General features: G+C 45.6%; 2 protein-coding genes and 1 non-coding gene across 6 annotated transcripts; 2 read left to right on the forward strand and 1 right to left on the reverse strand.

Annotated features, from left to right (window-relative positions):
* Window positions 1-48380: 48380 nt before the first annotated feature.
* Window positions 48381-408643, reverse strand: WDR93 (WD repeat domain 93). 4 transcript variants are annotated; one of them, XM_069222687.1, is made up of 17 exons: window positions 408454-408643; window positions 382789-383155; window positions 356298-356499; window positions 354617-354681; window positions 315374-315456; window positions 308633-308768; window positions 297151-297189; window positions 265484-265568; window positions 256720-256903; window positions 253642-253712; window positions 218547-218633; window positions 198008-198142; window positions 188524-188734; window positions 167751-167811; window positions 146328-146484; window positions 114350-114515; window positions 48381-48836 (listed from the first exon to the last, which is right to left on the reverse strand). In XM_069222687.1, exons 2-17 carry the CDS (start codon window positions 383050-383052, stop codon window positions 48707-48709), a joined length of 2076 nt encoding a protein of 691 aa, XP_069078788.1. In that variant the 5' UTR covers window positions 383053-383155; window positions 408454-408643; the 3' UTR covers window positions 48381-48706. The 4 variants fall into 4 exon arrangements, with proteins under 4 accessions (XP_069078788.1, XP_069078785.1, XP_069078786.1 ...); XM_069222684.1 differs by having other exon boundaries at window positions 48389-48836; window positions 256720-256906; XM_069222685.1 differs by lacking the exon at window positions 408454-408643 and adding an exon at window positions 407807-407866 and having other exon boundaries at window positions 48389-48836; window positions 256720-256906.
* LOC138286226 (U5 spliceosomal RNA) lies at window positions 392379-392494 on the forward strand. The gene has a single exon (XR_011201891.1). It is a non-coding gene; the product is annotated as a U5 spliceosomal RNA (small nuclear RNA).
* Window positions 408644-409289: 646 nt separating the features above from the next.
* PEX11A (peroxisomal biogenesis factor 11 alpha) lies at window positions 409290-451851 on the forward strand. Its single transcript, XM_069222688.1, has 3 exons — window positions 409290-409586; window positions 438587-438702; window positions 447459-451851. The coding sequence occupies exons 1-3, from the start codon at window positions 409531-409533 to the stop codon at window positions 448019-448021; spliced, it is 735 nt and encodes a 244-aa protein (XP_069078789.1). The 5' UTR covers window positions 409290-409530; the 3' UTR covers window positions 448022-451851.
* Window positions 451852-576716: the final 124865 nt, after the last annotated feature.

Consider the following 576716-nt stretch of genomic DNA (forward strand, 5'->3'; position numbering starts at 1 on the left):
GCTCTGGAGCCTCAGTGGGACAAACCTGAAATTCATGCTCGGTCGCGGTTCAACCTCACCAGCTTGACTCTCATCAACAGGTCGGTCACCTCATGGACCTTTTTTACAAAGTTGCTCCAACTTCTCCAAATGTCTGGGTCTTCTTCCAGAAGTTCTTTTTGAGGGCTTGCAGTGTTGACAAACTTGGTCCAAGGTTCCAGAAGCTCTGAGGTGCTACTTGGGAGTTGAGACTTCAATTCCCAGAATGCACCTAGTCAGGATCCGCAAAACGTTACTAGACTCTGGGCTCTTCTTGCAGGACTTGATGTCGGGAACTCTTGGTAGCTCCGTTGTACCTGTTGGGATGCAGGGTGCCAGCCTCTGTGGTGACCACTTCCTGTGAAGTGTGGCAAAAATCAATCTCAGAAAGCACTATTGCTTAAAAATCCAAGATGGAGAAAGTCCCTCCTGGGAGGTTAGATCTGACTACGTCCACCCAATGGTATGGCTAAGTTTCCCTAACACACCCCTTCAAGCCCCTCTGGTAGTTCAATTTCAGGGGCCTCCATTTGGCCGGGGTGCAGGAAATGGGGAAGGTCTGGTTTCGGTCCCAATTGTCTTTCCATCCTTTGAAGACTAGTTTGGCCACCAAGCCCCCTTCCTGCTCTGCCATCTGCCACAGCAGTTCTCCACCTACCAGATGCTTCTTTTGTTTCAGCCCAGGTCAAATCACACCTCATTAGGGTAGCTTGGCTCAGCCTGCCAGAGGCTGACAAATTGGAAAAGGGCACTACAGGGCTGATTTAGGTAAAACCTCTTTCCCTCTAATAGTGATAATACATCTAACATTGACAAGTTGTTGGATTTATTATAACTATTAATTCGATTTCTTCAATGATAAATTTAGCTCGTTCCTAACAAAAATAAGACTTAATTATATTAAAATAAAGTCTTCCAATGTTAGCATATGGAGCTAATGTACTATAATGGGGAAAACAAAATTGGCAGTGTTTCCCTCACCAGAGCTTAGAATACATATTGTATAATGTCCCTGGTTATATTTATACTGAACCTAACCCTTGGGGCACCTAGGGCAGTCCTTAGGGGTGACATATGTCAATATAAGGTAGTTTAAGACTTTGGAAGAACTTTTAATTCCAAAGTCGCATATGGGGGTAATTTTATTTTAAAAGCAGTGAGCAAGGCAGGCCTGACGTTTAAATGACACCAGACACCACAGCAATGCACACAGGGGTGCTCTTAACTCCGTTGGGGTCCCTAAACCTACATGCCCTACCATACACTAGGGACTTACAAGTAGGTTGTCACAACCAATTATAATTATGACTAATTTGCATATACCTTTTAAACAGTGTACTGGCCCTGGGCCTGTTTAGCAGAGCCCAAGGCACAGTCAGAGTCAGTAATCACCAGTATCAGTCAAATAATGGGGGTGATCAGGGACAAAAGGATGACTTTCTCACAGCGACTGCTGCAGCACAATGCCTCAGTGAGCCTTTGAAAGTCTTTGTATTGGTGCTCCAGAGCTTTCAGCAGGGCAAACTACCACAGTCAAGATGATTCATAAGTTGACAATGACGACTTGACTCTGCAAAACATTTGAGAAAGTTTTCAATCTTCGAGGTTTCGGTTATTGTTCGTTCAGAGACTCTGGATTGCCTCTTGAGTGCTGGGACTGAATTTCCCACAATGCACCTGTACAGTCCAGAAAAGTCCAGTTGCAGCTGGTCAGCTGGGGTAATCCTCTTTTTGACTTTAAAGGAGACTTCTTCCACCTCAGTTGTACCTGTTGCTGATCAGGTAGTCTACTTCTTTTCCATTGAGTCAGGCACAGTCATATTTTGTTGGTCTTGAGAGTGAGGCAGGTGCAGTCTTTCTGAATCCAAGCTTTCTGTGGTACAGTCTAAGTGTCCAACATGGCAGTCTTTTTTCTTCTTTTGTTCCAGAGAGTATTTGGAGGTGCTCTTGTAACCCTTCCATATTGATCCTCCAGTCAGGGATGGCAGGAGTGGGGGACGCACCCTAACCAATAGGAGTAAAGTTACCTCTCTCTATTATTATCACTGCCTGCAAAGTGTGGCATATGTTTGACTCAGAATGCACTGTTCTTCAAAAAATCAAAACAGAGATAGAGAGAAATCTCTCCTTGGTGTGTGTGTCTGTGTAACCCAACCCAAGGGTGGTGCTAACAACTAACTACACTCCCTTTCCATTCCATCTCCTAAACTAATAGGGGGCTCCCATCTGGCTGGGGGTGAAGGGAGTGGTGGCTAAAGTCTAGCTTATTTCTCTGACTCTCTGATTTCTCCAGGAAGTGAATCTCCTCCCACCACATGGCTGTATTGTTGAAGCAGAAGGCCTCTTCACACTTACTCAGGGAGCAATTTCGATCAGGGTCTCAAAGGCTGACCAGTCAAAAGAGGCTGCTACTGGTCTCTTTTAGGTAACTTTAGGATAGTAAGTTCTAAAACTACTTTCCTGTAATAGTTACATAAAATCCAACTTTGGCAAGTTGTTAGATGTAATTTGACCATTAAATTGACACTTTGAATGGAATTGCTAGCTAGCTCCAAAGCAAAGATAGACTTTATTAAATGTAATAACGCCTTTCCTAAGTCAGCCAATGGAACTAGAAGCAATATAATAGGGAAAAATGACTGACTGTTTTCCCTCAACAGGGCATATAAAACATCTTTAAATTATCCCTGCTTTTCATAACAATGCACCCTACATTTGGGTCACCTAGGGCAGACCTTAGGGGTGACTTATAAGTCATAAGGATGTAGTTTGGAAGTACTTTTAAGGCCAAAGACAAAATTAAGCATAGTTGTATTTTAAAATCACACTATAAGGCAGGGCTGGCTTTAAAATTACACTAGACACCCACAGCAGTGCACAGTTAAGTTCATTAAGTTCATTAAGTCGGGTCTCTAAACCTACGGGCCCTGTCATATACTAGGGACTTACAGGTACGTTGTCTTTGCCAAATAAAATTATTTCAGTTATCATATACCTTTAGAGGGCAGATCAGTGGTTAGCAGAGCCCAGGTCACTTTCAGAGTCTGTAACCACCAGCATTGGTCAAAACACGGGGTGATCAGAGCAAAAGGGATGACTTTCTGACATCTGGTTATCTTTATTTCCTGATAAAGAAGAGAATTTTTAGGATTTAGATCACCAGGTTACTGGGGCTCGGATTATGAGTTCTGGCCTGTATCGGCTAACCTAAATTTGGCTGACGTGTGTTTCAACCTAGAATGGGGAATAACACCACATGCCTTGGAATTTCTGCCTCTTTTTGACATGCTTATGACTAACTCTTGGGAAAAAAAAGCTGCTGAGATTTACCGCCTGCTCTAAGCAGGCAGTAAAACTGAGCAGGGGTCCTTGGAGAGGTATGAGAAAAAGGATTAGAGAGTTATTACTTCTGAGATACCAGTCCACTAGGCTCGTAATGGGCTCCATGATTTTTGTAGTGGCAGTCACTCTTTCTTTTAACTCTCATACCTTCTGACCCTCTCTCTTTCTCCCTCTGTCTTCTTTCCCTCTCTTTCTCCGCTCTTGTTTGTCCCTCCCACATTCTTTGGCCATTTCTCTTATCTGCCCTATTCGCTCCCATATCTGTATACTGTGTGTATGTTTCACACACGGTTTCTCACACAAGCACATACACCTCTATTTCTCTCCTTGATACTACACCTCTCTATTTCATTTGCTGCCTGTGTTGATTTCTCCTTGATTTCTTTTCTGTTCTTGACAGTAACTTTTTTAATCCCCCTTTCCGTTTTTTCCATGAGTATGGACTCAAAACTACTGCAACTCCTTCTAGTTGAATTACCTTCCTCTCCAACTGTTACTCCTCGTGCTTATTGACCCTCCTCTATGGCCATCAGTATTGAAAGGCTCCTTCTCCTTCTGGGATTCTCTCTTTATCGATTCACTCTCCGTTTCACTCTCACTATCTCATCCATTCCTCCTCCATTTCCCTCTTTTGTTAAACAGCAGAGGTCCATTTAAAACAATATCACTGTGATACTATTCCTTTCTGCTTCTCCACAATTTTTCACTCACCCCTATTTAAATCACTGGAACTTTGTATTTTTCTGCAGTACATGTAAAGTGCTCATGCAGTGCATATATGTCATTTAAGTCAGAATACTAGGGTCAGTAAAGATTGGAAATATATTCAAATGAAGAATGAAGATGTAGCACAACTGTTTTGGTCAATAGAATAATATTCAATGTAAACTTTCAAGCCTGTAGTTTCTGCCTTAAGTCACTTTTTTGCCTTCTGTTTTCTATAAAAGGAGAGGCCTCCTCTTAACTCTGGTGCTTTAAATCAGTATAAAAATAATAATATTTTTATTCTATGGCACTTAATAAAGCTTTCTTTTTCTAATTGCTGTAAATGACCAGTGTGGATATTGGATTTTTAAGGTGGGAGGACAGGCGTAGCCCCCCCCTCCCATCAATATACCTTGCGAGGGGGGGGCTGTAAAAGTTTCATTTCACATTGTCAGGTACTGAGCTGCATCCACCAGATTTGACACCTTGTCTTGCAGAGCTACATGAAGAACAGACAAGGCTTCTTTTCATAGATTAAGAGTGTGACTTTAGTGGTTCAAATCTCCAATATCAGCCTAGCTTTCTGAAGAAAAGCAAGCTGTCTGAGGACCCTAAAAGCCTAGCGCTGTCTCTTCGGCACTTCGATGTTTATAAAGACTGTAGGGTTGTTAGCTCCGTTTTAAGGTGTTTAATAAAATAGTTCACTGATTTTTCCCAATCTACTTTTTTATGCTTTTGTTTTTCCTATTATTTTTTTAAAGACGTTTTTTATTGATTCAAATACAAGAACATTACCTTAACATTGCCAGAACAGAGATATGCAGTTGTGAATATATGTGAATAAAGAATATTGTACTTATAAATGCATATCAAACATGTAAATGAATTAGGCATAAACAACAATATAGTATCAAAGACTTCAAGTTTGAATAAAGAAAGAAGAAAGAGGAAGGGAGAGGGAGAAGAGCTATAGGAATAGAAAAGGGAATCATGTGATAGCCATATGGAGAGAGAGGTAATAGACAGTAGTTACAGCAAATGTAGGACAAAATAATTTTATATAAGAAGAAAAATTGGAAATATATTGACATTTTTAAAAAGGAGGAGAAAAATCTATTTCCTTCCCAGTGCATGATAGATAGTTACTTAAAGGCAACAATAGTTGATGACGGTTAAAGAATATTCCTGTTGAATCAAGCTTGTAGTTGTCAGGTCTATGATGATAACATACAGACTTCCACCACTGTCTGAGAGTAATGTTCTCTGAAGATTTCCAATTAGAAGTAATAATAGAGATTGCAATAGAAAGCAAGAGATCCACCAATTTTCCAAGAGGTTTGAATGAACTCTAGATTTCGTGTATGCTACCAAAAGAACAGTAATTCATATGACATTGGTAAGGAGATCTGAGCTATTGCTGAAATGCGAGACCATATTGAGGACCAAAAAGTAGATATGGATGGACAAGAAAAAAAACATGTGAAAGTCAGTACCCTGCTGAGTGTGGCAGCGCCAACAATTGTCATTTGGTGTAAGTTTGAGTTTGTAAAGGTGTACAGGACTGTAGAAAAGTCTATTATAAAACAAAATAGGGTCTGTGTCAGGCTTGCAGTGCTTGCAGTGGAATGTATCTAATACCATATTCTATCCCATAAAAAAGTTGGCCAAAGAAGATCTGATTCCCACAATGTCTCAAAATGGTGATTTGAGTCTAGGTGGAACAGATGTTCTTCAAAGTTTATAAATTCCAGCTGCCCTAGGATAATTAGAAGTTCTGATAGGGTGTGGAGATGATGCAAGAGAAGAATGATTGTGATGTATAAGTTTATTGAGAGCCTCTTGGACCAGAGTAGAAAGAATGATATCTTGGGATTTCATGCGAATAGGGAGATTATAAATTGTTGAGAGAGTCTTTATGATATGATTGGGAAATGAGAAGAATACCTTTAGTCATCCAAGCCTTTCAACACAAGGTTTTACCTTGTTTCCTAAGATAACTATTGTGCCAAATAGGACTGTTAAAGAATTGATTAATGGGGGTAAGATGCGAAATAAAAAAAGGTTTCAGTAAGTTGAATGAACGGGAAATAGTACTGGGCAACCAGAATTTTGGGGGGTTAGACATAAATATATTGTGTTTATGGGAAAAGGGAGAAATAAGTGTTTCTTCCAAAGAGAACCATAGCTTTTGAGCTGCATCATTGTGTGTAGATAAATAGGGTTGTATTTGCTTAATGCCAAAAGATTTGTGATAAATTAAAAAGTCAGGAAAATTAACTCCACTTGTACTTTAGGAAGTATTAATTTTGAGAGAGAGAGTCAGGGTTGTTTACCGTTTCACAGGTACTTGGATGAAATGTTATCAATTGAACTAAAAAAAGTTTAGGTATCTTAATAGGAAGCATCATAAGGAAGAAGTTATTGATAGGGGGAAGCATAATTTTAATGGTGTCCAAGCAGCCCCACCATGTGAGATATAACGGAGACTACTTCTGTGTGAGATCTACAAGCTTTGCAGATAAGATTTCTGAATTAGTATTTAGTGTATCCTTGAGTGTAGTGCAGTACCATACCCCCAAACATTTAATCTTAGAAGAATTCCAATATAATCCTGCATCAAGGAATACAGAGCCAGTGCAATGAGCATTAAGTGGTAAGACCCTTGTTCTGTCTATATTAAATTTATAGCCAGAAATATTAGAATATAAGTTGGACTCATGAAGGAATGCAGGAAAAGTGTCAGGGTGAGACATGAACAAAAGATCATCATCAGCATATGCCATACATTTAATGAGTGTATTATTAATTTGAAACCCTGTAAATTGTTCAGAAGTTTTTAATTGGTATAGAAAGGGTTCGAGAGCCAAAATAAATAGTAAAGGAGATAATGGGCATCCCTGACGAGTGCCCTTTTTAAAAGGGGAAAAAAGGAGATCGGATACCATTTGTTATAACTGAGGAACATGGTGAGGAATAAAGAATGGATATAAAATGTTGGAAGTTAGTACCTAGTCCATGCCATTCCAATACCTTTGACAAGATACCCCAGTATACCCTATCAAAGCCCTTTTTCGCATCCAATGATAAAGCTGCCAGAGGAATCTTAAGCCTTGTTAATAATATTTTTAAAAGTACGAAAATTATCTGCTACATTTTTATTCAGGATAAAACCAGATTGATGAGAATCAATAAGTTCAGATATATATGGGAGTAAAGGGAGAGCTAAAACTTTGGCATAGAGTTTACAATCGGTATTAATTAAAGATATGGGTCTATATTTTTACATTCAGTCGCATCCCGATCTTTTTTGGAAATAAGACAAATCATGGCCTCCTTAAATGAGCTACATGCAGAACTGACTTTATAAAGTGATTAAGTAATTGAAAGAGTTTGGGGAAGAGAGACTTAGCAAAGTAAATAAAGAATTCTACTGTAAAGCCATCTGGACCTGGAGCCTTACCCTTGGGGAGAGATTGTAAAGCTGTATATAGTTCGGTAAGCTCTAGGAGTTGGTCTAAAGATGAGAGGTCAATCTGCAATGAGTCTCTTGGTTTGAGATTAGAAAAATATTGGTTAATAGATTCAACTGATGGTGTGTGTTCTGGAGTGTATAGGTCCTTATAGTAAGAAGCGAAACACATTGCTATATCTTTATCTCTAAAGTGTTTAACACCATTGTTATTTGTGATCAATTTAATAGTTGTTTTTTCTTTTCTTTATTTCAAATATTGAGCTAGAAGAGAACCAGCTTTGTTACCACCATAATATCTGGCATTTATTTTCAGGAGGGTGCCGCATGCTTGTTCAGTGGTATATTGGTTAAACTCCATTTTAGCTGAGACTAGTGCTTCAGGATGTGATTTACTAGTTTTGTGAGTATACTATTCATGTTCAAGGGACTTTACATTTTTAAGGATGGAAGTCGATTTCTTGTTGAGCAGACTTTTTTTTTTTATAGAGCGTAACTTATAATGAAACCCCTTGAGGCTGCTTTGAATGTATCCCACAAAAAATGAAATGATAGTTGATCATTATCATTGATGTGGAAGTATTCTTCTATAAACTTACTGTAGGAAGCGATAAAAGTAGCATCTGATAGTAGAGAGTTATTAAACCTCCATGAAGACGTTGTAGAACCATTAAGAAAAAGATCAAGGTCAGTAATCACAGGTGTATGATCTGAGATCAAAATAGCACCGATTTCAGACTTGACCATATGTTGCAATAAACCTTTACTCAGAAAGATATAATCAGGCCTAGAATGGGAATGGTGGGTAGGAGAATAAAAAGAGTATTCCAAGAGGTCGGGATTGTATATTCTCCAGGAATCAGAGAGAGAATGCTGTAAAATAAAGTTTTTAAAAGCTTTGTGGGAGGCATGTGGAACAAAACGTGACGTGGAACGTCTGTCCAAAAATCGATTGAGAATTTGGTTACAGTCACCACCTATTAGTAAATTGTTCGAGGAATGTTCAGAAACAATGTGTGAAAGATATTTGGATCTGGATGTGTGGGGCCGTATATATTTAGGATAGTAAGAGAAATGTTGTCAATTGTAAATGTAACAAGTACCCAGCGGCCTTCTGTATCTTGATGTTGTGAAATTATGGTAGGTTTGAGAGATTTATGACAGAGCATAACAACCCCATTTTTGTTTGTGGTGGAAAGGGAGAAGAAAATGTCCCCCACCCATAGTTTTTTTAACTTAATTGCCTCAGAGTCATTGAGGTGAGCCTCTTGCAACAAAGCAATGTGGCATTTCAAACGAGATAGGTGAAATAAGACACACTGACGTTTAATGCAGTGTTTAAGCCCCTTAACATTCCAAGTAACAGTTCTAAGTTGCATAACAAGAAGTATTAATAAACAACTGCTGAAACAAGGAAAAAACTAGGCATATCAATTTTGCAAAAGCAAAGAAATGGGAAAGAAACAACATAGTACAGAAAAAGAAAACGAGGAAGATGACCTCCAGAAGTTGTATATACATGGATGTGGCTATGCAGGGACCAAAGTCCACAAAAGCTAAAGAAGACAAGATAGAAAGTGAATACCCCGAAAGGTAGAGCAACACCTGAGAACCTGAAAAGACAGGCAAGAGTGGCTTCAGCACAAGAAAAGTGATATTAGATATTAAAACATATGAAGGTGAGTTTCATGGAAGAAAAAACAATTATACAAACCAAAAATTTACCATTTAGGAAACCAAATAATGTAATAACTACAGTAAAGGAGTGTGACATGAAGAACAATAAAAATCAAACCGTACCAGTGGACCGTGTAGGAGAACAATTTGGATGGTGAGAAAGGGATACGGTTGGGAAAGGAACATGAGGATTGCAAGAAGAACACCATCTAAAAAAATAAAATAAAATAAGATGACGAAAACCATGGATATAAATACTAAATATAACCATTAATATTAAACAATCCAGAAAAAAAAGAAAGGACATTAAAGACAAATTACATTATATCTTCAAGTATTTTCAGCTGCTCCTAGTTCCATTGCTTCTGTTTTCTGTTGGTTAATAAAAGTTTGCAGTGCTGAAGGTTCCTCAAACGAGTAAGATTTGTCCTTGAAGGTAATTTTGAAAAGGCATGGGTGAAGACCATATAGAATATTTAAGGATTTGAGTTGTGGACATAAGTCCAAAAACTGTTTGTGATGTGCAGCTGTAGTAGGAGCAAAGTCTTGGGTGAAAAACACTTTATGCCCTAACGATTGCAAAGAGCCCATCTTTTTGGCTTCCGAGTGTATTTGCATCAAGTCAGTAAATTGGAGAAAGAGAATAATAATGCCTCTAGGATGTGCACGAGGGCCAGTTGAAGTCTGTGGACCTTTACTATGTGCCCATTGGATAGAGAGTGGAGAGGTAGAAGGCAAGCGAAGAATTGAAAGTATTGCTGTTTGAAGGAATGCAATCATGTAAGAGCCTTCCAAACCTTCTGGAACCCCAAAAAGGCAAAGATTATTTCTCCTATTTCTATTTTCTATGTTTTCGGTAAGCCTTTTAAGTTGAGCTATGTCCTTGGAGATCTGATGATTGACAGTGTTACAATCTTCAAGGTTACTGACTCTCTGTTCCAGAGTGCAAATTCACTGTTCGTGTTGGGATCATTGCTCCTTAATACATTTCAAAGAGGCATTAGTGTCCATCATAAAGGGCTTTAATGAACGCAATTCCTCCATGACATCTAGAGTCAGATGTGCAGGTGATTTTTTTGGGGGGAGAATCAAGGTCTTTTTTGGGGCGCTTGACAGAGCAGGTATTAGATGTTTTTTTCGCAATTGCGCCAGCAGCATGAGATGAAGAGGCGCTATCCTTTAAAAAGTCTGTAGCACTATCCATTGTTAAAGCTGGTGGTAGAGAAGAATTAATTATTTGTGTGCGCACAACTCGAAGTGGATTATTAGACTTGGAGGTAGAGGATGACTGGCTGCTCTGAGAATTGTGTGGTCACCCTATAAAAGCCAGCAGCAATTTGGTAATAGGAAGCCAGCAATGTGAGGTGATGATGAAATAATATTACGATGAGAAGCTGCTGCGAGAAGTTTCCAACAACAGAGCAAAATATAATAAAAAATAAATAAATAGAAAATCCTAAATTATTCTCTCAAAACAGCAGCAGAATACCACAAGAGCAAAGCACTTTACTGCACATAGTCAAACAATTGGTGACTAGTTTTAAGGAAACCTTCTGAAAAGAAAAAAATCCCATAAGGAAAGCATTTACCATGTTATGAAGTGTAATTTGAAAGAGCTCCTTGATAACAAGAGCTGCCAGTGAATTCTGAAAGTTGAAAACATCAGCTAAATGTGTTTGAAGAGAGAGGTCAAAAGTTCACCTGGCTGTCAGAAGGTAATAAATATTCCATCACAGAGGAAATTGGATTTGTAGAATAACATCCAGGCAAGCAGTTAAAAGTCAAAAATAAACATCTCTGTGAAAGTTTAGGTTTGTGCAGAGGCTTATAAAGTGGAATGCAAATGAGGCAGGTAAATAATTACCTCAGGCCCTCACATGAAGTCTCTGAAATGACTTCAAAACTGGATTTCTCTGTAAAATAAAGGCATATTTATGCTGCGCAGAGCTCCAAAATGCTGGAGAAATTAGTCATTTTGATGTGAAAACACCTCCTTGCTTCCAGGAAGTGCTTAAGCCTCAAGGAGCTCTAAAGAGCAGCGGCCATCTTGCCTGACCTCCAGCCCTGCCCCCCTTTTTCCTATTCTTTATTACCAATTAAGCCATTTCTGTTTCCAAATGAAATGTGTAGCATTTTCATATCACCTATCACCTATTAGACAAATCTGTTGCACAATTTAATCCAAAAGCTGTTCATCAATAGAAACATGAAGGCTGTGAATTTGCCGCTCAAAACAATAATACCACAACTTTAAACACTTTCTTTCTATGCAGATGGGGGGTCGCTTTCCTTCTAACATCTTCCTGGTCTTCTACATTGTGTGTTATAGCAAGATGGCAGACTAAAGTGATTCTCCACACGGTGCTCCTCTTGTACTGGGAAATATTATCCATGAAAATATCAATGCTTTTCTATCACTTATTTATGTTATTCACTTTGTAAGAGAATCTGAAGATTGGCAGAGGAGAGTTAATCCCCATCAAAAGTCAAAAAGCAAGATGTGGCGTTCTACGCAGTGCTTTAAACGAGCTGGTACTGTCCGGTACTGAGTGCCAGCACTTTTTTAATTTGAGAGAGAGATTACCTGCACTTCTCAGGAAAAACTTTTAATTGGGGAGTACCAGCACTTCGCAGAAACAAGCAGGTACTCTGGTACAGATTACCTGCATGTCTATTTTTCCATTTCAAGCACTGGTTCTACGTACAACACGTTAACATCATATGTTGGGGAAATAGCAGGAGTTTGAGCAAATGCGGAAAGGCCAGCAATACCAGGTCACCAATTGTCAGCCAGCTAAGAGTAGAGTCTAGTTTTAGTAGACTCCGACTTTGGACTCTCTTTGCCAGCGCGATCCACTTCCTCTCAGTGCCATATAAAACATTTCCAATATCCCATCTTACACTAGCCCACGTGGCTTAAACCAGTACATGTCCTGGCTTGCTCAACTGCTAAACATCACATTTCTTGGACCATATGTAATAGCCAATTACATTTCCCTAGGCCACCCTGCAGGCTGGCTTCTGTAGGCCACCCAGTCTGTCCCCAGGCATTGCCCTGGCCCACCCTGGCACCTCTTTGAAGGCCCTGCTGCTTTAATTTCCATTCTGCCCTTCTCTTTTTCCAGCTACTCCATACCCATTTGGCAGCCTCCGACACTGCTCTAGGTCTACCTGCTACAAGATACGCTTCCCTGTGCTTGTTCCCATCAAACCACGTTACTGCCTTTCCTCCATCATCAGCTAGTATGGGTATTTCTGGCCTAATTTTCTACCAAAGATACTGACCATAAGTCTGATGATCCCAGTTACAACATGCGCAATCACCACCTGGGTACCCCCAGGCAAAGCCTACTTTCACCCCATAACATAAAACGTCAAAACAGAGAATTCTCACCCCATGAAGTCTCTTAGCATTATAAAATGATGTTTATTGTTAACTAACTCAGAGGTACTGATTGTATCGACCTCAGTAACAGGCAAATCTTTGAACAAGATCTGAGCCACAGGTCTGGCAATTTGATGAAGCATTCCACAGAGCAACCAGACCCAGACTACATACTTAAGGTGGCTGCACATTGTCAGTCACCAATCCTTCTTCCCTAGGAATGAGTGGCAGAATGGCAGAGCAAGGGGTCAAGGGTAGGAGGAATTAGCCCGGTCATTCATGGCACTATCCAAAAAGAACAAGTTACTTACTTTTGTTGAAGCCTTATCCAGTAGAGAGACTACCTAGCCACAGATTACTCACCTTAGAATTATCCCTAAGCATCAGACTGGCTCCAGAAATGTTTTTGTGAGCAGTACCCCTGCACGCCAGTAGGTAACGTTGTTCGGCTTCATGCAGTGTCGTCTGTGTTGGAAGTGATGTGCACTGTGCCTATATAGGCACCACCCAAGTGCGCTGAGGTCAGTTTCTGTTTGCGACTCTCCACACCAGGAGCATGGAGCCATGAAGAACATTGACCAACGGAGTGTGGAACTAGGACTCTGAAGAGGGTGCAGCCATATGGTTGAAAATTCATTTGTTGCTGAGGGGGTGGTGGATGGATTGGTAAGGAATCTGCTGCTAGAGAGAGTCTCTACCAGATAAAGCGTTTCTCAGAAACTGGGTTTTTGGTTGGGAGAGGCATACACCCTGTCCAAGCAGGAACCACAATCCTAGTCAAGGTAAGTCAGATACACCATAAATTAACCTGTATTCACCCTCTGTAGCTTGCCACAGAGCAGGCACTCTCAACGTAAGAGGCAATATGTAAAGTATTTGTGCAACACTTTAAACAGTAACACTGTGAAAACACCACAAAAAGACTCCACACAAATTAATTATATTTTTATCAACAAAACAAGACCAAAACGACAAAAACCCAATAGGTAGAAGTCGAGATATGAATTTTTAAAGAATAAACGTAGTTATAGTGCTTAGAAGCATAAAGCGCCAACGGGGGCTATCTTGTCATGCTGGCCAAATCTGAAAAGTCAGGCCAACTACAATGGAGCCTGGGTTGATATACAAGGACTAACCTTGGTCCGGTGAAACAGTACCTTGGTTCTTAGCTGCATCAACGTCGAAGCCGACATACAGGGAGCAGATGAGGGGATGCTTTGTCGTCAATCCTTCAGATGTAGGCAATGCGTTGGCTCCAAACCCTGCAAAGTCCACATGCTAACACAGTGGTTGCAACTGTTGCTCTGGTGCAATGAGCATGCAATCCTTCTGGGGCTTGCTTCTTGGCCAATGTGCAGCAGATTGTTGTATAGCCGTTTTAGTGATATCTCTGGGCAGGTTATTTTAGCAACTAGGCCTTCTGATTGTGCCTTTTAGCATAGTGATATTTTATTTTGCATCATTCTGTTCTTTTAGAATTTGCCACATTCGTGGTGGTGTTTTATTTTCTTTATCTAGTTGTTCTTTCGCCTAGGAAAGCATCACATGTTTAAGCACAATCTTTTCACTCTGTGCTCTCCTCAAGGCTGCAGCAAGATAGGATTGTCAGCACAAGTGGTACACTGGGGGCCTGATTCTAACTCTGGAGGACGGTGTTAAACCGTCCCAAAAGTGGCGGATATACCACCTACCGTATTACGAGTTCCATAGGATATAATGGACTCGTAATACGGTAGGTGGTATATCCGCCACTTTTGGGACGGTTTAACACCATCCTCCAAAGTTAGAATCAGGCCCTGAGTCTCTAACATTCACAGAAACAAACGTAATTTTACGTTTTACGTGGGGACATTTTCACAGTACATCAATTGTTTTATTATAAAAACACTTCTCTGTCCCATACACATTAGAGGGAGGTTCCAGCCAGATGACCACAACCACATGCTGATTGGCTTCATTACAGTTGCTTGCTGAGACTATCGGTTCCCTGGCCTACCTGGGGATGGTGCCTCCATAGACAACAGGCTTTCTTGCTTTTGTCATATTGAGGTATGGGGTATGATGTCTACCCGGGGTGGGGGTAATCCTGAAGGGTGGTTTAGGGCTTATCCTACTGTGCTCTAACATAGCTTAATCGCATATATTGTACATAGTGACAGTATGGTGGGACTTTTCCTGTGTTTCACTTTCATTGTCACCATTTTGCTTCTAGTGTGTTTCATCTTTCTAGGTATTACATTTCATGCCATTTTACCAAAGATGCAGCTCATTCATTACATCTTATTGAACCGTTTTCTGTCTCTGTTTGTCTTTGCATGCATGAGAAATCCTGAGAGAAAAGGATGAGATCTGATCCCCCACGATTTCCATGAGTAGTGATTATGGCCCTCATTCCGAGCCTGGCGGGCGGCAGAGGCCGCCCGCCAGGCTTCCCCCCTCCGAAATACCGCTCCGCGGTCGTAAGACCGCGGAGGGTATTCCGAGTTTTCCCCTGGGCTGGCGGGCGGTCTTCACAAGACCGCCCGCCAGCCCAGGGGAAAACTCCCTTCCCACGATGACGCCGGCTCGTAATAGAGCCGGCGGAGTGGGAAGGTGCGACGGGTGCAGTTGCACCCGTCGCGTATTTCAGTGTCTGCTTTGCAGACACTGAAATACTTTTAGGGGCCCTCTTACGGGGGCCCCTGCCGTGCCCATGCCATAGGCATGGGCACGGCAGGGGCCCCCAGGGGCCCCGCGACTCCCCCTCCCGCCATGCGGTTCCCGGCGGGAGAACCGCCAGGAACTGGATGGCGGGAGGGGGAGTCGGAATCCCCATGCCGGCGCAGCATGCTGCGCCGGCTTGGAGGATTCCTTTGGGGCAGCGGGAAACCGGCGGGAGACCGCCGGTTTCCCTTCTCTGACCGCGGCTGAGCCGCCGCGGTCAGAATGCCCCGCGGGGCACCGCCGGCCTGTCGGCGGTGCCACCGCGTCCCACGGCCCTGGCGGACTTGTTCCGCCAGGGTCGTAATGACCCCCTATGTCATGAGCCCAGTTGCCGCAAATCAAGTCTGCTCTTAGGCAGAGATGAGGTGCTACTAGCTGGCCCAAAACGGATTAGCCCAACAGTTGTCGTATTGTGTTGGATTGGACTCAGTTCCCTACAATTCAGGTGATGCTGCTGCCCAATTCCAGCAGCCTCATGAAGATAATGAAAGCTCATTTGACAAGATCTTAATGCAGAGCCCGATCCATCGGGAGATGATTAACTTCTGCACGGCTTCCCCTTTTTGGCTCTGACATAGCCCACAAAGATCCCACAAAGATTGAGGTCAAGCGGTCCAGCGAGGGGTCGGGCTAGGCGCACAGCGAGCACCTCCTTTGACGTAAGTGTGACTATAAGGGGACACTCCCCCTCCTGGAATCTGAGGCCAGTAGCCTTCGATGTTGGGGCCTCCACGAGGTATTTCCTTGCCACAGGTAGGCCCCTTCAATTGTTAAAAAATTCTTCCCACTCTCTTATTGAGGGTGGTCTGTCTGTTTGTGCATTGCATGACGGTTAGGGATCCTAGGCCCTGAAGAATGCCCCAGACCTTCCTTGGGTCATAGTAGAGGGCAGAAACATGTCGGCCAATTTTTAGATAGGTGACCCAGTGAGTCCTTACTCTCACCTTGGTGTCCCATCCTTGTTTTTAATACGCCAGCAGACGCCACTGTTAAAAGTGTAGATTACACACCGGTAACTGCCTAGGTGTTTTTATATTTTCCCCTAGCTTAGCTGGATCCCACTAACTCCAGATAAAAATATATTTACAGACTCCCTCCCGTTCCTTTAACGGTGAGATTGAGTCCGCCCAGGTGGCACTGTCCTACCTGGGTGGGGCTAGGTGGTTAAATGATGAAGCATGACACTATATAGTGTGTGAGACCACCTAGTCCGTAAAGGAAATACCCCCTCCCCATCACCATCCCACAGCACTCATACTCCACTTTTTTTTACACCCAGCGAGGTCTAGGTGCCCATGGATAATCTCCTGTGGTTATAGCTCCGTATCATTAGTGAACCCCATACCCTTTTGTGTTTATTGGATGATCTACCAGAAACAGTTTTGTGCGGTCAAAGTACTATGAAAACACTCTCTTGGGGTCCAGCCTGTGGAATCTCCCATCCTCCTAAGAGGGATGAGGCAGAGCGTAAAAGTTAGGCAAGGTGGTGAATTGATCTACATGGAATGAGATAACTACCTTTGTCAAGAAGGATGCTCGGGTCCAAAGGACTAGTTTGTCTGAAAAGAAGGAGATGTATTTAGGCTGAGATGACAATGCCTGTAGTTCACTGACACTCCAGGAATATGCAATTGCCACCAAAAAGGCCATCTTGATGGTGATGGTGGTGGCTGGGGCGCAACTATTTTTTTTTTTTTTAAACAGAATTTTATAAGCAACCATGTTTCATAATCAACATTCCAGTATTAGTACTTCATATAATTTTTTGTCTGCACTTTTTCAATAAAGTCTCTCAATACTGATAACAACTTAAACATCTATTATTTAATTTTCTCTCCCCTTCCTGCCCCAATGAGTCAGATTCAGTATGCTCGTGGTGTGGTGTATCGATAGACCTTTGATTTTTTTTGGTTTTTTTGTGGCTGAAGCTCCAATAGAGCTGAAAAGCATCTCTGAGCAAGAGCTGTCTTGGAAATTCTAGGGCACGGAAGTGCTGGCATTGTGTGTTCTCTGCAGTGGCAAACAAATCTAACCAAGGCTCTCCTGACTGCTGAAAGAGACCTTGCACCACCTCCTGATGTAGAGGTCATTCGTGATCCACTACACATCTTCAGCTGAGTTAATCTTATCTGGCATTCAGATGTCCCGCCAGGTGCTGAACCAACAGGGAAATGCACTGACATTCCTGCCACTTCCAGAGATGAAGGGCATCTTGTCAAAGGGTCTACGACTCCACACTACTCTGTTTCAGTACCACAAGCAGTGGTATTGTCCATGAACACCTGCACTTCCCTTCCCTTGATGGAGGGTAGAAAGGCTTTCAATGCCAGTCTGATCATGTAGAGCTCCAACAGGTTGATGTGGTGTCTGAATTCCCCCAGAGCGCGGAGGCCTCTGATCTCCACCTCTACCAGATGACCGCCACAGCCCAGGAGTGACATATCTGTTACTACTCTCAAAACTGGTTGAGGAAGGGGGAGGGGTCTCCTGCTGACCCAATCATGGTTTGTTAACCACCACTGCAGATCTTTTGCAGTGCCCTCCTACATCTGGACCATGTCGGAGAGATTCCCCTGATGGTGTGCAAACTGGAACTTCAGGGCCCACTGCAAAGCCTGTGTATGCCAGCACAAATGTGTCACAAGCATGATGCAGGCGGTCATGAGGCCCAGGCATGCTGTGTTCACCAACCATAGTGCCAGGCTGGCAGAAGACAACATCTTCTTTCCCAAGATAGCCAGCCTTCTGGATTCCCTGTTTGATGGAGTGGTAGGGAATAAGCCAAGATTTAGTTAGGAAGTAGAGACTTAGAAAATCAAGCTCTCTGGGGCAGGTTGCTGGGTGAGGAAGTTGGCCTCCACAGGGGTGGGGCAATGGCGTCAGACAATGGTCCTATTCACAGGATCCCCTGTGCAGGGTTTGGACCAGGCCAAATAGGTTGTCCTTGAGGGCTTCATTAAAAGGGGGAAGCGGTTCGAAAGGGGTGACTCCCAACTGAAGCACCTCTGTCAAGACGTTCATCCTCACATTCATGGAGGGAAGCTGAAGGATCAGGGCATTGACCGCCTTCCTCAAATGAGGATCCATTCTTCCATAGCCACAATAGGAGAAAAGACTAACCCAGTATCTGGAGAGGTGTCCAGTCTACTGGCATCCACCAAATCCTCACTCCAGTTCTCGGTGACATCTAGGGGCTGGTATTTTTCAGGGTCCAGTAGCCCCTCCCATTTATCCCCAAGTCCTAACTGAAAGGAATAGGACATAGGCTCTAGTCTGGATGGAATACCTCCAGTCGGTGACAGAGTCATGCCGGATGACACCCATTCTGCTCTGTATCAGAGTCTTGATGAGAATGGGGACGGTGGTGCTGGCGGTGCATAGGATGTCGGCAGTTGGGCCAGTGCTGGGAAAGGTCGAGATGGCTGGACTGGCACTGGTCTGGATCCGTCCATGGATCCAAGAGGCCTGACTGATGCCAGGGGTGAACCTAAAGCCTGAGACCCATAGGGGCCCATCCCTCAAAGCCTTGGGATGCATAATGTGACAAACGGCACAGGTCTTGGCGTTGTGATCGCACTCGAGGCACCAGAGACAAACGAGGTGTGGGTCCGTCACCAATATTTGCCAGTGACAGGCGCCACAGGGCTTAAAACCAGCATTCAACACAGACATCCCTGCCAGACCAGAAAAATTAATCTTCGGCGAAAGGTAAAAAGAAAATCTGTGAAGAAGTGACTGGGGATAGCTCTTCTCCACATCTGCTGTGACTGGCGTGGAAAAAAAAGAGCTGATGTCAGCCTGCTGGGGTGGTGCTCATATAGGTACTGCATGTGTCACTTCCGACACGGAAATCGCTGACGATGCCACACTGAGCCAAACAACCCCACCTACCTGTGTGCAGGGGTACTGCTCAGGAAACAAACTCTGGATACAGTCTTACACCTGGGGATAATTCTAAGCTAAAGACTATTCGGCTAGAAGTCTCTATCAGATACTAGTATGACATTAAGCTGTAGTGAGTCACCAACCTCAGTGACATTGCCTTGCCAGTAATTTAACCACCCCCAATTCTCCATCAAAACTGTGGAATATCACTCACCATAAACAGATAAGAAGGAAAGGTTTATGATCCCCCGATAGATACTGAAAAAGTACCATCTGGAAAACCCTTCTTTCTTACTTCCTCCACCATAGCATCCTTAGAGCAATATGAAAATGATACTAGCAAAGGAGGGAGAGGAGTTATGAGGAAGAGTGTAGCTCGAGCTCAGGAAAGGCTGATCTCCTATCATGACAACCTATACACCCTACCAAAGTATTCCATCTCCTAACTATAGGAAAACAAATAGAACTAATCCTCTAGAACAGAGAAAGCAAGATCCGTCCTCTACTCGATAAGTCATGTTAATATTACCTCATACAAGTAAATTCACAGGACACATATAGGAGCGGTTGTGTCAACACAGAAGCTCACCCTCACACAAAAGGGCCAAGATCAAATAAACACATTAATACATTATTTAGGAAAATGAATGATTATGTAAGCAATGACCAGCTGAACATGGCACAAATAAAAAATAAAAAAATAAAAACATCCAGGATGAAGTCATACCTTCCAGCCAAGAGCATCATCACCCAGCACATAATAAGTAATAGATCTTATGCCACGCAACAACAAATGCCCCTGATAGTACAAGAGGGCAACGAGAGAACCAGCTACATAAAGTATCCTATACCGCCTACCCAACAAAAAAGATTTAAACAAAAAACAAAAAAGAAAGGATCAAAAATCCTCCATGGAGGATAGTCCAAGAGACTCTCGGAGCTGGCAGATACACCATTATTCAGTGTTCACTTCTCACTAGTTGTTTCATCAGTCTTAAGAACTGAGTCAGCAAACTAAATATTACCCTCAAACCTCACCTATATGGAGTGCTGCTGGTTGGTGATACTAGATTGGCCTACATATTCACACACTTTCTCTTAGTTCTCTCGCACGCCATGAGGAAGACAGGTCATTTATAGGATGCATGGTTCCTTGAGAACAGTCTCTCTTACTCCCTGTACATCTCCCACTCACTGTGTATCCTTCCCTATCCAAGTACAATCTATGAGTATCCGTTAACATTATAGCATTAGCATGTAGGCTTTGAGCTTCATTGCACTTTATTTTCGCTTTACATATGCCTGGTGCCCATTAATATTTGCTGAAATGTGCAGTGTATACTTTTAAACGTTGATACTATGCTTTATTAACAATGTCTTTCAGCATTGAAATACTCTGCCGTTTATGGGTTAAATACTTGCCAGCGTAATCTGGAGGTCATGTGTTTTCGCAATTTCTGAGTTCAAGGCTTCTACCATCTGACATTGGACAGGGAGATAGCCTTTACAAACCTGTTGTTACAACTGAATGCTTTAACCCAGCATCTTTTACCATGTAATGCCTTTACCCCAAATATGCCTTTAACACCCAGGTAAGGGTGTTTTTAGGGTTTAGAGGTGGGTAGGGGTTAAGGGTGGTGAGAGTGTTTTTAGGGTTTGGGGTGGGTAGGAATATAGAGTTAAGGGTGTTTTTAGGGTTTAGGTTGGTATGAGTACAGAATGTTAGGGGTATATTTAGGGTTTAGGGTGGGTAGGGATATAGGGGGTAAGAGTGTTTTTAGGGTTAGGATGGGTAAGGGTACAGGATGTTAGGTGGAAACTTAGGGTTTAGGGATGGTAGGAGTATAGGGTGGTAAGAGTATTTCAGGGTTTAGTGGTAGGCAAGGGTATAGGGTGGTAAGGGTGTTTTTAAGATTTAGGGTGGGAAGGGGTATAATGTGGTAAAGGCAGTACTTAATTTGTGCTTGCTGTGTCCGGTGCGGAGCACCGGCACTTATTTCTGAGGGCCGGTGCTTAGTTTTCTGTCTCAAGCACTTACTGGGGGCAAAAGACACGTGGGAAAGACTTAGGAAGAGAAAAAACGAAAAATCATCAGAAAGGGGAAAAGCAGGAAGCTGACAGAGTGAGCTGAAGGGGCAGGGAGTGGCTATGAATGGACTGAAGAGGCCCGAGGTGGCTTCAGGATTATGCTGCCTCAGTATTATGTGCTCACACTTTTGATTGCAGCAGTCGCGTGTTTAAGAGGAGGGCTTTAAGCACTGGCACCTTTTTATTTACAAATTAAGCACTGGGTAAAGGTGTTTTTAGGATTTAGGGGCTGGAAAGGGTATAGGGTGGGAAGGGTATTTTTAGGGTTTAGGAGTGGCTAAGGAGATAGGATGGTGAGGTTACAAAAAAAGGGAGGGTATGGGGGTGTCCCCTCTCAAAAAGAAAACAAAACAAAGTGTTTTTTTTTAAGTGGGGGCCTTGGGAGTCTCCCTCGAATAAAAAATTAAATTATTTTGTGTATAAATAAATATATATTTATATACACACAAAATAGTAGGGGCTTTACTTACCTTATATATTCTTATACTTATCTTGAGTTGTAAAGGCATGCATGGTAAAGAAAGGCTTTGGGTGGTAAAGGCATTGTGTGGTAAAGGCATGTGTTGTAATGCCATACAAACATTAGAAAGAACTATTTTAATGTTGTTTAGATGAAAGCAAATCACCAGTAAAAGTTCAAGAACGACTTTCTTATGCAAGTGGATAAATTAATAGAGATAGACACAATAAACGGTACCTTACCATGTACCTGGAAACTGGTGTAGAGGAGCAGGTTTCCTTCACGTCAGCAGTGACGTTTCCATAGGCATCAAGTAAGTACTGAGGAGGCTCATCTAACCTTCAAGGCCATTACTAAGAGCCTGCTCCTATTATATCTAGAAGAACCTTCTCAGTGAACAGCTTTGTTGGAAACTGATAGAGACATCATGTTAGTTGACATAGTACAGAAAATCCCCTCGGATTAGGAATCGATCAGGCAAGACAGGTCATTTAGTACCTTCAGTGGTTCACAAAAAGATAATACTATTTATGGCGCCTCTGATCGCTGCACAAACTCCCTAAGCAAATATATATTTCTGCTCTGTAGGACACCAATGCTGTATCTTTTACAAACCTCTCTTACCTTTATTGACTTCTACTCTTATCACATCTATAACAAGCAATGCGACTGTTTCCTTATAAAAGAACGAAACAAAAAATGTTTTCACGTCATCATGATCAACTGGATGGAAATTATTAACGGCTATAAATGAACGCAAAAAAGCCAAAAACTAGAACGAACCGCCATTTGGTTTTGCTTTTTCACCAACAAACCCACCTCAATTAACTCCTCGGTGGCAGGTCTCAAAATTATTAACACTGCATTGGAATTAGCCTGCTCACTAGTGGAGTAACACCTTTATTGGAGTGCCTTTAGTAATATAATATAGCCAATGTCGGTACAGAACAAGAAAATAGAAAGGCCCCACACCCAGCATGTATCATTACATCCAACGATGGAAATTGCACAGTGGGGCAGAAAGGCCTGAGGTGGTGCCTGAGGTGGCCTAGAGCATAAGTACTACACATTCACATCACCGTGGAAGTGAAAACAGCAGTAATTGTACTGGCGCTCCTACTCCTCACAGGTAGAAAGTTACTATTAGTAGAAAATAAGGGCATAAGGAAAGAGTGTCGCCTGAGTAGCGGATTTGATTACTCCATTAGACGCTTTCCAAGTCACTCATATCCCTTGACCTGGGCCTCACTATGTGACTGCTGCAGGATCTAATGGCGCTGTTGAATATGGCGGCCATTGTTGAATTTCATCTAACACATACCCTGGAAGATCAGAGTTGTGTATGGACATTTGGCTGCAATCTTTCGTCCAGGGAGTATTAGGCTCAACCTTATAATGTTTTTTAGTCTGTATTGGACCACTTTGTGCTTCCCCTGACAGCGTGTCACAATTCCATACTGCTGAATGCAGATAGCTCCTATTATTTATTACCCTGCTATAAGGAGCTTTGATCACACAAAGCTACTGATACACTACATGGTAATGTACAGAACCAGCAACACTAATTACTAGCCCTACTGCCAAGCTCTGGAAGTGATTATAGTGCTCACCTACTGCGTATATTGTGCAGGACTGAAAATGCTAGACCAAGCTTTTGTGCGTCCATAGGATGCCAGGAGGCCTGATGTTACACCTGAGACCTCCTGGATGTAATCATCGATCTGCCACATGCAAATCTTGCTTTGCTCCAGGTGAGAGGGCAGAATGCTGATTGGTTATTCTCATACTCAGATTCTGCTTGTGATGAGACCAATACCTTGACTTACTGTCACTGACGGACAACGTTCCCTACTCTAGAGAATGACGCACACCCTAGACACACACACATCTGTCTCTAAGGCTGTAAGAAACTGCTATTCTCAGAGACACTGGGAGGCAAATAAAAGGGACTGTCTTGTCCCTCTGCTACGATGGCAGCAGCTACTCTAGGCTCCCTGAGATCAGAAATAAAATGCATTACAATGTCAGTTGAGGTGGTCGAACTTTCAGCCTCTGAAATGCTGAGAGAGAATTAATCAATGCACGTACATCTCATCACTCTTAGTACCCATCTGGACACCACTGATTATAGGAACAAATATCGGCTGCCCACCACTGGCGGCAGGGAATTTGGAATTTTATAGTAAGGGTACTGACCTAGATCACATGAGTAGGAGGGGCAGCTTTTGTGTCTTTGAGCTCCCGGAGAAAGTGGATGGAACAGACATGCTGGTCCTTTTGCCACGCTTTCTCCAAGAAGTTTTAGCACTCATCTTCTTTCCACCTGGAATTTCAGAAAACACCTAGAGTACGGCCACATAACTCAGGCAAGAAAGATCCTCCTAGAACTGTCATTGCATGGCTAGTCAAGAACCAACATTTTGAATGCTGCCAAGAAGAACATTTGCTTCGAGTACATGGGCAATAGGAATCATGTCTGCATCTGTCTGGAATTTTCTGGCATTATGCGCCCTGCTGCAGAAGTGTGCCAGTTTGGTCTGCGTGTACCAGAGAATATGTGAGTGATTATGAATGGCCACTCCAAAGATTTTCACGACTCACATGACGTGAAACATTTCTTGGTGTGGCTGGAGGACTCTTCAATGGATATAGCAGAAGACACACCTTTGACCTCTAAAAGTTGACGCCATGCAGATGATCGCAATGAAAAAACAAACTGGAGGCACACTCCACCTCTCACTAAAGCCATCTACAAGGAGTTGCGCAGGTGAAGAACACACTCAAGAGGAAAGGCAGAGACAAGTGTAGGTCACCCCTCAAATCCGTTGAGGAGTTTGAAACTTCCCATATTGGGACCAGTGATCTACAACAGTTTTATATAAATATATATATATATATATATATATATATGTATATATATATATATATATATATGTATAGAGAGAGAGAGTAGGGGCCGCAAATGAGAAAATGTAGCATCTCGATTACCCTCCCACTTCTGGCTTAGCAGTTAACTTGTATTGCCCACTTCTCATTGTCGAAGAAGTAATGTACAGCCAGCCTACCATAACCATATACCTTCATGTTCTAAGGTACACTAACCTATATAATTAATTGTTTCCAAAGCCTCCCTAACTTCAGATATACTACTCCCCTTCAATCTGTCACAAATAAGGACCCCACCTTCTTAAACATTTATGGGTCCTATGTTCTTGTTACATTATGAACAAGTCTTGGACAAAACCATGCCTATTTTCTTGCTTGTGGGTTGGATAGGGCCATGTTTTATGTAGCTTCTTTACACTTATTACACATGGGATTAGGCAGTGGTGTGTTTGCATATAGCCTGCTTATTAATGTAAGTTAGTGTTTTTTCCTCCAGTTCTCTCTGCATTCTTGGATATTCGATACTAATCACTTTGTTTGAGATCTCACCATGTCCTCCGTGCTTTTTGTGTGCCCAGGCTCGAGACAAGTCAGGTCAAAGGGCCCCTCACATTTCAGAAATCTAGCACAAATTAATCCAATGAGGACTGGTCTTATTTATTTCCTCCATTTCTTTTCATTCACCCTCTTCAGTCTTGGAAACTCCTATTTCCTAACATCACTCCTCATAAAATACTTGGCAACTGCCTTAGAATTTTCTAGTGCTATGAAGAGATACCCCTTACCACTGACGGCAATTGTCTTCTGTTTCTAGAGTTGGTGTACTCCTGTCAAAATACATATTATTAATAGTGATATTCATCTAATGAGACATGCCACGCTATTCTATCACAGGATTTATATCACGGAATATAAATGGCTTTTCCAGCTTTGTTAAAAGGGAGAAAATGCTGACGTCTGGCCATGAAATCAACAGTTATGGTCCTACTCAAGAAATTAACCTCTCTGCCAAAGAATGAGAAACAACGGTGACACCCGTCTGTCGATACATAAATCCCATAGGAAATAACGGGATTTATCTTTTGGCGATTGGGATATCCGTCACTGTTGCGACAGAGTAGTCCATTCACCGAAACCTAAATCAGGCCTTTAGTTTGGAGGGTAGGCCCCTCCATTTACCTCGAAGGGGGGCCCCTTATGTGTTGTTATGCGATGTGCCCAGTAGCAGCTCGACTGCTGGCAGTGGCTTCAAAAAGGAAGCCTTTCTAAGTATGGAGCAACTCTCTAGGGAGGTTTGTCTTTGCTAAATAAAATAAATCATAAGATTCTACCTTAATGTATGCCCTAGTGGTTGTAAATCAGACTTCTTTGCCTCACTGAACAGAATGTAGGGTAATTCTGACAGATCCAAAGTCACCACTCAGGGGGACTGGGACCTGGGCGTTATCCCGTCCATGGATCATATGGGGGTCGCCTGGGGTCACAGCTGTGACCCCCTGGCAGCTAACTTGCGACTCCATGGCAATACTGTTGACTCTTGGCCTCTGAGGGGCAAAGACGGTGCCAGGAACAGAAGAACAGGGACATTTTACTGAACAAAATACTCCCGAATTCTGAAAACAGGGGTTGCCTGTGGCAGCGTCCCCGGCCACAGATTGCTCCAAGCGTGTGTGTGCTTGGCCTGAAGGCTTTTATTGTTGGTGTACAACTCCACACCAGGCTGGTCTGCAGAGGAAAGATAACTCAGTTTTCAGCTGTCCGGTCTGCACAAGACAAAAACTTCAATTTTCAGGTCCATTACTGTCCTCGTGCAAACATTCTAAAATGCCACAATTCTTGTGGATAGTGACAGTCAGTGGTGCTTTCGTTTATTTTGCTTCAATTTACATCAGTGCATGTTTAGTTTGCTTCTGCTGTATCGTTACATTTTTTAAACACTATGGGGCTTGTTTACAAGCCCCTTGCGCCTCCACTGCGTCACTTTTCCCCATATAAAATTGATGCACCCGCAGCGCAAGGCTTATATTTCAACAGTGGTGAAGCAGTTATGCAAAGGGCTCTAAGGCATGCAAGTAAAATGGGCCAAGTACGTGGGGGATTCACTAGTCCCTCTGGCCGCTGGACCGTTATGTCACTGCACATGCTGAACCATTGATAGCTATGCCCCTGTTTTTCAGGCGTTTTCATTCCCTTCTTCCCTCTCTGTCTGAGAGAGTGGTGACTGTGACTCACTCAATTGCAGTCATGGTCCTTCTTTCAAATGCGGAATGTGTTCGGCTCGCTAATAAGTAGTCGCTTTTCTACGGTGCACCAGATAAGTCAGGTTCTTTGGCCTAGCTTTCAGAATGACTCCTCTCATCCAGCAGAGGACTGGTTCGAAAGTGAGTGGCTGACAACTGTCAGACTGTAGCTGCAGAGAATCGTGTTCTTTGAGGGCCAATAATATGGCAATGTCTTAAATAATACATGATATCATTTTAGTGTTGGCAGATATTGCCTCATGCATCAGCGGTGAGGGTCAATACACAGTCTGGAGAGAGGAGAAACTGAACCATTTAGAGGAAGGAAGGACTTTACGGCACAGGCTCACCACAGCTGAGTTAAGCGTGAAACATTTTTCAGAATCCACCTTCATTGCCTGCCAGCCCATTGTCAATCCCGGGTGACAATACTCTCTACAAGTACATGTTCTAAAAATATATCCGTTTGTCTGTTCACAAAAGTCACCAGTACATTTTTTTTACATTATTAATTATTAAGAGCAATTTCTCCCTTAATGGAATCACTTTCAACTGAACCCTACCCTCGTGTTTACCATTATACTAAGCAAAGTTTATCAACCTAATCATGAATGATACCTTCAGCCAGGCGTGGAATTCTAGCCAACCCAACACATTAGCCGAGATAACAAAGCAGAACTACATCACCAAGAATGCAACATTATTTTGGCTAATTGGCTAAAAAGTCAGTAATGTCTGATTATGTCACATGATGAGGTCACTTGATAGCTTGTTCGCCTGGTCGTTACTTAAAGGCGCTGTGCTAGAAGCCAGCATCATTTCTCGTAGCAGGTAGTACCAGCTTTTAGGAAAAGAATGTGACTTAGTTTATAGAATTTGCTAGAGAATTGATTTCATACTGTTGGTAGTGTTTGAATTTGTTTAAAAAATATACATTTCCTCGTTTTGTACGGATAATTTCTGGGTTGAAATTGTCCTCTAGTGAATGTCACATTAATATACTTTTACTCACTACTAAAATGCATGACAGCTTTTATGTTTCTGTAAGTGGGTGGGAGACGTGGAAAAAGATTGTGAAATCTTACAAATCAAGCCATGTATTCCTGCCAAAAGAGTAATGGATTCTAGCGAGTACTCTATGTTTATTGTTTCTTTGCACTAGATTTTCAGAAACGGGTACCCTTTCATTCAGTAGAAGTTTAGATAGTGTTACATTTTGGACCATTTTTTAAATGTTGCCATGAGCAACTACGGAGAACAACTTCCAGCAGAAACGCACGCATTAATGCAAGAAATGTGGTCTGGTTTTCGATCATGGCGTTTTGGCAACCTTTGATACAACTGCCAATTAGCAACATTCTTATGTGTTTGACACATGTAGCCTACCCAGGCCTTTAAGTGAAGAGAACTACGAATTCCTTAGACTTTTATTTTTCCATTACTAGGCCTGAGACACAAGAAGACATGGCCCATTCTGCTCGTACCTGCGTTTCAACTGAGTATACAGCCTGTACACTACATACAACTAGATTACTGCACGAGGACTGCAAAGTGTCACTGCCACTACTTTATATGATCACCAGCAGCAGTGTTAAAGTCTCTGGGGCGGATTTAAATATTGGCTGATGGAGTACTTACCATTGCCATGTGGAGTACTTTAGTCCCTCCATGGCGAGGCTACTCTTGCCTCCTGTGTTGAGAGATGCCCACTGCCTTGCAGTCATCTGTTACATTTCCAGAAACCCATGCAACTAACAGGAACCCATGATGAGAGGGTCATTTGAAAGTTTCACTGTCCCTTTCCGCCATGTTTTTCATGGCAGTGAAAACTGTCCATGTGTCCGCCCACTGTAAATAGGGTAGGCCGACACATGACCAAACCTCCAAGGCCCCCTACTCTGCTGGGAGTGTATGTAGGCAGCAGAGATGGAGTAGTCTCCGCCTCCTACACACTGAAGGTTGGTGGGCGCACCTTCAGGTTGGTGGAAAGTGTACTCCATCACCAATGCAACAGAATATCCTTCCTGTCAACATATAAATCAGGCCCTCTGTTTCTACTACTGTTGTGAATCACCACAAGCTGAAGCAGCACATATTGCCACTGTCTACCTAGCAAGTATATTTTGCAAATATTGTTTTATTTATCAACATGTTTGCATTTCAAATTTGAGTTCCTTATGCACTTTTATCTTTATATCCGGGTATTGTTTTCTAACAGTTTGATATGATTGGGTAAAATATATTTAATGGAGTAAGGTTTAAGGTGTTTGCAGGTGTTTGAATGAAATTTCAATATGTTGTAATTAATTTAGCATAGCATTTGAGCTATGATTTCACTTCACGTAATGTCCTTTGTTTCAGTGCCGCATGATGTCACTTCTTGTGTTATCAAAACCTCAGTCAAGAACCATGTGATGTTATTTCCTGAGATGACATTAGGATCAAGTGATGTCACTTCCTATGATGTCACAGAGAGTCAAAGGGCACATGTCACTTCTGCTACCCCTGGCATTTTGGCGACTCAACATCCATGATTCAACCCTGGACAGATTTGGAAAATGGGGGTAGGTAGACAGGACTATTAAAGAATCTGATGTCAGACAATACTTTAACAGACCCTTACATATCAACGAGACATATCAACGAGAACATGAATACACATTCTGTCCTGTGTTTATGTAAGGAATACAATCTTTTATTTCGTCCTATTTTCTTGCTTCATGCTAACCAATGTCACACTGTTCTATCCTAGAGAGAGGCATTTCTGACAATTTCCCCCTACATCTCCAATTGACGATGGACCTTCTAACAATAGTGACTAAAACCTGAAGAATGAATGTTCTCAAATATAACTAACCCATAACTACAATTTCAGTACAGTGCTTTTCCATCATCTTGCTAAGGAGGCATGCAAGGCCTACCTATGACGAGACATGATGAGAGACTCCATACTGCGTAGAGAAAGGTGTCCCTGGTAACGTAGATCCAGAAGCGGAAAAGAAAGCACTGATTCCAAGTTGGTGTTGATCAAAGTCTTTAATCCTTAAGACAGCGTTTGTCATAGGTGAGTTTTCATTTTTGCAGAAGAACAGCCAACACGTGTTTCGTCACAACAGTGACTTTATCAAGGCTGGGCCAGTCCGGCCAAGGAAAGTACGACCGTAGTTGGTATGTAGGTAGGTTGAAAGAGTGTACTGGATCAGGCAAGTAGAGTATATGTTCATCCAGTAGTCGAAGAAGAAGGCAAGGAAGCCCTGATAAGCCTCCAAACGAGTACCTTGTTGGCAGTGCTCGGTTCGTCTATTGTTCGAAAAGAACGCGTTTCAATATAACACGGATCTCTTAGATACACTTATCAACCAGCTTGAGAAGCTGAAAAATCATTGAACTCACTTTACACATCTAAACTGAACTATGCTTTATTGAAACTCATGTATAAGAACTTGTTACAAGGTGAAGAGCCACGCTGCCTTTTGAAAATGCAACTAAAACACAGAGAATTTGCAGACGTTGACAGCTACCTGTCGACAGGAAACAAACGGCTCAAAAGTCTAACCTTACTATCCATCTTGCCTGCCTCCTGTAACACCATAAAGGGAGAGTTCATGATTGACCAGATGAAATAATCGATCAAATCAATGTCTAAAGGCAAAACATTAAGGGCAGATGACTTCTCTATTGACCTGTATAAAATCAATGTTGATAAACGAGCCCCCTAATGTGTGCAGTATTTGAGGAAATTGGAGACAATGAATTCAGAATTCAGCAGAGCTACTGCTAGCCTAATACCCAAACTTAATAAAGTTCCATTGTTCCGCCCCAGTTATAGGCCTATATGGTTGATCAACTTCAATAGGCAGGACACATCTTTGGCTGGCAAAGGGGTCTCTGGCCGCTATGGACTCCTCAGGCCACAGGGGACACCATCCCCCACCTCAACAAGCGCCAGGAGGCATGCATGCAGTCAGCCCAGAAGTGGGCAGGGCCATCTGTTGACGCACTGAAAAGCACCTTCCGCAATCCCACAGCGCGTGACACATCTTTGATGGGCAAAGGGGTCTCTGGCCACAGACTCCTAAGGCCACAGGGGACTCTATCCCTACCTCAACACGTGTCAGGAGATACGCTTGCAGAGTCCACACAGGACGGGCCGGGCCATCTGTTGGCGTACTGAAAAGTACCCTCAGCGCAGGACACTTTTTTGGCTGGCAGAGGGGTCTCTGACCCCCCCAGACTCCTCAGGCCACAGGGGACTCCATCCCCCACCTCAATATGCACCAGGAAGCATGCATGCAGAGTCAGCCCAGGAGGGGGCAGGCCGTTCTGCGCTCATCAGTAACAGGAAGAGGCAGGACAGGGCCACCCCCCCCTTGGCCCTCCAGCCTGGTGCTTCTGTGTAGCAAAAGGTCAAACTCTAGTATCCAACACAAGGTAAATTATGCCTATCCTCAAGGCTTTGGAATTTCCTCCATCACAAGTGGTGTTCTGCCCTTACTTCTTTTTGCCCCACATAACATCATAACTTAAAGGAGGTGGATACGTGGAATTGACTGCCTTCCACCCGGCTTAATCAACAAAGCTGACTGTATACCAGCAGGGCTCCCTAGTAGCTACTGTGGTGGCTCCAGTTGGCACAGCCAAAGGTTGGCACTCCTACCTGCTGCTATACTCCACAGTTGCTGCTGTTCTGCTAGCAAGCCAGAAAGAGGGTCATAAGACATGATTTAAATCAGAGGCTCCATCATATACCGACTGTTGGAAATGGCCTTTCTGCAGGGTCACCCTCCAAACTTTTGCCTTCCTCCTCTTTTTCTGACCTCATTTTTTGCTGGCTTTAGGGCTCTGCGCACTTTACCACTGCTAGTCAGTGCTAAAGTGCATATTATCTCTCCCTAAAACATGGTGACATTGGCTCATACCCAAATAGCATATTTAATTTACTTGTAAGTCCCAAGCAAAGTGCACTAGATGTGCCCAGGGCCTGTAAATTAAATACTACTAGTGGGCCTGCAGCACTGGTTGTGCAACCCACATAAGTAGCCCTTAACCATGTCTCAGGCCTGCCACTGCAAGGCCTGTGTATGGGCAGTTTCACTGCCACTCTGACTTGGCATTTAAAAGTGCTTGCCAAGCCTTAAACTACCCTTTTTCTACATGTAAGTCACTCCTAAGGTAGACCCTAGGTAACCCATAGGGCAGGGTGCTATGACCTGTGTAGTTTAGATGTCCTGGTAGTGTAAAACTCTTAAATGCGTTTTCCCCTATTGTGAGGCCTGCTCCTTTCATAGGATAGCATTAGGGATAGCCTCCTATACTGTTTGAGTGGTAGATTCTGATCTGAAAGGGGTAACCAGGTCATGTTTAGTATGGCCAGAATGGTAATAGAAAATTCTGCTTATTGGTGAAGTTGGATTTAATATTGCTATTCTAGAAATGCCACTTTGAGAAAGTGAGCATTTCTCTACACTCAAATCCTTCTGTGCCTTACAATCCACGCCTGGCTAGGTTAGTTGACAGTTCCCTTGTGCATTTCACTCAGACAACCCGAAACACAGGATGCTCAGTCACATCTGCACACATCTGCATACTGAATGGGTCTTCCTGGAATGAGAGGGTGGAAGGGCTGGCACTTACATGTCAAAGGACAGTGGCCTGCCCTCACACAATGGACTGCCAAATCCCCTACTGGGACCCTGGAAGACATGATGGAACTGAAAGGGGACCTTGTACACTTCTAAGCCACTCTTTGAAGTCTCCCCCACTTCATAGGCACATTTGCGTATATAAACTGGGTCCCTGACCCTACCAACTCAGACACATCTTGACAAGCTACCTACTGGGAAAGGAACTCTGAACCAGAACCTGCAACCTGCTAAGAGAAGCTGCCTGGCTGCCCAAAGGACTAACCTGACTGCTAGCGCCAGCGTTGCGACCGGAACTTCGACGCACGTCCCACTGGATTGACGCTTAGCTGAGTCAGAATGATGCAGCCAGACTTCCTGCAAGAGGAATCGATGCAGCGCCTGCCGTGCAACAGAAATTTCCCTGCATCGTCCACCGGATCGACACAGCTCCTGTGACTTTGTCCTACACACCCAGGATTTCTCTGCATCGTCCCCAGAGCGTCCAAATACCCCGCAACCCAGAGAGGATCCAAGTCTGCGCACCTCAAATTGACGCAAAGCCCTTGCTGCGTGGAAAAGCATCAACGCATCGTCTGTGTGCGCCCAGAGAAACCGACGCACACCTCCGCGTTTTCCATGCATCTCCTCCTCTGCGGTCCCGTGCAAATAATTTAGATGCAAACCAGGTACTTTGAGTTTGCAAGAGACCATTGTTGTTTTTAAGAACTATAAACTCTATTTATCAGTACAAAAGTGATATTTCAACTTGTATTTATCAAATCTTGATCGTTTTGACCTTAATCTACTCAGATAAATATTCAATATTTTTCTAAACTTGTGTGGTGTATTTTTGTGGTGTTATACTGTGTTATTGCATGATTTATTGCACAAATACTTTACACATTGCCTTCTAAGTTAAGCCTGACTGCTCAGTGCCAAGCTATCAGAGGGTGGGCACAGGATAATTTGGATTGTGTGTGACTTACCCCGACTAGCGAGAGGGTCCTTACTTGGACAAGGGGTAACCTGACTGCCAACCAAAGGCCCCATTTCTAACACCGACCCACATTTTGAACCCCTCTGGATGTATAGTGTGGCTGTTGCCGGTCCTAAGGGCTACCTTGAGATGCAGGCTCAGAAACCTTTCTTTCCCTTGCTCATCAGCAGCGTCAACATTTTGTTAGCAATGGCTTAAACCATTACACCATTAATCTGAAGTACGGCCTGAGGGCAGAACGAGAGGTCTTATGTCAAATCCAAACCTCCCCCTCTCAATCCCTTTTCTATGGCACCCAAAGACCAGAAATGTGCTTTCCCCCCTAAGGAATTTCCTTCCTCTTCATCATAGACCAATAGTACTAACAATAATGTCTTCTCTCACATTAGGACGACCTATATGATCGATGTTCCAAAGTTACATCCACTCCCCATGGAAGATGAGGCTTCCCTAACAAGTACAGTGATACATTGGATTAGGGATGTGAGGAAGTGCAGTAGTGTCATTCACTCAGATATAATAAGGGCTATCCGACTGTCATTCACAGATAAGTCAGACTGTATTAAATTGCAATTTTCCCATCCCTCATTTGAGAATGGTTTATGATGTTACAGGCCCATTTTTTACTTCCACTGATTCCATAATACATTTTTAAAGTTAGAGTTCCTTCTTTGCAGCAAGCAGATCAAACCCAAGTTCCCTTTCCCTTCTCCTTAGTGGACTGACTGGATTCCATAGGGATTCCTTTTACGAGTAACAGCCCACGTCGAAGGTCTCTTTCAACACAGGTCACTGCTAAAAGTTTCGGCCCTGCTCCAATTATCTGGAGGTCCCAGGTGACCCAACTTATTCCTCCAGCACGGAATTGCATGTATCCCCTTCCAGCGTTTCTATGTGTCCCTGCCAAAACAATTCCATCCTCCAATATCAGAGCGAGTAAGTCTTGGCTAAGTTTATCATTATCAACAACTTCACTTTGGCCTCTTGGAATACTGTGGGGCTAGGGAGTAAGCATGTTCACTGTGATTGGGGTGCATTCATTAACTCTGCTAATATTATTATGTTTCAGGAAACCTGGGAGATCGGTTCTTCTCACAGGCACGGTTTTAAGACCTATTATGTGCCGGCCTGCAAGTCACAGGCTGGTAGACCTTCAGGTGGCTTGACTATTTGGCTAAAGAGCTCATTGGACTGCCAGGTGAGACAACTATCCATCGATTCTCCTGACCTGCTTGGGCTTGAGATCTCTTCCTGGCAAAATGCAAAACAACTTATTTTCAACATATATAGCAGGAGGGATTCAAAAACAGCAGAAACCCTAGTTCTCAATCTCTTGAGCAACCTTATTCCATCAATGTCAAAGGAGGAAGCAGCTGTGATTGTGGATGGGGACTTCAATGTGTGTTTTTAACCCTCTACATTACAAAGGGAAATCACAACTGATGAAGATCAATACTGGCGTATTCCCCAAATCCTAGGCCCCAGCTTAATAATTTTACCCAGGGTAGCTCTGCAATTGTTGGATCTCTGTATGTGTTGCCAATTTAGAGCCTGTAATGGCAGAACCAAGATGGACCTTTAGAAGGAACTCCTACTGGAGTTGCATTGATTACATCCTGGAGGATCTCTGATCCTGGGAAAATATTGTTGATATGGAAGTACTGCCCAGGTTTGAGACTGATCACTTTCCTTTGCTTCTCTCCCTTTGTGGTAATCTAGATAAGTCAAGCAGTATCCATCGAATATCTTGTGGAGAATTGCCAGTAATACCAGGAAGAAGGTAAGATGGGAGAGAGTAGTAATTAATGAGGACGTACATGTCCAATTGTATCAGGGCTTGGTTCCCATCTTGCCCCTACTTGCTGATCCTGATTCAGCTCCCGATGTGATCATGGATGTCCATACCAAGTGCTTTGACAAATTGAAAATTAGTTTTTATTTACTCAACCTTAGTCTCACAAGACTTGTCCCCTAATACCAGAACCTACGTAGGATACCAGGGAGTGTAGGGTAGCGAAGAGCCACCTCCTTAATGAACTTAAAGGTGGGAATAGACAAAGATTCAGCTCGCTAGGTCCATACTGAACCATAGGGTGGCCACCATTTTAAAATTTGCAAATAAGACCACTCTGCATGCAATCTCTTCCCTCCGTGAGGTTTGGACGGCCAAAGCTTTAGCTTCTTCATCCTATGCGGCTTTACTTTTTGCCCTGGTCACCCCCAAACTGTTTGACTGATGACGGTGGTTACTGACTCTGGCTGTGAACTGGGCACTGCTAACGAGTCCCAGGGTCAGTGCTCTGTGTAAAATGGTTTATGCAAGTTGGTCTAATTATAATTGGATGTACCATCCTACCTACAAGTCCCTGGTATATGGTAGGGCATGTAGGGTTAAGGGCCTCAGTATAGATGGTTCAACCATAGGTGCACTGCCGTGGTGCCCAGTGTCATTCTAGAAGCAGGACTGCCTTTCAAGCTACTTTTAAGTTAAAGTTAACCCGAAATTAGACTTTGGAATTAAAAGTACTTCTAAAGTCCTAAGCTACCGTATTTGTACATATCAGTCACCCCTAAGTGCCCCCAGGGTTGGGTGCAGTGTAACTATAAGCAGGGACTTTATAAAATATGTTTTATAAGCCCTGGTGAGGGACAAATAGGCAATTTCATTTTTCCCCATTGTAGTAAATGGGCTCTATAGGCTAACATGGAGAGAGTTTATTTTAAAATGATAAAGTCTTCTTTTCCATAGGAAGGAGCTAAACATGGCAAGTTTGGTACTAAATTAAAAGTTATAATACATCCAAAAACGTGCAACTGTTGATTTTAATTTAACTTGGACGGGAAAAGAGTTTTAGAACTTTTGCTAAAAGTTACCAACGTCAGCCCTGTAGTGCCTTTCTCTGATTGGTCAGCATCTGGCAGCCTGAGCCAGGCTGCCTTGATGAGGTGTGAAGTAGCCTAGGCTAAAACAAAGTAAGCATCTGGTGGGAGAACTGCCTCCGCACATGGTAGAACAAGATAGGGGGAGAGCAGCTAAACTGGACTTGAAAGGAGAGAAGAGTATTTGGGACTGCAACTGGACTTCGCCCATTTCCTGCAGCCCCAGACAGCCAGGTGCCCCCGATTAGATTAAGAGAGGGTCTGGAAAGGGTGTTTTAAGGGAAACTTAGCCACACCAGTGGGTGGACTCAGCCAGATCTATACTCCAAGACTGAATTTTTGCCATCTTGGATTATGGAGGAATGTTGCTCCCTTGGATTGATTTTTGCCACACTTCCCAGGAAGTGGTCACTCAAGAGGGTGGTGGCCGGCATATGATTAGTTAGGATCACCCCCCTTCTTTACACCCCAGGAGCAAGGATAAAAATAGCAGAGCTACCCTACACTTCAGATCTCTGTTGGAAGAAGAGACAAGAAGAAGGACTGCAACCTTGAAGTTTGGAGGGCCCAAGCTGTAGCTGCTTCATCCTATGGTGCCAAACTATAGGGCTTTACTAGTACAAATACACTGGAAGTAGCAGAAAACAAGTTCTTGAGAGCAGCGCTCACAATTCCCCAGAGTACCCCCCTTTCTTTCAAACAAGATCTGGGTTTTCAGTCTATAGACTCCTTAGTTCGTCTCAAACTGATTTTATATTGTTTGCGAGTATGGGCCACATCCGAGTTGGTACACTATAGCGTGGACTTAAAAGATGTTTTGGACAGGCAGCTCAAACCATTTCCTTCCTTTGAGGCATTCATGGATGAGATAGAGCCCTCTTTTAATAACACCTTTTTAAAAAAGTTTAGGCTGGGCTCACTTCCATCGGCAACGTTTACAGCAAAATGGAAGGATAGCAACGGAGATAGAAAAATCTTCCCTGTATATAGTGGGGATGAAGAAACAGATGACCACTTAATGGTCATCTGCCCCAAATACTTTAAGTAAGGTAAGCAATGGATTGTCTCCTTATGTCGCTCTCTAGCTGTTCACCAATAAAGGGTTATCATAAGACTCTGCAGGGCTGACATCCCATATCATTGTCTTTTCTATTGCTAAATATTTAGATAGCATCCCGCCAATATGGCCCCAACAGCTCAATCCCCACGCCTAGCTTAGCTATGACCCTGGATTTGGTCTTTCTGACGCTCTCTTTTATTCCATCAATGTACTCTATAGTTTTATTGTTTTAATCATTGTTATCAATTGTGCCGCTGCCTTGTAAGTCTAAAAACTATCATTTTTAATTAATGTTTTAAAGAATGTAAAGCTGTGATGGGATTTTATTGTATTATTGACTTGAAACTTGTATGGTCAATGACCGAAATAAAGTTTGCAGAGAAAGGAAAATGAGAACTCCAATAACATGGTCCTGGCAAAGGCGTTTGTTAAATGGCTTAATACAGTGAGCCTGACACTCATCCACTGTTCTCAGGTAGGCTTTGTCCCTGGCAGATTATCCAGAAATCACCATCGGACCATTCACCTCTTCTTCCAGGAAATGTGTAAGAAGCCTGGCGAGGAGACTGCTGAGAAAATGTTGAATAACAACAAATGGGGATAAATGTTTAGAACCCTTGTTCTGGTAGGACTGGGCCTTACTATTATTGCAAAGGTTTAGTGGCTAATAGAAGAACCAATGGTCAAATGAAAGTGTTCATTTTTATCTTACAAAGATGCTTCTCTCACCCTTTCTGTTTACTCAACCCTAGAAAAACTGGCTGCAGCCATTGGAGAATCCCAACATTTTCATGGCATACTGACACAAGAAACAAAGATCAATGAACTTCAATATGTGACAACATCCTGCCAGCCCTCTCAAAACGTGGAGACTCTATGCCTTCAGTGATGGACTTGATGATGTTTTGCACTAGAACATTGCATTTTAAACTTTGAAGTACAAAAGTATTGTGATTATAATATAGACAACAAAAATACTATGAAAGTAAATATATAACTGCAAGCATGGGTTTACTATATTGAAATCTACACCTGCATACTTTCATAAGACACTTATATTTGAAATACCTAAAGGTGGAGATAAGAAGGGTTAATCTATACTTACCTATATGTGCTTATATTCACAATATTGTGACAGATGATGTAAGAAATTGGCCTTTTTATTGGGGAATGTGAAGACCCTTTTCAAACAACAACCACAATCGTAGTCAGGGAGAACTGCACAAGTCACTAAATTAACCTGTGATTAATCCTCTGGTAGCCTGGCACAAAAGTAGTAAGGCTTAACTTAGAGGCACTGCGTTAAGTATTTATACAGCACAAAAGCAATAATAAAGTGAAAACATAACACAAGAAATATCACTCACCAATTTACAAAAAAGAGTGAAGTTTCATAAATAATGATACCAGAATGACAAACACTCAATCAGTAGAACTAGAGCTATGCAATTTCAAAGTTTAAGTAAGCATAGCTCCTAAAGGCACAAAGGGCCTAATTCTGAGTCTGACGGGCGGCGGAGGCCGCCCGCCAGACTTCCCCCCTCCGAAATACCGCTCCGCGGTCGAAAGACCGCGGAGGGTATTCCGAGTTTTCCCCTGGGCTGGCGGGCGGTCTTCGCAAGACCGCCCGCCAGCCCAGGGGAAAACTCCCTTCCCACGATGACGCCGGCTCGTAATAGAGCCGGCGGAGTGGGAAGGTGCGACGGGTGCAGTTGCACCCGTCGCGTATTTCAGTGTCTGCTTTGCAGACACTGAAATACTTTTAGGGGCCCTCTTACGGGGGCCCCTGCCGTGCCCATGCCATAGGCATGGGCACGGCAGGGGCCCCCAGGGGCCCCGTGACTCCCCCTCCCGCCATCCGGTTCCCGGCGGGAGAACCGCCAGGAACTGGATGGCGGGAGGGGGAGTCGGAATCCTCCATGGCTGCGGAGCGCGCTCCGCAGCCATGGAGGATTCCTACGAGCGGCGGAAAGTCAGCGGGAGACCGCTGGCTTTCCGCGTCTGACCGCGGCTAAACCGCCGCGGTCAGAATGCTCGTAGGAGCACCGCCAGCCTGTTGGCGGTGCTCCCGTGGTCGGTGGCCCTGGCGGCCACCGACCGCCAGGGTCGGAATGACCCGCAAAGTGCCACTCGGGTCACCTGGTCATGCTAGATCAAGGTAAAACCACAAGTTCTGGCTCACTCCAATCGTGAGCCGGTTACAGGGAATAGGTTAGCCCTGCTGAAAAATTACCTCCTTAAAGCCTTTTACGAACAGTCCAGTTCATGGTGGAGGAGGCAGAGAGAAGCAGGAAGAGCATCACAGATGGTCACCACTGTAGTGCAAAGTACAAGCCAGACGTCGTGGATGGTCGCTGCTGTAGTGTAAAGATCTGGTTGGGTGTCGAGACAGTTGTTGCAATATGTTCGTGTGCTGTCGGTGCCGTAGCACGAAGTATAGATTTCAAGTTGCCTGCCGTCACTAGCGGTCGCTGTAGCACAAAGAGTCTGGTTCACTGGAGCCTCGCGTTCATGGTTGTCATGGAGGCAGAGTCTCAGTGCAAACTGGGCCATTCGCGGTCACAAAGGATTTCATCTTTCTTTGCAGAGGAGTGCACTTGGATGCTAACCAAGGGTCCCACAACTGTGGAGGCACCTCCCTGAGATCAGCTTCTCACACTAGCAGAGCCAGCAGGGTCAGGCAGATTCAGCTGCAGTTCCAGTTGCAGCAGGTCATCTGGGCAGTTGCAGGAGGCCTCTGGAGCTTGCTGTGACCCTCTATCTCACTCCTGGAGGCCAGCAAACTGATCCTTGGAGTCAGTCATGTAGCCTGGGAGTAAGTAGATGGTCCAGTTCTCCTTCAGCAAGGTGGACCTTTAGCAGCAGGGCAGTCATCTGGGGGTCCCGGCAAGCCTCTAGCAGCAGGGCTGTCCTCTAGGGAAGAAGGCAGTTGTTCTGGAGTCTATCACCGGCCCAGATGTTTACTGAAGAGTGGGTCTGATGGTCCAATTAACACCTGGTGCTATCATTTGAAGTGTAAGAAACTTTTAGGCTACCCCCACATCTGGTTATGGATATTTACTTCCCCTGCTCAGACTCAAAGTGGTTTGGGCTGACAAAAGGCTTGTGTCAAGTTTCTTTTGAGGCAGCCCTTTGAAGCATAAGTGGGACAGGAAATAGCTCCACCCATCCATCTTGCCAACACCTAGTCCCACTATGTCTCACTGTCTGGGAGGAATACACAAAGAACAACTGCCAACTATTCACATTTATGTGACCCAGGACACAGGCTTCAAGCACCAAAGAACAAGTTACTTACCTTCTGTAATGATTTATCTGGTAGAGACATAGGCCCTCATTACAACCCTGGCGGTTGGTGTTAAAGCGGAGGTAATACCACCAACAGACTGGCGGTAAAATAAATGGGATCATGACCACGGCGGAAACCGCCAACACAGACAGCCACTTTAACACTCAGACCGCCACAGTGGTAGCAACAAACACCGCAGCGGTCACTGCCAACAGACAGGCGGAAGATAATGTATCGCCCACCCTATCATAACCCACCAATCTGCCAGCTTTTCCGGGGCGGTACCAACGCCATCAAAAGCACGGCGGAAACAGTACAAAGAAGGGGAACCACTCACCTTTCGACACTCAACGAAGAAGCAGGACGCCATGGAGCCCGAACTACAGGTCCTTCCGATGCTGGTGTATCTGCTAATACACCAGGAATATCAAAGAAGGCGGCGGTGAGGACGACCAGGGTGAGTACTGCATCTAGCACACAGGGGTGGGGGGTGGAAAAAGAGAGTGACACACAAACGCAACATCCCCACCCCCACCCTCACCCACAACACAATACACACAAAAACATTCAGCAACATTACATTTACACCCTGTAACTCCCTGGAAGAATGCAAGGACAAAAGGAATTGAGTGCAAATAGTGATATTTAGAAATATGCAGATAAAGTTTACGATTGTAAACAACAGTATATACATGGGCAAAGACCACACTCGACTCCTGCCTCAAAACGGAGAGAACACTGAAGGGGCATCAGGTCAAAAACACACAGGTACCTCAGGGGGAGGTGTCGGGGGGGCACCTCAGCCGGAAGATGGTACTACGCCACTGCTCCTGGAGGGGACAACATGCCCACAGCGATGTCCTGGGGAGTGCAAAGCCACAGTCTCTCAAGTCTCTCAAGTGGGTGGTTTGCCAACTGCTTGGTCCTGGGGAGTGCAAAGCCACAGTCTCTCAAGTCTTTCAAGTGGGTGGTTTGCCCACTGCTTGGTCCTGGGAGTGCAAAGCCACAGTCTCTCAAGTCTCTCAAGTGGGTGGTTTGCCCACTGCTTGGTCCTGGGGAGTGCAAAGCCACAGTCTCTCAAGTGGTTAACATGTTTCACTGGTTCTGGAGGGGTGTTAGTACCCAGTGTGCCTCATCCTGCCAAGGAAAGTGATAGTGGATGCAGATCTCCACTGGTTCTGGAGGGGAACTTGTGCCCAGTGATGCTGCACCTGGGGTGTGGCAGTTCCCATTCCCTCACCTGGGTGACTGAGGCACGAGATGTGCAGGGAACAGGTAGCATGATACTCCATGGAGGCAGAGCCACACTCCATCCTGCGGCAACTTAGGCTGCAAACTGCTGGTAGTGCCGGTGCTTCAAGTGGTGGGTGGAGGGTCCAGGCCGCCTCCTGCATCCCCGGATGGCTGCCCACTGGGGATGCTGCTGATGACAGATGTAGTGGCACCGGCTGGGCATGTGCCAGTGCAGGTGGCGGTGCTTGCGGCGGTGTCTGCGGCGGAGATGCTGCCGGTGCAGGTACTGGTAGCAGTGGAGGGAGACACCAGGCCGTTTCCTGCAGCCTTGGACGGCTGCCCACTGGGGATGATGCTGCTGACTGTTGTTGTGGCAGCGGCGGTGCAGGGTGCGGTGCAGGTGGCGGTGCCTTCCGCGGTACAGGTTGCTGGGCTGTCAGTACTTATGGTGGGCACCAGTCCCTCACCTGGAGGCTCCGGGGCCTGAAGTGCCTTGCCTTGGATTTTCTAGCCCTTCCCCACCTTGCCAGACGCTGCTGGGACCTTGGTACTGGCAGATGCAGTTTTGGAGGAGGCCTTGCTGGGTGGGTCGTGCTTTTTGGCTGCGCTGCTTGCTGGCACCCTCTTCACCTTGGCAGGTGGCGGAATGGGTTGGTCCTTTGCAGGGGTCGCTGGCACACTGGCAGCCCTGACAGGTGCCCCCTTTGATCCCCTGGGACTTGCAAGTACCACAGCGGATGCTGACTTGGTGGCTGAGGTGCTGGCCTGGGATCTTGACACCCTGGCCCGAGGAGAAGGATGGGTGGGGGGGGTGTAGGGAAGAGGTCAAAGTTTGTAAGGAAAAGTTTTTTAGACACACTAGGACGGGAAGATGGGGAGGGTTTGGGAGTGGAGGAAGTGGGAGTGGTTGTAGGAGGCGTCTTTCTGCTGAGTTTGGGTGAAGGTGCATGGGCTGGATGCTGTTGTGAGGTGGATGGCTGTTGGGTGGGTGGGTGCTTGCGTTTGTGTACTTTGGGAGGAGGGGTCACAGACACACTAGGAGAGGACACAGGGGACGTGTGTATGGTTGCAGGGGTGGTGACTGCTCGTGAGGGGTGTGTTATGATGGGCGTGCTGGTGATGGACGTAGTGGATGAGGATGTAGTGCATGCAGGTGTGAGTGGAGACAATACTGGGAGGGGGGTGGACGACGACGAGGAGGGGGGCAAAGTGGAGCCAGTAGATGTTGGTGTGTCTACATGGGGAAGGTGCTTGTGTGCGTGCCTGTGGGATGAAGTGTGGTGCTTGTGTTTGCCTGAGCCACTTCTGTGTGTTGATTTGGGTGACTGTTGGTCTGAAGGTGTGCTTGGGATAGCCTGGGGTTGAGGGGATTGGGACTGAGTAGAGGAAGTTGGAGGGGGGAGGCTAGACACAGGGACAATGGCTGCCATCAGTGCTGAGGCCAGAGCCTGAAATGCTCTTTGTTGGGCCACCACGCCAGAGTGAATGCCCTCCAGGTATGCATTTGTTTGTTGCAAATGCCTCTCGACACCCTGGATGGCATTCAGAATGGTTGACTGCCCAACAGTGAGGGATCTCAGGAGGTCAATAGCCTCCTCACTGAGGGCAGCAGGGCTGACTGGGGCCGGGCCTGAGGTGCCTGGGGCGAAGGAGATGGTCACCCTCCTGGGTGAGCGGCACGGGAAACACGCTGAGGGGCTGCTGGGAGGGCAGTGCTGGTAGAGGGGGTGGCGGCTGTACTTGTTGTTGGTGTGGGCACAGAGGTGTCCGCCACCGCCAGGGAGCTTCCATCGGAGGAGGAGTCGCTGTCACTGGTCTCCCCTCCTGTCCCCGTTGTGGTGCACCCCTTGCCCTCCGTCCCACTGGTGTCTTCACCCTCAGTGGATTCGCCCTCATGGGCCATGTGGGATGCAGCTCCCTCTTTTGCCGGTGCCTCTGCTCCTCCGCCAGATGATGCTAATGCACACAAGGACAGGGTGACAAAAAAATCATAGAATAAGACGCTCCCTCCTCCGTAGCCACGGTGAGGGGAGAGAACATGCCAGTGTCAGGGGAGGTGTCCAACCCACTGGCATCATCCAAATCCGGTACCCAGTCCAGTTCAGGTTCAAGCTGGTCTTCTAAAGGGTCCAGTGACCCCTCTACACTATCCCCACATTCACACCCCATAGAAATAGGGTTCAGGATCAACCCTGGGCACAGCAGAGCCCATGGAAGTCTGTGTTGGTGTCGAGCGATGTTGTTCCAGCTCCGGGTCATCGGAATGAGTATAGGATTGACGTCTATTGTGGGCCCAATCAGTGCCGGAAGCATCGAAGTCTGACCCGATGCAGGGGAATGTCGCATTGGCACGACCAGTGTCGGGACGGATCCGGAAGCGGAACCAGAGGTGCCCTCCGGAGTAAGGGACAAAGTCACCAACTTTGAACCAGAGGGGGCACTCACCGTTTCCCCTGGGCCCGGAGGCGCCAAGGATGGGTCAGGCTGCCCAAATACTAGGCGCATGGCCTCACAGAACTCCTTTCGTTGAGCAGGGGTAGCCCCGGCTCCCCAAAATTCAGGGAACGCGCAGAGCGGACCCAGACTGAGGCTCAAAAGACAGAGGCCTAAAGCGTCGACTTCCCACATTGCATCGTGCGAGCAACGTGGCGCAGTCGAAGAATGTTTGGCCTTCTTTGACTTCTTCTTCTTCTTACCCGAATGTCCAGATGACTTGTACGAAGAAGAATGGTGGTGACTCCGTGACCTGTCTCCTAACCTTCCTCTCAAATGGGACCGGGAACAACACAAAGTCAAGTGTCAGGCCGCAATGAGCTTCAGGGACTGCTCCCTCAAGGTTTTCGGGTTTATGGCCCGACACTCGGAGCACAACTGCGGGTCCTGGTCGCACTCCAAACACCAGAGGCACACGAGGTGCGGATCCGTCACCGACATCATGCGGTGAAAGGAGTCGCAGGGCTTGAATCCGGTCTTACAGGACATCCCTCAAGGCATCAAAACTCATCAAAAACGAATTCAGCAAAAAGTCACAGTTAGACAAAAAATTACTGTGGTAGCTCTTCTCCGGATCTGCGCATAGGCTGGCGTGGAAAGAAAAGAACTGATGTCAGTGCACCGGGGTGGCGCCTATATATGACCGCAATGTCATCACGGTGACCACAACACCACTGACACCCGCAGAGTTGACCGACGCCACCTAACGGTGCGCAGGGGTACTGCTCAAAGGAAAATTCTCTGGATCCAGTCTGACTTCTGGGGAAATTCAACGGTAAAGAATCTGCAACTAGAAGTCTCTATCAGATTGAGGTGAACACTCAAACTCTCATAACTTTGTGGGCATTACCAAACAAGATACCTGTATTCTGTAACTCTTTCTAACTGCAGATTACTCACCTTTGACAATAGAGTCACTTTTCCTCTTTCGATGGGGTGGGCAGAGCAAAGAATACTGAAAGACTGACTGTCTGTCTGACATGAAAAGGAGACCAAACCTATAGGAGAAAGGCTGCTCTAGTCCTCAGAAACAGGTTGTTTTAAAAGGGGAGAGCTTTGAGCAACCAGATTGATCATGTTTGAAGCTTGATCATGCGACAAGCAGAAGTTATCGCAATGAGAAAGATCGTCTTGAGGGTCAGGAAACATACGGGACAGCTGTGCACATATAAAAAATAAGGACCAAATTACAGTCCCACTGTGGCATCACAAATGGCTTAGAAGGAAACATGGGCTAAATCTTTGATAAATCACATCACAAGTAATTTGAACAAGGGTGGTCAGTCTGGTAAAAGCACAAAGGACAAAACAACTGACAGATAACCTTTAACCATTCACAATGAAAGACCTTGCGGGGTTAAAGACAAAATGACCAGCAAGACATTTGACAGTTTGGCCTACAATGGGTCTGTATTGTGGATGCCACATCAGGCCACAAATTTGTTCCAGCATTCAGTGTAAATAGATGACACACACGACTTCCTGGAGGTAGATCAAATGTCTCTGCTCAATCTCCATGCATGGAGATGCACATTGTGCGGGTCCAGGTGAAGGACCCTGCCCTCCTGCTGTGACTGAAGAGCTTCCCGAAGTGGCAGCCTAATTGGAGGACGTATGCTCATGACCAGAGGTTCTGGGTACCACACTCACCTGGCCCAATCTGGAGCATACCAATATGTTATATTATTATTTGCTAATCACACATTTGGTAAAAATTGTTCGCACAATATAGTGTTGATTTTCACACTAGTTACTAATTAAATTGTATACACTAGAATAGGATTTTCATTTTAAAAATACATCTTTAAAATGGGTCCCTGGTTTCCTACTTTTCTTGACTATGTCCGTCCATACTGAAATAGGATTTGACTTTCACTAATTATCCCAGTGATGTTTCATAGATTGATTGTTACATAAAGCACATCTCACACAAACAGTGCTCAGTGGGCTCAAACAGTGCTCTAGTGAAACTAGATTTCTGTCTCGCTTTAGCACATTTTACAAACTTATTAGTGCCAGGGAGGCTTGAAAAGCAATTTCTGGGCAGTGTTCATTTCACTACATTCATTTTCACTAATGTGAGGCTTTTCACTCCCATAGGATAACATTGGGTTACCTTATTACATTTAATAAGTGTTTGATTCGGAGCAACTAGGACGGTCATGTTTGGTATCTTTAAAGGTAGAGTCGGATTCTAAGTCCCAATTCTAAAAATGTAGAAATTTGGCAGTTTCTTTTCCTAAACGCTTGGTGCCTGCAGCATGTTCCTGGTCACATGACTAGGTGTGAGTGGCAGTTGGCCTTTGTATATTCCTTTCAGATAGTCACATAATATGGGGATTAGGTGTGCCTGAATGGGCAATTTTAGGCATGATGGGGGCAGAACTGGGTACAGCCCCACTTACACATCAATAGCTGAGCCTTGCTCTCTCACAAAGAACTTCACACTAGTCTTTTGTACCTATAGCCAGGCTGGAGCCAGGGCAAGGAGGCATCAAATTCCAGACACTTGTGTGGGGGGGGGGGAGCCACAAGGAGGCACCTGATATCAAAATGGGCCCTGAAACCCACTCTTCAGTTCACTCCTGGATCTACCAAAGGACTTTCAGAGGGCTACCTGCTACTGGGGCCTGCTGTGTACTTCAGAAGGACTGTTTTTCCGCTCCTGAAGCCTGATCTAATCCCCAGAGGTCTGCCCTACAACTTGAGCCCTGCTCTTCTCTTTGAACTCAGAACTTCCAGAAGTCACTCCAAGGGCTAGTTGGCTGGCCTCCTGATCAGAGTCTCAGGGACAGAAAAGGCTCTAACCATCTTGAACCTGCAGGTGAACCCTGCCTGTGTGAGTTCTAGCCCTCCAAGTGGTGCCTCTCCAGTCCTGAACCATTGGTAGTGGTGTTACAGGGCCCAGATAGCCCAAATCTAAAACTTGGCACTTAACATTTGTTTGGCTAAAAAGGACTTTGAGAACTGAGAGGAAACCAGAACTTACCTGTCCATCAATCCACCCAAGCTGCTTTGCCGGTCAGCCTGAGCTCACGGTATCTCCCGCTACCTTCTTCTGCACAGCAGCAAATCCTGTTGAGCTGCTCCTCGCAAAAAGGTATCCGACCTCATGGAGCCTTCATTGACTACAGCCTGCAGCTTCGTCCCATAGGAGATTTTCGACTTCAAAAACGAGACTAAGCTCAAATGAAAGAATCTTTACTACAACTTTGTCCAGCGGGTCCTGAATGGAAACGCCTCCTCCTCAGAGAGCGCAAGCTTCGTTGCCCCGCTGGACTTTACCTTCTCACACATTTTCCCTTGAAATTTCTTCTAAGTCCAAGCAAGGACCTTGGCAAATCCAGTTTGTGTATCCAAACCATGCTCCATCGTCATCAGCCATAACGTTCGACTTTACCCCTCCCGGTCTCACGTATCTAGATTGGCGCTTTGATCTTTAGGCACTAGTTTTCACTTTAAATGTAAAAGATACCTTAACTCCATTCTACTGATTGAATTTTTGTCACTTTGGTGTCAGATCATGTAATCAAATTTACTCTATGTCTCTAAATTGGTGTGGGATTTTTCTTGTGTTGTATTTTCACTTTATCACTGTTTTCATGTTCCATAAGTACTCTACACGTTGCTACTAAGCTAAGCCTGTCTGCTTTTGTGCCAAGCTCCCGGAGAGTTACGCACAGGTTGATTTAGTGACTGCTTGTGGTTCACCCTGGTGAGGATTGTGGCTGTTACTCAAGTAGAGTTTCATCCCCCTTAACCAACCACCCAATTTCTCAAAGGGCCAATAGTTGAAAAAGCAACAAAGGTCAATGTATGAAATCAACATCTTGGAAATGATATACCAAAACCTAAACACAGTTAAATCTTTTATGCAAAGCTCTGAATGTGGATTCTAAGCACTCTGGGAGGTACTAACAAGGGAATATAAGAGAAAGAATATTCAAACACATTTTTATTCTTTATTTCTGCATTCTCCCACACAAATATTTCAAAATTCAAAAATGTTTGGATGGAATCCTATGGTGTTATCATAAGAGGACAGGCATTTGTCTACACAAATATATGATAATGTTTGCTACTGGCTGCTTTACCATTCTTCCTTCATAGTAGGTCTACAATATGGGGTGATCATTGCTATCCTCAGCATAGGATTACTGAAGACAATATCCAGTTACCCAGATGAAGTGGTGTAAAACTTCATTGGGAATTCCAAAGTGATTGAATCCACAAGTGTTAGATATCGTTGGGTTGTTATGTCTTAAGACATGTTTAAATGACAAGTGTGCAGAATCTCGCCTTTTGCCTTTCCTTGCTGATCTTTTGCACTTCCAATGCATGCTCTTGAAGCTTTTGCCAGCAGTCTTGCTGCTGTGTACTTCTCTCAGCCAGGGTCTGCAATCTGAGTAAAAATAAAGTAAAAATAAAGTTTATGTTGTGCACAATATAAAGAGTGTTACTTACACTGATTTCACCTGGTATACTTCAAATTAGTTAGATATTCCCCTGGTATACTTCAAATTAGTTAGATATTCCACATTTTTATCAATGTTTAGCCTGTTTTTATTTTTCACATGACAGACATTTACGTACCAGCAAAACCAATAAGTGGGAAATACACATCCACTTAGGGGTTCTTATAATTTAAAGAAATATATATATTTTATTGAGTTTTTCTTTAATAACGCAAGGTCCAGCAGAGTATGCTCATATACATGGGTTCAATAGCATAATTGCTTTAAATGTGAAAATGATCAAAGTACTTCAAGCACAATTGCTAGATTATAGCATATCATTTCTATCTTGCGTCTCCAGTTGCTGGCCTTCCACAAATAACCATAACAATCCCAGTAAAGTTATATACCCCCAACCCCAACTATTGCATCACTGAGATTCAACAATGTGTTTAATGTCCCGTCTATGCTCCCAGTTAGCAAAGTTAAGCCAAGTAGTAGTGCTCAAGGCCTTAATCAAAGTTTGTCATGAGGCTGTCAAAATTTCCTAGAGCAGAGAATCGATAAGCCCCACATTTACCTGGAAGGCGCTTCATGTCACTGCTTCTCCTGCAGTCTGTAAATCAGCTAGGAGCACCTCCCATGCACGTGCTGCCTTTATTGTGCCAATTCCCCTATTTGCTTCCTTCAGCATTACTTGTACCTCTACTGTTGCCCATCTTACCAATTCACTGCCCCACTTCAATAGTCGGGGTCCCCCACCAATTTGCGGTTTCTCGTGATCTCACACTTTGCTAAGAGAAAGGCTAAATCTTGGAATTTAATTGTGGTTTTAATTTTGGAGGTGTGCGGGAACCAACTCAGGAGGCGTGTACATGGGATTTCCTTCTGTAATACAGTGGTCAGCAAGCCTGTGACCCCCTCCCAAAAGGGGCAAAGCTGGGGGCAACTGCACAACATATGTAATAGGTCTGCCCTATTTTTCCCGCATCTGAGACACATCATATTATCTATCTTAAAATATTTCTGGATACGCTCGGGTGTCAGATATGCCCATTGCAGAACAAGAAAATTAATCAATTTGAGGTGAGCATTTCTAGACACACAAGGCACCCTTTCAAGAATGGAGCTCCAAGCCCCTTCTGGTATTGAAGTCTCTAAGGGGGTCATTCCAACCCTGGCGGTCGGTGATAAAGCGGCAGCCAACCCGCCAACAGGCAGGCGGTAAAAAAAATGGAATTCTGACCCTGGCGGGAACCACCAACCCAGACCGCCACCTTAACACTCCGACCGCCACGGCGGGACAAACAAACAGCGCGGCGGTCACCGCCAACAGGCAGGCGGCAGACAATGTTCCGCCCACCTGATCACAACTCACCAATCTGCCACCTTTTCCGGGGCGGGAGCCCCGCCGATAAAAACACGGCGGAAACAGACTACGAACGGGAAAACGCTCACCTCTATACACTCCACGAGGACGGAGGACAGCATGGAACCCGAATTGAACATCCTACCTGCACTCGTCTAACTGCTCATCTACCACGAGTACGAACTCCGGCGCAGACGACAACGGTGAGTACCGCACCTACGACACAGGGGAGGGGGGAGGAGGAAGGGTTACGGGCACACACATACGCAATACACCCACCCCCCAACTATCTACACACCAATGCAGAGCACCAAGTCAAAGTGACACGACCCAAACCCCCCGGAATAATGAAAAGATATCATTAAAGTGAGAAACTAAATTTATGTATAAAATAGGTTCATTGAAGTCATGGTAAAATAGGAAAATGAAACAAAATATATCAAGTTAAAACATTGCGTAACCGATAAATAGAGGCAATAAGTCCTGCACAGTCACTGAAATGTCAACTGTCCGTGGGCCAAAGTGTAGCAACACATGGGCAAAGCCCACACAGGAGACCTGAGTCCGTTGGAGAGAACACTGCAGGGGCATCAGATGATAAAACTACAGGCACCTCAGGGGGAAGGGAAGGGGGGGCACCACAGCCACATGAGTCCACGACGCCAGATCCATGAAGGGGCCACCATGCCCGCTGTGCCATCCTGGGCAGTGCAAAGCCACAGTCTCTCAAGTCTCTACAGTGGGTGGCTTGCCCACTGTTCAATCCTGGGGAGTGCAAAGCCACAGTCTATCAAGTGGATAACAGTCTCCACAGGCAATGGAGGAGGCAGGGTGGCCCGAGTGCAGCGTGAACAGTAGCTCAACACAGAACCGGCACTGTCATTCGGCCAGCGGTGCTTAAGACGGCGGGGCCCAGCGGAGCGGTGCTTGACAGGAAGGGCCCAGCGGAGCAGTTCAGAGACGGTGGTGCCCAGCGGAGCGGTGCTTGAGATGAAGGGCCCAGCGGAGCGGTGCTTGACAGGAAGGGCCCAGCGGAGCGGTGCTTGAGATGAAGGGCCCAGCGGAGGGGTGCTTGACAGGAAGGGCCCAGCGTAGCGGTGCTTGAGACAGCGGGGCCCAGCGGAGCGGTGCTTGAGATGAAGGGCCCAGCGGAGGGGTGCTTGACAGGAAGGGCCCAGCGGAGCGGTGCTTGAGTTGAAGGGCCCAGCGGAGCGGTGCTTGAGTTGAAGGGCCCAGCGGAGCGGTGCTTGAGACGGCGGGACCCAGCGGAGGGGTGCTTGAGATGAAGGGCCCAGCGGAGCGGTGCTTGAGATGAAGGGCCCAGCGGAGCGGTGCTTGACAGGAAGGGCCCAGCGGAGCGGTGCTTGAGACGGCGGGGCCCAGCGGAGCGGTGCTTGAGATGAAGGGCCCAGCGGAGCGGTGCTTGAGACGGCGGGGCCCAGCGGAGCGGTGCTTGAGACGGCGGGGCCCAGCGGAGCGGTGCTTGAGACGGCGGGGCCCAGCGGAGCGGTGCTTGAGATGAAGGGCCCAGCGGAGCGGTGCTTGACAGGAAGGGCCCAGCGGAGCGGTGCTTGAGTTGAAGGGCCCAGCGGAGCGGTGCTTGACAGGAAGGGCCCAGCGGAGCGGTGCTTGAGACGGCGGGGCCCAGCGGAGGGGTGCTTGACATGAAGGGCCCATCGGAGCGGTGCTTGACAGGAAGGGCCCAGCGGAGCGGTGCTTGAGACGGCGGGGCCCAGCGGAGCGGTGCTTGAGATGAAGGGCCCAGCGGAGCGGTGCTTGACAGGAAGGGCCCAGCGGAGCGGTGCTTGAGACGGCGGGGCCCAGCGGAGCGGTGCTTGAGATGAAGGGCCCAGCGGAGCGGTGCTTGACAGGAAGGGCCCAGCGGAGCGGTGCTTGAGTTGAAGGGCCCAGCGGAGCGGTGCTTGAGACGGCGGGGCCCAGCGGAGGGGTGCTTGAGATGAAGGGCCCGGCGGAGGGGTGCTTGAGATGAAGGGCCCGGCGGAGCGGTGCCTGTCTTGGCGGGGCCCTCTTCAGCGGTGCCTTTCTGCACGGCGGGGCCCTGTTCAGCGGTGCCTTTCTGCACGGCGGGGCCCTGTTCAGCGGTGCCTTTCAGGACGGCGGGGCCCTGTTCAGCGGTGCCTTTCTGCACGGCGGGGCCCTCTTCAGCGGTGCCTTTCTGCACGGCGGGGCCCTGTTCAGCGGTGCCTTTCTGGACGGCGGGGCCCTGTTCAGCGGTGCCTTTCTGGACGGCGGGGCCCTGTTCAGCGGTGCTTGTTCTGTAAGTCAAGGGAGTCAGACCTGGCCAGGACTCCCTGCTCAGTCGCCCTCCGACCGTGCAGTTGCGGGACCCTTCGGTGACGGTGTCCTGGGCCCCTCACTCACACCCGGGATGGGGCTTGTGGGGCCCTCCTGGTCCGCGCTCCTGCTGGCTGACTTCTCCGCCCTGCTGCCCTTGCCCTCCTTTGATGTGGCTCTCCGGGCCTTGCCTCCCCTGGATGTTGTGGCAGGTGAAGTGGCTGAACTTTGGTCCTTGGGGGCAGCCGTGTCAGGCTTCTCGCGGCAGCCCCTTACTTTACGGGTCCTCTTTCCAGGGGGGGGGCTGGCTGTCCCCTTGCTGCTGACCGATGTATCACTGCTGGCAAAGGGGGGACTCCAAAATCCATGCACTACGGTGACCCTTGAAGCCGGGCTGGTGGTGGCTGAGGCACTCTTGGGACTCTTAGCAGATGGAGGGGGTGGGTCAGGTGAGGGAAAGAGGTCAAGAGTGGAGAGGTAAAAAATTTTAGGACCAAGGTAAAGGGTAGGTGTAGTGGTTATGGGAGTGGAGGAAGAGGAGGTGGTTGTAGGAGAGTCAGGTGTGCTGTCCTTGGGTGAAGGTGCATGGGCTGGAGGCTGTGGTGAGGTGGTTGGCTGTTGGGTGGGTGGCTGCCTGCGTTTGTGTGTCTTGGAAGAGGGGGTGACAGACACAGTGGGAGAGGACACAGGGGCGTGTAAATGGCAGTGGGGGTGGTGACTGCACGTGTGCGGACTGCACTGGAGGGTGTGCTGGTGATGGAAGTACTGGCTGTTGGTGGTGTGCATGCAGGTGTGAGTGGAGACGTCACAGGGAGGGAGGAGGGAGACGAGGAGGAGGGGGACACAGAGGTGGTAGTGGCTGTTGGCATGTCTGCATCTGGGTGTTGCTTGGGTGAATGTTTGTGTGAACTGTGGTGCTTATGTCTGGATGAGCTGCCCTTGGGTGTTGAGGTGTGTGCAGGCTGGTCTGATGGTGTGGATGGGATAGGCTGAGGAACAGGAGACAGAGACAGGGTGGAGGCAGTTAGAAGAGGGAGGCTGGAAACAGGTACAATGGCTGCCGCCAGTGCTGAGGCCAGAGAATTGAACGATCGTTGATGGGCAGCCTGACCCGAATGAATGCCCTCCAGGTATGCATTGCTACGATGCACCTGCCTCTCTACCCCCTGGATGGCATTCAAAAGGGTAGACTGCCCAACAATGATGGTCTGTAAGAGGTCAATGACCTCCTCACTGAGGGCAGCAGGGGTAACAGGGGCAGGGCCTGAGGTGCCTGGAGCGAAGGAGATGCCCGCCTTCTTGGGCGAGCGGGCACGGAGCGAAGGCTGAGGGGCTGCTGGGAGGGCGGTGCTGGTGCGCTGGGTGGCGGCTGTACCTGTAGAGGCGGGGGGCACGGATGTTGCCGCCACCGCTAGGGAGCTCCCATCCGAGGACGTGTCTGTGTCGCTGGTGTCACCACGGGTCCCCGTTGTGAAGCTCCCCTCGCCCTCCGTATCACTGGTGACCTCGGTGTCTGTGCCATGGCCCACCGGGGCCTTGTGAGTTGCAGCTCCCTCGTGCTCCGGTGCCAATTCTCCTCCGCCTGATGATGCTAATGCACACATAAACGAGAAGATAAAGAAAAAGGGTGGGGGGAGAAATAAAGACAGGTTGAGTGCATGCATTGTCAACACCGTTGGCGGAGAGGACAGACACAGGACCCTCATGCACTAAGCCGCGCAATCGGGGTACACTACTCAGTACTTGTGACTAGGCCAACAGGTCTAGGGACAACAAACGCGCACATGGGTGATGCAGGACCATGGATAGCTGTACTTGTCACCCTACAGAGGTGGGGGGCGGGGGCACAGGGCCATGCCTAAAGGAGAGGACTACACTACAGGAAGCGCCCTGGCCTAATGTCACCCACAGCCCTCCTCCCCCACCCAGGCACCTCCACTGCGCGTAAAGATAGCTGAATGTGCTGGTACTCACCCCCTTGTGTCTGCTGTGATGTCCTCACGCGCCCATCCAAATCAGGGTAGGCCACCGCCAGGATCCGGGACATCAGGGGGGTCAGGGTACGACTGGCACCCCTCCTAGGTTGGGAGGCCATCCCCAGCAGTGACTCGGCGGTCTTCCTGGTCCCGCGGCGGAGGTCCTCCCACCTCTTGCGGCAGTGGGTGCCCCGTCTGTTGTGGACCCCCAGGGTCCGGACTTCCTTGGCGATGGCACGCCAAATGTCGACTTTCTGATGGGCACTGACCTATTTGACATGTACAGGGTGGAAAAGTAAATATCATTAATTCTCTGCATGTTAGATGTGATTCCCCCCCCCTCCCCAACCTTGCCATGTGGCACATGCTCTCATCTGTCGTGCCTTGCACTCGTCATTCTCTCCCCACCCCACCATCTTATATCCACCCCACTCAACACAGGCATAGCCCATTCAACGTGCACACAGTGTACTTACCTGTTGGTCTGGAGGACCGTAGAGTAGGGCATACTGGGGCAGGACCCCATCCACAAGTTTCTCCAACTCTTCTGTAGTGAAGGCAGGGGCCCTTTCCCCAGTCGCAGCAGCCATTGTCTCTTCCAGACCGAGTTCACAGCAGCACTTGCAGTATAGGTCCTCTCCTGTGGATGATCAGGTCTCAAGTGATTAATCAGATAGAAAATGGCAGTCACGCCCGCGGCGGTGCGTACCGCCGCGGTGCGTACCGTGACCGCCGGCGCACCTAGTCATTGGCTCATGAAACCCATAGGGTTCAATGTTAACCAATGCGGCTTTGCGCCACGGTCTTCGACCGCCTACCGCCACGGTGTGCCACACCAGTGCATTGACCTCACATCCCACTGTCACACTTCTCAGGTCAGGCAGCCGCCATTTCAAGGGCCCACATGGCTTAATTTCTACTGCGTCACACAGGCCTAGGCCTTGCATTGCCACTCAATGCATAGCGATTCGTGTACTGTGCAAGCTGTAGTTACGTACCTGTGGGTTGCTTGACTCTGTACTCCATGTTGTCCTTCCTAGGCACCGTCCGCTGGGACTTGCGAGGAGAAGGAGGAATCCTCCCGTGTACCGACCGCTGGTGGACCTGTCGACAATGGAGGAACGTCATATAATACTTCGATACCGACTTGACAGAGCCACTATACATGAACTGTGTGCCCAGCTTGAGCCAGCACTGATGTCCCCCATCCGCCAACCCACAGGAATTCCCCCTCTGGTGCAGGTTCTGTCAGTCCTCCATTTTTTGGCAAGTGGGTCTTTTCAGACAACAGTGGCCATGTCATCAGGGATGTCTCAGCCTATGTTTTCTAAGATTTTGTCCAGAGTGTTGTCTGCCCTGACGAAATACATGCGGAGCTACATTGTTTTCCCAGAGGAGGGTGATTTGGCCACTGTGAAGGGTGACTTCTATGCCCTTGGACATATCCCCAACATCATTGGTGCCATTGATGGGAACCATGTGGCCTTAGTACCCCCAAAAGACGATGAGCAGGTGTACAGAAACAGGAAAAATTACCATTCTATGAATGTGCAGGTGGTCTGTTTGGCTGACCAGTACATATCCCATGTAAATGCCAAGTTCCCTGGGTCAGTGCATGACGCGTATGTCATGCGAAATAGCAGCATCCCCTATGTGAGGGAACAGCTACAGAGACAACGTTTGTGGCTAATAGGTGACTCTGGTTACCCCAACCTGCCTTGGCTACTGACCCCAGTGAGGAATCCCCGGACCAGGGCAGAGGAACGGTACAATGAGGCCCATGGGCGATCTAGGAGGGCTCCTGAAGGCCAGGTTTAGGTGCCTGCATATGACAGGTGGATCCCTAATGTACTCACCAAAGAAGGTGTGCCAGATCATCGTGGCCTGCTGTATGCTTCACAATCTTGCATTGCGACGCCAGGTGCCTTTCCTGCAGGAGGATGGTCCAGATGGTGGTGTTGTAGCAGCTGTGGAGCCTGTGGAGAGTGAAGAGGAGGAAGACGACGGGGACGACACGGACAACAGGGACACAGTTATACAACAGTATTTTCAGTAGCACACAGGTAAGAATCCCCCACGCCATTTTACATTTACTTCAGGCCTCCTGCATCTCTACTTTCTGTGTTTCCCCCCAGTTCCTTTCAACTGAATTGTGACTTTCCCTTCCCTTTTCAGAGCTGTATGACCCACTGCGTGACTTCTGCTTTGTTTGCCCATGGAGTAAAGCACATTGACATTTGTATGTTGTCATCACAATGTAACTGAACAATATTTGAACCGTTATGTGTAATACATTTGTTAAGAATACAAGCAGACTCCTGATTTTTTAAGTGCAATTAGTGATTTATTTAAAGTGCTACATATAGGTCCATGATAGTAAAACGGTGATGGGTGGGGGTGGAGTAATGTCCATGGCAGAGTCCAGTTCTCAGTCGCACAGGTGCATTGTCCATATGCCTGTGGAAGGATGGAGCAGGGGCAGTTCAAGGTTGGACAGGGTGACGATGTGGGACAGTGGAATGACATCAGGGGGTTTCTTATGCTGGCGGGGGTCTTGGCATCCTACTCTGTCTTCCTTTGAGATCTCAGGTTCCTCTTGCGGGGTGGTTGATCTTCAGCAGGAGGTGGGGTTCTGGTGGCCTGTCGTTGTGTGGGGGCCTCCTGTCCACTAGCGCCGGCGGAGGTGGTAGGCTGTTCCTGGTCCAGGCTAGTGACAGGGGCCCTTTGGGGTGCCACATGGTCCCGCAATGTGGTGACTATTTGGTTGAGGGCCAGGACGATGTTCCTGAGCTCCTCTCTGTACCCCATGTACCGTTCCTCCTGCTGTACCTAGATCTCCTGGAACCTGGCCAGTACCGTCGCCATCGTCTCCTGGGAGTGGTGATATGCTCCCATGATGGTGGTGAGGGCCTCTTGGAGAGTCGGTTCCCTGGGCCTGTCCTCCCCCCCCAGTCGCACTGCAGCCCTCCCAGTTGCCTTGTTTCCCCGGGCCTCTGTCCCCTGGACGGGGTGCCCACTACCACTGCCCCCAGGTCCCTGTTGTTGTTGGGGTGTTGGGTCAGCCTGGGTGCCCTGTAGTGGCGGACACACCGCTGATTGACCTGTCCTGGAGACAGAGGCATGGGCCCGCTGGGTGGGAGCTGTGCTCATATTCCCAGAGGGGGTTGGGTCTGCTGTGGCCTGTGTCTGTGTGTGGGGAACCGACTGTCCAGAAGTCCCCGATTGTCCGGGCTGGTCATCAGGTTCTAGGTCGACAGAGCTGCTGTCCTCACTGGGGGCCTGTTCTGGGGGTGGGATGGACAACTCTGGACCCTCCTGGCCGGTGTGTTGGCGTTCGGGCCCTGCAGGGGTAAAAGAGTATGGTTATTGCTTCTGTGTGTTCCATGGCGTGCGATTTGTGGGTGCCCTTGTCCCCCAGTGCTGGCATTCCCTTGTGGGAGGGGTTGTGAGGGTGGTGTGTGGGGGGGGGGGATGGGTATGTGCAGTGGTCATGCATAGGTGATGGGTGTCCATGGTTTGTGTTGGCATTCAGGGTTTGGTTTTGGGTTGGGTGGGTTGTGCTGGTGAGACATTGGCAGGGGGGATGTGTGCTGGGGGGTTGGGGGTGAGGGTGGGGGTGGGGGTGTGGGTTGGCATGCTGGTGGTTGGGGGGGGGAGTAGTTGAGATGAGACTTAGCAGAGTCCATTCCTCCGCCTACTCCAGCGAGGCCCGCAGGATGCAGGATGTTCAAGACCTCTTCCTCCCATGCAGTGAATTCGGGAGGAGTGGGTGGTGGTCCGCCGCCAGTCTTCTGCACAGCGATGTTGTGTCTTGAGACCATCGACCGTACCTTCCCCCGTAGGTCGTTCCAGCACTTTCTGAAGTCTTCCCGGTTTCCGGGATGCTGTCCCACAGCGTTGACCCTGTCGACGATCCTTTGCCATAGCTCCGCCTTCCTGGCTATTGTGGTGTGCTGCACCTGTGTGCCGAAGAGCTGGGGCTCTACCCTTATTATTTCCTCCACCATGACCCTGAGTTCTTGGTCCGAAAACCTGGGGTGTCTTTGGGGTGCCATGGGGTGGTGTGGATGAGGTGTGGGGTGGTGTTTGTGGTGATGTGAATGGTGGTGTGTGGTGATGTGTGTGTAGTTGTGGTGTGGTTGATGATGTTGTGTTCTTGTGTGTGTTGGGTTTTTCGATAGCTGTGCTCTCTCTCTCTCTCGCCTTCTCTCCGAATTTCTAGTAGTGGGGGTTTGTGGGTGATGTGGGTGTGTGTTTTATAGTTGCTTGGATGTGTGGGAGTGGTGTATGTATGTGTATCAGGTGTGTGTATTTCAAATTGTCCAATGTGGCTGTGTTTTGTAAAGGTGTGTGTATTTTGACCGCGGCGGTGTGTACCCCCAATGGAATACCGCGGGTGAATGACCGCCACGTGGATTCGTGGGTCGTAATGGCATGGGCGTGTTTGTGTTGGTGTGGTGGTGGAGGTTTGGTCATCTCCAGTTTTCCGCTGCCCGCTGATGAGGCGGCCTTCCGTGGATGTCGGGTTTTCGGCGGTTTGGCAGTTGGAGGTCAGAATGACCGTGGCGGTTTACCGCGGCCGCGGCGGTATGATGGCGGTCTTCTGACCGGCGGTAACGGCCTTTTACCGCCGAGGTCAGAATGACCCCCTAAGTCCCTCTGCCAGCTGATACTTAGTTTCTCTAAAGGGCGATGAGAGTCTCACCCGAAGGCTCTATACAAACAGGAGACCACCTTGATGGTGCTAGACAAGAGTGCAATGTAGCGGCAACTTCCCAGGATTGGAGATTTAACAGCCTCATTTCGCTAGGGCCACCAGATGGTCTTGGTGACTGCACTGTGCATGAGGAAATGCCTGCGTGGTATATTAAAATCAGCCCTAAAGTCCTCAAAGGGAAGCAATTCTCCCTCCCTGTAAAGGTCCCCCAGAGTAGAGGCTCCCGCTTCCTCCCAAATCTCTAGGCCTCTCCAGTGTCCACCATGTGGCAGCACCTTCAGCATCGGTAGGTCTGAAGTATATGGAATTTTAGTGTGTGTTGACTTTAAGGCAGCAAGCCCAGCATTTGGCAATCACCCGGAAATCCGCAGTATCCGAGAGCAATATACGCCGGGCCCTCAACAAGGTCTGCACTAATTCTGTCAGCCCAGGTACAAAGGGGCCAAGTTCCCATCCCAGTCTCTGCCTACCCACCAACCACTCAACAAACCACTGAAGATGAGCTGCCAGGTAGTACCCTTCAAAGTCTGGTGCTGCTAGACCTCCATCTGCTACAGGGCTTTAGAATGTGGTCAGAGCCACTCGCCTTACGAGCCGGTCCCCAGATGAACGATATTGCTTCTGAGCTTAGTCCTCTAATTATCGCCCAGGGTATCCATATTGGGAGCTTCCCAGAGACATATAATAGGAGGGGCAGGGCAATCATTTTCAGCAATGCTATTCTACCTATGACAGAGCGGGGAAGAGTTTTCCAGAAGGTGTCAACACCAGGACATTGCGCGCTCTACGGGCATCTAGAATGCAAAAACCCAACACTCGCAAGATAATGTAATTTATGCATTGTGATGATATGTTATTGTTTAACCTTTTGCATTGTAGAATTCCATCCAAAAGATTCATTTTTAAGGTGCTTATAAATACTGTACATTTGCAATGTATTGCTGCAGACATTCAGAGTGTGTTAGGGTGTGGTCTCTTTCCAGGGCCTTCTAGAGACTTTCCCTGCAACATGTCTGGGCGTGGTTCTAGGCTGGGCCAAGACTCTATAAAAGAGAGTCAGCCCAACTTCCAGTGCTCACTATTCAGAGGTCCCGGTGCAGAGCAGCAGCTTCTTCCTGAGCTCCTGTCCCGGCGGCCTATTTGGATTTTCCAGTCTTCTGCACTCATCTCTCATTGGTGATCACTGTTTCCAGGCGGTAAGACGGTGTTTGGACATTTCCCAACACCATAATTGAGAATTTTCATATTCTTGATTTTAATTCTTAAATGAATAACAGATTACTTGTGTGCTGACATTTTTTGACATTTGTATGGTGGTTTGCAAATAGGGAGGACGCGCAATTTATTGCATAAAGATTTGACTTTGTTATTACATTGTTGTTCATTGCCCGCTGATATTTCTTGACATTTACATGATGTTTTACGAGTTGGCAAGACATGCAACTCGTTTCATGAGCATTTAACTTTGTAGTTTATTGCGCGCTACCTTTTCTTGACATTTACATGGTGGCATTCGAATCGGCGAAAAGCGCGATTCACTTCTCGTGTGTAATTCATGCTGTTCATTGTGCGCTACCATTTTCTGGCATTTACATGGTGGCATTCGAATTGGCAACACGCGCGTTTCTTTCCTTGAGTGTTTTTTCATGTTATTCATTGTGCACTACCATTTCTTGGCATTTGCATGGTGGCATTTGAATTGGCAAGACGCGCAATTCTTTCCTCGTGTGTAAATAATGTAAATTACTGTGCGCTACTATTCTAAGACATTTGTTTGGTAGCATTTCAAGTTGACACGTTGCGTGATTTATTCCTTGAATCTACGTTGTGTGATTTCATGGTGCACAATCCTTTATGATGTTTAATACTCATATAAAAATCTGCAATGTGCGCAATTCACTTCCCAATGTTTTTTCTGAGATGAACACAACAATACCAGCGTTCTAGATGTAATGCTGTGTGTTCCTGATATATATTCTTAAAAGGGGATTCATATGGTTGTTTAGAAATTGCTCAGAGTGTTTCCTGATTCTCATGCTAAAGAAAGTACTCGAATCTGAAAGTCCTATTTAACTTTTCCTGTTTCCTCCTCAGGCATTCGGTCATCTAAAGCCTAGTCAGTTTTAGGACTATTTTAGGGTTGTTCATGTTTTTTCACAAAAGACGAAACTTAGAGTTGTAGCATGGTACTGATTTCATGAGATATAATTTTGATGTTGTGTTTTAACCTTTTGCTTCCTACAGGTCTCCTTCCCAGCTGTTCCCGTCCTAATCCCCTTTTCCCCACTTGGACTCTCTTAGACTCTGTGATAAATCTAATCAGAGTATTGGAGCTGTCTTGTGGTGGAAGTGTTGGGAACGTGCACAGACCCCGAGGATCTGGTGAATCTGACAGAATAGTGAGCCCACAAATTATTATCCTCCTGGTTTGTGTATGTTCTCAGCATGGCCACACTGGACGAACTAGTCAAGGCTATCACCCAGCTCCAGTCAGAAGTGGTATAATTAAAGGATTTGACAAATAGTCTAGCTGAGAGGGTGAGTCAGTTACAGAATAAGGTTGAGAAGAAAGAACAAAGTCCCACAGGTGTGTCTTGGCCAGGTACTTCTTCTCACACTTCTGGAGGTAATCCGACTAAAATTTCCCTCAATGTTCCTTCAGCCATTCCTTTAGCTCCCCCAGAATGCTTCTCAGGTGATCCCTTGAAAGCGCAATCTTTTCTGGTTCAAGTGGAACTTCACTTCACCTGCAGACCACATACTTTCCCCGATGCCCAGTCTAAAGTAGCTTTCTTGTTGTGATATCTGTCTGGAGATGCAGCTACCTGGGCTATTCCTCTTGTGCGTAAAAATAGTCCCCTGTTGTACAACTGGAAAAAATGTGTTCGTGAATTTGAGAGAGTTTTCGATCGTAGAACTGTAACACAGTCAGCAGATCGTGAATTATTAGACTTACGCCAAGGGAATCAGGACTTAGTGTCATATTTAGCCAACTTTAATCGGCTGGTCGCTGAGACATCCTGGCCTGAAGAAAAACAAGCGGCCTTGTTTTACAGAGGACTCAAAGAGGAGCTAAAAGACATCTTAGCGCAAATCGACCCACAACCTGCAAACTGTCAAGATCTAATAAACCTTGTCTTGAGGCTTGATCATCGTTTAAATGAACGAAAAGGAATGCGTAAAAAGACTGAAAAACATTCTTGGCATGCTCATGATAACAAAGGCTCAAGAACTCCGAGAGCAAGAACGCCGGAACCGATGGAAATTGGAACCATCAGGAGACCTTTGACCAAAGATGAAAAGGACCTACGCAGAAAAAATGGGCAATGTCTCTATTGTGGGCGGAAAGGTCATTTCGCCAAAGATTGTCCAATCAAAACAAAGAGCAAGCGAGGCCCAGTTCAGAAAGTTGCAACCAATGCATCAGTCGAGTCGGAAAATCTAAAGCACCCAAGTTGCAGAGAAGGGTTGCTCTTGGGTGTCACCGTGGATCCTTCACAATCCAAACATCTAAAATTGGGAATAAGAGTTCAGGTCAAGAAAAATACCTATTTCAAGAAGGCTCTTGTCGACTCTGGGGCTACCGGAAACTTTGTTGATGCCCAATTGGTTCGTGCATGGGGGATCCCATGTATTGAAAAGAAGACCCCAGAAACCATCCAGGCAGTTGATGGAAAACTCTTGACTGGAGGTCCGATAACTCTTCAGACTGTCCCCTTGACAATAATTTGTGAAGGTAAAAATCAAAGAAAGAAACATAAAGAGGAACTCATCCTTGACGTGATCCATGCTCCCCAGTATGGGATCTTCCTTGGCTTGCCATGGTTAACTCATCACAATCCAGAGATTAATTGGGCAGAACGAAAGATCGTGTTCTCATCAGTGCTATGTAAAGAACATTGTCTCCAAAGGACTCAAGAATCGGACGTTCGCCATTCTTACATAGCTACCGCCGCAGAGAAAGAAGTTCAGTTGCCCAAACAGTATTCGTCTTATGAAGATGTATTTGATGAGAAGGAAGCAGAGAACTTTCCTCCTCATAGATCTTATGACTGTCAAATTGATCTAGTCCCAGGGGGGATACTTCCCAACTGTCGTGTGTATGCCCTTTCAGAACATGAAAATCAACATTTACGAAACTACTTGGATCAATTCTTAGAGAATGGTTTCATCCGCCCCTCTAAGACTCCCACAGCTTCTCCTTAATTTTTTGTTCCAAAAGCGAACGGAGAGCTTCGAACTTGTATCGACTATAGGGGCTTGAATAAAATCACCATCAAGAACAAATATCCTTTGCCTCTAATTCCGGTCTTACTGGAACAAGTAAAGAAAGCAAAAATCTACACGAAGCTTGATCTTCGAGGTGCTTACCATTTGGTCAGAATGAGAGAGGGTGACAAATGGAAAATGGCATTCAAAACAAGATATGGCCTTTTTGAATACACCGTCATGCCTTTTGGTCTGTGCAATGCTCCAGCAGCATTTACATTTTTCTTAAATGACATTCTTAGAGAGTACCTCGATATCTTTGCCATAGTTTACATTGATGACATTTTGATCTACTCAGACAATGAGAATGAACATGTTCAACATGTCAAGAAAATGTTGGCAGCCCTTCGTAAACACCATCTAACCAAGTGTGAGTTTCATGTTACCACAGTTGAGTTTTTAGGGGTTATCCTTACCCCTCAAGGTATGGTGATGGCAGAAAGGAAAGTAAAAGCCGTATCTGAATGGCCCATCCCAAAGACTGTTCATGATGTACACTGTTTCCTGGGCTTTGCAAATTTTTACCGGAGGTTCATCAATCATTTCTCCCAGACAGTGGCTCCAATTACTAAGTTATTAAGAAAGAAAGAAAAATGTGTATGGTCCCCAGAAGCAGACCAAGCCTTTTCAACTTTGAAAGAAGCTTTCTCCACTGCCCCAGTCTTGACTCATCCAGATGTGGATCGACCTTTCATAGTGGAAGCTGATGCTTCAGATCTGGCGATAGGAGTAGTCTTGTCACAACAAAACAAAGACACTGGTCAGCTTCATCCTGTAGCTTACATGTCTCGGAAGTTGAACGAAGCCGAACAGAACTATGTCATTGCTGAAAAAGAGCTTCTGGCGATTTGTGACGCCTTTAAAGAATTGAGACATCATTTGTTGGGAGCTAAATATACTGTCACAGTATATACTGATCATCGCAATCTTCAATTCATGAGTTCTGCCAGACTTTTGACTCCTCGGCAATTATGATGGATGCTGTTTTTGCCGAGTTTGATTTTGTGGTAACCTTCCGGCCTGGTAAAGATAATCGCAAAGCTGACGCCTTGTCCCGCCAAGAGTCTACCACATTGCCTGCAGTTCAAACCTCCAGAGCTATCATTGCTCCTGACAAGGTCCTATGTATCATAAAAACAGAAGATTTCTTTGAAGACATCCGCAATTCATTCACTGTTGAAAAATGGCACGCGTGGGCCCAACCAGATCCGAAAAGATCAATCAAACAAGGATTACCCTTTCACGATGCTCGTTTGTTCGTGCCCACTACCAAACTTCGCAAGATAGTGTTTCATTGGTTGCATGTTATACCTACAGCAGGTCACCCTGGTACTCCTAAAACTCTTGAATTAATCCAACGCTATTTTTGGTGGCCTACCTTAACAAAGGTTGTAAAAACAATGGTAAACAACTGCGAAGTCTGTGCTCGCACTAAAACAAGTCATTCAAAACCGAAAGGGTTGTTACACCCACTCCCAACCCCAAGTTGTCCGTGGGAACAGATCTCTTTAGACTTTATTACAGGTCTGCCAGTGGTTCAACAGCATTCAGTAATTCTGGTGGTAGTAGATAGTCTCACGAAATATGGACATTTCATTGCCTGTAAGAAATTACCCACCTCTAGTGAACTGGCAGCTATCTTACTGAATAGAGTGGTTCGTTACATTGGACTGCCAAAAGTGACCCTCTCCGATAGGGGATCGCAATTTGCCTCCAACTTCTGGAAGACATGGTGTAAAACACTCCAAGTGACACCCTATCTACTAGCCACCATCCTCAAACAGATGGTCAAACGGAGAGACTAAATCAGACTTTGAAGCAATACATACATGCTTACGCTGAAAAAGCACTTAATTCATGGGCATCAATGCTCTGGTTAGCTGAGTTAGCCTACAACAACTCCTTCCACACGTCTACTGGCGTTACACCCTTCTTTGGTTTGTTTGGCTATCATCCTGACACCTTGCCCATCACAATTCCTCAAGAAAGTTCTCTCACTCCAGCTGTGTCAGAAATCATTCAACATTTGCATCAAACTCAGAAATCGATTCAACAACATTTAGAAAAAGCCCAAAAAAAATACAAAAAGCATTATGACAAGAAACATTGTTAGGGACCGCAGTATCAACCTGGTGACAAAGTGTGGCTTTCCACAAAACATATAGACTTCAAGAAGAAGCACATGTTCAACCCCAAATTTATAAGTCCTTACACTGTTCTTCAGCAAATCAATCCTGTGACCTATAAACTACAATTGCCAAAATCATTACGGATTCATCCAGTGTTCCATACTTCCCTCTTAAAAAAGGCAGTCCAAAAGGTCCACCCTCATCCAGCTCCTGTTCTAGTACAGGGGGAAGAAGAATATGAAGTCAAGAAAGTGTTGGACTCTAAACTGAGAGGGCGTAACCTATGGTACTTAATCGCATGGAAAGGTTATGGCCCTGAAAGTAATTCATGGGTTTCCGCATCTGATGTTCATGCTCCAATACTTGTGAGACGCTTTCATCGTCTCTATCCAGATAAACCAGGCCCTAGAGCGTGCCTGGGAGAGGGGGGTACTGCCAACACCAGGACAGTGCACGCTCTACGGGCATCTAGAATGCAAAAACCCAAGACTCGCAAGATAATGTAATTTATGCATTGCGATGATATGTTATTGTTTAACCTTTTGCATTGTAGAATTCCATCCAAAAGATTCATTTTTAAGGTGCTTATAAATACTGTACATTTGCAATGTATTGCTGCAGACATTCAGAGTGTGTTAGGGTGTGGTCCCTTTCCAGGGCCTTCTAGAGACTTTCCCTGCAACATGCCTGGGCGTGGTTCTAGGCTGGGCCAAGACTCTATAAAAGAGAGTCAGCCCAACTTCCAGTGCTCACTATTCAGAGGTCCCGGTGGAGAGCAGCAGCTTCTTCCTGAGCTTCTGTCCCGGCGGCCTATTTGGATTTTCCAGTCTTCTGCACTCATCTCTCATTGGTGATCACTGTTTCCAGGTGGTAAGACGGTGTTTGGACATTTCCCAACACCGTAATTGAGAATTTTCATATTCTTGATTTTAATTCTTAAATGAATAACAGATTACTTGTGTGCTGCCATTTTTTGACATTTGTATGGTGGTTTGCAAATAGGGAGGACGCGCAATTTATTCCATAAAGATTTGACTTCGTTATTACATTGTTGTTCATTGCGCGCTGATATTTCTTGACATTTACATGATGTTTTACGAGTTGGCAAGAGGTGCAACTCGTTTCATGAGCATTTAACTTTGTTGTTCATTGCGCGCTACCTTTTCTTGACATTTACATGGTGGCATTCGAATCGGCGAAACGCGCAATTCACTTCTCGTGTGTAATTCATGCTGTTCATTGTGCGCTACCATTTTCTGGCTTTTACATGGTGGCATTCGAATTGGCAACACGCGCGATTCTTTCCTTGAGTGTTTTTTCATGTTATTCATTGTGCGCTACCATTTCTTGGCATTTGCATGGTGGCATTTGAATCGACAAGACGTGTGATTCTTTCCCTGAGTGCTTTTCATGTTGTTCATTGTGTGCTACCATTTCTTGGCATTTGTATGGTGGCATTTGAATCGGCAAGACGCGCAATTCTTTCCTCGTGTATAAATAATGTAAATTACTGTGCGCTACAATTCTAAGACATTTTCTTGGTAGCATTTCAAGTTGACACGTTGCATGATTTATTCCTTGAATCTACGTTGTGTGATTTCATGGTGCACAATCCTTTATGGTGTTTAATACTCATATAAAAATCTGCAATGTGCGCAATTCACTTCCCAATGTTTTTTCTGAGATGAACACAACAATACCAGCGTTCTAGATGTAATGCTGTGTGTTCCTGATATATATTCTTAAAAGGAGATTCATATGGTTGTTTAGAAATTGCTCAGAGTGTTTCCTGATTCTCATGCTAAAGAAAGTACTCGAATCTGAAAGTCCTATTTAACTTTTCCTGTTTCCTCCTCAGGCATTCGGTCATCTAAAGCCTAGTCAGTTTTAGGACTATTTTAGGGTTGTTCATGTTTTTTTGGAAAAGACGAAGCTTAGAGTTGTAGCATGGTACTGATTTCATGAAATATAATTTTGATGTTGTGTTTTAACCTTTTGCTTCCTACAGGTCTCCTTCCCAGCTGTTCCCGTCCTAATCCCCTTTTCCCCACTTGGACTCTCTTAGACTCTGTGATAAATCTAATTAGAGTATTGGAGCTGTCTTGTGGTGGAAGTGTTGGGCACGTGCACAGACCCCGAGGATCCGGTGACTCTGACAGAAGGCTATGCTAGATTTAAAGGCTTGCACCACGCTACCTACATTCCCGTCAAAGAGATCATCCTGGGCATGAAAAATCTTAACTCCTAGGTAGGATATACATCTGGGGCCCACTGCAGGGGAGACAGATCTGCCGGGGGAGCCAAGTCTGGTGTTATCTGAAACATCCAGGACTTATACCACCTCACTTTAAGGCCCGGGAACCGTCCAAAGTCATCTAACAAGGCCTTAGCCCCTTTTAGCTCATTATTTACATCTCGAAGAAACAGCAACAGGTCATCAGCGTACAGGGCTATCCTGTGCCAATTGTCCCCTAGTCACAGTCCCTGGAAGTGGGTTCCAGTGCGGGCCCAGGATGCCAGAGCTTCCACTGCCAATGCAAAAAGCAGGGGGCACCTCTGTCCTGTGCCCCGCTCCACCTTATAGCTGTGCCAGACCACCTGAATTATCCTAACTCGAGCAGTTGGATTTCTATAAAGTAACCTATTCCAGGCCAAGAATCCCCTTCCCCCCCCAATCCATATGTGACATTACCTCATAAATGTACTCCCACTCCAGGCTGTCGAATGCCTTCTCTATGTCTAAAGTCATGACTGACTACTGCTCCTGCATGTTCGGTGGCCCCGTGTTTGATAATATAAAGAAAAAACTTGATGTTGAGGGCTGTTTTCTGACCCCGTATGAAACTGGCTTGATCAGGGTGAACAAATTTAGGCATGTGGGGGAGCAGCCTGTTGGCCAGAATTTTACTTAGTATTTTATAATTGACATTCAGCATTGAGAGAGGACGGTATGCCCAATAGTCACAATGTGTTTCCTGTCGATCTTTAATCACTGGTATATGTTCCCTTCTGTGAATTCCAGCCACCAAATATTACGATGGCATGCACAACTAAATTGGAGGCGCTAATCAGTCCATAGTCATTCATGTTTAGAACCACTGCCCAGTTTAAAGTCAGTTTTGGGTATGAAAGTTTTCATTTTCCTATTTACTATCATTTGCTATTGAGCCTCTTTCGCCATGTTCTTGATGCGGCCTTCAAAGTGATGCCAGGTATCAAGGTCAAAGCCCAGTGATCTGGATTTTTTATCATGTTAGGCAATAGTCCGGGGGCCTGAGGGTTGGTAAGCCAGCCTTTTGCCAATGGTTCATAATTTAATGGAAAAACAGTTATGTCCGTGTGTGGACTGAATTTGTGTCTCATCACCCACTTTTTGATTTATTCTAGGCAATTTGCATGAACAAAATACATCTTAATTTGCCTCTATTCATATGTAAAGCTGTGTGTGAATAGCATAAGACAATCTCAAGATAGTTTAGTGGATCACTCCGCAGTTCCATGTATATGGTAAACAACAAGGAAGCTAGGGTAGATCCTTCTGGTACACTAAAGAGAGTTGGGTGAGGAGGGTTATAAATATGGACTTACATTTTCTTATCTGAGTGATATGACAAACTATTTTAGCATCATGTCCTTCATTCCCAGCCTTTTCTCAATAATGTCTAGGAGTATGCTATGGCCAATAGGACTGAATATCACAGAGGGAACAAGGCGGTCAAGGACATCAGATTCACAACGGCCAAAGATGCGGAGTGTGGTTGTTTCTGCACCATAAACTGGTTGGAAACGTGTTTGTAATGCATTATTTGTCACACTTCGATTACTTGAGCACACTAACAGAGAAGACAAAACATATCCTAACTAAGGAAAGGCAGAGTTACTTTAGCTTGAGTTACCATGTCTGGTATATTTTCCAGTTACGACCCTGAGTCAATAATGAGGACAGATAAAAACAGATCCAAATATTTACGTTTTCAAGCGCTGCCTGAATCACTTGAGATTGGTTTCAGATCCAAAGTTATAGTTAAGGATTTTAACAGTCTGTCCCCTGTACACCGGGAAGTATAACTTCGTACTTCATCCTCCTAAAAGACTGTGGTGGTCATTCTGACCCTGGCGGTCTTTGACCGCCAGGGCGGAGGACCGCGGGAGCACCGCCGACAGGCCGGCGGTGCTACAATGGGGATTCCGACCGCGGCGGTAAAGCCGCGGTCGGACCGGCACCACTGGCGGGGTCCCGCCAGTGTACCGCGGCCCCATTGAATCCTCCGCGGCGGCGCAGCTTGCTGCACCGCCGCGGGGATTCCGACCCCCCCTACCGCCATCCAGATCCCGGCGGTCGGACCGCCGAGATCCGGATGGCGGTAGGGGGGGTCGCGGGGCCCCTGGGGGCCCCTGCAGTGCCCATGCCACTGGCATGGGCATTGCAGGGGCCCCCGTAAGAGGGCCCCTACATGTATTTCACTGTCTGCTGCGCAGACAGTGAAATACGCGACGGGTGCAACTGCACCCGTCGCACAGCTTCCACTCCGCCGGCTCGATTCCGAGCCGGCTTCATCGTGGAAGCCTCTTTCCCGCTGGGCTGGCTGGCGGTCTGAAGGCGACCGCCCGCCAGCCCAGCGGGAAAGTCAGAATTACCGCCGCGGTCTTTCGACCGCGGAACGGTAACCTGACGGCGGGACTTTGGCGGGCGGCCTCCGCCGCCCGCCAAGGTCAGAATGAGGGCCTGTGTGTTAATCATATGGGCAGACAATGAGTAGAGGTGTCTGAATGAGGAACAATTAAGTGCTAGCTTCTGCAAGTATTTTGGACCATTGCACCAGTGTGCTTTATGAACAGTGCACAAAACTTAAATTTGATCTCAACATCTCCTGGAAGCCAATAGAGTGCTCAATGGGAGGGGTCTGATGTAGTTCTATTTACAGACGTTTTGACTTGACTGGTTCAGAAATCTTTGTGATTTGACAATAGGTATTATTGGGGGGGGGCTAGATGATATCACAATACTCAATGTGCAAGAGGGATCTCGTCACCTTGATTTGTGGTTGGTCTGCATAAGTGAACTGCGCTTTTAGAATTATGGAGAAATGTAGGTACACAACCTTCGACACAGCATTGAGTCAGAAAGCAAATTAAACATATACACAGATTCTTTACTTTCAGGGAGGCCGAAGATGGGGCTGTAAGGACTGGGGAAGTCAATCCAGCTCAGAATTCCCCATTACCAGAATGGAAGTCTTCATTCCATTAATGTACTGGAGGTGTTCTCTTCATGCAGTGGAAGACATGGTCCATGCACATCATAATGCTGGTTATATTTTTTTTAGTAATTTTCCAAGAGAAAGTGGAAGTGTGTGACATCATCCTACATATGCAAGTTCACCTGGAACTGCTCAGGAAGATTTGCCAGAAAGTGTAGGTAAATGATGAACAGTAGGAAAGAGAATGATGATCCTTGGGAAATATTGCAAGACACCAATCAAGTGGCCTACTCAATTGGCATAAATGTAACTTTTTGGCTTTGGTTGCGGAGTAACGATTGAATTCTCTGCAAAGCAGATCTAAATATGCTTAGTCAGTGTTCCATCCCTTCCTATATTATTACATTGTAAAAAATATAATTATCAGAAGAAAGGTCAAGGAGCATGAGAGTTATGTTTTTGTCCTTATTCAAGAGGATCTTCCGAAAGGATGGCTCTTGCAGTTTGGGACCGCTCAGAGATTAAAATCCATATTTATGGTCAGGAAGAGGGGGCTTAGTTCCACATACTCTTTAAAATGTCTCACCATCTCCCTATGGTTTTGCTAAGAATTGGGGGATTAGAACATGTCTATTAGTTCACCAACATCTTACGGTCAACCAATTTGTTTTCAAGATGCAGCCTTGGAGATATCCCGATTCAGACCCTTGGGCGTGGGGGCCTGGAGCTGTGCAGGTGCCCCGCAGCTCCTCTGACTCAGTCGTGGACCTGTGGCGCCGGAAGGATTGGTAGACCATGGTGTCCGGAGCCACAGATGCAGGAGGACCGTGGCTGAGGGAGGCCTACCAATGTCCCTACCCCACCATAAACATGCTGGGGGCCCCTGTGGTGGTCCCAGCCTCGAGTGGCCAGCGGACTAGTTAGGAGGACTTTTCGGGGCCACCAGCACCTCCAGAGACATGAGAGGGGGATGAGGGAGCTGCCGCCTGGGTGCTGCCGGTCCCCGGTCTCTTGGTGGTGCCATCCTTTGGATGGATGCCCCTGGCTCAAGTACCAGGGGAGCCCCACTAGATGCGTCTGGTGTGGGCCCCCGCCCACACAGAATCAGAACTGACACCAATTAGGACCTGAGGCCTGGACACTGCGTCTGGGCTGAGATGCTGGAGTTGTGAGGCGGGCCCCCTGATTATCACTCCTGTTGCACTGCCTGGAACCTGCAGCTTGACCAAACACGGGGCTCAGCACCACCTACATCCTCCATACACCGGGCAAGAACTTGCTTTTTGCTCTCTCTGCTCCCAAACCTGTGAACCTGGGCGGCACGCTGAACTTGGCATACCCCGGTGGTCTGGACCCCAATAACTGAAATAGGAGACGTACCTCCCTAGACCGTGGCTGATTATCTCTCTGGGGGAGACACAGGGGGCCGCAGGCGGGTTTCTGCGCAGGGCCCTTGGGAACGAATATCAGGATAAAGAACCCGAGATCCAGCGGGGAGCCTATAGAAAGGCCTATAATGCCCTATTGGGGCTACAATTGGACTAAGTAAACAGAAACAGCAAGCGGAAGCATACACTCCAGGGAGATACCATCCACTTACACACCCTGTCCTTGCCTGATACTCCAGCCATCAGTTGTCACAAATTCTGATGTCATCCTCTCTTGAACTGGGAATTTTAGCATCTGGGGACCCACAAATAAATCCTCCTGCTACACTGCCTCCTGCTCACTCTCTCCTTGTGCAAAGGCTGGGACCCCCATCATGCCGCACAACAAACTCGCTAAGGAGACCCCCATCTCCTCCCTATGGCATAAGCCTCCAGAGATGGAAACAGAGAAACCTGAAGAGACCTTGGACTCCCAGGACAACCCCTTTGCACAGCTAAACATCACACAGGACATCCTTACACACTTCCTCCAGGAAATCCGTGCAGAAATAGGGTCGCTCAAGGAGGATCTCAAATTGTGTTTTAGAGATGTCCGTCATGACGTAGAAGAGATCAGGAACTGGGTGGATGACCGTGAACACACAGTGGATGACAGATAGGATGATCGTGAACTGCTTTGGAGACGAGTTAAAGCCCTGGAACAACAGAACATAGAGTTGCAATCCAAACAAGAAGATCTTGAAAATCAGAGTTGACTCAACAACTTACGCATCTGAGGCATTCAGAAGGAAGTAGAAAGGACAGACATCATGGCTTTCTCAGCGGCCCTCCTCCACTCTATCAAAGGAGATTCTGAAGCCTAGCCCCCTGCTCTCGATTGGGCTCACACAGTGGCATTCATGTCTAGAGGACACAGTATACCCCCCGACATCCTCACGAGGGTCCACTTTTTTACTGAGAAGGAATCAATACTCATAGTGGCACGCAAATCACCCACTCTGACTTTTCAGGGCCATACCTTGGAACTATTTCAAGACCTCTCCCCTCTCACCCTCCGCTATCAAAATGAACTCAAACTGGTCACAGACCACCTTTGCGACCGGAATGTGCGATATGAATGGGGACACCCATTTGCACTCATCTTTTACTGGAAAGGGCAGAGGCACTACCTGAGATCCCTCTCTGAGGCACGGAAGCTTCTCAAACTCACAGACACAGACCCTGCAGAGGCCCCGAATGCAGAGGCCCCCTTGCCTAGGAAACCACTGAATCCCGCGTGGGAGACCGCTGGCCCTCGCCAAAAGAAGCCCTGTGCAGACGAGGTATCCCAGAGGAGAGAGAAAAATTATATTATCCAACACCTGTGAAGCATGAATCACACGCCATTCCCTTCTTCCTCAGCTGTTGGCTCCCTCTGATCCCTACCACTTGACTCCCACAGGGAAAACAGCCTGTTCACACACTTGCTTTCCTGCACCCCTAAACTGTGCTTTTGACGCAGACCTGGAGCCCGGAAGAGCCCCTGCGGGCACTAATACGTGATACAGTGACTCTGGATTGATGTGGCCTGGCCCCCTCGCTCAACCTTCCTTGATGGTAACTTCTCTGGAGGAGTGTGGATGTTACTCCACTGCTCTCCAAGGGAAGAGAACCTTGCAGTTGGGCCCTGTTTATTGTTTACTTGTGGTGTTCTTTATTATTTCCTTTTACAGGTGTATTTCCACTGCTCGGACTCAAAAAGTCCCTTCTTGGGAATCTCACTTAATATTTCTTTGTACTTTCCCAGCTCTCACGGACGCACTCTGCCTACTTGCCTATCTTGGTCCCACTGTCCTGGGGGGTGGCACTTCCGATCTCAAATGGAGCTTCTCTGTTACTTAATTTGACTAACATTTTACAAGGATCTAAATTGCTTTCCATTAACATCCAGGGCCTGCACTCCCCAAACAAATGCAAGCAAGGCCGGGCGTGTAAATAATACGGCACAATCTTGACATAGTGTTCCTGCAGAAGACTCATCTTCGGGGCATAGATAGATCCCGAATGGCACAACTGGGTTCCCCATGTTCGTCATTGGGCCTACACAGCCACTAAAACCACTGGGGTGGGTATACTCTGCAAGGCATCTTTTCACCTACACATTACCAAGGTAGGTTGCGACCCTGAAGGTCGATACATCACCCTACACCTTTCCAAGAACAGGCACAAACTTACAGTTTTAAACATATACACTCAAAACACTGGACAGGGCAAGTATATCCACAAGGTCATCCATGACGAATTAGAGGGAGTTACGGGCGACATCATAGTGAGAGACCTCAATTTGGTTTGGGACCCATAGGTCGACCGTCACATTGCTGCTTATCAAGGGGCTGGTGCTATGTTGGCTCAACTGAAAAAAACTACACAAGACCTGGTTCTGTTCGAGACAGGGCGGCATCAGCATCCGAACTCTTGAGTTTACTCCTCCTACTCCAATGCGTACATCAAATACTCCTGCATCGATTACGTCTTCCTCACACCTGCCCTCCTTCCTCATTTTGGCAACACCGAAATATCAGACATATCAATTTCAGATCATGCACACACGGCCTGGACATGATCGCCCTCATCAAGCTTATCAGGGCATACACTAATCTAGCACCTTCCTGCAGCCTTTCTGCGCGACCCCAATCAATGTTAACTACATCTGTGCTGGTATAAAGGACTACTTTGCACATAAAACAGAAGCAAAACTTCCCTGCACACCATGTGGGTCGGGTTCAGAGCCACTATACATGGGGTAATCACCACAATAGCCATCACTGGGAGGAGGGAGGCCCAGGTGGTCGAGGATACTATATTGGTGGACATTCAATCCCTGGAACAACAGGATAAGGTGCACCCCACACACTGCAACAAAATATAGCTAGCTTTCTACAGGGCAACTTAGGGCCCCCAGAACCAATAGAGTGGAGCATGCTCTCCTTGTGCTCAAGCAGCGCTTTTACGAGAGAGGCAACAAAATGGGTCCCCTCTTAGCACGCCAACTCCGCCAGTCCCAGCTTAAAGCACGCTATGTTCTACTACCAGAGAGTGGGTGCACGGAAAGGAAGACAAGCGGTGAGCTTTCCACACCTTTTACCAACAGATATATACTATGGAGGAGGTCCCCCAATGAGTAATCAATTAATATTTAGACGCCTGCAAATGGGAACATCTCTGCTCTCACCACGCTGCTGAACACGATGCCCCAATTACCTTTGATGAGATCACGAAGGCCCTGCAGGCCCTACCGCTGGGGAAATTCCCCGGACCGGATGTTCTCCCAGTTAGCTTTTTTAGGTTGTTTTTGCCTGAACTCAGAGACTTTCTCCTCAGTCTTTTTAACTCTTTCACCCATGACACAGGCCTTACCACCTCTATGGCGTTGGTTGAGATTGTCCTAATCCCTAAGCTGGGCAAAGACCCCTCCTATTGCCGATCGTATCGCCCAATAGCCCTGCTCAACACCAAGGCAAGGCTCATCACTAAAATGTTGGCTATGCGATTGGAGCGTTTCCTAACTGGCCTCATAGACCCTGATCAAGTGGGGTTTATACGGGATAGACAATGGGCAGACAATGTGGGGCACATCACACACCTTATAAAGAAGGCCCACGGACATCAACTACCCGCCCTTCTGCTGTACTTGGATGCAGAAAAGGCCTTTGACAGGGTATATTGGGCATTCTTCAAATCTGTCCTTTTTAAGATAGGAGTGGGTCCAAAACTGCTCACCAAGATAGTGGAGTTATACGCTGCCGCAGCAGCCACGATCCGAGTCAATGGCACTTGCATGGCTCCATCCAGATTGGGAGGGGCACTAGGCAGGGGTGCTCTTTATCGCCCCTGCTCTTTGCTCTAGCCATGGAACCGCTCGCCATCACACAACGATAGACCAATGAGATTGTGGGAATCCCCTTTGGTGGTAGGGAACACAAAGTCAGTCTCTTTGTAGATGATCTGCTACTAACTCTTACACAGCCCTCTACTTATCTGTCAGTGGTTGTCCAGGCCCTTGACAAATTTGCAACTGCCTCTGACTTCAATGTCAATATGTCTAAATCGTCCATTTTAAACTTCACTATCCTGAGGTTGGACATCTCCCACTTACAAACACTGGCACCTTTTAAATTGGAACCACAGATGATCCGATTCTAGGGCCTTAACCTTACAGCCACCCTTGACACATGGACAGCAGCAAACTGGCCCTCTCTTCGGAAGGAGATATTAGAATGTCTCTGCCAATGGCAGCCTCTGTACATCTCGTGGCTAGGGCGGATTAATGTAATTAAAATGAACGTCCTATGAGGGTTCTCTACGTGTTCCAAACCTTACCCACACCTATATCGCAGGATGATATTACTAGATTACAGTGGGATATCAGCGCCTTTATTTGGAACAACAGAAGCCCAAAATCTCGTACACACTCCTGATGCAGCCACATGAGTGGGGAGGCTTAGCGTGTGTCCTAGCCTCCTAGAGTATTACTGAGTAGCCCACCTGCATTTTATATCTGCCTGGACGGGCCGCGAAAGTGAATGCCACTAGTTCCAAATGGATCGCACAGTGGTCTGCAGAACCCCGTGGCTCCCGAAACATGCCAAGCCGCATAGTGCATACTTATCTATGCCCACAAAAGCTGTGCTGGATATCTAGGATAGAATAGCTGTGAGGCATGGCCTCACCTCTTTCCCCTTTCCAAACACCCCGATTGCACGTAATCCGGAATTCCCGCCGGCCCTCTCCACAAATGCATTCCAGGGCTAGACCGATAAGGACTGCAGGACAATACGAGATCTTTTCACAGGCCCCATTATAAAAACCTTCACCCAATGTAAGGAAGACTATGTCCTCCATGATGCGCACCGTTTACAGTATGTGGAATTAAGAAACTGGGTTCTTCACCCCTGTGAGAAAACAGGGCTGATTGCAGAGGCCCCTTAACTTTTTGCCCCCATTTTCCACTTTTTGCTGGTGTTTTCCTGACTTTAAAGGTGCCCTGGGTACTGCTAACCAGTCCCAGGGCCTGTGCTCTGTGTAAAATGGATATGCAAATTAGGCTAATTATAATTGGCTAAGTTAACCTACCTATAAGTCCCTAGTATATGGTAGGGCATGTAGGTTTAGGGACCACAGCATAGGTGGTGCACACCTAGGTGCACTGCTGAGGTGCCCAGTGTCATTTTAAAAGCAAGCCTGCCTTGCTGGCTGCTTTTAAATTAAAGTTATATGCAAATTCGACTTTGGAATTAAAGGTACTTCCAAAGTCTTAAACTACCTTATTTTTACATATAAGTCACCCCTAAGGTGTGCCCTATGTGCCCCTAGGGCTGGGTGCCATGTAACTATAAGCAGGGACTTTATAAAAATAGATTTATAAGCCCTGGTGAGGTAAAAACAGCCAAATTCGTTTTTCCCTCATTGAAGTAAATGGCCTTCATAGGCTAGAATGGGCAGACTTTATTTTAAATTTTAAAGTCTCCTTAAATGTTACATACCAAGAATTTGGTATCAAATTGATTGTTGTAATAAATCCCACAACTTCCAGTTGTTGGATTTAATATAACTTGTCCAGGTAAAAAGTTTAGACTTTACCTAAAAAGTTGCCAATTTCAGCTCTACATTGTTTTTGCTGCTGTGCTCTGATTGGCCAGCCTGCAGCAGCTTCTGCCAGGCTGCCTTGATGAGGTGTGAAGTGGCCAGGCTTCACACAAAGGAATGTGCTTGGGGGAGAGAATCTCCCCTCAGCAGATGGTGAGGCAGGAAGGGGGAGGGCTGCCAAACTGGTCTTCAAAGGCAGAGAAGGACATTTGCAGCACCCAGCAACACCCCCACATCCTGCAACCCCAGACAATTAGGTGCCCCCTTGATTAGATTAGGAGAGGGCAGGAGAGGGGTGTGTTTATGATTTTTAGCCACACCAGTGGGTGGGCTCAGCCAGGTGTAACCTCCAAAAATCAGATTCATCCATGTTGGATTTTTAGAGACTGTTGCCTTCTGGGATGGATTTTTGCCACACTTCCCAGGAAGTGGTCATCACAGGGGGACGACCCTGTCCCTGATTGGAGAACCAGGGCCCCCCTGCTTTTCACCCAGGAGTAAGGATAAAACTGGCAGACCTGCACCCACACCTCAGATCCCCTCCAGAATTCAACAAGAAAGGAACTAAAGAAGAAGAAGGACTGCCCTGCTGGACCCCTGACCTGCACCTGGACCCTGCACTCAGAAAGACTGCACCAGCTGCACACTTGGGCTTCACCACAAGAAGGACTTTGCCTGGCTTCCACTGGTTCAAGGAGGGACTCCCTGTTTGCTACATGTGAAAAATTGCTATCCAGAGTCCCCTGCACCAACTCCTGAAAAAGTGACCAGCTGACCACTGTCCAGTGGCCAAAAAGGAGTTTGCGCCAGGTGCATTCTGGGAGTTGAAGTCCGCACTTCCCAAGGACCATCACAGAACTTCTGGACCCTTGGGGTGAGCTGTGGACCCCAAAAGAACCTTAAAAGAACATCTGGGTGAAGCCCCAGAAGTTTGGAAAAGATTTGAGAATTTTTGGAAAAAAGCTCCAGAGAGGGACCGACCCGCCGTGGAAATTCTAGCCGGCTTGCCTCAACCGCGACCCGGCCTGACTTCGTGGTTCGTCCCGGTAAAGAAAAACATCCAAAAAAGAGACTAAGTCCGAACGTAAAAAGTTGACCGGGACCTTCCAGCCATCGTATCCGAGAAGGGCTCCATGGACGTCGGATCAAGATCCAGGTTTACCCCGGTCGAAGGATTTTCATCTCGAAAAAACGACTAAGTCCGAAGGTAAAAATCACCACCGAGGAAACCGACTTCGCGTATCCGGACAAGGGCTCCAGGAGGTCGGATCCAACTGGCAGGTTCGTCCCAGGGAAGAAAAACATCAAAAAAGAGACTAAGTCAGAAGGTAACTTTTTAACCGAGGCCTCCCGCGACTTGTAGCCGAGCAGGGCTCCATCGCGGTCGGCCTGAAAGTTTGACTTTGCCCCGGTCCTGGTGCAACCAGATGACCCGATTGGCGCTTTTTGTTTCTAAGCGCTAGAAAATAATAATACTTTAAAAATTCATATCTCCGGTTCCCCTGAACCGATTTTAATCGTTTTTGTGTCATTTTAAAGATAAAAATATAAGCTATTTTTATAAATTGGTTTTGGATTTTTAAACTGTTTCCTGTGTTTTATTTAATTACTGTTTTGTGATATTTGAATGCTTTACACTTTGTCTCCTAAGTTAAGCCTTGACGCTCGATGCCAAGCTACCAAGGGTAGAGCTGGGATTAATTTACTGAGACCTAACTGTACCTATGTGGAGGTTTGTGGCTTGTTGCTAGGTGTAGGTACCTACCTGCCCTACCAATAACCCATTTTCCAACATAATTGGAAGCAGCGACGGGATCCTGTACTTGTGTTCAATATCACGTTACAGTTTTAGGTAAAACAAATTAAAAATCCTTTAAATTGTCCTAGTGCAAAAGTTGTTTTTAATTTTTAATTTGGATTAATTTCAATTATTGAATTTTTTTAATTTTTCTAAATTCTTGTTTCCAATTTTTGCAAAAAGTTTTTGTTGACACAAAACTAGGGAACCATGGAGCTTGATCTGGCTAGCCTACCCACACTGACAGTAGTCCAGCTTAGGGGGTTGTGTATTGAAAGAGGGTTGCCTGCAACCACTGATCTCAGGAAGCAAATCCTGATCAAATCCCTGACAGCATGGGCTGAGGCCCAAGAGGTAGAGTCAGAGGAAGCTCCAGAGGAGGGAGAAAAAGGGGAGGATGCTAACTCTAACCACTCAGGGGAGGGAAGGCATCTGAGCCTAAGTGAGGATGAGGAAGAACGGTCCTCAGTAAACACAGTCACTAGGGGCAGATCCAAAGCTAGTGGTGGGAAGGGGGTCCTTTCAGGAGGAGAGAACCCATCCATCAGAGAAAGAGAGCTGGAGGCCCAGCTAGCATACATAGCTTTGGAAGCAGAGAAGCTGGCCCTAGAAAAGAAAAAGTGGGCATACAAAGAGAAAAGAGATGGAAGCAGCGATAAAGAAGCTGAGGTGTCCATGGGTGGGGGAGTTTGCCCCAGATTACCCAAGGGGGTGGTTCCTGCTTATGTAGAGGGGGATGACATAGATAAGTGGCTGGGGGCCTTTGAGAGGGCACTCCAAATGAGAAGGGTTAGCCCTCAATACTGGGGTTCCCTTTTGTGGGAGTTGGTCCCCAACTCAGGGAGGGATAGGCTTCTGACCTTAAGGGGGGAGGAGGCAGATTCATACCCTAGTATGAAGAGGTGCTTAGCCAAGAAGTTTGGTCTGACCCCAGAGCAATATAGAATGAAGTTCAGGGACACCCAGAAGGTCAGTACCCAGTCTTGGGTTGACTTTGTGGACATTTCACTAAAGGCACTAGAGGGCTGGATTATTGGTAACAAAGTAGATACTTATGAGGGGTTATACAATCTGATCATGAGAGAGCACATCTTGACCAATTGTATCCAAGAAAGGTTACGCCAGCATCTAGTGGACTCTAAGCAGACCAACCCTAGAGAGCTAGGGGAGGCAGCTGATGAGTGGTTGAGAACCAGGGTGGTTGTCAAGTCCCAGGGGGGAGACTCCAAGAAGGGGGGGACAGGTCCCCAAAAACCTAAGGAGGGAGGTGGTAAGCCCACCACAGAGACTCCCTCTGTACCCCAGAACCCTAAGAAGGAGGAGAGTAAATCCCACTCCCACTCTGACAAGCAGAGACAGGGAGACCCAGGGTTAAAAAAAACTCTTGGACAGTAGGGCTTGCTTTGACTGTCAGCTGACAGGTCACTTCAGAGGAGATGCAGCCTGTCCAAAGAAGGTGGTTAGCACTGGGCTGTCCAGTGTAGCCATAGAGGAGGATTCCTCAGATGATGAAGTCCTCCTAGCATTGTGCTGGGAGACAGGACCAGATGGTAAGCTGGTGATCCCTGAGGGTGGGAGTAGGCACTTCCACCACATTCAAGTGAATGGGATCCTTACCACTGGCCTGAGAGACACCTGTGCCAGTCACACTATAGTGAGTGACCGGTTAGTGACCCCAGACATGTATGTCCCAGGAAAGACAAAGAAAGTCAGGATAGCCACAGGGGAGGTCACCTCCAAACCTGTAGCCATAGTGCCCCTAGAGAGGGAGGGTATCCTTGACTGGATTAGGGTGGTAGTCAGTGCTGACCTTCCCCTAGATTGTATCCTGGGCAATGACCTCCCAGAGGTGAGTCTGGTCACAGATGGGGTGGTCGCCCAGGGCGCCCCCCCAACCCAAAGTCCTGGGGAGTCAGTCCCTACAGTTAGGAGACAGGGGTCCCCAAGAAAAGGAAAGAAGAAAAGGAAGGGTAGGCCACTCTTAAAGAGAGTTCCAGGGAGCCAAGGGCCTTCTGCCCCAGTAAGGGGGGAGCCCGGAGTTGGCACTGGTGAGGCCTCACCTGACCCTAAGGAAGTCCTGAGTAGTCAGGCAGCTGTCCAGATGCAGGGTGTTGCCCCTGCACTGACAGAAGGGAGAGTGGAAGGAGGGTGTCTGCCACAGGAGGTGGTAGCCCCCCACTCTAGACAGCAAGAGGGGTGCCAGGACCCCAAAGAAGCCCCTAAAGCAGCTCAGCCACCTGTCAGTGGAGAGCTTAGGGTGTGGTTCTGGGTACTGACAGCTGTCAGTAGCCTCTGCTGGGTGCTAGCCTTCCTGGCAGCACTGTACTTGGCCTGGGAGGCAGACCCCAGGGCCAATAGCAAAGTAGGCCCCCTGACCCTATTGGTCATGGTGGGGTTGCTCAAGTGTTGGGTGACCTCTTTGGGTAAGCTAGGTGTTGCCCTAGCAAAGTTTGGAGTAGGGGAGGTGGGCACCTCACTACCCAAGTTGGCAGAGAGAAAGGAGGAAGACCCCCCTAGAGGGAAGTTTCAGTTTGAGTTGGGTCCTTTTACTGTTGGGATGGCTTCACTACCCATAGGGAGTGACCCTGACAGGAGGATATAAGGCAGAGTAGGCCCTGCAAAGGGACAGCCAGTTTTCTTCACTGTCTTCCTCGCCTAACAAGCCAGGAAGACTCTCCCAGGGTTGGGCTGAGTCTCCTGGGCGTGTGGGCTGGGGGGGGGGTTGTGTGAGAAAACAGGGCTGATTGCAGAGGCCCCATAACTTTTTGCCCCCATTTTCCACTTTTTGCTGGTGTTTTCCTGACTTTAAAGGTGCCCTGGGTACTGCTAACCAGTCCCAGGGCCTGTGCTCTGTGTAAAATGGATATGCAAATTAGGCTAATTATAATTGGCTAAGTTAACCTACCTATAAGTCCCTAGTATATGGTAGGGCATGTAGGCTTAGGGACCACAGCATAGGTGGTGCACACCTAGGTGCACTGCTGAGGTGCCCAGTGTCATTTTAAAAGCAAGCCTGCCTTGCTGGCTGCTTTTAAATTAAAGTTATATGCAAATTCGACTTTGGAATTAAAGGTACTTCCAAAGTCTTAACTACCTTATTTTTACATATAAGTCACCCCTAAGGTGTGCCCTATGTGCCCCTAGGGCTGGGTGCCATGTAACTATAAGCAGGGACTTTATAAAAATAGATTTATAAGCCCTGGTGAGGTAAAAACAGCCAAATTCGTTTTTCCCTCATTGAAGTAAATGGCCTTCATAGGCTAGAATGGGCAGACTTTATTTTAAATTTTAAAGTCTCCTTAAATGTTACATACCAAGAATTTGGTATCAAATTGATTGTTGTAATAAATCCCACAACTTCCAGTTGTTGGATTTAATATAACTTGTCCAGGTAAAAAGTTTAGACTTTACCTAAAAAGTTGCCAATTTCAGCTCTGCATTGTTTTTGCTGCTGTGCTCTGATTGGCCAGCCTGCAGCAGCTTCTGCCAGGCTGCCTTGATGAGGTGTGAAGTGGCCAGGCTTCACACAAAGGAATGTGCTTGGGGGAGAGAATCTCCCCTCAGCAGATGGTAAGGCAGGAAGGGGGAGGGCTGCCAAACTGGTCTTCAAAGGCAGAGAAGGACATTTGCAGCACCCAGCAACACCCCCACATCCTGCAACCCCAGACAATTAGGTGCCCCCTTGATTAGATTAGGAGAGGGCAGGAGAGGGGTGTGTTTATGATTTTTAGCCACACCAGTGGGTGGGCTCAGCCAGGTGTAACCTCCAAAAATCAGATTCATCCATGTTGGATTTTTAGAGACTGTTGCCTTCTGGGATGGATTTTTGCCACACTTCCCAGGAAGTGGTCATCACAGGGGGACGACCCTGTCCCTGATTGGAGAACCAGGGCCGCCCTGCTTTTCACCCAGGAGTAAGGATAAAACTGGCAGACCTGCACCCACACCTCAGATCCCCTCCAGAATTCAACAAGAAAGGAACTAAAGAAGAAGAAGGACTGCCCTGCTGGACCCCTGGCCTGCACCTGGACCCTGCACTCAGAAAAACTGCACCAGCTGCACACTTGGGCTTCACCACAAGAAGGACTTTGCCTGGCTTCCACTGGTTCAAGGAGGGACTCCCTGTTTGCTACAGGTGAAAAATTGCTATCCAGAGTCCCCTGCACCAACTCCTGAAAAAGTGACCAGCTGACCACTGTCCAGTGGCCAAAAAGGAGTTTGCGCCAGGTGCATTCTGGGAGTTGAAGTACGCACTTCCCAAGGACCATCACAGAACTTCTGGACCCTTGGGGTGAGCTGTGGACCCCAAAAGAACCTTAAAAGAACATCTGGGTGAAGCCCCAGAAGTTTGGAAAAGATTTGAGAATTTTTGGAAAAAAGCTCCAGAGAGGGACCGACCCGCCGTGGAAATTCTAGCCGGCTTGCCTCAACCGCGACCCGGCCTGACTTCGTGGTTCGTCCCGGTAAAGAAAAACATCCAAAAATGAGACTACGTCCGAACGTAAAAAGTTGACCGGGACCTTCCAGCCATCGTATCCGAGAAGGGCTCCACGGACGTCGGATCAAGATCCAGGTTTACCCCGGTCGAAGGATTTTCATCTCGAAAAAACGACTAAGTCCGAAGGTAAAAATCACCACCGAGGAAACCGACTTCGCGTATCCGGACAAGGGCTCCAGGAGGTCGGATCCAACTGGCAGGTTCGTCCCGGGGAAGAAAAACATCAAAAAAGAGACTAAGGGGCTGATTCTAATTCTGGCGGGCGGCGGAGGCCGCCCGCCAGAATTCCGCCCCCATAATACCGCTCCGCGGTCAGAAGACCGCGGAGGGTATTATGAGTTTTTCCCTGGGCTGGCGGGCGGTCTCCAAAAGACCGCCCGCCAGCCCAGGGAAAAACTCCCTTCCCACGAGGATGCCGGCTCGTAATCGAGCCGGCGGAGTGGGAAGGTGCGACGGGTGCAGTAGCACCCGTCGCGTATTTCAGTGTCTGCAAGGCAGACACTGAAATACCTTGCGGGGCCCTCTTACGGGGGCCCCGCGACCCCCCCTACCGCCATCCTGTTCATGGCGGCTTTCCCGCCATGAACAGGATGGCGGTAGGGGGGTCAGAATCCTCATGGCTGCGGAGCGCGCTCCGCAGCCATGGAGGATTCAAACGAGCAGCGGAAAGTCGGCGGGAGACCGCTGACTTTCCGCTTCTGACCGCGGCTGAACCGCCTCGGTCAGAATGCTCGTTGGAGCACCGCCAGCCTGTTGGCGGTGCTCCTGTGGTCGGTGGCCCTGGCGGCCACCGGCCGCCAGGGTCAGAATGACCCCCTAAGTCAGAAGGTAACTTTTTAACCGAGGCCTCCCGCGACTTGTAGCCGAGCAGGGCTCCATCGCGGTCGGCCTGAAAGTTTGACTTTGCCCCGGTCCTGGTGCAACCAGATGACCCGATTGGCGCTTTTTGTTTCTAAGCGCTAGAAAATAATAATACTTTAAAAATTCATATCTCCGGTTCCCCTGAACCGATTTTAATCGTTTTTGTGTCATTTTAAAGATAAAAATATAAGCTATTTTTATAAATTGTTTTTGGATTTTTAAACTGTTTCCTGTGTTTTATTTAATTACTGTTTTGTGATATTTGAATGCTTTACACTTTGTCTCCTAAGTTAAGCCTTGACGCTCGATGCCAAGCTACCAAGGGTAGAGCTGGGATTAATTTACTGAGACCTAACTGTACCTATGTGGAGGTTTGTGGCTTGTTGCTAGGTGTAGGTACCTACCTGCCCTACCAATAACCCATTTTCCAACAACCCCTCTATATACCCAGCAGCTATCCGTCCTCTTACCCTATTTGAAATGCTGGTACGCATTTACACAGGAATGAAAGGGTTGATCTCCAATACTTACTGAGTGCTCTAACACTCCATTCTGGCAAATTTGCAGCCCTATCAGTCTTCTGGCGCATATATATCTGGGTACCTTTGCATTATGTTAGCAATGTAAAACTGACAGGGGTGACTTTTGCCATATCTGGTGGTCTTGCTCCTTGATCGCAACATTTTGGAAAGAAGTCCTAAGTCACATTAAAGGCATGGTAGGCTATCCCCTCCCATCCACATACAACATGGGGATACTGAGCCTTCCGCCAACTACGTTAACTGCGATGACACACTCGGATGGGACACTCATCAGCTACATGCTCCATCCAGCCAAACAACTCATTGTTGTGTGGAAACAGGCAAACCCCCTCCCCCACAACTATCGCTCAGTGGTTTGTACGTGTATGGAATATATTGGCAATGCAGCAAATCTCACACGTACTATCCCACACTGAGACTAAATTGCAGAAAACCTGTTGCCCATCTATACAATACTTCTCTAAACTGGAATACTACTGTTTCAAACCACCCAGGTTGCGGGCTCTACAATTGTTTGGCTCATCACCTTAATCCCACCAATGACCATAGGACGTCCGCTTCCCTGGCCCCTTCCCTCCTATCAACATACTACTCGCTGATAGTCCCTGCCCTAACCTCTAGACCCCTCCCCTTCTTTACTATTCTTTTCATATGTGCTCACAGCTGGATCCATACAACTGGCCTCCAAAACCCCCATGTTTCCCCTTAACCTGTACTTCCTCGCTTGTACCTCGCTCATTTATGTGGGAGACATCTTCATAGTTATATGATGTTGGTTACTTTCTTTTTCTGGAATGTACCATTTCTCTCCACCTACGATCAACACTGAGATAATTGCTGATTATGCTCAATTAGAGGATTAATAATATAACAGGTGATGAAATCACTGTATGTTTTCATGACTACTATTGCATGAAGTATAGAGTAATCTTCATGTTGTGAGGTATCACTATCTAGCTGTAAAGTGCTGTTAGCACTGTTAAAATATCTAATAAAGAGACGTTTAAAGAAATTAATACACAAATGAGGGATGCATTGCAATTATTTGAAAATTTCACTTGGGGACAATTTAAATGAGTGGAAGAATTGTTTGAACCCTTTGGCTAAGCTTGAGGCAATAGAAGAGATGAATACTTTTGCTTCAAGAGCCAGGCTTAGCACCCAGTGTTTTTATGGTATGAATTAGGTAACATCAACTTTAATGGCAGGTGGAAATGGAAGGGTAAAGAGCTACTTATGTGGTGTTGAAGATGGAGCCAAGGACTCCGGAAATGTTGCACTAAAAAACTTACCAAAGGTCTTCACAGATTTAGTGAGATACACAAGCATTACTTTTTAGGGAGTCTGGATTGAAACATTCCTGACAGATATTTAAGATGTAATTTGTCTACGTGGAAAACACATTAATGTATTTGGTTGTTTTTCAGTTCTTTTGATGGCTTTGTGATTACTATTGCTATATCCCTTGCAAAAGGTTTTGTCCTATTCTGTATGTGGCGTATGCCATTGCCATTCCCAGTTGCAGGTGACACATTTCTGCTCACCACTGTACAACTTGTTAATGGATTTGAGACCCAGTCTGGGTTTTCTAGATTTGGTAGGTGCTATGATTTTTAAGCAGGAAATATCTTGAAGTAGAGGTTGTCCAAAAATATTCACAGTCTGTTAAGCGTTGGATGAGTTTGAGCTCAAACTTCTCAGTGATTGTTGGGAATAATGAAAGTATAATTTCTGCTGTGGGTGGAAGATGTGTAAGTTTATTTTAACAAATAAATGGAGTTAATGCAATGGATTTGACCACACATGTGGTTGAACAACAATGCCCGAGGTTTCAAGGTTGTTTGTGGACATGTCATCCAACATATGCTTGGCTGTTCCGGTTAGCTAGCTTGCCGCCCATCAGAAACTAAGAGCCTCCAAGTTGTCAAGAAGGCCTACTTACTTACTTTTGCCTACTAATCCTCCTGGGGTATTGGCAATCATCCAGAACTCTCCAGCCACCTCTGTCCTGGGCTCTTCTTTTCCTTCAATCTGACTCCAGGTGTAACTCATCTCCTTGCAGTCGGCCTCCAAGCCCCTGCTCCAGGTGATTCTTGGCCTTTCTCTTTTCCTTTTCCCTTGCGGGTTCCAGGTCATGGCTCAAGGTCAGGCAAGAAGGTGTATCGTAGGTTTAAAATCTGGCTTGTCGACCAACAACCAGAATTCTCCTACGATTAAGACTTTTTTTTGTAAAGTGTCATTTCATGGAATTAATCCAGAAAGGCATTGGCTTGTGTACAAGGCAAGGTAGGCCACTGCTGAAATAAAAGGGGTGCTTGTATTGAAAAAGATATGGGAAACTAAGCACTATAACAATGGGAATGATGAGTCCAGAAATTCTATGTAGGAAAATTGAGTCACATAGGCTTTTGTCACCCCTCACCATCCCTTAGCCTCCATGTTTTTCAAGATGATTCTGTGGGTCTGTGGAAGGTTATTGTTGAGAGAAGGGATTGTGCAATCTACAAATAATTTCTCAGTGAAGCAAGTTATATTACAGTTAGATTCATACATGAGGTCCTGGATGTAATGCATCTATACTGCAAGGGTGAACAGGTGTTTATGACATCAAATTTAAAGTAAGGGATAGGTACACAAGGCGGTTTGTAACCAGCTCTTATTCTGATGGTAAGTGAGGCTATATCTGATCTTTGGTGTGTTTGTAAACTATATTGGTGGTGGTGTTATGCACTGGTGGACAGGAGGTATGTTTAGGGATTTTTAACAATACTATATATTGTGTTTTTCAGGCTCAAGAAGAGGATTTCAAAGGCCTGGTTACAACGGTTTGTTGGACTTATCCCTCTCTGCTGGTCACACCGAACTTTTTGACTTTGCCCCTCCTGTTTACTGAACCAGCTTTTGTTGGCTTTTGGGACTCTGCACTTTACCACTGCTAAACAGTATTAATGTGCTAGTGTTTTCTCTCAAAACAAAGTAAAATTAGCTTACACTTGATTGGTACATTTAATTTACTTGTATGCCCCTCGTATATGGTACCACGGATTCAAAGGGACTGTAGATTAAATGCTACTAGTGGGCAGCAGCAATCATTGTGCCACCCAGTAAACAACAGCCTTTTAAGTCATCTCAGGCCTGCCTCTGCAGCCTGTAATGCACTTTTATACTACCAATTCGATCTAAAAAAATAAACCTGTTGATAGGCTTAAATTGTTCTTTTTGATACATATAAGCCACTACTATAGTTGGCCTTAAACAGCCGATAAGGGCAGGGTGCACTGAATTAAAAAAATAGAACATGTGTTTTAAAGTTTTACATGTCCTGGTAGTGAAAAACTTCTATATCCGTTTCTCACTATTGTAAAGCCTACCCCTCACATAAAATAACATTACATACCAATCACATTTAAATAGTGCTAACTTTTGTTAGGTAGCAGACAGAAATGTGGTTTGGATTCAAATGAATTATAATTTAAAGTTCTCTTTAATGGTAAAGTCAGATGTTCAATTACAATTTTGAAAATGCCACTTTTAGGAAGTTTGCATTTTCCTACCCTAAACTTTCTGAGGCCTTTTAAGCATTTCCAGCTGTCTGGGCCTGTTAAGTGGTCTGTCACCAGGAGTGAGTTTTAGGCCCAGACAGTGTAAAATAGTACCTGTGTGTAGCTGGGAAAACCGTCCTCCTGCCAAAATGCGAGGGGCAGGACTATTCCCTGCCCACTTATATTACTGCCTCCGACACACTCTCCAGCCTATTGCCACCCCATACCCCTTGGATCCTGGGCAGGGGAAGAAAGAAAATTTCAGAACCAGATGCGAGAGAAAGTCTGAACATTTCTCCCACTTCAAAGGCTGGCCCTTCAGTTCATTCCTGGTCATGTGAAGGACTCTCAGGAGGACTGCCCTGCTGTTTGAGGCCTGCCTTTTTCTTCAGAGGACTGATCTGCTACTTGAGGCCTATTTATTGCTGCCCAAAGGACTGCCATGCTCTCAGAGAAGGAAGACTGGACCTTCTGCCTTCATCCCAAGCTAACCTAAACAACTTCAAGGGTCAGTGGCTGTACCTTCTGTTTGAGCTACAGAGACACAACAAGCTCCAGAGGCCTCCCTGCAACTGTCCAGCTGACATGTTGCAACTGACCCTGCTTGAATCTGCAAATGCCCCTGAATAGGCCTGCCTGAGCCCTGCGGGCCCCTGCTGGAGTGAACTCCTGGTCCCCAAGAGGGCCCTGGACTCTTGACTGGCATCAGCTGGGCCCCTCTTGTGAAATCCTGCAGTTTTGAATTCTGTGTGCTAGACTTTGAAAAGGTAACTTTTTCAATGGGTCCCTTTATCCAGCCTTCACTCTATCGCGGTCCACCTGAACTAGTGACTTTGTCCGGGTCTAGCACGACCATGTACCCACAGCTAGCGCTTTCTGCTTCTTGGCACTACTGTTACTTTAAAATTGCATATATCCAATTCTACTGATTCCAATTTTGTTGCTTTAGTCTCATTTTATGTATTAAAATATATATTATTTTTCTAAACTGGTTTGGGATTTGGGATTGCTGTGTTTTCGCTTTATTACTGTTTGTGTGCTGCATAAATCCTTAACACAGGACCTCTATGTAAAGCCGGACTGCTTTTGTTCCACACTACCAGCACAGATTAATTTAGGGGCTTTTGTGGTTCACCCTGACAAGGACTGTGGTTGTTGCTTAAGGAGGGTGTTCACCGCCCAGAATCAAAAACCTAATTTGTTTCAGGTTCTATTTCTGTTTACAGTGCTAGCAAGTTTACTGAAAGATATGATTGCAATGAACCCGTGACCATGTTAAATTTCTGAACTCTTGTTTATAGATAGTTTTCACTGAATGTGTGTTGCTGTGCTTGATTACAAAGGACAGAATCTTGGTAACCTTTTGTTCAGGCTCATAGAAACATCTACTATGATGGTTTCTAGGTCTGATGTCACGGGTGCTCTATTTTTCATATTTGTGTAAGTTGCAGGCCAGGCACTCTAAACAGTGTCTTTGGCCTGTACTTGTGCTTTTTATAGTTTCAATAACACAAATGGTATGCAGGATTTCCCACCTTGAAGGGCTAGAAAGGTGTAGCTAGATATCACTGGGCATCAAGTGATGGTCTCGCCTGAGTGCTTATCAACAAATTCTAAAAAGTCACTGAGAGAAACAGTAATACCATTCATGGGATGGGACCCTGGGATAGAAGAAGCCAATGGTAAGGGTAACTGATCAGAGTGAAAAGCTGTAATAAAATAAGTATTAAGTCCATCGCAGACAGGCTTAACTTGTGTGTAAAGCATTTAGCAGTACCAAACAATCAAACAGTCAAGATACAACAAACTAAAAACCCCAAAATCAATTTCTAAAAACCATGAAAAAAGTAGTATGGTGAGAGAAGTATGGACAGTTTTAAATGCCCCTTACCTACACATGGTTTTTCAGGCAGTGACACAGAGGTCAGTCTCCAACAGCCCTTAATCCACCAGGCCGTCGAAGGGGTGTAACCATGGTGGAGACAGAGTAGTCTATGCTGTGGTTACACCAAAGGTCCGCCCGCTTCTATTTCTGGCAGGAAGATCATTATATTGGCCATTGCAACACAGTATCCTTACCACCAACATAGAAATTGGGCCCTTTGTCTCTTTTTTGCGGCTTGAAAGCTTTCAGCGCAGCAAGCCTGGAAGCTGTAGCCAGGCAGATTGCACCAAAGCCGGATACCTTAGATGTGAAAGTCTCCTGAAGCTTTCTTTTGGCCAGCACAAAGCCGAGAGCAGATAGCCTTGTATGGTTAGTCCCGGTCCTCCGGCGGTCAAAACCTTTCCAAGTCCCAACTGTTTAATCTTTTTGGGGAAGTTCCTCTTGGTGACTCCAAAGGCTCCCAAGAAATCAAAAACAACACTTAAGGACCAGGACCCACTCCAGGAGAAGCCCCCAACCCAGTGTACACTTTTGTACTTTTCACTAGCCACTAGATGGGGATGACTCCTGCACACTCCCTAACCAATGGGTAAGAAGTTCCCAAAGGCAAATCTTCACCCTTTTCACCATATATTGTTTGCATTAATGCAACCTATCCCACAGTGCACTATTCACACTTAAAATCAATGTAGCAAAACCGTTCTCCCTCTGACAGCAGCTTATGGTACACTCAGGGGATAGTCTAGTGTAATGAACAGTACTCTCCTACCTGTTCACATCAAACTGGTCCTGGGGTATGCTCCCTTTTTACTGAGTGTGGGGTCAAACGACTCCTCTCTTCTCTCACTTATCACAGAACCATAAAGGAACAGACTTCACCCTAATCCCTTTCATGTAACCCTCCTCAGCTGCCTTTCGTGAGATAAGCTGGGTCATATACCTCACCCATACCATCATGCCGAGCCCCATTCATGAGCTCTGCTGGCGCAGCAGTTTTTCACACCTCATCAAAGCGAAGCACTGATACCGAGCAGAGCCGCTGGCAGGCTAGTTCGAATTAACCCTGAGGAGCTTCAAGCATAAAATTATAATTTTGTTATAGAAGTCACATTTCCTGTATAGTTATCAAAAATCAAACTTCATGACTGAATTGGAGTTTTAATTAATATTAAAGGAGTGGTTGAACGACTCTGAAGCTTCTTTTAAACCAAAGTTACAAACTTAGGCCCTCATTACAACATTGGCGGTAAAAGCCGCTTACCGCCGTACAGAAGACCGCCAACACACCGCCGCGCCCGCGGAATTCCGCCACAGCTATTATGACCCACAGCACGGAATCCGCCAAAATTCAGACACCCACACAAGTCCGCCACACCAAAGGTCAGTGATAAACTGGCGAAAACAAAACCTCCACCGTCACGCAAACAGAAATACGCACACACTATCACGACACACGAATCCACGCGGCGGTCTTTCAACCGTGGTATTCCATTGGCTGTACACACCGCTGCGCTCAAAATACACACACACATACAAAACACAGCCACATTGGACAATTCCAAATACACACACCTGATACACATACACACACCAATCCCACACACTCAATACAATATAAAACACACACCCACATCACCCACAAACCCCTACTACCAAAAATTCAGAAAGAAGGCCAGAGAGAGACAGCACCAGCAAGAACAGCAGCATCCACAGGCACACAACACCATCACCCACAGAACTTCCACGCACCTCACACAACATACCACTACATATCAGCACACTTATCACCACACAATCCACCCCACAAATCACCTACACCACCCCATGGCACGGCAAAGACACCCCAGGTTCTCGGAGGAGGAGCTCAGGGTCATGGTGAAGGAAATCGTCCGGGTAGAGCCACAGTTATTCGGAGCACAGGTGCAGCACTCCTCAATTGCAAGGAAGATGGAGCTATGGCGAAGAATAGTGGACAGAGTCAACGCAGTGGGACAGCACCCAAGAAATCGGGAGGACATCAGGAAGAGGTGGAACGACCTACGGGGGAAGGTGCGTTCTGTGGTCTCAAGACAGCAACTGGCGGGTCACCGGACTGGCAGCGGACCCCCACCTCCTCCCTCACAACTAAAAACATGGGAGGAGCAAGTCTTGGCTAGTCTGCATCCTGAGGGCCTCGCAGGAGTAGGTTGAGGAATGCACTCTGGTAAGACAAATCTTAACTATTACATCCCTCACCCTACCTGCATGCCATCACATACCCACACCCTCACCCTCACCCCCAGCACTCCAACTCCTCACATATGTCCCAACATCACAAACCACACATCCCAACACCAAGCCCTGCATGCAACAACAAAGCATGGACACCCATCACTAAAACATGCCCACTGCACATACCCATACAACCCCCTAAACCATCATCACACAAGGTGCCACACAGGAATGCATGCACTGGGGTACACGGTCACCCACCCATTGCACACCATGACACACACAGATGTAATAACCATCCTTTTATACCCCTGCAGGACCTCTACCCAACGTCACAGGACAGGAGGGTCCACACATGTCCACACCACCAACAGAAGAGGCCCACAGTGATGACAGCACCTCTGCCCAACTGGATCTAGATGACCGGCCCGGTCCATCGGGGACCTCTGGACAGTCGGTTGCCCTCACCCAGTCACAGGCCACAACAGACCTTCCCCCCACTGGAAACACCAGCACAGCACCCACCCTGCGGGCCCATACCTCCATCCCCAGGACACGTCAATCAGCTGTGTGTCCACCACTACAGGGAACCCAGGCTAACCCACCACCCCAACAACAACAGTGACCTGGGGGCAGTGGTAGTGGGAACACGGTCCAGGGGACAGAGGCCCAGGAACACAGGGGAACTGGGAGGGCTGCAGTGCGACTGGGGGCGGACAGGCCAAGGGAACCCACTCTCCACGAGGCCCTCTCCTCCATCATGGGAGCCTACCACCACTCCCAGGAGACGATGGCAACAGTACTGGCCAAGTTTCAGGAGACCCAGCGCCTGCAGGAGGAACAGTATGTGGGCTTCAGGGAGGAACTCAGAACCATCAGCTCCACCCTGGGCACCATCGTAGGGGTGCTGAAGGAAGTACTCAACACCAGGAGGGACACTGTGGCACTACAAGGGGCCCCTGACACTAGCATGGATGATGAACTGCCCACCACCTCCGCCAGCGCTAGTGGAGAGGACGCCCCGCCACAGGACCACCACACCAGCACCCCACCCCCTGCAGAGGGAGAACCACCCCGCAAACGGTCCCCGAGATCCAGGAACAAGACAGAGAATGATGCCAAGACCCCCGCCAAGAAATGAGACCACCCTGATTGTCATCCTACTGTCCCACTGTGTCACCCTGTCCATACTTAAACTGCCCCAGCTCCACTTCCTATGCCCATATGGGCAATGCACCTGTGAGACTAATAGACTGGACTCTGCCATGGACATTCCTCCGCCATCACCCCTCACCATTTCACTACCCCCTCCAATATTGAGCACTTAAATAAACACACTTAAAGCATAAAACAATCTGGAGTCTGTCTGTGATTTCGAAATAGTGTATTTGCAATTACAGTGACAAAATGCTCTTTCAATTGTAATGTCAACATACCTATGTCACACAGCTCTAGTCCATGAGGAATCTAAGCAGATGTCACACAGTGGGTCCCACATCTGTGAAATCGTAAGGGAAAGTGACAACTCAGTGACCATACACTGGGTGAAAACGACAGACAGTAGAGAGGTAGTAGTGTTAAAGTACATGTAGTAGGCAGGTCTGTACTCTTACCTGTGTCTCACTGGAAATATTGCTGGATCACTGATTCCCTGTTGTTCATGTCTTCTTCCTCTGCTTCCTCGTCTTCACTGTCCACAGGCTCCACAGCTGCCACAACACCGCCATCTGGACCATCCTCCTGCAGAAAAGGCACCTGTCGTCGCAAAGCCAAGTTGTGAAGCATACAGCAGGCCACGATGATCTGGCACACCTTCTTTGGCGAGTAGAATAGGGATCCACCTGTCATATGGAGGCACCGGAACCTGGCCTTCAGGAGGCCGAAGGTCCGCTCGATCACCCTCCTAGTTCGCCCATGGGCCTCATTGTAGCGTTCCTCTGCCCTTGTCCTCGGATTCCTCACTGGGGTTAGTAGCCATGACAGGTTTGGGTAACCAGAGTCACCTGCAAATGGCGAGGGACAACTGTTAGACACACACTAACCTGGAGGGATATCCCCAGACAACCATTCCCACTGACTAGCTTCCAGGTGCTCACCTAATAGCCACACACGGTGCCTCTGGAGTTGACCCATCACATAAGGGATGCTTCTATTCGGCAGGATGTAGGCGTCATGCACTGAGCCAGGGAACATGGCATTCACATGGGATATGTACTGGTCTGCCAAACATACCATCTGTACATTCATCGAATGATAACTCTTCCGGTTTCTGTACACCTGTTCACTCCTGTTGGGGGGGGACCAAAGCCACATGTGTCCCATCAATGGCACCTATGATGTTGGGGATGTGTCCCAGGGCATATAGATCACCTTTCACTGTAGGCAAATCCTCCACCTGAGGAAAAAATATGTAGCTCCGCATGTGTTTCAGAAGGGCAGACAACACTCTTGACAATACGTTGGAAAACATGGGCTGGGACATCCCTGATGCTATGGCCACTGTTGTTTGAAAAGACCCACTTGCAAGGAAATGGAGCACTGACAGCACCTGCACTTGAGGGGGGATTCCTGTGGGTTGGCGGATTACTGACATCAGGTCTGGCTCCAACTGGGTACACAGTTCCTGGATTGTGGCACGGTCAAGCCTGTATGTGATAATCACATGTCGCTCCTCCATTGTCGACAGGTCTACCAACGGTCGGTACACCGGAGGATGCCGCCATCGCCTCACATGTCCCAGCGGACGGTGCCTATGAAGGACAACAGCGAGCACAGAGTAAAAAAACTCATAGGTACGTACCCACAGTTTACACAGAACACCATTCATATACAAAAGGTGGCCTGTATGTGTGTTGAGTCTAGGCCTAGGTATGTGTGACGCAGTTGAAGCCATGTGGGCCCCTGAAATGGCTGCTGCCTGACCTGTAAAGAGGGACAATGGGATGTGAGGTAACTGCGCTGGCGTTGTACACCGTTGCGGTAGGCGGTCGAAGACCGCGGCGCAGAGCTGCATTGGTTAACATTGGACCCTATGGGTCCCAGGAGCCAATGACGATGTACGCCGGCGGTGACGGTACGAACCACCGCGGACGTGACCGCCATTTTCTATCTGTTCAATCACTCGATACCTGATCTTCGAGGAGAGGACCTACACTGCAAGTGCTGCTGTGACCTCGGTCTGGAAGAGACAATGGCTCGAGTGTCTGGGTAAAGGGCCCCTGCCTTCACATCGGAGGAGTTGGAGAAACTCGTGGATGGGGTCCTCCCCCAGTACACGCTACTCTACGGTCCTCCAGACAAACAGGTAAGTACACAGCGAGCATGTTGAATGGGCTATGCCTGTGTGGAGAGGGCTGGATGTAAGAAGGAAGGGGGAAGAGTGCTGCGTGCATGAAAGACGGTGAATGCATGTGCCACATGGCAACGGTAGGGATGGGGGCCAATCAGTTTGGCGGTGCAATTGGTAATAACTTCTCTTTTTCCCCTGTACATTTCATGTAGGTCAGCGCCCACCAGAAAAAAGATATTTGGCGTGCCATCGCCAAGGACGTCCGGACCCTGGGGGTCTACCACAGATGGAGCACCCACTGCCGGAAAAGATGGGAGGACATTCGCCGCTGGAGCAAGAAGATGGCGGAGGCTCAGCTGGGGATGGCCTCCCAACGTGGAAGGGGTGCCCGTCGCACCATGACCACCCTGATGTTCAGGATCCTGTCGGTGGCCTACCCGGAGTTGGATGGGCGCTTGAGGGCATCACAGCAGACACAAGGGGGTGAGTACACTCTTATTCTGCTGACTTTGCGCGCAGTGGAGGTGTCTGGGTGGGGGAGGTGGGCTGTGGGTTTCCCTAGGCCAGGGCGAGTTCCGAAGGCAAGGCCCCTCCATAAGGCAGGCCATGTGGCACCCCACCCCACCTCTGTAGAGTGACAACTACACCTAGTCATGCCCCTGTGTCATCTATGTGTGCAGATGTCGTCAATAGCCTAGTAGACCATTTCCCAGGAATTGAACAGTGGAGCCCAAGAGCGCGGCGTAGTGCAGGGGGCTTCTGTGTCTGTCGTGTCCGCCAACGGTAGCGGTAATGCATGCACTCAACATGTCTTTCTTCTGTCGTCCCCCCCCTTTTTGTGGTCTCCCTGTTCTTGTGTGCATTAGCATCATCAGGCGGAGGAGCAGTGGCACCGGAGCACCAGGGGGCTGCATCCCACATGGCCATGGAGGGCCACACTACGGACTCGGACTTCACCAGTGGGACGGAGGGCGAGGGGAGCTCCACGGCGGGGACAGGAGCTGAGACCAGTGACACGGACTCGTCCTCTGATGGGAGCTCCCTTGTGGTGGCGGCAACATCTGTGCCACCCCCATCTACAGGTACAGCCGACACCCCCCCTTCCAGCACCGCCCTCCCAGCAGCCCCTCAGCCTTCGCCCTGTGCCCACTCACCCGGGAGGGTGGGCATCACCTTTGCCCCAGGCACCTCAGACCCTGCCCCAGTCACCCCTGCTGCCCTCAGTGAGGAGGCCATTGACCTCCTCAGGTCCCTCACTGTTGGGCAGTCTACCATTTTGAATGCCACCCAGGGTGTAGAAAGGCAGTTGCAACAAACAAATGCATTCCTGGAGGGAATTCATTCTGGTCAGGCGGCCCTTCCGCGAGCTTTTCAGACTCTGGCCTCAGCACTGATGGCAGCCATTGTCCCTGTGTCTAGCCTCCCCCTTCCAACTTCCTCCGCCCGACCCAATCCCCTGTACCTCAGCCTATCCCAAGTACACCTACAGACCAGCATGCACACACGTCAACACACAAGGGAAGCTCAGGCAAACATAAACACCACACATCCCACAGGCACTCACGCAAGCATCACACACATGCAGACACACCAATATCCTCTGCCTCCACTGTGTCCCCCTCCTCGTCATCTCCCTCCTCCCTCCCAGTCTCGTCTACACTCACACCTGCATGCACTACCTCTACAGACACTACGTCCCTCTCCAGCACACCCACCACCACACCCCGCTCACGTGCAGTCACCACCCCCACTACCATTCACACGTCCCCTGTGTCTGTGACGCCCCCTCCCAAGATACACAAACGCAGGCACACACCCACCCAACAACCATCCACCTCACGACAGCCTCCAACGCATGCACATTCACCCAAAGTCACCAAACGTACACCTCCTACAACCACCACCTCTTCCTCCACTCCCAAACCCCCTCCAGCTACCCGTCCCAGTGTGTCCAAAAAACTTTTCCTGTCCAACCTTGACCTCTTTCCCACACCTCCCACACCCCGTCCGTCTCAAAGGTCCCAAACTAGCACCTCAGCCACAGCATCTCCGGGACCAGTGGTGCCTGTAGTCACCGGAATCTGGAGTGCACCGGCCACCAGGGCAGCCAGTGTTGCTCGGAGCCACAGCACAGACAGTCCCCCACCTGTGAAGCATCAGAAGTTGGCCAGTGCCTGGCGGGAGAGGTGGAAGACTCCAGCCACCAAAGCCGCTCCCAGGGGTTCCGGTGGGAGTGTGGAGTCAGCTGTGACACCTTCCAAGGTGGGGAAGGGCCACAAGAAACCCGGCAAGTCTGGGAAAAGCAGCACATCAGAGAAGACCGCCATCATCCCCGCTGCCCAGGAGGCCACCTCCAGCACAAGCCCAGCTGCCCAGGACAGGACCGCCAGCACAAGCCCAGCTGCCCAGGACAGGACCGCCAGCACAAGCCCAGCTGCCCAGGACAGGACTGCCAGCACAAGGCCACCTGCCCAGGACGGACCGCCAGCACCAGCCCAGCTGCCCAGGAGGGGCCTGCCAGCACCAGCCCAGCTGCCCAGGAGGGGCCCGCCAGCACCAGCCCACCTGCCCAGGAGGGGCCCCTCCAGCACCAGCCCACCTGCCCAGGAGGGGCCCACCAGCACCAGCCCACCTGCCCAGGAGGGGCCCGCCAGCACCAGCCCACCTGCCCAGGAGGGGCCCGCCAGCACAAGCCCCGCTGGGCCATGAAGGCCCACCAGCAAAAGCCCCGCTGGGCCATGAAGGACCGCCAGCAACTGAGTCCCTGCAATGGAGACCGCCGCCTCAAGCACCACTGAACAGGGCACCGCCATCTCAAGCACCGCTGAATAGGGCACCACCGTCTCAAGCACCGCTGAACAGGGCACCGCCGTAGAGACTTGAGAGACTGTGGCTTTGCACTCCCCAGGATTGAACAGTGGGCAACCCACCCACTGTAGAGACTTGAGAGACTGTGGCTTTGCACGCCCCAGGATGTAACAGTGGGCATGTGGCCCCCTCGTGGATTTGGCAACGTGCAATCAAGCGGCTGAGGTGCCCCACCTTTCAAGTGTGACAATTTTTTATTGCATGATGAAAATTGAATTATGTCCTAGGAAACGATCCTTATAAACAAGGCGTTTTAAGGAAATGTCACCATCTGTCTTCAAGCAGAACCACGCCTGAACAATCTGACCATATATGCATGAAATAGTAAGCCAACCATGTTTAACTCTAATCTCGGAGTTTCTTCTGAGCACATCTGTCTGACCATTAAATAGTGTTTCCAGAGGGTGCTTTCTACCTGAGACAGAGTGGCGTATTCGGATACTTTATAACATACAAAGGCATAAGATAGGTGTAAGGAAATGCCTCCTTGGCATGGTTGCCCCCTGACTTTTTGCCTTTGCTGATGCTATGTTTACAATTGAAAGTGTGCTGAGGCCTGCTAACCAGGCCCCAGCACCAGTGTTCTTTCCCTAACTTGTACTTTTGTATCCACAATTGGCAGACCCTGGCATCCAGATAAGTCCCTTGTAACTGGTACTTCTAGTACCAAGGGCCCTGATGCCAAGGAAGGTCTCTAAGGGCTGCAGCATGTCTTATGCCACCCTGGAGACCTCTCACTAAGCACAGACACTCTGCTTGCCAGCTTGTGTGTGCTAGTGAGGACAAAACGAGTAAGTCGACATGGCACTCCCCTCAGGGTGCCATGCCAGCCTCTCACTGCCTATGCAGTATAGGTAAGACACCCCTCTAGCAGGCCTTACAGCCCTAAGGCAGGGTGCACTATACCATAGGTGAGGGTACCAGTGCATGAGCATGGTACCCCTACAGTGTCTAAACAAAACCTTAGACATTGTAAGTGCAGGGTAGCCATAAGAGTATATGGTCTGGGAGTTTGTCAAACACGAACTCCACAGCACCATAATGGCTACACTGAAAACTGGGAAGTTTGGTATCAAACTTCTCAGCACAATAAATGCACACTGATGCCAGTGTACATTTTATTGTAAAATACACCCCAGAGGGCACCTTAGAGGTGCCCCCTGAAACTTAACCGACTATCTGTGTAGGCTGACTAGTTTTAGCAGCCTGCCACAAACCGAGACATGTTGCTGGCCCCATGGGGAGAGTGCCTTTGTCACTCTGAGGCCAGTAACAAAGCCTGCACTGGGTGGAGATGCTAACACCTCCCCCAGGCAGGAATTGTCACACCTGGCGGTGAGCCTCAAAGGCTCACCTCCTTTGTGCCAACCCAGCAGGACACTCCAGCTAGTGGAGTTGCCCGCCCCCTCCGGCCAGGCCCCACTTTTGGCGGCAAGGCCGGAGAAAATAATGAGAAAAACAAGGAGGAGTCACTGGCCAGTCAGGACAGCCCCTAAGGTGTCCTGAGCTGAAGTAACTCTAACTTTTAGAAATCCTCCATCTTGCAGATGGAGGATTCCCCCAATAGGGTTAGGATTGTGACCCCCTCCCCTTGGGAGGAGGCACAAAGAGGGTGTACCCACCCTCAGGGCTAGTAGCCATTGGCTACTAACCCCCCAGACCTAAACACGCCCTTAAATTTAGTATTTAAGGGCTACCCTGAACCCTAGAAAATTAGATTCCTGCAACTACAAGAAGAAGGACTGCCTAGCTGAAAACCCCTGCAGAGGAAGACCAGAAGACGACAACTGCCTTGGCTCCAGAAACTCACCGGCCTGTCTCCTGCCTTCCAAAGATCCTGCTCCAGCGACGCCTTCCAAAGGGACCAGCGACCTCGACATCCTCTGAGGACTGCCCCTGCTTCGAAAAGACAAGAAACTCCCGAGGACAGCGGACCTGCTCCAAGAAAAGCTGCAACTTTGTTTCCAGCAGCTTTAAAGAACCCTGCAAGCTCCCCGCAAGAAGCGTGAGACTTGCAACACTGCACCCGGCGACCCCGACTCGGCTGGTGGCGATCCAACACCTCAGGAGGGACCCCCGGACTACTCTGATACTGTGAGTACCAAAACCTGTCCCCCCTGAGCCCCCACAGCGCCGCCTGCAGAGGGAATCCCGAGGCTTCCCCTGACCGCGACTCTTTGAACCTAAAGTCCCGACGCCCGGGAGAGACCCTGCACCCGCAGCCCCCAGGACCTGAAGGACCGGACTTTCACTGGAGGAGTGACCCCCAGGAGTCCCTCTCCCTTGCCCAAGTGGAGGTTTCCCCGAGGAATCCCCCCCTTGCCTGCCTGCAGCGCTGAAGAGATCCCGAGATCTCTCATAGACTAACATTGCGAACCCGACGCTTGTTTCTACACTGCACCCGGCCGCCCCCGCGCCGCTGAGGGTGAAATTTCTGTGTGGACTTGTGTCCCCCCCGGTGCCCTACAAAACCCCCCTGGTCTGCCCTCCGAAGACGCGGGTACTTACCTGCAAGCAGACCGGAACCGGGGCACCCCCTTCTCTCCATTCTAGCCTATGCGTTTTGGGCACCACTTTGAACTCTGCACCTGACCGGCCCTGAGCTGCTGGTGTGGTGACTTTGGGGTTGCTCTGAACCCCCAACGGTGGGCTACCCTGGACCAAGAACTAAGCCCTGTAAGTGTCTTACTTACCTGGTTAACCTAACAAATACTTACCTCCCCTAGGAACTGTGAAAATTGCACTGTGTCCACTTTTAAAATAGCTATTTGTGAATAACTTGAAAAGTATACATGCAATTTTGATGATTTGAAGTTCCTAAAGTACTTACCTGCAATACCTTTCGAATGAGATATTACATGTAGAATTTGAACCTGTGGTTCTTAAAATAAACTAAGAAAAGATATTTTTCTATACAAAAACCTATTGGCTGGATTTGTCTCTGAGTGTGTGTACCTCATTTATTGACTATGTGTATGTACAACAAATGCTTAACACTACTCCTTGGATAAGCCTACTGCTCGACCACACTACCACAAAATAGAGCATTAGTATTATCTCTTTTTGCCACTATCTTACCTCTAAGGGGAACCCTTGGACTCTGTGCATGCTATTCCTTACTTTGAAATAGCACATACAGAGCCAACTTCCTACATTGGTGGCAGCGGTGGGATACAAGACTTTGCATTTGCTGGACTACTCAGCCAATACCTGATCACACGACAAATTCCAAAATTGTCATTAGAAATTCATTTTTTCAATTTGAAATTTTTCAAAATTCTTAAAAGTCCTGCTAGGGCCTTGTGCGTTAAGTCCCTGTTTAGCATTGTCTTTTAGAGTTTAAAAGTTTGTTAAAAGTTTGAAATTAGATTCTAGAAACAGTTTTAGATTCTTTAAAAAGTATTCCAACTCTTAGCAGAATAATGTCTGATACAGAGATGCAGGTGGTGGAACTCGACACCACACCTTACCTCCATCTTAAGATGAGGGAGCTAAGGTCTCTCTGTAATATCAAAAAAATAACCATTGGCTCCAGACCTACCAAAATTCAGCTCCAGGAGCTGTTGGCAGAGTTTGAAAAAGCCAACCCCTCTGATGATGACATCACAGAGGAAGAAATTAGTGACTTGGAGGCCAATGTCCCTCCTCCAGTCCTAAATAGGGAGAACAGGACCCCTCAAGTCCTGTCTCCAACTGTGTTAGTCAGAAATAGTGAGTCCCTCACAGGAGGGTCCCACATTTCTGAAATCACTGAGGATGCTCTCAGTGAAGATGACCTCCTGTTAGCCAGGATGGCCAAAAGATTGGCTTTAGAGAGACAGCTCCTAGCCATAGAAAGGGAAAGACAAGAGATGGGCCTAGGACCCATCAATGGTGGCAGCAATATAAATAGGGTCAGAGATTCTCCTGACATGTTAAAAATCCCCAAAGGGATTGTGACAAAATTTGAAGATGGTGATGACATCACCAAGTGGTTCACAGCTTTTGAGAGGGCTTGTGTAACCAGAAAAGTGAACAGATCTCACTGGGGTGCTCTCCTTTGGGAAATGTTCACTGGAAAGTGTAGGGATAGACTCCTCACACTCTCTGGAAAAGATGCAGAATCTTATGACCTCATGAAGGGTACCCTGATTGAGGGCTTTGGATTCTCCACTGAGGAGTACAGGATTAGGTTCAGGGGGGCTCAAAAATCCTCGAGCCAGACCTGGGTTGACTTTGTTGACTACTCAGTGAAAACACTAGATGGTTGGATTCAAGGCAGTGGTGTAAGTAATTATGATGGGCTGTACAATTTATTTGTGAAAGAACACCTGTTAAGTAATTGTTTCAATGATAAACTGCATCAGCATCTGGTAGACCTAGGACCAATTTCTCCCCAAGAATTGGGAAAGAAGGCGGACCATTGGGTCAAGACAAGGGTGTCCAAGACTTCAACAGGGGGTGACCAAAAGAAAGGGGTCACAAAGACTCCCCAGGGGAAGGGTGATGAGACAACCAAAACTAAAAATAGTAAAGAGTCTTCTACAGGCCCCCAAAAACCTGCACAGGAGGGTGGGCCCAGAGCCTCTTCACAAAACAATGGGTACAAGGGTAAAAACTTTGATCCCAAAAAGGCATGGTGTCATAGCTGTAAACAGCATGGACACCAAACTGGAGACAAGGCCTGTCCCAAGAAAGGTTCCACTCCAAACTCCCATCCAGGTAACACTGGTATGGCTAGTCTCCAAGTGGGATCAACAGTGTGCCCAGAGCAAATCAGGGTCCACACTGAAGCTATTCTAGTTTCTGAGGGTGGGGTGGATTTAGCCACACTAGCTGTCTGGCCGCCTAACATGCAAAAATACAGACAGCAACTCTTAATTAATGGGACTAGAATAGAGGGCCTGAGGGATACAGGTGCCAGTGTCACCATGGTGACAGAGAAACTGGTTTCCCCTGGCCAATACCTGACTGGAAAAACTTACACAGTCACCAACGCTGACAATCAGAGAAAAGTACATCCCATGGCAATGGTTACTTTAGAATGGGGAGGGGTCAATGGCCTGAAACAGGTGGTGGTCTCCTCAAATATCCCAGTGGACTGTCTGCTTGGAAATGACCTGGAGTCCTCAGCATGGGCTGAGGTAGAACTAAAAACCCATGCAGCAATGCTGGGTATCCCTGAACTGGTGTGTGTGAAAACAAGAGCACAATGCAAGGCACAGGGTGAACAAGTAGAGCTGGAGTCTGGAAGAATGGCCCAGCCTACCAAGAGGAAAGGAAAGTCAGTTGGGAAACCAACTGCAACACAGCAGAAGAAAGGGAACCTCTCTTCTCAGGAAGAAGTTCTGCCCTCTGAGGGAACTGAGCCTTTGGAGCTTGAACCTTATCAGGTTGAGCTCTTAGGCCCAGGGGGACCCTCAAGGGAGGAGCTGTGTAAGGGACAAGAAACCTGTCCCTCTCTTGAAGGCCTTAGGCAGCAAGCTGCTGAAGAGTCCAAAGGCAAGAAAAATGGAACGCATAGGGTCTATTGGGAAGATGGACTCCTGTACACTGAGGCCAGAGACCCCAAACCTGGTGCCACTAGGAGAGTGGTAGTGCCTCAGCTGTTCAGGAAGTTCATCCTAACATTGGCCCATGACATTCCCCTTGCTGGACATTTGGGACAAACCAAGACGTGGGAGAGGTTAGTCAACCACTTCTACTGGCCCAATATGTCCAACATGGTTAAGGAGTTTTGCCTCTCCTGCCCCACCTGTCAAGCCAGTGGTAAGACAGGTGGGCATCCAAAGGCCCCCCTCATTCCACTTCCAGTGGTGGGGGTGCCCTTTGAAAGAGTGGGTGTGGACATAGTTGGTCCACTAGAACCTCCCACAGCCTCAGGAAATATGTATATCCTGGTAGTAGTGGATCATGCTACCAGGTATCCTGAAGCTATTCCCCTTAGGTCGACTACTGCCCCTGCAGTAGCCAAGGCCCTCATTGGTATCTTTACCAGAGTGGGTTTCCCTAAGGAGGTGGTGTCTGACAGAGGTACCAACTTCATGTCAGCATACCTAAAGCACATGTGGAATGAGTGTGGAGTGACTTATAAATTCACTACACCATACCATCCACAAACTAATGGCTTGGTTGAGAGATTCAACAAGACATTAAAAGGCATGATCATGGGGCTCCCAGAAAAACTCAAAAGGAGATGGGATGTCCTCTTGCCATGTCTGCTTTTCGCTTACAGAGAGGTGCCACAGAAGGGAGTAGGATTCTCACCCTTTGAACTTCTGTTTGGTCATCCTGTAAGGGGACCACTTGCCCTTGTTAAAGAAGGCTGGGAGAGACCTCTCCATGAGCCTAAACAGGACATAGTGGACTATGTACTTGGCCTTCGCTCTAGAATGGCAGAGTACATGGAAAAGGCAACCAAAAACCTTGAGGCCAGCCAACAGCTCCAGAAGTTTTGGTATGACCAAAAGGCTGCACTGGTTGAGTTCCAACCAGGGCAGAAAGTCTGGGTTCTGGAGCCTGTGGCTCCCAGGGCACTCCAGGACAAATGGAGTGGCCCTTACCCAGTACTAGAAAGGAAGAGTCAGGTCACCTACCTGGTGGACCTGGGCACAAGCAGGAGCCCCAAGAGGGTGATCCATGTGAACCGCCTTAAGCTCTTCCATGACAGGGCTGATGTGAATCTGTTGATGGTAACAGATGAGGATCAGGAGGCAGAGAGTGAACCTCTCCCTGATCTTCTGTCATCAGACCCAAAAGATGGCACAGTAGATGGAGTGATCTACTCAGACACCCTCTCTGGCCAACAGCAAGCTGATTGTAGGAGAGTCCTACAACAGTTTCCTGAACTCTTCTCCTTAACCCCTGGTCAGACACACCTGTGTACCCATGATGTGGACACAGGAGACAGCATGCCTGTCAAGAACAAAATCTTTAGACAGTCTGACCATGTTAAGGAAAGCATCAAGGTGGAAGTCCACAAGATGCTGGAATTGGGAGTAATTGAGCGCTCTGACAGCCCCTGGGCTAGCCCAGTGGTCTTAGTCCCCAAACCTCACACCAAAGATGGAAAGAAAGAGATGAGGTTTTGTGTGGACTACAGAGGGCTCAATTCTGTCACCAAGACAGATGCCCATCCAATTCCAAGAGCTGATGAGCTCATTGATAAATTAGGTGCTGCCAAATTTCTAAGCACCTTTGACTTGACAGCAGGGTACTGGCAAATAAAAATGGCACCTGGAGCAAAAGAAAAGACAGCATTCTCCACACCTGATAGGCATTATCAGTTTACTGTTATGCCCTTTGGTTTAAAGAATGCCCCTGCCACCTTCCAAAGGTTGGTGAATCAAGTCCTTGCTGGCTTGGAGTCCTTTAGCACAGCTTATCTTGATGATATTGCTGTCTTTAGCTCCACCTGGCAGGATCACCTGGTCCACCTGAAGAAGGTTTTGAAGGCTCTGCAATCTGCAGGCCTCTCTATCAAGGCATCCAAATGCCAGATAGGGCAGGGAACTGTGGTTTACTTGGGCCACCTTGTAGGTGGAGGCCAAGTTTAGCCACTCCAACCCAAGATCCAGACTATTCTGGACTGGGTAGCTCCAAAAACCCAGACTCAAGTCAGGGCATTCCTTGGCTTGACTGGGTATTACAGGAGGTTTGTGAAGGGATATGGATCCATTGTGACAGCCCTCACTGAACTCACCTCCAAGAAAATGCCCAAGAAAGTGAACTGGACTGTGGAATGCCAACAGGCCTTTGACACCCTGAAACAGGCAATGTGCTCAGCACCAGTTCTAAAAGCTCCAGATTATTCTAAGCAGTTCATTGTGCAGACTGATGCCTCTGAACATGGGATAGGGGCAGTTTTGTCCCAAACAAATGATGATGGCCTTGACCAGCCTGTTGCTTTCATTAGCAGGAGGTTACTCCCCAGGGAGCAGCGTTGGAGTGCCATTGAGAGGGAGGCCTTTGCTGTGGTTTGGTCCCTGAAGAAGCTGAGACCATACCTCTTTGGGACTCACTTCCTAGTTCAAACTGACCACAGACCTCTCAAATGGCTGATGCAAATGAAAGGTGAAAATCCTAAACTGTTGAGGTGGTCCATCTCCCTACAGGGAATGGACTTTATAGTGGAACACAGACCTGGGACTGCCCATGCCAATGCAGATGGCCTTTCCAGGTTCTTCCACTTAGAAAATGAAGACTCTCTTGGGAAAGGTTAGTCTCATCCTCTTTCGTTTGGGGGGGGGTTGTGTAAGGAAATGCCTCCTTGGCATGGTTGCCCCCTGACTTTTTGCCTTTGCTGATGCTATGTTTACAATTGAAAGTGTGCTGAGGCCTGCTAACCAGGCCCCAGCACCAGTGTTCTTTCCCTAACCTGTACTTTTGTATCCACAATTGGCAGACCCTGGCATCCAGATAAGTCCCTTGTAACTGGTACTTCTAGTACCAAGGGCCCTGATGCCAAGGAAGGTCTCTAAGGGCTGCAGCATGTCTTATGCCACCCTGGAGACCTCTCACTAAGCACAGACACTCTGCTTGCCAGCTTGTGTGTGCTAGTGAGGACAAAACGAGTAAGTCGACATGGCACTTCCCTCAGGGTGCCATGCCAGCCTCTCACTGCCTATGCAGTATAGGTAAGACACCCCTCTAGCAGGCCTTACAGCCCTAAGGCAGGGTGCACTATACCATAGGTGAGGGTACCAGTGCATGAGCATGGTACCCCTACAGTGTCTAAACAAAACCTTAGACATTGTAAGTGCAGGGTAGCCATAAGAGTATATGGTCTGGGAGTTTGTCAAACACGAACTCCACAGCACCATAATGGCTACACTGAAAACTGGGAAGTTTGGTATCAAACTTCTCAGCACAATAAATGCACACTGATGCCAGTGTACATTTTATTGTAAAATACACCCCAGAGGGCACCTTAGAGGTGCCCCCTGAAACTTAACCGACTATCTGTGTAGGCTGACTAGTTTTAGCAGCCTGCCACAAACCGAGACATGTTGCTGGCCCCATGGGGAGAGTGCCTTTGTCACTCTGAGGCCAGTAACAAAGCCTGCACTGGGTGGAGATGCTAACACCTCCCCCAGGCAGGAATTGTCACACCTGGCGGTGAGCCTCAAAGGCTCACCTCCTTTGTGCCAACCCAGCAGGACACTCCAGCTAGTGGAGTTGCCCGCCCCCTCCGGCCAGGCCCCACTTTTGGCGGCAAGGCCGGAGAAAATAATGAGAAAAACAAGGAGGAGTCACTGGCCAGTCAGGACAGCCCCTAAGGTGTCCTGAGCTGAAGTAACTCTAACTTTTAGAAATCCTCCATCTTGCAGATGGAGGATTCCCCCAATAGGGTTAGGATTGTGACCCCCTCCCCTTGGGAGGAGGCACAAAGAGGGTGTACCCACCCTCAGGGCTAGTAGCCATTGGCTACTAACGCCCCAGACCTAAACACGCCCTTAAATTTAGTATTTAAGGGCTACCCTGAACCCTAGAAAATCAGATTCCTGCAACTACAAGAAGAAGGACTGCCTAGCTGAAAACCCCTGCAGAGGAAGACCAGAAGACGACAACTGCCTTGGCTCCAGAAACTCACCGGCCTGTCTCCTGCCTTCCAAAGATCCTGCTCCAGCGACGCCTTCCAAAGGGACCAGCGACCTCGACATCCTCTGAGGACTGCCCCTGCTTCGAAAAGACAAGAAACTCCCGAGGACAGCGGACCTGCTCCAAGAAAAGCTGCAACTTTGTTTCCAGCAGCTTTAAAGAACCCTGCAAGCTCCCCGCAAGAAGCGTGAGACTTGCAACACTGCACCCGGCGACCCCGACTCGGCTGGTGGCGATCCAACACCTCAGGAGGGACCCCCGGACTACTCTGATACTGTGAGTACCAAAACCTGTCCCCCCTGAGCCCCCACAGCGCCGCCTGCAGAGGGAATCCCGAGGCTTCCCCTGACCGCGACTCTTTGAACCTAAAGTCCCGACGCCCGGGAGAGACCCTGCACCCGCAGCCCCCAGGACCTGAAGGACCGGACTTTCACTGGAGGAGTGACCCCTAGGAGTCCCTCTCCCTTGCCCAAGTGGAGGTTTCCCCGAGGAATCCCCCCCTTGCCTGCCTGCAGCGCTGAAGAGATCCCGAGATCTCTCATAGACTAACATTGCGAACCCGACGCTTGTTTCTACACTGCACCCGTCCGCCCCCGCGCCGCTGAGGGTGAAATTTCTGTGTGGACTTGTGTCCCCCCCGGTGCCCTACAAAACCCCCCTGGTCTGCCCTCCGAAGACGCGGGTACTTACCTGCAAGCAGACCGGAACCGGGGCACCCCCTTCCCTCCATTCTAGCCTATGCGTTTTGGGCACCACTTTGAACTCTGCACCTGACCGGCCCTGAGCTGCTGGTGTGGTGACTTTGGGGTTGCTCTGAACCCCCAACGGTGGGCTACCCTGGACCAAGAACTAAGCCCTGTAAGTGTCTTACTTACCTGGTTAACCTAACAAATACTTACCTCCCCTAGGAACTGTGAAAATTGCAGTGTCCACTTTTAAAATAGCTATTTGTGAATAACTTGAAAAGTATACATGCAATTTTGATGATTTGAAGTTCCTAAAGTACTTACCTGCAATACCTTTCGAATGAGATATTACATGTAGAATTTGAACCTGTGGTTCTTAAAATAAACTAAGAAAAGATATTTTTCTATACAAAAACCTATTGGCTGGATTTGTCTCTGAGTGTGTGTACCTCATTTATTGTCTATGTGTATGTACAACAAATGCTTAACACTACTCCTTGGATAAGCCTACTGCTCGACCACACTACCACAAAATAGAGCATTAGTATTATCTCTTTTTGCCACTATCTTACCTCTAAGGGGAACCCTTGGACTCTGTGCATGCTATTCCTTACTTTGAAATAGCACATACAGAGCCAACTTCCTACAATAGGATTTTGCCGATTCTTTTTTTTGAGCAAATTCATTTGTGGAAAAACTGCTTCCGATTAAAACCCCTAAGTACTGATTTTGAGCCACTAACTTCCAGGGGATAATTGTTAACAGACCATTTATTTGTAAAGATTAAATGCTAATGAACAGCCAAAGATCACCATGCTAGTTTTATAAACATTAATTAACAAATGCAAGTTTTCCAAATATGTATACAAGCAATGTAATTTATTCTGTAGACCAACTAGGGAGAGATCAAAGGAACAATGTCATTTGCATACTTTTTTTTTTTTTTTACCATTCATGGAAAGAGGATTAGAGTTTATGGACTTGAGATACTGTGTGAGATCACCAGGGTACAATGAAAATGGCAGAGAGTAAGCATGAAACTCTGCTCTAAGTTGTTTTACACTAATAACTTCCCAGAGCATGCACCAGTGGTGCCTAGGAGTGCCCAAACCCACATATTTCAATGGAATTGCACCAGTAAATACATCACATTTGAAAAATGTGGACCATAATTTAGTTCTGACCACCCGATTAAAATGAGATGAAAGATCTACAAATGTTACATACACATTGAGATTACTGTATTCTTAGCCAAACCATGATTGTTCAGGCTGGTAAAGTGTTTAGTAAATGTTTGGCAAATGTTTTCCCAAATCAATCAAGAAGGGAAATGATGGTATAGATCCGGTGCTGTTGATTACTACTTTCATGCAAACTGGACGTATTTAGGACCCTTTCCAGGAAGGAGAAACAGTTAAGGATTAAATAGCGAGTATGGTGACATAAGTCAGAGAAATGGGTTAGCTTTAAGAATAGCTACAGGGATGCCATCAGGACTTTCTTCCATGGACACTCAGCTAGAGTTTATATGGTTAATAATATTTTCATCAGTAGGGACTGAACAAAGCTCCCCCAACCCCCCCAGTGCCGGTTCTCCCTTTAGGGCTTTGGGGTTGAGTCCCTCTGAAATTCAAACACATTTACCATAATAAATATAAAAAATTTCGCTTTATTTAGAGATACAATGATATCTCTAAATATGTCAATGTATTTAAGTCTGGGCTATCTGTCCCAGACTGCTTTCCCTGTCTCGCTTTGAAGCAAAAGACGGAAGCCAGGCAGTAAATTAACTTCCTGCAATGTGACGCATGACACCGGGCTTACCTTTCTAAAGCCCTCCATTGCCATTGTAGTTTATGGTGGTATCCACTGTAGGCCAGTGACGCTGTCAGCGTCACAGTTTTGGGCAGCGGAGGCTTCATCCCTCCATGAGGCCAGATGTCCATAATTCACAGGTATGGAGCACACCCTTTCCTATTTGTCACATGGTAGGACTGGATGCATGAAAGTGTGATTTGGAGCCTCGTCCTCAGTAATGGTATTATAATGCTAATGCTGTGTTATGTAAAATGTATCAGACCCCTGGTTACACTAACCTCCCCCCGTGACACCCCTATCTCTAGGTCGCTGGCTCCTTTTGAAGTGGAGCTGCTGTGTTTGTTCCCCCACAAAACCGATCCAAAGATGAGCAGGTTTTTGGTCAATTGTGAAGTTGATCCAAATTTCAGAGTCATGAAGAAATATGTGCTAAGAGTAAAGGCAGTTACACAATGTATGGTATTAAAACTAGCCCCATCTTCATACCCTTAACATTAAAGCCAAAACATGGATTGATTTATGAATAATAAATGTTAAAAATGTTAAGGTAATGCATGTCAGTAATTTAGTTCCTCTTTTATTTCATGTTTTACTTAATCTTACATTCCCCTTGAGTGTTAGCCACTTAATTATTTTGTGTTTCTGTATTTTTTCATGCATCTTATAACCCTTGTAATAATCTAGGTCATTACTCACCAGATCTTGTTTTTATGCCTTCACAAATCCCCTAAACGACTGTTGGCATTAGCCATGCAGAGAACCACACTACCAGAAGCAAAAACTTTGTAGCCAAGTTGTTGAGCATTTTGGATTCTGTGTCTGGGAGAACCATGGGGAAAGTGTTTGACTCTCCAGCAGTGAGGATGCAGACAAAACAACAAAGTCACTCAGGGCAGGCCTATGGTGCCTAGTGATCTACCTGAGGACTTCTGAGCCTGAAAATGGCTTCTGCGATGCAGCCAATATAGGGATCGAATCACAAACATCCTCAGCCGTTGTGGCAGAGGCTTCACAGTTGTGGCAGTATCTCTGCAATAAGAAACTGCAGTGTGGAAATCCTGCCACAACTGCAGAGATCCCGCCACAACTGTGGAGCCTCCACCACTACTGCGGAGTTTCTTTCTGAATCAGACCCATTTGGTCTAGGAGAACCTCATTAAATAGAAACAAGGCCTCCGCAGATCCAGTGGTGGATTGCAGTATTTCTGTCAAAATGTTAGACTTCTGTAGAAGGCAAAAGACCTACCCCTCCTTCTAAACAATTGTTGTTAAAGGTGAAACCTCCTCCAAAAGCTGGGTCAGAGGGGTAGGGAATGTCCCTTTCTGGTATTTTGAAAGTACAAGCAAATACTGGCATCGGTATTGTAAGGTGGCAGGAGATGATCAGTTTCTGAGTCATGATCCTCCATGCAGCCATATTCTTTATGCTCTGTAGTGAAGGCATCTGAATTTAAACTATGAAGCACACTAAGCAGGCAAACCTTTGGGCACTAGGGATGTGGTTCCAATTTGACTCTTGGTAAAAATGTGTCTTGAACTTCTCCTTTGTCATAGGGTGATAAATTGATACTCTTCCCCTACTGAATCATTGGCTGGTGCCTCAATCAGTTCTGTGGGAGTCTTATCAACTTCAAAAACAACACCAGTGTGCTCAAACGAATGGGGACCATGACCTAGCCATCTGAAACTTAATCTCAGAAGGCGGACCCGGCTGTGTGTGGCATCAGGAGGCATCAGAATTAATGTAGTCACCAAGCCCACCCCTTGTGCAGCAGTCCTGACATGATTGAGCATCATTACATGGAAGGCCACATCCTGCATGCAGTTGGTTGAAAGACCAGAGAAGCTCTTGCTTGGGGAGGGCGAGGGGGCAGTTCACCCAACAATCAGTAAGATTTTGTCACTGATAAATGGCATTGATATCTAAGTGGTCCCAAGAATGGCCCTACTTCCTAGAGAAAGAAGAGGAGTTTCCATGTAACTTTTAGTGTATTTTGAGGATAGACCTTCTGGGTGAATGATCACCATAGGAAAACTTCCCTTTGGAAGTGGGAGTCTGACTGAGACTCAAAAATGACCTGGTGTAACACACCCTGATAGCCACTGGGTGTGTGCAGGCACAATAGTCACATGCTTGCATCTTACCCTGATAACAGATGCTACATAGGTGTCATGAAATTCCATAAGGAACATCCTTTTGTCGCACTGTCTGCGATGCTTGAGGCCTGAGGGCCTTTTAAGCCGACATTTGATATAGTTTCTGTTGAATAAATGAGGAACTGTTCAATAAGACACAGAGGCAAAGCTCTGGACTGAATCAATGAGGAAATAGGCAGAATCGGAGCTGATAACAGAATCCCAGGTGGCGTCTAATTTACCCCGATGATGTCAAGCCTAGCAAGAGAGTCGCAAATGGGACCGCATGGAACCACCTGGCCGTGATGGACAGTCACTGCTTGAGTAAATGTTTTCCAGACTACTCTGAAGTCTGGAAGGAGTACTCATAAAATCAGTCAAAACAATAAAACCATCTCACCATCACTGCAGCCTGAATTCTTCCCAAGAATCTTATCCCCTTTGTTATCATGTGTGAGTTATTATCTCCTATCGACTCCAAACAAGACGGATGTTTAAATGGAGTGAAGGAAAACAAAAATGGTTTCAATAATTGGCAAAAGGTAAACTAAACAAGGAAGGTTAAAAAAAGAAAAAATGAACATTTCCAGAACAAAATAAAGTTATGTTTTTGCTGTGCATGGGTCACCCGCCCTTGCGTAGAAGAGACGACTAGTGCTAATTTTGTTAATTAGGTCACATTGGTTGGCTTCGAGGGTGAGATTTTATTTTGCATGTATTCATGTGCTAGTAGATTCTTCTTTAAAGTTTCGGGTTCTTTGGGAAAAATGCTACCTCACCTGCTTTGTAAGAACATCTGACATCTTTTTCCCCAAGGCAAAATCGGTGGAGCAATTGGTGTTAATTCTTGTTTCTTTTGATAAGAATCCATGAATGGATAAGAATCAAAACGGAAAACAAAAAGTGCGCAGGAAGCGGTCTCATCCTTGCTTATTCTCTCATCACCTGCAACAGGAAGAAAGGAATATACAGAAGAGCCTTCAGTTACTTAAACTAAGCATGTTTGAATAATTTCGTAATTTCATAGGATCGACTAGCATTTGACAATCCAAACCAAAGCTTAATTTATTACAACTTTTAGCAGTCTGCGGGACAAAATATAATGATGTAATGCATGCCCCTTGTTTCTTAAACTAATTAAAAATATGGCTACTGATATCTGCCTGACTTCTCCATGCCAACCTATGTAGTAGTAGGCTGTTCCATTTACTGATCACATAATGGCGGAAGATATTAAAAGGGAAATTGAGTTTGCTTTTGTAACAGTAACAAACAATGAATCTGGAATTTCTATTCAAAATATATATAAATAACATTTACATTTTTTTACATCATGAAGAAACCTGGTAATAATATTTGAAGAGAACTATGCAACAGGTTTTCTGGTGAGGGACTACGAATTGTTTTAAAACAACTAAATTAGAGGAAAAAAGTGATTTTGCGAGGAAGAACTATGTAGCTTGATAGTGAGCATGACACATTGGTGATAATCTCCTTAATGGCAGAGGTTTTCAAACTTTTTCGACCCTTGACCTATCGCCCCTTGGCCGTGGTTTTCCTTTATGTAACTTTTTTGGGTAGGTGGGGGTGATGTAAGACCAGCCTTGGGAGTACTTCCATTTTTCTCCCTGTAAATAATTGGGATGAAGCCGATGAAGGTATAATAATCATAGATGTAACAAAGTACAAGTTACTTCCCTTCGGTAATGAAATATCTGGTAGAAACATATTCTAGTTGCAGATTCCTTACCTTTGAATTTCCCCAGGCGTCAGACTGGATCCAGAGATTTTTTGTTTGAGCAGTACCTCTGCGCGCCGTCAGGTGGTGACAGTTGACTCCGCGGGCGTCGTGGTTGCCGTGATGACGTTGCCGTCGTATATAGGCACCACCCCGGTGCGCAGACGTCAGTTTCTTTTCACGACTTTCCACAGCAGTAGCGCGGAACTATGAAGAACACAGAGTGGTTGTGCCAAAACTAGGGCCCTTGAGGGGAAGTTCCTGTCCCTAGAAATCAGTTCGCAGTGTGGGGAGGATGGGCGGGTCAGTAAGGAATCTGCAACTAGAATGTCTCTACCAGATATTTTGTTACCGAAGGTAAGTAACTTGTCCATCTGATAGAGACTTCCAGTTGCAGATTCCTTACCTTTGAATAGCTACCCGAGCAATACCATGCCCGGTGGTGGGCTGCGAACTAAGATCATACCAAAAAGTCCTGCAGGACAGAACGGCCAAAATAGCTGTCCCTTCAGACCTCATTGTCTAGGCAGTAGTGTTTGGTAAAAGTGTGCAGAGATGCCCACGTTGCTCTGGTGGAGTGAGCATGCAAACCTTCGGGGGACTGCTTTTTAGCCAGACCGTAGCCCATTTTGATGCATAAGAGTACCCATCGTGAAATGGTCCTCTTCTGCACCGCCTTCCCCTTCTTTGCACCCACATATCCAAAAAAGAGTTGATCGTCCACCCGGAACTCTTTGGTATGATCAAGCTAGAATGCCAACGCTCTTTTTGGGTCCAGATGGTGAAGTCTCTCCTCTTCATGAGAGGGATGTGGGGGTGCATAAAAGGTAGGCAAGGTGGTGGACTGTCCGACATGAAAGGGTGCCACTACCTTAGGTAGAAAAGAAGCCCTTGTGAGAAGCACCACTTTGTCAAGATGTATGGCAAGAAAAGGTGGCTTAGATAACAGAGCCTGGAGTTCACTAACTCTGCGGGCAGAAGTAATGGCAACTAAAACAACAGTCTTTATAGTTAAGAGCCTTAGAGGACAGTTGTGAAGTGGTTAAAACGGGGTACACATAAGGTATGTTAAGACCAGGTTGAGATCCCATTGGGGTATGATGAATGGGATAGGAGGAAAGAGATGTGTGAGGCCTTTGAGAAACCTCCCAACTATGGAAGATTTAAAGAAGGAAGGCTGATCTGGTAACCTCAAGAAAGCAGAGATAGCAGAGAGATATCCCTTAAGATTGCCCAAGGTGGAACCCTGTTGGGTAAGGGAAAGAATAAAGAGAAGAACTTGAGAAAGAGGAGCAGATAGAGGATCGACAGAATTGTTGATGCACCATGCCACAAATTTCTTCCAACGACAGGCGAATACAGTTTTGGTTGAGGGACGCCTGGCTGCCAAGATAACGTCACAGACTTCGGGTGGCAAGTCAAAAGACATCAACTGTTGCCGCACAATCTCCACGCATGAAGCTGCAGAGTTGACAAGTTTGGGTGGAGGACCCTCACCTGCTGCTGCGACAGTAGATCCTCTCGAAGGGGCAGTCTGATTGGAGGAACTATGGTTGTGTTCAAAAGCTCGGGATACCAGACTCGTTGTGCCCAGTCCGGAGCCACCAGTATTACCTGGGCCCGGTCTTGCCTGATCTTCTTCAGAACTCTGGGCAGAAGTGGTATAGGGGGAAAGGCATACAGGAGGCCTGAATTTCACTTGCGACGAAAAGCGTCGCTGAGCGAGTGCCACCTTAGAAACTCCAAAGTGCAAAACAGCTGACATTGCGCGTTCTCTACGGAGGCGAACAAGTCTAACCAAGGTTCTCCCCACTGCAGGAAGAGACCTTGCACCACCTCCAGATGGAGGATGCCATTCGTGGACGACCATGCATCGTCGGCTGAGTTTGTCTGCTCTGGCATTCAAGAGCCTGCCAGGTGTTGAACCACCAGGAAAATGCCCTGATGTTCCAGCCAAGTCCAGAGGTGAAGGACCTCTTGACAAAGGGTCCACAACCCCACTCCGCCTTGTTTGTTGCAAAACCACATGGCGGTGGTGTTGTCTGTGAACACCTGCACTGCTTTGCCCTTGAGGGAGGGAAGAAATGCTTTCAATGCTAGTCAAATAGCTCAGAGCTCCAGATGGTTGATATAGAGCCCGGTTTCCGCCGGAGACCAGATGCCTCTGATCTCTGCCTCTCCCATGTTGCCACACCATCCCAGGAGTGACGCATCTGTCAGGACCATAAGATTTGTTTGGGGGAAGGAGAGGGATCTGCCCTTGACCCAATCCTAATTTGTTAACCACCACTGCAGGTCTTTCGCAGTCCCTTCCGAGATCTGGACCTTGTCTGGGAGATTCCCCTGATGCTGCGCCCACTGAAACTTCAATTCCCACTGCGGAGCCTGCATATGCCATCTGGCATTTTGAACCAGCAGGATACAAGAGGCCATGAGGCCAGCAGCCTCAAAGTCATTCTCACCGAAATCCAGGACAGAGGCTGAAACATCGGTATCATAGCCCGAATATCCTGGACTCGCTTTTCGGGAGGATATAACCAAAACTGCACTGTATCCAGAAATGCTCTAATGAAAGGGAGCGTCTGAGAAGGAGTCAGGTGTGACGGCACGTTGATAGTTAACCCCAGCGAATGCAAAAGGTTCGCCATAGTTTGGAGGTGGGAGACGACTATCTGGGGCGAATTCGCCTTCAACAGCCAATTGCGAGGTAGGGGTAGACTGGGACCCCTACCCTGCGCAGATGAGCTGCCACCACTACCATAACTTTTGTGAACACCGAGGGGCACTGGTAAGGCCAAAGGGGAGCACAGTAAACTGAAAGTGCTCGTAACTTACCATGAATCGTAGATAACGTCTGTGGGCAGGCAAAACGGGAATGTGGAAGTATGCGTCCTGCAAGTCCAACGCTACCATCCAGACTCCGGGATCGAGGGTAGATAGGATGTGAGCCAATGTCTACATTTTGAACTTCTCCTTTTTTAGGAAGAGATTGAGGGACCGAAGATCTAATATAGGCCGAAGACCTTTGTCCTTTTTCAGAACCAGAAAGTAGCAGGAATAGCAACTACGACCTACTTCTGGCAACGGAACCCTCTCTATAGCTCCTTTGGCCAAAAGGGCGTGGACTTCCTCGCGGAGAAGCGCCATATGATCCTCCGATCTGATTGTATGAGGGTGGCATGGCTGGACGAGATGTGTCGAAGGGGAGGGAGTAGCCCCTTCGGACAGTTTGGAGGACCCACCTGTCCGACATAATGGATTGCCGTTGGGGCAGGTGATGGCGTATCCTGCCACCCACTGGCTCCTGATGTACCTGCGGACTAGGAAGGCTTGGAGGCTGAAGAGGGGGCGGGCAACCCATTGGCTCCCTGATCCCTGGTGGCGTGGGATCCCGTGTCCGCGGCCACGCAGGGGCTGTACAGCATGCGGGGGTCGGTGGCCAGGGTGGAAAGGACGTGGTTGGGTGCCCCTTCCCTAGCCACAAAAGGGGCGAAAGGCGGACTGCTGGGGTCTAGGTGCGGGCGCTAGGCCAAGGGACCGGGCTGTGGCTTGGGAATCCTTAAAGAGCTCGAGCACGAGTCCGCCTTGTCTCTGAAGAGACATGTACCATCAAAGGGCATGTCCATCAGGGATTGCTGGACATCCCCTGAAAAGCCAGAAGTTCTCAGCCAGGCGTGGTGTCCCAATGCCACCGTTGATGCAACTGATCTGCCCAGAGAGTCGGTTGTATCCAGTCAACAACGAATCATGAACTTAGCTGCATCCCTCCCATCTGTTACGGCTTGGGAAAGGACAGTCCAGGCCTCCTCCGGAACTGCAGGCAGCACTTGCGTGATCGTATCCCAGAGAGTATGGGAATAGCGGCCCAAAAGGCATGTGGTGTTCACGGACTGCATCGCTATACTGTTGGAAGAAAACAACTTCTTCTCCAAATTAACCAGTCTTTTTGATTCCCCATCCGGGGGTGTGGCAGGGAATGTGCCAGATGAAAAAGAAGCCTGGATGACAAGCTCTCAGGTGTTGGGTGAGGAATTTTGGGTCTGACGGAGCAGGCCGATGGCAGCGGGCAATCGTCCTATTCACAGGAACCCCTGTGCTGGGTCTGGAACAAGTACCCAAAAGGACGTCTGTCAGTGCTTCATTAAAGGGTAGAAGGGGCTCGGAAGAGGAAGACCCCGGCTGAAACACATCGGTTAGGATGTTAGGCCTAACCTCCACAGAAGGTAGCTCGAGGTCCAGGAATTCAGCTGCCCTTCTCACTACCATAGAATAAGAAGCACCCTCCTACGTAGCCACACTGGGAGGAGAGAGCATACCAGTGTCAAGGGAGGTGTCTAGACCACTGGCATCACCCAAATCCTGCACCCAAACCATTTGGGGGTCAAGCTGGCATTCTAAGGGATCCAGCATCCTCTCCATACTCTCCCTGAATCCATGCCCACAAGAATAAAGGCCTGGATCAACCCTGGGCCCAGGAGAGCTCACAGAGAACGGAATCGTCGTCGATCCGGCTCCGGGTCGTCGAGTATGAGGATGGGATCACCATTGATTGTGGGCCCAACCGATGTCGGGAGCGTCGACATCTGACCGGATGCCAGAGAAGGTCGCCGTGGCACGACCGAAGTCAGGACGGATCCGCGATTGGATCCAGAGGGGCCCTCCGGAGCCATGTCGTATTATCCGATCGACGGGGTGACGTCGAAGAACGCTTGTCCTTCTTTGACTTCTTCTTTTTGTGACCCGAATGTACCGATGACTTGGAAGACGAGGAGTGGTGGTGACTCCGCGGCTGGTCTCGAGACCTTCCTCTCGAACAGGACTGTGAGCGCCACAGAGTCGCTTGTCGGGCCGCCATGAGCTTCAGGGACGGCTCCCTCAAAGCTTTCGGGTTCATGGCACGACACTCGGAGCACGACTTCAGGTTGTGATCACGCTCCAGGCACCAAAGACACACGAGGTGCAGATCCGTCACCGACATAGTTCGGTGACAGGAGTCGCAGGGCTTGAATCCGGTCTTGCGGGACATCCCTCGACGCATCCATGAACTCGTCAAAAACTTTGACAAAAGTGTTGAAGTACTCAAAAAATGACTGAGGTAGCTCTGTCCAGATCTGCGCGTAGGCTGGAGCGGAAATAAAAGAACTGACGTCAGCGCGCCAGGGTGGTGCCTATATACGACCATGACGTCATCATGGTGAGCACAACGTGCCCACTGGAATTTCAGATCCCACTGCAGAGTCTGCATATGCCAGCGGGCATGTGTCACAAGCAAGATGCAGGAGGCCATGCAGCCCAGCAGCTTCAGACTCAGTCTCACTGAAACCCAGGAGAGAGGCTGAAACATAGGTGTCATAGCCGAAGTATCCTGGACTCGCCATTCTAAGAAGAGGTCAGGTGTGACTTTGGCATGTTTATAGTAAACACAGCGAGTGCAGGAGGCCCACCGTAGTCTGGAGGTGAGAGATGATTGCCTGGGATGACCCTGCCTTCCACAGCCAGTCATCAAGGTAAGGAAAGAATGGCACCGCTGATCTCCGCAGATGAGCTGCAACCACTGCCATCACCTGGGTGAACACCCAAGGGGTGCTGGTAAAGTCCAAAGGGGAGTACGGTGAATTGAAAGTGCTTGTGACCTATAGTGAACTATAGGTAACGTCTGTGGGCAGGCAGGACGCGAATGTGGAAATATGCATCCTGCAAGTCCAATGTTACTATCCAGTCTCCTGGGTCGGAGGCAGACAGGACTTCAGCAAGCGTGAGCATTTTGAGTTTCTCCTTTTTCAAGAAGAAATTGAGAAGGCACTGGTCTAGCATAGGACGAAGGCTTCCAACCTTCTTGGGCACCAGAAAGTAGTGGGAATAGCAACCATAACCTACTTCTGCTGCCGCACCCTCTTTAAGGCTCCTTTAGCCAAGAGAGCCACCACTTACTGGCAGAGTAAGGAAAGATGGTAGTCTATCAGCCTCTTGTAAGTGGGTGGCATGGGTGGAAGGGTGGTCATGAACAAGAGGGAGTAGCCCCTTCGGACAATCTGGAGACCCAGCGGTCGGATGTTATCACCCTCCAGTGGTGCAGGTGATGGCATATCCTGCCTCCCATTATTTGTCATGATGGATGGAGGGAAAACTAAACAGCCTTGGAGGCTGCCAGGAGAGGTGTGGACTTGCCTGACCTCTGTTTGTCTGAACCGTAAGGCCTCTAGTTACTGCGTCCTCTGCCACGCAGGGGCATGGAAGCTTGCGGCGTGCGTGCTGTGTTGGCTGGGTGGTTAGAGACGCAGCTGGAAAACCCTTCTGTGGCCACAAAAGGACTGAAAAGCAGATTAGAGTTGGCGAGGGGCCATGGAAAGGCCCAAGGACCTGGCCGTCGCTCTGCTATCATTGAAGTGCTCCAGCGGGGAGTGCACTTTGTCTTCAAAGAGATGGGAGCTATCAAAGGGCATGCACATAAGCAAAGCCTGGAAATCCCCTCAAAAAACAGTTGTCCCCAGCCAGGTGTTGGAAGTAAGACAAAGCAAAAACAACAAGTGATGGACGGAATGCTGAACATTGTCAAACACTCACCCCCAGTCATAGATCTGGGTTTAATCCATCATTCTTTTGCTCACCATGCCACCCCAATTTGGACCCAGCCATATGCAAATCAGTCTTGACCCTGTTCCTCATGGGAACAGTCCAGACCGAACTGCCAAGCCAGGTCCTCACTGGACCGGAAACAAGCATCCTGGGACCGGTTTCGGGGTTTCACCCCTCATCAGCCAGGCTAGCTTGAATCCAGTGGCATGGGAAGCACGGGACCCACGTCTGGGCATACCCTTCCCACTTAGGGCGACAAAGCAAAAACAACAAGTGATGGACGGAATGCTGAACATTGTCAAACACTCACCCCCAGTCATAGATCTGGGTTTAATCCATCATTCTTTTGCTCACCATGCCACCCCAATTTGGACCCAGCCATATGCAAATCAGTCTTGACCCTGTTCCTTATGGGAACAGTCCAGACCGAACTGCCAAGCCAGGTCCTCACTGGACCGGAAACAAGCATCCTGGGACCGGTCTCGGGGTTTCACCCCTCATCAGCCAGGCTAGCTTGAATCCAGTGGCATGGGAAGCACGGGACCCACGTCTGGGCATACCCTTCCCACTTAGGGCGACAAAGCAAAAACAACATATGGCTGGGTCCAAACTGGAATGGCATGGGCAGCAAAAAAACGATGGATTAAACCCAGATCTGTGACTGGGGGTGAATGTTTGACAATGTTCAGCATTCCGTCCATCACTTGTTGTTTTTGCATTTGTCGCCCTAAGTGGGAAGGGTATGCCCAGACGTGGGTCCCGTGCTTCCCATGTCACTGGATTCAAGCTAGCCTGGCTGATGAGGGGTGAAACCCCGAAAACGGTCCCAGGATGCTTGTTTCCAGTCCAGGGAAGACCTGGCCTAGCAGTTCGGGCTGGACTGTTCCCATGGGGAACAGGGTCAAGACTGATTTGCATATGGCTGGGTCCAAACTGAAATGGCATGGGCAGCAAAAAAACGATGGATTAAACCCAGATCTGTGACTGGGGGTGAATGTTTGACAATGTTCAGCATTCCGTCCATCACTTGTTGTTTTTGCATTTGTCGTTGCAAGTAAGACCACAGAGAAGAAACCACTCTGCCTAGCGAGTAAGTCATGTCCAGCCAACATCGAATTGTTAACTTAGCTGCATCTGACCTGCAAGTAACAGCTTGTGAGAGCATGACCCCGGCCTCCTCCGGGACCATAGGCAGCACCTGTGCAACTGAATCCCAGAGCGAATAGAAGTAACGGTGTTCACTGAACACAGTGCTAGCCTGACAGAAGAAAACATTTTCTTCCCTAAGGTGTCCAGCCTTTTGGATTCCCTATCCAGTGGAGTGTTATGGAATACACTAGGATTTACTCTGGAGGTGGAGGCTTGAATCACCAAGCTCTTTGGGTTAGGGTGTTAGATGAGGAAGTTGGGGTCCCGTAGGGTGGGCGATGGCAGCAGGCAACCATCCTGTTCACAGTAGCTCCTTTGCAGGGCTTGAAACAGGCCCTAAGCAGGAGAACTGTGAAGGCTTCATTAAATTGGAGAAGTGGTTCTGATGGGAGGACTCCCTGCTGAAGCACCTTCGTCTAGACGTTACTTTTGACAGTCATGAAAGTGCAGCTGAAGGTCCAGAAACTCGCCACCCTCCTTACCACCACAGCAAATAAGCTCTCTCCTCCATACCTCAGTAGGAGGAGAGACTGAGCTAATATCTGGGGAGTTGTCCAGTGCACTGGCATCTGCAATATCCTCACACCAGGTGTCTTTATTGGGGTCTAGGGCCTGGTATTCATAAGGGCCCTGTGGCCCCTCCCAATCTTTCCCAAGTCCGAGTTTACAGGTTCCATCCTGGAAGAAATGGCCCCAGTCAGACCTGGAGTTTGTGTCAAACAATGCCCATCCGGCTCTGTCTTGGATTCAGGGATGAGGATGGTGGTGCAGAGAGCATCGGCAGCAGGGCCGGCACCAAGAAAGGAAGGTTGAGGTGGCTCGACCACAGCTAGTCCAGATCCATCTGTCGAACCTGCCGGTGGAAGGCCTCATAAAATTCTCATTCTCGAAGTTGGCTGGATGTCGCTCCGGCTCCTCAAAGCTCAGGGAGGGGCGGAAGCTGCCCATGGGCAAGCTCAACCACAGAGCCAGTCTTCGAGTGTTGATGCTCCCATGTATCGCCAGAAGTCAAAGATGTCTTCGACTTCTTGCTCTTCTTTTTCATGTGGGACCTTCAGAAATAGGATGACTTTGATTGGGACGAAGATCAATGGACCTGCGACCGATCCTGAGGCCCTTCCTCTCGACCCGGATTGACAGTGTTGTGGCGATGCACATCAATCAGCAATGAGCTTGAGGAATCGGTCCCTCAAGGCCTTGGGGTGCATGTCATGACAACTGACACAGGTCTTGGTGTCGTAGTTGTGTTCAAGGCGCTGGAGACAGACGAGGTGCGGGTCTGTCACCATCATCTGTCAGGGACAGGCACCGCAGGACTTGAATCCAGCCTTCCTTGTTGACATCCCAACCACACCAGGAGACAAGTCTCAAAAAGCTTTGATAAGTCAAAAAAAGACATTCAAAAAGCAACTGAGGGTAGCTCTCTCTGGATCTGCGCTGACTGGCTTGAAGGGAAAATAAATTATATCAGCACACTGGGGTGGGACCTATAGAGACACCACGCATGTCACTTCTGGCATGAATGATACCACTTAACGTCATGCAGATATACTACTAACAAAAAAATATGTCTGACGCCTGGCGATAATTCTAAAGTATGAAATCCGTGGCTAGAAGTTCTTATCAGCTAGTAACAGGAAATTATTTTACTTCATCTTGCATTAGAAACCTCCAATAACATCCTATAGACAGACTAGGCAAGAGTAGTGAATATTGCTTTTCATGCACCATTCCTGAAAATAATGCCACTCATTTGGTAAATAAAAATGAAGCCCAGGTTTGACATCCATTGTTCTGCAGTTAATTCTGCATTCCGGATGTCGCCCTTTAGGACTGGTGCTCTAGGCAGTTAATGGTACACCCCTTAAAGTGACCATGTGTATGGAGATGCCAGAGCGGTCCAGGCAGTGTGGATACTCAGTCACCAATGTGGTGCAGCATCCAGCAACAAACTGCCCAGCAGCTCATGGGTATTTTTCATCTGAACATGCGTGATTTCTGGTGAACCCTTAATGCAGCTCTCAATATAGATAGAACAACAACAATGCTTTGGACCTCAGAGTAGACTGTTACAAACCTGTGTTCATACTAGGGCGATAGCAACACTGGCATAACCTTATGGATACCTTTGTTTGGGTGCTGAGCCTACAGAATATGTTACCTGTTGTAGGTTCTACCATCCTGAGCACCAGTCCTGGAAACATTAGCCACTATCTTCTCAGGGGGCTGTCCCCAGCCACCAAAACAACACTGCCTCTTTTAAGGATCAGTGTTCACCTAAATCCAGTTGGCATTCTGAGAAGTACTCTAGTGTACTTATTATTGAGTGGTACACCTAGCAGACTGGTGGTTTATTTAGCATCCCAATATTAGCAGTACAGAAAGTTTACCCTAACAAATAAAGAAACATTGAAGGGTATTTTATATTCTGTGGCTCAAATATTTGTCTGCATCACATCCAGAGTTCATATACCCGGCAAACAGGTTTTTTATTTCCGGCACATCAGTGAAACTACTGCTCTTGGGCACTCTAACATTGAGTAATATTGGAATATTTTATTAGTCCTCCTTCTGGATGTTTTAGCCAATATCTTTAAATAATCAATGCTGTAAAATGCACAGTTGGGGCACTGTTAGCCCTACCAGCCCTTGGCTTTCCCCTAAACATTTTGTCTACTCACCTCCTATTGCTGAATTTTGTTTTTGTTGGCATTAGGACTCTGTGCATTATATCACTCATAAGCAGTGCTAGTGTGTGTGTGCTCTCTCCTTCAATCATGGTGAAATTTGGTTACACCCAGTTGGCACATTTAATTTACTTTATAAGACCCTAGTATAGTTGTACAACATTTAACCGGGTCTGTAAATTAAATTTTACTAGTGGGCCTGCAGCACTTATTGTGCCAGCCACTTAAATAGCCCTTTAAAACAGGTCTCAGGCCTGCCACTGCAGGCTGTGTTCAGTTTTAAACTGCAAACTGGACCTTGCAAAATACACCTTTTGCCAGGCCTAAACCTCCATTTTTAATACATAAAAGCCACTCCTCATGTAAGCCCTAAACAGCCCATAGAGAAGGAGCAGTGTATTTGAAAAGTTGGACATGTACTTTTAAGTACTGGTAGTGAAAAACTCCTAAATTAGTTTTCACTGTGGTGAGCCTGATCTATCCCACAGATTAACATTTGGTTACCTTCTTACATTCAAACAGTGAGAAACCTTTGAATGGGAGCAGGTAGGAATGTCATGTTTACACTCAAAATAATTGTAATTGAAAATTCTCTTTAATGATAAAGTTGTATCTTAAGTCACAACTATGAAAACGCCACTTTTAGAACTTTGGCATTTGTTTGCCTTCTTTGGTGCCTGGAGCCTGAGTCACACGGCTAAGTGAAGAGGGCAGTTGGCCTTTGTGTGTTCCTCCGGGGCAGTCAGATAAAGGGGGACTAGATCTTTGCAGAATGGGCTATTGTAGGAAGTTGGCTCTGTATGTGCTATTTCAAAGTAAGGAATAGCATGCACAGAGTCCAAGGGTTCCCCTTAGAGGTAAGATAGTGGCAAAAAGAGATAATACTAATGCTCTATTTTGTGGTAGTGTGGTCGAGCAGTAGGCTTATCCAAGGAGTAGTGTTAAGCATTTGTTGTACATACACATAGACAATAAATGAGGTACACGCACTCAGAGACAAATCCAACCAATAGGTTTTTATATAGAAAAATATCTTTTCTTAGTTTATTTTAAGAACCACAGGTTCAAATTCTACATGTAATATCTCATTCGAAAGGTATTGCAGGTAAGTACTTTAGGAACTTCAAATCATCAAAATTGCATGTATACTTTTCAAGTTATTCACAAATAGCTGTTTTAAAAGTGGACACAGTGCAATTTTCACAGTTCCTAGGGGAGGTAAGTATTTGTTAGGTTAACCAGGTAAGTAAGACACTTACAGGGCTTAGTTCTTGGTCCAAGGTAGCCCACCGTTGGGGGTTCAGAGCAACCCCAAAGTCACCACACCAGCAGCTCAGGGCCGGTCAGGTGCAGAGTTCAAAGTGGTGCCCAAAACACATAGGCTAGAATGGAGAGAAGGGGGTGCCCCGGTTCCGGTCTGCTTGCAGGTAAGTACCCGCGTCTTCGGAGGGCAGACCAGGGGGGTTTTGTAGGGCACCGGGGGGGACACAAGCCCACACAGAAATTTCACCCTCAGCAGCGCGGGGGCGGCCGGGTGCAGTGTAGAAACAAGCGTCGGGTTCGCAATGTTAGTCTATGAGAGATCTCGGGATCTCTTCAGCGCTGCAGGCAGGCAAGGGGGGGATTCCTCGGGGAAACCTCCACTTGGTCAAGGGAGAGGGACTCCTGGGGGTCACTCCTCCAGTGAAAGTCCGGTCCTTCAGGTCCTGGGGGCTGCGGGTGCAGGGTCTCTCCCAGGTGTCGGGACTTTGGATTCAAAGAGTCGCGGTCAGGGGAAGCCTCGGGATTCCCTCTGCAGGCGGCGCTGTGGGGGCTCAGGGGGGACAGGTTTTTGTACTCACAGTCTTAGAGTAGTCCTGGGGTCCCTCCTGAGGTGTTGGATCGCCACCAGCCGAGTCGGGGTCGCCGGGTGCAGTGTTGCAAGTCTCACGCTTCTTGCGGGGAGCTTGCAGGGTTCTTTAAAGCTGCTGGAAACAAAGTTGCAGCTTTTCTTGGAGCAGGTCCGCTGTCCTCGGGAGTTTCTTGTCTTTTCGAAGCAGGGGCAGTCCTCAGAGGATGTCGAGGTCGCTGGTCCCTTTGGAAGGCGTCGCTGGAGCAGGATCTTTGGAAGGCAGGAGACAGGCCGGTGAGTTTCTGGAGCCAAGGCAGTAGTCGTCTTCTGGTCTTCCTCTGCAGGGGTTTTCAGCTAGGCAGTCCTTCTTCTTGTAGTTGCAGGAATCTAATTTTCTAGGGTTCAGGGTAGCCCTTAAATACTAAATTTAAGGGCGTGTTTAGGTCTGGGGGGTTAGTAGCCAATGGCTACTAGCCCTGAGGGTGGGTACACCCTCTTTGTGCCTCCTCCCAAGGGGAGGGGGTCACAATCCTAACCCTATTGGGGGAATCCTCCATCTGCAAGATGGAGGATTTCTAAAAGTTAGAGTCACCTCAGCTCAGGACACCTTAGGGGCTGTCCTGACTGGCCAGTGACTCCTCCTTGTTGCTTTCTTTGTTCCCTCCAGCCTTGCCGCCAAAAGTGGGGGCCGTGGCCGGAGGGGGCGGGCAACTCCACTAAGCTGGAGTGCCCTGCTGGGCTGTGACAAAGGGGTGAGCCTTTGAGGCTCACCGCCAGGTGTCACAGCTCCTGCCTGGGGGAGGTGTTAGCATCTCCACCCAGTGCAGGCTTTGTTACTGGCCTCAGAGTGACAAAGGCACTCTCCCCATGGGGCCAGCAACATGTCTCTGGTGTGGCAGGCTGCTGGAACTAGTCAGCCTACACAGACAGTCGGTTAAGTTTCAGGGGGCACCTCTAAGGTGCCCTCTGGGGTGTATTTTGCAATAAAATGTACACTGGCATCAGTGTGCATTTATTGTGCTGAGAAGTTTGATACCAAACTTCCCAGTTTTCAGTGTAGCCATTATGGTGCTGTGGAGTTCGTGTTTGACAAACTCCCAGACCATATACTCTTATGGCTACCCTGCACTTACAATGTCTAAGGTTTTGTTTAGACACTGTAGGGGTACCATGCTCATGCACTGGTACCCTCACCTATGGTATAGTGCACCCTGCCTTAGGGCTGTAAGGCCTGCTAGAGGGGTGACTGACCTATACTTGCATAGGCAGTGAGAGGCTGGCATGGCACCCTGAGGGGAGTGCCATGTCGACTTACTCGTTTTGTCCTCACTAGCACACACAAGCTGGCAAGCAGTGTGTCTGTGCTGAGTGAGAGGTCTCCAGGGTGGCATAAGACATGCTGCAGCCCTTAGAGACCTTCCTTGGCATCAGGGCCCTTGGCACTAGAAGTACCAGTTACAAGGGACTTATCTGGATGCCAGGGTCTGCCAATTGTGGATACAAAAGTACAGGTTAGGGAAAGAACACTGGTGCTGGGGCCTGGTTAGCAGGCCTCAGCACACTTTCAATTGTAAACATAGCATCAGCAAAGGCAAAAAGTCAGGGGGCAACCATGCCAAGGAGGCATTTCCTTACACAACCCCCCCCCCAAACGAAAGAGGATGAGACTAACCTTTCCCAAGAGAGTCTTCATTTTCTAAGTGGAAGAACCTGGAAAGGCCATCTGCATTGGCATGGGCAGTCCCAGGTCTGTGTTCCACTATAAAGTCCATTCCCTGTAGGGAGATGGACCACCTCAACAGTTTAGGATTTTCACCTTTCATTTGCATCAGCCATTTGAGAGGTCTGTGGTCAGTTTGAACTAGGAAGTGAGTCCCAAAGAGGTATGGTCTCAGCTTCTTCAGGGACCAAACCACAGCAAAGGCCTCCCTCTCAATGGCACTCCAACGCTGCTCCCTGGGGAGTAACCTCCTGCTAATGAAAGCAACAGGCTGGTCAAGGCCATCATCATTTGTTTGGGACAAAACTGCCCCTATCCCATGTTCAGAGGCATCAGTCTGCACAATGAACTGCTTAGAATAATCTGGAGCTTTTAGAACTGGTGCTGAGCACATTGCTTGTTTCAGGGTGTCAAAGGCCTGTTGGCATTCCACAGTCCAGTTCACTTTCTTGGGCATTTTCTTGGAGGTGAGTTCAGTGAGGGCTGTCACAATGGATCCATATCCCTTCACAAACCTCCTGTAATACCCAGTCAAGCCAAGGAATGCCCTGACTTGAGTCTGGGTTTTTGGAGCTACCCAGTCCAGAATAGTCTGGATCTTGGGTTGGAGTGGCTGAACTTGGCCTCCACCTACAAGGTGTCCCAAGTAAACCACAGTTCCCTGCCCTATCTGGCATTTGGATGCCTTGATAGAGAGGCCTGCAGATTGCAGAGCCTTCAAAACCTTCTTCAGGTGGACCAGGTGATCCTGCCAGGTGGAGCTAAAGACAGCAATATCATCAAGATAAGCTGTGCTAAAGGACTCCAAGCCAGCAAGGACTTGATTCACCAACCTTTGGAAGGTGGCAGGGGCATTCTTTAAACCAAAGGGCATAACAGTAAACTGATAATGCCCGTCAGGTGTGGAGAATGCTGTTTTCTCTTTTGCTCCAGGTGCCATTTTTATTTGCCAGTACCCTGCTGTCAAGTCAAAGGTACTTAAGAATTTGGCAGCACCTAATTTGTCTATGAGCTCATCAGCTCTTGGAATTGGATGAGCATCTGTCTTGGTGACAGAATTGAGCCCTCTGTAGTCCACACAAAACCTCATCTCTTTCTTTCCATCTTTGGTGTGAGGTTTGGGGACTAAGACCACTGGGCTAGCCCAGGGGCTGTCAGAGCGCTCAATTACTCCCAATTCCAGCATCTTGTGGACTTCCACCTTGATGCTTTCCTTAACATGGTCAGACTGTCTAAAGATTTTGTTTTTGACAGGCATGCTGTCTCCTGTGTCCACATCATGGGTACACAGGTGTGTCTGACCAGGGGTTAAGGAGAAGAGTTCAGGAAACTGTTGTAGGACTCTCCTACAATCAGCTTGCTGTTGGCCAGAGAGGGTGTCTGAGTAGATCACTCCATCTACTGTGCCATCTTTTGGGTCTGATGATAGAAGATCAGGGAGAGGTTCACTCTCTGCCTCCTGATCCTCATCTGTTACCATCAACAGATTCACATCAGCCCTGTCATGGAAGAGCTTAAGGCGGTTCACATGGATCACCCTCTTGGGGCTCCTGCTTGTGCCCAGGTCCACCAAGTAGGTGACCTGACTCTTCCTTTCTAGCACTGGGTAAGGGCCACTCCATTTGTCCTGGAGTGCCCTGGGAGCCACAGGCTCCAGAACCCAGACTTTCTGCCCTGGTTGGAACTCAACCAGTGCAGCCTTTTGGTCATACCAAAACTTCTGGAGCAGTTGGCTGGCCTCAAGGTTTTTGGTTGCCTTTTCCATGTACTCTGCCATTCTAGAGCGAAGGCCAAGTACATAGTCCACTATGTCCTGTTTAGGCTCATGGAGAGGTCTCTCCCAGCCTTCTTTAACAAGGGCAAGTGGTCCCCTTACAGGATGACCAAACAGGAGTTCAAAGGGTGAGAATCCTACTCCCTTCTGTGGCACCTCTCTGTAAGCGAAAAGCAGACATGGCAAGAGGACATCCCATCTCCTTTTGAGCTTTTCTGGGAGCCCCATGATCATGCCTTTTAATGTCTTGTTGAATCTCTCAACCAAGCCATTAGTTTGTGGATGCTATGGTGTAGTGAATTTATAAGTCACTCCACACTCATTCCACATGTGCTTTAGGTATGCTGACATGAAGTTGGCACCTCTGTCAGACACCACCTCCTTAGGGAAACCCACTCTGGTAAAGATACCAATGAGGGCCTTGGCTACTGCAGGGGCAGTAGTCGACCTAAGGGGAATAGCTTCAGGATACCTGGTAGCATGATCCACTACTACCAGGATATACAGATTTCCTGAGGCTGTGGGAGGTTCTAGTGGACCAACTATGTCCACACCCACTCTTTCAAAGGGGACCCCCACCACTGGAAGTGGAATGAGGGGGGCCTTTGGGTGCCCACCTGTCTTACCACTGGCTTGACAGGTGGGGCAGGAGAGGCAAAACTCCTTAACCATGTTGGACATATTGGGCCAGTAGAAGTGGTTGACTAACCTCTCCCACGTCTTGGTTTGTCCCAAATGTCCAGCAAGGGGAATGTCATGGGCCAATGTTAGGATGAACTCTCTGAACAGCTGAGGCACTACCACTCTCCTAGTGGCACCAGGTTTGGGGTCTCTGGCCTCAGTGTATAGGAGTCCATCTTCCCAATAGACCCTATGTGTTCCATTTTTCTTGCCTTTGGACTCTTCAGCAGCTTGCTGCCTAAGGCCTTCAAGAGAGGGACAGGTTTCTTGTCCCTTACACAGCTCCTCCCTTGAGGGTCCCCCTGGGCCTAAGAGCTCAACCTGATAAGGTTCAAGCTCCAAAGGCTCAGTTCCCTCAGAGGGCAGAACTTCTTCCTGAGAAGAGAGGTTCCCTTTCTTTTGCTGTGTTGCAGTTGGTTTCCCAACTGACCTTCCTGTTCTCTTGGTAGGCTGGGCCATTCTTCCAGACTCCAGCTCTACTTGTTCACCCTGTGCCTTGCACTGTGCTCTTGTTTTCACACACACCAGTTCAGGGATACCCAGCATTGCTGCATGGGTTTTTAGTTCTACCTCAGCCCATGCTGAAGACTCCAGGTCATTTCCAAGCAGACAGTCCACTGGGATATTTGAGGAGACCACCACCTGTTTCAGGCCATTGACCCCTCCCCATTCTAAAGTAACCATTGCCATGGGATGTACTTTTCTCTGATTGTCAGCGTTGGTGACTGTGTAAGTTTTTCCAGTCAGGTATTGGCCAGGGGAAACCAGTTTCTCTGTCACCATGGTGACACTGGCACCTGTATCCCTTAGGCCCTCTATTCTAGTCCCATTAATTAAGAGTTGCTGTCTGTATTTTTGCATGTTAGGCGGCCAGACAGCTAGTGTGGCTAAATCCACCCCACCCTCAGAAACTAGAGTAGCTTCAGTGTGGACCCTGATTTGCTCTGGGCACACTGTTGATCCCACTTGGAGACTAGCCATACCAGTGTTACCTGGATGGGAGTTTGGAGTGGAACCTTTCTTGGGACAGGTCTTGTCTCCAGTTTGGTGTCCATGCTGTTTACAGCTATGACACCAGGCCTTTTTGGGATCAAAGTTTTTACCCTTGTACCCATTGTTTTGTGAAGAGGCTCTGGGCCCACCCTCCTGTGCAGGTTTTTGGGGGCCTGTAGAAGACTCTTTACTATTTTTAGTTTTGGTTGTCTCATCACCCTTCCCCTGGGGAGTCTTTGTGACCCCTTTCTTTTGGTCACCCCCTGTTGAAGTCTTGGACACCCTTGTCTTGACCCAATGGTCCGCCTTCTTACCCAATTCTTGGGGAGAAATTGGTCCTAGGTCTACCAGATGCTGATGCAGTTTATCATTGAAACAATTACTTAACAGGTGTTCTTTCACAAATAAATTGTACAGCCCATCATAATTACTTACACCACTGCCTTGAATCCAACCATCTAGTGTTTTCACTGAGTAGTCAACAAAGTCAACCCAGGTCTGGCTCGAGGATTTTTGAGCCCCCCTGAACCTAATCCTGTACTCCTCAGTGGAGAATCCAAAGCCCTCAATCAGGGTACCCTTCATGAGGTCATAAGATTCTGCATCTTTTCCAGAGAGTGTGAGGAGTCTATCCCTACACTTTCCAGTGAACATTTCCCAAAGGAGAGCACCCCAGTGAGATCTGTTCACTTTTCTGGTTACACAAGCCCTCTCAAAAGCTGTGAACCATTTGGTGATGTCATCACCATCTTCATATTTTGTCACAATCCCTTTGGGGATTTTTAACATGTCAGGAGAATCTCTGACCCTATTTATATTGCTGCCACCATTGATGGGTCCTAGGCCCATCTCTTGTCTTTCCCTTTCTATGGCTAGGAGCTGTCTCTCTAAAGCCAATCTTCTGGCCATCCTGGCTAACAGGAGGTCATCTTCACTGAGAGCATCCTCAGTGATTTCAGAAATGTGGGACCCTCCTGTGAGGGACTCACTATTTCTGACTAACACAGTTGGAGACAGGACTTGAGGGGTCCTGTTCTCCCTATTTAGGACTGGAGGAGGGACATTGGCCTCCAAGTCACTAATTTCTTCCTCTGTGAGGTCATCATCAGAGGGTTTGGCTTTTTCAAACTCTGCCAACAGCTCCTGGAGCTGAATTTTGGTAGGTCTGGAGCCAATGGTTATTTTCTTTATATTACAGAGAGACCTTAGCTCCCTCATCTTAAGATGGAGGTAAGGTGTGGTGTCGAGTTCCACCACCTGCATCTCTGTATCAGACATTATTCTGCTAAGAGTTGGAATACTTTTTAAAGAATCTAAAACTGTTTCTAGAATCTAATTTCAAACTTTTAACAAACTTTTAAACTCTAAAAGACAATGCTAAACAGGGACTTAACACACAAGGCCCTAGCAGGACTTTTAAGAATTTAGAAAAATTTCAAATTTGCAAAAATGAATTTCTAATGACAATTTTGGAATTTGTCGTGTGATCAGGTATTGGCTGAGTAGTCCAGCAAATGCAAAGTCTTGTACCCCACCGCTGATCCACCAATGTAGGAAGTTGGCTCTGTATGTGCTATTTCAAAGTAAGGAATAGCATGCACAGAGTCCAAGGGTTCCCCTTAGAGGTAAGATAGTGGCAAAAAGAGATAATACTAATGCTCTATTTTGTGGTAGTGTGGTCGAGCAGTAGGCTTATCCAAGGAGTAGTGTTAAGCATTTGTTGTACATACACATAGACAATAAATGAGGTACACGCACTCAGAGACAAATCCAACCAATAGGTTTTTATATAGAAAAATATCTTTTCTTAGTTTATTTTAAGAACCACAGGTTCAAATTCTACATGTAATATCTCATTCGAAAGGTATTGCAGGTAAGTACTTTAGGAACTTCAAATCATCAAAATTGCATGTATACTTTTCAAGTTATTCACAAATAGCTGTTTTAAAAGTGGACACAGTGCAATTTTCACAGTTCCTAGGGGAGGTAAGTATTTGTTAGGTTAACCAGGTAAGTAAGACACTTACAGGGCTTAGTTCTTGGTCCAAGGTAGCCCACCGTTGGGGGTTCAGAGCAACCCCAAAGTCACCACACCAGCAGCTCAGGGCCGGTCAGGTGCAGAGTTCAAAGTGGTGCCCAAAACACATAGGCTAGAATGGAGAGAAGGGGGTGCCCCGGTTCCGGTCTGCTTGCAGGTAAGTACCCGCGTCTTCGGAGGGCAGACCAGGGGGGTTTTGTAGGGCACCGGGGGGGACACAAGCCCACACAGAAATTTCACCCTCAGCAGCGCGGGGGCGGCCGGGTGCAGTGTAGAAACAAGCGTCGGGTTCGCAATGTTAGTCTATGAGAGATCTCGGGATCTCTTCAGCGCTGCAGGCAGGCAAGGGGGGGATTCCTCGGGGAAACCTCCACTTGGTCAAGGGAGAGGGACTCCTGGGGGTCACTCCTCCAGTGAAAGTCCGGTCCTTCAGGTCCTGGGGGCTGCGGGTGCAGGGTCTCTCCCAGGTGTCGGGACTTTGGATTCAAAGAGTCGCGGTCAGGGGAAGCCTCGGGATTCCCTCTGCAGGCGGCGCTGTGGGGGCTCAGGGGGGACAGGTTTTTGTACTCACAGTCTTAGAGTAGTCCTGGGGTCCCTCCTGAGGTGTTGGATCCCCACCAGCCGAGTCGGGGTCGCCGGGTGCAGTGTTGCAAGTCTCACGCTTCTTGCGGGGAGCTTGCAGGGTTCTTTAAAGCTGCTGGAAACAAAGTTGCAGCTTTTCTTGGAGCAGGTCCGCTGTCCTCGGGAGTTTCTTGTCTTTTCGAAGCAGGGGCAGTCCTCAGAGGATGTCGAGGTCGCTGGTCCCTTTGGAAGGCGTCGCTGGAGCAGGATCTTTGGAAGGCAGGAGACAGGCCGGTGAGTTTCTGGAGCCAAGGCAGTAGTCGTCTTCTGGTCTTCCTCTGCAGGGGTTTTCAGCTAGGCAGTCCTTCTTCTTGTAGTTGCAGGAATCTAATTTTCTAGGGTTCAGGGTAGCCCTTAAATACTAAATTTAAGGGCGTGTTTAGGTCTGGGGGGTTAGTAGCCAATGGCTACTAGCCCTGAGGGTGGGTACACCCTCTTTGTGCCTCCTCCCAAGGGGAGGGGGTCACAATCCTAACCCTATTGGGGGAATCCTCCATCTGCAAGATGGAGGATTTCTAAAAGTTAGAGTCACCTCAGCTCAGGACACCTTAGGGGCTGTCCTGACTGGCCAGTGACTCCTCCTTGTTGCTTTCTTTGTTCCCTCCAGCCTTGCCGCCAAAAGTGGGGGCCGTGGCCGGAGGGGGCGGGCAACTCCACTAAGCTGGAGTGCCCTGCTGGGCTGTGACAAAGGGGTGAGCCTTTGAGGCTCACCGCCAGGTGTCACAGCTCCTGCCTGGGGGAGGTGTTAGCATCTCCACCCAGTGCAGGCTTTGTTACTGGCCTCAGAGTGACAAAGGCACTCTCCCCATGGGGCCAGCAACATGTCTCTGGTGTGGCAGGCTGCTGGAACTAGTCAGCCTACACAGACAGTCGGTTAAGTTTCAGGGGGCACCTCTAAGGTGCCCTCTGGGGTGTATTTTGCAATAAAATGTACACTGGCATCAGTGTGCATTTATTGTGCTGAGAAGTTTGATACCAAACTTCCCAGTTTTCAGTGTAGCCATTATGGTGCTGTGGAGTTCGTGTTTGACAAACTCCCAGACCATATACTCTTATGGCTACCCTGCACTTACAATGTCTAAGGTTTTGTTTAGACACTGTAGGGGTACCATGCTCATGCACTGGTACCCTCACCTATGGTATAGTGCACCCTGCCTTAGGGCTGTAAGGCCTGCTAGAGGGGTGACTGACCTATACTTGCATAGGCAGTGAGAGGCTGGCATGGCACCCTGAGGGGAGTGCCATGTCGACTTACTCGTTTTGTCCTCACTAGCACACACAAGCTGGCAAGCAGTGTGTCTGTGCTGAGTGAGAGGTCTCCAGGGTGGCATAAGACATGCTGCAGCCCTTAGAGACCTTCCTTGGCATCAGGGCCCTTGGCACTAGAAGTACCAGTTACAAGGGACTTATCTGGATGCCAGGGTCTGCCAATTGTGGATACAAAAGTACAGGTTAGGGAAAGAACACTGGTGCTGGGGCCTGGTTAGCAGGCCTCAGCACACTTTCAATTGTAAACATAGCATCAGCAAAGGCAAAAAGTCAGGGGGCAACCATGCCAAGGAGGCATTTCCTTACAGCTATCCTGTCAGGATGGGAGGGGTGGAGATGTTCACTGCCCCAATTACATTTGAAAGGGGCTGCCTCCACCACACTCAAAAGAATTAGACAACAGCCTATAGTCACCCCAGATTCCTTGGAGCCTTGACAGGGGAGAGAAGGAAATTCCAGAACCAGATGTGGAGGAAGACCTAGAAGATTATCCCACTTCAAAGCTGGCACCAAGTATAAACATTGGACCCTCAGACCAACTGTTCAGTACACACCTGGAACTGTGCACATTACAGGAGAAGCACTGCCCTGCTGCCAGAGGACTGCCTTGCTGCTTGAGGCCTGCCCTGGTCTTTAAGAAGGAAGAGCGGACATGCTTCCTTCATCCCAGGTTAAGCTGAGTGACACTAAGGGTCGGCTGGCCGACCTCCTGTTTTGAGCTACAGGGACACAAGCTCCAGATGCCTCCATACAACAGCCAAGCTGACCTGCTGCAACTGCCTTGACCTGCAACTAGAACAGCCTGAGCCCCGCTGGCCTTTGCGATAGTGAGTCCTGGATCCCCAAGAGGTGCTTCCGCACGTCCTGGACCCTTGGCTGCCATCAGTGTGCACTCCTGTAGGAAGCTGGCCTGGTGAGTGGCGAGCACCTATGGTGTTATTACCCTATACCAGGTCCAAGGATCCCCCATTAGTGAGGTGTAGTCAGTGTCTAGGAAGCCAGGCTCTCTAGAGGTAGTGGTGGATGAGCAGCCAAGGTTTATCTAGGAGACATGCAAAGCTCATCCAATACCACTTATAGGGCCAGATGTAGCAAAGGGTTTTTCCCATTCTGTGTCAATGGGAAAATTTGGTCGTACATATGGCCCATAGTCACACAGCACTTACATACATAAAAGAAGACTACGCATTGCAGAGAAGAATGCTGGAGGCCGAAGCCTGAAGATCCCTTGGAAGAAGAGACAACAAGCCTTGGTAGCTGCACGAGTCGTGGACTACAGGGGTACTGTCCTGCAAGGAGAGGCAAAGACTCACCACCTCCAAAGTTGGAAAGCTGGTAGAGAGGACCGAGGGGACCACTCAAGACCACCACCTATGTTGTAGGAACCACGCAAAGTTGCAGGGGAAAGGACCCATGCAGCCGGTAGCCATTGCAATTGGTGCCTGTGGATGCAGGGGAGTGACTCCCTCACTCCAAGAGAGATTCCTTCTTGCTTCTTGGTGCAGACTGAAGACTTGCAGCCCTTGGAGGATGCACAGCCAGGAAAATGTTACAGTTGCTGGAAGGAGCTGTAGAAACAATGTGGCAAAGCAAAGTCATCACTGGTGCTGCAGATTGTAAGTTCTTGTGAAGTCCCGTTGTGGTTCCAGTGGCCAGAAGTCAAAGTAAACATTGCAAAGAAGTCATGCTGGAATCCTGCATGTCAAATCTAAGGACGCACCCAAGAGGGAGACCCTACATAGCCCTAAAAGGGGGATTAGTCACCTAGCAGGGTGACCACCTATCAGGAGGGGGCTGTGACATCACCTGCCTGAACTGGCCACTCAGATGCTCCCAGAGGCCTCTGCCCACCTTGGATTCAAGATGGCAGAATCGAGTGGCCACCTGGAGGAGTTACGGGCACCACCCGTGGGGTGGTGATGGACAGGGGAGGGGTTACTCCCCTTTCCACTGTCCAGTTTCATGCCTGAGCAGGGACTGGAGGTCCCTGAACCGGTGGAGACTGGATTCTGCAAGGAGGGCACCAAATGTGCCCTTCAATGCAAACCAGTGGCTTGAGGAGGCTACCCCTCTCAAGCCATGTAACATCTATTTCTAAAGAGAGAGGGTGTTGCCTTCGTCTCCCAAAGGAAGTTCTCTGTTCTGCCTTCCTGGATTTGAGCTACTCAAGCAGCAGGAAGGCAGAAACCAGTATGTAGGATGGCAGCAGTGTGGGATGCCCAGGAAAACCTTGAAAAATGGTAGGAGTAAAGCTGGGGGTCCTCTAAGGAGCCACCAGAGTGCATGGAACCATACAACCAATACTGGCAACAGTACTGGGGAATGATTCTGACATGATTGACACCAGACATGCTTAGGCTCAGAGTTACCATTATGTAGCTGGACATAGGTAGTGACCTATGTCCAGTACACAGTTAAAATGGATTCCCTGCACTCACGAAGTTCAGGAAAATGGAGCTGGAGTTTGTGGGGGCACCTCTGCTCATGCAGTAGTGCCCTCACACAGTTACCTGCTCCCTGCCCTCTGGGCTAGGAGGGCCTGCCATAGGGGTGACTTACAGTGACCAGTAGTGAAAGGGTGCACATACCTTTTCACGCAGGTTGCAATGGCAGGCCTGCAGACACATTTTCCATTGGCTCCCATGGGTGGCATAATACATGCTGCAGCCCCTGAGGAACTCCTGGTGCCCCAATACCCAGGGTACCTAGGTACCACATACTAGGGACTTATATGGGGGCACTAGTATGCCAACTGTGGGGTGTGAAAAGTTGGGGACAACCAAATATAGAGCGAGCGAGCACAGTCACTGAGGTCCAGGTTAGCAGGATCCCAGTGAAAACAGTCAAAACACACTGACATCAGGAAAAAAGTGGGGGTAACCATGCCAAAAAAGAGGGTACTTTCCTACAACTCATATAAAGAAAATGAAGAAATCCTGAAGTTTTGGAGCTCTCTGCAAATGCTAACAAGCCCTAAGGTGCTGGAGTCTTGTCATCCTTGATGACCGCCAATGCTAAGCTCCAGTAAACCCAACTCTTCATGCTACAGTGACTGCCAGCAAGAACTGGGAATGCCAGGCCCACTCTTGATTGCCAATGTTAAGGTCCAATGAACTCAACTTTTTGTGCTACAGAGACTGTCAGCGATGACTGGCAACGCCAGGCCTACTCTTTGCAGTACAGTGATAACCCTCCCTAATGCTCTCCTCGCTCCTTGTGGTCTCCACTGCAAACTGGAATCTTCACGCAGGACTTTAGGTACATTTTTCAGCTGGACTAACCTGGTCCCTGGTTCCGGCACGTGCTCCAATGCACTTGGCCTGAACCTGTGACTTTCCCCCAGACTAGCACAACCAGATGATCAGAAGTGGGTCTTTATGTCTTTACGTGCTATACTTACCTATCATTTTGAAATTTTGAATCTTGAGTTCTACTGATTGGATGTTTGATCTGTATTAAATCCATAAAGACACAGCCTACCTATGTTTCTGTTTCTCTAAAAGAAATGTTTTTCAAATATATTTTTTAAACATTGCGTAACTATAGGCAGCATTTATATCACTTTCGAATAACTTCAATAATGATTACAAAGGCTATCAATTTTAAAAGACAAAAAGTGCAGGAAATGTGGTTAGATAGGTCTCAGCCTCAATAGGAAGGAGTTTGATGCCTGTATCTGGTTGCTCCAGAGTTTCAAAATACAGCGCAATAGGAAACTGAAGTTAACCCCTTCTGTGCCGCGGACGTAATGGTTACGTCCTGCGGCACAGTGCTGCTGTGCCCAGGACATAACCATTACGTCCTGGGCATACAGCCCAGAGGGAGTGCTAGCGCTTCCTCTGTGGGGTCCCCCCCCACCCCACCAAGGCAGGGATGGAAGGGGAAGCCCTTCCCCTTCCACCCCGACCCCCCCCTGTGACGTCAGCGTGCGAGCTGATTGTCACAGAGCGTCCTCCCATCGCGCTGTAAGCTCAGCTTCCAGCGCGATCGGAAGAGAAATGCTTTGCATTTCTCTTCCGATCACATGGGGGAGGCCGAGAGAGGCTTCAAAGGGAAGGAAAGTGATTTCCTTCCCTTTGAAGTCTCTCTCTGCGTTTTGGCAGCCGGATTGAAAGCAATCCGGCTGTCAAAACGCCCACTAGACACCAGGGATGTTTTTTTTAAAAATGAAATTGACATAAGGGAGCGACCCCTTGGGCAAGGGTCGCTCCCAGGGGGGGCATTTTTTTTTAAAGCCTTTTCTGCCTTCTGCCCCCCTGGGGGCAGATCGGCCTATTATTAGGCCGATCTGCCCCCAGGGAGGGCAGAAACTTCTAGGCACCAGGGATAATTTTTTTCGTTTTTATTTGTTTTGTTTTTTGTTTTAGAGGTGGGGAGCGACCCCTTAGCCAAGGGTCGCTTCCATAGGGGGCAAATTATATTTAGGCTATTTCTGCCCCCCACTCACCCAGTGAGTTTTTTTTTTTGTTCGTGAATTTCACGTAAGGGGAGACCCCTTAGGCAAGGGTCATTCCCCTGGGGGGCAAATTTATTTTAGGCCATTTCTGCCCCCCAAGGGGGCAGATCAGCCTATTTTAATTAGGCCGATCTGCCCCCAAGGGGGGCAGAAACCACTAGGCACTGGGGATTTTTTTTTTTGTTTTACAGATGGGGAGCGTCCCCTTAGGCAAGGGTCGCTCCCCTGGAGAGGCAAATTGTATTTAGGCCATTTCTGCCTGCTTTGGGGGCAGATCGGCCGATTTTTTGGTCAGTCTGCCCCCAAGGGGGGCAGAAACCACTAGGCACCAGGGATCTTTTTTTTTTGCACCGTCACGCAAGGGGAGCGACCACGTAAGCAAGGGTCGCTCCCTGGGGGGGTGGGGGGCAAATTTATTTTAGGCCATTTCTGCCCCCCCCTGGGGCCGGCTGAGCTAGAGGCTAAAATCCACAGTTAGGCACTTTGCAAAAAAACACCTCTGTTTTCTGTGAAAAAATGTGATGTGTCCACGTTGTGTTTTGGGCCATTTCCTTTCGTGGGCGCTAGGCCCACCCACACAAGTGAGGTACCATTTTTATCGGGAGACTTGGGGGAATGCTGGGTGGAAGGACATTTGTGGCTCCTCTCAGATTCCAGAACTTTCTGTCACCGAAATGTGAGGAAAATTTGTTTTTTTAGCCAAATTTTTAGGTTTGCAAAGGATTCTGGGTAACAGAACCTGGTCAGAGCCCCACAAGTCACCCCATCTTGGATTCCCCTAGGTCTCTTGGAGAAGTTCACACTTAGGCCTTTATAACTTTTTGTCCACATGAGCTACCCATGTTAAATTTGCGTCCTTTTTTTCCAACATCCTAGGGATTCTAGAGGTACCTAGAGTTTGTGGGTTCCCCTGGAGGACACCAAGAAATTAGCCAAAATACAGTTAAAATTTCGTTTTTTTTTTAAATGGGAAAAAAGGGCTGCAGAAGAAGGCTTGTTGTTTTTTCTCTGAAAATGGCATCAACAAAGGATTTGCGGTGCTAAATTCACCATCCTCCCAGCTTTCAGGAACAGGCAGACTTAGATCAGGAAACCACATTTTTAAACACAATTTTGGCATTTTACTTGGACATACCCCATTTTGAACTATTTTTGTGCTTTTAGCCTCCTTCCAGTTAGTGACAGAAATGGATATGAAACCAATGCTGAACCCCGGACAGCTAAACATTTAGACAAAATTCTGAATTCAACAAGGGATTGTTGTGTAGATCCTACAAGGTTTTCCTATGGAAAATGACAGCTGAAATAAAAACAAATTGAAATTGAGGTAAAGAAAAACAGCAATTTTTCTCCACGTTTTACTCTGTAACTTTTTCCTGTGAGGTCAGATTTTCTAAAGCAATATACCGTTACGTATGCTGGACTCTTCTGGTTGCGGGGATACATAGGATTTGTGGGTTCATAAAGAACCCTATGTACCCAGAGCTGCACCTTGCAATGGGTTTTCATTGTATACCGAGTATACAGCAATTCATTTGGTGAAATATAAAGAGTGAAAAATAGGTATAAAGGAAACCTTTGTATTTCCAAAATGGGCACAAGGTAAGTTGTTGAGAAGCAGTGGTTATTTGCAAATATCTGAATTCCGGGCCCCCCATTCTAGTATGTGATTTACAGGGCATTTCTCAAATAGACGTCTTTTTTTTACTCACAGTTTTACATTCGGAAGGAAGAAATGTAGACAAAGACAAGGGGCAATAACACTTATTCTGCTATTCTGTGTTCCCCCAAGTCTCCCGACAAAAATGGTACCTCACTTTTGTGGGTAAGCCTAATGGCTGTGACAGAAAACGCAACATGGACACATCACATTTTTCCACTGAAATCTGATGTGTTTTTGGGAAAGTGCCTAGCTGTGGATTTTGGTCTCTAGCTCAGCCGGCACCTATGGAAACCTACCAAACCTGTGCATTTTTGAAAACTAGACACTTAGGGGAATCCAGGCTGGGGTGACTTGTGGGGCTCTCACCAGGTTCTGTTACCCAGAATCCTTTGGAAACAATGTGTGGTTTCAAACAACATTGGAGGTTTGCAGGGCATTGTGGATAAGAAAATGGTGAGGGTGCAAGTGAACCACACCACCCTGGACTCATCCAAATGTTTAGTTTTCAGATGTGTCTAGGTCCCACAGATTTTTCTACATGGCAGCATCCCAAAGTCAAAAAAGTGCAGCCCTCACCATTCCAAGTGGGACGATTTTGAGAGTTAGACAAGCACTCATGGCCCAAATGTAAAACCAAAACCCAAAATAATTAAATGTCCCCTTGCTTGCCGTGGGATTAGATGTTTTAGTGTGTGGGGGGAGAGGTGAAAGACTGTTACCCCCTTCAGTTGGGGTGGGGGCATAACCATACCCATACTGGTTGGCAGCCACCACCCCACAATTTTTTTTAATTATTTTTTAATTCCCTGGTAATTAGTAGGCTTTCTTCCCCCCGAGGGATGGATCAGGAGTAATTGCCCTATCTGCCCACCGGTGGGCAGAACAAATTTGTACTCATTTATTTGGGGTGGGGGTATGGCCATCTTCATTTTCGTAAAAATAAAAAAACTCCCTGGTGTCTAGTGGCCTCCGATGAGGTCAGCACGCAATCGTGCGCTGACGTCATCAGGCATCACTAGGGGAGTCGGAGGGGCACGGGGTGGAAAAGGGATTCCCCTTCCATCCCTGCCCATGGAGGGGGGTGAAGGGCCATTGGGGGGAGCGCTAGCAGTTCCCTCAGGGGCCTATACCAGGATTTAATGGTGACATCCTCGGCACCCGAACAGTGCATATGAGGACGTAACCGTTACGTCCTTTGCACCCAAGGGGTTATTAAGAGAAGTGAACAATAAAAGCAATAACAGAGAAAAGGAAGGGGATAGGAAGGTTATAAGGATGTTTGGACCATACTTAATAACTATTCCTTAAAACAATACCTAAAAGACAACTGTAAGGGGAGCAGGAATCACAACCACCCTAGAGTTAAAGACTATCCTAGCAATTGCAATGAACAATTTACTCTTATAGTTACAACATGTATTCCTGTTGAATGTGAAACAATAATCTCTACGATCATAATACTACACGCAACAAGGCGGCACGTAACTGCACTGCAGTAATCATTACTGTGGAGTTCCCGATGGGAGCCTAAATTCTAGCCTTCTTTGTAGATAACCGATTTGAGGCCATTATCTCACCCTGTTTATCAAGTACTCCAGTAACTCACTGCCTATTTCTTAAATCAAGGTTAAAATTCAAAGTACAGCTACAATGGCACTACATAGAACATAACAGGTCTATCCATGGGACCAGACATCCAAGCCTACGGCCTGTACTGGTCTTCTCAGTTCAGGGGCCCTAGAGGTAGCTTACTATGGGCACAAATATCAAGGGGACATCTGTTCTCTGACAGCACACTATTACATTTTGAGATCGAAAACAATCTAAATAGGGCCACTAACCATATACAGCGCAGATTTTTTTGTTTTTGTGCAAAATAGTATCAAGTCTAACAATAACTCGCAATTCCGCAATTACAGAGCTCACTAGTAAGTTGATTAATTGAACATTTAGACATATACATGCTACTACGGAATACACCCACTCGGAATTTAATGAATAAAGTGTAACATGCCTCTGGTAAAATTGCGTTAAGATAAGTCTCTGTCCTGCACATATATGCTTGGCAGGAAGGTAGCTGGCAGTCAAGTGTGACGTTTCTGCAGGTGTAATACGAGATTTCAGTCTGAAAGCAACAAAAGAGTATGTGACCTAAAGCTCAAGTCAGGGGTAATTGTAGTTGGATTAGTCCAGAAGTGACTGCACTCCAGCTCGGTCAAAGTTCTTTCGACATAAGGCCCATGGATTGTCAGGAACTTAATAGATTCAGACGTTTCTACTAGAGCGCATAACTGAATTTCTCCATATTGGTTTATGTTCAGTTGTAACTAATACAACACAGTGGCAAGAGCATTAACATCTGTCATGGGGCAATCACTAGCCTCCAATAACTTCGAGTAGACCTTAGTGTTGGTCTTGCAGTCATTTGCAGCTATACAATTTCAGATGATGATACATACTTAGTATTAGATGTACTCAACTAATGGGAAGGAGCAGGGGACGTGATGACGGGTGTAGAGTACTTATGAAATAAGTGCTCTTGAGTCTGTAAGTGCTTTGACGCTTTCAGTGACAGTGTGCGCTTGTGCATTTCAGCAGAAAAGTATAATTCAGAGAATATATGTCTCTCATCTACCATTATATTTCCCCGTCCATCAGTGAGTTCCTGTTCATTTTTCATGATCCTGGATGTGCTCCATCTAAAATGCGCAACTTTCTATGTTACTCTGGATGAAACAACATTTACTCTAAGTTTGTATACTTGGACATAACTTCATGCATGAGCAACTTCGTTCTATTGTTAATTTAGAACGGACAAAAAATGGAGTATTGTCTATAAACTTTCTGTTGATACGCCAATGCAGAGGCATTCTTCATTGTTTCCATGTCGTGGTAGCTAAGTTTGTATCCAGCACATTTTCTTGTCTTCTTTTTATTGTGCCCTAATGCCTGGAGAGACCGCCTTCATTTTGTCACATTGTTCTAGCCATATTAGCTTGAGCGATAAATCATACTTTTTACTTAGAGTGCACTTAACTCCGCATGCTCTTGTTTAACTAGGGATGGAAATTTGGGTCTGCTCAGATGAAGTTCTTGTAACTAGTATTTTTGTCACTGCTTTCTAGCTCTGATCAGTTATATCATTCTCCCAGAAATTCACAACTCACTTCTCTGTTCACATTTACTTCCTTTGTATAATCTGCGGGTAACACTTTAGGAGACATGTCAAATTCCCCTTTTTGTCTGGTCACTGCTCGTCTATTCAGATCCATTTAGTTTTCCTTCACCGCTTGTGTTGTAGAACTCATTTTCATTATTTTTTGTGATCTCTTCTAAACTATGAAATAACCCCACTTCATTCTGCTTGTTCTTCCCCCACCCACAGCTTTCATCTTCTTCACCATCATCTACTCAGTTGAGTTACTACACTTTTTCATAATTACTTTTTATTCAGTTTTACTTCTGCTAACTAAACTGTGTGTACCACGTTTGTAACTATGCACAGCCCTTTGACAAAATTACTATTACAACTCAATATGATTGAATGAACTAAAACTTTACCTGTGAACATCAAACATGCATTTTCTTGATCCAGGGTAAACACTGGTTGCCATGGAGAGGCTAGTGTGTACGCAGAGGAGGCAACAAATCGGCAGACTACCTCTCGCTCAGCACAGTTCATCAATTCCACAGCACCACTGCGGAAAAACAGAACAGCCTAAAAAGAAGCATACAACCAGCTGAAACATCAATAAAATTCAAGGAGAAGATTTTAAAGGCACATGTTTGACAAATATTGGTCCCTCAATCCTGCACTACTTGTGGATGTTCCTAGGTAGACGCAGGGAAGCTTTACCTTCGATTATTAGTGGACCTTTGACAGCTTGTTACTATATTCCGCTCACATTATGTACCCCACAGGCAATTCGCTTAGAGTGTATGAATAACAGGAAATGATAGTATTACTGACATACAACAACAAATATTCTCCTGATCTAGGGGCTGGCAAGCACAGCAATCATATTTTCTCACAACATATTTATTTTTCACGCATCCACTCACATCCTACAATTAAGTAAAAGCATCCTTTATAGTTGTTTACTACTTGTAAGACCTATGTAGGAATTGGCTGCCTGTGATGGAACTGTAAACATATTCATGGGATCGAGTAGTGAAAGAGAGGATGCCCTGAGAGAATTAAGAAAATATTCAATCTCAATTAAATACAACAACACCCAAATATAATATTGTTCTTCTTCTAGTGAATATTGCATGATCTATTTTTAAAATGTTAGCAGGATCCCTGTCAGATGATCAAATAAATCCGTATGTAACATAATATCTTTTGCTCTTCTCGTATTTCTGTGATGCTGTCAATGCTAAGACCAATAGCTTGCATATTTAAAGGTGAACAACCATATTGGTTTAATTTGAAATCTTCTAATGTTTCTCTCTAGCCACAAGCGTGAGAAAGTCGCATAACTGTGTCTACAATTCTCCAGTGATGGTATCTGTTATGGATTTATATGCTTTAAAACTTTATCCTTCATCAGGATGTGATAAAGCAGTGTCCTTCGTGGTTAGTATGGCTTTGGCTTCTTCTCAAATAAAGTCCAGGAACTGTTATGGCCTTAAATAACTTTATGGCTTTCTCTTAAAATCATAGAGAATACACAACACATTGGCATCAACAACATGCTAATCATATTTGCCACCTCCTCCATTAGGAAAAGGAACTTTTCAATCTCATTTAGAAGTGAAATAGAAGGTGGCATTTTAGGCAGGTCCCCTCCTGACAAAATATGGCCTACCCATTTATCATCTATATGCGTGTAAATGTTTACCGCAGTAGCCAGATGGGTGCGATGGGTTATGCAGGAGGTCGCCATTACAAACGTTGGTAGTGTTAATTCATAGTATCATATTTTCAGAAATGCACTCTCAATTCTAATCATTCATTGCCGTTTGTTACTTATTTATTTGCTATTGTTAACAAACACTGGCAATGGATACTGTTACGAGCACCAAAATCAATAAGTGTGTCTTGTTTTTGGTATACGTCCATTGTTGGGTAATAAGTCTGGATGCAATAACAGAAAACCCATGAGAGGCACCTGGATATTGATCAAGTGACAACGTGAGCAAATCACAGGATTTAGTTTACATGTTTTAAGCCCATCCTTCACTACGCATACCACATAATTTTGAAAGAATTCATGGTTAAGCTTCTTTGGTGTAAAACTGGTACACCATTCAGACACAAGAGTGCAGAAAAAAATACAAATTGATCTAAGATAGTTGAAAAACTGAAACAGTGATAAACAGATAGCCTGGCAAAAAACAAAGTTTATGGAACATTAAGAATGAGAGGAAACCCTGGAAAACAAGGCTTAACCAAAATAGCGAGAATAAGACTGAACTAAAGACATGGCATGTAAACCCTCATAGCTCAATAGAAACCATTTTACAAAGAGTTTTCTTTCACCTAGGATAACTACGTCAGATTACATGAGCAAAGCCTGCTATTCCCAGCATATTCCTAAAATAACATATTGGGAAAATCTGGTTGTTTGGCTCCTGTAGAGCTCGGATAAAACAGTTTTCCTTCCTGCTGGTGGGCAGAGGAAGACAAGATATACAAGATCAAATAAAATAAAATCACCCGTGACGGTCTCAAGGCGCTTGGGGGAGGGGGGTCATGAGGGTCACTGTTCGAACAACCATGTTTTGAGGTTCTTTCTGTCTTTCTGGAGAGCAGGAGGTCTTTAGTTTTGCGGAGGTTGGTGGGGAGGGAGTTCCAGGTTTTGGGGGCGAGGTAGAAGAAGGACCTGCCTCCTGTGGTGGTGAATTGGATGCGGGGGACTGTGGCTAGGGCGAGGTTGGCTGATCGGATGTTGCGGGTGGGAGTGTGAAAGTTCACTCTTCCGTTGAGGTATGTCGGGCCGGTGTTGTGGAGGGATTTGTGTGCGTGGATGAGGATCTTGAATGTGATTCTCTTGTTTATGGGGAGCCAGTGAAGGGTTTTGAGGTGTGGTGAGATTCGTTCGTGGCGGGGGAGGCCAAGGACGAGGCGCGCAGCTGTGTTCTGGATTCTCTGTAGTTTGCGTGTGAGTTTGAGTGTGGTGCCAGCGTAGAGGGCGTTACCGTAGTCTAGTCTATGGTGATGAGTGCATGGGTGACTGTCTTCCTGGTCTCTGGGGGAATCCATTGGAAGGATTGTTTTTAGAGTGCGGAGTGTGAGGAAGCAGGAGGAGGTGAGAGCACTGATTTGCTGTGTCATGGACAGGGAGGGGTCCAGGATGATGCTGAGGTTGCGTGCGTGGTTTGCGGGGGTGGGTGCGGGTCCTCCAGGAGTCGTCCCATATGGTTTTGTTGGGGCCAAAGATGATGATCTCGATGATCTCGGAGTAATCATACAAGCAGCTGTTACCTGTGTATCCTGCCTGCGTGGGAGGCCTTTTCACCTGCCTGTACATTAACAAAGCCACAATGACACATGAAGGGTTTCATGGGCCCTAATTCAAGCCAGGAAAATGAGCCCTTCAACCCAGGAAGTGACAGACATCCTCAATTGGGTCGCAATGCGCTCCTCAAACTTCTGAGCCCTAGCACCAATGGGACCTGCTGTACTATGCTAGCAAAGAAAGTCCATTCACCTACCCAGGTAGTAAAAGACATCCACTGGGGTCTGTATGGGGTAGTGGTCTTTAGAGTGTCTCACTCCCTCCCTCTGCTCCTGCTACACTACTGATATTGATGGAGCTGCCAGTCAGAGACTAGGCTAAACAATGGGAGGACAGGCTCTCACACTCCCAGATCTGTCTGTCCCCTTATAAATAGGACCCGGTTTCAGTAAACTGCTGGCTATCGCAACCTTACTGCCGCCAGGGCAGTAGGCAGACTAACAGGTGGAGGAGCAGTATTTTGAGGAGCCAGTGGAGCCAGGTTGTGGTCGGCTGAAAGCCCGGGCTTCTCTGGGGCGCCTCCCGTGTACACATCCCGGGGGTCAACAGAAGCAGAGGACTGCCTCACCAGGCGATGCCACTCTGTTGATCTGCATACCTGCACCACCGCTGCCCGGGAGGTCTGCGGGGGGGGTGGTTTTACTGAGCAACATCATGGGCCTTTTATTTGACCGCAGCAGATCATCGTCACGGGCCAGGAGACCAAGGCGCAGAGGACCCCTGTATGCAGGCAGCGACACAACTCTGCAACCGACCCAGCTTCAGATCGGAGCTCAGGGGACATGGCCAGGCCCAAAGGAAAGACACTCCTAGAGGGCCAGTGCTTCATTTCTGGTAACAGCTACTCTACAACTTTACAGCTGGTGTTTCACAGCCTGTGTTCGCAATCTCTCCCTTTCTGCCGCCAGCTAAAGACTTTTGAAAATAAGGAACCTTGCATTTTTAATGAACAGCTAGTGGGCAAATAGAAGATATTGTTCCAGTATCAAATGCGGATGGTCCCATCACACCAGTTTGAGCATACTAGAGGAGCAACACACGTTTCTTACTGGCAGGGGGCCTGGGGCAACTTGGGCATAACTTGCATTTCCCCAGGTCACGTTGAAAGCCTGGTCCATTACCTTTGGCCCATTTACACAGCGGCTTGAGATGCTACAGTTTTTTTCAGCATAGCGAAGTGTGCCAGCCTCCTATCCAGCAAGGAAGGCAGGTGTAATCATCAGCACTACCAGGCATGGAGGGCCAGGGGCATATCGAGCAGCCTGATGCGGTAGAAGAGATGCTGAGTAGGATGAGCCTGGAAGCAGCGAGGCGCAGGATGAAATGGTTGCGCCAAAAGACGGTAAGAGCCAGTCGAAGGCCCAAGTGAAAGTCAAGCAGACAGATCATTGAGTACCCAGGAGAAAGCAAGGGATGAAACCGCTATTCAGGAGGCTCTGCAAAAGTCAAAGAATTGACAGAGGGTTGACAGAAAAGCCCCTAAGAAGGCTGGCAACAAGGGAATAGGGCAAGGAGCAGGCCCGCTGCACCTGGGGCCATCGCGGCGATGGCGGGACCCAGAGGAAGTACATTGTTTTAGACATGTCTCCAGTACCAGTGGGGTCCTTCTGATCCTCTATATAAGGTTAGCTCTAGCTTAGTATTGTGTCATTCAACGTGGAGCATAGGAAGCACTCTTCAAAACTCCATCATTGCTCAAGAGATGGAGTTGATGATGGGCATGGTAAAAGGCACAAGCAGAATATTTCCTCTTCTGTTTCTGTGGGATTTGAACTTTCAGAGGGCCAGATGCAATATCTGACTGCCTCATTGTTGGATGCCCTTTACAACTCTAGGGATAACTAAAGTAGTCATTACTCTCTAACTTCAGTACCTGTTCTAACTCTTCATTTGATGTTTCCGTGCTTCTTTATCTTCTTAGTGGCCATCTCCTGAGTATGATGAAGAGATTCAAGTTCTTGAGTCTACACAAGAGTAAATTTATTCAAAAACCTGAGCTTTCTTTACTGTTTAGATACTTGGGCGTTAATCTTAATATTCCAATAGAAGAAAAATTGCCGACTACTAGTTCTGGGTTATTCCAACAATTGCAGTTTCATCCTCTTACATGTCTAGCCAAGAACATGGAAATCCTGGATCTTCTGTTATGTCAATGGTAAAATCCAGATAAGCCTGTCCTCCTGAAACGTCTCACCAGGTTATGTCCTTTGACAACGGAAGATGTGGAAATTCCTTCAATCACTTTTAAAGCTTTACTGCTTACTCATCGTGCTCTGCACAGAGTTGGTCCGCGTTATTTGACAAAAAGAATCCAATTGTACTGTCCCGGCAGGAATCTTTAGTCGGAGAAGGCCCAATGGATTATTGTCCCATGCTTAAAGAGATCTAAGCGGGGGTTCTTCTTTTTCTGTGTGTGTGGCTTCTATCCAGAATCAGTCACCCGTTCACTTCAGAAACACTTCAAATGAGAATGTTTTTTTGCAAACACCTGAAACATACCTCTTCAGCCCCTAGAGTCTACATTTTTTCTGTACGCATAATAGCGCCGGGACACTTTCTGAGTAGCTGAGCATGGCATAGGACACCTCCATTCATTCATTTATGCATTAATTAATGAATGAATTTATTATTTCATCCATTCATTAAAATTGACTAAATGTTGGCTAATCTGGCAGGATGATCTACTGAAGCTTCCGATGAGGTCCTTGTCACTGACTGGTGGCTCAGAAGTCAGAATCATCCTTAGAGAAAAGTTACTCTGGTCTTAATTTGGCTTTGAGAGCAGCAATCTATGCAGTCTATGCTTCCAAGTCTCTGGTCAATGCTTTTCAGACCATAACTACAGCCGTTCAAGAGGGGATGGAGTGCACAGATGTATTCTCCAGTATGGACTTACAGGCCACGTTTCTCTCAGATGTTTCATTTGACATTCTTAGAGCTTCTTCTTTCTCCATTGCTTCCAATATAGCTGCCAGCACCAGATGCAGGCCTGGACAGCAGAAGAAGCTCAGAATGTTGGGTTAATGCAAGTGCCCTTTTTCTGCACGAAGCTATTTGGAGATGAATTGGAAGATCTGCTTAAAAGGGCTTTTCAAAATCAGAAACATGCTCAGTTATCCCAAATCCAAGCTAAGAATGACCTTTCTTGAAGAAATGTGATGGGAAAACTTCAGAAAAATTATCAGTTTAATTTTCAGGCAAATAGAAATAATCCAAATCAGCCTTATTCTGGTAGTGGTCTGACCTCAAAATCCCCACTGCCTTCGCCAAAGCCCAGAAAGTGTTCCTCACTATTCCAAGCCCCCGGTCAGAAGGCGCCTGTACTTTTTTCTGCAGCGTTGACAAGACAATGTTTCAGATGCCTGGGTTCTGCACACAGTGGAAAAGGGCTATATTTTGGAATTCGAAAGACTACCTCCAGACACACCCTTGGTTCAGGTTTCAGTTTCTAAGGATGCAGAAGAGACTTTAGCTTTGTCTCAGAAAATATCGGATCTTGTTCTAAACAATGCAATTTGACCAGTCCCAGAAAACCAATGGGGGAAGGGTTCTATTCCTGTGTCTTCCTGGTGAGAAAATACTCAGGGAAATACAGTTTGATCATCAACATGAGGACGTTGAACATTTTTCTCAAGAAAACCTGCTTCAGGATGGAAACCCTGTGACTCCAGGGAAATGGAGGACACCTCGGCCCTAGTTACACATCCCTATTCCCCCTCCCCATCAAAAATTCCTCAGGTTTTGTGTCAGGGGTCAGCACTGGCAGTTCACTGCACTCTCTTTTGGTCTGGTGTCGTTTCCGGGAGTCCTCACATAGGTTCTGACACCTATTGTGGCGAAACTACACAGTCAAGGAGTTCTGATTCGCCCATATCTGGATGACTGGCTTGTCCATTCTCCTTGGAAGATGGTTCTTCAGGATCACATCGCTATGGTTTGTGGAACTCTAGGGGACTTTGATCTTCTGATAAAACTGGAGAAGTTTCATCTCTCCTCAGCTCAACATCTGAAGTTAATTGGAGTGCACTTTCAGATAAAACCTGGAGTTTGTCAGATTTCTTCAGGCAAGGACCCAGATAATTCAGAGTCTGGTAGTTCAATGAGAAAGCAGTCAGAGATGTCTGTGAGAGAATGGCTGCATCCACAAGGTCACATGGTAAGATATTTGGTTATTGACAAATTTGTCTTTTTATCTTTCATTGTTTTCATATATACATGATTTCCATTTGTGTAATCTTTTTAAGGCAGCATGTGTCTTTATTGTCCAGTGAGTGCGCCTTAATCTGGGACCACTGGTTCATCATCTTCTGGCCCACCTACTCGGATCTCTTTCATCATGCCTCCCCATGTGTTCTAACCACTGATGCAAGCAGGTTGGGCAGTCAGTCAGTTTGAAGAGAATAGTGTTTGGAGGAGAGACCTCATTCTTCGAATTAGGAAGAAATTAAAAGCGTTTTCACTCCCTCCTTCATTTTTCTCATCAATTACAGAATCAAGTGGTTGTAGTCGGGACAGACAATATGGTCACAAAATCTTATTTGAACAATCTGTCCGCAACGGGGTCCCAAAGTCTTGCTGATCTGTCATTCCAGATAGGGTGCTGCACGGGGAACCATCTATTGTCCGTCACAGCAACCTGCATCAAAGGGAAGGACAATGTCGTGGCAATTATGCCAAAGGTTTGTTACTTCTCAGCTAGACCTTTTTTGCCACCACAGATAATAATGTTCTTCCTTCATGTCTGTCCTAATTTCAAGAACCAGGGTGTTGGGGGATAAATGCACTGACTTATCCTTGGCCTCAAGTTCTGCTGTACTCTTTCTCCTCTCTTTCTCCCATGATCCTGAAGGTACTCATCAGATCAAGGAGAGAGGATCTGTCCCTTATTCTAGTAGCCCCTTTTTGGCTAAGGATGGGGTGGTTCCCCTTGCTAAGACATATGGCAAGAGCACCGGAGTTGGCCATCCTGCTGGATTGGAGTCCTCTCAGTTCAGTCCCTCTGCCCCTGGATGCATATAGGAGCAAGTGATGGTATGGCTGTTGAGGGGTGGGATTTGAGGAGTTTGGGGCTCTCTACTCTTGTGGTTCACTCGGTTCAGCAGTACAGGAGTGTTAGAAATGGGGTCTTTGGTTGACAGTCAGGTTACCCACTGTTCAAGGAAGGCCCCTCACTCTAGTAAGGGTAAAAGAGAAAAACCCTCAGCTAACCCCTGCTTACCCCCTTGGTAGCTTTGCAAAGCAGTAGGCTTAACTTCAGAGTGCTAGGTGTAAAGTATTTGTACCAACACACACAGTAACTTAATGAAAACACTACAAAATGACACAACACAGGTTTAGAAAAATAGGACATATTTATTTAAACAAGACCAAAACGACAAAAATCCACAATACACAAGTCAAGTTATCAATAAAAATGCAAAAAGAGTCTTTAAGTAGTTTTAAACGCACACTAACACTGTTAGCATGAAAATGTACCATGGGTGCATCAAAAATAACCCTGCATGGGCGAGTTTGCATCAAAAAGGGCTTGCGATGTGTCGATTCCACTCACGAGCGGGACCTTGCGTCGTTTCTCCTTTCGTCGGGTCGGGTGTGTCGTTCCTTCTCTCCGCAGGAGAGCAATGTGCGATCCGGTCAGCACTCTCTGATCCGGGCAGGCCTGCGTTGTTTTTACATGCCCAGCGGTATGTGTGTCGGAAATCCAGCCGCACGATGATCTGAAAGCCACACAGCGCGGGTTGCGATCTCCCAGCCTCCGTCAGCCGCAGATCGGAGTTACGTCGATCTTTTCCCTGCACGGCGCTCTGTGCGTAGATTTCCTTTTCTTTAGGCTGCCAGCTTCTCCTTTCAGGGTCCCAGGAACTGAATGGGCACCACAGGGCACAGTAGGAGTGTCTCCAGAGACTCCAGGTGCTGGCAGAGAGAAGTCTTTGCTGTCACTGAGACTTCAAACAACAGGAGGCAAGCTCTAAATCAAGCCCTTGGAGATTTCTTCTCAAGATGGAAGGCACATACAGTCCAGTCTTTGCCCTCTTACCCTGGCAGAAGCAGCAACGGCAGGATAGCTACACAAAGCACAGTCACAGTCAGGGCAGCTCCACTTCCTCAGCTCTTCGCCAGGCAGAGGTTGCTCTTGTTTCCAGAAGTGTTTCTAAACTCTGTGGTTTTGGGTGCCCTTCTTATACCCAATTTCTCCTTTGAAGTAGGCCTACTTCAAAGTAAGGTCTCTTTTGAATGTGAAATCCTACCTTGCCCAGGCCAGGCCCCAGACACTCACCAGGGGGTTGGAGACTGCATTGTGTGTGGACAGGCACAGCCCTTTCAGGTGTAAGTGACCACTCCTCCCCTCCCTCCTAGCACAGATGGCTCATCAGGAAATGCAGACTACACCCCAGCTCCCTTTGTGTCACTGTCTAGTGTGAGGTGCAACCAGCCCAACTGTCAAACTGACCCAGACAGGGAATCCACAAACAGGCAGAGTCACAGAAATGGTATAAGCAAGAAAATGCTCACTTTCTAAAAGTGGCATTTTCAAACACACAATCTTAAAATCACCTTTACTAAAAGATGTATTTTTAAATTGTGAGCTCAGAGACCCCAAACTCCACATGGCCATCCGCTCACAAAGGGAATCTACACTTTAATCAGATTTACAGGTAGCCCTCATGTTAACATATGAGAGGGACAGGCCTTGCAACAGTGAAAAACTAATTTAGCAATATTTCACTGTTAGGACATATAACCCATATTACTATATGTTCTACCTTAACCATACACTGCACCCTGCCCTTGGGGCTACCTAGGGCCTACCTGAGGGGTGTCTTATATGTAAGAAAAGGGAAGGTTTAGGCCTGGCAAGTGGGTACACTTGCCAAGTCGAATTTACAGTTAAAACTGCAGTGGCAGGTCTGAGACATGATTACAGAGCTACTTATGTGGGTGGCACAACCAGTGCTGCAGGCCCACTAGTAGCATTTGATTTACAGGACCTGGCACCTCTAGTGCACTTTACAAGGGACTTACTAGTAAATCAAATATGCCAATCATGGATAAACCAATTACATACAAATTACACAGAGAGGATATGCACTTTAGCACTGGTTAGCAGTGGTAAAGTGCTCAGAGTTCAAAAGCCAACAGCAACAGATCAGAAGAAATAAGAGGCAAGAGGCAAAAAGATTGGGGATAACCCTGCATAAGCAAAAAAGTCCAACAAGGAGAATTTCCACTAGACAATCACATGATCATCATTGTCTTGAGGCTGTGTGCTGAAAGATCTTTAAATCCTACACACTGTAAATCTCGATGGATCTTTCTTTTCTTGCAGGACGGTTTTGGTAAAGGTTAAGTGGTTGCCACTTAGAAGGTACAATAGGCAGCTATAAGGGCAACCAGAGGAGATCATTTTACCTATATATACTGGATTTGCTAAGAGCTGTGATAATGTATTTGTCAAGATCTCAAGACTGTAGACAATGTAAAAACTTTGGTGTTTTCCGTCATCGACAAAAGACTTCTACTCAGGCTTAGGATAGATGGATACTGTTGGACCTGGGTTTTTGACAGGGACATCCGCAAACTTTTTGCCTCCTTCCTCCTATTTTTTCTGACCTGTTGTTGTTGGCTTTTGACCTCTGGGCACTTTACCGCTGCTAACCAGTGCTAAAGTGCATATGCTCTCTGTGTAAATTGTATTACTGATTGGTTTATCCATGATTGACTATTTAATTTACTTGTAAGTCCCTGGTAGAGTGCACTACATGTGCCTATGGGCAGGTAGATTAAATGCTACTAGTGGGCCTGCAGCACTGGTTGTGCCACCCACCTCAGTAGCCTAGAACTCCCCTTTTTCTATACATAAGTCATCCCTAATGTGTGCCCTAGGTAACCCCTAGAGCAGGGTGCTGTGTGGGTAAAAGGCAGGACATGTACTTGTGTGGTTATATGTCCTGGTAGTGTAAAACTCCTAAATTCGTGTTTACACTACTGTGAGGCCTGCTCCCTTCATAGGCTAACATTGGGGCTGCTCTCATACATTGTTGAAGTGGCAGCTGCTGATCTGAAAGGAGCAGGAAGGTCATATTTAGTATGGCCAGAATGGTAATATAAAATCCTGCTGACTGGTGAAGTCGGATTTAATATTACTATTCTAGAAATGCCACTTTTAGAAAGTGAGCATTTCTTTGCACTAAAACCTTGTTGTGCCCTTCAATCCACGTCTGGCTAGGTTTAGTTGACAGCTCCTTGTGCATTCACTCAGACACACCCCAAACACAGGGTACTCAGCCTCACTTGCATACATCTGCATTTTGAATGGGTCTTCCTGGGCTGGGAGGGTGGAGGGCCTGCCCTCACACAAAGGACTGCCACACCCCCTACTGGGACTCTGGCAGACAGGATTGAACTGAAAGGGGGCTTGGTGCATTTCTTAGACACTCTTTGAAGTCACCCCCACTTCAAAGGCACAACTTAGTATAAAACAGGGCCTCTGCCCTACCTCATCAGACACTTGCTGGAGAAGAAACCTGAACCAGAAACTACATCCTGCCAAGAAGAACTGCCTGGCTGCTCAAAGGACTCACCTGTCTGCTTTTCTACAAAGGACTGCTGCCTTGCTGTTGGCCTGCTGCCTTGCTGAACTGCCTGGCTGCTCAAAGGACTCACCTGTCTGCTTTTCTACAAAGGACTGCTGCCTTGCTGTTGGCCTGCTGCCTTGCTGAACTCTTGTCTGGCTGTAAAAGTGCTCTCCAAGGGCTTGGATAGAGCTTGCCTCCTGTTCCCTGAAGTCTCAGGACCAAAAAGACTTCTCTCTTCCTCTTGGACGCTCCGTGCGCCGAACTTTTCGACGCACAGCTTGTTCCGCGGCAAGAAAAACGCCGCACACCGACGCTGATCGACGCGACGCCTTCGGGACGACCGAAACTTTGACGCACGGCCTCGCAAGGACAACGCCACCCGACTCCGCAGGAGAAATCAACGCGACGCCTGCCGTGAGATCGAAAATTCGACGCGCAGCCCCGCAGAACGACGCGCAGCCGGAAAACAAGCAGGAAAATCCACGCACAGACCCAGGACATCTGGTACTCCCCGCAAACCATAGTAAGAGACTGTCCGCGCGCCGGAAAACGACGCACGACTCCCCGCGTGGAAAATAACGACGCAAGTCCGTGTGTGCTGAGGAGAAATCGACGCACACCCCAGTTTTCCACGTACCTCTTCTCCTGTGGCCCTCTGAGGAGATTTTCCACCAGAAACCAGGTACTTTGTGTTTGAAAGAGACTTTGAGGGTCATTCTGACCCTGGCGGCCGGTGGCCGCCAGGGCCACCGACCACGGGAGCACCGCCAACAGGCTGGCGGTGCTCCAATGAGCATTCTGACCGTGGCGGTTCAGCCGCGGTCAGAAGCGGAAAGTCAGCGGTCTCCCGCTGACTTTCCGCTGCTCTTTGGAATCCTCCATGGCTGCGGAGCGCGCTCCGCAGCCATGAGGATTCTGACCCCCCCTACCGCCATCCAGTTCATGGCGGGAAAGCCGCCATGAACAGGATGGCGGTAGGGGGGGTCGCGGGGCCCCTGGGGGCCCCTGCCGTGCCCATGCCAATGGCATGGGCACGGCAGGGGCCCCCGTAAGAGGGCCCCGAAAAGTATTTCAGTGTCTGCCTTGCAGACACTGAAATACGCGACGGGTGCCACTGCACCCGTCGCACCTTCCCACTCCGCCGGCTCGATTACGAGCCGGCATCCTCATGAGAAGGTCGTTTTCCCCTGGGCTGGCGGGCGGTTTTACTGGAACCGCCCGCCAGCCCAGGGGAAAACTCGTAATACCCGCCGCGGTCTTTTGACCGCGGCGCGGTAATTTGGAGGGCGGGATCCTGGCGGGCGGCCTCCGCCCGCCCGCCAGGGTCATAATGAGGCCCTTTGTTTACTTTCTAAAGACTTAAGACACTTTATATCACTTTTCAGTGATATCTTTACAAATTCGTATTGCAACTTTGATCGTTTTGACCTGAAGATACCCAGATAAATATTATATATTTTTCTAAACACTGTGGGGCTGATTCTAATTCCGCCCCCATAATACCGCTCCGGGGTCAGAAGACCGCGGAGGGTATTATGAGTTTTTCCCTGGGCTGGCGAGCGGTCTCCAAAAGACCGCCCGCCAGCCCAGGGAAAAACTCCCTTCCCACGAGGATGCCGGCTCGTAATCGAGCCGGCGGAGTGGGAAGGTGCGACGGGTGCAGTAGCACCCGTCGCGTATTTCAGTGTCTGCAAGGCAGACACTGAAATACTTTTCGGGGCCCTCTTACGGGGGCCCCTGCCGTGCCCATGCCATTGGCATGGGCACGGCAGGGGCCCCCAGGGTCCCCGCGACCCCCCCTACCGCCATCCTGTTCATGGCGGCTTTCCCGCCATGAACAGGATGGCGGTAGGGGGGGTCAGAATCCTCATGGCTGCGGAGCGCGCTCCGCAGCCATGGAGGATTCAAACGAGCAGCGGAAAGTCGGCGGGAGACCGCTGACTTTCCGCTTCTGACCGCGGCTGAACCGCCGCGGTCAGAATGCTCGTTGGAGCACCGCCAGCCTGTTGGCGGTGCTCCCGTGGTCGGTGGCCCTGGCGGCCACCGGCCGCCAGGGTCAGAATGACCCCCTGTGTGGTGTATTTTTGTGGTGTTATGCTATGGTGTTGTATGATTTATTGCACAAATGCTTTACACATTGCCTTCTAAGTTAAGCCTGACTGCTCGTGCCAAGCTACCGGAGGGTGAGCACAGGCTGATTTTGGATTGTGTGTGACTTACCCTGACTAGAGTGAGGGTTCTTGCTTGGACAGAGGGCAACCTGACTGCCAACTAAAAACCCCATTTCTAACATTGGTGATCAGCGGTGAGGATAGGACTTGTGTTTGTGCAGTGACATACAGTAGCTAAGTATTTCACTACCTACCCACAGTTGAAGGTCAACTTGATTTTTCATTTTTTTTGGCTTTTGATTCTCTGATGTCCTCCTGGATATACTATTGATATTTTGGACTTTGGATTTTGGTTTTTGCTGGTAAGATCTTATCAGAATGGGATTGCTTACCTACTCATTCTTTGTTCGTACTGACCACCTCACTAAGGCTGACCTAAGGAAGCGTTGCAGAAAATGGGGCCTTCCTGTAGCAAGGAGATCTACTAAGGCGGAGATGCTACATAACTACATAGTCTGGGGGGAGGAAAGATGGGCAGAGAGAGAGGCAGCAAGAAACCAAATGACTAAGTACCCCTCAGATGAGGAGGAGGACTACGCACATGAGGAGGAAGACTGCTCCCATGAGGGGGAAGACTACTCAGATGAGGAAAGAGACCCAGAGATAGATTAATGGCTCCGAAGTCAAAGGCGACAGGAGCAACAATTAGAGGAGTAGCTTGCAGAGGTTGAGGCAAAAAGACTCTTAGCCCTAGAAGAAGAAAAGATTGCAGCTCAAGAGCTGAGCTGTAAAGAGCTGAAACTGGAGGCCGGAAGGGCTGAGTCCAGTTCAGATGGTGGCAGCAAAAATCTTGCATCCGGTACTGCTGAAGAAGGGCACAAGCCCAGAGATGTGGTGCCCAACTTGAAGAAGGGAGTTGACACACCCCAGGCGGTTCAAGGGTATGAGGTAGTTCCCGTTATGCACAGGGTCCCTGAGAAGGATTGGGGAACTGGCACAGGGAGTCATATTCCTACTGGGGGGAGGGACACTTTACTGACTCTAGCAGAGAGTGACAGAGAAAAGGGTTCCCCCCTGTTGGACGTCCTGGATATAGAGTGTAGAGACATCCCAGAAGAGTATGGGCCGAGTGTCAGGGACAGACAGATACTGTCTCACCAGTCTCAGAAGGGTGAGGTAGAGTGCTTTTCCAAGGTTGAGTTACTGGGTGGTTGGGTGAAGGGTACTGTGGTTAATACATGTGAAGGGCAGAGTGATGTAATTGCTGGAGAGCATATGTCTGGTCCTTATTTTCCAGAGCTACGCCAACACCAGGTGGAGTGTGAGTTCTCTGACCCCAGGGAACTTACAATGGAGGCAGACTTCTGGGTGAGTACCAGAGAGTCTGAAGAGGCATTTGGGGGTGCTCCTGAAGGGAGTGGTCTAGGTGGTTCCCAACCGAGTGAGGTGGGAAAGGATTGTAGTGTCCCAGGTAGGTCCCAGGTCCTAGAGGGTTCCATGAGGGAACACCAGGAGGGAAGCCTAGCCTGTACCGTAGGGCCACCTTTTGAGGGAAGCCCCGCAGTGTCAGAAGAACTTGGTGGGGTGACTGTAGCCAGCATCCCAACAGTTCTGGTGTCTGGCAGTACCCCTCCTAGTGAGGGGGTGCAGAAGTCCAGACATAGGGTTGAGAGGGGGTTGCAGACCCCAGTGGAGGACCTTGAGAGTCAGGGGACAGCTCTGAGAGCAGAGCCCCCCAGGAATAACCCAGGTGAAACCGTTTCTGGTTTGGGGGAAACCCAGACTCTGCCGGATGGGCAGAGGTCGGGAGACCTGCGCCAACCAGACTCTTGTGTGGCCCTTGGGGACGGTGTGTCCCTTGTGGGGGGTGAGAGTGCCCCCCAGGAAGTCCTGGCATGCCAGGCAAAGATTCAACCTCAGGGTGGTGACTCTGGGTTGGATACCCAGGTTCAGAGGTTAAACTCTGACCTGGTGGGAGGTAGGTGTGCCTCCCAAGACGTCCTGGCCTGCCAGGCAATGGTTCAACCTCAGGGTGGTGACTCTGGGTTGGCTAACCAGGTTCAGGGGATAAACTCTGACCTGTTGGGGGGTAGGTGTGCCCCCCAGAAAGTCCTGGTGTACCAGGCAGTTGTCCAACCTCAGGGTGCTGACTCTGGGTTGGATAACCGGGTTCAGAGGTTAAACTCTGACCTGGTGGGGGGTAGGTGTGCCCCCCAGAAAGTCCTGGCGTGCCAGGCAATTGTTCAACCTCAGGGTGGTGACTCTGGGTTGGATACCCAGGTTCAGAGGTTAAACTCTGACCTGGTGGGAGGTAGGTGTGCCTCCCAAGAAGTCCTGCTGTGCCAGGCAATTGTCCAACCTCAGGGTGTTGACTCTGGGTTGGATGACCAGGTTCAGAGGTTAAACTCTGACCTGGTGGGGGGTAGGTGTGCCCCCCAGGAAGTCCTGGCGTGCCAGGCAATTGCCCAACCTCAGGGTGGTGACCCTGGGTTGGGGAACTAGGCTCAGAGGTTAAACTCTGACCTGGTGGGAGGTAGGTGTGCCTCCCTGGAAGTCCTGGCCTGCCAGGCAATGGTTCAACCTCAGGGTGTTGACTCTGGGTTGGATAACCGGGTTCAGAGGTTGAACTCTGACCTGGTGGGGGTACTAGTGCCCCCCAGAAAGTCCTGGTGTACCAGGCAGTTGTCCAACCTTAGGGTGCTGACTCTAGGTTGGATAACCGGGTTCAGAGGTTAACCTCTGACCTGGTGGGAGGTAGGTGTGCCTCCCAGAAAGTCCTGGTGTGCCAGGCAGTTGCCCAACCTCAGGGTGGTGACCCTAGGTTGGAGAACCAGGTTCAGAGGTTAAACTCTGACCTGGTGGAGGGTCAGTGTGCCCTCCAGGAAGTCCTGGCGTGCCAGGCAATTGTTCAACTTCAGGGTGGTGACTCTGAGTTGAATGGTCAGGTGCAGAGGTTAAACTCTGACCTGGTGGGGGGTAGGTGTGCCTCCCAGAAAGTCCTGGTTTGCCAGGCAGTGATCCAGTCTGAGGGTACAGACCCTGGGCTGGAAGTCCAGGTTCAGGGTGTCCCCCCGGACCTGGAGGGAGGGGCTACTGATAACAGTGCCCCTACCATGTTGTCTTCTGAGGAGGCCACTCCTAGTTGGAGAGTTCTGGACCCCAGAAGGGAGGGCAGGGGGAGGGAAGCCTCACCCCGGGCCCTAGTCCAACCTGAAGGTACAGACCCCAGGTTGGAGGTCCAGTTGCAGGTTAACAGCCCTGCACTGGTGGAGGAATGGTACAGGGCGACTTCTGTAAGCACCCTGACCATGTTGGACTCTGGGGGTACCGCTCCAGGAGGGAGGGTACAGAGCCCCAGAGGGGAGGACCAGGTTCAGGCTGTCATCCCTGACCTGGTGGAAGGGAGAGTGGTTAAAGGGTGCCCAGCACCTGGGGCTACCGCCCCCCACTCTCCACAGCCACAGTGGTTGGAGAGCTTTGAGAGGCCTGGGGCCTGGCTCTCATCCCTGGCAGCTGTCAGTAATCACTGTGGCTTGCTGTCCGGGTGGACAGAGTTATCCATGGGGAGGGGACAAGTGTCACACCCCGGGGGTAGAGTGGGCAACACCACTGTGTTGGTCATGGTGGTACTATCCTGCTCCTGGGATACATCTGTGAGCAAAGTAAGGTTAGGTGCTGCACAGATGGGATCCGCAGGTAAGGAGAAAGGTTCCCCATGGGTTGGCTTAGTGGGCCCTGAGAGTATGGACAGAGGGATCCAATTGGAGTCAGGAAGGCGAAGAACTGGAGCATGCCCCTGCTGTTGTGGGCCTGGGTCCTTGTTCTGTCGCCTCAAACAGGGAAGTACATCAGGATAGTGATTGTTCTCCCCTGGCTTTAGGCTGGTAGGGGGTCATGTTGGACCTGGCTTTTTGACAGGGACATCCCCAAACTTTTTGCCTCCTTCCTCCTATTTTTTCTGACCTGTTGTTGTTGGCTTTTGACCTCTGGGCACTTTACCGCTGCTAACCAGTGCTAAAGTGCATATGCTCTCTGTGTAAATTGTACTACTGATTGGTTTATCCATGATTGACTATTTAATTTACTTGTAAGTCCCTGGTAGAGTGCACTACATGTGCCTAGGGCAGGTAGATTAAATGCTACTAGTGGGCCTGCAGCACTGGTTGTGCCACCCACCTCAGTAGCCCCTTAACCCTGGCTCAGGCCTGCCATTGCAAGGCCTGTGTGTGCAGTTTCACTGCCACTTCGACTTGGCATTTAAAGGTACTTGCCAAGCCTAGAACTCCCCTTTTTCTATACATAAGTCACCCCTAATGTGTGCCCTAGGTAACCCCTAGAGCAGGGTGCTGTGTGGGTAAAAGGCAGGACATGTACTTGTGTGGTTATATGTCCTGGTAGTGTAAAACTCCCAACTTCGTTTTTACACTACTGTGAGGCCTGCTCCCTTCATAGGCTAACATTGGGGCTGCTCTCATACATTGTTGAAGTGGCAGCTGCTGATCTGAAAGGAGCAGGAAGGTCATATTTAGTATGGCCAGAATGGTAATATAAAATCCTGCTGACTGGTGAAGTCGGATTTAATATTACTATTCTAGAAATGCCACTTTTAGAAAGTGAGCATTTCTTTGCACTAAAACCTCATGTGCCCTTCAATCCACGTCTGGCTAGGTTTAGTTGACAGCTCCTTGTGCATTCACTCAGACACACCCCAAACACAGGGTACTCAGCCTCACTTGCATACATCTGCATTTTGAATGGGTCTTCCTGGGCTGGGAGGGTGGAGGGCCTGCCCTCACACAAAGGACTGCCACACCCCCTACTGGGACTCTGGCAGACAGGATTGAACTGAAAGGGGGCTTGGTGCATTTCTTAGACACTCTTTGAAGTCACCCCCACTTCAAAGGCACAACTTAGTATAAAACAGGGCCTCTGCCCTACCTCATCAGACACTTGCTGGAGAAGAACCTGAACCAGAAACTACATCCTGCCAAGAAGAACTGCCTGGCTGCTCAAAGGACTCACCTGTCTGCTTTTCTACAAAGGACTGCTGCCTTGCTGTTGGCCTGCTGCCTTGCTGAACTGCCTGGCTGCTCAAAGGACTCAACAGTCTGCTTTTCTACAAAGGACTGCTGCCTTGCTGTTGGCCTGCTGCCTTGCTGAACTCTTGTCTGGCTGTAAAAGTGCTCTCCAAGGGCTTGGATAGAGCTTGCCTCCTGTTCCCTGAAGTCTCAGGACCAAAAAGACTTCTCTCTTCCTCTTGGACGCTCCGTGCGCCGAACTTTTCAACGCACAGCTTGTTCCGCGGCAAGAAAAACGCCGCACACCGACGCTGATCGACGCGACGCCTTCGGGACGACCGAAACTTTGACGCACGGCCTTGCAAGGACAACGCCGCCCGACTTCCCAGGAGAAATCGACGCGACGCCTGCCGTGAGATGAAAACTTTGACGCACGGCCTCGCAAGGACAACGCCGCCCGACTCCGCAGGAGAAATCGACGCGACGCCTGCCGTGAGATCGAAAATTCGACGCGCAGCCCCGCAGAACGACGCGCAGCCGGAAAACAAGCAGGAAAATCCACGCACAGACCCGGGACATCTGGTACTCCCCGCAAACCACAGTAAGAGACTGTCCGCGCGCCGGAAAACGACGCACGACTCCCCGCGTGGAAAATAACGACGCAAGTCCGTGTGTGCTGAGGAGAAATCGACGCACACCCCAGTTTTCCACGTACCTCTTCTCCTGTGGCCCTCTGAGGAGATTTTCCACCAGAAACCAGGTACTTTGTGTTTGAAAGAGACTTTGTTTACTTTCTAAAGACTTAAGACACTTTATATCACTTTTCAGTGATATCTTTCCAAATTCGTATTGCAACTTTGATCGTTTTGACCTGAAGATACCCAGATAAATATATATTTTTCTAAACACTGTGTGGTGTATTTTTGTGGTGTTATGCTATGGTGTTGTATGATTTATTGCACAAATGCTTTACACATTGCCTTCTAAGTTAAGCCTGACTGCTCGTGCCAAGCTACCGGAGGGTGAGCACAGGCTGATTTTGGATTGTGTGTGACTTACCCTGACTAGAGTGAGGGTTCTTGCTTGGACAGAGGGCAACCTGACTGCCAACCAAAAACCCCATTTCTAACAGAAACAATCTCTCATTTCTATGGCTTATGCTGCTCAGGGGACAGCGTTGCTGGTTAGAATGTAGGGGAGATCCACTCGTGTTATGGCTGCATTCTGGGCTGAGGCAGGTGGGACTTCTATTTTGGATATATGCAGAGCTGTGATCTGGGTTACACCATTCACTTTTGTTTCTCAGTATTGCCCGAATGTGCAGAATGCTGAATCTATGAATTTTGGTACTAGGGTCTTTGTGGCTGCTATTTCCAAAAGGATTGTATCTCCTAAGTTTGCATTAAAAACTTCTTGTTTACATCAATTTAGAGTACTTATTATTTATCAGGGAATCGGGTTGTGCTGATTGCTCTGTATATCCTCAAATAGTAAGTAGTGGTTTGAGAAGGTGGGTTGAGGAGGTCATGATTCAGTTACTTACGGTAAACTTCTTTACGTCAAATACCCTTCTTCTCGTACTAATATTTACGACCTTCCTTGCCATTCCCTTTCACAACCTGAATTCCCTTGTATAGCTTGGGAAAGCACAGGAAGTGATGTGGGCTTCATCTCCCTTTAGATCCACTCTGGTGGGAGAGGCCTGGAGAAGGAAGGAGGAGTGTTTTACTTGATGCTTTTTGATTTTGATTGACTTCAGCTAAGTCACGTGATGCATGGGGGAGGCTAAAACACCTCAAATAGTAAGTAGTGGTATGAGAAGATGGGTTGAGGAGGAAATTCACATTAAGTATGTGGATGTTCCCAAATGTACAATACTGAACTCTTTACTTAAATGATTGGTTATACTCAGGAGAAGGTGTCACACATTTGGTAGTAAAATGTCATTCACAAGTATAATTAAACCATGGAAATGCTGTATATAAGCAGTTGGAAAATCTAGCTGCTATGTGCAGGCAACATCACAAAAACTTTGTAAAAGACTAACCAAAAAAAGCTCTGACATAGGCACACGTACTTCCAGAAAAGGAAGTACTGTATTTTCTTAGTGCACAATGCACCCTTGGGTCAAAATGGACGGGAAGAATGCATTCTGCACTAAGAAACAGCACAAAATGCAGCAGAACACGAACAGCCACTCGCTAAATGTGCTCCTGCATAGGTTTTTATTCGCACAGGTTACATTTAAGTGAGCAGCGATAAACACATTATTATCGGTAATTTCACATGAAAGAGTAACATTTAATTACCGAAATTACTATGATTAATCCGGGTAAACGAAATTCGGTTCAGTTCTACCCTGAACTATGTACATGCTTCCGTTTTTCACCTGAAAACTTTATTGAATTCAGAAAATGTTGCTCAGGGCAGCATGCCTCCAAATGTGAAGCAACCTGATGCTTGAGTCTTGTTCTGCGCTGATTGGCTGGAGTCTATGGGATCTGTTGCGAAACTAGCCTGTATTATTTTCTCAATCATTTTCCTTTCTTTGGATAGGACAATTATACTTCTTCAGGTGTATGATCCCTCTAGTAAATAACTAAACATCACGTGTCAGGAGTAGACAGAGGTGAAGATTTGCCCATTATATGTATGTTTCTTGGTAACCTCACAGGCATTAAACATAGCAGAACTGTCTGCTTAAGGAAGACGTCTGTTTACTAAAGGGAGACATCTTTGGGTGCCAACTATTTTTGTAAAGAACTTGGTGAGATACGTTATTGACACTGATTAAAACGGACTGCTTCACACTTACAGCACTGGGCAGAATGGAAACTGGCACAACTGCGCTGATCCGTTCATCACCATTTTCTGAGCTTTAAAAAATAAGAACAAAAAAGAAATGAGTCAACACTATTCTCAAGAACATATTGTCTTTAGCCATGCAGTAAAACACTGAGGTAAAAGTTAATACACAAATTGTCATTTTTCAAAGTGTGCACCTAGGAGAAAAGGAGAGACTGTGTGTGCTCACAAGGACTTCTTCTAAGAGTGGCTACGTCTTTGAAAAAGAAAATTAACTGATGCATTCAAATACATTTGAAAAGCTGGGTCTACATGTCTTTAAATAGAAAATGTTACAATACTTTGTATCATCATGAACTCCTCTATCCTTCCGTCTCAGTTCTCACTAAATGAGGTGTGCCTCTCCTCTCTCGGCTAATCGGCCATAAGGAGATCTCCACAGACGACAAATGGGGTATAGGCTTGTGGTTCCTTTTGACCCTGCTGTGTGTGTGTGACAAGAAGAACTGCTTCTGGGACCAGGCTTACTTAGTTGAAGTCAGAGGGAGTGCCAGAACCACATTTCCTGCTTTGATGACCCCATGGCTCCATGGGAGTGTGGCTAGGCTGTGCTTAGGTAACCTTATGGGCCACCGTGCCTGCAATCTTGTTCTGATGAGAGGTGGGCAGAGATGGTACAATTCCTTGGATCAGCCTTGCTCCTCACAAGGGAGAAGAGAGACCTGTGGGGCTTTGACACTTGTGGGCGCGTTCTCTTCTACCTGGGGTGCAGTAGGAGATAGGTGCATTTTATCAAATGTAGTGGGCCCATAACGCCAGACTGTGGAATGACTGTTTTGGTCTCCTGCAATGCTCTGCCTGCTTCACTGAGGATGGGGAGGTTTGTTGCTCTTTTAGTCCGGGTTGCGCTGTGTGGGTCAGTTAATGGTGGGTGGGTTCCCACAGTAGCTCAGATTCTCCACAGCCCTTCCCTCAATGCAGGATTCTGGCCTGGAGTTGGATCCTGGCTGCAATGTACTGGCTGATCTACTTTTTAGTATTCTCAGCTGTAGTGATTGAATAGTCTAGTCCTGTCTTTATAGCATCTGTCTGGATTTTCCTAGGGGAACCAGGAATAGTTTTGTCAGCCTTGGTCCTCCCTATTGGAGTTTGTTGGGGTAGGTAGCCGGCTCTGACTATTCCACCTTAAATGGGTACTCTTTTTCACACTTTGGGGGTCATTCTGACCCTGGCAGTCTTGGACCGCCAGGGTCACGAATGACGGAAGCACCGCCAACAGGCTGGCGGTGCTTCAAATGGCATTCTGACCGCGGCGGTAAAGCCACGGTCGCCCTGCCGGGGCCGGCGGTATTCCGCCGTTTTTGCCCTTTTTTGCTTCTTCAGTGTTCCTAGGGGAAGGTGGGTCCTTTCTTGTTGGCTTATGATTGACTTGGGCCCACTGTCCTTGTTTATGACTTATCTCTGTTGTTTTGGTGTGTTTTGCTTCCCTGCTAGGATTGTTGGTGCCTCAAATTGCATCTTTGTGGGCTGTGCTGGTCTTCCCTGGCTCCAGCCTACAATCTAACCCTTGCCTGTGTGGATCTGGTTCCACTTTTGGGGTTGGCTTGCTCATTGCCCCTGTGGCGACACACTAAAGTATACAAAAAAGTGAGGGACAGAATGCTTGACTTAACCGTAGCTACTGGTATTTACTCGGGCTGCATCCCAATCCATCGTTATTTTTGCACATCATGCCACCTAAGTTTGGAACCAGCTATATACAAATCAGTCTTGACCCTGCTCCCTGGAACAGTCCAGTTCAAACTGCAAAGCCAGGCCCTCCCAGAACTTGAACACAAGCAACCCAGGACTAGTTTTGTGCTAGTTATAGGCTCATCAGACAGGTACAGCCTGGTTCCAGTGACACAGTGTGCATGGGACCCACATCTGGGAAAACCCGTCCTACTTAGGGTGACACCCTAAAGTATACAAAAAAGTGATGGACATGGGTGAGATCAATTAAAGCATTCCATCTATCACTTTTTTGTTTCCATTTCCCATGTGGGGTATAGGCTGTGTGTGGAACTAAGGGTACTCCTGGCTAGGTCCACAGGGTAGTGTGCTTTGTTACCACCTCATTTTATTTTTAATAGATCTTTGTTTAGTTTTCAGAAGGTAACAAACAGTGTAGATCATACATGTGTGCAAAAATGTCCATCGTATAACATAGTAATCTCCCATCTGAGTGGGGAGTTGTATTTAGTGATTGCGTACAGAGTAAAAACTGTCTAGTGTATGAACCAACATATTGTGCCATCTTGTAACAATAGTAACATGTTCCAAGGTGTTTCATACAGCTGTAATTGACAATACACTTAATCATCAAACGAGGCAACACCCACGCAGCTACAGGGGTCTCTCTTTTATACATACTACTTGCCAAACACACAATAAACCAAATCATAGTAAAAGTCAATAGGCCTCCCCTCTCCTCTCATGTCCTTAGCTGCGTATCAGCCTGCACTTACCCGTCTCCCATCACCCCAGACCACCTAGCCACACAGTTGTTTACAGGTGTTAGCGTATGCTGTAGTTTCATAGTCCTTACTTCTGCCCTACCCGCCGGTGTGGCATGCAGGTTAGTGTCTTCCAGCCGGGTCAGAATTGTTAGAGGCATAAAAATACCTAGAGCTGATGGGGGAGTGTGAGAAAGTCATCCTTTTAGCATGTTCACCACCATTTTTCAGACTAATACTGGTGGTAACTGACCCCGAATGTGCCAATCAGGACCAGGGCTTCAGACAAAAAGGTATATGGTAATGTTACAATTGGCAATGACAGACTCCTGTAAGTCCCTAGTATATAATAGGGCCAAGAGGTTTATAGGGCCAGCAGATTTCCTGCACTGGAGTGTGAGCTGCTTAAAGGCAGCCCTGCATTGCAGACTGTCTTTAAAAAGTAAAATATGTGCAAACTCGGCTTTGGAATTAAAGGTACTTCCAAAGTGATAATCTACCTTATATTTACATATAAGTCACCTCTAAGGTCTCCCCTAGGTGCCCCATGTGTGGGGTGCCATGCAACTATAAGCAGGGACATTATAAAAGGTGTTTTATATGCCCTTGTGAGAGAAAAACTGCCTATTTCATTTTCCCCACTGTAGATACTTAGTTCGATAGCTTCATAGAGGCATAAATATTGCTAGGAAGGAGCTAAATATATTATTCAAGGACTCAGAATATTGGTAAGGATAAATCCAACAACCTGCCACTGTTAAATTGATCATAATTAATACAAAAGAGAAGGTACGGGACTTTTGTTTCTGTAGACCAAAATCCAGCCTGCTACTGGCCTTGCCTGATTGGTCAGCCCTAACAGGATTAGCCAAGCTGCTTTGGTGAGGTGATAAGGAGCCTGCATAGATAAGAGGTTATCTGGGGGAGGGAGCTCTACAGCTGCAGAGGCCCGGCCAGGAAGAGGGCTGGGTAAATCAAACTGGGGGTTCAAAGAGAATATGACAGAAAGGAATAACAATCAGGCCTACCTTCTCAACCTGTGCCCCATAGACTGATATCAGGCCCAGGAATTGAATGTCCAGATGGTCTGGACGAGGAGTTTTAAAGGAAATGAGGCACACCAGTAGGTTGGTTTAGCCAAGTCTTGCTCCTCTGGAGAGAAACCATCCCTCTTGGATTTTAAAATGCAGTGCTTTGTGGGACAAGACAATGCCACACTTTGGAGGAAACTGTCATGCTTTTGGCTAGAACCCTGCATCGCACTGGACAGGGGTGTACCCCTGGTTGACCCTCCAAGACTATTGAATAAATAGGTCTGAACTGCATTGCAACTCAGATCCGCTGCCTGAAACTACAGGAAAATGAAGGACTGCCCTGCTGGAACCCTGTTCCGCAACCCCAAAGGACCACACTCTGAAGGACTACATCTGTTGCACCCAGGAACAGCATCCCTAAGGACTTTGCCTTGATTCAAAAAGGACTAAGAAGTGGACTTCCTGAAAGCAACAGGTTAACAGAGCTTGCCTGCACCAACTGTTGCGAAAGTCCCCAGCCTGGAATGCGTCCAATGGACTTTTAAGGATTTGGCCAGGTGCACTCTAGGAATTGTAGTTCTAATCTTCCAAGGACCACCTCAGAGGTTCTAGACCCTTGGAGTTGTCTTCTGGACATTTTGAACCCTCAAGAGGAACTCCAGGAAGAAGTTCCAGACATTTGGAGCAACTTTGGAAAAAAGGTACAAAAGTGGACCGACCTGACATCATGAGTCAAGCCAACTACCTTCAACTGCAACCCGGCCTGAATTTCAGGTTTGTCCCATTGAAAGCTCCGGAGCTCCAGATTTCCAGGATTTGACCGGGGCCTCGCAGAAAATAAATCTGATGATGTCACATTGGAATCAGCTTGCTGGAGAGGACCACAATTCATCGAGAGAAAAGGTCCAGAAATGTTTCTAAGTGCAAAGGTAAAAGTTTGATCGTTGCCTCCAGCTCAGTGTATCCGAGCAGGTCGTCATCGCGGTCAGCCTCAAATTGTGACTTGGTTCTGGTCTAGTGCGACTAGATGTCCCCAGCTGGCGCTATTGCTTTCTAAGCACTAGAAAGTACATTTTTTATTTAAATCTTTTTAAGTTCTTATCTCTGGTTCCCTATATTGGATTTATGTTGCTTTGGTGTCATTTTAAAAATAGGAATATTTCCTATTTTAATAAATTGTGTGAGATCTTTATTGTGTGTGTGTCTTACTTATTTATGGTATTAGTGTGTTTAAATGTTTTACATACCTGTCTCCTAAATTAAGCCTGCCTGCTTGTTGCCAAGCTACCAGCGGTTGGGCCAGGGCTTGAGGTTTTGAGACCTTGATTGGACCTAACATTAGACTGGGGGCCTTTTTGCTAGTTGTAGGTTTGTACTTACCCTAACTAATAATACACCTTCCAAAAGGGTGTGAATCAGATTTGGGTCCAAGTACCAGCATTATCACCTCAAAGTGCATATTCACCTGCCCACCCTCCTTCAGTCATGTTCAGAGTAGCAAGCAAAAGCGATTCTGCTTTTGCCTATCTCAGCAAATTACCCAGCAACTGGTTCAATTTTGACAATTCGCAGGACTACCATGTCATTGCAATGCATCGTTTTGACAAATCTGAGAGGTGTTTGAAACCCTTTGGTCTCAGCATTAATCCAAACAGGCACAACAAAGGGTCCAACAGTAGCGTTCTTCCAACCAATTAACTGACAATCTCAGGCACCCCACCCAGTACCACAAGATGAGCGGGTACTGCCGGACCATGTGGAAATATTCTGCCTCTGGGAATTGTCAGGGAGGCATCTGCACACTGCACCTTCATACAGACGGACAATATCTGCAGTGGTAACGTAGGTCTGGTGTAGGCAACCGAATCAGGTATATTTTAGTCAGGTGCTGCAGGACACCTTTTGAACAAACAGTGAGACATTTTATTTTTTCTTGTGCCTACGCTTCCCTGCTAGGCATGTTGGAGATAGAAGGGTTAATCCTGCTGATGGCAGTGTTCTCTGGCTCCTTGCTGTGGTTAGTCACCCCTGTGACATGGGTTGTGTTCAGTCCCCTGCTAGGGCTTTGCTGTTATGTATCCTTCCTTTCTACTGGGCTTATTTGTGGCTAAAGATATTTGTTTTGGTGGTCGCTGGCTACCTGGGGGTTTGGTTCCCTTTATGGACTTGCCCTCCCCCCACTCTTTCAGAGCTGGGATGAGTGGAGGTTTGCCTTTCTCCTGTGTGGGCTAGTGGTTGTGTGCCCTTTTTTGGGTCCTCTTCTGTAATCCTGCCTCCCTACAGGGCTTGGGAGATATGTGGGGCTGGTTCTTATGTTGGCCAGCTGTTTGCTGGCTCCACACTTGGCTTGGAGCTTTGGTTTTGATCTTTAACTTGTTGTCCCTTATCTTTGCTTCCGCGTTCCTTGGCTTGAGCTAGATGTACTATTGTTCATTTCCCGAGGTTAAAGTATATTTGATGTGGCACAGCCATTCTACTTTTATAGAGCTTTCAAAGGTTATGATGTCCATGAGTGATTTTAGATGAGGTTTTGCTGCGGAATTTGCCCAGGGCTAGTCCAGTACAGAACAGATTTTGACTAGAAAAAAAGTCTGTGCTATTTAGACTCAGTTTAGAACATAGGATTTCCATGAGAGTGCCTGTGTCCTAGATGCAGCACAGTTCTTACAAAGCGATTTTCGACATTCTGGAGCTCTCTTGCCTTTTTAAAGATCCAGATATCTGCCCAACAATGCTCAAAGGTCCTCTTACATTCTGTACATTTCTAAGATCGATTTTATTACTCTTCATTGAAGTTATTCTTGTATTGCATGACAGGTTGTGATGGAACCATATGCCTAGAAAATTAAAGGCAGCAACTTGCTCCGAAGAGCTTCAAATAAGATAAAATGTTTTTCCCAAGTATTGTTTTTGTGCTTTTTTTCTCATGAACTCTGTCTTGCATGCAATGATTGCGAGTTTTTTGGAGTTTGGAATAATTCTGCACGGTTTCTATTAGAAGCACTGCATTATCAGAAGATAATCTGTATTTTTCTACTCTTTTTCTCAGTGTACCCAACTTCGGTCCAGGTACAAATATACAAGCTCACAGACTACTAAAGGAAAAGGCAGGGTGTATTTAAGGAGCTGGTTGGATTTCACTAATGCTCCTGTATGCGTGTTGAGGCAGCGATCTGTGGCTCATTTTAATATGTCGGTGGAACTAAAGGGGTATCAGAAGGCCTATATCCTGCAAAACTGAAGAATGCATTTTATCATATTCGATGGTGCAGCGTGATCAGCTGGGCCAGTACTGGTGGAGAGCAACAGGTGGAAGAAAATATTGTAGTGCAATTCCTCCACTCCCTGGCATTTAATTTATGTGCTTGAAAAAGAGGTATGGGCAGATTTAAGAGAAAATGACAAATTTGGCAGCGTTGTGCACCGTCATTTTTAAAACACAGGGATTAACTAGAGTACGGCGCACCTCTGTGATTCCCTCTGTGCCAGCGCAAATATGCTGCTGTGTGCCAACGCAGCCTCACAGCCTTGCAACATAGTGCAAGGACAGGCTGCGTTGAGGGGGGAGATTGTTTTTGTGCAGGAAGGAACACCTTCCTACATAAAAAAGAAAATCTTAAATGGCGATTTGCTCTTTCATTGTGTGCTGCAGCACACATAGAAAGAGCAAAAAACGAGGGGAAAGAAACCATTTCTCCTCATTGCACCATGCTAACACCACCCCTAGGGTGGTGTTAAATTTTGGCCTGGCCTCAAATTTACAAAAACCCATAAATCTGGGGCACGCCCACAGCAACATCCGCTGCACGCCCCTACCATGCTAAGTGCTGCGTATGATAGGGCCATATTTACAAGGCCACCTTGTAACTATGGTGCATGGTACTTGGTTCCTTCTATCACAAAGCATGTTTTAAAAATGAGGTGCATGTTTAATAGCCCCAAGCGCCACTGGAGCATCACTTTTAGTGATGTTCCGGTGGCGCTATGCACCGGAACATCACTAAAAGTGATGCTCTAGTGGGGCTTGGGGCTTTTAAACATGCCCCTACATTTTTAAAGCATGCTTTGTGATAGAAGGAACCAAGATGGTGGACTCAGTGGATGCAGTCCCTGTGCACACTTCACCCACTGACCACATTAAGCAATACTCGTAGCAAAAGTTTTATGACCGGGAACAGCCCTGTCCAGGAACTGGGGTGGCAATGCACCGACCTTAGACTTTACAAGAAGGAGTGTTGGTCCCCACAAGAGTAGCACTGCTGAACAGAGAGAGCAGGTTGAGTTCTCAGGATGGCAGTAAGACATTGAGCCCACTAGCAGGACTTGGAGGGGGAGGTCGACACAGCAGACCAGGTAAACCAAAGGATGTGCAGGCAAAGGAGCGGCACCCCAAACATGACAACCCCAGCAACAAGGAGACAGTGAACAGCTTCCTGCCCAAAGGTAAGTACAGAGCGTCATCTATGTCTTGAGGACATCAGGAAGAGATGGCACATGCATCAGGGGGAGTACCAGAAGTCTTTTAGTAGCACTGCAGGAGGTGCCCTGTGACATGGTAATATTGAGATGCAATCAATATTGACTAGGGGCTAGGTTACACATATAAGCACCTGTGGTCTGGGGCTCAGGCCCTCTGGGAGTAATAGGTTGTGCCCCATTCCAAGCAACACTTTGAGGCCAAGACAACGAAGGAATGCTTAACAAAGAGAGGCTTGCGGACAGAGGCAGATTACATCTGAGGACAGAGGAGCACTAAGGCATATCGCAGAGTGAAGAACAAGTTACCAAAGGTAAGTAACACCTTATCTGGTAGAGACTGTATTTAGCTGCAGATTCCCCTCCTTTGAATTCTCCCCAGGCCTCAGTCTGGATCCAGAAGAGCTTTCGTGAGTAGCACCACTGAGCACCTGCAGGTGTCGTTGATCGGCTTTGCATCCATTGTTGTTGTTGTCTGCATCAGATGAGACATTGCGGTACCGATATAGATGCCACCCAAGTGCCCTGGCATCAGTTTCTTTTCACAACTTTCCACGTCAGAAGAGCAGAGCCATGAAGAACACTGACCACTAGTGTGTCAACTCTAGAGCTCTGAAAGGATTATCCCTGTCCCTGGAAATCCGTTTGCAGATTGGGGAAGATGGGTGGGTCTGTAGAAATCTGCAGCTATAGTCTCTACCAAATAAGGTGTTACCAAAGGTAAGTAACTTGTTCATCTGATAGAGACTTGTAGTTGCAGATTCCTTACGTTTGAATAGATACCCAAACAATACCATGCCCGGAGGTGGGTCTCCGAACCAATTTCAAATTATGAAGTCCTGCAGGACCGAATGGGCTAAGTGCCCATCCCTATGAACCTGACTATTCAGGCAGTAATGTCTAGTAAACGTATGAAGATAGGCCCACGCTGCTGCCTGACAGATGTCCATGACCAGGACTCCGCATGCTAACACAATGCTTGCAGCTTTAGCTCCAGTGCAATGAGCTTGCAAACCATCAGGAGGTTGCTTCTTGGCCAGTGCGTAGCAGATCTTGATACAGAGTACGACCCAATGAGAGATGGTTTGCTTCTGCACTGCCCAATATTTCTTCGTACCCACATACCCCACAAAGAGCTGGTCGTCCACATGGAACTCACATTGATGGTCAAGGTTGAATGCGAAAGCTATTTTTAGCTCCAGGCAGTGGAGTCTCTCCTCTTTCTTAGAAGGATATGGGGGTGCGTAAAAAGTGGGCAGGGTCCTTGATTGGCCTCCGTGAATGGGTATGGCCATTTTTGGTAGAAAAGAGGCCCTTGTGCGAAGCACCAGTTTGTCAGGATATAAAGAGAGGTAAGGCGGCTTAGATGACAAGGTCTGGAGCTCACTCACTGTACGAACAAATGTAATTGCCACAAGGAAGGCTGTTTTCAGTGTGAGAAAAATGCTTGAGGGGACAACATGTGGAGAGGCTTGAAAGGAGCACACATCAGAAAAGTAAGAACTAAATTAAGGACTCACTGGAGCATAATGAATGGGGAAAGACGGAAGAGATGAGTAAGGCCTTTGAGAAGCCTATGTTCAATACGGGACTTGAACAAAGAGGGTTGATTAGGCAACTGCAAGAAGGCAGAAATGGCAGGAAAATAGCCCTTAAGAGTGCCTAAAGCAGAACCCCATTAGGCAAGGGAAAAAAGAAAAGTAAAACCCCAGAAAGAGGGGCAGAAAGGGGATCAACAGATTTTTCTGCACACAATGCCAAAAATTTCTTCCAATGTCAGATGTATACCATATTAGTGGAAGGACACCTGGCTGCCAAAATGACGTTATAGACTTTAGAGGAAGGTCAAAAGCTGTCAACTGCAGCTGCTCAATATCCATGCAAGTAGGTGGAGAGTGGACCGGTTCAAGTGAAGAGCCCTCCCCTGCTGTTGCGACAGAAGATCCTACCAAAGGGGCAGCCTGATCGGAGGATCGATGCCCATGCTCTGTAACTCAGGATACCAGGCTCTCTGTGCCTAGTCCGGAGCCACAAGAATGACTTGAACACTGGGCAGACGTGGTGTGGGCAGAAAGGCGTACAGGAGGCCCGAGTTCTACTCGAGATGAAAAGTACTGCAGAGCAAGAGCCACCTTGGAAACTCCAGCACACAAACTGCTGACATTGCACATTCTTGGCAAAGGCAAACAGACTTAATCAAGGCTCTCCCCACTGCTGAAAGAGAGATCTTGCACCACCTCCAACTGGACACACCATTCGAGATACACTAGCCATCTTTGGCTAAGTCTGTCTGCTCTGGTGTTCAGAGAGCCTGCCAGGTGTTGAATCACTGGGATATGCGCTACTGTTCCAGCCATGTCCAGAGACGCAGAGCCTCCTAACAAAGAGTCCATAACTTCACCTCTCTCTCTCTCTTTGCTGCAGTACCACATGGTGGTGTTGTCTGTGAACACCTGCCCCAGCCTTCCCGTGCTGGAGGGTAGAAAGGATTTTAATGCCAGTTGGACTGTCTGGAGCTCCAGCGGGTTGATGTGGAGTTCTGATTCCACTGGAGACCAGAGTCCTTTACTCTCCACCTCTCCCAGATGGCCGCCCCATCCCAGGAGTGACACATTTATCACTACCATCAGATTCATTAGACACAAATGCAAATCTTTTGCAGTTCCCTCCGGGATCTGGACCATGTCGGAGAGATTCACCTGATGCTGTGCCCATTGAAACCTCAGGTCCTACTGCAGAGCCCAAATATGCCATCTGGCATTTGTCACCAGCAGGATGCAGGAGGCCAAGACTCCCAATAGCCGCAGTCAGTCTCACCGAAATCCAGGCTAGAGGCTGAATAGCCTGAACTAGCCACTCAGGAGGATATGCCAGAAACTGCACCAGTCCAGAACATCTCCAATGAAAGCGAGCATCTGAGAGGGAATCAGGTGTGACTTTGACACATTTATATTGAACCCCATCAAATGAAGGAGGTTTGCCATAGTCTGGAGGTGGGAGACCACAGCCTGGGGTGAGCCCACCTTCAACAGCCAATCATTGAGATAGGAGAAGACTGGAACCCCTAATCTCCACACATGAGCTGCAACCACCGGGTTGACAAGGGTAGACAAGACCTGAGCCAATGTGAGCATTTTGAATTTCTCCTCCTTGAGGAAGAGATTGAAGCTTTGTAGATTTAAAATAGGGCCAAGACCTTTGTCCATTTGGGAACCAGAAAGTAGCGGGAAGAACACCACAGCCTACTTCTGGCCCTCTTTATGGCTCCCTTGGCCAAGAGAGCTGTGAGCGCCTCATGAGAAGGCACAGATGATCCTCCGTCAGCCAGTCGCAACATGGTGGCATGGGGGAGGACTAGCCTCAAAGGGGAGGGAGTAGCCCCTTTGGACAATCGGCAAAACACACCTGTCTGATGTTACGGACTGCTAGTGGTTCAGGTGATGGCAAATCCTGCTGCCAGCTGGGTGCCCAGGGTTGTAAAGAGGCAGACTAGGGAAGGCAGGGGAAGTTGGGGGGGCAGTGGACTGACCAGACCGCTGGTCACCTGACCCACGAGATCTGTGGGTACTGCTCCCTCGTCCATGCAAAGGCTGGGAATCACGTGCGGCACGGTGACTGGGTGGAAATTGGCGTGGCCAAAAGCCCCTTCATAGCCATGAAAAGTGCGAAAGGCAGATTGGGGATGACCAGGGGTTGCCGTAAGGCCCAAGGACCTGGCCATAGCCAAAAAAGTCATTGAAATAGTTGAGCGCCGAATATGCCTAGTCTCCAAAGACATGGGTGCAACCGAAGGGCATGTCCATAAGGGAAGCTTGGACATCCGCTGACATTCTCAGCCAAGCGTAGTGCCTCAGGGTCACTGTAATGGAAACTGCCCTGTCCAGTGAGTCGGTCGTATAAAGTCTGCAATGAATTGTGAACTGTGCTGCGCCTCTCCCATTGGCAACAGGCTGAGAGAGTACAGTCTGGGTCTCCGGAACTTGGGGCAGCTCCTGTTAAACCATGTCCCACGAAGTGTGGGAATAATGGCCCAAAAGGCATGTGCTTCTCATGGACCGCAATGCCAAGTTGGGAGAAGAAAACAACTTCTTCCTAAATAAGCCCAGCCTCTTGGATTCCCTATCGGGGGGAGCTGTTGGGAAAGAGACTTGGGAGGTTGAACCTTGGACCACCAAGCACTCAGGAGTAGGGTATTGGGTGAGGAAGGTTGGGTCCCCAGGTGCAGGGCAATTCTCCTATTCATAGGATTCCCTGTGCTGTGTTTGGACTACGTAACCAAAAGTTCGTCCATAAGGGCATCATTATAAAGGAGTAGGGGTTTGAATGTAAAGACTCCCGGTTGAAGCACCTCTGTTAAGAGATCAGTCTTGACTGGCACAAAGGGTAGCTGAAAGGCTAGAACCTCAGCTACCCATTGCACACCCACCATAGCAAGCTCCCTCCTCCATAGCTACAGTGAAGGGAGAAAGCATACCAGTATCTGGAGAGGAATCCAGTCCACTGGCTTCACCCAGATCCTCACACCAGTCCATTTCTTCCTCAAAGGGTAGGTATTCTAAAGTGCCCAGTGACCCATCCCAGTCTTTCCTGTGACCACGCCCAATGGAATAGGGCATTATTTGGTAGAAACTATCTAGCTGCAGATTCCTTGCCTTTATAATTTCCTGGCATCAGCTTGGAATTTGGAACTTTTGCAGAGCAATTCTCTTGCTCACGCTGTCAGGTGTCATTGTTCAGATCCACATGGCGTCATCGGCATCACTGGAGCCATCTCTGACATCATGGTTGCCTATAAAGCCACCCCCCAGGTGCATGTACGTCAGTTCCTTTTCCACAAAGGTCCACACCAGAAGGGCAGAGCCATGGAAAGAACTAACAGTTTGTCGGTGCCAAAAAGCTAGGGCATTGAAAGGGACAATCCTTAACTCTAGCAGACGTGTCCACAGATTGGGGAGGCATGGGTAGGTGTAAGAAATCTGCAGCTAGATAGAGTCTAGATAGAGTCTCGACCAGATAATGCATTACCGAATGTAAGTAAATTGCTCATCTAATAGAAACCTCTAGCTGCAGATTCCTTACCTTTAGAATGCATACCCAAACTATAACCTCCTGGCAGGGGGCTGCGGACAGATCTCCTTACACTAAAAAGTCCTGCAAGACTGAACGGGCAAAGTGCCTGTGTCTATGGACCTGATTGCCCAGGCAGTAATGTCTTGCAAACGTGTGCAAGGACGCCCATGTCACTGCCTGACAGATATCCAGGACTGGGACACCTCATGCTAGTGCAATGGTAGCAGCCTTGGCCGTGGTAGAATGAGCTCTCAAGCACTTAAGAGGCTGCTTCATGGCCAGTGCGTAGCAATTCTTAATACAGAGAATGACCCAGAGCGAAACAGTTAGTTTCTGCACTGCCAAACCTTTCTTTGCTTCTACGTACCCCACAAAGAGTTGGTCATCCACCCATAACTTTTTTCTGCAGTCTAAGTAGAACAATAACGCTCTTTTTGGGTCCACATAGTGGTCGCTCCTCTTCTTTTGAGGGATACGCTGGAGAAAAGAAGGTGGGCAGGGTGATGTTCTGACCCAGTTGAAATGGGGTCACCACCTTGGGGAGGAAAGAGGCACAAGTTCTAAATACCATCTCACTCATCCTCCTGGCAGATGTTTTTCCAATAAGAAAGCAGTCTTGATGGCGAGCAGCTTGAGGGCACAGTTGTGTAAGGGCTCAAAGGAAGCACACATGAGAAATGTGAGGATCAGATTTAAGTCCCACTGAGGCATAACAAAGGGCGTAGGAGGATATATATGTACAAGCCCTTTGAGAAATCTATGTACAATAGGTGATTTGAATAATGAAGGTTGATCAGGCAGATAGAGGAACGCCGATAAGGCAGAAAGATACCCTGTAAGAGTGCCTGATGCAGAGCCCTGCTGGGAAAGGGATAAGGCAAAGAGAAGAATGTCAGAGAGAGAAGGAGAAAGAGTATCAATAGATCTTTCTGTACAATGATTTACAAAATGTTTCCAACAGCTGGTGTATACCATCTGAAATAACTTTACAGACTTCATGAGGAAGGTTGAAGGCTGTCAACTGTCGCAGCTTAATCTCCATGCATGAAGGAGCAGATTTGACCAGTTCAGTTGGGGAACCTTCCCCCTGCTGCTGCAAAAGAAGATCTTCCTGAAGGGGCTGCCTGAATGGAGGATCGATTCTCATTTTCAGAAGCTTGGGATATCAAACTTTCCTTGCCCAGTCCAGAGCCACCAGGATTACTTGGTCCTGGTCATTCTTGATCTTCTTGAGAACTCTGGGCAGAAGTGATATGCAGAAGTGATATGGGCGGGAAAGCACACAGGAGGCCTGAGCTCCACTTGAGATGAAAAAAGCACCACAGAGCGAGTGCTACCTTGAAAACGCCAACGCACAATACTGCTGACACTGCGCGTTCTCTGCAGAGGCAAATAGATCTAACCACAGCTCTCCCCACTGTTGAAAGAATCCTTGTGCCACCTTAGGAGAGAGATGCCACTTGTGATCCACGGCGACAGCAGAGTTCATCTGCCCTGGCATTCAGGGAACCTGTCAGGTATTAAACCACCAGGGTTATTTCCCCGCTGTTCCAGCCATGTCCAGAAATGCAAGGCCTCTTGACAAAGAGTCCACAACCCCACACATCCCTGCTTAATGCGGTGGTGTTGTCTGTGAACACCTGCACTATATTCCCTTTGACAACAGGAAGAAATGCGTTCAATGCTAGTCGGATTGCCCGGAGCTCCAGTAAGTTGATATAGAGTACGGATTCAACCAGAGGCATTTCATCTCCACTTCTACCAGATGGCCATCCCATCACAGAAGTGATGCACCTGTCACTACAGTACAATCTAATTGGGGAAGGGAGAGAAGTCTGCCTCTGACTCAATCGCAGTTCACTAACCACCACTGCAGACCTTTTGCAGTTCCCACCAAGATCTGAACCATGTCGTCAAGATTTTCCTGATGCTGTGCTCACTGGAATTTCAGGTCCCACTGCAAAGCCCTCATATGCCATCTGGCATGTTTTACTTAGAGGATGCAGGAGGCCATGAGGTCCAGGAGCCTCAGAATATGTCTCACTGAAATCCAGGACAGAGGCCGAAACATCAGAATGTTAACCTGAATATCCTGCGCTCGCTGCTCGGGAGGATAGGCCCAAAACTGCACTGTGTCCAGAAGAGTTCCAATGAAACGGAGCATCTGAGAGGGAGTCAGGTGTGACTTCGGTAGGTTTATAGTAAGCCCCAGCGAATGCAGGAGGGCTCACCATAGTCTGAAGGTGGGTGACAACAGCCTGGGGCAAAGGAGCCATCAATAGCCAGTCATCGAGGTAGGGGAAGACTGAAACACAGGTGAGCTGTGACTGTCACCATCACTTTGGTGAACACCCGAGGGGCGCTGGTGAGGCCGAAGTGGTGCACAGTAAACTGAAAGTGCTAGTGGTCCACCTTGAACCACAGGTAACGCCTGTGGGCTGGCACAATATGGATATGGAAATACACATCCTGCAAGTCCAACGCTACCATCCTTGGTCCAGGGTAGACAAGACCCGAGTGAGCATTTTGAATTTCTCCTTTTTGAGGAAGAGACTGATGTCCCGCAAATCCAAAATAGAGTGAAGTCTCTTGTTCTTTTTGGGTATCACAAAGTAGCTGGAATAACAACCACTACCTACTTCTGATATCGGGACCCTTTCTATGGCTCCCTTGGCCAAGAGAGCCCCAACTTCCTCGCAGAGCAGAACTAAGAGATCCTCCATCAGCCATTCTTTTGAGGAAGGCATTGGAGGAGGGAAAGACTGGAAGGGAAGGGAATAGCCCTTCTGTATGATCTGCAAGACCCAGCGGTCCGATGTTATGGACCTCCAGTGAGAGAGATGAAAATGAATCCTTCCTCCAACTGGACGTACATGGTCTTGCAGAATAACACTAGGAGGGCTTGGACAATGTGGAGGTGGGGGGCTGGGTGGTGGACGACTTCTGGCCAGACCATCTGGGTGTGAAGGCACCACAACCGCGTTCCAGAGCAAGATGTTGGCCTGGCAGAGCACAGTGGCTGGTAGCTCGAGTCCTTGAAGCGCTCCAGTGCTGAGTCTGCCGTTTCACCAAAAAGGCGGGTTCCATCGAAGGGCATGTCCATAAGGTTTGCTTGGACATCCCCCAAAAAGCCAGAGGTACGTAGCCAGGCATGGCATCGAACAGCCACTGTTGAGAAAATCGCTCTGCCCAGCGAGTCTGTTGTATCCAAACCACACCTGATGTTAAACTTGGCCACATCTCTCCCATCTTTGACTGCCTGTGTGAGGATGGCCCACAAGTCCTCTGGGACCTAAGGCAGCACCTGCGCCACTGTATCCCATAAGTATGGGAAAAACAGCCCACTAGGCAGGAGGTCTTTACCAACCTCGGTGCTAGGCTGGAGGAAGAAAACATCTTCTTTGTTAACTGGTCCAGCCTCTTGGATTCCCTATTTGCGGGCAGGAAGGTAAGGCGCCATGGGAAGTACAGGCTTGACCACCAAGCTCTCTGCGGTGAGGTGTTGCATGAGGAAGCTAGGATCACCCAGAGCCGGGCAATGGCGGAGGCTAACTGTCCTGTTTACAGGCGCCTCGTGCTTGGTTTAGACCACGTGCTCAGCAGGACATCCTGCCACAGTAGAATTGACTGGGTATCATAGGGTTTATGTAGTTTATAGACATTGATTTTGCGTATACGTAAACTGGTGATTTTTGACTCGTGGTGCTGTGTGGTTTTTCTTTAGAACAGTTATTCAGCATGAACTTGGTTTATATACGGACGCTGTAGGATTCAATATGATATGTCTTATTTGAAGTCTTTTACACACGGTCGAAGTTACCTATACTTTCGCCGTTGGGGTTTGCGGTAGTTTATCCTTTTTTAAAAATTTTTTTAGTTATGTCACTCTCTTACTAATGCACTTTAAAGTCAGAGGGTTGCGACTTATTTATACATTTATGCCCATGGCACACTAATATACACTCTTTTGCACCTAGATTGAGCACTATGAATAAAAGAGGCCAACATCCTTTTATTATCTTCGTTTTTCTTAAATATAATAATCCGCTATGTTGCGGGTAATTTTTTATAATTTTGGTAATTGTAATTCACATTTTGATTATCCACACTGGTCTCTGTTTAACTTGTAAATAGTCACCAATTTTCAGTTATGGTCTTACAATGCTGTTGAATTGCTGAGCCTTGAAAATGTCTTTGTTAGAAATGGGGTCTTTGGTTGGCAGTCAGGTTACCCCCTGTCCAAGCAAAGACTCTCACTCTAGTCAGGGTAAAACAGAATCACTCTCAGCTAATGCCTGCTTGCCCTCTTGGTAGCTTGGCACGAGGAGTAGGCTTAACTTCAGAGTGCTAGGTGTGAACTATGTGTACCAACACAAACAGTAACTTAATGAAAACACTACAGAATTACACAACACAGGTTTAGAAAAACAGAGAATATTTATCTAAACAAAACAAGACCAAAACGACAATAATCCACAATAAACAAGTCAAGTTATCATTAAGAATTCAAAAAGAGTCTTCATGTAATTTTAAACACAACGCTAACGCTGTTAGCGTGAAAATGTACCTTGGGTGCGTTAAAAATAACCCCGCACGGGCGAGTGTGCGTCATAAACTGCTTGTAGTGCATCGATTTCACTCACGAGTAAAACCTTGCGTTGTTTCTTCTCCCTGCAGGAGAGCGATGCGTCAATCCAGTCAGCACTCTCAGGTCTGGGCAGGCCTTGAGTTGTTTTTACACGCCCAACGGTGTTTGCGTCAGAAATTCAGATGCAATATGGTCCGATGCTGCATGTCATTTCTCCAGCCACAGGCGTCGATCTTCTGGTTGCGCTGCAGGCGAGCATCGATTTTCAGTGGATTTCTCACTCTTGGGCTGCCAGCTTCTCTTCGCAGGGTCCCAGGAACTGGATGGGCACCACTTGGCAGAGTCGGAGTCTCTCCAGAGTCTCCAGGTGTTGGCAGAGAGAAGTCTTTGCTGTCCCTGAGACTTCAAACAACAGGAGGCAAGCCCTTGGAGGTCTTCTCAAGAAGAAAGGCAACACAACGTCCAGTCTTTGTCCTCTAGCACAGGCAAAAGCAGCAACTGCAGGACAGCTCCACAAAGCACAGTCACAGAAAGGGCAGCTCTTCTTCCTCAGCTCATCTCCAGGCAGAGGTTCCTCTTGGTTTCCACAAGTGTTCTAAAGTCTGTGGTTTTGGGTGTCCTTCTTATACCCATTTTGCCGTTTGAAGTAGACTTACTTCAAAGAAATGTCTCTCTTGTTTGTGAAATCCTGCCTTGCCCAGCCACGCCCCAGACACACACCAGGGGATTGGAGATGGCATTGTGTGAGGGCAGCCACAGCCCTTTCAGGTGTGAGTGACCACTCCTCCCCTTCCTCCTAGCACAGATGGCTCATCAGGATATGCAGGCTACACCCCAGCTCCCTCTGTGTCACTGTCTAGTGAGAGGTCCAACCAGCCCACCTGTCAAACTGACCCAGACAGGGAATCCACAAACAGGCAGAGTCACAGAAATGGTTTAAGCAAGAAAATGCTCACTTTCTAAAAGTGCCATTTTCAAACACACAATCTTGAAATCAACTGTACTAAAAGATGTATTTTTAAATTGTGAGCTTAGAGACCCCAAACTCCACATGTTTATCCGCTCTCAAAGGGAATCTACACTTTAATCAGATTTAAAGGTAGCCCCCATGTTAACCTATGAGAGGGACAGGCCTTGCAACAGTGAAAAATGAATTTAGCAATATTCCACTATCAGAACATGTAAAACACATTACTGTATGTCCTACCTTAACCATACACTGAACCCTGCCCTTGGGGCTACCTAGGGCCTATCTTAGCAGTGCCTTATATGTAAGAAAAGGGAAGGTTTAGGCCAGGCAAGTGGGTACACTTGCCAAGTCGAATTTACGGTTAAAAACTGCACACAAAGACACTGCAGTGGCAGGTCTGAGACAGGATTACAGAGCTACTTTTATGTGGGTGGCATAATCAGTGCTGCAGGCCCAGTAGTAGCATTTGATTTGAAGGCCCCGGGCACCTCTAGTGCACTGTACTAGGGACTTACTAGTAAATTAAATATGTCAACCATGGATGAACCAATTACATACATGTTTTGTATGGATGCACTTGCACTTTAGCACTGGTTAGAAGTGGTAAAGTGCCCAGAGTAACAAAAACAGCAAAAACAGAGTCCAGCACACATCAACAACCTGGGAAACAGGCAAAAAGTTAAGGGAGACCACGCCAAGGATGAGAAGTATAACAGTCTTGAAGAAGAAACACGTGACGGCTGTTGTCATTGGAATGACTTTTGTGAGAAAAATAAATCCCTACTAAGAATGGGATGTGCCCAGAACATTCATTGGTTTGCCTCATGCACTACTAACTTTGTGGATTATTTAGGTGTACCTTGGTCTTTGGGGGACCAAAAATGTATGAAGCTACTTGGATTAGTGTCTAACTAAGACCAAGATAGATCAACCCTTATGGGTATTAGGGCAGTGACACTGATATTCTAAGTTATATGAGGTCTGTTATTGATTTAAGAGCTAGAAAAGTAGAATGATGCTGCAAGCACACTAGTAACATTTAGTTTACAGGCCCTGGGTATAGGGATACCACTGTACAAGGGACTTCAAGGTAAATTAAATGTGCCAATTAGGTGTAAGCCAATCATATCAAACTTATAAGGGAGAGTGCATGCATTTAATCACCGATCAGCAGTGATAAAGTGCTCAGAATCCTAGAGCCAACCAAAAGAGGTAAAAAAAAAAAATAGGAGGAAGGCAAAAAGCTTGGGGATGACCCTATAAAAAGGGCCAGGTCCAACAATGGTCTATTCTGTTCATACAGACGAGGTGCACAACCCTCAATTCCTGGTCGCTACCACTTCATTCGAAGTGAATACACATGGAAAGGTTGATGCACTGGGGTAGAATTTGTATTAACCTGAAGAACCCTATAAAGGACAGACAATTGTGAGGGGGGAAAAGCTGGAGATTGTCAGTCCTGGGAGCAGCATGGAGTAATGGGTTGGCCTTATCAGCCTCTATAAAAGTAGTTAATGAAAGGATAGAAAATGTAAAGCCAGTGGGGAACAAACATGAGCACAGAATCAGCTGTGAAAGGGATTTGCTCAGTCCAGAAACAATTTTTAGGTTTTAGGCAGTAGTCCTCTTTCAGATTATGAAAAAATTGAGAAACTGAGAATACCTTCAAATATGCATGTCTTGGGATTCCAGCCAGAGAGGAATCATTTCAGTGCAGTGCTTCTCACAGCTAGTCAGTTGTAATCTGCCAAGACTCACTGAAGTCAAACTGCAAGCATTTCAGTTAGTCAGACGGCATTCTGTCCAAACCTTATCCACAGACATTTGCCTTCCTTAGTTTTCCTGGCATTTTGATAATGGCATGCTCATAGAAGAATAATTACGAATGAGTGAGATCATTAAAGCGTTTCATCCATCAATATTTACACCTCATAAGTCTTCCTTGGGAGGAAGGGGTATGCCCAAATGAGCTTCCCAAACTCAGTGTGCCACAGAACACAAGCTCACCTCACTCATGAGGCTCAACAAGAGCAACCAACCCAGAGTTGCCATGATTTCACTAGGACTACTGACATCTATTTGACTTGCGATTGCCTTTAAAACAAACACAGAGCTACAAAGCCAACCAGCGGGTTAGTCATACTTCTTACCTTTCCTTTAGACTAATCACGTTGGTTTCTTTGCCTGCAGCTGCAGTAATGAAATAAAGTGAACCATTTGTGCACCATGCCAAGATCTGGACTCGGAGGCTGGAGGGAAAACAGTCAACCGGAAGCTGTTCCACCGGTTCAGGATTTTCCAAAAACGAAATGTTCTGGATGGAACTTTCTTCCGGGAGCGCAAGTATGGCCACAGGAGATCCTGGGAAGGTGGATAACATCAATTAGACAAGAATATCGTGAGGATAAAAGAACGGTTTGCTATAGAAACTCAATCTAAATATTAATTTTAATTATTCCTTTAAGTCCATTCCTAGCTATATCCTCGGTGTGTAATAAAGCAGCTTAAAATGGAAACCCTTGAGGGAAACGCTTTTTGGGTCGTGGTATTAATTGCACATGATATTTTGTGTGGGCGATTAGTAGTGTCAATTAGAGTTATGTTGTAACTAATTCAGCTATATCTGCCATTTACAAACATTTTTAGCACATAAGTATTCTTAGAGCTATTGGTTACTTCCTTCGAATTATAACTTTAAAAAAAACTTGCAATTTGCACTGACAGAAGGGCGGAAAACAGCCGACCTTCACATTCAGATATTAACCTTCTTGAAGTACACAAAAAGATAAGAGTGCTGTGCTACGCGCTGCTAAGCCCCCAGCTAGGAGCTTGCCACATTAATATAATCACAGATTCATGCATGCATGCATACGCACAGATGGTGCTCAAATTATTTCTATGTATATGAACGCATACTGCTGAATTGGTAAACTAAATAAAAATGCAGGATATGAAAGGACAAATACGTTCTTTGTAAAATCTTTAAAAAACCATCAGATCTAAAAGAACACAATCATAAAATGCAACCATTGGAAGGCAGAAATCATAAATCAATAATAGCTAACGGAGAAAACAATAATAATCATTCCATGCTTTTACCTTGCTGCAACTATGTATCTATTTTGAAGCTAGTGAATAATAGTCACCTTTATGGAGAAGAAACATGTCTTAAAGTAGGCAGATTGAAATAAATGTGTTTTAAAGCAATTTTTCCTGATGTTAAAATGTACTGTCTTTTTAGGGACCTCGTACCAATAGTTGCATAAAGATTGCAGATTTTCACCAGATGACGATTCCCCAAGCATGACAAAAAGTTGTTATGCTAGTCACTTTCTAAAGCGGTCGGTGGCATGACGCACATGGCTTGAAGCCAAATCGCTGCAACATAAGGGTCCTAATTTAACGGAAGAAATATATGGAGTGGAAAGAAAATCAAAAAGTAGATCTAAAATAAACTAAAGAGTTTAACTAGACCCTGTCATGGTGAGGAAATCGATGAGCATGAAAGAAGCAGGTTCTTATAGGCACCATCTGGCGAAAAATGGGAACTAGTGAGAGTACACATAAATGCAGGGATCAAAGCTACCATGTATGAAGTATGCATGTGTAAGTAGAACCAGAACGCTAAGCTCTTTAAGGCCTGAAGGAAATTGGACAGTTATTTAAGGAAAAGACTACCTACCTCCAGAAACAAACAAAATCCTTGTCAAGATGATGTATTAAAGTCACTAAATCAATAGGAGCGCAAACATCAGACAGCTATTGCTAACTTGGAGGCAAAGTGTAGAGTATTTACGCAGGTCAAAAACAGTAATAAAGTCAAAAGACAACACATTACAAATTCCAAACCGAATTACAAAACATAGAGAATATTTTAATGAATAAACAGACATCAAAATGACAATAACCTAATTAGAGGAACCAGAGATACAAAATGTTAAAGTTTTAAATAAAAACAGCTTCAAAAGCATTAAGTGCAAACTGTGGTCAACTGGTCAAGTTAGACCGGGACCTAGGCATGATTAGGGGGCTGACAATGATGGAGTGTGGGACCCGGTTCAACCCAGTCTGGGTTTTTTTCTTGTAAACTAGTCTAAAAAATGGAAGTCCAAAATCTTCTTCCATGATGTCGCACAGACGTTGGACTCCGTTCCGGTGAAGCTGTTAGTTTTTGGCAGCAAAGCTCTTAGCAGGAGAAATTGGAATTTCACACTCAGGGAAGGTCGCTTGCCAGAAGGATGATTTTGGCACCTTCACCTGGTCATTATTTCTTTATTTTCACTGAGTCACTTTTCTTTAAAGCTTAGATTCTTCCAGCAGGGCAAGGATACCGCTGAAGAGGGCTCCACAAGGTCATATACTGTCTCACTTAAGTCCTGTTGAAGAACATTCACAAAAAAGCTCAACCTGGTTCTTCAGCCGAGCAGCAATGCACCTTGATCAGATTGGCCTGGCAGGTGTGTCTCATTTCTCAGACGATTTTGGAGCCAAAAGGATTCTAAGTTCTAGGTTCTCAAAGGTAGTAGAAGAAGTTCAACAAGACACAACCTTTGGTTCTGGGACCTCAAGAATAGCACTTGGGGGTCAGCACTCACACCAGCAGAGACCATCTGAAGAGAAGGGTCTAACATCAGGTCCAGTTGGAACTGGTCATCTTGGAATCTTCAGAACAGGTCTCTTGTACCTTGTTGTGACCTGTAGCTTGAACAGGAAGCCAGCCTTATGACACTTGAAGTTCAGATCTTTGTCCTGGGTACAAGTGGGAGTCACCCCAGTCCTTCGGGGGTTCTCCTAGGACTCAGACACCAGGTTAAGTCCTCTGCTTATCTTCCTTAGGTCCAGTAGCGTTCTGAGGAGGGTATTGAGTGTGCCATATTTATGCTGCTGGATAGATGTGTCTCCTGACTTCTTCCTAACCAATGGGGTGAAAGTTCCCAGGGGTTTCCCAACCATCTTTTGCAGTATTCTCTATGTGCCCTACTGCAAACAATGCCACAGGGCCCTTCTTTGCCTAAATTCAAGATGGTGAAAATCTTGTCCCCTTATGCTGAGCCAGCATAACCACCTCAGAAGTGTGGCCAGGGAAATGCGCAGCCCCTACATTGCGGTCAGCCCAAATCAGTTCTAGGGGCAACTACACTACCACAGGCATTGATGCCTCAGTGACTAAGGAAATAAACAAAAGGTAGCTGCCCAGGTGTCATCTGACATCTGCCTGTTACTGGGAGGCCCCTAAGAAGTAAATTAAGTTCCTGGTCACTGTTCAAATGGTAATCCTGCCGGAAGAACAAAAATACCTCTTCACACCTTAGTCTCTGCTCTGGGAACAATAGGTGCTGCAGTCCACTAGTGGGATATAGCATACAGGCCCTGGGTACACTTGTACCATGTACTGGGGATTACGCTGTTAGATATGGCAATTCTGGTTAGGTCAATTCAACCTTGTTTAAAGGGGGAGCACAGGCACTTTACTACTAGCTAGCAGGGATAAAGTGCACAGAGTTCTACAGCCAGCAAAAACAAGCAGGGCAAACATCTGGGGTACACAACGCAAAAGATGGTTATTTCCTATAAAACCATTATACAAGCATATTGAGTTTCTGCCACTTAGTGGCAGGGACACCCACAGGTTGAGAATAGAAAAGAGCAATTTACTACTGGCTAGCAGGGATTAGGTGCACAGAGACATACAGCCATCAAAAACAGGCAAGGCAACATCTGGGGGTACACCACGCATAAGATGGTAATTTCCTATAAAACCATTATACAAGCAGTATAAGGTCCTGCCACTTAGTGGCAGGGGAGGCCCACAGGTTGAGAACAGAAAAGAGCAAGAGGTTCAAGTATCTATTAAAAGGGTAAGACACACTAAGGGAAGGTCTGTTATCACTGGAAAATAAGTATTTTGCAGCTCTAAATGTGTGGCCATGGTATTTAACTTGCTTCTATCACCATTTAATATAAGTAATTATGATGGTCTATTGGGGAAACAGTTCAATATTTAATATGCAGAGTAATAATAAGATGTCAACATCTTGGTACAATTTCAGTAACATTTTGGAAAAGGTTCACATTTGTGAGCATCTTCTTTAGTAGGTGAAGACCAAATGGTGCTAGTAACATTCAAGCTAGCACAGGAGAGAGAGGAAAATCCATTTTGCCAACTATAGTTTACCTAAAATTCCTAATGAAGATCATGAAATAAGAACAGATGATGCACAGAATGCTGAATAAATCAAACGTTCATCCCCAGTCACAGATCTGCCTTTTAATCCATCATTTGTTGCTCACCAAGCGACCCCAGTTTGGAGCCAGCCATATGCAAATTAGTCCTAACCCTGCTCCCATGGGATCTCCGATCTCTGGCCAGGTCTCTGCAATGGGGGTGAATGTTTGTCATTGATCAGCATTCCGTCCATCACTTGCTCCGTTTGCATTTGTCACCCTAAATGGGACGGGTATGCCCAGACGTGGGTCTTGTACTGTCCAATCCACTAAAGTCAAGCTAGCCTGACCGATGAGAGGTGATACCCCGAAACCTGTCCCAGGATGTGTTTCCAGTTCAGGGAAGACCTGGCCTGGCAGTTCGGTCTGGACTGTTACCATGGTGATCAGGGTCAAGACTGATTTACATATGGCTGGGTCCACACTGGGGTGGCATGGTGAGCAAAACAAGATGGATTTAGGTCCAGATCTCTGTACCGGGGTGAATGTTTGTCATTGTTCAAAATTCCCTCCATCACTTGTTCTTTTTGAAGTTCATGTAATGTCAAAGTAAGGTTCTTGCTCTTTGGCATCTACTGATACTTATGCTTAAACTTACTGCAACTGTTTTGTTGAATTGATTTGTAAAGTAAGATTTTTCACGCACCTTGAAACCTCTTGGCACCACCGTATATTACAGCAACTCCTTTTGGGAGCAGAAATGGTTTCAGCATCCTTCTAAAAATGAGGTGTCCCCCATAGATTTTAATTTAAGAGGGAGGTTGTTTCAAATTTTAGTGGACACACTGAAAGTAGACTATCATGTGCTCTTGATTCAATCAAATATTACCTAAACCCTCCGAGCTAGACAAAAAGCTTGTATGTTATTATTTTAAGGGGGCTTATTACACAAAATGCAGAGGCCCTTGTTCTGGATTGCTCTTTGAAGGCATTAAGCAGAACACTGTATATCACTAGTAATGAGAGAAAAGTAAAGAACGACATGCCCCAGCTTAACAGCTGAAGAAGTGATCTGGCAGCTATGTTATTTATTCTCTAGAAACAGCTGAACTGAAAATAAGAGGAGTCCAGAAAAGCCCGTTTTATGAATACCTGGATCTTGATGACTTCATTGCTAGTAAAGACTACACTCTGATGGACGCCAAGAAAAGGAAAGATCCTTCTCTCTAGACAATGGCGCAGGTTAACATTGCTAAGCCGTATTAGTTGCTTGAGGGTCCAAAGATGACACCTGGTCCATCACTCTTAACAAGCAGATCAGAGCATTGGGCAAAGATGTAATCATGGGAGGTGACTAATTATGGCGCTAACTAAGGAAAAGGCCCAAGAGTATGGGTGCTTGCTGTGGAGGAGCAGATGTGGTGTAGATCGAGGACTGGAACATGTTGCATCACTTGCTTGCTGCAAATAGCTGTCTTAGGATAGATGCAAGATGAGACTTGGGTTAAAATAGTTCTTGCAGTAAGAAATGGGGAAGCAGATTGAATTGCCTTTTAGGAGTACAGGCTTTTTCAATAAGCAATCCTACGACAAGAGTTCAGATAGCCTTTACTAGAATTTGATCGAAATGGTGACATGCTCACACATGTAACATAGTAACTATATGTGGAAAACATGCTTTTGCTATGCTACATGTAGACTGCCTAATTTGCAATCCACCAATGCAGTTTGAACTAAAGTGTGATTAGTGCATGATCAGCAACTGTTGCACCAGTTTATTGCATAATCAGTTGGCTGTGGTATGGCACTGAATGGCTGTGTATGATCACAGGTAGTCTCTTGGAAGTATATAAGAATGCAATCATCAGTGTATTCGGAAAGTTTTGGGACATGCTGTGTGCTGAGGGCTCCAATGGTTAAGGTGAGCCGGTGGAGCCCACTAGCACTAAAGTTTGGAGCTCAGTACTTATTTGTCCTCATCAAACATTTATTGAGAGGGAAAAACACACAAAGTGGAAAGTTGGAGGACGAAAAAGATGGAAAAACCATCACAATGGGAGAAAGCAGTAACCTGCAAGAGTGAGCAGCCTAGGTATTTAGTGCGCTGACAATAAATAGCGCCGGCCATAGGCTTTTGAGCAGAGCTTTTGGCACCTGTATTTACCCTTTATCAACTTAAATACTGGAGGGCTCTCTATAGTCATTGTGGTTTTATAAAATGCTTCATAACAAATTTTCTTGAGTAGATGGTGATTTTTTTCCACACAGTCAATTTGCTCATTCAATTTTAACCTGTGTCATCAGCACAATTGTAGTATTTCACACCAAACCATAACATTTTGACAGGAAGTGCAATATAAGTGTAAGAAAGTGGGTTGAGTAGGGTAGTAATAAATAAAATGACACAAAAACTAATTACATCCAATCACTAGAGCCCGAGTTATGATTTTTAAGAAGGTAGAGTTCAGCGGGGCAAGGCAGCAGGGTGCATCCGAGGAGGAATCATCGTCGTCGCTTGAGAGCACTGGACGCGGTCTCTGTGAAACTGTTGACTATGGCAGAAAAAAGCTCAGAGAGGAAAAGCTGTATTTCCAGGGCAAGAAAGTTGTCATCATTGATGGGGAGCCTGTCCCCCTTGAGCCTGGTGAAGATATTTACCTTCAAATTTGGACAATGTTTTGGAAGGTGAAAACACCTCCAGCAGGGACAAAGCCAAAGAGCGTTCCATAAGGCAAGCTACCATTGCTGAGAGGCCCGGCTGAACAGGATTTGCTCTGTAGAACGTACCAGGAGCTACCATGAAGTTAAGCCGACCATTTATGTACCTTGTGCGGATCAGATGGCTAGAAGGTCCTGGTCTTCTGGCACTTTTTGGTGAAAACGTTTCTAAATCCTAACTTTTAGGGTTAGGCTGGGCAGCATTTCTAACACCACTAGCAAGGGCCAAGAACTCAGGGTGAGGAGGTTGGGTACCAGTTGGGGGTTAGGACTCATTCCAACAGAGACCAAGTGCAGGGTTCAAGGTCTCTGGAGCTTGTTATGTCCATTTAGCTCATGCAGAAGGCCAGATGTTAAACCTGACAGCCTTAGTATGCTCCAACTTTTTGGCTGCCTCCCTCCATTTTTCTGATCTCGTTTTTGCTGGTTTTAGAACTCTGCACACTTTGCCACTGTTGACCAGTGCTAACATGCTTGTACTCTTTCCCCTAAACATGGTTAACATTGGCTCCTACTCAATTGCCATATTTAGTTTACCTATAAGTACCTAGTAAAGTACACTATATGTGCCCAGAGCCTGTAGATTAAATGCTACTAGTGGGTCTGCAGCACTGTTACTGCCTCCTACATAAGTAGTCCCTTAACCATGTCTCAGACCTGCCATTGCAAGGCCTGTGTGTGCAGTTTCACTGACACTTTGAACTGCCATTTAAAACTACTTGCCAAGCCTTAAACTCCCCTTTTATTACATGTAAGTCACCCCAAAGGTAGGCCCTAGGTAGCCTATAGGGCAGGGTGCTATGTCAAATATTTAAACGTAAAAATGTAAAAGGAATGACATGTACTTGTACATTTTGGCAGGCCTGGGAAGTGCTACTTAAGTGTGTGGAACAATGAGTGTTGTAGGCTCACTTGTAGCATTTAATTTACAGGTCCTGGGTAAATGCAGTACCATGTACTAGGGACTTATAGATAACATAAATACGCCAATGAGGTGTAAGTAAATGTTACCATGTTTTAGGTACATGGCACTAGCATTTTAGCACTGGCTAACAGTGGTAAAGTGCAGAGAGTTTTAATGCCAACAAAAACGAAATTATGAAAACAGGAGGGGTGAAGGCAAAAGGTTTGGGGGATGACCCTGCAGAAAGGGCAAAGTCGAACAATAATCACTGAATCAAATTGCATTAGACACTACTGAACTCCACATTTGAAACTTTGGAGGAGACAAAAATAAAGGAACCTCTGACTAATTCAGTTTTGCTTTTCATACATAAGGATTCACTTGGATTTTCTTCTACCACTACCCCTTATGAGCAGTTTGCTGTTTTCTATCAGAGTAGCAGCACATCCTCACTACATTACGGGTTTCATTAATTCGTTTTGGGGTCAAAAACAACTTCAAGATTAACCTCGAGTAATTAATCTTGGAGATATTAATGTTGGAGTCCTACATCTTTGGGTTTTCATTAAAATCTCCAATTTTATCTCTGAATTCCCAACTTTTGTATTTATCTGAATACTTGCCTGTATTTAAGTGAGTGACTCTCTGTGTCCTCTCTCTCCTTTCATCTCTACTGTCACCCCATTTATCCTTTTAACTTTTAATTATTTGTTCCTTTCCTATGCTTTCAATTAATTTATTTAGCAAGAAGATTCCCCTACTGTCCTACACTCATATTATTTTAAACCTATGCCTATATTTAATTAATTTTAAGTCTTTTCATTGACCTAATCCCTATTACTTACATGTTCCTTTTCTGTTATTTGTTTTATCAATTTTATTTTTCCTGAGTTATTTAACCTGAGATTTTTGGTTCCCCCAGTTAAGGACCCGCGAAATATGTCACATTTGCACTTTTCTGCTTCAACATACTGGTGTGATTTGATTTCAATATATGATTGCTTGCACTATACCGAAGTCCTATTGCCACGGTGTAGCATCTGAATAGGTTTCTGGCTGGGCAGAAATACAGAGGTGTAAAAAAATAAAAAATTGGAACAGCACAGTCTATTTCAAAATGTTTTAACTTGAAAAAAATACCTTTGTAAAATGTGATTTAATCTAAAACCCAGGTCTGTCCAATTCTGTAGCCTTATCGTGTTTTGATTTATGTGGCAGATTCACCAAAGCATTATGAATATGTGAATTACTACAGGAGTACTACCTCACATCCTCATAAATGCCTTCCCGAATCGCTCTTATATATTCTTCTATGATGCCAAAACAATTAAATGAAACAAATACACATTTTACTTCCAATATAAATCACACAAGGGCACTCTGTCACCATAGCTTATCAGACCCAGCATTTTAATGATGCTTTTAGATCTTAAGAAGTCATTATTATATATTCATATAGTTTTGTTTAAATGCAGAACATCAAACGATGGTTGCTCTCTTGCAAAACACCACCTCCAAAACGTTTAACAAGAACAGACTTACAGGATCGAGAAAATAGGATGATGCATACGTTTGTTAGTGCTAAAACCCAATAAGCAAAACTCTATCTGGTGAAAAAGAAAATTTGTAGCCTCTTCAAGTGTGCTCGAATAACTCATATTTTTAAGTTTTTAGTTATTGTAAAGTTGTAATGTATGTCACTACACTTAAAAATGTTTTACTGTACACAATCAGGACTTGAAAATATCTATTCGCTAGACCTTAATCCAAGCAGATGATTCCATGATGTTGTAAAGACGTTTTGGTTGGGTGTACAGAAAACAATAGTACCGATAAAATAAAGTCACCTGAATACTTAATTTCCCATACTGTAATAGCTCCATCTTCAAATCCCAAGGCTAGGTAACCAGAGCAGGCGGAGACAGCTGAGCATGAGATGGGCGATGCACAAGGCCACACCAGATCAGGCTTCGGTTCTGCATCTGAAAAGAGCCAGCAAGGTTAGAGTATCAGCTCCTTCCAGGCCAAAACAAGACAAAAAGAGCAAACTTTCCAGGTTCACACTTGTTGACGTCCTGGGCACATGCTAAAATTTGCGATGAAACAAATCAGTATGGAGCTCAACTGGAACGGCCCCATCAGGGTCTGTCTCTCCAAATCGAAGGATGCTGTGGGCAATAAACATGGCTGAAACATACGTTTCATACACCGATGAATTAGTGGACATAAAGAGTGTGGCTTCCAGTATTCTGGGTACAATTGTTTAAATATTTGACCCTATTAATATTGTTCTTAGTGTAACATTGCTGGTAAGTAAGTATTACACATTAAAATACATTTAGATATTTAAGAATGGCAACAAAACATTAACTTGAGACTATTTGTTCCTCCCAAAAAATGTTTTATAAATTCATGATGAAAAGTTAATATAACATTTGCAACGTACATCTATTGAGAAGAGATTAGGATGCATAAAACACATTGGGGGTTATTCCAATTTTGGAGGAGGTGTTAATCCGTCCCAAAAGTGATGGTAAAGTGACGGATATACCACCAGCCGTATTACGAGTTCCATAGGATATAATTGACTCGTAATACGGCTGGTGGTAAATCTATCACTTTTCCGTCACTTTTGGGACGGATTAACACCTCCTCCAAAGTTGGAATAACCCCCATAGTGTTCAGATTAGTCACATGTTTACAGTAAATATACATTTATAAAAGGTGAAAATGTTTGTACTAATACAGACATAAGGGTTGTAAGTGGTTTTGATGCATTTTTTCGTCGAACCTTTTTTGACAACTTTTTCTCCATTAGTGACGAAATCAAGCTGAAGAAAAACATTTTTTTTTTTTAAAAAGTGTCTTCCTTTTCTGTTGTTTAGAGGGGGATCCCCCCTTACCCCCTCAACTCTTTCCCTTTCTTCAATACCCATACGTCTCTCTTTCCTCCTTTTTTAATTTTACTTTATTACTTTTTCTCCTACCAAATCAATGTTTTCATATACACTCTCACCTCTTACCTTTCTCTTGATGACATACGCCTTTTCCCCCAAAACATACTATTTTTATATCAAAGGCATTTTATAATGTTGGCATTTTTCTGACATGTAGTTTTGTCAGCTGCATTTCGTCAAGCTGACTTTCCTCAATTTGGAAAATTATCAAAATTACGGTATACCCAGGCACAACTAAAAACAAAATAGCAGGGATAGTAACTACACAGATTCACACTCTTCCATTACTCACACATACTCTATGTCAGAAACTGAAATATTAATTTGAGAAGAGGTGACCTCTGCCAATTTATCAAATACAATCTGGTAAAATCAAAACACAGTTCTTGCATAATCTCTGCTCAGCCCCTGGTAACTGAGGAAGAAGAAGCAGGCAATCCAAAGAAGAACAAGTTACTTACATTTTGGTAGAGACTCTATCTAACAGCAGATTCCTCACCTTATAATATTCCCCAGGTGTCAGACTTGATCCAGAAAATCTTGAGCAGTACCTCTGCACATTAGTAGGTTGCGTTGTTCAGCTTCGCGTCCGAAGTGGCATGCAAAGGCGCGTAAAAAACAAAGGGGGTTATTACAACTTTGGAGGAGGTGTTAATCCGTCCCAAAAGTGACGGTAAAGTGACGGATATACCACCAGCCGTATTACGAGTCCATTATATTCTATGGAACTCATAATACGGCTGGTGGTATATCCGTCACATTTGGGACGGATTAACACCTCCTCCAAAGTTGTAATAACCCACAAAGTTTTTGCAGAATCCAACTGGATCTTTCCTGAATGAAGAGGACAGCTCGCAGAGCAGGGAGGATAGGAGGCTAGGAGAGGAATCTGCAGTTTGGTAGAGTATCACAATATTACCAAAGGTAAGTTACTTGTTTTTTTTATAGAGACTACTAACTGCTGATTCCTCTCCTTAGAATAGATGCCCAAACAATACCCTTCAGAAGTGGGTAGGTGAACTGGTTCAAAATAAAAAGTCCTGGAGGAACGACCAAGCAAAATGCCCAACTCGACGGACCTGACTGTCCAAGCAGTAGCGCTTTGCGAACATGTGGAGGGACACTCACATAGTAGCTTGGCAGATGTCCAGGACAGGTATCCCGCTTGCCAAACTAGAAGTAGTGGCCTTGGCCCTTGTGGAATAGCCCGCATCCCTCAGGTCCCTGCTTTTTATCTAGTGCACAGCAGATCTAAATGCAGAGCACAATCCATTAAGAGATGGTCTGCTTCTGCACAGCCTTGTATTTTACGCTGCAGTGAACGCATTGACAAGCTGGTTATCCATCAGATGGTATTATGTGCGATAAATGTAAAGTGAAAGGCGATAGAATCAATACTCCTCGGAGGAATGGAACAGGGCAGAAAGCGTAGGCAGAATGATACTCTGGCTGACATGGAAGGGGGTGACAACCTTCGACAAGAAGGAGCATGAGACTGAATGACTAGTTTGCCAGTGAATAAGCCCATGTGAAGAGGGTGAAGCGACAGCTCGAAGCCCACTGACCCTCCTAGCTGATGTAATGGCCATCAAAGTGTCCTTTTTGGGAGCCAAGAGTTACAAAGGAGAGCTGAGTAGTGGCTCAAAGAGAAACACATCAGAAACATGAGGACCAGATGGAGGTCCCATTAGGAAATCACAGAGAGGGTGGGCGGTAATAAGTGATGTAAACTATTCAGGAAACAAGACACAACAGGTGACTTGAACAGGGAAGGTTGGTACGGTATCCGCAGGAAAGCTGAAATGGCTGACAAGTAACCCTTAACAGTGCCCAGGGCAAGGCAATACTGGGCAAAAGATAAAACAAATGCAGAAAGGGAGTCCACATGATGTGAGGAGCACCAGGCCAAAAACTTATCCCAACAGAAAACCTATACCATTTTGATAGAGGGACGCATAGCTGGCAGGATGACAATACGGACCTTGGGAGGAAGGCTGAAAACTCTCAACTGCTGCTGCTCAATCTCCATGCATGAAGGTAAAGCATGCACATGTCCAGATGCAGGACCCTCCTCTGATGCTGCAACAGGAGATCCTCCTGAAGGGACAGCCTGATTTGAGGACTAATACTCAAGCTCAGGACTTCAAGATCTCATATTTTTCGTGCCCAGTCTGGATACACTAGGACTACTTGGAGCCGACCAGTCGTGATATTACTGAGAACTCGGGGTAGGAGTGGTATCAGCAGATTTCCAATCTAAATGGAATGCATCTCTGAGCCAGAGTCACTTTGGAAACTCCAACATGTAGAAGTGCTGATATTGCACGTTCTCGGCAGTGGCGAACAGATTGAGACAAGATTCTCCCCATTCTTGGAAGAGACCTCGTGCTATCTCTAGATGCAGTCGCCATTCGTGATCCGCAAAGCATCAATGGCTAAGTTCATCCACCCTGACGTTCAGTGACCCTACGAGGTGCTCTACAAACAGGATCATCATCTGGAGGTCCAGACACGTAGAGAAGCGCAGGGCCTCCAGTCCATAACCCCAACCACCCCATGTTTGTTGCGATGCCACACAGTGGTGGTGTTATCCGTGAACACCTAAGCCAGCCTCTCTCCCATGGATGGAAAGAAGGCTTTCAATGCCAAGTAAATTTCTCTCAGCTCTACGAAATTGATATGGAGCTGAGATTCCACTGGAGGAGTTCTCTGATCTCCACCTCAACTCAGAAGGGAAGCATTTGCCACCACTGTCAGTTCTGGGTGGGGAAGACAAAGGAGTTTGCCACTGAGCCAATTGCAGTTCATCAGCCACCAGGGCAGATCTTTTGCAGTCTTCTTCAAAATCTGGACCAGGTCAGAGAAGCTACCCTTGTGCTGTGCCAACTGGGACTTCAGACTGTGCTGCAGAGTCTACAAATGCCATCGGGAATGCTTTACCAGCAGGATGCAGGAGGCCCTAAGGCCCAACAGCCTCAGAGTCAGATTCACCATTCAAGGACTTCAAACAGGGATCATAGCCCAAATATCCTGGATTTTCCGCTCTGGAGGGTAGTCTCGGAACTCCACTGTATCCAGAATGGCTCAGATGAAAAGAAGCATCTGAGAAGGAGTCAGGTGTGACCTTGGCCTGTTGAGAGTGAACCCCATATACTGCAAAAAGTTTACTGTAGTCTGGCGGGGGATGAACGCTTCCTGGGGTGAGCCGCCCCCCAGCAGCCATTCATAGAGGTAGGGGAAGACTGGAAACCCACAACCTTTGAAGATGAGCTGCAACCACCACCCGAATGTTTGTGAACATAGGGGGGATTCGCTGGTGAGGCCAGAGGGGGAACAGAAAACTGAAAATGCTTGTTGCTCAACGTGAACTGCAAGTAACCTCTGTAGGCTTGCAAGATGGGGAAGTAAAAATAAGAGTCCAGCAAATCCAATGCTACTATCTAGTCTCCAGGGTCTAGGCCAAACAAGATATGACTCAGAATGAGCATTTTGAATTTCTCTTTCTACAGAAAGGCATGGAGAGGGTATAGATCTAGGATAGTACCATGTTCTACATCCTTTTTTGGCACCAAAAAGTAGTGGAAGTAGCAGCCACAACCTACCTATGGCACAGGCACCTTCTCAATTACTCCTTTGGCCAAACGATCTTGCACTTCCTGGTGGAGCAAGAAGAGTTTATCCTCTGTCACCCATTCTGGTGGGTGGAAAAGGCAGAGAGCTGCCCACAAATGGGAGGGTGTACCCCTTCCACACAATCTAAGGCACCCACTTGTCAAAAGTAATTGCAGACCCCTGGAGCAGGTGGTGCCAGATCCTGCTACCGAAGGGATGGGTGTGATGGATGGAGAGTGTACTTAAGAGGCTTAGAGGCTGTGCCTGGCAGAGGGGTGGGGAACTGGACATCTCGCTGGGCCTGGCTCCCACGTCCTTTATGAGATCCGTGGACCCATCAACAAAAGGATTGGCAGGTTGTTGTACTGGTGGGTACGGCTGATATAGTGGGTAACCATAAGTGCCACGACCACGTCCAAGGGTGGGGGGGGGGAATAACTGCTCCTGGGTTCAGGCAATTAGAGAAAGCCCAAGAGCTTTGGGGGTCACCCTGCTCCCTGAAAAGCACTGGAGCGCTGTGTCAACTTTATCACTAAATAGGCAGGAGCCATCAAAGGGCATGTCAATAAATGATGCCTGGACATCCCTCAAGAACCCAGCAGACTGCAGCCAGGAATGACATCACTGCCCTACTGTAGAAACCATGGCTCTGCTTTGGGAGTCTGTCAAGTCCAGCCCGCACTTGCTGGCGAACTCTGCTGCATCCCAGTCACCCACAAGGGCTTGGTTGAGGATGCTGTGGCCCTCCCCAGGTTCTCAAGGGAAGGGTGCTGGGAGAAGAAGGTTGGGTCTATTGGACCGGGAAGATGCCGTTGGAAACTATGCAGTGGATAAGACCTCCTGAGCAAATTTAGCCCAGGCCCTCAGATGGACATCAGTAGTGGCTTCATTAAAGCAAGGGATCAGTTGAACTTGCTCCTGAGTGAAGCACCTCAAACAAGACATTGACCTTGACTGCTGACAGCTGCAGGTCAAGGAACTCTGTGGCCCTGCAATCACAGTGGTACAGGATGTGCCCTCCTCCAAAACCGGACCTAGAGGAGAAAGCATGCCAGAGTCTTGGAAAGAGTCCTAACCACTGGCATCAACCCAGCTCATCATACACATTTTCAGCTGGATCAGGTTCCTTCTCCATAGAACCAAACCCTTGCTCCTCATCTCCACCTTCATGGAGGAAGGGGCTATCAAGTGGTGAAAAGACTAGGGTTGGTACGGCCGAGACGGCACTGGCAGTGATATCTAATGGCAACGGCTTAGAGCCAGGGGTGATGATAGGCTCAATCTGGATCCGGTGGGAGGGGATCCAGAGGGCCCATCTGGTGTCAGGGGCGGACCCGCTAGCGGTAAACCAGCCAGAGCAACTTGTGGCTCCCTGGGGCCTGAAGGTGTGCCAGAGGGAGTCGGTGGCCCAAGGATGGTATGCATGGCGTCGTAGAACTCTTAATTCAGATTTCATTTCTTCGGTTCTAGGAAATCAAGGCCAGCGCAAAGTGGATCCTGATGCCAGGTCCACAGGTGGAGTGCTGGAGAGGGGCCTGGAAGTAAAGTGTTTGGACAGAGAAGCTGAAAAGCACTTCAACTTATTTGTTTTTATTTGCCTTACCTGACTTGAAGGAAGAGGTCTTGAATCACAAAGAGGATCGTCCATGAAAACGTGAAAACTGAGAATGGCCCTGAGATCTGTCTCAGGAACAGGACTGAGAATGGTACAAAGTCTTCTTCTGTAAAGCCGCCAGGAGCTTCGCCTGCTCGCAAATAGCCTTGGGGTTCATCGCCTTGCACTCGGCGCAGGCCATGGAGTCATGACTCGACTCCAGGCACCAGAGCCATACCAAGTGGAGATCAGACACAGATCTGCCTATGGCATTCCATGCAAGGTTTAAACCCATAGGTTTTGTACGGGATAAGTCCCTGGCACACTTGGAGCAATAGCTCCAAAATATTGACAAAAAGGTTGAAAAAGGTGGTCAAAAAAAGACCAAGGTAGTTCTCCAGATACGCACTGTTGGCACTGAAAGAAAGTAACTGATATCAGCATGCTGGAGTGGTGCCTATATGGGAACAACGTCGTCACAACTGATGAGCAGTCAAACAACACCGCCTACAGGCATACAGGTGTACTGCTCAAGATTATCTGGATCCAGTCTGACACCTGGGGAATATTCTGAGGTGAGGAATCTGTGATTGGAAGTCTTGGAAGTCTTTATCAGAAAAGTGTGTTAAGTTCAATAAGTACCAACAATTTTAAAGTCAAGAAAACAAAAAAATAAAGTTCATAAAAATACAGCAATATTGAATGAGCAAAAAAATACCAACATCATCAAAGTTAGATAAGGGAACAGGAGATATAATTATTTTAAGTTTTAAGGCACAAATCACCCAAAAATATTAGAGAAATATTAGAAAATAATTTTTAAAAGTTTCCAGTTCAATATGTGTGATTTCAGGCCAACTGTAATGCAGCGAAGGTCGGATACACTAAGCAAGCTGTCCCTGGCAGAGCTTTTACATTCTGGCTTAATTTGAAGTGGAAGCCAAAATCATTCAATAAGGCAGGGTCCAAGGCTGAGGGTTGCAAGAGTGCCTCAAAGTCAGATAAAGCACAGATGAGCTCCTTTAAATGTTCTTTATTTTGGTGCCGAAAGCTCTGAGCAGGACAAAGCTGGATTTTGTGGCTGCTTAGGATGATTGCCAGTCGGGCAGATTTGCCAATTCGCTCTGGACCAAGGTTTTATTTTAGGACAGGGCACTCTTGCAGAGTGGAGTTTTTCTGCTTTTTGTTAACGCTAAAGCAGGCAAAGAGGAGGCCAACTACTTGACACTTAGAAATCGGTTCCAAGCCTGGCTGCCAGCAGAAGTCAGGAGTCCTTGAGTTCTCCTCTCCATCAGAAGGAGACATATTTTACCAGCCAGGATTTCTCACTCAGTTGTAGTCTTTTCAGGTCCAAAAATGTTCTCAGGTGGTGGCAGTTTAGGTGCCAGATTTATCCTGTGCACAAGCCAGTAAATGGATCATTTTCTCTACCCAAACCTGACTACATGTTTTTGCCCTCTGCCCATCTCCTTTTTCTGCACTTCCTCTTCACATTGCTGTAAAATTACCCAGGCATCCCTGTTTGTTTCAAAATGGCAGAACACCTATGTCTACAGGCAGGCCTCTTTTCAGCTATTTAGATGAGCTCTCCTCCCACCTGAAATGGTCTGAACGTCTTCTCACTCCCACTCTGGATAGAGTAAGGTTATATAGGAGGGTATTGGATATAAAAAAGAAAAGTCCTCCTTTGCATCTCTAAATCAAAAGAATAAGTGTTAGGGCTGCCTTTGTTTTGCCAGCTGTCTTGAACCCTTCTGAGATAGCTAATCCCTGTTAAGTGGCCAAAAGTTACCAACACTCATTTCTTCCTGACCTTAGAGGCAGGCTAATGGTCTTCTGAGCCAGAGTCATTAACTCTTCTAGGTAAGGATGTATATTTCATTTCTGGAGATGTGATGCGAGAACTAGCTTTGAGGCAGTTCTGTTTCAGCCTAGGAGTACATTGTTATAAAGTTACTTTTCCACTAAAGATACCAAACTAAGATTTTTACCCTTAAATCAGATTTTGAAAATTAGGCAGAACATAATTTTAAATTATTGTTCTAGCATTTTCTCAGGAAGAGATGTAGGATAAATACTTAGGCACTCCTTGGACAGTTCATGGAAAACTCTAGCACAGATTATACACTGAAACTAGTTTTTAGTCCTTCTTTCATTGTCAGTGCACAATTTTTAAATATACAGAGCCACACTTTTTATACATTAGCCGCCTTTGATTGTGAACTTTCATCATTCACTTCATGGGTGATTCAATAATATACACCAATTTTACCAATACCATCTTAGGGCCTGGAGGAAAGCACCCTTTTTAGCATGGTTAGCCCCAAATTTTGCCTGGTTTCTGATGTGGCTTCGACTGTTAGTGCACTGGGTCCCTGCTAACCAGGTCCTTAGTGCCAGATCTCGTTCCTCAAAATTGCACAGTTGTTTTGCACAACTGGCGTACTCTTTAGCATCCACTGGAAGTCCCTAGTAAATGGTACCCCTGGTACCTAGGGCTTGGGGTACTAAATAAGGCCTCTGAGGGCCAGAGCACCAGTTGTGCCACCCCAAAGGACACATCACCAAACCCACACAGTGCTGCCATTGCAGATTCCATGTGTGTTGGTGCAGGCTAAATTGAAAATACAAACTGTCACACACCCCTGTGTGCCAGGACCTCTATCACTGCCAGTGCCAGGTGTAACTCACTCTTAAGACAGGGTGCATCACAGCACATGTGAGGGCATTTATGCATGAACAGATATGTCCCTGCTATGTTTCAGTTGCTTCTAAGCCATAGTAAGTTAACAGGGAGACCATTTTAAATGCATGTGCTGGACGCTGGTCATTACGAGTGTCCCAGCTACAAGATGGTTTCTCTGAATCCTTGGATGTTTGGGATCAAGCATCTCAGAAAAATAAACACTCACTGATCCCAATGATGGATTTATTAATAAATTAACACAGGGGACAGCCAATAGGTGCCCCCTGAAAACCTACCAGCTACTAGTTGAGAGCCAGCGCTCCCGAGGGCCTGAGACAAAAGCCTGCACTGGGCAGAGGTGTTATCACCTCACCAAGGCAGGATGGACATTCCAAGGGGGGAAGCTTCAAAGGTCTAGCCGCCTATGTAATGTAATCCAGGTCTCTCCAGATGGTGGAGATGACAGACCCCCCCTGTCCTGCACCCACTTTTGGCAACAGCACAGGCGGGAGGAAAATTAGGCAGATTAGGAGGTGTGTCCACTTCATGCCAGTCCCACCACTGAAGTAGACGAGCTGAAGTGCACACTACTTTTTAAGATATTAGGCCACTAGGGTAAGAGTTAGGCCCACTTTCCAGTGGAAGTGGTCATAGAAAGGGTGTAGTCACCCTAAAGGTGGGCAGCCCATTGGCTTCTACCTGGACCTCCTTGTAACACTCTGAAAATGAGTATTTAGGTGGAATCCCTGAGCCCTAGAACTCAGATCCCGACGACCTATGAAACAAAGGGCAAAGAACAGTCGCCCCCTGCAGAAGAGGAAAAGAAGAAGCAGCTGACTTGGAACCATCCCCTCTGGCCTGCCTGCTGACCTCAATGGACTCTGCCCAGAACATGGCTCGTCCTGCAGCTGAGCCTCCAAGAAACCCAGGAGGAACTCCTCTGCAACAAGGTTTTAAGAAAGGACTCTGCAGTCCCTGGAACAGCAGGACCCGACACCCGAAGTGAACTCTGCACCCGACGACCATGACCCAAGGAGAAGTCAACCAATCGTACCAGCCCAGTTCCCCCACTGTCTAGAGTCCGAGTCCACTCAGGTTTCACCCCTCTTGGACTCATCCAAGTTGCCTGCAAGTTCTGCACGCAGCCCCCACCCTCTCCTGCAGCCTAGTGGTGAGAGGAAACCCAACCCCTCAGGCAACTACTGCACCCGTTGTCCCTAACCTCATCTGAGGTGGGTCACTGGTGCCAACAACGTCCCCCGCCTCCCCTGAGCTTGAGTCCACCCTGGGTCCACCCCTGCTGGACTCCCCGACGACACCTGCAGCCTCAACACACAGGACCCTTTGACCATGAGTGCTCCCTGACAATGAAACCAAACGCTTAAAGACACCCCTGCATCTGTCGCCCCTGGGCACAGGAGAAGAGGACCAAAGGTGCACCTACGTCACCAAGCACCCCAAGTCTGCTACCTACCTGCTTGCTGTCCCTGACTGGCTTTCTAGCCAGAGCCTGCAGCCTGTTTGTCACGAAGTCCAACTCCCATAGAGAACCACTGGGCACCCAATGCTTTACTGCACCACTGCACCTGGCCGCCCAAGTGCTGCCTGGTGTGACCTGTTGGCGTGGTTCTAATCAGTGCCCAGTACTTACCTTTGCTCCCTGAGCTCTACCTCGTAAGTCATTGCTAACCCTGAGTTTGCTGAACATAGTTTCCCTCCACAGAATAATATTGAGAGAACTCTGAAAATTGCACTGTGTTGATTACTCAAACTGCAAAGTATTTATGCTTAAAGGTCTACTTACCTGATTACAAAGTTCTTGGGTTTGAAATATACATATAAAGAATTGGTATTTTACTAAATTGGTCTCAGACTTATTCTTTGAGTGTGTGCCTCATGTATTGCCTCTGTGAATACAACAAATGTTCAGCACTACCCTCTGAAAAGCCTAACTGCTCGGCCACACTACCACAAAATAGAGCATTAGTCCTATCTACTTTTGCCTCTGCAAAGCCAACTGTGGATCCACTGGACTCTCTGCACAGTGTACTTCATTTTAGTGCATTATATAAAGAGCCAGCTTCCTAGAGGGCTGCACTGTGACACTGAACAGCAGTGTTATAGTGCATTTCCGGAGAGTTTGCGGGATGCACCTGTGATGTGGTTCTTTGCGATGGGCCCAATCCACGCAACGGCGGCGATGCGTCATTTCTGCTTGGGGTTGTGCCACACAGCAGAGGAGATGCATTGGTTCCACTAGATCCACAGCGGCTGGCAGGCACTTTAGGCCCAATTACAAGGAGTCAGGACTGGGGAGGAACCACATGGCAGGGTAGATTCATAGATGGCAGAGTCCAAGTGCAGGGTTGTTTGAAGCCTGCTATGTCCCTGAGGCTTCAGATCAGGAGACCCGCCAACTAACCCTTGGAGTCACTCTGGGTTTCTGGGTTCAAGAGATGCAGGTCCAGTCCTTCTCACCCAGGCAGCAGAGCAGCAGGCAGGTCAGCACAGCAGGGCAGGGCAGCAGCCCCTTCATGTAAGAAGTCCAGCAGAGTGGCAGTCCTTTTCAGGAGCACAGCAGTCCTCCTTCCTGGAAAAGTATCAACAGGTCCAGAAGTGTACTGAAGAGTTGGTGACTGAGGTCCAGTATTTATACCCAGTTCTGTCTTTGGAATGGTGAGAAGCTTCTAGAGGCAGGCCTTTGAAGTGTACAGGTTCCCTGCCTTTCTGGTCCTGGCTCCGGACTGACTACAGAGGATAGGCAGCTCTTTGTGTGGTGACAGGTCACAGCCTATTCAGGTGTAAGTGAGGCTGTGCCCAGCTCCTCCCTCTCATCCTGCCAGTTATGGCCCATCCAGGCACACCTAAGCTCCCTACTATATGTGGCTGTCTAGGAGGAATACACAAAGCCCAATTCTACAATACCCCCAGTCATGTGACCCAGAGACTGCCTGCAAACACTAAATGGCTAAGGCAGGAAAATACCAATTTTCTAACAATGGCATTTTAAAAATTGCAATATAAAATCCGACCACCATAAGTTAGGATTGTTCATTACAACTCCAAAGACACCAAAAATGAACTGTTTAACTGCTCCCGTTGGGCAATTACAGCTTATTAAATAAAATACTGTAACTACAATGTTATCCAAAAGGAGAGGTAATCCATGTTTTTCATTACCAAGACATTTAAATCTTGAAAGTACATGGTCTACCTTTTGAATACACAGCACCCTGCCCTCTGGGCTGGTCAGGGCCTACCTAAGGGCTGCCTTCTGCATTGTAAAGAAAGGTTTGGGCTTGGAAAAAGGTTTATTTTGCCAGGTCGAAATGTTAGTTTACAAAGCAGACACACAGGATGCAAAGAAAGGCCAGAGAAATGTTGAAAGTGATATTAAGTAGGTGGCACAATCAGTGCTGTAGGTCCATTAGAAGTATTTCAGTCAGTCATAAATGTTTATTAGATTTTAAGAAAAAACAAAAAAGAACAACAAATTATGTATATATATATATCCAAAAAGAAATGCACAGGTACATATTAGAAAAATAAAAACACAAACAAGCTCCTACTGCTCATAAAAACAATAACGTTTCTCAAACCCAAGAACAAAAACTTCAACGAGTCCACTAAGCTTTCAGGTAAGCACAAAAGGGGATACTTTTAGTTTTACAGTGTACAACATATAAATAAACCCAGGGGCGAGTAGTGCAGACCAGGATAAAGTGCTAAGTTCTACCTCTAAAATGGATGGCCTTTATAAATCTTCAACTAGCTAGACCTTGGGTTGTGGCAAGAAATTCAATGACTATTCACTGAAGCTGATAAAAAACACACAATCAAGAATTTAATTTAGTCACTGTGCAAAATTTTCAAATATTGTATTGCTGGGAGAACCTGATTAAAACCCAGATTTTAGGAAGTGGAAGAAAAAAAGCCTTAAATGGTCGTTCATAAAACTCACAGAACATTAAAAAATGCAGGTCGTCCTGCGGAGATAAGTAATTGCAACTGCAGGGACCCCAATTACGAAACTCCCCTCCCCAGCCACAAAGGTTACTTATCAAATCGAAACTAAACCGCGTTAACAGCCTACGTAGAAAATCATTTGTGACTGAGAACAAATATGGTTCACAATGGGGAGAGGATTTCAAAGAGAAGTAATTTCTAACTGTTGGTTTCATTAGATCTGCCTCCTCTCTGAGTGTATCCTTCCATAATTTGAAATGTATTTTGGTTCAAATGAGGTCTTTAATAACAATTGACTCAGGGTTGTTGAAAACCTCTCTTTTCACAAACAATCTACAACACTCCTTAACAAATTTTAGCCATCCAATAGCTGCACAGTTATCCATTTTCAAACAGGTTCGTAGAAACACCTTATTTAGATGACATTCTGGGTGTGTCCAGATGGTCAATCATTTCAGAAAAGGTCAAGCGGCGTAAGGTAGCCCTAATTCTTGGTAGGACACGTAAGCAGGTGTGCTCTGCGGTACACCCAGGAGCCTCCTACAGAAATGGTTTTCGGCCACTTGTACAGCAGTAGTGTCTCTATAACCCCACATGTCGCTACCATATACCACAGCAGAAATCCACTTGCCGTTGTACAGCTTAACGGTTGTACCAATCGACGACATCCCCAAACGCTTTGCAAAGCTAAAAATTGCTGTGGTTGTTCGGCTGCAAAAGTTACTCTGGCCTCAATTGGATGGTTCCAGGAACAGCCATTATCAAATACTACCCCTAAGAAGGGGAAAGAGCCAACTTTAAAGAGCTTGTTGTCATTAGTCCTAAATCTTGTGTTTCTTGTCTTTTTTTGCCCTGCAACCATCACAATATATTTACTAAAGTTGGTTGAAAGGTCTAGTTTTTCCATGAAGGATACAAATGTGTCCACAAGATATTGCAGCCCAAACGCGGTCCTGGAAATAAGGACCGCATTGTCTGCAAACAAGAGAGCAGCGATTGCGTCGACACAAATTCTAGGGCAGTCTGATCTACACCTTAATAGGGGTTGAACTAAGTGACTGACATATAGGTAAACAGAAAAGATGGCAGTATGCAACCCTAACGCAGCCCCCTCAGTATGACAAACCCGTATAAGCAGCTTCTGTCCGGATGATTTCGGACGATGGGCTTCATATCACTATATAAGGCCCTCGGAAATAAAACTAGTTCCGGGATAATACCTGTCTGGGTTAAAACAGACCAAAGTTTAGATCTGTTTACTCAGTCGTAAGCCTAGGTGAGATCCATGAAAACAGGATGAAGCGACCGGGTCCCTGCCACGGTGTACCTACTGACCAAGAGAAGGAGATTTAAGCCTTGATCAGTTGTGCCAAGACCGGGGCTAACTCCATACTGGATATCGGAGCAACCACCCCAGGCCTTCAACCAAGCTGCTAAGTCTATTTAAAAGGGTTCTACCTATGACCTTCCCCACAGTGTCTATGAAAGAGTTGTGTCGCTAGCAGTGAGGAACAGCCTTATCACCTCTTTTAAAAACAGATACGATTATCGATGTCGACCAAGTTGGAGGTATACTCCCAGCTACTGCTTCGTGAGTAAAGGAGCCCATAATTCAGAGAGCGCTATATACATACAGATCAGAGGGTATGCTGTCAGGTCCAGGCACCTTATTTTTTGTTAACTGGGTAATTGCCAAATGCACCTCCTAAGGATTAAGAATGGGCAGGGGTCTCTATATGAGGTGGAGTGCTGGCAACTAAGGGATAGCTACTATAAATCTTCATAAAGTGGGAGACCCACACCTGCAGGGAAATATGTGGATCTAGGACTTCACTATGTGAGTTTTTCATAAAGGGAATGTTAATAACTTTCCAGAAATTAGACCTATTTCTCATGGTGTAGGCAAATAAACTTGTCCCAAGATGCAGTTTTTAATTCAGATTGTCTCAGCTTTAAGGAGTTCTTATATGCTCTCCTACTAGCAGTTACTATATCTCTGTCACTAAGTCGACTATTCAGCACCAACTGCAGATTTCTACTAACTCTGGACCAGGCCCTGTCAAACCATCTTGGGAAGCTGGACATGGGCACTGCCAGAGCCTTAGTCAATAGAGGTTTAGTTGTTTAGTTATGTTCCCAAAAGCATCCCTAATCGTGACACCAGATGTTGATTCACTAAGGTGTCAAAATCAGAATGACATTTGAGAAGTAAGAACTTCAAACATTTTTCAGGGACCACGCCTGTCCATTTTATTCTTCTTCTACTATTTGTTTCAACGTTTGCCTTCGGACCCTTAATGATAGGGTCTATAAAATCTCTCCCCTGATGATAAAGATAGAGACAAACACTATAATGATCACTATTAACCATTGGTAACACTTTCATACTTTCAATTAAAGAAAACAGAGCCCCAGACACAACAGTCTAGTAAATAGTAGTGGTACAATTTGTCCCTATGAATGTCACTGGAAGGATAGCAAATTCATCCTTGCTAAAGAAGTTGTAAGAGCTAAGTAGATTTAACCTGCAAAACAGGTTGTTAAACCTGCTTGTGTGTGCTCAAAGCGAACCAAAGGTAGGAGTTCCTCCATAATGTAAGCATGGCAAACACCACTACAGGGATAAACATTAAAGACACCCATTATAAAATTGCTTCCCAGGGTGCTAGCATGATGTGCTTCGTGGGGTGCTAGTATTTCATTTTCTGTCATGACTTATGCGTTGCTTGAACCTGAAGTCCGCTGAACGAGTGGCGAGGTTCTTGTTCCTGAATGTTCAGTCTTGGCCCAGGTCGGGGCGACTCTTTCTGGTAGCCATGGTGCTGCAGGCGATAGGAACGCCAAAGGCAGGCTGTGTCCTTCAGAAGTAGTGCCAGAGGGAAAAAACCCTAAAAAGGGGAAAAAAAAACTCCAAAAAGGAAATTTCCTGGAACAGGAGCAAAAATCAATAAGTAAATATAAGATCAAAAAAGAACAGGAAAAAACTGGAACAGACGTGAAACAGTATCTGACACAAGGAAGAAGGAGCGAAGACACCATCCTAACAGAAAGTGTTGCAGCGCAAGGAGGGAAAGAATCACAGCCCTTAAATACCCAAAAACAGGAAGCGACCAACAGGAAGTGCAAGGACACCATATTAGATAGGGAAAAATACATAGAAAGTAATGGACAAGGAGCCATAGAGAGTAGGGAACCAAAGCATGCTGGGAAGAGAGGGGAATAATGGGAAAGAAGGAAAAACAAAGGGAGGCACAAATGAGGGCGACAGAAAGAAAAGGAAAACAATAGCAGGTGAGTGGGGGAGGGTTAGACACGCCCGAATGCATGCTGTGCTATGAAGAAACAAGGCCCCATGCCCAATTTGGGGCCTCGTATGCTGCACGATAGACTGGGGGTGCGGTGTGTCTCCGTGCTGCAGCCCGGGCCGAATGTTCGGCTCGCGCTGCGGCACAACATTTTCAGGCCCTGGGCACAGGTAGCGCCACTTTACTAGGGGCGTACATGTAAATTAAATACATCAGTTGGGTATAATCCAGTCCTAACATGTTTTAAGGAGAGAGCACAAGCATTTGTTAGAAGTAGTGAATGGCGCAGAGTCCTAAAGCCAGCAAAAACAAAGTCATAAAATAGAAGGGTAGAAGGCAAAAGGTTAGGGGTATAACACGTCAAGGATGCCAGGTCTAACACTAACTGGCCCAGAAAGGGCCTAATTGATCCACGAAGTCTTATCATACTCACGTTCCCTGGAGAAAAACTCTACCATGTTTCTGATTATAGTACTGTTTGGCAGCTGAAGTAAGGCATGGAGCCTAATTTGCCAACAGCTGCACTTTCTCTCAAACGTGGTGAGCGACTACTAGGTAAGGTTTCATACATCCATGCAAATCATTCAATTAGGGACATTTTTGTAATCTTTATCACGGCTATATTATTATAATGAAGCTTGATAAAGCATGGAATATGTTCACTTTTTAGGTTTTTTAATTATCGACATCCCGCATGTCATCATTCTTTTGTCTCTTATTTTAAATGTTTTGCGAAATGAAATTGCAAGATGTGGCCATTTCCTGCTTACAACATGCTCAGCTCTAGTAACTTTGAAGGAACCATTATTCTCTTTAGCGCTGTCACTTTATGTCTGGTTTTAGCATGGGTCCTGCGCAAAGGCTTGTAAAACCACCTGCATACTAATTCTAAGGACATTTATCACAAAAGGGGTCTCCATCAACAATATTTTATGGTTGATCTATGTCACTTAGCTGAGAACAGAGTAGAGGGCTTGGAAACGAATACCAATATCCATGTAAGACCTTTATACAGTAGGGCTATTGCTTTTTTACTGCAAATAGCCTTAGTTAATTAGGATTCTGTATAGAATGTGCCAAGAATGATGAGGTTTTAGGAGACCATCTGACTGCGGCACAAGATGATGAGTAATACAAAGAACTTTAAATTCAATGCACTGGATCACTAGCGGCTACAGCAAAGCATGAGATGCTGACAAGACATGGCTGACAAGACATGGCCCTTGACATGTAGGTCCATCAGCGGGAATGCTGCAGTATTCAATTAAGTTATGTAAATCCCGACAACACCCCACTAACATAATTAAAAAAGGAGTATATGAGAGGAAAACAGCTCTAACCCTCAGGACAGACCATATAAGGGAACACTTTTCTCACCACCCATAGGTGGGACCAGTCTCTTATTGTAGCAGACATTTCTTGAAGCACTAACAAGAGTGCCAGGTCAATTATCACTCCAGTTCACTCAGGTTTTTCATATGAACAGATGGAGTTGGCTCTGACCCAGAGGAGTATGACAGTTTAAAGAGCTCCATACAGAAGATTCCAACATCTGAACATGTGTCAGAAACCTTTCTATCATACCCAACACAAAACATTAAGATTCAGGTTCAACCTAAGCATAGGAAAATGGAGTACTAGAAAGGAATTGATAGTAAAAGGTTCACACAGCGGCTGATGCTTGGCTTTGAGTTATTGATTGATATTTTGTTATAACTTCACTAACGGTTGTATGACAGAACCATGCATGGCAGAACCACGCATGGCTTAACGCGGTTAGAACCGCTACTGCGTCTTAACCACGCATGCCTTTACAACTAATTTCATTGTAAAAGCATGCTTAGTAAATGCATTTTTGGTAACGCCATCCATGGTGGTGTGATACAACCCTCCTGACCCCCTGCCCCGCCCTAAACCCTAGAACATATTCTGTCCTAAAAACTTCCCCACCCTGTATTAAACACTACCCCAAACCCCCACCCTAAAACCTACCTTGCCCTGTCCTAAAAACTACCCCACCCCCATTCTAAACCCTAAAAGCTGCTATGCCCGGTCCTAAAACCTACCAAGCCCTGTCCTAAAAATGACCCTAACCCCCCGCCCTGCCCTAAACCTTTCTTTGCCCTAAACACTACCCCAACCTGTCCTAAAAACGACCCCGCCCTGAACCTTAAAACCTATCCCGCTCAGTCGTAAAAACTACCCCGACCACTCTGCCCCGCCCTAAACCCTAAAAGCTGCCCTGCCCCGTCCTAAAAGCTGCCCTGCCCCGTCCTAAAAGCTACCCCGACCCCTCTGCCCCTAGAATAAACCCTAAGAGCTACCTTGTCCTAAAAACTACCCCACAGTGTTCTAAAATCTACCCGGCTCCCCCACTCCACCCTAAAAGCTACCCTGCCCTGTCCTAAAACCTACCCTGCCCTGTAAAACTAACCCACCCCCTGCCTTAAAACCTAAAATCTACCCTGTTCTAGAAACTTCCCCACCCTGTCCAAAAAACTATCCCAACCTCCCTGAACCCTAAAACCTACTGTGTCCTAAAAAACTACCCCAACCCCTGCCCCCACCCTTATCCCTAAAACCTACCCTGTCCTAAAAACTACCCCATCCTTTCGCCCTACAACCTAAAACCTACCCTGCCATGGCTAAAAAACGACCCTGACACCCACCCCGCCCTGAACCCCAAAACCTGCCCCACCCTGTCATAAAAACTACCCTGCCCCGTCCTGAACTCTAAAACCTACCTTAAAAATCCTCCCACCCGCCCCAGTCCCACTTAACCGGCCGCTACGTTCCTCTTCTGACTATTCCTCCTATGTGCCTAAACCATGCAAATGTGTGGTGCCTTAACCATTCATTTGCGTGATTCAGGCACATGCGTGGCAACGCTTGCCTGCTTACTGCCAGTGTGGCTCCGGCCGCATTGTAAAGGCCATTTCTGATTCCTTGGCTGTATGGCAGAAGCACGCATGGTTTAACAACATGGTCGGAACCAAGACTGTGTCTTAACCACGCATGCCTTTACCCCGCATACCTTTACAACGAATTTCTTTGTAAAACTATGCTTGGTAATGGCATAGTTGGTAACACCATGCATGGTTGTGTGATACAACCCACCCAACACCCTCGTCCCACCCCAAACCCTAAAACCTAACCTGTCCTAAAAACTACCCCAACCTATCCTAAAAGCTACCCTAACCCCCGCCTTAAACCCTAAAATCTACCCTGCCCTAAAAACTACCCCAACTCTCCGCCTTGTCCTAAACCCTAAAAGCTACCATGTCCTGTCCTACAAAAATACCCCACCCTGTTCTAAAAACTACCCCGCACCACTATAAACCCTCCTGTGTGTCTGAACCACACAAATACATGATGCCTTAACCACGCATTTTCATGGTTCAGGCACATGCGTGGTTCGGGATAAGCGTGGTAAAGCTCGCGTGCTTAGGACCTGCGCGGCTCCGACCAGTTTGTAAAGGCCATTTCTCTTCACTAACACCTGTGTAAAGCAATGCATATTTCTATAGCACCTTGATGTACTTTGTCCAGGTAGATCCTGCAATGTAGAAAACATTAAAATAAAACGTGTGTTTACAAAAAAGAGATCCACTCAAAAGAAAAGAGCAAGAGACTCCAAGAGAGCTTCGACTCTAACGATTCATCTTTTCAAGGCAGTACTTAACAGACTCTGCAGAAATGGAACGATTATTCTGTTGAACTGAGAAAGGTTTTAACTAACCAGGCCATGCTCAGCATCTGTTTTATCATGAAGAGACGGGTGCACGCTAGCAAGCCTGGAACTATCATCAAAATAGCCCAAGTGACACCATTTTTTTCAAGTAAACAAGCAGAAACAGAGGGTAAATTCACGGTGTCCACCTATAATCATAAATATTATTCAGTATATAGAAGAAAAGTCTGTTTTTCTTTTGTTAGTGACACAAAAAAAGAAACAAAATGTTTAGAAAAGAAATTAAATCAATGTCAGAGTACATATAAATCCAGATAAAAATGATAATGCCAAGTGAAATAAACATAAAACTGGTAAAAAGAAAAAATACGAATTGCAAGAAAACTAATATAAAAGAAACTACTGTCTTGTGCCTATATTTTACTCTTGAGGGAATTACAAACTCTTGACAACTGGAGCTTGAAGAGCATACACTGAATAGAAAGACGCTGTTATCTGAAAACATGGCACTACTATAAAGCATATGCTAAACAGTAAGCAAACAACAGAATAAATATATCTCGCAAATACTATACCAGTTTTCTCCTTGGGAGATCTGAGCAGTAAATACAGGGCGAGGTTCTGGTCTCCACTCCAGTGAACACATACCGAGTTGGGTACATCTTTAAATAAAGAGAAAATGAGGTATGGGGTAAGGTGAGCATTGCTGGTTGCTGTATTTCAACATGCACAGTAACAACACTAGTTCAAGAACTGGTGCTAAGAATATATACTTATCATGACAAAAGACTGTGTCAATGTGATGAACAAGCACATTTTACGTGAACACACCCCCTCCCTTAGCTGGGTCCTTTGCATGTGACACAGCCTAGGATTCACTGGCGGATGACTGCAGCCACAGGGTGGAACACAGAATGCCCAAGAAAAAAAGTCATCTCACACAAAAATTCTTATCTACACCACAAATTATATAGGCCCTTGTTAAATGGCATTTATACAGGAAAGCAACTCTTCTCCAATATACCAACATATCATGTAATGACAACCGTTCAAACTGGAGAGAAACTCTTAGATGTAGGCAGTCTGTCCATTTCAGGCTCAAGTTTATAGTCCACGTCATATAAGCTGCTATACATAGTGACATCAGCACTCCTAGTCCATTAGCGATGCATGAGATTTCAGTCGCTGCTAGGGGCTGGACCAGAAGCATCTGTTTAAAAGCAATCATGATTCGTGAAACAGAACAAGGCACTATCGTGCACTCATGCACTGACCCATATGTTCCACACAGTCTTCTCTCTTCAGCTCCCTTAATTTTCATCTAACTTTGAAGTGCATGTGAACTAGAAGGCCAATCACTTAGTGCAGATGGACTAACAGAGCCCTGTAGCCCGGGGCGTAGCCATTTTGGAGAAGGAAAAAAATTAGGTTAAACTGAACTCCAAATATAAAGGAAGATAAATGTGAAAGTCAGAATTCAAGCAGTATTTTACAAATATTTGGATACTGAGCAGAAGAGGTAATAAGGTCAAAACATTAAAACAGATACAATTTTCAGTTTGTGGATACACTTGAGCAGCATAGAATAGCATGGCTGGTAAGGATAGAGGGCTGTCCCTCAACAAAAAAGCGAGAAATCTCTAGGAATAACAATATGTCCAGCATGCAAAACTGTCCACGTGATACCCCTGACATGGAACAATATCTCTATCAAGGTTGAAGTGCTGCTACAAATTGGACTAACTTAACATAGTTGCTATGAATCATGTGCTGAGGTGGCCACATTGACAAAGACTCATGAATGAAGCAAAGACCAAGTAAATGTTAAAAGCTGAAATATGGCCACTCCAATTTGCCGGCAAATTACGCTGTGAACATGAAATAAGACGAACTCTAGCCAACAACAACTGAACCAGAACTGGCAGCACTCACAATAAAGCCACCAGAGCTTACCATCAGATGGTGTGACGTAAAGTTCAGGAGACATTCTCCTCCTGCTTGGCTGTCATCAACTAGTTTACAGAGGAACCACATAGAAGAGATGTGGTTGCCAAGCTGTGATCCAGCTTTGGTGATTGCACGGCACCTGGATCATTAGATGGCGCTCAGTATGCTAGTGGTAATCTCTCAAGCGGATAGTTATCCTGCCGGAGATGATTGGTGATAGGGCCTTCTCATCGCCAATATGGAGTATAGAGAATAATGACGAGAGTCAAACATTCGTGGTGACGATGTTTACAGGAGTTAAGAGAGCTCATGAAGGAACTGGCACCTGTTTTGCTGCCAGAAAACTGCTTTAGAAGCCAATGTTTGGAGTCCCAGCACAGTAAGCGATTCATGCTCTAATAAACTAATTACATTGCATGTGTAACATTAGAAAGTTACATAAGGTATTACAACGAAAAAATATGTTAAGGCACTGAAAAGAAAAAATAGGGATACAATTGGATGCTCATTCTGAACACATCTCCTGTGAGTGACGTTCAGGCTGAGGAAGTATAGCAACATCCATGTCTTTTGTGTTCTCTCTAAGAGCCCCTAGGTGTCAGTTTCATTCTGTATCAGCTGCAACCAGCAACTATGCACCAAGGCCTCAATATCTGCTACCCATACTACTAGATTTCTGCACTGATTGGAACAATAATTTATTGTTCTAGGGACCCGTGTGTGGCACAAACTACAATCATAATTACGTTTAATAGGGAGCACAGGCTGACATGAAATAGACAAGGTGACTGGAGCACTAGCCGATCCAGCAATCACATGCAATTTAGATTGAGACAAATTAATTGAGCCTAATGGTTGTTAAATGATCAGACAAAAGTGATCTAAAGCATGCCAGTAGGAATTCCTCTACCCCTGCCAATGTAAGCAGTCTCCAGTGAAGCAGCAGATGATGTACAGTACCAAACGCAGCAGAGAGGACAAGTAAGGTTAGGCTCCTGCAATCTACATTGTGGCAGACACCCAAGGGGAGCAAGAATAAGACAACAAGAGAGGACGGAAATGGGTTTCATAACCTTCCTAAACTACTTGGAATATCTAGGCCTAACTCCAGGCCCTTTGCTTAAGATAACCAACCCTGGACCAATTTCAGCTTCATAACTCCTCATCAGCGACATGTGGCTGGGTCTCTAAGCTCCATGAATGAACATACACATTCTGCTAAGGAACACACAACACAAGATACAAAAAGTGTTGGTAAACTCTAGGAATTACTTCTAGATTACTAGGAATACCACGGTAGCATTTTCTTATTCAATTTTTAGTTTGTATAAGCCAGAAGGGGGCTGTGAGAAATAAAACTTGCGTGTCTTGGATTTAGAAGTTAGAAACAAAAATCCAAAAGCCTAACAGAGAAGAAAGAAAGAGTAGATTTGCAAAAATATATAAATACATCTATACAAACATGTAGAAGGAAAGCACTTCATTAATAAAGAGTACTTATCGGTACTCTTTGTGAGATTAGCCATAAGTAGGAAAGAAGTAACTTGCAAACAGCTGCTTCTAGGGAGAAGCGGAAGGAGAAGAACAGAGAGAAGTAAGCAACTAAAGTTCTACCCAAGCTAGGGAATACGATATTAAAGCAAGGACGCAAAAAGAGTGCAAACTGTGATAGCCAACAAAATCCACAGCACACTGGTGTTGCAAAGGCAAAGCACCTTTGCATTTGGCATCCTTTACCGGAAACCAGAAAGAAAAACATTCCTTGCATCACCTCTAATCCCAACTATGAACCTCCTTCTTAGCCCCAACACACCACCCAAAATCACCACTGATGGTTACTCTGACCCACAGCCAAGTTGCAATACTAAAGCATCCAGTCTCTTCTCCTCAAACCGAGGGAACTGGAAGAGGAAACAGGGAAGTTTGCGGCTGCATAAAGGAACAATGGGCCCCAGAAATGTTTTCTTCTCACTGGGCTAGTATTCAGGAAATAGGCTCGTGACACAAGTGCTGAAGATTTGCATGTCTCAGACAGTGAAGGCAATCCACAGAGCATTAAATGCACCAGGATCCATAGCTTCTAATGGCATATACCAAGGACAACAGGTGAGAGAAGGATTTTTTTCTTAGAACATGAGAGGAAATATGCTCAACACTTTATTGATCTCCATATCATCTATATGCAGTAGCATTAGGGTCTGGGTAAAGAAGAAGTGACTCTGGACCCTAGGTCTAAGAGACCTGGCATATCCTTACCTTGATCTGTAAGACTGAGCCTGGAAACATCCAGAAGCCACCTGGGCCCAATGGGATCTGGATGTATTGGGCCATATGTGTCTCTGAAGCCTATGGCTGCAGAATCGGTAATCAGGTCAGGGGAACCAGGATGGACAACACCAAACAAGCAGACAAGGATAAGAGAGGCCTTTAAGGCAGAGGACGCTGTGGTAGTTTTAAAGAGTGCACAAACTGTGTGGCTGGCAGCAAAAGCAAAACGTGCTTCAAAAACAAGCCAATGATGTCAGAGTGCATCATACTAATTTATCGCACCTACATGTTACCCTCTAGCTGCCTGTTGAGGGACCGGAAGACCCTGAGTTACTGGGTCCAGGACTCATAATGAGGCAGATTTATGTCTTTTTGAGATAGAGGAATTGCTCCACCACTCACAAACGTTTTCCTGACGACCAGAGCTCTGAATTTCCCCCTGCTTATGAAGCTATGCTTGAGCACGGAGAGCTAGGTCGATATATGCGTCAGTGGTTGATACCATAACAGAGCATGCGCACAGTGGTCCAGGAAGCATTTAGTGCCTGACCCTGAGTTTCTGCAATCAGGCGGTATGCTCCTTTAGTGTCTTACGAGCTCGTGTAGGAAGTACGACAGTCTTGACACTTGCAACAAGGGCTGAACTGAAAGTCCGTTCGAGCCTTATTAGATGCAGGAGGAGAAATTGTCCGCAGTAAAGCAGTCTCCGAGGCCCCGTCTTTCACCGACCGCGCTGAACACCTTGCTATGCCAGACGTCACAGAAGTTGGATTCTGCCCGGCTGTTGCTCCTCATAGCCTTGTTTGGCTTCCAGCTGTGAAACGTGCGTTTTCATTTGCTCTCTGCAGGGAGCTCCAATTAACTATTCCAGCTGCAGTAGTGGGGTCCATCTCTCAGCAGATGAGGTGTGGATCGGGTGTAAGTAAATAATGGTATACATTGAAGAAAACTAACTTCTGTAATTTGCTAAAAACGAAATAAACCGGTCTGAGGCGAATATAGAAGATGTGGTGATGAGCATCCATTCCTGGATTGTCTCGGCCCTGGACACACTCATTCATGAAAGGGGGATAAGCAGAAAAATAAAGCATCTACCCCGTGGTATAACAATCATTTATTTGAGCAAAAGAGGTAGAGTGCTTTAACAAATGTGGCTGAAAGCACACAACTCTAATGTTAAAAAAGTTTATTTAGAAACTAGTGAAAAAAACTATCATAAAATGAGTGAAAAGGCGTATTGTAACTTTTGTGGTGTGAAAATTGAGGGAAGCCACAACTCAGCAAAATAAAATTTTGCTATTGTTGAAGGCTTAATGAAGACAACTAAAGTTGCTTGCTTGCAGACTACTTTGTAAAAAAAAAAAAAAAGGAAAATACATCACCTCAAATTTTTCCAGGGATGACTCTCGCCTTATGCCATCTCCCAGCTGAAACAGAAGCTCCCTTCCAACACCAGATTAGAAATGATTGAGCGTTTGGATTTAGAGAGCCTTCAGACTACTGTCTCAAAAGTTAAATCTGGTTCACCAGGGGACCCAGCGAGGGCTGATACTACAAAAAATTCAGAATCTGTATTTTTTCTGAATTTTGTAAGACTTCTAAATCACTCCATTTTGAATGCAGTGGTCCTCTACTGCTGGAAACAAGCGACGGTGATCTCTCCCCTGAAAAAAACAAACAGTTTAGACCATATGCTGCCTGAAAACTATCAGCTTATTTCTCTTTTGCCATTTATGATGAAAGTTTTGGAGAATGTTATTAATAATTAATTAGTGAATTTGAAAAACTGGGTTGTTGGTGGACTGTGGTGTCAGCCCTGGTCAACCAGCACCCACAATTCTTGTCAGGGTAAGGCACAGGCAAACCCCAAATCAACCTGTGATCACTGTCTAGTAGCTTGGCACAAAGCAGTCAGGCTTAACTTGAAGGCAATGTGTAAAGTATTTGTGCAACACTTCAAACAGTAAAACTGTGAAAACGTCACACAAAAAGGATCTCACACTAGGTTACAAAAATGGAACTTAATTTAATAAAACAAGACCAAAATGACAAAAATCCACTGACCATACCTTGACATTATTTTTTAAGGAATAAACTGTGGAATAGCGCTTAAAAGCAAGAAGTACCAACAAGGGATATCTGGTCACCCCGGACCGGGACAATGTCAAAAGTTCAGGCAGACCGCAATGAAGAGCGGGCCGGCTCCAGGGACCCAGTTAGGCAAGCTGAGTACAGTACCTAAATCCCGTTTGCTGAGCGTTGCGTGGATCTGAGGCGCAGATGCATTGCATACTCCATGCGATGCATTGGTTCTGAGATGAGGCGAGGCTGCGGTGTAATTTCCTGTTGCGTTCTTGTAGAGGATCCTATCAACAGGGCTTACAATGTGAAGGTCGTTGTCGGGATGCGTTGTGCAGCCGAGGCGATGCATTAGTTCCAATAAGCCGTGAAGCTGCGATGTGGAGCTTTGGCTTCATCATCAAGGTTGCCATTGTCCTGTTCTTATACCCACTGGTGTCTTTGGGGGAGACTTCAAAGGCATGCCTTTGAAGTGCAGAGATGTTCTGCCCTCCTTGCACTGGCTCCAGACTAACTACAGGGGGTATGCAGTCCTGTGTGTGGGGAGAGGACACAATCTCTTCAGGTGTAAGTGAGGTTGTTAACAGCTCCTCCCTCCCATCCTGCCCAGGTTGGCTTTCAAGTCCTACCTAAGCTCCCATTGTGTGGCTGTCTAGTAGGAATACACAAAGCCCAACTGGCAACTACACCCATTCATGTAACCAGATACAGGCTGCAGGCACCAAATGGGTAAGGCAAGAAAATGCCAACAAGTGGCATTTTCAGAATTGCAATTCAAACTCTGACTTCACCATAAGTTAGGGTACTCTATTGTGGTTCCAGAGACACCAAACGTGAAGGGGTGATCTCTTTCCATTTGGAAATTACTCTTATAAAGTGTAATAAGGTGATTCCAATGTTAACCTAGCGGGAGATTGCCTTGCAGTGGTAAAAAACAAATTGAAGAGTTTTTCACCACCAGGACATATAACATAAAAAAGTACATGTCCTACTGTTTGATCACATTGCACCCTTTCCTCTGGGCTCTCTTGGGCCTATCCGAAGGGTGACTTATATGTATTAAAAAGGAAGGTTTCAGCTGGGTAATGGGGTTATTTTACCAGGTCGAAATGGCAGTTCAAAACTGCTTACACAGGGTCTGCAATAGCAGGCCTGAGACATACTCTCTACTTAAGTGGGTGGCACAATCAGTGCTGCAGGCTCACTAGTATAATTTAATTACAGACACTGGGCACAGGTAAGTGCACTTTGCTACGGACATTTAGGTAAATTAAACATGCCAATTGGGTATATGCCAATGTTACCATCTTTTAGGGAAAGAGCACAAGCACTTTAACACTGGCTAGCAGTGGTAAAGTGTGCCGAATCCTCAGACCAGCAAAAACGAAATCGGCAAAAACAAGAAGTCTGAAGGCAAAATGTCAGGGGGAAACCACACCAAGGATGCCAGATTTAACAGTGAAATAACTGGAAGAACATCATTTTTACACCCATCTCAACTGGCTTTTGCCAGACTGTGAACATGGGAGGGTCAGCGGCTTTGATTTAATTAGACCTAAGTGCTGCTTGTGACACAGAATCCCATAAGGTTTTGTTGAACAGAATGAGACTGGGATTCATGACAATGCTCTTGCCTGTCATAGGTCTTTTTTGAATGTTCATGCCTTTCAAGTGATAGCCCCACCGTTCTCCTCCACTAAGCGTCAACTAGAGTTTGGGCCCCCAAAGTTCTGCATTAGGACCTACGCTTTTTAACATCTGTGTTATGGATATTTTAGAATCTTTTGGTCTGTCTTGGATCTCATATGCTGACGACAATTGATTCGGCCACTGTCAACACCTGAGAAGGGGGCCTCCTCTCACTTCAGGAATCTTATGACTGCAGCGGCGCAGTGGATGAACTTACATTTTCTAAAGTTAAATTAAAGTAAAAACAGAGGTTTTTACCCTCGGCAAACATTCTCTGAGGTGAGGGCCTCTCTGGTGGTCTAAGGCACTGGGTCAGCCTCCAGCTCCTAAACCAGCAGCCAAGAATTTGATAGTCTGGGTTGACAACAAGGTGTCCTTTGAACCAAAAAATAAAACTGGTGACATCATGTTGTTTTGGTGTGCTCAGAAGCCTAAAGAAAAACTTCGGCTTCTTCTTTCTGTCTGCTCAGAGGAAAATTATGCAAGCCTCGATCATTTTGCTGCTAGATTATTTTAACATTTTGTATCTAAGTGTGTTAAGGAAAGACTGTACAGTCTGCTTGCTGCACGTCTGGTAAGTCACCTGCCGAGAACCCACTCGGTATCAAATCAGGTTCAGAATCTACACTGGCTCCCTGCGGAGAAGCGAATTCAATTCACGACTTTATGTGCGACTCGTTGCGTTCTTAACAACGTGGGTGCACCTGTTCTCACTTCGCTGCTTGAGCCTTTCCGCCCACGAGGTACAAGATCCTTGGACAATAATCTGGCTGTGAGACTGCATTTTAATTGAGCCAGGCAACTTTCTTCTGTGTTCTGTGCCCTAGCTAATGGAATAACCCTCCGCGCAACCTGCGAACCATTATGTGCGTCCTGGAAGTGGCAAAAAAAAAGTGCTATTCCCTTTTTAAATGCATTATTAATACTGTGCGGTGCTATTTAAAAGCGTAACCACGCCCTTCTGCTCATCTCGTACTTTAAAAGGCACAATCGCATTGGCTTCTTCTTTTGCAAAACTGTTTCGCTTCCAACGCGGTAGCTTCGTCAACGATAATTTATCGAAAACATCACGTATTTATAACAACCATCATGAATTACCAGTGATTAACGTGAGATGCCGTTTCAAACAGTTTTCACAGATGCTTGCTCATAAACCTCCCGCTGTGCACCCATCCTCCACATACATACGATACGTTATATTCACAGAAGCAATGCAGATGTTTCCCCAGAGCTATTCAGCACTGTATCTCAGTTAATAATTAATATTATTATATCAACAGATAATATAATAGCTACTCCTTCCGTTCCACTCATGTTATCATCACAACATTCGCGTATGCAAAACTACAGTTCCCCTTACTTCGGTTGTGTTGCTAACATTAATTTGAGTGTCCTGTTGCTGCCATCTTCTGGCAGCTGGTTACTTTTATTATTTCTCTTTAAAGTCAATTATTCACCCCCTGAGTGCGAGTTGTTGTAAAATTCAAGTTTGGCTTATTCAAGATTTAAACTTTTTAAGTTACTATAGAAGTTTAAAACCCAATTACTTTCGCAATTTCATAAACTAAGCTTCTTATTACTATGAGTACCTTACACTGAATAATTGTAACATCTCTTATTTACAGCGCTTAGTAATGGCAAATGTGTGATATTTAGTGCTATATTAAAAACAAGGTGCCAATATTAAGGTATTTTACATTTGCTGATGTACTCCCCACCACCCAGAAGCGCATATTTATACACTTTGTATTAATATATAACTATCGCATACTGGACACTGTTTTTTACCATTATTGGGCTCCTGAGCCTCGCATTCTTTTTTGTTTTTGATCCTCCCACCTGAAGTTCTCCTCCTGGAAAGTGAATTTATACCTGATAAATTCAGTATTAGAATTTATCAAACTACCAATGCTTGATGGTATTGAACTAACATAGCTAGCATATGGAATTGTTTCTGTTTACATGCTGCATATTAATGACAAGAAAATAAGCTACCTACCTGTAAGTGTAGTTCTCCAGTATTTGTATCTTTCATAGATTCACATGCGACCCACCTTCCTCCCCAAAGAGGCTCTCCTTAGGATCTGAGTTTTAATATCCCACTTGTGCTGGACAATCTGAATAAATGAAGCCTCTGGGGTGAGTGCTCTAGAGGGAGCCTTATTACTACTAAACTTTTATTCAATTTATAACAAGATAAATCATAAAGCATAAATTCCAATAGACCTGATTCAGGAGGGAGACTCCAGATTTTTTAAACCAAAAATTCAGCAGTCTGGCATGGGCTGTTATAAATTCCATTGAACAGCTTCGCTCAGAAAGCCAGCCCCAGACAAGCAAACATGCTCATAAGTAAGTAATTGTAAAAGCAGTAAGGCAGGTCAGACAAGTTAAATTTTTCTATTTTAAAAGTGGTACAAGGCATTTCGCTAACAAGTGAGGGTAAAATTTACAAAGAATGTAAAATGTATCTTGGACTAAGAAAGGGGAGAGTAGAAACGCTGGCTTGTGAGTGTTCATCTATGAAACACTCTTGCATGCATACCAGAGACTATGTGGCACTGATAGGAGAGCTTCAACAGACCACCGGCAAGCACAAGCAGGGCCAGCTTTAGGGCATTGCAATCAGTGCAGCCGCACCGGTCACTGACTTTGGTGGGGGGTGCTGTGTTTAAAAATAACTATTGGTTTAAAAGCATGTGAACTTCCTGTGTGTCCAGTAGTTTTCAGGCAACAATAAAAATGTCAAGATAACTCTGGTGATTAATTCAATGTTCCTACTGGTGAGAGATTGGAATGTTGTCTAGTGGAAGTTTTGACTCAAAGTAGCATAGGCGGTTAACGTGCCTGCTGCAAAGAATGTGTACCATGCAGATCACAGAACTGAGAGTGGGTGAACTAAGAGTAGCGCTATAAAGAAAATGAAATATATGTCAGAGAGAGGCTATGGAGAGATGAGGTGTACTGTTGGAGAATGGTAGTGAGGGAATACATAGAGAAGGGCTTGGGGGCACCAAAAAAGACTGTCGAACCGGGCGCCACCAGCACTAAAGGGGGGCTTGTGCAGAAGGCAGGAGCGGAAACAAGGACACAGCAACGCCAAGACAGAATCTTCCCTTCCCCAAAGCAGCCTGCCCAACATTCAAGTTAAAATGGCAGGTGAATTGTCACTGCATTCTAACATTGCGTGGCAACGAAAACAAAATAATATTGGGTACTGGTGAGGCATGTTTACTCTGTGCTCAAGTAATACCTGTAAATTAATTCCCCCTCCCACCCATCCCAGCCCCACCCTTTCCCCTGCAGGCATGCCACTGATACGTTGCTGACTGGAAAAGTCCCCCAAGGCCACTGAGCCCAATCGAGGGTATCCTGGAGCAGACCGATGATCCTTGAAATTACCTTCGCTACATATTGGAAATACTTGCTGGCAAAGCAGGGTAGTAGGACTGAGCCAGGGTCTGTAATCCCACATATTTCTTTGGTCTCCTGTCCTGTGGAATCCATTAACTCTTCCATGTGCTGCCATGCAAGCACAGCACTGCATGTGGAACCTCGGGGAGTTTGAAGGTCTCAGCTATCAGATTCCCTCAGGGGACCCTGGGCGGAGGCCTGTTGTTAGAAATTGGGTCTTTGGTTGACAGTCAGGTTACCCCCTGTTCAAGCAAGGACCCTCACTCTAGTTAGGATAAAAGAGAATCACCCTCAGCTAACCCCTGCTTACCCCCTTGGTAGCTTGGCAGAGCAGTAGGCTTAACCTCAGAGTGCTGGGCGTAAAGTATTTGTACCAACACACACAGTAACTTAATGAAAACACTACAAAATGACACAACACCAGTTTAGAAAAATAGGAAATATTTATCTAGACAAAACAAGACCAAAATGACAAAAATCCAACATACACAAGTCAAGTTATGATTTTTTAACGGTTTAAAATAAAAAGAGTCTTTAGGTAGTTGTAACACCACACTAGCGCTGCTAGCGTGAAAATGTACCTGGTTTGCGTCAAAAATAACCCCGCACGGGCGGTGTGCGTCGAAAGTAACCCTGCACGGTTATATGCGTCGAAAACAGCTCGGCACGGTGAGGCGCGTCGAAAAAGCCAGCCACGCGACGGTCCGAAAGTCCCGCGGCGCTGGTTGCGATCTCTCAGCCTTCGTCAGCGATGCTGCGCGTCGTTTCTCCTGCTCCGGGCGTCGATTCTCCGGTCGCGTTTCCTGCGGCGTCGTTTCTCAGCTGCGGAGCCGGCGTCGCGTCGTTTTCTCAGCCGCGATCGGATTCGCGTCGATCTTTTCTCCGCACGGCACTCGGTGCGTGTATTTTTGTCCTTAGGCTGCCAGCCTCTCCTTTCAGGGTCCCAGGAACTGGAAGGGCACCACAGAGCAGAGTAGGGGTCTCTCCAGAGACTCCAGGTGCTGGCAGGAAGAAGTCTTTGCTATCCCTGAGACTTCAACAACAGGAGGCAAGCTCTACATCAAGCCCTTGGAGATTTCTTCTTCAAGATGGAAGGCACACAAAGTCCAGTCTTTGCCCTCTTACTCAGGCAGAAGCAGCACTGCAGGAAAGCTCCACAAAGCACAGTCACAGGCAGGGCAGCACTTGTTCCTCAGCGATCAGCTCTTCTCCAGGCAGAGGTTCCTCTTGATTCCAGAAGTGTTTCTAAAGTTTGTAAGTTTGGGTGCCCTTCTTATACCCATTTTAGTCTTTGAAGTCACCTTTCTTCAAAGGGGACTCACACCTTCTTGTGAAATCCTGCCTTGCCCAGGCAAGGCCTCAGACACACACCAGGGGGCTGGAGACAGCATTGTCAGAGGCAGGCACAGTCCTTTCAGATGAGAGTGACCACTCCACCCCTCCCTCCTAGCAGAGATGGCTAATCAGGAAATGCAGATCACACCCCAGCTCCCTTTGTGTCACTGTCTGGTGTGAGGTGAAAAACAACCCAACTGTCAAACTGACCCAGACAGGGAATCCACAAACCAGGCAGAGTCACAGAATGGTTTAAGCAAGAAAATGCTCACTTTCTAAAAGTGGCATTTCCAAACGCACAATCTTAAAATCAACTTTACTAAAAGATGTATCTTTAAATTGTGAGTTCAGGGATCCCAAACTCCACAGGTCCATCTACTCTCTAGGGGAATCTACACTTTAATCATTTTTAAAGGTAGCCCCCATATTATCCTATGAGAGAGAGACAGACCTTGCAACAGTGAAAACGAAATTGGCAGTATTTCACTGTTAGGACATATAAACCACATTACTATATGTCCTACCTTATCCATACACTGCACCCTGCCCTTGGGGCTACCTAGGGCCTACCTTAGGGGTGCCTTACATGTAAGGAAAGGGAAGGTTTAGGCCTGGCAAGTGGGTACACTTGCCAAGTCGAATTTACAGTGTAAAAATACACATACAGACACTGCAGGGGCAGGTCTGAGACATGATTACAGAGCTACTTATGTGGGTGGCACAACCAGTGCTGCAGGCCCACTAGTAGCATTTGATTTACAGGCCCTGGCACCTCTAGTGCCCATTACTAGGGACTTACTAGTAATTCAAATATGCCAATCATGGATGAACCACTTACATACAATTTAAACAGGAGAGCATATGCACTTTAGCACTGGTTAGCAGTGGTAAAGTGCTCAGAGTTGAAAAGCCAACAGCAACATGTCAGAAAAAAAATAGGAGGCAGGAGGCGAAAAAGACTGGGGATGACCCTGCATAAGCAAAAGTCCAACACGACCCCCTACCAGCCTAAAGCCAGGGGAGAACAATCAATACCTTGATGTACTTCCCTGATTGGGGCGATAGAACAGGGACCCAGGCCCACAACAGCAGGGGCATGTTCCAGTTCTACGCCTTCCTGACTCCAGTTGGATCCCTCTGTCCATACTCTCAGGGCCCACTAAGCTAACCCATGGGGAACCCTTCTCCACATCTACAGACACCATCTGTGCAGCACCTAACTTTACTTTGCTCACAGATGAATTGCAATGGGCAGATAGTACCACCAGGGCCAACACAGTGGTGTTGCCCACTCCACCCCCGGGGTGTGACTCTCGTCCCCCCCCCAGGGGCAACTCTGTCCACCAGGACAGCAAGCCACGGTGGCCCCGGACAACTGTCAGGGATGAGAGCCCGACCTCAGGCCTCTCCAACCACTGTGACTGCGGAGAGTGGGGGGCGGTAGCCCCAGGTGCCTGGCACCCTTTGACCACTCTCTCTTCCACCAGGTCAGGGATGACAACCTGACCCTGGTCCCCCCCTCTGGGGCTCTGTACCCTCCCTGCAGAAGCGGCACCCCCAGAGTCAAAAACTGTCAGGGTGCTTGTAGAAGCAGTCCTGCACAATTCTTCCACCAGTGCAGGGATGTTAACCTGCAACTGATCCTCCAACCTGGGGTCTGTACCTTCAGGTTGGACCAGGGCCAGGGGTGAGGCTTCCCTCCCCCTGCCCTCTCTTCTGGGGTCCTGACCCACCCAACTAGGAGTGCCCCCCCCAGAAGACAACATGGTAGGGGCACTGTTAGCAGTAGCCCCTTCCTCCAGGTCAGGGGGGACACCCTTAACCTGGCCTCCCAATCCAGGGTCTGTACCCACAGACTGGATCACTGCCTGGCAAACCAGGACTTCCTGGGGGGCATACCTACCCCCTACCAGGTCAGAGTTTACCCTCTGAACCTGGTCATCCAACCCAGGGTCACCACCCTGCGGTTGAACCACTGCCTGGCACACCAGGACTTCCTTGGGAGCACACTTACCCCCCATCAGGTCAGAGTTTACCCCCTGAACCTGATCCTTCAACCCAGAGTCACCACCCTGCGGTTGAACCATTGCCTGGCACACCAGGACTTCCAGGGGGGCACACTTACCCCCCTCAAGGGACACACTGTCCCGAAGGGCCACACAAGAGTCTGGCTGGCGCAGGTCTCCTGACCTCTGCCCATCTGACAGAGTCTGGATTCCCCCCAACCCAGAAATGGTCTTACCAAGGTCATTCATGGGGGGCTCTGCTCTCAGAGCTGACCCCTGACCCTCCAGGTTCTCCACTGGGGTCCGCAACCCCCTCTCAACCCTCTGTCTGGACTTCTGCACCCCCTCACTAGGAGTGGTACTGCCAGACACCAGAACTGGTGGGACGCTGGCTACAGCCGCCCCCCCAAGTTCTCCTGACACTGTGGGGTCTCCCTCAACAGATGGCCCTATGGTACAGGCTAGGCTCCCCTCCTGGTGTTCCCGCAGGGAACCCTCCAGGACCTGGGACCGGATCTCGGGCACCTTGGGCCTCAACCCATCCCCATTCCCTCTCCTCTGAGACTGGACATGGGGTCCCTCACCCATCCCACTACACTGGGACCTACCTGGGACACTACAATCCTTCCCTACCTCACCTGGTTGGGAACTACCTAGACCACTCCTCTCAGGAGCACCCCCAAATGCCTCTTCAGACTCTCTGGTACTCACCCAGAAGTCTGCCTCCATTGTAAGCTCCCCGGGGTCAGAGAACTCACACTCCACCTGGTGTTGGCATAGCTCTGGAAAATAAGGACTAGACATATGCTCTCCAGCAATTACATCACTCAGCCCCTCACATGAATTAACCAAAGTACCCTTCACCCAACCATCCAGTGACTCTGCTTTGAAAAAGCACCCCACATCACCCTCCTGAGACTGGTGAGACAGTACCTGACTGTCCCTGACACTCAACCCACACTCTTCTGGGATGTTTTCACACTCCATAACCAGGACTTCTACCTGGGGGGAACCCCTCTCCCTGTCACTCTCACTTAGAGTCAGTAGAGTGTCCCTCCCACCAGTAGGAATATGACTCCCCATGCCAGTTCCCCAATCCACCTCAGGGACCCTGTGCATCACTGGAGCTACCTCATACCCCTGAACCTCCTGGCGTGTGTTAACTCCCTCCTTCAAGTAGGGCACCACCTCTCTGGGCATGTGCACTTCTGCAGCATCACTGGATATACAATTGTTGCTGCCACCATTCCAGCTGGACTCAGCCCTCATGACTTCCAGCTCTTTCAATTTAAGCTCGTAAGCATAAATCATTTTTTTAATCTCTAAGTTCCTCCTCCTTTCTTCCAACTCTTCCAACCCCCAATCGAGCTTTTTCAGCTCCCATTGGTACTTCCTCTCTGCCTGTCTGTCCTGTAACTCTTCAGGAGTCAGACCCTTGGGTGACACCCTGCCACCCCTCCTGGGGACCCTCCCCCCAGGCGTAACAGGTTCCTCCACTACACCACTGTGTATCCTCTGCACTTCCCCCCCCCATATTCTCCTCCTCTGTGTGCCTTCCAGCCTTCTTGATTGTCACCCAGGCCCTCTGTGCCTGTTGCAGCTCCCCCTCCCTGGTGGAGCTCTCAGTGGGACAGTCAAGATCTTTAAGGAACTGTTTCAATTGAGCAACTGAGTACTCCTTCAGTTTCTCCACTTCAAACACAGCTCCAGCTGTTGCATCTCCAGATTGAGACATGATGGTCACAAGTGCAAAGTTCCAAAAGGCAGAAAAAAATAATTTCCCAATGAAGTAAAAAGAATCAGTCAAGGGATCAGCAAAATCATGGAAGTAGAATAAAAAGAGTCCTTAAGAGAAAAATCAAAAGATCACCAAACAAGTAGTATGTGGTCACGTAGTGGTCTGAGATCAAAACAGTAGTGTACACTTAATTACTGTATGTCAAGTACAAATACAAGTCCAATCCCGACCGCTGGTCACCAATGTTAGAAATGGGGTCTTTGGTTGACAGTCAGGTTACCCCCTGTTCAAGCAAGGACCCTCACTCTAGTTAGGATAAAAGAGAATCACCCTCAGCTAACCCCTGCTTACCCCCTTGGTAGCTTGGCAGAGCAGTAGGCTTAACCTCAGAGTGCTGGGCGTAAAGTATTTGTACCAACACACACAGTAACTTAATGAAAACACTACAAAATGACACAACACCAGTTTAGAAAAATAGGAAATATTTATCTAGACAAAACAAGACCAAAATGACAAAAATCCAACATACACAAGTCAAGTTATGATTTTTTAACGGTTTAAAATAAAAAGAGTCTTTAGGTAGTTGTAACACCACACTAGCGCTGCTAGCGTGAAAATGTACCTGGTTTGCGTCAAAAATAACCCCGCACGGGCGGTGTGCGTCGAAAGTAACCCTGCACGGTTATATGCGTCGAAAACAGCTCGGCACGGCGAGGCGCGTCGAAAAAGCCAGCCACGCGACGGTCCGAAAGTCCCGCGGCGCTGGTTGCGATCTCTCAGCCTTCGTCAGCGATGCTGCGCGTCGTTTCTCCTGCTCCGGGCGTCGATTCTCCGGTCGCGTTTCCTGCGGCGTCGTTTCTCAGCTGCGGAGCCGGCGTCGCGTCGTTTTCTCAGCCGCGATCGGATTCGCGTCGATCTTTTCTCCGCACGGCACTCGGTGCGTGTATTTTTGTCCTTAGGCTGCCAGCCTCTCCTTTCAGGGTCCCAGGAACTGGAAGGGCACCACAGAGCAGAGTAGGGGTCTCTCCAGAGACTCCAGGTGCTGGCAGGAAGAAGTCTTTGCTATCCCTGAGACTTCAACAACAGGAGGCAAGCTCTACATCAAGCCCTTGGAGATTTCTTCTTCAAGATGGAAGGCACACAAAGTCCAGTCTTTGCCCTCTTACTCAGGCAGAAGCAGCACTGCAGGAAAGCTCCACAAAGCACAGTCACAGGCAGGGCAGCACTTGTTCCTCAGCGATCAGCTCTTCTCCAGGCAGAGGTTCCTCTTGATTCCAGAAGTGTTTCTAAAGTTTGTAAGTTTGGGTGCCCTTCTTATACCCATTTTAGTCTTTGAAGTCACCTTTCTTCAAAGGGGACTCACACCTTCTTGTGAAATCCTGCCTTGCCCAGGCAAGGCCTCAGACACACACCAGGGGGCTGGAGACAGCATTGTCAGAGGCAGGCACAGTCCTTTCAGATGAGAGTGACCACTCCACCCCTCCCTCCTAGCAGAGATGGCTAATCAGGAAATGCAGATCACACCCCAGCTCCCTTTGTGTCACTGTCTGGTGTGAGGTGAAAAACAACCCAACTGTCAAACTGACCCAGACAGGGAATCCACAAACCAGGCAGAGTCACAGAATGGTTTAAGCAAGAAAATGCTCACTTTCTAAAAGTGGCATTTCCAAACGCACAATCTTAAAATCAACTTTACTAAAAGATGTATCTTTAAATTGTGAGTTCAGGGATCCCAAACTCCACAGGTCCATCTACTCTCTAGGGGAATCTACACTTTAATCATTTTTAAAGGTAGCCCCCATATTATCCTATGAGAGAGAGACAGACCTTGCAACAGTGAAAACGAAATTGGCAGTATTTCACTGTTAGGACATATAAACCACATTACTATATGTCCTACCTTATCCATACACTGCACCCTGCCCTTGGGGCTACCTAGGGCCTACCTTAGGGGTGCCTTACATGTAAGGAAAGGGAAGGTTTAGGCCTGGCAAGTGGGTACACTTGCCAAGTCGAATTTACAGTGTAAAAATACACATACAGACACTGCAGGGGCAGGTCTGAGACATGATTACAGAGCTACTTATGTGGGTGGCACAACCAGTGCTGCAGGCCCACTAGTAGCATTTGATTTACAGGCCCTGGCACCTCTAGTGCCCATTACTAGGGACTTACTAGTAATTCAAATATGCCAATCATGGATGAACCACTTACATACAATTTAAACAGGAGAGCATATGCACTTTAGCACTGGTTAGCAGTGGTAAAGTGCTCAGAGTTGAAAAGCCAACAGCAACATGTCAGAAAAAAAATAGGAGGCAGGAGGCGAAAAAGACTGGGGATGACCCTGCATAAGCAAAAGTCCAACACCTGTTTAACCCCGTTCCCCCAAAATTAAATAGAGAAATCCCTGAACCTACAGCTCACTTCAATTTTGATTAACTCCTTATACATTTCCTCCTGTCCTCTACCAGCCAGTGCTGAAGTTGAGCCAGTGGTCCACTCCCCCTTACTTTTGGGGACCGGCACTTATTTTTTCGAAAGAGAGGGGGAAAAAAAGTGGAAAGATGGAGGAAGAGAAAGACAGAAAAACGTCACAAAGGGAGAAATCAGGAACCTGCAAGAGCAAGATGAAGGGGCAGCAGTGTCTGGTAGTGGATTAAAGAGGCTGGGGTGGATTCACAACTAAGCACCCTTGATATTGGGCACACTAACATTTAATATCACCAGCTGCAGGGTACTGGGCAGAGCCTCGGGCACCGCCACCCATTTCTTTTACAAATGAAGCTCTGCTACCCGCTCGCCTTCAGGCTTATGCAATATGGGGGTTCAACTGTACACCACAAGTTTTCCAAGGTGCCTCAAAATAACTTGCACTCAATTTATCCTTCAAAGTTGAGGCTTTTTTAATGTTGTCAGGTGAATTGGGGTATTATACCCCTAAGTAGCCCTTCCAACTGCAATGTTTCCAAAGAATGTTCTGTACTTTGTTTACAATGAACATATAAATTTAACAGTGTCACTCTGTTTTCCGTTTTGGGAAGCAATAAGAATTCCCGCCTACATTATTCTGCTCTCTGAACTGCTTTCTCCAATGTCTATTCGGGATAACCTCCATTCTTAGCTTTGGTTTGTGACAGCGTCCTCTTTTTCATCTGGTACGAAAGGTTCCAGAGTAAAGTTTTTAGAAACTGAACTAGCTTGTGTTGATGTGTGTTGGTATAGAGATGATTCTGCAGTAAGTGACTATGGAATTAATCATATGTAGATGAAATAAATATGATATTGTTTATTAAATAAAATGCCAGTCTGCATCAGGGAACATATCCCCTTTGTTGTTACAAGAATTATGTATGTATGTGGAAGACAGAAGAAAATACCTTCCTCGTGATTCGGCCTCTCTTAGTCTTTGTTCTCCCTCCAAACAACGGTTTGGAAATTGCATATGCAGTGAGGCACAACTGGGAATTTTCTCCCAGGAAATCTCTGCAAAAGAGTTTTACCTCTCTTGCTCTAGAATCCTTTGGTGTTACCTTCCCATCCGACTCTTGCATCACCTTTCATCTTCACATTATTTGTGACTTTCTAGGTTCTCCAAGGGGATGACTGGGAAATTATCGTGAAGGAATGAGGCAGGTGCGGTAATCTAATCATGGGATTTTTCTTCCTACAGCGCCCTGCTCTTTTCTGTTCTCTTTTCTTCCGAACCAGTTTTCTTTTCTTCCGAACCAAGTGGAAATCTATTACAAAATCCACAAGTGGGAGGGGGAAACAGCATATGGCCAATGAGGCTTAAAATTATAAATTAAACCGCGCTTCCTGTCCCAAAGTCCCATTTCTAAATATGCTTCATCCAGAGAGTAATGCTTGTAAAACGTTATCAGACACCTAAGTTGCTAATTACAAATATCTGTCATGGGAATGCTTCCCCAAAAAGACATTGATGCTGACTTTAGCCTGCTGAACATAGCATTAACTCCAGGCGATCAAACTCCTCCAAAGTCAAAAGGTTATCAAATGCAGGCGATTAATCGCCTGGCAATGGTGGCTTTGTCACTTTATTGCCTGGGGTGAAACAACCTGTACCTAAACTAAAAATGTTAAGAAACTGAACGGTGTTGTTCTTTCCAGACAAAACTTCAGTGATCTTTGAATGTGAAGATTATTCATTGTTTCCTCAGCCAAGTAAACATGGCATCTGAGCTAAAAGAAAGGGATTCTTATTGCTCTTCAAATGCATGTGAGGCTTCGTCAGGACCTTTAGAATAATAAGCATTTGCAATGCAATGTGTCTCGAATTTGCTTGAGTTAGAGCTGTTAATGTTGTAAATTTCTAACTGGTCTTTTCTTGCCACTTAAATTGAAAATGAAAAGTAAAACAGTTGACATAAGTGAGCAGATTCAAAGCGCCATGGCCGCCAAGAGCGCGAAGGAGAGACACAAAAGGAAAAATAAGTTTGCTTGCAGTCAAACGTATTGGCAATCGTGCAGTTATTCATTTAACAAGGTGGATGTCCAAGGCAGTAACCCCACTGCCCCAAGGAGGGACAAACGTAAAGCATTTACCAATGATAACAAAGGATTTTTGAAAGTGAAGCCCACAGTGATAGTGATGGGTGTGCGGTGGGCGTGGTTGAAAGCCCACAGATAGATTACAACAGGTCAGAGTGTTTGCACGCTCTACCTAAAAAGAGGAACATCAATAGAGCATCCCTGTTCTTTTATGGAAGACAATTCACAACTCTTGATGCTCCCTGAGCCTTCTGACAGAGATGATTTCTACCATGAATGTTCTCTTCTTTGGTAAGAAATTAATGTTCACGAAAGTATAAGATCAAAAAGTTTGTGAATCTGAAAAATTAGGACAGAATTTTAATCCAGGCACAGAGCAGTATCCATTACAGGGTGATGGAAATGGCTTAGTCATGGAAGCCTATTCATTAACTGCATTATGTGCTAAGTTTAGTAGTACTAAAAATGTGTCCTAACGGTTATGTGAAATTAGAACCCAACAATGTGTTGTTACTGTAACAGTTGTAAAATGCATAAATAAAGGTTAAAAAAAAAAAAAAAACGTTGGAAGATGGCAGGGGCATTCTTTAAACCAAATGACATAACAGTGAACTGATAATGCCCATCTGGGGTCGGAAATGCTGAGCTTTCTTTTGCTTCAGGGGTCAGACCAATCTGCCAGTACCCGGATGTCTAATAAAAAATACTGAGAAATGTGGCTGTCCCTACCCTGTCAGTCAATTTGTCTGTCTTAGAATAGGGTGTGCATCTGTCTTAGTGACAGCTTTGGGACCTCTACAGTCCACACAACACTTCAGCTCTGGTTTACCTCCCTTAGAATAAGATTCTGGGACTAAGACCACTGGGGTGGCCTAGGGACTGTCAGAGGCCTCAATTACCCCTAAATCTAGCAGCTTGTTTACTTCAGTCCTGATGCTATCCTTCGCATGGTCACACTATCTAATACAGATGTTACTCTTGGCAAGCATATGGTCACCACTGTCCAAATCATGGGCACACCAGTTAGTCTGGCTAGGGGTGAGGGAAAAGAGCTCAGCATACTGCTGTAGGACTTGCCTGCAGTCAGCTTGCTGTTGGGTAGCGAGGGTGTTTAAAAACACCACTCCATCAACTTACCCATCTTTGGGGCTGTGAGAGAGGAAGTCAGGGAGAGGCTCACTCTCTTCTCCCCAATACTCATCAGTGACCACCAGCATGGCCACAACAGCCCTGTCATGGAAGAGCTTTAGGTGGTTCACATAGATGATCCTGTGATGGTTCCTGGGAGTGCCCAAATCAACCAGACAGGTGACCTCACTCTCCTTTTCAAGGATAAGGTAAGGTCCAATCTGGGAGCCCCAGACCCCAGTACCCACACCTTCAGCCTTGGATGGGACTCCACCATGGCAGACAATATCGTTCATACCAGAGCTTCTTGAGCTCTTGCCTGGCCTCAAGGTTTTTGGATGCTTTTCCATGTACTCATCCAAACATGAATGTAGGCCAAGCACATACTACACAATGTCTTATTGGGGATATATCAGAGGTCTCTCCCAGACTTCTCTCACTAGACACAGAGGTCCCCTTACAGGATGGCCAAACAGAAGTTAAAAGGGGGGAAACCCTATCCCCTTCTGTGGCACTTATGTGTAGGTGAAAATAAAGCATGATAACAGGATATCTCATCTCCTTTTGAGTTTTTCAGGCAGACCTGCAATCATGCCCCTCATATTTCTGTTGAAGTTCTCAAATAAACCATTTCCTTGTGGGTGACATGGGGTAGGTAACTTATAAGCCACTCCACATTCATTCCACATGGTCTTGAGGTAAGTAGACATGAAGTTACTACCTCTGATACCAACTCTTAGGTAAGCCCACTCTAGTAAAGATACTGAGTAGGGCTCTAGCAACTGCAGGAGCAGTGGTAATCGTAAGGGGTATAGCTTCAGGGGACCTGGTGGCATGGTCCACTAACACCAGTATAAATCTGTTCCCTGATGGTGTGGGAGGGTCTAGGGGAGCAACAACGTCAACCGCTACCCTTTTAAAGGGAACCCCAACCACTGGAAGTGGAATTAGGGGGCTTTGGGTGGCCATCTGTCTTGCCGCTGGTGTGACAGATGACACAGGAGTTACAAAACTCCTTCACCTTCCGAGACATACCTGGCCAGTAGAAGTGAGGTACCAACCTGCTCAAAGTTTTGGTCGGGCCAAGATGCCCAGCTAAGAGGATGTCATTAGCCAAAGTGAACAGGAACTCTATAAATCTAAGGCATTATCACTTTTCTAGTGGCACCAGGTTTGGGGTCTCTGGCTTCATCATATAGGACTCCCTCCTCCCAATAGGTTCTGTGGGAGCCACTTACATCTCCCTTTTCCTGGTCATCAGTTTGCTGTCTTAGGCTTTTAAGATAGGGACAGGTCCTCTGTCCCTGGTACAGCTCTTCCCTAGGGGGTCCCCCAGGCCCTAGGAGCTCTGTAGTGTAAGGCCCAAGTTCCTGGGGCTCAGTTCCCTCAAGGGCTGAGAGGTCTTCTCCCTGAGGGGAGGGGGGCTGAGCTTGAGGCTGCTCAGAAGCTGGTTTACCAGACGTCCTGCCTTTTCACTTGACGGGCTAGACCATTATTCCAGCACCTCTTTTTCACCCTGGGCTTTGCATTGGGCCCTGTTTTTCACGCACACACACATTCAGGTATACCCAGCACAGCTGCATGGGACTTTCTTTCTACCTCAGCCCATGGTGAGTACTCCAGAGCATTTCCCAGCAGACATGCTATAGGAATTGCAGAGGATATGGCCACCTTCTTCTGGCTAGCATCCCCTCCGCACACTAAGAAGACCATTCCCAGGGGATGGACTTTAGCCTGGTTGTCAGCATTGATGACTGTCAAAGTTTCACCAGTCAGATACTGTTCTGGGGATATCAGTTTTTCAGTCACCATGGTGACACTTGCACTTGTATCCCTTACGGCTTCAACTCTGATCCCATTAATATGAGGCTGTTGTTTGTACTTCTCCGGATTACTGGGCCAGACAGCCAGGGCTGCTACATCCACCCCTTCCTCTGATACTAAAGAAGCTTCTGTGAGCTCTCGGATATGGTCAGGGCCCACCTGGGATCCCATTTGGAGACTTACCACTGCAGCAGGAGCCACAGGTGCACTAGGGGGATTATTTCTGGGAACAGGCAGGGTCTCCAGTTCAGTGCCCATTGGCTTTGCAATTAAAGCACGAAGCCTTCTTAGGATCAAAGTTCTTACTCTGGCCCACCCTTGGTTTGTGATTTATCTCGGGCCCCACACTCCTGAAAAGGGTTTGGGGCCTTTAGAAGACTCTTTGGTTTTATGTTTAGACTGGTCACCATCTTTCTCCTGGAGAGGCTTAGCATCCCCTTTTTTTTGGTCACCCCCACCATGAGTTGTCTTGGATACCCTTGTTGTGACCCAGTGGTCTGCATTCTATTCCATCTCTTGGGGAGGAACTGGACCTGAGTCTAACAAATACTGATGCAATTTTTCAGAAACACAGTTACTCAACAGATGCTCTTTCATAATAAGATTATAATGCTCACCATAGTCTTGCACCTGGTTCCCTTTTAAACAGACACCCAGGGTTTTGATTGAGAAGTCAACAAAATCTACCCATGATTGACTTGAGGTTTTTCTAGTTTCCCTGAACCTGATCCTGTACTCATCAGTTATGAGTCCAAAGCCCTCATTCAGGGTATCGTTCATGTGGTCATAGGACTCGGCATCTGCTCCAGTCAGTGTCAGGAGTCTATCCGTACACTTTCCTGTGTAAGCTCCCACAGCAGAGAGCCCCAACACTTCTGGCTGGGTTTCCTCATGGCACAGGTGCTTCAAAGGCTGTGGACCATTGGGTGATATCATCACCCTCTGGATATCGGGGACAATCCCTTTGGGGATGTTAGGATCAAAAGCTTCTTCTGTCTCCCTATTTAAAAGTCTGCTGCCACCTGAGGTTGGTCCTAGGTCCATCTCAGCTCTTTTTTGTCTCTATAGCCAAGAGTCCAGACTAAGGCCCTCATTCTGACCCTGGCGGTCGGCGGAGAGACGGCGGTCGGACCGCGAACAGACCGGCGGTATTAAAAATGGCATTCTGACCGCGGCGGTCCCCGCCGCGACCGACCGCTACTTCTCCACTCCGACCGCCGCGGCGGTCATGACCGCGGGGCTGGAGTTTGCGCACTCCGGCCCGGCGGTCGTCCCAACACCGCCAAGGGTATTATGACCCTGCCTACCGCCGCGGTTTCTTGCGAGCGGGAACCGCCGTGCGAACCATGGCGGTAAGCACTATCGGGGCCAGGGAATTCCTTCCCTGGCACTGATAGGGGTCTCCCCCACCCCCCACTACCCACCCGAGTCCTCCCCCCACACCCTCCACCCCCCTGCCACCCCCCAGAGGTGGTACGAACCCCCTCCCCACCCCCACCCCGACATGCACATACATGTACCCCGACATGCACACACCCCCAACATGCACATATACACCCCCCCTACACACACATACACAACGGGGACACATACCCGCACACATACATGCCGACATGCGCACCCGCCGAACAGCACACATTACCCATAGACACAGCAGCACCCCCGCCCGCATACACGCACTCACACACCCCCTCTACACACTCACACGCACACCCCCATGCACGCCCACATCACACAACACCCCCCCACCCCCTCCCCTCACGGACGATCAACTTACCTTGTGCGTTGGTCCTCCGGGAGGCGACGGGAGCCATAGGGACGTGACCGCCAACAGAAGACCGCCAACAGAAGACCGCCACACAGATATGTGGGTCGTAATTCTGTGGGCGGTGTTCTGCTGGCGTGGCGGTGGAGGTTGACCAGTCTCCACTTTCCCGCCGACCGCCAGTGTGGCTGCTGGCGGTTTTCCGGCGGAACGCTCCCAGCGGTCAGAATGCGCACAGCGGCACACCGCCGCGGTCGGCGGTCTTCACCGCGGCGGTAACTCGGCGGTCTTGCGAAAAGACCGCCAAGGTCAGAATGAGGGCCTAATTCTTTTCTCATAGCTAACTTTTGGAGTTCAGCATTGTTAGACCTGTCAGCTCTTGGCGTGGTTTCCCATGTCTTTTTAGTTTTTTACCTCCTGTTATGATCCTGTGCTGTATTTAGTTTTTGCTGGCTTTAGGACTCTGGGCACCTCACCACTGCTGACCAGTGCTAACTTGCAAGTGCTCTCTGTCTGAATTGGGTTGGTGATGGTATTCTCCCTGATTGGCATATTTGATGTACTATTAAGTCCCTAGTAAAGTGCACTAGAGGTGCCCAGGGCCTGTACAGCAAATGTTACTAGTGGGCCTGTAGCACCGATTGTGCCACCCACATAAGTAGCCCTTTAAAGATGTTTCAGACCTGCCAGTGCAGTGTCTGCAGTTTGAAACTCCCAGTTCAATCTGGCAAGTGCACCTACTTGCCAGGCCCAAACCTTCCTTTTTACTACATGCAAATCACCCCTAAGGTAGCCCCATGGGCAGGGTGCAGTGTATCTAAATGGTAGGGCATGTACTTGTGTGTTTTACATGTCCTGATAGTCAAATGCTGCTAAACGTGGGTTTCACTACTGCAAGGCCTATCACTCCCATAAGGGAAACATGGGGATTGCCTTGAAATATCTTTTAAGTGCAGTTTCCCATTGGGAGCAGATAGAGATGTGGAGTCTGGGGTCTCTGAACTCACAATTTAAAAATAAATCTTTTTGTGAAGTTGGTTTTTAGGTTGTAAGTTTAAAAACGCCACTTTTAGAAAGGGGGCATTTTCTTGCTTAACCAATTCTGTGCCTCTGTCTGGCTGTTGCATACACGTCTGAGTCAGACAGTTGAGCTTTTTGTGAATTCACTCTAGACAGTCACATATAGGGAGCTGAGGTGTGTCCTGCATATTCTGTTGGGTCTTCCTGGGCTAGACTGGAGGGAGGAGCTGACACTTGCACATGAATAGGGCAGTGCCTATCCTTACACAAAGCAGTCTCCAACCCCTGGAGTGTGCCTGGGGCCAGGGCAGGGAGAGGCAGGGTTGTGTGCACTACAAAGACTTTCCTTTGAAGTTTGTCCACTTCAAAGGCAGAAATACGTATCAGTATTGGACTGCTGACCCCACAACTTCAGAACACTTCTGGACTGAGGACATTCTGCCAGAGAGAAGAGATGGTTGCTTGAGGAGGACCTGCCACTCTGCCTTTTGCTTTGCTGTGCTGGCCTGCTGCTGCTACTTCTGGCCTGATAATGCAATGACTGTACTTTGTGTTTTTACATCCTGCTTTCCAAGGTTCTCTAAGGGCTTGAACTGAGCTTGCTTTCTGTTGTGAAGTCTCAGGGATATCAAGGACATCATCTGCCAGTGCCTGGGCTCTTCTGCCGAGAGTCCACCAAGTGGTGCCAAATCCATTCCCTGGACCCTTGGAAGTGGAAGTTGGTGACCTAAAGAAAAATCCACGCACCGTGGCCATTGCAGCAGAAAAATCGATTTTCTACACATCGTTCCTGGGCGACAAATCTTCAACATCAACGCAAGGAACCGAGGCTGCGTGGCCAGAAACCAAAGCATTGTTGTCCTGTGGAAAAAAATTGGCCCATTGCCTTCCCAGCGGGGAAAGAATCGACGCATGGCCTCACTTGTGAGTAAGGAATCAACACATCGCTTGCTTTTCTGACACATCACTTCTCCTACTGCTTTAATTTTGATGCATACCAGGTACTTTGTGCTAAAGCAACACATCCACTGCTTCCTATGGATTAAGACTCTTAACTTTATAAATTGATATCTTTTCTTGTGTATGATGGATTTTTGTTGTTTTGGTCTTGCTTTATTCAGATAAATATTAGCTATTTTTCTAAACTGCTGTGGAGAACTTTGGGTGGTGTTTTCACTGTGCTACTCTGTTTGTGTACAAATACTTTACACATTGCCTCTTAGATAAGTCTAACTGCTTATGCCAAGCTACCAAGGGGGCGTGCAGGGGTATTTTAGGTGTGCGACTCCCTTACCCTGACTAGAGTGAGGGTCCCTACTTGGACAGGGTGTAAACTATGCCAACTAGAGACCCCATGTCTAACAAGCATCTTCCCTGTCTCCATCTCCTGGAGTACTACCAGAAATGCCTTTAGTGGTGTTTCTGTCAGTGGAGTTGTAGAGGGATTCCTCATCCTCGTTCACCTCCCCTTCTTCCTCACGCTCATGAGGAGCTTCTTTGCTACCCATGGCTCTGCCATTTTCTGCAAGCAGCTGCTGCAGATGAGCTTTTGTGGGCTTAGGACCCATGACAAATTTCCATGCCATGTTTCTGCTTGGCAGAGGGTCTGAAGTTGAGCAACCTTAAGATGTTTCTATGGGCCCAGGCTGAGCTCCTGGGATGAACCTGCTGCCTCAGTCATGGTTTTAAAGTAGTTGGGACCTTAATAGAAACTTAAAAAATTCTAAGTGAACTACTAAAAGGCCTAACTAACTAAAGTATTTTAAATTCGAAACTGTTTGGACTGGGAGTTTAGCACAAGGCCCTACAATTCTAAACAATTTAGAAAAATCAAAAATTGGAGAAAAAAAATTTCCTAACTAAAAACAACTTTGGATTCCTTAGGAGTCGGCATGTCTCCTGCGAGTGAAGCCAGATCTGCACACCAAGGGTGGTGGGCTTCGTTGAAGGCCCCTACCTTAGAATGCAGGTTTGCGGGTCATCCTGCTGGGTGGGGTGTGCATACCCCTCTCCCAGAGCAGGTTTTGTGATTGATCGCCCAAGGGCAAAAGGTCTCAGTCTAAGAGGTCAGACTCATATCTGGTGGTGGCAGACTGGCTAAAACTAGTCAGTCCCCACTCGGGTAGTTGGTAGGTTTTCAAGGGGTACCCCTAAGGTGCCCTATGGGTGCATGGATTATTAAATCCATCACTAGCATCAGTGAGGGTTCAATAATATGGGATGTTTGATACCAAACACCCCTAGTTTCATTAAAGACATAATGAAGCTTAGGAACTCGTAGTGACCAGTGTTAAGCACATGTACTTAAAATGGCTTCCTTTTCACTCACTATGTCTAAGAATCGACAAAGACATAGCAGGGACAGATCTGCTCAAGCAGATATGTTCTAAAATGCTATGTAATGCGCCCTGCCTTAGGGCTGTAAAGCCCGCTGTAGGGATGACTTGCATGCAGTGTTTAGGGGACACTGCACACACTGTGTGCCATGTTGTGTTTTCACTTTTAGGTGTATCAAGACACGTAGCATCCAATGGCAGTCTGCATGTAGAAGTTGAGGGGTCCCTGACAGTGGCTCAATACAGAATGCCGCCCTTGGGGAACCTCTTTGGTACCCACCAATACATAATTCAGCATGACTGCCTTCTAATTCTAATCACAGAAGAATGACAAACAAATGAACAACATTTCATGGCCCTCATTGCACAACAAATTTTCTACAAGTATAAGAACTGATGAGAGAATATTTGGACATTAAATAAGCACTGAAAAAGTGTTAGCCGAAGGAAATGTGTTGTCTACAAGTATGTGTTACCATAAATGAACGGTTAATAAAGGCACATTTCATAGCAAGAGACCATCATAACCTTTGCTTTTTTCAACCATCAGGATGACATGAGAATTAAACTTTTATATGGAGTTGTTTACTTATATGCTTGAGTGACCAAAAAGTGTGCCAATTTATTTTGCAAAATAGAAAGGTTTCTTGCAGCTTGTTATGTCTCTGCAGCCACAGAGGAGAATAGCCAACTGAAACTCGGAGTCCACTTCTTAGCCCTGTGTAAAAGTAGGAGCAGGTCCAGACTTTCAGTACTCAACAGAGGGTACAGACGGCAAGTCAAGTCCTTTTCACAGGCCCACCAACTGTTCGGAGGGGCTGGGGATGAGATGGCACTTTTGCTTAAATCACTATCCACAAGGTAAGGTTGACTCCTGTCCTCTCCCTGACAAATAAACAAAAGGTTGCCAAGGACAAACCTTCCCACTTTTGCAGCATATCCTGTTTGCTTTTCTATAAACTATCCCAAAGCACACCATTCTCAGTACAAATACTAGAGGGGGCTAGGGACACACCTACGGGTTTGTTTAAGGTATTAAGCATCCCCCCCAACCACTCTAAACTGGCTATGGGGCAAGCTCCCTTCTCTACAGAAACTAAAGCCAGAAGGCCAAATTATGTTTTGGGATCAAAAGGCCCCTATCTTCCAGGATTTCCTGATCACTCAACTATAAAAGTACAGGTCTCCCCTTGTACCCGCTTAAGTTAGCAAAGATCCTCAGAACTCTTAAACTCCCCCGCGTAGGTTAAGCTGAGTCACATTCCTCCCCTTAGTCATCCTTCCATGCCTAAGCCACTGTCTCTGCCGTAGGACCAGTAGTTCACACCTCTTTGAACCAGCACTGACAGGCCAGCTGCAGGCACAGGAAATTCAGGCAGAGAATGAATAACTTATTATAAGTTAATTTTCCTGTGTAGATATCAACCTCACCACTGCATTGGCTTTTTAATAAGTATGAAAAGCAGAGGCTGAACCACCGCTGTACCTTATTCAAAACCACATACACACAGAATTAATATATCAACTGTACTTTAGATTTTCCTTTGTGGAACCAGCTACAGCACTAACATTGAAAGTAGCTTTTGGATGCTAGTCACTGTAGCAACATGCCAACATTACATTTTAAATACTTTTTAATACTAGTCACCCTACCCATGTGGGCTACAATGCCTACTTAAGGGTAACTTATTTAATATTCAAAAATAGGTTTCCCTGTTGTCAAAATAATTTGGACAGGCCTGCTTGTAGGGTTAAAGGCTGCAAGAGTCAGGCCACACACATAGGTTTTAAGCCATGTTTTCCTTCTCAGCCTAGTAAATGCCACAATAGGAGCTGCAGTCCCAGGCTGATATTTAACTCTCTATGCCATTGGGGTATTTTCTTACACTATATACTACGGCCTGACTGGAAAGTTAAGTATGGCAAATGGGGATAAGCTAATTTACCATGTTTTAGGGTTCAGAGCACATGCTCTGGGGACAGGACAGCAGTATACCTTAGTGCACAGATAAAAAAAAACAGCAAAAGCAGTCTACAAAAATTAATCCCACCCACCTGATATACCTCCGTAAAAAAGTTGTTGTCCAGAGATTTTCATTTTTGATTTGTGTTTTTGGATCATTAGAGAAGTAATTTAGCTTGAGTAAAGATTTGCTGATCTGGGCCGGTGTTTTCTGGATGACATTTTTAAAAATGGGAGATGCGATGCAGTGATGATGTAATAGTTCAGGAACCATGAGACCTAAATGCTTCATTTGGTGTTCTCAGCTGATTTGACTCCTGAAGATCTTTCATCCAAAATAAGATCACAAGATGCAGTAAAGTCAGCAGGAACCATTTTAAGAAACGTCTTGAAAGATTCAGATTTAGAATGCCTGATGTTGTCTTAACAGTGTTTACATCATTGCTTAACATCGGCAAAGCGAAACTGTCACAAACGAAAGTTCTTGACTTAGGAACAGAAGCCGACAACATTGATGATGGCTTTGAAGATATAAACGAAGAAGTGGAAGACAGTTTCATGAACCGACAGGAGGCTGTAGTGCAAGGTTACCTACATGTTGGACACTCCAATGGTGTTTGATAATTTTCACAATTGTATTTGTGCAAAGGCTGAAAGTAGTGACACTAATTTTTAGGGGACAAAAATTATTCTCTAAACCAAGCCCTCTTAATAGCTGTCTCTACGATCTTTCAAGAGTACCCTCTGGCTTTGAGACTTGTTGAAGTACATTTGCTTCAGTGAAATAATCATGCTGACTGTACATTTACACCTAATCCTTAACAAGCATTGGCAATGCCAGTAGGTCTGACTTATGAATTAAAGTGCCTTTTGTGTCATTGCTACGTTTAGGCACCCAATAAGCTATCATACATGTACTCTGTCCCTCATCTTGGCACCCATAAATCCATTCATCCACTTGCTCATTCTTGCATTCTCTCTTTGACACAACCACAATAAAGCACAAACAAACTCAACAGCACGTGCATGGTAAAAGAATTCAAGTAGAAAAAAAGAAAACATGCTGCTTTCTAAACACGGTTTGCATATACTTGCAATAACGAAACTAAACATTGCAGGGCATTCATCTTGCAGAGGTATTGTAAATAATCTATTATTTTTTTAAAGTTCCACCATAGCCACCACATTTAGAACCAATGTGTAGGCCATATTTGAGAGACAAACGATGATATACTATTGACAGACACATTTCATAATGGTCTCCTCGTTTAGGGGAAATGGCAAAAAGGGATGTGGTACACTGAAAGTGAATGGAGAGGCAAGAAAGTGGCCCATTAGCACTGCTTGGAGAGCTGTAGTATTGTCTTAACAGATGGTAAAATAAAAACAGGAGAAACAAAGAAATGAAAGGGGCATATTAAAATATTAAAAGGAGAAAATTGAAAACTAAAGGAATAGTCAACCAAGCTGGCATTGAAGTGTACTCATTTTCAGGTGGATGTACATATGTGAGCAGGAAATGCTGAAATTCACAGGGCTAGAGAGCCAATGGCTGATATGGACTAACCATTCTACCATGCAGTATGCTGTCATGAATGGAAGTGGAATGTAAATGAAACAAACAGAGCAGTGGCAGAACAGAGCTTAACCCCTCTATATACCTATATGGATATATATGTATATGTTTGGATGTAATGATTTTCTTTGTTACAAGCTAAGAAGAGATTCTAGCAACTCAGACCTACTATGTTGGTTATAAGCCTTCTCACAACCATCAGATATACCAAAATAAAATTACAAATTACAAATATGCATGCAATGCAATTGTCAAAACAATATAAAATCCCTGCTAATATACCACAATAAGGGTCATCAAAGAGTAAATCGTCTATCCTCATGGTTTGTTCTGATGGGTCGCCAACAACAAAAACCTTGCTTACTAAGATAAACTGTGAGATTTCATTGAACAACATCCTAGCCTATTGCCTCAAGCATATGCTTTTCATCATAATTAAGTCCTACTTGGTTTATCATAACTTTTACTTATAAACAAATCACACCTAAGGAATATACCATAACGTTTCCCAGTGTACTGGTTGAGCCTCTAGCATTTACCAATGCTTGAAACTATATAGAATATATGCCTACTTAGGTGCACGTAAACTGCCAATCATCATGCACTAAAATTACAAGTATGTACAAAATTACAATAGGCCTAAATCACAGGGAAATTCTGCTCCATGGGTTTGTCAGAGTAGATGACCGGCACCAAAACCCTTGCCCACTAGAATAATCTCAGACTTTACATGTAACCAAATACCTTTCTACAGCATGCAACAGAAAGTGACAACAATCCACTGGTAGAAGGCTACTGGATATACCATATGTTTTTCACAATAAATAGGTAAGGCCTACTGCCTTTGTAATAACATGTTAATATAACAGGCCACACCTATGCCATCTGGCATTCCATGTCCCTACACACCAATCAAGCTTATAGCTGTAATCTTTGGCCTGTCACCATAGCCAGGTATTGCCTACTGTACTGAGCATAAGCTTTCCAACAAGACAGGTATCAGGAACACAGTCACAAAAATGCAAATACACACAAAATTCATCCTTAAAAGCCTGTTGTTAACACATATTTTTCACAATAAGTAGGGTAGGTGTACTGGCTTTGTTATAACATTTCATCATAAATAGATCAAACCTCTGAAATGTGGCATGACTTTTCCCAATGAACCAATGAAGGCATTGCCCTTTACCATTGGCTTTACACCTGACCCACCACTGGCCTATTCAAGTGCACATAAACTGGCAATCGTCATGCACACAGTAAAAAAATTACAAATATATAGTAAAAAATACATTTTGCAAAACAATATACAGCCCGACAGAACAGTACCTAAAAAGAATAATCACAGTGAAAAACAGCAGGATTTGTAAGGCCATTGCCAAAACCCTTGCCTACTATGTTAATCTGTGAGATTATATGTAAAAGAATACCTATTGGTAGGCTTTAATATAGAGTGATAACAATCCATACTTAAATGTTAAGTTATGTTATGTTGTTATGTATATTTGTATTGCAGCTTATCACCTGTGAGGATATCTAGCAGCATTAAGGGTGGGTTAAGCAGCTGCTTCCTCGGTGAGGTTACTCGAAGAGCTAAGTCTTCAGCTTCTTGTAGAAATGAAGAAGCCGTGAGGAGGCTGTGATGTAATGTGGGAGGTTGTTCCAACTCTTTGAGGAGATATAGGAGAAGGCGCAGCATAATAATATGTTAATGCCTATTGAATTTAACATACGGTTTTCACAACAAATATGTCAGGCCTAGAGCTTTTATCATAATATGCCATAATAAACAGATCAGGTCTATAGCTATGATCTTTGGCTGGCTATCATAACCAACCCAGTTCTGCTGATTTGAATATAAGCTTCAAAATGCCATACAAACAGCCTTTTTAGTGAAAGCACAAACAATTAGGCCCAATCAAAGCCTGTAATCATGGGAACCAAAATGTGGACGAAGCCTAAGCGCGTGTCCGTCCGTGTCTCTCTCTCTCTCTCTCTCTTTCTCTCTCTCTAAGCTCTTATTTGTCAATCACATAGGTCTAAACACAAGTTGCACTGCTCTGAACGCTGAAATCTAAACGTAATGAAGGAAGGGGGTTGCTGGGACTGCAATACATTTCTCATGGCTGCTCTTCTACCCTTTGTGCTGCTGCCAGGGAACAACAAATACCCTAAAATTATCTAGGTATCTAAGACACTTTAACATCATTACACTGTATGGCCCTGACAGTTCAAGCTCGAGCAGCTGGATAAATAAACAAAATGATAAAATAACTTTTTGTGAAAGAACACAAGCAACGTCTCCCACACAAAACGTACTCCTGGCTCCCAACATGCGAGTGAAGCCAAAGCCCCTTTCTTGGCTATACTCACATATTTGTCTGGCGACCGCTAAGCTGTCAAGCCAAACCATGAAAACTGGCCAAATGGGTGGCCATCTTGCAGGATCGTGGGACAGAAACATTTGTACTGTAATAGCGTCTTTTTACTTCTTGGTTTTCTATGTAGATCCGTGCTCAATTTTCCCTCAGTACATTTGATTGTGAGATCCAAGGGGTGGCACGTTTGGATAGTTGGGATGTATATTTGGACTGCTGACCCGCTCATATTGCAATCTAGATAATTTTATATTTCAGACAAAAACAGCAGAAAATATATAGGGGGTTATTACAACTTTGGAGGAGGGGTTAATCCGTCCCAAAAGTGACGGTAAAGTGACGGATATACCACCAGCCGTATTACGAGTCCATTATATCCCATCGAACTCGTAATACGGCTGGTGGTATATCCGTCACTTTTGGGACAGATTAACACCTCCTCCAAAGTTGTAATAACCCCCATAGTTTTATAGTTTATGGCAATATCATAACCTCAACATATAACGTGGAAGACAAAAATATATGAACTGACAATAGAAACTTCTGATCTCAAAATAGGTTTCCACTAGAAAATATAGAAAAGCAATGTGATTCCTAACAGTTATTACTTCTAATTGTTGGTCTTTAAAAAGAAACACTGCACTGCCACACAGTCAGTCCAAATAAGACGCTCAAAATTGTTTCTTGCTCACCTGCTGGAACTTTGCTTTCACCTTCTCTCTGTAGCACTTTGCAAGGCAGAAGAAAATGAAACAATCCTCGGCTGGGAAATAAATAGAAAATGAAAACTGTAACAGACAAAATGAAAATGTCAATGTGCACCATCTAATCATATTTCGGGTACACGTTTCTACTGTCTCTATTATTTCACTGTCGTGAGTGTTTTGAGCTCCATGCACACCTGGATGAACATGCCTTTATTTAAATTAGTTTGAAGCATTGTAAATCTGAGCTCCTCTTTATGCAGGACTATTTCAACTAGATTCCATGAAAGCATACAAAACATCCGTTCACTGCTGCGAGGTATATGTCTAGAAATATTCTTCTTCTTCCTGTATGTTCCATTGTTTTATGCAGAATGCAAGAACATAACGTACCAGGACATAATTTAGTCTATTTGTGTGCTGAGAAACCTCCGCATCATTCTGTAAACCCAGGACGCTCAATGTAGCCTATCACTCAACTTTTGAATTCCGAGTACCCAGTTATAAACTACTGAGTAAGGCTCTTTAATCATACTTGTTATGTTGAACTTTTCTTCCTTTGTATATTTAATTCTCATTTTTGTGGATCTGGAAATTCGTTTCTAATATTTACAAATATTATGCTTTGAAAAGCTATTATAATGAGTTTGCCAGCTGGTAAATACGTATTTTGCATGTACGACTTAGCAAGCTTTTTTAATATTAGAAAAAACTATATAGCATAACATGAAGTGCCATAGACAGCCAGATGTGCCCTCAAACACACAGGTGCGGGCTTCATATGCCTGGGACATGAATCATAGTCCCATGCCCTTGCATTGCATGTAAAACCGCCTAGTACATATTTCGTTGCTAGCTCTTTGCCGGAGCGCATCTCCTTCAGAAGTCCATGAAGAGGAAGGGAGGCAGCAGTTAAGGGGGAAAGGGAGAAAGGGAAAGGAAGGGAGGAGGGAGAAAGGGAAAGGAAGGGAGGAGGGAGATATTCTTAGCGAACAAATCATATGCCCAGTACAGACTTATGTGCCAAAGGACAGCATCAAACGGCATCCGCAAATCCTCTCTTATCAGCGCACTCCCCCATCCCTGGCTTTTTTTAGGGGTGCGCTCCAATACCACAAAAGCCACTGGGGCTTCCAGAGCCAAGGGCACACCATAGCTCTGTCAGCCAAGGGGGGGGAGGGGGGCCAGCTTGATCAACGCCTCAATTGGAAGGCAGGGCAACCAAACGAGAATTCAGAATGTAAACATGACGTTTAAAGAGATTGCTTGCTTGCCGTGGCTGGCAAGATGTTGCACTGTTGTGAAAATAGTGACCTGTGGTGACCTCGAAGTGGCCTCCAAGGAAAAAAATCATTAAAAAAAAAGATAAACGGGGGCAAAAACTGTCCTTTTCATTTTAGTCACATTTGTATTGCTCCTCGTCTATTTATGTTGATATTTTGTGTTCTGAAAAACCTTATTAACGTTTGGTAAACAGAGACTGGCTTGTAGTAAGGAATCAACCGTATTAATTCCTTTCAGTGAGACATTTAATCCTATTGAAGTCACTAATGCAAATATTTAAAGTATGCAAGGGCCAAATTAGTTACAAACAATCAGCAATTAGAAAGACAAATTCAAAGGAAAGAAACACACTAAGGGGGTCATTCTGCACACGGGGTAAACACCGCTTTGTTCATGCTGGCAGTCTTTCCATAGACCGCCATCCCCCCTGTAAGCCTGCGGGCCGCATAAAGAAGATTCTGCTGGGCCAGGACCTTGCCGACGGCTCCACATGGAGCCGCCATCAATGCCGCTGTGCGGTGGGTGCAGCAGCACCTGTCGCGCAGACCTGCGCGACGGGGCACTGCACAGGGCCCGTGCACTGCCCATGCCAGGTGCATGGGCAGTGCAGGGGCTCCCAGGGGGGCCCCGGAGCACCCCTTCTGCCAGCCTCTCTCTGGCGGGGGAACCCGCCAGGGAAAGGCTGGGGGAAACAATGTACATTATCCGGAGGGCAGCGCTGCCCTGTCGGATAATGTAGTCCACCATCGTCAGGCTGCCTGTCAGCGGTAGCCTGGCGGTGGTGGAGGGCCGCCACTGGAGGCCCTCCCTGTGTTAATAATATGCTGGTTCATGCCACCATGCCAGTGGCGGCCTTTTCCGCCGCCATCGGCATGGCGGTCTGAACCGCCAAGTTCATAATGAGCCCCTAAATCCTTTGAAATAAATCTGAGCATGTTACAAAACCTTCCAAAACATTTAGGGGCTCATTACGAGTGTGGCAGTCTACACACACCACACTCACGGTGACTGCCACATTAAAACCCTGGAGGTTGGACCGCCAGCACCACCAGGATCTTTGATCCCGGCGGTCTGGAGGTGGCAGAGATCTTAATCTGCCAGGGCAGCAATGCAAGCAGCACAGCCCTGGGGATTACGGCCTCGTTCTCCACCAGCCTTTTCATGGAGGTAACATGAAAAGGCTGGTGGAGAACAGTTGCAGGGGGCCACAGCTCCTGCACTTGGCATGGGCAGTGCAGGGCCCCCAATGCCCAGCACCATTGCAATGTTCACTGTCTGCTGTGCTGTGAACATTGTGAGGGTGCTGGTGCACCCTGCTCGCTACAGCTTTGCTGCCGGCTCGATTACAAGCCGGTGACAATGCTGTAGTTTGTTTCCAGTTAGGCCAGCGGGCGGAAACTTAGGTGACTGCCCACTGACCTAGCGGGAAACTCTTATTGACTCCAGTGGGGAGGTCACCGTGTAGGCAGCAGCGACCCCGTCTGGATTTCCACCGCCAAGCTCATGATGACCCACTTAGAAATCACTATTTTAGGTATTGATGAAGTACTAATATTTACTTCGACCCATTCAGACTTACCAATGGACATTTTCAGACAACAATCTATATACTTATGATCTTAACTCAAGATAACAATACAGTCAAATCACTCAACTCTGGTACCTCTGATAATCACAATATATTTGTGATATATAAGTTTTACATTTTAAAATAAGAAAATAAAAAGACACCTTCATCAAAACACAAAACAGTGGCCAGGTTAGCCATCCTTGCTTCAGTACCTGGATTTGTGGCCTTGTTGCATGTCAAGATTTTCCACTTCAAGATACTTTCTGAATTCATGGCAAAATATCGCCTCCTGCTGTTCCCACTGGTGAGCACTGATCACATGATTATGTCCAGAACCAATCACACTGTAGTCATCAGACTTCTGCATTGCGTCCTGGGGACTTTTAAATGAGCTTCCTGCTTAAGAATATATAAGCAGCTTCATATCATTAGAAAAAGGATCCAACACATGAAACTTGGATTCAAAATAGTATCCTAACTCAACTGACACCGGGTCCTGCACACTTAACATAAAATGGTTTCCAATGTTTTCTTTCCCTATCCGTGTTTGCCTAGATGCTGATTTGCTGTATTTGTATTTTTCCTATGATAATAATCAACTGAATATTAATTAAGGTTTTTGGCTGAATCACAAATTATGCATCTGTAAAATATGACTCCCCTTTAATAAACCCAATTCACTACATTAGCTCCCTTCCAAATTCTAGGCTAAACATATTGGGATGGGTTCACAAAGTCATGTTCTGTTGTAACGGTACTTTTAAGATTGAAATATGTCAGATCTATGACTGAAAAAGGCATTCACAGATAGTGACATTTCATGCTTCGGTCCATTTACGTCTGTATCATATTATCTCATGTTTGTGTACTATTATACAGAAGTAAATGCAAAGCAGGGGGAGGGGTAGTGAAGCAATCAGGGCATGGTTTGCCTTGTAAGTTTCTGTACACTCACAGCATGCCAGTTTCGAAGACCTCACAAGCTCCTCTCCAATCCTTTACCCCAGCAAGTGGTTGTAGGAAAGTACCATCTTTTTTGGCATGTTACACACAATTTCTGCCCGTCTGTCAGTTTGTTTTGCCTGTCTCACTGGGGTCCTGCTACCCAGGACTACAGTGCTCATAGTTTGTGGCCTAATGTGTGTGTTGTCAGTATGCTTAACTGTGTCACTGATGTTCTGCTAACCAGAACTCCAGTGCTTGTGCTCTCTCTACATACCAAATTAGTCACTATAGTTTAGTGACTCATTATTCCAATTCCAATTGGCACACCGGATCCCCCTTATACGTCCCTAGTGTATGGTACCTAGGTACCATGGGCACTGGGGTTCCAGGAGATCCTTATGGGCTGCAGCATTTCTTTTCCCACCCATAAGGGGCTCAGACAAACCTTTCTTCAGGACTGCCACTGCAGCCAGAGTGAAATAGTGCACACACTATTTCACAGCCATTTTTACTGCACTTAAGTAACGTATAAGTCACCTATATGTCTCACCTTCATTTACTGAAGGTTAGGTGCAAAGTTACTAAGTGTGAGGGCACCATGCTGTCCAGGGCCAATTCCCCAGACTTCGTGAGTGCGCGGATACCATTGCACGCGTGCACTGCATATATGTCTATATATATATATATGTAGCTTCACAATGGTAACTCCAAATATGGCCATGTGAGGTATCTAAGATCATGGAATTGTCCCCCCATTCCAAATCTGGTATTGGGGGGCCAATCCCATGCACCCTGGGGACTCCACCATGGACCCCCAGTACTGCCAAACCAGCTCTCTGAGGTTTCCACTGCAGCCCCAGCTGCTACCACCTCACAGACACATTTCTGCCTCCTGTAGCCTGAGCAGCTCAGTCCCAGGAAGGCAGAACAATGCATTTCCTTTGGGAGAAGGGTGTTACACCCTCTCCCTTTGGAAATAGGTGTTACAGGCTTGGGGGAGGTAGCCTCCTAGAGCCTCTGGAAATGCTTTGAAGGGCACAGATGGTGCCCTCCTTGCATAAGCCAGTCTACACCGGTTCAGGGACCCCCCAGTCCCTGTTCTGGCACGAAACTGGATAAAGGAAAGAGGAGTGACCACTCCATTGTCCATCACCGCCCCAGCGGTGGTGCCCAGAGCTCCTCCAGTGTGTCCCTGACGTTAGCCTTCTAGGATTCCAAGGTGTGGGGACACTCTGGAGGCCTCTAAGTGACCAGTGCCAGCAGGTGACGTCAGAGACCCCTCCTGATAGGTGCATACCTGGGTAGGTAGCCAATCCCCCTCTCAGGCCTATTTAGGGTCTCTCCTCTGGGTGTTTCCTCAGATTCAGCTTCCAAGACTCCTCCAGGAATCCTCTGCATCCTCTGTTTCAGCTTCTGACCGTCGGATCAACCGCAGACTTCTCCAGAAACAGCTGTAACTGCAACAAAGTATCCAGGACGACTCCTGTGACCTGCAACTTCAGCTCCAGCCAGCATTTTCAACAGTTTCCAAGGTGTGCACGCTCTAAGGACTGCCTGTCTTCATCCTGCACCAGAAAAACCGAAGGACTCTCCCGTGGAGTGACAAAGTCATTCTCTGCTTCTGCAGGCACCTTTCTGCAACGACGACCGGTACTCTGGGACTCCTCTCCTGACGACGAGCGTGCTCCCTGGAACACAGGTGGTGGACCGACGTGACCCAGACTGTCCTAAGGTCCAGCTGTCCAAATCTGGTGGAGGTAAGAGCTTGCCTCCCCATGCTGTAGCAGTACCCCTGTCCACCATGTCATCTCCAGGTCCTTGGGCTTCTGTGCACTTCTTCCAAGAATCCTTCGTACACAGTGTAGCCCAGGTCTCCAGCACTCCATCCTGGGACGCACAACTCGCTGAGTTGTTCTCCGGCGGCGTGGGACCTTCCTTTGTTGTGCTGCAACAACCGCACTTTGCATCTTCTTTATCCCCGTGTCCTGGGACTCCCATGGGTGCTGCCTGGTCTTCTGTGGGCTCTCTCCAGTGCTGAGAGCCCCCTCTGTCTCCTCAGCCCTAGTTGAGACCCCCAGGTCCCTCCTGGGTCCAGGCAGCGCCACTTTAACGCAAACCGCAAACTTGCGTGAACCAAGGCTTGTTGGTGGAATTCATCAACACAAACAGCCTGCATCCAACAACTTGACGTGGGACATCTCCTGCACCATGCAGAAACCTGCAGCCATTTTCTTTGGTGCTCTTCTGTACACTTCTTCTAAACTGAGAATCCACTTTTGCACCATCTTCTAGGTTGGCAGGGGCTCCTGTCCTTCTTGGAATCTTCTGCGACTTCTGGACTTGGTGTCCTCTCTTCACAGGTCTTCAGGTCCAGGAATCCACTGGTTGTTGATTGCAGTCTTGCTTGGTTCTTGCAATCTCTCTTATGACGACTTGTAGTGTGTCAAGAGGAAACTTGCAGTACTTTACTCCTACTTTCCTGGGCTCTGGGGCAGGGTACAGTACTTACCTTTGGTGTTTTCTTACACTCTTTGTGAGGGTGTCATTGAAGAGATTTCTATTCAGGCATAAATGTTTTCCCTGCCAGGACAAAAAAGAAAATTGAAAAAATGAGCTATTATACACTTGTACTGCCTTTCACCAATGCAGAATTGTACTTTGCCACCATGTATCTGCTTTGGAGAAATGCTTACACTCACGAAAGCCACATGATTGTCACATAAGTGTGACTGGAAATCTGAAATTGGCACAGCTTTAGGCCTACTACTGGAACCTTTTATCTATTGTGAAAAACTCATAAATGTACACCCACGTGTAGGATTTTGCCTACAGGTGAAGATTTAACAGTTTTCCTTGTGAGTCGGAGCCTCTCTGTCAATTTCCGTTAAAACCTGAATTAGTACACTAGCTGTCAAAAAAGCGTGAACCCTTCCCCTTTTACTACCCAAGCCCATCTCAATGCTAAATATAGCATTTGACAGTCAGACAAAAGTACCACTAAGAAAAAGACCCGACTTGGAGCTGGAGGATGTGGGTTTGTAACAGAAGGTGGTGAAACATGGACTAAAATACGAGAAATGGTGCTGTCAAGCTTCATTTCATTCCCAACTATTTTTAATAATTGCCAGACAGGATATAATATTCTAAGGAGGTACTAACATAGAGCACGCTTGAAATCAGTGAAGCGATCACAAATAACGGTCCGGTCAAATTGGGCACCTGATCTGGAGTTTGCATCTAGAAAGCAATGGTTGCAGAATGTTTTTAGGACTCAAGTGAATGTCCTACCCGTGCGGCAAATAAATAAACCGACGCCTTTGATCTGATGAAGTAGGTATGTATCCCCATTGACTGGAGATCACTAGATGGTAGCAAAAGGAGATGCAATATTTAACACAATGGGAATTGGAAGTCTGCTTAGTGAATGTTCTATATTTGTAATGCAATATATATAGTGCTTCTGCCCTTATATGCAAAAAAAAATCTTAAGTAATATATCTGAATTCAGATTAAAAGAAAATATTGAAATTACAGAGAGCTGAACACCAATGATAATCTTTTTCTCTGTGAATGAGAACACAAGGATTATCGTTTAGAAAATCCTTCATTTAATGGAAACATTTAGGGGGTCATTCTGACCCTGTCGGAATGACGTAAGCACCGCCAACAGGCTGGCGGTGCTTCAATCCCCATTCCGACCGCGGCGGTAAAGCCGCGGTCTGATTGCCGGGGCCGGCGGTCATCCACCGTTTTTGCCCCGGCTGGGAGAATCCACCAGGGCAGCGCTGGAAGCAGCGCTGCCCTGGGGATTCTGACCCTGTACCGCCAGTCTGTTTCTGGTGGTTTTCACCGCCAGGAAAAGGCTGGCGGTAACGGGTGTCCTGGGGCCCCTGGGGGCCCCTGCACGGCCCATGCCACTGGCATGGGCCGTGCAGGGGCCCCCTAACAGGGCCTGGCCTGCTTTTCACTGTCTGCATGGCAGACAGTGAAAAGCGCGACGGGTGCAGTTTCACCCGTCGCACCGCCGCAACACCGCCGGCTCCATTCGGAGCCGGCTCCTGTGTTGCGGCCTCATTCCCGCTGGGCCGGCGGGCGCTAACTTGGTTAGCACCCGCCGGCCCAGCGGGAATGTCAGAATGGGGGCCGCGGAATTTTGCCCGCATGGCGGCCAAATGGCGGTTTTCCACTCAAATGCCGTGTGTATGTGATAGTCTCACTCATGGAAACAAATGAAGAAAATCCATTATACTGTCTCTTTAATGCAGGGTTGAAACATTATAATTCATATGAGAGCTCCAATGGCGGACCTGCAGTTCCAGTGGCGCAGTCTTATGTGGCCGAAACAATTAAAAGGAAACGAATTTGCTATTGCAACATTTTGATCATTGCTAATGGATGTATTACCCATCCATCCCATGAACGGCTGAATCCATAACAAATTATCCTGCAAGCCCAGAAATCTCTTTAACAAACTAGGTCCTCATAGGAAGAGAGTCGGCAAAATATGTCCTGACTGGGGCTCAAAGGATCCCTGATAAAGTGAAGTCAGGAGAATACTGAAAGAATCATTAATGCTTGCAGAGATATCATATCAAATGTGGCAGATGCCCACAGCAGTTGGGGAGAGGGAAAAACAGCTGCAGTGTAAATAATGAATCAGTCAAAAATCCAAGTTATGGCATGGATCCACAAGGACACAAATGGGCTGTCAGTTCAGGAGGTTTTCACTGAACCTTTAGAAAACTATATGCTGAAATTTTATGATTCAGGGAAAATGAAGCATATTTCCCGCATGAACTATGTTCAAGAATAATGAGTCCTAAATATTTAAAGCTCATGACATTCCCTTATATCAAGCAGTCAAGGTGAAAGAGGAGACATTTTTAAGTAAGGCACTTTTTTAGACTCCTGGGTTAAGTAGAGTGTTATGTTAAGGAGCCTAAAATGTCTTTTCGGAGTTTCATGTCATGGCTGAGTTTGAAGGTATGAAACACATATGATGGATAATACCCGATTCAAGAGCCAATCAAGAGAAGCAAGAGGAGGCTTAGTGATATTCGTTTGAAATCATTCATATGGCTGGGCAAAAAATATGCTTGTGCACAAGGAGAGCTAAGTAGTGTGTACTGAGTGTCCAGATTAAATCCTGAGAATTGTATCCTCCTAGGCCTCTGACAAAGAAAAGGAATTCTTCTTCAGGTTCTCAAGAGATAAACTCAACTATGGCCCTTCAGTAGTGCACCGGGGGTTCACGGCATTCCTTTCTGTGAAATAATGTTCGGAGAAGGTAATACTACTTTCCATGGAGGCTAATCCTCACCTTCCATATTATCTATCAGTGCAGCGCAAAGCCCCTGGTGTCCGGGACCAAGCACAGTCAAGACAGGAATACAGGGAGGCTTGGAATCACAGAAGCCAACCTGGAATGCAGTGCGGGTGCTGGAAAGATGAAGGGAAAAAGTGGCTTTTTTTGCAGAACTCTTCCTGAACTCCAATTTAGTGTCCACCATGTAATAGCGCTCAAGCCCAACTGTCTCTTTACTGCATTCTTGCAAGAGCAGCAGGACTTGGCTGTGTCTTCATAAGTCATGGTGCACCATTTTGGAAAAGGGAACAACTAAAATCCAGCACAGAAGGGGAAGGTGCCATACTTGGTACTACCAGCTGTTGTTCATAGCAGTCTAGACAACTCCTGCATAGCTGAGGGAGAGGGTTTTGGGGTTTTGTGTGTTTTGTATACACTGCTGTGCCCCTCTCAAACCAGACTGCTTATGGCTCACTGGTAAGTGGTTAGATGCATTCAATTTTGTTAGCATGAAGAAAAAAGTGGGGCTCTCTACATGCACTGATCAGTACAATGCATGTTTTGATGTATGTCATGCATAAATGTGACAAGAGACAGATACTGAGCCCTTATGTTTGCATTGCTGACTACCTGGAATCATCAATGTAATGTACAGATTTATAATCTAACCATTTTGAACCCGGGCAACATTTGTAACATCTGTCGCTCCCCTCCTCTAGAGACTTGCACATTTGAGGTGAAGTACACTGTTTCTTTCCCTACTCTCTACCTTATGAACCAAAGCTTATTCAGTTAGTTGCACCTCAACTTCCCAATCAGGAACAGATGAGAGTTTTGCAACTTTCCTAATTCTCATCTCCTCACAAACGATGAGCAGAGATAGCCCAATAGTAAAATGCATGTAAAAAGAAAGTCTATATCCAGTGGTGTGAGTACACAAGTGGCTCTCAAACTGCAGGGTGTAAATTTCACTGAAATGTTCTACTTGGATCAGCGCAAGGCTTAACCTTTTTCTTATAAAGAAAGACTTGACTTACCTTAGCCACGCCGTGCAACGCACCGAACATAAATATAGGGAGGCAGACTCAGGAACATAATTAATTTCTAACCTCTGACAAATATCCACTCTCACCATCACCTTTCCTTTTAAGCTAAAGATGGGTCCCACGTATAAAGCGTTCAGCATGTGTTAAAGCATGTTAAAATGGAGGGAGTGGATTCATTCACAGAAGAGAGACCGTGGTGCTGGAACAATGCTCAGAGTGGGGGTGCTGTCATTAGTGTTACGCCACTGAAATCACAGGGATTGTGAAAAAAAAACAACACCCGTTCACTAGCAAAGTGGTATGTATGGGTGTGCTATATAAGTGGGGGTGCATTTTGAAGCACATTGTCACAAGCATATTGCTAACGTATGGTGTGGCGGCGCATTTTCATTTACAGCCAGCACATTTTCCATTGGAATTGTTAGTTTAACTGATAAAACTATACACTGTATGAAATTAATGTTTGGAAACCCGGTTTCAGTAAATATTTAACATTTGCACATCACTAGGTGAAGTATATTCAAATACTTGCTTCCATCACACTTCAAAGTTACAAAAGGAAATGCTTCATTTGTGCTTTCGTAAATGCTGATATGATTAGAGATTTTTGCACAGTTCAGGTTTTGTTGTAAGTTACAAAAAAGTAACATCCTGCAGCCTTTCCTTTCAGACTCAGCAACATTGTCACATTCCAAATCCTCACACTTTGCAGTCACAGAAACAAAACACCAATCTCCAAGAATAAGCAGCAATTTGTTGAAAAGACAGAGCCTGGCATTTGATTTATATGACAAGATAACATTTAAAAGAGTCTTTGTTGCTCATTGACCTTCTGAACTCCAGCATGTTTATGTTGAGGGTGCTGCAGCGGCCTCTACCCCACACTCCTACTTCCAGCGCCCATGAACAGAGACCTCCAAGGGTAGGTGGGAGCGAAGTTCACAACTCCGACCAGGTGGTTCAACACGTTCACTTTCGTCAGTTATCGGGCCTGTATACAGAGCCGTTTGGGCATTTAACTCACTCCCATACAATGCCTTTCTCCTGCGGTCTCTTCCAGCACAGGTCCAAGTATTTTCCCCATGCTAAAATAAAAGACTATCATATACGCTGTACTCCGTGCCTAATTTTAATTTTTGAAGAATAGGTGCAGGGCCCCAGAATTTGCTCAGAAACCTGCAGCAGGTACTATGGAATGACAGGGTGCTGATTAACACGCCTGCATAGTGTATATTCCACTTTATGCCTCTTTAATCCAACACCAGACGCTCTCTGCCTAATTAACTCACATTAGCAAGTTCTTTGTTCCCCCGACTTCTCTCCTTGCCACTATTTTCCTTCCTTTCCCTTCTTCCCCTTTTTGTGCTTTTCTCTCTTGCTCTGGATCATACTCTGTTAAGGACAAATAAGTTCTGGACCCCAAAAAGGAGTGGTGGTGGGCCCTATCTGCAATCATCGGCTCAAATTATGCACTGAGACTCATCCACAGATGGCTGCAATCAGTGAGCAATACTCTCAGCTTTGACTTTACGCCGAAGCAGCATCCATTTGCTCTGTCTTTCACACAGCCTGCCTGCATCTTTTACTGTGTCTGCAGGAGTGCAACATTAAGCTCATCAGTGGTGTAATTCTGCTGTACACAATAAGAACTACATTGAGAAACACAGCATAAGGGTTTACCCGAGACTGGTCTGGGTGGTTTAATTTTCATGATGAGCAATGGCGAGGATAGTTTAATGTCATCTACATTGGGAGCTGAAGCCACCTGCAAAAATGGACAAAGAAAAACTAGGATAAATCATTTCAAGTAGAAGCAGACAAAGTTATAATTTAAGTTATATTTAAGCAACCACAAGATAGATTGAGCTCAGTCTACAGAGGTAAAAAAGACAGCAGAATTTCCCCCTTAGCTTAAAATCCAACCAAATGAAAAACTTACTTGCCTTTGGTAAGGCCTTACCTGGTAGAGACTCTATCTAGCTGTAGATTGCTTACCTTAGAACAACGGTTCCTAAACTTGTGACTTCTGTGGACCCCCCTTTATCAATACTGGAATCCGGGGACCCCCACTGATACATTACTGGAAGGCGGGGATCCCCGGCCTAAACTTTGTTGATGATTTGAACAGCAAAACAATACACATAAAATACTTGAACAAGCATTCATCAAACACATACACAACCAAGCACTTTATCAAAGTCCGATAAGAAACGGGTCAAGTTGAGATGTAATGAGTTTATTCACTCTGTAAGATCGTGCTCTGAGCCTAACAAAAGCTCAGTTAGGAAGTTTTTAGCACTTAGTATACCTGAGGTACCGACCATTTATTTATCTTTACCTCTTTCTAATTGGGAGAGGTCGCTTTTGTTTCGTTTCAGGGGAGGTTCGGTTTGGCGCCTCTTATTTTTTGGGGAAAACCCATGCGAGCTGGGAAAATGTAGTCAAGCTTGCTCTTGCAATAGGTCTTCTGCTCAAACTCTGATGCCTTTTATGTTTTTTTGTAAAATTTACAGAGCTCCTTTTGTTATCTAACTAAGCCCATATTAAATTTTGAAATTTAGGAACTGTTGTGAAGCTTTATTTTATATATAGCTTTTAAGTTGATTAGATGTGTGTTTTAGGGTTTCCACATTTTTTTAAAGTGGCTGTCAGGTGAAGAAAATCTATGGAGGGCTCATCCTGGGTATTATTTCCCGTCTGTTTAGTATGACAGCAAATGGGAGGCTAAATTGAGTTTTATCGTTTATTTGGGGGATCACGCAACTGGTATTTGAAGTGTGTTTTATGTGATTTGATTTCAGTTGTACTATCTTTTATGATTTTATGCAAAGCCAAACAAAGCTCTTCTGATTTTGGATTTTCTGAATCATTTCCCGATTAACTGTGCTCTGCATTATGATCTGCTATGCATTGGCAAAGAAGCAACCCCTGGATGCCTTGCGTGCTCATTCCACTAGAATAAAACCTGCAACCACTGCATTAGTACGCGGAGTTCCGGTCCAAGACATCTGTCAGGCTGCGACATTGGCTGCCTTGCACACGTCCACTAAGCACTGCTGCCTGAACAGTCAGATCTGTCCCTCCCCTGGCTCCCACCTGGTGACTGAAACTAGAGTGAAGTTCTCTGCGTGTGAGCAGGGCCCAGCCTATTGATCTATAAGTGGGGCAGTGCACAACCAACACCCCTCTCACCCCACCCTGCCTGCAATGACCCATTCAGGCACACCTAGTCCATCTATTGTGTGGCTGTCCGGACAGAATATACAAAAGCCAACTGCCACTCACCCTTAGTCATATGACCCAGGAAAGGCAACAGATGGTTGGGACAAGAAAATGCCAACTCACTAAAAGAGGCAATTTCAGAATTGTGACTTAAATTTCGATTATACAATTAAAGAGGGTTTTGAATTACAATTCCTCGGATACCAAATCTGGCTTTCCCACCTGTTCCCAATCAAAAGTTAAGATTTAATAAATGTAGTAAGGCAACGCAATGTTATGTTATGGTAATGGTAGGCCTCACAGTAGTAAAAAAACAAATTTGTTCGTTTTTCAATACCAGGACATCTGAAACGTAAAAGTAGATATCCAACTTTTTAATTACAGTGCACCTTGCCCCGTGGGCTGTTTAGGATCTATCTTAGGGGTGACTTAAATGTGATAAAAAAAATTAGCTTTAGACTTGGCAAGGGGGTTATATTATCAAGTTAAACTGACAGATTAAAACTGCTGTAAAGCTGCAATGGCAGGCCTGAGGCATGTTTACAGGGTTATTTGAGTGGGTGGCACAATGAGTGCTTCAGGCCCACTAGTAGCATTTAACTTACAGTCCCTTTGCTAGGGACTTATAAGAAAATTAAATATGCCAATCATGTGTAATACAATTTGATATGTTTTAGGGAATGAGCACAAGCATTTTAGCACTGCTTAGCACTGGTGAAGTGCACAGAGTCCTAAGGCCAACAAAAATGAATTCGGAAAAAATAGGTGGGCAAAGCTAAAGCCTGGGGGAAGACCACCCCAACGCTGACAGGTCAATATATATATATATATATATGTACCAATGTTCTATATTGCACAGTGATGGTTACCACTTTGTAGTGATAGGGCAGATTTTTCATGAGCATTTTTTTGCTTATAATTTTGGGCCATTTCACGAGTCTTCACAATACTGGTCAGACAAATAGTTTATCCACCTTAGCACCTTCCTGGAAAGGTTTGGGGTGATCGGTCATGTGAGGGCTAGCAAAAAGGGGGAAAAGGAAGGGAAAATGGGAGGTTCTAAACAGGTGACTTCCCATGTTAATTCACATTGAAAAAGAAATGTCAGAACACAATGACACCAACTTTGCCAAACAGTTGGAACTTTAATTTGAAAACATATTTTGTGATTTTGTCTAAGTAGGTTCCGTCGTTAGGGACATTTACATTAAAGGAGGTGCCTGAGATCATCATGAAGGGATAAAGAAAGGTCCCTGCATCCTGAATAAGTAAAATAAATGAAAGTCTATTAAAAATATATGTGTGCAGAGTTAGCTCACTCTTACTCAAATGGATATTAGGGTGAGAGATGGGTGGGTGCCAAAGGGACTCCGCCATGACTGGCTGGCCACTACATGGACAACTTCACCATGAATGGCTGGCCACTACATAGCCAACATGTTTGGCAGCCTTTACAGGACTTGGGGTCATGGTCCCCACTGAAATGCAAATACTGAAAGCCGTTTTTTGAGGGTCACATAAGGAGCACGTATATGTTTTGTGAAAACAGATTTTAGACACAATATAAATCAATTGTTGTTGGTACCATATTAATTTTAGGAATTATGGTGGATTCTTAGGTAATTTTACCAAGTGAAAAATGCTGATCCTCTGCAGGGATTTGATGAACGATGTTTGAGAGAAAACTGTTTTCTCTTGTGAAATATTTCACAGGGGAGATAGAAAAGAAGCTAAAGCGAGAGCACTTTTTTTTTTGAGTTCACATTAAATTTATAAGCCTTGTGAGAATAAATCTGAAATTATGAGTAGAACGTGCATCCATCAGCAGCAACCGCTATCAGTTGATTTCCTAGTGGCCTACTGCAGCTTTACACAGAGCTGTAACAAACAAGTTGCTTAACTTTGGTAACACAATATCTAATAGAGACTATACCTAGCTGTGGATTCCTTTCCTTTGAATTTCCCAGGTGTCAGACTTGATCTGGAATCGTTTGCGTGAGCAGTACATCTGGTCGCCGTTGGGTGGCTTTGTTCGGTTCCGCACAGAACAGTCAGCGCTGCAAGTGATGTCACGGTCACCTATATAGGTGCCACCTAGGTGTGCGGATGTCAGTTACTTTTCATGACTTTCCACGCCAGGAATGCAGAGCCATGAAGTGAACTGATGAGTGATTGTGCAAACTGGAGCCCTGAAAGGAATCATCCCTAACCCTAAAAATCTGCCAGCAGAGAGGGAAGGCATTGGTGAGTGTAAGGAATCTGCAGCTAGATATCCTCTCTACCAGATAATGTGTTACCAAAAGTAAGTAACTTGTTCATCTGACTTCTAGCTGCATAACCTTTGAATAGAAACCTAAGGCATATCATCCTGGCGGTGGGATGCAGACAAATTTAACTAGACTAAAAAGTCCTTCAGGACCGAATGAGCGAAATGCCCGTCCCTGCGGACCTGACTGTCCAGGCAGTAGTGTTTTGGCAAACGTGTGTAGGGACGCCCACGTTGCTGCCTGGCAGATGTCCAGGACTGGAACTCCACAAGCTAACCAGCGCAAAATGGTTTATTTCTGTACTGTCCAACCTTTGTAAGCTACTACATAGCCCACAAAGAGTTTGTCGCCCACAGGGAACTCTTTTGAATGGTCAAGGTAGAACGACAATCCACTTTTTGGGTCCATATGGTGGAGTCGCTCCTCTTCTTTAGAGGGATATGGAGGAGCATAAAAGGTAGGAAAGGTGACAGACTGTCCCAAATGGAATAGGGTCACCACATTCCGGAAGGAAAGAGGCCCGGATGCAAAGCACAGCTTTGTCAGGGAACACAGATACATAAGGAGGCTTGGATGAAAAGGCCTGCCGCTCACTCACCCTCCAGGCAGATGTCATCTCCACTAAGAAGACTGTCTTGATGGTAAGCAGCCAAAGGGAACAACTGTGTAGTGCCTCAAAGGGAGCACACATGAGGTACCTGAGGACCAGCTTCAGGTCCCACTGAGGCATGATGAAGGGTGATACCCTTTTAGAAACCTATTTACAATAGGGGACCTATATAAAGAGGGTTTGGTCATGCAGCTGCAGCATTGTTCATTATTGTCCGATATGGTTGGAGAAGGGAGAGGAGTCTGCCTTTTACCCAATCCTGATTCATAAGCCACCACTGCAGGTCATTTGCAGTTCCCTCCCAGATCTGAACCATGTCGGAGAGATTCTGCTGATGCTGCACTCACTGGAACTTCAGGTCCCACCGCAGAGCCCACACATACCATCTGGCATGATTCACCAGCAGGATGTAGGAGGCCATGAGGCCCAGTAGCTTCAGAGTCATTCTCATCGAAATCCAGGATAGAGCTGAAACATTGATATCATAATCTGAATATCCTGGACTTGCTGCTCGGGAGGATAAGCCTGAAACTGCACAGTGTCCAGAACAGCTCCAATGGAAGGGAGCATTTAGTAAGGAATTAGATGTGACTTCAGCGCATTTATAGTGAACTCCAGCGAATGCAGGGGGTCCGCTGTATAGACGGAAACAACAGGTAGGTGAAGACTGCAACCCCTAACCTGTGCATATGAGCTGCGACCACTGCCATTACCTTGGTGAACACCCGGGGGCTCTGGAAAGGCCAAAGGGGAGCACTGTAAACTGAAAGTGCTCATGGCCTACTTTGAACTGCAGGTAACGCCTGTGGGTAGGTAGGATAGGGAGGTGAAAATATGCATCATGCAAGTCCAAAGCTACCAGCCAGTCTCCTTGGTCTAGGGCGGACAAGACCTAAGCCAAGGTGAGCATCTTTAATTTCTCATTTTTGAGGATGAGATCGAGGTCTAGAATAGGGTGAAGACCCTTGTTTTTTTTTTTAGGGTATCAGAAAGCAGCTGGAATAACAACCACTGCCTTCTTCTGAAACCCCCACCCCCTTAGCCAGGAGAGCTGTAGCCTTTCTCTCGGAGAAAGATCAGATGATCCTCCATCAGCCCCTCGTGAGATGGCGATATGGTGGAGGAAAAGAATGAAAAGGGAGGGAGTAGCCCCTCCTAATGATCTGCAAGACCCATTTTTCCGATTTAATGGACTGTCAGTGGAGGAAATGATGTTGGATTCTCCATCCAACTGGGGGCCCATGGCCTTGCAGAATCAAACTAGGAAGGCATAGTTGCTGCAATTGCCAGGGGGTTGGTGGCGGACAACTTCATGCTACCAGACCCACGGGGTTGGAACACACCACATCCTTGCACAGCTTGTGAAGCTTAGCAGGACGGTGGCTGGCATAGGGTTGGCACGGTGGCATGCCTCTTTCTTAGCCACGAAAGGTGGCACGAACGAGTGAGCGGCAGACTGGGAGCAAGGTGTCACTGAGCAGCCCAAGGACTTGGCTGTAGTCTGTGAGTCCATGAAGCACTCCGGCACTAAGCCCGTAGCCCGCAAGTCCTTCAAGAGCTCCGGCTCCAAGTATGCCTTCTCTCCAAAGAGACGAGTCCAGTCAAACGGCATGTCCAATAGGTTGGCCTGGACCTCCCCTGAAACGCCAGATGTTCTCAGCCAGGTGTGGCACCATAAGGCCACCATCAACAAAGGCCACCATCAACAAAACCACTCTGTCCAGCAAGACAGTCGTATCCAGGCCACACCTAATGGTGATCTTCGCTGCGTACCTCCTGTCTTTCAATGATTCGGTGAGAATGACCTGGGGATTCCTATTGAGGACAGTGGGAGCACTTGAGCAACCGTTTCCCACAAGGTATGTGAATAATGGCCCAAAAGGCATGCAGTGTTCACCGACAGCAATGCTAGGCTGGTGGAAGAAAAAGTTTTCTTGCCTAAGCTATCCAGCCTCCTGGATTTCCTGGCTGGAGAAGCGGCAGTGAACACGCCAATGGAAGCTAAGACCCAGACTACTAGGATCACACAGGGCAGGTCAATGGCAGCAGGCAATTGTACTCTTCCCAGGAGACCCTGGGCTGGGCTTGGATCAAGTTCCCAGAAGGACATCGTCAGTGCTTCATTAAAGGGCAATAGGGGTTCAGATGAGGAAGCCCCAGGCTGAAGCACTTCGATCAAGAGGTTAGTCTTGACTGTCACCGAGGTAAGTTCAGGATCAAGAACCTCTGCTGCCCTCTTCACCATCATTGCTCCCTCCTCCATAGCCAAGGTGGGTGGAGAGAGTAAACCAGTATCTGGAGAGTGTCCAGTCCACTGGCGTTTCTTAGCTCATCATACCGGTACAATGATGTTTCGGTCTCTAACTGGTATTCTAAAGGGTCCAGTGACCCCTCCAACTCTTCCTCATGCCTCGCTTCTCTACAAAATGCTCAGGCAATAACCTAGGACCAATGGGCCCTACCGGTGGCAGAATCGGCATTGATTGATGTCATCGTGGGTTGAGAATGGTGCCGGGATCGGCGCCAGAGGTCGTGTTGGCACGACCAGTGCTGATCCAGATTTGAGAATGGATCTGTGAGACCCTATAGGAGCCGAGGCCAGACCCGTCAATGTGGAACCTGATGGGGCTTTCACTGACCCCAGGGGGCCCAAAGGTGCTCCGGAAGGGCCGGCTGCTCAAATACTCGGCGCACAACCTCATAAAACATATTTATTTGAGCTTGGGTCGATACAGCCCCTGGATAGAGACCTGGCAACAGCTCCACAGAACCGTGCCTGGAACACAGGTATTCCCCATTCTTCTGGTCAGCCGATGAACGAGGGTAATTCGAAATCCATTGAGACTTCTTCTTATGCTTCTTCCCAGAGTGTCCCGAGGACCTGGACTGCAACGAAGAGGAATTGGGGCTGCTGGACCAGTCCCACGACTTTTTTCTCGATGGGAACTGAGATCTCTTAGGAGTTGCAATAGATGGCAGGGACTGCTCTCTTAAAGCTTTCAATGCCATGGTGGCTGTCTGAGCATGACTGAGTCGTGGTCACATTCGAGACACCACAAGCACACAATGGGGGTCATTCTGACCCTGGCGGCCGGTGGCCGCCAGGGCCACCGACCACGGGAGCACCGCCAACAGGCTGGCGGTGCTCCCGAGGGCATTCTGACCGCAGCGGTTCAGCCGCGGTCAGAAAGGGTAAACCGGCGGTCTCCCGCCGGTTTACCACTGCCCTTCAGAATCCTCCATGGCTGCGGAGCACGCTCCGCAGCCATGGGGATTCTGACACCCCCTACCGCCATCCTGTTCCTGGCGGGCCATCCTGTTCCTGGCGGTACGGGGTGCCGCGGGGCCCCATGGGCACTGCAGGGGCCCCCGTAAGAGGGCCCCGCAAAGTATTTCAGTGTCTGCTAAGCAGACACTGAAATACGCGACGGGTGCAACTGCACCCGTCGCACCCCTGCAACTACGCCGGCTCAATTCTGAGCCGGCGTCCTCGTTGCAGGGGCATTTCCTCTGGGCCGGCGGGCGCTCTTTTGGAGAGCGCCCGCCGGCCCAGAGGAAATGTCTGAATGGCCGCCGTGGTCTTTTGACCGCGGTGCGGTCATTCAGCGGCGGTACCTTGGCGGACGGCCTCCGCCGTCCGCCAAGGTCAAAATGACCCCCAATGTGTGGGTTTGTAACCGACATGCCGTGGTTACAGGTGCCATGCAGCTTAAACGCTACCTTCTTAGATGATATTCTCAACACACAAGAAAAATATTCGGCAAGATGTCAAAATAATTCGGTCAAAAAGAGACAGAGGAGTAGCTCTTATCTGTGTCAGTTTTAACTAGCACGAAAAGAAAAGAACTGACATCCGCGCACCTGGGTGGCGCCTATATAGATGACCCCGACAACACTTTCGACGCCAATGATGCCATGCGGAACTGAACGAAGCAGTCCAACAGCATACTGGGTACTACCCATGCAAAAGTTTCCGGATCCAGTCTGATACCTGGGAAATTCAAAGATAAGGAATCTGCAGCTAGAAATCTCCATCAGATAAACTGTATTTATGACAAAACTGTGGCACACGACATCCATCCATCTTGATGGAATCAAAGTTGTAAAATGTAATACATTTCCTTTAGAAATGAACCAAATGATGGAGCTGGTTTCGTCACAGAAAATATAATTAGTGTTCTAGAAAGTTAAAATGCAGACATGCTCTACGAGTTCTCAAAAATATTTCTCATCCATGTTAGTAAAACATTCTGTGCAGACTGAAACATGTATGTATGTATGTATGTATGTATGTATATGTTATTTCTATAGCATAAATATATCCAGAAGGCAGAGGAGCACTGTACATAGTTAGAGGCAAGCTTAAAATCAGTGAGTAATCACAGAGGAAGCGGAGTTGTGGATGATTAATGCTTTGTGATGTAGAGTTCTTTGAAGAGGTCTTCAACTCTTTCCTAAATTGCAGCAGTGTTGAGGTGATCTGATGAATACAAGGATGTTGTTCCAGATGCTGGGTGCATAGGTGAACAACACCTGTTGTCTTTTTTTCTGTCTTGCAGCTCTTACTCTGCAGTCTGATGGGTTCTGGCTGCGCTTGTGTTGAGAACTACCAGAGCCTACTAACATTGTGTTTATGATGAAATTGTGGCACACCTGAAGTCATTTAATAAAAAAAAAAATGAATAAAATGAGGGTTTTGTTTTATAAAAATTGTGGTTAGTTCTCTAGAAAGCTAAAATGAGTGCACATTTTCTATGAGTTCTCAAATATCTTTCTCATCCATTTCAGTAAAACATTCTGACGTGAAGACTGAAACATATACTTTCAACACCATGCACAGCCTGTCAATTAACTCCATAGTGGTCAACTGCAGCTTCACCACAAAGTTCTAATGAACAACTAGAGTGCTAACATTCTGAATATATGTCAAAGCTGTGGCACAACTGAATGCCATCTTGATGAAATTGTTCAGTAAACTAGGGCTCTGGCCTAGGCCTACATGTTTTGGCTTTTTCACTCACCCACGGGTGCCTGGACTGAAATATGTGGAACATCACTTGAGCAGGGGAAATTGAGGTTACTGTAGCCCCACACAACCCCACTGAGCATACCAGCTGTTATTTTGTCTGTGACGTTTGGGTTACTAACAGTCCTGTAAGGGGATCACGGATGCAGAGGTCATTAAAACCCACTTCTGTTCTTTAGTATAGCACACACAAATACTGTACTAAAAGGCAATGTATAGATTTAAAACTTTATTTCAATGGTCTCATCCTGTTGCTTAGTACATGAGTAATAACCAAACAGAATATAATTGCATGTTAGTAGTAGGAAGGGATACCTTTAATCATCATATTAAAAGTGACAGTTATCCCGCCCCCCGGAAATGACGTCATTTCCGGTGGCTGGGACTTCCGGTGTCCCTGAAAGCCCTCCCCGGAAGTGACGTGTGTGCATGGGGGTGTCAAGTGGGATGTGCCCTCATGGTGTCACGTGTTAACCCTGTGTCTGGGTCCTAGCCCCTGGGTTTTGGCCTATGAGATGTGTAAAAAGTATGACTTAGTGATGTGCACGTGGTTTCAGAGCTTGAGAGGGACAGGTCTGGACATGTCAGACATTCATGCCCAAGTGGCTGTTAGGGTACCTCTGCATAGGGCTGCAAAGTGGGCGGTCTGGTCAAACCTCCACACTGTTGGCTAATCCAAAAAAGTGGGAATGGTCAAATGCTGCTTTTGTTAGAGCCAGCCTATCAATTTAGAGAGGTAAATCTAAAACAGATGTGTGCCTACAGCCTTTCCCAGGGACACAGTGGGGTCTAAATTAGAAACTGGCCCAGTAATTAAAAGTTTGAAACACAACAGAGGATGAGGGGCATAGCAAATCTAAAACAGATGTGGGTCTACATTCTTTCCAGGGACACAGTGGGGTCTAAATTAGAAACTGGCCCAGTAATTAAAAGTTTGAAACACAACAGAGGATGAGGGGCATGGCAAATCTAAAACAGATGTGTGCCTACATTCTTTCCCAGGGACACAGTGGGGTCTAAATTAGAAACTGGCCCAGTAATTAAAAGTTTGAAACACAACAGAGGATGAGGGGCATGGCAAATCTAAAACAGATGTGGGTCTACATTCTTTCCAGGGACACAGTGGGGGCTAAATTAGAAACTGGCCCAGTAATTAAAAGTTTGAAACACAACAGAGGATGATGGGCATGGCAAATCTAAAACAGATGTGGGTCTACATTCTTTCCCTGGGACACAGTGGGGGCTAAATTAGAAACTGACCCGGTAATTAAAAGTTTGAAACAACAGAGGATGATGGGCATGGCAAATCTAAAACAGATGTGGCTCTACATTCTTTCCCTGGGACACAGTGGGGGCTAAATTAGAAACTGACCCGGTAATTAAAAGTTTGAAACACAACAGAGGTTGTTGTGGCATGGCTAATCTAAAACAGAGATGGGCCTACATTCTTTCCAGGGGTGACAGAGGGGATTAAATTAGAAAACTGGCCCAGTAATTAAAAGTTGAAACACAACAAAGGCCTAGTATTGCTAACCTATAACAGATGTCTATTTCCAGGTCCCACCAATCATAGAGCACAGGCATAATTACCACAGTGAGCATGGTATAAGAACCCCCCACCTTCACAGACCTCTTTTTTCTGAACTACATACTGACAGTTGTGGCAAGCAGGGCTGTATCAGGACATCATGGCTGGAAACATGAAGGGCAGAGCTCAGACTGGTGATGCTGAACATCTTCTACTTAAGGTCTGTAACAGTGTGGTGTGTGTATGTGTTTTACTAAAGTTTAACAATGACATTAGCCCCAACCTGTTTAACTATACATAGATATGTAAAATGCGTGCTTTTAAAAAATAAATAAAAACAAATACAAATTTAAAAGCTATTAGTGTATTTTTTAGATACTGTAATTACTTTATGGGTTGGTTTTGTTTAATTGGTACTTGTAGGGGCTTGTGCTATGTATTTGTAGGTATTTTTGCGGGGGCGCACTTATTTTGGGGATTGTGTTGGTACTGCTTGATTTGTACATGCTGGTTCTGGGGTTGTGTATCTGTAGGTATTTTTTAAAGTCTGCACTTGTTTTATGGGTCGGGGTTGTTTAATTGGTACTTGTGGGGGTAATGTGCTATGTATAGGCTTGTATTTCAGCGCGAGCGCACTTGCGGTGTGGGGTGTATTGGGACTGCTTAATATGTACAGGGTGGTTCTGGGGCTATGTATGGACATGTATTTTTTGAGGGTATGCACTTATTTTGGGGGCTGATGGCCATGCTTAATTTGTACTTATGGGTTCTGGGGTTATGCATTTGTATGTAGTTTTGAAGGGCTGCACTTGTTTTGTGGAGTGGTGCCATGGTTTAAATTGTACTTGATGTTTCAGGGTTGTGTATGGGCGTGTATTTTTGGGGGTCTGCACTTATTTTGGGGGCGGCGGGCCATGCTTAATTAGTACATGTGGTGTCTTGTGCTATGTCTGGGCCGGTATTTTTGTGGGGTTGCACTTATTTTGATGGCTGTATGGTGGGCTTATTGTGGACGTCATGGTTCAGGGGTTGTGTAGCTAATGGTATTAGTGGTGGGGCTGTATTTAATTTGTACAGGAATGTTATGGGGCTCTTTAGGTATTTTTTTATGTGTATTTTATGGTATGGGCCAGTATTATATGCTCCCACAACTAATGGCCGCAATAGTGCGTTTAAGTGGTGAGCTTTTGGGGGTGACAATAGCTCTGGGGGGCCCATGCTATGAACTTTTCGGCGCGGCTCTCAAGAGACCGCGAGGCCTCTTGAGAGCCGCGCCGAAATGTTCATAGCAAGGGTCCCCCAGAGCAGGCCTGAGCTCTGGGGCCCTCGTGATTAACTTAGCAAAACTGCTCTCAGAGGCCACTAGGTCTCTGAAAGCTGCTTTGTTAAGTTAATCACGAGGGCCCCAGAGCCATACTGCGCTCTGGGGCCCGAGTTATTAACTCAGCAAAACTGCTCCCAGAGACCTCCAGGTCTCTGAAAGCAGCTTTGTTGTGTTAATAACGCTGGTCCCCAGAGCCGGCCTGTGCTCTGGGGACACGCGTTATTAACCTAGCAAAACTGCTTTCAGAGACCTGGAGGTCTCTGAAAGCAGCTTTGTTAAGTTAATAACACCGGTCCCCAGAGCCCAGAACGGCTCTGGGGACCCTCGTTATTAACCTAGCAAAACTGCTCCCAGAGACCTCCAGGTCTCTGAAAGCAGCTTTGTTAAGTTAATAACGCGTGTCCCCAAAGCCGTCCTGGGCTTTGGGGACCCGCGTTATTAACTTAACCAAAGCTGCTCCCAGAGACCTCGAGGTCTCTGAAAGCAGCTTTGGTTAAGTTAATAACGCGTGTCCCCAGAGGCTGTAAACGCCCGGAGACAGCGTTATCATGTTAGGAGATCTCTTCTCGGAGGTCGCGCTGCCTCCGAGAAGAGATCTCCTAACTTGATAACGAGGTCTCCGAGCGCTTACAGCCTCGGAGACCTCTACCAGCAGTTTTTTTTTTTAAACATGAAGTATTAACAACGCGGCTCTCAGAAGCCGCTGGGGAACACCCCAGCGGCTTCTGAGAGTCGCGTTGAAAGTTTAATTAGAGAGAATGCCGTGCGTGTTTCAGCGCGGCATTCTCTCTAATTAAACCTTCTGACCGGCTCACAGAGACCTCGGGGTGTTCCCTGGGGTCTCTGAGAGCCGGTCGCTAGCCGCCAAAGTGCGGCAATAGTTTAAAAATGTTTAGTAATGGCGCGTGGGCGCCATTACTAAGCATTTTTAAATGCATTTGTTTGTTTGTTTTTTTTATTTATTTTTTTTAAAGAAGAAGGATTAATGGGGCGTGGCCATGGTCTGTGGGGCCCTGACCACGCGCGCTAGGGCCCTAAGGGCCCATACACATATATAAAATTTTTAAAAAATGAATAGCGTTTTGGGGGCCTTGGGATTGGGGCTCCCAGGGTCCCGTAGGGCAGCATTTAAAAAAATAAAATAAAAATACAAATAAAGTTTGGGTGTCCATGAGGGCCCTGAGCACCAGGCTCAGAGACCCCCGGTCTCCATGAGGCATGCTTTTAAAAAAAAAATATATATATATATATATATATAGCAAGTGTGACCAGGGGTTTAGGAGACCCTGAAGTCTAGAACATTTTAAAAATAGAAAATCACATAAATAAAAAATAAATAAAAGCTGTTGAAATAAATAAAAAATAATAATGATTAAAAAATAACTATCCCTGGTAGGGAGCCTCAGACCCCTCAAGTACCCCACACCACTCACCGTAGTTCAGGATGGCATTGGATCTGATTTTGTTGCCCTGAAAAACCCAGGACCTCACACATGTTGCATCCACATCCGGCCATTTTCTTTTTTTTTTTAAACAAAGACTGTGTGGTGTTGGAATTGGCTCAGCATGGTGTTTAGACTGAGCTCCGCCCCCACACATGGTTCACAGCCTTGTTCAGCTAAGGTGAAAACCAGGCATGGCTCCTAGGATCCTGTTTCCTGGCTATGTCTTATAGAGACAATCTTAGAGCTCGTATTATGCAAGAGCGCCACCATGTGGAATTTGTTTATTAAACCGTGTATAGTTTTTGAGAAAAGTTTTACAGTTGTCAATATGTATTTATACTTACAGAACATAGGGATTCAACAATTTGAATCTTGATATATATATATGGATATATATAATTTTTTAAAAATTTATTTATTATTATTATTTTTTTTTTTGTTTTGTTTCTCAAATTTAAAAAATAAAAAAAATTCAACACTCGGTGTGCTTTTATGAAGGGTTCTGCCCTAGAAGATGAATTGTGGGGTGCTTAAAGGTAAATCTGTCTCTCTTGTACACAGGACTGTCAAGAGTCTGGGGAACCTCATGTGGAAATGGAGACCGTGCAGCAAGGTGAGTTACAGGCCCTACGTCGTTCTGAACGACGTTGTCAGGAATGTTATTTTTATTTTACTGCTAATGGGAACCCATGTGTTTGCATAGGTTATGATGCCGAACTCAGGTGTGCGCTTGCCTCTCTCCAACAAATCCTTCATGTTCAAGATGGGTCAAACACCTTGTCACAGGATAACGTTTCTGCAGGTAAATATTAGGGTTCTTTTTGTAACCCCCTCTGAAAACCTAACAAGCCCTACAATCAGACCTATATCTGGTCATCTTAGTGAGTTCGTATAGTCTATGTATTATCTTGTATGTGTAACATTATTTTTTATGTTTTTTATCCTGAGGGGTCCCTATGGATGAAGCGATCCGGAATTTGGATGCAAAGCTTAAAAGCCAGCCCCGCAAAAGGAAGTCCCCTGGTTCTAAGGGCGGCCCGCCCATTAAGAAGGGCCCCTCAAGCCGAAAAACCAAAGGTGATTTTTAGAAAATGTAGAGTCTGATGTATACTGTCCTTAGTGTGTCTAAACGTTTTTCACACCCACCGGTATAGCAGCTATAACTAACCCTAATATGTATTTTGCTATCTTTACATCCTAGAATCATCACCCCAGAGCTCCGGAGACGCCGGCCCTCAGCCTAAGCAGCGAATGTCGTCTTTAAAGGTCTGCATTGGGACTGCTCAAAACCCCACCGCGTCATCGGTACACGTGAACCAACCCGAACATCAAGACCCACCCTGCAACCTCTCTACAGCCACCGATCATGGTCCAGGTACAACTCTTAACGGCACCACACCAACCGTCATAAAGGGAATGCCTAGTACAGCGAACACTTCTGCAACAACTATCCCGGGGATGGGGCATGGACAAACGGACATTATCGATCGTACAACACCAAACGCCCAACTGTTTGTACCGTGTGAGGTCTCTGGAGGGTCCCCAAAACAGTGCAGCAGTCCTAAAATAAATCGGTTGTCCTTAAAGAGTCGTAGGAAGAAGTTCCAGACCCCTGAGCTGCAATCTGGACCTTTAGACCTGTCTTTTAAAAATGTTGTTAAGGTACAACCGGTTCCCCCTAGGGCCCAGAGTTCTAATACAGGGGTGTCTGGCCACACCCTAACCCCTACAGGGTGTACAACTATCCCCTCTGTGTTATATGACCCCTCCTTGGAAAATGATCACCCTGCAGAGGATCCCTACTCCCACTGTATAGAACTTCTTAAGGCTCTAGCTGGTACTACCCAAAGTTCTGAAGCCCCGGCATCCCCATGTGATACTTCTAAGATGATCCCCTCAGGGTTACAATCAGTAGGGTCTCAATCAGTAGCACCCAGCCACAACACTGCCTCTACATCAGCGGCCATCCGTTATTGCGATAAACATTTAACCTCCCCATGTCTGATGTCCCCCGATACACCCCCGGGGGCATACGACCCCACCAGTCCTTCGCCAAGTGCCCGTGCGCAGTGGTCTTCACCATCCTCATCAATATACCCCGACAGCAGTATAGGGTGTAGCGGAACGCAAAATCAGAGTTTTGGAACATCCTCGAGCGATGATCAGGACTCTCAAACTCCTGGGTGTTCACACTGGAACCCTGTTTTTACGTCCCGCTCTGGTCCATCAACAGTGAGTGGTGGTGATAAGGCCAGTCCTTGTCCTATAACCGGGGTGGCTCAGGGAGTTGGCAATCATACCTCTAATGTCATAAGTACGGGCCTTGAAACCAACCTTTCAAACCGTACTAAAGTTCTAGACAGCTACATTAAAGAAATCCACCAGTCGTTCAGACAATTAAAATACCAGCTCCGTCTAAAAACTTTAAAACTGTGTAAGAACGACGGTAATATCGGGGCATCCAGAGCTAGCATAAAGGCTTTAAAACTGCTGATGGCTCGGTGTAGAAACACAATGGCCCAAACTTTCGCTTCAACAGTTATAGCCATGGGTAACATACCATCATGACTAGGCGCGCGTACATACACAGGGAATGTTAGAGCTACATTTACCAGTACAATGGGCCGTAGGTCTAAATATGAAAAGAAGCCACAGCACCTGCTTAGTAGAGCTCTAAGAGTTTTACGAGTGCTCAATAGTCAGAGGTCATGTCAACCCCCAAAACCAACACCCATAGGACCTCAAAATAAGAGTTAGGAGGTGCTGATGGTCTTTACAGACCCTCTGGGGGTGACGGTCAGAGCCGTCTCAGCCTTAAGCAGTCTGAAGGAGCCCCATCCGAAGTAGGTGTAGGGTCAGTGTCACCATTTGTAAACAACACAAATATTGTTCAGATCGGCGGGGGACAGTTACCAAAAACCAGATGGGCCCATAAGAAGCCAAAGTGGCTTGGTAGCTCTAGAAAACGCAAGGTTGTAATAAAAAAGTTAAAGAAAGCCCGACTCTGCGTTACCAGAAGGTCTAAAAACACATCTACATCTAACCATACCCCTGTGAGCTCTCCAACAACGAGTAATTCTCAAACTGAGGCTTCAGAACCAGTATTTATGGAAAGTGTGAGACGGTATAGTCGAGTTGTAGAGCAGTTTAACGCTACAGAGCACTATGAGGAGTTTAGGTTTGTTAACCTAGATCGCCTACACTCCTCAGATCATGGCATTATAGCTATACATCAGGCTGTGCAAGCGCTAATCGAACGATTGTTACACGATGTGGGTCCTAATGATTTCTTTCAGATGCGTTTTCAGGGACAGGGTCTCAATAGTCCCCTGTTCACCAGACGGTCATCTCGGGATGTGTTTGACGCTGTAACGTTTTTAGAAAACCTATCTAAACTTTTACAGAGCAAGGCTGAATTATTGGCGTACGGGTCCTTTAGAATCATCGCCCTCGTTGTTAGGGGTCGCGAGGGTGGTGCTTCCAGAGCCTTAAAGAGCGTTATGTACAGTAAAATCATTGGCAAGAAATCTCGGTGGTTGCTCGATTTTAATACCGGAGCTACCAACATGTGTCTGCCCGCAAGCATTGCGGGCTTATTGATGGACCGCTCTACCCCAGACGCCGTCATTATGTCGATGGCTGCAGCGGCACATGAGGCACTTCAGATACCGACTGACAAAATGGTCGGTTTTGGGGATCTGGGCCTTTTTGAGAACCACTTTGCCGTGACGGTTAAAGTTCTATACCATGCCGGTTCTTGGAAGTACTTCACTACCAATGAAAGTGTGAAAAACAAGACCGTGTATGTGTTGCATCATGAAAACCACTTTTACGGTGTCTTGAACCTGAAGGGTTTTCTAGGGGCCAAGTATGTGTGCGAGCATTGCGATCATATATACAACAATCGGACCAAACACCAGTGTGAATTTCACTGTAAAATGTGTCAGAGGGACGGTTGTGTCAATGACAATGCTCAGAAAGTGAACTGCACAAAGTGTAAGCTGTTTTGTCGGTCGCAAGACTGCTTAATCACGCACATCGGCCTAGCCCAATGTGTTCTTAAAGCCGACTGTGGGGCATGCGGTAGCTATAAACCTGTCGACCACAAATGTAAAGGCATGGAATGCCCTAGGTGTACCGCTGCTTTTATAGCCGGAACAACACATGAGTGTTACATGCTCAGAAGTCACTACCAGAAAAAAACAGAAGACTATATCGTATTTGATATAGAGTGTACGCAAGAGACGGGTGTGCACCAGCCAAACTATATTTACGCCCACCATCTAACAGGTGATGAGAGCTGGGAGTTTGAAGGACGGTCATGTGTGAATGATTTCCTCATCACGTTCATGCAACCTCGATACCAGGATTATACATTTCTGGCTCACAACTCCAAAGCATATGACTCATTCTTCATTATCCGTGACCTGATACATGAAAAGCTGCCCATTAGTCTCATAACCCAAGGTTCCAAACTAATGCTGCTTAAGGTTGTACCTTTTGACATTAGGTTCATAGACACCTTGAATTTTCTGCCCATGAAGTTGAGCAAACTGCCAAAAGCCTTTGGGTTTGAAGGCTGTAAAGGTTATTTCCCTCACTTTTTTAACACCTGGGCTAATCAGAATTACAGCGGCCCTATGCCTCCGCCCGACAGTTATGGTTGCGAGTACATGATGCCCTCTGAAAAAGAGAGTTTTCTACAGTGGTACGATGAAAACCGTGAAAAATGGTTTCATTTTCAAACTGAATTGAAAGCATACTGTCAGGCGGATGTTATGATATTGCGAAAAGCATGCAACCTTTTCAGAGATATTGTGGTGGCGATGACAAAGCGGGTCCTGTTTGTTGAAACCGAATCACTCAAGAGTCAAGAAAAAATAACTGTATACCTGGACCCATTTCAAAACATTACTCTGGCTTCAATGTGCATGTCTATTTATAAACACATGTTTTTATTGCCTGGAACTATCGCCTTAGTACCACCTGACCTCTATAACGGCAAGCAGAAACGTTACTCCACCCCCTCTATTCAGTGGCTCATGTACGTCTCTGCGAGTGAGAGCATCTTCATTCAGCACGCTCTGCAGGGCGGCGAATACCGGCTGGGTCGCTACTATCTAGACGGGTATGCATTAATTAACGGTGTACCAACGGCCTTTGAGTTCAACTGGTGTTTTTACCATGGCTGCCCTCAGTGTTACAAGCCCCATGAGTTTAATAGACTGCAGGGAACCACGTTTGAACATCTGCACCGCAGGACTATGGCGAAGGCGCAGTATATTGAGAGTTGTGGGTTTGTTTTGAGAACTCTATGGGAACATGATTGGGTAACTGAGCTATCGAAAGATGGTGAACTGAGCACTTTTATTAAGAGCCAGCAGTTACCTTCACCGCTGGAACCCCGTGACGCCTTATTCGGTGGTCGTACAAACGCCATTCAATTGTACCGTGTAGCTGGCCCTGGTGAGAAAATACATTACTACGACTTCACAAGTCTGTATCCGTTTGTGAACAAGGTGAAGTTGTACCCTATGGGTCATCCTACAATCATATACCAGAACTTTAAACCTCTCAAAGAGTACTTTGGAATCATTAAGTGTCAGATTCACCCACCGCGGAAACTTTACTTTCTGGTGCTCCCTTATAGAGTCGAGGGTAAGCTAATGTTCCCCCTATGCCGTACCTGCGCTGAAAGTAAACAGCTTAGCGAATGTCTGCATAGTGATGAGCAGAGGGTGCTGGAAGGGACATGGTGTACCATCGAGGTGCAGACGGCTCTAGAGAAAGGGTATCGCCTAGGTAAAATCCTGGAAGTCTGGCACTTTCCAAACACAACAACCCAGCTCTTTTCTGAGTACATCAACTTGTTTCTCAGAGACAAGCAGGAGGCCTCGGGGTATCCAGAATGGTGTGTCGATGAGCCCTCAAAGAAAAAGTATATCGCTGATTACAAAGCTCGCGAGGGTATTAAACTGAGACCTGCGTTCATTAAGGTTAACCCCGCCCGCCGTCAGCTAGCTAAGCTCTGTCTCAATTCCTTGTGGGGAAAGTTTGCACAACGTACCAATTTGTCAAACACATCCATCGTCACAGATCCAGATGAGCTTTTTAAGTACATATTCACACCGGTTTATGACATATCCAGTTGTGAATTTATTGACGACGAGACGGCCGTTCTATGCTGGAAATACGCCAAAGAGTACCCCACAACGTGTAACAATATAAACATCTTTATAGCCTGCTTCACAACCGCTCACGCCAGGCTAGAGCTTTACAGGTTGCTGGACAAGCTTCAGGAACGGTGTTTGTACCATGACACTGACTCGGTTATCTTTGTGAGTAAAGAGGGTGATGAAGATCCTCCGCTGGGTGATTATCTAGGGGATTTGACCAGCGAGCTCGAAAAGGGGGAGTATATACAGGAATTTACCTCCTCAGGCCCTAAGACGTACAGTTATAAGACCTCAAACAACAAGGTTTGCATGAAAGTCAAAGGTATCACTTTAAACGTCAACAATACGATTAAAATAAACTTTGACAGTCTGAAGGGCCTGGTGCACGAATACTCCGCCTCGAGCGATCACAAAAATAGCAAAGCCATTGTTGTAAACCACCCGAGCATTGTCAGGTCCAAGAAAAAATGGGAAATTACAACCCAACCTATGTATAAAACCTTAAGAGTAGTGTTTGACAAACGGGTCCTCACATCGGACTACAAAACACTGCCTTACGGTTACTAAAAGACATTAGAGGCTCGAACTCCACCCAGACATGGACACTAGACTACAGCACCCATTCTCCTGCGTTTTAGCAGGTCCCTCCAATAGCGGTAAAAGTTTTTTTATAAAGAAACTGCTAGAAAATGCTCCCGGTGTTTTATCTCAGACCCCAAACAACATTGTGTGGCTTTATTCAAGCTGGCAGGATCTTTACACGGAGCTCACCCTAAAGTTCCCCCACATTCGGTTTATAGAGGGTATCCCTGATAATCTCAACGACGATGATTTGCTACCAAAACAACTTGTAAACATGGTCGTGGTGGATGACCTCATGCGTGAAGGCGGGGACCACCCCGAGATTGAGCGGGCTTTTACGCAATATTCACACCACCGTAATCTGAGCATATGCTATATAGTGCAGAACCTGTTTTACAAGGGCAAGAGCAGCCGATCCATAACTCTCAACGCCTCATACCTGGTCTTATTTAAAAACCCCAGAGACAAACTTCAGATCTCAATTATAGCTAAACAAATGTACCCCGGAAACACCCCGTTTTTCATGGAGGCCTTTAACGATGCTACAGCAAAACACCATGGTTACTTACTGGTGGATTTGAAACCCAACACTCTTGAAGACTACAGACTACGAGCCGGCATACTACCACCTGACTTCCCAGTCGCCTACACGCCTAAAACAATGCCCAAAACCTATAAAAAGAACAAGTAAAAAGATGTTTATAACATTTACACTCTAAACCTTGTAATATAAGGACCCCACAATGTCTGCGAGGTTGCAGCGTAATTTACGCCTTCTAAAAATGTTGATCACAGCCAGCCCCTCTAAAAGAAAAGCAATCCTTTGCGCTGCCTCGGACGACCTAGTGGCCGCCATTTCAGAAATAGCCCTAAACACCCTAAAAGGTAATGTCCCGATATCAATGAGCCAGTTCCGCGTTCTGAAGAAGAAGCGCCACATTATTAAGAAGCTCAGCAATAAGAGGGCATCGCTCCTTTCCAAAAGAAAACTGTTCAAACAGTCAGGAGGCTTTATAGGGTCGCTGTTAGGTATAGCTATACCCCTAATCACAGGGTTACTGTCGAGGTCCTGATAGAGCACGCCCACAAAATGTACCTCGTACCACGGCAACAGCTGGAACATCTTGGCCCTTGTAACACGGATGTCTGGGACATACGCAAAAACGAAACGCAGCGTCTCGATGCTGAAATCAAAGCCATTTTGAACCGAACTGATTTAAAACCCCACGACAAAGCAGGGCTTTACTCAGGAGCCCTTCAAAACTTTCTACAATACTACAAGCAGCTAACCTCTGAAAAAAACAAACTGACGCTGTATACCCCAGATGCTGAACAGCAGCCAGGCCCCTCTACGGCGTCTCAAGACATAGGCCCCACAACCACAACAGATGCCTTTGTCTTAGACCTTTTAAAAAATATCAGTCAGAAATATAGAGGGGCTGCTCAAATGTTGCTCAGTAAAATGACTACTACTAAAGATCTGACAACCTGGAACGACCGGGGCGAATTCGTTTACAAAGGGCAGCCGGTTGCTGGTTCCCATATGTATGATCTGGTCCGGGGTCTCACACATGGTAAAACCCTATCGACACAAGACGCTCCTAGAGGCTGGGAGCAGTTCCTAAGTGCAGCTGCGGAACTCAACATTCCCTCCACGATTATCGGTAATGCAGAGAATCGCCGTAAGCTTGAAAGATTAAAAGATCCGGCCCCAGCTGCTTTTACAAGGAGCCCCGCTATATCGACATCACCTTTCTTTCCACAACTAACACCCGTTCGGAACAGTGCTGCTCTTCCTATGGAGCCTAAAAAGAGACTATTCAAAATGAACACCTGGCTACCGCTCTAATTTTGCACACTTGTACAGTTTTTGTTAAAAGTTTTTATGGTTCGAAAAATTGTGCTTCATTTTATATGTTTAACCTTGTAAATGTTAGTGTTGAAACATACTTGTAATAAACACTTTTAAATTTTCATCAGTAGTCTGCCATCTTTTTGTTTATAAATGCTTTGAAAATGTGCGCAGTGTGACTTAAAAAAAAAAATGCCAAGGATGAAAGCATGTTTAAGATGTTTTTTATTTTAGGCACACATAAGTACAAATAACAGCTTTACAGTACCTTACACTTTTGACAAAGACCATATTCTGCTTTAACAACGTGCGACATTGTCCTGGAGTTTTCATTCACATATTTCATAACAACATCATCGTTGTTTACTAGATCGTCTGAGTACAGATTTAAAAAATTTCTAAACGTTATACCTTCCGACATTTTACTAATAAAGTATATACAATGTTCCCCACATGTGATGGCCATAGGATCCTGTACCCGAAGTTTATTATACACAACAGTGGGTGATGCTTTTTTTACATATTTGAATATCGGCTTTGTATAAATACTATGCTCAGGGAATTCGGCTAAACTATCAAACACTATAACCTTGTCCACATCCAGAAACAGAGCCGCCCAATGTGCACCACCCCGGTAATGGGGATCGGTGTTAAAGACGAGGGTGCGGGGCCTTTCTGGACCTATCTTTTCAGGTAGTCCATCGCTAGGGTATACCCCTAGAAAGTATTTCTTAGCATGTTTATGTCTACTTAAGAAGTCCCGTATCTCCGTAGTGTCCATTTTATATATTTTTTTAAAAATTAAAATTGTTATTTTTGTATTTTACACTCTTTCAATGGTAGTCAAACATAAGCTGACGGGCGTGGTTGACCTGGATAACGCTGTCGAATACCGAGAACACAACCATGTTCACATTGGCAGCCAGCGCCTGTGTAAAACGTATTTCCGCTTTTAGATTTCCGTTTTTGATCAGGTTGTAATGGTCGCCGTCTTCCATGTCAGGCGTCAGGTCGAACGCAAACAGAGTGTAGCCGGCAGCATACCCTTCTCTTGAAACAACTACTCCAGAGTCCCTCAGCTGTTTCCCCGTTTTCGAGACTAGTCCTAGATATTCCCGGACAAAATTTGATGTTCCAAAATTCAGCGTGAAAGGTTTTGCGGGGATCACTGCGCCCTCGTGAACCAGAGCAGCATAGTTGATATCATAGTGTTTGAAGTTGAAAGGGTTTGAGTTGTAGACGCCACTAAAAGCGGTATTGTCCACAAACCCTATGATGATGAGTTTCGGTAATTGCCCCAGAAATAGATTCTGCTGCTGCGTTAATCGGGTTCCGGCGGGGATGCTGAATATCTTCAGAGCAACTCTTTCAATGGCATACTTGGCGTTCGATAATTGTAAAGCTTCAGCATGGGCCAGTCTGACACTTGGGGACACTTTCACTCTCTTTACAAACAGGCTCGCTGACAATATAACCAATTTATACTGCTCTGCATCACCGCTGATGAGACAGAAAGCGTCTTTGTTACGATTGAGTTTGATCTTAAGATCGATACCGTTGACTAACAGTTTGTCTTGGAAGAAAAGGTCTGAATGTATGTGCCCTAGGAGGTCAAAATGCCTACTGCCGGCGACGAAGCGGGCTCTTTTTTTAAATCCCTCATTGTCCCCGTCCAAAGCCGTGTTCTCCAAATGCGCTTCGGTATCTCGGTAGAAGAGCCCTGCTGAAAGATGTGTGTCCAGCGCATCGCGACTATAATTTAGAATACTCTCTATGTAGGCCCTGTAGGCATACATGTTATTACTCTGTGTGACAAGGCGATCGCCTAGGTTAATGTCCACTTGATTAAACATTGTTGCGATGGGGTAGGCTATCGGGCCACTCTAGCATCATCCTCGATGTTGTCACCGTTCGCTTTGGTTATTTTACAGACGAGGTGCAGGAGAGTGTTGTTGAGATCAAGGTACATATCCGTGGACCCCGACACATAAAACTATATCGGTGCAAGGGGTGTCAGAGCGGCCATCGGCGATACTTCCATGAAAAAACAGTTTTCAATGCTAGTCTGTGTGGGTTTGAGAGAAAACAGATCTAACTCAGATTTGGCGCATTCACCCGATGCACAGTGTACGAAGGCCATGATCGATGTTTTAAAAAATATTCGCACTAGAACGAGTTCTCTTCTTCCTGGTCGATCTCTTCCGTCATACGGCTCTTCTTTTGTGAGGGCCTTTTGAAGTAGTCCGGCGCTTCTTATAGGGCCTTGGTGGACCCCTACGCCTCGAAGCCCTGCGCTTCCTTTTAACACCACCATGCGCTTTATACAGCAACCCCGCTCCTTCTTGTGGCTGTCTATTCATGCGTTCGGCTACCGCAGACGTTACACTACCCACGACATCCTGGGCGATGTTTGTAGCAGCCGCTTTAACATGAGGTTTTGCCATTTCGAACCCTCTTCTCAAAAAGGGCATGGCTCTCCTAAACATGCTCCGGAAGAAACCACCCAATCCCGCCCCATACATAACCGGAGCCCCTTGAAAGTAGGGCTGGGGGCCTCCATACCCCGTCTGAACTCTATAATAGTCCCTGTACATAGAGGGATCCCCGTAGGTTTTCATGATGACCATTGCAGCTGTCTAATAGTCACCTTCGCGCCGTGGCCATAAATGAAGCTTGACAATAACTTTCCCGTATTTAAAGGCAACCGGCTCCGACTGATCGTTGTACACCATGATGGTTATAGTGTCAAAATGGTTTTTAGAAATTGCAACATAGTCGAGTTTGTGATGTTGTATATTAACCATCGTGTTATTTTCGCCCTGCACAGGGACCCACCTCAACAATGGTGAATAACTGTCCCCGACCCTCTGCGGCTCTACAATATCGCTATAAACGTAGAGTGTATAAAATCCTCCATTAATATCGGGACATGTAGGGTCTGGATCCACCTGCCTTTGCTGATGTTGTACAGTCCCTAAAACCCGTTGTAATTTACCACTACATTTAAACACAGTACTGAGCTCTGGGGCTTTAAGAAACACTTTTCTTCTAACGTAATCCAATACCAGATATATATTCGCATACGTCTCGATGGTGCCTATAGATTTGTTGATGGCCTCGACTACCGTCGCTACGGTGGGGTAATAGCCGTGTGGGAAAGACAGGTGATAGGTCAGGGTATCCTGAGGGCGCTTTATATGAAATTTAACATCGGCCTTTGTAAAGGTATTCCAAGTTCTAGGGTACTGTATTTCCGTTAGTGCCACCTCCCACGGGCCTTTCAAATCCACTGGTTTTGCAAGTTTCACCGTATAACTCGAGATCTGATTGTCTGGGAACATGTCCTTCGAAGCATTGGATGGCAGCGTGATATAAAAAGGGGAGTTCTCCATCATGGCGCTTACAGCTTGACCTCACACACCGTGCAACGAGCTGGCCAGGACCCAACTGTTAAATATCTCGGGCCACCCACGCCATTTGACCAACGCCTGTCTCCGGGCACCAATCCCTTTCCTTTTCAGAACCTTTTCAACCCTGTACACCCTGTTTGGATCGTAGGGCACCTTTTGCAACTCTTCGGTGTAAAAGACACCCGATACCTCTTCCCCAGCGTAGTCTTTTAACCTGTAAATATATATATCCCTTCTTTAAGCTGCACACTTTCCACTATGAATATCTCATCGCTGAATGTTTGCTGGTAGCCTTTGGTGAAGACCCCCTTCAACTTTGAAACCCTGACATGATCCCCTTCTTTTAAATTCGGTTTCTTGACCTTCGGCGTGAGACGCCCACCGTACACCGTTCTCCACACCGTTAACGAATTATCCCTTGTTACCTTAACAGGGGCCATTTTGATTGTCCTGTGGTAGGTGGCGTTATAACATCTATAAAAGCCTTTAGAACATCCACGTATCTGTAGGTGTTGTTGGCGGTGAAATATCGCCACATCTTCGACTTTAAAGTACGGTTAAAACGATCTACAACAGCAGCCTTTACCTCTGTGTGTGTTACAAAATGTTGAACAGCGTGCTGGTCTAATAATTTTTGGAAATGTTTGTTTAAAAATTCCTTTCCTGCGTCTGTTTGTAGTTTCTGGGGCACACGCCCGCTAGCGAAGATGTCTTTAAAAGCAGATGTAACGCTGGTACCACTTTTATCGTTTAATGCCTCTGCATAGGCGTACTTGGACAGACAAGACATCTATGACGGTTAATATATACATGGCGCCATCGTTATGTTTTGCTAGATCTTGAAGACTGATTATGTCGGCCTGCCACTGATAATCGAGCTGTGCGTTAACAACGGTGGCCCTCCTCTTAAAGCGTCTCCTGGCAGGTTTGTGCAGCGAATAAGCCTCTTCCCCCGCTAACTAAGTCTTCACACTGGCACGTTTTACAGATTCATTTTCAGCTCGAGCCCTTCTAAATAGAGCTTCGGAGCCTCCGAAACTTCCAACCCCATGTTTATCGTAATAAAGCTTCCTTAAATCCGCATCCGTCATGTTGTCTCCCACCAACACCACGAAATGAAAGACGCCTGTTTTGTGTAAGGTCATTTTATTAAACATGAAAAACATAAAAGTGCGGCTGGGCTACACAACCAACGTGTATTTGACATTTTGTGCTACATAGCTTATAGATGTCATAACGCTGGACCGCTGTGGTCTTTTTACAATCGTATACATAGTACAACACCCCCACCCCTACGCATGTTACTCAGAGCATGTCCTTTTACAAACCCTAAGCACCACAAACTTTGATATTTTTATAGCTATACTCTCAATAGCTCTAGACATGACTTCCCGCTCCCCACGCCTATAACTCTGAACACTCAGGATACTGACAGAATTCAACAGTTCATACAGTTCTAACCAGGACCATTCAGAACCTTTATTTGTGAGATAATCTTCAGTCGTGTTCTCCAAAGCCTTGTGTATCCCCGTCTCAGGTGAAAGTCTTAACTCTCGATTGTGATCTTTGTCCGAGGTCTGGCATTTAACAGATGCGTTTAGCCGCCTATTGATACACCACTTGGCGATACACACATGACTGCTACATTGCAACAAGGCCGAAGGTTCCGAAATGTTCAGATACCGCAGAGTCACAGGATGTATTTCAGCTATTCTTTCTTTAACCAGCACAAAAATCAATCTCCCGATACAGATGTAGCCCGGTTGTAACTCATAGACATCTTGCATCTCGATACCCGGATTCCCCGCCTAAAAGTGAGTAAGTATGGAGCGTTAAGTAACACATTTATGGTCTACTTTTTATTTTATTTTATTTATTTATTTATTTTATTTTTTTTAAAACAGCTTTCGTGGGGCTAAAGACATCATTCTTCTGTTTTTATAATAAATGTCACACATTCGTCTTTCTATAACCCGTTCTAACATACTTATGTCAAAGTGGGGACACATCCCATGCATGCGGTCGAGTTTTGAGCAGGGCTCAGCAGCGTATCGGATCTCATTGACAGCCGCAGCCAAGACCTTAATCATATCACTGTGGACACCTTTCTTCACAGCAGACAGCCCATACACAACCCTTAACAACTTATATACCCGGTAAGGGTCTATCCGACTACAAATGTGGCGAATTATTCTTGCTGTGTATGCATCGTATAAACATTCATGAGCCTCCTGTTGAGGCTCATTAATTTTATGCCCGTAACAAAGATCATAATAATCCCGTTTAACACATGCGTTCACAGCGGCCGCTGCAAAACCTTTAACTGGCCATATGGTGGCCAAGGGTACGTCCGGTGCTTCCTTTTCAAAATCGCGGCTAGTGTAGGTGCAGACACATTTCTTACGAGGCTCTTTGTTCTGGCTTGTAATACTTCCAGACTGTCTGGAACAGCATAAGCAGTAAAAATTTACGGCGTTAACCTTTGGAGTTGACCCTTCTAGAGGCTCTCTTTCTTCAGCTACGTTCTAGGGTTCAAACAGAAAGCACAAGGCACATTATTAGTTAAATGTATGACATTAGAGTATACAGGCATAAAAAATAAAAAATAAAAAACTGTCATTACCAACCTCCATATTCGCATCACACTCAGAGGCTCCTCTGAAATCCTGGGAGTCGCAGAGGTCCATTGGGGTAGAAACATCGCCGGAGCTTACACCTGATGGCTGTACAATAACGGCCTCTGACTCGGGGTCCTCCTGGACGCCCATGTCTTCATAGATGGGCGAATTCGGTGGTGCTACACATTCTTCAACATCTTCAATGTCTATGAAGTTAGATGCAACACTTAATTCATCTTTCGAGGCATTGCTGTCGCTGTCGGCCCCCTTAATAGGGGATATCTGGGTCGACACATCCTTGAGGTTGAGCTTTTCAAGCCGATAGCAAAGTTCCTCTTCAAAACCGGTAACATTGGTATCTTGGGGGGCAGGGACACCCTGTTGTGCATTCTCATCCATCGTAAGAGGGGCTAGGGTCCGGTAATATCTACCAATAGTGTTCAGGGCCCCTGAGGAGGCGGCTTTTCTTGCGATCGGATTGTATCTCTTCATGGCACCTTGCCAAACTGTTTCAGCCCTGGTTCGCGGTTTGACAGACGGTTCTAACCAGCTCCTTATATGCAACATTTCAAAAAAAAAAAAAAAAGGGGGGCTAACACGTGACACCATGAGGGCACATCCCACTTGACACCCCCATGCACACACGTCACTTCCGGGGAGGGCTTTCAGGGACACCGGAAGTCCCAGCCACCGGAAATGACGTCATTTCCGGGGGCGGGATAACTGTCACTTTTAATATGATGATTAAAGGTATCCCTTCCTACTACTCATGTTACTATCAGCATAATATGAACATTTCTAACATGATTATAAAGTTCCTAACAGCCTTACACCTTACAGACTATTTCCTTGAGCTACACCATGAGAGCATGGAGTAGTTAGCTTGCCTCTAGAGTTTCTTGGGACTAAGAGCACTGCATACCTGTTCTAATGGGAGCAGTTATGATTATCAAACTTCAGCCAGGAGAGAGTGTTCTATTGGAAGGAAAAAACATATCAACTGGACTCAGCTCTTCTCCTTTCTGTATCGGCTCTCAGCATAGGAATGGTTGCTGCTGCAGTCTGGTAGGACCTATGGAGATAACCCGGGTGGAAGCCTTTCCCATTCTGTGATCAATTCATAAGTTTTATGTTGGGTTGGCCAGTGACTTTTACCCTACATTGGGAACTTTATGTTAATCCAGGACATAACCGGTATGAACCAGTATATTGAAAATATGTCAACTCAGACTACATGTTTACTTTACATACCCACTGTCAGACACTGAAATGTAGATATCATGGAACTTGTGGCAGACTTGTGACACCTTATGTGTTAGGAAAATCGTTATTTAGATGAACTAACACTTTCATGAGTTCTGTGAAAGATAATGTTGTACTTAATGTGGACCAAAGGCAGACAAGCTTTCTGAGCATGCACCAAATGGAGTCTGGTTTTGGGAGTTTAAGACAGAATCAGAGTTGTAAAAACGAAAGCATTTGCTGCAGAGCACGCTTAAATAAATGAAGGAATGGGGAGTTATTTTAATTAAAAAGTATATATTGTTAATGCTCAAGAAAGCTAAAATGAGGACACAATTTCTATGAGTTTGCAAATTTTTTCCTTGTCCACTTTAGTAAAACATTCTGACATGCAGATTCAAACATGTACTTCCAACACCAGTAGCAGCTTGTTAATTAACTCATTCGTAATCAAATACAGCATCATCACAAATTTCTAATGAAGAACTAGAATGCTAACATTTTGTATTCAAGAGTGAGCGAGACACTCTTGAATGCTATTTTGTTAGAATAGGTGCCGTTGAATTTAAAGAATTTCCTAAAGAGCACGCTAGAGTAAATGAGCATTTCGATGTTAATGCAGACTGAAACGAGAGGGCTAAGTTTTATGTGGAGATGAGCCTGTTTTTAGAAGTTTGAGCATAATGTATTTGTAAAGGGGTTACAAATATACATATATACCACACATATTTATCTATTTATTTTCACTGAGAAAAAATAAAAGGTAAAGTGATGTTTTAGGTATGCTAATAAGATCTCAGCTTACATATTGTTCATATTAACACCTATGAACAATATGTAAGCTGAGATCTTATTAGCATACCTAAATAAAAATGAGCTAAAAAAACAATGTTTGAAAAATAAATAATAATAATAATATTTTCTAAAACACACAGGTAGTTCGAATGAGGGGTCCCAGCACTACACACAGGTATCCGCAGCCCTAAATGCAGCAATTAAACTCCCCTATATCCCACACTGAAGGACCAGGTTTTAGTTTTTTTCCTGAAAGCACACTCGGACTGAACCTGAGGCAACACCAGTGGCAAAGCATTTCACAACTTTGGTGCCAAGTAACTAAAATAACTTCTACCTAAGCATGCTCTCTTTACTTTGGGAACACGTCAACATCTCCACTGATGATCTTAAGTTTCTCGCTGTTACTTTGAAATTCACCAGTTACAGTTTACTGGCCTAACTATAACTTGTGCCCCCACCATGCACTGCTTATGACTTCACATATTACATCACTCATGACATGTTGAATGACATCATTGATGGCAGTATTTATGACATCATACAATATAAGATATATGGGTAAGCCATCATAATGAATGGTTTGCAGTGGTTTTGGAAGCTCATATTCCACAGAAAAGAGGTCTAACTATGAACTATATCCCCTAATTCACAGTGCTGAATTCATTTAACGGTTATTTAGCTTCCCTGAATAATTAGAAACGTAAAATAGAGCATTCCATAATTCTTTTAGGTCTGGATTAAAAATATATATATTTCACAAAATTCCAATGGTGCTCTTAGACTATTAATCAATAAATGAAACCAGCTCACCCTTGCAGGCCCATCCTTGATGCCAGCATCGACCAATGAATCCTGCCTAATGTGTTAAAATAAAGACTGCAAACGGAGAACCGTATCAGGTAAACGATCCACTGTTCAACATTGCACTTTATTTTGTTTCTCTATATATGCCTTTTTAAGCCTACTCTGTAGCAGCAATGTACTACAAAGGAAGAGTACAATTTAGAATGCACTTTTTGATTTTGTTACGTTTGATTTATAATACACATTGTTGCATAAAATACATTTTAAATATGAGCACATTATCCCTAACAAAAACGTACACTTCTCAACACATTGACAGACATATTAAATTACAAGTTCATTTTAGGTAAAGCCAACAACGCATGCAACTCTGGATATAATCTCAGAACTCACTAGCACATCGTTAAATATTTTATACACGTCTACTGTGAAAGAGAAGTTACCATTTCGGGGGCCTCTGTACCTTGTGCTCCCGGCAATGTCTGTAGATGAAAGAAGAAAACATAAGACTTCTCACTAAGGACTGAATTGCAAGCATTGCAATTTTTGTTTCACACTAGCGAACAACCAGCATCGTAACTTTTAGCACTTACCCTACCCCTCCCACTTACAGAACATCTGCTCTGGCACTCGTATTCTATTGCTGGAAGTCAACTAGAGCATGTTTGAGTTTACATAGCTTCTGATGGCATACAAACTCCAAATGGCTGCCAGGATCCATGGGGATCTACTGCATGGTCTATTGCGGCTTTGAGAGCTAAGCAATGACTTCATGGACTCCACTGAGCTGCTCTGGCAGATTCAAAATAGAAATACATTACAGTTCAGATGTCTCTAAAATGCAGCTCTGACGTACCATTTCTATTTCAGGGTGGAAGTGAAGGTCTCACTGAAACCCTCATGAGTTTTAGTGTAATAATGGCTTCTTCTGTGGATACTTTCAGCGATTCACTATTAAGTCAATAGAACAGACATTGACACCGAATACCATAATAGTGACAGAGGCCCTTTAATGCATCTTTGATGAGGTAAACGCTCTGAAGCTTGTTAGTTGCCTTGGACTCCATTTCAGCCCTCCCAACTAAAGAATAGGGTTTCTAGAGTCAAATGAAAACTGACAGACTGATGTCGCTGCTAAACATGATTCTGGTTGTGCATTAGCAAACTGAAGAGTCCATGATGTTAACAAGCTGCTGCCAAATGGTGGTCCAAAAGATCCTTGCATTTAAAGAAACTGACTTGTGACGGGCTTCAAGCCTTACCATTTTATTACAATCCCGTCCCAACAACATGCCTGCTTTATAAACATCAACATCAACACAAATCCTGCTACGTTCCTCACAGCTTCACTAGCTCTTCTCTCAAACTATTCCTCCTTGTAAACTAGAAGCCTTCTCTACTCTCTGACCTTTTGCCCTTACTTCTGATGTGCCGCCCGCTGCTCAAACACTCTCCATTAAATCAAGCAGCCAACCTACAAACTTCTAATCTTCAGTGGTCCTGCCATTACTAAAAATCTACTTCCATTCAGGCCTCTAGGGCAGTGTTCCAGTTTTTTTACCAGTGTGTTTCTAAGTTGCTAAATCGTCTTCAATTCGTTTGCACAGAAATGGCCTTCTCATACATGAATATCCCTCCACGCAGCACAAACTCACCTCCTGGAATGTGCTATACATCACCAGCTCAGTATTTAACTGATTTTCCTCCAGCATCTCTGGCTTGTATTTTGAAATTGTTTGGGGTTCCAATCTCTCCCCACCCACTTCATTACAAGTTACTGTTCAAACAGCTGTCCACCTGGGTCCTCTGTAACTCCTTCACAACGCCACTTTCATCTATAACATCATCTGTTATTTTGTATTGTACTATCTACTGCACACTGATAATTCCCAAATGTTCCTTCTCAGTTCCTACCCTTACACCTTAGCTCCAGTTACAAATATCACATGGTATCGCATCCATTCACCACGGGATAGCTGGCTGTTTCCTCATGCTGAACTCATCCAAAACTGAGGTCACATACTTTTACTGTCACACATGCATTTCACTTCATACCTAACCCACTTTACTCTTCTCCTCACGTTCTGATCCAAGCCTCCTGTGCTGGAACCCTTGGTGGAGTATTCAAACCATCCATGTGAATTCTTCGAATGGAATCCTTCAATAGAACTACAGCCACTGCTGCCCACTATAAAGCATAAAATATACCAAGCTCCACCAAGATATTCCTTGCCACTCTGAGAAGGAGTGGCCAGTGTGGAGGTGGCTTAATTAGTGGTGTTGGCCTTCACCAGCCTGTTCAACAGCTCATCTGTTCTCGGACTCCCAGGTCACATCTTCATTAATGCGGCTCAATGTACCAGATGGCAACAGAGATAACCTCAGGCTGGATGTCTTCCTTTCTGCGTGGTCCTCAGGCCTGCCCTGCACATCTGGAGCAGGTATAACCATCATGGCAGAGGGTGACAGTGCCACACTGAAAAGAAACTAGGCAGAAGTGAGGCACACAGAGCAGCAGTCCTCTAAGGCCGTGTCCAGGAAAGGCAGCACAACCAGGTGCATTCAGAAACAAAGAGATATCACAAGAGTGGAAAAAGAAGCCCACACTGCAGGCCAAACACAGTGGGCCCTTTAGTCTTCAAACAAATATGCCCACCCACATCTCCCTCTTTTCCCTCATCACCTAAGTCTTGTTCTGCTCTTTGCTTTTTGCCTTCTGCTAAACTTGGCCTCACAGCTAGACAGTCCATGGAAGATATGGAAAAGCACAGGAGGTCACATACAGGACAGTATGCAATGGCCACAAAACAAGAGATGTACATGGTGGGGTCCCAAGCAGACAATGCTTGTGGTACTGAGCTAGTTGGCAGATGAAAATTAGGGAGAGGTGATGTCCTGGTAAGGGGGTTTCTGCAGTGTCTATCCTCTCCCAGCACCACCCCAACCTGACAAGTGCTGCAGGCTGCTCTTAACCCCCGGTCAAGGAGCCCTAACCTATTATGTATACTCATCCATTCACCAACAAGTGGGCAAGGAAGAAGTGGAAAGGTATACACAGGAGAATGGCTGACAAAAGCCTTGCAATGAGCTCTGGCAAATAACGTTTGACAATCAGATAGGACTCTTTGGTTGAATTCTAATGCTTAATTTTACCCACTGTGAATGTCCTGACTACTGACCCATGCCCCCCCCCCCCCGAATGCCTAGAGTAATTACCTCCTCTAAGTTATAACTATGTATTACTGACCTCGTCTGAGCTCTCACAAGCTATTTTTTTATTCTCTTTGAATGATCTCACATTTCCTTAGTTGAACTGAAACTTTTCCTCCACCTGTGTTTGTGTCACGGGGCCTGATCTAAAGTTTGACAGAATAGTAACTCTGTAAGAAACTTCACTGATATCCAAAATGAGGTATCATAAGGGCTATTGAACACAATCCAGTTCTAATAAGGCGAATAGGATATCTGTCACGTTTGTGACGCAGTAACTGTAGGATGTGTCAAGAGTTGTATTACACGTAATACTGTTATAGTGTACCTATGTTAATGTTTATGGTATACTGTATAACATGCATCACTGTATTCCAGAAGAGTGTAGGCAAGGTTCTTGGAATTCTCATGCAGCATGCTTGCCATAGCTGACGAGATGACTGGAGCCTTCCTCTATTTCGCCTCCTCTGTCGTGTGTTGTATTGTAAGAAGAATTAAACCAACAGTTTTCCTTATTTCTGGCTATCGTGGAATGATTTGCCACAGCATAATTTGGTATCAGGAGTGGGGTAAAGTTGAGGAGCTGTTTGGTGCTGGGGTACCTTCCCTTACAACCGATAGACGGTATGGAAAGAAGACGGTGTGAAATGAAGATTTATATTTGACAGCGCCTCGAGCGTTCAAAAAGGAGAGGAATTCTCCGGAGGGACTGCTAACTTAAAGACAAGTAAGGGTTAGAAAGGTATTTTCGGTGGTGTGTGTTGGATCTGACACCGGGTGATGTCTTGCGTCCACCGGCAGCTCTCGTTAAATTCCCTAATGCAAGAGGAATTACTTTGTTTCCTATGGACATACTTGATGTACCAGTGGCCATTTTACTTGGAAAGAGGAAAACCTGTCATATTTCGGCCGATATTAATCACAAAGTGCTTTTGTTTCTCGGAAGGTGCTCAGGAGGTATTTTACATGTTTGTGCAATCCCTTGCTCTGTGATTCGCACACCTGATATGAAAATATTTAAAAGTATGTGACACTTTGTGCAACATTCTTTGCGGTGACTCGCACACCAAATGTAAACATATTTCATTTTGAAAGTCGACGCTGCACCTAAGCTACTTTTTACTATTTCCATTGCTCATTTGCGTTCTATATTAACTTACTCCAGCACGGCATCTAACAGTAACGCTGTGCAGTCTCTGCCTTTCTTACAAAGTCCGGCGAAGCCAGTTGTAAAATGGAGGAAATGGTTGCATATTTTTGAAAGCTATTGATGCTTCAGGGTATGGGCCGGAGCATACAACTGCTCTACTTTTTAATGACTTGGCCATTGTTGGACAAAAGGTACTTGACAATTTACCAGAAGCGCCTGCACCTGCAGGTGAAAATGTCCACACGAATGTATATGAAGAAGCGAAAGAGCGTATTCAGAGGAAACACGTGTGTTATTGAAAGGCGTAACTTTTGCAAGCGCAAGCAGGGTAGCGAGGAGACAGTTGAAGAACGTATTGCTGCTTTGCGTGTTCTAGCATATTATACCTGTGAGTTTGAGAATTATGTGGATCTTCACATTGGAGAACAATTTGTTTTTAATTGCTCTTCCAAGAAAAAGCAGAAGAGGTTGTTGACTCGCAGGAATTCAACATTGCCTGAAGTCATAGCAAGATGCACTGTTTCCTCCCAGACTTCAGCAGGAAATGAGGGTCTTTAACTGGTGACGTGCATCACGCATGAGAGTGTTGTGTACGTGGTGAATGCTAAAACCAAAAAAAAAAGGACAGCTTGTATGCTTCGTTGTGATTTACAAACGAATATTTGTAATTTTCCCTCTTGTACAGCTGTGAACAAAAGGTGCAATGCTTGTAAGAAATTAGATCATTTCCAGGCAAGGTTGGTGGTGGAGGAAAAACGCAGAGAGCACATGGAAATAGGATTAAAATAATGAATATTGAAATGAGCAAGGTGAATGAGTGCTTGAAGACATTTGACAATGTTTTGTTAAGGCTGAGTGATAAGAATGACATTTCAAAGATTAAAGGTCCTTTCGTACAAGCAAACACATGCTACCTGTTCTGATTTTTTTTAGACAGTCCATGACAGGGGCTTGCCTGTGTTTACCTTTTCAGAGAGAGGAGTGCAGATGGAGTAGAACATTAGGCAATAATAAAAAAGAGACTGGAAAAGGAAGAAAGAAAAGAAGAGGGTGAAAACAGGGAGGAGCGAAGGATCAAGTGAAGAAGGAAATGCTGGAGTGAAAAAGAGAAAGGAGACAAGGATGAGCAAAGTGGGCAAGGGAGAAGGCAGGGAAATGAATCAGAAATAAGGAGATGAGAGAGGAAAGAGACGAGGATGAGTGAGAGACAGAAGGAATGGGAAAAGCGAGACTCAGGAAGAGGATAAAGAGGAGAGCAATAACTGGATGAAAGAGATGACAGGAAGGCAGGCGGAAACAGGGAGGTGAGAAGAAAGACTAGTATAATGAGGAACTTGTAAGACCCATAAATTACATCAGTGTAGCAGGTGCAGTGACACCGTGGTCCACGGGTGTGCTGGGAGTGCTACAGCTCATTTCTAACAGTATTTTAATACTGACTGGGAGGCCTCCTTTCATTGCTTGCACTAGGGCCTATGACCACAAGCCTACACCACTGCCATCCTCAAGCACCTGCTACTGCTCCACAGAGGGGACTCACGTAGTATGCATAAACTAAATAAATACATTTCTTCAATCCACCACAGAAAACAGACAACTACTCACGTAGTATGCATAAACTAAATAAATACATTTCTTCAATCCACTACAGAAAACAGACAACGTGACAGGCTAGGAGACAACTGATAAAGAGAGACCAGCAGGGGCACCGTCAACCACCTGCTCTAGCAGCTACTGCGGAGGTGGAGTTCTTGATGGGCTTCTTCCGTATGCAACTAGGTGGACAAAAAATCATAAATAACATGAAAGGGTTGATTGAGTGAAAAAACGGATGGACGGGTGTGGGTGAAAGCGTGGATGTGTGAGTGAAAAGGTGGACGGGTGAGTGAAAAGGTGGACGGGTGAGTGAAAAGGTGGATGCGTGAGTGAAAGGGTGGATGGGTACATCGATGAATGTAAGGGTGGGTGAGTGAACGAATGGATGGATCAGTGAAAGGGAGGATGGATGGATAAGTGAAAGAATAGATATGTGAATGAAAGTAAGGGTGAATGGATGGATGAATGAAAGTAAGGGTGAATGGATGGATGAGGGAAAGGGTAGATGGATGAGTGGAGTGAAAGGGTGTTTAGACGGATGGAATAAAAGGATAGTTATATGGATGAGTGAAAGGATGGATGAGTGAAAGGATGGATAAGTAAAAGGATGGACCTGGGCATTGTGAACCTTAAACTTTAGCAGCTATAGTGGGGTGGAGTTCTTAATGGGCCTCTTCTGTCTGCAATTTGGCAGACAATGGTGAATGAGTGAAAGGATGGATGGATAGATGTGTGAGTGAAAGAGTTGATGTACGTGTGAGTGAAAGGATGGATGGACGAGTAGATGGATGGATGAGTGAAAGGGATGATGAAAGGGTGATAGATGGAGGAGTGAAATAATGGATGGATAAGTAGGAGGATGGATGAATAGGTAAAAGAATGAATATCTGAGTGAAAGTGTATGTATGGATAGTGAGAGGATAGAAGAGTGTGAGTGAGAATGAAAGAATGGATGGCTGACTGAAATGGAGAATGGATGGATGGGTGAGTGAAAGGGAGGATGGATGGAGTGAAAGGGTGGGTAGGCGAAAGAATGGATGGATTGATGAAAGAATGGATGGATGAATGAAAAATGGAAGAATGGTTAGATAGATGAAAGAATGGACGGAAGAGTGAAAGAATGGACTAGTGAAAGGGAGGGTGGATGGAGGATGAATGAAAGCCTGGCTGGATGAGTAAGTGCAGGGATGAGTGAATGGATGGATGAGTAAAAAGGAGGATGGGTAGATGGAATAAAAGGGTGGATGGATAGATGGATGGAATGAAAGGGTGGGTGATGGATGAATGACAAACGGTGGATGAATGAGTGAAAGGGTGGCTGGAGAGATGGATGAGTGAAAGGGTGGATGATGAATAGGTTTGATGAATAGGTCTGAGATGGAGAGACGGTTTGGACATGAATGGGTGGAGGGACAGAATGGTGCAAGACAATGACAGATGAAAGGATGAATGGATGACAGAATGTAAATGTGAAATTGTGGATATGAGGTGGATGGAAGGATAAAAAGAAGAATGGATAGATGCTTGGATGGAAGAGACAGAGCTCTTCCGGGGAGGGTCGTGATGGCTCGCTTTTTTGTTTGGTGCTATAAGATTGTTGGTTCGAAGTGGGGGGTATTTTAATTTTCTGGCTACTCACTTGGACACCAGAGTGTAAGACACAGTCTCTGCACTTCCCGCTTTCCACCAATGCACATAAACAAAGTAACCCTGGGGGAAGTGCGACAGCCCCCTAACCTAAATGTTATTAGCAACTCAAGCCAGTGAATGGCGAGTGGCTTGGCAATCGACACGACTGCCTTCCAAGTGCAGAAAGTTTCTATGTAATCTGTTTAATGCTAACGGCGTAAGAACATGCCATCAAGCCTTGTTGTTCTGCTTGCAAGGCCAGAGTCCCCAAATAATAGCATGCTTGGTAAAAATTATCACTTCTGAGGAACAGCAACTTAAAGCAGTTGCACAATCAAATGGAGGAACTATATCCTCAAGGCTCTCCCTTTTCTATCAGTACCTTCCAGGCACTGGCACTTTGTATGTTTGTTTGTCTCAACCAATGGGGTTTTATGAAGAGTCATTAGGGAATAGTATGTTGTTAGAAATGGGGTCTTTGGTTGGCAGTCAGGTTACCCCCTGTCCAAGCAAGGACCATCACTTTAGTCAGGGTAAGTCACACACAATCCAAATTATCCTGTGACCACCCTCTGGTAGCGTGGCACTGAGCAGTCAGGCTTAACTTAGAAGACAATGTGTAAAGTATTTGTGCAATAAATCATACAATAACACCATATAGCACCACAAAAATACACCACACAGTGTTTAGAAAATATATAATATTTATCTGATACGATGCAGGTCAAAACAATTAAAATACAATAAGTAAGTTTTGAGATTTCACTGTAAAAGTGATATAAAGTGTCTTAAGTCTTTGAAAAACAAATAAATGTCTCTTAAAAACAATAAAGGTCTCTTGCAAGCACAAAGTACCTGGTTTGCTTTCAAAATCTCCACAAGGGACAGCAGAGGAGGCGATGTGAGGAAAACGGGGAGGTGTGTGTCGCTTTCACCCCTTCGCACACTGACTTTCATCGTTATTTTCCACGCAGGGGAAGGCTTTGCGTCATTTTCCGGCACACTGACTTGGTTCCTCTTCAGGTTGCGGGGTTTTCTGGAGCCCCGGGGATGGTGCGTGGAATCCTGGGCTTGCGGAGCGAAGTCACACGCGCTGCGTCGTTCCAGTGGGCGTTGCATGGAAACTTCTCCCACATGCCAGGCACTGCGCCGATTCCTCTCTAGAAGTCGGGGTGCATCGTCCCAGGTCGGCTGTGCGTCGATCCGTTGGGCCGTGTGTCGATGTTCCGGTCGCTAGGCAGGCCCCTGCGTCCATCTTCTCCTTGCAAAGTCGGGCTGCGTCGCTCCAGTTCGGCGTGCAGTGAATTTCTCACCGCGGGGCAGGCTGTGTGTCATTTTAGAGTCCAGTTGCAGGAGTGAAGTCTTTTTGGTCCTGAGACTTCAGGGAACAGGAGGCAAGCTCTATCCAAGCCCTTGGAGAGCACTTCTCAGCACAGCCACAGAGCAGCAAGGCAGCAGGGCAACAGCAAGGCAGCAGTTCTTCTCAGAAAAACAGTCCCAGTGAGTCCTTTGGGCAGCCAGGCAGTTCCTCTAAGCAGGTCTGCTTCAGGGATTCTTCACCAGCAGGTTTCTTGTCCAGAAGTGTCTGTGAGGTAGAGTGTCTACCCCAAGAAGTGTCTAAAGTCTGTGGTTTTGGGGGCTCTTCTTATACCCATTTTGGCCTTTGAAGTGGGCTTACTTCAAAGGAAAGTCTTACTTGTTTGTGAAATCCTGCCTTGCCCAGGCAAGGCATCAGACACACACCAGGGGGTTGGAGACTGCATTGTGTGAGGGCAGGCACAGTCCTTTCAGGTGCGAGTGACCACTCCTCACCTTCCCCCAGCACAGATGGTTCATCACAATAGGCAGGCTACACCCCAGTCCCCTTTGTATCACTGTCTGGAGAGAGGTGCAAACAGCTCAACTGTCAAACTAACCCAGACAGAGAATCCACAAACAGGCAGAGTCACAGAAATGGTATAAGCAAGAAAATGCTCACTTTCTAAAAGTGGCATTTTCAAACACACAATCTCAAAATCAACTTTACTAAAAGATGTATTTTTAAATTGTGAGTTCAGAGGTCCCAAACTCCACGTCTATCTGCTCCCAAAGGGAATCTACGCTTTAATCATGTTTAAAGGCAGCCCCCAGGTTAACCTATGAGAGAGAGAGGCCTTGCAACAGTGAAAAACAAATTTGGCAGTATTTCACTGTCAGGACATATAAAACACATTAGTATATGTCCTACCTTAACCATACACTGCGCCCTGCCCATGGGCCTACCTAGAGCCTACCTTAGGGATGTCTTATATGTAGGCGAAGGGAAGGGTTAGGCCTGGCAAGTGGGGACACTTGCCAAGTCGAAATTACAGTTTAAAAACTGCACACACACACACACTGCAGTGGCAGGTCTGAGACATGATTACAAGGCTACTTATGTGGGTGGCACAATCAGTGCTGCAGGTCCACTAGTAGCATTTGATTTCCAGGCCCTGGACACCTCTAGGGCACTTTGCTAGGGACTTACTAGTAAATCAAATATGCCAGTCATGAACAAACCAATCAACAGTACAATTTACAGAGAGCACATGCACTTTAGGACTGGCTGACAGTGGCAATGTGCACAGAGTTCTAAAGCCAACAAAAACAGGTCAGGAAAAATAGGAAGAAGGAGGCAAAAAGTTTGGGGATGACCCTGCAAAAAGGGCCAGGTCCAACATGTATACTGCAGCTTTTACTCGCTTCATTCTGCTAAAATGTGATATATCTCTCTCTTCCTTTTGCAGTGTTTATTATCAAGAACAGAGTGCGATTGTCTGTCTCAACCAAAGAGTTTGAATGAAGAGTCCTTAGGGAATAGCATGCAAATGGCACTAGTATTTGTTTTATTGGCTATACGTACAATGCTTTTTCACAGTTTTATCTGCTGTGCTCATAATTAAGAACACCTTTAGAGGACAGCATGCAGTGGCATTGTACATGTACATATTTATGCTCTCAGGGCATCCACTGTAGTGCCCCTATTTTGCTATAGTGCGTCTCCATCTCCAGTTTTCAATCGCTGTGCATTAGCTTTTTAAGTAGTATTAATATTAAGTAGCGAACAGCTTGCGCACTTTGTGTATACAGATATGACTTAGGACATTGACTGAAGGTTTTTTTAATGTTACCGCACATGGGTATATAGACTCTTTCTGAGGTGTTTTTAACCTGTCAAAATGTGACTCTTCTGCTAGTCTTACTCACTGAGCATCAACTTTTAAGCAGTCCTAAGGTTAAATATCAAAGAGTTTATGCACCAGCATTTCTTCCATGTGCATACCTGAATTGTCAGGATGCTTATAAGTGACCTTATTCTGGAATAGTCTCATTCTTATCTCAGTTTTATCTGCAAAGCCTTACCCTCTAAGTAGCAGCAGAGTTAAATACTGAAGAAATCCTGCACCAGCAGTCTACTTTGTGCACATCGTTTTTTTTGTACATTATGTAAAGGTTTTAATTAACTATATCATGAATAATAAACTTGAAACTTGACTGCCTGCCAGATCGGTACATAACGCAACAAGAGAGACATCACCTCACCAGTAAAACCAGTTAGCACTTTAATAACCAGCCCAAGGCGTGGCCCAATAATTGCATCACACGCCTCAAAAGCGCTGAATGAAACGTCACCTTGCTTGGCTTGCATGGGAGCGGTACCTGAGAATGTGCTCTGGGGCCCACTGAGACACATTAGGGATATATGCGCAGGGGACGAGTGATTAGTGGTTACTTAAAATGTTTCCCTGTCTGCAGCGTTTCTAAAGTTTACTTCTTAACTGTACGGTTTACACTTAGAGGTAGTACTGGCTCTTTATCCACAACACCCTACAACCTAGTGTTCTTAGGCACGGACCTACAAAGAGGGTAGCGACCAGTGCTTAATTTGAGCCGGTGGTTTCCGGTGCAGGGCATTGGGCACTTATTTTTGAGGGCCGGCACATATTTTTCTGTGTCAAGCACTTTCTACGAACAGGAGACACATATGGGGGAAACGGAGGAAGAGAAAAATGAAAATGCGTCACAAAGGGAGAAAGCAGAAAGCTGCATGAGTGAGTTGAAGGGGTAGTAGTGGCTGTAAATGGATTAAAGAGGCCCGAGGTGGCTGCAGGATTACGCTGCCTCAGTGCTTCATGCTCCTACATTTAATTGCAGCAGCCCCGTGTCTCAGAGAAGAGTTTTGGGCAACGGCACGTTTTTATTTACAAATTAAGCACTGGTAGCAACACATTGTACACTCATCTAGGTAACCCTGAAAAAATATAGCATTATGATGAAAGTTCCAAATTATTTCTAAAAGATGTATTGAAGAACCATAATACCTCAGTGGACGCCCCTGGTCTCGGAGGTACAGTTGCTGCTGCTGTGGATCCAGGGGCTGTTGTTGCCTTTGAATGTTCCAGCTCCCTCAGCCAGGAATCCTTGGGTAGTCGATGAATCTCCAGCCAAGACTCTCCACTGCCTGTGTTGAGTTACCGTCACCCAGTGACAAAATGAAACCAAGAAGAAATAATGTCTCATAAAAACAGAGTGCAAAATGTTGAGTTTTTTTTATGGATTACATCAAGCAGAAGAACGTTCAAATCGTATTCTAAATTGAAAGTGTTACAATGAGTTGCGATTCACGAGCAAGTCAGTCGAAATTAAAACGAACTGGTGCCTAGCTTCTTATAATAAAGTTGCTGTGTCATCACCCAGGACCAAGGCTGGCGTTAGCGCTGGTGGCGCCCTTTGCAACAGTCTTTTTTGGCACCCCCCACCCCATGACTACCTCCTCGGATTCACTCACTACCACCCGGCAAAAGTGCCCTAAATCTCCATAGACCCCCTTTCACATATATTCATTTGTTTTAAAGAACTTGTAAAGGCTGGTGTTACTAATCCACTCAGTTATCCACATAAAATATAGTTCTGTTCTTTGCAGCAGCATATTAACCCTCTGCTGCCGGTAGACAAAACTCCATCGCTCTCCCTAGAAGGAACATTAATCACAAGAGTTATCTTGGCATTTGAATTGTTTCCTGAAGGCTGGATGCACAATTCAGCAGGTGCTTTTAAAACGCAAGTTTCGCAAGTCCTTGCTAAACACAGCACCCCACTGAGGTCAGCGCCCCCCATACTGGTGAGCACTTGGTGCGGCCGCACCGGTCGGTTGCACCACCCTATAGCCAGCCCTGCCCAGAACTTTGGTTCATGAATGAGAAACCTGAGAAACACTTTATTGTGAAAAAACATTTTGCCACAACTAGTGATTTTTCTGACCTGCACTGAACCTGGTACCAAATCCAGCTGATGAAATTAAAATTACATATTTATAGAATTTCTACTTTGATATCAATTGACCCGAAATGATTTAAGCAAAAGAACATATCCGGAGGAATTAGACTACAAAAGACAAAGGCCCTCATTATGGGCGGTCGGTAAATTCCAATGGTCTCAGTATCAAATGCTACCAGATCCAATGGATTACAAGTTTAGGGGTTTTCACACGGGGATTTCGGATGCCAAAAGCAGTCAAAGTCTCAATGTGAAATAGCCCAGGCAAACCATGCAAGAATTGGCACAGAAATACAGATTGCCATATGAAGTCCCAAAAACTTGTAATCCGCATTACTACCTCTCCCTCCAGAACTGCCAAAACTAACGGTAAAAGTGATTTCTGGGTGGGGAAATAATGGGGATTTTAACAGGCCACTTGTAATAAAAGCCAACGTGTAGTAGCCTGTTGTCTATGCTTTAATACACTTTAATTAACAATACTTGCATTGATCTACATATTGGTGATGGATTAAATCTGTCATGCAGAGGTAGGTTCAGAAGACATTGACCTAAGAGTGTATTGAAGGACCTACAATTTGTAGCACTTAAGTAGAAATAAAAGTAAGCTAAAGGAATCAGGGCTTCTGCATGGAAGTCATTTAAAACCTCTCTTCAAAATACCTATTTAGGAAGTTGCTTGAGACACAGAATATTAAGAACCAACCTTGTCACACACTCATACATTCACATGGTTAGTGACATATAAGTGATGGTACCAGACATCAGTGGCAGTTCCTCCATTAGGGTGGAGGAGCATTGTCCCTCCACTGTAAGGGCAGCAAACATGAAAAATAAAATGGTAATAAAACAAATTTAGCACCATTCTGTCAACCAAGACTGAGGGCGTGGTCAACAGCAGGGAGAAACGGTGTGCATTTCAGTTTAAAGTGTGCATGTCACTGTGGCTGGCTGGCTGTCTTCCGACGGACAGCCTGACATGCGCACTTTAAACACTCCAACTTGAGTTGTCTTAGAGAGCTGGGTGGAGGGAAGGTCCAGGCCCCTACAGTGCCTGAAGGAATGTCGAACCAACCCGCTCCAGCCAATCTTGGTGCTACTCTGATGCTGCCTGAGTAGCATGACAGCAGCGTCTGGATTGGCAGAGGGGAGTTGGCTGAGGGTAAAGGAGCCTGTGCTAGCGCCACGGACTGCTGATGGAAAGGAGCATCGAGCACCAAGGCACTGGGTAAGTAAATTTTTAAATTTTTATATTTAAATTTAATTTAACTCACTGAAAGGCACTGTGAGAAACTCGCGGTATCATCAACATCAACTCCAGAGCTCTCAATCATGACCCGTCATAAACACTGTTTGCTGGACTTTTTTGCTTATGCAGGGTCATCCCCAATCTTTTTGCCTCCTGCCTCCTATTGTTTCCGACCTGTTGCTGTTGGCTTTTGAACTCTGAGCACTCTACCACTGCTAACCAGTGCTAAAGTGCATATGCTCTCTGTGTAAATTGTATTGTTGATTGGTTTATCCATGATTGGCATATTTAATTTACTAGTAAAGTCCCTAGTAGAGTGCACTAGTGGTGCCGGGGCCTGTAAATCAAATGCCACTAGTGGGCCTGCAGCACTGGTTGTGCCACCCACATAAGTAGCTCTGTAATCATGTCTCAGACCTGCCATTGCAATGTCTGTGTGTGCAGTTATAACTGTAAATTCGACATGGCAAGTGTACCCACTTGCCAGGCTTAAACCTTCCCTTTTCTTACATGTCAGACACCCCTAAGGTAGGCCCTAGGTAGCCCCAAGGGCAGGTTGCAGTGTATGGTTAAGGTAGGACATATAGTAATGTGTTCCTGACAGTGAAATATTGCTAAATTCGATTTTCACTGTTGCAAGGCCTGTCCCTCTCATAGGTTATCACGGGGCTGCCTTTAAATCTGATTAAAGTGTAGATTCCCTTTGGGAGCGGATGGACATGGGGAGTTTGGGGTCTCTGAGCTCACAATTTAAAAATACAGCTTTTAGTAAAGTTGATTTTAAGATTGTGTGTTTGAAAATGCCACATTTAGAAAGTGAGCATTTTCTTGCTTATACAATTTCTGTGACTCTGCCTGTTTGTGGATTCCCTGTCTGGGTCAGTTTGACAGTTGAGCTGGTTGCACCTCACACTAGACACAAAGGGAGCTGGGGTGTAGCCTGCATTACCTGGCAAGCCATCTGTGCTAGGAGGGAGGGGAGGAATGGTCACTCACACCTGAAAGGGCTGTGCCTGCCCTCACACAATTCAGTCTCCAACCCCCTGGTGAGTGTCTGGGGCCTGGCCTGGGCAAGGCAGGATTTCACATTCAAAAGAGACTTTACTTTGAAGTAGGCCAACTTGAAAGGAGAAATTGGGTATAAGAAGGGCACCCAAAACCACAGACTTCAGAAACACTTCTGGAAACAAGAGGAACCTCTGCCTGGAGAAGAGCTGAGTAAGAAGAGCTGCCCTGCCTGTGACTGTGCTTTGTGGAGCTATCATGCAGTTACTGCTTCTGCCAGAGTAAGTGGGCAAAGACTGCACTTTATGTGCCTTCCATCTTGTGAAGAAATCTCCAAGGGCTTGATTTAGAGCTTGCCTCTTATTCTTTGAAGTCTCAGGGACAGCAAAGACTTCTCTCTGCCAGCACCTGGAGTCTCTTGAGAGACTCCTACTCTGCCCTGTTGTACCTATCCAGTTCCTGGGACACTGAAAGGAGAAGCTGGCAGCCTAAAGAAAAGGAAATCCACGCACAGAGTGCCATGCGGGGAAAAGATCGACGCAACTCCGATCTGCGGCTGAAGAGACGACATGCCACAGGCTCTGCAACTGAAAATCGACGCTCGCCGGAAACACGACCGAAGAATCGACGCACGGAGCAGGAGAAACGACACGCGGCATCGCTGATGGAGGCTGGGAGATCTCATCCCGTGCTGCATGGTGTTCGGATCATCGTGTGGCTAGATTTCTGACTCAAGTACCGCTGGGCGTGTTAAAACAACGCAAGGCCTGCCTGAACCCGAGATTGCTGACCAGTGAGAATAAACAACGCGCCCTGACCCGACGAAAGGAGAAACAATGCAAGGTCCCGCTCGTAAGTGGAATCGACGCATCGCAAGCCCTTTTTGACGCGCACTCACCCGTGCTGGGTTATTTTTGACGCACCCAAGGTACCTTTTCATGCTAACAGCGTTAGTGTGTGTTTGAAACCACTCTCTTTTTGTTTTTTAATTGATAACTTGACTTGTGGATTTTTGTCGTTTTGGTCTTGTTTTGTTTAGATAAATATTTCCTATTTTTCTAAACTGGTGTTGTGTAATTTTGTAGTGTTTTCATTAAGTTACTGTGTGTGTTGGTACAAATACACCTAGCACTCTGCAGTTAAGACTATGGCTCCAAGATACCCAGGGGGTAAGCAGGGGTTAGCTGAGGGTGATTCTCATTTATCCTGACTAGAGTGAGGGTCCTTGCTTGAACAGGGGGTAACCTGACTGTCAACCACAGACCCCATTTCTAACACTGTTTAAAACAGACCTAAAGGCACTGTTGGTTTTTATCAGTGCCTGTCAGTGGGTCAAATATTCGCCCCACCACTTTTATTTGCTGTTGGCCACCACTGCCAGACATCAATTACTGCAATGTAAGCTTCTTTGTCAAACTGGAAACAAGGTCAAAATGTTTACATTTTGCAAAATATGATACCATTTACTGCCCTTTGATTAGCTTCTGTGTTTGGAGGGAACCAAATGCAGCACAATGTTTTCAGCAGAACAAAGGCACTTTTCACGCACTAACTATAAAAACAGGCAATTGTCTATTGAATAGTTCGTATCTTTACATGTATGCAGAAATGGAACCACAATTCAACCTAGCTATATGTCTTTTTACATATCAGAATACTCTTTAGCCCTATTACTGAGTCACACTTTATAGTAAACAGTCAAATAGATGCTTATTAACCAAAGGATGTGACTACAACCCAGCTTCATTTTTCACCTTTGTAAAGGTCCCTAAAAACAACCTATATATAATCTTTACTATTGCAAATTAAAGGACAATGGGATGTTCAATTTATAGGTGAACATTCTACATTTTCAATTCACTGAAAAACATTCCTGGTGATGATAGTGAAAAACCTTGGTGATTATTCAGTTTGGTGATATTCGCAGTCAACCAGAGGAGTATGCTATCATCGCATGCTACTGCCTGTTTGTTGTATCATTCCATCTACCACAAAATGCATCCACTGGAATCTACACAGACTATTTTATATCTGAAAAGTAGACTAAATTATCTGACTGGTTGTCACATTCAATTTTTTTATCTCCTATATGTATTCTATAAAGAAACAATCATTTGTGCTACTTCCCACTCCCACCCCAGCACTGGTAAAGCCAATATAGCAGGTTTTAATGTGATAAAGAGATTTATTTATGCAGTGCATGTAAACAGTATTTGTGAATGCCTGCATTTACATGCGCTGTCACATTAAAAGGAGGCCTATTGGCTTTGCCAGTGCTTGTTTTATTAGTTGCCCTGCAGCAAATCCTGTTGTACCTCTTTCTGAGACAGACTATGATGGAATGGTAGTTAACCAGAACATCACAGAAGTGAGCATGGGTTAGTGAAAAAGTAGAGGTGAAGGAAAACTGAGGAAGATGGTGTCAGTACGCATCAAGTTAGAATTGAAAAGGATAGTGCAGATGATAGTAGGTCAAAGATGCAAAAACATACCTTTAATGTTGCCTTCAAATTACTGTGACAGAATTCAGTGACACTCTGACTGCTGCTGGGCTTCATAGTCATCAAAATTCTCCTCCTCTCTCCTACTAATTGCCACTTTCTTCTTGCTGTGTATGGCTTCCATTTGAACCCATTGCCACGAATAACAGATTCAAAATATGGTTATTCTCTGCTGACATCACAGCAATGGGGAAATAAGTTATTTTTTATTGGTGTGCCACCACTGGAAAGTGCTCACTTCCCCGGTCCTTACCCCTCCTCGCCTGGGTATCCAGAGATACGATGAAGGCAGGAACAGGTGAGTGTCTGCCATCTCGTTCCCCTTCTCCTGTCTCTTTTAGGTCTATGCAGGTTTGAAGGTGGCAGACAATGTGAGTGGTGCTGCTAACCACCATCACGTTTTTTTGTGTGATTGATGGCGAGATGTGGCACAACGTGAGCTGGGCTGTATGCCAGAATGCTAGGTATTTTCACTTTTAATATTTGGTCAGGAGAGGTAAGGATAATTCAGAGGGTGGTGGGGCTAAGTGGCAGGACACCAGTCATGTCATTTAAAAAATATTTTTGAAAAATGAGCACAATGCCGAGGTCGAGCGGAGGTAGTAAGGTGCCTGTTTTTTTTTTTTTTTTGTAATTTGGGTGTGGGGGAGATCACCAGAGGGACTTTGACGTCAGTGGCAGGACACCAGGTATAACGTTTAATGTACATACAACAAAGGGCCCTTTTAACCTCTCGGTAAAAATCCCTTAATCACAGTAAATCATCTATACTTATAATACTATTTGATAGTATTTGCATTTTCTCCACCTCAGCGTTCTCTTCTACTTATTTGTATTTACGTTCTATAAAGAGATGAGGTGTTTTACATTCTGAGCATTACTGGGGAACACTGGTCAAACTCGGAATGTATAAAGGGCAAAAAAACTATTCTAGAAACAGTTGACATACTAAACAAGCTGCGGTGCTATCTTTTTAAAAACTATGGTAAATAAGGGATTTCATTAATGAATATGATTAGTATTTTCAAAACTTGCCTTCCAGATGGACTCCTGCATAATCTCCTCCTTGAGAGAGCTGGACATTTGTGCAAATGGTCCTCTTGCTTATATCATCCTGTATGTAAAAACATTTATGGTTACACTGGGCAAATTATGTACAAACCCATATACACTGCGATGTTTTGTTCAAACATAACTCCCTGTGGAAAGACTTTTTGCACCACAGAACCTGGTGTCCAGTGCTGTGGGAATCAGAGGAGGCCAGGTCGTCACTACTGGGTATTAAAGTAGCGGCTGGCGAGATAAATAAGATGGTCCTCTCCAGTGACTTTCAGCATCGTTAACAAAGGCCCCCATCAGCTCCAAAATATTACAGTCTTAACTCCATGGTGGCAAAAAGGAAAGCATAATTCATGCCTCTGCCTCAACAGGAGGATGCTCCTTGAAAAGCCTAACAATTGGACTGTGTGTGCTGCAACTAATAAGCACAGAATGCAGTTCCGGCATGAAATCTTGTGAGTCATCTTTTGAGTAGACCATCCTGCTTATTAATGCCTAACACTAGGGCCGATTCATAAATGCATTTACTACTGTGTGAAGTATTATTCCATAATACTACTTCACATACTCTTAAAAGTATTTGTGAATTGGTGCCAACACATCTAAAATGGGAACACAATGGAAACAACGTGGAATGCCAATGTACAGTTCGAGCATATAGAAAGGACTGTGGTCTGTCTGCATTTTTAATAAAAAGAAGATGGGCATTTTGTAGGCTCATTTATAAAGACATTTAAGAGTATGGGAAGCAAGTGTTCAGGACTCGTACAATATTTCTGATTGAATCGGCCCACCGTGTTTAACCCCTTGTTTGAGTGTAATACTAAAGCCCAATCAATGGAAGCTAGACAGAAACATCTTAGCGCCAGCAGGCCACTGAGCTGAGCCTTGCCTCCTCCTTCTTTATATGTATACTGATACAAATCAAATCAAATCAAAAACATTTATAAAGCGCGCTACTCACCCGTGAGGGTCTCAAGGCGCTAGGGGAAAGGAGGTTACTGCTGCTCGAAGAGCCAGGTTTTGAGCTGCCTCCGGAATGCAGGGTGGTCCTGGGTGGTCCTGAGGTTGGCGGGGAGGGAGTTCCAAGTCTTGGCCACCAGGTAGGAAAAGGATTTCCCACCTGCCGTTGTGCAGCGGATGCGAGGGACGGCGGCGAGTGGGAGGTTGGCGGAACAAAGTTGACGGGTGGGCGTGTAGAAACTGAGGCGACGGTTGAGGTATTCGGGTCCCCTGTTGTGGAGGGCTTTGTGTGCGTGGGTGAGGAGCCGGAAGGTGATCCTTTTGCTGACGCGAAGCCAGTGCAGGTGTCTCAGGTGGGCGGAGATGTGGCTGTTGCGGGGTATGTCGAGGACGAGGCGGGCAGAGGCGTTTGGTATTCGCTGCAGACGTTTCTGGAGTTTAGCAGCGGTTCCTGCGTATAGGGTGTTTCCATAGTCTAGGTGGCTTGTGACGAGGGCGTGGGTCACAGTTTTTCTGGTGTCGGCGGGGATCCAGCGGAAGATCTTTCGGAGCATGCGGAGAGTGAGAAAGCTGGAAGATGATACGGCGTTGACTTGTTTGGTCATGGTGAGAAGCGGGTCCAGGATGAATCCGAGGTTGGTTGTGTGGTCTGAGGGGGTAGGTGCGGTGCCAAGGGCCGTGGGCCACCAAGAGTCGTCCCAGACGGACAGGGTGTTTCCGAGGATAAGGACTTCAGTTTTATCTGAGTTCAGTTTCAGAAGGCTGAGTTTCATCCATTCTGCGACGTCTTTCATTCCATCTTGCAGGTTGGTCTTGGCGCCAGTGGGGTCTTTGGTGAGGGAGAGTATCAGCTGAGTGTCGTCGGCATAGGAGGTGATGTTGATGTTGTGTTTGCGTACGATGTCGGCGAGGGGGCTCATGTAGACATTGAAGAGAGTCGGGCTGAGCGAGGAGCCTTGTGGGACGCCGCAGATGATCTCGGTGGGGTCTGAGAGGAACGGAGGGAGGTAGACTCTTTGGGAGCAGTTAGAGAGGAAAGAGGTGATCCAGTCCAGGGCCAGTCCTTGGATACCGGTGGAGCGCAGGTGGGATGTTAGGGTTCGGTGGCAGACGGTGTCGAAGGCAGCCGAGAGGTCGAGGAGGATGAGGGCGACTGTTTCTCCGCTGTCCATCAGAGTTCTGATGTCGTCTGTGACTGAGATGAGGGCGGGTTCTGTGCTGTGATTGGCTCGGAATCCGGACTGAGAGGGGTCGAGTAGGTGGTTGTCTTCAAGGAAATTGGTCAGTTGCTTGTTGACGGTCTTCTCTATGACTTTGGCAGGGAAAGGGAGGAGCGAGATGGGGCAGAAGTTCTTCAGGTCGCTGGGGTCCGCTGTAGGTTTCTTCAGGAGGGCGTTGACTTCCGTGTGTTTCCAGCTCTCGGGGAAGGCGGCAGAAGCAAACGAGCTGTTGATGATGGTCTGGAGATGCGGGGCGATGATGTCGTCGGCTTTGTTGAAGATGAAGTGTGGGCAGGGGTCCAAGGGGGCACCGGAGGGGATGGAGTTCATGGTAGCTTTGGTCTCCTCCGCGCTGATGTGAGTCCAGGCGTTGAGGGTGATGGCTGGGGTAGTAGGTTCTGTGGTGGTTGGCTGGGTCTGGTGTCCGAAGCTGTCGTGTAGGTCGGTGATCTTACGATGGAAGAAGGTAGCGAGGGAGTTGCAGAGGTCTTGTGAGGGCGTGATGGAGTTGGCGTTAGGATTGGAGAGCTCTTTGACGATGTTGAAGAGTTCTTTGCTGTTGTGAGTGTTCTTGTCCAGTCTGTCTGTGAAGGAAGTTCTTTTGGTGGCGCGGATCAGCTGATGGTGTTCGCGGGTGGCGTTTTTGAGGGCAGACATGTTTTCTGCGGTGTGGTCTTTGCACCAAGCTTTCTCGAGGGTATGGCAGGTTTTTCTGGATTCCTTGAGAGTGTCTGTGAACCATTGAGGTTTCCTGGTGCTCGTCTGTCTTGGGAGGCGTCTGAGAGGTGCAAGGTTGTTCGCGCAGTTGGTGATCCAATGAGTGAGGCTGAGGGCTGCGACGTTGGGGTCGGTGGAGAAGGTGGGTTGGGTGTCGCTGAGAGTGGAGCGAAGCTGTTCCGTGGGGATTTTGTTCCAATGTCTGCGTGGTATGGGTTGTGAACGGAGGTGGAGAGTCTTGCGACTGAAGGTGAAGTGGACAAATCTGTGGTCGGTCCAGTGTATTACGGAGGAGTGGCTGAAGGATACGTGGTTGCTGGCAGAGAAGATGGGGTCGAGCGTGTGTCCGGCAATGTGGGTGGGGGTGTTCACCAGTTGCTTGAGGCCGAGATTGCCGAGGTTGTCGAGCAGGGTGGTGGTGTTGGGGTCGTTGTTCTGCTCCAGGTGGAATTTGAGGTCACCGAGGAGGATGTAGTCCGGCGAGGCAAGGGCGTGCGGGGAGATGAAGTCTGCAATGGATTCGCAGAAGAGGGCGCGTGGTCCAGGGGGTCTGTAGATGAGAGTTCCTCTAAGGGTGGTCCTGGGGTCGGTGTGGATCTGGAAGTGCATGTGTTCGGCGGCGAGGGGGGTGTCTTCTGTGGAGGTGGTGATGTTGATGGAGTCCTTGAAAACGATGGAGATTCCTCCACCGACTTGGTTGGTGCGGTTTCTCCTGGTGATCTTGTAGCCGTCGGGGATGGCTATGGCGATGTCAGGGGCCGAGGAGGCGTTCATCCAGGTCTCAGTGATGAAGGCGACGTCCGGTGCGGTGGAGTCCAGGAGGTCCCATAGTTCAATGGCGTGCTTGTGGACGGAGCGTGCGTTGATCAGGATGCATTTGAGGTGGTTATTGGCACATGGGCTGGCGGGCGGGGTGTGGTCGCGGTGGAAGGTGAGTTTGCAGGTGAGGCGTGCAAAGGGTCCATGGGTGCGTTTAGGGTTGGCTTGGAAGCAGGTTCTGGAGCGTCCCGGGTTGAGAGCGTGAAGGGAGGTGGGGTCGTAGCGGTGCTGCGGGGTTTGGGAGTGCTGGGGGCCAGGGGTTGTGGCGCTGGGCACGGTCCAGGCACGGACGGGTGCAGATGGGCTTGCCTTTGGCACGCCAGCGGCGCGGCCGCCATAACAGGAAGGAGGAGGGGAGGAGGGGGGGAGAAGGGGTCAGCTAGGGGCGGGAGGCAGGAGGGGGGGTGACGAATGGGAGCGGGGGGCGGGCCGAGCGGAAGGTGGCAGTGGGAAAGCGGAGGGCGGGGGGGGACAGGTAGAGGGGGAGGGGAAAAAAGATAGGGAAGGGGGGATTACAGAGGAGGAGAGGAGTCAGGAAGAACAGAAAAGAGGGGTAGAAGATTCAAGAGAGAAGAGTCAAGAGGAAGAGTCAAGAAGAAGAGTCAAGAAGAAGAGTCACGAGGAAGAGTCAAGAAGAAGAGTCAAGAAGAAGAGGAGCGAGGAGTCAGGAAGAAGAGTCAAGAAGGAGAGAGGAGTCAGGAAGAAGAGGAGAGACCAGAGAGGCAGAGGAGGGAAGTGTCCCAAAGATGAGCAGAACGCCACAGATGAAGAAAGAAAAAGAAAGAAGAAGAAAAGAACACGCAGGACGGGGTGCAGAGGAGGAGAAGAGCAGAAGAGCACAGATGAAGAAAAAGAAGAAAGAACACAGAACACAGAGCGCAGATGAAGAAAAAGAAGAAAGAACACAGAACAGAGAGCACAGATGAAGAAAAAGAAGAAAGAACACGCAGGACGGGGTGCAGGAGGAGAAGAGCAGAAGAGCACAGATGAAGAAAGTAATAATAGGTGCATTGATTAAATTACATTGTTACATAGGAATACATTTCTCAGACAGTTACAAATTATGTTATATTGTTTCATTAGATCAGATATTTTGAGTATTATTGTATGTGGCAAGCACACATGTATTTCACAGTATACTCAGGAAAAGTGAGTTTTTGTGTTTTCTTCACTATGATACTGTAGGAAATTGGGCTATTAGTCGTGGGGCTTACACAAGTAATAGGTCTACAACTCTCCTTACTAGAACCCATAGAAGTGCTTGACTCTCTGAGGGTATCAAAACAGAGCAGTCCAAGGCCTAGTCAGGGGAGATGGTGTGGCCTAGTAATCGCCGTTTGTTGGCACACCATAGTAACACTCAATAAATTATTGTCAAGTCAATACCCTTTTTTTTAGAAAAAGGAGAATTACATTTATTACACACACTACTAAATACTGTGCAGTAATTCATAAATATATACAATGGTAGATGGAAAATACCATAGATGGCATTACATAATCGCCTCTAGTCCCCTAAAGGGGTCATGCAAAAATATAAGTTAAGCCTACTGGCTTGGTTAAGATTCAAAAGCAGCAAACCACATGTTAAAAGGCATCATTTTGTACTTAAAGGCAACCATCAATCAATAATAATCATGAGTAAATGCACTTATTACAGTGATCAGTAAACACTGTCAGCATTATCTCAATAAAGCATTTAAAATGAGCAAAACATATTTTTTATACATTTTCTAACCATGATAATTCAATCATAAAAGCAGCCCCTAGAGGGCATCAATTTCTGACCACATAGTATTACAACCATACACCTGGCCAATGGGGGCCCTTCAACACATGTACAACAGCTTTAGGCAAAATGAAATGCAACCATAAAGTCAGCCTCTAGAAGGTGTAGCCCTCCCAGCTGTAAAGCAGAAGCTCCAGCCTGAGGAGTGCTTGGAAACAATGATAAAATCCTGGCGGGTCCTGGATTCTATGACCCCACAAACATGACGTCATTACTTTTATAAAAATTCCTTGGGGGAAGCTGCTGCACTCTTGTAGTTCCCCCATGCCTTCTTCTTAATATAGGTGGTGCCCCCTGCCCGTTTTGGGGGCCAAAATAAGAGAACAAACACAAGTAGACTGAAGAGCCCAGCAGGGCCTTATGGGATGCTTCTCCAACAGCAGTGAATATTTCAGTATCAGCTCTCTGTGCCGTGGAGAGACGCAGAGCTATTCCTTTTGTTTTTTTGTTATTGTTGGAATATGCCCAGGCCCACCCAGGCACCCCCATGCCTCCATTCATTGGGGGGCAGTCAGGGGAGCCCACCCCTCGCTGCCCTGCTGCTCAGAGTGGCCCACAATTCTGTGTGCAGGCGCAGGAGTTGGTAGTGTTTCTCAGGGTATAGATGTCTCCTGTGGCTGCCCGCTCTTCCCAGACATGGGCACAGGGAGCTGGTGTGAGGCCACTGCCATTGGGGAGGGGGCTGGCTGGGGTGTGACGGGACTTCTCCCTACTCCTTTTGTTTCTGTGGCAGGGGATGGGGTCCTTGCCCCTCCTTGAGTAAAAACAACCCAAGGTATGGGGTCCCCGGGCCAGAGGTGAGTTGTGGTTCTAAAAATTCTGGACCCATGTAATTTACTTTGCCACAGCAGTACGATTTTAGTATCAAAAGACCGATAATGACTAGTACACTAAGCATGAGCATTTTCGCTCAATTCCAGCAGCGTTTTCACCTCGAAATCGCCATTTTCGTCCTGCACTCGTGGCTCCCATTTTATACACGGCAGCCATTTTTAAAAGTTGCCCTCACATAGGCTTATAATACAGTCAGATTTAATTCCAAGGACATGTACACCTTGATTGACTTTTCTCTGACCTGGGCAAGCTGGAACCATTGCCTCAGGCCAAACCTGTTTGGTCAGTCCCTCTCCCAGTGGCCGAATCAGATAGCATCAAGGCACACCATGCCATAACACCCTTATTATCGCTCACACACCCTGCCTAATCTTGCTCACACCTGCACCTGCTCTTTTCTTCTTCTTACTTTACGAGGGGGAGGTGCCCGTTTTTATTGGGGGTCCACACTTATCTGATGTAAAATACTAGGCCTTGCCGGGTAATTTATTATGGGTTGGATGACATGAAATATGAGGTTTCATCATGACACTGTTTTTTCCTTTGTAGTGAAAACATGTGAATGACCAACCAAAATGTCAAGAATGTTTGTCTGAAGCTTAAAAAACTGTATATAAGGAAACCTGACTTTGCATTGAAACACAGTCTCCTGAGAACATACAAACCGTGCTGTTGTACTTCTAGGACGCTTGTTACTTGGCTGCAGCCAATAAATTCGATCTTTGACTTCACCTAGAAGACTCTGAGTTTCTGTGGTCTGAATCAGGAAAGTACCCGAGGTCTTTGGGTGTACCCTGGCACCGCTGGGTTACCGGATCAGTACCGGTTCTGAAAAGCCCAGTACCTCAGTTGGCGCCCAACGTGGGGCGATACCAGCGGTACCGGTCCAAGCCTGAGGTCGGTGGGGAGCTTCGTGTGAAAATTCTGGAGGAAGGCCGCCACTTCATCGACCCCTGCATGTCGACGTGGTCCGAAAGTCTTTGCTGCGAGGTTCCCCGCTTCCCGACGGCTACGAAGGACTGCTGCCCTGGCTATCGCCCTGATTTGGACCCTTGATGTTTGGTAGAGCGAAACGATAAGACGAGTCTTCTGGTGACGTCATCGATATTTTCAGTTAAGTATAAGTGGAGCGTCTCCCAGTCCTTAGTTGGACACTTGGTTTGGTCCTTAGTTGGACATTTGGTTTGGTATCCCTTCGGGATCACTTTGATTTGGAACTTGCAAGTACCAAAGCCGAAGGACTCGTGTATTCACGAGACTATCGTAAACGATAATCCTTTGAAGTTTGAAGCTAGACTAGTGAGCGAAGATGCCTGGTCTTAGCAGACTTGGAAATTTGTTTTGTCTTGGTTGTAAAAGGGACTCCCGGTTGGAGGACTCATGTCCGGTTCCTCCGATCGGAACTCCAACCTATGAACTATATGTGAAGCACGGAGTGGGCCCCATCACGTTTAATAAAGTATGGGTCCGCTATTCTTGGAAATAAATGTCTGTGAGGCTGTTTTTGCAGTTTTTTTGGAACACTATTGAGAAAAGTTTTCTTTTCTCTTGTAAATATGACTTACAACTAGGATCTGCAAACGGTTCTGTAAGTAAATTGCGACGGCGCTATTTATGAAAAATGGCTAAAGCGCGCTGTATTGTGTGTCCTGAGTGTTTTTTGTTTATATCTGAAATGAGCTCAATGTGTGTTTGTGGGTCTTCTTGATGCTTACAGTTTGTTAAGTAAAATGTTGGTTAATTAATATTAAGTAGAAACTTTAAAAAAATCCAGAAATGAACCATGTGATGTGCTAACATAGCTATATGTTGCTCTTTAATTTATAGAATGAGCAATTGTGCACATATACAAAACTGCCGTTAAATGCTTAATAAATTAGAAAACACATTCAATAGATATAAATAGGGCCCCAAAAAAAAAACGAAATTATCTATTTTTGCAACAAAAAAAAAATAAATTTACAGCATTTTTCTTAGATGCATTGTATTAGATGTTCACAGGCAAACTTTTCAGCTGCAGTATATTTGATAGGAATGTTCAATTCAGCCAGCACTTTCCCAGTTAAACATGGGTGGAATTTTGCATAACCTTCCTTTTAAATGAAAGTGGCGCAAAAATGTGACGCATTTCAAGTTAGGCTTATGCGCTTAGGCTTGTGAGTTAATGTATCCCAAATAATAGGCAAGGGATGCAGCTTGCTTTTATATGTGGAATTATCACCAAAAAAAAGAATAATTGGGTTCTTATTTTTTTTTTAAAAGAAAATTATTAATTATGGAAAAATTATTTAAAAAATAAGTGCCTTTCAAAATCGTTTTTTAATATTTATAAAGCTTAATACCTATACTATGACCTCCAAACATTAAAATTTAATTTAAGTTATGTTGCACCGCTAAAATGACATTTGTATGTGCAATTTTCCCTTGGCGCAGGAGCAAACAAGCTCATTTCTATAAAGTATAAGTTAATATTTTCAATGGCTGACTCATGGATTGTGTAATAGACATTCTGGTAATGCATATTATGCAAGAAAATTGTAGGATATTGATTTTTTAATGCCTAAAATATCAAAGTCGATTTTGGGCAAAAGCACTGTTTAAACTGCATTTTCTTTCATTCAGAGTACTTTTTAAAGTGTCTCTGGCTTCAGTAAATGCATACATTTAGGTTTGATATATATTTGCAGGTTGTGCCTTCTTATGATTCAATGAGTCAATGTGCCAGTACAAAGGCTTGTTTTAATATCAAGGTTGAAGGTTCTAACTTCAGCTGGGCCTACTGAGACGTTCATTCATTCGAGGTTGATGAAATATGTACCATTGCATGGGATTGCAACAAGCATTTATTCTAACAACTGGTATATGTGTTATTAAGGTTTGTGAATTATTCACAGTAAATGTAGTTCAATAATCTGGAAATAGAGATAATTTTTTTTAGCGCCTAAAAAGGAAAACATTTTTTTTTAAAAATAGAGTGAATTATTGCAGGTTAGAAGGAAAATAGGAAGGCCTACTGTCTTTGACAGATTCAGAGTGGCAGAAGCTAGGAGAGCTACAGAGGCTGGCTCAAGTCACGCTGCTGAGATGCTATCTTTAGTTTTCCCATAAACAATGGAGGAGGCTGTCATGTTGATACTTGTGACCTTTTAAATTAGGGCCTTGTCTCTGTGAAATGCAGAATGACCCTACGGGCCTCTAAAAGTGGGATTTCTGGTTTCTCCAGAAGAACATCAATACAATTAAAGAACTTAATTCCAAAGGGAAAATATAAAAAAAAAGGGGTTTCTTCGAAAGTCCCAACATCATGTTAAATGCTCTGCAGAACTGATACATTTATGTCTCCGCTCTAAAAAATAAAATGATGCCTGCTAGTTGCTTTTATTTGACAGAAAACGAAGTGTTGCATTAAGTCTTAGACAGAAAATAAGATGCAGCCCTTTTCTAAAATTTTGAAGGCTACATGCCTTAATGAGAACGATTTGCCAATTAAGACTTATTTTTCACAGTGGAAATTGTAGGTGCCAAATTAATATGGAGTGTCAGTGTAACAATTTTTACTTTTAGAAAGGTAAAACTAAGGTGGCTTGATGTTGCGAAGTAACTGACAAGAGGGTAACAGTTAAGTAATGGAAATTTATTTTCATGTATTTGGTCCTATCATGAATTGTTCTTGCTGGTCCTGTATGTTAGAAGAGAAACAGTAAAGTTATATTTGACAGCAGATTTCCATTGCCTGGTGATCTACTGTCAAAAGGAGGGTAAGGATTTTAAACCTGACAAATTAAACAGGCCCAAATATTGGGTTTTGGGCTGCAGGTTTACAGTGCATAAAGTACATGACATGGTGTTGTGTGTCACCGCTTATTCACACATGCTATTGTTTTGTCTATGCTTTTTGTGCTTGATACGCAGCAAGTATATCTGATGGCTTGACGTTTTGTGCGTTTTTATTATTTTTAATTTGTTTTTTGCATGTTTGTTGCTGCTTTTGATACTATTACAAGCTCCCCTTTATTGTGAGGGGATGGTCATGACGATGCCCATCGCTACGCAACAGTTGGTTGAACTTGTTCTGGTTACTAAATTCCACAGATAATGATATTTCATGCTGTGAACATAAAAGACAACACTTCACCAGTGCATGTCTATTTGGCTATAATGGTATTGAAGGAAAATAAAAAGAGATATACAGGATCAAAGTGTGTCACCTGCAGTTAGTCACGTTACTGCCTCTTCCCTTAAAGGAACAGGCAGCCCTACATTTATGTAGCCTTGATTGGACCTAAGGATGAAATTATAGATCTGTGACTCAAGGTGGCCTAATTTCTATATTACATTAGTTAATGATGTTCTGTTTCCTAAGTAGCATATGGCTTTCGTTCCTTAAAAGAAAACCAGGTTTTCATTTTTTCCTGAAGAAGGAACTGAAACATTAGCTAGGAGTACCGTATATGGTGTAGTCGCCAACGGTAGAGTTAAAATTTGTGTAACTTTGGCCTTTGTGTATCACCCGTACTCTCGGTGTTGTGTCACATGCCTGACTGTCACCCAAATATTTTTTTTTGTTCTTCCTATAGATTTTTTTCTTTTGTTACTTCGCCTGACCAATGTCGCATCATGCTTAGTTATTGAGATTTTAGCTATGTCCTAGTCCCATTTCTCTTTTTCGAATTCCTTTCACCAGTCAGCCCTTTTATTATTATTGATGTATTGTTCAGGTTCACATTTCCAGACTGCAGTGATGTACCAGGGACCCCCATGTTATGTATAATTCCCTTTGGTATGACCAGACTGGTTTTCAAGAATTTGCCTTAGGCCTGCTTCAATGTTTTCCAGCCTGACTGTCAGGGTAGCGATAGACTGGTTAACTGACTCAATATTATAGTAAGACAAGTTTTCCATTTCAATAGGAGATATCTTATGTTTACCTTTTTGAACATGACAAATTTTAAATGTCTATTTTAATTTGGTTTTCGGTTCCCTTCTGTTCCTGCTACTTTAATTTTTGGTGGGATCAGATGTGTCCTAATCATGCAAATATCAGGACCCTCTAGTTCTTGTCCTTTTGTTTGCACATTTGGTTATTAGCCTGTGTATTGCATAGTGCACCTGATGCACAGTTTTTAAAGGAAGGTTTCTACATGTCCCTGATAATCGGTATCATGTGATTTCTCTATTGAGATGTTCTAAGGTAAGGAGGAACACCTAGACTTAATCATTGAGGAAAATATGTGTTTACCCCATTAGACAATGCCACTGTGTGAGGAAACCCATTCAGATAGAATTCTCATGTAGCTATAGATGGCAGAGAATAATGGAGAGAACCCAATTAAAGATGCTAGAGACCCTGTTTTGCCCTTCTGCCTTTGTCTTTGTATTTTATGCCCATGGTGTATGGCTACTCCTTTGAAGATTGCAGACCACCTGCTTGCAGTCCCCTTGTTAAAAACCATGAACTGTTTTTTTTTTACTAAATTGAAGGAAACTAACAACTGTGGCACATTTCCTACGTCACTAGATTCTGCGGGTATCAAGTCATAATAACCTGCAGGACATTGATTTAAGCCTAATTCCCATCAGTGACAGCTACAGATGAAAGACGGACGTCTTGGCCCTACAGTCTCAGCACCCAGAAAGTAGCAAAGCTGGACAGCGATCGCCAGAGCATGGTATCGTACTTGCTCCATCAGACGGCGTTGGACATCGCAGAGCCAAAGTTTCAGTGTAAAGGAGCTAAAGAGAAGGATTCCTGTTGTTGATGGCAGAGCTGTTTTGAGGTTTCATTTCTCTACCTGTCATGTGCTGGTAACCTCTGACAGTGTGCAATCCCTTGAGCCCCTTGGCCTGAGTTTTGGCCACACACACCCTTTTCTTTGCTCCAACGGAAGAAGGGCAGTGCACCGGAGATTTCAAGTTTGGAAAAAGGCACTATATTGTGGTGCCCATGAAAGAGCAGCTTGAGCGTCCTCTGACACTAAATAATGAGTGTTGGAGTCTGAAAGTGCTGCTGAGCTTGAGCTATTTCCCAATTAATGGTGCTTGGGTCTGCACGAGATGATTTGTGCCCTTGATCAATGAAGAGCACATTGTTTGTAGTGTCTGCCACAGAGGAGAGACACTGGTGCATTGCTTTAAGACATTGAGACTTTCGAGTGAGCTGTGGGTTTTTGCCAGGAGGGCACTCCAACTAAGCAATACTTTTTTCACGAAGAGGCCTGAATTGAGAGGCCCATGCGAAAGAAAACAACAAAAGAAAATTTGATGGACAATAGAAGCCTGCCAGAGAGGCTTTTTGAATGGACTCTGGGCATAGTTGGTTTCACAAGAGGTTTCCGTGTGATTGTATAGACTAGGTGTTAGGAGACTGATTGTTTTGCTGGCATTGTTTTAAAGTACTATTCTGTTTAGTAAAAGCAGAATAAAGTCAATTTTCTGTGGAAAGAGTACCCCCTTTTCACCTTAGAGCATTGATGAGAGTCACCACTGTTCCACCTGAACATACAAAAATTACTGAAATGCAGAGGAGCCCTAAAAATGTTACTAGATAATTTTAGGATTTGCTTTTTGGTTAGGGTTGTGAAAATTATTATTTCATCTGTAATAGTGGTCACTACTTTCTCCCGTTGTCTATATGTTCTTAATAACGTGTTTTCTAGTGTCTTTTAAACATGACGTTGTCATTTATGGGTGGGATTGTTTTTCTCTACTCAATTGACTTCTGCACCCACTTCCCAACCTATGTCTTTTCCTACTATTGTTTCTTTGCACTCTTTTCACCCTTTTCCTGAACATGAGCAGGTTAGAAGATCAGAATTTGTAAGCAATTCTTTTGTACAGCTTCTGCATCAACACTAGTTAGTAGTGAACATCACTAATTGTTGGGTGTGTGATCTTATGCCACCTACTGCAGATAGAGGTATTCCTTATTTTGTCCTGCCATATGTGGCCTTTTGTGCTACTTCATGTTCGAGGAGACCTGTCCAGAGAGAGTTACCAAGTACTAGAATTTTGCTCCAGCAACATCTCCATGGCCTTATAAACATAGACCTGGACTCAGATTAGCATGAGAATAGGTTTATTGCCTATGTAAGAGCAAAAGGAGGGTTTGTGGTTCTAAAAATTCTGGACCCATGTAATTTACTTTGCCACAGCAGTACGATTTTAGTATCAAAAGACCGATAATGACTAGTACACTAAGCATGAGCATTTTCGCTCAATTCCAGCAGCGTTTTCACCTCGAAATCGCCATTTTCGTCCTGCACTCGTGGCTCCCATTTTATACACGGCAGCCATTTTTAAAAGTTGCCCTCACATAGGCTTATAATACAGTCAGATTTGATTCCAAGGACACGTACACCTTGATTGACTTTTCTCTGACCTGGGCAAGCTGGAACCATTGCCTCAGGCCAAACCTGTTTGGTCAGTCCCTCTCCCAGTGGCCGAATCAGATAGCATCAAGGCACACCATGCCATAAAACCCTTATTATCGCTCACACACCCTGCCTAATCTTGCTCACACCTGCACCTGCTCTTTTCTTCTTCTTACTTTACGAGGGGGAGGTGCCCGTTTTTATTGGGGGTCCACACTTATCTGATGTAAAATACTAGGCCTTGCCGGGTAATTTATTATGGGTTGGATGACATGAAATATGAGGTTTCATCATGACACTGTTTTTTCCTTTGTAGTGAAAACATGTGAATGACCAACCAAAATGTCAAGAATGTTTGCCTGAAGCTTAAAAAACTGTATATAAGGAAACCTGACTTTGCATTGAAACACAGTCTCCTGAGAACATACAAACCGTGCTGTTGTACTTCTAGGACGCTTGTTACTTGGCTGCAGCCAATAAATTCGATCTTTGACTTCACCTAGAAGACTCTGAGTTTCTGTGGTCTGAATCAGGAAAGTACCCGAGGTCTTTGGGTGTACCCTGGCACCGCTGGGTTACCGGATCAGTACCGGTTCTGAAAAGCCCAGTACCTCAGAGTCCAGGGAAGGGGCCCCACAAACACCCTCTCCCTGAGGAAAATGAACATGCAGGATCTTGCATCCACCCCTAGTCCCCAGCCCATCTCATGGGTAAGTCTGGAAAAGCATCCAATCCCCACGTGCTTGATTGGCAAAAAGAGGTCAAAGGTGGCCAAACCTTAAAATGCCATAACTCAGTCCCTGTTGGACGAATTTTGACGATCTTGGGCTCATTTGTACTCCAGGTGGCCAGCTCTAGCCACCAGGGTTGGCTTCATCAGAATTCTTCACCTTGAAAGCGTTGTAACCTTGAGGGAGCAGGTTCTCCTGGCTCCCTGAGCTTGCCTTCCTCCTGGTCTTGGTCAAAAGCCACAAAAGTCTAGGGCTGTCCCCCAACTAGTCTTAGGGTGTGTAAGGGGGCCAGCGTCACTGGTACTTGAAACTTACTGGTCCTGGGTTCAACTAGGCAGAGTCCTTAGTCCTTTCTGGACATCAGGGGGTTCCTCCTTCCAGTTCTCCATGGTGCTCCCAGGATCTACCAGCAACGTGCAGTAAAGTCACAAGGCAGGAGACTGCCTTTCTCTTGTGTAGGAGTTTTTAAAGGGGGAGTGGAATATTCCAGAAGCCAGTCATCCCTGGTCAATCGTAGGGTGCCACATCACCGCTCTACCCCATCCTACCCCTCCTGCACAGCATGCTGGGACAGTTCAAAATGGTGTAATCCAAGAGTCACTAGTCACATCTTCTCTGGGGGCCTTAACTTCAGTCCTCAGTGAAATCACTCCCAATACCTTGATCAATACATTTTCAAAGGGGAGCTCCCCTCCCCTGTAGGCCAAAGGGAAGCGAAACTGCACTCTAAGGCAGTTTCCTCCCTATATGTCTAATAAAGGGTCACTACACATAAACAAGTAAATCACACCTGTCTTTCACTATTAGTATACACTATCATTATGAGGCCTACCCATGGTCAATATCTAATCCTTCAGAGTCCCCACTGCACCAGGCTACCTTTGCGCAGTTGGCGGGCTGCGCACAACAGCAGTTTCTCATGAGCAGCCCGGACACGTGTGCGCACACATGATTACATGTAACCAGCCAAGTGCCCCTTGTCCTTGTGCAACGCAGCAGCCTTATATTACAAGGTGGACACTGGTAGTAAACATGTGCAGTCCATTTGCCATGTGATTACCGTGGGTGACACACATGTAGTGAGACTCACCCACAGTAAAAAGTGCAAAATCGAGTGATTCAAAAAGCAAAAATTCCAGGCGTACTATTTGGGCAGAACCCATCTGCAACAGAAACCAAATAAAACGGTTGTATTGTAAACAAAACAAATCTGTGTACATGAAATGGAACAAAATTGTTCTAGTGTTTGAAACTGTTCTTATGCATAGCGATGTGTCAACACATTCATTTTTGCTAGAGGTATATGAAACTTCTAACCACTGAACTCAATGGGGACTATGCACAATCTGTATTTTGTAGTAGGTGTAGTAGTGCTATAGTATTACTAAAGTACTACAAAACGCTATTTATAAAACGATGTATGGTGACCTCTGCCTCGCCTATATTTCTATGCAGGGATCTCTGCCAAGGCGTTTGAGACCTCACAAGAAACTATCAAATTTAAGAGTAAACGTGGGAGGGACTGGGGAGACCTGAGCATTACGAAAATGGGGAATAATTACTCAAAAATAGGAGGAGATGGGTGTGCTGTAGGAACACTTTGCCAGTCCAGGTGCACTCACTTTCGAAGTGGTGAGTAATGCAGGTTCTTGCTGTGGCCAGACTCCACCATTATCAGAGGACTCAGATGAGATGTCTTTATAATTCTATGCTCCCCTACAGCCAGTTGCTTAACTATGGCGTTTTGGGTTTATGCTGCTTGCTACCTTGTTTTTCATTACAGCTCTTATGGAAACTACCAATCCAGTGTGATGCCTTTATTCTCTGTGAATTCCCAATAGGTTACTCATTGCTCCATACTATTAAAAAACGGTTGCTTCCTGCAACTGCTTGTGTCGCAACTTTGCTTGTTGCAGCTTGTTGTTTGCTCTGCTGTTTGCATGTACCTCCTTTTTCCTTCAGCTACTTTACTTCGTGATTCGAGCCTTCTTTGTGCCTGGTTGTCAGCCTTAAGTTTTTTTTCCTGGCTTCAGTTTTCCACAAGGACTGGATGGATTATTATACAGTTACTGTTTTCTCTTCTACCTCCTGGATTCACCTTATGCCCATTCAAGCAGTCAAGGTGGTGGAACAAAACAGTAAGCCTTATCTGCATTTTAAGTGAAGCTGGCAGGTCCTACCTGCAAGACTGGGGGCCAACTGCAAAGAATTCTTCAATATTAGAAATTTAAAAAAGCCACAGGATTATGTGCTAAACCACACTCGACTTTTATCCATAGGCACCTCGCCATGTAAGCTACATCTAGAAAAGCACCTGAAAGTACCATTTCGGAGCATACCAGAAGTTAGAGTGGAAATTGGGTATTTAGAATGGAAAGAAGCCTACAATGAGAATGTGTGTTCCTAATTTCTGCTGAAACTGAGGTCTTGCTTTCTTAGCAAATTATTTTAAAATTAAGAAATCACAAACATTAGGAAATGAAGATGTTTTTATGAACGAGTTTGTCGACACTAATCGACATGAAGATTAACTTTGTGACTCTAACCAAAAGAGCAATGGTTTAACTAAATAATAAATAAATATGTCAGTCCTGGTATGACCTGGGATGCTTGTATTTCTTGATATGGTGGAGGAACGATATTCTATACTGCTAACATAAATTACAAACTATGAGCTTCATTAAAATATCTTTTCGAAAGATTGTGTCTGGCACATAAGGTTAATTGCTAGAATTGTGAAAGAGCTTACACATTATTTAATGCTCCAGAAAGGATTGTGCATATTATCTGAAATATGTGGCTTTGAACGCTAGAAAATGTAAGCAAAACATAGAACTATAAAACTGGGAATCATCTCGGAATATAATAAATATGTATCAAAAACGTCAATGTTATCTTCCACAAAATCAGAAAACCAGTTGAGAACATTTTCAAAATCACCAAACATTGCCTGAGATTTTATCAAACGTTAGGTAAAGGAAATCTGAACCACAGGTATCAATCCAAAATCAATCTCTCTGATCTCAAAGAAGAAGAGAATAACCTCACCATCACAATTTGTTCGAGGGTGCAATAAAATAACTCAAATGCTAACGCCTCATGTGAAAGTAGTAATCATCTAACTGCCAAGACAAAATATTCACTCCTAAATTAGAAAGATTCTTAAATATACTTTAGATGAGGTATGCTTAGTCTGCCTTTTGGGGTACATTAGTCAGTTTCCAAAAATCCAAACACCCAGAACGTCCGGTAGGACCCATGGGCCCGAAAATGTGTTGAAGTCTGACTAAAACATTTTACTGAAAAAGATCTATAAACATGTATTTGGTTAATTGGTTTCTGAATTGATTCTGACCAAAAATGATTCACATCTGGTATGCAGGTAGCATACTGGGCATGCCGATAATCAACATATATTGATAAAGCATGGGTACACCATGCAATCTGATAAACTATAAGTACTTGTATATGAGATACATTTGCTATTCATTTGTCCTAATCAATTCAGCCTCTCCATACTTCCTTGACTATGTTGCAATGAATGCAGGTCACAAAGCACATTGTTAATGAGAACAGGACTTGTGAAGCACAGGTTTAGAAGCAAGAATAAAAAAGAAAGAAAAAAAGAGAAGTGTTTCCAGTGGCCCTGCTCCTGCTCACACCCTTGGTTTGGAAACCCAACAAACCTCAAATTAAATACCAATAAAATACCTTAGGGTGATGTTTGTAGTGGGGAGCATCATATTATTAGAACAATAATATTCCTCACCATGGAAATGACACAGAACACCAAATTAGTTCATACCAATCTTCTTTAAATTAATAGAATATTTCTAACAGTCAGTTTTTTTTCCTACACAAGAGGTTCCTGTTGCACATCACAACCAAAACATAAAAGTCACATTTGATTAATCACAAAGTACAATCATGTTAGACAACGCCTGTTCTTGGCATGAACAAATATAGTAGCCTTCATAACAGCCAACATGTGTTAGCTGTGTTCAGAATCCTGCTTTTACAGGGTTGTTTGTATGAAGTAGCAATAATCATCAAATAGCGTTCATATCGTTGGTCCAAAATGAGTAATAATTCATAAAATCACAAAAGAATGAACACAAATATACACAAAGAGACTACAAGAGTACACATAAATCAGGGTATATTAACCATTCGTTATTAACTGCAACAACCGTAGAATATTAGACTTGTATCAAAAACTAGAAATGCATAATCATTACTGTGTTTTAAAAAATTAGTTTAATAACTTTTTTTCCAGACACCAAACGTCCTAATTCCGTATTACATACAAAAAGTTGATGATTTAATTCCCCGTTTGGAGTTTATTAAAAACAATCATATTAATACGGGGACACCCCTTCCAGAGCTCCTCATGCTAGGGGAGTGAGTCCCTCAATCAACGCCATATGTGCTGGGCCAAGTTTGTAGGGCGTGGGAATGGGCGGTTAGGAGGGTGATCAAGCGTGCCCCTTATGACCACACGTTTATATGGTCCCTACAGCCCTTCCTCCAAATAAAGCAGTCAATGACAATGGAGCACTGGCACATGGGAAGCTGTAATACACTCAGAGAATTGTACCCAAACAATAGATTAATATCACTACAAGATGCAGTGGAGACCTTTTACCTTGGTCAGGGGCAATTCTTACACTTTGCCAAAATGGCAGCTACCACTCCTAGCCTATGGGAATCTAGAACATTAACTACTATGTTCAACATGGCGGGAGGAAGGCGGCTAATTTTCTTTCTTACATGGCACACAGAAAAGATCTCCCCAATAGACCCTTACCGATACAGTAAAAATGGCTAGAGGTATTGAGGGAATAAATTACTGAGAAAGAATGGTACTCAGTGCATGCTACGGTGACAAAAACTAAGGCTAATGCGAGGTTTAAATGGATTCAATTTAACGTCATTCACAAGGTATACCTGACCCTGGCCACCCTGCACAAGATATACCCGAGTAGGACTTCTGCTTGTCCTCGTTGCTCTGTGGAACAAGTGGGCTTCCTCTTCATGATATGGGACTGTACGGCACTAAATACCTACTGGCAGACTGTGACTGAAAAACTGTATGCAGCGATGAGATGGGAGAACCCAAGGGATCCTAAACTATGTCTCCTGGGTATAATACCAGTCCGAAAAAAAAGACACCAAGCAGAAAGTTTTTAATACTGGGGCTAGTCCTAGCAAAACCACAAATTGCCATACATTGGCACCCTCCTACCCCACCTCAGGCATGACCATGGATGGCTGATATGGCTGATGTGGCTGATATGGCTGAATGGGCGGCTGGCTGAGGAAGGACATATGCCTAAATGCAGGAAGGACGTAAAGTTGGAGGACGATTTATAGGCATGGGCTGCCATGTTAGCAGACTTACTTGATCCCCCAGACAGCAGACCTCCCTACAGTGCAGATACTTCGACTTAGAACATGATGGCGGTGGGCCAGGAAACAGGTTGGGAAATCATGATCCCATTCCCTTGCTGTCCTGCTCAGCGCCTAAGATGCTAGATTATGTATGATGTAAAAAGCCTATATCCTATGATCATTTCATATTATCTATTCAAATGTTTTTGTTGTGTTTTTTGTGTGTGCAGCCAAGCTAAATGTTGTCAGTCATAGCTAATATTATGTTGGTGGAATGTGGGAGGGCTGGGAGGAGGAGAGGGATGCTTTGCACTGAACGTATACTAGTTACACTACATGGATATTAATTGTTGAAATGTCAATAAAGAATATATTTAAAAAAAAACAATATAATTAATACAGAATTGTTAGAAATTGGGTCTCTAGTTGGCAGAGGCATACACCCTTGTCCAAGTAGGGACCACAATCCTAGTCAGGGTAAATAACAACACAACCCAAATTATCCTGTTTTCACCCTCTGGTAGCTTGGCACAGAGCAGACAGGCTTAAGTTAGAAGCCAATATGTAAAGTATTTGTGCAATAACTCATACAGTAACAGTGAAAATACCACAAAAATACACCACACAGGTTTAGAAGAATAGACAATATTTATCTGAATAAAATAAGGTCAAAACAATGAAAATCCAATGTACACAAGCAAAGTTATGAATTTTTCAAGATTAAATCCCACTAAAGCGCTTGGAAACTCAATAGCTCCAACTGAGGCTATCACAGCGTCACTGATGGAGTCATTCCCAACAGAGTCGCAAGGACCCCCAGGCACAGTATCATTGGAAACGAAGAAATAAAGACGTCACACAGAGTTGTGAAGATGAAGCGTCGCTGGAGCCAGTGCGGCATCAGTCCCTCACGGCATCTGGGGAGATGAGGCATCGGTTCCGTACTGCAAGGCAGGGGAGGCGGAGCGTCAGTTCCGTCAGGTAGGAAGCTAGTGCGGCGTCAGTGATGAGGTGTCGGTTCCTTGTGACCTGGCGAGGTCGATGAATCAATCCAGTCGGTCAAGATGTGATTAGTCGACTTTGCAGTGTCAGGATCACACTGCGTAACGTCAGAGGCGTTGTGTTGCAGGCCGCAGTCGTTGCGTGCAGCGAGGCCCATGAAGCGGGAGCAGCTGTGGTGTCGGTGCTGGCATCGCTGAAGCTGTTCTTGGAGTCGCTGAAGTCGGTGAACTAGCTAAAAGCATGTAGATGATACCCCAAAATCCCTTTGAAGTGGGGGAAACTTCAAAGAGTGGTTTTGGTTGCACCCGACACACAACAACATTGCCACCGGCTCGATTACGAGTCAGCGTCAAAGTTGTGGCCTATTTCCCGCTGGGCCAGCGTTCAGAAACACTGTTTCCACCCGCTGGCCCAGCAGAAAACTCGTAATAGGGCCAGCAGATGGAAAACCGGAGTGGCGGTTTTCCGGCCCAAAGAGTTTATTGAGGGCCTGAGTGTCCTGTGTTTATGGCTGTCTGGGTGGAATGCACAAGGGGAGCTGTCAACCCGCACAGACCAGACGTGGACTGGAGACAGGCTGTAAGGCACAGATGGCAGTAAGTGCAGAGAAATGCCACTTTCTAAAAGTGCCATTTCTAAAATAGTAATATTAAATCTAACTCCACCAGTAAGCAGGATATTCTATTACCATTCTGGTAATAGAAAACATGACAGGGCTACTCCTTCCAGATCAGAATCTACCACTTAAAAGTATGTGAGGGTAGTCCTAATGCTAGTCTAAGAGAGGAGCAGGTCTCACAGTAGTGGAAAACTAATTGGTGAGTTTTTTACAACCAGGGCATTTACAACACATAAGCACATCTCATGCCTTTTACTTACATAGCACCAAGCCATATGGGTTACTCAGGGGCTACCCTAGGGGTGAATTATATGTAAAAAAAAAAGGGGGGGGTTTAAGGGTTGACAAGTAGTTTTAAATGTCAAGTCGAAGTGGCAATGAAAAGGCACACACAGACCTTGCAATGGTGCATCAAGACTGATTTGCATATGGCTAGGTCCAAACTAGGGTGGCATGGTGAGCAAAAGAAAGATTGATTAAACTCAGATCTGTGAATGGGGTGTGAGTGTTTGAAAAGTTTCAACACTCCATCCATCATCTTTTTGTGTTGCTAAAGTTGCCCTAAGTGGGAAGGGTATGCCCAGACGGGGGCCCCTTGCTCACTGTGCCATTGGATTCAAGCTAGCCTGGCTGATGAAGGGTGATACCCTGAAACGGGTCCCAGGATGCTTGAATTCTGTCCAGGGAGGACCTGGCTTGCCAGTTTGAGCTGGACTGGGAGCAGGGTCAAGACTGATTTGCAAACTGGGGTGGCATGGTGAGCCAAAGAACGATGGATTAAACCCAGATCAGTGATTGGGGGCGAGTGTCTGAAAAGTTTCAACAATCCGTCCATCATCCTTTTGTGCTGCTAAACTTGCAATGGCAGGCCGGAGACATGCTTAAGGGGCTACTTATGTGGGTGGCACAATCAGTGCTGCAGGCCCACTAGTAGCATTTAATTTACAGGCCCTAGGCACATGTAGTGCACTTTACTAGGGACTTAGAGGTAAATTAAATATGCCAATTGGGTAGGAAGCAAAGTCACCATGTTAAGGGGAGAGAACATATGCACTTTAGCGCTGGTCCGCAGTGTAAAGTGCGCAGAGTCCTAAAACCAGCAGAAACAGGGTCAGAAAAATGGAGGGAGGCAGACAAAAAGTTGGGGGATGACCACCCTAAGGCTGTCAGGTCTAAAATGTGTCCCCTTCAGCTGAAAGTGGGGAGAGCTACCCAAACCCTTGGGAGCTCTCATCACTAAGGCGGAAGAATCTGGAGAGACTATCAGCATTGGTGTGGTCAGTCCTCGGTCGATGTTCCACCAAAACCTCCATACCCTGTAGGGAGATGGACCACCACAAGAGTTTAGGATTTTCACCCCTCATCTGCATGGGCTGTCTGAGGGGCCTGTGGTCTGTCTGACCCTGGAAGTGAGCCTCCAACAGGTATGGTCTCAGCTTCTTCAGTGCCCAGACCACAGCAAATGCTTCTCTTTCAATGGCACTCCACTTCTGTTCCCATGGAAGTAACCTCCTGCTAATGAAGGATACCGGTTGCTCAGGGCCCTTCTCATTTGGCTGTGCTAAGACTGCCTCTATGCCATGCTCTGAAGCATCTGTCTGCACTATGAATTCCTTGGAGTAATCAGGGGCCCTGAGCAAAGGTGCTGTGCACATGGCTTCCTTGAGAGAATCAAAGGCTTTCTGACAAGCCTCTGTCCAGTTCACTAACCTGGGCTGCTTTTTAGAAGTCAGCTCGGTTAAGGGGGCCACCATGGTGCCATTTCCCTTAACAAATTTGCGGTAGTGACAAGTGAGGCATAGGAACCCTCTCACTTCAGTTTGGGTTTTAGGTGGTTGCCAAGCCATGATTGTTTCATTCTTGGCCTGGAGGGGCTGAAACTTGCCACCACACACCAAGTGTCCAAAATACATCATGGAACCCTGCGCAATCTGGCACCTACTGGTCTTGATCATCAGTCCAGCTTTTTGCAGGGGCTGGAGCACCTCTTGGAGGTGAAGCAGGTGTTCCTCCCATCTGGCACTGTAGATGGCAAAGTTGTCTAAGTATGGGGCACAGAATGCCTCTTTACCAGCCAGCCAGGATACTGTTGACCAACCGTTGGAAGGTAGCAGGGGCATTTTTCAGGCCAAAGGGCATCGCCCGGAACTCGTATTGACCCTCAGGGGTTGAGAATGCTAATCTGTCTTTTGTCCCCTCAGTCAAGGTGATCTGCCAGTACCCTGATAACAAATCAAAGGTATTGAGGAATTTGGCAGCACCTAGCCTGTCAATGAGCTCATCAGCTCTGGGGATGGGGATGGAGTGTGCGTCAGTCTTGGTGACTTAATTGAGACCTCAGTAGTCAACACAGAACCAAAGTTCTAGTTTGGCACCTGATGGGGCAGCCTTTGGTACCAGTAGCACTAGGTTGGCCCAGGAACTGATAGGGGTTTCAATCACCCCTAAAGCTAGCATCTTGGCAACTTCATCCTTGATGCTGGCCTTCAACCTCTCTGACAACCTATACATTTTGTTCTTTACAGGGGGACTGTCTCCCGTGTCAACGTCATGGACGTACAGATGTGCGAGACCACAGGTGAGGGAAAACAGTGAGGAAAACTATTTCAGCAACTGGTAACAGTCACCTTGCTGGTCTAGGGTCAGGAAGTCAGAGAGCTTGACACTCTCCACTGACCCATCACTTTCCTGTGCAGGGAGGAGGTCAGGGAGAGGTTCAATATCCTCCTCCAAACCCTCATCTGTCACAAGGAGCATGCTGACTTCCGACCTCTCAAAGTGAGGCTTTAGTTTGTTTACATGGAGCACCCTTAGGGGGTATCTAGGAGTCTGTAAGTACACTACACTCCTTTATTTCATGTGGGCCAGTCCAACAGTCCTCAAAAGCTCTGGGCTCCACTGGTTCTATGACCCATACTTTGTCACCAGGTTGAAACTCCACCAGTGTGGCCTTCTGGTCATACCAGCGTTTCATTACCTCTTGATTGGCCTCAAGATTGCTTTTGGCCATCTTCCAGAAGCGTTCATCTGGTTGCAGAGGGCCAACATGTAGCTGACCATACCCTATCCCTTATTGGGGCACCTCTCTGTAAGCAAAGAGAAGGCATTGCAAGAGGAAGTTCCACTTACGCCTCATGGCCTCAGGTAGGCCTGTAATCATGACCTTCAAGGTCTTGTTGAATCTCTCAACTAGACCATTGGATTGAGGGTGATAGGGTGTGGTGAACTTGTAAGTTGCATCGCACACATCCCACATGGACTTTATGTATGCTGGCATGAAGTTAGTGTCTAGGTCAGACACTATCTCTTTGGGGAACCCCAAATGGGTAAAGAGCCCCATCAAGGTTCTGGTCACCACAGGTGCAGTCACCATCCTCAGAGGGATTGCCTGTAGGTAGAGTGTGGCATGGTCCACAAACACCAGGATGAACCTGTTGCTAAGGGCTGTCTTGGGGTCCAATGGACCAATGGTGTCAATGTCCACCCTTTCAAAGGGGGTGGCAACAACGGGAAGTGGGATCAGGGGAGTCTTCAGCTTTTTTCCACTGGTAGGTGGGACAGGACCTGCAGAATGTTTCTGAGGGTGTCTTCATTCAGGGCCAATAGAAGTGGGTGACAAGCCTGGAAAATGTCTTATCTTGCCCTTAATGTCCCACTAGGTCAGAGGTCTCCAAACTTTTTTATGCCGCGCCCCCCCAGTTGAAAAATTAAAATGACTGGGCCCCCCTTCAGAATGTTTCACAAATATTTTATAAAGATGGCAATGTTTAAATATGTCTAGATACATTTAAACATTGCAGATAAGAACTGTTGCCATTTTAAAAATGCAATAACATGTTTCTGCTTAAAACAAAACACTGTTATCTGTGAAATGCTTCTTTTGGCCAGAGCCTGGCGCCCCCCCTGGGATCACTTGAGGCCCCCCTACGGGGGCTCGCCCCCCAGTTTGAAGACCCCTGCACTAGGTGTATGTCATGAGCCAAACCCAGTAGAGAGGCCCGGTAACAGTGGGGGACCACCAGCACACGTGCTGCCCCAGTACACGGAGCCTTAGGCTCACTATATAGGAGATCATTCTACCTGTAATTTAGGTGCTCCCCAGAGGCTTCACCTGCTCAATGAGCTGAAGCCTGTTGCCTCTAGCCCTCAAGAGTGGGACACTCTTTCTGCGCTTTGTGAAATACTTCCCTGGTGGGCCCTCCCTAAGGCTGTCAGGTCTAACAAGAAATACTTTTATCCACATAGATCTAAACTCAGATGTATGTATGGATCTCTAAATAAATATAACAAATTAGTTTAACTACTTTATTTACAGACACCAAATATCCTCAGTGGACAAGGCTAAACAGTAAACTATTGACTACATAAGGCTATACTAAACAAAGTCATGTTTTTCTAAGCTCTGATGCAGATCTAGAGACCTGATCTAATAAGTACTAGCAAAGTAACCTCCTCACAGTCAAACAACAGCTTGACTGTGATTGTAGATGATGTAGCATTTGCTTGGCCCTAGAAACAAGAAGCTCCTGAAGGAAGACTAGGAAACCTCTCTTAATTTAAATTAAAATATGAAAAGATTATAATGACCGATCGGTGGGGGATACATAATAATACTATATCTTAATTAAAGGCAATGTGAAGGACGAAACGCAAAAGAGTTTTACTTTTTCAATATATGGGCTGAGGTAATACTTCATAATAAGGTTATCTTCAAAGACTAATATCTAAAATCACAGGAGGCTCTGGGCTCCAACAGAATCTTTTTCCTCATCATGCCCATAATGATACTCTTATCTCTGTATAGCAATGGTCTGAGGTCCGGTGCAAGGATTTTCAAAACCCAGGTGAAGTGCTCCAAGAACCCTACCAAGAATGCTATTTTTGATTTACAGGCCTGGGTGAAATTTATGTTACATTGGCATAATTTGTGTAATTTCGAGAAACTTGCATTACACTTGTTATTTGAAATTACTAAAATGATGCCAATATGCCACTTTGCAGAACTACATGTCATTAGCTGTAAAATGTTGCTGCTGATGAAACATTTGTACACCTGGAAACAATAGAACCCGAGCAGCTGTTCCAGGTGCTTTTGCTTTTTAAAAAAAAATATATAGCCTCACCTGAAAAAAACATATGCACGCATTTTGTGCTAAAACGTAGTGCAAAATCATCAAATTTGCATTTCTCGTACCTTTGCCAAAATTATACTTCACCAGCAAAAACAAATAACTCTGTGCCAAAGTTATTAAGAAAGCAAAAAATGCCTTTCCAATGGATACTCTGACTCACCCATAACTACAGAGGTACTATTGCCACCTCAGTAATGCAGACATAACAATAATAATTAGGACCTTAATGTGAGAGCACCATCTAGTAATGGTTCTGAATGTGTCCAGGAGGTAGGGCTGTCACAGTCATCTTGAGAGGCAGAGGGCTTGCCCTGAGAGAGAGATGAACACAACAGTAACGTATATCTCGTTGTAGTGACTGACCAAGATATTTGTATTACAACAATATTGTCTCAGTCATAAGACAGTAGCATCCATTGTAGTCCACAGTTGACTGCTCCTTTAACTTTCTGTGATAAAACATCTAAACTCCTTTCAAAGATACAAATCGTACATGGAAGGACCATTGTGCTTTAATGGGAGGCGCACCAGCTACCTGCTTTATCATATTTTTCCTGCCATGTACATCCCTGGTGTTAATATACTTTATCAAAACTGACTGAAGAAAGTGAACTCTTTCCACAGCCAAAGAGTGAAAAGTTGTTCTACCTGTGCTAAGAGATTTTTTAGATCTGGAATTCTCTGATGTGGTTTTCCCACTAACTTTGTGTCTTCTGGCCTCCTGTTTTGCTGACTTTGTTTTTGCTGGCTTAAGGACTCTGCACACTTTACCACTGCCAACCAGTGCTAAAGTGCTTGTGCTCTCTCATTAAGACATGGTAGAAGTGGCATACACCCAATTGGCATTTCATTTACTTGCAAGTCCTAGTAAAGTGGCACTAACTGTGCTCACGCACAGCCAGTAAATTAAATGCTACTTAGTGGGCTTGCATCTCCAATAGTGCCAACCACTTAAGTAGCATTTTAGACATGTCTCAGGCCTGCCACTGAAGCCTGTGTGCAGTTTTAAACTGCCATTTCGACCTAGCAAACTAGACCTTTTGCAGGACCAACCCCTCCTTTTTTAGGGTCGAGCCTGCGAGTGCATGTGCTTACGCATGCATTGCACTTGCAAGACTCTGCGGTGTTCCGTAAAGGGCTTGGAGCCTGCCTGTCACCTAACATTTGTTGGTTTGCGTGACACTCTTCTTTACAGCCTCGGAATTTGTAAAGGCATGCCTGGCATCATTACCATTTCTCTGTGTGGAGCAGGGATCAAGCACTAATTGATGCAACTTAATTAGTGCCTGTTTGCTCCTCCCGATGTGACTGAGGTACTATTTTGTTCTTTTTAAGTCCTAGTGCCCCGCAAACAGAAGGCTTGTGACTGGCAAAAACCTGGCCAGCAAGCAAAAAATTGTAAAGTTTCATGTTTTCTTTGTTTTTGCTTTTGGGCGCTGTTGTCAAATGATGACAATTGGTTAAAATATGCGAGACCTCTTGCATTGCAAATGCTTGTAATACATGTGTCATCCCTAAGGTAGGCCCTAAACAGCCCGCAGGGCAGAGTGCAATGTATTTATAAAGTTGGATTTGTTATTTTAAGTTTTACATTTCCTGGTAGTGAAAAACTCTTCTCACTACTACAAGGCCTACCTCTCCTATAGGATAACTTTGGAATTACCTTATTACATTTATTAAGCTGTAATTTCGAAACAGGAACAGGTAACCAGTTTATGTTTGGTGACACTGGAATTGCAATGAAAATCCTAACTTATGGTAAAGTTAGATTTTAAATTATAATTTTGAAAATTTTAGAAACTTGACATTTTCCTGCCATAACCATTTAGGCCCTCATTACGACCCTGGCGGACGGAGTAATTTTGGAGAAAGGAAATGCCAACAGGCTGGCGGTACCTTTCTCCAAAATATGACATTGACTCAAGCCAAACCACCAATGTACTAAGGTTCGGTCTCCAGCCAGGTGGCCATCACAATCCCACCCTCGGGATTATGGCCCGCCTACCGCCATGGTTTTTGTGAGTTCTCGACCGCCACAAAAACCATGGCGTTAGGCACTATTAGTGCCAGGGAAATCCTTCCCTGGCACTGATAGGGCTCTCCTCCGCCCCCCTTCCCTGAGTTCTCCCCCACCATCCCCCTCCCTTTTACACCCCCTCTTCAGATACACACATGCATACACACATTCACCCATGCATGCATACATACACTCCCACATCCAAACTCACAAACCAGGCACACAAGAAAGCACACGACACAACATGCACATACACACACACCCACACATATTACACACGCATGCACGCATTCACACACAGTCACACACACCCCCACACAAGACCCCCTACCCCTCTCTCCTGTCAGAGAACCTGACTTACCTGATTGCAGGGGGTCCGCTGGCAGGAGATGGGATGCGGCGTTCCTGCCAGCAGCAGCGTCCGCCAGCAAACTACCGCCAGGCCGTAACTTGGAACATGATACAGTAGGCAGTGTTTTGCTGGCATGGCGCTGCTGCTGGCAGCGGCGCCTCCTTACCGCCGTCCGCTACCATGACCGTCGACAGAATTCCGCCAGCCTTCTGGCGGAATTCCAGATACGGTCGTAATGGCATGGACGGTCGGTAGCCACAGCAATGGTATGTTGGCGGCCGTCGCCGTGGCAGTAGGGGGTCAATACCGCCAATGTTATAATGAGGGCCTTAGTGTCCACAGACGGTCTCTAAGTCACAAGACTTGGTGTAGTATAGAATTGGGTTTTGTGTATTGCTCCCAGACAGTCACACACAATAGGAAGCTTAGGTGGCCTAGATAGGCCATCACTGGCAGGGTGGGAGGGAGGAGGTGGGCCCAGCCCCACTTACACTTGAATAGGCTGTGTCCTATCTCCACACAAAGGGTTGCATATCCTGTGTAGTTAGTATGGAGCCATGGCCAGAAAGGCAGGGTACCTATGCACTTCAGAGTCATTCCTCTGGAAGCTTCTTCCCACTTTAAAGAAGCAAATGGGTGTGTGTATATACTGGACCTCATGCACCACCACTTCAGTACACTTCTGGACCTGTGGATACTCTGCCAGGAAGTAGGACTGCTGTGCTCCTGAAAGGAATGCCATTTTGCTGGATTGCTGTTCTGAAGGAACTGCTGCCCTGCTGCCAACTGACCTCTTGCCTGGGTTAGAAAGAGTGGACCTGCATCTTCTGAACCCCAGAGTGACTCCAAGGGCTAGCTGGCTGGCCTCCTGTTCTGAAGCCTCAGGGACACAACAGGCTTCCAGCAACCTTGAACCTGAACCTGGACCTGGACTCTGCCATCTGTGAGTCTACCCTGCCAAGTGGTGCCACCCCAGACTTAGACCCTTGGAAGTAGGCCTAAGGTATTTTGCCAGCCTCTGTGGATCCAGCGGGACAATTGCATCTCCTCTACTTCATGGTGCAAACCTGAGCAGACTCAATGTATTGCAGCTACTGCGTCACCTGGACCCATCACAAAGACCTGTCTCAACCCTCAGCATCTTCAAAACTGCTGCTGAGCGATGCATCCCTGGCACAGATCCTCACATTCCCAGGCAGCAGCAGCCTCAGTGACAGACTCTGCATCACAGCCTCGCAGCTCCTCAGAACTGTTGCCCCGCCGACTGTGCGGACAATCCCAATGCTGACTTCGCATTGCAAGCCTTCGTCAACAGGCTCCTCAAAGTCGACGGGGCACCTCGCATCGCAGCACTGCTGCATCTCGGAATTAACGCATTGTTTCGGCTGTGTGATGCATCTTTAACGCAGATCCTCACAATGACCAGCAAACCAGGATTTAATGTACTTTGTTCAGTGGGCCTAATTGGGTTCCTGTAGCCGGACCGCACTCCATCGCAGTCGGCCTGAACTTGTGGATTTGACCCACTCCGGCGCTTCCAGGTATGCACAGATGGCACTTTGTGCTCTTTGGATTTCAGTTCTTTTGGCTTTGTTTTATTTATTGCAAATCAATCTATTTTTCTAACTTGATGTGGAATTTTTCACTGTGTTGCTGTCTGGAATGTTGCACAAATACTTTACAAATACTTTACACTTTGCTTCTAACTTAGGCTTACTGCTCTGTAGGCTCACAACCTAAGCAATCAACAACACAATTTCTAACAGCGATGAATAAAGACACAAATTGTCTCATATTTCTAGAGGTTTACATTGAGGCATCAAAAGACCTGAGCGTTGTAAGGAGAAGGACTTTTTTAGGCCTTCTAGTTTGAGCCTAGGAAATAAACTAGTATAGTTATGTCATGTTTTCCAGGGAACAGTTCAGTTGGCAAAAATGAGACACCCCTGTCCTTGTGAAGGGCCTCAAATGATTTGCCAATAACACAGTAATACATTTTGGAAATGTATCTCTCCCGATCGAACCTCAGCACCCAGGTATTGGTTTCTAAACACTGAATGGAAAATATGCCAAGTCAGGATAAGCAAGACTTGACATAACCTTGGGGAAAGCCTATGATGGAAACACTGTAAGTCATATATGTGAATGAATGGAAAAACAAAATCCAAAAATACACATTGGAGGTAGCCAAATCATGGATAACCAATTTTAAGTAAAAACAAAAAACAAAAAAAACTAAACAAAATATGTATGCAGGAAAGATAATCCAAAGGGAAACATAATTAATTTGGACATTATACTGTAACAAAATTGGAATAAATAAAGAAAATAATTTGATTGTAGTTATAAATTAGAACATGTATTAACTCTGCAACTAAATATACGTTAACAATGGGAAACAGTACAGTACCCCATATCAAATACCAGTTACAGAATAAAGGTTTCAAAATTGCACAGAGGGACTTGACAGGTTCCTGGGAGAGAGGGCATGTGATACACACAAGTGATCACAAACATGGTGGGCTTCTGAACCACCATCTGTGAGGTGACAGAAAGTTGTAGTAGGTTCCAATTTGTAATCAATTTCATGAATGCTCATCAGGGAGGTAAAATTGTGATTAAGTTTGTGAACCAACCTATCACTAAATAGACCAGGTTCACAAAATATCACTGGATTTCCAAACATTTGGTGCAAATACTGCAACCCCTTTTTGCAAATGTAACATTATTTCTTCTGAGCTGAGGTCCATAGTAAACAACAACATAATTCATTTTTTCATTTTTTAACTAATTAAGGAGGTTCTAAGCACACGTTTTTGACTTTTTCAGATTTATTTACATTTTATTTGTAACTTGGGGATTAAATTAAAAATAACTGAAAAGTAGGGTGTCTGAACTTGGTAAAGAGAAATAAAAAAAACACTTGGTGCAAGTGCCCAGATGAGATACCACCTGGTTCTTCTAAGCAGTTGCACTCTGAACAGTGACAGATATCATTACTTTGCAGTAGTCAATACAGTTCTGATGAAGCAGGGATCACCGTATTAGGAAAGCAAGATGAGGAGGTCGATCTTTAGCATTCAGAGACTCAAATCCCTGGAATTCCCTTCCCTTGGAGTTCCGCCAGGATAGTCAAGAAATTTCCTTTCGTAAGAATTTGAAGAACCTTCTGCTCACAGCATATGTTGCCTCCTTGTCGTTCTGGTTCCGCTCTAGCGCTGGGAGGCCTTCTGGCGCTTTACAAACTCCTAAAATAAACTAAACAGTCCTGCTGTTGGGATACAAGAACATCCAAATAAAGTGTGCTCCAGGAGCTGTGGAGACGCTCTCTGCTCTTCCTGTATTCTTTTTGCAGCATCAAACTACTGGGAATGTCATGCACTAAGATGCATCCCGGAAGTATTTAAGGAGTACTTTTTCCCAATCTTTGGCTGAACTCTTTGTCACATATTTTGCATGTGACTTTCTGGGCTCTTCTCAATGGGTGGAATTTTGAAGTACTCCAAAATGATGGATTCATGAGTGCCTCTGCTTTGGGCATTCACCTCTTCAGGGTGTTGAGTTTCAGGGTTGTCTCCTGATGCCATTCTCCAAACTATTTTTTTTTTTAAATCCCCAAAAAGAGGAACGATAAAAAGAAAACAAGAACAAATTGCACAAAGTGTGAACAAAGTGATATCCCAATCCAGGAATGAACCTGCAGAGAGGGTCAAGTCCAGCACAATGTCATTTCATTTAGCATTTTGTTTTTAATTTCTCTATGGAAAAAAGAAAGGGGAAAACGTTGTGGGACTACCCCTTTTTCTCAGCCCCAGCTTGACAGATCACCTTGAAACTGAGGTGGATGACCTTTTTTTCTGGAAAGTTTTGTAAAGGTTCGTCAAATGGTGCCAAAGTGTTGTATGTGAGAATGACGACTGCCCTTACAACAAATAGGTTTACAACAAAGGTTTTACAATGAAAAAGCCTTCACCATGAAAGTCTTTTACAATGCTTTTTTTTACAACAGATAATGCCTTTACCATGGATGCCTTTACCACAAAAATGTTCTTTAGTCATGTTTTGTTTGATTTTCCCACCTCACTGTTGTTCACAAGGCAATAACCTTTCCAAGTCCCTTATGACTGCCTCGTAAAAGCATCTATTGCATCATGTGGAACACACTGTGATTTGATTTTAAAATTGCTTCTATCACTCTGCTGTGATATGCCTGCTTTTTCCAATATACTCAAGATATCATCTGTAGTGTTTTCCAACCCTTTCCTGTGCCATTTCAACCAATTCATGAGGGGTTACATGAGCCTGTAAGTCCTCACCAGTCAAAACATCTGTGGGCTCAGATATATTAATCTCCATGCTGGAGATCATGTTGGGATGTAGAGTATGTACCTTTATCAATTTCAGTTTCCTCACAAATCGATACTAGTCAATGCAAGTTTGTGTGTAGTTCAATCTTGTACGGGGGCAAAGGTGAGGCCCAATCGTAGCACCACATTTTCTGTCTGTTAAACCTCTCCCCGTCAAGCTTACCACCATTAAACTTCTCCTCCCTTGCTCCTGGTGACACTCTGTGGCACCAAATTTTATACTTCCCTTCCACCCTCTTTGACCTTTTCTCCACGATGGTTAGGAGGGAATGCTCGCTGGGAAATCCTTTTGTTCGTCTCCCTGATGAGTTGATATTACTGAGAAGAATTTATACATGTACTGATACTCGGTCCACCCAAGTATTTTACACTCTCCCCTTCATATTACCTCCGTAACAAACAACCAATGAACTCTGAAAAATCCCTTGCCACCCTAAAATTCCCTTGCCACCCAAAAACCCTTACCCACCCTAAAAATTCCCCAACCAACCAAAACCCACACCCTCCATAAACCTTAAAAATTCCTGCACCACCCACACCCATCTTAAACCCTAAAAATTCCCTTGCTACTCAAAAACCCACAGCCACCCGAAAAATTCCCCTGCCTCCCAAAATCTCATACACATCATAAACCTAAAAAAACCCTTGCCACTCAAAAACCCATATCCACCCTAAACCTTCCTGTACCACCCCAAAACCAATACCCACCCTAAACCCTGAAAATTCCCGTGCCACCCTAAACCCATACCCACCAATCACAAAAAATTCCCTTGCCACCAAAAAACTCACACGCACCTAAACCCTAAAACGTCTGCATATATGTGTATATATGTGTATTATATTTTATATATAACAAACATGTATGTGTGTGTGTATATATATATATATATATATATATATACACAAAACAAAACCCTTTCAGGGTTAGAGTGACACAAATTATGCACACAAAAAAAGAGAAAACTCTGGGTAGTCCCCCAACTTTAGGTGGAAAGCAGCTCCAGTAAGGAGCACCCCACAACATCAGCGATACTCTAGATTTACTCACCTCAAATGTTTGTTTATCTAGCAAAGTTTTACAACATAGGATTAGCACAGTGTTATCCATGGTGCAGCTGTGGGAGTCAGACGGTCACATTAAGACCCTGGAGGTCAGACAGCCATGGGTACTGCCGTCTCCGCCGGGATCAGTGATCTCGATGGGCTGACAGTGGCAGAGGTTGGAATCAGCCAGGGCGGTTCTGCATGCGATCTGGTTCTGCGTCAGCCTTTTCATGGCGGTTTTACAGGCATAAGAAGGCTGGTGGAGAACAGGTGCAGGGGGCCACGGGGGGGAGGGGTCCCCCTGCCCAGGACCCTTGCAATGTTCACTGTCAGTAAACATTGCGAGGGTGCTGGTGCACCCTGCAGGTGACAGCATTGTTGCTGGCTTGATTACGAGCCAGAGACAATGCTGCCACCACTTTCCTGCTAGGTTTCCGCCAGTCAGCCTAGTGGGAAAGTCTTAATGGGTCTGGTGGGGAGGTAGCCAGTGTGGCGGCAGCCTCCCCGTCGGAAGTTCAGCGGAAGTGTCTTCCCGTCCACCAAACTCCTAATTAGGTCTTTTGCCATTTGTACAGCAAAATCTTTAAGCATAGGATTGACAGTGCCATCCTTGCCGAATTGTAAAATGACAAAAGCCATTCACCACTCCAGGCACAGTATTACAGCTTTGGACTGGTAAAATTCCATCTAAGCCAACCTGGAATGAGTAAAAGCAAACCCTGGCATGTATTTCGCTATCATTATAGCTCTTCAAAGGGGTTTAGCTTTGTCCAGACACAAGGGAGCACCCAGTATAAGTCAAACTAAAACACTTTCAGGGTTAGAGTGACGAATAAATTATGCAACAAAAAAAAAAACAGAACTCTGGGTAGCTCCCAAGTTTAGGTGGAGAGCAGCTCTAGTAAGAAGCACCTTACAACACTAGCGATGCTCTAGATTCACTCACTTCAAATGTCTGTTTATCTAGCAAGGTTTTAAGCATAGGATTATCACAGTACTAGTACTATCCACACGGAGCTAGACAGGGACAAAGTATTTTGCCATTTTTACACCAAAATCTTTAAACATAGGATTGACACACTGTCATCCTCAACGAGTTGTAGAATGACAGAATCCATTCACCACTTCAGGCACAGTATTACAGACTTGAACTGGTAAAACACCATCCAAGCCAACCTGGAATCAGTAAAAGCAACTCCTGACACGTGTTTTGCTATTATTATAGTTCTTCAGAGGGGATTAGCTTTGTCCAGACACAAGAGAGTACCCGGCATAAGTCAAAACAAAACCCTTTCAGGGTTAGAGTGTCACATAAATCATACACACAAAAAAAGAGAGAACTCTGGGTAGTTCCCAAGTTTAGGTGGAGAGCATCTGGAGTAAGGAGCACCCTACGACAACAGAGGCACTCTTAACTTTGCTCACCTCCAATGTCTGTTTATCTAGCAAAGTTTTTAAGAGTTAGATGAGCATATATATGTACACACACACACATACATTTAAATGCTTTCTACTTACCTGTTACTTACATTTATTAAGAGTTTCATGTTAAAAGGCATCTGGGGTAAAAGGCATATCCATTGTAAAAAAAAAAAAAATCTGTTGTAAAAGACTTTCGTGGTGAAGGCATCTTGTGTTTATCTTTTATTGTGAAGGCTGTTTCCTGTGCCAAAGCGTTATTAGCACACCAAAAATGTTTTTTTTTTCTCTGGAAACGTGGTCCTAACTACAACTATTCAGTGGTGACCACCACTGGGTAATAAATACATATGTATTCACATACACATGAAAGGAATATAGGAGGAACCCAAATGTGCCACTCACAAGAGGTGTGCCCCACGTCTCAATAATCATACCAGAACAACATCTGCACATACTGCAGAAAAAGGAGCGGCAGACCACCAACTCCAGTTCAATCCTTTATTCCTCCCAGTTATGAAACAGATCAACTAATTCCAGCCTACCGGTCTTGTTCACAACTAAGTTTGCCATTTCCACCACAGCGACTGAAATACACCTGTGCTGGAACATGAAAACAGACTCATCATTACAGTGCATAAAGATGTTCAATAAACATTGTATGTTTGCAGGCTTCAAGAAAACACCACTACGTTATTTTATGAATCAGAAATTATTTTTACGCTTGACGGAAGATTTTAAAATGCATTTCATAACCGTTGTTGATCTCACCCATTACAGACATGGCAGTAAAAATAGGAATAGAGATTCTATTCTCATATGGGTGCCTAACCTCCACTGAAGCGAGACTTTCAGCATACAAAGGGAGGTATACAAATCTAAGAAGCATACTTCATAATCATTGATGAGCTAAATGTGGAAAACCTCCCGAACAAACAGATTCTTTGATGTGCAAGTATACAGTGGCATCCCCAGAGACGCATTACTTTTTCTCAAAACAGGCCAAACTTTTTGATTCCATATACATTTTGATGATGGCCATCTAACCTCATCAGAATACAACAGGCAGGAATTATTTCCACTGGAATGTGAAAATAGTCATCCTTGAAATTCCATAATAGATATCTATATTTTCATTTCCATGAAGGGAATCATGTTCCGGTGGGCTACATAGATCTTCAGACAAAATAAATAATTCATACTGATTCATCCTCTTGCATAATGTTTGCGCCCATAATCAAAAGAGATGCCATCAAGGTTTCCGAGGGAATCACTGTGGGATCTGAACCCCAATAACCTTTTGAATCCCAATTTTGTTGAACCCCAAATTTTATCTTAAGGTGGCAGTTCGCGTCTGTGAGTCTTCTATTTGATCCAGCGGTAAGAGACTACCCTTCCCATCAATGGCACAGCCTTAGCCGAGTAAAATCATAATTAGAAACTGGGATCACTTCAGAACTGAGTTCTAGATCATAACATAAACCCTGCTTAGTCAATAGAATATTTTTTATTTCTAAGGGGGTTATTACAACTTTGGAGGAGGTGTTCATCCGTCCCAAAAGTGACGGTAAAGTGACGGATATACCACCAGCCGTATTACGAGTCCATTATATCCTATGGAACTCGTAATACGGCTGGTGGTATATCCGTCACTTTACCGTCACTTTTGGGACGGAGTAACACCTTCTCCAAAGTTGTAATAACCCCCTAAGTGTCAAACTCATAAAACTACTGACATCATACTAAGTGAGATGAAAATCTCAAAATAGTCAGACAGAGTTGCAGGAGGTAAATGTATATTCACCCATGATCTAGGGAAACCAGGGGTTTTTATACACAATACATGCATATTCATTAATAAAACTGAAAACGCAGCATGGCACAATCATGGTTAGGTTGCATTAGCAAATGAAAAACAATTTGATACATCAGAAAGATCTTAACACTAGCCCATTTCTTAAGGTAAAATAAATCGTCTGCTTGCATTCTCAGCAACTGCACTCAAGAGATATAGGACACAAAATGAAACATATTCTTAGCAATAGTTAATAAAATTATGTTCTTCTGCAAACCTGCATCGGATCTAGCAGTCAAAATCCTTCAAAATGATACTTCAGGTACATGATGGAAAGTTTCACTCACAATGCATGACTACGGTCCATTTATGTCATACTGCTCTGCGTTCAGCAGAAACTATGGAGAGAGAAGACTCACAGCGGGTAGTTGTTTGGAAGGGAGCAGGATGAGTATAACACCAAAAACTGCATCTACTTTTCAAATAATGGAGTCTCTACATTATAATTCACACTTCTAAATGAGTTAATTATAGTGTTTTAAGTGCTAAGTCACATGCATCATTAAAATTGCTACTTCACACAAATAATTTGCCATCCAAAACTGCACATCAGAAAAGGTTTTATCAAAACCAGGAGTTAAATCATCATTTCAATTAAAGGTTTCATGTTTCTAGTTTCTAATCTGTTGCAATTAGTGAAGACCCATTATTGAGAAAGGTCTGTAATTGTTTTCGTCCTTTTGTGTTTAATGAGGCGCAAGATGTATATGAAGAAGAGTTTAAAACGAACATAAAAGCAATGCTTGATATGATAGAATGTGTTCGTTTAGGAGGTTTTATTATTTAACACATCTTTTGAACAGAATGACCCATAATGCTATCAATTATGATTATACAAGGTCTATGTAATTTTCTTTTGGAGCAGGATCATTTACAAGTGGTTGCTCCCTTTCTGAAGTGACGTAGTGGCCGAAAAGCAATGGATTGGAATGCAGCACAAACAATGGCCATTGGCTGAAATTGATTCAATTCAAGCATTCCTTCCATCACTTGATTATTTGTTGCAGTAGACACCCTAACTGCAACAGGTATACCCAGACTTTGGTCTCTTGCTCTCTGTGTCACAGGACTAGAGTTACACCTCAATAATGATTCCTAAGTAGCTCAAAACCAGCCTGCGGTTGCCTGGTGTGTAGACCGGATGTGGCCTGGCAATTTGGTCTGGAATGTTCCTACTAGAGCATGACCATGGCTGATTTGCATAAAACTGGTGTCTATTGGAAGTGGCATATCGATGTTTGATGACAGCAGAGGAGATAGTGAGTGTCTTTCAAGGAAGGAAAGAGGCAAGTGTCATATTATTGAGGGCGCTTAGAAGCATCAGTGTCACGGAAGGTATCTACTTTGACCATTGATTAACAGCATTATTTCTGGTACGTACTGAAGGTCTTATATGTATACAAGATCTTGTGCAGAAGAGGTCACTTTTTGTTTTTCATAGGAGTTCCATTTTACGTCTGTCTATGAAATAAATCAAAGCATAATCATAATGAATCTGTAAACCCTGATGAAATAAGACACTATTAGGCCATTTACCTTTAAGGTCTGGTACAACAAATTGAATTAAAGCTTACCGTTTCATTCAATGCTTTAATTAAGTGGAGAGCATCCTTGTGAAAATAAAGCAGTCGAACAATTCCTGTAACAGAAGAAACCAGTTACAGGCAACTAAGCTGGAATATATTATCAAATCATATTTGCGGACAGCAAGATGAGCTTTAATCGATAAATAATAATTATTTTACTATCTCAACTTCAACACGATCATGCAATTCATTTACCTATACTTTTGTAAATATAGAAAACAGTGGGGAATTGACCACAAATACACCGTGAAAGACACTGGATTAATGTTTGGGGTGGGTGGCTACCCACCTCAAGGAATAATAAACCATTGTCCGGGAGAAACCTCAAACTCACTAAATTAACCTGCGCTCACTCCTGTGGTAGCTCTGGTACAAAGCAGACAATCTTAACTTTGGAGAATGTATAAAGTATTTACGCAGTACCAAAACAGTGAAAGAGTCAAAATGCCAAGCTATAAAAATCCCAAACCAAATTATAAAAATTTCACAGTAAAATGTTATTAAACAAAATGACACCAAAAATTAAAAATAAAAATAAGGAAAACCGGATATAGGACATTTTAACTATTTAAGGGAAAAGAGTGCCAATAAGTATAAAGTGTTAATGATAGTCAAAGGACACAGAACACAGGGACCTATGCACAATTACAGGCTGACCGCGATGCAGCACAGGACTGATACACCTATGAGGTTCATCCCAGTCAAAGACTTTACCGTATGATTTAGCCTTTTAAATCCCCATCAAATACAGGAGTACACTTCTAAAGCCCCCAGGACCTTAGGGGAAGTACTGTGAAACTCGCAGGGTGCTAGGCAGAGGCTAACAGCAGGGTTCAATACAGGTCAGTTGCCAGTCAGTTGAGTATTTAAAGGCAAAGGCCTCTTGCAGGTGGTTGTCTCCCAGTAGCCACACAGAAGGTCAGACAACTGACCCTTGGGGTACACTTCTTTGTCCTAGATGCAACAGGTAGCCGGTTAACTCCTTCAGGGCTCTTCTCAGGACTCAGACAACTGATCCTGTCCCTTCTGATCTTCCGCAGGCCCAGAAAGTATTCTAAAGAAGAAGCCTGGGGATGGCAAATTTATGCCTACCACTATCAGGTGGGTGTGCTTCAACTCTGAATTGATAGTACAGGTTCTGAATCAGTTTTTCAAATATTTCCATTGTCTGCATTCTGGTACACTGATGAGCACCTTGCAAAGGCATTCCACAGTTTTTGAGGGAATGGAAAAACATAGTTTCAGTAATCTGCAGTTCTCCTTAGGGCCTACCACACAGGAGACTATTCATATCTGAAAAGATTTGATAGCTCAAAGAATGATTTACCAAAAATATTACCTTTTTATGTGAATTAACTATTAATATTAACAAAAATGTATATTATTATATTGTTTGTACTGGTTTAAAAAACCTTTTTCAACAATATTTAAAATCTGTTTTCGCAAAAAAAGCTGATATTTTTTACAAAAGAAAGAATCAGCATATCTATAATAATTTCCTAAATCAACTCATGCCCATCTATATAAAAATATATTATTTTCCTTCTGCCTTCAAAAATATCTCAACTCACTGATCGAAGTTACATTTTAGTTCCTAAAGTGTGGCATAACATATGATTAAAAAAACAACTGACTAAATTGCTAAGATAAAAAGTGTATTTAAAAATACCCATGTCATCCACTGTGGCAAGAACATGCGTCTGGTTCCCCAAGTAAGCAGCACGGATGGTACAAATTTCTATGCTGGAGGTTTCCCATCCACAAATCCATATGTAATCAGGCACGCTGAAGACTGCAACTCCTACAGAAAGTCCAACAAAGATGCACTTTCCTGTTCCACCTGCAGCAATACAGATCACTTTTCCCGATAGCTGTTGAATAAAACAGTGGAAAAATTAAACTGTGGTATTTAAATCTACTTTCAATTACAAATGTAGGTTGATAGGTTGGTGCATTACTTATAAGTTAAGTTTATCATATGCTGCACTAGGCACGTTTGCATTATAGTACTGGGTAATAACACAGTGGCAAAGATTACATGAACTTCCAGGGTAAATGTAGTGCAACTACAAAGGGCACATAGTTCAGGGCGTGTGGAACCATGGATCAGTTATTACAAGGACCCAACCGGAAGAAATCTACTAGAATAAGATACATTAGACTGTAGCACATAATCAGACAAGGAAATGACACACAATACAATATATACAGGGGCGTAGCTTTATGGGTGGTGATTGGGGCGTGACACCCCCCTCACCCCCCAAATAAATGCATTCTTGGCCTCAGAGGTGAGTCTGGGGGCCCTGATTTTGGTCGCCTATGCCTCTGTTGATTTTTCTCTTGGTTCTAATTTGATCAAAAGGTTTTATAACTTGCTAATTGTTTTTATCAGAAACTTAAACAGAGATCTACCTAATCCAAATCACTATTGAACCTGTTCCTTGTGGGAACAGTGTATATAAAAGCCTCGGTCATGTTATCCCTTCGCCCTTTGGCACAGGGTTTTTAGTCAGGAAATCTGCGACTCACATCTCCCGTATCTTACAGACTAAGCTGCATTTCTGGATATAAAGGAGAGGCATATGTGACAGCAAACATGAAATAATAGAAGTGAATCAAAGGGTTAGAACAGTCACGTCAGATTAGCTGGGTCTGATTAGAAAGGCATAGAGCTAATATTCACCGCCTGTGTCAGTAATAACACAATGAAACTTATGACTAACAAAAACATAATGAGCAAACATCTTTTCAATTCACGTGCTTCTAAACCAGTCACAGCTACAATTCTCCAAAAACGTTAGTGGAATGTGGCACCCTGGCATGGATGTGCAACTGGCTCCCCAGGCACGTGAGCATGGATGGTAACGACTTCCATACTGAGAAGACGAGAAGATAACATTCAAAAGAGTTTACTGGCCTACCATGTTCCATCGATAGTCAACAAACACTGCTTGGTGCATCACTAAAGTTCCTGTTCCACTAACACAATCACCAAATATGAACACTAACCGGTTACTGTGACAATGCTCCTCATGGAATCCAACCTCCTGCAAAGGTTAGGAAACTAGACAAGAAGTCATATGTTGGTAATTCATGCATACACTGCAGGTATAAAAACAGAACCACTGCCGGCAGCAACTCACGCATCATTAATCAAAAAGAGTCTCTTAAAGGTGATTTAAATTGCATAGTTATAACCACAGTCTCTCCGTCAGATTGTAAATTTCTCCTACTCCCTTTCCAGTTGCATTTCCGGATAATGCCAATGCCTGCTTCACTTCTAGTTTCAATGTTCTTTCACTTAATTTGGCTTTTGTTGTAATTCTCGTACTCCAGCGTTAGAAGACAATCCTTAACTGTTCTTTATCTATGTGCTCCGAATAATATCTTCAGTGACACACGCCCCTTACTTCTCTTACATCAATCACTTCGCGCAAATCTCCTCATGCAGATAATATTCATTTTAGACTTCAATATTTTCCTTGTTTTATCTCTTTCCACAAAGCCAGCACATGCGAGCAATCCGTTCCTTCACAGATTGTTGAGAATAAAGACTGAACATCTTTGATTAAAGATTATAAATTGATAGACCACACAGACACTAGCCAACAGGGACACACTCAAGCCCTCTAAGGTCCACTTCAATGCAGACTCCAAATTCTTGTCCGCAGAGTTTGTGAGAACCACATCCTCATTTGGAGCTACCACTGATACAGCAGAAACTTTACAGAAAGGGTAGTCACTTAACCTCCACCCCTTGTGCTGCAAGAGGCAAACCTCACATTTCCGGCACCATCATCAACAACATTGGCATTCATTAGCTTAACACTGGAAGACTACACTGAGAGCCCAAACATCAATGTAGGAAAGTGCCCACTTTCTTGGCATGGTTACCCCCATTTTCTGCCTGTTGTCAGTGTGTTTGACTGTGTCCACCCTGTCCTGCTAACCAGGACCCCAGTGGTTATGTGCTCTCCCTTCTAACTTGGTAACTGTACCTTTTTTCTTCCCACAATTGGCATACTGGTCCCCCCATGTAAGTCCCTATGATATGGTACCTAGGTACCCAGGGCACTGGAGTTCCAGGGGATCCCTATGGTCTGCCACCCATAGGGAGCCCATGCAAAGGGTTCTGCAGGCCTGCCAATGCTGTTAGTGTCAAATGGGTGCATGCACCTATTTTCACCACAGGTCACTGCACCAAGGGCTAGATGTAGGAAATTCCGGCTTTGCGACTCGCAAGTTCGCAAAGCCGGATGCAGGATGGTGTCCCTGACACCATCTGCGAGTCGCAAGGGGGGGGTCACAAAGGCCCACCTCAATAATAATAATGAGGTGGGTAGCAATTTACGACCCCCTTGCAAGTCGCAGCACTCACAGGGATGGTGGCCTGCTGGAGGCAGCAGACCACCATGTCTGTGACTGCTTTTAAATAAAGCATTTTTTTTTTGTAATGCAGCCCGTTTTTCTTAAAGGAAAACGAGATGCATTACAAACAAAAAAATGAAACGTGTCAGTTTCATTTTTTCAGAGCAGGCAGTGGTCCAGGACCACTGCCTGCTCTGAAAAAAAGTTTTCAGGGCCATTCACAAAGGGGAAGGGGCCTCATGGGGACCCCTTCCCTTTTGTGAATGGGTTACCACCAGTGTGACACTAGTGGTAACTGCGAATTGCTTTGCGACCGCATTTGCGGTCACAAACCAATTCTGCATTGCGATGCGACTCGCAAATACCCCTTCCTGTTTGCAACTCGCATTGCCATTTTGCGAGTCAGTAACCAGGTTACCGACTCGCAAAATGGGAATGGGCATCGCGATGTGGCTTTTGTGCCTTGCAAACAGCGATTTTCGCTGTTTGCGAGGCGCAAAAGCCTTGCTACATCTGGCCCCAAGTCACTATTAGTGACTCCTATGGTCGGCCATCTCAGCCCAGAGGGTGGGGTGCAGGTACCTCTGTGTGAGGGCACCCCTACACATTTTACGCATGTACTGAACATAGGTTACTACCTATGTGCAGCTACATAATGGTAACTCCAAACCTGGGCATGTTTGGTATCAAATGTCAGACTCATACCCCAATACTGTTGCAAGTACTGGAAGCATGATTCCATGCACTCTGGGGGCTCCTTAGAGGACCCCCAGCATTGCTACCACCAGTCTTACAGGGTGTTGCGGGCAGCCCAAGCTGCTGCCACCCCTCAGACAGGTTACTGTTCTCCTGCTGCCTGATCTGATCGAACCCAGGAAGGCAGAACAAAGGATTTCCTTTGGGAGAGGGAGATAAAACCCTCGCCCTTTGTAAATAGGCGTGACTGGCTTGGGAGGAGTAGCCTCCCAGCCACTGGTATGCTTTGAAGGGCACATTTGGTGACCTCAGTGCATAGCCCAGTCCACATCGATTCAGGGACACCCAGTCCCTGCTCTGCTGTGAAACTGGAAAATGGAGAGGGGAGTAACCACTCCCCTGTCCATCACCACCCCAGGGTGGTGTTCAGAGCTCCTCCAGGGGGTCCCTGAATTCGGCCATCTTGTTTCCAAGGTTGGCAGGCAACTCTGGGAGCATCTGAGTGGCCAGGCCAGGTGGGTGACGTCAGAGCCCCCTCCTGATAGGTGCTTACCTGGCTAGCTGACCAATACCTCCTTAGTCTCTCTCTTGGGTGGGTCCTCAGATTCGGCTAGCAAGACTCCATCAGGATTCCTATGCAACCTCCACTTAAACTTCTGGCCACTGGAACTGCGACTGGACCCCCCCAGGAACCAACAACGCTGCAAACCCACGAAGAAGACTCTTCTGCAGCTTTGTTTCCACGACTCCTGCCAACTTTGAAACATTTCCCCAGCTGTGCATCCTCAGACCACAGCAACTCTTCAGCCTGCACAAGAAGAAGAAGGAATCTCCCTTAGAGTGAAGGAGTCACTCCCCTGCATCCGCAGGCACCTGCTGCAACGATGACTAGCTGCATGGATCTCCCCCATCTCGAGCTGCGTGGATCCTGCAACACGGGTGGTGGTCCGGAATAGTCCTCTTGGTCCTCTCTGCCAGCTGTCCAACTTTGGTGGAGGTAAGCCCTTGCATTACAGTATTACAGTACCCCTGTGCATCACGTCTCTTGCAGCTGCCAAGGCTTGTTTGCATCTCCTCCAAAGGATCTTTAGGCGATGTGTAGCTCCAGACCCCAGCACTCCATCCTGCAATGCTCATCCCTCTGCATGGTTCTCCTGCGGCGTGGGATCCCTTTGTGTAGTGCTGCGTGGGCTCCTTCTGCAACTTCTGTGTCCCCATCCTGTGGGACTCCTATGAGTGCTCAAAAAAGCCACCTCAAAAAAGCATGAGGGATTCCCATCTGGCAGAGGATGGTCATGAGAAAATCTCATTCTAACAAGTCGAACGCCTTGGTTGCGTCTAAAAAAACTGCAGTCGCGGCTAGGTCTGGATTGATAATATGCAACAATGCAAACAAACTGCATAGGATGTAGGATGTGGATGTACCGGGATAAATCCCGAATGAAATAGCCTAACCAGGAATGACATGTGGGGAGAAAGTCAATTGCCTAGTACTTTTGGTAGTATTTTGACATCACAAATAATGAGGGATAGCGGCTGGTATGTCTCGCACCTATCAATCGGTTTCCCTGGATTGGGCACAGAGATGATCATGGCCTTCCTCATGGTAGGGGGAGTACGTCACTGGAGTTTGCTTTCTAATATACCAATTTCAAAACAGTTGTTACCGTATTTATGTGAGTTTTATAGAAATTTGTGGGCAGTCCATCGGGCCCCAAATCAAATCAAATCATAAACATTTACAAAGTGCGCTACTCACCCGTGCGGGTCTCAAGGCGCTAGGGGGATGGGGTTACTGCTGCTCGAAGCACCAGGTCTTGAGTTGCCTCCGGAATGCGGAGTGGTCCTGGGTGGTCCTGAGGTTGGTGGGGAGGGAATTCCATGTCTTGGCCACCAGGTAGGAGAAGGACCTCCCACCTGCCGTGGTGCGGCGGATGCGAGGGACGGCGGCAAGAGCGAGGTTGGCGGACCGAAGTTGACGGGTGGGTGTGTAGAAACTGAGGCGGCGGTTGAGGTATTCGGGTCCCTTGTTGTGGAGGGCTTTGTGTGCGTGGGTGAGGAGTCGGAAGGTGATCCCTTTGTTGACGGGAAGCCAGTGCAGGTGTCTCAGGTGGGCGGAGATGTGGCTGTTGCGGGGGTATGTTGAGGATGAGGCGGGGGAGGCGTTTTGAATTCGTTGCAGATGTTTCTGGAGTTTAGCGGTGGTTCCTGCATATAGGGTGTTGCCGTAGTCCAGGCGGCTCGTGACGGGTGCGTGGGTCACGGTCTTTCTGGTGTCGGCGGGGATCCAACGGAAAATCTTTCGGAGCATGCGGAGGGTGAGGAAGCAGGAGGATGATACGGCATTGACTTGTTTGGTCATGGTGAGAAGTGGGTCCAGGATGAAACCGAGGTTGCGTGCGTGGTCTGAGGGGGTTGGTGCGGTGCTAAGGGCCGTGGGCCACCAGGAGTCATCCCAGGCGGTCGGGGTGTTTCCGAGGATGAGGACTTCCGTTTTGTCTGAGTTCAGTTTCAGACGGCTGAGTTTCATCCAATCTGCGACGTCTTTCATTCCATCTTGCAGGTTGGTCTTGGCGCTGGTGGGGTCCTTGGTGAGGGAAAGTATCAGCTGAGTTTCGTCGGCGTAGGAGGTGATGATGATGCTGTGTTTGCGTACGATGTCGGCGAGGGGGCTCATGTAGACATTGAAGAGAGTCGGGCTGAGCGAGGAGCCTTGTGAGATGCCGCAGATGATCTCGGTGGGGTCTGAGCGGAAAGGTGGGAGGTAGACTCTTTGGGAGCGGTTGGAGAGGAAGGAGGTGATCCAGTCCAGGGCCTGTCCTTGGATCCCGGTGGAGCGGAGGCGGGTTATTAGGGTGCGGTGGCAGACGGTGTCGAAGGCAGCCGAGAGGTCGAGGAGGATGAGGGCGACTGTTTCTCTGTTGTCCATCAGGGTTCTGATGTCATCTGTGACTGAGATGAGGGCGGTTTCTGTGCTGTGATTGGCTCGGAATCCGGACTGAGAGGGGTCGAGTAGGTTGTTGTCTTCAAGGAAGTTGGTAAGTTGCTTGTTGACGGTCTTCTCTATGACTTTGGCAGGGAAGGGAAGGAGCAAGATGGGGCGGAAGTTCTTCAGGTCGCTTGGGTCCGTCGTAGGTTTCTTCAGTAGGGCGTTGACTTCAGCGTGTTTCCAGCTCTCGGGGAAGGTGGCAGAAGAAAATGAGCTGTTGATGATGGTCTGGAGATGCGGGGCGATGATGTCATCAGCTTTGTTGAAGATGAAGTGTGGGCAGGGGTCCGAGGGGGCACCGGAGTGGATGGAGTTCATGGTGGCTTTGGTCTCTTCCGTGTTGATGTGAGTCCAGGCGTTGAGGGTGATGGCTGGGGTTGTAGGTTCTGTGGTGGTTGGCTGGGTTTGGTGGCCGAAGTTGTCGTGTAGGTCGGTGATCTTACGATGGAAGAAGGTGGCGAGGGAGTTCCAGAGGTCTTGTGAGGGCGTGATGGCGTTGGCGTTAGGGTTGGAGAGCTCTTTAACGATGTTGAAGAGTTCTCTGCTGTTGTGACTGTTTTTGTCCAGTCTGTCTGTGAAGGAATTTCTTTTGGCGGCGCGGATCAGTTGGTGGTGTTCGCGGGTAGCGTTCTTGAGGGCAGTCATGTTATCTGCGGTGTGGTCCTTGCGCCAGGCTTTCTCGAGGGTGCAGCAGTTTTTTTTTTATTCCTTGAGGGTATCAGTGAACCAGAGAGGTTTTTTGGTGTTGGTCTGTCTTGGGAGGCGTCTGAGGGGAGCGAGGTTGTCTGCGCAGTTGGTGATCCAATGCGTGAGGCTGAGGGCTGCGTCGTTGGGGTCGGTGGAGAAGGTGGGTTGGTTGTTGCTGAGAGTGGAGAGAAGCTGTTCCGCGGGGATTTTGTTCAACTGTCGGCGTGGGATGGGTTGTGTGCGGAGGTGGTGAGTCTCGCGTCGGAAGGTGAAGTGGACACATCAGTGGTCGGTCCAGTGTATAGCGGAGGAGTGGCTGAAGGATACATGGTTGCTAGCGGAGAAGATGGGGTCGAGCGTGTGTCCGGCGATGTGGGTGGGGGTGTTCACCAGTTGCTTGAGACCGAGGTTGGCGAGGTTGTCGAGCAGGGCGGTGGTGTTGGGGTCGTTGTTCTGTTCCAGGTGGAAGTTGAGGTCACCGAGGAGGATGTAGTCCGGCGAGGCAAGGGCGTGTGGGGAGATGAAGTCAGTGATAGAGTCGCTGAAGAGGGCGCGTGGTCCAGGGGGTCGGTAGATGAGAGTTCCTCTGAGGGTGGTCCTGGGGTCGGTGTGGATCTGGAAGTGCAGGTGTTCGGCGGCGAGGGGGTGTCTTCGGTGGAGGTGGTGACGTTGATGGAGTCCTTGAAGACGATGGCGATTCCTCCTCCTACTTGGTTGGTGCGATCTCTCCTGGAAATCTTGTAGCCGTCGGGGATGGCTATGGCGATGTAGGGGGCCGAGGAGGTCTCAGGTCTCAGTGATGAAGGCGACGTCCGGTGCGGTGGAGTCCAGGAGGTCCCAAAGTTCAACGGCGTGCTTGTGGACGGAGCGTGCGTTGATCAGGATGCATTTGAGGTGGTTGTTGGCGCGTGGGCTGGCGGGCGTGGTGGTTTCGCGGTGGAAGGTGAGTTTGCAGGTGTGACATACGAAGGGTCCGTGGGTACGTTTCGGGTTGGCTTGGAAGCAGGTGCTGGAGCGCCCCGGGTTGAGGGCGTGGATGGTGATGGGGTCGTAGCGGTGCTGTGGGGTTTGGGAGTGCTGGGGGCCAGGGGTCGTGGCGCTGGGCGCGGTCCAGACGCGGACGGGCGCAGACGGGCTTGCCTTTGGTGCGCCAGCAGCGCGGCCGCACAGCGGCCGCCATAAGAGGGAGGAGGGGTCAGCTGGGGGCGGGAGTGGGGCGACGAATGGTAGCGGGGCGGGGGCGAGCAGGAGGTGGCGGCGGGAAAGCGGAGGGTGGGGGGGTCAGGTAGAGGGGAGAAAAGATAGGGGGGGGTTAAAGGTGGAGGGGAGTAAGGAAGAAAGATAGGAAGATAGGGGAGGGGGGTAACAGAGTTGGAGGGGAGTAGGGAAGGACAGAGAGAAGAGTCAGGAGCAGAAGAACAGAAGAGAGAAGAGCCAAGAAGAAGGTAAAGAAGAAGAGGAGCGAGGAGTCAGGAGCAGAAGAACAGAAGAGAGAAGAGCCAAGAAGAAGGTAAAGAAGAAGAGGAGCGAGGAGTCCAGAACAGAGGAGAGAAGAGCCAAGAAGAAGGGTAAAGAAGAGGAGGAGAGAAGAGTCAAGGAAGAGGAGTCAGGCAGAAGAGGAGAGACCTGAGAAGCAGAGGATACGAAGAACACAGATGAAGAACACAGAAGAAGGACCAAAGAAGAAGAGAGAACACGCAGGACGGGGTGCAGGGAAGAAAGAAGATCACAGATGAAGAAAGAAGAAAGAACACGCAGGACGGGGTGCAGGGAAGAAAGGGCCCCCCAGGGCCTTGCCAGACTTCAACTGCACAACGGCCTCTCTAATCTCATCTTCGCCATCTCATCTGCAGGGTATTTGTGGTAGGCGGCGTTAGTCAACCCAGTGCTACATCCCCAATGGAGGTATCTGTGTTGGGCGGTGTTGACCTATGAGATGCGTACAAGGTTTTATAGAATGCAGTAAATGTGCCAAGGATCTCAGGTGTGTCTCTGTGTAAAGTTTCAGTTTTGTCGTAAACTTCAAATGCTTCATTTGCTGTGTGTGATTTGTGTATCTTCTTAGCAAGGATGTAGCCTGGGCACTCCCCATATGCTCAAGCTTGTGCATATTTGCCACGATGAAGGCATTCCCTCTCCACTGTGTCCTGATATTCAGAGAGAGTTTCCCTGAGTTGTTGGTCAGTTCTAGTATCTTCTGACCATCTGCGGCTGTCTTACAAGGATTTGAGCGTGACTTCCACTTGGTACAGGTGACTGCGCAATGAGCGGAGCACCCATCCACTTTTGCCAATGCAAAGCCCCTATTGTGGGCCCGTGCCTTTATTACAGGCAAAAAAAGTTAGCAGTTTCTGATTGTAACTCTTCACCACAAGAAGCATCTGGGAGGGCTGTTGGGGAGAGCCTCCATGCAGCATATAAATTGGGGTTAGTAGGTACATGGAATGTTATTAGCACTAGGGAATACCCTATCTTCGGGGTAGGTCAGTAACTATGTATCTCCGGAACCCATCCCTCTGGATACTATCCAAAAATCAAGGCAAAACCAGCTATTATGAACACCAGAGTACCATTAGGAACCGATATGAATCAGTAACGTGATTACCTATTAAGGGAAATTAGATATTGTTTTACTGCTGTATATGATTTTATAAGTATTTATTATTTCATATTGATTAGTAGGCTTAAGTGGTAAATTTAGATTTTAAAGATTTGCAGATCAAAGAGACTTGTCTTTGAATTATACAATAAGTACTGTATATAATGATGATTTATATGTATGTATGTGTACTTTTATGGCAGTATGCCGAATAAAGTTATTTTGACTGACTGACTGAACACCAGAGTAAAAAGTGCCTTCCCTGGTATTTGGGTGGTGCGTCCCCCAGGCATCAAGTAAATCACTCTCTACCATGAAACCTTGTCTGTGTTGGGCAGCTGTGCAGTGGTATCCTCGGGGACGGTGGGAGCGATCTAGAGAGGAGTTCAAGGCCACATTAAAATCCCTCCCCATGTCATGTGGAATGGACTGAGCCCTACTATACGTCCCCATAATGTATAAAAAAAAAAAATAGGGATCATCTGTATTGGGACCATAGCAGTTCACAATGAGGAGCACGTGAGAGGACAGCCTCCCCCAGAATAATGAATAGCGGCCCTGCGTGTCATTTAGGGAACCCGGAGGGATATATGGTGTGCCCTTGCACACACGGATAACAGTCACTCTGGCGTATGAGGAGTGTGTGGAGAGTTGCCTAAAGGATGCCCACCGGCTGACAAACAAGATGCTTGTTACGTCTATCAGATGGGACTTCTGTAACAGAACAGTTTGTATGTCATGTCGATCTAGGTAGGCCAAAATATGTCTTTGCTTGGCGGGTTACCCAGCCCCCTAACATTCCATGTGAGGCAATTGATCTTTACAGGCAGTGTGGTTGTGTACCGGTTTCACCGGCTTGTTAAGGCTGGAGGTAACTGGTGTATCGTAGTCTGAGGAGATGACCATAATATAAGATGGAGTAGGAGTATACCAGCTGTGGATGCTGGGAAAAATATGCACTAAGAAACAATTTCAACAAGACCGTATCCCGCCAGGGATAAGTACCCCTTCCCCCCCACCCAAATAATAAGGTTCAAACATGTCAGAATATTTTAATGTAAAGCTGTTATCAGCTATGGCAGGATGAAAAAAGTGTCCTATGAAAAATAACAAAACACTGAGTTAATCCAAATTCAGTTAGTACCGTGACATACGGACAGTAGAGGGGTAACCTGTGGAGGTCAAACAAAGAGCCAGGTGGGGTCTCCCTCGTGAAGACTAGGATGCCCAGGGTGAGACTAGTAGTGAGAACAACGGGCAATTTGTGCATTAGTACATGCAATGGATTCATTGTGTGGGGACAGTGCCCTTCTTCAATAGCATAGCACGCAGAGTTTTCTCAAGTTTGTGTGGATCGTGGTGAAGAAAGTGTTGATGATGGGGGTGATGTGAGAATCTGGCAGCTTTGTTTCAAGTGATGCTTAATGAAGTCAGCGGCTATGGCAGGGTTGGTAACGAAGTGTTCCTTGCCTTGAAAAGACACAAGCAGGTGTGCCAGGTAGAGCATAACATATGGCACAGCTGCCTAGAGAAGCTTTTGTTTGATGGATGCTAATTTTCTTCACGCTTCCTGGACTGCGACAATGAAATCCGGATAAATTACCAATTCATGTCAGTCAAAGTATAGTGTCAGACGTAATGCTGTATCTCGATCTTTGTAATTTAGTGGCCTGGCTATAATCACTCTTGATGGCACCCCCGGAGGAGGTCTATACATCAGGGACTTCTGAGCATGTTCTACAATGATCACTTTTGAGGAGGATTCGCCAAGAAAGGTTATCAGGAGCAGTTCCATGTATTCTTCCATTCCGCCTGTGTTGGTGGTTTCTGGAATGCCCATAATTCGTAGATTCTTCCAGCGAGACCTCGCTTCCAGATCTTCATTTTTGGCTGCAATTAACTAGAGAACTTTTTCCATACTGAATAGTTGGTTCCCTTGCAAGCTCACCGTGTCTTCCACTGCCGAAATCTGCCACTCTGCCTCGTTGAGACGGCAGTCGTGTTTTTCAATTTTTCGAGTGAGGGCTCCCATGCGGGTACACATAGGGGGTGATTCTAACCCCGGCGGTCTTAGACCGCCGGGGCCAGGGTCGGCGGGAGCACCGCCGACAGACCGGCGGTGCCCCGCAGGGCATTCTGACCGCGGCGCTTTGGCCGCGGTCAGTGCAGGAAAACCGGCGGTCTCCCGCCGGTTTTCCGCTGCCCCTTGGAATCCTCCAAGGCGGCGCAGCTTGCTGCGCCGCCGAGGGGATTCCGACCCCCCCTACCGCCATCCAGTTCCCGGCGGTCCGCCCGCCGGGAACCGGATGGCGGTAGGGGGGGTCGCGGGGCCCCTGGGGGCCATTGGCATGGGCACTGCAGGGGCCCCCGTAAGAGGGCCCCTAAATGTATTTCACTGTCTGCTGCGCAGACAGTGAAATACGCGACGGGTGCAACTGCACCCGTCGCACAGCTTCCACTCCGCCGGCTCGATTCCGAGCCGGCTTCATCGTGGAAGCCTCTTTCCCGCTGGGCTGGCGGGCGGCCTGAAGGCGGCCGCCCGCCAGCCCAGCGGGAATGTCCGAATTACCGCCGCGGTCTTTCGACCGCGGAACGGTAACCTGACGGCGGGACTTTGGCGGGCGGCCTCCGCCGCCCGCCAAGGTCAGGATGAGGGCCATAGTGTCCATTTTGGTCTCAATAGAAGATTGGCTTTGTTGCACAGCCAGCAGTAGCGTTTTCATGTCTGGCTCCTCTGCCTGACTGCTGGAAGAAAGATCATCTGATTGTGATTGTTCTGCTGCTCCAGACGGTCCCTTAGCAGAACATTTAGCTTTGAACTGTAGTATGGGTCGCTTGCCATCCATCTTTCCCATGGTGTCTGCAGGAGACCAATCGTTCATGTCACTGGCACGCACTGCACCAATATAATCGATCAATGCCTTTGCAAGCTATCTTATGCATTGTTACTCTGTATCTGAGGAGTAGTAGCCCTTGGAGCTGTGTTTACCGCCAAGCGGTGGGTGTGGCCACTGACCTAGTGATGAGTGAGGGGGCACAGCTAGTAACAGACAGACTGTACCACCATAGTCCGGTTGTGGGTGTTTTACTTCCCTGGCTCCCCTGTCCTGCTACCCCCCCACAGGTTCCTGGGGGTGGGGGGTGCATGAGTAGACCGGGACATGCACAGGCAGTGTGCTGAGTGGTGGATGGTGGTAGGATTAGATCCAATATATTAGTTGCTGAGCGCCTACTGCTGTTTCACAAGGTTTTCTCACACTTCTATTTTACAGGGATCAGCCTGGGAGGCAGCAAGTTGTGCCTATAGGTGTTTTCAGGCTTTAGTTGTCCGTGTCCAGAGCAGCCTAAGGTGAGGGCTGTGTCTTAGAGAGAGAGGTAGTGGCATGAGGTCTCAACCAATGCAAGTGCATATAGTCATAGTGTGGCAAATTTGGCTTTTGTGGTGTGGGGGGGGGGTTAGCGTGTGGCAGTGTTTTTAAAATTAAGTTAATTTGGGCCAGGCTTTGGCCGCTTTCAGGCTGAACATATAATTCTTCTGGTGTTTACTGCTGAGTGCCTAGTTCCTCATTTGGCCTCGAATGCACCTTCTGCGGCTGTGCCGTGACAATGGAAGGTATGGCCCCCAGGGGCAGCAGTCATTGAAAAGGAAGCTGCATTGCAAGCACCTATGCCAAGATCAGGTCTGCGACCTCTGCTTCCCTTGTAGCAGACACCTATTCCTGGTGGGCGTCTTTATGCTGACAACGCTGCTGCAGGGTGCTGCCGCAGAGGCCAGGCAGCACACAAACCCTCCAGCAGTAGCAGCAACTCAGAGTCTTCCTCCGGGCGGCCAAACAGATCAGTCCCACCCCACCTCAGACATGCCTCCTGTAGGGCACGTGTGATGCAGCCGCTTGCCAGCCGCTTCTGTTGTGGTCACAGGAGGAAGGGCTCCTCAGTGGGTCGTTCAAGTCAGAGCCAAGAAGAGCAGGTGAGATGGATGGCACATCTTAACACTCACTGCCCAAACTGAAATGCACATAGCAATAGGCCGCCGTCAGTCGATGCAGCCACCATTTACTCGCCTCAACCCATCTTGAAGTCTCCGGTTGTTAGTGTCCGGATTTGGCATCAGCAGGATTTGGAAATTATTGGTGTGGAAGTTCTATGCTATTGTAGTTAGTATATCTAATAAAGTGGGCTGTGTCCAGGCCCGATGGCAAAGCATGTTAATATTTAATGTTACTGGGTGGCAGGAGCCTCATGTAAGTGAGACCATCTTGCGTGCTGGCTCTCTAAGCTCCCCCAGTGGAGTACCTACCATATAGATGTTTGGTAGAAAGTATAGTGTGGGTGTGATCCGATGTTTAATAAAGAGGTACTGCTTTTCTTCCGGAGTGATGAGGTATTTGGAATACCAGGTGTACAGAAGATCTCTGCATTTGCTTTGTATCTCTTTGGAAGGATTGTTGTGTGATTTTATGCAACATGTAGCATCATTCAATTGTCAATAAGCCTCAAAGAGGTAATCCTGTTTGTTCGAGATGACAATATTGCCTCCTTTGTCCGCCTCCTTGATTATTATGTTGTTGTCCTTTCGTAGTTCTTGTTGTTGTTCAAGGGGAAATATTTCTTCTTAGATAAGTATTTTTTGGTACTCCTTGTTCAGGTCCCTCATCACTGCTGTGAAGAATAAATCTATTTTGTTACCCGGTGACAAGTTAGGCGTTAAGCTTGATTTAATAAGGAGTTTGTTGGGCTTAGAGTGTGAGGTATCGATGCCCAATTCAAATGCTGTCTCAGAAAACGATATAGCTTGATCAAGTCCTTCTTCGCCGAATAAGTTTGTCAATAGATTAATTGTTTTAAACTCCTGGACAGTGAGATCACCTGTTATTGGTTGGAGAGTGGTTTGGTCACATCTTTGTCAGGGAAAAAAGATTGTAGTTTCAATTTTCTAGTGAACCTAGAGGTCAATCTTGGTTTGTACTAACTCCCATCTTGCAGTTGGGCAGTACGAGAGGCCCTTATTCAAAATCTGAATTAGTGTCTGGTATAGGTTTTTTGTCGATAAGTTCACAACTAGTTGGTTGTCCGAGGTTTGTTCCTGGCTTGTTTCTTGCTCCTGGCCCTTGTCTGGAGACCAGGTGTACTTGATTCTTGGGTTTTTGTACCTGGTGGTCTTGTGTGATTGTCTTGTGCTGTGCACAGACCGCGCCTTCGTACCTCCTCGTAAAGATTTACCCCAGGGCGTGTGGTTCTTCCAGGGTCTGTATCCTCTACAGATTGCACTTCCGAGGAGGGAATAACTTCAGAGGAACTGGCTTGTTCTGTTGTGATATTGATAGTATTGATATTGTCATATTTTTACCCACAAGTATACACTCTTCCTAGTTGGTAGTCCATAAGACCAGATCTAAATTTTCTAATTTTCCTCTGGATAATGTCCTCCTCATACTCATCTATAATTTTATTTGGGATTTCATAATTCTTTTTTGTTATATCTCCCCAGTTTGCCTCCTCAATTCTGTTTGTTAGGACATCAACCTCCTCTCGATGTTTTTGAAATTCCAATTGTACTATCTCTATCAGTTGTCTCAGCATGTTGTTTGATGCTGTACGAAAACTGTCTTTCCATTGTTTGAGTCTTTCTGGGGCTGTTTCTATTGGTGGAAATATAAGGATTCATAGGCCCCTGGGAATGAAGCCATGTTCCAGATATTTCTTAAGTGATGAGCCTTCCCACCACTTGGAGTTTTTTTTTCACATCTCTTTCTAAGGCTTGGAATGTACCTTTTGCTGAGAGTGGATTTGTTTGGCTTGAGCCAGCAGCCAACAATCCAAAGTCATCTTTAAGTCTAGTATTCCTTAGTTCCCAGCGGCTCTTATAATCAGCCATATTGTCTTACTGTATAATGTTGTCTCAAAATCTTGGGCTGTGCAGCTAAGAGAGTTGTGTAACAAAGTAATAGTAATATGCTGCAAGGTCCAACACTGCCATCCCGGTTCATAATACCCATATTCATTGAAGTAGGTGGATCCCTAAATGAGGTTTGGACATCCTATGCCCATAATTCAAAAGACTGTACAGAAAGTAAGTGAAGCCAACCGAAACTAGTAATTAGGATAAATGTCTTTTAGATCTTCAGTGATAATTTTATTTGTAGTAAACCAATTTTGTTTGCTAGGCTGGCCTCACCCGCTTAAAGTTAGATAGTATGTTATTTTTAGTTACCTTACAGTCATTTTCTGGGTCACCCACAGTTCCTCCTTCTCTACTGTATTAGCTCAGTTTCAGTTCCCCCCACAGTACTTATCATACTCTAGCCTGCCAACACTACACCAGCCTTCCTCTTGCTTTACCTACAGTGTACCCTCATGTCCATAACTTCTTGATACTATTTTTACTCTTTGAAGGTACGTCCTTCCCCTCGCTCTTCTAGATTTCCCGCTTGATGATGAGCAACACCTTCCATCTCGTACCCTACATCTCCTGCATACATTCAAAATGTTATGGGCTTGACGTATCAGCTCAAACATCTCAGTCTTGTCTCTCTCAAATGTCAATGGTCTTACACATTATATCAAATGGAAGAAGGTACTTACTTATCTCGCCTCAAAGTGTTCTAACACAGCATTACTTCAGTGAACACAACTATCAGCCCTAGAATCGGAAACGCTATAGAGAGACTCAGTGGGAAGGGTTGTTAGTAGCAGCTACCTTAGGTGCCCCCACTCAATAATTGACTCATTGGAGCACTCCATGTCCACGAAAACTCATGGTGTAGCCATTCTCCTATGTAAATCCCTCCCCCACACCATTTTGAAGACATGGACGGACGTGCAGAGTCACTACATTTTAACAAAACCGAAAACACTGAACAGGACATTGGAAGTAGGATCCATTTATGCCCCCAAGCGGGACAGAACACCCTTTTTTCCGTCCCTCTCCAGAGTACTCGCAAGTTTGGCAAAGTCAAAGAGATCATCAGGGAGTACTGGAATTTAGTGCTCAACCACCACTTAGACCACTCGGGTCCCCCAGACAGGTCTAATGCAGGACTGGGCTTTTCTGGGGGATGTCTTACAGACTCACTGCCTGACTGACCCTTGGCGTCTGACGCACTTGTGGAAAGAGGATATACTTTATTGCCCTGCGCACATACCACATGCTCCAGGAGAGATTTCCTTCTTATGAACCACACTGCTTTGGCCTTTCTGTGAGAATACAGTGTAGCTGCAGAGGGGATCATGAATCACGCCCTGGTAACACTGGAGATTAACCAGGGACATGTTCCTACCACCTCCAAAAGGTGGAGGCTAAACCTGACTCTTTACAGGCTACCCGAGGACAAACAGCAGAAACTCGTGACCTATCTCAGTCAATATTTGATGGAAAACAAACCCATTGCACCCTCAGTAAAAGTCATATAGGCAGCCGGAAAGGCCACTCTGAGAGGCAATCTCCTGATAGAATCAGCCTTACGCAGCCGAGGGGGTAGGGAGAAGCTAGCACAATTAGAGAGGGAGGTGAGCACCGATACCAAACAATACAGGAGCCAAACCATATCCCTTCTTCTCCGCTTAGAATGCTGAATCCGCCTTAAATACATACTTTATGACACAAGCTATACGAGTGCTGTTACACCGTAAGTGACACCACTATGAACAGGGGGAGAAGCTGATAGGCTTCTTGCAGTGCAGATGTGATAGTGAGAAGCACAACAGGCCATTGGAGATGCGGAAGGGAGACTGGTGACTAAACCAGTAACAAAAGCACATTATTTAGCCCACTTTCTTGCCTCCCTCTGTTGTTTAGAGGCACAGACCGACCTCCCGTCCGAACAGGCCTTCTTTGAGGGTCTCCGTCTACTGAATCTGTCTGACGCTGGCAGACCATTGCTAGCTGGGGAGATTAAGGAAGATGAGATCTCACTCCACAGAACACCTGGCCACTAAAAAAGTGTTGGAAGATGATGGCTTTCCCATCTAATTCTACCAAATCATTAAAAACCTGTTGGTGCCCCTGCTCCACAGAGTTTTCAGGGATGCAGAGGAAACTGGTTCCTTGAGACCAGAGTAAAATAAAGAACTCATTAGCCTCATACTGAAACCCAACGAGGACCCCCACCTTCTGGTACAGCTATCGTCCCATCTCACTTCTTAACACAGATGTGAAAGTCCTTACGAAAGTCATGGTAATCAAACTGAAGAAGGTGATTCGGAGTCTGATACACACTTTGCAAGTAGGCTTTGTGCCCAGCCGACTGTCCCTCAACCACATGTACCACCTGACAAACATCCACTGGAAAGTACAGAATGACACTGATGGCAAGCTCCTGCTGCCTTTAGACACAGAAAAAGCTTTTGATCAGGTTAAATGGGAATACTTTTTCCGCACATTGCATTGGGCCTGAATTTCGTGGCTAAGGTCAGATGGCTTTACGCTAACTCAACAGCACAGGTGGACACATGTCAAAGCTCTTCCTGATCAACAGGAGGACACGGCTGGGATGCCCTCTTTGCCCATTGCTGTTTTTATTGGCTCAGGAACCCCTGGCAGCTGCTATTTGAAAAGACGGGTGTATAAGAGGTGTGGAAACAGCAGCATATTGTAATAAAATTATGCTACACACCGTTGATATCCTTCTGACCCTCAGTGGCCCTTGTTCTTTGATCCCACGCCTAATAGTCCTTATTGATGCTGTTAGAAATGGGGTATCTGGTTGGCAGTCAGTTTTCACTTTGTCCAAGCAGAGACCCTCACTCTAGTCAGGGTAAAGGAGAAACACACCTGGGTAACCCCCGCTCACCTCCTTGGTAGCTTGGCACGAGCAGAAAGGCTTAACCCCAGAAGCAATGTGTAAAGTATTTGTACCAACACACACAGTTATAAAGTGAAAACACTACAAAATGGACACACCAGTTTAGAAAAATAGGTAATATTTATCTAAATCAAACAGGACCAAAAACAATAAAAACCCAACATACACAAGTCAAGATATGAATTTTAAAAAGAATAGGAGTCTTAGGGCCAGATGTACGAAACTTTTTGCACGTTGCAAACACCGAATTTTGCTGTTTGCGACATGCAAAAAGCACATTGTGATGCCCAAACCCCATTTTGCGATTCGGTAACCTGGTTACCGAATCGCAAAATGAGATTGCGAGTCACAATTAGGAAGGGGTGTTCCCTACCTAACTGCGAGTCGCAGCACAATGTTGTATTGTTTTGCGAACGCGGTCGGAAAACAACCGTAGTTAGCACCCATTTCAAATGGGTGCTAACCCATTCGCAAAAGGGAAGGGGTCCCCATGGGACTCCTTCCCCTTTGTGAATGACATTAAAAACATTTTCCAGAGCGGGCAGTGGTCCTACGGACCACTGCCTGCTCTGAAAAAATGAAACGAAAACGTTTCATTTTTTAGTTTTGTAATGCATCTTGTTTTCCTTTAAGGAAAATGGGCTGCATTACAAAAAAAAATAAAAACTTTTTTTTAAAAGCAGTCACAGACATGGTGGTTTGCTGTCTCCAGCAGGCCACCATCCCTGTGAGTGCCGCGAGTCTCAAGGGGGTCCCAAATTGCGACCCAACTGAGTATACATGAGGTGGGCGCAGATGGTGTCAGGGACACCATCTACATTCCGATTTGCGACTCGCAAATTGCGAGTCGCTCTGACTCGCAATAGGCAAGTCGCAAATCGGAACATACTTATATCTGCCCCTTAGTCCTTAGAAAACAGTGAGAACGCAGTTGTTACACAAAGTACCTGGTTTACGTCAAAAACAAAGCCGCACAGGCGAGCGTGCGTCGGAAAAGTCAGCGATGCATCGATTCCTTACTCGTTGCGGGTGGTGCTTCAAAAATTTACCTGCACTGCAGTCTTTGCGTGGATTTCAGTCCTCTTCCACCAGATTCACCTTTTAGGAGCCCAGGAACTGGATGGGCCACCACTTGGCAGAGCAGGAGTCTCACCAGAGTGTCCAGGTGCTGCCAGAGGAAGTCTTTGATGGCTCTGAGACTTCAACAACAGGAAGCAAGCTCAGTTCAAGCCCTTGGGGATTCTTCTTAAGCAGGAATGCACAACAAAGTCTAGTCTTTGTCTCCTTTCACAGGCAGAAGCAGCAACTGCAGGATAGCCCAACAAAGCACAGACACAGGCAGGGGCAGTATGTCTCCTCAGCTCTTCGGCTCTTCTCCTTGGCAGAGGTTCCTCTTGAAGCCTTGAAGAAATTTGACAATGTGGGGTTTTGGGTCCAATAATGATACCCCTTTCTGCCTTTGAAGTTGGCAAACTTAAAAAAAAAAGTCCCTGTTGTTCACAAGATCCTCCCTTGCCCTGGTCTGGCTCCAGACTCACACCAGGAGGTTGGAAACTGCATTGTGAGAGGGCAGGCACAGCCCATTCAGGTTTAAGTGGCCACTCCTCCCTCCACTCTAGCACAGATGGCCCATCAGGATATGCAGGCTACTCCCCAGTTCCCTTTGTCTCACTATCTAGAGGGAATTCACACTAGCCCAACTGTCAGCCTGCCCCAGACAGGGAATCCACAAACAGGCAGAGTCACAGAATGGTTTAAGCAAGAAAATGCCCACTTTCTAAAAGTGGAATTTTCAAACTAACAATCTAAAAACCACCTTCACTAAAAGCTGTATTTTTAAATTGTAAGTTCAGAGACCCCAAGCTCCATATTTCTATCTGCTCCCAACGGGAATCTACACTTTAATGATACTTAAAGGCAGCCCCCATGTTCACCTATAAGAGAGATAGGCTTTGCAACAGTGAAAGCTGAGTTTAGCAGTCTTTCACTGTTAGGACATGTGAAACACATCAGTACATGTCCCACCTTTAACATACACTGCACCCTAACCTTGGGCCTACCTTAGGGGTGCCTTACATGTAGAAAGGAGGGAGGTTTAGGCCTGGCAAGTGAGTACACTTGTCAGATCGAATTGGTAGTTTAAAACTGCACACACGGACACTGCAGTGGCAGGTCTGAGCCATGTTTACAAGGCTACTCATGTGGGTGGCACAACCAGTGCTGCAGGCCCACTAGTAGCATTTGATTTACAGGCCCTGAGCACCTCTAGTGCACTTTACTAGGAACTTATAAATCAAATATGCCAATCAGGAATAGGCCAATTACACATGCAATGTACACAGGAGCACTTGCACTTTAGCACTGGTCAGCAGTGGTAAAGTACCCAGAGTACCAAAAACAGCAAAAACAGAGTCCAGCACACAGTCAAAACATGGGAAGCAGAGGCAAAAAAGACAGGGGAGACCACGCCAAGAATGCCAGGTCCAACAGATGTTTTCTCGGTCTTCTCTGGTTGCAACCTTGATTGGTCAAAATGTGAGGCTTTGCTGATGACTAATGAAAGGCTCCGGCCTACGCATGACCACTTTGGGTTCACATGGAAAAAGACCTGCCTGAAGTGTTTAGGTGTTCTCGCCGACAAGGACCTCGCCAACATTGTGATCGATAACTTACACCCCTTGACGTCTTAAAGGGAACATTATTTCCAGCATCGGTCCACCTTGCAGATCTCTCTCTGGGGAAGGGTACAGATGGAAAAGATGGTGATGACACCGAGATTTAACTATATCTTTGGTATGCTGCAGCTTTTGGTCCCCCACACAATCTGTGTACATTGAACAAGGCATAAAGGCATTCTTAGTGCCAGGAAGGAATGCCTGTCTTAAACCACCCCATCTCCACGCCGATACCCGAGCCGAGGGTCCATGCTTGCCCGATATGTACCTATACTACTTAGCACACCATCTTTCGAAGTTGGTTCATTCATCGGTACTCGACGATGACTAACTGGGATGGGTGTCCTTGGAGCGTAATACGATACGTGTCCTGCAGAGCTTAGGAATACTGTACAACTCTAGTGCCTGCATGTCAGACTAATGCCCACCCACTTTAAAGGCGATATGGTCCGCCTGGAAAGACTCACACAGACTTTTACACATCATAAAGACACACCACTCTGGTCCAACAGATAGGTTACTGTAGGTTGGGTGATGCTTAGAGGGCCACAATGGAAAGGGAGGGGGATTCTGACGATCAATTATCTATTTGCAGAAGACACATTTCGTTTTTTCGAATCGTTGTGATTGGATTGGATTTTGGTTTGCCCCAATCACAACTGTGGACATATTGGCAATTCCGGATTTTTTTTCGAGGTATGATGGTTAAGGGTCCAGTCTCTCTCCTGGACTCTCCTCTTCTGGGTTACATACGCAGGGCTCAGTCTCTAATTTATACCAGATCCTTATAGACAATATGTGCTGCCATACTACATGGCAGGTGCTCAAGATATCCTACAAGTTACAGAAAGCCAAACCGCACAATGCTTTTGGAGATGTACTAAGGAAGATGGCAACCTCCACCATATTCTGTAGTCTGGTTCTCATTTGCACAATATTGGCAAGAAAGGCACTTCACAACAGTAGTGCTATCCCTTTCCTATCCTCGGCCAAACTTGCTCTCTTGCATGACTTTTTGGACACTGATGACACAACCTCACACTGGAGGAGGTGTAACAGCCCTTATGATTGCCAAGATCTGTATACTTCGACACTGCTGGTCTACACAGTGCCAACACAACAGGATTGGTAATTGAACTTTATCACTGAGCCACCTACGAAAGGAGCATACCCTTTCTGTACCTATGAGAGTCAGAGGACAACTGAGAGGTCTGTTGTCGCCTCCCCCCTTTCGCTCTTTCTTCTCAATTTCTTCTTGTTTCTTTTCCTTTCCTTGCTTCCACACCTATATAGGGGGGCTGATATACAAAATATTGGTGTTCACATGCAGGATCATCCATTTGACTTCTTAGATGGTAAGGGACAGCACTGAATAACTCTGTGAGGCACATCAACTGACTTATTGTTACTTCCTGATAGTGGTGTTGTTGCTTTCCTCATTGTCACTATGGTTGTCTTTGAGATGGGAGGTGGAATTCTGTCACACTATGGGCAAAGTGTGACTTGCATGGAGAGGATCTGTGGGAAATGCTGACATTTTTGTGGGGGACTGGTCCTGGAGTGCTGAATTAGGTTAATCCTTTGCCTTATTTTTTTTCTTTCTCTTTTATTGTTTATGTTCTCTGATCCATATGTTAGATCTTTTACAGCAGTCTTCCTGGTTCTGCCCCATATAACGATATGGTTTCCAAGTGATAATGTGCTGTATGTTGTTTTGCTTTCTTACAAATGCAATAAAGAATTATCTAAAAAAACAAATGGAACACATATTTGCTAAATGTCAGAGTACAAGAAATATAAGGTGAACCTGTGTAGGCCTCCAGAACTTTAGTACAGATGGTCAAAGCTACCTCCCTTCGTTGGTCCAGAAACCACAGGAATAGCAGGATTAATTATTTTAAAGCCATTGATGGCATCAACTCATGTAGTATTATCCTTTTTATGCTACACCAGCTAAATTCCAACTTAGAATGTTTTAGCATCACAACAAAGGGGTACCAGATGGTTCTTATAAGTACTAAGAACAGTACAAAATGTATACCAGGTGTCAGTCAGTCATTGCAATCTAGGGGGCTTATGTTTTCATACCGGTTGGAGGTTGGGATGTTGTAAGTATTAACAGATGGATTTTCCATTAAGACTCTTGGGTTTAATAATGGATACAGATCCACAAGGAGCGAGGTTTATAAAAGTCACAAAGGAGCAGCACTTCAATTGGAGAAGAAACTAAATGAGTTAAAAAATGTGACAGAATTTGACCTACTATGTCTGTATGGTTACAATTTACTACTACACAATCTCCCTTGAAGCTTTTTAGGTTCACTGCCTACCCATGAAATGTGCCTCACCATATTCCAGTGTTAGAAAACAATGTGGTCATCCCCTATAAGTGATTCTAACCAGTGGACTAGTTTATTCTTCAGTTAAGAATGGTGCTCCAGAGTACCTAAATTAAGTGGAGGGCCATTGGCCAGAATAATCACAAAAGCAAGCTAAAAATTATCAGTGTAGGGGGAACAGTGGTATGAGTTGAACTAGGCCAGGATTTAATACTACAGAAGTTCACATAGGAGACAAAAGGTAAGCGAGATGAAGAGGTATGGTATGGCAATCACAATAGGGGTTTATAGCCAAAAGTACTGGGAACATTATTAGGAGCTTTTGGCAACTGATGACTTATCTGCTGGCTTATCAGGCATTGATTGGCATGTTCATGTGATATAGGCCCACTTGGAGGTAAACCCCCTAGTGACCTTTGTTTGTGTGTAGGAGAGAAAGTATGTTTGGAAATAGAATTTGAGAGCAAATTAGAGTGATCAGAAAAATTGGTTGCACTTGCTACAGATGAAGCTCTATTGACCTTAACAAATTCAAACAGGGCACAAATGTTACTCTCAATCACTGATAGTCTCATGTTCAGAGCATCAAAGGAAGGCAACAAAAATGTTTCTAATTTACCACAAAAAGCATCCAGAACAGACTTCTTGTAATAGAATCCAAGTTTTTCCAGCTCTTCACAGCACTGTCTGAATTTACAACACTCCTTTTAACAGAGTCTATTTTTATTTTTTTGGTCAGTGGGACAATGTCAACTGGGTCCTCAGCATTGACAGATGGAGGACTTCATCCGTGTGGTAATTAATACTGTTTCTCCCAAAGTGGACCCTGGTACCCCATTTAAGTGGGGATAAACCAATCTTCTCACTGAAGTATTTTAAATCGCTTATTGTCCCCACTGCTGATGTTAAAACCAACATAATAATGGACCTACAAGAGGAAACCTTGGTCTCTTTGGAAGCAGGAGCAGCCTTTCGCTTACCCATGAGGGTCAAATAACATAAATGAAATTAAAAGCCAAAGATGGGTCCCAGTCTGTTCTCTATAACGTGAAACCAGGCCCAGTCTTCGCCCAGGGTACAGTCCTGGTGTCTGCCCTGTGCAAGACTGTGGCAAGTTATTAGCACAGTAGCCCCTTCTTAGGGCACAAGGGATTGTGGGCTGTGTGGTTCTGCCTTCACCAGCTTACGTGGCAGCAACAGTCTTGGTGCCCCTGGTGAAGTTAGATTTTTATTACATATTTAGGAAAAGTGACTTTTAAAATGTTACTTTGTCCCTGCCTGAAGCTACTGGAGGCTTATTAACATTAGCTTCTATCCATTGCCAAGCACGTGCTCAACCTTCATAAGGTGTGGAAACTGCTCCCAGAGCAGAATAATGGCTTAGGCCTGGTAACAGGACAGTCTGGGTGTGGGGCATTTGACCCCTATCAAGCCAGGAAGTACAATTGGTGTGGACCAAGGAAGTTAATTGATCTGAAACAAACAAAGGTGAGGTTGTTCATTCATAGTTTAGTTTAAGGAAAGATCATAAGAAAGGAAAGCCTTTGTCGCGTAAGGCCTACACTAGCTAGGCTGGTCCTCAACCCTGTGGGAGGGAAGCTACCCCAAGAATGAGTTTTGAGTGACCACAGAGGAGCAACTGCTTACTTCTCTGACCCCACCTCTGGGTGGGCACAGAGGCTCTTAAACAAGGTAGAAAGGGTTTCCTCATCTTGAATTGTAAGAGGAAAGTGCATTGTAGGATTGTTTAAAGAAGGGCAAGCAGGACATGCAGTAAAAGAAATTAGGTTTGCCCCTGGAAACTTTTACATTATTGGTTATGGAGGAGCCACAAGACAACCCACCCGCTAGCTAGTGTCAAGCATAACTGTGCCACAAGACAAACGTTAAACTGGGTGCAAAACAATTACCAGCACAACTCTGCACTGGCAAAGAAAGAAGAATCTTGGGCAACAAAATCAGATTAGAGGATGATGAACCACATGGACCATAAGATGATAACCAACCTATCACATAGTTATGTGAGTGTTGTTAGCATAGTAAGGAAAAGCATAAGAAAAAGCTGTCCAATTTAAAATGTAAAGGACCAGACAAAGAATATGAGGACAGGTTCCTACATCTAACAAAGAAAGAACCAATTAGCACAACCCAGAATATAGAAAGGACTGAGTGGCACCACAAAATTACTTCAAACTTTAATAGTGCCAGGGACACCTGATCCCTGCCCAGTGAATACGATTTAATCTCCAGGAAATGTGAAGAGAGAAGGAGGAGCAGTCAGACATTTAGGACGACAGAATGGGTACAGGGAAATTGGTAGTTGCCACTCTGCATCATTATAGGGTGGTTCTTAAACTGCTGAGACGTTAACAGTGATCAGTAGTAGCAGTGCCGATAGTCTTGGCATTGCTGCATATTAGCAACTTTACTGAACTAAAATAAATGCCTCCGTCCATCAGAAACAAACATGTTTAAGTCCATTAGGTTCCATTTTTATAAAGCTAAGTCACTAAGACTTAAATCAATCCTGTTTCTCTATATCATAGAAAATTAAACAGGCTCCTAATTCAAACCATTTCAAATGCAAAATCGCGAGAATAGGTTTGAAACCAATTCAAGGAGTGATAAGTCCATAAATTATTCTCAAGCTACAGTTCCACCTCTCATACAAACGTGATATGTCCTATATTGTTTTTTTAATTGTTTTTCTATATTACATCTCTTCCATTCCTGAAACAATATCCCTTTAATTCTGTCCAGTGCAGTATGTCTATAGTCCACTTACTAGCCAAAAGTTTTTGTGGATGCCCCAATTCACTGGAACGGTGACAGAAGTAATATGGATGAATACAAAACAAATATATAATGAATGTATTAATATGCTGTTTAACGATTTGGTACAGTTTCATGAACCTTATCCAAAGCGTACTTTAACTATGTTACATTATAGATTACGGCAACATTTTAGTCATGTCAATGTAGTAAATGTAACCAGTACTTTACCTGAATTTCAGTCGACGGCTGGTACATCGCCTGTTTTGAACCTATTTTCTCGGCCTCTCTGGTGACCTCATTTCCTTTGATAATCTCCCAAGCCTCCTCCAAAACCTCTTCTACAAGTCTCCCAATCATCCTAAAAGGCTGAGGCAAGCGATCATGTGCTTGTTCTGGGTCCATGAGATAGTAATCATCTTCGTCATCTCTGCTCCAGTTAGTTTCAGAAGGGTCTGGGATTTCCAAAGGACCTTTCCTGATATATACAGGCATTCTTCTAACTGTTAAATGTATGGCGTGATAATGTTCTGCTGGAGATCTTACTTCAATACCATGAGATCGTTTCGCAGGCTCCCAGGGTAGGAAGCATTAAAGTCTGAAAAAACATTTGAAATAACTAAACAAATATGTTTGTGTTAACTGCTGAAAGTTTCATCAGATATACAACATTAAAAATATTTTCAAAATGAATTTAGACTAACGAGCAAGGTGCGCTGACCTTTCTAGTCCAGTGTGTATCAAAAGGCACAGTAACTTGTTATTGAATAAATGTTGCCACTTTTGACCACTGCATTCAGGTAGAGATAAACATTTTAAATGCGGGCATTACAAAAAATGTTAGAATTTCCGGTATTAAATCCAACAGTATGTCAAACGTCTACAGAGGACGACTGGGATGATTATTATTATACAATATGATTATAGTATTCTTTTATAGTATTGTTTCCTTTCTCGCTCACTTTATACAACTAAGAAACTGTGGTTGCTATTGCTTCATTTACAACTAGAACATAAGATACCGTTTACAATTGCAGCTTCGATTGTTTTTTGCCTCTACAGAAACCCTTGCAATTACAAATAATGTCCTAGCCATAACAACTTTCTGTACGCAATTGTAGGGAAGTGGGTTGTTGAGAAAGCTGACGGACCTATTTTGTCCAACACTGGGGAAATAGCGCTGAACAAAGACCGTGATTAGTTGTTAGTGTTTCTGTTTAAAGTGACACTCTAAAAATGCAGGTGTGGTTTAAATTGTTATTGTTTAGGACATGTCACTGGTGCATTTGGTTATGGTCTTAATTTGCCTTTTTATGTTTCAATGTGGACAATGGCGAGGAAGTTAACAGATGTACCTCATGAAGTTCGTGTGTATTTGTTGCATATGAAAAAACAAATAAAAATAAAAAAATTTAAAAGTATGTGCAACTTACTGGAGATGTGGATGTGCCTACCACCTAGAAGTCTACATGCCTGCCGTCTCATCGAGGGAAACACGTTGTCCTGCGAGAGAAGAGGCTGTCTAGAGACAGAAGCCAAACCATGCTCCAGGTATGTGGAACATCTAGTAGAAGCTGATTTGTGTTAGGGAGTTTGACTGGCATTGACCTAACCTGTAAGAGGTCACCGAGACATCCTGAATGGTTCACAAAGTAAAATGTGTGAATCAACAACAACCAAGTACCAGCTTGCTGTCCAACATCTTTGACCCACCGAAGGAACCTGTTCTGCCACTGCTGCTGTTTTGTGGACAAAGACACCATCGCCGCCATGTTAGAGGACACCCAGATGGCCTGAAGTTGGCCGATGCCAAAGCCAGGCGATCGTTGACAAAGCCCTGCCGTGCTGCTTATTTCAGCAACAAATTAGGAGAGGCAGTCTGCCGCCGCAACCAAGAGCCTATTGAAAGACATCAACGATGTCAGAGTAAAGGGCCCACCTCAACAAATGCAACACAGTGCCACATTCTCACAGGCAGGTAAACACAGGTTGTGCTGAAAGACTAAGAGAATGTGACTTGCGCTAGAATTGCACATTGAAAGAAGGCACGATTGTCAATACAAACTCTTTTTGAAGATATGTACTAAGATGAAGATATGCACTACGATGATGTACTGGTCCTCACATTTAGGGATTCCTTACAAAAGTCATGCAGAGAATTAGCATATGTGCCGTAGCTGAACCCCAAGTACTATATGCAGAATTTCGCTTCGCTATGCTATTAAAGTACTCCTCTTTTTTCAAGGCAGACACTGAGTTGGATAATTCATAAATTCAGAAATAATACATATTAGAAATTGGGTCTCTAGTTGGTAGTGGTTTGCACCCTGTCCAAGTAGGGACCCTCACTCTAGTCAGGGTAGGGGAGTCAAACAGCTAAGATAACCACTGCTCACCCCCTTGGTAGCCTGGCATGAGCAGTCAGGCTTATCTTAGAGGCAAGGTGTAAAGTATTTGTACACACACACACACACAGTGAAAACACCACAAAAGTATCCACACCAGTTAAGAAACATAGCTAATATGTATCTGAATAAAACAAGTCCAAAATGACAAAAATCCAACATACACAAGATTAAATCTCAGTAAAGCACTTGGAAACACAATAGCTCCAGCTAGGGCTATCATGACATCGTGACGGAGTCGTTCTCAACAGTCAGATGTCACTCTCAAGGGAGTGCTGGCCAGTCACGGAGTCGCACGTACCCCAGGTACAGTATATTTGAAAAAAATAAAGAAGCAAAGATGTTGCACAGAGTCGGGGAGGTGAGGCATTGCTGGAGCCGGTGTGTCATCGGTTTCTAACTGCTACTGGGGAGGTGAGGTGGCGGTTCCTTACTGCGAGGCAGGGGAGGTGAAGTACTGGTTCCTTATGGTTGCAGAGGCGGTGATTCGGTGGCGAGGTGTCAGTTCCTTATGATCTGGTGGGGTCAATGAATCCAGCAGGTCAAGACGCAAGACGTCAGGTTTGCTGTGTCGAAATCACACCATGGGGCCATAGGTGCTGCAATGGAGTCGGGTATCACGGATGTCGGTGACATGGCACTCACGCTGGGGCGGGACTTCGGAGGTCCTGCAGCAGCGTCGGTCCTACGCCATCGGTCGCAGTCGTTGCACTTGGCAGGGACCACAGCTCGGGTACAGGCAGCGGTAAGGATACGGAAGGTGGCGCCGGTTCCAAAGTCGCTCTGGATTCGATGTACTTGGTTTCTTCTTGCTTACACCAGAACTCACTCCCAAGGGCCCAGGAACTGTATTTGGCACCACTTGGCGAGTCAGGACTCTCAGAAAGAGAGCCCAGGTGCTGGTAGATGACGTCTTTGATGTCCCTCAGACTTCTAACAGGAGAAAAGCTCAGTCCAAGCCCTCAGAGAACCTTTGGAAGCAGGATGTAGAAAGCAAGGTCCAGTCTTGTCACTCCCAGGGCAGAAGCAGCAAGCAGCAGGCCAGCCCAACAAAGCAACAGGCATAGTGGCAGTCCCTCCAAAAGCATCTAGTGCTTCTTCCTGGCAGAATGTCCTCAGTCCAGAAGTGTGTTCTGAAGTTGTGGTTTCAGAGGTCCAATACTTATATTAATTTCTGCCTTTGAAGTAGGCAAAATTCAAAAGGAAAGTCTTTGTAATGCACAAGATCCTGCCTTGCTGCCCTGGCCCCAGAAACACTCGAGGGGGTTGGAGACTGCTTTGTGTAAGGACAGGCACAGCCCTATTCAGGTTCAAGTGTCAGCTCCTCCCACCACTCTAGCCCCAGAAGACCCATCAGGGTATGCAGAGCACACCTCAACTCCCTTTGTGTGAGGTTCTAGAGTGAATTCACAAACAGTTCAACTGTCATCCTGACCCAGATATGTATTCCACAGCCAGACAGAGGCACAGAATGGTTAAGCAAGAAAATGCCCACTTTCTAAAAGTTTCCTTACGTTGGAAGGGTATGCTCAGACATGGGTCCCCTGCTCACAGTGCCATTGGATTCAAGCTAGCCTATCTGATTAAGGGTGATAGCCTAAAACAGGTCCCAAGATGCTTGTTTCCGATCCAGGGAGGACCTGGCCTGGCAGTTCGGGCTGAACTGTTCCCATGGGGAACAGGGTCAAGACTTATTCGCATATGGCTGGGTCTTAACTGGGGTGGCATAGTGAGTAAAAGAACATTGGATTAAACCCAGATCACTGGGGGGTGAGTGAGGGAAAAGTTTGAGCACTATGTCCATCATACTTTGTAAAGGGGGCATTTTCAAACTTACAATTCAAAAACCAACTTCACCAAAATATGTATTTTTAAATTGTGAGATCAGAGACCCCAAACTCCATACCTTTCTGCTCCTGATGGGAAATTACACTTGAAAGATATTTCAAGGAAATCCCCTAGTTAACCTATGGAACAGATAGGCCTTGCAATAGTGAAAAACGAATTTAGCAGCATTTCACTATCAGGACATGTAAAAAACACCTGTAAATTCCCTACCTTTTAAATACACTGCATCCTGCCCATGGGGCTGCCTTGGGCCTACCTTAGGGGTGCCTTTCACGTAGTAAAAGGGAAGGTGCGGGCCTGGCAAGTGAGTGCACTTGGCAGGTCGAACTGGCAGTTCAAATCTGCACAGATAGACACTGCAGCGGCAGGTCCGAGACATGTTTACAGGGCTACTTCTGTGGGTGGCACAATCAGTGCTGCAGGCCAACTAGTAGTATTTGATTTAGAGGCCTGGGGCACACATGGTGCACTATACTAGGGACTTACTAGTAAATCAAATGTGCCAATCATGGATAAACCAATCACCAATACTATTTAGACAGAGAGCACTTGCACTTTAGCACTGGTCAGCAGTGGTAAAGTGCCCACAGTCCTAAAGCCAGCAAAAACTAAATTCAGCACGGGACCGAAGACAGGAGGTCAGAAGCCAAAAAGACAGGGGAAACCACACCAAGGGCTGAGAGGTCTAACAATACATTTTATAAATTCTACTTGTGCATATCAGTACCAAGCAGATCACTAAACGTTTACAGTAAGTTGTTGGCCTCTACCCAAAGCCTCCAAGATGAATAGAAGGTGTGGTCACCTAACAAGTCTGAACAGATGCAACAGACTTATGTGGCATCAAAATGCCAATCTCCAGAACTACAGCCACTGCAATCATGTCAATAATCACAACCACAACTAAATCTAAGCTAATTACTGACTTTTTTCTGCTGTACCTTGTGCTCAGGGTCCACCATAAGTATCCTATATGATTGGCAAAGGAGACATAAGAGCACCTCTTAGGATCTAACAGTGTATTCCATGAACCCACCAAAAGGAACGTCATCAGATAATCCTTTACCCGAATCCACTGGTATCACTTGCGTAGCAAGCTCTTCGTTTGCGTACAATTGCACTCCCTCATGTGTCCCAATCTTGATAAGGAATCAGCTCCACATCATCAAATCAATGGAGGAGCTGGCAACAGAGCCAACTCAAAGAGAAGTCTAACAATCTAACTATGCAAGCACCTCACATATCTCACTTGACTCTGGTTTCCTCATTGTACCTATAGGAAATGAAGCTACAAGGAAAGTATCATTTAGTCTGGTGGACTAGGATACAGACATCTCAGAAAATATGCAGTAGCTCCAAAGAAATCTGAGTTCCATACTGCCTTTCTTTGAAACACATCATTAGATGGATCAGATCAGATCTTATCATTGTTGACTACAAGATTACAAGACCTGAGTCAATCTCTACTTAAACTTAATACTGAATCTGATACTAAGCATGGTGACAAGCTAAAAATGTCAAGGTCATGCTACTGTATCAAGCAGTATAATAAACTGGGCAAAAGCAGGAAGAGTACACTGTGAAGTAAGCCCTAAATTGGAGATTGTTCAGAACAACATATAGGCACATGGTTTCCCATATATTTGCATAAAAGGGGAAAGCAATAACTGACAACAGCACACAGACTGAATGGCAAATATCATAGCTCCCACAAATATGAGGGGAAGGGTGAAAACATCCAATCTCCTCCCTAGGAGAGGGTTTCTAAATCAAAAAACAAAATTAAACAAAATGCTGGAAAAAATGACTTCACTTTGGATATGTGCAACTCTAAATCAGAATATCAAAGTACATGTAGCCATCAAATCTCTTTTCCTGTGGCATTAGGTGATGTGCTCCTTAACCAATTAGCAGTTGCCTTTATTAGTGAAAAACCTTACGGTCCTTCTGAAGGACACCCTGGACTATAGCAAGCTTGTCACAGCAGGCAATTCTCTGAATAAACTACTCTTCGATTTTCCCAGACATTCACTCATCCAATCTTTTAAATACATCACTGCTACTTCATGTATTCTATGCCATACAGTCTCTGATATTAAAACCTACCTTTCATATACAGCCAACACACCATAATCCACTTGATGGTTGTGAGGAAAACATGTACTGAGAGCCAAAGTTCAATTCTACACTGAAGTATTTCCAAACTCATACTTAACAACATGGACCATCAGGGAATCATGCCTGTGATTCCTAGTCCCCTATCAACTAGTGACTTTCAGCATCATCTGGCCACTGGAAATATGACTACAAATCCTGCAATTGCAGCACATCATCTAGAAATCCCTAACAAGTCTCAAGAAAACTGTAAGGATGAGGCCATATGATTATCACCAAGAAAGAAAATATAGAAATGGTAAAAATATGGCAAAAAAATTATTCCAGCAATGATGAATCAATCTACAATGGCAATATCCTGGTCATGGTTTCGAGCTGTTTTGGAAAGTTCTAGGAGAAATAAAAACTTTAAACTGACTCTTCAGTTTAACAACATGCCATTCACGTCTCCTCAAAGACAGGGTAAAGAAGCCCGTTCAAAACATTAATTTCCTACTTCTCCTTTCTCTGAATATTGCAGGCCTAAGTGCAAAAATAAACAATCAGGACTGGCAATTATTCACAGAGTCAGTAGATATATGCTGCCTTCAGGAGATGTGAGCGCTAATTAAGACTATGGTAGATGAGTTAATAGAATTTCATAGCTCAGGAAAAAAGCAGCAAAAGGTAGACAAATGTATTAGTTTTTGTCTAAACCAAACTCTACCGTAACATGCAGTTTCTACCTCTCAACAGGATACCTTTGGACGCTTTACATACAAGCCTCACTACACCTATACCATCAAGGTAGATTGTTGAATTGTTTGATGTTCATATTCACCCTGGTCGCAGCTCCAGGGAATAGGTAAGGACAGAAGCACTGGAAAACATTATAAAGCGGATTAGAAAATATATAAAACATCAAAAACATTAAACTCTGTTGGTGCACACAGATTGTAATACTTCACACCCAGAAATCACCACCAAAGATGCAGTTTTTGAAGAGGACAATGGATGGAACTGTTACTGGACCATTCATTCTAGGGGCAAATGCTTTACGATGCTACTGTTAAACTGTGCTCTACACCTTCTAAATGGCTCCACTGTTTCTGATTGCCCAACCAGTTATACTTTCAGTTCTGGAAACAGGGAAATTCTTGCATACTGGATAGGAATCCAAACGGAGGCCTGGAAAAGAATGATTGAGATGATGCTCATAAAAAGATAAGAAAGTGATTACAATCCTGAACAAAATTTAGGAGCAAATCGGGTGAAGAAAGTATAGTCCTAGAATTGTTTGAACTGGTCATTCCTAGGGTTGCCACTATATGGGCAACTCAAAAACAAAAAGAGGGAGAAGGGGGCCCTCCTTAGTAACTTAGCTACATCACATCAAATCCAGCAGGAGGGGAGTCTCCCCTAGAAAAAATAAGGAAAAACAAAGATCTTCCTTTGAAACCCCTCACCCACCAGGGTTACCCCTTGGTGGCATGCATCATCATTGGGTTCATCATTGGGTTCCTCCATTTCCGCTGCGGAATGGGGCATGCTACTACCTACATGATATGTGGGAGCACTTTTTCAGAATATTTTTTTGTCAATGTGACTAAGATGAAGGAGAAGATAGGAGCGGGGGGTCTTAAAGAGGTTAAAAATACCTGCCGCCTAGCGGTTTCAATACTTTAATGGATGTCCTTGTGGCGGTATGATTAAAATGCAGGTATATGGAAGTAGGGTATGTAATGTACCTGCCTTCCTGATCTACATGTTTAAAATCCGACCCCTAGGCTTATCATCAAGACCAAGGATGACTCCTTGGCTCCACCCCTCGCAGAGAGATTAAATATACAAGCACATACTTTGCATGCTAAGGACAGAGAATACTACACATATCTCATGTGGCGACATCAGAGTATTACTTTGTAGGTTACTGACTCCGATATCATGTATCTGTTGGGTGGGGGTGTGTGCTTATAGTCACAGTTTCATCAAAGCGACACTCCCGCTCCTTTACCTATTTCTCACCTTCCCTGGGTCCGCCAATAAGGTGGAGACTGTTTTTTTCTCTCCCTGTTATTTTTTCCATTAACACTTGGTGAACCAATTTTGTATTTCTCTGTTGTTTCCCATACTTTTGAACATGGAGATGGATAGTTATCTTTTACCAAATGAAAATGAGGAAGATGAAGAGTGTCTTACGGACAATTTAAATGATTTTATACAGGCTTCTGTGGAACAGGCTGTTGCAGCCTCAAGGGACAAAGTAACTAAGATTTCTGAAAACGTTGTGATAAATTCGATGTACAAGACATTTTTGGCCCATTCTATGGGGGAAAGCAGAAAGCGATGGGCTTCCCTTTACCACCTCATTTTAAACCCAATACAAAAAATACCACTGTGCTTTGGACTGGTGAGATTTCCTCACTCTTGACAGAGGACGTGGTTCCTCCCAAGCCTCCTATTAAGTAGGGGAACCGAGCTAACAATAAGAGCAATAATATTAATTCCAAGTGTAAATCTAAGTCAAAACATATTGATGAACATTTGTCTCCTATTGTAATATCAAAGATTAATGATACAGATGATGAGATCTGCAATTTGGATTCAGACCATGATAAAAATGGCGTTGGAGACGTAGATGCTTTTTCCACCCCTTCCCATAAAAAACCTAAATTGGCCTCCCCTTCTCACTACCCATTCAAGGCCAAAACTGTCCTAGACTCAGAGAGAGTTCCCTTATTTGACCCCAACCTGATGGTTCATCCCAATCCCACACAGTGGTTTCTGGTAGAACATGTGGACAACTATGTTGCATCTAGATTACGTTTGCCTCTGGACAAACAGACAAGAGCCAAATTAAACGTGTAATGTCTTCGACCTTATCTCCATTTTAAGATCACCGGCATACCTACCAATGACTCATCTATAATCACATTGTTTTCAAAATCTGGGAAGGACCCTCATAAAGGGGTTGACAAGGCTGGGTCTTCATGTCAAGACAAGTTATTAGATATTGTTGGTTTTTAGCTCACATATTTGACCTAGTGGAATCTGCCAGAATTGATAACTCTGCCATTGACCCTGAAGTCCTCTCCTTGTGGGTCCAAAGAACCTTCTGCCTTTTATGCAATGCAAACTCTGTCATAACACACAAACGTAGGAAAGGACTACTGTTGAAACTAGATCCAAAGCTAGTGAATCTCGCTTCCATGGATCCTGGAATAAAAGCAAAAGGTCTTTTATTTTGGGACTCATTCATAAAAGAGCTCAGTAAATATGTGTCAACCTTCGTGCCTCTTGACAAGGCTCAACAATCCTTAAAGAAGGCATTTTCCCAATGTCTTTTCACCAGGGCGGTAGAGGCAGAAGCCGCTATATGGGCCGTACCTACCACAACTAATGTTTCAGAGGTGCCTTGATAAAACAATGTATATATGTACACATATATACATACACATACACACACACACACACACACTTTGGTTTCTCCTCAAACCAAATAAATCTTTCGCCTTTTACTAAAGATTTCAGTGGAAAAGAGCATTTAAGAGTTTCATATAATGTTTGAAAGCCCTGCCACGTGCAGGCTTAAAACGCAAAGGTGAATATTATCAAATCCAAGACTCTTCAGAGTTCAGTAATTTCCCTCAGAACACTAGCGGGAATAGTAGGCCACCTTTCATCCTCTATTCAGGCCATCTTTCCAAGCCCTCTCCATTATCGGGCCCTTAGATTTACTTACAAAGAGGCCTCTCTTATTCCGATACCACCACTCTAGATCAGGAATCCCAACTACAACTTCTGTGGTGAACAGACCATTTAGATGCCTGGAATGGCAAGACTTTCTTGTGTTAGAATCAGATGGAAGTTGAATGGGCTCAGGCCCCCATTGTGGACCAATCTTGACTAGTGGTACATGGTCACTAGAGGAGTCCAGATTGCACAGCAACTGTTTAAAGATGCTTGGAGGCTCCTTTGCAATCAGAAGCCTAGCTAAGAACAGGGTACGTTGCTCCATTCTTCTTCGAATGGACAACATTTCTGCCATCCGCTACATCAATCATCTAGGCAGCACCAGATCAATAGCTCTGGCTGAACTGGCAAAGGGATTTGGGGAGTTCTGCCTGTTAAACAACATTTCTGTACATGCAGAATACTTGCCAGGAAATCTCAACTCTGTAGCAGATTGACATTCCTGTAATCTTTGAGATTCCAGTGATTGAAAACTTCATCCTTCGGTGTTCACTTCTTTATACCACAAATGGGGTCCTTTTCAGATAGACTTGTTCACTTCCTCACTGAATTGCCAACTTCATCAATTCTTCAGTTAGCACCCAAATCCCTTAGACAACGCCCTCTCTCTTTCAGCCTAGAAGATAACAGGATCGCTCAATCTTTTCCTTTCATTTCGCCAGAAGTTTCAGAGTACATTATTAAATCCTGGGCCACAGGCACTACAAAAGCTTACAAATCAGCTTGGTCTTTATGAGAAAGCTGGTGTGTGGGAAAACATATTGTTCCCTTTTTAGGGAAAAACTTACCATACTATCAACTTGTACAGAACTGCCATCTCTACCAATCATTACATCAATGGAAACCGGTGTGAGAGCATACACTCATTTGTCGACTGTTGAAGGGAGTACAATTTTGCTATCATCCTATACCTAAGTATATTAATTTTGGAGATATAAATGTGATTTTAAAATAGTTTCTCTCATGGCCTGATAATGCTATCCTTTCGCTAAAAATGTTATCATCTAACCTTACCCTGTTGTTTTGTTTGATTTTCATCAAACATTTACCTGATGTTAGAACATTAGATATTTCCTCTCCCTAGTTTACGCCCACAGGTGTTCTGTTTACAGTTCGTAGACACACTGAGACAAATTTGACCTCTGTGTTTTATCCCTACTTTCCAGATCAACCTAAACTATGTGTTGGACAATGCATTAAAATATATGAGCAAACTACAATTGATCTCAGAACTTCTTCAGACACCGGACTTCTTATCTCATTCAGAAATATGTCCTTGGTAGGTATCAGTACTTTCATTTTTGATGCCCATTCTTCCAGAGGAGCCACGGCTTCCAAAGCTTTTGGGGCCAGCTCTTTTCTTGAAGACATTCAGAGATCAGCTGATGATAATTTGTTCAGAACATTCTATTGCAAACCTATACATACAGCATCTTCTGCTGTTATCATGCTTTTAGTAAATGCATCTTTCAGTAAAGTAAATTTTAAGATTGTGTGTTTGAAAATGCCACTTTTAAAAAGTGAGCATTTTCTTGCTTATACCATTTCTGTAACTCTGCCTGTTTGTGAATTCCCTGTCTGGGTCAGTTTGACAGTTGGGCTGGTTGCACCTCACACTAGACAGTGACACAAAGGGAGCTGGGATGTAGCCTGCATTTCCTGATGAGCCATCTGTGCTAGGAGGGAGGGGAGAAGTGGTCACTCACACCTGCAAGGGCTGTGCCTGCCCTCACACAATGCAGTCTCCAACCCACTGGTGAGTGTCTGGGGCCTGGCCTGGGCAAGGCAGGATTTCACATTCAGGAGAGACTTTGCTTTGAAGTAGGCATACTTCAAAGGAGAAATTGGGTATAAGAAGGGCACCCAAACCTACACATTTTATAACACTTCTGGAAACCAAGAGGAACCTCTGCCTGGAGAAGAGCTGAAGAGCTGAGGAAGAAGAGCTGCTTTGTGGAGCTATCCTGCAGTTGCTGCTTCTGCCAGAGTAAGAGGGCAAAGACTGGACTTTGTGTGCCTTCCATCGTGTGAAGATCTCCAAGGGCTTGATTTAGAGCTTGCCTCCTGTTGTTTGAAGTCTCAGGGACAGCAAAGACTTCTCTCTGCCAGCACCTGGAGTCTCTGGAAAGACTCCTACTCTGCCCTGTGCTGCCTATCCAATTCCTGGGACCCTGAAAGGAGAAGCTGGCAGCCTAAGAAGAAGAAATCCACGCACAGAACGCGGTGCGGGGAAAAGATTGACGCGACTCCATTCTGCGGCTAAAAAAATTGGCGCACCGGCGGCTTTGCGGCTGAAAATCAACGCTCGCCTGCAACGCGACCGAAGAATCGACGCACAGAGCTGGAGAAACGACGCGCAGCATCGCTGACGGAGGCTGGTGAGATCGCAACCCGCGCTGCGTGGTTTTCGGATCATTGTGCGGCTGGGTTTCCGACGCAAGTACCTCTGGGCGTGTTAAAACAACGCAAGGCCTGCCCGGACCCGAGAGTGCTGACAGGATCGATGCATCGTTCCCCTGCGGAGAGAAGAAACGATGCACCCGACCCAACAAAAGAAGAAATGACGCATGGTCTCGCTTCTGAGTGAAATCGACGCATTGCAAGCCCTTTTTGACGCACACTCGCTCGTGTGGGGTTATTTTTGACGCACCCAAGGTACATTTTCAAGCTAACAGTGTTAGTGTGTGTTTAAAATTACATGAAGACTCTTTTCGTTTTTTTAATTGATAACTTGACTTGTGTATTGTGGATTTTTTCGTTTTGGTCTGGTTTTGTTTAGATAAATATTCTCTATTTTTCTAAACCTGTGTTGTGTCATTTTGTAGTGATTTCATTAAGTTACTGTGTGTGTTGGTACAAATACTTTACACCTAGCACTCTGAAGTTAAGCCTACTGCTCGTGCCAAGCTACCAAGGGGGTAAGCAGGGGTTAGCTGAGGGTGATTCTCTTTTACCCTGACTAGAGTGAGGGTCCTTGCTTGGACAGGTGGTAACCTGACTGCCAACCAAGACCCCATTTCTAACAGATCCCAATATTCTTTTTTCAATTTCTGCGCAGTTTCTTCCTCCATTGACCAAGGCCTGCTCCACAATTCCTCCATTTTTGACATATCAGTTAATTGTTTTACATGTTTTTGCCATGGTATGCGTTCTTGTGAGTCTAAGGATACCAATTCAACCAGTGATTTCCTATGTGGGGAGGATTCCGCTGATGACCACAATTTTACCCAGTACACAAGGGGCCTCAAAGAAGTCAAATGGTGAATCCTATTTAGGGACAGGTCATAAATTAGTGGTAGAAGGGGTATACTTGTTGGGAGATCAAACAATTCACTGACAAACCTATTTTCTGTCTGTGACAATGGTGTTACGTTTGCATAGCCCCAAATCTCAGCCCCATATGTGGCTGCTGACACAGCAGCGATCCCGTAAACATTTAAAAGCGGCAAGACTGTGTGTCCCCACCAGTAGGTTTATATCTTCTCCGTATAGCCATTGCACTCTGAAATAGGATAGACTTACTTTTGTCTAGTTGAGGTCCCTAGTGCATGTTATCTGCCAGCCTTACTCCCAGGTAGTCAAAATTTTTGACTTGTTCAAGTGAAGCTCCACAAATTATCGGCTTCTTTCTGGAGGACCGATGTGGGTTGATCGTCATAAACTTGGACTTTGACGGATTTAATTCTAAACCTCTTTCATGGCAGAAAGCAGCAAAAGTATCCAGCTCACATGGTAGTCCCATAGGGGATCTTGATATTAAAAGATAATCATCCGCAAACATAAGGAGTGGAACAGATACCCCAGCACTTTTAGGCGCATCGTGCCTACATTGCAACATTTTTTTCACTGCATCATTTATGTACAGGCTAAACAATGTTGGTGCAAGCACGCTCCCTTGTCTAACGCCTCGCCTAATGGGGATTTTAGATGTAATGTCCCCTCCTCTGCTCCATCTGACTTTTGCGTATGTATCTTGGTGCAATACTTTCAGTATCGAAGGAGATCACCAGGAATTCCATATGCTTCCAAAAACCTCCCATAAGTTCTCTCTTGGTACCAGATCAAATGCTGCTCGTAAGACTATAAATGCAACATACAGGTGGTCCTGCCTCAAAGATACATATTTCCTGCATATAGTCATGAATTGAAAAACCTGGTCAAAGGTACTAGTTTTGGCCCTAAAGCCTGCCTGTTCCTCTGCAAGGATTGAGTTGTTATCAAGCCAAGATTGAAGTCTAGCCAGGACCTGCCTACAGAAGATCACCTGGCTTATGTCAATTAGGCTTATGGGCCTATAATTGGCCGGCTCGTCTCTATTTCCCTTTTTATAAAATGTGATTATGACCGCCCCTTGCCACGAGGAAGGAATACCCTCACCCCTCAAGATAGCATTACTGAGGGAGTTGAAATAACTGATCCATACATCAGGTTGGGAAAGATACATATCACACGGATACCATCAAGACCAAGGGCCTTTTCCTTTCTCATTTGTTTTAGGGCAATAGCTGTTTCATATAAGGTAAACGCCATCGCCTCCCTCTCTCTGCCACCGAGTAGGTAAGTTTACATGTAGGAACACTATGCTTGCTTGCTAAACCCCAGTCATGTTTCTGTGGCCAACTCTTTATATTGCACCACTCTGCATAAAGGCCCTCAAAGTGTGTCATCCATTTCTCAGGAGGAATTACTATCTCTAGTTGGCTATTTGCAATATGTGTTCCATCCGAGATGCCTTTCCAGAAGGTTTTCACATCACCTTGTTTAAGGGCTTCTGCTAGATCATCCCACTGAATAATTTCCCATTGTTTCTTTGTCTCTGTCAGGGTAGCTTTGTAAGCCTTCCTGGCTATTACAGTCTGAGCCTGGCAGTCTGACTGCTTCCAAGAGACTATTCTTGGCAACCCGACACTTTCTGGTAAACCACATGGGGTGCAATTAGGGACAAATACCTCTCCTCGCTGTCTTTATAAATAGTTTGCTAATATCTGTCATCAATTGAGTATGCAGGTCCGGGAAAATTATGCTGCCTTTGTTTCCATACACTAGTGGAGAATCCTTTACATGAAAGAGGCTATAGATTTGAGTCAGGATCATACTACTATTCATAACAGCTGGCCATTTTAAATTACTTGCATTTGTAGTAACCTGGACTATATCGACATTGCTAGCTCGTTTCAAATTTGAGCATTTGAAAACACAAAAATAAGCATAATAGAAGCCTCCGGTCTTGCGATAAAACATAGATTTTCGTAGTAATTTATGATGGAAAGTCTTAATTTTATTCACAAGACGGTAGAGAGTATTATCTCGTCTCAACACAGCTTAACCTCATGTTTCTTTCCCTCCCTGACAGTGGCTCCAGTACCTCTGCCTTCTTCTTCTTCTTAAGGCTCTCCCATCTCAACCTGGTTCTTCACTGCAGTCTTCTTCAACTGTGGACATCCCTGGTGATTCTGCAACTCCTACAACACCATCTGTTTACCTGGGACCTGGATTTATGAACTTTGGCAACAACTTTTTCCCTGACTATGGCACCTGCTATTGTGTTTGCTCTTCTATTTTTCAATACATATTAACGTCTTGCAAAAGAAAAGAGGGCTGTTCGCAGTCAAGCTAGGTATTATAGGTGTTCCAAGGTTGCTACTGGCTGTTTACGTGTACTATGTTTTTTATCTCATTGGCTATGTTTCCTAAGCCTTATGGTATATGTGGTTATTTCTGGATATCTTGACTGCTGCTGCAAAAAATAAAGCAAGATTAGAAACCATAATCGTCTCTGTGCCTTTAATACAATTAAGACTTTCCTTCGCAAATTACAAGGAAAATCAACATTGTGAAACAGAGCAATCTGTTGTTTTAAATGTTAGACTGCATTTGGAGGCAAAGACAGATTCCACAACCAACTTGGTTCTATTACTGACTGAGCTGGTGAGAGCCATTAAAGCTCACAAGGCCAATGAAGCACCTGTCCCAGAACTGGTCCTGGCAGACTTCTTCCAAGCAGATCCCAATGTTTGGGCACAGATTCTAGTTAAAGTCTACAAGACTGCCCTAGCATCAAACTTCTTTGTCTTAGCAACCAGCTATTATAGTACCACAATATAAACAAGCATTGGCAAAGCCAATAGGTCTCGCCTATGCAAGAGCTACTGGCTTTGTCAATATGTTTTAGCCATGTTGTACACCAGTGTGGCTGCTGTTCAGCATGGCTAAACTTAGTGGCGTATATTGTGTCAGTGGAGTGTACAATGCAGTGTCATAGAACGCAGTGGTGTAGACTAGAGTGTTGCACAGTAAAGTGCAGTGGCCTAGACTGCAGTGGTGCAGAGTGGTGTAGAGTAGAGTGGCTTACAGTGGTGCAGAGTAGAGTGGCACAGAGTGATGCAGAGTAGAGCATAGTGTCGTAGAGTGCAGTGGCGTAGCGTGGAGTGCTGCAGAGTGCAGTGGCGTAGAGTGGAGTGATGCAGAGTAGAGTGGCATAGAGTGCAGTGGCACAGAATGCAGTAGTGCACAGCAGAGAGGGGTAGAGTTCAGTGGCGTAGAGTGCAGTGTTGCAGAGTAGAGTGGCGTAGAATGTAGTGGTGTAGGGTGTTGTGGTGTTAAGTACAGCGGTGCAGAGCAGAATGCAGTAGAGTGGTGTACAGTGCAGTGGCATAGAATAGAGTGGTGCAGAGTGGACTGGTGTGGCATAGAATGGTAGAGTGGACTGGTGTAGAGTGCATTGGCATAGAGTGCTGCAGATTATAGTGGCGCAGAGTGCAGTGGTGTAGAGTGAAGTGATATAATTTAGCTGGGTACAATGCAGTGTCATAGAATGCAGTGGCGTAGATAGAAGTGGGGCACAGTAGAGTGGTGCAGGGTAGAGTGCCACAGAGTACAGTGGCAAAGCTCAGCAGCATATAGTGCAGTGGCATATAGTGGAGCAGGTCAGAGTGGTGTAGAGTGCTGTGGTCTGGAGTGAAGTGGCATAGAGTGGAGTATGCATGGTGTGGTAGCACACTGTCATTACAAACAACATATTTTCAATTGAAATGATCACAACGTTTGCACAGACATTCAGTTTTACTAATACATCTATACAGCACACAAGACAATGTGTGGAGATGGCATCATGTAGTGTAATGATTTGTATTGATCATAATAAAGTATTTGTTTCCTACCACTTCAAAATTAACAAAACGTGCTTCATTTATGCTTTGCTAACTGTGATATATTCAGAAATACTTACACAGTTCATTTAAATGTTGTTATGTGCTATACAAAACCCTCTCCTCTACCCCCAGTATCCAGCAAGAATGTCACATAAATCATCTCACCTTGAAGTCAGAGAAAAAAAACTAAACACCAAGCTCCCTCAAAAGACAGAGCCTGACATTTGACCTCTGTCTCTGCAAGCACAGCAAATGTGACAAGATAAGAAAAAGATTTGCAGGCCTGTTTACAAAAAGGAGCACTCATGGAAGAATATAAAGAGAAGTAGTGTGAAAAGACTTTTGTTCCTCGGGAGGGACAAACTGAACCTGGATGGCCTAAAATAAATAAGGCCAGCAAACAGAATGCCAGAAAATGTGAGTTACAAACCACAAAGCCACTGGTGAGCAATAGACAGAATGCATTCCCACGGAAGCTTTCTGAATGTCCTCAAGATGTATTTAGCAAACCAGAAAGCTGCACTGTCTGGTAGGCTTCACCTAAAAAGTGGCAGTTACAGCAATCCAGCAATGTATAGGCCAATCTCCCTACTGGACAAAGCAGTAAAAATCTTAGGGTGGCTGCCACTTATCAGATGCCTTAGCTGGATTTAGAAAAGAGTTGAGAAATGCTGGCCAGGCGCTGTGACTACATGCTGTGTAAAAGATGTTTACATTAAGAAAATTCCCTTATATATGACTGTCATCAAAATAAAAGCAGCTACGACCTGATCAGTAGGCCAAAACGATGGATCTTATTACATCTATGGGAACTGACCAGCCCTTCCTAGCAGCCATAAAATGACCTCATACTGCAGCAAAGGCCCAAGCTCACTACTAAAATGCAGCAATATCTTTGAAATCCTGTCAGATGTGCAGCTGGACTGTGTATTGGCCTCTCTGCTATTCAACCTACTGGCTGTGGCTCCTTTGCAGAAATTCAGCTTTGATGTTCCAAAAGTGCCAATAATATTGTTATGCACAGATGATGCAATCTTGCTGTACTTAACTGAGAACTCAATGCACAAGCTGTTTCTAAAACAGGTTTATGAAATATCCTCTTCTGCACAGAAGTACTTTCTTTAGGAACAGGCATTTACTCAAGAGAGTGAGCATCTTTAATTATCCAAGCATTTGGTTTCAGCACAACCTTGAACGTCTCTCTCATACAGAACAAGCATTTGAAAAGCCAGTAGTTCTCACCCAAAGAAAGCGATTGGCTTTGTCAATCACTTGGGGTTGGACAACAGAAGGGCTGGTGGGAGGGAAGGGGATGGTAAAAAAAATAAATAAAAAAAAACACTAAGAAGAAGCTAGCACTATCTGCATCATAATGCTTTTTTCCCTTATGGCAGCTGGGAGGGAGAAGAATAAGCAACAGAGACAACGAGGGAGTGGCAGTGCAATAAGAAACTCAGTTGGGGGGGAAGGGGACTAAGCAAAACGGATAAGGGTTGGAAGGGGAATAAGCAACAAGGACAGTGGCTGGGGGGAATAAGCAACATGAGAAAGTTTGCAGCAGAAGAAGAAAGAAAAGAACTAAAATAGTACCTCAATCACAGCACCGGCAGCAAAAGGACCCTAATCCAGATAAGACAATCAGTACTTGGTCTGTGCTCCAGCCGAAAGAAGAGAAAGTAAAATCAGCTCACGCTGCTCAATTAGAAGGCAGCAAATGAGTGTGACAATAAAGCCCATGAGTGATAAGCGACGGGCAGGCTCCAAGCCCCTTGTGGAACACAATATTTCTTGCAACAAGAGCGCATTCTCTAGCACATGCTGACGCAGGAGAGACCTAAAAAAGTTGCAGTCAAAACATTCTCGAATGCTGTTCTGAGGTTTGCAAAGTAAGGGTCTGATTTAGTTCTGGGGCGAATGGAATACTTCGTCACAAAGAAGACAGATATCCAGTCTGCCGTATTACGATCTCCATAGGATATGAAGAGACAGTAATATGACGGACGGGATGTCCATCACATGTGTGACAAAGCATTCCCCTCTGTCAAGATCTAAATCAGGCTCTAAGTTGGCAGCCAACTGCTCAGAGTAATTCTGCAAGTATACTGACAAATCACTTGTTGCATCATTGTATGGCGTAGAGATTTTGGTTAAGCTAAATTAAAACTATGACAGGTAATAAAGAACAACCTTTTGTGCTTCCTGATAAAACTGGGTCCCAGTAAAGGTGTAATCCCCTTGTATTTGGAGCTGGGTATTAAACCTATTTCAGAAATAATTGTTCTATACCCTGTAGTATACTGGATACAACTGAACAGGAACCATTTTCACAGCTCATACTTAAGATCTCTGATCACTATGAAAGGAGTCACTGATATTCACTGTGCAGGACACAAATGATTTCCTCTCAGATTTTAAGCTTAACATTCTATGGGATACCCATACCTCTATTGGGCCCTACATTACCCAGATTGATAATAAGAAACACTGGCTATACAATCTTAGCAGCACAGCCAATACAACTAAAGTGGGTCCATTAACCTCAAGCTATTTGGTCGTAAAAAAATAAATCTTGGTGTGAGCTTTACTTTTACCAGCTGCACCAGGAATTCTAGGGGCAAATGCTTTACAACCCTATTGGCAAAGTGTGGTTTACACCTTCGAAATGGCTGTACTGTTTCAGATTGCCCTGCCAATTATGCTTTCAGTTCTAAAAACAGGAAGCACGATGTATAAAAATAAATGTAGGCTCTGGATCCTTGCCACTATAGCCTATGGGGTGAAATAGGACAAACATTCTGATTCTATGTCAGGACCGGAGGCTTCGATGATGCTTCTCGTCCTTCACTTTAATTTTTATCAGCAGCCAATCAGAAAGTTTACACAGAAAAAACTACAAATCTCAAGTGTATACACAACACGATGACCATAGAAACAGTCCCCCTATATAACGCTGACAACCATGAAACAACTCCTATTTCTTTGCTTCTTCGCAGCCAGTTAAGTGCTTTTCGATTTCTATTTGAACACAGTGTATATTGATGATCGTGACTTGTTTTTTATTGTCACTTCGCAATCGTGCGGAGCACGCATTGTTTATAATATTATCTCTGCTACTTGGGAGCGTTGTTGCATCTCCCGGAGGCGGCAGCTCGGCTCACGACCTGCTTTCAGTGTAGCGGGAGCAGGGGAGAGAGCACACACGGCGATGCCCCGCAGTCCTCTTTCTATTTCACGCAGCTTTCTCTACTGCACATGTGTGGAGCCCTATAATTATATCCAACATGTTAAAGCTTTTGGCTGTGTTTCCTCCCCACTACAAGCCCCAAGTGTGCCCTCCTTGGGGTTGAAACAATTTTATCACAGGTTGGACCTGTTTATATTTGAGCAGAGTTTCCACCACATCCTATTTATGATTTAACCTACTTTCGGGGCTAGTATTCTGCCCACTTTGACCTGCATCACCTGGATTTCTGCTCCGTTAGAGGTATATATTTCTATCCAGTCAGTATGGCTACCTATGAGGCTCAAGGAGGTGATGAATATTATGTGGATGATCCTGCAGGATCTTTTGAGTAAGACCTTGTCTATGCCCTGGATGCTGGTGTGTGTCATACAGTCAATCAATCCTTGGCCCACGATATCCAGCCTATTAAAGACCATCTCATTGGTTTCGCCGATCATCTCGCCTCCGTGTCCTTAATAGAACGGAAAGATTCTTAATGCGAATAATAGAAAAAATTGTATTATCTTTGTAAAAGCAGCTAAGGAGGTAAATATACTATATTGTGCTGTATGCTTTTCTATGATTTATGATGATTTGCAAGTCTCCATGAATCAATGAAGCCTAATTTTTCTTATGGATATCTTAGTGCTCAGTGAAACCGCTTGACAAGATAATTGAAATCTCTGTTAAATATCATTTTGGCATTTACTGAAGACAGATCCAACAGGATACCATAAAGTGGAGCCGGATTATCTTCCTTCTATTCCTAATAATTTATCACCTTGTGTTTTCTTTTTTTTCCATTTCAAAAGGACCCAGGCCCATAGGGCTTGCTCACCTACTTCAGAGGATGTAATCTTTATGTATACCATATTTAAAAATAATATAACGACCCGTGTATGTGTTGCAGGTGCACATCTAAACACACAGTTTTTCTGTTGTTCATGTAAAATAAGTTTCTTGTGACATAACAACAAAAGGGTTCTGATTTTGCATTTGTTATTCAATGCATTAACATCACAGGATACCACCTTTAGTTTGACATTTATGATCTTATTGACTACGAGATGGACAGCCAATGATATTAGTTAAAACTACCCCTTTATCAAAATTAAATGATACCCCTAGGATATGTGATTGACATTTATTTTCCCTTATTCTTATCACCATTACCAGCATTAGTTTTCCTGACTTCCTTTTTGATAACTCTAGATATTCACTTTATGCAAAAACGACTTGAAATCTTGTTGTTCTCTTTTCCCCTTCTAGTGCCTGAACAATTCCCCTCTGTTTCACCTCTCCACCTATCCCTCACCATAACCAGCTTTTCATCTACCTTCGCCAATTTCTATTTAACTAAATTCGTTTTTGTCTGTTGTATGATCTTTTCAATTTTAATTTCTGATAGGATGCGATGCAGTGTGTTTTTAAGAGCCAGCTTTCGGTCTGCATTGAGGGTAAGCTTGGTTCGAGAGTAACCAGTTGCAATACCTGCAACTACTCTGTGTGTAAATAGACTATGCTAGCCACGCTGTGCTATAAAGCCTATGCCCAGAGAGGAAGGAAGCATAGCTAATGTGTCTGGCTAAAGACTACAGGTCCAGGATGTCCTGTGACAGGAGTCTTACAAATGGAGCATATCAGATTGCTTTGTGCTGGTTTACTAAGAGTGGCTTTCTTTTGATTTGTCACCACTCCAGTTGATGACTCTACTTCTAATTCAGTGTTGGCTTCCCTCACTTTTTTGGCTGCCTTGAGCCCTGGGAGGCCTAGAGCAACTGTCCATGATGTCACCCAGTGCTGGGAAACTGTTATCCTGCTTTACGTTTTTAATACCCTTAGCAATGTTTCTCTTGTTTTTTTCCCCAAGGTACCGGTTCCATGTCGTCCTGAATCCACCCCTTCCCTAGAAAGGTCGTCTGAGCAGCTTCCACCGATCCAGGTTTAATGTCTGTTCTGGGTGCTGCTGACTGTGAGCCTGTAACACAAAAAGACACTGCAAAGGGACTCCAAAGTGTGTAAAATGGTGCAGAAGCAGTTCAGTGCGCTCGTGCCAGTAAGTTCCACTGATACAGGTTTTCTTGGACAGGTCTTCTTTGGGCTTGTTCTGGGGGGGGGGGGCGTCTGGAACAGCATAGGAGCAGGCCAATTCAAGTTTAAATGGTGTGGTCTGTGTTTGACCACGCCAGATCTGTGTTCTTTCAAAAACAATGCCGATTTTTGCCATTTGCAACTTATACAGAAAAAGGCTCTCCTCATACTACCAGAAGGTTTTTGGTCGAATAGAAAGTGACAGCATAATAAGAAGTAATTCATCTGCTTTAGTTCCAGCTTTCATTAATACTGTTCAATCATACACTCAGGAATTCAAGAAATATTTTTTCTTCCAATTACAAGGAAAACAGATACATTTCCATTATCATGTTTCTGTCATTGCATGGCACTAGTGCCGTTTGAGAATCTTTCCACTATAATAAAAGTCAAGGAGTGGTTTTACAGAATGTTACCACTTGAATATTAGTTTCTCTCAACCTTTGGGTGAATGAGACCAAATACTTTACAAACTCATATCGCCGCTACATCCTCTCAAAAAGAGTCGGGTAGGTGTGGGGAGAAGGGGTGCAGCAGACTAGGTAAGCCTAAAGGTTAGATTCAAAAACCCATAAATTATCTGCCAAGCCCTGCCCTCCGCAATTCTATGTCAGGACCGGAGGCGAGAATTATGCATATCTTTCTTCACTCTTTATTCAAACAGCAAGTTCAAAGTTAAACAAAAGAAACAGAAAATGGCATTGAGCTCCACGAGACTGCGGCCATGGTAACCATACTCCAATGAGGATCCACTCTTGCCGGCCGTATAAATATCCTCGAGCCTGTCAATCTTCCTCTTTCTTCACTACTCAGGACAAGATAAGTGCCTCCTGACTCTGAGCATTATTTGTATAACGCGCTTATCTTTACAGCGTTTACTGCCTAGCGCACGTTTGGCTTTGTTATTATTTCTGTAAACGGAGCTTCTGACGCGTCTCCTCTGCGCAGCAGGCTTTCTGCCCAAGCGCATTTCTTTTCCCTCAGGAGACGCGTCGGGCCCTCTAGAGAGTGCGCGCTTGACATTTTTCAATTGCGTGTTGAGCGCTCGAGACGCCTCGGCGCTTGACACGCTAATTCCTCAGTCCTGAGGAATTTGTTTTGCAGCCTCGGCTACATTCCCTATCCCACAGACACCGTTTACTGTGGAATTTGACCCCTTTTGGGAGGAATTTATATTTATAACAAATTCGGTTATTTGTTATTTGACAGAAGTGGATAGGGTTTTTTTATTACCCTTTGTAGATTTTTTCGGGTGTCGTTCTGTCAAGGTCCTATGAGTCACAAGATGCAGTCCACTCTGGACAACGAGTCTATCGCCAATATATCCCCAGGTGAGGGCCCCTCTCACCGTTCCCTTCCCCCAGGGATGGATGTACTGTTTTCTAAGGCTATATCTCAAGCCCTCGCTCCTCTTAGAGATAGCATGGCGCAACTCACGGACGACGGGGACGGAAGGCGGATCTTCTTCAGCCCCCAAGAAATCACGCAAGCGCGACGCAGGGCACCTTGAAGACGTCTTGCTTCTATCCGGCGCTTTCAGTAAGGGTGCGCGCGTGCAAAAGCGTATACCCTCCCAGAGGGTTTTCTACCCGGCGTAATGGGTGAAAAGCTTCACCACAAATGGGACCTGAATGCGGGATCTCCTAATGGCATCACTGGTGACTCGAATGGGGACTCCTCCTCTTTGGAGGACGATGAGACTGGTCGCCCTTGGCGTCCTGGAGCTTCTTTACAGGAACCTTTCGATTCAGGAGACTCTGAATCAGACATGTTCGAACCGGAGGGAATTTATCATTCTCGTTCTTCGGAATGGATACCAGACCACAAGGTGGCTGAGTACGTGGCCTCAAAGATTAGACAACCTCTGGATAAGGAGGTGCGCACCCGATTGAAAGCAGAATGCCCGCGTCCAACTTTACTGGACAAAGTGGCAGCCACGCCGGATATCGATCCGAAGTTGTGTACATTTTTCTCCAAATACATGAAGGACCCTAAGAAGGGTATTGATAGATCCTGGAGGACGTGCCAGGACAAACTTCTGGATGTGTTAGGTCCCCTTACACAAATAATTCAACTGGCAGAACGTGCCAGGCAGTCAAACACACCCCTTCCAACTGATGTTGTAGCGGGGTGGGCTCAGAGAGCTGTATGTCTCCTGGGCAACGCAAACTGTGCCCTTTCGGCTGAAAGGCGCAGATCTTTGCTTATAAGACACTGGGAGCTATCTTGGACGAACCCTAGAGACTGACAGGAACTGGTTCGGGCATTAGATTGTATTCTGGAACCAGAATTTAATCGGGTCCGACTGTGGGCAAGCCTGATTGATACTAGTAACAGCAACACCATGACTTCAGTGATATTATTCCAGAAAAAAAACTGTATTTGGAGCCATATGTACAAACTAATTTTCCCATAGACACAGAATGGGTAAAACCCTTTGATACATGTGGCCCTAAATGTTGGCGCTAATGCTGCGGGAATAGTGCAAAATATATTTGAACACTGAGCGAAGGGGAAAGATTTCGGGAAAAAGTAGACAGAGTCGCAGAGATGGACAGAACCATGGGCTAAATCCGTGAAACTGGAATAGTGTGTATACACCAATACGACGTTACCATAATATCATTCACCAAACGGCACAAGCAACTTCGGGGGATTTATAAGACTTCGATTCAGCGACTCACCTGTGTCTGTTGTCAAGTTGCTATGGTGACAGTAACCGGAAGTCTGTTTCTTTTACCAGACATGCTGATTATTACGCGAGTAATATGGCTCTCGTATAGCATAACTTTCATTTTTTTTAAGAGAGACGCTTATATGTTACTGAAGATATTCTCGATAATGTAGCTAAAATGAACGTCGAAAAATTATTATTAAATTTAAAAAAAAGAGTAATTAGGAGTTCACCGGGAACAAGGGGGTGGGCTTTTACACATGGAAGCGCTCTGATGGTGCAAAAAAAGTTGTGCGCTATCATAGGACAAAAATAAATCTGAGTTTTCTGTTTATTTGATTGCGGTCTTTCAACTTTAATTTCGCGGCTGGGCAGGTGGGACGCATTCAACGTCACTGACTGCCATTTTGGAACATTGTGAGCTACCGTGGTATGGAATAACGGGATCATTATGAACAAAAATAAAGTTGCTCAAAATAATGAAAACAATTACATTTATGAACAAAATATAACAGCTATGTAAGTTTGATACATTTACCGAATGCTGTTTTATAATGATATTTCTACATGTTTTCTCACAAAATTGCTATTCCTGTAAATCACAAGATGCATTTTACGATGATATTGGCTATTTGAGGAACAGTGCTGCTAATTTACCTCATAGATCAGGAAGACAAATAGTCAGCACAGCTATTTCAACATGGCCGTCAAGTTCGCCTACGACTCATCAAGCAGCCTTCGTTCTTGAAAAGGAGGGGGAATCGTCTCTAACATGCTACCTGGCAGGCTGAAATCTGCTATACAACTAGAGCGATAAAATCATTGAGGCACCCACGGACATCGTGGATGGAGTACGAGCTCAAATTTACAGTTTTTTCTAAGAAAGGCTGGCCATGATATGCGTGTTTTTTTTCTTCGTATTACGGGTTTGTGTATAATAAATTTGTTATGAAAAAAAGAGTTTACTTTCTGGCATCCAAATTGTTGGTACGGAAATATCCATGATGTATCTTGTAATAGGCATTCTTTGGGGAAACTGGCATTTTAAATATATACACTAGTTTATTTTATCGGATAGTCATGTACTTTTTTTACTTCGGTGTTTTGTTATATCGGTATATTACGATGTCAAATAATTTAATTAGTTCATATGTTTCCTAAGAGAGTAATTATAGGGCACTCCACCTTTATCTCAAGTAAACGAAAAGATGGGAGAGGATGTCGCGTAAGGCCCAGAGCTGCTGACCTTGGAGCTGGGAACCAGGCTCTTATCTTGGCGTGGGCTCAACATTCTGTGATTCGGGACAACATCCATTGATTCTGGATAAATCACTCAATCTTCCAGTGCCTACCGAAAAATAAATGCGTCCTTGGGTAACTTAAATGGTAATCACGTAAAGCGCCCCAATACTTTTGGGTCGCGTTCGCGCTAAATAAAACTGTGGCGCACAATAGCCTTCGAGATGGCGTTTTCGTTTGCTGGTCTCAAGGGGGTGCCTATTTGTCCTCTCTCGATGTTCACGAGAGCACCTGTCAGGCTGGGGCTTCTCGCTGCCCCAATGGGAATGTTACCACATGGGTGACTTGAGGGCAAAGAGCGGATGAGTCATTGCTGCAACGCGGATCTGTAAGTTTACTCCTGCAGATCTTGCGACATTTTATTTCTGTGTTCTGCCTGGTTTTGTCTTGTCCAGCTTCTCACGACTGCACTGCCTGTTGTATTTGGTGTACGCAATGGAGTCCTTTATCACTTTAACCAATCAGAGCCAAGGAAGGGACAGAATTTTCAGGTCAGTCCTTCTTACAGGCTAAGTACTTTTCTACGTTTGTAACCAAGGAGGCACCGAAATATCTGTAGAAAACGGCTCAAAAAATCAAACAACTCTAGGCATCCTCGTAATTTGATGCATGCTAATCGGTGACGCTGACGGAACACCTGATATAATACTTTTTGTGTATATTGAACACAAACCATTTTTGTCAACTAGATTTATTTTTAATGTATTCACTTTATTGTTTTAATTTTATAAAAATGTTATATTTCCACATTGTGTCTAAGAAAACGTAATTCCTGCAGTTCATGTTAGTTGGCAATTAGTAATTTTCTGTCTTTTCCTACGTTTTGGACGTATGGTAGTACTGCATGAGTATAAAACTAATTCTTTATATATAGTGGTGATTATTGCACAAGTATAGCGCTAGTTATATAGTCAGGATTTGAACTCAGTACGAAACATAGACATCCATAAAACTACCAGCCTTCTGCACAGTTAGGGTGACCACATGGCATTGATGCAAATTCTGGACAGGACTGTAAAAAATTCAGGACAAAGGGTCAAAATTCAGGACAAAAATCCAAGAACAAATGTCAATTTTACAGACACACGCAAGAGAGGCCATTCCTCACTATGTTGTTAGTGCGTTTATTTACTCTTTTTTAACATAGCACTATTTATTCACTGAGGTCTTTTTGTGATTGCCTCCTGGTATGCTCATTCAGGTGTCACATTACATTCTTGTTCAGTACTAAATTAATGCCCTTCAGCACTGCGGCAAGGCCATCACCCCTACCCAAGTCTACCCAATCTTTCTTGAGAAAGTAACAGCAAATTTTTGATTATGTTTCTGAACATTTTAAAACCCCTGGAAAACAGTTTGGGAAACATTAAGGTAATTAAACTTATGCTAGTTTAAACAAATTGAACAAAAACATCTGGCTTACCTTAACCACCCATTGACTTTCAACCTAAAAAAAAAAAATGAAAGAGGCAGGACAGATGGAGTGGGTGACAGTCTCACACCTAATGTCAGGATGTGAGGTACCCACAACTTATCTGTAGCCTCACAGCACTAGAGTGTATGTCTGGGACTCTACATTTATCTCACAAGTCTACTCTGTACTCTTGACACTGCCCCACTCTGCATTACTGCACTCTCTGCCACTCTATTGTATGCCACTCTACTCCACTGCACTCTATGCTACTCTACCCCATGCCACTCTATGCCACTGCACTCTGCACCAATGAATTCTAAACAACTGCACTGTACCCCACTGCCCTCTACTATGCACCACTGTACTCTACGCCACTGCTCTGTGCCATTCTGCTCCACTCTACATCACTGCACTGACATTCTACTCTGCAACATTGCACTCTCCGCCGCTATACTGTACACCAATCTACTATGTACTACTGCATTCTAGCCACTGCACTCTATGCCACTCTACTCTGCATCACTCCACTCTATGCGACTGCACTCTACAGCACTATACTCTCCTCTATTCTGCACCACTCTACACTACGCCACTGCACTCTCTGCCACACAAGTCTACTCTGCACTCTATGCCACTGCACCACTCTACACTACTGCACTCTCTGCCACTCTATTGCATGCCACTCTACTCCACTGCACTCTATGCCACTCTACTCTGTCCCACGCCACTCCATGCCACTGCTCTCTAAACCACTGCACTCTACGCTAATGCACTCTAAACAACTGCACTGTACCCTGCACCACTGGGCTCTCTGCCACTGCTCCTATGCTGCTCTACTCCACTCCACACCACTAACTTTTATCCATAAACAGCAGCCACTCTGGTGTATAACATGGCTAAAACATATTGGCAAAGCCAATAACTCTTGCGTAGAATAGACCTATTGGCTTTGCCAATGTTTGTTAGTACTATGAGGTACGGAGGCCCCTGAAAGAACTGTGAATGTTTAAGTCCTTATTTTAAACATGCATTCGATGCCTAATCAGGGATAGTGAGAGCTATATAAATACAATTACATCATATATAGGCTGCTACAAAATGCACAAATACATTTTGGTTAAATAAAAAAAAAGTGCTTCTCAAATACAGATTTGAATAATATACAGTTTATACCTAGTACTGACATTTTTTTATAACACTCCATTAAAACCACACACTCCACAGATCACCTCAGAACACCATTGCAGTACCTCTCTAAAAGAAAATATCTTTGCCATCAGAAAGCTTCAAGTGACTTCTATTGGTCAAAGTGGATGCAGGTTTTCAAGCCCCTTTACATTTGCAGATTTACCAGTTGCCCACCTTTGCATTTCTTCAGGGGAAGGAGACACCCTGGAAAGAAGGTCTGTTTCTGTTCTGTCTGCCCCTCCCTCCCTCTGAGCACAGGAGACTCCCTGCCTTCCATTCCAGCTGGGGAAACTAATCTGCCCATAATTTCGCCCTGCCGTCCTTTGTCCTTTTGGTGAAAGGCTAAAATGATGGACAAATGCCGCCCGTTAAGTCTTCCATCACGGACAACGGACGGCAGGGCGAAATTACGGGCAGTCCGTGAAATTTACGGACGGGTGGTCACCCTATGCACAGTGCCAGGAGTATGATATGATAAATAATGTAAGAAAATGCCTGTTTTGGCATGGTCACCCTCATTTGTTTAACGGAGGCTGTTGGTTTTTAGAGACTCTGTACACTGGGATCCTGCTGATTAGGCCCCAGTGCTTGTACTCTGACCCAAATTGGTTATCAATCCTAATTTTATTACAAGGCACAGAGGCTCCTATTATGCTATCTTCTCTTGCTTTTAACTCAATAGCAGCCAAGATACAACTACAACTTCCAGCATTCCTAGCTGGAAAACTACAAAACACGTCATAAAGGAAACAACCAATCAGCACACAATATGAGTATAAATGTCTTGACTGAGAGCAACAAGTCCTCTTTTCTTGCTGCTTGCAGTCAAGATAAGTACCACTTTTCTTCGTATACATTATGTTTATTCACAGTGTTTAATGTTTTTATAGTTGTTATTATTATTACAGGTATGCATGGTTGTTGCAGGTATTTTATTATGTGTTTTGTTTAAACCGCTACTGGTCATCTGAACGCAACGTTCTATAACGAACGTCGTTGTCTGGTAACGCGCTTCTCCAACCGCTGTTTCCAACGGTGGCTCTCTTACCAGCCTCTGTGTGTCGCGTCCTGTGGAGGCAGCTGCCGGCTCCTTCACTGTTCCTGCGCTTATAGCTAAGCTTTATTTTATTTTTTCTTAACCGGCTCAGGTGGTGCCTTGCCTTCGTCTGCTCCGGAGTGCAAGTTCACGCCCCCATTTTCTTCGTTGCCACAAATACTTCCTGCTTTTGGGTGTTTCAGGAAAGTTAACCCTTCCTATTCCGGTGGGTTATTCTTTCCATTTTTCCAACCTGTTAACTCTTTTGTGCCCGCACCTTTTTCAATAATAATTACAATTTCAATAATTAAATTTTGATAAATAAACATGGAAACATTTTCTGAAGAAAAAGAGGCACAATTTAAGGACAATTTGGATTCCTTCTTTAAGGACTCTGTACAAAAAGATGTGTCAAACTCTATGACAGGTTTTTCCAAATCTGTTGAGGCTTCTGTAAAAAAAAATATTAACATTGGATACCTCTGGAACTGGTTCTAAAAAACAAAGAAAAGATTGTCAGATAGTTTTGAGGCAAATATTGACTCTCCTTCAAATTTTTCCATCTCTGAGCCTGATACGTCCTCTAATCTTAGTTTTCCCCTACATATCACACAATTGGAAGACACGGATGATGATTTGGGTGATTCTGACAAGGATAAGGAGGATCCAGACCTAATGATTTGGCCAGGGCCTGTGGAGAAGAGGCGTAAAACTTCTCTTTCTGAACTGGGAGAGTCCTCAAAGGTTTCTAATGCTAATTAATTTATTTTAGATTTTTCAGGTCAACCGATGTTTGATCCTGCGCTTATCCGTCACCCAAACTCCACTGAGTGGACACCTTGTGATCATGTTGCCACTTATGTCTCCAATAAAGTACGACAACCTTTGGATAAATTGTTATGTAAAAGACTGAAATTAGAATGTCCTAGACCATCTTTAGCTAATGACATCTTGTCTACCCAAGTGATTGATCCTAATATGCTAATGTTCTTTAACAAAATATGTATAGCTCCATGGTGCTTTACCAAGGTTCTGAATCCAATTGTAACGCATATGAGAGCTAAGGGAGTCAGACTTCTGGCTTATCTGGACGATTTCCTAATCTTCCATCAGGGCAGAGCTGTCCTAACTGAACAGTTAACGAGTTGTATATCCCTCTTGCAGAGTCTGGGGATTCTCATCAACAAAGAAAAGTCAGATCTCAACCCTTCTTGTCAGATGGAATTTCTAGGATTCCTTATAGATTCAGACAAATTTATTCTCCAGCTTCCGGCAAAGAAAATTTCTCATATGAGGAAAGAGATTCTCCATGTTTTGAACAAGTCAGTGCTTACGTTCAACTGTTTAGCGCGCATAATAGGTCTTCTAGCCTCTTCCATTCAGGCTATTTTTCCTGGTCCTTTTTATTACCAAGCTCTTCAGCATCTAAAAATCCATCATCTTCACAAGGGTTGCGGTTCTGAAGACCATGTCTCATTAGATCAGGAATCACGCGTCAAACTCCAGTGGTGGCTGGATAATCTGGATGCCTGGAATGGGAGAGCAATTTTCACTACAGCACCAGATCTTGTATTAGAATCTGATGCAAGTCTGACTGGTTGGGGCGCAAGATGTGGTCAGTTCTCGACTGGAGGGGTATGGTAAAAAGAGGAGTTATCGTTGCATATAAGCTGTTTAGAGATTCTTGCAGGTTCCTTTGCGATCCGAACGTTTGCCAAAGACAAGGTAAGTTGTACTATACTCCTCCGAATGGACAACCTATCAACGGTTCGGTACATAAAACATTTAGGGAGCACAGATCCAAACCATTAGCCGAATTAGCAAAGAGCCTTTGGGAATTCTGCCTCCAGAATCAGATTTCCCTTCAAGCAGAATACCTTCCGGGAAACACAATAGCAGACTGGTGCTCCAGGTTTCTGCGGGACTCCAGCGACTGGCATCTTCATCCTTCTGTCTTCAAAAATCTTTCTTCCAGATTCGGTCCCTTCTCTATTGACCTTTTTGCCTCCCGCTTGAACACCCAACTCCCTCGCTTTTACAGTTGGAGGCCAGACCCGCAAGCCTTAACTACCAACGCATTTCTACAAGATTGGTCCAACCAGACGAATTATGCCTTTCCTCCTTTCATTATGATATCCATATTTTTGGCTCAGATCAGACACCTTTTGTTAATTACCCCATTTTGGCAGGGTCAACCTTGGGTCCCGTCAGCTCTGGAATTGTCAATAGACTTTCCAGTCCATCTCCCACAATTTCCTTCCCTTCTTCTGAACCATCTAGGTGCGTCCCACAATCTAATCATTGACCAATCGCTATGGCTGGTAGCATGGATGGTTTTGGGTCTTCCTGGAGAACCCCATAGGAAGCTGCAAGCTTCATACGACAAGCCTGGGCACCTGGAACAACCAAGGCTTACAAGTCAGCCTGGGGAGTGTGGCATAATTGGTGTATGGACAGGGGTGCCAATCCCTTTTCAACAGATATAATTTTGATCGTCAATTTTTTGTCTTCCTTAGCCTCTCAGGGCAGTGCATATGGAACGGTTAATATGTATAGGTCACAATTTTTGCCGAACATGCTAAAGTCAATGATAAACCGGCTGGAGAGCATCCACTAATAAGCTGTCTTTTGAAGGGAGTAATATTTTCTAAACCTCCTCTAACTAAATATAGTTCTATGTGGGATGTTAATGCTATTTACAGTTTTTTCTAAAAGAACCAGCTAATTCCCTCTTGTCCTTCAAATTTCTTTCTGCTAAATTGACTATGCCCCTGTGCCTAGTATCTTTAAAACGCATTTCAGATGTTAGAGCTGTAGATGTCTCCTCTGTACAGTATACCGCTGCAGGTATTTTCTTTCAGGTTTGAAGAAGAACAAAAACGAATTTAATGTCTGTATGTTATCCGTATTTCCCAGATCATCCAAATCAGTGTGTGGGAAGCTGTTTGAGAGAATATATTTCCAGAAAGGAAGATTTGAGAAAGTCAACAGAACCTCAACTCATAATCTCTTTTAAAACCCCACATAACTTGTTTCTTCTACCACTCTAGCCCGTTAGGTGAAATGGATTATGAATTTGGCGGGTATTGACATTTCTGTTTTTGGGGCACATTCTACCAGAGGCGCTATGGCATCCAAAGCCTTTTGGGCAGGATTGAGATTAGCTGACGTTCTCAAATCGGCCGATTGGTCAAATGTTGCAACTTTTAGAACTTTTTATTGCAAACCAGTGTCTTATGTAGCCAGTTTGTTAGTTTCTGTGCTTTGAACTAGCATAATAGGAGCCTCTGGGCCTTGTAATAAAATTGAGATTTTCTTATCTTTCAGTGAAAGAAAGTCTTGATTTTATTAAAGACACGGAGACGAGTCTTGACAGGGGTGCCAATCCCTTTTCAGCGGATGTAATTTTGATAGTCAATTTTTGCCGAACATCCTAGAGTCAACGATAAACTCTCAAGTCTTTGGTCCTTAAAATATATTCTTTCAAACAAGTTCCAACACATAATTTTGGGTGATCTGGGAAGTTAGGGTAGAATACCGACAATAAATTTGTTTTTGTTCTTTTGCGAACCTGAAAGAAAACAGCTGAGGCAGTGTATTGTACTGATGAAACATCAAACTCCTTAACATCTGAAATACGTTTTAAAGATACCAGACATAGAAGTACAGTTAACTTTGCAGAAATAAATTTTAACGATAAAATAGAATTAACAGGTTGGTTAAGAAAAAATAGTAAAATTACATTAACATCTCACATAGAATTATATATTGGCAAATTAGGTTTAGTAAATCTTACTCCCTTCAAAAGGCGACATTTGAGAGGATTCTCGCCAACAGGCTTGCCATTGACGCAAATGTGTTTTGCTGAAATCGCCCATCTGTACGTATTAATTGTTCTGGAAGCTTTACCTTGTGAAGCCAAATAAGCTAGAAAATTGACAATCAAAATTACATCCACCGAAAAGAGATAGGCACCCCTGGCCAAACATCAATTATCCCTCACTCTCTATGCTGATTTGTATGCCTTAGATGTTCCAGGAGCCCAGGCTTGTTCTTTGAGGTTTGCAGCTTCTTGCAAAATTCCTGGGATTCTTTGGGAAGACCCAAAACCATCCAAGCCAAAAGCCAAAGTGATTGGTTGATTACTAAATAGTGATGGGCACCTTGTGGATCTCGAAGTAGGGAAGGAAATTGGGGTAGAAGTATTCAATAGTCTATTGATAACTCCAGTGCTGACTGGAACCAAGGTTGACTCTGCCAAAATGGGGTGATCAATAACACTTTTGGAAATTGACATCTGATCTGAGCCAGAACACGAGATATCATGGAGAAGGGAGGAAAGGCATAATTTATCTGGCTGGACCAATCCTGAAGAAAGACATCCGTAGCTAAGGTTTGTGGATCTGGTCTCCAACTGTAAAAAATTGGGAGTTGGGTATTCAAAAGTGAAGCAAAAAGATCCACTGAGAAGGGACTGAATCTATAAGAAAGGTTTTTGAAAACTGACGGATGAAGACGGCAATCACTGAAATCTCGAAGATACCTTGAGCACCAACCTACTATCGTATTCATGTTTCCTGGAAGATATTCCGCTTGAAGAGATATTTGATTTTGAAGGCAAATGTCCAAAGACTCTTGGCTGGTTCTGCCAACTGCTTGGACTTTGTGCCTCCTAAATGATTTATATATTGCACTGCTGATACATTGTCCATTCAAAGGAATATGGAACAACTTACCTTGTCTTTGGCAAACGTTCCGATCGCAAAGGAACCTGCAAGAATCTCTAAACAGTTTATGCGCAACGATAACTCCTCTTTTGACCATATGCCTCCAGTCGAGAACTGACAAAATCCTGCACCCCAACCAGTCTGACTTGCATCGGATTCTAAGACAAGATCTGGTGCTGTAGAGAAAATTGCTCTCCCGTTCCATACTTCTAGATGATCCAGCCACCACTGAAGTTTGGCTCGAGATTTCTGATCTAAACCGATGAGATCTCTATAACTGAGCCCTTTCCGAAGATGTTGGATTTTTAAACGTTGAAGAGCTCAATAATGAAGAGGACTGGGAAAAATAGCTTGGATGGAAGAAGCCAGTAGACCAATCAAGGGCGCTAACATTCTGAGAGTCAAATTTGAATGATTCAAAATTTGCAGAATCTCTTTCTTTATGTGAGATATTTTGTCTTCCGGATGTTGGAGAATCAAATTGTCTGAATCTATTAAGAAACCTAGGAATTCTATCTGGCGAGAGGGAGTGAGATCTGATTTTTCAGTGTTGATGATAAATCCCAAACTCTGAAGGAGGGCCACAAAACGAGATAGCTGCTCGAGAAGGATCAGTTTGTCTTGATGTAAAAACAAGAAATTGTGTAGATAAGCCAGCAATCTGACCCCTTGAGCTCTCATGTGAGTTATGACTGGTTTCAGAATCTTGGTAAAACACCAAGGAGCTGAAAACAGTCCAAAGGGCAGGCTTTTGAATTGATAAAACTTGTCTTGCCATTGAAACTGAAGAAACTTCCTGAAAGAATGATGGATCGGGATTGAAAGATACGCGTCTTGAAGGTCTAAACGGACCATCCAATCGTTTTATAACAACACATCTCTGAGATGTAGAATAGTTTCTGTTAGACCTGACAGCTTTAGGGTGGTCACCCCTAACTTTTTGCCTGCCTCCCCCCACTTTTAGGATACTGTTTTTGCTGGTTTTAGGACTCTGCACACTTTACCACTGCTAACCAGTGCTAAAGTGCATATGCGCTCTCCCTTTAAACATGATGCCATTGGATTATTTAATTTACTTATAAGTCCCTAGTAAAGTGCACTATATGTGCCCAGGGCCTGGAAATTAAATGCTATTAGTGGGCCTGCAGCACTGATTGTGCCACCCACTTAAGTAGCCCTTTTAACCATGTGTCAAGCCTGCCATTGCAAGGCCTGTGTGTGCACTACACCGCCAATTCGACTTAGCAGTTAAAAGTACTTGCCAAGCCTAAAACTCGCCTTTTTCTACATATAACTCACCCCTAAGGTAGGCCCTAGGTAACCTATAGGGCAGGGTGCTGTGTAGACAAAAGGCAGGACATGTACCTGTGTAGTTTACATGTCCTTGTAGTGTAAAACTCCTAAATTAGTTTTTGCACTGCTGTGATGCCTGCTCCTTTCATAGGCTAACATTAGGGCTACCCTCATATAGTGTTTGAGTGGTAGCTGCTGATCTGAAAGGAGTAGGAAGATCATATTTAGTATGGCCAGAATGGTAATACAAAATCCTGCTGTCTGGTGAAGTTAGATTTAATACTACTATTTTAGAAATGCCACTTTTAGAAAGTGAGCATTTCTCTTCACTTGAATCCTGTTGTGCCTTACAATTCACGTCTGGCTAGGTTCAGTTGACAGCTCCCTTGTGCATTCACTCGGACAATCCCCAAACACAGGATGCTCAGCCTCACTTGCATACATCTGCATTTTGAATGGGTCTTCCAGGGCTAGGAGAGTGGAGGGCCTGACACTTACATGTCAAAGGACAGTAGCCTGCCCTCACACAAAGGATTGTGACACCCCCTACTGGGACCCTGGCAGACAGGATTGAACTGAAAGGAGACCTTGTGCACTTCTAAATCACACTTTGAAGTCTCCCCCACTTCAAAGGCGCATTTGGGTATTTAAACAGGGCCTCTGCCCCTACCACCTCAGACACTTCCTGGGGAAGAGAACCTGAGCCAGAACCTGCAACCTGCCAAGAAGAACTGCCTGGCTGCCCAAAGGACTCACCTGACTGCTTTCTGTGAAGGACTGCTGCCTTGCTGTTGCCTTGCTGCTCTCTGGCTGTGCTGAGAAATGCTCTCAAAAGGCTTGGCTAGAGCTTGCCTCCTGTTCCCTGAAGTCTCAGGACCAAAAGACTTCATCTCTGCAAGAAGAACTCCCTGTGCGGCGAAATCGATGCTCAGCCTGCATCGCAGTGAAAAATTCACTGCACGCTGAACTGGAACGACGCAGCCTGACTTCGCAAGGAGAAGATCAATGTAGCGCCAGCGTAGCGATCTGAAATTCGGCCCACTGGATCGTCGCACAGCCGAGCCAGAATGATGCAGCCTTACTTCCTGAGAGGAATCAACGCAGCGCCTGCTGTGCGGTAGAAGTTTCCACACAACGCCCACCGGATCAACACCGCCCCTGTGACTTTGTGCTGCCAGCGCCAGATTTTAACACATCGTCCCAGTTGCGTCCAAAAACCCTGCAACTCGAAGAGGATCCAAGACCGAGCACTGAAAATTGACGCAAGATTTTGAATGCAAACCAGGGACTTTGTGCTTGCAAGAGATATTTCTTACTTTTAGGAGACTAAAGATACTTTATATAATTTTTACAGTGATATCTCAACATATAGTTATTGCATCTTAATCGTTTTGACCTGCATTTATCCAGATAAATATTATATATTTTTCTAAACACTGTGTGTGGTTTATTTTTGTGGTGTTCTACTGTGTTATTGCATGATTTATTGCACTAATACTTTACACACTGCCTTCTAAGTTAAGCCTGACTGCTCAGTGCCAATCTACCAGAGGATGGGCACAGGATAATTTGGATTGTGTGTGATGTACCCTGGCTAGAGTGAGGGTGCTTGCTTGGACAGAGGTAACCTGACCGCAACTAAAGACCCCCATTTCTTACAGTTTCCATCATGAAATTATGGTATACTACATGATTGTTGAAGGACTTTAGGTTTATCACCTGATGAAGAGTTCTGTTTTTCTTTCGAATTAAAAATAAACACATCGTCCCAGTTGCGTCCAAAAACCCTGCAACTCGAAGAGGGTCCAAGACCGAGCACTGAAAATTGACGCAAGATTTTGAATGCAAACCAGGGACTTTTTGCTTGCAAGAGATATTTCTTACTTTTAGGAGACTAAAGATACTTTATATAATTTTACAGTGATATCTCAACATATAGTTATTGCATCTTAATCGTTTTGACCTGCATTTATCCAGATAAATATTATATATTTTTCTAAACACTGTGTGTGGTTTATTTTTGTGGTGTTCTACTGTGTTATTGCATGATTTATTGCACTAATACTTTACACACTGCCTTCTAAGTTAAGCCTGACTGCTCAGTGCCAATCTACCAGAGGATGGGCACAGGATAATTTGGATTGTGTGTGATGTACCCTGGCTAGAGTGAGGGTGCTTGCTTGGACAGAGGTAACCTGACCGCAACTAAAGACTCCCATTCTTACAGTTTCCATCATGAAATTATGGTATACTACATGATTGTTGAAGGACTTTAGGTTTATCACCTGATGAAGAGTTTTGTTTTTCTTTCGAATTAAAAATAAAGTACTTATAAAACCTAGAGGATGAGGAGGACATATTTCTATTGCTTGTTTGTGAAGGAGGGATTGGATTTATTGTTCTTTGGAGAACAATAGGGATTTGAGAAGGAACTCATGCCCTGGGGTGACTTAAAGATCTATACAATAACTGGTATCAGTTTGCAAAACCCATGGGTCTGATGTGATCCTCCGCCAATTTGTTAGAAATAAGCTTGTTCGACCCCCCCTACTAATAACTGACCAGAACATATCTCTCTTACCTGAATTTGTGGAATCCTTGTGTTCTGTAACCACGGTGTCCGAACGGTCTATTTCTTTGTGGATAAAACTGCAGTTTGAAGTCTTCTTGGAATCCATAGCAGCCTCAGGTCTGATTGACCGCACCTCTGGGGGCGAAACAGCCGGCAAAGCGGCTCCTGCCTTTGCCAGCCCTGCCAAAAACCCGATTGTTGTAAATGTTTTGTAACAAAGTCAGGGCTTTCTCCTTGGACGCAAAAGTGGCCACATACTTGCTAAGTTCCTTGATAAAAGAGTCACCAGAAAGTAACCCTTTAGCTTCTTGACCCATTTCTTTAGAAGCTAAGTTACTTAACTTGGGATCAATCTTCAGAAGAAGACTTTTGCGTTTTTCCTGCGCCATAGCTGCATTGGCGTGTCCTAAAATACAGATTGCTCTCTGAGCCCAATTTGATAGAATTATAGGGTCGACTTTGGTGCCCTCAGTACTAGCCTCTTCGGCTAAGTCTAAAATTCTCGTAAGAGGACCAGAAAGATCCAATAATCTGTCCTGGCAATTGGTCCAGGCCCTGTTGACCCCTTTTTTGGGATCTTTGGCAAATTTAGTAAAAAAACATGAGCATATTGGGGGTCAATGGACGGAGTGGCAGTAATATTGTTAGGAAAAGACTGTCTAGGACACTCAGACTCTAACCTATTGTGAGCTAATTTGTCCAAAGGTTGTCTTAATTTACTTGAAACACACAAAGCAACATGTTCACATGGGGACTACTCAGTGGAGTTCGGGTGATGGATAAGCGCAGGATCAAACATTGGTTGACCTGGAAAGTCTAACATTGTTTCATCCGTGCTATTCTTAGACTTTGAAGACTCTCCCAATTCAGTAAGTGAAGTTTTTTGCCTCTTCTCCACAGGTCCTGACCAGATCATTGTGTCTGGATCATCCTTATCCGTATCCGAGTCACCCATATCATCATCTGTATCACCCAACTGAGTTGTAGGAAGGGGGAACTTCGGGTTAGAGGAAGTGCCAGATTCAGAAAGAGCAAATAGTGAAAGGGAGTCATTCTTTGCAGTTCAGTTATCTGCCACTCGTTTTTTTGGCCTTTTTGGAAGTAGTACCAGAATTGTCAATAGCCAATATTTTTTTAACAGAAGCCTCAAAAGATTTTGAAAAATCAGTCATTGAATATGAAACAGCTTTTTGTACAGAATCCTTAATAAAAGAATCCAAATTTTCTTTAAATAATTGGGCTTCTTCTTTAGGAAACATTTCCATTTTAAAATACTTAAAAGTAACCAAATATAATATTAGATGACAATAAATGAGAATGAAGGCACCAAAGGATTAAGAACTGGGAGAAACTGAAAAAAAAAACCCTGAGAGGAAAGGGTTAACAATTGAAGAGAGCAAAGGGGGAAGCGGTACTTGGGTGTGTCAAAGAGCTGGCACAGTCAGAGAATGAATACGCTTGAGTTCCGAGTGAAATCCGGTTCAAATTGACGGAGAAAACCAAGAAGAATGCGGTGGAGAGAGAAGATACCGTCCTCCTCAGAGGTAAAACTGGCGCCTTAACCGCCAAGATGTCAACACTGTTATTCCAGAATAACGGTAACAGAGCGTGCACTGTCTAGCAACAGCGTTGGTCTGAGAAACAATGCGTTTTGGGAATTACAAACAAAGCATAAGCCAAAGAAGGACCATTTAAATAACTATAGCAAAATAAATCTAAAACACTGTATAGTTTGTAACATTAATGAAGAAAAAGTGATACTTATCTTGACTGGAAGCTGCAAGAAAAGAGGTCTTGATGCTCGCCGTCAAGTCATTTATAGTGGTTCTTTAGTATGACTGGCTGTTCTCCCTTTAATGACAATGTTTTGTAGTTCTCCAGCTTTAAAGGCTGAGAGTTGTAGTTTTTTCTTGGCTGCTATTTGATTAAAGGCAAGAAAAGAAAGCATAATAAGAGCGTCCGTGCCTTGTAATAAATCTAGCCTGGCAAACTAACCTCTTTCGTAGGTCTAAACCTTCCTTTTGAATAAATCACCCCTAAAGTAGGCCCTGAATGGCCATAGGACAGGGTGCATGGTATTTGAAAAGTACAACATGTATACCTAAGTTTTAAATGTCCTGGCAGTAAAAAATCTTCAGAGTTGATTTTCGATGTGACATGGTTTGCTTTCCCAAAGAAAAGGACTGGGTTGCATTATAACACCTTATAATGCATAACTTCAGTTTGGGAAATAGTTGTAACCTTGATCCAAGGACTCAAAATAATAGTAATGTAAAATCCAATCTAATTGTCTAGTTGGATTGTAAATTGCTATTTTGAAAATGCTACTTTTCGAAAGTTGCAAAAGAAAAGGGGTCTGGCCTATACGACAGCGAGGGTGGTCCAATACTAATCAACCAAAAAGAAATGCCAACGCAGACTGATCAGTATGTTCCTTTCAAATGAGGGAGTGAAAACTACATTGGCGTTCCCACTATTTTTTAAAACTATATCAATTATTTTCCACAAAAATGTGAAACACAAAAGCCCAACAGTGAATGAACATTTTTTTTTAAAAACAAGCTTGAAAATCAGTTGCACCACAATAAACATATCTCACATATATATCACAAACATATATTCAAAAACATCACATATATGTATATATTCAATAACACGCATTGATAACAATTTGGTATCCAGATTCTGAACAAGTTATCAAACAAAGGAAAAGACAAAGAGCCCTCATATTTTAAATTAATTTACAGCTCCTAATTGCAGAGGCAAGACCAAAGGCACACCAATCTGAATAATAAATGTGTCATATAACAAGGGAGCTGTGTGTTCCAGAGCATCATTTCTAATTCTCCCTGTTAGCCCAGTTAAACTCCACTTGTGCTCTTTGGGTGCTCTGTTATAGTCAACGCATTTTGACCACATACATCTTGAGGGTTCTCTTAAGGGCTCAGAACTCTGTGGATGCTCTTGAAAATAATGATATACATATGTTACATTCAACTCATGTAGTGCCTCTTACCTACCATCCGCCGATTTTTTTTCCCAATCTAGACATAACTCATAATTAGGAAGAGCTGGAGACCACAACCAGTCCAGAACCAAACCCTAACACAAAGGAGGAACCTTCCTTCTTCATAACAGATTCTATGGCGTACCGCCCACTAATTCTGAAATAATAACAACGTAAATGAAATACAATGTAGACAGATCACTATGCCATAAAATATTGCTTCAAAGATGTGTGTGTCAAAACCAGACACGCTTCGGTGGCCGTGCTGATACATATAAACCAACCGTTGCAACTTCATCTGTGAAGGTGCTACACCGTCAATTAGTAAAATTGTGGAAAAAATACCATGTTTCATGAACCGTAATTCAAAAGAGTTTAGAGGCCTTGTCGATACACTGTAACTCATTGCTACACCTTCTAAAGTAAGGTTTCGAATGGATACCATGATGCAAACAATAATAACTATGGTCGTATCAGTGCAATATACACACAGTTCACTGTAGCCCACATTTATGCCTAGCAGTGAAAATAGACACTACGAGCACATCCTCACGGCACAGATTTACACATACACACTATTGTCTTAAAATGAACTGTGCCCAAAACCTCAAGAAGAAAGAAAAAATAACTTACTTTAAAATCACATTCCTCCAAAATGCATTCATCCAAAAAACGGTAATTTAAAAAGGCCAAAAGGTGGCTGAGATTAATTCTAGTTTTCCATCCATTACCTTCTTTATTTGATGCCTTAAGTGTGACGGGAAGACTCAGACATGGGTCACGTGGTCACTGTGCCACTGGAAACAAGCTATAACTGCTGACGAGCCTTAATAAAGGCAAAACTGGTCCTGGGTTGCTTGTGTTCCTGGCCTGGCAGTTCGGGCTGGACTATTTCCATTGGAACAAGGTCAGTACTGATTTCCATATGGCTGACTCCAAACTGAGGTGGCATGGTGGGAGAAAAACGATAGACTGGGATGTGGCCCCAAGTGATTGCCAGAGGCTGAGATTAATTCAATCATTCCATCCATCACCTTGTTTTTTTATGGCAAAAGTGAAATAGGCACACATGGGAACTTTTACACCATTGGCTAGAGAGTGGCCTGAGTTTCCTCCACTAACAGGCTAACCCTGCCCATAACAGTGACGCCTTACTACCCTCATTAGAACACCTCTGGAACTGTGGAAGACAGAAGAAGGCTGCGCCTCCTGTTGAACCTGTGGATAGAAACCCCAAGGGCTGGTGTTGCTCCTCACTTGTACCCAGGACAGAAGAGTGGACGCCAAAGACCAGTTGGCCATCCTACTGTTCCGCTCCTGGAACACAAAAGCTGTAAGAAATCCAAATCTCTGCTGAGCCCAGCTGGCCAGTTGCAACTGGATTTGCCTTGGACCCTGCTAGTAGCCTCTGGGGGATTGATTTGCAACCCCCAAATTATGCCAAAAGATCCTGACCCTTGGCTGGAACACTGGACACTTTTTCCAAACTTTCTTCAAAAATAACTTGAGGCTACTACTGGACTGCCGCTAAGCCACAACCAGCAACGTAGAACTGCCAGTTGGCTTTAACGTGCTGGTTTGCCCTGCTGAAAGGATCCAGATTTCCAGAAACGTTTTTAAGCCTGAACCTGGAGGACTTCACCAGGACAAATGCCAAACAACAATCCGCCAACGACGATGCCTTCCTTGGCCTGGACTTTGCGCACTTGGCATTTTGTCAACATCAAGAGCCCCAAGATTCCCTTCAGATCCAAGGCTCCTACTGAGGTCCTGCACTTCAGACAGAGACTGTCAATGAGCCCTACTTGGATCCAGCTGGCACCCTGCGCTTCTGACGACCTTGTCGACAAGGGCTTTTCTCCAGAACAATAAATGTCAGAAGGTAAACTTTCCACCTGATTAACTTGGTCCTTGTGTCCGACCCACGCTCCATCACCAGCGGCCTTAAAGTTTGTTTTTTACCTGGTCGAACACAACCAGATACCCACAGTTGGCACTTCTTGTTTTTTTGGCACTAGAAAAAATCTAAAAGTTTAAAAAGTAATCTTTTTGCTTTCCTACATAAGATTTGTTTTTGCTTTGGGGTCTATTTCCTCATTAAAATGTTCTGTATTTTTATAAATTGGACTGGGATTTTTATTTTGTTGTGTTTTTTCACTTTTTAAATTGGTGTAACACTGATAAATGCTTTCACACATTTCTCCTATGTTAAAGCTGTCTGCTCTGTGCTACAGCTACCAAGGCTTGAGCTCATGTTTACCTTATTGAGACCTACCTGGCCCCAATATGGAATAATGACATTATTACTCCAAGAGGACTACCATCCACGTCAAATAATAATCTGCTTTCTAACAGATACACTAGAATATTATCTAACAATTTTAGGCAGCCATTATTCACACTAAGCTTTGATTACCGATTTACACCATTAATCACTGAACAATGGAACTTGAGATGGTAAAGTTTAGTAAAGGAATGTTTTCTGTAAATTGACGGCTATAGATAGGTTTTCATGGTAATGGGTAACTCGGATGCAGATTTTGGTTATGTGTTTTTTTTTTTTTTTATCAACAAAGATCACTTTAATCAGGCTAACTACAGTCCTTCATCGAAGCTGTCTCTGGGAATGTACTCTTAGCCCTACATACCGTTGTCAATGCCTCCATCACTCAAAGAATCTCGCTAGAAGTCCTCAAGACAGGCCAGATCCTCTGACTCGTAAAGAGACTGTAGTTCTGGATACTACAGAATAGCACTAGCCACTGCATGATGAGTGACGACCTGCCGCTTTGACCTTATTAGGTTGTCAGCAGCATTTTATACCGTAGTCCATGGGCCGCTGTGCAATCATTTTAAATGAATGACTGCTTTATTTATGCCCACAGACACCCACAGCCGTTGTGGCACCAGGACTGAATTAACTGAAAAAATAAGTAACTAGTTAATTAAGTAGATAAGGATTCAGAACTCGGCGAATGGAAGTATGATTTGTAATGTCACATAGAGGTAAATACATTTTATTCTATAATTTGGGTGCCAGCACTGAAAAAGATGTACCCTGTAGGCGGGCTTGCCTCAACCAGGGAACTGAGGCTAGAAGGTAGGTGGCAGAGTGAATAAGTTATTAGTGTAGACAAGGTTATATATAGCAGGCGTTGACATAAGTTCTGAACAAAATGACTGCACCAACAAGAAGGACTCTCATGTTTTGAGTATTGACTGGAAAAATCTTCCTCAAAAGACTGAACTGGAAAAGTACAGCAATAACTCCTACCGTAAGTATCCAGCTGTCTCTCACAGCTTTTTAAAAAAAAGCCACAAGGGCAAAGGAGGACAGTGTATCAATAAGAGACAAATGGCACAGTTGTCTAATACTGAAAGTCTTTAGACTAAGACCTTATCGAGTCCTTGCTTCAGAGAAGGGTCAGATATTAAAGTCAGGCTTGATTTAAAACCACCACTGCTCCTTCACCAGAACGTTCTTTCCAGTTCTGTTACATCATGAGCTTGGGGTGAGGGCCAGGACCTTGAAATGGGTCAGTTTCGTTTTGTCAGGAACTTTGAAAATGTCCACCAATGCCAGTTTATGTTCACTCTACAGGGAGTGTTGTGTAGGTCACTAAGGGTTTTGCCCTTCTACTCTATTCAATGTTTATATGACCCTCATAGGACGAATAATTGCTGCCTATGGCCGGCATTTGTAGACAATACACAAATAATTGTAACTGTACTTATTTAGCGATTTACTACCCCCTGATGAGGTGTTGAAGTGCCTTACTCCAGGTTGCATGGTGTTCCAGAACCCAAAGTTAGTGGTTATTGTGTGTTTTTGGAAATCATTTTGTGCTGTCAAGGAAACCATTCTATGAACTTACTTAAATTTCTTTGTGGTAGATGAAGTTAACGACTTGGCTGTAATCATTAGTAGTTGGTATGTGAATTAATGCAGATGGTTGGTTGGATAAATAGTAAGCTAGAAGGGATTCATGGTTATTACTTACAAAATAATTTGTTATATTTCAAAGGAGGTGTGGGCAATTTACAGAAATGCAGTAAAAGACATTAAGGCAAGCAAAAATGTGTCAGAGTAGGATGTGTTCAGTGAAAGAATTAGAAAAGTAGGAAAGTGTCTTTCAATGGAAAAAAAGAGAGATGGCAATCTAGTTTTGAGGGAAGGTTGGCTTTCACGCAAGATTTTAGAAATGTAAAGGAGGCTTTTTTCAGATAGCATGCAGCGGAGGACGCAACACTGTAAACCAAAACATCATTTGTATGTGAGATAGTGTTTTATTAGATACTTTAGACTGGCACTAGATTCAAATGAGCAGTATGTCCACTGCTCAAATACCACAGCACCACTGCCTCAGCAAGCGCATCAGTTGGAAATCTAAAGGAATGACAGAGTGCATATATAGGAAAATATCTAAAGATTTAGGCAGCACTTGAAAAAGCAGTAACATTGTGATTGTAACCATGTGAAAAAAATAAAGGGGTAAGTTATGCAAAAATTTAAAAGAGATTGTGCATATGCTGAACCAATTTATTTTAATGTTCACCCTTGAAGTTTAGCTCACAGTATTAAAGGGGATCGATTTGGTTGGCCTTGGTTTAGCATTACGCAAGATGAGGGAGAGAAGAGACTTCCCAGCCAATTTAAATATATTGCCTGCATTTCTGTGGGTACACGGTGGTGATGCAGACACTGTGAAGGGGAAGAAGTGGAGACAGGCCTACCTTGAGAAATTCCTTTTGGACTTTGTTAGCAAGGGGCAGCAGATAAGTTCTTCCTGGGCTGTGTCTCCCGCCCCCAACTGCAGGGTGACAGTGTGGCTACAGTTTCTGTTGCTCAAGTGAGGAAGTTTCCCCGGCCAGGCATGTTTTCCTGTCTTTCCCCAATTGGTATGTCAGGAACGTTAGGCAAGAAGGTGAGATATCACATTTCCTTGTGGCTCTGTTTTGGGCACTCCAGCTTGGAGCCTGCTCCAGCACTCCCTGCTGTAAGAAGGATGCTTTACACAAAGGTTGTGTCTGGGTGGGGTCTGCAGGACTATTAAAAACTCTATAGGCTTTAATGCAGGTAATCATAGCACCTACTCTCTTTGTGCTGATCAACTCATTTCTTCAGGATTTATATGGCCTATTACAGTGTTTCCCAACCTTTTGACCTCTTTGGACCCCCATTTTATCATTCATGTATTCCGTGGAATCATTATTGGAATCCGAGGACCCCCGCTGAGTCATTACTGGAAGCCAGGGACCCAGGCCTAAACTCTGTTGATGATTTTAACTGCAAAACAATACACAAAAATACAGAAACAAGCATTCCATCAAACACATACATGAATGCTAGCACATTTTATTTAATTTATAAACAAATGAAATTAAAAACATAAAAAAGTAAACAAATTTTAGGAAGGTTGGAGCTTTTCTAAACTCAATTGAAGCCACACATTGTCCATACTATATTCTGTTTGATGCACCTGCACTGCTTCCACTAATCAATCTGAGGATATTGATTTAACTTTTAGCCTTAAATTTAAAATTCCTTGACATTTACAGTAACTTTTTAAAATTTTCAATTATACATTTATCCACTTAAATTAATCTGTGAATATTAGTTAATTTTCTAAGTAGTCACGGACCTTTTAAGGAGAGGTTGCGGACCTCCAGTGGTCCTCGGACCAGAGGTTGAAAACCATTGGCCTACTACATTAAGCATCCCATCTCAGGCTATAAAATCTGTCGGAAACCTCGGACATCGTTTTCATTCTGACCTATGTTTTTACCTAGAGGTTTCTAAAGATGCTAAGCTATCAGCTTCCAGTGAATTTAATTTAGTAAAAATATGTTATTGTTGAGCAGTTAAATTTGTTGTCGATCTTTTATGCTGATTTCGTGCTCTTAGTGTGCTTTTGTTTGTTTGTCCATCTCCATTTGACTCATCATTTATTGGATACATTTTGAACTTTCCAAAATCCAGCAATTTGACAATTTATAATTTCAAGAAGTATGTCAACTTTTCTAATTATAGTAATGCCCTTGGTTGGATCCTGGTGAATGGCCAATTTAAATTGAATGTATTCTGCCTGTTTTGGTAATAGGTGTACCGTCATGCACAGAGTAGTCGGGTGGTGGTGTGAATAACTGGGAGAAAGTTCATGAAAGTTGCTGGAGGTAGATTTTGGACTTAATTGCCAGTTGATGATGTGAAAAAGTGGTATAAAAGATATGAACTGGTAATGTTCCTGTTACAACTCTCCGCCTGATTATACTTTTATCTCCATTGGCTCAGTACATCTTCATTTTATGTTCCAAGTTTTGTATTTGTAAGTGTTTGTTAGAAATGTGGCTTGTTATGAAACTTCCAGCACATTACAAATACAATATATACAAATACTTTTCATCACCAAGTAAAAACAGAGTGAAAAACATTGCACTGACAGCTTCATGCATGCTGGATCCTAAAATAAAATCACCAGTGTTTTCAAATGTATATGGGATTTTCATGTGCAGTATATAAGCATCCTCTTCTACAGTTGTCCATAGCAGATATTGGAGTTTGTACGGAGAGAAACAAGATGCACTGTGCAGCACCTTTTCAGTACTGCCCAAAAAGACTGGTGGGCGTGGGGGAAGTGTCAGCAGCATGCTGTGCTACTTGTTGGGCTTGCCACATGCCAGGCTCAGATAAGAAAGGCTTGAATTCTAAGAGTAATAATACTTGCTAATCAGTTTCAATTCTGAAAGTCCTGTATGGTTAATGCAAAGTTAGTAATTTGTTTGGCTGGTGTCTCTGCGAGGCATTAATTCTGTGGCAGGACTGATTAGATGGCATACTGACTTTATCAAAAAGTCCCTCATAGAAAATACAGGATTTTTAGATGCCATGCATTTACTGCTAAAGTGTTGCTGAGATAGAGTCATCGGCCTACCAGCATGATGCCTCTTGATGACAGGTAAATATCAGGGGCATCATGCTTGTAAGTGACCAACTGTCTTAGGCAGTGGTCAAAGTGGGCGGTGGAATCTGAGTAGCACGACGTGCCCATACTTTTTTAATTTTAGAAGAACTGTTCCCCTACTTGTTATAATCTGTAAACAAAACACTCTAGATTTTTATAATGAACAGAAGATGCATATCTGTTGGAGGCTGGGTTGCTGGTAGGAATAAGTATACACCTACCACTAGCGACAAGGCCACGAGGCCAACATAAGGTCCAGGGAAGGTCTCAAAACATAAGCTCCTGGCTCACCACAAGGCAGCTTGTCACCGAGCAGGCAGGCTTACCTTAGGAGACAGGTATGTAAAGTATTTAAATACACCAGTACGGTGAATAAGTAAGACACAACACAAAATAAAAATCCCACAACAATTTATAAAAATGGGAAACATTTTTATCTTTGAAATTACACCAAAACAATACAAATCCAGTATAGGGAACCAGAGATATGAATTTATTAAAGATTAAACCAAAAAATGCGCTTTGTAGTGCTGAAAAATCTATAGCGCCAACCAAGAACATCTGCTCATGCTAGACTGGGACCATTCACAATTTGAGGCTGACCACGATGGAGCCCTGCTTGGATACACTTAGCGGGAGGCCTCGGTCTTCAGACGTAGTCGTTTTTCTGCAGCTTTTTCTCTTGTCGTCAGGCAAGGCTTCTTATCAGGTGGGATCCGATGCAATGTCGTCAGCTGGCTTCTCCGCAGGGGCCCAGTCAAATCCTGGAAGTCTTGTTGACAGGTAAAAGCTCCAGAGCTTCAGTGGGACAAACTTGAAATTCAGGCCGGGTTGCAGTTCGGCGGCGGCAGCTTGACTTTCATCAACAGGTCTGTCACCTTATGTAGCTATTACCAAACTTTACTCCAAACTTCTGGAACTTTTTCCTGAAGTTCCTTTTGAGGGCTCAAAGTGTCCAAAACACAAATCCAAGGGGCTAGAAGCGCTGAGATGGTCCTTGGAAGTTTGGACTACAGTTCCCACAATGCACCTGGCCAAATCCTTAAAAGTCCACTGGACACACTCCAGCCTGAGAACGTCTTATGGAAGTTGCTGCAAAAAAGCTATGTTAACCTGTTACTTTCAGGGACTCCACTTCTCAGTCCTTTTAGAAGCAAGACAAAGTCTTTAGGGCTTTTGTTCTAGTGTGCAACAGGGGCAGTCCTTCAGAAAGCATTCCTTTGGGTTGCTGACCAGGGTTCTTGCAGGTCAGTCCTTCTTCTCCTTGTGGTTTCTGGCAACAGATCAGAGTTGCAATGCATCTCAGACATATTTATTCAATCATCTTTGGGGGACAGGAGGGCACTCCTGTCCAATGAGATGCAGGATGCCACCAAAAGCTTGACAGCTTCCTCCAAAGAAGGGCATTTTCCTGTCCCACAGAGCACTGCACTTTAAAATCCAAGATGGATGATTTCTCCCAAGCAGAGGAGGACCTGGCTAAACCAACCTACTGATGTGGCTCATTTCCATTGACACTCCTCCTCCATACCATCTGCAAATTCCATTGTTACACCTGCCATATGTTTGGTGGGAACAGATTCAGGGGGTAAGTCTGCCTGACATTCCTTTAGGTCCTTTGCTCTTTGGAGCCCAGGTTGATTTACCCAGACCCCTTCCTGAGCTGAGGAAGTACCTTTTAATGCCAAAGTCGAATTTGCACACATTTTACTTTTTAAAGACAGTCTATAAGGCAGACCTTCTCCCAGTATCTATCTACCTGTTGGTACTTAACTTATTGGGCTGTTTCCCCATTCATGTTTTTATCCTTGGTTTGTCCCTTAGAACTCTCAAGTGAGTTAATTTAGAATGTTGATGTGGATTCCCTCAACTGAGAGACAGCTGTGGTAGTGTCTGGATTGAGGACACATTTAATACAGACTAAACATATCTACTTTACTATAATTGATTCTCCTATCATTTCACTGGTGACGAGGATGGGATAGCTGTGCAAAGGACAGTCTCACCCCTTTGGAAAGTATCGAAGATCCGTGCCTACCACTGTTGTTTTAACAGTTATGACAAACTCCTCTCTGTGGGTAGGTCACCTTATTATTGTGCTTTCTAGGACTGCTGTTAACATATTCTTGGTCTTGTTGTGGATAAATTGCGCAATTGGACATCCACTATTGTGTATGAGCTGGGTGTTAAGCGTATCCACACTACCCACGCATTGTTGCAGGATCCTTTGCCTAAGATTCACAGTAAAATAAAGTTTTCTGTGCCACTCTATGTTCTCTTGCCCCTTCTCTAGACTGTATTGTGCTGCATGTTGTTTTGGCCATTGGTATGTGATCTACAGTTGTCTTCAGCCCACACTGCTCTTACCATATCGTGGTGTGATTTACATTGTCTTCAGTGGCGATTATCACCTTGCTGATTTGGGACAATGAGGCATGTGCAAAGTATGAAGCAGTTATTATGACGACGAAAAAACATACTAAGGCATTGTGACAATTGTGAAGTTGATTTAGGCACTAAGCAAATGCTGTTGCTTAAAGATTGCATAAGGGTGCTGTTGTGGTCTATCCGCAGGAGGAAAAGTGCAGGAGAATCTGATTGAAGGTCCGTGCAGATACGCAGGAGACACTGCTTGAGGAGATGTGATTAGGCAGCAGTATAAGAGGCATTCAGTGGTAGCTTTGCCAAACAGTGGCAGTTTGGTGAATAGTATAAAGTGACGTCTTTACCTTTGTGATAACAACTTCTTTTGAGAGCTTCAGGGGCAGCTCTGTTGAATGCTTAAGGGTTTGGTGAGGCGCCTGGTTGTCACAGCAGTAAGGAGCAAGGCTGACCGTCTAGTCCCCGCATTTGTGATAAGCTGGCTATGTATAATATTATCCCAGCTTTCTCTTAAAGGCAAGGCTGGCTTTACTATTTTATAAAAGTCACTGTGGCAAGGTATTTTTGAAAGACTAGAAAGTGTGTTCTAATTGGTAAATGTAAATTTCGTTTTTTTTTCGCATTCACATTTTACTGTTCTACCTTTTGATATAATTTTAGTTTATAGGAAATTAATGCTATAGATCTATATAGCAGATTGCAACAGTGTAACAAGCGTGCTTACTCTAGAAGTGTTGTCTTTGTATTTTACAGGTATAGCACTTTATTTTTTTCCACGTTTGATACTACCGCAATATATTAAGGGTGTTATGCAATAGTGGCTGCAGTGAGCAAGACTCAGCCACCCCGTGTCTTCAGTGAGGAAGGTGAACCAGCGATTTATTGGGACGGATGGATAAAAAAAAAATCATTCTTATTTGATTGCCTTTGGGGGTGAGAAAAGTTCCTCAATAAGAAAACAACATATTTTATTGCGTAACTTAGCTTTACAAGGGAGCATGCCTCAAAATCTACTTGTCCACTCGCTAGGGCAAGTCATATTTTATCAGGTCCAGCTATTTTTAGGACCTACTTGCCCCTTCTGGCTAATTGACAATGAACAGGTGTTCTGTTCAGTCAGAAAGTGGAGGAGCAATAAAGATGCCTTTAAATCTTGGATTTGTTACATTTGCTCTGTGTTCAGAGACAGAGGTCAAAAGTCAGTGTGTCTTACAATTAATTTTCTTTCTCACTGCAGAGTTCCAGGATTTTGTCAGGTTTTTTCCTAACCCACAACATTTAAATAGCTAAGCCAACTGTACAATCATTTCCAAAATATATTTCAGTATTTGTGAAATCCCATTGTTTGCATTTTTGTGTGATGATAAACAATATTTTAAATTTTAATGGGATGAATGTGCTAAGAATAAATATGTTTTCTGAAACCCGATTTTCACAGATTAATACATTTTATAGTTTTATCAGTGAAGCTGCAAGTTAGTGGGACAGTTTTTTTCACATTTCTTGGAAATGTTCTGTCTGTCAATGACAGTGTGCAGCTACATCATACTTTAGTAATATATTTATTAAAACTGAGGGTCGCTTTCTGACTTTGGCGGTCTTTTCCTTAGACCGACGAAGTCGCGGGCGCCTAGTGATGCGTGGTGCGTGAGTGTAAGGGTGTTGTGAGTGGGTGTCAGGGTGTGCTTGTCTGTGGGTGTGTGTGTATGTGCGGGGGGCGGCGTTAAGTACAGGGGTCCGGGGGTCATCTTCCAGCAACAGGAATGCAAATTTCTGTTGCCGGTAGCCTTTCCACCAGGGATTTTGTGGCGGTGCTACTGCACGGAACCCCTTGCCGAAAGGGGACTCGGAATACCAGCGCCGGTATTGGGTGGCCCAGCAGGTCGGAGATGCTCGTCTCCGGCCCGGCGGGTCCAACCACCCTGGCAGTAGGAACGGGTAATGGCAGTTTAGCACAGGCCAAACTGCCAAACTCGTTATATGGCGATCAAAAGACCGCCACCGCCGTGGCAGTTCAGTTACTGCCATACTCGGAATGACCCCCTAAGTCATTACATAGTCATATTGACATAATGGAGGGTGCACTGTTCTCCTAATTTTTTTTTCAAGGTCTGAAACTTTATCATTATACCATTCCTGTTGCCGGTAGATGAGTACCCCACCCCCTAACTCCCAGTAGTGAATACCCCACCCCCCGCATACACATACGTACCCACAGACACCCACATCCTGACACACACTCACTCACACTCACAACACCATTACACTCATGTGCACACACACGCATCACCATCACCACATTTACACAGACACACATGCACAAACACTCCCCTGCCACCCCCCATTCAAGACACACATACACACACTCACACACACCCATTCAAACACCCCACCCCTTGCGGAGGACACTTACCTCGTCCGATGAGGTGCTCCTCCCTGAGGGGCGGGACCCGGCTCTCCCACCGCTGGCAGCGCTCAGCCATCATGACACTGCCAGGCCGTATTACAGGTCATAATACAGCTGGCGGAGTTCTTTTGGCGGGACGGGGCTGGGCCGGCAGTGGAACCGCCTCTGCACCGCCAACCGCCAGCACGACTACTGGAGGATTTCCGCCCAAAATGTGGCAGAAATCCTTCAGTACTCAGAATATGGCGGTCCTCTGACACCCGCGACTTCAGCGGTCTAAGATGAGCCCCTTAATTTTCACCCACATTAACATCTCTTATAATTGCTTTGTAACATTAAAATGTGTAGATATTGAATTTTAATTTTTACATCAAATGTATATGGATCAGCATATAAGGTCACCCGGCTTTGTTAACCTTTCTCTCTTTGTGACATCTCAGGAACAGATTGTTAACCTTTCTTCTTGTTTTTTTAAGTTAGTTTAATAAGGAGATGTGTTACAATCTGTAAATGAATTACTCTAGATTAATATTATGACCAGGAGGTGTAATTCTATTTTACCTGTTGGTATTTACCTTTTTGGACTGTTTCCCTTTTCATGTTTTTGCCCTTGGTATGTCCCATACAACTCTCAAGGGAGCTTATTTACAATGTTGATACGGATTCCCTCAGTGAGAGACTCAGCTGAGGTGAAGTCTGGATTGAGGGCACATTTGATACAAAATAAACTTATATCTACTTTACTATAATTGATTGACAACCATACAGGGACGGTTAATTCAGAGAGATGAAATGCTTCTGCTGAAATGTAAGGCAGGGAGTCTTCTGTGTTGTGAAACGAGGAGTGGCAGACAGCTGAACAAGTCTTCTTGCCAGGGTGCCTGCTTCCCTCAAAGAAATGTAAATGTGTGACACTGGTCAACCTGAAAATGCAAAGGGTGCTTGGAAGCTGGTGACTTTGACTTTAACAACATGATACTTCCTCATGACATAAACGTATTCTTTTTTAGAGGTATCGTAAAGGAGCTACCAGCTGAGCTGTGAAGTGTGTGCTTTTAAAAGATAGTTATAAAAATGTGCACTATGTACAATCTGTGTATTACTAAAATCTATATTTTTTAAGCACTTTTATGTTTAAGCTTTTTGCACATTTTGTAGGAGCCTGTCATAAGCTGTGTGTAATGCAAGTTTAAAATAATGATTTACATGAGACTGGGACGTTGTAGCTCTGCACATACACAAGCCACTGTTCTGCACTGCACCAACCAGGATCAGTTCTGTGGCTTCCTGGTGCAGTGCATTAACTAATAGTGATTTCATAATGTACAGTCGTGCATTTCCCACTGATTAACATAACTTGCATTTATTTTCTCATTTAAGCTGCTCCTTGTTTTATACCTTGTTTCTTGAAGGTGAAAGACAGAAAAAAAATTACAAAATATTTTGGTGTTTTTTTAGCCACCCCCACGCTCCCTCACCCTGCCCAATTGTGCACATCTTCCCATACGTTTTTTAATTCACTCCATCCGTTGGTTTTAGTTGCTGTATGGTAGAGATTCTAGCACAGCGTTCGAATGCCACGAACCACGTGTCCTATCGTATTTTTTGTAATAGTCTTGGCTACCACAGTACACATCACCTGAAATCTATTACATCGGTATTCACACTTATCATAGGGATGTGATGTGGGTGGTTTGCTCTATTCGTTTTTTATTGTATTTAAAGAATATACTTCCCTTGGTACTAAAGTAAAATACTAAGATATTATGGTATAAACAATTGTGTAATAGAATGAAATTAAAAAAAAAAAAATTACAAAAAGTGCCATTCTAAGTAACCGTTTGAAGCCATGAATAAGCCATAGCGGTTAAAACGCTTTTTTATGTACTTACTTCATGCCCTGTGTTAAACTAGCAGGATATCAATAAAACAAATGGAATGCATAAAGTACTTTTGCTCCTGGATTGCAGGCTATCGTTGGGGGCTAATAGTTCTCTTCAGTGGTTATGTTCCCACCCTACCTTTTCTATTTTATTGGCTCATATTTTTGAGTCTGTTGTTCTCTATTATTGGCTCTTTCAGACCCATCCCCTATTTCCTTCACGTTCCCTCTTCTGTCCCCTGTTGCCCAGCTCTCTCGCTTTCTCTCCCTGGCGCCACCTTTGCTTAATGCACACTCCCGTGTCCCCTGGCAGCAATTTCAGTTTACATTGGGTGGTAGTGATAAGGTTTCTGCGTAGGGATCTAACTCACTGAAAGTTTTGAAATGTCAGAAATTCATCACATATTTAAAAGCCATATAGCCAGCAGGGTAATTCAACCGAGCTGTTTGTTAACGGTTTAGCTGGAAGGAAGCTTGTTGGAGCTTAATAAAACAATGAATAAAGGTGCGTAAAACTGCTAAACTTAGCAGTGCTGCCGACAAACGCAATTGATCTGCTTTTCCTTTTTTTCCCATTTTGCTTTCCGTATAAACCATTGTCTTCCTCATTTTCCATTTCAGAGCCACTCAGTATGCATGCATGTTGCTTAGGTATTTATTAGAGAATAAAAATGACAAACAGAAGGTGGTAAAGAAGCTCAAACAGATGGAATCTAAGATAAGCTCCGGGCGTAAACGTAAGTACTAAACCTTCTGCTTCGCCTTAATTAACTTTTTTCTTCAATATAATTGTATCACCACGTGTATAGACTTGTGTGGTTGTCAAAGAGTCCTATTCAGAGAAGATTTTTCCTAATCTAAATGTGTGCGATTGAAAAAAGGCACATTTGTATTCGTACAAATTAACAAAAAATATTTGCATGTGTGGCAAAAAAGGGCAAGCAAATACACTGAACCAGTACATTTGGACAATTGTTCATCTTGAGCACGTTTCGTTGCCATGTGGTACAAAGCCCCGTCATGTTAGATATTTAAGGCTTCATGTACTAAGAATCAATTAGGTAAACGTAATTGCGAATTGTGTACTGGCTCCTACTGAAATGATTCTGATATTGTAAACGGATGTATGTACTAATATAATAGGTCAATTTGCAAAATCCCCATTTGTAGTGGGTTGCAATCAGACCCACCTCCTTAATACACATTATGCAGGTAGCCAAGTGCAACCCACTACGATTGGCTATAAGCTCAGGGATGGTAGCCGGCTGTGGTTACAGACCACCATGTCTGTGATTGCTTTTTATTAATGCAATCCTGTGTGTTTTTTTTAACTACAGCACGTTTTCCTAAAAAGAAAATGGGATACATTAAAATAAATATATATATATGTATATATATATATATCTATGGAAACCTTTACAAAATTGTTTATGAGTATGAAGGGGTCCCATGTCCCAGTGTCTCTTCCTAAAAAATGTTTTTTTTAAACATTCACAGAGGGGCTCATTCCCATTTGGGAATATGTTACTACTACCTTCTTTGAGGAGTCAGTAAAATATTAAGCTTTTGCGACTGTAATTTGATTGCAAAAAAATTATACATACCTTAAGGAATCAGTATTTTGAAGGTATGATTTCTTAAACTCGTTTCAGAGTTTGGAAAACCTTTTCCAAATTGTTAATGGGCTTTGTACATTTTAATAGGCGTTATAATGTTCACAAGCTCCTTTATACATCTGTCTCTTAGTTGTGAGTTTGGCAAAGACTTGGGCTTACTACCAATATTCTATTTAATATTTATCTGTGCCCCAATAATAGTAGTTCTATTGGGAATGATTGATGTGACCCCCAGGGAGCAGGTAACAAGATGTGTTTAATTAGGATGTGTTTATTCATTCTCTGTGTTATAGAAAGGACTGTGGGTGGTAGAATGAGAATGTCTGTGACTAGATTTCTTGGTCATTCATATTCAGGGCCAGCCTGATGGAGCAAGCAGGCGAGCACCCTGAAGCAGTTTTTTAATTTATACTAGATGCAAAAAAGGAGGTGTCGAGTAATTGCTGGGTATCTAGTGTTAAAGTGACCCATTTTGGAAAACTCTTGGTTAATTCAGGTAATCACTTGACTCTTTTTAGTTGGTCGTAAGCATTCCAGAAAAGAGCTACAGTGTCACTTCTGGATGTGCAAATGATAAAAAAAAAACACCCTGCATAAGAAATTCCATCTGAGAGAGCTCAGATAATTTTATGGGTTCCTATAAGAAAACAGGATATTACTTGAGATAGTTTTCAATCCAACTCATATCATAAGAACAGCCCTTGTCATGGTGAATAAACCTGATCTCACCTCTCTGGTCAGCAATGGCACAGAGCAGACAGAGTTAACTTGGGGCAATATGTAAAGTATTTATGCAGTACTCAAACAGAAATGAAGTGAAAACACAATACAAAAAAATCCATAAACCAGTTTAGAAAAATAGAGAATATTTCAATAAATAAAATCACACGCAAGCAACAAAAATGCAATCAGTAGAACCTGAGTTATGAATTTCTAAAGTTTAAAATAAAAAATAGTGTCAAAAAGTGTTAAAAGCCTACTACGGGCATCTGTTGCTCAGAACCTGTACCAACGCGCAAGGAGAGGTAGACCATAATTGAGCACGTTTCAGATACAGTAATCAGGTTCAACTCCATTGGAAGTTTTACCTTCAGACGTAATCTCTGGAACATAAGTGAAAAAGTCTCTGTGGGAGATGGCAGCAGGCTGTGACTAAAGAAGGCTCCACATCATCAGATAGGCACTGGACAAAGTCTCAGAGAAGCTGCTGACTTATGGTGGGAAAGCACTGAGCAGGAGAAATACGAATTTCTTGCCCAGAGAATGTCCCTCGCCAGCAAGATACTTTTCACACCTTTGTCCAGTGAACATTTCTACCATTGAAATTACTTTTTTAAGGACTCAGATTTTCCCAGAGGGGCAGGGCTGTAGGCTGTAGCCCAAAAGAGCCCCATGAGGTCAGACACCTTTTCCACAAGGTCCAGCTGTATCGGATTTGCTGGTGCGAGGAAGAATATAGCAGGACCTACTGAGTTCTTTGGCCCAGTGGCAACACACCTTTGTTGGATTGGCTTATCAGGTTGGCCCAGTCTCCTGCCAGTTCTAAGAGCAAAAAGTTTGTATGTCCCAGAATTTGTTAAGAGGAGTAGCTTTGACACCAGCCAGAGGTCCAAGACCTTTTGGGCAGCACGTGAGGGTTAAGACATACTCCAGCAGAGGCCAGAAGCAGATTCTAGGGCAGGTCCATTTGCACCTGGTCAGATGAGCATGCAGGACAAGGCCTGTTGGAACAGGTGTCCCTATAGCTCAAACCAGAGGTAAGTCTTATGACGTTTGGAGTCCACTTCTTCATCCCGGGTGCAAGAGGGAAAGCAGGCCAAGTCTTCTTGGATCTTCTCCAATCACAGATAGCAGATCCAGTACTCATCTGTTCTTCCACAGGTCAAGAGAGTGCTCTGAGGAAGGCACTGGAGATGCCACACTCATGCCTACTGCCAGCTTTTGGGTCAGGGAAACTTCCAGCCACTCCCTGAACCAATGGAGTAAAAGTTCCCTGGGGTGACCCTACCTACTTTAGCAGCAAATCCACTGGGGTTTACCGTAACCTATCACACGGTGCCCCCTCTCCCAAGATCCAAGATGGTAGAACCTGCCTTTTCCTGGTCAGAGCATACTCAGATGTGTTGCTATGGAAATGAGCAACCCCTCCTCTGTGGTCACTCTAAACCAGTTCTGGGGCAGCTCCTTCTCTCAGTGGGATTGGTGCCACCCTGACTTAGAAGACAACAGAAGAGACAGGCCCAGGTGTAGGCTACATCTGCCTGTGACAGACGAGGCCTTCTTGAAATTAATCAAGGGGCCGGACATTTCCCCAAACCATTGTGTCAAGGGATGAACAACACTTCTACACAGTTAAGGCCCTTTGTCCTGTCCTGGGAGAGTTCACCCCTCACCACACAGGAGCCGTCAGCTGCCATGTGACAGTTGGAATACTAACAGAATTTCTTAGTTTCCAGTCAAGAAACTGACAGCTTTATAAGAGTGATTTTACTAAAATATTTATTATAAATCCAAGTTTACCTATGAATTTAGCTTATAATAATATTTTTTAAAAAGTCCAAGAATTACATTTGTAGCCTTTTCATAGCCGGAGATAACATTATTTAAAAGTTGCAGCAGTTCAGGAGTTAGGAGCAACAATGTCAGCCCATTGTGGGACTTCACAAGGTTTTCAATGGTCATGAAGGAATGGCTGAATTTAAGTGCAGTTCTTGATAGTTGGTGCCGACTATTGTCTGAAAAATTGCAGTACTGCCATGTCATCCACATAGTGTACAGTGAGGTTAAACTGAAAAACAAAGCAAAAAACAGGGAGGGTGCATTTTGACAAATTACTCTTGATCTTCCAATTACCATCACAAACTTCTACTTGAACCTCAACACCTTCTGTCACAAAATATCAGTCAGCCAGAGCAGTTACCAGATCATCCAAATCAAACGCCAGTAAGCTAAATATATAACAAATTGCTGTAGTAAAAGCAGCCCTTAATATGCCAAATACATCACATCGTTAAGGCTTTTAGTAATCGGCACTAGGTTTGGTGGCTTCGTGGATTAAGTTCCAGACGGTCATCTGAAAGCACACCATTTTACTTGGTGTTTTTCCATTCTACGTGAGGCAAGGTATTACCATATACCATTTAGAAAGTGTTCTGAGATCTGCTAGAAAATGTTTGTTAATATCTATAAAAGCTATTAGGAAAACATTTGAGGGTGAATCCTTTTTTGCAATGGCATGTTCATTGTGAAATTTGCTGCTGAATAGACTCTTATCTTTCCGACGTCTCATTCTGGTTTGGAAAGCACTAACACTCATCTATTCAGGTAATTTTTTAATGAAGCAGGTCAGGCCTAGACAATACATTGGATCAGTTCTGCACTTGACTATAAGGGTAGGCCGTTTTCAATCCCAAGTAACTCATCAACCTAACTCCATTGAACCTGTTCAGCAGGCAGTTCACTACTTGATGGCCTGATTGCATAAATCAGTCTCAAAAGAAGTGTGAAGCAGTGTAGACAGAACAGCTCGCCCCATTGAAAAGTAGAGTGCCCAGAGATACGTTTTTTCTTTTACCACATTAGCACAGTAAATATTCGAGTCTCTATAATAACAATTGCAGTCACTGTGGAGCCATCAGGTCCCAGTGCACAAAACGGGGCAATACTATAGCAAGACTGTCAAATAAAAGAGAAACCATCTTTCAGCTTGGATTAGAATATGTGAAGAGGAGACACTGTACAACACAGGATATTGCATAAGTAAGAACTATGGAGTGAATCATTTCAGGGACTTGTGAAACTCAGATATGCAGAATTGATTGCAATTGCCCCTGAAGAAACCTTAGTTTGTTCTGAAAAAGGGATTGTTTGAGGTATCCTGATACCAGTGGAAACACACTTTATACTTAATAAAGATGCACTTAGCAATTACTTACAGTTCATTGAGCTAGAGATTTCAATGCCAGTTTTCTTTTCTCTGTATTTAAAATTCCACTTTTCAGTTCTCATCTGTTGTGGTAGATCTGAAAAAACTTACAAGGGGATAAGCTCAACTATGGGACAACTTACAAAACCGATGCATACCTTTACATTATATTTTCTATTACTAATAGCATTTATCATGTCTCTCAAGAATCTACTTTGATGTGCCCGTTTCTCACATCAAGATATTCATTTGGCCCTGTGAAACATCAGGGCACCAGAGTCTATATCCATTGGAGGCAGGAGTTATCTTTAGGCTACGTCTATGAATCACAAGATACTAGAAACAAAAGAGGGCCCTTGCCTTCTATGGATGAAAGTAGCAATGTGTCAGGTTCATGAATCAAATATCTTGGACCTTCCAAGAGCCTCTCAGTGTTTCACTGTAGAGAGAATAGGCTGGCAGTGACAGTGCAACATGAGCATATTCCAGAAAACAGGCTACTACTTGTAAGCAAGGTTCTTCTGGCTCCCAGTTATGACCAGAGTACCACTGATTCATGGTTTTTGGAGTTGTATCTATTGTGGTTAAATTTGTTGCTTGGAGAAATCTGGTGCAACCCCTCAGTTGCATGGGGATCATTGACACATCTCGTGCTGTGACATGGATTAGAGTACTTTTGCTCACTGGTCCTGCATGGGTCCAGTGGCTGGCCTGCGCTCCACTGCAGTTGGCCTGGACTTTATCTCGGTCCAGTGTGACCAGATACCCTAATAGGCGCTTATTGCTTCTAAGCACTATTTTCACACTTCTACTTAAAAAATTTATATCTTCTCTTCCACCTATGGGATTTTTGTTATTTCAGTCTTGTTTAATTTATAAAAATATAAACTATTTTTCTAACATGGCGTGGAGACGATTCGTGGTGTTTTCACTGTGTTACTTTTTGAAGTGTTGCACAAATACTTTACACATTGCCTCTTAATTAAGCCTGATTGCTCTGTGCCAAACTAACAGAGGGTAAGCATAGATATGTTTGTGGTGTGTATCTGACTTACCCTGATTACTGTTGTGGTTCCTGCTTGGACAGGGTGCATATCCCTGCCAACCAGAAACCCAGTTTCTAACAACGAAATGTTTACAAGTGATAGGTGGGTTACAGCTCTTTCATTCCCTTACCTCTCATTACATTCTTCACCTCCGTGTTGTTTTTTTTGTCCACGTTTTTTTTGCTTCTTCCAATTGGAACTTCTACTGGATGCACTTTTAGGTATTGCTGTTTGGCTCTCCGCTGATATCAGGTGGAATTTTGTGCTTTGCAAATAACTTCTTTATTAAACCACCCTCAATCAAGAGCTAAGAGACTGCCTTTAAAGTTTTTTTTCACATTTTGTTTTTTACCTCTAATTGGGGCCATCTTAGGGAGACACTTGACACCTTTCACACATCCTTTTACATATATGGTGCCATCACAGTTACTGGGAGGAGTGGCTTTTTGCTCTGACAATCAAAAAGACTGAACAGACCTTCACAATTTCCAGTCCTTAACATAATTTGTTCTTTCCTCTCAACTCATGCTACTCATGCTAGCACAGTTCTGCTGACTATTACAAAAATCCTTGCTTTGCTCAAGAAAATCTGCAATCTGAGACTTCCCTCAAAACTCCGAGCCTTATAAAATATTATGATAATATAATAGTTATTTAGTTATTAGTTTAGTATTGATTTTATCTGAACAAAATAGAATCAACCCACTTAAAAAAAAATGATTTTGTAACTTCCAGTTCTGATTCGTCCTGAGGTGCAGTACTGGATCTTCATCCTTGCAGCTCTGGTATTTTGCATTGCAGATCATTGGCGCGAGGACATCTGCTTCCTGACTGTGCAGGACCCTTTAGTTGCTTTCAGTATTGTTTATCACAAGTGTCTCCTTCACATTCTGGCCACCTGTAAGGGAGTAGGTGGATCCGTTCTTAAGACAGTTATCTTTATTCCTGACTGATGTAGCCTCACTTTATTAAAGTCTAATCTGGTACTTAATTGATGTACTTTCATGTTGACTCACCACCTTTTGTTTAACCTGTTGCATTCACATGGTGTAGCATGGGTGATGCTATTTTGATGTGGCTTAGGCTTGTTTTTTTCTTTTCTCTTTCTTCTTGCACTTTATGCTGGTCATGTCTTTTTCTAACGCATCTAGTTTTATGCATGGGCTATATTTTTGCTTCTTTTCCATCTGGGGTGACTAACCACCAGCCCCGAATACTTTAAGAAAATGGTTAACACTGTGTATATACTTTCTATCATCCTCTGTATTGTGTGTATAATGTTCCGCTATGTGCACACTTGTATACTTTTACAGCCTTGAAAAAGTCACGATTGTGACAAAACACGTGTTGGCTGCGGCTGTGGAACTATATTCATCATTCACCTTGTCAAATTGATTTTTCTATTACCAATGAAAGGATCTTACTCCAACTGGACTTATCTGGATTACCACATAAATATGGACTGTTTAGGAGTGCTGAGGTATCTCTAGGATCATATTCATGATGTCACCTCTCTGGGGCACTAGCATATGCTTTTGGGTAGTAAAGCATATTTTTACCGTCTAGCACCACTTAACTGTACTATTTGATTGTTTCTGACATTTGTGACAGTTTACGCTACTGGAGACCTTCAAGGAGGTGCACCCAATAATACCACTACTACTCATTGTTTGTATGTATATTGCAAACATTCTACTGGCTGCCCATAAATGCCAACATTTCTGTTAAGGTACTATGCACTTTCAATAATGCACTTTGAATAGGTGTGTTTATGACATGTCTCCAAAAACATAGGAAGGTTCTGAGATATTCTCTGAGAGCTAGACAGCAACAAGTGTTGGAGATATCACATTCAAATTTTGTGGGGCATGGAGTTAGAAAAGCCCTATTCATTATTTTGTGTACGGCTTTGAAAGACACTTCTTTTGATATTAAACATGCATAATCTATGAACCGTTTTGCAATTTAGTTAAAACATGGCTGTTTGAAGATTTGGAAAACCAAGACTGCACTGACATTTTTTGCAAACCGCTTCTCTTGTTGTGAACTCTGTTCTGATGCTGCATATTACATTTTTTAAATTTAGTTAGTTTGGTTCAATTTAGAATTGGTGTTATTCCCTTCTTTTCCCCGTTACCTTTTTCTGCTTTTATCCTTCACCTATCATGTTTTAATATTCTTGTTTATGAATTAATGACTTTCATGATTTAATCTCTGGGAGTTAGTATGCAATATTGTTTTTTTCTTTTAGAATGTGTAATGTATTGATTTTGTTACACACAAGTTGATGTTATTTATCTTGTACTAACATTGTCTTGAACAAATAAACATACATTATTCCTTCATGAATGCTCCATCCTCTATATAATCAGTAAGCCATAATAGATAAGTAAATAAATATATTGAATGCACAGTTCTTAGCTTGCTATGACAATCTGCATTGTAGCTAACAAGTGTATAGTACTTGTATAATACTTTCAACAAAACGTATTGCATGCATGTCAGTACATAGGAAGTGTGGGAAATCTTGCATTAGGCTACAGAAGGTTATATTACCTAGTGTGGCCTGCATAGTATCCACATTTTGTTAGGTCCAGTGATTTTAGAAATGGGTTTGGATATGTGTATTCATCCATAATAAGTAAAGTTATAGTCAAAACCCATTTACTACTTGTATCAGCTAAGAGGTTTACTTTGTCAGCTATCTTTATTTTACCTTTAGTGTTATAGCACTCACCTCTTTACCCCCACCAGAGGAGCAGTTACAATAGAATTCAATTTTCATAACCTTTCATGGTGCTGCAATCAGTTGAGTGTATTGTACTCTCTACTCTGATTTATTGTTAAGACTCATTTTCAACTAGTGCCTTTGTGCATATGTTTTAATTCTCCAATTTATTTTTCAGTTTTCAGACTTGGTAACGTGGTACATGCCCTTGAAGCATCCAAGAGATCAGCTCGGCTCCCGGACTCCTTTCCTCGCTTCTTCCTGACCATTGCCAACCTAAATCGTGCCCTCTATTTTGTCTGTGATAGCGTTCTCTGGTTGAGGAGTGTTGGCCTCATCACTGATATCAACAAAGAAAAGTGGCGCCATCGGGCAACCAGGTTTTATTATTTCTCCCTCCTGCTGCACCTGGGCAGAGATATGTTTGAGATAGTTCGCAGGATGGAACAGAAATCCTCTCAAAAAAAGAATGCAGAGGAATGCACTGATCCTCATCTTAGCCAGTGCTCTCCCCATCCTGGGGTTGTGGGATTTGATCCTATATTTGTTATGCTCTTCTCCAGCCTGATGAACCATCCAGCTGTCCTCTTAGACACTACCAAAAATATTTGTGATTTATTTAGCCCTTTGGACCAACTGGGTATCTACAAGACAAACCCTGGAATTCTTGGCTTTTGTGGTCTCATTTCTTCTGTTGTGGGTATTCTTACGCTTGCAAGACCCCATTTAAAGATTAACTAGCAGTTAATGGGCTGCTTCAGCATAAGCAAATCACATGCAGAGCAGAGGAAATATCTAATACTAGTGCCTAGGAAAAAGAAATACGTTTTAGAGTGATGTGGGGTTTGACTCTTAAAAGACTGTGGACTATGAACCACTATATATAAGTACATCAGAATAGGTTCATCTGACAGTCATCAACTTCTTAAAACATTTTTGCTTGAGATCAAGCATGCCTTACATGTGAAATGGTATTCAAGTAATTTGGCCAAGTAATAACCTGGACACATGCAATTCGACATGTCTCTCAAAAATAATTGTGCTCATGTTATATGTCTTTTGTGTTGTTCTATGATGGTTGCTGAAACAACATTTGGGTAGCTTCAAACATAGTTTAATTTGTTTATCTGTGTTTTAATTTAGTTTGCATTTCTCTTAAGTTGTGTTATTCATCATGTAGAACACTTTCCTCCTACATATGGAAACATGAAAATAGTTAACATAGTATATCAGATTTCTTCATCTTGTTATGGGATAACTCAGGGCGGATTTTGAGCTTTTATATTTTCTTATATTCAATCCCTCAGAATGCATCACCTCCCAAGATTAAACTGATGGCAGTCCACTGGGAGAAGAAAAGTATTTATTTAAAATTCTAAAACCATTAGGAAGAAGGTCCAACCATTAGCCAGGAGATCCTGTCTAACACTGAAATTCATTGATGCAGAGCACAACTCTCATTTATGTATCCACCTTGTATGTGTAGTATTTTAGGATGGAGGCTGAAACTGAAGACAAGAAGGTGTGCCTAAAACCGATAGCACTGTCCAAAGGCCACTGCAGAAGTTTATTTGTAAGTTCAATTGTGTTTATGTTATGTCTATGCAATGCAGTATCCCTGGCCTTTTACCTCACAAATGGTCACTAGAACAAGTAGAATAACTATGGAATAAGTAGTTAAAGTTCTATATTAGAAAAGGTTTGTATCCCTTTTGTGGTTTTTTCACCAAACACTGTCTTGCCTCTTAACTTTTCCCTTTTGTCCTAATTTAATATTTCTATGTTTAGTGAAATGTGGAAAGCATTATTTGTGAGAAGAGCTGTAAAATCAGGTAAGAACTCACTTTACACTTGTGTTCCAGTCCAGCTTCTTAAGCTAAGCACTTAAATACATATAGATCCTCCGGGTAGCATTTGTCTCTACACTGTTGAGTAACAGCAAGAATTTTATGTCAACTAATGCACCACCTAAGATGGCAATACATGAGTTTCCTTTAGCTTAACGCTCTACTGTTGGCTGGTATAGAAGGACAATCCTAATGTAAGATTAAATTATATGCTTTAGTGATGAAACTTACTCAAATATGGGCACTTGTGAAGGCTGGGATGCAGTCAGGTCTGTACTAAATGTTTAATACCATATATCATTAGAAGTACAGATCTGCCAGGAAGGCACCCAAGTTTCTTATATGCCGGCTTCTCCAGTGCTTTAATCAGTAACATTGTATTACCAGCTACGCAGCACCTGGATGCTCTCACCGTTGATTTGTACACTATACAAATACGATGATTGATTGATTGACCAGTGTCAAGAACAATGGCCTACCTACTGCATAATGCACAACATGTGATATTCTGTTGCTCATTTGTGACACAGAATTTCTTGGAGTAAATTTGACAGTAAGTAAAGACAGTAATTTCTGTCACTGCACTCTGTGGAGGAGCACATAGCCTAAGCTTTTTCGTTAAATGTTTTAATCTCACAAATACTGATTAACCTCAGAAAGCATATACGTGCCATTTCTATAAAGGTGTAGATTCATGCCCATACAGTATATTTAAATAGACATGGACTTGACAGAATGCGGTTCTGCAAACGGAGCTTAGCTGCAGCTGGAAACAGTGTTATTTCTGTGCATCAAAAGTAGGTTTTTGAGAGCAAATTGTATCGAACTCGTGATGCAGATCTGCCTATGGAATTCTGTGTTTCTGTAGCATTAACCCTTTACCTCTTTCCCATTTCCCCGGCAGTGTTTGACATACTTGTTAAGCTCAGGCCACTTCTCTGCCAGCTGTTTGCAAAGTGTCACCTGTATTGGAACTGTATCTTTCAGAAGCACAAAATCATCCCTGGAGACACCTGGATTCTATGTAGCAGTCACTAGGGCTGTTTGTTTTTTAAAATCACAAACTGATCAGATGTTGCTGTGATTGCCAATACATTTTATGTTTGTATTTTTTGTATTTTCCACTGCCATCTCACTAGGCTAGTCCATACATTAGACTTTTCTTATTTAAAGTTGCTAAAAATACCATAACTTGTACAGTTGCCAAACCCGTACAAGTCATGCTGCTTCATAGTTTCAAAGGGACCAAGAGCGAAACAAAGCATCAGTTGTCCACTTGAATCATCTAATTAAAAACAGAATACTAATCATTTAAATGTTTAAAATCAAAGAGATGTAATGTAACTTGACCCATCTTCTTCTTGGCCATATGAATGGGCAGCTGGCTAAGAAACCAGTCATAAAAACTGTAGAATCTGACAGCCACCATGCTATCTCTACTGCTTCCTTGCCACAATCTGCCAGATGTGCGTATGCCCTCTTACAGGAATAACACAGTTCAAATGCCCTCCCATTTCTCTCAGGAATAAAAGCAGCACAATTGTTTGGCAAAAATGTTCCCCTTTCTCTTTCCTGGCTGTGATATTGTATCCACCTATGAAAATATCTAAGGAGCCACAGTTTGTCTGCCTAAGAACCATGCACTGCTACCCAGTTATTGCTGCTTTCATGTTACTTTTCTTTTGGGGTATCCACTTGCTAAACAAGGCTTTATCCCCCCCACGGACAGAAGGACATCCTCCCTGTATACTTTTAGTATAATTTGGAAATGGCCGGATACTTAGATCCACAGGCTGTAGTTTTGTTCATGGGCAAATATTGTATTATCTTTATGATTTTGAGTCCAAGTTGGTAATTGTGGTTACATATTTGCACAGCATGATCCAAAGAATTATTGCCATGGTTAGACTGGGAACTAACACTGCCTCTTCACAGCACCTCAAGGAGAAGCCCCAGTTGCAAATCTCAACTACTGGATGAAGCTTTGAATATTATATTTTTTAAATTAAGTTGTTTTGCTGTTTATTAGTGGGCTACCATTAGGAGTTTTCAGTTTAAGAATGCAGTTCACTGACTGCATTAAAACCGAGCACTAGTTTTGGCTTTTAGGTTTTGCCACTTTGTTGCAAATGTGTTGCAAAGATTGTGTGTACTGAAACAAGGATGACCACCTCACTCCAGGTCATTACAGGCATTTTCTCCAGTCTTAAAGTTTTCATCTTCAAATCATAATTTTCAGGTGTATTAGTTTAATGGAAGCAAAACCTTATAACAACATCCAACATGCTTGAGATTCTCACACAAAGTCCAGGACTGGAAGCAGTGTCCATAATGACCTGAAGGGAAGTCACCCCAAAAATATGTGAGAAATTGGTTTATTAGTTGAGAAGGGTGAGAGCCCCACTTAATTAATGCTGCAGTCCGTGGTGAACACATTTGTGGTACCATAATACATGAACACATTTGTGGTACTATAATTCATAGTTTATATTTTATTTAACAAAACAACAATGCCTTTTGTTGCTGAGTATGTTTAGACCAAACATTCAGGGGGTGATTCTGACCCCGGCGGTCTTAGACCGCCGGGGCCAGGGTCGGCGGGAGCACCGCCGACAGGCCGGCGGTGCCCCGCAGGGCATTCTGACCGCGGCGCTTTGGCCGCGTTCAGTGCAGGAAAACCGGCGGTCTCCCGCCGGTTTTCCGCTGCCCCTAAGAATCCTCCAAGGCGGCGCAGCTCGCTGCACCGCCGAGGGGATTCTGACCCCCCCTACCGCCATCCTGTTCATGGCGGGAAAGCCGCCATGAACAGGATGGCGGTAGGGGGGGTCGCGGGGCCCCTGCCGTGCCCATGCCAATGGCATGGGCACGGCAGGGGCCCCCGTAAGAGGGCCCCGCAAAGTATTTCAGTGTCTGCCTTGCAGACACTGAAATACGCGACGGGTGCCACTGCACCCGTCGCACCTTCCCACTCCGCCGGCTCGATTACGAGCCGGCATCCTCGTGGGAAGGGAGTTTTTCCCTGGGCTGGCGGGCGGTCTTTTGGAGACCGCCCGCCAGCCCAGGGAAAAACTCATAATACCCTCCGCGGTCTTCTGACCGCAGAGCGGTATAATGGAGGGCGGAATTCTGGCGGGCGGCCTCCGCCGCCCGCCAGAATCAGAATCACCCCCTCAGTGTTTTAACTTGTATTATTGATTACTAACTAGATGCTCACCTTAGTTTATTTCTAAGCAACTGCGAGGGCTCCCAGATTTTGTTTTGGAAAGGCCTGTGGGATGTGTCCCTTTAACATTTTACAGTATTTTATTATGAAAGCTGGCTTTCAATCTAGAATTACTCTTTAGTTTATTTTTGGAAGGCGTATGACAAGATATGATGTGTAGTCAAATCCAGAATATGCTTCTGGAAACTATAAAATAAGATTTGCCTTGCCCATGTGAGACAAGTGAAGCCACATTGGAGTAAACTCCTGCTCCTTTCCTGGCAACTAAAAACTGTTTCATTATTAATGACTGCACCGCCTGATCTTGCATTTTGACGAGGTGCCACAAATTTATGCTGATAGCGCGCAATATAAACCCCATTCTGTTCAAAACTCATTACTTGTGCAAAGCAAGGCGTTAGGCAGTTTTTTACTATATTCAGAAGTTTTGTGTACATGATTACATAGAGCATTTTTATATGCAATTATTTTTACACAATCAAAATTGGTAATCGACTAACTATACATTTTACAGTAATATAACAACCTTACTTGAACTGCTTACTTTTTATACTATATTTTACAAAATATTCTTTATACTTATCAGGCTTAACGTAATCATTTTGTCGGCACTAACTCAGTAGTAATATTCACTTGCACAAGCAAAATACATTTTTGTCAGCATGACAATATGTACTTGGAAAATTGACATATATTAAATTTGCGTGAAGTAATTTGGAATATTTGTTGATAATTTTGAAAAACTGAATCAATTTTACTTTTCAGTGGCCCACCGAAGCCAGCCCATCAAATACATTTTTGCACAGTAGATGTTGTGAATGGAATACATTTCATCCATTTGGTTTAATTAATTCAGATTGTTTAGCAGTTTACTGAAAACTGGCCTAATTTAATTCATGTTACAATTCTGTATTAGTGAATTACAGAATAAGCTTGTGTTCTTCAGCATGGTGTTCTTTTTTTAATTGTATCTAAGGATAATTTATAAAAATCGATACAGATATGTTTACATGGCAAATTCTGGTGTTTGGAAGAACATGTTATTTGTCTTGATTCGATTTATGAGAGAGCAGGTGAGGAGTGTGGTCTCAAATGGGCACATATGTAGATACACACTGCCATCACTTGGCCATGACCTGTGAACGAATGTTCTATGTGTTCTTTTTTCATAAAACTAACCTCCATTTTAAATTTCCAATGTGAAAGAATAATGCACATTTGTTTTGCATAGACTTTTAAGAACTCTTATCAGCTAAGCACTGAATTTACTTCCAATTGTTTTTTAAAATGTTTATTAAAATCCTTTTTTAGTAACAGAAGCAATGTATAAAAATATACGTTTTGCACATACTAAGTAATTGTACAACTATTTGAACTATAGTATTGTATTTTGCACATGCAAAATTATTAAAATATTTAAAAAAAATGATGTGCTTTATTTTGAGAAAGAGAAAATGAGCAATAGTTTTGGATCTGAATATATTCCAGAATCTATGGATAGCTTTCTCTCATTATCATAAACTAATTCTTGTTGATGTTCCCAAATCACCTGGCTTTTCTGTGTTCTTGCTTTATTGATGTGACTTGATATACTTCTCTCAACATAATCACTTGAGCGTCATGTGTGGTGCTCGGGGCCACCAGAACCAGTAATAAAAACATGTGACATGTGACAAAACATGTGACAAAACTTAGGAGTAAGCATGATGAACCTCTAGGGTGAAGACTTTGATGAGTCGCTTCTCCAGCTTGTTTGTCTTTAACTTTGGGTTGATACTATCTTTCAATTTAGTGTATTAAGAATTTCTATGTGTTGGTGTCAGCTTTCTTCCATTTTTCGGTTTTGCCTGCACAGCACTTGCGCTGTGCTTTTGAAATCTATTGTATTTAGTATAAATCTTAAAAGGGACTTACATCCCACCCTCGCTTTTTATTGATTCCTGTGCTTACTTTTCCTCCATTTCTATTGGCTGTAGCATACTGTTTCCTGTTGTTCCTCATGTGTTTCTCTTATCAGTATACTGCTGTCCAAGTACTGTTTCTATCCACTTTTGGAGAACTTTTTAAATGTTTTGCCTGCACAGCGCTTGCGCTGTGCTTGTCTACATAGTCTTCCCCAGCTGCATGCATTTCAAACGTTCTTGTCGGCTTCATTTTTTTTTGGTTTGTCCAACGCCTGCACACCATCTGCACTCCTACCCCAAACATGCTAACCTCCAAGGAGACTGGCAGAAACGCCAAATGAAGCACTACTTTTATAATTAATAACAGCTCCTGTCCCCACACACATCTCAGTGACCAGGCAAAGCAATGTTGGACTAACTTAGGTAATGGTAACTACCGTTTTCTGCCTTATAAAGATGTCAAAAACTAATAAGCCACATTCGCCTGATTCTAACATGGCCACTGCTGAGCGTACGCACTTACTGTCAGGGCAGTGCTGCAGTCTGTGCCCTGTAGGGCCTTCGTGTGGCACAGCAAAGTGACCAGTGACAGCTGTGAGCTCTGCGTAGAATAGGAGGGAGGGATGTTTCATGAGTTCAGACAGATTTGCACATACAGATAGCTCTATAGGAAACATGAGGTTGTGCAGTCACCCCACGGGTCTGTAGCTATTGTGTGCACTTTTGTCTGCAGCCTGCACTCTCTGCACCACAATAGGGAATGTTTCCGGTGAGCGTCATGATGCCAGCCGGAAAGCTGTTACACATCTCTTGTCACTCATGATCATGTGCCATCAGTTTGTGTCACACCATTATTATTTTGTGTGCTACCCAGTATACTGCCAAAAGCCACCCCCACCCCCTTGTACCATTTTTGACAACGTATGCAGTTCTGTGACTGACCCTGAGCGCCATATGGAACTTTAGCTTTGTTTATCTGTTAGGGTTACTACTACTAGAGAGTACCTGGCACCACAGAGTACATATTAAAATGTTGCTCTTTCATTTTATAAATAATTTTTTTCAAGTATCTTGATTGCATTATGTGACCCAAAGACTAAACTCCCAGAATGCATTACAGTAGTCAGAACTGGAATATACAGCCTCTGGGGAAGTGTAGTACCTGGGAACACAAGTGTCAGTCCGACGGTGTGTGCCATTCCTCTACACCCAACCCCTCAGCTGCATCGTGCCTATTTGAAGGCTTCTCTCCAGGCTTTTGGATCAGTGAGTGCCTCTCCAGGAGCTGGGTGAGGTGAGTTGTGTCAAGACAGCTGTCTCCGTCTGGAGTCTCGGCTCTGCGTCAGAAGCACCTATACTCGCACACCTCTTACCTTGTACAGGGTAACATCTCTTACCCTGTGCATTCACACAATTCTCATTCTGCACTACGCATACATCAATCACTGTGCACTGAGGCACTTTCACCCTGAACTCAGACACTTATCAGCCTTCTTTCATGCACCATACACAGAGAACACTCACACCATTCTCCCTGCAGTCATACACTGCTCCCGCACCTCTAAACTTATTATTAATCCGAGTGGAGAAATCGAATACATTTACCAATGCTTGTTCAGAGTTGGTGCAGTTCACCTGCAGCCAGTCTGGGCAGAGTACTAAACTATGACTAGTTTTGAACAGAGGTCAGTTTGTATCGTCAGAAAAGTTTGGACAATTTACTAAAAGTTAATTACCTTACCTTGGCCAATTCAAGTGAACAAAAGGTTTCCTTAGAAATTATCCTACTCTGGCAACTACTTGTTTTTAAATCAGAATCAGACCTATGAACATGGCTTGATTTTTATCTTGGCCTTTGTAGTATTTACAGTTTGTGTGCAATGTAGATTTTCCAAGTCTTGTCATAAAATGTATTAATAGACATTCATTTTGAGTATCAAGTATCAAACATGTTTTACAATATCATTATGTTATTCCCAGCATTCTGTTTTTATTGACTCTTTCATGTTCTCTAGTACAATAGTGTTGCAATGCTTGAATAGCACTTCTTACCAGCCGCACTTTCAACTGCAGCAGTCCCTTCACTGTTACTCCTTTGCTTCCTAGATCTAGCTCTAGGACTAATGAATGACTTCAGTTCCTATAAATAAAACAATGTTTAAAACGTATGTACCTTTATATTTCTAGCAAGCCCAGTAAGGATGACAGTTCTTAAAACATAGTATGTATTAAAATATTTTGACTGATAAATTCCCCTTAAAAGTTGCTGTAATGAGTAAACAGTCCATAGAAATACAACATATATAGAAGCGGTAGGAATTTCCAATAATTGTGTGCCATTTCCTAATAACTTTTGTGAGATTTGAAGAATATCCACACATATTCACAAAACTTTCCAAAAAACAGTTCATCCATTTCAGTTCCTTCCTGGAACGTTTCAGTGTGATCTGTCAAGCGGGACCCAAGAAAAAGGGTGGGCCTCAAAATGTTGACTTCCCATATTAATTCCCTATTGAATGTTTTAAAGCAGCTACAGAGAAAGAAACAGCTCATTGAAATTACATCAACTTTGGAAAACAGTCAGGACTTTACTCAACAACTGTTCCTTTCATATTTTGATGTAAATTCATAAAGCTGTTTTTGTGAAATTTGTGTTTAAATAGATGCTCAGGGGGTCGTGAATGGATTAAAAAGTTAGGTGTACCTGGACTGTTGGTCCAGAGGAACTCCTGTGGTACCATATTTGAAAGAAAAGAAAATAGAGCCCTCTGGCCTAGGGAGCGTTTTGTACCAGCAGCCTTTTTGGTACCACAGGAACGGGTCCCATCGTACATTGAAATCTGATTGGCTGGCTAAACTTGGACAAAAATGCCATGACCTCATTTACAGAACTCGAGGACTCAGTCCCAGGCCCTGAAGTAAAACAATTAAAAAAGTGTTAGTGGGCATGATTTCCTAGCACTTATGAAAGAAGAGGTCCAGACCGATCCCTCAGGGAAAGAAAATCCTGCCATGGGATTGGGTTCATGGGAGCAGTGACGTCAGGAGTTTCGGTGCCCACTGTCGGTTGAGCACAGGGTCTGACCATGCAGAGCAGCAGATTGGCTGCCTCAGTGAGCTGGGGGCATCCAACTCCTTCCCCCATTCCCCACCCTCATAGTGCACAGCGGAAAGCCATACTCAGCGTGGGAGATGTCTGACTACGATTTAAAAAAACGAGAAGCTCACTGAAAAATCAAAGGTTAAAGTGTCATTATAGTTAGGTTTGGTAATAAGATCTTATCTTATGGTATGTGTTGACACAACACAAAAACGAAGGTTTAACTACTGATTACATATGACATCACTCATGACATGATATGGTAGAACAGGTTTTCCATGCCAAGAAAGAATGTATTATCCTATTATATTGAGTTCAGAACTGGAAACTGTGTATTTAAAAATATGGATGGAGGTGGCAGCTTACCGATTAGCCAGACCTTTTTTCTTCAATTACATTTGAGACCATAATCCACCCGATCCCTTAGACTCCATGTTGAAATCATCACTGAGGAGAGAACATCAAAAATGTTTAATGAGGGGGGTGGAGCAAAGGAGGCAGAGATGGCGGTTGAGCCTTAGATCTGCTCCTGTTTACTGTGTTCCCATCCAACCCCCTTCCTTGCCCCCAGCAGGTTCCGAACCCGATCAAGGTCATTATTTGCCCTCTTCCGGGCAACTACAATACTGTGATGGCCTTGTAGCAGAGACAATACGGGTGACCGGCCGTGAGCAAATGGCAGCCACCCGGTCCTCTGCCTGCTCGCGGCTGTAGGATGTTTCCCTTGACCCACACTGCAGTCTCCCTGCAACTGACCTGAGGGAGTGCGGACGCCAGCGGCTTGAGTTGGGGCTGCCCTCACTGGCCCGCAATTGCTGTAGACGTACCCAAGGGAGCACTAGGGCTGTAGGCAGCTCGCAGCTGCAATCAGAGACACTTTGTTGCCTCAGACACAGGGTCTGTACTATGGCAGGATTTCCGGTGAGTCGCATGGGGAGCTCACTAGGCATTATATGGAATCCCCATGCCCTTAATTTAAGGCCACTGGAGGGGGGTGCTGTGTTTTGAGGGTGCAGGCACCCCCCACCCTCCAGTAGATTGACTGATAAGTGGCATAGCCTGGCACTGGCACTGGCAGTGATACCTGCACAACTTGAAATTACACTGCTGCATACCATGACTTATTGGCACCATGTCTTGGTAGTGACCACTTGGGGCAGACCATCTCAGGTTTGATCTGGGGGAACTTGTAATACTGAGCCCTCAACTGCACAGACTGCTGTTCCTGGAGCTGTGAGGTGAAGTTGTGTGCGGCTGTGGGCCCTTTTTTCTTATTTCTTTTTCCCCTTTCTGCAAACTGATAAACACAGACCTTGAGGGTGTTGGACGAACGGTACTGTGTGGTCCCTTGTCTGACTTCCCATGTTTTGACTGTCTGCGGACCGGGCCTTTGGGCATCCCTCACTGCGCTGGTGGTACTGGGAGTCCTGGGAGTCTCAGCAGTGGTGCCACTGAGAGGAGGCTTTGCACTGGAGGGGCATGGGGACCCCCCTGGTCTTGTGTCTGCTGGCGGCCTTGACATCTCACCAACAGGGGTAGGGGCACTGGCCTGGGGGCGAAGGATCCCTGGCCCCTGTCTAGACCGCCTCGCCCCTGAATCACCCTCCTCTACAATATTGAAGGTCCTGTGAAGTGTGTCTTGAACCTGTTGTCGCTGGCTGCATGTGCCGCCTTGGAACAAGCTGGATGCCAGAAGTTTGAATCCTGGAGCGGACACCTAGCTAAACTAGTTCTAGTCCTCGCTGGGTTCCTGCAGTTTGGTGACATTGTCCAGAGATACATCCTGTCTCCGTTGGTAGCGGAGAGAGTGACAGAAGCTGAAACAAGAGCCTCCACGGTTATAGATGGTGCACCGACTCTCAAACACCAGGTCTCCAAACTACTCTCTGCAATGACCAGCCTGGAAGAGTGGGCTGAAGATGCTGAGAATCACTCCTGAGTAACAACCTGTACCTCATCGGCTTCCCAGAGGGGGTGGAGGGCAGAGCGATGGATGGTTTTCTGGAGGAGTGGCTCAGCACCTGGGTACCACAGGATAAGCTGTCCTGCTGATTTGTTGTGGAACGCTCCCACTTTGCGTTGATGAAAAAGCCCCCACCCGGGGCCCCTCCTCACTCTGTGATATGTAGTATTTTTAATCATCGAGCTGCCATCTTTCGTGAAGCCCAAAACTAATAGGATCTGCATTTCCTTGAGGTTAAAATATGGATCTTCCTAGACTATACTGGAATGGTTCAACACCGTTGCAGTTCCTTTGAGGAGGTGAAGCAGAAGCTCCTGGCCCCAGGCTCAAGATCTAGTACATGCTTCTCTTTCCAGCCTGCCTCAAAGTGATATTCAGCTTATCAACAAATTTCTTTGACACCCTTGAACAGGCCTGGGAGTGGGCGACGGAGCAATGGCTGCTCTGGCTGACAGAGTCTGCTGAACTGATTGACGCAGGAGGGGTGGATCGGCCTAACCTCCCCCGCTCAGACACCTCAAAAGAAGAAACCCCATTCCCATAAGGTCTGTTTGGGACAGCGTGGTCGGTGGTGATCGATCGCTGCCCCCATCTCCTATGGGGGGTTGCCCTGAGTGCTGTAGACCTGGAGGTGTCCATCTCACACACCCCATGTGGCTATCTTTTGGGCCCTGGAGGATGTAGCTGACCTAAGGCCAGGGTGGTGATACATTTCGCACTACAAGGGCCGGGATCTAATGACCCCTTTGGCGGGTGAGCCGCTTGTGAGAACTGTTGCATTTCATACTGTTCAGTTGTTGGGGGGGGGGCACACAGATGTTTCCTTGATGTCCTCCATGTACATGTGTAAGTATCTACTTGTCTCTACTTTTTGCTGTCAGGCACTCATATCCTTCTCGAGGGTGACTGGGGCCCGACCGTGTTGTTCCCCTTGTATTTTGGGTTATGTTTCTTTGTTGGTCGACAGATGCTGAGTTGGAAGTGTGGTGTGGGTGGGAGCTAGAGGGATTACTTTTATGTTTTTGAGACTTGTTACTGTTTTTAGGTAACCACCGACAGCACCATCCAGCGCAAATGTCCTTGTCCACATGTTAGGCCCCCTGTTTCTGAATTTACATACATCCAAATGGTTAAAGTACTCTCCTGGAATGCTAATGGTCGACTGGACAGTATTAAAAAATCGTCGGTGCTGCGCTGTATCAAACAGCATAGGCCTGACATAGTCTTGCTCCAGGAGATGCATCTTCTGGGTTCCAATTGCCCTTTCCTTGCCCAATTCAGATAAGATTGCATTTTCATGACGTCTTTTCCAGAGGCTCCCAGAGGGGGTGGGGAGATTGCGATTCTTTTGCATAAATCAATGCCTCTGGCAGTATCAGCATGCCTAGTTGATTCGCAGGGAAGACATGGGCATTGATGATCACCTCAAGGCCAAGCAATTTAATTTAATCTCAGCCTACATACCCAACAGCTGTTATATCGACCCTACAGACACTAATTTCTCTGCTGATGGTCCTCCCCATGGAGACAGTTCTGATAGGGGGAGACTTTAACGTGGGCCTTGACCGCATGCAAGACGTGTCAATCGCTGCCTGCCTGAGCCGAGTAGCCAGTTCACCCCAGCTGACTTCCTGGGCGGATTCACTAGGTCTGTACAACATGTGGTGCTTGTAGAACCTTTTGCTGCACTCCTACACACATGCCTCAGCAGCCCACAAATCAGAGTCCAGAATTGATTGACTCTGGCTTCTGGCCTACGACTTACTACCACTGTGATCCGTTCAGATCTTGCCACGTGGCATATCTGATCATGCCCCCTTTCTCCTCAACTGGGGGACCCAACTGAATTCCCTTTATCTAATGTGGCTATTTAATGCGTGGCACTTGGTGGACCAGAAATGCACAGACTTTGTGGAGGACGAACTACAGCCCTTCTTTAAGATCAATTGCAACTCGGTGTTTGCTGGCACCCTGTGGGTGGCCTGAAAGCCTGTTCTGAGGGGACTTCTGAAGGGCTATGTGTGGTGTAAGGAGTTGGACTGACTGGCCCAGGTGACAGCCTTTGAGGCTTGGGAGGTTGCCTTAGAGGGTTGGGCTCAGGACCCGGGAGATGCTGGGCATCTACTAGCATTGACAAGATCCAAATTGCGCCAGGTCTTCCTGGAGGAGGCGAAGCAGTACTGGATAGTGTCAACCCAGCGGGTTCAAGAATATGGAGACAAATCAAGCAAGCTGCTTTATTGGCTGGTGACCCAGAATATTCCCAATAGGATAGTGCCGGCCATTAGAGAGTTTCTCTGTTATTGCGCAGGCATTTGCAGCCTACTGTTAGAACCTTTCTGCGGTACTTCCCTCGTCTCCACAGGAGTGGAGTCCCCTTTGATCCAGGATTTCCCATTGCCTTCCATCTGTGCCTCCCTTATTCAGGTACTCGATCAACCCATAACGGCAGAGGAGATAGGCTTGGTTCTCTGGGACCTCCAGTCGGGCAAGACATTCGGCCCTGACGGGTTCTCTATTGAGCTCTTTAGATGCTGTCGCACCCATCTCAAACCTCATCTCTTGCCCTGTATACTGAAGCGTTGAAGCAAGGATCCTTTCCTCCTGACATGGATAACGCCACAGTTGTGGTTATCTTGGAGGAGGGCCAGTGTTTGGACAGGTGCTCTTCCTATAGACCGATCTCTCTCATTAATGTTGATAGCAAGAGGTTCATGAAGGTTCCCACAACCTTGCTGGGACAGGTGCATCTAATCCACCTGGACCAATGTGGCTTATTACCTGGCAGGAACACCCTAACTGCTAACGGAGGGTACAACTAGCTGTCTCCCAGTTAACCCCTCGGGTTGGTATTGGAGCTTTGGCCCTCTTCCCCTCATCCTTATGGACTTTCAGAAGGTGTTTGACAGTTTCCTGGGAATTTCTGCACCGAGCCGGTTTGGGTCCTGCTTCCACAGGCTTGTGGGTCTCCTTTATAACACCCCTACTGCCCAAGTCTGCGTAAATGGTGTCCTTTCCCGGCCCTTCCCAACTTGTAGAGGCACGCACCGGGAATGCCCACTATCCCCCTTGTTTGCCCTTGCAGTCAAGCCTGTAGCGCCTGCTCAGATGTGACGCACGGATTCAGGGATGGTGATGGGAGGGGGCGTCGAAAATAGCATCACCTTATATGTAGACAATGTTTTGCTCTTTCTCAGCAATCCTCAGTCGAAGGGCCCCAGATGCCTTGACATTTTCTGTCTGAATGAGGAGGCCTCAGGACTATGGGCTTAACATGTCTAAGTTGCTGCTGGTGCCGGTTGCAGGAGATTTTGCTGGTCACACGTGGTGCCCTGCTTACCGGTGCAACACCTCTCCTTTAAAAACCTTGGAATCCACATGTTGTCTCCAAGACCTGGTGTGGTCCCTTAGCCTTGGGCCCCTCACATCAACCTTGCATGGGGATTTGCGACAGTGGAGTTGTTTACCATTTATCTCACTGGGGCGCATTACCCTATTTAAAATTATGTATCTTCCTCGCTATCTGTATGTTTTAGCAAACTCCTCCTATCTGATACCTCTGATGTGGTGTTGCTCCCTTATTTTGAAGATGACAACTGTCTTTTGGGCAGAAGGACAACACAGAGTGGCCTTGTCTTTGGCAAGAAAATCTCAGTTTGAAGAGGGCCTTTGCATGTCTGATCTGTATAGCTATTACTTTGCTGCACATCTGGTCCCATTAAATGAGTCTTGGTGGCCTTCTTAGTATGCTTTTGGCATCCCGGTGTCCTCTTCTCTTCCCTCCTGTAACCGGGTGACGTTGCTATGCTGGAGGGCGGGCTTACGTTATATTGACTGGAACCGTCGCCTCACTGGAATGATATCACTGTGGCAAGGTACCTGGCTCCGACAGGTGTTGAGCATTCAGGGGTCTCCCCAGTGTGATAGAATAGGGACTACTTACATAGAAGATGTTTGCTGGGAGAGGGAGGTGCGAGATTGTTGTCCTTTCAGGAACAGTATTGCCTCTCCCACGCACGTTTCTTTCAATACCTTTAGCCTCATCATGCCCTCCTCGTCCATGTCTCTGTAGACGTCCAGCTCCCTGAATTCAATCCTCTAGAACAGAGGTCTTCAAACTGTGGGGCGGGCCCCCCTAGGGGGGCCTCAAGTGCTCCCAGGGGGGGCGCCAAACTCTGGCCAAAAGAAGCATTATACCGATAACAGGCCTTTGTTTTAAACAAAAGCATGTTATTGCATTTTTAAAAAGGTAACAGCACCTAACTGCAATGTTTAAATAGGTCTGGACACATTTAAACATTGCCATCCTTATAAAGTATTTGTGAAAAATTCTGAGGGGGGCCCATAGATTTTTATTTTTCAACTGGGGGGGCACGGCATTAAGAAGTTTGGAGACCACTGCTCTAGAAGCTAAACTGCCAATAGGTAGGCTGGGGAAGGAGGGATCTCCACAATTTCCCGCTTTCGATTAATTAATGCGCCTAATCACTTCCTTGTGTTGACACACAGATGAGAGAGCTGGGTGGTTAAGTTAGACAATGATGAATGGAGGGAGGCTTGCTGGGCCCAAGCGAACTGGTGATCCCCTCACGACTTCGAATGTTTCAGGTCAACTTTCTTCATGCAACATGTGTGTAGAGAAATGCCTCCCTTGGCATGGTTACCCCCTATCTTTTTGCCATTGTTGATGCTAGTTATGACTGCTAACCAGGCCCCAGCACCAGTGTTCTTTCACTTAACTGTACCTTTGTTCCCACAATTGGCACAGCCCTGGCACACAGATAAGTCCCTTGTAACTGGTACCCCTGGTACCAAGGGCCCTGTGGCCAGGGAAGGTGTCTAAGGGCTCCAACATGTATTATGCCACCCAGGGGACCCCTCATTTAGCACCTGCACACTGCCTCACAGCTTGTGTGTGCTGGTGGGGAGAAAATGACTGTCAACATGGCTCTCCCCTCAGATTGCCGTGCCCTCAACCCACTGCCTGTGGCATAGGTAAGTCACCCCTCTAGCAGGCATTACAGCCCTAAGGCAGGGTGCACTATACCACAGTTGAGGGCATAGTTACATGAGCACTATGCCCCTACAGTGTCTAAGCCACACCTTAGACATTGTAAGTGCAGGGTAGCCATAAAGAGTATGTGGTCTGGGAGTTTGTCAAACACGAACTCCACAGTTCCATAATGGCTACACTGAAATCTGGGAAGTTTGGTATCAAACTTCTCAGCACAATACATCCACACTGATGCCAGTGTGGGATTTATTGAAAAATGCACACAGAGGGCATCTTAGAGATGCCCCCTGTATGCCAGCCCAAACACCAGTGTTAGGCTGACCAGTTCCTGCCACAACCAGATGGGTTTCTGGCCACATGGGGTGAGTTCCTTTGTCACTCTGTGTCCAGGAACAAAGCCTGCTCTGGGTGGAGGTGCTTCTCACCTACCCCTGCAGGAACTGTAACACCTGTTGTTACAGCGCCTCAGAGCATCCTAGCTAGTGGAGATGCCCGCCCCTCCGGACACAGCCCCCACTTTTGGCGGCAAGTCCGGAGGAGATAATGAGAAAAACAAGGAGGAGTCATCCACCAACAAGTACAGAAGTACACTGTTCCAAAAAGAAGAGAGAGAAGTAAGGGGAACCTTTATCTACAGGAGTAAGAGCCCTCAAGCATCACATTGGATGTCTGGTTTCATCATCGGGAAACACTCCTTGTTAGGCCGGTGTTGCAATGCCTAACGGGCTCCCCGAGGGGAGCTCTTAACCGTATTGCAGATGGAATTAAGTTTAAGTACTCACGCAATAATGGAGAAAAAAATAATAAAATTGGTTATCCATCTAAGTGTTATAATCATGAATTTTAGTCAGTTGTAATAGGATGGAGACCAAGGTTAAAAACAGAGAGAGAGGCAAAGGGTGAGTGGTAATGCTCACCTGTTCTCAACACTTAAACAAGAGGAACTAACTATTTGTTGTCCTACTCGATGGAAGGTCTACATGTTTCGTGTCTATTGGCCCAATAGGGTCCGCTGACGCTTCATCAGGACCAAAAATAACAAGAACTTCTCCAACAAAAATTAATAATTATACCCTACTCGGGAAAAGGATAATAGAACAGTCACTTACATTAATGCGTCTGTTATGTCAAAAAGGTCGCCCTACAATTAATCATAGAAAGTACAAGAATGAATGAAAATTGTATAGTACAACCAACATAGTGAACAAAGTGATAAAGTGCACCACTCGTGTCAAAAATATATTAGAGGAATTCAGCTTACCATCCCCGGTTTTAGGAGAGAGCTCCTTGGGATCGCTAGTTAAACACTGGAACTGACGTTCTGAGTATTGATAGTCATAAACAATAAAGGTTATAGCACAGTGGCTAGACATAGGTTCAATGAACATCTCAGTCAGGGGTTCAACTTTAAACATCAAATGTATCCGTCAAAAATAAATTCATCATTCGACTGACATTGTCTATTGCATTATCAATTTTAAGTATCACAAACTCAAAGGACAGCAGTCGATGTGAATGGCTGAGTGTCTGAGGTATAAATAAAAGGTTTTCATTAAATATAGATCATGGAAAAACAATTCAAGTGCCCTGAATCTCAAGGTAATAATAGATGTTTATCTTTTCATTAAATATAGATCATGGAAAAACAATTAAAGTGCCCTGAATCTCAAGGTAATGAAAGATGTTTAATAAGTTAGTGATCGACACCTCTAAACGTCCAGCAAACTCGACTCAGCGAGCGTTAGAAGGTTCAGTGTGAGAACACTTTCTTTTTTAGATTTCGTAAAAAAACAATAAGAGGTATGAGCAGCCGTGATCAACTGTAGCCGCTATATAACCAAAAAGCGCATTGGTCATTGATCACCATCCGCCTGGGACGACTCCTGGTGGCCCCCCGCCCTGGGAGCCACCCCCAAGCCAACGGACCACGCTCGCAACCTAGGCTTCATCCTGGACTCCTCCCTCTCGATGACCAGACAAGTCAACGCCGTCTCATCTTCATGCTTCAACACCCTGCGCATGCTTCGAAAGATCTTCCGGTGGATCCCCACCGAGACCAGGAAGACGGTCACCCAGGCCCTCGTCACCAGTCGGCTGGACTACGGGAACGCCCTCTACGCCGGCACCGCCGCCAAACTCCAGAAGAAACTCCAACGGATCCAGAACGCCTCAGCACGACTCATCCTGGACATCCCCCGACACAGCCACATCTCCGAACACCTGAGAGACCTGCACTGGCTCCCCGTCAACAAAAGAATCACGTTCCGACTCCTCACCCACGCACACAAGGCCCTCCACGACCTGGGCCCCAAGTTCCTCAACAGCCGCCTGACCTTCCACAAGCCCACCCGCCAGCTCCGCTCCGCCAGCCTCGCTCTCGCCACCGTCCCCCGCATCCGCAGAGCCACCGCCGGAGGAAGATCCTTCTCCTACCTGGCAGCCAAGACATGGAACTCCCTCCCCATCCACCTCCGGACAACGCAAGACCATCTCGCCTTCAGGAAGCAACTCAAGACCTGGCTGTTCGAGCAGTAGCGTTTCCCCCCCCCCCCCCCCCAGCGCCTTGAGACCCTCCGGGTGAGCAGTGCGCTATACAAATGCCTTTGATTGATTGATTGACTTGCAATATAAAATGTAAGTGCTAAATTCTGCTGTAGAAAAAGGAAAAAACGTTCAGCGTGGAGCTTACTCACGATAGTGCGTCGTTCGTAGGTTATTAAACCTACCCTGCCGACCGCGTCCCGAGAAACCGCGGGTACCGTCCAGGCAGTATTTATCTAGTGTCGTCGGACGCGTGCGTCTGCGGCGGATAAAAACAGAGAGAACGGATTCGTAAGTATTGGTGGCATAGACACTGAGAACGGACTAGGTTCCACTATTCTGGAGGAATTGGGTCGTCCAAATAAGAAAGTCTCAAAGTCTATATTAAATTTATATCTTTGTTCAGCAAAAATGAAATGGGATATATCTGGTAAACCGCTATTTCGGTAAATTCATTGAATTGACTGAATTAGTCTGCAAGAAAGTCAAATAGAACTACCAAGCATGTGGTAATAATGGGTCTGAAAGGCTATCGGCAACCCACATTTTGTTTGTTGAAGCTTAAAGAGGTCTTATAACTAGCGCTATTGATTACAGTGAGAGTACAGTCCAAGGGATATCATCGTTCAATCCCCGTGCTGATGTACCTAATTTAAAAATCCAGCGTTGTTCCAGTCTGAAGAGAAATTTTGAATCGTTGGATCTAACTGTGGGGGCTTCCAATATCACCCACCATAGTTCATCTGGAGCATGGGGAGCGTCTATATAATGTGTGGAGAGTTTAGTGGTCAACCTACGGCATCTGATATTGCTCCTGTGTTCGTTAATTCTGATTTTTACCGGGCGTGTTGTCATCCCAACATTACGCAGTCCACAAGGACATGTAATCATGTATATACAATTCTTAGAGTTACAATTCATATGTTTTTTTAAATGCCAAATCCCTATAGGGTCAAGGTCCAATGATTTTATTCGTCTAGTTAATATGCACACATTACAATTCCCACAAGGGTAATGTCCTTCAATTGGAGGGAAATCCCACAGTGTTCTTTGTGTATGATTTTCATATGTGTCTCGGGGGCGTGTATGTACCACTATGTCTTTGATATTAGACGTGCGCTTGAAATCAAAGAGTGGTTTTGGTATAGTTATTCCTCCACTTTCCAATATCGACCATCGTTTGTTAATCAACTTTTTTATATCGTTGGAGTCATCCACCAGTCAGGACAGCCCCTAAGGTGTCCTGAGCTGAGGTGACCCCTGCTTTAAGAAATCCTCCATCTTGGTTTTGGAGGATTCCCCCAATAGGAATAGGGATGTGCCCTCCTCCCCTCAGGGAGGAGGCACAAAGAGGGTGTAGCCACCCCCGAGGACAGTAGCTATTGGCTACTGCCCCCAGACCTAAACACCCCCCTAAATTTAGTATTTAGGGGTGACTCTGAACCCAGGAAATCAGATTCCTGCAACCTACAACAAGAAGGACTGCTGACCTGAAAGGCCCGCAGAGAAGAAGGAGACGACAACCGACTTGGCCCCAGCCCTATTTGACTGTCTCCACACTTAAAGAACCTGCACAGCGACCATTCCAGCGGGACTAGCGACCTCTGAGGACTCAGAGGACTGATCTGCACCTAATGGACCAAGAACCTCCCGGGGACAGCGGCTCTGTCCAGAAACAACTACAAAACAGCAACAAGAAACTAACTTTAAAGGGACTCCAACTTCCCACCAGAAGCGTGAGTCTTCACACTCTGCACCCGACGCACCCGGCTCGAGTTTGGCGAACCCAACACTGCAGAGAGGACTCCCAGGCAACTCTAATGATGTGGACACCCTGAGTCGACCTCCCTGCACCCCCACAGTGACGCCTGCAGAGAGGATCCAGAGGCTCCCCCTGACCGCGACTGCCTGGTAACAAAGGAACCCGACACCTGAACCAAGCACTGCACCCGCAGCCCCCAGGACCGAGAGGAACCACCTACCAATTGAGGAGTGACCAGCAGGCGGCCCTCATCCTAGCCCTGTCGGTGGCTGGCCCGAGAAGCCCCCCTGTGCCCTGCCTGCATCGCCAGAGTGACCCCCAGGTCCCTCCATTGTTTTCAATACAAAACCCGACTCCTACATTGCACACTGCACCCGGCCGCCCCTGTGCCGCTGAGGGTGTGTTTTGTGTGCTTGTGTGTGTGTGTCCCCAGTGCTGTACAAAACCCCCCTGGTCTGCTCTCCGAGGACACAGGCTAGCAGACTGGAACCGAAGCACCCCTGTTCTCCATACACGCCTATGTGTTTTGGGCCCTCCTTTGACCTCTGCACCTGACCGGCCCTGTGTTGCTGGTGCTGTGGCTTTGGGGTTGCCTTGAACCCTCAACAGTGGACTGCCTATGCCCAGGAGACTGACTGTGTAAGTGCTTTACTTACCTGAAAAAACAACTATTACTTACATCCCCCAGGAACTGTTGATTTTTGCAGTGTCCACTTTTAAAATAGCTAATTGCCATTTTTACCAAAACTGTGTGTACTACTGTTTTAAATCAAAGTTCTATACTTACCTGTGTGAAGTACCTTACAATTTATGTACTTACCTAAAATTTGAATCTTGTGGTTCTAAAAATAAATTAAGAAAATATATTTTTCTATTTAAAAATCTATTGGCCTGGAGGTAAGGCTTTGAGTGTGTGTTCTCATTTATTGCCTGTGTGCGTACAACAAATGCTTAACACTGCCCTCTGATAAGCCTACTGCTCGACCACACTACCACAAAATAGAACATTAGTATTATCTAATTTTGCCACTATCAACCTCTAAGGGGAACCATTGGACTCTGTGCACACTATCTCTCACTTTGAGATAGTATATACAGAGCCTACTTCCTACATTATGTAACCCCTAAAGACAGCAGCGGATAGGCCCCACTGCCCAGGCCATGTGCACCAGTTGTACTCTCCCGATGCTAAATTTTTCCATATGGTAAGGTCTTGCCCAGCCCTGACAGCTTTTCGGGATGGGGGGTGAGAGCTCGAAGGTACTGAGCAATCCTATTGATCTGGGACCCCGGATGGCCCGCTTGGGTCTCCTGACATTGAAAAGTGGAATTTGAGTCTTTCTTCGTGGAGTCTATTTAAATGGTTTGTGCCAAACTATAGGATATAAAAAGACCATCATTAGGTCATTACGAGTGAGCTTTTAATTTTGTTGGCTCCATAACAGGAGCCATCAGAATTGTGAAATTTAGGTTAACCCCATGGATCTTGTTCCTTTGATCCTAAGGCACCAACTGCTAAAAGCAGGCAAGGTCTCCAGATGAAATACAAAGTGTACCCAGGGGACTAGTACCAGAATTTCCTATTCCTTTGTAATTTCTCATCTTTATCCCATCAAACCTATGCTCTGTATTAGGAATTGAAGAACACCTTTTAAGGGCTATCATTGGTTGACAAAGCAGCTGGGTGGGAGGTGGGGGTTAGTTGGAATTCTACTAATTTGTGGCAGATGTGCTTTTTAGGTTTGGTCAAATAGCGTGCACTTCTAGGAGGGTAGGGCTAAGGACAATGTGTGACTGTACAAGGCTATGTTTGGAAAGTTCCTGAGAAATTGTAAACAACATGGATCGTGTTGATGAAATAACAATGTTTGTCACTGCATAAGTTCCCTGCAGATTGGTGATTAAACCCATCACTCTATTTTGTACAATGTGTTATTAGTTTAGAAAGCTACAACTTCCCTCATACAAGCTAGGCATAGTGATACTGAATGGCTAAACAAAGTATTTCTTCACACCAGAAAAGAGGCAGAGGGATGCTTCTTGTTCACTGCTGAAGTTGTGGGCAACAACAGATGTCTGCATGCTCTGTTAACTGTCCCAGACAGGATGTGTATGCCTGCTCTGGGGGTATGATATTTGTCAGAACTGGCTTTATGCCAGATTTGTCAAAGACAGCTTAAAGTACCTTCTTATAAAGCTACTTTTCCACTGTGCCCCATTTTTAAATGTTAGGACCCTGCCCTGTGGGTTTACAAGGCATACTTTAGGGTTGGTTTATGAATATATAAAAATACACGTTTGCTAAGTGACAAAGTTGCTGCAGTGCTTCTAGCCTGGAGCTCAGTCAGAGCACAGTGGTGCTCCTGGCAGACATATATTTTTGTCATATATGTGTGTGTGGTATAAATGTACTCTACAGTCCATATGCTGACATTTAACTTCTATGCCATAGATGCATTTCCTAACTCCTTTACAATGGTGGTAGAGGCGAGCTGAATATAACAATTGGGTGAAATTAACTTTACCGTTACTATCTCAGGGCCAGAGTGCACACGCTGTGGCACTGAACAGCAATGTCACTGTGCATAGAATCCTAATGAAAGCAACATTCTGATCCAGAAAAAGGTGAAAAAAATGTGTTGACCATGCATAAAAGGCTAATTTGCTACACCCCCATGGATGCTGAGGGGTTTTGCATTGCCATATCATATATAATTCTTTTAAGTTATGCAGCACAAAAACCCGTTAGAAAAAAACAGTTTGATTTGGCAAAATAATTTCTGTTGATAATAGAAAGCTTTAACACGTTTGTTGACACACATTGAGAGGCAATTCCAAAGTGAAGCCAAAATTGCATAAACATTAAAGAAACCTATTTTATAAACGCTGTGTAACTTACCTATCTTTTAAAGGCAAGTGCATGCCCGCCGAGCCATCAATGAGTGCTAACATCCCCATGTTCAATAACCACTCTCTAATTGTAACTGGGGCCGTGTGAACAAAAAAAGAAATAGGTAGTCCTCTGAGATTTGACATTTATAATAAGAATTTGTAGGATAATCCGGCCCAGGTCCCTTTAGTTAACGCTGAGTCCTAAGCAGGAGAATAACCCTTTAAATTACACCCATACTTATTACCATGCCTGCCATGGGAATTGGCTTAGTCTGTGACTCCAGACCGCCTGGTAACAAGTTACTCAAGGCTCACCAGTTTCTATCTTGCCTACCGCATTTGAGTGTCTTATGGCCACAACTAACCTGACTGAGAATGAAAGTATGGGTTGAGGAAAATCCTGAGTTCCGTGAGAGCGAGTCGAGTAGTCAGATGCTCTGAAATCTTAATATTTGCTATAAAGGTTGCAAGTCTCATTTTACATATTAGGGCACTTGTAATCTGTTCAAGATACAGCATTACATGTCTTACAGTCTATAAACTACATTTTTGCCATATATTGGAGTGCTTTGGATAGTAATCTGCTCAGGGTATTGCACTGCTTGTATTACTGTCCATATCTTAAACTTCTTTGGATTGGAATCTGCTCAGGGTATTAAATTACTTTTATTGCTGTCCGTAAATTGCAGTGCTTTGGATTGTAATTTTCTCAGGGTATTGCACTACTTGTATTGCTGTCCGTAGGTTTCAGTGCTTTGGATTGTAATCTTCTCAGGGTATTGCATTACTTGTATTGCTGTCTGTAGATTGCAGCGTTTTGGATTGTAATCTTCTGAGGGAGTTACATTACTTGTATTACTGTCTGTATCTTGCAGTGCTGTGGATTGAAATCTACTCAGGGTGTTGCATTACTTGTATTGCTGTCCGTAGGTTGCTGTGCTTTGCATTGTAATCTGCCCAGGGTATCGCATTACTTGTATTGCTGTCGGTAGATTGCAGTGCTTTGGACTGTAATCTGTTCAGGGTATTGTAGTACTTGTATTGCTGTCGGAAGGATGCAGTGCTTTAGATTGTAATCTGCTCAGGGTATTACATTACTTTTATGGCTGTCTGTAGATTGCAGTGCTTTGAACTGTAATCTGCTCAGGGTATTGCATTACTTGTATTGCTGTCCATAAATTGCAGTGCTTTGGATTGTAATATGCTCAGGATACTGCATTACTTCTTTGGCTATCCATAGATTGCAGTGGTTTGGATTGTAATCTGCTCAGGGTATTGCATTACTTGTATTGCTGTCCGTAGATTGCAGTGTTTTGGATTGTAAACTGCTCAGGGTATTGCACTGCTTGTATTGCTGTCCATATCTTAAAGTGTTCTGGATTGTAATCTGCTCAGGGTATTGCATTACTTGTATGAGTTTCCATAGATTTTGCAGTGTTTTGGATTATAATCTGGTCAGGGTATTGGATTACTTATATTGCTGTCTGTAGATTGCAGTGTTTTGGATTGTAATCTGCTCAGGGTACTGCACTACTTGTGTGACTGTCTCTATCTTGCAGTGCTTGGGTTGTAATCTGCTCAGGGTATTGCATTACTTGTATTGCTGTCCGTAGATTGCAGTGCTTTAGATTGTAATCTGCTCAGGGTGTTGCACTACTTGTATTGCTGTCTGTAGATTACAGTGCTTTGTGTTGTAATCTGCCCAGGATGTTGTATTACTTGTATTGCTGTCCATTGGTTGCTGTGTTTGGATAGTAATCTGCTCAGGATGTTGCATTACTTGTGTTGATGTTCGTAGATTGCTGTGTTTTGGATTGTAATCTCCTCAACCTGTTGCAATACTTGTATTGCTGTCTCTAGATTGCAGTGTTTTGGATTGTAATCTTCTCTGGGCACTGCTTTACTTATATTGCTGTCCGTAGATTGCAGTGCTTTTAATTGCAATCTGCTCAGGGTACTGTACTTCTTGTCTTGCTGTCCATAGATTGCAGTGCTTTGTGTTGTAATCTGCCCAGGATGTTGTATTACTTGTATTGCTGTCCATAGGTTGCTGTGTTTTGGATTGTAATCTGCTCAGGGTACTGCATTACTTGTTTTGCTATCCGTAGATTGCAGTGCTTTGGATTGTAATTTGCTCATGGTATTGCATTACTTGTTTTGCTGTCTGGAGAATGCAGTGCTTTGGATTGTAATCTGCTCAGAGTATTACACTACTTATATTGCTGTCCATGGTTGCAGTGCTTTGGATTGTAGTCTGCTCAAGGTACTGCATTACATGTTTTGCCTCCTGCAGATTGCAGTTCTTTGGATTGTAGTCTGCTCAGGGTACTGCACTACTTGCATTGTAGTCTGTGGATTGCAGTGCTTTGTATTGTAATCTGCTGGGGGTATTGCCTTACTTGTATTACAGTCTGTGGATCATATTGATTTGCTTGTATTTTCATCTGTTTAGGGTGTTTACTGCAGGCTGAGTACTGTATTTTTGTTTTTATTTGTATTGACGACTACAGATTTTACTGTATTGTAGCCTTTTGGTTGTATTGCTTTACTTGTATGGTAAACTATGTATTGTGTTCCCTGTTTAGTGATCCATGGAATTTGTTTGGGTAGAAATAAATTGTTATTGGTTAAGTCAACTCTAACGTCTGTGTTACGTTCTGAGTCCTGAGTTTATGCTTCCCCAGACCAAGCACTCTTAAAAAATGCCTACTGTTATAAATGGGGTCTTTGGTTGACAGTCAGTTTGCTCCCTGTCCAAGCAAGGACCCTCACTCTAGTCAGGGTAAAGGAGAATCACACTCAGTTAACCCCTGCTTACCCCCTTGGTAGCTTGGCACGAGCAGATAGGCTTAACTCAGAGACAATGTGTTAAGTATTTGTACCAACACACACAGTAATAGATTAAATCACTACAAACTGACACATCGCAGGTTTAGAAAAGTAGTAAATATTTTATCTAAATAAACAAGACCAAATATGATTAAAAACCCACAATACACAATTAAAAGTATGACTTTAGCATTTAAAACACAAAAGTAGTGCCTAGAAGCACAACTGCTGCAATTTGATGTTAAGCGGCATCGTAATGGAGTTGTTTCCTACAGTGCGACACCACTGGCACCGTTTACGGAGTCGTACGACCCCCCAGGTACAATACCTTTGTAAAACAAGTCTAAAACAGTCCGGTGCATGGAGTCGGGGAACGAGGCGTCACTGGATCTGATGCAGTGTCGGTTCTAGTGCTGTGGGGCAGAGGAGCAGAGGCGTCGCACAGCAGCATCAGGTCCTTGCTGCAGAGTGGTGGAGGTGATGCAGCATCGGTTGCAAGATGTCAGTCCCTTGGTTCCGGCAGATACGAAGTCCGCAAAGTCACGATGCTGCGGGATGACCTCATGGGGTCGCAATGACATCACAGGGCTGCAACCGCTGCAGTGGCATCGGGTGTCACGGACGTTGGACTTACGACACTCCAATCTCTGCGAATTTGTGCAGGGTCAGCAGCTCCAGCGACGCAAAGCCTGTGGAGTCGTTGGGGTTGTCGTGCTTCTGCGAGGTCCACATCTTCTGGGCAGGCGGCGTTGCAGTTTCTGTGTAGCGGCATCCTTAGTGAAGTCACACAGCATCGTCTGCGTCATCAGTATACATTGTGTGGGGGGCAGGCACAGCCCATACAGGTGTGAATGACCACTCCTCTCTCCACTCTAGCACAGATGGCTCATCAGGATATGCAGGCTACACCCCAGCTCCCTTTGTGTCACTCTCTAGAAGAGAGGTGCAAACAGCCCAACTGCCAAACTGACTCAGACAGGGAATCCGACTGGCAAAGGCACAGAGTGGTTTAAGCAAGAAAATGCCTACTTTCTAAAAGTGGCATTTTCAAACTAACAATCTAAATACCAACTTCACTAAAATATGTATTTTTAAATTGTGAGTTCAGAGACCCCAAACTCCACATTTCTATCTGCTCTAAAGGGAATATGCACTTTATTAATATTTAAAGATAGCACCCATGTTAACCTATGAGAGAGATAGGCCTTGCACACTGAAAACCGAATTTGGCAGTATTTCACTGTTAGGACATGTAAAACACATCATTACATGCCCCACCTTTAACATACACTGCACCCTGCCCATGGGGCTACCTAAGGCCTACATTAGAGGTGCCCTACATGCATAAAAAGGGATGGTTTAGGCCTGCATAAACTCTGCAGTCGCAGGTCTGAGCCATGTTTACAAGGCTACTCATGTGGGTGGCACAACAAGTGCTGCAGGGCCACTAGTAGCATTTGATTTAGAAGCGCTGGGGACTTATTAGTAGATCCAAATGTAATTCTGGAAAAGCCAATACATACAATTTCACATAGGGAGCACTTGTACTTTAACACTGGTCGGCAGTGGTAAAGTGCCCAGAGTAACAAAAACAGCAAAAACAGAGTCCAGAACCCAGAAACAGCCTGGGAAGTAGAGGCAAAAAGTTAGGGGAGATCAAGCCAAAGATGCCAGGTCTAACAAGTGTCGCCCCTAGCCGAAAGTGGGAAGAACTACCCAACCTCATGGGAGTACTCATCACTAAGGTGGAAGAATCTGGACAGACCATCAGCATTGGCATGTTTCATTTTAGGGCAATGTTCCACTGTAAAGTCCATCCCCTACAGAGCAATGGACTACCTTAACAGTTTTAGATTCTCACCCCTCATCTGCATTAACCATCTGAGGGGCCTGTGGTTGGTCTAAACCCGAAAGTGAGTCCCAAACAAGTAGGGCCTTAACTTCTTCAGCACCCAGACCACAGCAAACTCTTCATGCTCTATTGCACTCCACCTACGTTCCCTGGGAAGTACCCTCCTGCTGATGAAGGCTACAGGTTGATCTAGGCCAGGGGTCTTCAAACTGGGGGGCCTCAAGTGATCCCAGGGGCGGCGCCAGGCTCTGGCCAAAAGAAGCATTACTCAGATAAGTGTTTTGTTTTAAGCAGAAATATGTTAATGCATTTTTAAAAAGGCAACTGCACTTAACTGCAATGTTTAAATACATCTAGACGTATTTAAGCATTGCTGTCTTTATATAAGAATTGTGAAAAATTGTGAAGGGGGCCTAATGATTTTTATTTTTCAACTGGGGGGGCGCAGCATAAAAGAATTTGGAGACCACTGATCTAGGCCCTCTTCATTTAGCTGTGACATCACTGTTCCCACACCATGCTCTGAAGCGTGAGACTGCACAGCACACTCCTTGAAAAAGTCAGGTGCCTTCAGCATGGGTGCCGTGCACATGGCTGCCTTTAGGGCATCAAAAGCTGTCTAGCAGGACTCAGTCCAGATCACCTTCTTTGGTTGCTTTTTCGAGGTTTACTCTGTTAAGGGAGCAGCTATGGTGCTATATCCCTTAGCAAACCTCCTATAGTAACCTGTGAAGCTAAAAAGGCTCTCACCCCAGTCTGGGTCTTGGGGAGCTCTTGGGTTGCAGGGGTGCTACCTGGCCGCTCCCTACCTGGTGCCCCACTACATTACAGAACCATATTTGGTAGAAACCTATTTTGCACTTGCTAGCCTCAATAGTGAGGCCAGCTTTTTGCAGGGCCTCTAACACTCTACAGAGGTTCTGCAAATGTTCTTCCCAAGTGGAGCTGAACACTAGAATGTGATCAAGGTAGGTGGCACTGAAATCATCCAGTCCAGCCAACACCTGGTTAACCAACCTCTGAAAGGTGGCAGGGGCGTTTTTCATCCCAAAAGGCATCACCTTAAACTGGTAGTGCCCTTCTGGGGTAGAAAATGCTGACCTCTCCTTGGCCCCCTCAGTTGAGGCAATCTGCCAATACACAGACTTCAAGTCAAAGGTGCTAACGTAGCAATCTTTTCCTAAAGTGGATGTAGAAGTTGGTGTAGAAGAAACTGTGGGCAGGAAAACACACCAAATTTGAGCTTTGTGGAGGGATATTACGTATCTCCGTGTCCTTAATAAAAGTAAGACTTTCCATTAAAAATCTACATTTTATGGCAAGACCAGAGGCTCATATTAAGCATATTAATCACAACAGACGAAGCAGTTACAACAGGTTTGCAATAAAAGATTCTAAGTGTATTATCATTAGACCAATCAGCATCTCAGAACGTCCTCTAAATGGGAACTTGCCCAAAAGGCTTTTGAAGCCATAGCAGAACGGGTGGAGTGGGCTCCAAAAATGGAGGTGTCAATACCAGCTAGGGACATGACCCATTTGACCCACCGTGCAAGGGTAGGGGAGGAAACTGGAGCATGAGGTCTCTGAAAAGAGATGAGTAGTAGTGAACGAGAGTATGTTCTGAGGTGTGTTGTTTTCCCTTCATAAACTTTAAGACAATTCTCAATAGAGAGATTTGGTTGAGCTGGAAAGTAAGGGTAAAACACTGAAGATAAGGTTGTCTTGGTACATGTATAATTTAAAAGGATACCTGTGGGAGTGAAAAAAACATGAAGAAACATCTAAAGCTCTGACACCAGATAAACATTTGATAGATAGAAAGTAAACATAGACGGGCCACTCACCTGAAAAGCAGGATGACTGCAGGAGTGATGGTATGCCCCTGACTTCCTGGAACACCTCTCGGCACTTCCTGGTGGACCCAGAAACCCCGGCAGGTGTCCCAAAAGGAAAGGGGGAGTGGAAGAGAAAGAGACAAAACACTGCCACGTCTTGCCGGTCCAGCCAGGCACCCTGTATCTTCGGGGGGTCAGGTAGTTTTTGACAGAGGGATAGTAGAGTTAGTGCACTCAACTTCCTTGAAACTGAATCTTTCTTTCTGATATGGGCACGGGAATGGTAGAAGAACACCGGGTTGCTCCAGCACTTTTCTTGGATAATAACTGTTGGCACAATTACAAACACTACACTACCAAAAACCCAAACTGAGTACCATAACAATAAGTAGTGCAACACTAGGGCTGGCTTCACAGAGATTCAATGTTGCACACTACAATTAGAACTATGGTGGCACTTACCATGCACAAGAAAGACAAACAGGGGCATTAATTATATCACGTATAACTTTCCTGCATGCATAGGGTTAAACTAAAAGGAACAAAATCAACCCAAGAAATACAAATGTCCACTCTGGGTTTAAACAGTTAGGGTGGCACAGTTTGGTTTGGTTTCACTGTGTGTGTGAAAAACCCTTCAGAAGCAAATTCCTCAAAGCTGAAACTCAGGCATGAATGACACAATTTAAATCCAAGAGTTATGCTACTAGAGAAAGAAAAGTCAATTTTTGTAGTACTTGAGCTCACGCAGATTTCCAGAAGCACATTTAGGCAAGTAACTACAATAATAATGTAGAATGTTCATAAATGCATTTGTCTCTTCAAGATAAGTACTCTGCCAAAATACAAGGTCTGAAATACACCAGCTGTTCTAGGAAAGCGCAGCGCTCAAACAATAACCTCCCTGGAAAATACTAGTCACTTACCTCCAGTCTTTTCCGGAGTGCTGGAGGAATGCCTGGTGTCAGCACGAAGAAAAGAATTGCCTCAAAAGTCCTGAATACGAGGATGACAGTAGGAGCTGGACTGCCAAATCAGATGCTGAGATCAGGAAGCAAAACAAAGCCAAGCAGGGAGGCATGCTTCACTCTGCTATTTATAGCCAATCAGGAAAGCAGTTGAGTTTCCACATGTGGATGAGTCTCCACACCCAATTAGAAGCACATGTCTACACCACACCCAATTAGAAGCACATGTCTTCACCTGCTCACATTAGCAAACAAGCATTAATAAAACAAGCAGGAAAGCGTAGCACTCAAAGAACAACCTTCCTGGAAAATACTAGTCACTTACCTCCAGTCTTTTCCGGAGTGCTGGAGGAATGCCTGGTGTCAGCACGAAGAAAAGAATTGCCTCAAAAGTCCTGAATACGAGGGTGACAACAGGGGCTGGACTGCCAAATCAGATGCTGAGATCAGGAAGCAAAACAAAGCCGAGCAGGGAGGCATGCTTCACTCTGCTATTTATAGCCAATCAGGAAAGCAGTTGAGTTTCCACATGTGGATGAGTCACCACACCCAATTAGAAGCACATGCCTACACCACACCCAATTAGAAGCACATGTCTACACCTGCTCACATTAGCAAACAAGCATTAATAAAACAAGCATTGATAAAAACCAATTGTGTAACACAGCACATTATGTTTACTTAGAAACCTGAAGGTTTAACCAAGAACAGAGATATGATTTAACCCTAATCCCTGGGAATGCTGACAGATAATGCAGGAGGCACCTTGGGGATTCCTGACACATAAAAACATTGTCAGCTCGGCTGAAAGTATTTTCAAATATAGCAATTGATTTGTTGGCCATGAAATAAACAATTGCAAAACTAGATTAACATCCCATGCTTGGCTATACTTAGGCATAGGGAGATTGGAAGCTTTTAATCCCTTCAGCAGATGACAGATGAGCGGGTGTTCTCCGATTGCTTTCTCATTGATGTATTTGAGGTTGATGGAAATAGCAGAACGATAGAGGTTTATTGTACAATATGTCTTACCTGTACCTGCCTGTGATGTGAGAAAATTTGCTATGAAGATGTATCTGTTGAAAAGGGACTGACACATTTTCCCACATTCCAGCTAGACCATAGAGACCAGGCGTATCTATAGCCTTAATAGTGTCTGGGACTCAAGATTTGCTGCTATAGTGAGAAGCACCTGGATAAGAGAGTGAACCTCAAAATCCTCTAGGCTGACAAGGTAGGGTGTTGTTTAGGATCATGTCATGTTTGTGTCCTTATGGGACTGAGAAGAAGGTCCGGGAAGGATGGCAGGAGAAGGGGAAATTCTGAAGATAGTTTCAGAAGAGAGGGAAATAACACTTGGGATTACCAAAAGGGTACTACAATGACCACAGAAGCTTTTTGGCTTTGAATCTGAGCAAGGACCCTGTTGATCATTATGAAGGGGGGAAAGGCATAATTTAGAGACTGTGACCATTGTTGGAGAAAAGCATCTGTTGCTAAGGCAAGAGGGTCTGAACGCCAACTGAAAACTGGGAAAGTTGGCTGTTGAGGCGGGATGCAAATACATCTATTGAAAGGACCCCATTTGTGATGAAGGAGCTCAAAAACTGAGGAATGAAGCCTCCAATTGCTGGAGTCGTGAACATAACGAGAGTGCCAATGTGCAATATAATTGAGAGAGCCTTGTAAATATTCTGCGCGAACCGGCAGCTTGCAAAGAAGACAGAACTCCAAGAAGCTTTTTGCTCACTCCACCAGTGGTCTCGACTTGGTTCCACCCAGATGGTTTAAGTAGAGAACCGCTGAAAATTGTCCATTCTGTGAAGAATAGAGCATTGTACTCTGTTCTTTGTAAAACGTTTGATGGCAAAGGATCCTGCAAGCATCTCTAAACAGTTGATGTGCGATGAGGACTCCAGAGGAGACCATGAACCTCCAGTCGAGATCGGACCACAGCGGGCACCCCAACCTGTCAGGCTTGCATCGGATTCTAACACAAGATCTGGGGCCGAAGCAAAGATGGTTCTGCCGTTCCAAGCATCTAAATGGTCTAGCCACCATTGAAGATCTATTTTGGACTCTTTGTCTGGAGGAACGGAGTCTGAATTAGCAAGACCTTTGCGGAGATGGCAAATTTTCAGTCTCTTAAGAGCTCTATAATGTAGTGGTCCCAGGAAAATGTCCTGAATTGATGAGGAAAGCAGCCCAACAATCCTTGCAAGAGATCTGTGGGAAATATTTTGAAGTTTCAGGGTATGAAGGATCTCTTGTTTGATAGCATGAACTTTGGACTGAGGGAGGTGTAAAATGGCATCTAGGGAATTTATGAGGAACCTGAGGAACTCCATCTGTTGTGCCAGAACCAGAACAGACTTGTCTTTGTTTATGAGAACGCCGAAATCCATTAGAAGAGAGGAGGTGATAGAAATGTGAGTATGAAAAGAATGGAGATTCTGCCACATCAGAAGAATATCGTCCAGGTAAATGATTAGTCTTATACCTTGGGCCCTGAGAAAAGATACCACTGGTTTCATAAGCTTGGCAAAACACCAAGGAGCGGAAAATAGTCTGAAAGGAAGGGAGGAAAATTGATATATTTTCCCCTGCCATTGGAATTGAATGAACATCTTGTGGTTGCAGTGTATGGGCATGGTAAGATAAGCATCCTGGAGGTTGAAGCAGTCCATACAGTCGAACTGGAGTAAAGAGTCCTGCAGATGGATAATAGTTTCCATTTTTGTCGGTAAATCACAAAATGACTGAATGCTTTGAGGTTTATGACTGGTCTGATTTTTTGTCTTTCTTCTTTACTAAGAAGAGAGTGCTTAAGGAACCTGAAGAATGGGGATGAGAGAGTTGAATTGCTCTTTTTTGTATGAGGGAAGAAATTTCATGGGAAATGAGAAGATACATTTATTTTGAGAATCTGAGAGAAAGAGGAGAAGCAGACTGGTAAGAAGTGTACAATTCTGTGAGTTAGCCTTGTACTGTGGCTAAGACTCAAGGGTCCAATGTGATAGTACAGCACTTGTGAAGGAAGAACTGTAACCGACCCCCTACAAAAGGAGGGCCAGAAGGTAGACCTACCTGAAGGTTGAGAGAATCTGGAGTTTCTTTGGTGACGACCTAGGAAACCTCTTGAACGTTGTGGGTAGAATTGAGGATGTAATTCTTGATATGTTGATGCAGAGGAACCTTTGTATCCCTGGTTTCTGGGGTATAAGCCGGTAAAGCAGTTCCTGCCTCTACCGGCCCTGGCAAAAACCTGGTTGGAAAATACTTTTTAAAGGGATTGTTGGGCTTTGTTGAGGGAAGAGAAGGTTGTTATGTATTTACTTAGCTCCTTAATAAAGGAGTCACCAAACAAAAGTCCATTCGCCTTAAGGCCAGGATTTATGGAGGCCAAGTTAACCATTTTAGGGTCTAGCATTAAGAGCAAGCTGTTGCGATGTTTGTAAGTGATGGCAGAATTTGCATTGCCTAGTAAACAAAAGGTTCTCTCTATCCACACGGAGAGCTCATCAACGTCAATATCCATTTTATCCAATCTTCGGCTTTGGCGATTTCAAATATACGTGACAAAGGACCCACAATGTCGAGCAATTTGTCCTGGCATGTGTACCAGGCCTTGTCTACACATTTCCGGGGTCTTTCCCAAATTTAGGGAAGAAAGTCAACATGTTGGAGTCTATGGAAGGAGTAGAAGTAATATGGAAAGGTAGGGGTGGCCTGGGGGACTCTGACCTGAGTTTTGCTCTGGTCTGTTTATGTAGAGGAAGGTGCAATTTAGAAGAAATATATTCACTGACATGGTCTGAAGGGATCCATTAAGTAGAATTTGGGTGGTGAATTAATTGGGGATCAAACATGGGGTTACCCTCAGTATCCAGAATAATTTTAGAGGAGAAAGGGTCATGTGAGGATGGAGAGAGTTTCGGAATTTTAGATTTAGGTCTTGTCCAAAAATCTGAATCATCCCCAGCATCGGGGTCGTCGTCAGAGTCAGCGACTCCCATATCATCATCCGTATCCTGGATTTTTGTAATAACTATTTTCTCATGACTGTTCTGTTGATTTTTGGTCCTGAATTTTGACTTTGTGCCAGAAGTAGATGGAGAATTCCCATCCTTGGAAGGAGGCCTTGGAGGAACGTTGTCCTCCGTCACCTGTGAGACACGCTCACCAATCCCAAGAGCATTCTTTTTAGAGGGTTTATTTTTTGATGAAAAGGCTTCCATAGCTGTGCTCTTTCTGCTTTCCCCCGCAGATAGGGCCATTTTGGATTTAGACATCCAAGTCAGAACAGTATTCTCAAATTGTTTAGTGACTTTAGTCATGAAAGCTGAAACTGCTTGAGCCACAGAAGATTGGATAAACTCATTCAGATTATTTTTAAAATCCTCTTCATTGTCCCCAATCTCTTCAGAAAAAAAGAGGATTAGGCTCCATGTTGTGACAAAAACGTTTCAAGATTAATATATATTTAATAAAAAAGAAATGGCAAGAATTATAGCAAGTATTTTCTAATTGAAACAGTGAAAAATGAAAAAGGTATAACAGGGAGAGCAAGGGGTTAATGCTATGGAGATCCCTGAAGTGGGCATGTGAAGGGGCGGGTGAGAAAAGCAAGGAGAAGTGAAGGGCTCGTAGCACAAAGGGAAAATTCTCGTGTCTGTCGGAAGTAGGCGTTGTGAAGAGGCGGAGAGACGAGGAACTGTTGTGCCTCATTATTGAATGGAAGGAGAAGGCCTGCCGATGCACTCAACAAAGTCGCAGCGTGTGAGAAAAATGAAATGCCACACAGAACTAATGAGCGCAAGCGTAACAGAAGGCTGACGAAGACTAGGAGCACACGCATGCTGAAAAGCCGCAGCATAGTCGAACGAAGCAACAGCAAGGTATAAAGCTATTGGTAGATAATGTAATAACTACACATGTTGATACTAAAATATTGATGCATAAGGAGATATACTTATCTTGACTGCAAGCAGCAAGAAAAGAGGGCTGCTTGCAGTCAAGTATAGTATATGTCCTTATGTCCTGCCCCTGATTGGGTCGGTATACTCTGTTTTTACCTGTACCCATTAGTCTATGTTCTCTGGCCTCATGGGAGTTGTAGTTATTCTTTCTTGATTGCTGCTATTGAATACAGCAAGATTATAAACTGCATAATATGAGCCTCCAGTCTTGCCATAAAATTTGAGATTGAATAATGCAAACCATATGTCACCTCTGCTATGGTCAAAACCAACCATTTTGAATGAAGTTGAAACAGGCAGAATGTGACTAAGAGCTCTGGGTTTGTTCCTTTAGTGTTGCCACAATGTGTCACATTTGTAAGATTTTTTGAAAGGTTTTACTCCATCACACCACCTCTGCAATACTGTTGGAAGCAGAGTGCACACAATTAATAGCCATTCGAGCATACAGGCATCGCCATACGAAAATGAGCTAATAGTACTTTCAGAAGCGCAGCAACTAGTGGATACAGTTTTGACGGATGCAAGTAGCACAACATGTAGACAATGACCAATCAAGAAACTTAACTAGACAGAGAGAAAACACATTCACACTAACCGGAGAACATAAGGCTAAAGAGAAACCAGTCAGCCAACTGACTGCCTGAGACTAAGGGAATCAGCAGATAAAACTACCAATATGAGACCGCTACCATTCAAATGCAGCAAAATGCATTTAGGGAAATAAGGGCCAGATGTAGGAAGCCTAACGCGATGCACAACCTCAAATTGCGAGTCGGTATCCTAACCCTGTTTCCCCAGATTCCCCTGAAGAGGATTCAGATATGTTTAATCCTTCGGATATCTATCATCCCAGGACTTCTGAATGGGTCCCTGACACTAAGGTGGCCGATTACGTGGCGGATAAAATTCGTCAGCCACTAGAAAAAGAGGTTAGAGCTAAACTTAGGGCAGAATGTCCTAGACCTTCTTTGCCTGGCAAGGTAGCTGTCGCTCCCAATATCGACCCTAAACTTTGCACCTTTATTTAGCAAATATATGAAGGACCCTAAGAAGGGTATAGACAGATCTTGGCGAAACTGCCAGGACAAACTTCTGGATGTTGTGGGTCTGCTTATGCAGATCATCCAACTGGTGGAGCAAGCTAAGCATTCTGGTACCCCTCTCTCTGTAGAGATTATTGCAGGTTGGGCTCAGAGAGCAATATGTCTCCTTGGTAACGCCAACTGTGCTCTTGCGGCAGAACGCAGGAGATCCCTGCTTGTTAAGATTGACCCTAAATTGGGGGAGTTAGCCACTTCAGAGGCAGGAGCTATTGCCCAGGGAAACCTCTTTGGGTAGCCTTTTGGTAAGGAACTTGACAAATTCGTAGCAACCTTTTTGGCCTTAGACGAGGCTCAAACTTCTATCAAAAAGATTTTCCCTACTAAGGTTTTTGCTGGGGCCGGACGAGGAAGGGGTTGCTCCTCCGGCCGCCTTTACCACCAAGGCCCCTCTAGAGGATACCCAAAGAGGAACAACGGCTGGAATGATGGTCGCCAAGGAACATTCTACCCCTCTCGAGGTTCTGGCAAAGCCAAAGGCAACCGCATCAGAGGAGGAGCTAATGCACTGGGAGGATTTTCTGGTAAGCATTATCCCTTCTTTCCCTCTAGAGCTGGGGGGACAGCTTCGCAGATTTGCTCAAAATTGGAATACGATTACAAGGGATCCTTGGTTTCTCCAAACAGTTCGAGGTTTTCATATAGAGTTCTACAGTACTCCAATTTAGCACTCGCGGCCCAGACCTTTAGTTTTCCCATCTCACAAGATAAACCTCATAGATCTAGAGGTACAAGATCTCCTACACAAAAAAACCATTTGCAGATCAACCCTTCATCCAAAAGAGTTTTTAAGCAACATTTTTCTGGTGGAAAAGAAAGAAAAGGGTTTTCGTCCTGTAATAAACTTGGGAGATTTCAACGAATGGCTAGTTTATCGGCACTTCAAGATGGAAGGCATTCATCTTCTGAGAGACATTCTCCTTCCAAACGATTGGATGATCAGATGGGATCTCAAGGATGCTTACCTTTCAGTCCCCATTTTTCCTCCTCATCAGAGATTTCTCCAATTCTCATGGAAAGATCAGATATACGAGTTCCAAACTCTCCCTTACAGCCTATCCTCAGTCCCATGGTGTTTTACCAAACTTATGAAACTGGTTGTAGAATTTCTTAGTACCAGGGGTATAAGGATGATAATCTACCTCGACAATCTTCTTTTAATGGATCAATCCCTGACCCAGCACAAATCCAATCTGAGCATGACTATTGCTCTCCTCAACAATCTAGGATTTGTGATCAACGAATCCAAATCGGAGTTAATTCCAACTCAGAAAATAGTATTTCTAGGTTTCCTTATAGATTCTGTCACAGCTTCTCTCAGCCTTCCTTTATCCAAACTTTCTAAGATACGGAAAGAACTCAACAAGGTCCTCAGAAGAGATAGAATTTCTCTTCGTCAATTGGCCAAGATTCAATCAATCAATCAATTTATTTGTAAAGCGCGCTACATTCCTGTGAGGGTTTCAAGGTGCTGGGGGGGGGGGTGCTGCCACTGCTCGAAGAGCCAAGTCTTGAGTAGTTTTCTGAAGGAAAGAAGGTCCTGAGTCTGTTGTAGATCCAGCAGGAGGGTGTTTCAGGTCTTGGCAGCGAGGTACGAGAATGATCTGCCGCCGGAAGATTTGCGTCAGATGCGGGGGATGGAGGCGAGGGTGAGGTTAGTGGAGCGGAGATGCCGGGTGGGGGTGTAGAAGCTGAGTCTGTTGTTCAGGTATGATGGTCCGGTGTTGTGGAGTGCCTTGTGTGCGTGGGTGAGGAGCTTGAAGGTGATCCTCTTGTTGACGGGGAGCCAGTGAAGGTCTCTTAGGTGGGGGGTGATGTGGCAGTGGCGAGGGATGTTGAGGATGAGTCGGGCGGAGAGGTTTTGGATGCGTTGGAGCAGTTTGGATGAGATACCGGTGTAGAGGGCGTTGCCGTAGTCAAGTCTGCTGCTGACGAGGGCCTGGGTTACTGTTTTACTTGTTTCTGTTGGGATCCATTTGTAAATTCTGCGAAGCATGCAGAGGGTGTTGTAGCAGGAGGAGGAGATGGCGCTGACCTGCTTTGACATGGAGAGTGAGGAGTCGAGGGTGAAGCCAAGGTTTCGTGCACTGTCGGTGGGTTTCGGAGGGGGACCCAGCGTGGACGGCCACCATGAGTTGTCCCAGGCGGAGGGGGTGCGCCCAAGGATGAGGACCTTTGTTTTGTCCGACTTCAGTTTTAGCCGGTTGTCTCTCATCCAGTCGGCGATGGCTTTTAGTCCCTCGTGGAGGTTGGTTTTGGTGGTGTGCGGGTCCTTGGTGAGGGAGAGGATGAGTTTGGTGTCATCGGGCTGAGGGATGAGCCCTGGGGTACGCCGCAGATGATGTTGAAGGCTTTGGATTGGTACGGGGGGAGGCAGACTCTTTGGGTTCTGCCGGCGAGGAAGGATGCGGTCCATTCGAGGGCCTGGTCCTGGATTCCTGCTGCGTGGAGGCGGGATTTTAGGGTGTGGTGACATACAGTGTCAAAGGCGGCTGATAGGTCTAGGAGGATGAGGGCTGATGTTTCTCCATTGTCGAGGTGGCTTCTGATGTCGTCTGTGGCGGCGAGGAGGGCGGCTTTGGTTGCGTCTGAAGCCGGACTGGGAGGGGTCGAGGATGTTGTTGTTTTTGAGGTACCGAGTGAGCTGAGTGTTGACGATTTTCTCAATGACCTTCGCCGGGAACGGGAGCAGAGAGATGGGCCAGAAGTTTTTCAGGTCCTTGGGGTCCGCCTTTGGTTTCTTGAGAAGGGCGTTGATTTCGGTGTGTTTTCAGCTGTCCGGGAATCTTGCAGTTTCGAAGGAGATGTTGATGGCTTTCCGTAGGTGTGGTGCGATGGCCGTGTCTGCTTTGTGGATTGTGGGATTTCTATCCTCTTCAATCCAAGCCATCTTTCCAGGTCCTCTCCACTATCATGCATTGCAGAGATTAAAAGCATCTCATCTCAGAAGGGGTCTCACTTATTCAGAAAGGATTTCTTTATCTCCAGAGGCCAGAACAGAACTTCAATGGTGGATAGACCACATCAAAGCCTGGAATAGCACGCGATTTTCGGCACAGCCCTGGACATCACTATAGAATCGGACGCCAGGTCTGGGTTCGGGAGCCAGATGTGGGACAGTCTCCATGGGAGGCAGATGGTCACAGGAGGAACTCTCTCTCCATATCAATTGTCTCGAACTCCTGTCGGGATCTTTTGCAATCAAGTCCCTCACAAAGGACAAAGTGTGCTGTTCCATTCTTCTGAGGATGGACAACATATCCGCTGTCCAATATATAAATCGCCTGGGGGGCACTCGTTCCGGAGCCCTCTCCGGAATAGCGAAGGATTTCTGGCATTATTGCCTTCAAAAACAGATCTCGGTAGTGGCAGAATATCTACCAGGGACCAAGAACATAGTGGCATATTGCAAAACCGCCGTGGTTGCAGGCGCCAAAAGTACCCCCGTGTTGGCGGTATTCCTCCCGCTGTATCAAGAGTCCACATAGAAGACAACAAAAATACAGCCACTAATCCAACACAACTAGGACAACTGAGGGTGGGATAGAGGCGGTCCCACCACCAGCACAGCCACGCTGACCACATCCCACCCTCCATATTGCAACCCACATATCAGCACAGAGGTAGTTGAATGGCGTAAACCATTGGCAGTCCGAACTGCTGCGCTCAAAAAATCACCTCAGCCAGAACACACCACCACATTGGATAGTACGAATACCCCACACCTGAGACACATACACACACCACACACACCTGCTCACTGCACCATATAACATACCCACAAACCTTTGCAACCAGAGAAACACACACTGACAGAAAGGAGTGCACACACAGAAGACACAGCACTTCGGTACCATAGCCACCATCACACTACACATGCATCACACACCACACCACTAGCTACAAAATACATACATCACCACTGCACAAAAACACCACATAACAACAGCACACATAACCAAACACCCTCCACCCCACCAACCACCAGACACTGCACCCTTGCACACCACACACATCACCACCCACAACACAACCACCTTGTCACGTCAAAAGCACCCACGCTTCACAGATGATGAGCTGAGTGTCATGCTCGATAAAATCATCAGGGTAGACCCACAACTGTTAGAAGTACAGGCACAATAACCTCCATTGCCAGGAAAATAGAGTTATGGCAGAGAATTGTCAACAGGGTCAACTCACTGGGCAACGATCCATGCACGAGGGAGGACATCAGGAAGAGGTGGAGCGACCTACGGGGGAAGATGCATTCCATGGCATCACAACACCAGATCACCGTTCACAAAACTGGGGGTGGCCCCCTACTTCCTCCCCCAGAGTTCGCGTTGTGGGAGGAGAAGGTATTGGCAATACTGCATCCTGAGGGCCTGACTGGAATACCCAGAGGACTGGAGTCTGGTAAGTCACTAACACTCCCCTGGCACCAACTACTCCTGCCCAGCATGCTTCCTCACCACACTGTCATTCCCTAAATCACGCTATCAACCACTCCACCTCACACCGAATCACCTAATACCCCTCCACTGCATGCAACAACCCCACCCAGTCACAATGCCCACATAGTCCCTCCGAAGTGCACGGATAGTAATGCTAATAACAAACACTACATCTCACACAATACACCTGCACATCCACTGCAATACCTGTTAACCAGACTGCAAATCAACACCTGCATGTACAACCCTTGCACCCTCCACACAAACTGGATGCATAGAATGAGGAAAACTCATGGCAATGACAGGTATGCAATTCCCATGCTCCATTTCACAATGTAACGTGTCACCCCCCTCACAATCCACAAACAATGTTTGCATTGCTGCATCTGTTATTGCCATAAGTGGGAATCAAGTGAAGCCATTGCATGCATCAGACAAACAGACAACCAATCACACCTCCACCAGGTAACACTCTTCCACTCCTTTCACACGTACCCCAGCTGCTGGCACCATGGAGACAATTCTAGAGACAGACAGCCCTCCCCAGGATGAAGGCCCCAGTGATGATTACGTCTCAGGATGCATGGACAGTGACGACTTACCTGGCCCATCGGGGACGTATGGTCAGTCCTCCACTCCAAGCCTCACCCTGCCCACAACCAACCCCCCCACTAGTGGCAACAACACAACCTCACCCAACTCCTCATCCCCAGACCTGTGTCACAAGGACAGGACAATCAATTGTGTGCCCACAGTAGAGGGACCAGGGTCAAACCCTCAAACCCAAGACAATGAAGGTCCTGGTGACATTGGGTGCGGGCACACTGTGCCTGTGACACATACACAGAGGGGCAGGGGGCGTGGGAGGGCACCTGTGGGCCAGAGGACTGGGCAGCCAAGGGAGCCAACTAACCAAGAGTCAATTTTACAAGTCTTGGGTGCATACCAGCTATCCCAGGAAAAGATGGGCCAAATAATCGCCATCTTGGGGGAAAACCAAAGTCTGCAGAGAGAATACCTCCAGGAGGCCATGCAGCAGTGGCAGACTCTCAATCCCTTCATGGCCACCATTGCAGGGGTGCTCAGGGACCTCCCCAACATCCTGCATCCCACTTCTACCCACCAGCAATCCCCTTCCTTTGGCAACCCATCGTCTGAGACATCTATTACTGCGGCAGCCAGTGGACTGGAGGCCCACAGGCCACTGACACCCCTCCCTCTGTAGCTGAGGAACTCCCTTCCCCCCGAAAACATGGATAGAAGATGCTGGAGCAGATGCCAAGACAAAAACCACTGCCAGGAAGTCAACCTCCCCTGAACATTCTCCCTTGTGTGCCACTAACATGCCCTATTGACTGTTCAATGCCATAGCTCACCTTTTCCTATGGCCCTTGACACTGGACCTGTAGTACCTCCTGCTAGGCCATCTATTATGAGGATTTCATCCAGCATGATCCCACTCATCAATTGTTAAACCCAATATGCTCAAAAAACAGTGTATAGCACAGAAAATGCATATGTGTCTTCATTGTATGATGTGTAAATGTTAAAAAAACTTAAATGACATGTCACATACCAACCATCAACCCACATCCAGTGCAAATTACAGTTGAGGTATGCATCCTCTGCAGGGAACAGCACAGATGGCTTATTAGTGGTATCAAAGGAGAGTCAGTGCCCAGCCACACTACCAGAGTAGACCCAGTAGACCAATATGTAAAAACAGCAATGGGGCACAAATCAGGATATGAGTCAAGGTGCTGTGATGGCCATTGTAATATGCCTCGGAAACAGGGCACATCACATTGCACCGCTACATCAAAAATAACAATAAATTCATAACATGTAGCTGACATCTGGAATGGGCTGTAAAAAAACACCTCCAACTGTCTGCAGACACAACTTGTCATCAATGCCTCAACCAGCAGGTAGGATATGTAATGAAACATGACACATTGCACATTCCAAGTAGATGTAAACCTGCCAACCTATCAATGGTCAAAATGGCAGTGTGTTGACCACTTACACTGCTCCGGACATACAATCAGTCGTCCTCCATCAGCCACATACGGGAAGGCTAAATGTGGCATCCTCACTGATAAGCATAGTCAGGATGGATATTTCATTGTATCCAAGTGCTAAAATGCATTTTGCAAAATCACACACACAACATACCTGTAGGTCATTGGAAGTACTGATTGATCAACTCTGTTCTGGACTCAGCTGCATCATCCTCATCTGCCTCCTCATCACTCTCAATGTGTCCATCACCACCCACAGGCCCCGCAGCCACCTCCTCATTTGCCAGTAATGAGATGTGACGTCTGAGGGTCAGGTAGTGGAGCAGACAGCAGGCAACAATTACATTGCACACCTTTTGGGGACTGTAGAAAAGGGCACCCCCTGAAACGTGGAGACATCTAAATCCTGCCTTGAGTAGGCAAAATGTCCTTTCAATCACACGCCTCGTCCTACCGTGGGTCTGGTTGTAATGTGTCTCTGCATCAGAGGCAGGGTACCTCACTGGTGTCACCAGCCAGGGAAGGTTAGGATATCCAGAGTCTTCTGTGTGAATAGAGGCAGGACCTGTTAGAAACCAGATACAGACACATGGAAGATAGTGTTGACAGGTGCAAGAACAGAGACACACACACATACACACAGATACCTACCAATTAGCCAGGCCCTCTCTCGTTATAGACGTGCCATCATGTTTGGTATATTGCTGTTCCTCATTATGTAGGCATCATGGACAGATCCCGGAAACTTGGCAGTCACCTGGGAGATATACTGCTCCGCCAAGCACCCCACCTACATGTTTATAGAGTGGAAGTTTTTCCGGTTCTGATAGACCTGTTTGTTGACACTTGAAGTAACCAAAGCAATATGGTGCCATCAATACCCCTATCACATGAGGGATGTGTCCCAGCTCATTGAAGTCAGCCTTCACAGTGGCCAAATCCACAGGTTGGGGAAACCGGATGTAACTGTCCAGGTGCTTCTGGAGAGCTGACAGTACATCCAACAACACAATGCTGAACATGGGCTGTGGCATCCCTGCAGCCAAGCCCACTGTAAACTGGAAGGACCCTGTGGCAAGGAAGTGCAGCACCAACAACACTTGGACCATGGAAGCGATGGCATTGGGATTGTGGACGGCAAGAAGTAGATCAGCCTCCAACTGAGTACAGAGTTCCATGATGGTGACACAATTCAATCTGTAGGTCTGCACGATGTGTCTTTCCCCCAAGGTGGCGAGGTTGACTACCCAATGGTACACTACTTCATTCCTCCTTCTCCTCATTACATGGTATCTAGGATGAAGAGGGAAATATTGTTTTATGTGATGTGCAGGTCAAACATGTTATCAGTCCAATATATCGTGATACACACTAAACAATGCAGACATGATTGAACAGGTGAGAGTAAATACATAGGGTATGTAGGAGTGTCATTAGTGGCATACGTGCTGGCAATAACTGTTCCTGTACATGGTATGTGTCAACCAATACATGTGTGATGGTGCAGGTTGTGTGCACATTTGTGTCCCGCAAGGGACATGCTTGTACATATGACAGTGATATAGGTAGCAAATCAGCCAACGGGCCAGCATGTAGGGGCATATTCACTCCATAATACATACGTGTTGTATGCCACATGTATGTGCGGTGTATGACATACATACATGGGCCTGTGCACTAATCAGGAAATTTCAGTGTCATGACACACTTACATTTCTCAGATAAACCCATTAACTGTACAGAAAATGGCAACCGCATGTCCAGCAGCACAGGACAGTTGGAAGTGATGCAATTCTGCCAGCGTATGCCGTCATGGCAGTAGGCGGTCATAACCGCTGTGTAACTTCTCATTGGTTGCCATTGCTACCTATGGGGGACTAGGGCCAATGATGATCACCGCCAGCAGTGACGGTCATGTACACTGTGGCCGTGACTGCCATTTACTGACAACTATGTCACTTGACTCCTGATACTGCTGCAAGCAACACCTACACTACGTGATCTACTGTGCACTGTCTCTGGGAGCCATTATGCCACGTCCTGCAGTTGATAGGGCCCGGCCCATTACCTAGGAAGAACTGGAGAAACTGGTGGAAGGGGTCCTAACCCTGTATGGACCGCTGTCTGGGGCACCAGAGGAACAGGTGAGCCCCATGCCATTGGTGTGTGTCATAGGGGTGTGTTGCTGTGAGTGGTGGTGCCATACCGGCCACGATGTGCATGCATCCTGGGGGCATGGATATTAGGAGTGTGATCTGTTTGGATAGATGTGGATGGCGATGTATGTGTGCGTGTGGTTGTGTGCGGTGTATGTAGGCCACTGCTGTTGATGTAGTGCCACTCCTAATCACATTCTCCTCCTGTCTGTGTCACCCATCCAGCTCAGTGCCCATCAGAAAAAGGGGCTTTGGAGGACCATCGCCAAGCAAGTGCCGTCCCTGGGGGTCCATAGACGGCGGAGCACCCATTGCAGAAAGCAGTGGAGGACCTGAGACCATGGGCCCAGAAGATCGCTGAAGCTCAACTGGGGATGTTCTCCAACAAGGGAGGGATGCCCGTCGGACCCTGAACTCCCAAATGGCCTGCATTTTGGTGGTGGCCTACCCTGAGGTGGATGGGCGCTTGAGGGCAGCACAGCAGCCACATGGGGGTAAGTACTGACTGTAAACTGGCACCTGACAGGCCTTGAATGGGATTGGGTGGCTGCATACTGGCATACGGTGAATGTGTACACAGTAAGGTGCACATCAACAATGCCAGGGTAACCATGGAGTAAGTTGGGCAAGGCAATGGTGCTAGTGAAGTGCACTTCCAAACTTGACATAGGTGGGCTTGTTTCGACACCCTATTCATTCTTGTATGACCAGCTCCATACAAATCCATTTTTGTATCAGAGCTGTCAAGGCTATTCCATCTATGTAAGTCCCCTACTGCAATTGTGTTTACATTCGCATGGTACAGTAGCTGGCATTGACTGTATGTGGGTCTGGTTTAACATGTCCTCCATGAGAAGGGCCTCAATGGGACTTGAGTATTAGACAATATTAGATAGCTAACAATACAATCATGCCTCACCGTCAGAGTTCAGGAATGTGTTGTGACACAACAATGGGATACTGCTAATGGCTCTAAGATGAGGGCTGATGGTTCAGCAAGTGCTGCTCATTCAGATGTCAGTGTGTGGACTAGGCCTCAGTAAAATGCAGTGCTACTAGTTCAGATGATGGCCCAGGGACCTAACTGATGTGACAACTTAAGGGCTCCATGTGAATTGGCATATGTTCTAGGCATATCCTAATAGTACAGCAAAGTCACAGCCTCCACTTGTCTATATTCGTAACTGTGTGAACACATGCTGTAAACTAAGACTTACAGCTTTGAATGTGCAATAGGTATTGGCAGACTTGGAATGCCTTGGCAATGGCATTCCCTAACATGAGATGTAAAGTGTGATATGTACATGTTCATATATGTCAATGAGGGTTAGGTTTTGACTGTTTCCCTACCTCTCTTTTTTGCTCCCCCCCTCTCTCTCTCCCTTTGTGTGCATCAGCATCATCTGGTGAAGGAGAAGGGGCACAGGCAAGTGAGGATGTGGCAGCCCACGGGACCCAGGAGGCTGGATCCAGCGAGGCTGAGAGGCCCAATGGGATGGAGGGCGAGGGGAGTGCAACGGGAGAGACAGGTTCTTCAACATCATCATCTGATTCTTCCTTCAGTGGACACTCCCTGGCAGGGGCGGACCCATCAGGGTCCACCTTTGCACCATCTGTCTCCGCCATCCCCTTACTAGCACTGCCCTCCCAGTAGCTCCCCACCCATTTGCCTGTGCCTGCTCACTTAAGAGGGTGGGCGTCTCCTTTGCTCTAACCACCCCTGCCCCTGCCCCAGTCAGCCCTCCTGCCCTCAGTGAGGAGTATATTGACCTCCTGAGGTCCATCCCTGTGGGTCAGACAACTATCGTGAATGCCATCCAGGTACTGGCAGCTCAGGGTCAGCAGAGCAATGCGCTCCTGGAAGGCATTCATGGTTCCCTGCCTGGCCTGCAGAGATCCTTTCAGGCTCTGGCCTCCTTGCTGACAGCAGCCAGTGTCCCTTCTTCTTCCACCCCCCCTCCAGCTACCACTGCCCAATCCCATACCCCTCTTCCCACATCCATCCAGAGCACACAGTCAGACCACCATTCATCCACCTCAACAGACACGGTTTGCAGTGACAAACACAAGCACCACAAGACCCTCCACCCGCATGCACACAAGCAACACCCACCTGCACATACAACAATATCCACTCCGTACACTGACCCCCACACCATTCCCTTCTTCACAGACACTACACCACTCACACCTGCTGGCACAACACCAACACTCCCTGATCCAGCCACTTACCCTGTCATGCTCACAGTCATCACGCTTCCAGACCCGCATACATCCACCCATTCACCACATGTGCACTCACCTCAACTACCAACTCCCCATATGCATCACATCCACCATACCTGCAGAAACCACCCGATCCGACCACTCATCCACCATGCCATCTCCCTGCACCTCCTTTCCCCTCCTCCCAAGACACCTTCACACCCGCAGTCACACACCCAACAGACACCCAGCACACACATGTCTTCCTACCACGCACCTGTACCCAAGACACCTACACAAACACACCTCACAACCACTCCCTCTCCCTCCACTCCAAAACGCTTTTGCCATGACTGCCTTTGTGTTCCTAAGAAAAGATTCCTTTATGGGTTTTCCTCTTCCCTACCACTCTGTCATCCCGTGATTTTATAAAACGCACTGTGTCCATACGCGACCCTAGCCCTTTCACCTCCCAGTCCTTCCTCACCCCCCTAGTGTTGCCCATACCCCTCTCCCTACCAAAAAATCAACCCCCCCAAACACAACCCAAAGGAGCCACAAAGGAAGGCGAAAACCAAGCCCAAACTCCCCCCCAACCCAAGGACCCCCTCCCAAACCCAAACCTCCCTTGACCACCACTCAATCACCCCTGAGGTGCCTGCCTGCCCCCTTGATGCCCCTACCATGTGGAGGCCACTTTGCAGTCAGGAGTCAAGTTGGGGCATTTACAAGTGCCATATGTGTCTGGTAGCACTTGGACTACTTGGACTGGCCAGTTGGCCCTATTTGTACATTTTTTTAAATGTTCATCTCTGTCTTTCTAATAGATATGGGCCAACCGCCTGTTGGTCTCGATGGAGACATGCTTGTACTCCCTTTCCTTTGTGAATGTGTTGTATTTGTGCGATTTGGTGTGTGTATGTTTTGTGTATGTGATGTGATTGTGTTTCAGCATGTGCTGTGTGGTTTCCTTGCACTTTCTACTTAGTGTGATGTGTTGTGATGGTGTTGTGTGGCATTTTGTGGTTGCTGTGTGTGCGTGCCTTTATGTTGGTTTGTGTATGTGTGTTGGTACAGGTGTTAGTTTGCTTATATGGCCATCGCTCGCCATCCCGTATGTGTGAGTTGTGTGTGGGTGTGTACTAATGCCTTTCCCTCCAGTGTGTGCTGGGTGGGTGTACTTTAGGTCGTTGTCTTTGTTGCTGGTTCTTGAGTCGTAGGGCAATCAGGAGCAGTGGGAAGACTTCAAGTTCAGGTTCCATAGCGGCTCTGGACATGTCTGTGCTCCTGAAGGCGAGTGTCTCCTTTTATACTGGCTGTTTGATATCTTTGTGGTGTGTAACCATGTTTTATGCTTAGCTGTAACATGGTCCCCGCTGTACTGGAGATGCCTGCCGCCGGCCCCGGCGCTCCATCCTCACTGGTGGTACTGGTGGTTTATTGGCTGTGTTCCGTTGCAAACAACGCCATGCTCATAATATGGGGGATTTCTCCCCTGTGGCTGCAGTGGTGCGACCACCACCTCAACCGTGGCGGTCCTCAAACCGCCAAACTCGTAATGAGGGCCATAGTGTTGATCATTGAGGATAAATGTAGTAAAATTATGTTAGACCTGACAGAGCGGGGTTGTGAAAACATGTACCAATAATTGGGAGAGACACATTTCTCACATTAGAACCAGATGACCGTAACACATACCTGCTCATGAAAGCCATTTTAATTGCCAAGTTTGGACTGACCCCTGAAATGTATCGCCAGAAATTCAGGGACAGTAACAACCTCTCCACACAAACTTGAGAAGACTTTTTTGACTTTTCTAGTAAAGCTCTGAATGGATGGGTGTGGGGCAGTAAAGTAAATGATTATGTGGAGTTATATAATTTGATCCTGAGACAGCATATGCTCAGTATTTGCTTTACAGAGTTGCGCCAGCGCCTGATTGACAGTTAGCTGACTGATCCCAGGACGTGTGCTGAGGAGGGGGGCCTCTGGGGTAGCCCCAGAGTGTCCAAAAAGGTATCTGGAAGGGACACCCACAAATGGGGTCAGGGTTCCCACCAGAAGAAAGAGGGGGGTAGAAAAACTTAAAAATAAGGAGTTCTCAAAAGGCTCCAAAAATAATTCCCAAGGCCGTAGTGGTACCCAGTCCCAACCTGATTCTGCAAAGAAACCAGGATTCTTTGACCATAAGAAAGGGAGATTTGTACCCCAATGTATAGAGAGCAATAGGTATGGTCACTTTAAGGGCGACTTTAAGTGTCCCAAGAGGGCACAGCCCCCCACTGAAGGGCAGACTCCTAGGTTGGCTACTGTAGCACTCGAGGAGGAGGTAGTCCCTTGACCCTGCTCTCAGGCAGGTCGCTCCCCTTGCCGCTGCCTCTCCACCTTCAAATCAAATCAAATCATTAACATTTATAAAGCGCACTACTCACCCGTGCGGGTCTCAAGGCGCTAGGGGAAAAGGGGGGGTTATCGCTGCTCGAACAGCCAGGTCTTTAGGAGTCTCCGGAAAGCGGAATGGTCCTGGTTGGTCCTGAGGCTGGTGGGGAGGGAGTTCCAGGTCTTGGCCGCCAGGAAGGATAAAGATCTCCCACCCGCCGTGGAGCGGCGGATGCGAGGGACAGCAGCAAGTGCGAGGCCAGAGGAGCGGAGGAGGCGGGTGGGGACGTAGAAGCTGAGGCATCTGTTGAGGTATTCCGGTCCTTTGTCGTGGAGGGCTTTGTGTGCGTGGGTGAGAAGTCGGAAGGTGATCCTTTTGCTGACTGGGAGCCAATGCAGGTGTCTCAGGTGTGCGGAGATGTGGCTGCTGCGGGGTACGTCGAGGATGAGGTGGGCCGAGGCGTTTTGAATGCGTTGCAGGCGATTTTGGCTGTGGTCCCGGCGTAGAGGGTGTTGCCGTAGTCCAGGCGGCTCGTGACGAGGGCGTGGGTCACGGTTTTTCTGGTGTCGGCGGGGATCCAGTGGAAGATCTTACGGAGCATGCGGAGGGTGAGGAAGCAGGCGGAGGACACGGCGTTGACTTGCTTAGTCATGGTGAGAAGAGGGTCCAAGATGAAGCCGAGGTTGCGGGCGTGGTTTGTGGGGGTCAGTGCGGTGCCGAGGGCCGTGGGCCACCAGGAGTCGTCCCAGGCGGACGGGGTGTTGCCGAGGATGAGGACTTCTGTTTTTTCAGAGTTCAGCTTTAGGCGGCTGAGCCTCATCCAGTCTGCGACGTCCTTCATACCCTCTTGTAGGTTGGTCTTGGCGCTGGCGGGGTCCTTGGTGAGGGAGAGTATAAGTTGGGTGTCGTCGGCGTAGGAGGTGATGATGATGTCGTGCTTGCGTACGATGTTGGCGAGGGGGCTCATGTAGACATTGAAGAGTGTCGGGCTGAGTGATGAGCCTTGAGGTACGCCGCAGATGATCTCGGTGGGTTCTGAGCGAAACGGAGGGAGGTAAACTCTTTGGGAATGGTTTGCGAGGAAGGAGGCGATCCAGTCCAGGGCCTGGCCTTGGATCCCGGTGGAGCGGAGGCGGGTGATTAGGGTGCGGTGACAGACGGTGTCAAAGGCAGCCGAGAGGTCGAGGAGAATGAGGGCGACTGTTTCACCGTTGTCCATCAGGGTTCAGATGTCGTCTGTGACTGAGATGAGGGCGGTTTCAGTGCTGTGGTTGGTTCGGAATCCGGTTTGTGAGGGGTCGAGCAGGTTGTTGTCTTCCAGGAAGGTGGTCAGCTGTTTGTTGACGGTCTTCTCTATTACTTTGGCTGGGAAAGGCAGAAGAGAGATGGGGCGGAAGTTTTTCAGGTCGCTCGGGTCAGCCGTAGGTTTCTTTAGTAGGGCGTTGACTTCGGCGTGTTTCCAGCAGAAGAAAAAGAAGAGTTGATGACGGTCTGGAGGTGCGGGGCGATGATGTCGTCGGCTTTGTTAAAGATGAAGTGCGGGCAGGGGTCCGAAGGGGCGCCGTAGTGGATAGAGTTCATGATGGATTTGGTTTCTTCCGTGTTGATGTGGGTCCAGTTGTTGAGGGTGATGGCCGGGGATGCGGGTTCAGTGGTGTTTGGTTGGGTCTGGTGTCCGAAGCTGTCGTGGAGGTCGCTGATCTTGCGATGGAAGAAAGTGGCGAGGGATTCGCACAAATCCTGTGAGGGCGTGACGGCGTTGGCGTTGGCGCTGGGGTTGGAGAACTCCTTGACGATGCTGAAGAGTTCTCTGCTGTTGTGGCTGTTTTTGTCCAGTCTGTCGGTGAAAAAGTTCCTTTTGGCAGCGCTGATCAGGTGGTGGTGTTCGCGGGTAGCGTTCTTGAGGGCGGTCATGTTGTCAGCGGTGTGGTCCTTGCACCAGGCTTTCTCAAGGGCGCAACAAGTTTTCTTTGAGGGTGTCAGAGAACCAGAGAGGTTTTTTGCTGTTGGTCTGTCGATGCGTGCGTTTGAGGGGGGCAAGGTTGTCTGCGCAGTTGGAGATCCAGTTTGTGAGGTTGAGGGCTGCGTCGTTGGGGTCGGTGGTGAGGGTGGGTTGGTTGGCAGCTAGTGCGGAGAAGAGTTGCTCTTCATGGATCTTGTTCCACTTTCGACGAGGGATGGGTTGAGTGCGGAGGTGGCGGGTCTCGCGTCGCCTTGTGCCGGTCTGCCTTCTGCTGTGTCTTGGTTTCCCCGCCGCTGTGTCCCTGTGTCCCCGCCCCCCTGCCTCTGCTCTGATTTTTGGTTTCACCACTGCTGCATCCCTGCGGCCCGCCCCCCTGCCTCTGCTCTGATTTTGGTTTCCACGCTGCTTCATCCCTGCGGCCCGCACCCCTGCCTCTGCTCTAGTTAGGTCAAGCATTCGAGACCTCTTGTATATACTTTAGTATATACTTCTATACTTCTTAGTGGGCTCTCTGTTTTTTCATTGGTTTGTTTCAGTATCCTTAAATAATCCTTGCTTGCTAGTGGTCAATCCTTGCTCTTTGTCCCACCTTTTCCTCAGTTGTACACTCCCCTGGAGCATGACCCCAGCACTTGTGCCCTTCCACTTGTGCCAATGTAGCATGTGCTTGGGGACTATTTTTTACTGAGGCTAATAGCATTTGACCAGAGTGCTGGATGTTTTCAGTGGCTCCAGTCTGTTTTTGATAACAGGGCTCTAAGTCATGTTCTTTTCTGGTTACATGCGCTGTGCATTTAAAGACCGAGGTCAAATGTTAGAGGCTGTTTTATGAGGTTGCCTATTTCTGCTCCCTGCCTCCCCGGTACAAAGACAATTGAGATTTTCCTAGCCTTGGTGTCTGAAAGGCTAGATTTTATTAAAGACACAGAGGTGAGTATTATGCAGTCTTTTCTTGCTTTAATTTTAACAGCAGCCAAGAAGAAAACTACATTTCCCAATGAAAATAAAAGTACAAAGTGACATCATAAAGGAACATCCAATAGGACGTCGAATACCCCTACTAATATCTTAACTGCGAGGAACAAGTGCTCTTTTCTTGATGCGAATATAACTAAATAGGAGAAGTAACTAACAAAATGACATAGAAAATAGAAACCAATGTCATAATGTCCATCAAACAATTCCGAAGATGGCGAGTGTAGAGCGGAGTCCGAGAAGGATGCGCGCTGAAGACAGAATCCAATGTTGGTAGAAGTTGGTCATGTAGATCATGAAGAGCCAACGCTGGAGGAGGGAGTTGGCACTGAAAAAAAAGTATAGGGAGGGTTAGAAACAGTGGCGGGATAATACTCGCCTCTGTGTCTTTAATAAAATCTAGCCTTTCAGACACCAAGGCTAGGAAAATCTAAATTTTATTACAAGACCAGAGGCTCATATTATGCATGTTTAAAGTATAGCAATAACAGAGTCTGAAACATGAGAAATTGGCTTACAAGAAAAAGTTCTAAAAATACTTTCATTAGACCAGTCTGCAGACTTGAGAATATCCTGTAAGGAGGATCCCGCCCAAAAAGCGCGAGAGGCCATAGCTCCTCTGGTAGAATGGGCACCAAAAAACTCCACATCGATCCCAGCTAGGGACATGATCCATTTGACCCAACGAGCCAGTGTAGGAGAAGAAACAGTATTATGGGGTTTCTGAAAGGAAATGAGTAATTGGGAGGCAGAGGATGATCTCAAATCTGCAGTACGAGTCACATAGCTTTTCAAACAATTTCCAACACACAATTTGGGTTCAGAGGGAAAAAACGGATAATTGACACAAGCTAAATTAGTTTTAGTACGTCTTTTGACTTGAAAAGAAACACCAAGGGGAGAGAAGAAAAAGGAAGTAACATCCAAGGCCTTAACATCTGAAACACGTTTAAGAGAGACTAGACACAAAAGCATAGTCAATTTAGCAGAAAGTTGCTTAAGAGAAAGTAAATCATTATCCGGCCAAGCTGTAATTTTAATACTAGATTAACGTCCCACATAATATTATATTTAGGAGATGGAGGAAAAATACATCTTACTCCCTTTAAAAGTTGGCAGATGAGAGGATGTTCACCAATAGGTCTGCCATTGACTCTTTGATGTTCCGCGGAGATGGCAGATCTGTAAATATTAATAGTGCAGTAGGCCTTACCTTGGGAGGCTAAGGAAGCAAGGAAATTCACAACCAACACTACATCAGCTGAAAAGGGATCTGAATTCGTGTCCATACACCAGCTGCTCCAAAAGGCCCATGCGGATTTGTAGGCCTTGGAGGTACCAGGGGCCCTCGCCTGCTGGATGAGCTTGACAGCATCCTCTGAAATTCCTGGGGTTCTCCAGGACGATCCGAAATCTTCCAAGCAATGAGGAACAAGGAATTGTTGAGAATCAAGTGATGTTGTTGGCCTTGGGGATCTAAGAGGAGGTTGGGGAAATGAGGAAGCCAAACAGGACGATCGATTGTCAACTCCAATAAAGTTGGATATCAAGGCTGAGCTTGCCAGAATGGGGTGATGAGAATTAGAGTGTACCGTTGTCTGCGTGCCTGTGCAAGGACTCGAGGAATGAGTAGGAAGGGAGGAAAAGCGTAAGGAAGGGATTATGGCCAAATCTGAAGGAAAGCATCCGTGGCAAGGGCCTGAGGATCCGGCCTCCAACTGAAAAAGGAAGGAAGGTGAGAGTTGAGGCGAGAAGCAAAAAGGTCAATGGACATTTCGCCAAAGATGGAAATAAGGTGATTGAATACTGAAGGGTGCAGTTGCCAATCGCTGGAGTCGTGAAGATGTCTGGAACACGAGTCCGCTACTGTGTTCAGCTTGCCTGGCAGATAAACTGCCTTGAATGAGATTTGTTGAGGCAGACAATACTCCCAAAGATGTTTCGCCAGGGTAGAGAGAACCTTGGACTTGGTACCACCTAGATGGTTGATATATCTGACGGCGGACAAGTTGTCCATCCTGAGAAGAATAGTGCAACTTACCTTGTCCTTTGTAAAGGTGCGGATGCCAAAGGAGCCTGCAAGCATCTCTAAACTGTTTATGTGCAAGAAGGACTCCTTCAGAGACCATGCGCCTCCAGTTGAGAACTGACCACATCTTGCGCCCCAACCGGTCCGACTTGCATCGGACTCTAATACAAGATCTGGGGCGGTAGAGAAGATAGTTCTGCCATTCCAGGAGTCAACCACCATAGAAGCTCTTCTTTGGATTCGGAATCTAGAACCAAAGGATCTGAATAGGCGAGACCCTTGTGAAGATGGCTGATGTTGAGCCGTTGAAGGGCGCGATAGTGTAAAGGACCTGGGAAAATGGCTTGGATAGAGGAAGCAAGGAGTCCTACTAGACGAGCTAGTGTTCTGAGGGAGATGTGAGGAAGGGATAAGGATTGACGGATTTCTTTTTTGATTAGGGACACTTTGTCTTGAGGAAGCTGGAGAACCGAACGAGTAGTGTCTATGAGGAAACCGAGAAACTCTAAATTCTGAGTTGGAATTAGAACCGACTTCTGAAAGTTGATGAGGAATCCCAGGTTGAGAAGAAGATTCTGACAAAATTGTAGATGGCCGAGGAGAAGACGTTTGTCCTGTGCCATCAAAAGAAAATCGTCTAAATAGAGAATCAGACGAACTCCGTGAGAGCGGAGAAAGGCCGCAATGGGTTTGAGAATTTTGGTGAAACACCAAGGAGCGGAAGAAAGACGAAAAGGAAGAACTTTGAATTGGTAAAAAGAGTCTTGCCACTGAAATTGAAGGAATTTCCTGTGTGAGGGATGAATTGGTACCGTGAGGTAAGCATCCTGAAGGTCCAATCTGACTAACAAGTCGTTCTGAAGAAAAATGTCCCTGAGGTGGAGGATAGTCTCCATCTTGAAGTGCCGGTAAACCACAAAATTGTTGAAATTTTTTAGGTTTAAAACTAAACGAAATTTCAGATTTTCCTTCTGGGCGAGAAAAATGGTACTGAGGAAACCTGAGGAGTCGAACAGGACAGGTTCTATGGCGTGCTTGGCGAGGAGAGACTGGATTTCGTTGTGCAGAAGATTGGTTTTATCGTGAGAAAAAACAAGGGGAAGAGGAAAACGGGATTGCCTTGGGGGTTGGTAAAACTCTAAGAGATAACCTTGAACGGATTGAATTATCCAGGCGTCTGAAGTGAGAGAAAGCCATGAACTGAGAAATAGAGCCAGTCTGCCTCCTACTGGAGGAAGGCCAGAATTGGAAACACTTACCGGAGGTTTGTTCTCCTTTGTTGGTATAGCCCCTGTGACAATAGCCTCTTGACCGATGGGGTAGAATCTTGGCTTGTATCCTGTGTGGGTATCAAGCTGGGATTGTTGATTGTAGGAGTCTCTGTTCGCATATTGGCCTCTGAGGGAACGGCCGGCAAAGCGACTCCTGCCTTTGCCGGCCCTGGGAAAAACCCGAGACGAGAAAATATTTTTCATAGAAAGCTGAGCTTTATCAAGGGAGGCAAAGATGGACACGTATTTGCCAAGCTCCTTGATAAAAGAGTCTCCAAATAATTGGCCCTTGGCTGACGGACCGTCATCCTTAGAGGCTAAAGAGGCCAGGCTCAACAGGAGACTTTTCCTTCTTTCAGTGGACAATTGGGTATTGGCATTGCCCAACATATAAAAACGCGCTTTGCGCCCAGTTAGAAAGAACTTCAGGGTCTATTGGAATGTTGTCCATTTTAGCCTCCTCGGCCAAATCAAAGATCCTGGTGAGAGGACCCACCAAACCCAGAAGCTTGTCCTGGCAACCTGACCAGGTTCTATCGACACCTTTCTTAGGTTCTTTACCAAATTTAGTAAAAAACAGGAGCATATTAGGGTCAATTACAGGGATAGAAGTGATATTGTCAGGTAAGGAGGGGCGAGGACATTCTGACTTAAGTTTATTTCGGGTAGCCTTATCTAGAGGATGGCATAAAAAGAAGGAGACATAATCAGCAACATGGTCAGAAGGATACCACTCTTTTGAATTTGGATGAACCATTAGGGAAGGATCAAACATGGGCTCACCAGAATGGTCCACCAAAATGCGAGACACAGGGTGAACGTCACCACCGTCACTAGGAGAAATTCTGCGCCTTTTCTCCGGAGGCCCAAAAGAATATGGGTCCATATCATCGGTATGACTTGGGGAGTCATCATCATCATCATCGGTGTTTCTTAATTGAGTAATGTGAATTGGGGAAAAAGAGGAACCCGATTTAAATACCTCTCGGGTGGAAGGACCAGCAGAAACGCCTTTTGAAGGCACCGGAAGGGTGGCCGCACGTTTCTTGCCTTTGTTAGAAGGCATATTAGAGGTGGACATAATTTTAGAAAAGGAGGCATCCAAATTCTTAGTTATGTCTGACATAGAAACAGCAACTGCTTGCTGAACTGAATCTTCAATAAAAGATTTCAAGTTCTCTTGAAATACCTGAGAATCTTCTTCTTCAGTCATTATGACAGAAAAAGTCAATATAATATAGTTTAGAAAAAATAAAATGTACTGAAATTTATAAAAATCTGGATTGAAAACTGTTTGGTTAAGGAATGGTGAGGAAATGGTTAAAAGTCTGAGCTAAGGGAGAAGGGAGTGGCTAAAAGGGGCTGGAGCTCAAAACTGGGGCGATCTCTGAGAACAGCAGTCTCTGCCCAGGAAACTGCCTCAAGGGAAAAAACTCTGTGAGAAGACGGAGAAGCCGATATGCACACGCGCGTCAGAAAGGAATTTGAAGTATTCGGAGGCCGCATTCAACGAGCATTCAGCAGGGCACTGAAAACGCCTCAGCGAAGAGGTGAGAAATTAAGCTGGAAGCGCGCGCATGCACATGCGCGTCTACAACGGCTAAAAACGACCGTTGATAGACGCGCAAGCAATGAATAGAAAAACGTTAAGAATAGCAGAAATGAACATATTAAGTATGCACTGTAATAAGAAAAAAAAACACACAACAATAAGCGTTTAACAACACAATGAAGTAAAGCAATGGTGATACTTATCTTGACTGCGAGCAGCAAGAAAAGAGGACTTGTTGCTCGCAGTTAAGATATTAGTAGGGGTATTCGACGTCCTATTGGATGTTCCTTTATGATGTCACTTTGTAGTTTTATTTTCATTGGAAATGTAGTTTTCTTCTTGGCTGCTGTTAAAATTAAAGCAAGAAAAGACTGCATAATATGAGCCTCTGGTCTCGTAATAAAATCTATTTTCTTACGCACTGCTGATGCGTAGAGAAAATCGCTACTGTTACAATATTTAAAGTATATTCCCCAATTCAAAATGGTCGCCACACGTCATGCGCGATGACGTAATTTACATCATTTACATTCAGAGCAGTACTAACCAATTACCGTGGCACCCAATTCATGGCTGCCACGCTTTAACCGGTTCTGTGCCGCGGACGTAATGGTTACGTCCTGCCGCACAGTGCTGCTGTGCCCAGGACGTAACCACTATGTCCTGGGTACCCAGCCCAAAGGGAGCGCTAGCGCTCCCTCTGTGGGGTTCCCCCCCACCCCCCAAGTCAGGGATGGAAGGGGAAGCCCTTCCCCTTCCACCCCCTCCCCCCCGTGACGTCAGCGCCCGAGTGCGCGCTGACAATCACAGAGCCTCCCCCATCCCGCTGGAAGATCAGCTTCCAGCGCGATCGGAAGAGAAATGCTTTGCATTTCTCTTCCGATCACGTGTGGGAGGCCGAGAGAGGCTTCAAAGGGAAGGAAATGTATTTCCTTCCCTTTGAAGTATCTCTCTGTGTTTTGACAGCCGGATTGAAAGCAATCCGGCTGTCACAACGCCCACTAGACACTTTTTGGAAAATGAAATGGACATAAGGGAGTGACCCCTTGGTCAAGGGTTGCTCCCAGGGGGGGAATTTTTTTAAGGCCTTTTCTGCCCCCCCTCGGGGCAGATCGGCCTATTATTAGGCCAATCTGCCCCGAGGGGGGGCAAACAACTCTAGGCACCAGGGATAAAAAAAAATGTCTTTTATTTTTGTTTATTTTTTTGTTTTAGGTGTGGGGAGCGACCCCTTAGGCAAGGGTCGCTCCCATAGGGGGCAAATTATGTTTTGGCCATTTCTGCCCCCCTTGGGGGCAGATTGGCCTATTTTTATGAGGCCAATCTGCCCCCAAGGGGGGCAGAAACCACTAGACACCAGGGAGTTTTTTTTGTTTTGTTTATTTTTCACGTAAGGGGAGCGACCCCTTAGGCAAGGGTCGTTCCCCTGGGGGGCAAATTATTTTTAGGCCATTTCTGACCCCATGGGGGCAGATCAGCCTATTTTAATTAGGCCGATCTGCCCTCAAGGGGGGCAGAAACCACTAGGCACCGGGGATTTTTGTTGTTGTTGTTTTACAGATGGGGAGCGTCCCCTTAGGCAAGGGTAACTCCCCTGGAGGGGCAAATTGTATTTAGGCCATTTCTGCCAGCTTTGGGGCAGATCGGCCGATTTTAGGTCAATCTGCCCCCAAGTGGGGCAGAAACCACTAGGCACCAGGGATCTTTTTTTTGCGCCGTCACGCAAGGGGAGCGACCTTGTAGGCAAGGGGGGGCAAATTTATTTTAGGCCATTTCTGCCCCCCCTGGAGACGGCTGAGCTAGAGGCCAAAATCCACAGGTAGGCACTTTGCAAAAAACACCTCTGTTGTGTTTTGGGCCCTTTCCTTTCGTGGGCGCCAGGCCCACCCACAAAATGGAGGTACCATTTTTATCGGTAGACTTGGGGGAACGCTGGGTGGAAGGACATTTGTGGCTCCTCTCAGATTCCAGAACTTTCTGTCACCGAAATGAGAGGAAAAAGTGTTTTTTGGGCCAAATTTTGAGGTTTGCAAAGGATTCTGGGTAACAGAACCTGGTCAGAACCCCACAAGTCACCCCATCTTGGATTCCCCTAGGTGTCTAATTTTCAGAAATGTGCTGGTTTGCTACGTTTCCCCAGGTGCCAGCTGAGCTAGAGGCCAAAATCCACAGGTAGGCACTGTTTTCTGTGAAAAAATGTGATGTGTCCATGTTGTGTTTTGGGCCATTTCCTTTCGTGGGCGCTAGGCCTACCCGCACAAGTGAGGTACCATTTTTATTGGGAGACTTGGGGGGACGCTGGATGGAGGGAAATTTGTGGCTCCTCTCAGATTCCAGAACTTTCTGTCACCGAAATGTGAGGAAAATGTGTTTTTTTTTGCCAAATGTTGAGGTTTGCAAAGGATTCTGGGTAACAGAACCTGGTTAGAGCCACACAAGTCACCCCATCTTGGATTCCCCTAGGTCTCTAGTTTTCAAAAATGCACAGGTTTGGTAGTTTTCCCTAGGTGCCGGCTGAGCTAGGGGCCAAAACCTACAGGTAGGCACTTTGCAAAAAACACCTCTGTTTTCTGTAAAAAAAATGGGATGTGTCCAAGTTGGTGTTTTGGGCCATTTCCTTTCATGGGCGCTAGGCCTACCCGCACAAGTGAGGTATCATTTTTATCGGGAGACTTGGGGAAACGCTGGGAGGAAGGGAATTTGTGTCTCCTCTCGGATTCCAGAACTTTCTGTCACTGAAATGTGAGGAAAATGTGTTTTTTTAGCCAAATTTTGATGTTTGCAAAGGATTCTGGGTAACAGAACATAGTCAGAGCCCCACAAGTCACCCCATCTTGGATTCCCCTAGGTCTCTAGTTTTCAAAAATGCACAGGTTTGGTAGGTTTCCCTAGGTGCCGTCTGAGCTAGGGGCCAACATCTACAGGTAGGCACTTGGCAAAAAACACCTCTGTTTTCTGTAAAAAAAATGGGATGTGTCCACGTTGTGCTTTGGGCCATTTCCTTTTGTGGGCACTAGGCCTACCCACACAAGTGAGGTACCATTTTTATCGAGAGACTTGAGGGAACGCTCAGTGTAAGGAAATTTGTGGCTCCTCTCAGATTCCAGAACTTTCTGTCACCGAAATGTGAGGGAAATTTGTTTTTTTAGCCAGATTTTGAGGTTTGCAAAGGATTCTGTGTAACAGAACCTGGTCAGAGCCCCACAAGTCACCCCATTTTGGATTCCCCTAGGTCTCCAGTTTTAAAAAATGCACAGGTTTGGTAGGTTTCCCTAGGTGCCGGCTGAGCTAGGGCCAAAATCTACAGGTATGCACTTTGCAAAAAACGCCTCTGTTTTCTGTAAAAAAAAAATGGGATGTGTCCACTTTGTGTTTTGGGCCATTTCCTTTTGTGGGAGCTAGGCCTACCCGCACAAGTGAGGTACCATTTTTATTGGGAGATTTGGGGGAACTTTGTGGTTCCTCTCAGATTCCAGAACTTTCTGTCACCAAAATGTGAGGGAAATGTGTTTTTTTAGCCAAATGTTGAGGTTTGCAAAGGATTCTGGGTAACAGAACCTGGTCAGAGCCCCACAAGTCACCCCATCTTGGATTCCCCTAGATCTCCAGTTTTCAAAAATGCACAGGTTTGGTAGGTTTCCCTAGGTGCCGGCTGAGCTAGGGGCCAAAATTTACAGGTAGGCACTTGGCAAAAAACACCTCTGTTTTCTGTCAAAAAATGGGATGTGTCCACGTTGTGTTTTGGGGCATTTTCCTGTCGTGGGCGCTAGGCCTACCCACACAAGTGGGGTGGCATGGTGAGCAAAATAATGGATAGATTAAACCCAGATCTGTGACTGGGGGTGAATGTTTGATTGGTTCACATTCTGTCCATCCAGTTACGCTATCCCATAGCGTTTGTGTTTTGCTTTGCTTTTGCCGACACAAGTGAGGTATCATTTTTATCGGGAGACTTGGGGGAACATAGAATAGCAAAACAAGTGTTATTTCCCCTTGTCTTTCTCTACATTTTTTCCTTCCAAATATAAGAGAGTGTGTAAAAAAGAGGTCTATTTGAGAAATGCCCTGTAATTCACATGCTAGTATGGGCACCCTGGAATTCAGAGATGTGCAAATAACCACTGCTCCTGAACACCTTATCTTGTGCCCATTTTGGAAATACAAAGGTTTTCTTGATAGCTATTTTTTACTCTTTATATTTCATCAAATTAATTGCTGTATACCCGGTATAGAATGAAAACCCACTGCAGGGTGCAGGTCATTTATTGACTCTGGGTACCTAGAGTTCTTGATGAACCTACAAGCCCTATATATCCCCACAACTAGAAGAGTCCAGCAGACATAACGGTATATTGCTTTAAAACATCTGACATTGCAGGAAAATATTACAGAGTAAAACGTAGAGAAAAATTGCAGATTTTTTCACCTCAATTTCAATATTTATTTTTTCAGTTGTTATTTTCTGTAGGAAACCCTTGTAGGATCTACACAAATTACCTCTTGCTGAATTTGGAATTTTGTCTACTTTTCAGAAATGTTGCGGTTTCTGGGATCCAGCATTGGTTTCATGCCTATTTCTGTCACTGACTGGAAGGAGGCTGAAAGCACAAAAAATCGTAAAAATGGGGTATGTCCCAGTAAAATGCCAAAATTGTGTTGAAAAATTGGGTTATCTGATTCAAGTCTGCCTGTTCCTGAAAGCTGGGAAGCTGGTGATTTTAGCCCTGCAAACCCTTCGTTGATGCCATTTTCAGGGAAAAAAACACAAGCCTTCTTCTGCAGCCCTTTTTTCCCAGTTTTTTTAAAAAAACGAACTTTTCACTGTATTTTGGCTAATTTCTTGGCCTCCTTCTGGGGAACCCACAAAGTCTGGGTACCTCTAGAATCCCTAGGATGTTGGAAAAAAGGACGCAAATTTGGCGTGGGTAGCTTATGTGAACAAAAAGTTATGAGGGCCTAAGCGCAAACTGCCCCAAATAGCCAAAAAAAGGCTCAGGACAGGAGGGGGAAAAGGCCTGGCAGTGAAGGGGTTAATGTAATCAAGCACTTACCTCGTGGCACACTTCTGACAGACACAATTTTCTTTTAAGTCATGCACCCGCTTCCCAGGATGTTCTTTTTATTTATTTGAGCTTTTACGGCCGCCCCGCTTCACACAGCTGCTCGTGTTCACTTTAAGGGTTTCTCTCATTTGTTGCTGCATCCTCACAGCCTCCTAAAACTCTTCTCAGCAGGGCTCTAATGCATGTCTTGCTGCATTCTAAGTGTGTTACATCTTCCTTTTGCTTAATTTCTCACTGGATGAGTGCCGGTGCGGGAGAGACCATGGCACACGCTTCACGGACGAGTCATGCACAGAGCCACTAGTTTATTTAAGACAACAACATACTGAAGAAATGCCTTATTGCGTACTGTGGAAGCCAGTGAAGGGAAAAACATTCTCGAGGAACACGAGTAAGTCGCATGTGGGAAATTGCGCTTACAGAGTTAATTTGCTAATTTTCCCCAAATGTATTGAGCTGGGTAGATTTTGTGGCATTTTGCAGTGTTCGCACAGTTTTAGAATTTGCCTAACCCCTCATCCTATTTGAACCACTGTTGGCAAACCCGAAAATGCATGCTATGCCTTTCCCTCACTTCGGCCTGTTCTCTCTCTCGCATCTGCCCCCTCCTCCTTACCTACCACAGGGACGTGAAATAGTTAATTGTATGCTCGCCCCTCTTCCCTCCCTCATTTACACCTTTGTCGTTTTGCCTTCTTAGACCTCTTGCCTTTCTCTGCTTTTTGTGTATTTTTTGTTTACTGCATGTCCAGAAATATCTATCCATCTAATGCTGGTTTAATAGAAAACAATACATTTCCCTGATGCTCCTGACAGACCTTCATGAGTACATTGCTAAATATTGCCGAGTATGTTGTTTCAAACAATAAAGCTATCCAATTCCGGGAGTTTTGTTGTTGTTGAGCATCCAATAAATTGCTCTTTTTTCTTTATTCTTTATGGCAGTGACTGTCACGACCTGCACCGACGACATCCTCAGCACCGCCGAACACCTGCACTTCCAGATCCACACCAACCCCAACACCACCCTCAGAGGAACTCTCATATACAGACCCCCCGGACCACGGCCTCAGTTCTGCGACTCCATCGCCGACCTCGTCAGCAGGCACGCCCTAGTCTACATCCTCCTCTGCGACCTGAACTTTCACCTGAAGAACAACAACAACACCAACTCCACCACCCTAATCAACAACTTTGCCACCCTCGGACTCAGACAGCTCGTCACTATACCAACATACTTCGTCGGCCACGAGCTGGACCCCATCTTCTCCACAAGCCCCCACGTCACCTTCAGCCACACCACTGAACTCCCCTGGACCGACCACCGCTGCATCCATTTCACCATCCGAAAACCTACCGCACACCACCACACCCAACAGATTCCCCACTGCAACTGGAGCAAAGTCAGCAGAGACCAGCTGAACACCAGCCTCGCCCGAAAACCACCCACCGAACCCACCAACCCTGACCTCACAGCCTGCAACCTCTGGCGCTAGTTTGACGACTGCGCCAACACTCTCACCCGCTCAATAAACCCTCCAACAGAGGCGCTAGCAAGACAGCCAGCTGGTTCACCTCGGACCTCAGAGCCTCCAAGCAAACCTGCCGGAAACCAGAGAGGAAATGGCTCCACGAACTGACACCAGACAACCATGCTGCCTTCAAGAACACCATCCACACACACCATCACCTCATCAGATCTGCCAAGAGAAGCTCCTTCAAAGACCGCCTTGACAACAACGCACACAACAACAAGGAGCTCTTCAACATTGTGAAGGAACTCTCCAACCCCAGCACCAACGACATACCACCATTGCAAGACCTGTGCAACTCCCTTGCCACCTTCTTCCACCACAAGATCACAGACATCCATGACAGCTTCAACAACCAGACCACCCCGTCATCCACCGACTCCTCAGACTCTCCACCCACCATCAACTATGCCCCCCTGCTCGTCTGGGCCAACGTGAACGTAGACGACACTATCAAAACCATGAGCACTATCCACTCTGGCTTGCCATCAGACCCATGCCCACACCACATATTTAACAAAGCCAGCACCAGCCTCACACTCCACCTCTGCAAAGTCATCAACATCTTCTTCGAGACCGCGACCTACCCCGAGAGCTGGAAGCATGCTGAGCTCAATCCCCTACTCAAGAAACCGATGGCGGACCCGAGAGACCTCAAGAATTTCCGTCCCATGTCCCTGCTCCCATTCCCGGCCAAGTTCATTGAGAAGAGTGTCAACAGACAACTAACCCACTACCTTGAAGAATACATCCTGGACCCATCCCAGTCAGGGTTCCGCAGCAACCACAGTACCGAAACTGCCCTCATTGCCGCCACCAACTACATCAGGGCCCTGCTTGACAATGGCAAAACCGCGGCCCTCATCCTCCTGGACCTCTCTGCCACCTTCGACACCATCTGCCACCGCACCCTACGCACACGCCTCCACAACGCAGGGATCCGGGACAAAGCTCTGCAGTGGACCACCTCCTTCCTCTCCGGCAGAACCCAGAGTGTATGCCTCCCCCCTTTCGATCCGAAGCCTCCAAGATCATCTGCGGCGTCCCCCAAGGATCGTCCCTCAGCCCTACACTATTCAACATTTACATGGCCCGCTCGCCCACGTCGCCCGGCTACACAACCTTAACATCATCTCCTACGCCGACGACTCAACTGATCCTCTCCCTCACCAAGGACCCCCTCACCGACAATTCCAACCTCCACGAAGGAATGAAGGCGGTCGCCGAATGGATAAGGAACAGCAAACTGAACCCAGATAAGACGGAGGTCCTCATCCTCGGTGCCAACCCCTCAGCCTGGGATGACTCCTGGTGGCCGACCGCTCTGGGAGCAGCCCCGACACCCACCGACCATGCACGCAACCTGGGCGTCATCCTCGACTCAACACTCTCCATGACCAAGCAAGTCAGCGCCATCTCCTTATCCTGCTTCAACACCCTCCGCATGCTCTGCAAGATCTACAGATGGATCCCCACAAATACAAGAAGAACCGTCACCCAGGCCCTCGTCAGCAGCGAACTTGACTACGGAAACACCCTCTACGCAGGAGCACCGGCCAAACTCCTCAAACGACTGCAACGCATACAAAACACCTACGCATGCCTGATCCTTGACGCACCCTGCCATAGCCACATCACTCCCCACCTGAGATTCCTACACAACAAACATTCCCCGTCAACAAAAGGATAACCTTCAAGCTCCTCACCCATGCACACAAGGCACTCCACAACACTGGTCCAGCCTACCTCAACAGACGACTCACCTTCTAAACCCCGTCCCGCCAACTCCGCTCAGCCGACCTTGCCCTCGCCACCATCCCTCGCATCCGAAGAGTGACCACCGGAGGCAGATTCTTCTCCCCCTCGCAGCCAAGACCTGGAACACCCTCCCATTGCTCCTACGACAGACCAAAGACCTGCTGACTTTCAGGAGGCACCTCAAAACCTGGCTATTCCAGCAGTAGCAGCATCCCCCCCTCCCCTCAGCGCCTTGAGACCCTCACGGGTGGGTAGTGCGCTCTACAAATGTATTGATTGATTGATTGATTGATTGTAGTCCCAGTTAGCTTTGGGGAACAGATAGAGGTAACCCTAGTGTCACAGGGAGATGAGGAAATGGTGCCAAAAGCCCACATGACTGCTAATACTTCCAAGTGCAGGCAGTGGGTCACCATTAATGGGCAAAGGGTTGAGGCTTGCATGACACAGGAGCCAGCATGACTACTGTTGGGTCAGCTGGTATCAGCAGAGCAGGTCATCCCAAACACATTCCACCAGGTCATTGTCACTGACAGTCGTGAGGGCCACCTACTGGTAGCTCTGGTTCCCTTTGAGTGGGGTGGTCTCTGGTACTCTGAAAGTAGCTGTGAGTCCTGCCATGCCTGTGGATTGTCTGTTAGACAACAACCTTTAGCATACTACCTGGAAGGACATAGAGCTAAGGTCTCACCTGGAGATGTTCGGTTTGCCTGAGTGGGTCTGCCTGACCAAAAGGTCCATGGCTGTCCGTGGGGCCTGGAACAATGGCCCAGACAGCTGTCAAGAAGAGGGGAAAGGGGCGTGGTCCCAGAAGTTCCCACAGTGGTTGACTGAGTCCCTGAGGAGGAAGTCCCTAAGCCAACTGGGAGGACATTGCTGCCACGGGTAACCTACCTGAGATTGCTGGCTGGCAAGGTGAGGGTGGGCCAAACAGGGAGGAGATCTGCCAGGTCCAGAAGGAATGCCCCACTCTTGAGGGTCTGAGGCAAAAGGCCTCAGCCCAAGCAGCAGGTGAAGCCTCTGGCGATCACCATATATTTAGGGAGAATTATCTCCTCTACAGTGAGTCTAAGGTGCCGGAGGCTGGTGCAGCACATTTGCTGGTGGCCCCCAGTGCTACCAGGCCTTCCTACTGGGCCTGGCTCACGACATCTCCCTGGTGGGACATTTGAGGCAAGACCTTCTCCAGGCTTGTCACCCACTTTTATTGGCCCCAAATGCGGGTGCCCTTAGGTGCATTCTGTAGGTCCTGCCCAACATGCCATCCTAGTGGGAAGAGAGGGAAAAGCCTCAAGGCCCCCCTGATCCCGCTCCCAGTCGTTGTCACCCCCTTTGAAAGGGAGGGCATCAATGCCATTGGCCCCTTGAACCCCAAGACTGCCTTAGGCAACAGGTTTATCCTGGTTTTGGTGGACCATGCCACCCGCTACCGAGAGGCAATCCATCTGAAGGCAGTGACTGCACCAGTGGTGACCATAGCTTTGATGGGGATATTTACCCGTGTGGGATTTCCAAAAGAGATTGTGTCTGACAGAGCCACAAACTTCATGTCTGAATAGATGACGTCTATGTGGGATGCGTGTGGGGTGACCTACCGGTTCACTGCCCCTTACCATCCTCAATCCAATGGTCTTGTGGAGAGATTCAACAAGATCTTGAAAGGCATGATCAAAGGCCTCCCTGATGCCATGAGACATGAGTGGGATGTACTCTTGGCATGCCTTCTCTTTGCTTATAGAGAAGTGCCCCAGAAATGGGTGGGGTTCAGCCCCTTTGAATTTCTTTATGAGTACTCTGTCTGGGGACCCCTAAGCATTGTAAAAGAGGGGTAGGAGAACGTTCCCAGGAACCCCCACCCAGGATGTGGTCAGTTACATGCTGGCCGTCTGAAACCAGATGCAGCACTTCTGGAAGAAGGCCAAGAGCAACCTCAAGGCCAGTCCATAGGTTATGAAACAATGGTATGACCAGAAAGCCACCCTGGTAGAATTTCAACCTGGCGACAAAGTTTGGACGATGAAGCTAGTAGAGCCTAGGGCTCTTCAGGCCCACTGGACTTGCCCATTGGAAATCAAGGAGGGTAAGGTGGAGGCTTAGTGGAGGCTTAGTGGCTTTACTTAGTGGACCTCAAGTCCCCTAGAAACCCACTAAGGGTGCTCCATCAGAACCAACTGAAGCCTCATTTTGAGAGGTCTGAGGTCAGCATGCTTCTGGTGACAGATGAAGGTATGGAAGAGGAGAGTGAACCTCTCTCCGACCTCCTCTCAGTGCAGGGTGTCAATCTCTCTGACTCCCTGACACTGAACTCACACACTTGTGTCCATGACACTGACACAGGAGAAAGTCCTCCTGTAAGAACAAAATGTACAGGTTGTCCGACAGCGTGAAGGCCAGCATCAAGGAGGAAGTTGCCAAGTTGCTGGCTCTTGGGGTGATTGAGAAGTCCAGCAGTCCCTGGGCCAGTCCTGTGGTGCTGGTTCCCAAGGCTGCCGCTCCCGGTGCCAAGCCAGAACTTAGGTTCTGCGTGGACTGCCTGGGTCTCAACTCTGTCATGAAGACAGATGCTCGCCCCATCCCCCGAGCTGATGAGCTCATAGACAGGCTAGGCGCTGCCAAAGGCCTCAGTACCTTTGATCTCACATCAGGGTACTGGCAGATCACCTTGACTGAGGGGGCTAAAGAGAGGTCTGCATTTCCACCCCTTAGGGACATTGCCAGTTCAGAGTGATGCCCTTTGGGTTGAAGAATGCCCTCGCTACCTTCCAATGGTTGGTTAACGGCATCCTAGCTGGGAAATATGCGTTCTGCGCAGCCAACCTAGACAACATTGCCGTCTACAGTTCTAGCTAGGAGGAACACCTGCTCCACCTCAAGGAGGTGCTTCAGGCTCTGCAACAGGCAGGCCTGACCATCAAGGCCAGTAGGTGCCAGATTGGGCAGGGTTCCATGGTGTACTTGTGACACCTAGTAGGGCAAGGTGCAGCCTAGTAGTGGCAAGGTGCGGCCCCTATTGGCCAAGATTGAGACACTCAAGGCCTGGCAACCACCTAGAACCCAAACTGAGGAGAGGGCCTTCTTGGGTATCACCGGGTACTACTGTGGATTTGTTAAGGGCTAAGGCAGCATATTGGCCCCCTTAACAGAACTTGCATCTAAAAAACAACCTAGGTTGGTGAATTGGACAGGGGCTTGTCAGAAAGCCTTTGACTTTCTAAAGGAAGCCATGTGCATGGCACTAATGCACAGGGCCCCTGACTACTCCAAGGAGTTCATTGTGCAGACAGATGCTTGAGAGCATGGCATAGGGATGGTTCTAGCACAGCTGAGTAAGGAGGGCCTATACCAACCAGTAGTCTTTATTAGCAGAAGACTATTACCACGGGAACAGAGGTGGAGTGCCATTGACAAAGAAGCATTTGTTGTGGTCTGAGCACTGAAGAAGCTGAGACCCTACCTGTTTGGGACTCAGACAGACCATAGGCCCCTCAGATGGCTCATGCAGATGAGGGGCAAAAAACCTAAACTCTTGAGGTGGTCCATTTCCCTACAGTGGATGTACTTATCGGTGGAGCATCGCCATGCCAATGCTGATGGTCTCTCCAGATACTTCTGCCTTAGCGATGAGAGCTCCCAAGGGGTTGGGTAGCTCTCCCCAATTTCAGCTGGGGGGACACATGTTAGACCTGACAGCCTTAGGGTTGTCATCCCCCAACTTTTTGCCTACGCTCCCTCAACTTTTCTGACACTGTTTTTTCTGGTCTTAGGACTCTGCGCACTTTATCACTTCTAACCAGTGCTAAAGTGCATATGCTCTCTCCCTTAAACATGTTAACATTGGCTCAAACCCAATTGGCATATTTGATTTACTTATAAGTCCCTAGTAAAGTGCACTACATGTGCCCAGGGCCTGTAAATTTAATGCTACTAGTGGGCCTGTAGCACTGATTGTGCCACCCACATAAGTAGCACCTTAACCATGTCCCAGGTCATTGCAAGGCCTGTGTGTGCAGTTTCACTGCCACTCCTACTTGGCAATCAAAAGTACTTGCAAAGCCTTAAACTCCCCTTTTTCTATATATAAGTCACCCCTAACGTAGGCCTGTACTGAAAGGGGACCTTGAGCACATCAAAACTACTCTTTGAATTCTCCCAACTTCAAAGGCATTTTTGGGTATATAAACCGGGTCTCTGACCACACCAAACTAGACCCTTCTGAACATGAACCTGCAACCTGTCAAGAGGAACTGCCTGGCTGCACAAAGGACTCATCTGGACTGCGTTGCTGTGAAGGAGTGCTGCCCTGCTGTTGCCCTGCTGCCCTGCTGCTCTCTGACTTTGCTGGGACGTGCTCTCCAAAGGCTTGGATTGTGCTTGCCTCCAGTTTTCAGAAGTCTCAGCGCCAAAAGACATCAGCTCTTCAAGGAACTCCTTGTGTGCCGAAAATCGACACACAGACTGCCGGAAACAACGAGAAATTGACTGCACAGCTGAACCGGAATAACGCTGCCCGACTTCCAAGTGAAGAATTGATGCAGCGTCTGCCTTGCAGCCGTAAATTCGACACACAGCCCTACCGGATTGACGCACAGCTGAACTGAAATGATGCAGCCCGACTTCCAAGTGAAGAATCGACATAGCAGATTGTCGCAATGCCTGTGACTTCATCCTGCATGCCCAGGATTTTCACACATCGTCCATGGGCATCCCAAAGGTCCCCGAATCGCAGTGAGGAATCAAGATTGCACGCCGGTAATCAACGCAAAGCCCCTTGCATCGTGGAAAGAAACAGCACATTGTCTGTGCCACTCCAGAAAGTCTGACACACACCCTATTTTTCCACGCATCTCCTCCTCTGCGGTCTCTGTGCGTGTTATTTTTGACGAAAACCAGGTACTTTGTGCAAACAAGAGACAACTGTTGCTATCTAAGATTTAAGACTCTTTTTAATCTTGCAAAAATTATAGTTCAACTTGTGCTCATTGAATCTTTATTGTTTTGACCTTAATTTAACCAGATAAATATCTTATATTTTTCTAAACCTGTGTGGTGTATTTATGTGGTGTTTTCACTGTGTTGCTCTATGATTTATTGCACAAATACTTTACACATTGCCTTCTAAGTTAAGCCTGACTGTTCACTGCCAAGCTACCAGAGGGTGGGCACAGGATAATTTGGATTGTTTGTGACTTACCCTCACAACGATTGTGGTCCTTATTTGGACAAAGGTGAATACCTCCGTCAACTAGAGACCTAATTTCTAACAAAGGATAACAAGTAGATTTAAAACACCATTTGGAGTAGTCTATCTTCATGGCAAAGAACTTGGTATTATGGCAGACTCAGCATCTCCCATTACTATTTTAGCCGATGACACATTTTGCAACCTTTGGAACAATGTAACATTGGTAAAGAGTGATGTAAATCCAAAGGCATTTGGAGAATTTGATATTTAAATGATTGGGTATTTTTAAATTGAATTTAAAGACCACATCATCAATTCTAAAATATACGTAGCTGAAAATGGCAGAAATATTGTAGAATGGCAAGACGTAGGCAAATAATTGAAACACCTACTATGTAAGTTATGTGAATAAGGCATAATTCAATCAATCAGGAACTTGTAAAGTGCACTACTCACCTGTAAGGCTCTCAAGGTGCTGAGAAGGGAAGGGGGCAGAAGAGGGGGAAGTGCTGCCACTGCTTGAACAGCCAGGTCTTGAGAAGTTTCCTGAATGTAAGGAGGTCTTTGGTCTGGCGCAAGTGGGTTGGAAGAGTGTTCCACGTTTTGGCGGAGAGGTGCGAGAATTATCTACCCCCGGTTGTAGTTCTGCGGACGCAGGGGACGGTTGCGAGGGCAAAGTCAGAGGAGCGGAGATGCCGGGTCAGGGTGTAGAAGGAGGTATTCTGGTCCGGTGTTGTGCAGTGCTTTGTGAGCGTGGGTGAGGAGTTTGAAGGTGATTCTCTTGTTGACTGGGAGCCAGTGCAGGTTTTTCAGGTGGTCTGTGATGTGGCAGTTGCAGGGGATGTCTAGGATGAGGTGTGCCGAGGTGTTCTGGATGTGTTGCAGCCTCTTCTGGAGTTTAGCCATGGTTCCTGGGTAGAGGGCATTGCCGTAGTCCAGCTTGCTGCTTACGAGGGCTTGGTTAACTGTTCTTCTGGTTTCGATGGGTATCCATTTGTAGATCTTTTGGAGCATGCGGAGGGTGTTGAAGCAGGAAATGGCATTGACTTGCTGGGTCATCGATAGTGAGGGGTCCAAGATGAATCCCAGGTTGCGTGCATGGTCAGTGGGAGTCGTTGTAGTTCTGAGAGTGGCAGGCCACCAGGAGTCATCCCATGCGGAGGAGGTGGAGCTGAAGAGGAGGACTTCCATCTTGTCGGAATTGAGTTTGAGGCAGCTGCTCTTCATCCATTTGGGGATGGCCTTCATTCCTTTGTGGAGGTAGGTCTTGGTGGAGTCCTTGGTGAGGGAGAGGATCAGCTGGGTGTCGCTGGCGTATGAGATGATGTTGAGGTTGTGGGATCGGGCGATGTTAGCGAGCAAGGCCATGTAGACGTTGAAGAGGGTCGGGCTAAGGGATGAACACTGGGGTATGCCGCAGATGATTTCGGTGCCCTCCGAGCAGAATGGGGGAGGCAGACTCTCTGGGTTCTGCCAGTGAGAAAGGAGGTGACTCAGTCCAGGGCTCTGTCATGGATTCCAGCATTGCTGAGGTGTGAGCAAAGGGTGTGGTGGCAGATGGTGTTGAACGCGGCCAAGAGGCCCAGGAGGATGAGGGCCGCAGTTTTGCCACTGTCCAGTATGGTTCTGATGTCGTCGGTGGCAGCGATGAGGGTGGTTTCAGTGCTGTGGTTGCTGCGGAATCTGGATTCGAAGGGTCCAGGGTGCGGTTCTCCTCGAGGAAGTGGGTTAGCTGTCTGTTGACAGCCTTCTTGATGACTTTTGCTGGGAAGGGGAGCAGGGAGATAGGCCGGAAGTTCTTGAGGTCCTTTGGGTCTGCCTTGTTTTTTTTTAGGAGGGTGTTGATCTTGGTGTGTTTCCAGCTCTCTGGGAAGGTGGCAGACTCGAAGGAGCTGTTGATGGTCTTCCGTAGTTGGGGCACGATGACTGAGCCTGCTTTGCTGAGGATGTGGTGAGGGCAGGGGTCAGATGGAGAGTGGATGGTGTTCATGATTTCGATGGTGTCGTTGTCATTGATGGGGGTCCAGGAGAGCAGGAGGTTGATCGGAGGTGAATCTGTGATGTTGGTGGTTTCCAGGGGTCTGGGTGCTGAAGCTGTTGTGGATGTCTGCAATCTTGAGGTGGAAGTAGGAGGCTAGGGAGTCGCAGAGGTCTTGGGATGGCGGGATGTCGTTGGCGTTGGAGCTGGTGTTGGAGCTGGCGTTGGAGAGTTCCTTCACGACGTTGAAGAGCTCCTTGTGGCTGTGTGAGTTGTTGTTGATTCGGTCTTTGAAGGTGGTTTTCCTGGCGGCTCTGATGAGTTGGTGGTGTCTGCGGATGGTGTTTTTGAAGGCTGTGAGGTTGTCCAGAGTCTGATCTTGTTGTCACTTTCTTTCGAGTCTTCATCAGCTTTGCTTAGATTCGTGGAGGTTGGCGGTAAACCAGAAGGCCTTTCTGTCGGTGCATCTGTTGGAGGGATTCTTGATTGAGACAAGAGAATTGGCACAGGTGTTGACCCATTGCCTGAAGTTGCGGGCAGCTGCATCAGTGTCGGTGGGGTCGATAGGTGAGTTCTGGGAGAGGGTCTCGATAAGTTGGTCTTCGGTGACCTTGTTCCAACTGCAGTGGGGGAATCTGTTGTGGGTGATGGTGTGTTGTGGGTTTCTTGAAGGAGAAGTGGATACAGCGGTGGTCTGTCCAGTGGAGTTCGGTGGTGTGGCTGGAAGAGACGTGTTTGCTGGTAGAGAAAATAGGGTCAAGTGTGTGTCCTGCGGAGTGGGTAGGTGTCGTGAGGAGCTGTTTGAGGCTGAGGTTGTCAAGGTTGTCGAGCAGGGCGGCAGTGTTGTTGTTGTTGGTGTTCCCGAGGTGGAAGTTTAAGTCTCCGAGGAGTATGTAGTCAGTGGATGCGAGAGCGTGCGTGCTGATGATGTCGGTAATGGAGTTGCTGAACTGCTTTGTGGGCTGGGTGGCCTGTAGACGAGGGTCGCTCGGAGGGGGGTGTTTGGGTCAGTGTGGGTTTGGAAGTGCAGGTGTTCGGCGGTGCTGAGGGTGTCTTCGGTGTTGGTCGTGATCCTGAGGGTGTTCTTGTGGATGATGGCGATGCGTCCTCCTGGTTTGTTGGAGCAGCCCTGCAGGTGATCTTGTAGCCGTCCGGGATGGCTATGGCGATGTCAGGCACTGAAGTGGGGGTTCATCCAGGTCTCGCTCACGAAGGTGACGCCTGGGGAGGCTGGGTCGAGTAGATTCCATAGCTCTACTGCGTGCTTGTGGATGGAGCGGGTGTTGAGGAGGATACATCTGAGATGGTTGCGTCCTGCCTTGGTGGGTGGGTCATTGGTGGGGAGGCTGGTGAAGGTGCAGTTCCGGCAGGAGAAGGGTCTGCGGGTGGTCTGCGGGGAGGCTTGAAGGCAGGTGTTGAGGGTGCGGAGGGTGGCGGCGTCGTAGTGAAGATATGCGTGGTGGTGGTGGGGGGGATAGGAGGCATGGGGTTCTGGCGCTGGGCACCGTCCAGGCATGGACAGGCGCAAACGGGCTTGCCTTAAGCATGCCTGCTGTGCGGCCACGCAGCGGCCACCATTAAGTAGGGAGGTGGGGGGAAGTAAAGGACACCTGGGAGGTGGGAGGGGGATGAAAAACGGCGTGGAAAAGGAAGGGCGGAGCTGAAAAAGAGGCGGAGTCGAAAAGGGGTAGATCTGAAAGGGGGTGGGGCCGCAGGGCCAGCAGTGGCGGGGGAGAGAGCAAAGCAGAGCAAAGAGAAGAGAGAGGCAGAAGGTAGCCTATTAGGAAAGTAGAGCTCTCCCACTAGACACCAGGGATAAAGCGCAGGCAGACGCCTGCGGGTGGAGGAGGGCCTCGAACTCTTGACAGAGGTCAGGAGGTCAGAGGAGCCAGAGGAACCAGAGAAAGGGCTCTACTTACAGGGTGGAGCCGAGGGAGGCAGAGCAATGCATTGAGCCTACTGATTCCTCAGAGTGGGTTTCAGTCATAGTTATAACTAAACAAAACTGAGATATAAGATTGTGGGCTGACTTAAGATCTTTAAACAAAAATGTAGTTGTGACATGTTACTCATTGCTTAAAATTCAGGAAATATTGTCAGCCACTAATGGGTTGAAGTATTTTTCATTAATAGATCTTAAATCAGCATATCACCAGGTCAAACTCGCTATTTCTTCTAAAGATTACACTATATTTGTAACACCTTTTGGTGCTTACAGATCTGTACGCTTACCATTTGGACTTACATCAGCTGCAAGTGTATTCCAGAAATTAATGGATATTTGTTTAAGGATTTGGATGGCATTCAGGAATTTTAGGATGATATTTTCCTACATGCGGAGACTATTACAGAGCACAATTCTATTTTGAATAGAGTTTTAGGAATCTTACAAAAAAAGGCATGACAGTAAGTACGTCAAAGTGTAAATTCTTGTGTACGGAAATTGAATACTTAGGGCACACTTTTTCAACAGATGGTATAAAATCTAAAGAGGATTTACTTAGAGTAATTTGTGATGCACCCAATCCGAATAACCAGGACACTTTAAAATCTTTCCTTGGATTAAGTGAATGCTATTCAAGATTTATAATGGATTATGCTAATGCAGTTGAACCATTTAGGATGTTTTTGAGAAAGAAAACAAAATGTAATTGGGAGTCTGAAAAAAAGTTGCATTTAGAAGAGTAAAAGAAGCCTTATTAAACACACCTGTTTTGCGACCTTATTATCCTAAAGGCAAGAACAGGATAGCTGTAGATGCTACTGCAACAGGGTTAGGTGCTGTAGTTACTCAAATTGTGGCAAGTAAAGAATACACTATAGCACTTATTTCTAGAATGCTTAGAAATTCTGAACGTTTTATAGCACAATAGAAAGGGAAACTCTAGCATGTGTACGGGCAGTTAGGAAACTGAAAAAATATCTCTGGGGTAGTAATCTTTTTTTTTTTAACTTTTTTTTTTTTTTCAACTCTCTATACATTCTAAACAGTGCATCAAGAACATGTTTGCACATCTAGGTTCGTCCTCACATACTCCCACATGACATTTCATCCCAGCAGCAGACCACCCAGAAACAAAAGGCACCAAAGGAGAGCATTGTACCTCGAGACATTGCATTTCCCATCATGGTGCAAACCCCACACCCATTCGTATAGCCCTCACCATTACAATTCCGGATTTCCCAGCAAAACCTCCTGCTCAGTTTCATCGACTACATCAATTTGTGTAAGTATCTCCTGCCATGTCTGCAGATCCTCCCCAAGGCAATCATCCCTCCTAACTCGCCACAAGCGTATTTCCTCTGCCACTGCCCATTCCCTGATGTCTTTGCGCCACACTTGTAGGCTGGGACCCGACGTGTTCACCCAGGCAATTGACACCCTGCACCTAGCCATCACCAATGCTAGTTGCATAAATTTAAATTCCATTTTTTCACCTTACATCTCCCATAAGACATTGCACAGGGGTCCGCTCAAGTCATACACCTCCACTCCCACTAAGGTCTTGACCACAACCTGCCAAAAGCTTTGCACTGTGGGACAATCCCATATTAAATGTAGAAAGGTTGCAGGTCGTGCACTACAGCGTTGGCATTCGTCCTCCCTGGCAGGGTCAATTCTATGGAGAAAGACAGAGGTGACATATGTACGGTGTATGTAATTAAAATGTATTAGTTTAAATCTGGCTTTATATATGCTCTGATGTAGCAATAGCAGGGCACATATTGCCTTCCACTATGTCTCTTCCAACGTGGTACCCAGATCTACATCCCAAGCCTCCATAGACCGCTGTACAGACCTAGGTGTATCCGCCACCATTGCCTTATATATGTGGAAGATAAGATGTTTGCCCCTCCCATATTCCAGGAGCACCCTAAGGAGTGCCGAGGAAGGGGGGCCTCTGGGTAGGTGGGCCATATCTCTCAGGCAATATTAAGTATACTGGCATAGGTTAAAAACTGTCCCTGATTCAACCCAAATGCATCCCGTGCCCCCTCGAAGACTATAAAGGTCTCACCAGGGTAAATGTCCGCAAGCATTAAACACCCACCCTCCTGCCAGGGTCGGACATCCACCTTCAAAGCCAAGTGTCGAAACGCTGGAAGGTCCCAAAAATCCCGGGCAAATGGTGTGTGGCGCAGTGCTACTTTCATGGCCTGCATCCACAGAGTTGCTGTATATTTTATCATGTATGGGAGAGATGGGTCCCTCCCACCCCCCATGTGCAGCAGCTGGGCCAGGGTGTCTCGCCAAATGTCATCCCTAAGAAGGGTTTTCTCCCAATTGTCACCCTCCACTAGCCAGAGCTGCGCATATTGGAAGGCTAAATAGTAATACTCTAAATTGGGAAATGACAGTCCCCCCTCAACAAGTGGGAGTTGGAGAGTCTCCTACTTCACTCTACAGTGACCCCCCACCCATACCAGTGACAGTAGTTGGGAATGGAGATGTCTGAATACCGAGCAAGAGTGTATCAAGCGAGTTCTGCAATGTATACAGGCATCGAGGCAGAAACACAATCTTTGCGACCGCCACTCGCCCCATTACTGATAATGGTACGGTGTTCCAAAATCGCACTGAGGTGTCCAAGCCTGTGAGGACACTATCAATATTGAGTTAGCAATGGTGCTGGGCGGTATGGGCCACCATAATCCCGAGGTATCGGAAGTGGTCAGTTTCCCAACGCAGGGCATGATCGGCAGTGCCCCCGTCGGGAGCCGCACTAGGCCCCCCAGGGGGAATATCGAAGATTTGTTTACATTAATGCGTAGGCCAGATCAATCTAGGCAGTGAAATTCTGGGGTCCGTCAGGTACAAGAGCATATCATCAGCGTACAGTAACAGAAGGTGGTGCATCCCACCCAGAAGAATGCCCCATCTATCCATGTTGCGCCTATGTCTCTGCGCCACTGGTTCCAAGGCCATTGCAAAGAGCAATGGTGACAGAGTAACCCCTGTGGTGTCCCCCTCTGTATTTTCAGTGTTTCTGAGCAGTGTCCACCCATTCTGACCCTCACCGATGGTTCTGTGTAAAGGAGGTTGACCCACCTCCGAAATTGTGGCCCAACCCCGAAGGCAGCTAGGACTCAGAGGAGGTAAACACAATTGACTGTGTCAAAGGCTTTAGCTATATCAATCGAGGCCAGCACCATTTCCTCCTCACTATCTTCAACCCCATGAAGGACATGCATGAGGTGTCAGGTGTTCATCGTGGTATTTTGTCCCCGGACTAACCCACATTGGTCAGGGTGCACCAAATGGGCCACCTCCAGTGCAAGACGCATCACAAGGATTTTACATAGAATTTTCACATCGAGATTAATCATTGTGATAGGGTGGATCCGAGGAAGCAACTGCCGACTTGGGGATCATCGCGATTAGGCCTTCCCGCATTGATTCGGGCAATATGTTAGCGGTTAATGCTCCCTTGTACATGGCCAAGAACCGCGTAGCGAGCACATTCACAAACATCTGGTAAAATTTGGCCGTAAATCCGTTACTACCAGGGCTCCTCCCCAGAAGGAGCGATTTAATGGCTGCCACAACCTCCTCAAGTGTAAGTTCAGCTTCCAGCGCCTGCACCCCTGTCTCACCCAGTCGCGGGAGTCGTGCCCCCACTAGGCACTCTCCTAATATTGCAGGGCCTGGGTTGCTCAGGCTCCCATATACTACCTCAAGGTGATCCCTGAAGACTGTAACTATGTTATGTTGATTGGTCGCCTCTTTCCCTTTGGGGGTGTGTAGGAAGTACTAAGGAGCATGGCTCTTCCCTACAAACGATCCATGCCAGCAGCCTCCCGGAGCTGTCACCCATGCGGTGTAGGAGTTGTCAATATGACTTTAAGGTGTAGAGTTCCAGCCTATCTCTAATTTCAGTCACTTGACTGAGAAGGTGAGTCTCCTTCTGGTAACTATCACGTCCAGGAGCTGCATTCTGCTGGCACGCTGCCAGGGCATCTTCCCTGTCAGTCAATTCTGCTTGCAATGCCTTCTGCACTCCACATGTAAACCCTGTACAGCCCACCCAGAGCACGGCTTTACATGCTTTCCATTCCATCGCCCTCATGTGTGTGGACATCCAATTATGTTCCATGTATTCTGTTAGAGATTGTGCGATTGTATCTCTGCCAACCGGATCCTGAAGAATTTCTGAGGGGAAATCTCCAGTTATACAAGGTTCGGGAGGGGCAGCCCCACTGAAACACACACATCATTGGAGCATGGTCTGACAAGTATCTAATAAGGTGAAAAACCCGCTGTACTTTGGGGTGGTATGTTGAGTGAGCAGTATACGATCAAGCCAACTAAAGGTGTTATGTGTATTCAAATGACACGTGTATTCCCTACAGTCTGGGTGTGTTCCCCTCCAAATGTCTGTAAACCCAAGGTGTGCCATTATTGTTTTTAAGACTGCAGTCATCCTAGGCTTAGTGCTCTGTCTGGGGGTGTGTATGTCCCTGTCACCATCTATGATACAATTGAAGTCCCCCACCCAAAAAAAATTTGTACACCATATGCATGCACAGTTCACTAGCCGATGTGGGGTAGAATGAGGGGTCATCCGTACTGGAGCATTAGGAGTTGGGTATCTCCAATTGCTGACTATCCAAGGTCCCCCTAAGCAAGACTTTCCTGCCCTTTATATCCGCCTCTAATGAGTGCAAAGCAAAAGAGACTCTGGGGGCTATCCAGGTATGCACCCCAGAGCAAAGGATGAGAAAGTAGCATAATAATTTTGTCCCCTCCATTTTTTGGCCAGCTTTTGTGCTTCGGCATCTGTTAGATGAGTTTCCTGCAGGCAAGCTATACTGACCCCCCCCGGCGTTCTGTATTTTCTTTGTATCATTTTGTAGCATTACCACACCCTCACATATTCTACGTGAATTCCAGGTGAATAGATGTTTCAGGCGACCATTGTATGTGACATATTAAGTATACCTGCTATGGGGGCACCTTTGGACCCTCCCGACCATAGTGTGCAAAGCAAACCAACATGCGTAACATACTCAACTGAAAACAGAACTTCCCCAATAGCCTACCCCCTCCCATGGACAACCGTAGTATAAACATAAGACTATTTGAGCTCACTCACAATTGTGTCCAGACATTGACACTTCCCTTACTGATCCAATCTGGCCCTGAGCACCTAACTGTCTACTCCCCCAATACCAACAGTCTTGCTGCATCAAATCACCCTGCTTTCTGCATATTTTAACAACCTGAAGCATGGTTAAGAGTCAGCTATTGTCTCCACTACAAGCTATGGCAAGCCCTGCAGGAGGTAGCCCAACCCGGTGAGCCCAGCCTCCTGCCTAGCACAGGGACCCCCAGGGCTTCGATCAGCCAGTCGGTCGGTTTCCACTTCAATGTCTCGGACCTCAACCTTTGAGCAGTGCCCCCCCCCGCTGGGGACCACGTCTGACACCGTCCCCAGGCTGGAGCCCCAGCTGCGTGAGGCAACCCCCACCTGAGGGTCCCCGCTCCGGCCAGCAGCTTTCCTTTCACTGGGACCTCGACTGCGACAAGTGCATAGCGACATCCTCCCCTAAACGGATTCTGTGAGTGGTCGGCAATTCTCGCTCCCGGCCCCCAGTGATAGAGTCAGTAGGAGTTCTGCTTGGTCTCTCGTCCAGGGTCCTTTCCTTCTCCTGGTGCCTTGGCCACAGCCCGCGGTCACGGCACCCCAATTTCAAGCCATTCCCAGAACTCCTGTGGCGTTTCAAAAAAGTGAGCTTTGCCATTGTGGAGGACTTTCAATTTGGCAAGATACAACAGCATGTATGTCAGTCCCATTGCCTTTAGTGTCTATTTTGCTGCCAAAAAAGATTTGTGCTGTTCCGGCACCTGTTTAGGATAGTCGGGAAATATGGCAATCCTGCGTTTTCCATAGTGGGGGACCTGCTGCTCACGGGCTGCTCTTAGGATGCATTCCCTATTTCTGTAGTTGGGGACTTTCACAATAATGGCCCTTGGTGGGACCCCTGGGGAGGGCAGAGGCACAGGGGCCCTTTGCGCCCTTTCGATGACAAACACCTCTGATAGACCAAGGGGCTGCAGTGACAATCTGATCCAGTCCTCCATAAATCTCTCTGCTGAGGTCCTTGCCCATTTCTCTGGGAACCCCAGCACCCGAATGTTGCTGCGGCGGGAGCGGCCCTCAGCGTCCTCCGCTCTCCTACCAAATTTGGCCACCTCAGCACTTATCTGCCTCTTCAGTGTGGCCATTTCCCCCTGGAGGGTCCCTATATTGGTTTCCGCTGTATTAACTTTCTCTGAGACTTTGCAGAGGTCCTCCCTCAACAAATTGAGGTCGATGGACACAGACTCTATCCAGTTTTCAAATGCTGAGCGGAGTCCCTGAATGGCCTGCATCAAGTCCGCCCTCGAGGGCTCCGCTGTGTCTCCCCCAGGGGGGTCCCCATCTCCTTCCCATGCCTGCCACATGAGCCGCTGCGTAGATTGCCGTGGGGTAGTATATTGTGTGATGGAGTGGGTTCCAGCCGCCTTCGCCACTCTATCTTTCCCCATCTGCGCACTCCGTCCATGCCCCGTGGTCCCAGAGCCACAAAGAGGTTCGACTCAGACAGTAAAGTGCTTCCCTCCACAGGATACTTTACCTGTTGGGGCCCAGCAGCGACCCATGAGGAGCCACTGGCCAGCAGGCCCACGCACGCTCTCTCTCCTCTGGAGAGGGGACAATGCAATCAGTCCACTACTCCAGGGCAACTCGCTGAACAACAGTTTACCCCTCTCTCTCTCAAGAGGTGCTCCGCTGACTGCAGGGTGCCCCCGGGGGCAGCCCGCATCCCAGTTTAAAAGTCAGAGTGAATTCCACTGCCTCGGTTAGCTAATGCCCCCACATCGTCTTCTTCATGTCTCCTGCCGGATCCCACATCTCCAGCACTCACCGCTCCATGGGGTCTCCCTCACTGTCCAGAACCTCTTCTCATTGTGTCAGTACAGGCCTCCTGACTGCATCAGCCTCCAGGCCACTCCACACAGGGGCAGCAGGTGCCCCAGCCAGCACACTCCTCATATCTGAAGTGAAATTAGCAGGGTGGCAGGATTAAAAAGGATTTTTGGAGGAAAAACCTCTGTATTGAGGGAAAGAGCTCGGGGATCACGTCCTCGGGGCAATCTTGTGAGGCCACGCCCTCCCGAGGTCATAATTTTGAGATAGTATCTGATCATAAACCCCTAGTATGCATGATGGATAGAAGCGGCAATGTTAAAGCATCATCCAGATTAATCAGGTTGTTTTCGAAATTGCAAGATGTACAATTTTGAAATTAAACATATTGCAGGTAGTTTAAACAAACATGTGGATTGCTTATCTAGGCTCCCATTAAAAGACATTGATGATATTGAAATACATGATACTGGATGTGTTGTTACTTATGTTGTTGCTGTGGAATACTGTGATGGAGTGATTTCTTGTAGTGAATGGGCAGAAGCTTGTGAAAAAGATTCGGTTCTACAGCAAGTTAAAAATATGTCACTAAAGGGTGCCCACCCAGCAAACATTTGGATAACCCTATTAAAAAATGTTCACAAGTGGCAAATTATTTAACTATTGAAGGTAGTATGTTGAGGAGACACAACTTATATATTCCACCACAAACATAAAAAAAGATTGATAGATTTATCCAGGAACCACAGCCACTAAGAAATTATTGAGAAATTATTTTTGGTGGCCAGGGCTAGATAATGATTTGGACATGTTTATTGATAAATGTGTGGAATGTATAAAATCTGATAAACATTGGAAGGTAAGTAAGAAAGAAATGCACCTAGTTGATATACCTAATGCACCTTGGTCAAAGTTAGCCATAAATATTTCAGGCCCATGTCATTTACTTGATGAAGAAATGTGTGATTTAGTTGTTCTTACAAATTATTATTCTTAATTAATTCATTGGGATTTCATTGCTAATATAACCACAGATGTCATTATAGAAATTTTTTAAACAATTTTTGCTATAAAAGGAATACCAAGAATTTTATTATCAGATAATGGCACGCAATTAGTTTCTCAAAAGATGTGTAAATTTTTAAGTAAACATGGAATAAAACAGGAAAACCTCTTTATAATCCTGTTTCCAATGGCCAAGTAGAACGTGTGACTATGTTAATGAAAGAAGGAATTCAATTAGTTATTGTATCTAATTTGTAGGTATATGATTTGTTTCGAGAAAAAGTATATAGTTATAACAACACCATCAATTCGACAACTAGGTATTCACCATTCTATTTGTTAAGAGGTAGAAAAGAAAGTACTTTACTTATACCAAAATTTGGTAATGACGCAAATGTACAAGATGATATCAAAAGGATTGATGACAATGAATTAGAGGGAAAACAAAAAACTATTCAGAAACAAGTGAAAACTAAATATACTATGATTTAATCAATAGAGTTAATCCCAAAATGTTTAATGTAGGAGATTGTTCCTTAGTAACCAGACTGAATCTCATGATTATGTTAAAACACTATCAACTTTTAGATGCAGTACAGTAAGAGAATTTTGGTCTTGTTATATAATTGTGGCACTTTTTTTGTTTTTAGAGTTTTTTCAGCATTGAGGGCCTGATTACGAGTTTGGTGGATGGGTTACTCCATCAAACGTGACAGATATTCTGCCTGCTATATTACAAGTGCCATAGGATTTAATGCACTTGTAATACGGGAGACAGGATATCCAACACATTTGTGACAGAGTTTAGATCAAGCCCTGAGTCACTTGTCACTGCATGGTATGCACTATGTTCTAATCATGATTTGGCACCATTCTTGAATTTGCTAAATAATTCTTCCAACTAACATTAAATGAATACTGAGGAATAATACAGTCCCTAATTACTATATAATGGTCATTGTACAGGGGGACTTCTGGCAGTACGTAAAACCTGCCAATAGATGGCATTGTAGTTTTTACCCTAATAGAACTTAGGTGTCATCCCAAAGTCAAAGGCAGATCGCAAATGCTTTGTATGCAATTTGTGACCACTGTTTGCCACCTGTTTCTTAGTACATCAGGCCAATTCTCTTTAAAGTTCTTTTGAGCAGTAAACAGTCACACTAGTACCAAAAACAGATGCTGCAAAGACTGTTGGAACACAGGGTAGAAATCACCCTCAAACAGCCAAGGAAATCAACACTGGTTATTAATGTTCATGTGAAAAGTGAGTGGCAAAATTTGAGGGTTCTTTTTAAATACTGACTCTCCGTTGGTTAACCCTTATTGAGCCAATTAAGAGCACCTTTACTTCCTTCCTAAAGAAGATGCTCTATCTCCCAGTCTAGGGTCTTATTGGGTATTGCATCAGCCCGGATCTGAAAGTCTTTGCAAGTACAGCGTCATCATTAGAGTTGTAATTTCTACTAGTTAGGTAACAACAGTTGAAGTCAAAGGGACAGATGTACAAAGGCGTTTAGCAGATGTAATCCCCCTGATCCGGTAACCCAGAGGGTTTACAAATGCAGAAACCCTTTTCCAGATGTACTGAGTCCATTTAACGATTCTAAAAAGATTTTCCGAAATGTTAAATGGGTTTAAGAAACTATACTGAATCGGTATTTGGAAGGAGAGTGTTTAGGGAGTCCTTTCCAAATACTGATTCCTGATGGTATATATTAATGTATTTAAAGCAAAATCAAATTGCAAAACATTAATATTTTACCGACTACACAAAGATAGTCGTAACCCATTTTTTTAGGAGTAGCAGTGGTCAAGGTGAAAAAATGATTGCTTTATTTAAAAGCAATCACACACATGGGGGTCTACAGACCCCAGGAGGCCACCATCCTACTATTCATGATTTAGGTCGCATTGACCCCACTACAATTTGGTATTCTGTGACTTGACATATTAGGACATAGGCAGGGTTGCAAAATACAGATACATTCGGTAAAAGTTGGTGCACTAATTATGACTCCTTTCACCAAATGCCTTCTCAGTACATCTGGCTGCACTTTTTTTTATATATCTCTGTAGGTTCTAGTTACTCAGTGTGGTTAAAGCTGAAGTTTCTAACTGAAGGTGCATAGTGTTTAGAATACTGAAAAGAGTAAAGTGCACTTAAATAGACCTGAAAGAAACATTATGGGACATGTTGTTTCTAGATTCTTGGTATTTAGCATCAGGTAAAGATTTGAGTACCTGGTCGTTCAGTAGATTGGGAGAGTGAATTATGGGACATGTAGTGCACGTCTTGTGAATCTCAAACAACATTGATGCAAATGCCTTTAACATAACAAAGCATAAATGATAAAGGGTTCTCAGTAGGCCTTCTGGTCACTTTCCATCCATGGACAGTCAAACCCTGTGCACCCTGCTAGCCATGGATCCTAAGAGGTATTAGCTCTTTTCAGAATTGGCCTTTGAAGTGGGGGCAATATATCCCTGCCTCCGCTAGTAGTTACAGGTAGATGTCAGTCCCCCCAAAGGGCTGGCTGTCATTTGTTTAGTATTGAATGAATTAATTCAACAAGACATTTGTTCTACTGTTCCCCCATTGAAGGTGGTCTGCATGTACACTGATAATTACAGATGCCCTCTGTCTCTTCTTTAAATTGGCTCGAAGTCTCTTGAATACCAGTTCACCTGTGCTAATGTTGTTTTAATCCATGCTCTATTAAGGCAATTGTTTTTTCACTTCTTTAGTTAAAGTACTTGTCTTCAAGATTCAAATCTTCTGCTGAGCGCAGATTTGATAAATAATTAATTCCCCCGTCTTTACTTCCGGTGTTGGCATTTTCAAAACAAATATCACTGCTATTCCAGTCTTGATAGTTTCAGGCCAACCAAAGTCCGCCTCTTGTCGGATTGTGAATCACTTTCTAGCAATGATAGGGTATTTAGTGGCACTGGTATTAAGACAAGGTTTCATTGTGGCTCCTTACCACTAATATTAATATAACAACACAATCTGCTTGTAGCATGAATCACACAGTAATTGTATCAAAAGCTTACACTATGGAAGAGGCCCGGAGACTGATGAAATTCTTCCAGAGGTAAAGACCCATATTTAATACGGGTTTCAGGATTAAAGATCTGAAAGTTAGTAGAGGAGACTTCAAGCGGCATTGAGGTAAGTAGTAAGTAAGATGACCATATATACACATTTCATAATGAACATCGTACTTAGATGTGCACTTTACAAAAAATGTCTGGCGTGAGCCATGCGTTTTCGTACTTATGGCCTTCTCATTGATCGGGCCACATTGTTGAGTGGGTTCTCCAATTACCTGTGGCGAGTCCCACTTTCAAAACGTACAAAGGGCATAAGCCAAAGTGAAGCAAGTGCACCCAGTTGTTGCATCTGTTTATGCAGTGGACGAGAGAGGAATCCCTTGGCAAGGTGGAGTATATCTTAAGCCGGTCACGCAGAAGGAGGTATTTGTGAGTGAATAGAATTCCCGGCTGCAATTCTACATTACTCAAAGATTTGTAGTAGTAACGCGTATCTCTTTTGTTACCTATGTTGCTCTTGCTCCAAACCTTCTTGTGTCACGCACGTGAGTGACCGGAGATGCAAGCCAGCTGGTCTGTAGTTTAAAGGGGGACACTCTCAAGCCCCCACCTCACGACCCCCCCACCCCATAACGCCCACCCCCGGCTCTCATGTTACCGTATGTTCGAACGCATCGACGCAAAGATCTAGGGTAAATTGTTTTAATGAACTAACCCAGTGGTTCCCAACCTTTTGACTTCTGTGGACCCCCATTTTATCAATACTGGAGCCCGGGGACCCCCACTGATTCATTATTGGAATCCGGGGACCCCCACTGAGTCATTACTGATAGTTGGAACCTAATATTATTACATTTTCTAAGCAGTCGCGGACCCCCTGAGGAGGCTTCGCGGACCCCCAGGGGTCCCCGGCCCACAGGTTGGGAACCACTGAACTAACCAACTGGGCCAAGAATAATAGCTGGTAACTCCCCATTAGAGGGGGCTTCACGCAAGTTGTTATTATTTACTCAGGGTTATAGAGCTATTTATCATCATGCATCTACAATTACCCTTGTTTCATAGTTTTTACCTCTGCATTCCGCATGTTGCTAACAGCAACCTCCTGCGGCACAAAATATCAAGTTTTAACTTGTACACACAGTATATTTGGGTATAAATACAATTTGCTGGTGAAGCATGTGCCATCAAGGAAATTTGTATACATGGAGGATTAAAACAGAGTTTGGAACCTGTTTGGCAAAGCAATGAGTGTTTCCTTCTAAACTTCGAGGACATCTGTAGCTGCGTCTTTATGCAAATAAATAACATGCTTAACGTGGACCAAGGGACAAAGGTCCTTCTACTGTCACCTGACGCCTTGAATTCTTATAATTTTGCCAGTGAATTCACTCTAAAACGTAACTAGTAGGGGTCAATTTTCAAAAAGGCATTTATAAGTAGCTTAAGTAGAAGCATGTACCTAAAAATTGATTTGTGATTTGGCGCCATAATTTTTGGACATAAAAAGTCACACTACTGTTGGCATTTGGGGAACAACAGAATCAAGACAACTTCGTATGCACCCGAATCCATAAATTAGGTATCCAAAAAGGACAGCAGTCAAACTTGAGTCCAAAGCAACTGCAATTTATTTTTCTATGACTAAAATTACACGAAATCCTTCCTTACAAGAGGGCCAGATAATTACAACCATAGTTCAAAGTGGTGCAAAGTTTATCACATGCAGGGCACAATTCCTAAGAAAAAAAGTGGGAGACTCTGCAAGTTAGGCAGTATGCAATTGACATCATGATGTGTGCCATCATAGCGTGCGGCATCACAGCATGTGACATCACAGGAAGTGGCATCACAACCCCTTGATCTCACAAGAAGTGACTTCACAAGAATTGGCATCAGATCTTACACTACACAGATATGTTGAGCAGGTCTGTCATTAATATGTTTAAGTACATTCTGAGATTTAACAAATGAGATTGTGCATCTAGGTTGTGCCCAAAAGGTGACACAACCCAACGCAAAATCCAGGCCTTAACTTATGCATTTATTTTTTTTAAACTCTGCCACAAAGAAATTGGCACCAAGTAGAAACGTAGCAGTAAATCTGCTCTGCTCAATTGGTTGCAAAGCTTGCATTTTAAAATATCTAATGTGGTTCTGCCCAGTAAATGTCAGGGAATAATAATGATGGTAAAATAACTATAGAGATGAACACATTTACTGGAGAGATCCGTTTTTTGTCTAGTGCCAGTTTTGAATCAAAGTAGTGTAGGTGGTTAATGTATCTCCTGCTGAGCACATCATGTTGCACGCAGATGACAGATTTTTATTTTATGTAGTTGGGTAAGTGAGTTACTGCAGTTCATAAATTGTAATCCTTCTAATATAGCACAGTGAGCTATGAAGGACATGTGACTCCTACACCATGTAACCCTCACTGTCTTAAGTAACACATCTTGTACATTGATGTACACACGTATGATTAATTGTCAATGTATAACATGTACGTGTGATGTAAAACAGACACCTTGCATTTTGATGAGTATCACTGTTAGAAATTGGGGCCCATAATAATACTTTTTTTTGCATCATTGTTTGACGTAAAAGCGGCCTAAACTTACACACTACAATTATATTTTGTAAGTTTGTGCCACTTTTGTGTCACAAAAATTATGCAAATGCAGCGCAAAAAAAGTATAAATATGGTCCTGGGTCTCTAGTTGGTAGAGGTATGCACCCTGTCCATGTAGGGATCATAGTCCTAGTCAGGGTAATTCACAACACAACCTAAACTATCCTGTGCTCGTCCTCTGGTAGCTTGACATAGAGCAGGGTGGCTTAACTTAGAAGGCAATATGTAAAGTAATTGTGCAATAACTCATACAGTAACACAGTGAAAACACCACAAAAAGTACTCCACACCAATTTAGGAAAAATGACAACAATCCAATATGCTCAAGTCAAGATATCACTTTTTAACGGTTTAAAGGAGTCCCAATCCTTAAGAATCAGTGGTTAAATCCTTTTAACGCATAGTACCTGGGTTGCCTCAAAATTAGTGAGGGAGAGGGCTGCAAAGGACGAGATGCGTTGAAAATTAAAGTGATGCATCGATTTTTCCGGTGCAGCAAAGGCGAGTCGTTTTTTTCTTTCCACACTGCAAGGCTATGTGTCGACTTCCAGGAGCACAGCCTTGGTTCTTCACTGCGATGCAAGGGTATTTTGACACCCAGGGACGATGCGTGGAAAATCCCAAATGCCTTGAGAAGAGGCACCAGGCGCTGCATCGATCCGGCAGATGATGCAGTGATTTCTCAGCCGTGAGGCAGGCACTGCGTTGATCTGGCAGGCATTGCATCATATTTTGCTGATGTTGCGTCGGTTTTCCAACACACTGGAGTTTCCTCTCTTTGGTGAAGTCTTTGAATGCACTGAAACCTCAGAACAGGCGGCAAGCTCAATCCAAGTCCTTGGAGAGCACTTGTGGAGGAAGGCAGAGTCCTCTCAGCAGAGTCAGGGGCCCACAGGCAGCAGGGCAACAAGCAGGCCAGCAGCCCTTTCAGCAAAGAGGTCCAGATGCCTTAGGGCAGCCAGGCAGTCCCTCTGACAGAGTCCAGTTGTAGGTCCACAAGTGTCTGATTTGGTGGGGTCACAGACCCAGTATATACACCCAAAAGTGCCTTTGAAGTGGAGGAAACTGCAAAGAGTGGTTTTGAAGTGAACAAGTTCCCCTTTCAACTCAGCCCTCTCTGCTAGGAGCCCTATGGGGGTTATCAGTCCTTTGTGTAAGGGCAAGCCACTGACCTTTGGAGTGTGAGTGAGAGCCCCTCCACCCTCCCTGTCCAGAAAGAACCATCAGTATGCAAATGAATGCAGATGCAGCTGTGTGTCCTCTGTTTATGGCTGTCTGGGTGGAATGCACAAGGGGAGCTGTCAACCAGCACAGACCAGACATGGATTGGAGACAGGCTGGGAGGCACAGAGAGCAGTAAGTGCAGAGAAATGGCTACTTTCTTAAAGTGGCATTTCTGAAATAGTAATGAAGACTCCAACTTCACCAGTAAGTAGGAATTGTCACTATCATTCCAACCATATCAAACATGACAAGTCTATTCCTCTCAAATCAGAAATGACCACTTAAAAGCATATAAGGCAATTTCTAATGCTGGCCTATGAGGGGAACCGGCTTTACAGTATTGAAAAGCGAATTTTGGGGGTTTCACTACTAGGACATGTAAAACGTATAAGTACATGTCCTGCATTCTACTTACATAGCACCCTGCCCTATGGGTTACCTATGGGCTACCTTGGAGGTGACATATGTAAGAAAAGGGGAATTCAAGGCTTGTAGTTTTAAATGCTAAGTTGAAGTGGCATTCAAACAGCACTCACAGGCCTGGAAATGGCAGACCTGAGACATGGTTAAGGGGCTACTTATGTGGGTGGCACACTCAGTGCTGCAGGCCCACTAGTAGCATTTAATTTACAGGCCCTGGCACCTCTAGTGCACTTTACTAGGGCCCTATAGGTAAATTAAAACTGCCAAGTGGGTATGAGGCAATGTTACCATATTTTAGGGAGAGAGCACATGAACTTTAGCACTGGTTAGCAGTGGTAAAGTGCCCACAGTCCTAAAGCCAACAAAAATAAGGTCAGAAAAAAGGAAGAGAATCAGGGCAAAAGGTTTGGGGTGACCCTTCAGAGAGGACAATTTTACAGCAATTGCTATGAAAGAAATAAAACAAAATAGTGGTATTTAAATTTTTATTTTTGTAAATACTGGGACAGACCAACAAATCCGACATTCTAACAATGTCTGCATATCTCTGTTGGACCTGGCCCTTTTGGAGGTTCATCGTCTGACTTTTTGCCTCCTTCCTCGTATTTTTTCTGACCTCTCACTGTTGGCTCTAGGACTTTGAGCACTTTATCACTGCTGGTCAGTGCTAAAGTGCAGGTGCTCTCCCTTCTAAAGTTGGTATGATTGGCTTGTACATAATTGGCATATCTAATTTACCTGTAAGTCCCTTGTACAGTGATATCTCTATACCCAGGGTCTGTAAATTAAATGCTACTAGTGGGCCTGCAGCGCTGCTTGCGCCACCCACTGAGGTAGCCTTTCAAACCTGTCTCAGGCCTACTAGCGCAAGGCCTGCATATGCAGTTTTCTGCCACAGGGACCTGGCATCTAAATTTACTTGCCAGGCCCAGAACTCTCCTTTTACTACATGTAAGTCACCCCTAAGGTAGGCCCTAGCTAGCCCTATGGGCAGGGTGCTATGTATGTAGAAGGCACAACATGTTCCTGGTAGCGTGGTCTGTCCTGGTAGTGACAAAAAGCCTATTTGGTTTCTCACTGCTGTGAGTGCTGCCTTCTCATAGGATTGCATTGGAAATGCCCTGCCTTATGTCTAGAGGGTATTGTCTGCTTTATGAGGGGTAGCGTAGGCATGTTTGGTATGGTTGTAATGGTAGTTAGAAATGCTGCTTACTGGTGTGGGTGGATTTTTTATTACTGTTACAGAAAGGCCACTTCTAGAAAGTGAGCATTTCTCTGTGCTTATGACTCTGGTGCTTTGCAGCTTGACTCTAATCCACGTCTGAGCAGAGTGTCAGTCGGGCTTTGTGCATACTTTTCAGACAGCTTGTACACAGGGAGGGATGAGGTGTCATAGAGGTGCATCTGCATTTTGAATAGTCTTCCTGGGCTGAGAGAAGGGGGAGGCGGGGCACACATGCATCTGTAAAGGCTGTGCCCTGGCCTCACACAAAAGGGTTGTTTACCCCCAACTGATGTTTGGAGCCTGCACTGGAGGGGAGAGGGGCACTCCCAGAACCAGTTGTAACTGGTTGGAACCTCCTCTCCCCTTCTTTGTGAAACCCTTGGAAAAGTACAGTGGAGTTTTCCCCACAATTTGGTGACATTTTGGAACTGGACACAGAATGCTGCTGGAGGGACTCACCAGGACCCCCCAAGGACTGCTGCTGCTGTGCTGACCTGTGACCTGCTTGGTCATATGGAGGAACTGCCAACTACCTGCATTTACCTTGTGCTGGCCAGCTGCAGGGCCCTGCTGCCCTGTGCTTCCTTTGTACTTTGTCACCCAGGGGCTGAGTGCTTTGGCCCCTGACCCCTGCAACTGCCTACAGCTTAGGAGGAGCGCTTCACCCTAACTACCTAGTGCCTAGAGAGCGCTTATCTTTTGATTTGCTCCGGGCTCTGAAAGCGCCTTCTGGTGTCCAAGAAAACTGCCCCAGCGCTTGAAAGCAATTCCCCCGCCAGGAATCACCACCGTGACCCGGACTCATTAAATTATCCCCTGTGCTGGAAAAGCGTGTCGCCAAGGAAAAAGATTCACCACTGCGACCCGGCTTTGGCTGTAAGTGCGCCGGAGTTGCGCTGCCCCTGGGACTCCTGAGGCATCACTGAAAGTAAGGAAAGGAGCGAGCACGCTCCTACCGTGCCCCCAGAGCAGAGCACGCTCCGAGGAGCGCCCCCGGGGCACACACAGGCACCCACTCTGGTGCCTGCCCTCTGCTATGGCCCGGGCAGCCTGTTGCTTGAAGCCAGGTGGGGCAGAAAGCCTCATCGGAGGCTCCGTGCCCCACTGGGTCCCATTTGCTGCTGTGTGGATGGGGAGGGGGGGAAGGAAGCCTCATTGGAGGCTCCCTATGCCCCACCAGAGCCCCGCTAGATCTTTTGAGATCACGGGCGGGGCGGAAGATTCGCCGGAGGCCAACCGTGACGCAAGGTCTTCCTGGTCGGGCCCCCGCGAGAGTTGGGTGAGACCCGGCCCGATTTGGGCTCCAATAATTGTTGCTGGCTTTGGCCTCCCTACAAAGGGCCAGTTGCAGAACGGGGCCCAGACATTGCGGGCCCCAGGAGAGGTCCGTTATTAAAACAGGAGGGGGTGCGTGCCATTCCCCTTCCCCAAAAATTATCGCAAGGCCCCATTTTGCGCAGTGGAACGGCAGTGGCCCCTTTTGTTCTCTTCATGGTGCTATAGGTGCCTGGCACACAGGACTACAGGTATGTTTTATGAACATATGTGTTCTAAATGTTCCTTATATGGACATTGTATGCTTTCCTTGTTCTCTGATGGCGTGTCATATATGTTTGCTGATGTTCCTTTTATGGGCATTCCCTGCTGATATGTTTTCATGACTTGCCATATGTTTTATAATGTTCCTTATATGGGCATTGATGATATTTTGATGAGAAGTGCATTTAGTTAGTAATGTGATTCCTGACTACTGCTTATGTTGCAGAATAATAAGTAACCTGTGTGTTATGTGTTACTACTGCTGGTTCTGCAGGGTAACTATTGTGTAACGTTCTGACACCTGCTTGAGGAGCAGGGTATTACTGACATGTTGTGTTTGGTCTAATAATTGTGTTGCATACAATACTGTTTATTTTCATATAACTTGGTGTTGTGTTTCCTTTGTGGTGGGGATAGTGCGTCACATGTATTGTGTGTGTTGTGCAAATGCTTTACACATTGCCTCTGGGATAGGCCTGATTGCTCGTGCCAAGCTACCAAAGGGGTGAGCTGGGGTTATCTTAGATGTGTAACTCCCTTGCCCTGACTAGAGTGGGTGGGTTCTGCCTGGCTTAGGGGCATACCCTAGCCAACCAGAAACCCAATTTCTAACAATCTCATATACATTGACTGAACAAAGTCAAAACCAGGGCTCTCTTAAGTACTTGTGAAGTAATCACAATCTGTGCGCCTTGTTTCCCATCCATTGCATTTGCATCTAGATGTGAGACACCAGATAGCTCCCAGCCAAGATATTCGAAAAAAGGAGGCCTGGAGGTCCCTTAACTTAGACCTTTGTTTGGGGCCCAGCTGGAATTTATCATAATAAATTCCCCTCACTGCTGGTATGTTGCTGCTCGGAACTAAAGCAGACAATGTGCAGGTGCTGCTGAATGTGTCCTGGTGTGTGAAACTTACACCAGAACAAGTTTAGCATATTTCATTGGGGCCAAACTGAGTGATCAGCATCTACCCTATGGAAATAGTGGGTGAAAGTCGTCTACCACATATACCCACAACTTGTGCCCTAGGGTTTTTTGCGCCCCTAAGGCACAATCGTATTACGGAAGGGGCCACAGATGCTTATGCTTACCCTTCTGTAATACTGATAGTGCTGGTACATGTGTAGCGCCAGCGCTATCATGAGAGGGTGTTCCCGTATTTTCCTGGGTGTGTGGTCTCATCCAAATGAAAGAATCACTTTGCATCTGCTCCCGTTCTGTATTAAGGATACATGACATTTGTGACCTTCATATGATGGCAGATTGTATTCTTTCTTTTGTGATAAAATAACCTAATTTTGTGATGTATTCCTTTCCCATTTTAAAATCCACACTCAGCTCTGCTCTTAGTACATCAATTATGGTTAGTATCCACTTCCCATTAAGATACATTAACTGCTATAAAGAGCACTCACCGAAGTTTTGTCACTTGTTGAATATTTTGTGGTGTGTTGCTGCCTCATTTTAGAAGTTGCACTCATTTGTGGCTAGTAATATTACAAAGAAGGAAATCAGGTGTATGGTTTGACAAGGTACTGCTCTTTAAGTCTGGATTCGACTTTGTGCCCTCCATCATCAACCATTGGCTTTTTTATAACCACCCTCTATCAGCCATTTGCCTAAGATTTTGTCAGCTACAGCTGGGCTCAGCCCATGGGAGTAATTTTCTCTCATCTCATCGGATGCTCTTGGATGTTAGAGTGTCTTGTTTTGCCTTCATTGCACTGGTTTCGTTGAAATGCATGTAGGAATATTTTACAGCTATGGCTCCCTCGGCTAGCTCCTCCCGTGTGTCTTGCTCTGTTCCACTTTGTGCTCCTTGTACCCCCCACCTTTCCCTGTGGACTTATTTTTCCACCATTGGCAACCTTCTCAGATCTCCCTCCTCCCCCATCGTTTGTCCCCTGCATGCTCCTTGGTCCCCCACCTGCTCCAGCTCACCCTTCACTCCTAGCAGCTTCCCATAAATGTCACTGTGACAGCTATTTGTTTTCATTTCCTAGAAATGAAAGGCGAACTGTAACCAAGGTCCCTTACCTTCAATGCACCCTGTTTTTTATATCTGTATTTTCTTATTAGGACATAGAAACTAAAGAAGAACTATAATGAAGGCTGTCTTCCCATCCAATGTATGTTTGGCATAGAAACAAAAACAGGGCAAGGCAGCCTGCACTATAGACCACCTTCCCTTGCTTTGTCTAGCTGTAATGTGGTTAACCTGCACATATGTTGCCCATATGGAGGGCAGGCCTATTGGCTTTGTCAGGCTTTGACATAAATGGCAGCCTCCATTAGCGAATCACTTCTTCACTGTGCTTCTGACATGAAAGGTATGTGTCTTATATTTCCTTTATGTTCATGTTCTCTTCATTGATTTGTCATTGTTTAACTGGCTGTGCTGCATCCTTATGTTAGTTCGAGTATTGAGAGAATTTCCTCAAATGACATAGCATATGACATCACAGCTACTTAGTGTAACCTTACCTCCAAAAACAAATAATGTTGCGAAAAGCAGAACTCAAGGCGCCCAATACAGACCACAGAGACAATAGAAAGTTCCCTGTGGTAAAACTGTAAACTTCTTCAGATTCAGTTGCTTTACGTTCCTTGCAGACTGTGAATTGCGTTGTGTTAGTTGTGTTTGCAAATTGTATTGCTTTACTTGCATTTAATGGGTCAGTGTTTATGTGTTGTGGAAATGATGAGGTTGAAGATGCACGCAATATACGTTTCAACAGTGACTTTAACGATGTATTGCCACACTAAGTTGTTGTAATCAGTTATGTCCCAAGCCAGGCCCTCTGTTAGGACACAGAAGCTTCGTTTTTATTCAGAGTTAATTATATTAACAGTGTTTACTTCAGGACAAATTATCCTTACTAGGCCCGGGTGGGGAGCCAGGGTCTTGCTGTTGGCCCTGCCTTTGACCCTGTTCAGAGAAGGATACTGATTCGGTCTCTTCTTTGCCGTTCAATGGCAGCGACTGTGCTCTGCTGGCCTGTCCGCGCGTACATAGGCAAGAACTTGGATTCCACCCCCCTGAAACTCTGCCCTGACACTGGGACGTGTTTCCTATGGCAGGGTGGGCAAGTGATCTCTCCAATGCTTCAACCCTTCTGAAATGTCATGTTCCCCGCCCATGTTAAAAGAAGGCTCCTCTCTTTGCCCTCGCCGAGAGGTTTTCTAAAACGGCTCCACTTAGGAGGCGGTTGAAGAGGTTCTCTAGCCTCATCGTTTCAGGTGCCGGATTTCATGTCCCACCCATACTCATTACCATGTCTGCCACGGGGTTGGCTTAGTCTGTGATTCCAGACCAGATGATAACAGGTTACTCAAGGCCCACCAGACCTTTTCTATCTTGCCTACCACATTTGAGTGTCTTATGGCCACAACTAACCCGTCTAAGAATTAAAATATAGGATGAGGGAGATCCTGAGTCCTGTGAGAGTGAGTCCAGTAGCTGGCTGTTCCGAAACCTCTATATTTGCCTTGCAAAACTGTAAAGGTTGTAATGTCTCATCTCACATACTCAGACACTTGTAATCTGTTCAAGGTACAGCATTACATGTCTTACAGTCTATAAACTGCATTTTTTTCTTGTCCTGAAGACTGCAGTTTGCATTGCTTTATTTACATTGTATTCAGATCGACGTATCACATTATATGTGCTCCAGTCGGTGGTTTGCTGTGCTTTGTAATGTAATCTGCTCAGGGTACTGCATTACTTCTATTGCTGCCCGTGGATTGCAGTGCTTTGTATTGTATTCTGCTCTGGGCACTGCATTACTTGTATTGCTGTCCTTAGATTGTGGTGCTTTGTATTGTAATCTGGCCAGGGTGTTCCATTACTTGTATTGCTGTCAGTAGATTGCAGTGTTTTGGATTGTAATCTGCTCTGGGCACTGCATTACTTGTATTGCTGTCCGTAGATTGCAGTGCTTTGTATTGTAATCTGCTCCGGGCACTGCATTACTTGTTTTGTTGTCCATCAATTGCAGTGTTTTGTATTGTAATCCGCTCATGAGGTTGTATTACTTGCATTGCTGTCTGTGGGTTGTGGTGTTTGTATTGTAATCTGCTCTGGGCACTGCATTACTTGTATTGCTGTCCATAGATTGCAGTACTTTGGATTGTGATCTGCCCAGGGCACTGCATTACTTGTATTGCTGTTCATAGATTGCAGTGCTTTGCATTGTTATCTTCTCTGGGCACCGCATTACTTGTATTGCTGTCTGTAGATTGCAGTGCTTTGGATTGTAATCTGCTCAGGGTGTTGCATTACTTGTATTGCTGTCCGTAGGTTGTGGTGCATTGGATTGTAATCTGCTCAGGTTGTTGCATTACTTGTATTGCTGTCCATAGATTGCAGTGTTTTGGATTGTAATCTGCTAAGGATATTGCATTACTTGTATTGCTGTCTGTAGATTGCAGTGCTTTGTACTGAATTCTGCTCAGGGTGTTGCATTACTTATATTGCTGTCTGTAGATTGCAGTTCTTTGGATTGTAATCCACTCAGGGTATTGCATTACGTGTATTGTTGTCCGTAAATTGCTGTGCTTTGGATTGTAATGTGCTCAGGGTGTTGCATTACTTGTATGGCAGTCCGTTGAAGTGCAGTGCTTTGGATTGTAATGTGCTCAGGATATTGCATTACTTGTATTGCTGTCCGTAGATTGCAGTGCTTTGGATTGTAATCCGCTCAGTGTACTGCATTACTTGTATTGCTGTCCGTAGATTGCAGTTCTTTGGATTGTAATCCACTCAGGGTATTGCATTACTTGTATTGTTGTCTGTAAATTGCTGTGCTTTGGATTGTAATCCGCTCAGGGTGTTGCATGACTAGTATGGCAGTCCGTTGAATTGCAGTGCTTTGGATTGTAATCTGTTCAGGATATTGCATTACTTGTATTGCTGTCCGTAGATTGCAGTGCTTTGGATTGTAATCCGCTCAGTGTATTGCATTACTTGTATTGCTGTCCGTAGATTGCAGTGCTTTACATTGTAATCTGCCCAGGGTATTGCACTACTTGCATTGCAGTCCGTAGATTACAATGCTTTGTATTGTAATCTGCACAGGGTATTGCATTACTTGTATTGCTCCGTAGACTGCAGTACTTTGGATTGTAATCTGCTCTGAGCACTGCATTACTAGTATTGCTGTCTGCAGATTCCAGTGCTTTAGATTGTAATCTGATGAGGGTATTTCATTACTTGTATTGCTTTCCCTAAATTGCAGTGCTTTGGACTGTAATCTGCTCAGGGTATTGAATTACTTGTGTTGCTGCCTGTGGGTTGCAGTGTTTTGGATTGTAAACTGCTCAGGGAATTGCATGACTTGTATTGCTGTCCGTATATTGCTGTGCTTTCTACTGTAATCTGCTCAGGGTGTTGCATGACTTGTATTGCTGTCCGTAGATTGCTGTGCTTTCTACTGTAATCTGCTCAGGGTGTTGCATGACTTGTATTGCTGTCCGTAAATTGCTGTGCTTTGCATTGTAATCTGCCCAGGGTGTTGCAGTACTTGAATTGCTGTCCGTAGATTGCAGTGCTTCGTACTGCAATCTGCTCTGGTCACTGCATTATTTGTATTGCTGGCCGTAGATTGCAGGGATTTGGATTGTAATCTCCTCAGCATGTTGCATTACTTGTATTGCTGACTCTAGATTGCAGTCCTTTGGATTGTAATCTTCTCTGGGCACTCCATTACTCCTATTGATGTCCGTAGATTGCAGTGCTTTTGGATTGCAGTGTGCTCAGGGTACTGTACTACTTGTATTGCTGTCTGTAGATTGCAGTGCTTGGATTGTAATCTGCTCAGGGTGTTGCATTGCTTGTATTGCTGTCCGTAGATTGCAGTGCTTTGGATTGTAATCTCCTCAGCGTATTGCATTACTTGTATTGCTGTCTCTAGATTGCACTGTTTTGGATTATAATCTTCTCTGGGCACTGCATCACTTGTATTGCTGTCCGTAGATTGCAGTGCTTTGGATTGTAATCCGCTCATTGTATTACATTACTTGTATTGCTGCCCGTGGATTGCAGTGCTTTGGATTGTAGTCTGCGCAGGGTGTTGCATTACTTGTATTGCTGTCGGTAAAGTGCAGTGCTTTGTATTGTAATCTGCTCTGGGCACTGCATTACTTGTATTGCTTCATTTAGATTATCGTGCTTTGGATTGTAGTCTGCTCATGGTACTGCATTAATTGTGCTGTAGTCTGTGAATTGCAGTGCTTTGTATTGTAATCTGCTGGAGGCATTACCTTACTTTTATTGAAGTCTGTGGATCACATTGATTTGCTTACATTTTAATCTACTCAAGGTATTTCATTACTTGTACTGCTTTCCATAAATTGCATTGCTTTGCTTGTATCATTATCTGTTCAATGTATTTATTGCAGGCTATGTACTGCATTGTTTGATTTGTATTGAAGACTACAGATTGTACCTGTATTGCAGCCTTTTGGTTGTATTGCTTTACTTGTATTGTAAACTGCATATTGTATTACCATCCCACTGAAAAAGAAACCTGGGGGTGACCCTGGTGACCTGAAGAATCTGAGCCCAATCTCTTTATTGCCCACTCCGGCTAAAATATTGGAAAAGCATCTTAATATTGAACTGGCTAATTTTTTCCAGGAGAATGGATGCTTAGATCCTTCTCAGCACGGGTTTCGGAAATATCACAGCACAGAGTCGGCCTTAATCGCCAGCTCGGATTCTATTCGCTGACTTGTGAACCAAGGTGGGGCAGCTATCTTGGTATTATTGGATCTCTCAGCAAATTTGATACCATCTCTCCTCAGTTGATGATGCAACGCCTGCATCAGGCAGGGGTGAGGGATGCTGTGCTTGGTATATTGCATTCCTTTCTGAGTGGGAGATCCTCTATTGTGAGCTGTGGGGACTTCAGAGCCGCCCTGTTTCAGGTGGTCCCAGTCCTGTGGGGTATTGCCATCTCCATTACCTGTGGCCAAAAATGTAGGGATATTGTTTGATAGCTCCTTGACTTTTGATTTACAGGTTAACCAACCATTAAAATCTGTATCTGGATGATTAAAACCCTTAAGAAAATGTTACCCTTTCTACCTAAGGATCTTAGGATTTCTGTTGCACTTGCTCTGCTTATGTCCAGACTTGACTATTGCAATGCATTATTGCTGAATATTAATTGAGGCTTTCTACATAAGTTACAACTCATAAAGAACACGCCATCTGCTAGTGAGAGCCTTAGACAGCTACATTGGCTGCCCACTGGAAAGCGTATTTCCTTTAAGGCTCTTTGTATTACTTATAAGGCTTTGCATTCCCAGGGCTCTGGATATCTCCACTCCACACTAAGGTGGTATACACCTAGCTGCCACCTGAGATCAGCTGGCCTTTACCTGGCCCTTCTTCCCCGCTGTAGGAAAACCAAATGGGGAGACAGGGCCTTTTCGGTTGCGGCAGCAAAGTTGTGGAATTCTCTTCCTCTATATATTAGGAAGCTGGAAGCTTTTATGCCATTTCGGAAACAGCTTAAAACCTGTCTCTTTGCCCAATAATCTGCCCCCGTTTGTTATCTCATTGCTCTGGTCTGCTCCTCTCACTGGTTAGCGATTCAATGATATGGCAGGAATGCGCTCTACAAATACAAATATAAATATTGAGTGATCCATGGATTTCACTTGTATTGAGTCCATGGATTGCACAGCTTTACTTCTGCTGTGATCTAGTGATTGAACTGCGAAGCTTTTGAAGTTTGAAGAGGATTTATTTTGTGATGTTGCTTTACCTGTGTTGTAATCTGTAAACTGCTATGTGCTATTTGTATTGCTGCCTGATTATTGCTTTAACTGTTACACAAACTTTAATTGCATCAGCAAGCTTGTATTGCATTTTTGGATTGTGCTGCTTTACCTAAACTGTAATCTGATACTTGAATTATTTGACCTGTAATGGGTGCAGATTGCATTGCTTTCTTCTAATTAGAATCAAAGGGAAGGACCATAGCCATAAAGCGTACCATTCTATCCTGGGGAGAACAGGAGACCCATCCTTCCGAAACAAGCACTTGGGATGGGTGGGAGACTAAGACAGAGCTGGAAATAAACCAGGCAGGGTATATGATGCAGGTGGATAAATGGGTATAGTGGATGTGCCTCAGGGACTTCTATTTTACCCCGCATCCCTACTGTTTGTACGCATACATCCTGCCTGCTCGAGCACAGGTGAAGAAGCAGTAGCTGGGACCAGAGGAAGGGTAATTCATTGCTGCAAAAAGCATGAGAGTGGGAAACATGGATGACCCTGAGGTTTGTGACATGCTAAAATATCTAGGAATACTTCCCTGTATGCCTGTATATATGTGTCCTAGATCTTAATCGTGTATAAAGTAAGCCTGTACAGAATGTATTTCTTGTACGTGCAAAATTTGGCTAGTTCTAAGCAGAAAAACGTATGGCTGGAGATTTGATATGTGGTATTGACAAGACCAGGCTGGCTGTAACATGCAGCAGGCATTTCCCTTGGAGTCTAGAAGGGTGGGGAGGCACTCTTGTTAATGTAGTAGTGCAGCAGTGTTAAAAGCACTGCAGAGTTCCTTGTAACAGTTTCAGGCAACAATAAAAGTGCCAAGATAGCTCTGGTGATTAATGGACCTGGTAGAGAAAGATCAGGGTTCTGTCTAGTGGCAGTTTTGACTCATCTAAGGCAGCACATAGGGTTAATATTTTTAACCATAAACGAGGAAGGTCCAAATTTCCTTCCTGAGGAAATGCCCAAAAGAGGTTCACAAATTTGTGAGTGGGAACTCAGGTAGGGTTATGGACCGATGGTCCCCTAAGAAAACAAGAGTCAATAGTAGCTAGAATCTATGATTCCTGTGCAGTCATTAAACTCCAATGTTGGAAAAAATCTTGAAACTAATACAGATGAATATAAAAGGGAAATGTGTTGTAGAATGTACCGTTTTTGCCATTTTCCCCCACATTTCTTGGGTGGAGAACCCCCCAAACCCATGGTAGTGGTCAGGCTTGCCAGCTAGGTTCCCTTGGGGATGGTCTGACCAAATTTGCCAGGACTGCTTTGGGTTCCCAGTCCAGCCCTGGGTATTGAAAGTGACCCGTAACCGCAGCGGAATTTAAGTTGCTTTGTTTGGGAGCAGAGCAGTGTCGCACTGGCAATCCTGCCCCTTTGGCATCTCACCAGTGGGCTGCAAGCTTGGGGTTGCTTTCAATCAGAATAGGGGGCCGTTGTCCAACCATGGAACCTCCAGTGATGGGCTGCTTATATGGGGATGGATGTAACATTTTTGCAAGGGACTGCCTTGGTTCGGCCCTGCAGTAGAGTTAGCATGGCGCCATGAATATTCTGCGTTAAATGGGCTGACCCCGTGTATTACAAGGAATACGGTACCAATCGTATACATAATCAGGAGCATGAGTTACGTCTCAAACCCATGTCTCACATGGATCGTACAGTCCGTGCCTTTAAGCTACACATAAGAATTAATTGTGTGTGTTTTTATCTCCCCCCCCCTCCCAAAAAAAAATAAAAAATTGCGCAATAGTAAAGCCAAGACGAGACACTGAAACAAATTGTGTAACAACTTGCCAAAATCTAACCATGGAGTAATGAGGCTGTCAGATGCATTTCTGGAGCTTCAGTGCCTCCCAGCGGTCGACGCGATGTTTCTAAATACGTCTGGCAGTTTTCTGAACTGCAGCATTTCAAGACCACAATGCTCCACGAGGCCCCTTCGAAGCTAGGCTTGGGCGAACTATCTGTACGGAAAGCGAAGCGCGGACGTCTCGCCCTTTTCTCTTGTTTGGATATTTTACAACAAAACTTTGTATACCTTTGTTTACATGATTGAAGATACAATGGATCTTTTGTTTTTATATCCAGGCATGCACGTCTGATCTTTCCTTTATCTTTGTTTAACTAATAGTCACTTTATGTCTGAGTACATTTCTTTTGGATGCATTATATAGAGACAATGGTGAATTTTCCCAGCTTCCCAGTGGTTATTAGGCTGTCCTGTATGTGTTTCAAGTTATGTTACAAATTCAGTCCTGCATATATTTTTGAGGTAAGTATTCAGACGTTTTGACGAGAGCAGCTTTGTATCTTCGGCAAGTTGTTCTGAGGACGCATTTAGATGAGTCCTTTAATGAGATGACTCATCTAGATGAGTCCTTTAATCTGCACGATGTACCTGCAGCTCGTGATGTGATGATGTCATGTCAGTTTGTCAAATTCTTTATGAATTTTACATTTGTTGTAGTGTAAATTCGATCAAACCACAGAGAAATATGTTACTACGAGACATAATTGACTGTATGCTGCGTAGTGATTGGTCTTGTTTCTCGCACACCAGTGCCGTCACCTGGCTGGAAGCAGGCTAAACCTCAAGCCTCACCTATAAATGTCACTGCAGTGGTGGCTGGCGGATTTTAAAAGTGGTGGGGCGAAAGCTGTAGACCTGAGTATAATGTGCACGAGCAGCGAGCGCGCCTGAAGTGAAAACAAGGGGTGTAGTGCATTGTTCACTAACAAGAACATTTTGAAAGAAAGCAGATCCAACTGGAGAATTTTACAGCATACTGTCAGTCGTTGAAACTTTGCTGTTCAGCGTAACGCATAGAAAAACAGCACGATGCACAGCATTTTCATTTTTATATAATCATATACAAATATAAGAATTTACTGTCTTCAGAGCAATTGAGATCACAGTAGAAAACATGTATTTGTGTACAGTTCTTTGTGTCAGAAGTTGCGTTTTATAGTTCTGTTGCCAGTTTTACCCTTTCGGCTACTCAAAAGAGACAGGCCAGAAGCAGACAAGCAAGCTGCCCCCATATTGAGCACATACCCCAGTAGGAGATACTTCTTACTTCCGGCAGTACCCAAGTATTGCACTCCTGATGTATTGTACCATTTAACCTAACCATTTTTCATTGAGATCCTCAATGTATCCTAAGATTGGCAATAGAAGTACCATGCAGAAGCCACCTGGGCATTGTCTATTGTTGTGCCCATTTTTCTTTAGTTCATCTTTTGATATTTGTATGCTTGTCCCTTCCGGCCTATTAATGCCTCACACGGCCCTCATTTAAATAGATCTTTACATTTGCACACATACATGTGTCTGTGAAAAAAGCTACTGATGTTGGTTTTGTGTTAAAATTGATTCTGGCAATGCCTCACACCACATTTAAAATTGTCTTTGAGCTTTGAAGATGCTTCAGAGAAGGCACTGTGAGTATGCACACTTTTAAAACAGTTGTATTTACAATGGGTTTGAAAGGGTAGCAACAAGTGCAGCAGGCCATGGTCATTGCCATATGCAGCGCTCTCTTCCAGGGCCTCCAGGCACTGGCAGCTCTCCTCGTCCCCAGAGTCAGGAAGCGAGGGTTCTCATTGCACAAGCTACCGATATATGTATCTTCTGCCGAGGCCCTGCATAGCTGGTATCATGAGGGGCTTGCCAATGCATGTGGCAGCCCAGCCAGCAGGCCTCCCTGGAGGGAGAGGTGGCACATGTTGTCACCCCATCCACACACAACACTCTTGCTCACAGCAGTAGCCACCCTAGCAGCATAACCAGACCCAACATTTCCAGCCTCCTGGGGAAATACCCAATAAGATCAGTCCAGGTCTTATCCTTTTAAATACTACTTTACCAGTCAAAACATGCATCTCTCAATTCATGTCACAAGGTTCCCCGTTAGCACCATTAGGGTTCATCAGTGTGAGCAGTGTCTGTCCTTTGGAATGGTAGATTGAGATACACTACACCTGCCTCAAGCCCCATTTACCCAACCTGTATAATCGTCTCCAATTACTTGCCAGTCTGGAACCAACAGGGCAACCTACTGACTGAGAGTGCAAAGTGCACCCCCTGGAGTGAATTTGTGCTATAGAAATGAATATAATAATGAATTTCTGAGGATTATAAAACACCTCATAATTTTCTTTATGTGGGAACACAAAGCAATATATGTAGCGCTAATGGTCAGTACTCCAGATTTGAAGTATCCCTTTCTCCTTTGTTAAGTTATTGAGCCTAGGGCTGATAGTCAGTCTGCATCAAGCTGGTTTGCAGGGCTTCATACCAGTTAAGAAACGTGATTGGCTGATAACGCTAACCTGTATTTTAATATAATGACTATGTGAAACCAGGTTTTATAGCAAGGTGATTTGTGTTTCAAAGGTCAGTTTGAAATAGACAAGCACTGACAGTCAAAGATCGATGATGAAAGGATCCAGGACTCAGGACATGGCACAGTGTTCCAACTTGACAGTTTGTAATACAGTCTGGTGGAGTTAATTAAGCACTCAAGAATACATCAAGTCCCTAATGTTTTTCTGGTGTAAAATTTGGAATAGCTAGCAGTGCATTTATTCATATTTCTGGGCTTGTAATTTCAGAAGTAATGAACTGTATTTTTCAGAAGCTTGTTTCTTGAAGTATTCATTGTTAAAAAGCATTCAGTATGTTAGTACACTCTGATAAAGAAGAAACCACAGATAGAAAGAAAGTGGCAAGGACTGTTGATGCTGCTGACTGAGCTGAAAGGGTTATTGATGCTGCTGACCTCATGGGTGCTGTGAGTTGAAAGGGTGTGTTGATGCTGCTGACCTGATGAGTCCCTGAGCTGAAAGTATGTGTTGATGCTGATGACCTCATCGGTGCTGTGAGCTGAAAGGGTTGTTGATGCTTCTGACCTCATGGGTCCCTGAGCTGTAAGGATATGTTGATGTTGTTGACCTCATGGGTGCTGTGAGCTGAACGGGTGTGTTGATGCTGCTGACCTCATGGGTGCTGTGAGCTGAAAGGCTGTGTTCCTGATCAGCTGCAGGCGTATTAAACTGGCTAGTGGTCCTCCAGGTGATCAGTGTGTGCCAACCCGTTCACATAGTGGGTTCCTTCCTTCTCTTGGTCCCGGTCTTCTGCTTGCCAGTGCTGCAATAAAAGTGGACACAAGGCACTCTCTAAGCAATGGTCTCGGGCTCAGATCCGTACCTATTTCAGAGTTAAAACATACACTGTAATGAACACACATGTTGCTTCATATTACTTAAAAGAGAGGAAAGGAGAGAAGCCACCTGCCTCCCTCCTACAGTCCTCCTCATTTCCTGATGAACAACAAATTGTTGTCACCCACTACCTCATTGACCCTATTGACATGCTCACCACCAAGCTATTGAAGAAAATAGTGTTCTATTAACTCCTCCCGAGCACCCCAAAACCAGCCGTATCAATGACATTATAATTCAGCCAGCCCTCTGGTATGATGTCACTGGTATGGTTTGTGCCACCAGGTGGAAGAAAACCTTGTCTGTCTAGCACATGCGAAGCAGGACACATCCAAAGTTCACTTCAGTTCCCACAAAGAAAAAATGCTGACAGATTCACCCCGCTTTATCACTGAGCAGCAAGTTGTCATTTCTTTTCCGATGCTCAGTATTTTTTCTTCTGTTCTTGCCTCTTCCCTGAGGGTGGTAGGGCGACGCCCCTCACGCGCATTACCACCAGCCAACCCTGTGTCACCGCATAGTGATTTACATCAGAGGTGTTTGGTTTAAAACCATCAATGTGTCTGTGTGCATAGCAATAACTACTGCTTCTGTATTTTTTCACAGGGAGCATGAAGAGGTGTTATGTTGATATGTAAGTATAGAACTATTGTATTAGCGCATGGTTTATGCGAGTTAGAACTATTGTATTAGCGCGTGGTTGTTGCATGTGGGCATTCCGATTCGAGGGAGGTGGGAGAACGGAATCGGAGAGATACACGCAGCAACCACGATAGTTTTGGCAAGCCTTTATTAATTTGTATCCTACAATAAAACAAGATTTAAAAACACAAAGTCTCCAACGTTACAATATTGGCGACGAGCTACTACGACGAACCTACGGAGGAAAAGGTGTGTGCGGTACCGGTAAGATTTTTTTTTTTCAACATGGAATTTGAGCGCAAGATCTTACCCTACGCTGGAATTTAAGCGCACCGCACCGTTAAGGCTTGCCGAGACAAGTACTTTATGTATGGATTATATTTTAAATGAATACAAGGAAAAATATTGAAGAAGCGATACCGTTACGCAGAGCGACCTTCAAGCTGTGCTCTCCATTCCACACCTCGAGCGTCTGGATTCACATGTAATAAGTGATCGGACATATTCACGTCGATTAAAGGAATGAACCTTGGCAACACCTTGTTCATCTGGAAGAGTGTTTAAGCTGGAAAACTGAATGTTTTTTTTTTACAGAAGCAGTGCAGAGGAATGAGCATGTCACCTGATACACAGCAGAGGAACTAGGACAGTTATTCACCTACAATTTACAGATGGGTACTGAATATTTTTTTTTTTCATTATTTGTGACATTTTCAAACTGTACTGCGTATTCGTCATTGAATAAATTCTTTTGTACACAGCTTTTGGGAACTGAATGGAAGAAAAGTTCATTATTTGTGACATTTTCATACGGTACTGCGTATTCCTCATTGAATAAATTCCTTTATACACAGCTTTTGCATAATAATATTTTCAGATGGCCACACAACAATTTTCCCTTCAACCCCCACAAGCATTCTGGCCAGCAGGAGCGAGTCCATGTATGAAATGGACAGAATGGAAATCGTACTTTCTAAATTTCTTGGAGACTATCGACGAGAAAGGAAAAATGAGTTCGGAGAGGAAGAAAAAGATTTTTCTACATTCTGTGGGACCTGAAGGACTAAAAGTATTTGAATCTATGACAAAGATTAGTGGCAGTGGGGACACCAATGTATTTGAGAACGTGTTGAAGGAATTCGATAATTATTTTGCTCCTAAAGTGTGTATAGGCATTCTAAGATACACATTTTTTCAAAGGAAACAAGAGTGTGGTGAGACTGTGGATGAGTATGTAGCTGCGCTCAGAGTATTGGCTAATGATTGTAAATTTGATCATTTGCAAAGTCAGTTAATTAGAGACCAAGTAGTAATGCTTATCCGTGATCCTTCAATTCAAGAAAGATTGTGGATAAATGGAGATGCTGAATTGGATGATATTTTAGTGATAGTTAGGAAAGCTGAATTGTCTAGTCGTAGTGCGAAAGCAGTTAAAACAGAGTATAATGATATTAAGGAAGATACAGTTAACAAAATAAAGTATAAAGGAACAGGCAGAACAAAGAATGAAAGTGAGAAGAACCAACAAGCTTTTAAGTATAATGGTCAAAGGTGTTACCATTGTGATAGCACTTCACATTTAGCTTCTCACAAATATTGTCCTGCGTTGAAGCAGAAGTGTGCGGCGTGTGGAGTTATAGGGCATTTTGCCAGGGTGTGTAAAAAGAAAAAGAGGAATAATAATGTGAAGTATGTGGATGGATTAAGTGATAATTCAAGCGAGGATGAGAGTAAGGTCAATAGAATTAAGCAGGACAGCAAGAGTATAAGTAAAGATCAAATGTTTGTATTTAATGTTCAGGAAGAATCTGTCGGTAATAAGAAGAAACCAGTATGTTTAATGCGCATAGGAGGGGTTGAGATTCAAGTTTATGTTGACTCAGGTTCTCCTTTTATTATCATTAATGAGGGAGTGTGGAAGTCGAAATTTGTGGGAAAACTAGGTAGTAATTTACAAAAACCTGATGTTAGCCCCGAAGGATTTTCTGGAGAGAAGATAGAGTTGTTGGGTTTCAGAGAACTTACATTTGTTTTTAAAAACTGAAAATCTGTGGGAAAGTTATATGTAGCAAAGAAAGGACCTTCAGTCTTAGGTTGAAAGGATCAGGGAGACTTGCATATAACCCTTGATCCGAATAGTCCTGAACCAGTTATGGCAGTGGACGAGGAAGAATGCATTGCAAATGAAATGTTTAAAAAATTTCCAAAAGTTTTTAGTGGGAAAATTGGTGTTTTGGAAGGTTTTGAACACAGTATTGTTCTTAAAACTAATGGCAGTCCAAAGATACACAAAGTAAGGAACATTCCCATTCTAGTAAGGAGTGAAGTGGAGAGAGAATTAGATAAATTAGTGGAAGCCGATATCATCGAACCCATTGAGTCTTCTGAATGGATTTCTCCTGTAGTAGTAGCTAAACGCGCGAATGGAAAGATTCGGTTATGCATAGATTTGCGCCATCTGAACAAAAATATTGTAGTGGATAAATTTCCTCTACCTAGAATTTCAGAGATGTTAACATTAATTAACATGGTTTTCCACCATAGATTTATCTGCAGCATACCACCAGATCAAATTAAGTGAAGCAAGTAAGAAATATACTGCTTTTATTACTACAGTGGGATGTTTCCAATATAAAAGACTACCATTTGGTTTAGCTTCTGCAGCTGCCATCTTCCAGAGGTTAATGTATCAGTTATTTAGGAAACATTCTAATGTGAGGTGTTTTCAAGACAATATTTTACTATTTGGCAAAGATAGAAAGGAATATGACACAGTTTTGAGGGAGGTTTTAAGTATTTTGGAAAAAATTGACTGTAGAACATTGAAAGTGTAAGTTTGGGGTACAATCTGTAACTTATCTTGGCCATGTGTTATGTGGGGATGGTATAACCATGAAACCTACGCTGGTGGATGCCATTCTGAATTCTCTACATCCTACGTGTAAAGAGGATATTAAGTCATTTTTAGGAATGTTTGAGTTCTATGCGAAATTTGTGAAGGGATTTTCTGGCATGGTGTACAACATCAGACAATTGCTGAAAAACCATGTCAAATTTGTTTGGTCATGTGAATGTGAAATGGAGTTTAATGATGTAAAAAAAGCAATTGCACAGGCTCCTATTTTGAGTAGCTTTGATCCTAAATGTACAAATGTGGTAACTGTAGATGCCAGCAATAAAGGTTTAGGTGGTGTGTTGACACAAATTGATGCTTCTGGAAAGGAAGTTATAATTGCTTTTGCTTCTCGTGCATTTTCACCGAATGAAGAAAAATTTTCGGTAATAGAGAAGGAGACACTTGCATGTATTTGGGCACTGGAGCATTATAGACCTTTTGTGTGGGGTAAGGAATGTATATTACGAACTGATCATATACCGCTAGTGAAATTACTGACCACTGAAGGAATGTGTAAAGCATCAGTGAGGATTGCTAGAATGTCTATTCGTTTGCAAGATTTTATTTATGAAATCGAATATGTTCCTGGAAGAAGTAATGTGTTGGCAGATTACTTGTCCAGAATGCCAACTGAGATTTTAGAATGTGATGTTGGTGAAGGAGAGGAGTTACAAGTGGCATTAGTTCATGATGACGATGGCATAAGCATAAAGGAGGAGGTGTGGAAAGAAGAATATTCTAAGGATAAGGATTTACAATCATTGTCGGAGTGTGTGATGAAAGGTTGGCCTGACAAGTCCAAAATTTCCAAGGTGCTTAAACAGTTTTGGGAGATGAGGTGTGAGCTTTCATTTGTTCAGGGAACTATTTTTAGATGTGATAGAGCTATACCACAGAAAGTACTTAGGAATACGATTTTAAAGTTATGTCATGAAACTCACTGTGGTATAGTTAAAACTAAACAAAGGGTGAAGAGATGGTATTGGTGGCCTGGAATAGATGTTCAAGCTGAAAGGGTTGTAAGGGAATGTATCATTTGTGCTAATTCAGATAAGTCTTTGAATACTTTAAAACCGAATATGTGTGAACCTATTGTTCTGAGTAAGCCGTGGCACACTGTTGCTATCAACATCATGGGTCCCATTGGGAATCCTGGAAGGTATATTATTGCCATGATTGATATTTTTTCCAGGTGGCCGGTTGTGAAAATTGTGGACAAGGTGGGCTCTTCGGAGGTTTTAACATTTAAGGACAGTACTTTTGTGGAGGAAGGTTTACCTGTACAGATTATTAGTGACAATGGAGTGCAATTTACGTATGCTTTGACGAAAAAGTATTTTGAAAGAATTGGGATTAGGCATAGAACTACATCCTTATACAATCCAAGTGGCAATGGAATGATCAAAAGATTTAATAGAGTTATGAAGAATGCTATTCAGATTGTGTGTAGGAATGGAGACGATTGGTCGGTTCAAATTTATAAAACATTGTGGTCTTATAGAACTTCTTATCATGAGGCTCTGGGTTTATCTCCTTTTGAGTTAATGAGAGGCAGGGTACCAAGGACTAATTGCAACCCAGAGTGGTTGTTGGAGGTTTCTGAATGTAAAGTGCCTTTTGGGAAAGTGAGAGATCAAATCATGAAGAAACATATGGTTTAAAAACAGACTTTTGACAAGAGTAGAGGTTCAAAAAGAGATGTAGAAATTTGTGTAGGCAGCTGGGTCAAAGTGAAGAAACCATGGAGAGTAAGAAAGGGTGAGAGTCAATATTCAGAACCTATTCAAGTAAGCAAAGTTTTACGTAACGCGGTCCTTCTGAGTGATGGAAAGGTATGGAACCTTAAAAGGATAGTGGTGTTTAAAGGTCAGCCAACAAAAGGAGTAAATATAAGTGATTCTCTAGATGATATTGGAGTGGGGAAGAATAAATGGAATGACAATTTGGAAAAGGAGTTGTGTATGAGTGACAATGTTGAGAATTATGTGTATAGAAGGAATCTGGAGCAAGTTGTGGAGGAAGAAGTTTCGGAAGATGTTCCAACATGTAATGCTAGTGATGTAGGAGATTGTGCTGAATCTATGGAAATAGGTAATACTTCCAACGTAGATAGTAACAATGAAGGGACAACTTGTATTGACAAAAGAATTGTTTCAAAACCGAAATGGTTGGATGATTATATTGTGTAATTTTATTATTATGTTTTCTTTACCTGTTATTAATTGTTCTTTTTGTTTGTGTTCCAATTGTTTTTTTTTCATTTTGTTTTAAGGGAGGAGATGTGTTATGTTGATATGTAAGCATAGAACTATTGTATTAGCGCGTGGTTTATGCGAGTTAGAACTATTGTATTAGCGCGTGGTTGTTGCGTGTGGGCATTCCGATTCGAGGGAGGTGGGAGATCGGAATCGGAGAGATACAAGCAGCAACCACAATAGTTTTGGCAAGCCTTTATTAATTTGTATCCTACAATAAAACAAGATTTAAAAACACGAAGTCTCCGACGTTACAAGAGGTAATGAGTGGTACATATAAGTGAGGTGCGGCCCGCTCCCCTCACTCTTACCCTTTATTGGCAGCTGGGTTGCACTCTCCTCAGTCGGTGTTTCACCTGAAGCCGGTTCTCTGTCGCTCAGTGAATGGGCTTGTGCAAGTGTACACAGTCTTCTCTTGTCTTGCTTGCTGGGGTCATTCCTGGGTGGGGCCTGTATTACAGAGTACTTGTGGCATCCTTCTCTTCTCTCTCTCTGGTCGTGGTCGAGGCATGCCTGGTGTGGCTGCTAATGGCATGGTCCTCTTCCCTGTACAGCTGAGCATCTGGATTCACACCAAGAAGAAAGATTAGGGCCCATATTTATACTTTTTGACGCTAAACTGCGCTAACGCAGTTTAGCGTCAAAAAGTTTTGCGCCGGCTAACGCCATTCTGAAGCGCCATGCGGGCGCCGTATTTATTGAATGGCGTTAGCCGGCGCAAGCAGACCGGCGCTGCCTGGTGTGCGCGAGAAAAACCACGTACACCAGGCAGCGCCGGCGTAGGGGGAAAATGGCGCATGGGCGTCTTAAAATGGGGCAAGTCAGGTTACGTCGAAAAAATCGTCGTAACCCGACTTGCGCCATTTATTTTCGACGCCCATCCCCCATCAACATGACTCCTATCATTGTAAAGATAGGAGTCATGCCCCCTTGCCCAATAGCCATGCCCAGGGGACTTCTGTCCCCTGGGCATGGTCATTGGGCATAGTGGCATGTAGGGGGGCACAAATCAGGCCCCCCTATGCCAAAAAAAATTATTAAAAAAAACTAAAAAAAAACTTACCTGAATGTCCCTGGGGTGGGTCCCTCCAGCCTTGGGTGTCCTCCTGGGGTGGGCAAGGGTGGCAGGGGGGGTCCCTGGGGGCAGGGGAGGGCACTCTGGGCTCATTTTGAGCCCACTTGTCCCTTAACGCCATGCCTGACCCAGGCGTTAAAAAGCGGCGCAAATGCGTCTCTTTTGCCCGGGAGTATAAATACCACGTAAAGGCCTGGGAGTCATTTTTTAGACGGGAACGCCTCCCTTGCATATCATTAACGCAAGGAAGGGGTTCACGCTAAAAAATGACGCACATTCCGGGAACTTTGGCGCTATTCGCCTCTAACGCCATAGTATAAATATGGCGTTAGTTGGCGTTAGTTTAGCGTCGAATTTGCGTCGAAAAAAACGATGCAAATTCGGCGCAAACGGAGTATAAATACGGCCCTAGATGTCTGTAGCAGACAATATAAATTCTGGGTTTTTGTACTTTGGGGAATCCAGTTCATAAATTACTTTGGGGAAGGCTTTCTCTTTCTTTTTGACTTTATTTTCAGGCTGTTAGAAATGTACTTCTTGTGACTTAAATTCTAGTCCTGTTTAAAGGTAAGTAGGACCTATATATACACAGGTCCACAGGAGTCGGTGTTTGTGTCACCGTAATGTGCTTGTTGCTTGCTTTGATAACTTCAGTCTGTTCCCAAGTGTCATTGGATTTCCTATTCCTGTTGCCTGAATTCTTAGGCTTTTTCTTTATTTGCTTTGGATTTGTTTTGCTAAGAAAGTAGAGTTTTCTCCAGCCTACCTATTAAATCACTTCCAACCAATCTGTTTCTCAGACTGGACTCGGAAGTGGTAAAAGACCTCGACCAGCTTTTTCTTTGCCTCAAGAAGACCTTCTTAGCTCCCCCTAGAAGACCTGCCCTCAATAGTGAGAGGTAATCTCTTCATGTTTCTTTTCCCGTATTGGGGCAGACCGATGGCTCTTGTGTGTCGAAATATTTACATTTTGAACAAACCACTCACCCCCATCTGGCACATGTCTAATTCATGTAATCAAAAGCCTGACTGATGTATTAGAAAACATACAACACGTTTTTAATTAATTCTATGACTTACATTTTACCAAAACTTTGCTTATTTGCGCACATTGAGAGCTCACATTTTAGAAATTTCACACCTATTCTCATATTGGACAAATATTGTTTCATTTGAGCTAAATCAAAGCTAATTTTGATCAGCGCCATGACTTTAATAAAAAAAACTTCATGACTTAAAAGTGAACACATTTCACCATCATTTTAGGAATTTATAGCTTCGTTTTAGTAAATTCGTAGTGTCCTATTCACAAAAGTATTTTTTGTCGAAAAAGTAAGTTCAATAAAGAGATTGCTGGTGGATGTAAATGGATTTACTAATGCAGATTTCATGAGTGCCGAGAAATCTGCAATAGTAAATCTCACCAAAGACTTGGGAAGCGGTCATTCCAGGGCATCATTGGCCAGTGCTGACTTTAGGGCGATGCAAGCAGTGCCATCGCTTTAAAATCCAAACCCAGAAGCCTTCACTGTGAGCACCATTGTCCCTGTTTTGTTTACACAACGTTGGTCATCAGAGATATAAAAGAGGGACAACAGTGTTCACATGATCATGCAGTGCAGATGACACTGACTGTTTGCCGGTCCGTGCGCTACTGTGTATTCATAGTGCATGGTTACCTTATCCCTGCCAAATCCCACGCATCTCGTATCAGTTTAAAGCATTTGGGACTTTTTTGCGCATCACTACAATCACCCGTAATCCTCACGCAATCAGAGGTATCAAGATATTTGCCCTATACACCGAGGCATGCACAATTCTTTATGACGAGCCAGCTCGCTGGGGCCTGTAGCGGTTATGTCTTGGGTCAGTGGTTCCCAACCTTTTGACTTCTGTGGACCCCCACTTGATCATTACTGGAACATGGGGACCCCCACTGAATCATAATTCGGTTCCGGGGACCCCCCACTGAGTCATTACTGAAAGCTGGGGACCTAATCTGTTAATATTTAATTTTCTAAGCAGTCACGGATCCCGTGAGGAGGCAACACGACCCCCTGGGGTCCCCGACCACCGGTTGGGAACCACTGTCTTGGATGATTTACGGGGGAAGGTGCTCTTCACTTTAGGGATCACCACCCCTCCTGGGTCCGTCCCCCAGGAGCCTCCCCCAGCAGTGGCACTTCTCAGAAACAAACAGGTACTCTGATGCAGAGTACCTGCACGTCTATTTTTCCATTTCAAGCACTGGGTAAAAGTGTGGTTGTACTCACATATGCACTGCACAGTTAGCTGGTACACCTCAACTAGGAATCTGGCACCTGAGGAAAGACTGGTACAGGAGTCAGGGCACTCCCCCAACACCAACCCCAGCTGTTGCAGTGCCAAGAAGAGCTCCCTGGTGATTGGTGTGCACTTCTGTTCCTCGATCAGCCGCCGAGCTTTATAGGCGAGTCACAGGTGAGACCCCAGCTCAACTGGCCTTGACTCAGTGGCGTAACAAAGGCCCATACAGCCCCTGCTGTGTTGGGCAGCCCCCGAGCTCCAGGGCCCCCGTCAGTACAGCACACTGTTCACGGGCGGCAGGTCCCTGACTGAGTCCAAGGAGGTAGGGGACCCCTCCAGGTACTTTGCAGGGGGCCCTCTCAAGTTTGGTTAGGCCACTGCCTTGAGCGAGGAATTCTGATAGTAAACTATGTACCACACACACCAGACCTGCTGTTTACTTTGGGTTGGTCACGGCAGGCTCCCTGAGCTCGCTGAGTGTGAGGACGCAGCCGTAGCACAGGCCAGACACACCACACACAGTAGACCCTTACGGAGCTGAAACCTTCCCAGCACTATGGAGTTTAAACAAACAAAGCACAAGTTATTTTCATTGGGATTCCTCTAAATATTATAGACGGGTCACTCAATGGGTTTTAAGAAAACATTTCTTCTGGTTCAGTGTTATCTTTCCCCATTTGCAAAAGTAAACTTTTTACACTTTACCCACTTAAATAAATATTTCTTTCCATAAAGCATAGAGTGCAAAACAATGTTTACCCTGAAGTTTGTTCTTTACTAGTTTAACATTCAGCCAGTGCTTAATTTGTGCGTGTTGTTTCCGGTGCTGAGCACCAGCACTTATTTTTGAGGCCCGGGGCTTATTCTTCTGCCTCAAGTATTTTCTGCGACCAAACGACACATTTGGGAAAGACGAAGGAAGGGGAAAAAAGAAAAAACGTCACAGAGGGAGAAAGTAGAAATCTGCAAGAGTGAGCTGAAGGGGCAGGGAGTGGTTTTATATGGATTGAAGAGGCCCGAGATGGCTTCAGGTTACACCGCCTCAATATTCTGTGCTCGTACATTTAAATGCAGCAGCCGTGTGTTTAAGAGGAGGGCTTTGAGCACCAGCACGTTTTTATTTACAAATTAAGCACTGCATTCAGCTGTTTTGTTCTTACTGTAGAGTCCAGCTGGACTCGTTCTAGTGTTTCTGCCAGACACTCTGCTGAGGGCTGGTCTTACATATGTAACACACACCCACCCAACACAGGCGTCACCAGTCAGGTGACCCTGCCAATATAGGGGGCCGGGCGCACATGCCTGAGGCCAGTCTAGTACCACCCTACCACTGTGTCTGCGTCCCCTCATTTACCAGCATGAGGGCCTAGGGCCCCACATTACATTGGCGACGAGTGGGATCTGAAACCCCACGTGGTCGCAGACATGGACTCAACTCGGTGAAGAGGAGAAGTGAGGCCGTCGCAGCCCCAGCCCCATCGGTGTGAAAGAAGGGGGTGAGTGCTGTCGATGATCGCGTCCTGCAGCGCTGCCAAAACGGCTGCGGTGCGGAAAATAAGTAAAGTGCTGTGAGGCTTGTGCTCCCGGTACCCCCCCTGAAGAAATTGCCCTGAGCCCGCCCCCCCCAGAGTCGGATAGAGCGCGGCCCGCAGGGCTGCGGGGTCCGCGTAGCACAGGGGCAAAAGGCGCTGTTGTGCACCGTGGAAAAGAGAAGAAAAAGTGCAAAACAAAAAAAATAAAAATACAAAAAAAAATGTCCGGGCCGGTCGCCCCCAGGAAAGAATGCAGCCCGCAGCGTGTGGGAAGGCTGCTGGGGCCGCGCTCGAAATGCGTTTACGGTGAAAAAGAAGAGGGCGCCGAACCATGCTTGGGGCCGGACGCCCCCACCCCCAAGAAAATAAACGCAGTCCGCAGCGTGTCCCGTGCTGCTGCGGCCGCGTGCTAAGAACATGGTGCGATCGGCACCGAGGATAAAGAAAATTACCGGGGCCGTTTCCCCCTTTTTCATTTTATAATAATGGTGCTCTCGCGCACCAGACAAAATATGCCCAGGGCCGCCCCCACCCCGAAAATGCTGGCAAAACGGCCGCAGCACAAAAGACGGCTGCTGCGGCCGCAACGAGTGACCCGCGACGGTGCTACTAAGCACCTGAAACGAAAGAAAATGCCCAGAGCCGCCCCCACCAGTTCCCATATGGACCGAGTAAAATGGTGCAGACATGCACCAAGTACAAGTGAATTGCCCAGGGCCGCGCCCCCACCTCCAAAAGAACATAGATAAAAGTGCGTGGAGCGAAGATCTGAGGTGCTCACACGCACCTATGGAAAAAAAAAAAACTGTGCCCGGAGCCCCCACACCCCCCTCACTGACGTTGGTGCCATCTGCACCCCTCTTCAAACGAGGCTGTGCAGTTTGAAAAAAAAAATTGGACAGAAAGGAAAAAAAAAGAGAGAAGAGAAAAGGGAGAGAAGAGAAAAGATAAATAAAATAGCACTTACCTGCAGCCCCCACCAGCATGACGAAGTCCTTTCAGCAGCACGCCCTCCTCACCGGCATCTGTTGAAACAAACGAGGCCGGTAACAGGAAAGACTGTCTTCAAACTAGAAAACAAGTGCACTACTGGCATCCAGTGGCCAAAGTTGGTATTGCACCCTATTTCTGTTTTTAAAGGTAAAACAAGCTTAGATGAAGGCAAGTTTACAGCAGCACCTTCAGAAAGTGACTGCTCCACACCAAGAGTGCGCCCATGGACAGAAACGGCTCAGAAGATGGGAACGGCGAGGAAGAAGGAAGCGACACGGGCGACGCTGGAAAAGGGAAGAAGAAGACTGCAGCTGTCCCAGCCAAGCTGCAACGGTGAGAAACGGACGCAAGTGCCACGTGAGGTACGAAGAGAGCGCGCATGGTCTGCGCAGCCCTTGGCGGTCGTCCGCCGCCACCGACGAAAGAACGCCACATGCCCCAGCAGTGATGGACATCACCGCAGGACAAGAAAGGGACATGCCAGGCGTTGCCACAGGACGCCCAGAAAAAAAAAGAGACTGACACGTGCGCAGCGTGCACAGAGAGCTGTGCCAGAGAATGTGACGACATGGGTAAAGTCCGTGAAGATGGAGAAAGTACCCGAGAGCGTGACGTAACGCACGGGAAAAGAGGCCATGTCAGCTGGCCGCGCAGCGACGGAAGATGGCCACTGTTGGCCCATCAGTGAGCAGGTCATCTGAACTGACCGACCCTGCCAGAGCAGATGGCAGGAGTGAGCGCCGTAACAGCGCAGCCTCGAGGCGCAAGAATGGCGCTCTCGAGTGAAGAGAAGGAGGAAGAGAGCGGGGACCCTCCTGCCAGAGAGAGGTCCACCAAGAGGATCCGGGAACGGACCAGACGGGGAGAGGTCTGCCTGAAGAGCAGATCATGTCCTACCCGCAGGACTCAGCCTGTGAGAGGCTGCGACCGAGCAAGATGCACCAGCGAAGGTGCAGTGATAGGTCCGTGTGAAGCAGCATGCGACCCGTGGCACCACGCCACGTCGAGGACAAAGAGGAAGATGTACCAGCAGAGGTGCAGCGCAAGGTCCATGTGCCGCAACATGTGACCTGTGGCACGACGCCACACCAAGGAGAAGGGAGAGTGGCACGATGCCAACAAGAAATGAGGAGAGGAGTGTGACAGACCGGTCACACCACAGATCAACTCCATCGCAGGTGTGAAAGTGGAAGGAAGTTGAGTGACACAACTGAGGACTCGTGCGTGCAGATGAGGAGGCACCCATCAATACAAGACAGTCACTGGGGTGAGCAGACGTCACTGAAGACAGAGATGCGGGTGGTCCCCCACGCTTCCCAGTACGACCGTCCTGTCACCGGCTGCTTGACTGTGATGGCATCCCTGACGCCGACTGCACAGGCCACACAAGACCCGCCGTGGCCACTACGTCCATCAAGTGGTCCTTCCGCTGACAAAGCCGCCGCCACCTGTTTGATCTGCAAAACGATGAAAAACATCATCATGATGAGGTGCATCACCCAATCATCAAAGGAGGAGCACAGCACCACCTGAGTGGAGACAGTCAGCAACAAGAACCGACGCTGACAAGGCATATCTGGCAACGTGGAAACTTATCATCTGAACACCTGCCAAGAGCTCCGTGAACCAGACACCTGCCGGTGAGAGCAGACCAGATCATTTGGATCATCCACCCTTGGGGTTGCACAAGACTAGGACGTGGCCCTGTTGGGAGTTCAGAGAGACTCCTTTGGCGTGGCCTACGTTGTCCCGCACAGCCCACGCAGTCCCGCCGCAATCCAGGGACAAGGGCCTCCAACAAATTCCTGTGAGAGCGGAATATCGCTGAGAGTGAATGCATCTGAGACAGCTCCACGTCAGGCATCCGGAAGCACGGAGGTCTCATATCGAGAGACTGGTCACCTGAAGACTTTGCACTATGGCCAGAGCACCTGAATCCGGATGGCTCGAGCAAGCGGACCCTGCATCAACAACCCTTGTGGCTCCATGCGAGACTAGGATGTGGTCCTGTAGGCTGTTCCTCTGAGACGTCTTTGCTGGGCCTGAGATAGGCAAGCACAGCCCACACAGTCCTGTGGAAGCCCGCGGAAGGGCCTCGAGGAGACTCCTGCTTGATGGAGGTCTGGCACGAGAGGGAAGACTGCTGCTGCTCTGCCGCTGGCCTCCCAGGTGCCCCAGGCCGTCACGTCATCTGCAGTCTTAGGAGGTAGACAATCTCCAGAGTCAGAATGCCGTCCAGAACTGTGTACAATGGACTCACCACTGCTCCAGATGCACCCGCATCAGAAACTGTAAATAGACTTTGACCACATGAGCCCAGGCAGGACCGGATCAACAATATCCAGCGAGCTGTGAGGTCGTGGACAAGCGACTGAAGTATCTGGACTTCATTCACACAGTGTTCGTGCCCAGCTGTACCTGGTTAAATTATGGACTCATGCGGAGGTGTCCGGGTGCTCCCAGCTGCACCATGTCCACTGCAATTCTGCAGTTTGCCTTTTCGAGGCCGAGAGACTGATTGTGGTGCTTTGTCATTGTTTCTTTTACAGGTTGGACTTTTGTTTGGTTCCTCAAAAAAGTTTGGGATGGATGTAGAGTCCAGCTGGACTCGTTCTAGTGTTTCTGCCAGCCACTCTGCTGAGGGCTGGTCTTACATATGTAACACACACCCACCCAACACAGGCGTCACCAGTCAGGTGACCCTGCCAATAAAAGGGGCCGGGCGCACGTGCCTGAGGCCAGTCTAGTACCACCCTACCACCGTGTCTGCGTCCCCTCATTTACCAGCATGAGGGCCTAGGGCCCCACATTACACTTACCAGGGGAGTGTTTAAGTTTAAAAGTGTGGATCTCTGATGTTGCTCACTTTATCATTCTTTTTTAATTAAATATTTGGCAAGTCTAATGCACGCATTCAGTTTTAGTTTTAAGAAAAAGGCGCATTAGAAACTGTACAGTAACCCTCCTTGGATTTACAAGGAAAACGCCGTATATGTTTGAGCCCAGTGTGAAAAGTAGCGACCTGGTGTGCTGTGTGAGAGCACTGCTCTCTCCTTCAGATGGCTTCTGGCGTTGTAGGCCTCTTCTTGGATGGTGTTGTGTCTCGGAGATTGCTGGCTTACTCTCCAAAGCAACAGGCTTTATGCACTGCACCCTGCAATTAAGGTTCAGTTCAAAAGAACCAATTTCACTCCAAACCGGGCCTGAATAGTAACAAATGAACTTTCTTCCGGTGACATCCTCGAAAGTGACATCCCTTGAAGCACCCACTTCTTTGCGCTGCTGTACCACATTACCTCTTTGGACACTTCACAATTTAAGCTCAGTTGGCCACTCTGTAGAAGCAGAGCACAGAGCGCACAGATGCGAGAAGGCAGCAGCACTCTCTGCAGTGCAAAGCTGTCAGGAGGGGCTCGGGGGAGGGAGTCTTCTCCCATCACTTAAGCGCCCAGGGGACAGCTCTTCCGGATTTTTAGAGCTCCTAGAGACAGTTGAAGCTCAGTGGGGCTCAGTACCTTGGGCTGGCGCTGCTCTTAGGAGCATCTCTCACGATTAAGGGTCCAGGCTTCAAAGTTGCTCGTGTCCGGGAAATCTGTATTCCACTTTCCTTTCAATAGAAGAGTGTTTGAGCTCCTGTTCATCTTCACCTGCAGCTGGGATCTTATCTCGAAAGTTTAAAGCAGAAACAAACAATAAATGCAGTTCAGAAGCTAAGGAAGTCCAGCAGACCAGGGGCAGTGGGAACAAAGGAGCTGTGACTGAAGTATAACGAAATGGGCATAACTGTTTAGTTTTACATGAATGAAGGTGTCACTCAAAGGGTCACTCCTATGGCACTGAATTGTCACTCATAATCCCAGTGCAGACATGGAAATGTCACAAATATGCAAACTGAAACCTTGGCGGCTTTGGTACCCGCATATTCGGGGCTGCTCGGGAGGCAAAGAACAGCTATTCCAGGTGGTTTGCGTATTGACCGTGGCACACAGAGCAGAGCAGAGCAGAGTGCTAAAGGTAAGATTGGCTCATGATAGTAGTAAGTGATTATCATTTTTGAAGCCTTGGTTTAGTTATAGTTCAACCTGGCATACAGGTATTTTAATGTCCCTGCTGGCACAAAAATGAGGAAAATCACCAAAAGCCGCCCCCTTATTACTAGACACTTTAAAAAGTAAATATATGAAGAAAAGTATTTCAAAATGCATTTTATGCCTACCTTAATGACCCCAGGCTGAATATTTACCCTTGGCTGCCATTTGAATTGCATAGTACAGCAATAATGAGGGTTCAGTGGGATCCTCAGGCCTCTGGGTCCAGGTGCCACTGCACCTTCTGCGCCAATGGAAGCTACACACCTTCGTTCAATTTATTTAGCCAAGTGATAAAGCAGGGGTAGTAGTGCATAAAATGAAGTGTGGGGACTAGGTTATCCACTTTTCTCAGCGAAAAATACTAGCCATTTGTACATGGTTTAGGATTCTGCAAAAGCTAAAAAATGGTACCTAAATAGAACTTTATATATAATTGTTTGTGATTATTTTTAACACACTTTTCCCTCTCCTTACTTTAATTGTCTTGTTTGCGCAAAGGCCCATGAGGCTTGCAAAGGGCTAAAGCTAAGGAGTTAAATAATAGGTTGGATAGCTTAGCCAAGTCGTAAAGCAAGGGTTGAAGTGCATAAAAAGAAGTATCGGGACGGTCCCTGATCCTGAATGCAATGGCTATGCAGTCAGTGAGTAAAGGGGAGGGATCAAATCCAGGACTAAAAGCAAAATATTCTGTAGTTGTTCTGTTGGTCTTTCATCTTCAGATAACTGCATAGAAAATAACTCTCATACCTTAATTGAAAAATCAATTCAAGTTAAACTAATGAGTAGGAAATGCACCCTTTTACGTCATAAAACCTCAGTTGGTTTTAATGTGATCACTGCAGGGTGTGTGTAAACAAAGAGTCACTGAATTAAACCCTGGTTGGTGCAGTGTAGACTAGCAACATATGTATTTATAGTGCTAAGAGCACAAGAAACACTTGGACCGAAGCTTCAAGTATGACTGCAAGGAGATGGTTACTTCTGGACTCGTATTAGAAAAGCCAAGGATAGAGATGGCTGCAGAGTTCTGGTTGATGACATATACCCCAGGAAGGGTAGTAGGCATAGGTAAATAAGAGGCCCTAGTCTGTAAAAGAAAGCACCCTGAATATGTAAATCATTATTTTAAAATTGTATTATACACAGCATCAGATTGGCTACCTGAAGCAAATAAAGCATAAAAATATCCAATATTTAAGAAAAAAACAAGTATCTAAAAATATATATTGTAGTAATACGCAATCAGACTGGACCTATCGCAAATATTTTTAATGTGTCCTTTGAAAGGACACACTCCAGAACACTGCTGGTAACACTCATAAAAAAATAACCCTGTCACCATGAAGCTTCAAGTGACTCTATAAATTTAAACCTACATTGGCTCTCAAGCAGACTTCAAATTTGCTGATCAACAAATAGCAAACATTTACATTTCTTCAGGTAGCAGGCACCCTGGTGAGAAGGCTTTGTTTCCTTAAGCTATCTGCCCCTCCATCTGCTTCACAGCAGAGGAGATCCTGCTCCCTTCCCTTTCAGGCATAGGCATTTCAAGATCAGCATCAATGGTTCAGGGAGAGGTATTCTTTAGCATAATGTACTAAAACTGTTTTTGTGAAATGAAAAAAGCATTTGCATGTTATTCCCCATAGATCCTGCCCACCTTGACCTCGATGATAAAGTTGCATTGAGCTCCACTTTCTGCAGAGCATTTCAGGTCAGAGGCTCATTATTATCACTGGAGCACAGTTTCTCCCTTTCTCACACATCCTACACAGGCTCTCTTGTTGGATGTGTGTCTTACACCTTGCTACACAGTACCTCTTATTTGGGTTAAGGTCCCAGTGTGCATTAGGAGCTAGGGCTAGAAGGTTGTCTTGTAATGCTCTGGAAGTAAGGATGTGGGATATTAGGTTCACTATTGGTGAGCAGTCTGTTAAGTTGGGGTATACACTTGGTATTTATGTAGCAGAAAACTTAACAGTCAACAGAGCACTGTACAGGGTTAAAGGCAAGCATACAGTCAATGTATACTGTGTATCTCTAATATGTACCTAAGAAACCATACATCACAACATAAAGAAGAAAAAAATAATGTGGACGCCAACAAATATTGTTTCACCGAGCGCCACCAAAGCTAAAGCCTGCCCTGTTGATGGACTTGAATCTTTGGGAATACCATCACATGGGGCATTCCCAGACTCCTCTGTGACCCCTTTCCACCTTGGAAATGGGGATTTACTCATCTGCTCTAGGGAACTACACATAGGGGAAATTTGAGCCTTTAGGAAAGTCACATGAAATGCTTAAAAGTATTCCTGAAAGCATGGGTCTGGCACAGCCTTTCAGTCCTGGTAAATCTCTATCCATGCTTTTCCAGGTTTCTTCATGAACAGAACCCTTAGTGTAGATAAGTGAATCCATTGCAGGAAAACTCAATATGTATAGTTCAACAAAAGCCCTTACTTCATATGGCAAAAAAGTATGACTCATATACTGCCTGTTAGAAATGGGGTCTTTGGTTGACAGTCAGGTTACCCCCTGTTCAAGCAAGGACCCTCACTCTAGTTAGGATAAAAGAGAATCACCCTCAGCTAACCCCTGCTTACCCCCTTGGTAGCTTGGCAGAGCAGTAGGCTTAACCTCAGAGTGCTGGGCGTAAAGTATTTGTACCAACACACACAGTAATTCAATGAAAACACTACAAAATGACACAACACCAGTTTAGAAAAATAGGAAATATTTATCTAGACAAAACAAGACCAAAACGACAAAAATCCAACATACACAAGTCAAGTTATGATTTTTTAAAGGTTTAAAATAAAAAGAGTCTTTAGGTAGTTGTAACAACACACTAGCGCTGCTAGCGTGTAAATGTACCTGGTTTGCGGCAAAAATAACCCCGCACGGGCGGTGTGCGTCGAAAATAACCCTGCACGGGTATATGCGTCGAAAACAGCTCGGCACGGCGAGGCGCGTCGAAAAAGCCAGCCACGCGACGGTCCGAAAGTCCCGCGGCGCTGGTTGCGATCTCTCAGCCTTCGTCAGCGATGCTGCGCGTCGTTTCTCCTGCTCCGGGCGTCGATTCTCCGGTCGCGTTTCCTGCGGCGTCGTTTCTCAGCTGCGGAGCCGGCGTCGCGTCGTTTTCTCAGCCGCGATCGGATTCGCGTCGATCTTTTCTCCGCACGGCGCTCGGTGCGTGTATTTTTGTCCTTAGGCTGCCAGCCTCTCCTTTTAGGGTCCCAGGAACTGGAAGGGCACCACAGAGCAGAGTAGGGGTCTCTCCAGAGACTCCAGGTGCTGGCAGGAAGAAGTCTTTGCTATCCCTGAGACTTCAATAACAGGAGGCAAGCTCTACATCAAGCCCTTGGAGATTTCTTCTTCAAGATGGAAGGCACACAAAGTCCAGTCTTTGCCCTCTTACTCTGGCAGAAGCAGCACTGCAGGAAAGCTCCACAAAGCACAGTCACAGGCAGGGCAGCACTTGTTCCTCAGCGATCAGCTCTTCTCCAGGCAGAGGTTCCCCTTGATTCCAGAAGTGTTTCTAAAGTTTGTAAGTTTGGGTGCCCTTCTTATACTCATTTTAGTCTTTGAAGTCACCTTTCTTCAAAGGGGACTCACACCTTCTTGTGAGATCCTGCCTTGCCCAGGCAAGGCCTCAGACACACACCAGGGGGCTGGAGACAGCATTGTCAGAGGCAGGCACAGTCCTTTCAGATGAGAGTGACCACTCCACCCCTCCCTCCTAGCAGAGATGGCTAATCAGGAATGCAGATCACACCCCAGCTCCCTTTGTGTCACTGTCTGGTGTGAGGTGAAAAACAACCCAACTGTCAACTGACCCAGACAGGGAATCCACAAACAAGGCAGAGTCACAGAATGGTTTAAGCAAGAAAATGCTCACTTTCTAAAAGTGGCATTTTCAAACGCACAATCTCAAAATCAACTTTACTAAAAGATGCATTTTTAAATTGTGAGTTCAGGGATCCCAAACTCCACCTGTCCATCTCTTCTCTAGGGGAATCTACACTTTAATCATATTTAAAGGTAGCCCCCATATTATCCTATGAGAGAGAGACAGACCTTGCAACAGTGAAAACGAAATTGGCAGTATTTCACTGTCAGGACATATAAACCACATTACTATATGTCCTACCTTATCCATACACTGCACCCTGCCCTTGGGGCTACCTAGGGCATACCTTAGGGGTGCCTTACATGTAAGGAAAGGGAAGGTTTAGGCCTGGCAAGTGGGTACACTTGCCAAGTCGAATTTACAGTGTAAAAATACACATACAGACACTGCAGTGGCAGGTCTGAGACATGATTACAGAGCTACTTATGTGGGTGGCACAACCAGTGCTGCAGGCCCACTAGTAGCATTTGATTTACAGGCCCTGGCACCTCTAGTGCACCTTACTAGGGACTTACTAGTAAATCAAATATGCCAATCATGGATAAACCACTTACATACAATTTAAACAGGAGAGCATATGCACTTTAGCACTGGTTAGCAGTGGGAAAGTGCTCAGAGTTCAAAAGCCAACAGCAACATGTCAGAAAAATATAGGAGGCAGGAGGCAAAAAAGTCTGGGGATGACCCTGCAAAAGCAAAAGTCCAACACGACCCCCTACCAGCCTAAAGCCAGGGGAGAATAATCAATACCTTGATGTACTTCCCTGATTGGGGCGATAGAACAGGGACCCAGGCCCACAACAGCAGGGGCATGCTCCAGTTCTACGCCTTCCTGACTCCAGTTGGATCCCTCTGTCCATACTCTCAGGGCCCACTAAGCTAACCCATGGGGAACCCTTCTCCACATCTACAGACACCATCTGTGCAACACCTAACTTTACTTTGCTCACAGATGTATTGCAATGGGCAGATAGTACCACCAGGGCCAACACAATGGTGTTACCCACTCCACCCCTGGGGTGTGACTCTCGTCCTTCCCCCCCCAGGGGCAACTCTGTCCACCAGGACAGCAAGCCACAGTGGCCCCAGACAACTGTCAGGGATGAGAGCCCGACCTCAGGCCTCTCTAACCACTGTGACTGTGGAGAGTGGGGGGTGGTAGCCCCAGGTGCCTGGCACCCTTTGACCACTCTCTCTTCCACCAGGTCAGGGATGACAACCTGACCCTGGTCCTCCCCTCTGGGGCTCTGTACCCTCCCTGCAGAAGCGGCACCCCCAGAGTCCAAAACTGTCAGGGTGCTTGTAGAAGCAGTCCTGCACAATTCTTCCATCAGTGCAGGGATGTTAACCTGCAACTGATCCTCCAACCTGGGGTCTGTACCTTCAGGTTGGACCAGGGCCAGGGGTGAGGCTTCCCTCCCCCTGCCCTCTCTTCTGGGGTCCTGAACCACCCAACTAGGAGCGGCCCCCCCAGAAGACAACATGGTAGGGGTACTGTTAGCAGTAGCCCCTTCCTCCAGGTCAGGGGGGACACCCTTAACCTGGCCTCCCAATCCAGGGTCTGTACCCACAGACTGGATCACTGCCTGGCAACCCAGGACTTCCTGGGGGGCATACCTACCCCCTACCAGGTCAGAGTTTACCCTCTGAACCTGGTCATCCAACCCAGGGTCACCACCCTGCGGTTGAACCACTGCCTGGCACACCAGGACTTCCTTGGGAGCACATTTACCCCCCATCAGGTCAGAGTTTACCCCCTGAACCTGATCATTCAACCCAGAGTCACCACCCTGCGGTTGAACCATTGCCTGGCACACCAGGACTTCCAGGGGAGCACACCTACCCCCTACCAGATCAGAGCTTACCCCCTGAATCTGGCAATCCAACCCAGAGTCACTACCCTGCGGTTGAACCACTGCCTGGCGCACCAGGACTTCCTTGGGAGCACACGTACTCCCCATCAGGTCAGAGTTTACCCCCTGAACCTGATCATCCAACCCAGAGTCACCATCCTGCGGTTGAATCATTGCCTGGCGCACCAGGACTTCCTGGGGGGCACACCTACCCCCCACAAGGGAAACACTTTCCCCAAGGGCCATACAAGAGTCTGGCTGGCGCAGGTCTCCTGACCTCTGCCCATCTGACAGAGTCTGGATTCCCCCCAGCCCAGAAATGGTTTCACCAAGGTCATTCCTGGGGGGCTCTGCACTCAGAGCTGACCCCTGACCCTCCAGGTTCTCCACTGGGGTCCGCAACCCCCTCTCAACCCTCTGTCTGGACTTCTGCAACCCCTCACTAGGAGTGGTACTGCCAGACACCAGAACTGGTGGGACGCTGGCTACAGCCGCCCCCCCAAGTTCTCCTGACACTGTGGGG

Source organism: Pleurodeles waltl, chromosome 3_1 (genome assembly GCF_031143425.1).
Source record: "Pleurodeles waltl isolate 20211129_DDA chromosome 3_1, aPleWal1.hap1.20221129, whole genome shotgun sequence".
NCBI classification, from domain to species: domain Eukaryota; kingdom Metazoa; phylum Chordata; class Amphibia; order Caudata; family Salamandridae; genus Pleurodeles; species Pleurodeles waltl.

Excerpts from the sequence above, each read along its gene's own strand:
- WDR93 (XM_069222684.1), bottom strand. The coding sequence starts at position 383,052 with ATGCCTGTATATATCAGGAAAGGTCCTTTGGAAATCCCAGACCCTTCT. Across the intron at positions 265,569-297,150 it reads GTACAGAGGCCCCCGAAATG|GTGGCTTCAGCTCCCAATGT; the intron begins GTAACTTCTCTT and ends CCATTTTTGCAG. Across the intron at positions 198,143-218,546 it reads ATCTCCCAAGGAGAAAACTG|ATGCAGAACCGAAGCCTGAT; the intron begins GTATAGTATTTG and ends GGCTCTTTTCAG.
- PEX11A (XM_069222688.1), top strand. The coding sequence starts at position 409,531 with ATGGAGTCCTTTATCACTTTAACCAATCAGAGCCAAGGAAGGGACAGA. Across the intron at positions 409,587-438,586 it reads GGAAGGGACAGAATTTTCAG|AGCCACTCAGTATGCATGCA; the intron begins GTCAGTCCTTCT and ends TTTCCATTTCAG. Across the intron at positions 438,703-447,458 it reads GATAAGCTCCGGGCGTAAAC|TTTTCAGACTTGGTAACGTG; the intron begins GTAAGTACTAAA and ends TTTATTTTTCAG.